At 43.5% G+C, this 576,716-nt stretch overlaps 2 protein-coding genes, 1 long non-coding RNA gene and 4 pseudogenes across 7 annotated transcripts; 3 read left to right on the top strand and 4 right to left on the bottom strand.

Moving 5' to 3' along the window:
- Window positions 1-156,555: 156,555 nt before the first annotated feature.
- Window positions 156,556-156,647, bottom strand: LOC136396347 (small nucleolar RNA U3; annotated as a pseudogene).
- Window positions 156,648-188,330: 31,683 nt separating this feature from the next.
- PODXL (podocalyxin like) lies at window positions 188,331-236,900 on the top strand. The gene is made up of 9 exons (XM_066366541.1): window positions 188,331-188,420; window positions 188,581-189,124; window positions 225,657-226,274; window positions 227,384-227,634; window positions 227,979-228,050; window positions 230,465-230,612; window positions 230,883-230,944; window positions 231,190-231,357; window positions 232,350-236,900. Exons 1-9 carry the CDS (start codon window positions 188,331-188,333, stop codon window positions 232,545-232,547), a joined length of 2,151 nt encoding a protein of 716 aa, XP_066222638.1. The 3' UTR covers window positions 232,548-236,900.
- Window positions 236,901-242,567: 5,667 nt separating this feature from the next.
- MKLN1 (muskelin 1) lies at window positions 242,568-567,178 on the bottom strand. Of its 5 annotated transcripts, XM_066362718.1 has the most exons (21): window positions 567,014-567,178; window positions 550,977-551,125; window positions 541,712-541,835; window positions 539,410-539,477; window positions 354,035-354,104; window positions 341,594-341,736; window positions 340,207-340,295; window positions 338,111-338,220; window positions 335,161-335,353; window positions 318,711-318,788; window positions 311,808-311,873; window positions 306,411-306,568; window positions 293,327-293,539; window positions 288,287-288,508; window positions 286,920-287,049; window positions 271,175-271,322; window positions 268,658-268,772; window positions 266,848-266,987; window positions 258,515-258,617; window positions 252,907-252,961; window positions 242,568-248,255 (listed from the first exon to the last, which is right to left on the bottom strand). In XM_066362718.1, the coding sequence occupies exons 4-21, from the start codon at window positions 539,415-539,417 to the stop codon at window positions 248,134-248,136; spliced, it is 2,163 nt and encodes a 720-aa protein (XP_066218815.1). In that variant the 5' UTR covers window positions 539,418-539,477; window positions 541,712-541,835; window positions 550,977-551,125; window positions 567,014-567,178; the 3' UTR covers window positions 242,568-248,133. The 5 variants fall into 5 exon arrangements, with proteins under 5 accessions (XP_066218815.1, XP_066218814.1, XP_066218813.1 ...); XM_066362717.1 differs by lacking the exon at window positions 539,410-539,477; XM_066362716.1 differs by lacking the exons at window positions 539,410-539,477; window positions 550,977-551,125.
- LOC136393535 (GTP-binding nuclear protein Ran-like) lies at window positions 261,702-262,347 on the bottom strand (annotated as a pseudogene).
- LOC136396346 (small nucleolar RNA U3) lies at window positions 325,757-325,841 on the top strand (annotated as a pseudogene).
- Window positions 392,495-453,640, top strand: LOC136391194 (uncharacterized). Its single transcript, XR_010748827.1, has 3 exons — window positions 392,495-392,646; window positions 437,194-437,278; window positions 453,300-453,640. It is a non-coding gene; the product is annotated as an uncharacterized lncRNA (long non-coding RNA).
- On the bottom strand, window positions 444,735-448,118 carry LOC136394010 (density-regulated protein pseudogene; annotated as a pseudogene).
- Window positions 567,179-576,716: the final 9,538 nt, after the last annotated feature.

Below are 576,716 nucleotides of genomic sequence, written 5' to 3'. Positions count from 1 at the left end.
TCCAAACTCTGGAAGAGGAAGCCCTTCCTACTACCGGAAATAACTGGGCCAGGTAGACAGCGGTCTAAACTAGGCCAATCTGGTCCCTCTTATAGGATAACCAGACTAAATGAGTCTAAAAATCCAAGTGTCAGGGCTGCCATTTGGGGGCCATGGAACCAGAGACAGGTGTCTATAGGGAGAGGCGGGAGGAGACAGGAAGTACCCAGAGATGGGCAGCCCCAGGAAACTGTGTGACCACAAAGCAAGAAGAGGGAGAATGCGGACCTGTTGCAGACCTTCATGAGGCCAGCCATTCTTATGGGTCTTGGTATTTTTTTTTTGCAATACAGTATTATCAATTCCTTTGAAAAAAGTTCCCTTAATTTAAGACTGCTGGAGTGGGATCCTGGACGGGGTGGATGTGGGCCATCCTGTACCCTAGAATATAGGGCCTGCTACAAGGTGATCGCAGGTCCACTCGGATCAGTTGTCACCACCAGAGGAAGTCCAGGACTGTAGGCAAGGCGTTTCCATTAGGGACAGAGGGCTGGGTTCACAAGCAGGTCTTCATACCTACTCCTCAACTTCTTATAAAGATAAAAATCTGTGAAGCCCGTGCAGTTTCTCTGGAGAAAGACAGAAGATAAATACAAGGCACTGCTAACAAAAGGGTCTTTTTATATTATTATTATTATAAAGCTATCGGAAAGAAATTGCTTCTCCTGGCCACAAGGGAGCTACAGTCCTATCTCAACAGGTAACCTTGAGAATGAGACACAATAGCTATCTCAGTTCTCCTTTTTCCTTTACCCAGGACTCTCCACAAGCAGCCTTCCCCATTAATAACCTTTTGCATGTAAAGAGACTAAGGACATGTCCTCCTCTGCATACAGAGTGACCCAGCTACCGGCTAGGCTGAACCCTGCCCTGCAGTCCGCTCAGCACCCATCACCGCTTGCCTTGGGCTGCTGTTGAATTCTGGGTGGAGTGTACGTGTCACAGAAAAGGAGACGTCTCACTAGTTCTTCCACAAGGGACTAGCCCAGCCTCCCAAGCTGAAGGTTGCACATGGCAGCTTGAGGAATTCTGCTTTTGAAAGAATAGAGGGAAAGTCCCTGTTGTGTTGTATAATTTCTTTGCAATGTTTCTGTGGGGACAGGATGTGTACACCCATAAAACTGTGCTTTAATAATTCAGAGGTGTCTTGCCCTTAGGCTGCAACCTGTAGTCCCACAGAAGGTCACAGATGAAGAACTGGGAAACATCTGGTGTAAGGCAGAGGAGGGAGCCTCAGAGGAAGAAGTCATGTGCATCAGGTCTATGGAAGGTCAGGAGCCTGGTAGGACGGAAGTGAAGACAAGAATTCAAGAGCCCAGCAAGCATTTTCTTGGCATTCAAGGACACTTAAGGAAAACTCTGCCCTGGAGGCAGAGCAGTAAGAAAATTATCCTTCTGAATATATTCTCTAACTCGGGGCTTACTGCTCGTTAAAAGAACATCATAATAGAGCTATGGAATCTACAGGGGGATATAGGAGTCTAGTTCACGGACACCTGTTGAAATGCTTTCCTATGACATAGGATAGAGCAGTGGCTGGACCACCTGAATGCTCCGCAGACCCCTGAACCTAATCGTTTCCGCAGTGAGGCTCTGAGATATAACAGGCTCCCTGTCTGAGCTTTCAGCCCAGGGAGTTTTGAAAGGCTCCAGCTTCTCCACTGGTCCACACTAGCCATACGGAGCGACTGCCACAGGGGTTAGCATCCAATGGCACATGCTCAGATTCATTGTCACTTGAAGTTGAAAAGGACTCTACACTTCACCAAGTGCAACTGTCTGCACATCTTAGATATTAGAGCACAGGTTGAAAAGTTTGGCCATCACCTCAGATTCTCTAAAATGAAGTCCTTCCTGTTTGCATTTTGTACATCTATGCTGTGCTGTTAGAACCTAACTTCTGGCCAGCGGACCGCCTGGCAGACATGGTACTGCTGCACTTGAACTTGCCCCTTGTGCTGGAGGAAACTGATACTTTGGCCTAAACAAGTTCTCCAGAATAGCTCGTTGGGTTACTGTATTTTTTGCTCCATAAGATGTACTTTTCCCCCAAAAGCGGAGGGGGGAATGCCCATGTGTCTTATGGAGCAAAAAGTACAGCATTTCATTAAATATTTTAACACACCATTTGGTTCAGAAAATTTTTTTTCTTATTTTCCTCCTTAAAACCCTACATGTGTCTTATGGTCAGCTGCGTCTTATGGAGTGAAAAATACGGTATTATCACCTCTTTAAATTTATTTTGAGGGGAGCTTGGGTCCTGTGCTTCAAAACAGCATTATTTGGGGGAGCATATATTCCTCATTGATTGCTGTGTAACAACCTCCACCCCAAAACCGGCTGAAAACAGTATGTCACAGTTTCTGTGGGCCAGGAACCCAGGTGTGGCTTAGCTGGGTGTTCCCTCCTCAAGGAGCTACCAGGGCCATGTCGTCTCCAGGCCCAGGTGGAGGTGTCCCCTGCTCCCCCAATGGGCTCACGTAGCTGTTGGCAGGACTCATTTCCTCAAGGCCGTTGGACCAGAAGGCACCCCCAGTTTCTCACTAGCTGGGCCACACCATAGGACAGCCAACAACGTGGCATTTCTTCCACCAAAGCGAGCAAGTGAGAGAGTAAGACAGAGCACAGAGATGGAAGCCATAGCCATCCGGTAGCATCACTCAGAAGTGACATCTCTATGAATCTTGAATCCAGTCCACATTCAAGGGGAAGGAATTACCCAACATCAGTCCCAGGAGATGGAGATCGTTATGGGGCCATTGTAGAGGCTGCTTACCACAGACTACATGTTACTTTATTATTTTACATGTCTCTATCATGACACTAGGCAAAAAAATAAAAAAAATAAATAAAAAAAAAAAAGAAGAAGAAGAAGAAAGAAAGAAGGAGAAAGGAGGGAGAGGGGGGAGGAGGAGAAGAACCCAATAACCTCTAACTAGGCATAAGCCGAAGGACCCAAAAAGACATTGAAAGAACCTGACCAGGTGGTGGTGCAGTGGATAGAGCGTCGGACTGGGATGCGGAAGGACCCAGGTTCGAGACCCCGAGCTCGCCAGCTTGAGCGCGGGCTCATCTGGCTTGAGCAAAGAGCTCACCAGCTTGGACCCCAGGTCGCTGGCTCCAGCGGGGGGGTTACTCAGTCTGCTGAGGGCCCACGGTCAAGGCACATGTGAGAAAGCAATCAATGAACAGCTAAGAAGTTGCAACGCGCAACGAGAAACTGATGATTGATGCTTCTCATCTCTCTCCGTTCCTGTCTGTCTGTCCCTGTCTATCTCTGCCTCTGTAAAAAAAAAAAAAAAAGACATTGAAAGAGGTATGTATAGGCAGGTACAGGGACACGAGATCATAACACACAAGACAGAGACAGAGAGAAACAGAAACCGCAGAGCCGAGCCTCTTCTTATTCTCTCTGTAGTCGCCCCTCGGCAGGAACCTTCCCACCCTCCGCTGCAGCTAGTCTAAGTGGGTTTTGCTTCTTTGCAATCAATCTGACTCAGCCAAGCCCTCCCCAATCTATTTCTGCTGAGGAAGTTGGTTAATATCAGTTCAATTTCACCCCAGAAAGTGACCTTTGAGATGTGAAATAGTGTGTCCATTCCACACAAAGCCCATTTTTTGTTCAAAGCACAGATATGATCCAACTCATGGCCAGAGGCCCGCACTGAGATGGGGGTTAGGATTGTCTCCATGAATCAAGGATGAAGATGTAATTAAAGGAATGGAAATTTGACTCATCCTAAATCAACCTACACAATGGTCATTAAACCAGAACTGGAGAACCAATTCACTTCATCCTCCAAATCCGTAGTCACTTAGAATGTAAAAATATATGTTACCTACTCTCGGACAGATGTGCCCTCCACAAGCACATGCATACATGGCCACAAACACTTCATGAACCTGGAGAATAAGGTCCCCAGCAAACAGCAACCTCTCTTCAGCTTCTCTTGATGTGTCACAAAACAAGGTGTACCCCTTGAGCCAACCTCCCTGTGGATCTGCTTGCCAGAGGAGCACATTCTCTAAGCATTCGACAGCCTATTGATATAGAAACCAGCTCATAAGGTTGTTTACAGGACGCCCCCAGGCAGTTCACATACATATTGCAAACAGCAAGTGTATATCCTGCCAACTCACAGCAGGCGCCCAGAAGAATAAGGTTTCACAAGTTCTCTTCCCAAAGGAAATCAAACGGGAAACACAGAGTGACAGTCGCTGGCACAGCGCGGCCCCCTCGATAGATGCAGTCTAGAGAAATGTCCTTTTTTTTATTCGCAAATAAATGACTTTTTTTAATTACCAAGTGTGTGCTCACTGTGGGGAATTCTGAAATTCCAAAAGCACAGAGGAGAAAAATAAAGCTACTTATAAATGCTACCTCCAAGGGACAACTAAGGTTGTGTTTGACAAATTTCCTTCTAGTCTTTCCTTCCGATATATATTTATGCATATATATATATTAAAAGTATTATTCCTATTATATTAAATATACAGGGCAGGGCAAAAGTAGGTTTATAATTGTTTGTATGAAAAATAGTACAATAATCAATAAATAATAATACAAAAATAAACTCTGCTTTTCACATCCTGACAACTATAAATCTACCTTTGCCCCACCCTGTATATTTAGAATAATACTTTTTGTTCTTCTTTTTCTTCTTTATCCTAATATTATATTGCCTGGGAGGCAGGTGGAGAAACAGCTAATGAATATAAGATTTATTTCGGTGAGATATATTCTAAAATCAGACTATGTTGATGGTTGCACAAATTTCTAACAATACTAAAAATCATCAAACTATATACTTTAAACAAATGAATTTATGGTTAATAATTATATGTCAATAAAGCTTTTTTTTAAAAAAATACAATGAGATACCACTATATACCTATTAAAATGGCTAAAAAAATTTTTTAAACTGATTTTAAAAGTCTGACAATTCCAAATACTAATAGGGATGTGAACTACTTGGAATTCTGATGTGAATATAAAATGGTGTGGCTCCTTTGGTGAAGAGCGTGGCAGTTTCTTAAAAAGTTAAGCAAACACCTAGCGGCAGCCTGGTAACCCTACTCCTAGGTATTTGCCTTGGAGGAAAGAAATCCTGTGTCCAACAAACACCTGTACATGAACGTGTTCCACAGCTTCCCCTGTGTTAACTCAAAACCAACAAAAACGCAAGTGTCCCAACAGGACAATGGATAAACAAGCTGGGAATATTTACTCAGTGGAATACTATGCAGCAATATAAAAGAACTGCTCATATGGGCAACATCATAGATGAGTCTCAAAACCACTATGTGGTGTGAGAAAAGCAACACAGAATACAAAATACTGCATCATTCCATTTATATGAAATCCTAGAATAGAGAAGTCTGAGCTATCACAACAGGAAACGATGGTGGTTGCAGGGCCCGGGAGTGGGAAAAGCATGGAATGCGGAGGAGCAGGAAGGTATTTGAGAAAGTCACAGAAGTCATCTGTCATGACTGTTGTGGTGGTTACGTGCCTGTATACATTTTTCTAAACACATCACACTGTACACTTAAAATTGTCCCATTTTATTGTATTTAAGTTATACCTCAATGACGTTTACTAAAATAAAACTGTACACTAAAGTAGGTGCATTTTAGCATATTAATTGTACCTCAAAAAAATTGAGTTGTTAAAATAGAAAAAACATATAAAGTATATGATTGTCTAACCACTATGCATACACTTGAAACTGGTACAAAATAATACTGAATATAAACTGTAATTGAAAAATAGAATTTTTAATAGAAAAATATTTTATATTGTACTCATTTTCACAGGCCATTAAATAATTTCCAAAAGTACCTTAATTTGAATATTCTGCAGTTATACAAGCCAATATTATAGATGTGCCACGACTTATCTTATAGCTGAATATTTAGATTATTTTCCTTTCCTTTTGCCATTAAAAATAACATTGCAGAGGCCCTGGCCGGTTGGCTCAGTGGTAGAGCGTCGGCCTGGCGTGCAGGGGTCCTGGGTTCGATTCCCAGCCAGGGCACATAGGAGAGGCGCCCATCTGCTTCTCCACCCCTCCCTATCTCCTTCCTCTCTGTCTCTCTCTTCCCCTCCCGCAGCCGAGGCTCCATTGGAGCAAAGATGGCCCGGGTGCTGGGGATGGCTCCTTGGCCTCTGCCCCAGGCGCTAGAGTGGCTCTGGTCACGACAGAGCGACACCCCGGATGGGCAGAGCATCGCCCCCTGGTGGGCATGCGGGAGTCTGTCTGATTGCCTCCCCGTTTCCAGCTTCAGAAAAATACAAAAAAATAAAATAAAATAAATAAAAAATAACATTGCAGTGAACATGGACACGCACATCATTTTGTCTCTGCTTTAGATTCCTAGAGAAGGAACGATTGTGTAGGAATGTTTTCAAGGCATTCAGTACACTTGGAATGTCTTAAAGGTGATTCCCTTTAACTGTGGTAGGAGGTCACAGCGATGGAGAGCAGAGAGGGTGGTGACTTCTTCCACAGCCTCTTTATTAGTGAGGAGAAGGTTAAACGGGTTCCCAGTGAGAAGAGCATGGGCTGACAAAGTCATGGGTCCCTGTCCTGCTTCCGTCTCTTGCTTTGCAACTTTGAGTTATTTTCCTTCCTCGAATACTATTTTTTAACCTCCAAAAGGAGAGTAGTAACTTATGCTAGGCAAATATTTCCTAAACAGGACAGAAAAAAGCACCAACTATAAAATAAACAATTGATCATTGAAAATAATAACTTGTATTCAACAAAAGACATTGTTAAAAGAGTCTCATCCTAAATCAACTGTGGGTCAGGAACCCAGATGACATACAGAAAAGGTATTCACAAAACATATATTCAACTAAAGACTTGTTCCAGAGTTCCTAAAATCAATAGGAAAAAGTAAAAGCAAAAAAAAAAAAGTGGGTAATAGACTTGAACATGCAATTCACACACAAAGAGACACATAAATATTCAAATAGTCAACATGCAGATGAGAATGTACTCAATACTGTCAGTCATGTGTGAAATGTGAATTAAGGGCACATGAGATACCACTATCCATCCAACAGTGTGCTTCAAACTAAAAAGACTGACACACCAATGTATAGTGTGAGTGTGGAGCAACTGGAACTCTTCCACATTGCTGGGAGAATGTAAAGTGGTACAAGCACTTCAAAAGATGGAGTGTCTGCTAAAATTAAATGCATATACCCTGGCATCCAGCAATTCCACTTCTAGAGAAATTAGTACATACACTAGAGAAATTAGTAAATATCTCACTAAAAGCCATGTGCATGAAATTTCATAGCAGTTTTACTCACAATAGCCAAAAAACTTGAAAAATCCAAACGTCCATCAACAGGATAATAGATAAAGTGAGGCATATCTGTGTAAAAGAATACTACATAGCAAGAAAAAACAAACTTCTGTTGAATGGGATAGCAGGATTAAATTTCTGAGACATAATGTCAAGCAAAAGCAGTCATATTCAAAACAACACGTATTGAGTGGTAAGTTTGTATCAAGTGCAAGAACAGACAACACTAATCTATGGCACTAGAAGTCAGAAGAGTGATCACTTCTGGTGTGAATGGTGAAAGTATTGACCAAGAAAGGGTGCAAGGGAACCTTCTGGGGTCATGGAAACGTCCTGCATCCCGCTGATGGTGGTCACAAAGATATATACACATATGTAAACCTTCACTGAGCCATCCACTTAAGATGCATACACTTTCCGCAAGAAAAATAAATGAAAATTAAATAAAATGAAAGCATTGGACCAGATGATCGCTAATGTCTTTCCAACCTTAGTCTCTTCATGTTTTATTTGTTTTCCCTTTTTCCCAAGTTCCCTTCCTCTAAAAGCTTTAACTATATCGCTCCACCCAGGAGCTCAGACACCTGCATTTCCCTAGCCAGAGCTCACTGGAGTTCATTCCATTCAGAGGAGCACTTCCTGTATCACACTCACATCACAACTCATCCAGAGCAAAACTCATCCTCTTCCTCTTCCTCACCAAAGCAGACCAAGCAGTGGGAATCCCTGGCTCGCAGTAATGCCCTCTTCTGCAGGAACGCCCTGTTAATATGCAGGGGTGGGACCCAGAGAGCAAGTCTACGTGCCATGAATCTAACTCCAGCCCATAGCTGACTGACCCAGGAGGCAACAGCTCCACCAAGTTGGGCCACACTCTTTGTCCTGTGAATTTAAATTTTACACTGAGTCTAGAGCGGTGGTTCTCAAACTTTTTTAAGTCAGGGCGCATTTAAAATCCTACAAATGATTGTAGGCACACTATATACAAATTTCTGAGACATATGTTATAATAATTAAGTCAAATACTAAAGAAAAAAATATAAAGTCCAAGCGTGCTTTTATGGTAATTAAACAAAATAAATACAACAAAATTAAATTTATTCTGACATTAAAAAACATTTTTATGTTACATTTTTTGAGTTAGGCTTTTTAGAATTTGTAAAAAAAAAATGAGTTAAAAAATAAAAATACAACAAAAAAAATTATCTTTTTATATATATAAATACATTCTTAGTAAGATTTAGTAAATTTGGCAGGTCCCGGCACGAATGTGTTAAGTTTTTTATTCTTGTGTTTATAAGAAACATGAACCTGATGTGTCCTAGCAATTTTCTTAATGTTTGGGCATCTATTTGAAAAGCAAACTCTCATTTCCTCGTCAATACATTGAAGAGTTCCTCTCTTTTTACTCTTAATTGTGTTGAGGGTAGAAAATTCTAATTCACATAAATAGGATATTGAAAATTATAATAAAAGGCCCTGGCCAGTTGGCTCAGTGGTAGAGCGTCGGCCTGGCATGCAGGAGTCCCGGGTTCAATTCCCAGCCAGGGCACACAGGAAAAGCACCCTTCTGCTTCTCCACTCCTCCTCTTCTCCTTCCTCTCTGTCTCTCTCTCTCTTCCTTTCCCGCAGCCAAGGTTCCATTGGAGCAAAGTTGGCCCGGGCACTGAGGATGGCTCTTTGGCCTCTGCCTCAGGCACTAGAATGGCTCTGGTCATGACCAAGCAACGCCCCAGATGGGCAGAGTATCGCCCCCTGGTGGGCATGCCAGGTGGATCCCAGTCGGGCGCATGTGGGAGTTTATCTGACTGCCTCCCCGTTTCCAACTTCAGAAAAATAAAATTTTTGAAAAAGCAAAAAAAGAAAATTATAATAAAATGTTCAAAGCTTTTTTAGATATTGCCACATATTCTTCTTTTATAGAAATCCAAAAGGCTTCAAGAGACAATTCCTTATGTTTAATCATCAATCCAAACCCCCATCATACTTTACACCTTAACTTTATACCAAAAAAGGATAGGAGAAACTTGCCTCCAGTCTTTATAGGAACATGGGGGGTAGTGTAAACAATCCAGCACCACAGCTTAACAGCCTTTTGCAACCTAATCAGGCAAGTGAGGTGAGGGGTTCGGCAGACTGTCAGCTTAAATCCAATTCCCCACACCTCTGTCCCCCAAATATCTAAACTCCAAAAACCCTGTTGGTTGTTTGGTCCCCAACAGGCACATATTTCTCTGGAATACCATAGGGCGCACCTGGAAATCTTCTAGGGCGCACCAGTGTGCCCTGGCGCACACTTTGAGAACCACTGGTCTAGAGGTTTGTAGAGGCATGGGAGGCAAAGTCACAAAAAGAGAGGTCCACAAGTCCCTCCCACTGGAGTGTTAGCTCTTCCCTGGATCATCAGATCAGTTGTTCAGCTCTTCCTTTTGGTTTGAAGGATTCATCTTCTACATTCTTGCATTATTTTTTTTAATTCAATAAACTACAGTCTGTTTCTGTTGCTTGCAACCAGATTACTCTCCCCAAAGCAACCCTGTCTTTGCTGGTGTGCTGCGCCCAGGATTTATTCATGATCTTGCCCTCTTCCTTTTTACCTAGTCATCTTCAATTATGTATGTGGTGTGCATATCAGCATTCTTCCTAATTAATGGCATGATTTACTCCTTAAACACCATTCAAAAAATGTCTTGGTGTTAAGCAATGCAAATTGGAGAGGATGGCTCTTAGCCGTTTGCCCTCATAAGTTATAAGTTCATCAATTTTATGAGTTGTTTTAGTTGTATTTTGGAGCTTTTAAAATGTTCTTGTTTTGAATTCATGATGTCATTAATAGAATATTATATGTATTGAGTCTTGTTCTAAAGATCTTTTATGGTGTGGTCTTCCCAGTTTATTGGCTATAGCCGGTATAAAAATTTGTATATAAGTCTCTCGTTCTTAAGAAAAAATGCTTACATTTACACACGCATGTACATAAGAGGTACCTTTTTAGAACTGACAAAAGTCAGAAGATGAACAACAGTTGTATATCACTATCCCATCAACCCAAATGCCTCCCTTCCATCATTGTATCTGAGTGATAGGAGCCAGCAAAACAGGGCAGATTCAAAGGAAACGACCCTCAATTTTTATAGTTTCCTATTTCTCGTTCTTTTATCAATTCATTTAAATTATTTCTAAGTCATTTTTCTTCTCTGCACATTTGCAGTAAATTGAAAAACAAAGCCTCTTATATTCTACAGAGGACAATAAATATTCTCTAGGACATTAAATTGTCATTGAACTAGAAACCAGAGGAGATTAAGCAACAGAGAGGCACCTTTGTTTTCCTTGAAATGGAGATACAGCTTAATTTCTGATTCCTCCAAGCAGGGGATTTCTATGAGTTAATTAATTAAAGAGATACTTTAATTTATTAAAGTATCTACTAAAAAGTACTTTACTCAACTTTGAGTTGAGTAACTCTTGACCTTGTGTGACAGGTATTGGCGTCTGTGTGTGTCTGTCTCTTCCCGCAGCCTTGCTTCTGTGAGCAGAGACCAGATCCTGGTGCCCGCAGCAGCATAGCTCCTGCCGACCATGGTCTCTGGCCCAGAGTCGGTGCTCAATACCGGGGTGTGGGATTGCATTTTCTGCAGCCCACCATGAAAAAAAAATGGGAGAGAAGGAATTGGGCAGGAACACAGGCAGACATGACACCCTGAAAGAATGAAAGGACAAAGAGCAGAGGAAGACAATCCTTAGGAAACAGATCTGTCCTCCAGGACCATTGTGTCATCATAAAGGTCACATGCTCTCTGACGAATCAAGCGCTGGTACTTCTGGGAGATGAGACTAGGTGCAGATGCCAAGGCTGAAAATAAGAGCATGAGGAAAGCCCTGGTGGGGTGGTACAGTGTATGAAGTGTTGTCCTGGCACACCCAGGTTGCAGGTTCGAGCCCTGGTCAGGGCATGTAGGGAAAGCAATCAATGAGTGTACAACTAAGTGGAACAATGAGTTGATACTTCTCTCTCTCTCTCTCTCTCTTTCTTTCTCTCTCCCTTTCTTTTTCTACCCCACCCCCACCCCACGTCCTCTCTTTCTCTGTCTCAAATCAATGAAAATTTTTTTTTCATTTATTCTCAGAAACAAACAAAAGGAGCGTGGAGGGTAGACAGGGCCCTGTTTCCCTAAGCCTGACTCAGAAGCACCAGGGTTCCGTGGCTGGAGGCTTCACTTCAGCCACTGCTTCTGCCAAGGGGCAGGGTTGCTCTCCTACATCCAGGGGCACATCAACCAGCTCTTTTAAAAATCGTCAGAATAAATTCAAAAGACAAATCCTTCCTTAGTGTTGCCACCCCTGGCAGAGAAATGATGGAGAGGAAAGAAGAATAGGATGGTAAAGTCAAGCGGAATCTCGATGAAATGCCCATGAGCCCTAAGACTTCCAGGTGATGGAGAGTCAGCGAGCGCGGCGCTGATCTCCCTGGGAAAAGGGGTTACAACGTGAGTATAGGGAGGGAAGGGAATTGAGTGGCTTTTTATAGCCCCTAATATCTCTTCTGACAGCAGCCAGCACGGCTTCCATGGGTCACGAGGAGAGGAAGATGAATGGATTTGTTTTCCCACTAAATACCATTTACCGGGAGCGCTGGGGAGAATCAACAATGGGTTGCTGACTCATATCCCAGCTTCCATCTCTCTTCTCCGAACTAAGAAAAAAAGCTACAAAAACAACTCCCATGTGTCCTCCCCATCCCATGCTCTCTACCTACAACATACACAGGGGAAATAGACAGCCCCCGGAGCTACAAAGTTTGCCTCCAGCATCCATGCCCAGCACACAGCCAGTCCTGAGGAGCCCAAGTTCAAATCCAGTCCATCAGCAGGGTCACAAGGTCAATAACAAACTTCAAGATTCATTAAGCCCCTTTAGGAACCTATCGTCTTTAAAGCCCAACAGCACTAGGGTTTCTCTTTGCCACAGGTACAAATGATTCTGCTCCTCGATGGAATTCCGCTGTTTGAGTGATATGAGGCAGCCGCTCGCCTCGCAACAGAGGAAATAAACACCATTAGCGTACCCACCTCCAGCAAGGCTCACGATCCGAGTCTTCCGGCCAATGGATCTCAGCCACGGCTACCCCAACGACTCGACTGAGGTGCGTAAAAAACACTGGTGCCTGCACGAGAGATAAGACAGAAAATGATTTTAGAAGACTATTTACATTAGCACTCTCAAGCAAACAAACAAAACACTTAAGGGTAAATACCAAAGATGTGCAAGATTTGTAATTGAAAACTATAAACACTTCTATAGATATCACATGTCAAGTAATAGAACTTATATATAATTTAACAAGGTCATAAAATATAATTTTAGAACACAAAAGTCAATTGTTTTCTCATTAGCAGCAATCAGTGGGAAAATAAAATTTTAAAGTAATTCCATGTACAGTAGCACCAAAAACATAAAACACTAGGAATAAGTCTAGTTTAAATATCTAGTTGAAAATTACTAAGCATTGCTGAAATAAATTGAATTAAGATCCAAATAAACGGAGAGAACTCATTTTTGGTTTGGAACACTCAATGTTGTTGAGATAATAGTTCTCCTTAAAATAATCTGTAACAGGCCCTGGCCGGTTGGTTCAGTGGTAGAGCATCGGCCTGGCATGCAGGAGTGCCGGGTTCGATTCCCGGCCAGGGCACACAGGAGAAGCGCCCATCTGCTTCTCCACCCCTCCCCCTCTCCTCCCTCTCTGTCTCTCTCTTCCCCTCCCACAGCCAAGGCTCCATTGGAGCAAAGTTGGCCCGGGCACTGAGGATGGCTCTATGGCCTCTGCCTCAGGAGCTAGAATGGCTCTGGTGGCAACAGAGCAACACCCCAGATGGGCAGAGCATCACCCCCCGGTGGGCATGCCGGGTGGATCCCGGTCGGGCACATGTGGGAATCTGTCTGACTGCCTCCCCGTTTCCAACTTCAGAAAAAAAAAAATCTGTAACATCAATACAATTTCAGTCACAATCCCAGCCAGTTTATTTTGTGGAAATTAACAAGCTGATTTTAAAAGTCATATGTCTATACAAAGGATTTACCATAGCCAAATTGATTTTGAAAAAGAAGAAAAAAGGTTTATGCTGACTGATTTCAAGATTTCCCATAGGCTACAATAATCAAGACAATGTTTAACGTAAAAATAGACGTATAGAGTAATGACTAGCAAGGCCAGGAATAGACTTACATATATATGCTCAACTGATATTTTTACAAAGGTTGCAATATAATTCAATAGAAAAAGGATAGTCTTTTCACAAATGGGTTGGGACAACTAGCTATCCAGAGAACCAAATAAAAATAAACCTTGACCTATCCCTCACACCATACACATTGACTTAAAATTGATCACAGACCTAAACATAAAGGCTAAACTATAAAACATCTAGAAGAAAATATAGATATAGACAAAACCTTTGCGGTTTGGGGTAAGCAAAGATTTCTTAGAATACAAAATACATATAGTATAAAAAAATGATACATTAAACAATATAAAAATTTAAAACTTCTCTCTTTGAAAGATATTGTTAAGAGAATAAAAGGCAAACCAGTGGAGAAAATATTTGATGTGCATGTCTCTACAAGTGTGACTATAAATATATAACAGAAAAAGACTTATGAAGAATATAAAAAGAACTCTTAGAACTCAATAACAAGAGAACAATTCAATTAAAAGAAAGACATGCTACAAAAGAAGAAATATGAATAGGCAATTAGCACATTAAACGATGCTCAATATCACCAATCATCAGAGAAATGCTAATTAAAACCAAACAGAGATACCACTACACACCCAATGCAGAGTAACTGGTACCGAGAGACATTGCTGGTAAGAATGTAAAATGGATTAACCACTTTGGAAACTAATTAGGCAGTTTCTTATAAACTTTTACATGCACTTTACTATATGACCTATCAATTCCATTCCAAAGTGTTTACTCAAGAGAACTGAAAAAGTCGATGCGCCCACAAGGTCTGCAAAAATATTTATAAGACTGTATTCATAACAGCTAAAAATGGGGAGGGGGGGGAGAAAATGCACAAATGTCCAATGGCAGGTAACTAGCACACACATTGTCATATTCCATCGAGGAATACTACTCGTCAATCAAAAGGAATGAACACAGGTGAATCTCAAAAGCATTTTCCTGCACAAAAGTTAAGGTAAGATTTCATTTACATGAAATTCTAGCAAAGGCAAAACCAACCTAAGTGATGAGAAGCAAATGGGTGGCTTCCTGGGAGAAGGGGGGGGGACTGGTGGCACAGGGGCATGGGGGACTCTCCTGGGGTGATGGAACTGGCCGACCTTGAGGGTAGTGATGGTGGCTTCATGGGTGCATATACTTAGCAATACTCATCAAATCATACACTTAAAAGGGTGTGTTTTATGTAAATTATCCTCTAATGAGATTTAAAATGTTGATATCCCATGCATGTTATTTAATTGGTCTAAGATGTGTCCTTGGCATCGAGATTTCTGGAACTTTCACCAGTGATTCTAAAGGATAGCCAAAGTTGAGAACCATTACTCTAGGGGCTAAACGTGCATGACCTCATGTCCTGGGACACCGACAGAGGCCTACTGGCTCTCTCGGTGTGAACACAAGCCATTACTGGAAGTCACAGGCCAACACCAGAGTTCTTGTGGCTTCTGCTGGTTTACTGCTAGTTAGCACGACACTCTCAGCAGAGCTGGGTCAGGCTATGGCTTGCATCCTGGGAAGATATTGCCTTGAAAGGCCCCCTGTCTGCCTAGCAGGGCACCCAAGAAAGAGTCAGTCCAGTGCCTGGTGAGGGTGTGGATGCAAGCGTTGGCACTGGGGCCCAGGTACGGTACCAAATACACAGACTGACCAAGGCACAGCAGGAGGGCCTCTGGCTAATGCCCACTGGGGCTCTCTCCTCCCTGCCTCGGTGTCAGACAGGGGAAACGATGGCCAGGAGTGGTCAATGTTCACAGGGTCATGTTCAGGTCAACGGGGGCCAAGCTAGAACCTCCAGGCTGGAGCTCACAGGAGTCTGCTTTCCGCACCTCCCTTCGCCATCTCTGAAATTCATGGAAATGGCAGTGCCAAGTTTGGGATATTTTGTTTGTAAATGATCAGTGGCCTCTCTAAGGAGGAAGACCCTCTTTACCGGGTGCTGGTTAAGTAGATCATCACCGAGGACAGCCATGAAGCTCAGAATGGACCTTTTCCTCCCTGCTCTGCCCAGCCTTCTGCTTCACTCACCTGCTGACATGGCCAGAGCCTTCCTCCACCCATCACTTCCTGTGGAACCCTCCTTGTTTGCACAGGGGCCACTGGACACCCGTTAGCACTGCACCCCCACAGGGAGACGCCCACTACTCAGGTTACCTGGATTGGGATTGGCTCTCTGATGCCTACTAAATAAAGTCACCAGGTTGGTAGAACCAGACACTGAGCACCAATACCAGCCGTGGAGTAAACGCTCTGATGAAGACACAGCACCGAATACAGCAGGGTGCCTGCCCTCCAGCAGCCCCTGGTCTCCTAAGGGAAGTGTGAGATACAGACACGTCTGAGGGTGTCAAGTGGAGGGAGGTAGCACCAGGGAGATGCTGAGAATGCAGGCCGTGGGATGTGTGCACACCTGTGGTAGCGCCTTCATCCCCTTCGCGGGGTCCCTATGTCTCGTAGGATGAAGCCCAGATCCTTTAACACGAGACCTGAGTTTGCTGCCCCTCTCCATGCATGTCCCCCTTCAGCCACCCTACACCTCTCCCAGGCACCGGAAAATGGTGCTCTCTTCCCTCCATGGCTTTGTAGGTGCTCTTCTCTCTCAAAGCAGTCTTGTAAAACTTCCACTCCCAAAGATCATTATAATCCAGAATACAGAAAATCTCTAGAAGACTCAGTAAAAGGATACATTGATTTAAAGAAACTGAATACATGGAACAGACGTGAAGACCTAGAGACCCCGACTCCCTTGGCAAGGAGAGGTCGTGGAAGCTGGCGTCCCTCTGCCGATGCCCCAGAACCACAGGGGTTGAGGCACCGGCAGCCGCTGCTGGGACTGGGCTCACCCTGCCACCGCCAAGACCAGTTTTGCTTGTGACTCAGAGAATTCCTCATCCCTTCCCATCTCCCCAGGGATTAGCTGATACAAAGGCTTTGATAAGCACTTGTTGGTTTCAGTCCCTTGAGTTAATTACCCAATAAATAAAAGGACAAAGATAAGGCTGAGATTCAGGTAGCAAAGAAGAGTGTTCTTTTACCCAACATAAATGAGAGGCCCACGAAGAGGAGTCACCTGAACACAGGCTCTCAGAGGGAGGCAGGGGGAGACAGAAGGAGCACGCGGGGCTTTCACTCTCAGGCCCCCAAAGCCAAACGAGGGCAGCCCAGGCGAGAGTTGCGACAGGCAGAGCATAGACAAAGCCCAGGACCAAGTACATATAAGGCCAGCTGCTCACACGGTGACAGCAAAACTGAATAAGGCACTGGCTCTTTTCCAGTCTTTGCTCAAAATCAGAATAAAGCTGAGGTTAAGGGACAGCATCAGCAATGTCAGCTGGGCACAAACTCCACCTTCACCATCTGCAAGCTGTGTGATCTTAGGAAAGTCACTCAACCTCTCTGTTGCCCAGCTGTCTCATCTGTGAAATGGGGATAAATGTCACTTCATAGGATCAGCATGAACAGTAACTAAGCTGATACCTCCAAAGCACTTCAGTCAGTGCTTGCAGAAAGGAAGCGCTCAGTAAACGATTTGTTCCTCTTATCTGTGACATGCCAATAAAACATCTCCCTGTATACACAGAAGAGTCATTGCAAAATATTCTTAAATAGTAAGGATGGCATCATGCATTGTGTTAACTGAAAATATTGTCATATTAATATCTCACTCCCAGGAAACGTATGAACTCAACATACCAGGTAACCTCAGGGAAACCCCTATGAAACATTATACAGGGTGGGGTAAATGTAGGTTTGCAGTTTTAAGTATGCAAAATAGTTTATTGTTGTGTTATTATTTATTCATTATTGTATGATTTCTGCACAGGAACACCTGTAAGCCTACGTTTGCCCCATGCTGGGTATGAAAGCGCTTTGGAATTGCAGTAGACGTGTCAAGTCACTCCAAAGGAAAAGTGGCTGAAACTGCAGTGACCACTGAGCGAGTTTCACGCCACCTGACCCCCTCCCCCGCTCCCAAACACGCTTGAGTGCAGTTGCTCAGCCTTGTGAGCCTGAGCTGAGTTTTCAGGGCATCACAGGGCAGGAGAGAATACAAAGGTAGGGACCACATTTTATTGGAAAAATAACAGCTCATATCTGTGCCAGATTCTCTCTGAACTCCAAATTCCATTGATATGCGTGTCTAGATTCTCCCCAACGCCATTTTTTGCTAAGTCTCAAAGTGAGGCACTGTAATTCCTTCCACTCTATATTTCCACATAAATTGTCCCTGATAACCATCATTCTACTTTCTGTTTCTATGATTTTGACTATTCTAAACCCTGCGTTACATGGAATCCTACAATATTTTATTTTTTGTGACTGGCTTATTTCACTTAGCACAATGTCCTCAAAGTTGATCCATGTTGTCACATGTGTCAAAATTCCCTTCCCTTTTATGGCCAAACAATAATCCGTTGCATGTATATACTACATTTTGTTTATTCACTTACTCATTGATGGATGTTTGGGTTGCTTCCACATTTTGGCTACTGTGAATAATGCTGCTATGAATATGGGTATAAAAAATTTAAAATAGAATTACTATATGATCCAGCAATTCCACTCTTGGGGACTTTTGAGCAGTTTTTTACAGTGGCTGCAGCTTTTCATGTCCCAATCAACAGTGTACAAGGGCTCCAATTTCTCCACATCCTCATCAACAGTTGTTATTTTCTGTTGGGTGTTTTTTATAGTAGCTGTCCTGCTGTATGGGAGGTGGTATCTAATTGTGGTTTTTGAGTTGCATTTCCCTAATGATCAGTGATGGGCAGCATCTTTTCAAGTGCTTGTTAATCATTTGTATATCTTCTTTAGAGAAATGTCTATTCAAGTCCTTGGCCCATTCTTTAATCTAGATGTTTTTGTTGTTGCTTTTGAGTTGTAGGAGTTGTTTCTGAGTTATATGATTCACAAATATTTCCGCCTATTGCCTAGGTTGCCTTTTCACTTTGAAGAGAGTGCATCTTTTGATGCACAGAATAGAACACATGACTTCTTTTGCAAAAAAAGATGTTATGGGCCTGACCAGGCAGTGGCGCAGTGGATAGAGTGTGGGACTGGGATGCGGAAGACCCAGGTTCAAGACCCCGAGATCGCCAGCTTGAGCGCTGGCTCATCTGGTTTGAGCAAAGTTCATCAGCTTGGACCCAAGGTCGCTGGCTCAAGCAAGGCGTTACTCGGTCTGCTGTAGCCCCACGGTCAAGGCACATATGAGAAAGCAATCAATGAACAACTAAGGTGTTGCAATGCACAACAAAAAACTAATGATTAATGCTTCTCATCTCCCTGTTCCTTTCTGTCTGTCCCTGTCTATCCCTGTCTCTGACTCTGTCTCAAAAAAAAAAAAAAAAGATGTCATGGGATTTGGGGAGATGTGGAATCAGAAGCTAGATAATATATCATTTTTACTATGCAGAGTAAGTGGTACACATGCATATTAAACAGAATTCTGCTTCTCCATGTCTCCATGGATGCCAAGGTGAAGGTGAAAGTATCGGGAATGAGCACCATAGACAGCACTCAAAGGCTTTTTGTCATGGTATTCTGTGCTAAGCCCTTTGATTATTGAATATTTGTTCAGTACTCACTCTGTTCTGAAATCTGAGTTATGCAGGTAGCACAATACAAGGTCTCTGCCCTCAGAGGTCTCAAGGTCACGTTGGAGAGATAGTGTGAAACTATTACAGTACATGATCAGATGATGAGGCTGGTCTTAAAGAGATCTTAAACAGAGTGCACTGAAGTGGAGAGCAGGTATCCAGGAGACTTGGGAAGGGGTGGTGGATGTAATGCTGTTTCATGAGTCCAAATAAGGAGCTCCAAGAGCTTAAACTCTCCGAAGAGCAGTGGAAAGAGGGGAAAAGAGGATTTTCAAGAATTGGGCATGATTCCATACTGAATGAAATAGAATAATATAAGATGTCTCCCCTGTTTCTGGCTTACTTTGTTTACTAGGTGCCCAAATGAAATCAATGAATGTAGGAGGTGGAGTTGATATAAATGGAAAGATGGTGAGTCTGATTTTAGACATTTAGAGTTTAAGGTGCCTTTAAGACATTCAGAGGGAGATATGCAATGGGCAATAAGAAGTATAGATCTGGAGCTAAGGAAAGAAAAATAAGAAAATTAGACATGATAGTAAAAGGTATAGAAGCAGATATGCTCACTCTCAGAGACTGGTTTGAATGAGGAGGAAAGGAAGTGAGAGAAGAACCTATATTTAAAAGAAAAAGAGGGGAGGAGGAAGAGGCCTCAATAAGAAAGACTTTGAATTTGGAATAGCCAAACGTTTGCCCAAAGGATGCCAATATGTAGCTCAATGATCAGACAGTGGATTGGGCAATAGGACCATTGGAGTCCAAGGCTTTCGAGGGACCACTGAACTAGAATTTTATTCATGCTTTCTGTAAAGGTAGAAGATTTGCTGTTCCAATTTGTCAGCTCCTGGAGACTTTGTGCCCATGAATTAAGTCTCACAAAGCTTTTTGAAGACGGTTTGATATGCAATAGGTAAGGCTGTTCCCAGAACACAAGCCCAGAGGACCCCAACTGTCTACATTTGAGTACAAGACCCAGGAGGCTTCTTAAACAGAGAACTGTTTCCCCTTCAATTCAGGATCAATACTCACTTTCCTCCCTTGGGCAAAATTTGTATTTTTATTTAAAAGGAAGAAAAAAATCAGCCCTCAGAGTAACAATTCACCTAAGCATGAGCTCTGAAGCTTTAGAATCATGACTAGGAAATTACCACCTTACACATCTCTAGAGCTGATCATTGAGGTCTCAAAGAGTCACTTCTACTGAGATAGCTGATGACCCCTGATGGCCTCTGAAATGTTATATGAATTGAAACATGTTCCAAAACCTGTTATTTTTATCTCCTGAATCAGGGCAACCTGGTTAAAGTTTTTAGGAAGGGACATGCAGGCCATTTTTCAAATGAATGACAGAACTTCTCTTCTGGACGACTCAAATAAGAGGGTCAGGAAAAGAACATGGGAGGGACAGTGAGCATGAAACCCTCCTTTGTCCTGACCCAGGTCCTTGAAGGTATTGAGAAATCCCCCACCCCACGCACATATCACCAGTGACTGATCTGTCAGAAACATCAGAAGTTGACATGAGGCAGAAAGATGAGCTTCCAAAAAAAAAAGAAAAATCATCATCATCATCTCACACTTTATGGATTTGGAGCTTTCAAGGAAGAATGTATGGAGATGATTGCTTCACTTAAAAAAAAATATATGGCAAATGGTTGGCCAGACCAGCATTGACATGCATGTGATGCACGCTGACATACTTATTTGCAAAACCCAATGTAATAGAAATGGACATCATACTTTGCATTTATATAGCAACCATGTCTCTAAGGCCCTCAAAGGATTCTTCAGCCATTACTGGATTCACCCTTGTTATGTGCTTGTAAAATGAAGGAGAGGCCAGGATTACACATCCCATTTCATTAAAGAGGAAGCAGATACCCCACGAGGATACACGGATTGGCCAAGGGCATATTGTGAGCCATTTACTTGCTCAAAACCATGTAGGGACTGAAATCAGTCCCAGATTGTCCTTTTATATTTGCTGATTTTCATACAGACTTCAGGGAGGGTGAGTGATTCTGTTTTGTAGCCCTGTGTTTGTGATTCAGATCATCGGATGGTCAATGTCCAGGGTGGGCTATAAACTAGGGAAGGAAAGAGGTTAGCAAGTGTTCGGCATTTCAACTTTTCCTTTAGTGGGCTGCAGCTGCCCATGTTCTTAGGGGCAGACACAGGGCTCCTGGCAACAAAAAAGGGGAAATCCTCCTACCACCCTTGCACCAGAACCAAAAGACAGGGCTCCACGTCAGAAACTGACATTTCATGACTGCCTACAATGCCCATTTCCAATGTGCACTTCTATACACTTTGTCATTTATCCTACAACTACTATGTGAGCTAGGTATTCTTGTCTTGTAAAGGCAAGAAACAGTCCCTAAGAGATAGGATGACTTGTCCATGGTCATACCAACAAGTTTAGGCTCAGGATCTGAGCGCTGATTTGAATAGCTGTGCACTTCTACCATGTTTTACCAACATGGCTTTTTGTCCCCACGAGTGGGGGTCCTAGAATCATAGTCCAGCAAACTTTAAGAAAACTAGAGCCAACCTGGGGCTCTCCCCACCCTCTCCAAAATATTGTAAATGACAGCTCAGGATAAGTGCTCATCCACTCTATTCACCCTGGACAGAACGATTGGATACGGCCCGGTCTCGGGCCATGCTGAGCCCCAGGATAGTTCCAGCCTTCCTGGTCCCAGATACACACCTTGTGTGTGACCCTGGCCCAAGCTAGTGGCAGAGCCGGCTGAGAGCCATGAGCCAGGAAAGGGCGGGAAGACGACCACCTGGAAGCTGCCCCAATGCGCTTTTAACCCCTTACACTGCACATGGATAGTGGGCATTGGTTCTGGCCACCACTAGGCAGTGTTGCAGGATCTGTCTGATGGGGCCCTCACATTCTCCCCAGAAAGAGGAACTGAGGCGCAGACTTGCCCCAAATTAGAAGGAAATCAGAAAGTGAAAATGCAGCAGGGACCCTAATTCCTGATGTTTTCTCCCGTTTCAGTGTCGGTCACTAGAATGTGATAGTGCAGGTGGTAGGAAAAGCCATCCTCTGAAACTCAGGCTGGAGGTGAAGGACCCACGGCTTTAGTGGGACCTTACTCTGCTTTAAGTGCTTTATATGCGACATCTCCTTTATTGTTATTCCCATCCTACAGATGAGGAAAGTGAAGGTCACAGTGGAAATAACAGCTAACATGAAATAAAGCCAGAATTCAAGGGTGGATCTGTGGGGTCATTCCCTTTCCATGAAGCCTCACTAACCATGAAAAGCCTGCAGGTGTGCCCTTCCACGAGGACATCACTGCCATGGTGGCAGGGATGTTTCTGGCTCATAGCGGGAGCAGGTATGTGAGTCACAGGCGCAGGCAAGGTCAAGTGTGGGCACAATGCCCTTTGTGTGAGGCACTGTGGTCACTGGGGCTGTGACTGAGATACAGGCTTCACGGTCCTGGCACGCTCAAGTTTTGCTGTCCAGCTGGTCACCAATGTAGAGACCAGGGCTGTCCACAAATGCAAGTCACACATGTGATGTTAAAGATAATGTGAGTCACAGAAGCAAGGCACATGGCTAATCTTAAAATGTCCAGCAGTTAATTAATAGATCAGTTTAAAAAAATAGATCAAATGAATTATACTAATGCGGTATTTAAACCAATACATCCCACAGATTATCATTTCAACATGTAATCAATATAAAAATATGAATGAGCTATCTTACCTTTTTTTTGTTGAATTTATTTGAATGACACTGGTTAATTATACAGGGTTCAGGCAACCAATTCTACAACACATCATCTGTACACTGCACTGTGTGTTTACCCCAAGTCAAGTCTTTGTCCATCACCATTTATCTCTTCTTTACCCTCTTCCACCTTCCCACCTTCCAGCAGTCACCACACTACTGTTCATGTTCCTGAGTTTTTTCTTTTTTGTCCTTTTCTGATTCAATCTCTCCACCTCCCCCAACCAGCCCCCACCCCCAGCTGTCAGTCTGCTCTTTATCTATGAGTCTTTCTCTATTTCGCTTGTTAGCCCATTCTGTTCATTAGACTCCACACATGAGTGAAGTCATATGGTACCTGTCTTTCTCTGACTGGCTGATTTCTCATAACTATGCTCTCCAGGCCTATCCGTGCTCTGTTTTTGTACTGGGTCTCTGAAACCCAGAGTGTCCTTTACACTTAGGACATGCTTCCTTTTAGACAGGCCACATTTCAAGTGTTCCATGTGGCTAGTGGCTACCAAGTAGACAGCACAGGTCTGGAAGAAGAATACACAAATGGAGACTTGGAAAGCTTGAATGGTGGGTCCTGACTGACCAACTACCAAGGGGACTCACCATAATGGCTGAGAGCTTGGCCCCTAGAGCCAGACCTGCCTGCCTTTGAACTCCAGTCCTACTGCATGCCTCCAGGGCCTCAGTTTCCTCATCTACAAAATGGAGATAATAACACTAACTGCCTATTTATAGGGTGTTGTGAGAATGAACTGAGGAAGTGCTTAGAATAGGAATGGGCACATAGTAAGCTATAGAAAAGCATTTGCTACCATCATCGTTATTATTATTGTTGTTGTTATTCCCAATGGGACTTAGTTTCCTTATCTGTAAAATAAAGATGGTCAAGCCTGACCAGGTGGTAGTGCAGTGGATAGAGCATCGGCCTGGGACACTGAGGACCCAGGTTCAAAACCTTGAGGTCGCCGGCTTGAGTGTGAGCTCACCAGTTTGAATGTGAGCTCACTAGTTTGAGCGCAGGGTCACTGGTTTGAGCCCAAAGGTCACTGGCTTGAAACCCAAGGTCACTGACTTGAGCCCAAGGTCGCTGACTTGAGCAAGGGGTCACTGGGTCAGCGGGAGCCCCCCAGTCAAGGCACATATGAGAAAGCAATTAATGAACAACTAAGGTGCTGCAACAAAGAACTGATGCTTCCTATCTATCTGTCCCTATCTATCCCTCTCTCTGTCTCTCTCAATAAAATAAAATAAAATAAAATAAAATAAGGATGTTCAAAATAGATAAATATCAATATTCCTTACTGCCCTATTGTTTAATGGAAAACTGGGGCGGGGGGGGATCCAATTCCACTGCTATATCCTATCTCTGAACATTAGTTCTAAAGTGTGCACAGAGCAGAGCCTCAGATGCAGCCTGTGTCTATAGAGGGCACCGGCGAGAGATCCAGGGATGGAGTGGGTGGTGGGTGCACGGACTTGCCGCCTCATTTGTGATCAGTTTTAGCAATGTGTTCCCTCCATCCTGGGCTTGGGACAGCCTTGCTCCCTAGAGAGCCCCCACAGTCTCTTAGGTGTCCTCCACAGACACTTACAGAGTCCTCAGGGATTTGAACCTCTGAGCTAGAAGCAATACAAGCTGGGCTTGCAGGCTGGAGCAAAACCCCTCCTATTCCAAGTGCCTCCAGCTGATAGAAGGGAGTCCCCACGGGGATGCTGACCCTGCAGCTCTGCCCGCCATCCACCTGCAGGGCTGAGAGATGAATGGGGAGCTGGGTGATCAAAAGGCCAAATGCTGGAAAGCTGTGAATGAAGATGCCAAAATTGTAGCAATAGCATCCCAGGGGCCACAGCTCAGGAAGCCCAGCTGGCTGCCTTCCTTCCCTAGAGACCAAACTGGTGAGTTACAGAAACTCAGGGTGGAAAGAGCACAGTGAGTGGGTCAGGAACCTTCTCTCTGAGTCACCACTTTCAAGCCCAGGGACTGCTCCAGTTCCTCTTGGGAGGACTCAAAAGCTGGAGCCTCTGCTGCTTCTCTGGGAGGGCGGGACTCTCCGGTGCCAGCACCAGAATCTTCCTCCCTACAAAACCAGGCAGAAGGACAACCAGGCTGCTCATCTCAGGAGGAGAAACGCAACAACAAAAGCACGGCCCCACCTGCCACACCACGTGTCCTCCGAGCTGCTCGCCATGCTCACCTCCCCCTTCAGCAAGCGCCCACCCAGAGCCCACCCGGGAAAGAAAGATGCCAAAGAATCGGCAACCGCGGGCTTGCCCATGAGCAAGGACTCAAGACCAATCGCTGGGTGACGTCAAGAAGGCAGCACCATCTTCACCCCGGGGGAGGCAGGAATGAAACTCAGAGACCCTCACACTCAGACACCCCACTGGGAGCAGGTTCTGAGTCTTCTTCCTTCTCCAGGCTGAACAAATGTTTCTGCACCTTCCAGACACACTGACTGAATCTGACATGTTTCTATATTGTGACCCAGGTAAGTGTCCTTAATGCCCATCGCTAAGGGTCCACGTTCTCCCTTTGTGCGCTGCCGAGAGCTCCTCAGTCGCTGAGCAACCCCCACAGAGATCTCCAGAATCCCACCATGGAATCCGAAGAGGCTGGCTCTGAGCTGAAGGAGTGGAGTTGCCACCATGCCTGTATCAACAGCATCACCATGGTATGTCCATCAACTTCACGCCACCCACACTCCGCACAGCACCACCCACCAGAGACACCAGTCTTCTTAGTGACAGCAGCCTAGCGATGGTCTCCCCAACCCAGGTAAGTCCCAACAGGAGTTCCCTGTCAGCCCCCCGAAGGGTGATGAAGGTCCTACAGGACCTGGACCAAGGAGAATGAGAATATGGAGACAGAGCATGCAATTTGCCACACTGCAAGAACACAGAGAGGCCACCTGCAGTCCCCAGTCTCAGTGCCTCTCCAGGACTGTTCCTTCTGCTCATTAGGTAAATGTGCCAACACAAGGAAAGAAATCAAGGTCTGCTTAGCTTTCCCCACTGGCCCTGTTGATCATTCTGAGGAAGACAGTCCCTGCCACACAGCTCAGAAAATGGGCCCCAGTGGGCCAAGGAACAGCTCCATCCCGTAAATGTATTTACACAGCACAGTACTTGTTCTCCACATTTCGCCAGCAGTCCACCTCTCCTGAGAGCCCCAGGGAAGTTTTATCACCTGGGAGGGCTCCTGGCTGCCGCTCTCACCAAGTCCCTCCTTGATCATCAGCACAGACTATGTGGCTGTGCAGAGACACGGCTGCCTCTAGCAAGTCATCTCGGTGGCCAACAGAAAGGTTGTGCAGCCAGCAGGAGCAGGCTGGATCTGGTGGCCAGGCAAAACATGCTCTGAATATTGGCTGCACTCCCTGCCTGGGGCTGCTTCCTCGGACTGTCCAACGAGATGCTCTTCTCAAGATAAAGGGAGCCGGCAAAAACTCAGATTACAGCATCTTTGACAAAGGCATCACTTAGAAATGCAGGGAAAGAAAAGAGGTACAAGGTCAAGCTCAGACAGGTGAGACTAAACAAAAAAGATGTGATATATTCCAGAGAGGTTCTGGGCTCAAAAGGGAGTTCAGAGATCATCCAGTTCTATACCCATTGTACAGATGAGAAAACTGAGGTCCAGAGGAAATAAGTAAGACTATTACATAGTAGTTAAGAACAGAGGCTTCAGTTATAACCCCAGTTCTACAACTTGCTTGTTCTATATAACCTTGGGTTTCATTGTTGTGAGTCTCTCAGTTCTCATCCTGAAAATGTATATAATAAAACCTACCTCATATAATGGCTTGTGAGACTCACCTGGGATAATAAAGTAAATAAAGCACTTAGCACAGTAATTATATAAATAATGGCAATTATTATCACTATTAAGTCATTTGGCCAAAATCATCCATAGAATCCATCTCAGACAAAAGCCTCAAATTCAGTTTTTTCTATTTCTATATCAGTGTTTGTCTTCAGGTGATCCAAAGAGTCATCACAACTAAGTCCTTCAGCTTGGGAAGGCAGCAGTACCTAAGACAGAAATCCAGAGAAAACGATCCAAAATGTATAGGACCACAGCAGATGCCATCTTTGTGTTTGGATTCAGAATCCATTTGAGTGGTGGCTAGAGAGTTAGCTTTGGTCCGATTTATGATTTCTGGGGCTACCCCAAGAAAAATGAACCCAAACATTGACTTGCAAGACAGGACCTGTGTGAGAAGATCTCAGGAACACCAGCCAGTTAGGGGACTGCAAAGGCCAATGTTGGTGCTGGTGACAAGGAGTCAAGATTCTTCCCTGACTTTGTGGTTATTGTGCAGGTTTTCATGAGAGGATCAATAAACTAAGAATTTTTTTTAGTGAAGGGAAGGAGGGAGAGTGAGAGACAGATAGACAGGGCAACAGACAGGGACAGAGAGGAAGGGGGAGGGATGAGAAGCATCAATTCATAGTTGTGGCATCTTAGTTGCTCATTGATTGCTTTCTCATATGAGCCTTGACTGGGGGGCTCCAGCTGAGTCAGTGACCCCTTGTTCAAGCCAGAGACCTTTGGGCTCAAGCCAGCGATCTATGGGCTCAAGCCAGCAACTATGGGGTCATGTCTATGATCCCACCCTCAAGTGGGTGCTCAAGCCAGATGAACCCACACTCAAGCCAGTGACCTCAGGGCTTCAAACCTGGGTCCTCAGCATCCCAGGTTGATGCTCTATCCACTGCACCACAATCTGGTCTGGCAGAATTTTTTTTTAAATATAAGTAAATGAGTAAACATCACCTTCCCAATGACATTCACACTGCCCACACCATTTAAACTGCAGCCAACTTGGGACTCCCAACCCTGTAACCCTCTTCTATATTTAAATAGCACTCACCTTCTAATGCACTATTTACTGTATTTATTCATGACATCATACTGCCATGCTATTTATTCAATTTTCGTGTGTATTTATGTGGTGGGAGGGCCAAGATTTGGGTGTGTTTTGTTCCCAGCTGCACCCTCAGCACGCAGACCAGAGCCTGAAAGACAATCATAAACATTTGTTGAATAAATGTACATACTAATGTAGCTCTGTCTTGGGGCAAATTAGAATTTCCAATTAGGAAAAGCAGTTAACAGGAAAGGAACATATAAGAGTCTGGAGTAACTGCCAACAAAGACAGAAGCATCCATACAAAGTTCGATCAAGAAAACGGGCATTGTGAGTCAAGACAGAAAACTAATGATTTAGATTCATGCTATTCCTTTCCCAGCCGGATGACGAAACCCATTCCTGTTCTCTGTCTGTTCCATAGACAAACCTTTTCATACCCATTCAGCGGATGGCAGAACTAATTCCAGCAATGGTGAATCCAATCTCTCAAACAGTCCAACTAAATGGCTCAAACCATAATGATTCACAGCCCTAACCCTGGCTGCAGGTCCCACAGCATAAAGGAAAGAAAGTTTGTTCTCCAAATCAGCCGCCAATGGGGCGTCACTGTTCATTGCCATCTACTTCCAACTTCCTGTTGACTGTGTCCCTCCTCCCAAGCTGCTCTTTGACTCGGTGGCTTTTAAAGCCTCCTTTCACCTAGGGGTGGGCACTTTTCAAAGTAAGACCACCATGCTGCTGAAAGCAAAAGAAAAGACTTCATATAAAAGTGAAGAAACAGGTCCAGACAACGTTGCCTACCATTTCTATGCCTGCACCCCTACATTCAAGGGATGCCTAGGTGACAAGGCAGTCACTACTGTCCCTAAATTAGCTGGAAATGGTCCTTTTTTTTCTTCTCCTGATAAATAATTTGAAAATGATTTCGAAAACACGATGCAAAGAAAACAGCCTTTTTTTTTTTTCATTCTCTCTTCTAAGCCATAACAATACACGCTGCTTCCTAGAGCCTGATTAATGTTAAATGTGACCTTTTGCAAAGTTTCTTGGCAGGTTAATGTATGAGACTTCCGGATTCTAATGTATCAGGTGGCGGCTGTTTATGGGCTTGATGAAGTATGCTTTGTCTGGGCTTGATCTGTTTTCCCAGATCTTCTGCAGTTCACTCCCCTTTTCAATCTCTCTTTCACTCCAACTTTGTGCTTGGGTATTTCATCAATCTTACCGGGAAGAAAACATGAATATATTTATGAATCCTCAGTCCCCAAGTTGTCATGCACGCTGTATTAGCTTATTACCGTATCTGCGAGATAATTCTCCCCTCTCATCCTGCTGCATCTGTGCCTTTGAGTTCAGGGAGAGCTCAACTCAACCACAATGACTTTTAATGCTTGGTTTGCCACGAGAGCTGCTTCGAGCATCTCTGTCTTACACAGGTACATCTCCTTGCATCCTTATTGCCTCTGCCTTTGTTCTTCCCTGTCCCGGGAAGAGAAAGCGAGTGAACTAGGCTTGAGCCCCAAGAGGTTGTTCCAGCCCCGGAATATAACTAAGCTTAATGAGCATGTAGATATATTCATGAAGGAGAGGCCAAGTCACGTGTATCAGGGATGTAGGGGATTTGGGAGGCCCTTCACCCTGAGAAAGTACAGCGTAGAAGCCCACTGTCATTCAGACAGAAGTTCCAGGGTATCAGAGATGTTTGCCTACTGTCTACAGAGCTCTCACCGTGCTTGGCGCATAGTAGGTGTTTGACCCTCAAGTCCTGTATCAGAGGCATAGGGACAAGAGTTTAAGCCCATAGGAGGATTTTTAGATTCTTATAATAGGGGCCCAGGGAGCTGCCAGCACCTCCTTACCTGTCACAACAGGTGCCGAGAGCACCTTTCCCCTCACCTGCAATTCCCTCTCTGCTGTCAATCTAGGCATGCGCATTTGCACTGGCCTTGTTGACTGCATTGCAGATGGCGTTATGACAACAGTGAGGATAGGAAGGAACTGGCGACCAGAATGGAGCAAATGGATCAATCACTGAGCTGTGTTTGAGATCCGCCTGAGGCAAGAGAACACAGATTGTGTGGAGGACACTCAGGAGAACTCTGTGGTTTCCCCAGAAATCTTCTGCTGCCTCGAGAAAGAGCCAGAGAAAGGAGATGCTTGAGTTTGTCCAAGGTCAGCAATCAATCAAGTCAGTGCAGCACAGGCCCAAGAGGACAAGGAGTGGTGGATCCAGAACACCTCGGTGCCCAGGACAGGAGCAGTGACTCATGGGCTCTGTCATCGCTGCGTCTGTGAGTTTCATATGCAGAAATATGGAAGTGATTGGTGGGCTATTTTATTTCTTAGCCATTTGGGCATCAGTTACGTACATCCCAACTGTCCTTGTCCTCCCAAGGAGAAAATGGAATAAGTCAGGCAGAGCTCCCGTTCATGCTACACACCTTTGCAGGCTGCTTACACCGTGACACCGTTACATTCCAGGACACTAGGGAGGATGAGCCTCACTAGTGAGAAAGAGACAGATGTCATCTGTACAGTGTGATCTGAAAGGCAAAGGGAAAGCTGCGTGGCCTCCCTGCCTCATGCCTCCTGTCGGCCTGCCACAGCGCCTGAAATCCTCCTATTATTCACTGCTTGGGTTTACTGTACCAAAATGCTAATAAATCACAAATTTTAACTGAAGGGAGTCATGCAGCTCAGGTGGTACAAAAAAAAACTTGAGAATCAGACCAAACTGGGTTCAGGTCCCAGCTCTCATTCTAAGTGATGTGATTCCTTGCAAATGACTAGAATCACAAATACTCTGATTCCTCATTTATAAGAATGTGAATTCTATCAGCCTTGAAGGGTTGTCAAAAGGATGGATTGGCTGACGTGTAGCCCGGAGTTTGACACAGTAGGAACTCAAGGGATGTTTCTTCTTTTTACCTTTACTGCTATGAAGGTTAGAGTAGGAAAAACACTGGACAGGAGTCAAGAGCCATGGGCTCTGGTCCCTGCCTTGATCAGTGAGCTCTGTGACCTTCCAGGGCCACTTCACTTCTCCGGGCTTCAGTTTCCAAAGAGACTGAAACTGGAGTTATGCATTCAACCAGTGCTACTGAGCTTTCGCTGTGTGCCAGGTGCTGTTCATGCATTTGCATAATTAATAAATTAATAAACACGTATGTGAAAATAGTGGCAAGTAATAAGCAGATAATTAAAATGTTGTCTCCTAATGGAGAGATACGGATGGCCACTGGAGACTGAGTAGTCAGGGAAGACCTACCTGAGGAGGTGATATTTGTGCCGAGGCCCCCAACAACAGGAAGGAACCAGTCCTAGGAAGAGCAAGGGAGACACCATGCAGGCAGGAGAAAATAGAAAAGCAAACCCCCTCCCTCCCAAAGCTGCAAGCTCAGATGGCTTCTGAAGTTCTTTCTCAGCTTATAGCCTTTATATTCTCTTCTCCATGACTTTTGTGTTCGATACCAGGTAAGTCAAACAACAGTTCTTTGATGGGCTGATTACTTTGATGGGTGGTGAATGCTATATTTAAACCAGTTCTTGTAGGGCTCCATTGAGCAAAAGGGAAAAGTTGGAAAGGAAAAAGCATGGCTAATAAAGCTAAGAAATGACTGGGTGGTGAACTCAAAAAGGGATCTGGTGAAGACTGGGACCAGATTCCTTCCAAAGCCACCAGCACATCCTCATTATAAGACCTGGAGAAGCAGCTGCTGAGACAAATGGATGCTTTTCCAAAGTCCCTTCACTGAATTTGAAGAAAGGAGAACTAAGTCAGGAAGAAGCTTCTTGAATGGACATAGAATAAGGATCTATACAGATGGCCAACAAATGTATGAAAAGATGCTCAACTCCATTAGTTATTAGAAAAATTAAAATCAAAACTACAGTGAGATGCCACCTCACCTGTTAGAATAGCTATTATCAACAAGACAAACTATCACAAGTGTTGTAGAGAAAAAAGAACCCTCATTCACTGTTCATGGGACTGTAGGCTGGTAAAGCTACAATGGAAAAGTTTGAAGGTTCCTCAAAATAATTAAGAATAGAGTTACCATATGACCCAACAGATGACTGACTAAAGAAGATGTGGTACATATATACAATGGAATACTACTCAGCTATAAGAACAACGTGGGTGTATCTTGAGAATATCGTGCTAAGCAAAGTAAGTCAGGCAGAAAAGGTAAAAAACCATGTGGTGTCACTCATATGTGCTATATAAAACTGAAAATAACAAATGAACAAATAAATAAAGACTCAAAGACACACAATAGTATGGTGGTTACTAGAGAGAAAGGGGGGGTGGGAGGTATTAAAAAAGGATCAAAGATACGGTGATGGAAGGAGATTTAGCTTGGTTGGTAAACACACAATGCATATACAGATGTTGTATCATAGAATTGTACACTTGAAACCTCTATCACTTTATTAACCAAGTCACCCCAATATATTTAAGTAAAAAATGAAGTAAGGGTCTTATCTAGGAAAATTCTAGTTTCAGATGACAGAATAGATAAGTTCATTCACTTGCTCCTTCATTCATTCAACAAATAATTATTGAGAATTCACCCTCCTAAGGCTTTGTTCTAGCTGCTGGGGCCGCATCATTGAACAAGACAGACAAAACATTCCAGTGGGAGACAGGTGGGTACTAAGAAGAATTCAAGGTGCTTAATCTGGACACATTTAGACCTGTTATTTGCTCTAAATATTGAGTAACTAATCTGTGCCCAGTGCTGGTTATTCTGAAGTACCCAATGTTCCTTTTATTTTTGACAGAGAGAGAGAGAGAGAGAGAGAGAGAAACAGGCAGACAGGAAGGGAAAGAGATGAAAAGCATCAATTCTTCATTATAGCTCCTTAGTTATTCATTGATTGCTTTCTTATATGTGCCTTGACCGGGGGCTATATCAGAGTGAGTAACCCCTTGCTTAAGCCAGCAACCTTGGGTTCAAGCTAGCATCCTTGAGCTTTAAGCCAGTGACCCTGCATTCAAGCTGGTGAGCCCGCCCTCAAGCTGGCGACCTCGGGGTTTTGAACCTGAGTCCTCTGTGTCCCAGTCTGACACTCTATCTACTGTGGCACCACCTGGTCAGGCCCCAATGTTCCTTTTAATAAAGTCTCCTTCTACCTAAATTAACCAGATTTGATTTCTGTTCCCAAAACTAAAAACCATGATTTACAAAATCTTTTGGTTCCAATTTACCTATACAACAGCTAGTTCTTTACAGTTAAAAAAAAACATCCTTAGTGGCCTAAAACAATAGCATCTACATAAGCACCAAAAAATTGAAATACTTAGGTATAAATATAACAAAAGAAGTATGAAACCTATATGAGAAAAACTATGAAATCTTAGTGAAATAAATCAAAGATCTAAATAAGTGGTGAAATATTCCATGTTTGTGAATAAAGATTCATTATAGTTAAGATGTCAATTTTTTCCAACTTGATCATAGATCTGATACAATCTTAATATCCTAGACAGTTATTTGTAGATATTAATAAAATGATGATCAATAAATTGATTCTGAAGTTTATACAGACAGGCAAAAGACACAAATTAACCAACACAATACTTAAGGAGAACAACAAAATCAAAAGACTGATGTTACCTGACTTCAATAAGTAATCAAAGCAGCATAGTACTGGAGAAAAAACGGACAAATAGGTCAATGGAATGTAACAGAGTCCAGAAATAGGCCTACACAAATATAGGCCACTGGTCTTTGACAAAGAAGCAATAGAAATTCAATAAACAAATGGTAGTTTTTCAACAAATGGTACTGGCACAGTTGGGCACCCTTATGCAAAAATTTAATCTAGATAACCTTCTACCTTTCACAAAAAATTAATTCAAAATGGATCATAGACCTAAATGTAAAAGGAAAAACTATTCAACTTCTAGAAGATAACATAGAAGAAAATCTAGGTGACGCTGAGTGTGGAGATGAGCTTTCAGATACAACAACAAAAGTACAATGCAGTAAAGAAAAGAACTGATGTTAGGCTTCATTACAATCAAGAACCCTGGGCCCTGGCTGGTTGGCTCAGCAGTAGAGAGTTGGCTCAGCGTGTAGAAGTCCCAAGTTCCTAGCCAGGGCACACAGGAGAAGCACCCATCTGCATCTCCACCTTTCCCTTCTCATTTCTCTCTATCTTTTTCTTCCCCTCCGGCAGCCAAGGCTCCACTGGAGCAAAGTTGGCCCAGACTCTGAGGGTAACTCCAAGGCTTCTGCCTCAGGCTCTAGAATGGCTCCTATTGCAATGGAGCATTGGCCCAGGACAGAGCATCACCCCCTAGTGGGCAAGCCAGGTGGATTCCAGTTGGGCACATGCGGGAGTCTTATCTCTCTGCCTCCCTGATTCTCACTTTAGAAAAAAAAAAATACAAAATAAAATAGAACCCTGATCTGCAAAAGACAGTGTTAAAAGTAAAAATACAAGCCACAGTCAGGGATAATATATTTGCAGGCCACCACCTGAAAAAAGGCTTTGTATCCCAAATAGAAAAAGAGGTCTTAAAATTCATCAATAAGAAAATAAACAACCCAATTAGAAAATGGGCGAAAGACTTAAACAGAAAACTCACCAAAGAGGATACACAGATGACAAACAAGAATATAAATAGAGATGCTCAACATCCTGTGCCACTAGGGAACTGAAAGTTACAACAACAAGGATATACATGTTAAAATGGCTAATATCTGAAGGGAACACGACAACACTGAATGCAGGAGGAGAGGGTGCAGACCACGGGAACTCTCAGTCATTGCTGGCAGGAGTGCAAAATGGTACAGCCACTTTGGGCGACAGTTCGGCAGTTTCTTACAAAGCTAAACATAGTTTTACTACGTGATCCAGCAGTTGCACTCTCAGGCATTTACCAAACCAAACTGAAAACTCAAGTTCATGCAAATCCTGCACAAGAATGTTTATGGCAGCTTTATTTACAATTCCAAAAACTGGAAGCAACCAAAATATCCTTCAATGGGTGAATGAATAAGCAAATTGCATTCCATATAATGGAATATTATTCATTGATAAAAATAGTTGAGCTATAAAGTCATGAAAATATGTGGAAGAAATATATATGCATACTGCTAAGTGGAAAAAAGCTAGTTTGAAAAGGCTACATACTGTGTGATTCCAACTATATGACATTCTGGAACAGAAAAAAAATGGCATTAGAAATATCATTGATTGGCAGGGGTTTGGGGAAAGGGGGTAGGGGTAGGGAGAGTAACTTGAAGCACAGGATCTTTAGGGCAATAAAACTATTCTGTATGATAGTGTAAGGATGGATGTATGACATGCATTTGTCAAAACCCATAAAACTGTGCAATGCAAAGAGTGAATCTTAAGGTAAAATATGGACTTTTATAATTAATAATACATCAATATTGGTTCATTAATTATAAAAAATATACCACACTAATGCATGATGTTAATAATAGAGGAAATTGTGATGGGGGAGGTATATGGAACTTTCTCAAATATCATCTCAATTCTCTACATCTAAAACTGTGCTAAAAAAAATAAAGTTGGTTGATTTTTTAAAACGCTTTCCCAGCTTAAATCAGCAATGGTTTCTTTGTCACTCAAACTCATGTCCATGTCAGGCTGACTGTCTTCCCTCATCAGGAACAGCCTGTTAGATGGAGTCCCTCCCCCATCCTGAATATCACCAGGCACCATGGCAGAAATTATACAGAAAATCATGCCATGCATCAAAGCTTTTCTCCAGAATGAATGCATTTCTGCCCACACTTCACTGTGAACAAGTCATTTAGCCACAACTACCTTCAAGGGGTGGGTAATGAATTCTAACCATGTGCCCAGAAAAGAAAAAATCAAAATACCAGTCATTAGTCCTAATGACTACTACTCGCTGCATCCTAGTTCATTCCCCTGACCCAACATCACAAGGACAGAGGGCAAGACATCTGTACATGGGAAACCTTGAGATCAGTGAGTCGGGAAACATGGGCTGCTCAGGGACAGAGCCCCAGTGATCCCACATATCCCTGTGAGTGGCATTGCTCTATCTCAAGCAAGCTCCACCTGCTTAATTGCTTCTTCACTCAGAAACTCCCTCCAGAAAAACCTAACTCTTTTATGAAGACCTGTCTCGGCTGCATACCCTCAGTATCAATTTACAAAAGGGAAAGAAGTCCAAAGAGAGACAAAATAAAGGCTAAGAAAAGTGTGCCTCAAAAAGCCTTTATAGGTTAAGGCCCTTGGCACCAGACATCACTCCACTGAGCACCGCTCAGCACGCTGCTTGACCTGTCTCTTCACCTGCCGCCACCAAAGCAGATGGCAGGGTACAAAAGAACACATAAGTTCTAAAGAATTATGAAGTTATGGTCTGTTCACGGTGGCCAAGAATGCCTTAAGCATTCTAAAGCTGAGATAAGTGGAAGAAAAGGCATCACCAAGGACGACTTGAAGTGTGCGTGACGAAAATCTAACTCCAATCAGTTTAAACAAAAACAGAATGAGTTGGTCTGTATTACCGGAAAGTCCACAGGGCCCGTCTCATTTCAGAAGTGTCTAGATTCAGAAAATGGTTTAAATAACATCATCAGTTTTCTCTCCCTCTCTCTCTCTCTCTCTCTTATTGACTTTGCTTTTCTGCGTTGATCTTATTCTCAGGTAACTTTCCCTAATACACCACAAAACTGGCCACCTGAACCTCTAAACTTAGTATAAGTTCAAGTTATCCCAGACAGTTGGCTCCTGTGGGAAGAGAGAGCCAGAGAATACTTCTGCTACTGGTTCCAACAAACGTACCAGAAGGAGGTTCACTGATCCAGCCTAGCTCCATGGCATCCCTGAACCAATGGCCATGAACCACTGTATTCTGGTTTCACTGGTTCAACATGGAATAGGCTACGTGTTAGAGGAGAAAAGGAAGAGACTGACACTACAGCCTACCAGAGCCTATCACAATGTGTGATAGGCTCAAACACACACACACACACACGCACACGTGCGCACACACATTCAGATAGCCTTTCTGTCCTCAAATTGCTCATATTAAAAATGCATTATGGCTCTAGAATCATCTAAGACTGAAGAAGATAGAATCACTAGCCCAGAGCTGCAGCCTTGCTCCCAACCTCCATGAAAGAGGAACTTGCTGTGGACACTCTTTCTGCCTCTCCTTGGATGAACACCTTTGTAGTGTTCATACCCACCCTATTCCTCACCAGAGCCTGTGAGTATCCTAAAGAAAATGCCTGTCTGTATTTTTCTTCACCTTCCATCATGTGGTCCAGGAATAGTCAGTCAACCAGTGCTGGATGGATGTCTTGATCTATGAATTCATGAAGAGACAGAATGAGGAGCCTCTTAGAAAGTAAGAGGCATGATCCCTGACTCCAGGATCTTTTTATTTTGTCAAGAATACAATACCTTCTAACAGAACAGATTTACAAATAAAAGCAGCAACAAATGCAAATCAACTCTGTATGATTTGAATCCGATAGTGATCAGAGGATGACAAAGAAAAGCGAGTAAACAAAGTCAGGTTTCCACACTATGGAGTTCACTGAGTGACAGCTTTTGCCTCTTGTCATTTGTGCTCAAATCTTAATCACCCTCAGTAATGTGATCCTCAAGTGAAAGGGACACATGGTAGATGCAGAGAGCAGCTTAGATTGGAAGGGCCCACAGCACTTTGATTAGTGCAGAGAAACAAGCCCTGGGCTCTAATTCCTGCCTGGGTCTAGAACAGTCTAAGGCTGCCTTCCTTCCCTGGCCACCGGTGCTCCACTCATCTCAACTGTCTTCCATCTGGGGACAGAGAATTTCTCCATGTGCCAAGAATAGAAGTCCCTCCAATCCTTCCTCCTCTGACATATGCAGACTGCACATTAGCATGGTAATGTCTCATGCCATTAGTGAGTAACATGCTGAATAATTAGGCTATGAAAATCTAACGGCAGGGATTTTTGTTTTATTAGCAATTTTCCATTCTATTGTGTTAATTTCATCACATGTCAGCCGGCTTTCTAAGTAAACAATGATCACAGGCAGACATCATTTCCCAGCATATTGTACTGCCGTGGGTGACTTAACAGACCAGAAAATGGCTTAAGTTGCCTTTTGTCTTGCAGTCTCTGCCTTCTGTTGATGTCACAGTATCTGTATTCCCCAGTTTCCTATGGTCTTGGAATATCCACTTCCTTTTTGTCTGTGTGTGCCTGCCTCTGCCTGTCTGTTCTCAGTCTATCTCCACATCCATCCTTGCCTTTCTTCCCCCTCTTCCTGCCATCTCCTCTCCCATACCTCTGTGTGCCTACCTGTAATGATATTGCATTTATCTAGAACCTTGGTCTATTCAAAGAATATTCACATCCATCTTGCATTCTCTCCCTTCCCCCTTCATTTTTCCCACACACCTTCTTTCATTTCTTTCACGTTCCTCTCAACTTATCTGCTTTTCTTTCCACTCGACTATCTTCTCATCATTCCTTCCTCCTCCCCCTCCTTCTACTCCTCATCCTACCTAGCTCCTGAAATGCTATCTTGCAGACTTTCATCCCCCACAATTCATTTCTCCTTCCTGCTCCCTGAGATTTCTGGCTGACAGATGATTAATATTTGGCCCAACTGTGTTGGAAAGTTTAATGCTTTTTCTGTGATATCCCCACAGTCATCAAACATCTGCAAGTTTCTCCCAGGGCTGAGAAAAAGTTCTGTTACTTAGGATGTCACTGCTGTCCAAGTGACATCCAAGTTATAAAGGCAGCTGCCAAGTCCCTGAGAAAGATGGTGGGGACAGATATTGGCAGCATTAACTTGGGTCACCATGTGGGACAGACCTGGTAGGGGAGGGGGCATGCTGATTAGTGGCCCTTCTTCCATTCTACTCTTTTCTCTCTGACCCCAGGAGAATATAAATCTGTATTCTCTCAAGGCTTGATAGTGCTTCTCAAATATCCAGGCCAAAGAACTGGAACAATGAGGTAATTCCTACTTTTAAAAAGATATGGCCAAATGCCAATAACTCAAGTGTTTGAGCTATGTGCCCATAGAAGACCAGTAGCCTGGCAGGCTGCCATCTGTGGAAACAGTTTGAGACAAACCAAAGCAATTTATAGTTTTCATAATTAACCCACAAAGTCATGCTTCCTGCTAAAGAGCATAAATACTATCCCTTTTAACCACCCTTGACGCCTCAAAATTCAACTACATTTCTCCAACCTTCCTCTATAATGCTCAATACATACATGGCTATTTGACTTCTTTAAAAATCAAATGCCTTAACAGATGAGACTTTAGTCCTACAAAGCCTGGCATGACTCTTGTGCAAAAGCAATTTAGGAAAGGTACAAGGAGTTTTGAAAAACACCAAGACCCAGAGGGATCTGATATTTCTGTGACTCTATTATGTATTCAGAACTGTGCAGTGAAAAGTACAAAAGAATGTAGAATAACTTCTGTGACATCAAGAAAATGTTGATTCGACGATAAAATAAGAATAAGTGACCGTAAGATTGTGTGAAATGAGCTACACACACAATTGTACTTCAAAAGAGAAATAGTTCATGTGGTTTCAAGAAGGTGATGGTGATTTAAGTCAGATTTGAAACATTCCTGAATGGAGAAACAAAACAATCAAAGCACAAAGGTGGTTTTGTGGTCACATGGTCAGGGGTCATGGAAAAGGCAGCCTTTCTGACATGAACAGTAATCACGACTGGGCAGTAGGAGGCTGCTGGGTGTTCACAGCGGTCATCCAGCACAGCCACCTAGTAAGCAACACTCCAGGATTGGACCACAAAGGCCCTTGTGTTTTGTTCACCATGGACCGATCTTAGGATCAGAAGTGGGCTAGACAACTCTCACTCCCGCCACACCTTCTTTATTTCAGCTCTCAGCACCTGTCCACATCAATATCCCGCATCAGGCACATAAACATCCCCACCACTGACTGCTGCACCAGCTAAAATCGCCAGCCAGCCGCGGTTGACTTCTCCCGGCATTCAGTGCATCAGCATTCAGCACCACGGCCAGCGCTCCGGGCAGCGGAAGCGGGAGAAATCTGGAAGGGGCAGCCGGGAAGAGTCTCTCCGTCTTCAGCCGTGGGGCCCTGGCTCTTTCTCTTGTTTCTAATGCTTCTTTCCTAGGTCCACTTAAGGACACTGGGTCTGGGTGTCCATGAAGATTGATTAACCAATAGCTGAAGAGGAAAAAAGCACCCCAGATAGCGCCACCACAGAGATATATAGCTCCCCCCCCTCTCTAAGAAGCTGATTGCCTTTGAAAACAACTGCAAACTCCTTCCCACCTTCTGCCATTTGGTGATTAAGAGAGCTTGGGACTGAGAGGTCTGATTCAGTCATTAATATGTTGTGATCTCACTGGGCTTTGTATCCAAATCTGAAAAATGGGGGGGGGGGGGCTTGGCAGGGAGGGTTAATGAACTCATGTCTTCTCTGCTATCAGAACGCCCTGAAGGAAACGTGATATGCATGCAAGGTTGTGCTAATAAATAACAGACCCAGGTGCTTTCTGAAGTTTGGAACTGTTATTAAAGGGCAATGGTTAACTGTTTCATCACCTCAAGCCTACATCAAGCGGCACATCCAAGTATTAAAGGAATGAGCTTCTCTCATTTTCATCTGGGTTTTCACCATTTTTGTTGGCAAGATATATGTTAAGTCAGTTGGACCCCAGAATATAAACTGACTTTCCTGTTTGGTGATGCTCACTTGCTCACTTTCTCTCTCTGTGTGTCTCTCTCTACCTCCCCTCCTCCCTCCCAACTCTCTGTTGACTTGATACAGGAAACACCTCAACAGCTGTGGCCCTGACAGTCACAGCAGCAACAGGCGACAACAGCCTCAGCAGCAGAAGCAGCAGCAGTGAGCAGAGCATCGGAAGCGTCCCCTTCTCTGCATTTCAGGAAGTGAGAGACGCTATGCCAAGTGATGGGGTGGGGGCTGGCTGCTCTAGAATCGCAGCCCCCTCCCAGAGCCTGGCACTGGGCACAGGAGTTGCCATAAGCACACATTCCAACAGGGCAGCTTCCAGCTGGCACGAGGAGCTACACCCTCGGCACTGTTGGGAAGAGCTGGGAAGGAAGGGGCCAGAGCCAGCTTCTAGATAGATCTGAGATGCAGCCTCTACAAGAGTGGGGGATCTCAAAGCCATAAGGTGGCACCATGGAGTTGGACACCATTTCTAGCAAGGAAACCCATCTGTCCTTGGGAATCAGGAGGGAGAATCCTTTCCTGAAGGTCACATGGTGATGGAAAGAAAAGACCAAACTTTTTCCAAAGGATTTAGGCTCTGCTTCAGAAAGCTGAAAAGAGAGACAGCACATAAACACAAGACCCCAAACGAAACAAATTCTCTCAGCCCTCTGGGCACGGCCAACCTGAGCCATACTTCTGGACAAAGCACCCAATCAATAGTACATGTCCTCTCTGTACATAACATTTGAATAATGTATTTCATTTGGAAAAGCCTTCTAGAAAAGTCTTGAAGTATTGGTATCTTTGCCCAAGATTGCAGACCCTGCTCCACACTGAAGCGCCTCCTAGGGATACAACCCCCAACATCTCTTTGGACCAGGCTGCTCCTCCATACCTTTCTCCAACATCACATCCCTGGGACTTTGAGCCCCTCCCATCACGTAAATCTGGCCATCATGCCCCCTCCACTCTCCCAGCCGCACTCTGCAAAACTGTCTGAGAAGCAGCACCCCCCGCGAGGTACAGACAGGAGAACAGAAAGCATGTCTGATAAACAAGCAGGGGGCCAAGGCAGGCAGGGATTGACAGTGAGCTCCAGAACCTTACGGCCCGGGTTCAAGAGCTGGCTCCATTCCCACCAGCTACACATTCTTGCACATGTTATTTAACCTCTGTGTCTCAAATCCCCCACCCACAAAACAAAGAGGGTAACAGCAGCACTGGTGCACCTAGCAGGTGCCCTAGCAACTGTGCAGTAACAAATAGTACTATAATGGGGGGTGGGGGTGCATTTCCACAGGGCCTTCAGAGGCCTGCGTTCAAGGCTGAGGTTTTGAACTGTAGGGGTTTAGGGGACAAGTCCTTCCTGTACCACTGGGGAAGTTTCCTAAAAATAAATAGGCCTGTGGGCACACAAGCCCAGCTGACTCGGGACTCACATTCTCTTATTAAAATGCCCTTTCTTTCTCTGATCACCTTTTGAAATGTCTTCAGGTCCTGGGCCAGAGAGCCCCCCAGTGTTTCCGTAGCCTTTGTACTCCTTGGTGAAATCAGACTCCAAGGCAAGCAGGCAGGAGAGGCAGGCGGATCTCTTCTTGCCTTTTCTCCCCCGCCCTGCTACTCTGCAGAGCCGGCATCTTCTTCCCCCAGGTTTCCAACACCTGTTGGGTTGAGTGCCAAGTCTTCTCCCGTGCCTAGCTCGCCCTCCAACCTGGGATCTCCCCCTCCCCTGAGCACGTCCCTGCACCTGTATTTGTTAATCAAGCCACGGAGGACGTAGTAATTGCCCAGCAGAAAACACGGGTGCAGATGTTAGAGAGCGCTGGGGCAAAAGCGCTAAATGAGATTCTTGTTTTCCAAACAGAGCCCAAGACTTAATTACAGCCTTTCCAAGTGCTTATTAAAAACCCTTATTTTTTTCTTATTGTTTTCCTGCATGGTGCATATTGAATCAGCCGCTGCTGTTGTCTTGTATTTGGAGCGTTCATAAAAAGAACCGATGTGGAAAATTGCAAACACAGATTGTACCCAAACAATATCTTCTCCCTTTGTTTTTCTTCCTGGTCTTTCTTCCTGCTGAATAATAACATCGGAGATTGTATTCAGCATGCACTCGAGCTCTTTCCCAACAGTCAAAGGGGGTTTTGGGCACATGGAGGGACCTCCCCTCCACCTGCCGAAGAAAAGATTTTGGAGGCAACAGAGCTGCACTCTCAGGCCAGGAGTAGCAGAAAGACACATCCCATGAGAAAGGGGAGGGGACAGGTGATCAGGAGACCTGGAATCACGGACCATCTGGCCAACGCAGCAAGCATGGACATAACCTTCCCTGACAGGCATAGAAACTACTGGCCCAAGAAGGTATAGCGATGGAACCAAGACAAAGCCAGTTCTCCAACCGGACTGGAGAACTTTCCACTAAAACACACAGCCTTCTTTTGATGCTGAGATCTCATATCCAGAAAGTTGCATAGGCTCTTTTTTTTAGTCCATCAGTTTCCTCATCAAAAAGGGCTTGGTCTCTGGCTGCCTTCTCAAGCAGAATGTCCCATCTGGATGACTACCTTTGCTCCCTGTGAGTTATATCACTGCTACAAGGGGGCCAGGACCAAAGTCATGGCCAGATATCATGCCACCAAGGTGCTCAAAATTTGAATTGCCCACTTACTTCTGAAAGATGCTGCCTTTCAAAGCACTAACCTGTTTCCCAGCCCTTTCTCAACAATTTCTATGGGACCAGGTCCTAAGGGTCAGACCCCGCCATGTGTGCCCAGGTCTCCATCAGAGCCAGCCCTGCTATCCTCTCCTGCACTCCCCACTCAATGCCACCGCAGCCACTGCCTGGGCCTGGAGCCCAGCTCTTGAAGGAGACACAGTTCCTCACTCCCGGGCATCTTCCCTCCCCACTGCTCTATTTACAGGACTCGGGAGGGGCGCCATCGGTGCCCATTGCGAGGAGTGGCGTAGGCATGGAGATGGCTTCTCATCGAACAATGTGTAAGATTCTATTCCTTCTCTCTGTCCCCTGCTCCCCATAACCCACCACCAGCAGCCAGCCTCCCATCCCCCATTCAGCTCATTACCCCAGGTCCCCTTATCAGGAAAGCAAGGGAGAATACGGAATTGGAGCTGGTCCCCTCCTCCTGTCCCCATTCTAGCTCAGAACCCCACTGAATTCAGACTCTGCCCCAGGTCCCTTCCCACAGAGGAGCTTATGAGGGGACCTCTGTGCTTAAATCATGGGGCCCAGGCCTTGGCCATGGGACTCCAGAGAACTCTTAATGTCCTCCTGAGTGTCTCCTGAACTTCTCTGTCTCCAAATCCTAATTTTCAACCCCACATGAGGATGGAGGGGACACAGGAAGAGAAGGCAACTGGCAGATTCCTGGGACCCTCACTCCACAGAAAGTGGACGGCATGACAGAAGGAGAACTCAAGGCACATTCAAGCCCCTGGCACCAGCACTCGGGCCACCTTGCACCTTCAGGGCTGTGGGCCGCACCGGAGCCTAGGGGGAGTGTAGCAAGACCAACAGCTTTGAAAACACGGTCTTTTTGCTGACACTCCCCAGGGCGGATCTCCCCAGCAGAATCAGGGAACTTCAGCGAGAAAGACTTGGCCAGATTGTCAGATGGATTCTCAATTTCCATTTCTCCCTCTGTCTCCAGAGCTGCTGAGCTAAAAGCTGCACTTTCCAGACCATCCTGTGGCTCAGTTCGGCTTCTGCCACTCAGATGCACTTCTGCCAGACAAGGAGAGTGGCACCAGGAAGGTGCCAAGTCTTTGCAGAAGACGTGTTCAGACAAGCAGGGCCAGGCAGATGCAAGTACTTCTGGTGGCTGGACTCCAGGGTCCATGGTCACATCACTGGCTACAGGGATGTGGGGCAGCCATGATAGTGACGGTATAGGAAGACATGACACAGCAGTTTCCTGATCCCCGTGGCCTTGGCTTTATTCTTTGGGTTCTTCCAATGATTTTGTAAAATCCTAATTCTCTGTCTAAAATCCCTTTCTGCTTGAAATGTCTGGAGTGGTCTCTGCTTCCTGCCTTAAATGTTGACAGATACGGGGTCTCTAGAGGTCTTTGTATCCATTTTGCAGATGAAGCTCAGAGAAGGGAGGAGATTTCCCCAAGGTGCCACAGCAACATAGAGTCAGAGCTAGGACCAGGCTCAACCTTCCTCACTGGAACCCAGGCCTCATTTCAGTGACAAGTGATGAGAAAGGCAGCTGTCCCTTAAAACTTCTTTTCCCTTTTCCTTTCTCCCCTACACCCTTCCCTTCCATCCCCGGCCCAATGGGTGGTGTGTGCATGTGAATGAGTGTGCAAATACATGGGCACAGCCCTGTGTGTGCCCAGCACACATTTACACAGTAAACACCAATATTGAGGTCTTTGTCCCTGGGCCACCAAAAGTCCAAGTGGCTCAGGTGCTACCTTTGTGCTGTGCCTCTATTCAAGGTCTTTCAGGAAACAAGCTTTTATGTCATGGACAGTTCAGCATCTCCATTCAGAGGAAATGTTTGTCCAGGCATTTTCCGACTTGAGAGAGGGACAGGACGCATGGTCAGAGCAGATAAAGACAATGGAAGTCAGTGGCCTAGAACACTGAGTAACACAGCTGAACGATGGGGAAGTCTCTGAAGGTGATACTCCTAACCACTTGTCTCCCAAAGGAGACTGTGAACACCTGTCACCTGGGCCCAGCAGAGAGATCTGCCAGCCAAAGACAAACTGAGACAGGGTGCCCACCCGCTGGCTCCCCAGGGGCCCTGGATGGGGGTCTCCAAACTGGGCTCTACTAGGACTTCAGGAAGTTGTGGCCAAGGCTTTGGTCCCCCTCAGAGAGATGACCACGACCACTGGGACAGCACACAGTGGAAGGGTACATGGAGGAAGAGGGAGAAGGAGAGCAGGGCCAACCAGGGAGCGCTGTGTTTGGACTTCAGCGGGTCCATTATCATTCTGCCCTCCTCCAGCTCTCCTTTTCTGAGTCCAACTGTATTACATGATACAGTCAACCTGGCCTGCTTGGGGAAGATGCACTCCCCCCTCCCAACGCCATCAGACCCTGGGGCTAGGGGTGGGGGACCTTCCCCATCCTTCTCCCACCCCACAGCTCTGAACCCAGAGTCCTCTGTCCCCAAAGCTGATCTATATAGTCCAGACTACCCATGGAACACTTTCATCAGACTGTATCAAAATGAAAAAATAAAAATAAAAGGATAATGCAGTGTGTGTGTGTGTGTGTGTGTGTGTGTGTGTGTGTGTGTGTGTAAGGTTGCCAGTTGTCCTTTCTTGGAAAGAACTATCTTTTATCCTGAGATCAGGAGATCAGTCCCTTTCTGGGATCAGTCCCTTTTTCATGTTAAAATAGCATTTCTTTATGAATTGGTAATAATAGGAATGGTGGCTTTCCTATTGTTTCCTGTTTTTGTTGTTATTGTTTTAAGGTCGTGTTTCTTTTCCTTTATTTTTTAACATTCTTACTTGACAAAAGAAGTCAGCTCCCTTGTGTTAGTCCCAGTTGGTTGGCTTTTCTTTTATTGGTCTGTGCAATATAAAAGTCAACAATTCCCTCTGCCCCTCCCCCTCACCTCTGGCAAGACTGTTACAGAGACTCAGGGTGGCCTCCACCTTCTCTCCCCTCAGGGGTCCACTTCCAACCCCTTTCCCACAATGCAGCAGGGGAGCCACAGTTAGGAGGCTATAGACCCTGCCACCTTCCTAAGAAACTGATGGAAACCTGAGACCTTATCACACTCAAGGGGGTCCCACCTGCCCACCTACCCATACCATCTCCTTCCAACATAAACCCACAGCTTTGGTACAGTCCATTGAAAGTCATGTTAGTCACTGCCCCCCAAAAAAGCTTGAAATTGTTATAAAGGGCTGTTGGTTAGCGTATGAGAGATGGGCTCATCTCAAAACCAAGCTTGCTCTCTCTTAAGAAGACCTTGGACACCAGATCAGCAGATACAACGTCCATATGATTGGCCTCATCCATCTCTGCCTCTGCCCAAGCTCTCACTACCTCCTGCAGGGTTCTGCTGCTCCCATCTGCCTCCAGCTTCATCCAGGTTTGTAACTCAAATACCAAATCAGCCAAGGAGTGAGCCATTTTGTGAGCCACTCCGTCCTGAACCCACCAGTGCCCAAAACAGGCTCAGTCATGTGAGAGCAGCAGCCCCAGGCTCCACAGGTTTCTCCCCAACTGGGCTCCTCCATCACCAGGCAACTCGAAGCTACAGGAATGGCTCTCCAAAGAGATGGGTCCCTGCCAACTGAGTGAGTGATTCCCACCCTCACCCATGGCCAACCATACCAGCAGACCGCAGGGTCACCCAACACCTTTTGTGCTTTCCCAGGGGGTAAATTAGGTCTTCTGGTTCCAGCTTTTTATGTTATATACATATTAATTTAATATGTATTATTCTCACTACAAATGTTACAGCTAGGAAACAGGCACAGCGAAATTAGGTAACTAGTCCAACATCACACAGCTTGTAGATGGAAAAGCCGGGATTTAAACCCCGTAGTCTGGCTCAAGAATCCATGCTCTTAGCATCACAGGGCCACCTCTGTCCTTGGCACCCAATGAGCCCTCAGGGGCCCAGAGGTTTAGACAAAGGTAGGACTCAGAAAGACAGAATTCAAGGACCTGTTTCATGCCACACCCCAAGTAGGTTCTGTCAAAGGAGTTCTTAGACTTTCGGGTCTGTGAAAGTGATTATGGCGCTCTATGAAAGCTGTTCACCTGCTCCAGGAAGCAAGTTGGAGGCCCCTATTCACTGAACAGGGACTAAATGAGGTCACCGAGGGAGTGAGCATTGGTTAGATGTCAGGAAGACAAGGCAGGACCAAAAAAAGAGTCTGACAAGGAACATCCAGCAAAGGTGTCCAGAGGGAACATTGTTTCCGAGGAGGGCGTGGTCTGCGCTGCGCAATGACGCTGATTGGTCAGGAAGTGGCACTCTGACACTGCCTCCTCGGCTGCTCTTGGATAGGTTCATTTAATGGTCTGGGCACCATTCTTTCCATTTGTCCAATGGGGATAACAATACCTCTCGTCAAGCAGTGTGATGAGCTACCACTAATTCCAGTGCCTGGCACTGCTTAGCACTAGCAAGCACAACAAGAGCAATGAATGGGCAGCACTGGAGAGTTGGATAGTTCCTCTCCTCTTTTATTCTTCACCTATCAACAGGGGGAAGAGGAAGGAAGTGGGTTCCCGGTGAGTAAGGAGCGGAAAGAGATGAGGAGGCATTTTGGGAGTTCTAGCCAGTCTCTGCTTCTTTTTCCCCAGGCTTCAAGGCATGGTTGGGAAACCTTCCCAGCAGGATGCCACCAAAGTGCTTTCAGGAGCCTGGTGACCAACAGGGGGACGAGGGGAGTATGACCAGGGGGAGAATGCCCGTAATGCTCGGAACCTCATGGACACGAGCAGTGGTTGGTGCCAAGTACACTCGTGAATAAGGGTAAAGGAGACACGGAGGGTGTGGAGGAGGGGCAAGGGAAGAGGCTTCACCACTACAACGGCAGCAGGTGACATGAGGGGACCTCACAGGGCCCAGGGTCATACCACTTTATCAGTGGGCAGCACTGGGGAGCCCTTTACAAACTCCCCGACCCCTCCCAGAAAAATCTCTCCTGGCCTCCGGTGACAATGGCCCACCTGCCATCTGCCTGCTGCCACCCCTCGGCACCTTCAGCAGCCTCCTCACCCTTAGGTTCCCAGATCACAGGCCGCCATGTAATCCCGCAGGTCTGGCCACACCCAGTCCCATTCTCCATGGTGTCGCAACACTTTCGGTTTCCATAGCTACCACAACCCCTCCCAACAGCTCCGGCCAGGTCAGAACTCAGACCTGCCGTGGCCAGGGCCCCTGGCCTCACTGCCCTGCCCGACAGAGGGATGTCACCAGGCTTCCAGGAACAAGTCCCTTGGCTTGGCATCCGGCCGGGCTCACAGCCAAACTCCTTTGCTCATCCAGCATTTTGTTTCTATCACCTCAGATCCGCCAGGCCAAACCCCACCTTGCTCTGGGTTGCCATAGCAACTCCTTCCGCAATCACGTAAGTCTTGACCCTAGAGCCAAGGGACTAGGCTCTGTGCTTTCAAATCCTTGGGGCGGCCTCCAGCAAGGCTATAAGTGGGCTGTAACACTGAGGGGGCACACGGATGGGGAGGGTGTCTGTTCTGTTGGGGTTTTTTTCCCACTATTTCTACAATTAAAAAATCAGTGTCAGCAAATAAGAAACAAGAGTTTTCACAAATCTGCCTACTTTTCTCTGGTCCTGCCTGGCACAAGCCCAAATTGGGCCACCATCTTCTATCCCCTGGACAAGGCTCACAGCAGAAGGACCAGGAAACATGGGAGCGGTCTCCTAATCAGTCTCCCCAACTCCAGAACTGGCTCCTACAAGCCATCCTCCACCCACAGTTGAGGGTTATTCTGTAACCAGTCCAGCCGCTGCTGGACACTCTCTAGGAACTGCCTATAACCCTCAGGACAAAGTCCCCTCCTGACACCAGACCCTGCTGATCAGGCTCCAGCCCCTGTTCTAGTCTCAGCTACCCCTTCAACCCTGACCCATAAGACCCTGCCCTACTCTCTGTGACCCAGTCACCCTGAACTCCCAGTAATTCCCCAAATGTACCTTTCTCTGCCCTTTGGACCTTTGCACATGCTGTTCCCTCTGCCTAGACTGTTCATCCCCTCCCTCTAGCTAATCCCTATTCAGTGTTCAGGGCTCAACTTGGGCACCACTTGCTCCAGAAAGCCTTCCTTAATAACCTCACCAACTAAGCTGGGTGCCCACTGCACACTCTCCCATACTTTATCCTGCCCCTCTTTGAAGACACATCACATCTACAGTGTGTCCGTAAAGTCATGGTGCACTTTTTGACCGGTCACAGGAAAGCAACAAAAGACAATAGAAATGTGAAATCTGCACCAAATAAAAGAAAAACCCTCCCAGTTTCTGTAAGATGATGTGGCAGCATGTGCGCATGCGCAGATGATGACGTAACACTGTGTATACAGTGGAGCAGCCCATGGCCATGCCAGTCGAGATGTGGATGGTACAGAGGAAAGTTCAGTGTGTTCTATGGCTCACTAAATTCGAATCTGTGACTAAAGTGCAGCGTGAATATCGGCACATTTATAACGAAGCGCCACCACATAGGAATAACATTACTCAGTGGGATAAGCAGTTGAAGGAAACCGGCAGTTTGGTGGAAAAACCCCGTTCTGGTAGGCCATCAGTCAGTGATGAATCTGTAGAGGCTATACGGGATAGCTACCTAAGGAGCCCTAAAAAAAATCTATGTGTGAGCCCACATCGAACTGTACTGAATAGGGAGAGTTTTCCTTTTATTTGGTACAGATTTCACATTTCTATCATCTTTTGTTGCTTTCCTGTGACCGGTCAAAAGTGCACCATGACTTTACAGACACACTGTATTAGCTATTCTTCTTCCCACCCAACTATAAGCTCCCAGGAGGCAGGGATGACTTTCTTTAATCCTAACACTAAGCCCCTTGCAAGACACAAGAGCCAGGAAACCCAATGTATGAATGAATGTATGAATGAATGTATGAATGAATGAATGAAGATGGAAGGGGAAACTGTGCATGTCTGACTCTGAATATATCAATTCAATTACAGAAAATGAATGTAAGTCTGCTGAATGACAGCTTCTCTGCTTGCCTTGGCTTGCAGAATCACAGCTAAGACACGCCCCAGACTGAAAACAACAGGCATGAACCCTCCCTGCATTCTTACATTCCCAGAACTCATGAGAAGACCCGGTCTGCCACCCCTACTGTCACACCTCCCCCCCCTAAACCCAGTTATGTAAGCAGGAGACATGAGAGAAGTCAAGATAAAATTCAGAAATAGAATTATAGGCAGGGGGAGGGCATGGAGTACTGTGGGTTTTCCCTCCCTTCCCCCTGGAAAATGCATCCCTGAATCAGAGTCAGGGGAAGCTAGCTGCAGCAGAATTGACCGTGGAGACCAGACAAGCCTGTGGGAGGTGCTGGACCTCACCAAGCCCAGCAAGAGAAGATGGGCCAGGTCTGGTCCTGGTCTGTTTGGACATCTCTACCCTCTCCCTGCCCACAGGATGCAGACAGCCTAGAGCCCATTCCTACTGCACCACTAAGTAAAAAGTGTCCAACAGGGCTTATATAACTCATTCCCAAGTTACACAACAATTCTTGGCTCTGGGTGGAGAATAGATTGTAGGAGCCAGTCCTGGAGTCAGGGAGACCAATTAGGGAGATTGCTCCCACGTTCTTCTTGTCCCGTCTGCCATGAGCCTTGTCTAGGGGAGAGAGGTGTGTGGCCTGGACTAGGCATGTGCGAGACAGGACCAGAGAAAAGCAGGCAGATGCAAGACAAGCCTTGTTTCTTATCTGCTTATGCTGCCCCACATCCCACGCCCCTGCAGCCCGGCGCTCTGAGAGGAAGGCATGGAGGAGCGCTGCCAGGACAGAGGGTGGAGATATGAATTCCGAACCAGACTAGATCAGGCTGTCTTGAACTCCTTAAAGAGGCTGGAGAGCCAGGATGTCCGAGATGGAACTGCGGCATGGGAAGGGACACTCACCCTGGTTTCTTTGTATCCCTCTCAGTGCAGACTATTCAATAGACCAGACCCCTCAGGAGAGAGGGTACTGTGAGCATCATCCAGGTCTGGAGAAAACAAGGACACTGGGGAGCATGGCCAAAAACTGTTCTTTTCCAGGTCTGGAGCTGGGCTTCCCCTCTCTGCCCCGTGGCTCCCCCCCACGTTATTCTGAGTATAAAATATTCAGCATCTGGATGAAGTCTCAGCATTAAGGTCAGCCATGCAAATGCTGAATCCACACCAAATGCTACCCGCAGATAACCACAGAAGAAGCTGGAATGGGTGCAACATCTGGCTAGGATATTTTCCTCCATTATTCATTCAAATGGGTGCTTTGGGATCCCGAAGGCATAGCACAGCACTCAAATGCAAAACAGGGCTGACTTAGTGCGTGGCACCCCTCGGCTTTGAACAAGAATGCAGCTCACAGCTCAGAATCTTGAAATTGTGCTCCTGCCCAAGCAGCCTCCACAACCAGCCCCAATCTAAGAGGATAATTTCACTCTCTTTCAGTTTCTAAAATGATCTGTTTTTCTCTCTGCCCTCTTCCCTGCCTCCAGCTCCTTCAGCCTAAGTATTCATGACGTCACAACTCATTAACATTCCTCCTAGGACATCTTTAATAAATATGCTGAGGAGGAAAGCGTCTGTTTGAATATTAAATATTAAATTTATAAGACACATAATCCTCCTAATTAAGTTGAATTTAGCCCTGCGCATTAGGTTAAGAGAAACAGAGAGAGCGGAAAAGAAAGCATGGCCACTAACAAGCCCAGGGACCTGGCTGCAGAGCTCGGCCATTTTAAATTGTAGCAATTTTATCCTCGGCTCCTTGGGACGGAACAGCCCACAGCATCTCTGGGGCCAAAGTCGGGTACAGCCAGTCAGGGCTCGGAAAGGATTCCTTCTTCCACTATTCCCATTCTCTGCACACTGGCTGGACTCCAATGATTGATGGCCAGCCAGAGAAACGGGACCTCTAGTATCTAGAGCTTTCTGGGGGTGTGGCCTTGTAACCCCAGCCCAAAAGTGATGCCCTGGAACCAAGCCATCCTTTCCCAAAGCCACTCACTCTCTAGGATTCCTTTCCACCAGGTACTAGGGTACCCTTGAGTTTCTGTAGTTCTGGGTTGCAGCATTTCGCAGTGGAATTTGCCCAAAGCTTTTTCACTGCTCCTCCCTGGCCTGTTTAATACCTTCTAAACGGCATGTTCCTCCCCTGGTCCCTCGCCTTTACACACCTCACACACTCCTGGGACAGTCCGGGCCACCTACGCTTCTTCCAAGAATAAGCCGTACCCTGTGTCGTTGCTCTCTTATTTATTCCTCTCGTATTGCCTTAGGCCCCACTACATGCCCAGCATCTTTTAAATTCTAGCAGAAACTCCAGAATAAAATAGGTCCATGCTCCAAGAGCAGGCTGTCCACAGACTGCCTCCAGAGTGGAGAGAAAGGGTCATGCCAGGACTAAAGGCCGTGTGCCCTGTGGGAGACAGCTCAGCAGGAGGGTTGAAGACAAGACTTCTGTCTTCAGGACAAAATGCCCTGATTTCTCAGGACAGCAGAGTAAGCAAGATCTGGTCTGGGACCTGCTGGCTTTGCGTAGCTAAACCCAGGCTCCAGGGGCCGAAGGTCCTTTGCATAAGACTCGCAGAATGGTGCCCCTTTCTCATGTACCTGTGATGCCCACCCTGACACAAACCCAGTGAAAAGTGAAATCAATGGTATGTTCAGAGCACTGTATAAATATGCACATAAAAAGGAAAAAAATAGAGGAAAACACACCTAAGAGTTCACAGTGGTTATCTCTAGGTCATGGACATGTGAGCAATTTTTAGATATCATCTCCATCAGCCCTCCTCCCTTAATTATTATTCTTAAGAGTCTATAGATTATAAATCCTCAAGCCTGCAGGCTCTTGCTGCATTTTAAATGACCGATCTGAAAGCATGTTGTCAATAACGTCTAGGAGAGAGTAAGGAGCAGACAGACATGGGCCGAGACCGCAGGAAGCAGCTCCAGATAGACCCGCGAGAGACAGGAGGCTGCCGGCTGGACACAGACTTAGCTGGTCAATACCCTTGGATCAGGGCCCAGAGCTCTCTGTCTGGAAGACTGCAGGTGGAAATCATGCCAAGAAAGAAAGGCTTTGCAGAGAACGGGGAGGAACCAAAAAGGCGAGAAGGCAAAACAATTGGTCGCAAGAAACTCCACTCTGTCTCGGAAGGGAAGCTGATCTATGGAAGGATCAGAAAGGGGTCCAGAATTTAAGAAGGATGTGCAGGAGAGTGGGGTACACCTGGCCCTGGTGGGGGACACGGCAGTCAGCCCTGGGAGAGGAGAGAATATGGGGTAGGATGGCCTGAGGCAGGGCAGAGCCTTTCTCAAGTTCACCTGTCAGAGACATGCCCGTTTGAGCTGAGCTCCACAGGGAACTGGCGAAGACTCAAGGCCTTCTGGCATTTCCTCCGCTGTCTGCATCCATTCTGTTGGCTCACGTTCTCAGGGAACTGGATTTTAGACTCCTGGGTGGGAAAGGACAGGATACCAGGATTTCAGCGCTTCCTGGGCCTTGGATACTCTCTCTCTCTCTCTCTCTCTCTCTCTCTCTCTCTCACACACACACACACACACACACAGACACACACACACAGGAGCACAGCAGGAGGGGGCTTGGTCTCTGAGCAGCAACAGAGTCCCTTTTCCCAGAGACACTCCGCGGAGGACACATGCACGGCCACATTCAAAAGCTGTGGCCTCTGCAGTCATCCTACAGGGCTCCTGGCTCCTCTCAGAAGCCCCTCCCTCATTTGCAGCTCATGGTACAATGCGGGGAGGGGATGGTTCCTGAGCTCTCCCTCACCACACACACCCCCCTGTGGTCATGACCACAGGGTTGACTTGGCTGGTTCAGTGGCACCCAAGCAGGCGAGCTTGCCAACCTCGCCTTCGCCATCAGGGATGGCCCGAGTGGTGTCAAGTTTTGTATTCATCCATCCTACAGATTTTCACGAGGAGCTAGTGCTGGGCCACAGACGGAAAAGGTCACAGCTCACACTGAGCCCACATTCCAGTAGGAGACAGGAAAATAAAATAAGCATGGCAGTGAGCAAAATCTTACCTCCCCCACCTCTTAAGGTTAGAGTGTCCCAGGGCTCAGTCCTTGGACCTCTTCTCTGGTTCTCTCTCCTCCCCCCCCTCCCCTGTCCTCCTGTCCTTCCGTCCTCCCCTGTCCTCCCCATCCTCCCGTCCTGCCCTGTCCTGTCCTGCCCACGCCTCTCTTGCACCTGTACACATTGACAACTCCCAAACCTGCAGCTCTAGCCTCGGTGTCTCCCCAAACTCAGATTTCCATCCAAATGTCTACTTGCTATTTCAACTTGTGTGTGTATAAAACCTTAAATTTAACAAAATGAGCTCTGGCTGGTTGGCTCAGCGGTAGAGCATCGGCCTGGCGTGTGGAACTCCTGGGTTCAATTCCCGGTCAGGGCACACAGGAGAAGCGCCCATCTGCTTCTCCACCCTTCCCCCTCTCCTTCCTCTCTGTCTCTCTCTTCCCCTCCTGCAGACAAGGCTCCATTGGAGCAAAGTTAGCCCATGTGCTGAGGACAGCTCCATGGCCTCCGCCTCAGGTGCCAGAATGGCTCCGGCCACAATGGCACAATGCCCCAGATGGGCAGAGCATCAACCCCCGGTGGGCATGCTGGGTGGATTCCAATCGGGCGCATGCGGGGGTCTGTCTGACTGCCCTCGTGCTTCTAACTTCAGAAAAATACCAAAAAAATTAACAAAATCAAAACTGAACTCTACTCTTCCACTCCCAACTCCAAATGTGCCCCCCACAGAAGCCCCCCATCTCAGTTCCTGATGACACAATCCTCCATTTGCCCCGGCCTACAACCTTGATGTCATCATTGCCTGCTCTCTTTTTATAACGCCCCATATCTGATTTCTCAAGAAATCCAATTTGTCAAGAAATCCCTTTGGAACGAGATTTCTGTAGACTGTCCCTATAGAATACAGTCAGAATCCAGCCGCTGCTCTCCCCTTCACGAGGTAAGTCACCGCCTTCTCTCACCTGGTCACTGCAATGGACCCACATGGTCTCTCTGCATCCAGCCCTGCTCCTACACTCAGTTCTCAATTTAGCAGCCGGGGGCCATAGATGGTGAGTGTCACATTTCAGAAATTTCCCAGAATGAACAGTCACTTATAAATGGCCAGGCGAACTAGAAAGGCCCCAGGGTCTACCAGTAGGTCTAGGGTAGAATGAGTACTCCTGCTTTAGGGACCAGCAGAAAAAGTTCTGCTTCCCCAACCCTTTTCCCATACCACACCCTCTAAGCAAATTAAACAGGAACCAGGGAGCAGCCAGGAGAGAGGAAGGCTGGGCAGGAAAGCTCAGGCTTGGATGCAAGGGAGCCTGGACCCACTGTGGTCTGACTTGATTTACTAGGACTTGGAGTTCCACAGTGGGGTTTAGGGCCAAATCCTACATAGTGACCAGCAGCACATATCCGTGGGTTATATAATCCACACGCACTGCCCTACAGAGCCAGCAGGGCAGGAGCACACGGTGTGGCGTCTGGCTGGCTCCTCTCGGCGTTATGACTAATGCCGGCAATATCAGGCATGGTGTATGTTTGGCCTACCTGCCTATCTAATTATTGTAGAAAACTAGGCGATAGGGAACAATCTACGGTCTCTTACAGTCTGACAGTCGTGCCACATTCATTTGCATTGGTTTAAGCTCCTCTCTGAAGCCCCAAATGCAAATATACAGACAGCATACACCACAGCTCCCAGGGGGCTGTCGGTCTCTGAGTTAGAAGTAGGCTCCCATGTCCATTCCCAACACCACCGCCCACAGAGAAGACTCCAGATTGCTTTGCCCCTCTCTCAGCTCTAAGGTGCACCCCTCCTTCCTACCTCACACCCCCAATCTCTCCATCCTCCAATCGTTGCCCAGAGCAACTGTGTGTTGTCAATACCGCCTCATCCAGAAGCAGCCTTAAAATCATCTCTCGAGCATCCTGAAGGTGACGTGTGGATAGGGGATCGTGTCTGGTGGCTGCGCGCTCTGTTTTCTCTCAAATCTCCACGCTAGCTGCCTCGGAAGTCTCTGACTCCCATATTGGTTGGCAATTAATCAGTGAGGCCTGGCACAGCCTCGGTGCTAGAAGCTCTAGCCTCACTCTGTTTGGCAGGGGTGGGAACCCCCTAAGGAGGGGGCTGCAGGAGGGCAATAACCAGAGTGTGATTTCCCAAGGCCTCTGGTACCCAGCAATGCCTCCCTTTGGAGCAAACTCCTAAAGACAGCATAATTATTTACCCAGAGGTTAGTGCGCTTGTCACACACACGCTGTGTATATGCGTCTGTGTGTTCCTGCGTGTTCACACAGGTGGGGGAGGGAGATGGTACATCATCAGAGGCGGTTTTAATGGTGGGTGCACTGGGCACACACTCTGGGCCCCAACTTCTGAAGGGCCCCGCAAACCCCAACTTTACAACTTGTTTCTAATGTAAGGGGTCCAATATTTTCTTCTGCACCCGGGGCCTGAACCAACCTTAATCTGCCTCTGTATGTCATTATCAATAATGTTTGACGCAGTTGTGTGGTAGCGGGAGGCAGTCAGACTACAAACAATTGTGGATTAAAAACATCCACATGTAGACTTGACCCAGGACAGAAGTCACCAAAATGGAGGGAAACGGCCTTGTTCACCACTCAGTTTGATCCTACCCGCCAACATTGGTTTGGATGTAGAAAGCCTTCATAATCACAAAGTTAGGAGAAACGTTTTCTGGACCAACAGAAGCACTATAATCAGCCGTCTGCTTGAGGACAACTTTTAGCCTGGCGGACACATTTTATTTATCAACAGGTAGAAGTGAGCGCAGACTTGAAAGAAGAGAAAACAATGGGCTCTAGATAAACTTTCCATTTCCTCTTAAAAAAAAAAAAGAAATAAACAATTACTGGTGCCTTATATCTATAATGGAGATGAGCAATATAAAGATAAATCTGATAAGGTCCTTGCCTTCACTGTTTTCAATCTCCAAAATCACCACTCAGAACTTTTTCAAAATACAAACTCAAATCAGATATTGAGCACATGCAGATGCTCCCTAAGAAATGAATGAAAAGACGTCCATTCTCAGCAATGCAGCAGATGAGATAGCTGAGAAACCTCCCGTTAACCAAGTACTTAGAGGTGCCAGATAAAATAGAGCAAACATCCTTTAAATGCTTGGCTGGTCTCATAAGAAAGCAAAGGGAAATATCTAGAGGCAAAAACGAAAAAGACAGCAGAAGCTGACAGCCAGAGTGGGGAGTGGTGCTGAGATTGCGGCCACACTTGGAGGACTTGCTGGGCTTTTTATTTTCTCCTCATTGATTTGAGGGGAAGGGGAAAGAGAGAGAGAGAGAAGATTCAACTTATTGTTCCACGTAGCTGTGCACCCATTGATTACTTCTCATGTGCTGGTCTTGATTAAAAGAAAAATAGAAAAGCTTGGCTTTGTATAGCCACGTAGGGACAAGATGGCTTGTCATGCATGAGCTTGGATGAAGTCACATCTGAAAAACCATGACACACTTGGAGGGCTATGGTCTCCATGCAAATGTAAACTTACATATATATATAATATACATATATATGTAATATATGTATATTATATGTCATATATATATATATCCACTGTCAGATGGAAGTGGCACAGACGCCCATCCACTGGGGCCTGGTTTCTGGGTAGCCAAGAAATGTTGTTTTAAGAATTTATAGCCCTGGCCGGTTGGCTCAGCGGTAGAGCGTTGGCCTAGCGTGCGGAGGACCTGGGTTCGATTCCCGGCCAGGGCACATAGGAGAAGCGCCCATCTGCTTCTCCACCCCTCCCCCCTCTCCTTCCTCTCTGTCTCTCTCTTCCCCTCCCGCAGCCAAGGCTCCATTGGAGCAAAGATGGCCCGGGCGCTGGGGATGGCTCCTTGGCCTCTGCCCCAGGCGCTGGAGTGGCTCTGGTCGCAGCAGAGCGACGCCCCAGGGGGCAGAGCATCGCCCCCTGGTGGACAGAGCGTCGCCCCATGGTGGGCCTGCCGGGTGGATCCCGGTCGGGCGCATGCGGGAGTCTGTCTGACTGTCTCTCCCTGTTTCCAGCTTCAGAAAAATGAATAAAAAATAAAAATAAAAAATAAAAATAAAAAAAGAATTTATAACCACAGGCCTGTCCCACACTGTCTTCATAGTCTCAGTACCTCCTGACTGAGAAAGTCACATAGAAGTGGCCCCTCTGGTAATAGCCTCAGCCCTGACAGAAACTAGTGTGCACCATCTCTAGAAGGATACAGTCCTATACAAGTTGCACAGAATACCACTGAGAAAGCTCCATTAAATAAAAGCCGATCAGCCCAAGTTACAAAACACAAGACAAAGCAAGCAGGAGTCATCAGAAACAGCCAACAGCAGAATCCGACCCTCAGGAGTTTTAGTTCATCCAAGTATTTGATACAGACTATAAAATAAAAAATTCAGGTTCATCTATAATACAAAGGATAGAGTCAAAACAAGAAAGCAATCAGATAATAAAAATAATGGTGTGGAATTTCTATTAACAAATTACAGTAATTATGTACGTTTGAAATTCAGTGAAATCTAATATTTCCAGTGGAAGAATTTGCAAGATCGTTGGATAGGTGTTTTTCTTCTAAAAAAAGAAAAAAACTAAATGATAATTTTTTAATTGTCTTTAAAAACCTCAAAGAGCTGACAACTAAGGAATTATCAGGTCAAAATCTATATGATGGAGAAAATCAAGAATCCTGAAGTTGCATTTCCCCTAAGGGCATTTGCCAAAATAAGAGAACTTGAACCTTAAGTTTACTCAGCTTCATGAGGCTTAGGACAAAGCCCAAGACCTACCCAACCTGGGAGTCCAGAAGTGGCTCTCCTCCCACAAGGCTGGGCACCCAAAAGGCCACACCCTCAAACTAAGTATTCACATAATTCACATAAGCCCAGCCCATTCCCACAGCTCCAGGGACAGTGCAGAAAATTTCATTGGCACAGAGAAGAACAGGAGGGGGAATAAACAGCTCTTATTACTAAAATATTGTAACCGCAAATCAGATTTGCAGCCCATGTGGATGGTTCCTATTGCCTCAAACAATCAATTCAGCTTAAACAGGTGAATAGCTATAGCACCCTAAGAATATGGAAGAAGAAATCAGAACCCCCTCTGGAAGCATAGATCTTTATCCTGGGCCTCAAAGAAATACCACAAATAATTAACCATAAAAAAAATTTGCAGCTTATATTCAAAAATAACCAAGCACACAAGAGAGCAAAGCACCGTGAATAAAAACAAGCAAAAAACAAGTAGTCCAAGTGTCCATCAGCGGACGAGTGGATTAAAAAGCTTCGGTACATATATACTATGGAATACTACTCAGCCATAAGAAATGATGACATCAGATCATGTACAATAACATGGATGGACCTTGATAACATTATACGGAGTGAAATAAGTAAACCAGTAAAAACTAAGAATTATATGAACCCATACATAGATGGGACATAAAAATGAGACTCAGAGACATGGACAAGAGTGTGAGGGTAATGGGGGTGGGGATGTGGGGAGGGGGTAAGGAAGGAGAGAGAGGGGGTGGGGGGAGGGGAGGGACACAAAGAAAACCAGATAGAAGGTGATGGAAGACAATTTGACTTTGGGTGAGGGGTATGCAGCATAATCAAATGTCAAAATAATCTGGAGATGTTTTCTTGGAACATATGTACCCTGATTTATCAATGTCACTGCATTAAAATTAATAAAAATAAGATAAAAAAAAACAAGTAGAACAAGTAGCAGAAACAGACCCACCAAAGCATCATATGTTGAAATTATAGTGTTACATTATACATGAAACACATATTATTTAAATAAACAAAAAGGCAAGCTTGCAAAAATCTGCAGGCTAACAGGAAACTATCTTCTGAATGACTAAGCAGATCTGAAAAAGAACCTAATTGGAATCGTAGAATTAATAATGAGTTAGACTTAAACACTCAGTGGATGAATTTAACAGCTGTTCCAACAATTGGAAGAGAGAATTAGCAAAGAAGAAGATACGTCAGAAGAAAGCACCTCCATGGGGAAAAGGGATAGAGACGGGAACAGTTTACAGAACAAGAGATGAAAGGACCCTAGGCTTCTGCTCAGTGTAGAAAAAGTTGGAAAGAGCGTCATTCTCAACACTTAAACTCAAAAATCACCAAGGCACCGGAAAATTGACTGTTTTTGTTGAGCCCATCAGAGAGTTTAGGTCACAGGGTACCAGAGGCTGGGGATATAGAGAGCCTGATAAAGGAGACAAACTTTCCATTTCTAAGATAAAAAAAAGTCTGAAGATCGAATGTATAATATAATGACTCTACTGATAATACTGTGTTGTATAAAAAAATCTGCTAACAGAATAGAACCTAAGTGTTCTCACACACACAAAAAAAGGTAATTATATGAGGTGATGGAAATTAACTCAAATGTGGAAATCCTTTCACAATGTACACATATATGTCAAATCATCACATCATACACTTTATATCATATATATTATAATTTTATTTGTCAATTTTACTTCAATAAAGCTAAATATATATTTAATATTTATATTTCAATTAAAGTAATATCAAAAAAATATTTTGATAATGAGAACACTATAAATCAAAGTTTCTATGCTGAGGAACATTTCTAGTCTAATGCCTATATTATATCAGAAGAGGGGATGGAAACTTTAGAACCACAAAACTGAAAGCCTAATTAAAATGAATAATTTTCTAGCAAAACTTACAAAAAAAATGATCCAGGAAAAATGGAATATACACTAATTGTTAAGGTAATTAAATTAGCGATTAAAACTCATTGGGTTGGGGGTGGGGGTGAATCCCTGAGCCAGATTGTTTTATAAGCATATTCAACCAAGCCCTCAAGAAAGAAATAATTTCAATCTTATTCAAATGTTCAAAGATGAAAAAAAAAAGAATAAAACTCATTAATTTATGAGGCTTCCAAAACTTTGATTCTAAAATCAAATGAGAATAACGTAACAGGACATTTCAAGCTAAACTCATTCATGAAAACCAGATATAAAAATGTTAAATAAAATTCCAATAAACTGAATCAAATAATGTTTAAAATCATCATACACCACAACCATGTAAGAGTTATCTCACAAAGACAAGGAAAGTTCAAGATGAGAATATCTATCCCTACATAATAAATTGTATTAAGAGAAAAAGGTAGAAAAACTATATAATCAATAAACACAGAAAGTCTTTTGATTAAAAAAGCATTAGGGACTTTAAAAATCTTATCAAACTAGAACTATAAGGGATCTTCTTAACAGCCCCCCAAAACTTTATTAAACATGATACTTATGGTGAAATAGAAGTATTTCTTTTCAAAATCGGGAACAAGGTAAGAATACCACCTTTCTCATCTCTGTTGAGCATTTTACCAGAAGCATGAAACTGTAATTATTCACAAATAATATGACTTCCATATAGAAGTCCCAGGACAACTTAAAAATAATTAATACACTGGGGAACAAAATTTTTGTTGCATCCACAAAAACACTTGTTCTTACCTAATTCCAGTGTGCTGATCTCAAATCTGACATTAGTTTTTCTCTGTAAGCTACAGTTTTTTTGCAATTCAAGATTTTAGGTTTTCATCTTATTGTAAAATTTTTAACATTTAGTTTAACATAAAGTAGAATGTCTTCTTGGTCATCATCTTTGGAAAATATAATAATTTATATAATGTACTAAATACACTAATGTACTAAAAGATATGATTGCATCAGAATTTGTCTACAATTTCGAAATAGAACATACTAAAACACTTATTTTATTTATTTATTTTTATTTATTCATTTTAGAGAGGAGAGGGAGAGACAGGGAGAGAGAGAGAGAGGAGAGACAGAGAGAGAGAAGGCGGGGAGGAGCTGGAAGCATCAACTCCCATATGTGCTTTGACCAGGCAAGCCCAGGGTTTCGAACTGGCGACCTCAACATTTCCAGGTTGACGCTTTATCCACTGCGCCACCACAGGTCAGGCCAAAACACTTATTTTAGTCATAAAATTTGCGCAAAACTTATTTAAATTTTATTCAGGCAAAAATTTGCGTTTGAAGCTCTTGCGTTTGTTTACTTGTTAAGGACAATCTCATTTGATGCTCCAGCAGTAGTCTGCTCATCACTAACAGCTCCAAGATTTTCAGGAAACTTATCAAGGTGACTGTTCAGGAAGTGAATCTTAACATTCATGTTATATCCAATGTCGTGGAAAGCCAACAGCATTCTTTGAATTAGAAGTTCATAGTTTTCTGCTTTTTTGTTGCCAAGGAAGTTCTTTGTAACAGCCACAAAAGACTGCCATGCTGCTTTCTCCTCCTTATTCATCTTCCTGGAAAATTCTTCATCACGTATGAGGGTTCAAATTTGAGGCCCATTGAATACACCTGCTTTTATCTTCTCTAAAGACAAGGCAGGAAAAGCAGAAATAATATATTGAAAGCATTTCACTTTCTCTATTCAAAGCCTGAAGAGACTGCTTCATTAAGCCAAGTTTGATGTGAAGTGGGGGAAAAATGATCCTGTCTCGATTAACTACAGGTTCATTCACAATATTTTGCAATCCTACTTCCAGAGCTTTATGTTTTGGCCACTCCTTCTGTATCCAGTGTTTCTCCCGAGCTCAGCTGTCCCACAAACACAGAAAGCAAGGATACTTCATGAAACCTCTCTGTTGTCCTAGCAGGAAATTTACCATTTTAAGATCCACACAAATGATCCAGTTATGCTCCTCATACTTTAGAAAGTCAAGGACAATTTTTAAGTCATTATAAGCTTCTCTCAGATGAGTTGAATAACCAATTGGAACCACTGAAAATATGCAGTATATGCACGTGTCACAAATGATGAAATATTGCACCTTTGACGTTGAAGTGTGTAACAGCCACATATATAAAAGAAGGCGTCAGGACTATTCTTACATTTACGCCTACTTGAAGAAGCCATGATACAATTTTAAAACAAAATAAAAGGGTATTTTTATCAGATAATAATTTTTTACATTTAAGAACAACTACAATTATGTAAAAGTGATGTTTGTAAAACATTAATTGCCTTGTGGTTATGTTCAATCCAAGAGTCACTGCCTTTGTGTGTGTGTGTGTGTGTGTGTGTGTGTGTTTTATTTTATTTTATATTTTTTAAATTAATTTTAATGGGGTGACATTGATAAATCAGGGTACATATGTTCAGAGAAAACATCTCCAAATTATTTTGACATTTGATTATGTTGCATACCCCTCACTCAAAGTCAAATTGGTTTTTTTTGTGTATGTGTGTTTTTTATTAATTAAGTCGTTGCCTTTTAACTCCAATTTAAAAACCAATGCATGTCATTAACCGTAACAAAAATAAATTAAAATTGCATAAAAACTAGAGTATGCACCAAAAAACGGATTTCAGATTTGGAATTAGCAATGCAGAAATATATAGAAACAGTTCTAAAACCTCATGCAAAGAAAATGAAAATAAAATTGTTCCCCAGTGATATCAATAAGAGAATTCAATAAAGTTATGGAATATAAATTATTATACAAAAATAAATCATAACCTTATATATCAACATCAAACAATTAGAAAGTTTCATTTTAAAAATACAGTTTAAAATAGAAAATAAAACAATAAGGTATTTAAGAATCTAACAATAGTTGTGCAAGATCTTTATAGGTAAATTATAAAACACTACTAAATGCCATTAACAATGACCTAAAACTCAAAAAACATTCCATGTTAAAGAATAGAAAGACCAAATATAAAGATAATTGATTTTTCTCCAAAAAAAAGTATATATAATTTAGTGAAAGTCCATAAAGATTTTTTCATAGAAATTAATAACTTCTATGGAAAAGCTAATGGCCAAAAATAACCAAGACAATTTGAAAAAGAGAAATCAGGTGAGTAGATATGCTCTCCCCAAAGTCAAGACTACTACTAAGGTTATAGTAGTCAGGACAATGTGGTGTTGGCATAGGGAGAAACATCAGATTAATTAGAAAGACACAAGAGTCCAAAAAGGGCCTGACCAAGGCCCTGGCCAGCTAGCTCAGTGTTAAAGCATCAGCCTGGCATGTGAAAGTCCCAGGCTCAATCCCCGGCCAGGGCACACAGGAGAAGCTCCCATATGCTTCTCCACCCTTCCCCCTCTCCTTTCTCTCTATCTCTCTCTTCCCCTCCCATAGCCAAGGCTCTATTGGAGCAAAGTTGGCCCAGGCACTGAGGATGGCTCCATGGCCTCTGCTTCACGTGCTAGAATGGCTCTGGCTGCAATGGAGCAATGCCCCAAATGGGCAGAGCATCGCCCCCTTCTGGACATGCCAGGTAGATCCCAGTCAGGTGCATGTAGGAGTCTGTCTCTCTGCCTCTCTACCTCTCACTTCAGAAAAATATAGAAAAAAAAAAGAAACAAAAAGAGCCTGACCAGGCAGTTGTGCAGTGGATAGAGTGTCAGTCTGGGATGCTGAGGACCCAGGTTAGAAACCCTGAGGTTGCTGGCTTGAGTGCAAGCTCATCTGGCTTGAGTGCAGGGTCACTGGCTTGAGAGCAGGGTTGCTGGCTTGAGCATAGGATCATAGACATGACCCCATGGTTGCTGGCTTGAAGCCTAAGGTCGCTGGCCTGAGCAAGGGGTGACTTGCTCAGCTGCAGTCCACCAGTCAAGAGACATTTGAGAAGCAATCAATGAACAACCTAAGTGCTACAACTACCAATTGATGCTTCTCATCTCTCTTCCTTCCTGTCTGTCTGTCTCTCTCTCTCTCTCTTGCAAAAAAAAAATTCCAAAAAGAGACTTAAACATATAAAAATAACTTGATATATGACAGATCAGGTGGGGTAAGGATAGAAGATTCAATAAATGGTGCTGGCACAATTATCCATATGGAATTTTAATTGATCTAGATGTTACCTCACACCACATACTAAAATAATAATTGCAAGTGAATTAAGACCCATACATGAAAAGCAAAATTTTAAAACTTTTGAATATATTTAAACTATAAGAAAATATCTTATAACCTTGAGGCAGGAAAAAATTTCTTAGCAAGACACAGAAACACAGACTATAAAAGGAAAAAAAACCCTGATAAATTCAACATTTGGTATTGTCATGATTTCTTATTTCAGCTGTTCTGATGGGTGTGTAGTGACCTCTCATTGGGGTCTTATTTGCATTTCCCTGGCAACTAGTGATGTTGAACACTTTTTCATGTGTTTACTCTCCATCTCTCTCCTCTTTGGTGAAATGTCACTCCATGTCTGTGTCCATTTTCTAATTAGATTGTTTGGTTTTCTTAGTGTGGAGTTTAAGAATTCTTTATATCATCTAGATATAAAGTCTATGTCAGATATGTGGTTTGTAAAGATTTTCTTCCAATCTGTAGCTTGTCTTTGCATTTCTCTTAACAGGGTCTTACACAGAGAAAAAAATATTTTAATTTTGATGACGTTCAATTGATTGATAGTTCTCTTATGTGTATAGTGCTTTTGGTGTCACATGTAAGCACCTGTTGCAAAGTGCAATATTTTCATCTCACCATTCCATAGTTTTACCCTTTATATTTAAATCTACAATTTTAGTTAATTTGTGTATAAGGTATAAGGTTAAGTCAAGGTTCTTTTTTGCCTGCGGATATCCAATTACCCCAGCACCATATGTTAAAAACACGATACTTTCTCCATTTAATTATTTCTGCAACCTTGTCAAAAATCAGTTGGCCATATTTGTGTGGATCTATTTCTGGGTTATCTATTTTACTCCACTGATGCATGTGTCTATCCCTCTACCAATACTACATTGCATTACTATAGAGTAAGTCTATAGCTATAGAATTAAGTCTCAATATATGCAAGACTGCTTCAAGATGTAAAAATCACTGTAATATACATATCAACAGACTAAAAAAGAATCACATGACCATACAAGTTGATTCAGAAAAGACATTGGACAAATTCAGGACTTGTTTATGATTTATAACATCCAGAAAATGAGAAATAGAGGGAAATTTCCTCAAACTGATAAAGGACATTGACCAAAAAAAAACAACTAACATCATTTCACTTAATCTTAAAGATTGAAAGATTCACCTCTAAGATCAGGAATTAGGCAAGTCTATCCACTCTTACGACTGCTACTCAAATAACACTAGAAGTTTCAGCCAGTGCATTGAGGCAAGAAAAGGAAATAAAAGGCATACAGACTAGAAAAAAGACATTAAACTGTCCCTATTTGCAGATGACAGAATCATCTGGGCAGAAAAATTACAGAATCTATTTTTTTTTTAAATACAACTCTTAAAACTAATAAGTAAGTTCAGAACAGTCAGAGAACACAAGATCAACACACAAAAATCAATTGTATTTCTACATAGTAGCAATGAACGCATGGGAACCAAGATTACAAGACCACCTCCTGTCACTCGAAAAGAAATGAAATACTTAGGTATACATTTTTTTTCTTATTGTACATAACTTATAGCAGAAAACAACAAAACACTAGTGAAAGAAATCAAGAGATCTAATTAAGTGGAAAGGCATACTATGTTCATAGATTAGAAGACAACATAGCAAAGCTGTCAGTTCTCCCCAAAATGATAGGCAGATTTAATACAATTCCTAGCAATATTTTTTGTCAATGTTTTATAATTTTATTTTTATAAGATTTTTTAAATTGATTGCTTTTAGAGAGACAAAGAGAGGAAGAGGAGAGAAAAAAAAAGAGAGAGAGAGAGAAGCATTTATTTGTTGTTCCACTTATTTGTGCATTCATTGGTTGTTTGCTGTACGTGCCCTGACTGGGGATTGAACCCACAACCTTGTCTTTTCAGGATGACACTATAACCAACTGAATTAACCAACCAAGGCAATATTTTATATATATTTTTAAATGTATTATATTGCCCTGGTTAGAGAGCTGTTGGTTGAAGCATCGTCCCAAAGTGCAGAGGTTGTTGGTTCAATCTTTGGTCAGGGCACACACAAGAACAGTTCAATGTTCCTGTCTGTTTCTCTCTCTCAATCTTCCTCTCTCACTGAAATCAATAAATAAAAATTAGTCCTTACAAAACGTTTTTGTGGAGAGACCTGAAGATGGCAGCGGAGTAAGCAGATGCACAGACTCCCAGCTCACACCACCGAACTGGATTATAAACTAATTTATGAATAATCAGCATGAAAAACCAAATCTGGACTACAAGAACAGTTTTCAAAAACCAAGGAGCAAAGAAGAAGCCACAACAAACCTGGTCACAGAGATACAGACATCTCTCCAGCTCCAATCAGTGCAACAAGACACAGCTGAAAATAAGAAGTGGGGAGGAGAGGCAGTAACTCAGGTCTCCATGGAGATCTGAGATACACCTCCCCCTACTGAAGCTGAGAAAGCGACCTGCCCCCAGAGAGATTAACTGGCAGAAGAGGACTTCAGAGCCTCAGGTCACACCCACCACATTCCTGGATACAGTTTCAAATAAGCCCCCTGCTGAGATCAGCAAACAAGACAATCACTTGTTAAGAAAACAAACAAATCAAGACTTCAAAGCAGCCCAAATCCTAAAGTGGATTACAAATAATAGCTGGTGCCAACCCAAGAAGACCTAGAAACAACACAAGTAAAAACTGGAGGCAGACAACACCAAGCCTAGACTCAACCAGCTCTACAAAGAAAACACCCAAACACCCAGACACAATGAGAAGACAAAGAAGTGTAATCCAAATGAAACCACAAAAGAAACCTTCAGGAGATGAACTGAGTGATATGGAAATAATCAAACTTCCAGATGCGGAGTTTAAAATAATGATTGTAAGGATGCTTAGGGATCTTAGAACAACAATGGATGGTCATCACAAACACCTAAATAAAGAAATAGCAAGTATAAAAAAGGATATTGAAATATTAAAAAAGAATCAGTCGGAGTTGACAAATACAACATCAGAAATGAAGACCACAATGGAAGGAATTAAAAACAGGATGGATAGAGCTGAGGATCGAATCAGCAAGTTGGAGGACAACTAGAATGAAGGCATGAAAGCAGAGAAGAAAAAAGAAAAGAGACTAAAAAGTCTGAGGAGACTCTTAGAGAGCTCTGTGACAGCATAAAGAGAAATAACATCTGCATAATAGGGGTTCCTGAAGAAGAAGAGAAAGAACAAGGGATAGAGGCTTTGTTCAATCATATCATAGCTGAAAACTTCCCTAAATTAATGGAGGAGAAACTCTCACAAATTCAAGAAGCACAGAGAACTTCACTAAAAAGAAACCCACACCAAGACACATCATAATTAAAATAACAAAGCTAAGTGATAAAGAGAAAATATTAAAAGCTGCAAGTGAAAAAAAAGCTATCACCTACAAAGGAGCCCCCATAAAAATGACATCAGACTTCTCAACAGAAACACTTGAAGCCAGAAGGGAATGGCAAGAAATATTCAAAGTAATGCAGAACGAACCTACAACCAAGACTACTTTATCCAGCAATGTTATCATTTAAAATTGAAGGAGAAATAAAAAGTTTCCCAGACAAAAAAAAAACTCAAGGAATTCATTACAACCAAACCAATGCTGCAGGAAATGTTAAGCGGCATGGTGTAAACAGATCAAAGTGGGAAAAGAATATAGCAAAAGAGGAATACAGCTTTAAAGAATAAAATGGCAATAAACAACTACATATCAATAATAACCTTAAATGTAAATGGATTAAATGATCCAATCAAAAGACATAGGGTAGCTGCATGGATAAGAAAACAGGACCCGTACATATGCTGTCTACAAGAGACACTCCTTAAAACAAAAGATGCACATAGGTTGAAGGTAAAAGGATGGAAAAAAACATTTCATGCAAATGGAAGTGAAAAAAAAGCTGGGATAGCAATACTTATATCAGACAAAATGGACTTTAAAACAAGAATATAGTAAGAGATAAAGAAGGCCACTATATAATGATAAAGGGAGCAATCCAACAGGAAGATATAACTATTATAAATATCTACGCACCTAATATAGGAGCACCTAAATATATAAAGCAGACTTTGATGGATTTAAAGAGCGAGATCAACAGCAACACTATAATAGTAGGGGATTTTAATACCCCACTAACATCACTAGATAGATCCTCAAGAAAATAAATTAACAAAGAAACAGCAGACTTAAAGGACACACTAGATCAACTCGATTTAATAGATATCTACAGAACCTTTCACCCTAAAGCAGCAGAATATACATTCTTTTCAAGTGCTCATGGTACATTCTCTAGGATAGACCACATGTTAGGGCACAAAAGTGGTCTCAACAAATTTAAGAAGATTGAAATCATATCAAGCACTTTCTCTGATCATAATGGCATGAAACCAGAAATCAACCACAACAGAAAAACTCAAAAATTCTCAAACACATGGAAACTAAATAGCAGGTTGTTAAATACGAATGGATTAAGAATGAGATCAAAGAAGAAATAAGGCCCTGGCCGGTTGGCTCAGCGGTAGAGCGTCGGCCTGGCGTGCGGGGGACCCGGGTTCGATTCCCGGCCAGGGCACATAGGAGAAGCGCCCATTTGCTTCTCCACCCCCACCCCCTCCTTCCTCTCTGTCTCTCTCTTCCCCTCCCGCAGCCAAGGCTCCATTGGAGCAAAGATGGCCCGGGCGCTGGGGATGGCTCCTTGGCCTCTGCCCCGGGCGCTGGAGTGGCTCTGATCGTGGCAGAGCGGCGCCCCGGAGGGGCAGAGCATCGCCCCCTGGTGGGCAGAGCATCGCCCCTGGTGGGCGTGCCGGGTGGATCCCGGTCGGGCGCATGCGGGAGTCTGTCTGACTGTCTCTCCCTGTTTCTAGCTTTGGAATTTAAAAAGAAAAAGAAAAAAAAAAAAAGAAGAAGAAATAAAAAAATTCCTAGAAATGAATGATGACGAGCATACAACAACTCAAAATTTATGGGACACAGCAAAAGCAGTACTGAGAGGGAAGTTCATAGCACTACAGGCACACTTTAAGAAGCTAGAAAAAGCTCAGATAAACAACTTAACCCTGCATGTAAAAGAACTAGAAAAAGAACAGCAAGTAAAGCCTAAATGTAGTAGAAGGAAGGAAATAATAAAATCAGAGCAGAAATAAATGACATAGAGACTAAAGAAACAATACAGAGGATCAATGAAACTAGGAGCTGGTTCTTTGAAAAGGTAAACAAGATTGATGAACCTTTAACTAAACTCACCAAGAAAAAAAGACAGAGGACTCAAATAAATAAAATTAGAAATGAGAGGGGAGAAATAACAACTGACACAACAGAAATACAAAGGATTGTAAGAAAATACTATGAAGAACTGTATGTCAAAAAACTAGACAACCTAGATGAAATGGACAAATTCCTTGAAACATACAATCTTCCAAAAATCAATCTGGAAGAATCAGAAAACCTAAACAGACCAATTACACCAAATGAGATCAAAACAATTATCAAAAAACTCCCAACAAAGAAAAGTCCGGGGCCCGATGGCTTCACAGCAGAATTCTACCAAATATTCAAAGAAGAACTAACGCCTATTCTTCTCAAGCTATTTCAAAAAATTCAAGAGGAAGGAAGACTTCCAAGCTCCTTTTATGAGGCGAGCATAATTTTGATTCCAAAACCAGGCAAAGACAACACAAAGAAAGAAAATTATAGGCCAATATCCCTGATGAATATAGGTGCTAAAATCCTCAACAAAATATTAGCAAACCGGATCCAACAATATATGGAAAAAATCATACACCATGATAAAGTGGGATTTATTCTGGGGAGGCAAGGCTGGTACAATATTCACAAATCTATCAATGTTATTTATCACATAAACAAAAGGAAGGAAAAAAACCACATGATAATTTCAATAGATGCAGAAAAAGCATTTGATAAAATCCAGCACCCATTCATGATCAAAACTCTCAGCAAAGTGGGAATACAGGGAACATACCTCAACATGATAAAAGCCATCGATGACAAACCCATAGCCAACATCATACTCAATGGGCAAAAATTAAAAGCAATCCCCTTAGGATCAGGAACAAGGCAGGGGTGCCCCCTTTCACCACTCTTATTCAACATAGTCCTGGAAGTCCTAGCCACAGCAATCAGAGAAGAAAAAGAAATAAAAGGCATTCAAGTTGGAAAAGAAGAAGTAAAGCTATCATTATTTGCAGATGATACGATATTGTATATAGAAAATCCTAAAGTCTCAGTCAAAAAACTACTGGACCTGATAAATGAATTCAGCAGGGTGGAAGATTATTAAATTAATACTCAGAAATCAGAGGCATTTTTATACACCAACAATGTACAGTCAGAAAGAGAAATTAAGGAAACAATCCCCTTCACTATTACAATCAAAAAAATAAAGTACCTAGGACTACATTTAACCAAGGAGACTAAAGACTTGTACTCGGAAAATTATAAAACATTGATAAAAGAAATCAAGGAAAATATAAACAAGTGGAAGCATATACCATGCTCATGGTTAGGAAGTATAAACATCATTAAAATGTCTATATTACCCAAAGTAATTTATAAATTTAATGCAATACCAATTAAAACACCAATGACATACTTTAAAGATATAGATCACATATTCCAAAAATTTATATGGAACCAAAAGAGAACACAAATAGCCTCAGCGATCTTAAAAAAGAAGAATAAAGGGGGAGGTATCACACTTTCTGATATCAAGCTATACTACAAGGCCATTGTACTCAAAACAGCCTTGTACTGGCATAAGAACAGGCACATAGATCAATGGAACAGAACAGAGAACCCAGAAATAAACCCACAGTTCTAGGGACAACTGATATTTGACAAAGGAGGTAAGGGCATACAATGGAGTAAAGACAGCCTCTTCAACAAATGGTGTTGGGAAAATTGGACAGCTACCTGCAAAAAAATGAAACTAGACCACCAACTTAGACCATTCACAAAAATAAACTCAAAATGGATAAAAGACTTAAATGTAAGGCGTGAAACCATAAGCATCTTAGAAGAAAACATAGGCAGTAAGCTCGCCGACATCTCTCGCAGTGATATATTTGCTGATTTATCTCCACGGGCAAGGGAAATAAAAGACAGGATAAACAAATGGGACTATATCAAACTAAAAAGTTTTGCACAGCCAAAGACAATAAGAACAGAATAAAAAGACAAACTACACAATGGGAGAACATATTGGACAGTACGTCTGATAAGGGGTTAATAACCAAAATTTATAAAGAACTTGTAAATCTCAACACCAGAAAGACAAACAATCCAATCAAAAAATGGGCAAAAGAAATGAATAGACACTTCTCCAAAGAGGATATACAGATGGCCAATAGGCATATGAAAAAATGCTCAACATCACTAATCATTAGAGAAATGCAAATTAAAACCACAATGAGATATCACCTCACACTGGTCAGAATGGTGCTCATCAACAAAACAACACAGAATAAGTGCTGGCGAAGATGTGGAGAAAAGGGAACCCTCCTACATTGCTGGTGGGAATGCAGATTGGTGCAGCCTCTGTGGAAAACAGTACGGAGATTCCTCAAAAATTTGAAAATCGAACTGCCTTTTGACCCAGCCATCCCACTTTTAGGAATATACCCCAAACACCATAGAACGGTTCCAGAAGGAGAAATGCACCCCATGTTTATAGCAGCATTGTTCACAATAGTGAAGATCTGGAAACAGCCCAAGTGTTCGTCAGAGGACGAGTGGATTAAAAAGCTTTGGTACATATGTACTATGGAATACTACTCAGGCATAAGAAATGATGACATCAGATCATTTACAATAACATGGATGGACCTTGATAACATTATACGGAGTGAAATAAGTAAATCAGAAAAAACTAAGAACTATATGAACCCATGCATAGATGGAACATAAAAATGAGACTCAGAGACATGGACAAGAATGTGATGGTAACAGAGAGTGGGGTGGAGGGGTGGGGAGGGGGCGAGGAAGGAGAGGGAGGGGGTGGGGGGAGGGTAGGGGCACAAAGAAAACCAGATAGAAGGTGACGGAGGACGATTTGACTTTGGGTGAGGGGTATGCAGCATAATCAAAGGTCAAAATAATCTGGAGATGTTTTCTCGGAACATATGTACCCTGATTTATCAATGTCACTGCATTAAAATTAATAAAAATAAGATATAAATAAATAAATAAAAATTAAAAACAAAAATAAATAATCTAATAATTAGATCGAGTAGTTTTCATGGATTTCAATCGAAAAAAATGGATGTCTGTGTGCATGTATGTACCTGCATGTGTATGTGCATGTAGGATTAGACCTTCGTTAAATTCAGTGAAATACAACCCATTGTGCTTGGCGAGTTATAAGTGGGGGCGGTGGTGAAAATCTTCTTTACATTCAGTTTATGTGAAATACAAAATGCAATCTCACATGAAACAGAAAAGAATGTGGAGGTTAGTGCATTTTGTGTTCAAAAATTGCTTTGACTTGGCCTTTTCTCCCTTCACCCTCATCTGAGCCAGCATGGAAGATATTTCTCTCCCTCTCAGCTGCCTCCCAACACACAGCTGAGCTCAGAGGAGGTCCTCCATAAATCCCACAACTAACTCTTGATCCAGTTACTTGGCTGCATTCTTTTGCTCTTGGCCTCCAACAAACTAAGAGGGATCCAGTATCTACTTGGGCCATTTTAAATCCACGTAGCACTCTCCCTTGTATCCTGCCCAGCTGGGATGCCACTTATCCTTTTCTCATCTTCAAATAGTTGTTTCCTGCCTCTACACTCCCCCTGGGGCATAGGTGTCCTGGTCTCATCATGGCACACTCATTAATATTCACCATGGGGATTCCTGTGGGTGTCCTCTCTACCCACAGAGGTATCTAGACCTCCGTGAATATCAGCAGATTCATGGGAAAAGCAGATTAAGACTCAGTCCTGAACCAACAGGAAGAGCAGAGAGTTCCCAGCTGGGACCTAGAGCAATCGGGCTGAAGGGGACATCTGTTATGCTTTGACTAGAGCCACTCACAAATCAGTCTGACAGAAAATCCTATGAGAAAGCCAAATTCTATTAAACAACTGCTCTAAGTGGTGCTTGGGTATTTGGTTGGTTGATAATCCAAATATAACTCAGCCTACTTTACTGCTCACACTTCAATCCAAAGGTCAAGATACTGTGTTTATAGAACCATATAGAACTCTGGTTGGATCCCACTGAGTGCTACAACTTGGCTAAATTCAGTTGCTCTACAATTGTTCATATGGTACTCATGGCCAAACACTGGCTTTTGTCTGGGTTCACTGCCAGTGGTGGGTAGGAGGAGTTATAATTAATGAATCAATGAGTATTTACCACCTTCATCAATGAGCATGCTCTTGGGTGCCAGGTGTCATACCAAGCACAATGGTAGACAAAATGTCAACCAAGTTTTAGGGTCTGCACTGCAAGATCCTACAATCTAACTTAGACAAGAAGAGTCATCACATGAGAAACAACTGAGAACTCTTCAATAATGCACTGATGTCCACCTTTGCAGGTAAGTTTAAAAAAAGAATGATCAGAATAAATGAAAGGTCAAGAAAAACTTCATGGCCGGGACAAGATTTTCACTGGGTCTTGCAGGATGGCTAGTGATTGGGGAGAATTGAAGTTGTTGGAAACAGAAGGATCTCCCAAGCTCCACAGAGGGGAGTGGTCCAACTAGCTGCTGTTCTACATCCATGTGTGTTACTCCTCCATCACGGGTGGGAAGCACATGCAAATGACAGTCCCCACTGCTGATCCAGAGGGATCCCCACCTCACCAGTTCTCCTTGGAACTTAAGCGGACAAGCCACCAACACTTCAGAAAAGCACAACTTAGTGAGAGAAACATAGAGTTGTCAGTAAGACTCACTCAAGTCCATTGCTTAGGTGACCTCGGGAAAGCTACCTTTACTCTCTAAGTCTGTTTCCTTGTGTTCCAAATGGGGCAAATAATGGTACCAGAGACGTAGGACTACTGTGAAGAATGAATAAATAACACAGGCACGTGGCCCGAAGCATAACACACACTTCATAAAAAGTAACTCTGATCCTTGTTTTATGCAGCCAATATTCACGGAGACCTAGCCACAAAGCCACCATCACATTTCATTCCTTCCCGCATGCTTCTGTTTCTGTCTCTGATCCTTTCACTTCTCTCTGAAGAGTTTGGTAGATCTGCCAGTGAAGAATCATTCGTCCAGAAGTGCTTGCTCTCACCTTCACTTCTGAAGGATATCTTCAACGGGTGTAGCATTTCGATCAGCAATTATTTTCTTCGCACTTTGAAGACACAGTTTTCTGGCTGCCATCGTTTCTGGTGAGAAGCCAGCTGCTGATGTTGTTTAAAAGGAATGCATGTTTCCCCCTCTTTGGCTGTTTTTAGGCCTTTTTCTTTTTGTCTTTTGTCTCTGGCCGTTTTTCTCTGATGAGCTTAGATAGGTTTTCTTTGTATTTGTCTTGCTTGAGGTTTATGGCTCTTCTGGAAACCCCTAAGTGGGATGTCATTCATCCCTTCTACAACATTCTTGGCTATTGTTTCTTCAAAGATGGTTTCTCTCCGTCATCTCTCTCCTCCCTTTCTGAGATTCCTAATGCCTATCAACCCTGTAAGTAGTATGAACGTTCATATATGTCCTCAAAGGGTTAACAAAAAACTCATTACTCAAAGGGTTAAACCTTTCACCATGTCCCCTCTACCTCTTTTCTGAATTTTACATTTTTTATTTAGTCTGTTTTCTTCTGTCTTCCACAGTAGTACCCAACCTTTTTGGGGCCACAAACTGGTTTAATGTCAGAAAATATTTTCATGGACCGGCCTTTAGGGTAGGACGGAAAAATGTATCATGTGACTAAGACAAGCATGAAGAGTGAGTCTTAGACAGATGTAACAGAGGGAATCTGGTCATTTTTTAAAAATAAAACATCATTCAGACTTAAATATAAATAAAACGGAAATAATGTAAGTTATTTATTCTTTCTCTGCAGACCAGTACCAAATGGCCCACGGACCAGTACCGGTCCACGGCCCAGGGGTTGGGGACCACTGGTCTTCCAGATCACTGTTCCCTTTAGTGTATCCAATCTACTGTTAAACTCATATCACGTTGTATTTTTCAGCTCTAGAAATCCCCCCTTTGGGCTTATATAGTCCAGGTCTCTGTTGAAACTCTCCATCTTGGCATGTAACTTCCCAAATACGTTAATTCTTTGTTTTCAAGTTCATCTCTGTTCATCGGGGTCTTCAAACTTTTTATAAAAACCGCCCACTTTTGCAGTGCTGGTCAACCTGGTCCCTACCGTGCAACCAAACAGCGCTGCGATTGGCCCACCATGAAAGCTGGACCGCCCATTAGTGGGCAGTAGGGACCAGGTTGACCAGCACTGCAAAAGTGGGCGGTTTTTATAAAAAGTTTGACGACCCCTGATACCTGAAGCTCAATAACAGCATAATTATCCAAACTAGGCCCTTAACTCACCAGTGTCTCTGGATTCAGTTATCTTCACCAACCCCCCCACCCACCCACGTGATGCTTTTCTGAAATTTTAACAAACGTAAATCCTGAGCCCTTTTTTAAGTTTTATTAAATCTGGGGGGCTGATATTGGTTAATAAAATTATATAGGTTTAGGGTGTGCAGTTCTCTAACTCAGCATCTGTACACTGCATTGTGAGTTCAGCACCCCCAGTCCCGTCTCCTTCTGCCACCATCTATCTGACCCCCTTTACCCTCCGCTTCCTGTCCCCACCCCCTTCCCTCTGGGGACCATCACACTGTCGTCTGTGTCTATGAGCTTCTTCTGTTTGTTTGCCTTGTTTTTTCATTTGTTGCTTTCATTTGTGTATCCCACATGTGAGTGAAATCATACAGTTCAGGACTTTTTTCCATCTGACTTATGTCACTTAGCACAGTCCTTCAGCTAGGATGCCATGGCATTCAAGGACCTTGTGAACCGACCTCAACCTTTCCACTCCTCCTCTCACCTGAGAACTTGAACTAATTGGCATTGCTCGTTGCTCTGTTTTTCTACCCCACGCACATTTCAGTTACTTCCCGTATGGAAGACGCCCCTTCTCTCATAGCCACCTATCCGAATCTCGTATCTAAGTCTCAGATTAACTAGCATCCCCCCTAATTAAACCCTTAGTCCTCAGAATTTGTATTAATCTCATCCTTCTCTCAACCCCCCGCCCCCCAGCCTTTACTGGAATGTCATTTATGTCTGGGTCCTGTCGCCACCAGCAGTGAAGTGAGGGTGGTGGCGGACAGTCTCTGTTTCTGTCCTCCAAGGATCCACATTTATGTCCGGGTCCTGTTGCCACCAGCAGTGAAGTGAGGGTGGTGGCGGACAGTCTGGAATGTCATTTATGTCCGGGTCCTGTTGCCACCAGCAGTGAAGTGAGGGTGGTGGCGGACAGTCTCTGCTTCTGTCCTCCAAGGATCCAGTCTCTCCCCTGGTGGCACGGCTGCACGTCCACCTGACTTGCCCCCTCTCCCCACTCTCGGACAAGGTGATCCTCATCAGGCTGGCTCCCACCCCCTGTTCCCAGGACCTGTGAGCCTCAGCCACGGAACTTGTGTGACACTGGGAGGAGGCGTCCCAAGTTGAAAGGATGTCACATTATGTCATTTCCCCACCTAGAACCCTGCAAAGGCTCCCATTTCACCTAGAGGAGAAGCCTAGAAAGTTCTAGATGGATCTTGACCACGTGTTCTCCTCTTGGACCTTTTCTGATGTTATTCTCCCCACGTCCACTTCAGCCACACTGGAGGCTGTGCTACCCCTCAAACTTCCACGTGACTGTCTCCGAGGGAGACGTGAGGAGACTGTGCAGACCTCACTTTCTCAGCAAGTGGGGAACCCTGCACCCCATCTACCACGGGCGCTCAGCACCTCCCAGGCCTCCCGATGCCCCTCGTCTACTCTACCCTCTCCTTTTTCCCAACCATGCCTCTCTTTCTAGTAGGTTCTATACTTTGCTCATTCATACCTTTCCTTACCTATATGCATCCACTGCACATGTCCACTGGCACCCGAGCTGCCTGGGCAGGAAGCTTTGTCTTCTGGGCTCTCTCCAGCCCTGGCATGTGCCTGGCTCAGAGCCCGCACTGCATAAACACCACTGACGGCTGCATTGGCTTGTAATTATCCTCGGTTTCTACAAGCACCACCCCTGCACTGTGCCCTTCATTTGGGAACTTGGAAGGTGCGGACGCTCAGGTAGGGTGAGTGTTCTGAGAGAGTTCTGGCTTCGGGATGGGGCTGCTGGAGACAGCCCAACGCCTGTTGGCTCTCATGGGAGGGGACACCTTCTTGTCCTGCAGCCACTTGGGCCCACCTCCTTACTTGCAGAGCAATTCTATGAATCAAGAAGAGAAATAAAGTCAATTCAGGGAAACACGGACTTTGGTTAGACTCTGGGACATTGAGATTGAGCGGAATAGAAACACTACATAAAATACATCCGTGGGAATGTAGTGACGTACATCTGGGGCCAGGGTAGACCAGGAGCTCGGTGTGGGTCTGATGGCCTCTGGATGTCAAAATGTAAATGGTAACCAAAAATGCCATGCCTTTGCCCTTCGTAGACCATCCTGTGTCTAATACTTCACATCCCTTTCAAAGAAACGCTAAGGAACAAATCATTCCCATCTGAGAAGATGAGAACTGCTGCTTTAGGAGAATGAAGGTCCCGCAAAGCCACACTGCTCTATGGTGATGCTGGAAGGCAGGGCCCTTGACTCAGAGGACAAAAACGTGCCCACTGGGGTGTTTAAAGCCCAAGGCCATGTGGTGGTGTGTCCAAAGGACCTGAGGTCACACATAAATATGGCCTGCCTCCCCAGAGCATCAAGTCCATCCCAAGGTTATTCTTGTATTCAATAAATGTGGGTTTTATGTAAAGCACAATACCAATGTCTGTGTGGGTTATTAAACTTTTAAAAATCAAACTGAAAAACAAATTTTCATATTTACAGAAGTCAGCTTAGAGATCCGTCATAGTATCCTCCCCTGACCCCTACCTGGCTCTCATGTTAACTAGCTGTGTGACTTTGGGCAAATTACTTAACTTCTCTGAGCCTAATTTTTACCACCTGTAACAAGGGATAATAATGCCTTTCTTACAAGGCTTACTGTCGTTATTAAATTAAGATATATAAGAGAAGCCCTGAAAATGGCCTGACACAGAAAAAAATAAACAACACACAAATGGAAGCTTTCATTCTTTATCCTTATTACATTGGAAATTTTTAAAACAGGAACCAAGAAGCAATCAATCACCCACTCAAGTCCACAACCTCCTGAGATGTGTCCAAGTTCAGCTTTCACCTGAGACGCAAGAACTGGGAAAGATTTTAGAGGCTGGAAACCGCAAGCGTGATTAGGGATTAAGGAGCCAGATGCTTGAGGAGCGGCTAAAGGAGCCGGATTTTCTTGGCACTCAGCAAGAAAAAAGGCTGCAGGAGAGACGTAGAAGCAACATTCGCCAAATTTAAAACACGGGCTCCGCTGTTGTTAACCTCCACAGGGGCCGGAAGGGGGCGCCATACTAACCTCAGCTGGGGAGGGGAGAAGGAGGGGAGAGGTCCCGCGCCTCAGGGGCGGGGGCGGGGCTCTTAGGACTTTTAGAACCTGAGAGAAGAGTGGAACCCAGTTTCCTGGAGATCTCCTGAAAAACGGAAAAGACGCACAGCTGGGGAGGAGCTGGTCTTTGAAGCAGAAGGTCAGTCTGTCTGCGTGGTGGAGGTTGGCGTGGATGCACCAAGAGCCCAGATTTCCACGTTCCCTTCTCCCTGCCCTGCCCAGCTGCCCCACGGTGCCCTTCCACCAGCCATGTGGAGTTAAGCTATTTATGCTTTCATAGGAAAAACACTACCTGGATGGCGCTGTGCCTGGAGTCATTAAAGGCATTCCTGTCAACCATGGCAGGACACACAGGAAAGGGACTCAGAACAAGTATGTTTTAAAACTTAGACAAGGGGACCACCTGGGGAAGGGTCTGGCGGAAACAGGAAGGGGCCTGCCAACCTCCACTCGTCCTGCTTGGGGCTGGCGCTGTCCACTTGGGGAAGCTACATACAGGCAGGTACTACGTCTTGACAGCTTTACTCTAGGGGCCTAAAAAAGTGCCTTGGCAGTGTCCCCTGCCCCCAGCACACAAACGCACCCAGATCACACGCTAGCACATGCTACCAGCCACTCATGGCCAGCCATTCATGGGGGAGACGACTCACCAGCCTGAAAAGGGTGTCAACCCCCCTCGCTAACTTAAAGGAAAAGTGCCTGGTACATAGTAGGTGCTTAATAAATACCAAGAAGCCAATAAGTGAATCAGTGAATGCTGCTGAGTGAATAAGTAATAACAATGACACCGAAACACAGAGATGGAGAGAAGACACCCTGACGCCCTCATCCCAGAAGGTTCTGGGGCACAAAGTATTTTTCAGGTGTGATTTCTGCTTCCTGCTTCCTGGGGGGGAGGGGTCCTGAGGAGAGACCCGGCAGGCAGAGTGATTGCAAGGTGCAAGGTGAGTGGCTGTTGTCTCATATGAAGAGAGAACAATGATCCTGAGGGAACAAGGACACTTTACCTGCCTTAAGTCCCCCACCCCCTCAACATCTCCCTCTGGGCAAAACACAACAGAAGCACAACACTGGTGTTATTCTATGTTTGCTCATGAGCTGTTAGGCCCTGGGCCAAGTCCCTGGTGGTCAGTATGCTTCAACCTGCCACCTCATCTGGCACCCACCCAGAGGTCAGCAACGGGGTAATAACCCCTGGGAACTGGACGGAACCTGGTGCTGCCTCTGGCCCCAGGAATTCAGTGGCCCCCAGGCATCCAGACAAGGGCAGGTGACTGAGCACAGGGAGCTGGGGCTTCCAGGAGATGGGCCAGGAGGCGGCCTGGGGTCATGTCAGGAGCGGGGGCGCTGAGGGCAGGGGTCCGTGCACGGGTCAGAGGTCCAGGCTAGGGGAGCCGACCTGAGGCCTCCCGAGGTGGGTGCGCCCTTGCTGTTGTCACCACCTGGGCTCAGCAGGGTGCCCTAGAGGGCCTGGCCAGGTGAGATGCCCCTGCCTGCTTGCTCTGCATCCCTGGTGCTCATCCGAGCCAAATCGGGGCCCCTCCCTTTGGGCAGGAGGCTCAGTGGACATGAGCAGCCCCTGAGGGTGGCCTAGGGGCCTCACCAGTACTCAGCCTCATCCAGGACATGGACCTGACACCCCCTGCTCCCCAAAGTAAACCCGCATTGGTTGCCAGGCCTGGCTCTCAAGGTAGCCTGGCCACGTGGCCCATCGCACGCTCCATAGGCCATTAAAACATTCTCCACCTGCCTGCTGCCCGCACACTTACTCACTGGTGTGGCCGTCTCGTGTGTCCAGGAAGCTCAGGGCAGGGGTCTAGGTGTGAGATGCTACTGACCCCTGCTGGCATCTTCCAGAATATTCCAGGCTGATATCAAAGAGAAGGCTGAACAGGCCGGAAGGACACCCTCCCTTCCTCTCCCCTTACCTTCACCACAGGGAACACACTGGGGGTTGGTGGCTCCCCCTGGGGCCCTAGAACTGGCCACATTCGGGACAGAGGGCCAGCTTGCAAAGAGGGAGCAGGCTGCAGGGAAAGCGAGAGGGCGGAGGGGAGCAGAGAGAGGGGGCTCACCAGCCGCCCCTGAGGAATAACCTCACCCCTGAAGAATAACCTGGTCCTTCACAGGACACAGAGAGCTCTCCATCCACCAAACATCACATCTGCTGCTGAGGGCCCCACAAGGCAGGGCAGGGCGGGGACAGGCTCCTTCTGTTTTGTAGATGAGAAGGAGGGAGGCCCGAGGTGTTTCTGTCCCTCACCCACAGCCGCACAGCACAAGGTCCGCCCATCCCTGTCAGGGCTCTGACATAGAATACCCTGTGATGGGTCTCAGAACACCTACAACCACAAGGTCTTGTCCTGACCAAAGCACATGCCTCCCCACCACAAGACCCAGCTTGTCATCTGATGAGGGCCAGGCGTGGTCTGGGGGAGGCTGGCTCTGTGTCTCCGAAAGAGATTGAGAAGCACACTAAACTCAGAGTAAAGGCCTGAGAACGCAGAGTCTGTGAGCAGGGCGACGCCCCCTCCCACGCAGCAGGCAGGCAGCCCTGGGTGCTTCCATGTTGGGGTGGTGACTGTGAGGCCAGAGTTTGGGCAGCCTGCTTGCTTGACAACCTTGGTCTCCCACCTCTCTCCACCTCCCCCCCCCCACCCTCCCTGCTTGTGTCTAGTTGCCTATGGCCCCTGCCCCATGCTGTCCTCCGCCTCCTCCTGCCCCTGCTCCGGACAATGGCCTGGCCACGGTCAAGGACAGGGCTGGCCCTTCCAAGCAGGATGACACTAATCAGAAAGAAGCAAGCATCCCTCATCCTTCTCCAAGTCAGCACCAGCAACCACAAAATGCCTCCCCTGCTCTGGACCAAGGAGCAGGTGACAAATGGGCAACTTGTTCTTCCTCTGGATTTTATTTTAACAGTTCAAGAGGAGAGGAAGAATATTTATTAGTAAGGAAATGGGACTTGTCAGAGCCTATGAACGCCCCCACACATGTCTGCTCTCAAGGAAGAAGAAAGACAAGCTGAGGAATCTAAGACCCTTGTGAGCTACAGAGCAGTCTCTCCGGAAATAAAATGTGCATCCAAGCAGGGGCTCCCATCAGCGGCGTCTGCCAGCTGGAAAGGGGGCTGCGGGCGGGGGGCATGCAGCCACTCCCACCACCACCCTCAGCCCGGCCTCACCGGGGCTCCCTTCCAGCCCTAGGCCTTGCATACCTGACCAAGTCCCATCCGCCCTGACCTCTCCCTGCCACCCTGGGCCACGTGGGGTCACATCAGCTCCAAAGGAGCCAAACCAGCTCCTGGAAAGCTTCCTGGAGGAAGCACTACCTCTATGGGGACTCTGGGGACCCCTTGCCCTCAAGAGTATCCATGGTCTCAGGACAGGTCAGGCCTGGGCAGCTTCAATCCACATGGTCTCATCCCCTGGCCCACCCTGCTCTGTCCTGCAAGGAGACAGTGCCCACCTGGACGGCACTCACTCCCCCCTGTGAGGGACCACCTTCCATCTGCCAGAACAGTGCTCAGCCCCATGGGGACAAAAGACTGAATGCAACCCTGTCCTTGTCCTCACAGGACCCCCAGGCCTGAAAGGGGTGCCCAGTGACAAAAACTCATGTGCCAGATTCCTAACAGCCCCGGGTAAGAGCTGGTTTTCAAATTACCACTTCACGGAAGAGGAAACTGAGTCTCAGAGAGGTAAGTGGAGGTCCCAGCCAGAGACTGACCCCAAGACCCCAGAAGCTCAAAGCCCTCCCATTCTACCGCCCGCAAATGGACAGCAAGACAGCGTTCTGCTGTTTCCAGAATGGGGAAGGGATTGATGGTCCCTGTGACAGAGACATGACCATACTTTGGGGTCCTCAGATATGAGGATGTGGGACTTCCCACCTACAGAGCTTCTCTCGCAAACCTGACGTCCTCTCGGAAGACCAGGGAGAGGAGACAGAAACCCCTGCTCCTGAAAGATGGTCAGAAGGAGGAGGCCTGAATCGGAAATCCAGGACCAAGTCCTCGCTGGTGCTGACCGGAGGGCAAACCCATGTCACAACTTCTGCTGTGCTCTGTATAACCCAAGGGTTGGGAAATGTCCATCTAGAGAGCCCCGCTTAGGGAGAATAGGGCACTCGGGCCGAGTGTTTCCTCCTCGCCCTCTCTGCACCTTCCTGACCACCCAGCCCCCAGCCCGCCGTGACCTTCCCAGAAGATCAGCAGCCAGTGCCCTGGGAGCCTCTTGTGTGGATCTCTCCTGCCCTCTGGTGGACCCACTGCAACAGTGCAGCCACATCCCTGCGCAACCCAAATGCAGAAATCACCCTTCCTGCCACCGCCTCTCCAACCTTTGTTCTTTTTCCCACAGGATGCTGTACCCTGGCCCTCCACCAGGCCAGGCTGATGGGGGTGAAGGGACCTTCCTCTCTGCTCCCTCCCTCCTGTTCCCGGTACCTCCTCCTATACAGATGCAGTCCCCTACTTTCTGACCCCAGCACTCAAGGACTGCCCGGCTTAGTGTCCAGCTGCTTCTGGGCGTGGCTGGCACCCTGCCCAATGCCAGTGGGCCTGCTCTATGACCCCTTCTCTCCATGCCCCTTACCCGGATTTCATCTCTCTCTGCCATCTCACTGCCAAGCTGGTCTCCTGACCTCGGGCCCATCAAGGGCTGACCTGGCCCCAGACGTCCAGCTGTGGCCACCAGCTGCATGGCTCTGTTCCTGAGCCTCTGACTTGCTTCTTGGCCCCAACTCACCCCACTTCAGTGTAACCGACACTGACCTCTGCTGTCCCAGGCGCCGAGCTGGGGGCCATGGGAGCCGCAGGGGAGCTGGGCACAGGTAAATGTTGTCATAGGAGAGCGCACTGTGTTCTGTGTTCTGAACCAAGCCCTTATCGGGAAAGCGACCCAGAAGCCCCCAGCAGGAAGCTGCATGAGGAAAGTGACCAGAGTCATACCAAGAGGGGTGCGTAGTTTCTCCCAAGGGGACTAGTGCCGGGAGGTTGGTGACAATGACTGCCTTCTACTGAGCACTGGCTGTACCCACATTATCTCCTACCCCCTCTGTTCCCCAGCCCTGAAGTTATTATCCAGACTTTATAGATGATAGACCCTCAGAGCACTAGAGCAGCCTGCCCGCACCCCATAGCCGAGAGAGGTATCAGCCTGCTCCTGGGTCCCTCGCCCGTCTCCTGTTGCTTCTCTATCAGAAGGCAGGGTGTAGGCAAACGTGGAGGAACGGAAGTGTTGGCACCCTCAGGGACTGAGATGCTTCCAGACAGGCTGGGATGGAGCTGCGTAGCGTGGTTTGGAGTGGGGCAGGGGTGGCCTACACCTGCAGACCTTTGCAGATGGTGGGTGAAGAGGGCAAGACTAGGGCCAAGTGACCAGATGCCCCTGGGTAACCCTTCTCTCCTTCGTCTATGGTAATGGGAGCCTTGTTGTTGTTTTTTTGGGGGGGGGGGTTGTTTTGTTTTGTTTTGTTTTTTCCTGAAGTCGGAAACGGGGAGGCAGTCAGACTCCCGCATGCGCTCGACCGGGATCCACCCGGCATGCCCACCAGGGGGTGATGCTCTGCACAGAAGCAGAGCCATCCTCAGCGCCCGGGCAAACTTTGCTCCAATGGAGCCTTGGCTGCAGGAAGGGAAGAGAGAGACAGAGAGGAAGGAGAGGGGGAGGGGTGGAAAAGCAGATGGGAACTTCTCCTGTGTGCCCTGACTGGGAATCGAACCCGGGACTCCCACACGCCAGGCCGACGCTCTACCACTGAGCCAACCAGCCAGGACGAGCCTTGGTTTTTTACTTAGATTTTTGGTCGCTTAAAATCACTTTTCCCCGCCCTCCTTGCTGATAAATAGAACCATGTGGCCGGGGCTTGGGGGTGAGCAGAGCCTACGGAAACAACTTCTAGGTGATGCTTTCAATGGAAGGAGATGCCTTCCCTTCCTCTTGTGCTCTTTCTCACTGGCTGGACTGCAGATGGGCTGGTGAGCTATATGGGGTCATAAAACAGGGCAACAGGGTAGGAACAGCAGAGCAAGGACACAGAATACACCTGTCCCAGCACCGCGTATGGCCAGACTGCTACTTATGAAAGAGAAATAAAGTTCCGTCCTGTTTAAGCCACTGTCATGTGCTGTCTCACTGTTGGGAGAAGGGACATCTGAGCCAGAGGGGATGAAGTCTGTGACCATGGCACTGAGGATGAAGAAGAGGAGTGAGGCAGGCTGCAGAGACCTGGTGGAGGCCGCTCCAACAGGACTGGGTACCTGGTGGAATGTTGGGTGGGAGGACACAGGGCCAGCATGGCGTGAGGTGGACAGCTGAACGGAGGTATTTGAGACAGTTCTTTTCTATTTCCTGGTCATTTCCCTTCTACCTCTAACTTCCCCCGCACCCACCTCTTCTTTTACAGGACCTCTCCCTTCCCTGGATCCTAAATCACTTTGCCAAGACGTCTCCTGCCTCCATCTCTCACGCTCTTTGCAGGAACACCTCTCATCCTCTTTGCAGGAACACCACCACCAGCCCCACGCCGCTTGTGCCTGGCTAACCGAGAGCATCGTTCCGTGCACACAGCGCCTCCCCCAGGAAGCCCCCCCATGTCTGTCCTCCGTATTTGCACTGTACCCAGCCCTCCCTCTGTGTCAGCATGGACCCCTCTGTGCTGTAAGCGCCCTCACTTAACCAGGAGCTCCGAGGGGACAGAGACCACGTCCATCTTTGGATGCCCCTACCTGGCACAGTGCCTAGCATGTGATGGGAATCATGAAATGTCATTGTACAGGATTTCCTTTTCTCCTTGCTCCCCCAAAGCACCCTCGCACTCCCCACTACCATTCTCCCTCAGCAGGTTCCCCCTTCGAGTTGCATCCCTTGAGTGAAACAAAACCAAGCCCGGCAGCCCAGCCCAGCAGCTCCCTGCGCCTGCCCCCCTCACCACGCTCCGACTCAGAACTGCTGTCATCAGAAGGCATCAGACTCCCAGAGTCTTACTCCCCAGTTGGGCAGGAAAAAAAAAAAAAAAAAAAGACACAAAGCAAGCTTTCTCCAGGATGTTTAACTTAAAATGTTCCACACCTTAAAAATTTAGGTCTCCATTTCAGAAATGATCCAGCCTTAGATGAAAGAAGGCAAATGTCGCTCTTTCTTTGAGAGGAAGTTCTGGAACACCACGGACGTCAAATCACCACATACCTCTCCTGCTAATGCAGCAAAGCGATGCCTTCATCGCCATTTAATCAAAGGCTCACCAAGTCCTTGCAGGGAGACTGGGCCGGAGCGGTAATCGGGGGATGTTTCTGGCACCCCCTCACCCCAACGCACTGCACAGTCTGCGGCCGTGAGCACATGAAAGCCTTCCTCAATTTCACTCCCCGTTACCATCCGCCACAAAAGGTCTTTACTGAGTGCCTGTTATAGGCCGGACACTTTGCAAGATGCAGGAAAGGAACACTTGAAATTTCCCTAAGACTTTGAAAAGCGGCTGTTCTCCACCTTAGAAGTAAGCTATCGGTCTCTGAAGTGAGTCACAGAGTCATTTGTAAAAGGAGACAAACGCAGTTGCTTTCATGAAGAAGAATGGTCTACGGGCACTGTCAGACTCTCTCCATACAATTTTTGCCAAATGCAGGAAAATGATGCCATCATAATTATTCAACTGCGTGGTGACTGAGTCGATACGCAACCTGGAAACCCTTGGCAGCATGCACCCCTATCTCTCCTGCCGCCCTCCCCTCCTCCTGATTGCCCCCCAGCGCTACAGAAACGAGTGGGCAAGATGTCTCCGCGGGCCTGCTCTCCATTCAGAATGAACTGGGAAGACTGGATCTGGAAATACTTTGAAGTCAAATGGGGCTGCGCTTCTGAAAAGGATGCCCGGGCTCCAAAATTAGTCACACACAGAATGTAAACAAATGCAGTGGTTTTGGGGAGAAAAAGAACTCTATGAACATGGAATCTTCATGTGACTTTATTCATGAGTTCGGGGAAACGATAGAAAAGTCATGGTCCCACGAATATTCTGAGTCACTCGGTGATGGGAAGCTTTCATATCAGTTGCTTCTGAGAGGTTTTGTTTGTTTGTTTGTTTGTTTTTGTATTTTTCTGAAGTTGGAAACGGGGAGGCAGTCAGACAGACTCCCGCATGCGCCCGACCGGGATCCACCCGGCATGCCCACCAAGGGGCGATGCTCTGCCCATCTGGGGCGCCGCTCTGTCACAACCAGAGCCATTCTAGTGCCTGAGGCAGAGGCCATGGAGCCATCCCCAGCGCCCAGGCCAACTTTTTGCTCCAATGGAGCCTTGGCTGCAGGAGGGGAAGAGAGAGACAGAGAGGAAGGAGAGGGGGAGGGGTGGAGAAGCATATGGGCGCTTCTCCTGTGTGCCCTGGCCAGGAATCGAACCTGGGACTCCCGCATGCCAGGCTGACACTCTACCACTGAGCCAACCAGCCAGGGCCTGCTTCTGAGAGGTTTGTTTTTTGGGTTTTTTTTTTTTGTATTTTTCTGAAGCTGGAAACGGGGAGAGACAGTCAGACAGACTCCCGCATGCACCCGACCGGGATCCACCCAGCACGCCCACCAGGGGCGACGCTCTGCCCACCAGGGGGCGATGCTCTGCCCCTCCGGGGCATCGCTCTGCCGCGACCAGAGCCACTCTAGCGCCTGGGGCAGAGGCCAAGGAGCCATCCCCAGCGCCCGGGCCATCTTTGCTCCAATGGAGCCTTGGCTGTGGGAGGGGAAGAGAGAGACAGAGAGGAAGGAGGGGGGGGTGGAGAAGCAAATGGGCACTTCTCCTATGTGCCCTGGCCGGGAATCAAACCCGGGTCCCCCGCACGCCAGGCCGACGCTCTACCGCTGAGCCAACCGGCCAGGGCCTTCTGAGAGGTTTTTAAAATATCTTTCCAATCGAAAAAGATATAATGAGATGGAAGAATATTCCTTGTTCTTGGTTAGGAAAAATAAATATAATCAAGATGGCCATACTACCCAAAGCAATATACAAATTTAATGCAATTCCCATCAAAATTCCAATGATATTTTTTAAAGAAATGGAGCAAAAAATAATCAGATTTATATAAAACTATAAAAAACCCCGAATAGCCAAAACAATCCTAAGGAAAAAGAATGAAGCTGGGGGCATTACAATACCTGACTTCAAACTATATTATAGGGCCACGATAATCAAAACAGCATGGTATTGGCAGAAAAATAGACACTCAGACCAATGGAACAGAATAGAAAGCCCAGAAATAAAACCACATATATATGGTCAAATAATCTTTGATAAAGGGGCCAACAACACACAATGGAGAAAAGAAAGCCTCTTCAACAAATGGTGTTGGGAAAACTGGAAAGCCACATGCAAAAGAATGAAACTCGACTACAGCCTGTCCCCGTGTACTAAAATTAATTCAAAATGGATCAAAGACCTAAATATAAGACCTGAAACAATAAAGTACATAGAAGAAGACATAGGTACTAAAATCATGGACCTGGGTTTTAAAGAACATTTTATGAACTTGACTCCAATGGCAAGAGAAGTGAAGGCAAAGATAAATGAATGGGACTACATCAGAATAAAAAGTTTTTGCTCAGCAAGAGAAACTGATAACAAAATAAACAGACAGTCAACTAAATGGGAAATGATATTTTCAAACAACTGCTCAGATAAGGGCCTAATATCCAAAATATACAAAGAACTCATAAAACTCAACAACAAACAAACAATCCAATAAAAAAATGGGAAGACATGAACAGACACTTCTCCCAGGAAGAAATACAAATGCCCAACAGATATATGAAAAAATGCTCATCTTCTTTAGTTATTAGAGAAATGCAAATCAAAACTGCAATGAGATACCACCTCACACCTGTTAGATTAGCTGTTATTAACAAGACAGGTAATAGCAAATGTTGGAGAGGCTGTGGAGAAAAAGGAACCCTCATTTACTGTTGGTGGGAATGTAAAGTAGTGCAATCATTATGGAAGAAAGTATAGTGGTTCCTCAAAAAACTGAAAATAGAACTACCTTATGACCCAGCAATCCCTCTACTGGGTATATACCCCAAAACCTCAGAAACATTGATACGTAAAGGCACATGTAGCCCCAAGTTCATTGCAGCATTGTTCACAGTGACCAGGACATGGAAACAACCAAAAAGCCCATCAATAGATGACTGGATAAAGAAGATGTGGCACATATACACTATGGAATACTACTCAGCCATAAGAAATGATGACATCGGATCATTTACAGCAAAATGGTGGGATCTTGATAACATTATACGAAGTGAAATAAGTAAATCAGATAAAACCAGGAACTGCATTATTCCATACGTAGGTGGGATATAAAAGCGAGACTAAGAGACATTGATGAGTGTGGTGGTTATGGGGGGAGGGGGGAGAGGGAGAGGGAAAGGGGGAGGGGGAGGGGCACAAAGAAAACTAGATAGAAGGTGACAGAGGACAATCGGACTTTGGGTGATGGGTATGCAACATAATTGAATGACAAGAAAACCTGAACATGTTTTCTTTGAATATATGTACCCTGATTTATTGATGTCACCCCATTAAAAAAATAAAATTAAAAAAATATATATCTTTCTACATTCAAATCACTGAGCATCATTGTTAGCCAAATAGGAACAGCTACATGATTTTGCTCATTTGTGCGAGAAAACTTGAAGGCAAATTCCTCAACATTTTGAATCTTGGGAGTTTATATATTCGACATATAGACACCATTTCCATATCGAATGCCTATGCACTGGTGTGTTTAATGCAGAAAGAGTAAGCTTCTATTCCTGTTTAGAATGTAGAACCTGAGACTGACCCAAAACCAATTTCTTCCCCTTAAAAGATGAAACAACTTAGGCCCAAGAAGGGGCCCAGCCTTCACAGTCACAAGAATGGGATGCACGGGGCAGGACTGTCTGAAGGTGACCCAAGACCTCCCTCGGGGTTTCCGGGGCACTGAGCCAGCTGGAAGAGCCCCTCCCCTGATTTCTCTTGGTACAAAGTGCTGCACCCACGCCCACCTTCTCATGGAACCAGTGGGTCGCCTCCCCCACTGCCTCCCCCACCACCTCCCCGCTGCAGAGGGGCAGCAACTCTCCCAGCCCCAGCTAGCCACGCACTGAGCAGCTGGTGTTCCCAGAAAACCCTCCAGGACAGCCGGTGCCGAAACCAGGGCTGCCCTGCGACCAGGCTGCAAGGGTTTCCTCTTCTGTTACCAGGCTGCGCTCACACTGGCCCCACCAGGAGACAGATCCCACATGCTAGGGTCCTTCCATTAGGATGCAACACCACACCGTGCAGCATGAAGTAAAAGGCCCTGGCGCACTTTGGTGGTGGGGGGGTAAGAGGAGCAAGAGGGTCAGTCTGTATTTCCTCTGCTGACTCTGCCTTGTAAGTCCTCTTTATCCCTAGCCCCAAGAGAAGTCTAGTTCTTAAATAATAGTACGTGGCATTGTGGAATGGGTACTGAGTCCAGTTGCATAACAGGTGGGCACCCAGATGGGACCCCGTGTACTACTATGGCGAACCCTTACAGGACCCCTTGTGCCATGCAGAACCAGTCGGCAGTGAGATCTGGGAAGAAAACCCAGGTGCCCATCTCCCGGTCGGCTACGTTGTTGTAACTTCACAATACTTGCACATAGATGATAATACATATGTAACTGAATTAGAGTTCTTCAGAGAAACACAAGACAAGAGATATATACATACATATAAATACAGGTACAGATATTGATGCACAGAGAGTTGTTACAAGAAATTGATCCATATGATTATAGAGGCTAAGAAGTCCCAAGATCTGCGGTCATATCGGGAGCCCCCGGGGCTCCAATGGTATATGCTCCAGTCCAAACACCAGCAGGCTCGAGACTCAAGGAGAAGCCATTCTTCAGTTCCAGTCTGACAGCAAGAGAAGACCAGTGTCCTGGTTCACAGGTCAGACAGAAGAAGTTCCCTCTTATTCAGCCTTGTTTTCTGCTCAGCTCTTCAACATACTGGATGAAGCCCATCCTTTACTCAGTCTACCCATTCAAATGCTAATCCCATTCAGAAACACCCTCACAGACATACCCAGAAATAATGTTTAAATAGCTGGACACCCCGTGACCCAATCAAACAGACACATAAAGTTATCCATCACAATAACACATCTGGCAGTTACCCACGGGTGTGGCAGCCTAGGGGAACTGACATCACATCTGAAGTCCCTTAATGGGGTACACGTACTCCAGGGGTTCACAGTGGACATTTAGACTGCCTTGAAAATCCCCCCTTTGATTGAGAGGCAGCTACTTACAAGCATTCCAACCAACTTCATTTCTGACCAACACTACCACTTTTGTTAATTAGTATAATGGATGTTGGAAAATATTTCTATTTCTGAAATAAAGGCTGTTCAAGATGTATGAATTGGCTAACCATAGACCACAGGCATTTGCCCCAGATGGGAATGGAGTATAAGAAGCCACCTGGCCTGGTGGCCCACACACGCCTTGTAGAGTAGCGCCCCAGGCTTTATGATTCCTTTGTGCTAGCAGAGGTTGGCCACCTGGTCCCAACCAAAGTGACCTGAATCCTCTCCTCATGCATTGCATCATCTACCCCAGTCAGTACGCAGAGTGCTGAGAGGAAAGACCCAGGGACAGGGAGCCAGGACATCACGGGGCTTTCAGTAGTAGGTGTTACGATCCTTCTGTGCCTGTGGGCTAATCAAAATCTGTGTGTGTAACAGAATTCCGTCTGAGACCTCCTCTCACTGACACATACAACCAGGAACAGGGTTTAGCAGAGAGGGTGTCAAAAAGCACATCCTTCATCTATCTCTAAATGATAGAAGTGACTGATATCAACCGGAAAGAACCTAAAATAGTGATGACCTAACCTGGCTTGGGTACGGTGGGAACACCACAATTTCAATGTTCTTTCTCTTAAACCATCCTGTCCACCTCACATTGTCATGTGTGATCTTCCTGAAGAAGATCAGGGCTCAAAATCACTCAGACAAGCTGGCGTGTGGTCATCACGATGAAATTTCAAAGGTAAACGTGAAGCCCTACACTCAAGTTTACACACTGTCCATTGCAAAATTATAAGACGGTACGGGAGATGGGATTTGCAGCAGACTTACACCATAACCCGTGGATGGTGCCTTCACAGACATTTACAGAGTCAACAAGGGAGGACGCTGGGGAAACACCATTAAGTGCTTACAGATGCAATTGCATAGCATTCCGACCTGGTCAAACCATGTCTGGAATATGGTGATAACAGATGGGTACCATGTTTTTAAAGTCACTTTGACAAAACCTATACTGAGGGGAGAGTGACCGGAGGATAAGGAGTATTAAAATTATAAATTCCATTTACAAAAGAACTTCTGAGATGTACCCTGGAGAAGAGACAACAAAGGGAAGAGGGATTTGATTTAAACATCAAATAGCTGAAGGCTTGTTGTGAAGAGTGGTTTGCAGACAAAGAGGGAGAGGACTGGCCTTTTCCTGCACAGAGAGAGAGCTAGAAAGAGCTGGAGGTGTCCAGCAGTGGTAGCGGCCATGCGATAACTGCCCCCTGACGCAGCAGGTGTGGTCACCGTCATCACCATCATCCTCACTGTCACCGTCCCGGCCCCATTTTACAGAGGAGACTACTAGGACGGAGAAACTCAATGCACACCGTAGCACATTGCTCATTTAGAAAGCCACACTACCGTTCTATTGTTTTTAATCATCCAAGGAGCAATCTTTTTTCCCCCTGACTGGAGGGAAGGGAAGGGAAGTCAGAGGTCTACCCTGAGGTCTCTCTTTGCTGCTTGTTTCCTTTTAGCAACTGTTACCATCACAAGCTCTGATATTAGACAGACTCTTTGGGGCCCAAACCCCAGATCTCCCTACCACTCGTACGTGACCCAGGGCCACTTCTTTGGGCCCTCTAGTCTTTAGCAACCCGCCTGTGAGACAGAGTTAATGAGAATAAACCTCCCATGAAGCTTATTTGCGGACTGACCAAGCTAAGGCACACACAACCCCGGGAAGGTAAACACACAACAAACATTAGCTGATCACTGCCCACCTTGAACTTGCTGAGCACTGCCCCCACTGTAAGGATAGCGTAAAGCAGGGGTCCCCAAACTATGGCCCGCGGGCCACATGCGGTCCCCTGAGGCCATTTATCCGGCACCTGCTGCACTTCCAGAAGAGGCACCTCTTTCATTGGTGGTCAGTGAGAGGAGCATAGTTCCTGTTTAATACAGGTCAGATTGGTGATTTAAATTTACTTATTCTTTATTTTCAATATTGTATTTGTTCCCGTTTTGTTTTTTTACTTTAAAATAAGATATGTGCAGTCTGCATAGGGATTTGTTCATAGTTTCTTTTATAGTCCGGCCCTCCAACGGTCTGAGGGACAGTGAACTGGCCCCCTGTGTAAAAAGTTTGGGGACCCCTGGCGTAAAGTGTGCTCCTTATCCACAGAGCTTATAATATAGCCACAGGGCTTCTTCTTCCAGGAAGCCCACCTCAAATAAACGACTGAAAATTCAGAAGTTTCCAGGGGGTGCTTAGGACTGGCTGTCTCAAAGGAAATCAATTTCTGTTCCAAATACTCAACTTTCAAGTATACTCTCCCTTCAACCTGATCCACCTGGAAACAGCTGCTGTAGCGGCTTCCCCACATGATTCCTCTTCCCCCACTTTACAAAAAGGCGCACTGCCCCCCACCGCAGAATCACACTGTGGTGCCTTTTTCCCGGGTGGGGAAACCTCTGGGGACACCGAACAAAAGAGCAATTTTGAAACATTGGTGTACGTGGTGAGAAAATAAACGACTCCATTTACTTTTTGCAAGTCATGTAATTTTTCAATTCTTTGCTTTCTGCAAACTGGGACAGAAACCTAATCAAGTTGTTAACTGATGTAGATTGCTAAAAATATTTTTGGATGATAGATCACAATGCAATTTTTTGGCTTAAAGAAATCAGCAAGAAGCTAAAGAATTAAACAATGGATAGAATGAAATTTCTTCTTTTCCATTCTCTTATTTATGTGAATCAAAGTTGTTCAGTTTTATAAAAATATACATAAAAAAATGAGAGGGAAATGTACTGAGTCCTGGCTCATTCAAGCAATAATAATACTGGCCCCTGGCTATTTTACCTAATGTGTCAGTCCCATCCACCTCATGAAATATTTCCATTTTTAAAGTATTTAACTATTCACTTATCAAATTTGTAATGTATGTACATATGTTATATTGGCCAACAGCATATTAATAATAATTGCAAAAATAACTCAATCCAGAAGAAATATGTTCAACACATAGGGGCTTAAGATCATGAGAAATAAAATTTAACGTTATAAACCTACTTGCATTACTGAGAAATATAAGAGGATGTCAATAAAATACATTCAGAGGCCAAATAGTACATCAGAATAAAATTGTTTACGAGGAGGTGGTACAGAAAAATGTGTTCAAAGAGAAAAATGATGTAAAGTTTCAAACTTGTAAAAAAAAAGTTGTACGTGCATTTTTAAATGAATGGTGGTAGGTATCAAATCACTAACATTTAAAAAAGCAATCTAGGCCCTGGCCAGTTGGCTCAGTGGTAGAATGTCAACCCAGCATGTGGATGTCCCAGGTTCAATTCCCAGTCAGGGCACAAAGAAGCATCCATCTGCTTCTCCACACCCCCATCCTCCGCCCCCCCACACACACACTCCTGTAGCCATGGCTGGATTGGTGTGAGTTGACCCTGGGCCTCTCTTGGGATGGCTCCATGGCCTCTGCCTCAGGCGCTAAAATAGCTCAGTTGCTGAGCAATGGAGCAGTGGCCTCAGATGGGCAGGGCATCGCCTCTAGTAGGCTCGCCAAGTAGGATTCTAATCAGGGTGCATGCAGGAGTCTCTTTGCCTCCCCTTCTCTCACTGAATAAAAAAATTTAAAAATAAACAAATAAATAATATATAAAAGCAATCTAAGTTTTCTTTTTAAATGCAACTATTTCAAGTAGGCTGAAATTTTTAAATGTGCTACAAGACATATCCCTTTCAAGAAATTCTTTTAAGTAAAAGAAGGTAAAGACCACAGAGGCAGATCATACCCACCAGTTCCAAAGAGGTTAGTTACAAGTTAGCACAGCCAGTTCTGACCCTGCTCCCATCTCTCTTCTTTTTTTTTTTTTTTTTTTTCCTGTAATTTTCTGAAGCTGGAAACGGGGAGAGACAGTCAGACAGACTCCCGCATGCGCCCGACCGGGATCCACCCGGCACGCCCACCAGGGGCAACGCTCTGCCCACCAGGGGGCGATGCTCTGCCCCTCCGGGTTGTCACTCTGCCGCGACCAGAGCCACTCTAGCGCCTGGGGCAGAGGCCAAGGAGCCATCCCCAGCGCCCGGGCCATCTTTGCTCCAATGGAGCCTTGGCTGCGGGAGGGGCTGAGAGGGACAGGGAGGAGGGGGGGGGTGGAGAGGCAAATGGGCGCTTCTCCTATGTGCCCTGGCCGGGAATCGAACCCGGGTCCCCCGCACGCCAGGCCGACGCTCTACCGCTGAGCCAACCGGCCAGGGCCCCCATCTCTCTTCTTAAGTAAGAAACATAATCCCTATTTAGTTGAAAGGAAGGGCTGGGAGATTCAGAGTCTAGCAAGATGAGAACAAAAATAACCTAAAAATTCCTAGAAATTCAAAATAGACATCTTAGCAGAGCTGAGCTCCCAAGAGTAAGGAGGAATTCTTCGGTGCCAGAAGCCCCGCGGACTGAGTCTGTGGCAGTAGGAGCCGGAGCTGTGGTGGTGGCCTCGGGGGCCCCGGATGTGTCTCTTGCTTCAACAGAGTTTGGACAGAACAGACCCAGGGTCGCCCCTTCTCCCAGCCTCCCTCCATCCTCCATCCTCTTTTCCAGGCCCCACCTTCAGAACCCCCTCCGCCATCCTCAGCCTCCGAGACCAGCCAGCACCATAGTTTGACCTTAACTCCTTGTTGCCAAACAACCTCGAGCTCCCAAATTCGTCAGAATTATTCCACCAAGAAGAAACCTGCTGCCAACCTCATGCATCCGCGGGCCTCCCACTCCGACCTCTCTCTGGGCTGCTGTTCCAACGACAGTGGCAATGTGACTCTCTGGAGGGCATGGGCTACTTCTTCCATGAGTTGGCCGAGGAGAGCGCAAGGGGGGTCGAGTGTCCCTTAAAGGTGCAAACCCAGTGCAGTGACTGCATTCTCTCCCGGGGACGTGCTGAGGCCCCCCAGGATGGGTGGGGTGACACTCAGGATGCCACAGAAGCTGCCGTGTCCCGGGAGAAGAACCTGAACAGGCCCTCTGGATCTGCAGGTGCTGGGTTCTGCCCACACAACCCCTCAGCCCTTGACTTCCTGGAGAACCACTTCCAGGATGAGCAGGTGAAACTCACCTAGAAGATGGGCCACACCGGACCAACCTCTCAGGCTGGACGCCCCCAGGCTGGGCTGGGTGAGTGTCTCTTTGAAAGGCTCACCCTGAAGCATGACTAGGAGCCTTTAGAGCCCAGAGGCCTTGGAGGAGCCCCTCTATGTTCCCCTGATGTCTGGCTTTTACCTGAACCTCTCCCTGAAACCACGAGGCATCTTTTAAACCACCCTGGAGCCCTCTCCCATGCATCAGACCAAATGCAAACAATAAGGCTATTTGCAGGAGGAAAAAAAAAAAACAGTTGAAGCTGACACCACAGCTTCCCTATTCATCTGCCCCAGTTAAGTCTGAACTGTTCATCTCAATAACTATGTTCACGAATAAGAAATGAGACTTTGTACGGTACAAGGTGGGGAGTTAGAACTAAGATCCCAGCATAAAGCCAGAACTCACAGAGATGCAACCTCAGTAAAAGGTGGATTGGAAGAACTCATTCGCTTGTACGGGAGACTGCAAGGAAACTTACCTGTCCTCCCTCGTTCATTAGAGAGGTCTCCGCTTAGAAGTCCAGGCTCAGGAGGGGTTGGGACTTGGAGTTACATCACCTGTGGATCTGGAAAGCCCCAACAAGAAAAATTCACATGACATTGGTCTCATGGCAAGAGATGGCCCAGAAAGTCCAGAAAAAGCGGTTGCAGGCACCTAACCCCCAGGTGAAACTCCCCAAAGATCTGAGCTCGCAATCCAAAATGACAATCCCAAATGAAATGATAAGGAAACGTCCCTCGCGCTCAGGAGCCAGCAGACAAAACCAACAAGGGTGCTGGAAACCCAAAATTTCAGATAGAGGGGAAAAGGCTAGAGACGATAAAGTCGGAGTACTTAAAATCATAAGACATAAACACACACACACACACACACACACACACACACACACACAAGAATAAAGGAAACAACACTCCTTGAAGGAGGAATGAGCTATTTCGGAAAAGATTCTGAAGAAAAGTCAGGACGATGTGATGGGAAGAACCTCTACATTGCCTCTGTCTGGCACCTGGAGGACCCTCGGTGTGATGGGACCCGCAGAGGGTGTAGACCAGGGGTCTCAAACTCACGGCCCGCGGGCCACATGCGGCCCGCCGAACAATTTTGTGCGGCCCGCAGACTAATCCACGAAGTTCAAAATATTTTGGATAAAATTAAGTAAGCCTAGGGGCCTACTTGTATTTTTCATTTCTCTAGCATCCTAGCTAGATATTAGCTTAGTTAACAGCAGTTGTGATGCGAACTACAGTTTCTGGTCGTTTTGTGACACTGAGTAAACTGCATGTACGATTGTGCTTGTTGTACTGATTTTTTTTTGTTTTCAACTGCAGTGAGAAAAGTGTTGCGTAACAGTTGCCTTTTGTAGACCTAGTGCGGCCCGCCGAACGGCTGTGATCTTGCTCTGCGGCCCACATGCTGAGTTGAGTTTGAGACCCCTAGTGTAGACAGTGTCCAGCCAGGTTAGGGCAAAGCCAGATCCCAGCAGCCAGTGTGTGTGCAGTGCACCTGGCTGCCCCCAGGGGGCATCCATCACTCTGCACCCTGGAGCAAAGCCCAGTTCCCTCAGACGACCTGCCAGCCGTCCCTTGCTAAATTACCTGTGTTGTTTGCAGAGTTAATAAGAAAAGCAGGTGGTGGTTGTTTGGCCTCGTTTCTAGGATCAATCGTGGAGCACAGATTAGTTTTCAGCGGAGAGAGCTGCCATGCTGAGCCAGCAGAACCCCGAGCCCTGGGAAGCCACTGCCCGGTGCAGAATCTGCAGGGAACAACCTGGACTCAGCACACGTCAGACGGGAAGGGTGTGCGGGCTCATCTTCAACCTTCGTTTTCCAGAAAGGGAAACAGAGACCCAGAGAAAAACACAGGTTGACTCGGAAGAACGCAGCTTTGGACAGCGCGGGTGCGCTTATACAGAGATGTTCTTTGATACACAGTCCACTCCTCCTAACCGAGGGTTTCACGTCCGCAGGTTCGACCCACCGCAGATCCGGAAACGGTATTTTCGCACTCCCAGCTGCAGTTTCCCAGCGGCGATCAAAAACGCTGTTTTCTCTCCAAGAGTGGTTGACTCTGGATGTGCAGGGCTGGCTGTAGTTAAGTTTGGGGGGAGTCAAAAGCTGTATGTGGATTTTCCACCCCAGGGGTCAGCACCCATAACCCCGGTGTTTTTCTAGGATCAAATGTCACCAAGCTTGTGAAAGAGACAAACCTCAGATTTGGACTTTCCAGCTCCCAGTCCGCAGCCGAAGCTGGCTGAGAGCAGCTGGGCACAGGGTCCAGCTTGCCTTCCCTGCCTCTCCCTCTGCCGGCCCCTCCCTGACCTCTGAACTCGGAGGAGCCCTGACGCTCCCTTCCTCCCTCAGGGCAGGTGCGGGGCAGAGATGGGTAAGGGGCGAGAGGAGTCCCATCGCTCTACATAATGGCAGAATTATATGAGAATTCTCTTTATGTGCATTTTTCAAATATACGGTCTTCAGGGGCCAATCTGATTAACTTTGCTGATGGACTTTACTTCGAGCTGCATTCTAATGAAAGAACTCATTTCTGATGATAAAACTCTCTAGGGACAGGAAGGGACAAGGGAGGGTTTTGAGCACCCACCTCCATCCCTCAGGCCACCCCATCCAGCCTCTCAGCAAGCTAGTTTGAGTGAAAAATGTGCCTGACCTGTGGTGGCTCAGTGGATAAAGTGTCAACCTGGAACACTGAGGTCGCCGGTTCGAAACCTTGGCCTTGCATATGGGAGTTGATGCTTCCAGCTCCTCCCCCCGTCTCTCTCTTCTCTCTCTCTCTCTCTTTCTCTCTCTCTCTCTCTCTCTCTTCCTCTCCCTCTCTCTCTCCTCTCTAAAAAATGAGTAAATAAAATAAAATAAAACATAAGGGGGGGGGGGGGGGACACACAATGCCTAGCAGTGTATGAGCCAGCCAGGCAGCCTACAGAGGATCTAGAAAAGAACAGGCTAATTTAAGCACAAACGTGACTCGGAGCCACCAGGAGCAGCTGTCGTCCTGCACTGCCCCCTCCTGCTCTCCTGCCTAGCCTGTCATTCACTCTCCCAGGACCCTTGAAAGCGCTTCTGCCTCTGGGACCCTGGTTGCAGTGAGGGTGAACCTTCCCAGCTGAGGCAGGTCCAGAGCTCTGCAAGTGATCTAGCGATTCCAGAGGGGACCTCACGGGTCATGGGTCTAAGGACAGTCATTCCACTAACAAAAACAGGTGCAGAGCCGAGGTTGGGGGCACTGGCTCTGCAGTCAGACAGACTTTCTGCTCCTGTGGCCTCAGGTAAAACATTCACCTGTCCCAGTACCAGGCTCCTCATCTATAAAACAGGAATAGTAATGATGGTAACAGCAACCCCTGAGGGGCACGGTGAGGATTAAATGAGGTAGTGCATAACAGGTACCTCGTTCAGCGCCTGCACATAGTTACTTCACCTTTGTTCTCCCCCATGGGCCAGATGCCAGTGACGATGTAAAAATAAAAAATGAAGACCACAGAGAAGTCTATGTCAGTGGTCAGCAAACAGCGGCTCACGAGCCACATGCAGTGTGGCTCTTCCACAAAATACCACGTGCGGGCGCAAAGGCCAGCTTAGGAGTACCCTAATTAAGTTAATAACAATGTACCTACCTATATAGTTTAAGTTTAAAAAATTTGGCTCTCAAAAGAAATTTTGATCGTTGTACTGTTGATATTTGGTTCTGCTGACTAATGAGTTGGCGACCACTGGGCTATGTGCAGAGGAGAAAGTGGATATCCCAAATGAGGATTGGACCAGACGGATCAAAGAAGGAACAGCAGCCGGACTGAACCAAATCTTAGCCCATTTCATTAAAATAGGACAGACTCTTAGAGTTCCACCTTCTCCTCAAACCTCTGTTCCACACAGATGTGCCTGTCTTTCCGCAAACTATTCTACCCGGGTGCCAAGGCCAACGTCAGCGTGTAAGAAGCTCCCAACCCAGAGGTGCCTGACTTTGCCTGTGCTCCCAAACCTCTCCCAAAATCCTCGCCTGAATCCTGCCCCCTGGCTGCCCACATCTTTGGTCTGAGCGCCTGATCATTCCTTTATTCCCCAGAGTCCAAACACAGGTTCCGGGCAGCTGCCTCGGCTGACCTGGCCCTCTCTGACTGGACCTTGGACACTCACTCATTCCTGCCTGTCTCGGTTGATCTCTCTACTTACTTCAGACAAGCCTGCCTTTCAGTCTTCAGCCTAGGCTACACTGTCCTGTTTCTTCCTTGATCAGTCTCATTCTGCCCGAGTCCGGGATAACAAGTAGCAGCTTAAAGACCAGCTAGAAGTCAACAACGGCCATTGCAGGGTTGAAGGTTGTCTACGGGAGCACCGAGACCAAGCTCTGCCTTCTCTCTCCTATAAGGAATAGCCTTGGCTGAAACGGTCACTCCAGGAGGCAACCTGACACTGTCTACTAAGCCAGCGACGTGCACCCCATTACCCCAAAGATTCATTTGTATCAGTCGGGAAAGACTAGGACAGTTATGCTGCTTTTAGAACAACTCGCAAGGATCAATGGCTTTAAACAGCAAAGGTTTGTTTCTACCTCCTGCTACTTGTTTCCCACAGCTCAGCCTGGTGACCACTGCTCACGGTCCTCACTCAGGGACACACGCTGACGGAGCCTCCTGATCCTGAACTTCATCAGTTACTGTAGTAAGAAGGAAAGGTCAAGTGCAAACAGGCTGGTGGATGCTTCAAACACTCGTTGTCATTGGCCAAAGTGAGTCACACAGAACTTTCTGCCTCCCAGAGTACCAGCAAGTGTAATCGTAGGCGCTCATATGGAGGTAGTGAGGAGATGGCATTTCTCCCAGATGAAGGGACAGCACCTGGACTGAAACCTTCCACCCCCAACAGAGGATACATAACCTCTCAAAAACCTCAGGGTCCTTGGAGAACCCCAGTAAAGCCAGCACTCCAAATCCAGACTGAACAACACCAAGCACTCTGTCTCTTTGCCTCAAACAAGACCACACGCTCATAATCCTCTACAAAAGGGGAGACGGTGAGGGCAATCTTCAGACAGAATGAAGTCCACATCCCAACCAGCAGGTGGCCTGGCCCTCATGGGGAAAGAGAGGACATCTCTGTCTTGAGGAGCCTGGTTTTAGGAGTTTCCCATTTTTCCATAAATCCTATTTTTTTATACATGTCTTTGACAATATGGGATTCACTCAACCCCTAACCAACATCAGACCTGAGACCAACATCACCTAACACAGAGCTTGAAAGGGGAGAATCTGAAACTCTGGTGAACAGTGCTGAATCCTACATTCTATACCCAAAATTTGATCACTCTAATTCCCGGAAGCAAAATACACTTACCCCTTCCCCAAGGGTGACAACCCAAAAGCCCTGTCCCAGCACAGCACCAAGCTCAAAGTCCAAGATATCCAATTTTGCACAGTGATTTCCAGTTCCGGGTGGTGGGCTGTTGTCTCTATGTATATACTCCATTCGCGGGAAGAATGTTCTGAGACCTGGAATTACTATGGACCGTCTCTGCTGGGTCTCATTATTCTCTTCAGAATGGGAGTATTTCCTGTTGTTTTCCTGTCCTATGTCCATCATTAATGTTGCTATGTTAGAGAAGATAACTTGTCTTCTTCCTTTTTAAAAGAATTTATTTATTGATTTTTAGAGAGAAAGAAAGGGGAAGAGACAGACAGACAGACAGAAACATGGATATCTATTCCTGCATGTGCCCTGACCAGGGATCGAACCCACAACCTTCGTGCATCAGGACAACCTCTAACCAAATAGAGCCATTCGACTAGGGCACAAGCATGTTTCCTGATACATAGTTTGTAATAGCCCCCACCACACACACAGACACACAGACACACACACACACACACACACACACAAAGATGGGGGAATAACCTATGTGTCTATTATTAAAAGAATGGATTTTTAAAAGTTGTGGTATAGTCACACAGTGAAATATTTTTTAGCAATTTAAATGAAAATTTCGAACTACAAGCATCAGCCGAGATAAAACTCAAAAACATAACATTGATTGAAAAGTGCACATTGCAGAGTACAACGTGATGCTATTTGTATAAATTTTTAATCGTCTCTAGCATTATTACACACTGTTAATGGAAGTATATGTAACAAGCAGGACTCATTGGGTGTAATCAGAAAGCAACATATTGTTTGTTGCCTTTATGTTCTTCTAAATTTATTTTGTTTGACATGTTTTTCCTCCACCCCGGAATAAAATGTAGGCAGTTCTAATCACTAAATAATGTTCTCCAATCAATAAATAATGTCTATCTCGCCTGACCTGTGGTGGCGCAGTGGATAAAGCATCGACCTGGAATGCTGAGGTCTCCGGTTCAAAACCTTGGGCTTGCCTGGTCAAGGCACATATGGGAGTTGATGCTTCCTGCTCCTCCCCCCCCCCTTTCTCTCTCTCTCCTCTAAAATGAATAAATAAATAAAAATAATTTTTTAATAAATAAATAATGTCTATCTTGGTAGAATCATCACAATATTCCACTTTTATGGTTATTCCTTTCATCAGTCAGTTATTGACATTGTTTTCATTATGAATGCCACATCATAAACCACCCAAAGCCCAGTGACACATGGAATAATATACAAGTGTCTTTTTCTAGCTTGCAAGTCTGTGGCGGTTCTGCTGTTCCCAGTTAGGCTTGCTCCAGGTTATGAGCTCTGTCCAGGGCAGTTCCGTGTCCTTCATCCCTTAGGAAACACACTCTCTACTACCTGGGGCATGTGCTCCTGATAATGGCAGACATGCAAGAGGAAGGTCCTCAATGCAGGCAAATCACATGCTTGATTCGTGTGACCTCTGCTAACTTCCCATTGGCAGGTCACATGGCCAAACCCAATGCCAAAGAGGTTGCGGAAATAGATGCGGCCACTGTAGGGGGAGGTAGATGGGATACTTGCAGAATCCAAGACCACTCGCCCACAGTGTATCATGGGCCAGCTACAGTGGAGCCATCCAGTGGGGAATGAGGCCAGCTTCTTCCCTCCGTCCCTCCTTGTGCCCATCGTCTATTCCTTGTCAACCCCAGTTTCTGACCCCTCCAGGTCTAAGGGGAAGGAAGAGAAGAAGGGGACAGGAGATTTCTGACTTGACTAATTCTGGAGTCCCGGTCTCTGAGCCGGGAGGTGTTTCTAGGTCGCTCTCAGGAGCACTCCCACGGGTTCTCTGACCTTCAGGGATGCTCAGAGTTCTAGGTGATGCCTTCTGGTTTAGAGGTGGGGGTGGTGCACGTGGCTCAGGTCCCGCTCATAAACCCTCCTCAAATCTCAAATCCCTGACTCATTCATGCTGCCATGGAGGATGAGTGTTCTCCCTCTAGTTTTCCTTTGTAAATCTTTGACATGGCCTCACACCTTACCTGTTGTCTGGGTGCCTCCACTGAAATTTCCACTTTACCTGCCATATTGTTACATAAACCTAGGTAGTAATAATATAAAAGCATGAGTGAGCCCTGGCTGGGCAGCTCAGTTGCTTAGAGTGTCATCCCAATACACCAAGGTTGTGGGTGCGATCCCCGGTCAGGGCACATACAAGAGTCAACCAGTGGGTACCTGGATCAGTAGAACAACAAATTATAATTTCTATCTCTCTCTTTCTCTTTCTCTCTTTCTCTCTTTCTCTCTCTCTCATCAGTAATTTTTTTTAATGTTTGAAGTTATATGAGGATTTAAAATAAATAAATAAATAAAAACATGGGTGAGAAGGAAGCGCACCGGCTTCAGGATGTTTACTATACCTCTGGAGAGGGGGAGGGAAGCAGAAGGCAGAGTGACAGAGGGGCACTGTGATGGTGAAATTCCTATGTCAACTTGGCTAGGCCATGGCACCCAGATATTTTGTCAAACATTATTCTAGACATTTCTGTGAAGATATTTTTTTGATGAGATTAATGTTAAATCAATAAACAGATTGCTCTCCATAAGTGATGGGCCTTGTCTAATCAGTTGAAAACCTTAACAGAAAAAGACTGACTTTCCTCAAAGAAGAAGGAATTCTGCTAGCAAACTGCCTTTGGATCGGAACTGTTTCATTGGCCCTTCGGTGGGTTCCCAGCCTGTCAGATAAAGGCTTGGACCTTGCTAAGCATCCACAATGGCATGAGTCAATTTCTTAAAATAAATGAATAAACACACACGTGCCTCCTGTTTTTCCTGGTTCTCTGAAGAATACTGGCTAATACAGGACATCTCTGCAGATGAGTAAATTGAGACAGGGTGAGCATCACAGCTAAGGGTAAGTTTTTGCTTTTGTTTTCTTTTTCTTTGAAAACCTGCTTGGGCAGTTCCTGCCTTTTGCCACCATGTATTTTATCTTTGTGCCAGGTTATGTTGCTTTTGGCCAAAGGCTTCAAGACAAATGCATTCCTGGAAACTACATTGTAAATCCAATTGTCATAAAGCAGATTATGCTTTCATGGAAACAATGTCACATTGAATAGTAACAGCAGAATTAATAATCTACACTTGTACAGAGCTTTGAAAGAGACTTTCAGGTATACTGTTGCACTGAGTCCTGTCAGGTAGGCCAGTGGTCCCCAACCCCTGGGCCACGAACCGGTACCGGTCCGTGGGCCATTTGGTACCGTTCCACAGAGAAAGAATAAATAACTTACATTATTTCCGTTTTATTTATATTTAAGTCTGAACAATGTTTTATTTTTTTTAAATGACCAGATTCCCTCTGTTACATCTGTCTAAGACTCACTCTTGACGCTTGTCTCAGTCACGTGATACATTTATCCATCCCACCCTAAAGACCGGTCCATGAAAATATTTTCTGACATTAAACTGGTCCGTGGCCCAAAAAAGGTTGGGGACCACTGAGGTAGGCGATTTGTTCTCTTGGTGGCACAGATGAAGGAATTGAGGCTCAGAGAGCCACTTTGCTCAGGGTCCCACTGGCCATAGTGACTGAGCTGGGATTCGATCCTAGATCATTGGCCTTTCCTATATTTTTTTATTTATTTATTCATTTTAGAAAGGAGAGAGAGAGGGGGAGAGAGAGAGGAGAGAGAGAAGGGAGAGGAGCAGGAAGCATCAATTCCCATATGTGCCTTGACCAGGCAAGCCCAGGGTTTCGAACCGGCAACCTCAGCATTTCCAGGTCGGCGCTTTATCCACTGCGCCACCACAGGTCAGGCCTCAGTGGCCTTTCCAACATCTCCATAACCAGGTCTTAGCTTCAACTCAATCAAACACACAACGAAAAGTTCATCCAGAACTCAAGCCACCACAATTGTTTAAAACTATAAAAGTTTGCTCTTAAGTCACATAAAACAGGCAAATGAGAGTATTGCTCACTAAAAAAAAAACCCTGAACTATAAAAGCAGACATATAACACACGAACAATCATTATGACCCACCCACAAAGCACCTAACCCAAAAATAGGGGCTTTGCCGTCCACACAAACACTTCACGAGCAATCATTCACTCTGTGCAGGAAACACAGAATTGCCCAGGGGACCACCCGAATCTATGTATTTTTCCAGTCCCTTTTTCATGCCCTTTTTGTTACATTGATCGTTTTGAAAACACAATTAAAATTTATAAATGGTGTGGCTCGTGTCTGTCCAGGTTGGGGTGGGGACTAGCAGGGACTGATTTTGTTAGGTCAGGGCTGAGCTGTAGGCATCATGTAGGAGAGATAGAAAAGACATGGGTGGACAGAGCTGGGAACCAGGGGAGGTCAGACAGACCCCTCCCAGCTGGAGTTGGGGTGCTAAGAGAGCAAGAGTCCCACCCCACCCCCCAGGCCCCATGCCTTCCACCTCTAATGCTGCTCTCAGCTCTGCCTGGGGTCATCTCTGAAGACGGGGTCCGCTCTGCTCTCTTTCTTGGCAGGGCTGCTCTACAGGACCTGCCTGGCTTCCTCCCCTGGCACCTCTGCCTTGGCCCCTTGTCACCTCTGCAGACTCAGCCAGGCCTCAAGCTCCAGGGTAACCCTGTCCCTGGAGGACTAGAAGTAAAGGAGCCCTCTGGGGGCACCGCACTGGTCAGCCTCGTTCCTTCTCCCACCACCCACGCCCCTCTGCAGGCTTTGCTCCCATTTCTGGGTCCCTCTCCACGGGGTGGGCCCCTCTGGTTCCTTCCAGGCTGGGGTTTGGGGCTTTCACTGCCTACTTGGGTCAGCAGTGGCCTCAGCATGCTGCTCCCTTCACAGAGCGCCCACCAACCAGACCGAGACTCCAACCCACCCAAGTTCCTGCTCCTGGGGCTGCCCCGGCTTCCTGAGCCCTGGCTGGACGGCTTTCCTTGAGCTAACAGCCCGTGAGTGGTAACCCATCAGCACCCACTCAGGCCACTGGGCTCACCTCAGTGGGCTTCCCTCCGATCCCCACCTCTCTGTGCCTCCAATGGGGCTGCAGAGTCCCAGGGAAGGAATGGCGCCCTCTGCCCCACACACTACTCTGAGGGCACCTTGGACCCAGCATGCCTGAGCAGTGACTCACAGAAGCAGCAAAAGAGGAAGAAGGGGCTCCAGTGACAAGAACTACAGAGGACTAAAAAGTATAAGCATAAAAAATTAGATGTAAATCATCAGCCCCAACCCAAGGCCAGTGGTAAAGGGAACAGAACTGCCTGATCTCTCAAACAGCCTCCGATTTTTATTCTTGAGGTCCACGTGAGTTTCACACACAAAGCCATGTAGAAGGGGGAGCTCTTCCCTAGGGAAGAGGGTCACTTGTGTGATTTTCTTCAGCCCCTGGACTGTGAGGGTTCATTCTCACAGGTCTGGGATGCCCATGATCTGAGCCTGGGGAATCAGGACCACACACAGCTCTGACCCGGTCACAGCACGGAGCACACTGATTAATAGCGTTGCTTTGTGACAAAGCCCGCGAGGAGTTTGGGATGGTTCGTACCAGCCTGTGCTCTCATAGCCACGAGACCAATGCTGTGTACCTGGTCTCTGTGAGTCACCGGGGGCTCTGCCATTGGGAACAGTCATGTAGTGAGACTACCTGCACGATAGCAGATAAGAGAAACCCAGGTTCTATGCACGTATTGGTGGTTCCTGATTACAGAGATACCATGTCCCTTCTCAACCTCTCCCTGGGGAGGCAAAAGCAGCTCAGACGTGACTTCTTCAGACCCCTCGCCCTGAGCGGCCTTTGGCTGTGACGACACCCCTGTATGGACGTTACTGCTATGCTGTGATAAATTGTAGGTTTGCAAGTACTATCATTTCAGACCTCTGAACCTTCTTTAGTAGTTGCATCTGTATAGCTGCTGCTGTTGGTGTATCCACACTGTTATGGGTTAAATTGTGTCCCCTCACAATTTATGTGCTGAAGTCCTATCTCCCAGTACTACCTCAGAATGTGACCTTATTTAGAAGTAGGCTAGGTCAGTGCAGAGGTAATTAGTTAGGATGAGGTCCTATTGGAGTAGGTAGGTCCCCTAATCCAATATGACTGATATCTTGATAAAAAGCAAAAATCTAAAAATAAATGCCATGTGAAGACTAGAGTTATGTTGCCACAAATCAAGGCGAAAGGCCAGGAACAGAGACTTTCCCTAGGCCCTCTGGAGGGAGCGCGGCCCCGCACCTTGACCTCAGATGTCTAGCCTCCAAAGTAAATGTCCCTGGTTGAGCCCCAGTTTGTGATACTCTGTTACGGGAGCCGTAGCAAACTGGTGCCCCCTCAGAAGGCTTTCTCACCTCCCGCTGCCATCGGCAACAGATGCTGGTGTCAACTCAGGCGCCCCTCGACCTTCGGTCTCATGTGGGACCCTATGGCTACTCTTCTCCTCATGCAGCTGTGATCTCTCTTTGGCCACACGTGCTGCTACCCACTCACAGGATGCTAGGAGCTTGTCCGTAGCTTGGGGGAGTATTTGCGTGAATCCATGCACACTCCGCTCTCCCAGCGAGACCTGCAGGCCAGGTTCAGAGTCTGTTTCAGATGAGGCAGGGGCTTTAGAAGTCAGGTGTCCATGCCTTGCAATCTACAGGTAAGGAAGATGAGGATGAGAAGAGTGGGACCAGCTTCCCAGGGCCGCACGCCTAGCTCATTAGTATGGTCATGATGACAGCCCAGGAAGTCGGATGCTCAACCCAAGTGTTGTTCAATCTTAGATTTTTTCTTTGGGGACGACTTTGGTCGCCAGCTGCCCTAAAGTGTGTCTGTCTTGCTCATTAGAAGTTAATTGCGTTTAGAAGAGGGACTTTAATTGAGTTGTCTCTGTAAACCCACCAAGTCCTCCGATGTGTAGGTGTTGAATAAATGTTTTGATTGAGTTGATCAAAAGGTCTCTTTCTGCTCAAAGCTAGCAGATTCCCAAGAGCATAAGAGGCCAGGCCAGCGTTTCTCAAAGTGTGCCCAGGGGAACACTCGCCTGGGCAGCGCCACTGATGGACTTACTAGGAAGTGAAGCATTCCCATCCTCCACTGCAGACCCCGCCCTGAGCCTCTCTGGGGATGAGCCCCGGGAAACAGGCCCCAGACTGCAGCCGCGGTTCTCAGCTTTGGCTGCACATAGGAATCGCCCGCCTGGACAGCTTGAAAATACAGAAGGCTCATTTAACGGGCCTGGGGCTTTTTAGCAACTCCCCCCACCCCACGCCCCATGATGCTCTGTGCAGACAGGGTGGTACCCACAGCCCTACAGCTTTGAGTGATTGAGCATCCTCTGTTGAGAATCGGGCAATCACTCGTCAGTTTATCTAGAACTTCCCCAGCTTGAACACTCAAGTTCCAGCCCTGGCCAGGTAGCTCAGTTGGTTAGAGCATCACCCCCCGACGCTATGGCTGTGGGTTGGGTCCCCAGTCAGGGCACATATAAGAATCAATCAGTAAATGCATAAATAAGTGGTACAACAGATCGATCGATGTCTCTCTCTCCCCCCCCCCACCCTTCTCTTCTTCTCCCTCTCTAAAAGGCAACAAAATAAATTTTAAAAATTAAAAATAAAATAAAAATCAAGTTCCACGTCCACAGAACCCCTTTATTTTGGGAATGCTAGGACTGTTGGCCACCTCAGTAAAGACTTGCCTCTCTGTGTAATTCACAATCAAGGGGCACAAATGCATGTATTAGGAATGAAGCAAGGGACTGAGCCCCACGCTTCCCCAATGAGGCGCCCGCCCACCCTCTCTAGCTCCGCCTTCCGCCCATTCCTCCCATGGAGAAGGCTCATGGAGAACTACGCCTTATCACTGCAGGGTGGTGGCTGCTCCCACAGCTCTAGTCCTGATTTCCTGATAATTCAGAAAGCATTTCCATGTTGGCCCACAGTTTCTGTTTCCTGTCCCCTCCCATGCTATTTTTAGGTGCAGGGAACATTTCCTGTCCTGGCCTGCCCTACCCACCTGCATGTCTATCTGGGCCTCTGGCATCCAGCTGGGTGGGCCTGCACGATTGAGTATGTGATCCCTCGGGTCTGGACCCTACTGTCCAGAGCGGCAGGTCACGCCCAACAGCCCCTGTGGCCGGCTCCCGCTTGGTGGGGTCCCCCCAGACTAAAATGCTTTTCTGTTTGTCTTACAAGCTTTAAAATAATAATATTTTCCCATTTCCACTCTGTTAGGTCTGGCTGTACTGAGGTCCACGTATCCTGCTGTAGAAAAGGCCCCCATGATGGCATGTTGGCCAGCTCGGCTGCACGCACCCAGGTGGCCAGCAAAGTTCCAGGTCTAAAGGTCTGTCTTTTGCCTCCACTTCACAAACCCCGCCTGCGTGTTAGGCATGGCACTTGTCTCATCAGAACTCACAGCACCTGACCAGGCAGTGACGCAATGTATAGAGCGTCAGCTTGTAGTGCTGAGGACCCAGGTTCAAAACCCCAAGGTTACTGGCTTGAGCACTGGCTCACCTGCTTGAGCGCAGGGTCACCAGCTTGAGCATGAGATCATAGACATGACCCCAGGTCGCTGGCTTGATCCCAAAGGTCGCTGGTTTGAAGCCCAAGGTCGCTGGCTTGAAGCCCAAGGTCGCTGGCTTGAGCAAGGGGTCACTGGATCAGCTGGAGCCCCCTGGTCAAGGCACATATGAGAAAGCAATCAATGCAATGAAGGTGCCTCAACGAAGAATTGATGCTTCTCATCTCTCTCCCTTCCTGTCTGACCCTATCTGTCCCTTTCTCTGTCTCTCTCTCTGTCTCTCTCTCTCTCTCTCTGTCTGGCTTTAAAAAAAAAAAAGGATCTCACAGCGATCTCACATGGTGGTGAGAACCCAGGAGAGGAACCTGCACTCAGAGCAGGAGCTGCTCTACCCCAGGTCACTCCATGCAGAGCTCTCGCCCAAATCCCACGTGACTGGTTGGAAATTTGTTTATCAGCATTCCTCAGCCTTTGTATATATTTTTTTTATTACTGCCCTTCTGAGGAGCTGTGGTAGACATTTTTTTCCCCTAATCACTCCCTCCTCCATTAAATTTTAATACCACAGATAACTGTAATGCTCTTTACATAGTATAGAGATATCTGTGCATTATACATAAAAAGAGTCAGGTTTTTTTCACATTTCAAGAGCCAACTTCATCCCCATGGGAGTGATCACACTCCTCTTAAGAATGCCAACAGGGCCCTGGCCGGTTGGCTCAGCGGTAGAGCGTCGGCCTAGCGTGCGGAGGACCCGGGTTCGATTCCCGGCCAGGGCACACAGGAGAAGCGCCCATTTGCTTCTCCACCCCTCCGCCGCACTTTCCTCTCTGTCTCTCTCTTCCCCTCCCGCAGCCAAGGCTCCATTGGAGCAAAGATGGCCCGGACGCTGGGGATGGCTCTGTGGCCTCTGCCCCAGGCACTAGAGTGGCTCTGGTCGCAATATGGCGACGCCCAGGATGGGCAGAGCATCGCCCCCTGGTGGGCAGAGCGTCGCCCCATGGTGGGCGTGCCGGGTGGATCCCGGTCGGGAGCATGCGGGAGTCTGTCTGACTGTCTCTCCCCGTTTCCAGCTTCAGAAAAATGAAAAAAAAAAAAAAAAAAAAAGAATGCAAACAGGGCCTGACCTGTGGTGGCATGGTGGATGAAGCATTGACTTGGAATGCTGAGATCGCTGGTTCAAAACCCTGGGCTTGCCCGGTCAAGGCACATACAACAAGCAATCAATGAACAACTAAAGTGAAGCAACTAAAACTTGATGCTTCTTGTTCTCTCCCCTCCTCTCTCTGTAAAATCAATCAATAAAATTTTTTTTTTAAATAAAAAAGAATTCCAACAAGGTTTGAGGTCTGACTGATGTGTTCTCTTTGCTCTGAATGTAGGTGGAAAGGAAGAACAGGTAAAACCGTAAAGAAGTTCCTTCCAGCCTGACCTGTGGTGGCGCAGTGGATAAAGTGTCGACCTAGAAATGCTGAGGTCGCCGGTTCAAAACCCTGGGCTTGCCTGGTCAAGGCACATATGGGAGTTGATGCTTCCAGCTCCTCCCCCCTTCTCTCTCTCTGTCTCTCTCTCCTCTCTCTCTCCTCTCTAAAAATGAATAAATAAAATAAATAAATTAAAAAAAATTAAAAAGAAGTTCCTTCCAAACTAACGTTCTCAGGACTCTTGTGCTGGAGACAGAGGTAGTTCTGTGGCCAAACACTTTTGGGCAATACTGAACGAAGCACCACTTCAGCTCCTGGAGGACCATCTCATCAAAATCACTGAGTGGCTACTTTAAAAAAAAAAAAAAAAAAAAAAAAAACCTGACCAGGTGGTGGCACAGTAGATAGAGCATCGGACTGGGATGCAGAGGATCCAGGTTCAAAACCCTGAGGTCGTCAGCTTGAGCATGGGCTCATCTGGTTTGAGCAAAAAGCTCACCAGCTTGAACCCAAGGTCACTGGCTTGAGCAAGGGGTCACTAGGTCTGCTGTAGCCCCCCAGTCAAGGCACATATGAGAAAGCAATCAATGAACAACTAAGGTGCCACAATGAAGAATTGATGCTTCTCATCTCCCTTCCTGTCTGTCTGTCCCTATATGTCCTTTTCTCTGACTCTCTCTGTCTCTGTCACAAATAAATAAATAAATACTGTTTATATCAGTACATCTTAATTTAAGTTGGCCAGGAATTAATGTCTCTCCTCTCTCTCACTAACTTTCTCTCTCTGCATTTGAAACTAATGTTGACGCCTTCGTGTTTATAAATCACTTTAAATTCCTGTTTCTAGAATGTATTTCTGGAAATGCTGCCATAGATACAGAGTTGCTCTCTCTCGAGAAGTTTGGTGATGTTTGCCAAAAAGAAACAGCTCTCCCTGTGACTCAGCCCAGCCAGGCCAGCCAGTCTGCAGGGTCTGACCATCAGCCCAGGGAGCTCACGGAGCAGACCCAGCCCTCTGTGCCGGGTTCCAGCCGGGCACGAGCAGCAGGAAGACATGCTGACAGGTCATTAAACTGTATTTATTTAACACCAGTGTATGGCCCGCTTACACTGTGCCAGAGAACGGAGCTGCTCCTGGAGCACGTGGCACATGTAGACAGGGCCCCGAGCACAGCCATCTGCCCCTTGAGACCACCAGCACACCTTAAAATCCACAACCTTCTCTGCACTGTCCTATCCCAGGCATGCTCTAGAATAGGGGTTACAAACATGGCTTTCCAGGAGCTTTATACAGATCAGATACCTGGGTCTGACCCCGATCTACTGAATTAAAATCTCGGGGCATCCACATGTCAGTTTTACACAGAGGAGTTTGGTAAGACCGTGTCTGGGATTGCTGAACTGATGAATCCTGACTGTCCCCCTCCCATGAGAACCCTTCCAGGACCACAGCTTTGGGACAGGCGGAGACCCCTGCGACAGCCTCGTGGAAGCATGTGTCCCCACGTGGCCTCTTGGCTTGCTGGTCAAGACTCTCGAGGGCAGGTGAGTTTTCTATCCATCCCTTGTCGCCTGTGTCTAGCACAATGCCAGGCCTGTGCTGAGCAGCTGGTAAACGCTTGAGGCATCAGCAACCAAACGCAGAAATGAGTGAAGGCACCATCGCATGAGAAGGGCAGAGGCACCAACCCACCCAGCCACATCGGAAGGACCAGGGCCCGCTCTTTGAGAAGAAGGATCAGTAGTTAAAGCCAGACAACAACCGTGCCGCACGCTGGCACTAGTCACGATGTTGCTTTGGTTGTTGAGTAAATCTATACAGTGTGGTTTTGTTAGCCTCCTCGTCTGTTTTTAAAATCTTTACCAGGAGCACTAAAGCAGCTGTGAATTGCATGGAGTAGAACTACCTAAGCCCAGCGATGCCCCGCCACCACCAGTCACCGCACCAAAGTCCCGGCAGGAACGGACACTCCCTGGGACCTGGCGGGAGGGTCTGGTCCACAATGGGCCACTGGGCAGAGGAGGGCTGCATGCTGGTGTCACACTGATACTGTCACTCACAAAGGCCCCACGATCCACCAAGTCCTTCGACAGCCCCTTGGTGTCATCCATTTCATCCTCACAACACGCTCAGGAGCAGGCCCAGGGTGCTCTGGAGGGTCACCCTCATTTGCGCTTGACAACCCAAGGAGAGACCGGGGCCTCGGATGCAGAGGGAGGAGGAGGGGAAGCAGGAGGTGCAGCAACGAGGTGAGGAGAGTGGGCACAGGGACAGACCCTGGAAGAAGATGTGCCCAAACCAAACCACAGTGAGACATCTGGCCACCCTGCCACCCTCAGCCACCAGGTGGCAGGCCCGAACCACGGTGCCCAGGAGCAGCTGCCAAAGGCAGTCTGAGGCAGAGGCGGAGCCAAGGGAAAGGGGCTGAAGAGAACACATCACACACTACACACCACACATCACACACCATGCACCACACACACCATACCCCCACACACACACACACACTACACAAACCACACACATCACACACACCACACCATACAAACCACATACATCACACCCACATACCACACACATCACACCACATACACCTCATATATATACCATACACACCAAATCACACACCTACAACACACACAGAACACAAACATCACACCACATACCATGCAGCCACCACACACACCCACTCACACACAACCACACACACCACACATACTATATATCTATATACCACACACACCACACAGACGCCATACTCACACACCATCCCTCACTCCACTGCGGTAGCTGCTACCGTTTCCTTTACCAGGCTTGGCACCTTCTTCCCCTCCCACCGTCTCCTCAGGACCTAAAATTCCACACATCTCTTTGCCATCACTTCCCAAACACTCCTGCACTGTGCCTTTCTCTCCCACCAGCCTCTCCCCAAATATCAACATTCCCTTTCTCCCCACCACCCAGTCCTCAGAAGTAAAAATAAAACCTCCCACCAGGAGGGCGTTTTCTGCCTCATCAAGCACTTTCTCTTCTCCTTTCTCATTTGATTGTCTCCACAGTCCTACAAGACCAAGGTCCGTGCCGCCACCTCATACAGGAGGGAGCAGAGACTCACATTCTTGCCCACTCATGCTGGGCAGCACTAGAGGTCAACTCACAGGCTCCTGGGTTTGACTGGCCTCCATGGCCCCAAATACCCCCCCACAGCTGACACCCCATATTCTCACTCAGTATCTCCCTTCTACCCCCAAATGTGATGGGGAATAAGGGGAGGGAGGGTCTCTGCCCCTCAGACCCCTCATCCTGGGGAAGGCAGCTCCACTAAGAAAGGCAAGGAGATGTCAGGCTACTTCTCCAGAAGTTTTCGTCTTCGGGAAAAGGTGCTCATGGCCCTGGCTGGTTGGCTCAGTGGTGAGAGTGTCAACCTCACCACTGACGTCCCGGGTTCAATCCCTGGTCCAGGCACACAAGAAAAAGCAACCATCTGCGTATGGACGTCCCGGGTTCAATCCCTGGTCCAGGCACACAAGAAAAAGCAACCATCTGCTTCTCTTCCCCTCCCTCTCCCCCTTCCCTCTCTCTTGCCCTCCCGCAGGCAGTGGCTTGATAGGTTCAAGCGTCAGCCCCGAGTGCTCAGTTGGTTCCGGTGTCAACCACAGAGGGGGGCTGCCAGGTGGATCACAGTTTGGGTGCATTGTGGGAGTCTGTCTCTCTATCTCCCCTCCTCTCACTTAAAAAGAAAAAAAGGAAAAGCAAAGAAAACTCGTGGCCTCAGTTAAATTCTCTGGGAGCGTCAGGGGTGGAAGAGAAAACCGAAAACTCCACCTGAAACTTAACAAATCATTTCCTGTTGAAATGCGTCCTGTGTGTTCTGACTCAGAACGGAGGCCCCAGGAAACAGGTTCCAGAACACCTTGGCCTCACAGCAGGGAGGCCACTGGGAAGAGGACTGTGGGGCCAGGGGACTGTGTACCACAAGGGGGGCCAACGCCGCCCGTCCAGGCATGTGGCATCTGCATAAACCTGCATGTTCATGGGCTTCTCCATCTGCAACCATAGCACCTTCCTGGGGGGCCCTCAAGGGGCCAATCAGAAGCAGGCATCAAGACTGAACACCTGAGACAAGGGACAGGCACAGAATGGGGACAGCAGGTGACTCAGACACAGCACAGGTCTCGGGGCTCTACCCCTCTTAGGCCAAGCCCAGTCCCCAGGGGCTTCCCCAACTTCCAACCCTGAGCCCCTTGCAGGGGGAGCCCACCTCAGGCTGGCTCTCAGACCCTCTGGATGTGGATGGCTGCTCCTTGGGGAGACCTCTCAAAATCCATTGTTCTTATTTATTTATTTTGAAATGCCTTATCAAAGCAGGACAGGTTTGTAGCTGAATCCTTTAAGGGGCTGCTCTGGTGAGACAGCAGCGTTCTCAGGGGTGAGAACACCTTCATAACGGGTGTCTAAGATGCTAAAATGGTCCTCAACATCCAGAGGGTAATGGCCCGTCAGATCAGAATCCGAATCTGAGCCGAACACGCCGTCGGCAGATGAACGGATGCGCCGCACGTGGTGTGTCCATACAGTATCGTTCAGCCTCAGCAAGGCTCTCCGGTGACACAGCCACAAGGCCCTGATTCTACCGTTAAAGAAGAAAACGCTTTCTGAGCTCGTGAGATAGAGCAGACACAGCTCATCATATTTATTCCTTACAACACCCCTGCTGGCTGGTGCTAATGCTCCATGCAGCACAGACGGAGACAGTGAAGACACTGACAGTCATCAAGTCACGGCAAGGCAGAGCAGAGACTGGCAGTCATCCTCCTGAGGTCCTAGCGCTGGCCCCACTCCTTACCTCGAACTTAGGCAATCGGTCATCGAGGTCCAGGGTGTCAACGCAGCGACCTCGTGGACTTGGCTTTCCTGACCAACCCAGGCTCAGCTCAGTAAGAGCGTCCCGCCCACCACGCAGCGGGGGAAGTGCTCAGGTGAGCGGGTCACCCCCACGCTCCCTAACACCTGCTCCCTAGCTCCCTGCACTGCCCAAAGGCCCGCAGTTTGCAAACCATTCCCAGCCTCGGCTCCCCCAGTCAAGGGGACAAAGGACCCTGCGCATCCTGCCCTTGCCCGTTGGCCGGTCTCGGTCTCTTCTGCTCCGGCTGAGTTTCTTGCAAAGCTTCTCCTTAACAACCTGTGGGACTGGTGTGTTATCCCGCTCAGCATCTTACCACTGGGAACATACTAATCCTCCTCAATCCCTCATTTTCACAGAAGATAAACACAAAGCACACAGCACAACCACCACAAACAGAAAGAGATCACGCCTGAACCTGGGAGCAGGGACCCCTCCCGGAGGGGCAGGGGGGCAGGGCAGGAGACATTCCTGGGCTGGGGGCAGGGAGTCTGGGGTTATCTCTGGAGCTGATTACACTTAAAAGTGGTTGCTTCACTTCAAAGGGGCTTTTAAGGCTGGTTGTGGGCTCTGGCAAGGAGAGCCTGGCCCCGGGCAGGCAGTAAACCTGTGAGCAGGAGCAGAGCCAGAGGCCCCGGCACAGAACTGAAGCTTTCAGCACCGGTTTCAGAGCTATTTACCGTCATTACTGGGACTCTCACCTCTTCCCAGGGTGGCCTCTTTTGTGACAAAGAAAGAAACTGCTGCGGAGGACAGGTGGTGGCTGGTGCTCCTGGAGCAATGAGAACCCAGGGACACGCGGGCCCATCTGTCTGCTCCCCCAACACACACACACACACACACACACACTCACACACACACACACACACACACACACACACACACTCACACACACACACACACAGCTTCTGCCTCATGTAGAGGTCCCCACACCCCCAGGCTGCAGGGAGCAGTGCTGTAGAGGGGGTTTCTAGCATCCCACAGAAAGACCCAGCTTCATGGTCCTTCATGCAGGCCTCCTCAGGACCTGGGCTCTGGGCTGACTCTTTAGAATAAATTAGAAAAAAAATAAGTCATCGAGGACCTTCACTGAGCACTTACATAGAATGTTGTATACATTTCTCACCTCTGAGCCTCCTAGCCTCCCCGCAAGATGGGTATGTTAGGTAAGCGGCTCCACATCACTGATACGAGGGCAAAGCCGATCAAAGTGCGGATGCGAAAGGGGCCGCATACTGAAGCTCTGGGGAGGCCCGCATGAAGGCCCTACAAACTCGAAGGCCTAAAGTAACCGCATAGGGTGGTCTGCCATGAAAACTCTCACGAAAAGTGAGTCATGGCAGGTAGTCACGTCACAGGCTGGTCTCTTCCCTAACAAAGGCCAACCATTACCTTCACTGAACCTGTTTATTGTCTTTTTTTTTTTCTTTTACAATAACATACCTGATAACATACCTTTGGATATTAAAGTAATTTCCTTTTTCCTGGACCTCTCAAAGCACCACCACTGCCACCAGGGCAGGGATCGCAGATCCCCTCATTGTTATTATTGTCATGTTCATTGTTAGCTGTTAACTATCCTGTACCCACAAATGTAAAAGAAGTATGTGTCTCTTCTCTATGCACTTTGTATCCAATCCCAGAGATCTCCCCGCTTTGCTTTCTGCCTCCTCCCTAATCTGTCACCAGTGGATTTCATGTCACCCCCTAAAGCCTTCTCCTTTGATTGTAATGCACAAAATAAGGGGCAAAACAGCCCTTCTCTGGAGCATTTTCTCTCAAACCATTAAGATCTTTGCTTCCTAGCAATTGTCGTCAGTTTGGCTCAAATAAACTCATGAAAATTCTTACAGGTTTGGACATTTCTGATGTTAACAGAAGCCATGAAGAGATACCACCTCACACCCATAGGATGGCTACTCTTCAAAACAAACAAATAACAAAACAGCTGTTGGCAAGGATGTAAAGAAGCTGGAACCCTCGGGTATCATTTGCGGGAATGTGACATGGCGCAACCATTACAGAAAGCATCACGGGCTCCTCAACACACTAAAAATACAGTCTCCGCATAAGCCAGCAATCCCACTTCTGAGAACGCACCCCCCAAAAAGCTGAAAGTAGAGTCTCGAAGAGGTATTTGCACACCCGTGTTCATAGCAACACTAGTCACAATAGTCAAAAGATAAAAGCAACCCAAGTGTCCACCAACAGATGAGTGGATAAACGCAATGTGGTCTATACAGATAATCGCATGTTATTCAGCCATAAAAAGGAAACTTTGACACATGTTCCATCGTGGAGCAACTTTGAGGACCTTAGGTGCAAGGTGAAATAAACCAGTCACAAAATGATGAACACTGTAGGATCCCATTTATACAGGTTAGTCAAATTCACAGAAACAGAAAGTAGCTGTGGTGGCGGGGGGGGGGGGGGGGGCAGGAAATGGGGAGTTATTGTTTAATGGGTGCCGAGTTTCGGTTTTGCAAGATGAAAATTTCTGGAAATGCGTTGCACAGCTGCGTGCCAGGTACTTCACTGTGTGAACGCACTTAGCACCACTGAGCTGTGCACTTAAAATGGTCGAAAAGATAAATAAATGTTGTGTGTGCTTCACTGGGATTACAAATTTCAAAACAAACCAAGTGAACAGACTTAAGAAATTCTTCCAAAGGATGGATCTAAGATCTGGGCTCATATCTACCTGGGGCCAAAGCTTTGCCTTTAACCACCCAGCCTCCCTCTCCCCAAAGCTTTCTGGAGAGTGGGCCACACTCCCCTGTTGTGCCCTTGGCAACCACAGTGCTCTTGTTCTCCATCACACCCCGGCTCATGGCACAATCAGCGTCATAGCTTGTGCACCCACTAGTCAACCAGTCTTTGCTGAGCACCTGTGATCGAGGCTCCGTGTTGGGCACTGGGGCACAGGAGTGAAAAAGACAGTCCCTGTCCTCAGGAGACAGGGCAGTAAGAAACTAGGAAAATTCCTTAATGATTAGAATAAGGAAACTGAGACAGGTGGCTGGGGGAACTGGCCAAGGGCTTCCGGGTTTTAAGCCAGAGACAGAGGGTCACCTCCCTACAGATAACACCTAGGCCTCCATTGTGTTTTCTCTCCAGGTCCAGGTGGGCAATCCCAGGGACAGCTGCAGGTGGCTGGTGGCCCCCTTGCCCTGGGGCTGGCCAATCAGTGGAGATTTTCCAGGTGTTCCTTGGGGGGAACACCTGGAAAATGCCATGAATATTCTATTGAAACGCTCTCCTAAATTCCCAGTCTGTAAAAACACTCAAAACAAAGGACCCAGAACACTTTCCCTCCTGGGAGCATGCACCTGTGCTGTACCGTCCCCTTCCCTCTGGACTCCCCTTCCCCAGCCCCCGCCAGGTGCGCCTCTCCTCAACTCTGAGGGTCCTCAGGAGCCTTGCAACCGGCGGAGCAATGGGCGGCAGCATCTCGTGCCGGGCGAACCTCCTAACCCTGTCTCCCAGGCCCCTTTCCTCTGACCCCCCAGCGTAGGCTCCTTTCTTTCCTGTAAGGTTACTGGTGAGCCAGAGCAGCCCTGCCTAGGCACTCCTGTGGCTCCTTCTATTCTAGGCCCTTCCTTGTTTCACTGTTCCCCGCTTTGATAAACACGCCTCAGCCCTGGCTGGGTGGCTTGGTTGGTAAGAGCTTTGTCCTGAGGTACAGAAGTTGCTGGTTCGATCCCTAGTCAGGACACATGCAGGAGCAGTGATGTTCCTGTCTCTTTCTCTCTTTTTCCCTCCTTCCTTCTCTCTCTAAAATCAATTAAAAAAATTTTTTTTTAATTTTTAAATAGTCCTGGCTGGAAGGCTCAGTTGGTTTGAACATCCTCCCAAAGCACAGAGGTTGCTGCTTCGGTCCCCGGTCAGGGCACACACAAGAGCAGATCAATGTTCCTGTTCCTCTTTCTTCCTTCCTCTCTCGCTAGAATCAATAAATAAACATTTTAAAAAGAATTTTTAAATAAAAATAAACTTACTGTTCAAATTACCTGGACTCGTGTTGTGAAATTTTTTCTGCACGAAATCAAGAACCCACACACTCCCTGCCAGCCTTCAACAGACTCAAAGGGCCCGGTCCCCCGTCCGGGAACACCATGGCACTTACATTCTAGCGACCTGAGCCAGATAATGGACACAGAAATTAATATCTGAGAAAAGTACAGAGAGTGACAAGAACTATGAAGGGAATAAACCATGAATGTGAAAGAAAAGATGTCACTGGGGGTGGGCGGCAAGTACAGGGGGCTTCAGCCAGACTTCTCGGGAAAGGACTCGGAGGCGGGGACCTCAGAGCTGGGCCCGACAGAATGACCTCACGGAGGATACTCCAACCAGAGGGTACAGTTCCTACTGGAGCCAGAGTGGCGGGCACAGAGAGAAAGAGGTCAGGAGAGAAAGCGATGGGGGTGGGGTGGGCCACGTCGGGTCACAGGGACCCACGCAGGGCCTGCCACGCAGTGTGGATTATCGTAGGGCAGAGGGAAGCTATGGGAGGGCTGCAAGTAGGGGGTGACATGATTCCCTTTTTGCTTTAGAAATAACTCATGGGTGTGGGGGTTTTCTATGCAACGTGAACTTTTTTTTTGGGTGGGGGGTGACATCAAACTTTGCTCTAATCACTGGAGTTCAGGGCTCAGACCAGGACCTTTGAGAGGAAGGCCTGTGACCCACACACTCTGCACAGGCTCTTCCGCACCTCTGCTCACTGGGGACCAACCGACACTTCCCCAGGGCCACCTGGGAAAGAAAGGGGGCTTGGACGCAGTGCCACCACCGGAGTGGCTGAGACGCTCTGAGCCAGCTCTGGGGGGGCTGGTCCCTGTTCTGTCTGCTCTGCACCTCAACTTCCTCCGACCGTAGTGTGGCATCAGGATGGATGAGCTCTCCAGACTGCTCGTCTCTGATAAATTATGACTTACAAAGGGACACAGACTTCATTTCCCTGAGTTACAAACTGTTCTTTCTCCGTAATGTAGAGTATTTTTAGCACTGTCAGCTTCAGCCTCCCAAGAAGCTCACAGAGTCAGGAGCTGTTGACACTCGAGACGGCTGAGGTGCAGAGATGAAGGTCCTGAAGTCACTAATGACTGACAGGACTCCAAGAGGGCCCAGATGTCCCACTCCCCTGGCGTGTCAGCCCAGGTCCCCTGCGCCCGCCTGGCAGTGTGCAGGAGCCTGGCCACCCAGCATCTGAAGACACGTGGTTATTACACCTGCTGTCATTCAAGGCCCACCTGGGACCCTGGGACGTCTTTATCAGCTCCTAGCCCTGGCTTAACACCTCTCCCCATTGGCCCCAAATATCAGAACTCAATGGGGCAAAGCAATGTTTTCCTTGACCACCATGATGGCTTACATAAAAATGACCCAATTTCAGTCTTGGAGGGCAGGGGACATGGATGAAACTTCCTGTGTTCTCATACTCTGGGCTAATCATTTGTTCTTCTCTGAGTGTCCATGGCCCCCACCTGGACTCATCTCTCTCTGACCCCAGGGTGGGGTAGTGAAGGCCCCATTTTCAGCTGCTGTCCTCTCAGCCTGATCTCTCCTGGGTGGTAACCCTCAACGTTCTTCTGATGGGACCCAGAACCACACCCTGCCCTCATCCAGTTCCTGCTCAAGGACCGGCCCACAGACACTTCAAGCACAGCTTGACCAACCTGAAAGCAACTACTTCCTTCCCCAAACTGGCCCCTTCCCTGGTGTTCCCTGTCTCCCTTAAAAGCCACCCCAGCTGGCTGCCAGTCATCCATCCCCTTGACTTCACCTGTGCGCACTTCCCAAGGGAGGTCACAGGGTGCTATCTGTCCCACTTCCCACGTGTCTCTCCCCTGGAGCCTCTCCTCACCGTCCTCACCACCACAACCCTCACCCAGGTTTTTTGTCATCTGTAGCCTCAATTACAGCAACATTTCTCAGATGGCAACCTAAACTTCCAAGCCCCTTTCCCAACACCTACCACCACAGGTGGTTTTTCAACACATAGATCTGACCATTCTGCCCTCCTACTCCCAAATCTTTCATGGTTGCCTAGAGCTCTCAGGCCCTTCCTAATCTTACCTGGACCACCTTTCAGTGTCTGCTCTCACCACACCCCCAAAGCACCTACTCTTCACAGTAGACATGACCCCATGGTCACTGGCTTAAGTTCAAAAGTCTTTGGCTTGAACCCAAGGTCTCTGACTTGAGCAAGGGGTCACTGGCTCAGCTGGAGCTCCCTGGTCAAGATATGCATGAGAAATAGTCAACAAACAACAAAGGTGTCTCAACTATGAATTGATGCTTCTCATCTCTCTCCCTTCCTGTCTCTCTCTCTCTCAAAAAATAAAAAATCAAAATAAATAATAAAGAGTCTAGCCCTGGCCAGGTGGCTCAGTTGGTTAGAGTATCATCTGACTCACCAAGATTGTGGGTCCAGACCCTCACCAGGACACATATAAGAGTCAACCATTGACTGCATAAATATGTAGAACAAATCAATCTCTCTCTCTCTCTCTCTCTCTCTCTCTCTCTCTAAAAATCAATACATTTTAAAAAGTTAATTTAAAATAAGGATCTGTTTGCAAAGGTGTGGACAGGTTAGAGAGGAATCAGAAGAGGTGGGGCTATACCTCTGCACTGGTAATAGGACACCTGTCATTCCCCTAGGACTAAAGGTGGGACAGGAAGCATTATCACTAGATCCTAGAAGAAAGTCAAACAGGACTGGTCAGGTAGTATGGTGACTTTCCATTAACAGGTCTTCCAGGAAACTGCAGGAACAAATCCCCAGTGTGTCACCTACTGATCTTCTACCAGAGCTTCCCCTTGGCCAAACCCAACTGGTAACCAGACAGCAAGGGAGGCCTTGCCGTCTCTCTCTGGAGGGAGGGAGGCTGGAAGGGTGGGCCTACAGGGGCCAGCAGCTGCTATCAGCACACTCCTCAAACAGGAAGCAGCGTGTCTCCCTGGGCCTGGCACTCTGCCTTGCTCATGACATACTCGCTGATCATCATGTTCTCATTCAACTCATTAAAATGACAATGTTCCTTCTAATATTTGCTCTAGACCCGCATCAGGGACAGACTCATTCAAAGCAAAGGAGATCCACAGTCAGGTGATAAAAGTCCGGAACTCTGGAAAGAGACAGTTTGAGCTGGAAGCCAGGTCTGCCAGTTTGTGACTTCAGGCAAGTTACACAACTTCTCTGCACTTCAATTACCTCACCAGCGGGAGGGGACAGGGAACCCTTCAGAATATTATGCAGACAAAGAGACAATTTATACAAAGCAGTCAAGACAGTGTCAGCCCCGTACTGCTCAGTAAACATTGTGAATTGTTTTGGGGGGTGCTCAATAAACCTCTCCCTGCTCTGGCGTGGTTGGTTGGATCGTTGTCCCATAGTACAGAGATTGTCAGTTCAATCCCCGGTAAGGGTGCATACAGGAACAGATCAATGTCTGTCTGTCTGTCTCTCGCTCTCTCTCAAATCAATTAAAACACACACAGCTCTACCGAGCCTCTCTAGAGATGCGCGGATGAATGGGCCGTGGCCCTAGCTCTCACAGACCCCACACTTGCAGACTGAGCTTTCCCAGCCAGCACCCCAGTCTCTATTCCCACCATCTTCCCCTCATCTTCCCACCCCCAGAGCTCCTGCCTTTAGGGCCTGAGAGGGGACTGGACCAGAGCTGCCTGCTGCAAACACCAAGGCTGACTCAGCTCCTGGGGCTGCTCTAGAGGGGCCCGTCTACCCAACTCCAGACCCAGGGCCGGCCACGCAGATGCACCGGAACTCAGAGACCTCCTCCCCTCACTCACACAGACACTTGGCGGTGACCCCCAGACTGCCCCGAGGCCTGGTTTGCACTACTGGGGCCATGGTGTTCCCTTCTGAGGGGGCTGGTGTCTCTCTTCACAGGAGAGAGCGTACCACCCACCTTGTGAACATCTAGAGAGAGAGGCTGGGAAAGGGGCCGCTGGGATTCCAGGGCATCCTCCCAGCCCCATTTGACATCACTCCCCAAGTTGTACCAGGAACGGGGGAGCCCATCAGCCCGCTTGAATTTTCTCTAAACAGCAGAGTCCTCCCTGGACAGGAAGCAGCGCCAGCCACAGCCCCCGCTTGGGAGCACGCAAGGAGGCTAACAGGTTCATCATCATGTCAACCAGGCAAGAGCTCAACCTCACTAGTGCCATAAACGAGGCCCTAAGAGGGAGGGGTGCAGGCGGACGGGGTGATGGACGGCTTTCTCTGCAGCATGGTCAATTAATAAGGAAGTTAAAAGGGCCATTGCGTTATTTCACGTATGAGAGGAATGTGACCTGGGCCGTGCTTCCAGGTACCTGCTCTCAGCGGCCCTGGTGCTGCGGCCATGATAAGGTCGGCTCTGGGGGAGTCGGCTCTGTCTGGTGTCCGATGTGTGTTTGTGCAGAGTGGCCTGCAGGGCTCACTGCAAGGAGACTGTGGTCAGCAGGCTTATCAGAGGCTCTTCCCAAACCCTCTGCTGTTCTCCCACAAGCCCCAGGCTGCCTTTCAGGGGTCAGACCTCTGTGGCACGTCCCCTCCTGTCTGTCTTGTGTCCTGTGTCCTGTTCTCTGCCCTCTAAGATGTGGCCAAGCTGATCCGCTTCCCAGCCTGTGCAGTTGTGGCCATGGCAGACACGACATTTGCATAGACAAGCTATCCTGAATTAGCATGTGGGTTCATGCCAACGTCATTACAAAAGCCCAGGACTGGGCATGGTGCTTGAAGGACCAAAGAAAGAACATCCTCACAACTGGCTGATACCCAAAATTTCACCCTTAGACATTCATTCCTTTAACTTAAACATTGAATCTTCAGGAGGTCTCTGTACTAGGAGATGGGAGTGACTCTCTCTCCAGGTGGCCACCTGTTTATACCAATTGCGTGATTCCAGACAACGGCCTTGCCCTTGCCTGGAGTGCCCGAGTACTGGCGCAGAGTGGGTCAGGGCCTGCTTGGGGAGGTGCTGCTATTGGCTGGCCCCTTGGAGACCAAACGGTTCAGTAGAAAGGACAGTAGCCCGAGGATCAGCAGCTGTGGGGTCATCGACAGGGTGAGCTGGGAAGCTCACTTCCTTTCTGAGTCTCAGATTCCCAACACTAAAATGAGGAGGTGAATCAGTGGCCAGGACATGGAAACAACCAAAAAGCCCATCAATAGATGACTGGATAAAGAAGATGTGGCACATATACACTATGGAATACTACTCAGCCATAAGAAATGATGACATCGGAACATTTACAGCAAAATGGTGGGATCTTGATAACATGATACGAAGCGAAATAAGTAAATCAGAAAAAAACAGTAACTGTATTATTCCATACGTAGGTGGGACATAATAGTGAAACTAAGAGACATTGATAAGAGTGTGGTGGTTACGGGGGGGAGGGGGGAATGGGAGAGGGATAGGGGGTGGGGAGGGGCACAAAGAAAACAAGATAGAAGGTGACAGAGGACAATCTGACTTTGGGTGGTGGGTATGCAACATAATTGAACGACAAGATAACCTGGACTTGTTATCTTTGAATATATGTATCCTGATTTATTGATGTCACCCCATTAAAAAAATAAAATTATTAAAAAAAAAAAAAAAAAAAATGAGGAGGTGAATGTGTGGTCTCCAAGCCTCCTCCCAGGTCAGAAATGCTTGGCTGCGCATGGGCCCGACCCTCCTGGACAGGGAAGAGGCTGCCTCGCACGGCAGAACTTGTGGCGGCTGAGCCAGCTCTCTTGTGTGTTTCAAGTTTAAGGGAATCCCACAGTTGCTTCCAGGCTTTTCGTCTAAGTCCTCCCTCCGGTGCTCAAGCCCCGCCTCTCCAGCCCAGCCCCAGGCTTCCGTTCCTCCTCCAGACCCCATGCATTTCGCCCTCACCCACACCAGACGGTCTTCCAGCCTCTGAGTTTACATGAGAGCAAGGTCTTTTGCCACCAGGGCCTGTTCTTTGACTTGAGGCTGGACGTGACCTTTCCGGGAACCACTTCTAAGACCCATGCAGAGCTGACCCTCGGTGTTATCCTAGATCTGGGCTTCCAGAGCCATGGCTGGTCCCCCTCAGCTCTGCCCTCCCGCCTGTCCTCCAGCAGCCTGCCCCTGGGCCTCCCTGCACCCTTCCTCATGTTCCCATGTGCTGTAATCCCTGCACCTCAGAACCCCAAGCCGGGGTTATAGGACCACCACCCATGCTGGGTGGGGAGCCCGACACATGCTCCTTGGCGATCACCATCTTCCCTTCCGGTAGTTCAAGATCCCATTAGTCAAGACAGGGGCCAAGACTCAACTATATGGAGTTTATATATCCGCTCAACAACTAGGATGCATTGGGTCCCCACCTCATATTAACCTACAGGGGAGACAGATGCCAATTCAAAGCCATTCTAAACTTCCTATATGAAAAGGCTCCACCAGAATCCTCAGGTAGAACATCAAACATCCCTTCCAGAGGCAGCTGACATCAACCTCAAACCCCGGGACATCCCAAGAGTGGCACACTACAAAGAAAACACATGAAAGTCAACATTTACCATTTCTCAAGCACCCATGGCCCTGGCCCTAAGCCATCTGTGATTGCTTTGGCAAAGGAGAGCTCAGAGGGTTCTTTTTCTGAAAGACACCTTTGGTCTTGCCATGGCCTGGGTTGATGTCTTATCTCTTTACCACATATCAAGTGGTGGGAAGAGGTGATGAGCTTTCAGGGCAAGAAACAGGAACAAGGCTGATGCCTGCGAGCTTCTCTTCCAAGTTGAAGGACTGGGGACAGAAAATCAGACGACTGGTGCATGGGTGGTTGGTGGGAGGGAAAAATGAAAATACCCATCCTACCCACCACTCCCTCTCTCCCATGTGGTGGGTGACTCACCATGTGTGCAGGTGTGAGTGACCCCCGGGAAACATGGTGTGAGCAGGTGTGTCACAATAGCAAATGATTATGATTGTGTGTGTCTGCCAGAGATTCATAACTCAGCATAATTTCATTTTTCTAAGGAACTTAACTTCTAAAGAACTACTTCTCTAACTCCACCTCAGCACAAATTCTTGTCCCAGGAAGGCTAAAAAAAAATCTCTTCCACACATTATGGAGATTTTTTAAAATTGATTTCAGAGAGCAAAGAAGACAGACAGACAGAAACATCAGTCTGTTCCTGTATATGCCCTGACTAGGGATCAAACTGGCAAACTTTGTGTATAGGGGCAATGCTCTAACCAACCAAGCTATCCCAGTAGGACACATTATAGAGACTTTTAAAGCCTAGAGAAGGGAAGTGGCTTGACCCCAAATGCAAATATCTGAGTTTAAAACACAGACAAAATGCCTCTTACTCAATGCACATCAATCTTACATCAATATACATACTTAATATTCCAGAACAAGGATAACTATAATCAATGGTATGGCTAGCTGGTTCTCCAAATTCCAGGGAACCAGAAGAAAGCTCAGAAAGAGTTAGTTTAAGCCCTGGCTGGTTAGCTCTGTTGGTTAGAGCATCATCTTAATAATACACCAAAGTTGTGGGTTCAATCTCCAGTCAGGGCACATACAAGAATCAACCTATGAATGCATAAATAAGTGGAACAACAAATCAATGTCTCTCTCTCTCTCTCTCTCTGCCTCCCCCCACAAAGTCAATAAATAAAAGTTTGTTGTTGTTTTATTTTTTTTTTTAAAAAAGTAGTTTAAGAACAAGGGAAGAAAGCACTACCTGAATAATCAATAGTCTGAAATAGCTCCGGGTTGCTATATAAACTGGTACCAAAAGTTTTAGATAGAACCGTAGAGTCTGTCCGCTCCAGGACATTAAGAGCAAAATGGAATTTGGAGGCAAAATCCCTAGTCTTAGGGGAACACCAGGGAGAATGATCACCCACAAACCCAGGACACGCCTTATCAGGGACACAGCCCTAGGCCACTGTGGCATTATTTCCTGTGCCCTCGTCGACACCAGAGACACCCCAGCCCCAGCCCGGATGCAGCCAGAAATTCCCTCTGCTTTCTATCTGCCAAGTGCCTCTGCCCGGGCCTGATGGTCAAGCATACAGGGAGGTATTTTTTAATTTTGATGCTTTTCTGCCTCTTCATTCTTCCCTGTGCCTCATTATCTTGAGATGTCTTTAATATCTGAGCAGGCCTGGAACATTCCTCCCCTCTGCTCCCACACAGGCTCTGCCATCCCTGCGTGGAGGAGGGCTGCTGGAGGCCGAGCTAGCTGTCCTGAGTGCCTCCAGCTGGGGCAGCGGGCGCACACACACCCCCCTTCCCCGGGCAGGACCTGGGTGGAGGGTCCTGCACCCTCCGAGAGAACCTCGTCAGCCACAGGAAATGGGATGTTAGCAGAAACGAAGACTGCCTGCCTGACAACGCTTCTGCCCCTCCCTGTGTGTACCCACACGCTCATGCACACTGGGACACCCTGAATTCTGTCCCCAGCATCGCCAGAGTTGCTGTGTCCCATGAGCAGTTAGAATGCGGGAGGTTTGCGGGGGAGGGTGGTATTCTAGGTTGGAACATGCTGAAGCAGGTGTTTTCCTACAACTCAGCATGACGCTAGGAGCACACCCCCATGGACAGGATATTACTTGTATGAACAGGGAGTCCCCAGCGGGTCAACATTCAAGGGATGACTGTAGAACATTCCAGATTCCCCAAATGATTCTCCAACCGTCAGGTTTCCTGCCGGTCCAGGTGGGAGGAAGGGAGGTTGGTAGTGTCAAATCCAGATAGAGCACTGTGCCAGAGGGAGCACCAGGCGGAAGCTGGTCCCTCACCCTTTGGGGTCCCAGGCTTTCAGCAGAGCCACTGGCCATGCACAGCAGGCTGCCAGCAGGGCTGTCACAAAACCAGACCCTGTGAGAGGACCAACAAGTGGCCAGGGTATCCCAAAAGAGGTGGCGCTAAGCCAAGCCTTAAGCTCTGAGCTCGCCTTTACAGACAGGTGCATGGGTGCAAGTGCAGGGTACAACAGACAAGTTCGGGAGCAGCTAGAACACAAGCCACTTGGGAGCTGATGAGGCTAGAAAAGAAAACAGGCCCTGGCTGGATAGCTCGGTTGATTAAAGCATCAACCAATATGGCAAGATTGTGGGTTCGATCCCGGTCAGGGAACATACAAGAACAGATCAATGTTTCTCTCTCTCTCTCTCTCTCTCTTTCTCTCTTTCTCTCTCTCTCCCTTCCCCCCTTTCTAAAATCAATAAATAAATATTAAAAAATTAAAAACACACAAAAAAAGGACCAGGTCACAGAGGACTTGAATGCTGTGATGAGAATTTGGATTTTATTTGCCTTAGGAAGAGTTTCCAGCAAAGGTTTTCTAGTAAATCACAGACCCCGGAGACTGACTGCCTGGGTTCAAGTCCCAACTCTGCTGCTTCCTACCTGTGTGGTCTTGAGACGGGTGCCTCACCTCTCTGTGCCTCGGTTTTCTCACCTGTTACTTATAAGATGTGCTCCCCCCCACACACATACACACACATTTTAAGTCATCTTAGAAACATTGACTAGGTGGCAATAATGATGTAGTTATTTCCAGCTTCTTGCCTGGTACTTCCACCTGGAAATTAAGGTCCAGTGCTCAACAGACACATCTGAGCCTGTGGAAAGACTAAAGGCAGGAAGAGATAAAGGGAGAGCGGGAGGGAAAGAGGAGGTGAAGAAAGAAGAAAAGTAGAAAGAAAGAAGGGAGATGAACCAATTCTTGACCACCACACATTGCTTATGTCACTATTGGGAACACTAACCTCCACTCTCTTTATTTTATTTATTTAATATTTTATTCATTGATTTTACAGAGGTGGCGGGGGTATAAGAAGTAGTTGCTTCAGTCTAGCTTTTCATTGGGGGCTTGTTGTATGTGCCTTGACCAGGCAAGCCCAGGGTTTTGTTTGTTTGTTTATCTATTTATTCATTCATTCATTCATTTTAGAGAGGAGAGAGAGTGAGAGAGAGAGAGAGAAAGGGGGGGAGGAGCAGGAAGCATCAACTTCCATATGTGCCTTGATCAAACAAGTACAAGGTTTCGAACCGGCGACCTCAGCATGTCAGATCAGCACTCTATCCACTGCTCCCCCACAGGCCAGGCCTATTCTTTTTTTTAGTTTTTTTTTTAAGGCCTATTCTTTTTAATAGTTGAGTTATGCCTTGGCTGGTTAGCTCGGTTTGTTCGTGTTGTCCCAATATGCAAAGGTTGCCGGTTCAATCCCCAGTCAGGGCATGTACAAGAACAGATCGCTGTTTCTCTCTCTCTCTCTCTCTCTCTCTCTCTCTCTCTCTCTCTCCCCCCCCCCTTTCCTCTATCTCTAAAATCAATTTTTTTAATTATTTTTTTAAAGAAGCTATCTTAAAAAAAAAAAAGCTTGAGTAAGTTGTATAGTTGTTAGTCTCTCCCACTAACCAGCGAGCTAAGAGCAGGGACCACGCTCCTTCATATTTGTAACTCAGTGCTGAGCCCAGAACCCAGAACATGCTAAGCCACTTCATGAATGTTTGTGGGTCCCCTGCACTTCGTCCCTGGTTCCTTTGCTCTTCACTCTGCTCCCTCAATCTGCAGGTGGTGACTAGGAAACCACACAACTGGGAGCCCAGTGGATGAGGAGGAAAAACACAGGCTGCTGCCAGCACCCATTCTCAGTGAGGAGGGAGAAGTGAGGCTGACAGAGAAAACAGTGCAAGACTGGGCAGGTGAACACAGAAGACCAGAGGACAGAGGACTGAGAACACCCCAGGCTTCCATTAGATGGGCCAGGAGTCCCATTGCTGTCCCCTGCTGTGATCTTAGCGCCACCCCCACCAGGAAACCCCACCCAACCAGCTTTCGCAGTTCAAGTTCATCACACCCCCAGGCAGTGCCTGATGGGTGAGGGGGAAGGCAAAGCCTTGATCCCAGGAGGTTAGTAGCAGGGCCTGGCTGTGGACCTCTGTGGCTGGACAGTAGGAGCCCAGCCCCTCACCTCAGCAGGTGGGCCTCAGTTTCCTCCTCTGTGCTCTGAAGGGGTGGAAGAAGGTGAAGGCAGACGTTCTGCCCTCCACTTCTGCCCTTCAGTGCACTGGGAGGGCAGGCCACACAACAGGACCGCGCCTTCGCGGTGCTGGGCTCTGTTGTCAGGGACCTACCATCTCCCCCGTCCACTGTGTGTATGGCTTCAGTAGCCACCGCCCTCCTCCAGGAAGGCTCTGTTCTGTACCGCACAGTGGGTCTCCGTCATCAGGGTCAACCCTCTGAGGTCTTTCCTGATCACCCCAGAGGACCCCACGCCCCATGACCCGCAGGCCTGGCTGTCAGTCCCATGCATGCTTCTGTGATCACATCACTGTTCTGGGTGAGTCACCATCCAGTTCAAGGAGAAAGTTTAAAAGGGGAGTTTGAAACCAACCCCTGGGACACACCCTCGGCCAGAATAGGTTTTTGGGAGAAGCCCCTCTTCTTAGGCGCCAATCCAGTCCTACCCTTCCTGCCCCCAGGCTCGGGCTGAGCAACTGGACAGGGAAAGGCCAGCCCCCAGACAGCCCTGGGCAGCCCTGCACCTGGAGAAACAGAGGGAAGCGGACCGGATGAGGTCAGGGAAACACCGCTCCACCCTGCTCCGCTCCACCACACTTTCCGTGGATACCCAGGACGGACCCAGGCTCTGTGTTGGTCACCGCCCGTCCCCCTCCTGCCCATCACAGAAGTGCTGGGTCTCCTGACAGCCGCCATCACCTGCCTGGCCTAGGTCTGTCGCAGGGCTGACCCACCACGGCACTGGGAGACTTCCCCAAACCCCACAGCGTGTCCCACTGCCCTCCTCTGCCAGGTGGGGGGGGGGCACAAAGTCACCTTTCTTCATCAGAGCTGGGGAGGAAGCTGAGGTGCTGAGCATGGGGGGGTGCAGGCGGTCACCAGGAGGCCCCAGAAAGGTGGGGCTTGAGAAGCATGCGGTTGCAGCTGGAAGACAGTGGCCACCAGGGGCCATGACAGTCGCAGAGACGGCAGAGACCGTGGGGCTTTACGAGGAGATCCTGGAGCAGAGTCAGAGCGGGGAGAGGCAGGGAGAGAGGTGGGCACAGGAGGAAGGAGTAGGCTGGAATGCCACAGAGAGGTGCAGGAAGCCAAGGGTTGTAACACAAAGTTTTATGTGGAGGGGGAGGGTAGCAATCCAAACTGGGATCTGAGCTTTGAAACTCCAAAGACACTGAGATATAAGCAAGAAGGGGTCCTTGGAGGGCAGAGGTTGGCCAGCCGGCCCAGCGCCAGTGACTCAGCAGAAATGAAAGAATAGCACAGGCTTGGGGAACAGCCTTGCCTGGGGAAGCAGGGGCAGAGGGCAGGCAATGGGTGGTTTTAGCTCAGGGAGAGAAATGTTGGGGGGAGTTGACTTTTTAACCCACTTTATGGCTTGTGCTTGCTTTATCCAGTTGTCAAAACCCCTCCTGACTGACTTGTGGTGGCGCAGTGGATAAAGCGTCAACCTGGAATGCTGAGGTCGCTGATTCAAAATCCTGGGCTTGGCCCTGGCCGGTTGGCTCAGAGGTAGAGCGTAGGCCTAGCGTGCGGAGGACCCGGGTTCGATTCCCAGCCAGGGCACACAGGAGAAGCGCCCATTTGCTTCTCCACCCCTCCGCCACGCCTTCCTCTCTGTCTCTTTCTTCCCCTCCCGCAGCCGAGGCTCCATTGGAGCAAAGATGGCCCAGGCGCTGGGGATGGCTCTGTGGCCTCTGCCCCAGGCGCTAGAGTGGCTCTGGTCGCAACATGGCGATGCCCAGGATGGGCAGAGCATCGCCCCCTGGTGGGCAGAGCGTCGCCCCATGGTGGGCATGCCGGGTGGATCCCGGTCGGGCGCATGCGGGAGTCTGTCTGACTGTCTCTCCCTGTTTCCAGCTTCAGAAAAATGAAAAAAAAAACAAAAAAAAAAAACCCTGGGCTTGCCTGGTCAAGGCACATATGAGAAGCAACTACGAGTTGATGCTTCTTGCTCCTCTCTCCCACCTTTCTCTCTCTCTTTCCTCTCTCTAAAATCAAGAAATAAAATCTTTAAAAAATAAATAAACCCTCCTTCACCCCAGCACACTGGACGTTCAGCTCAATGGTTTGTCAAGAGGAGAACATCTTTTGTTCACCTTATTATAGCAGTGTGATAACTTAAACTATGTAAAAACCCACGGGAGAAGCTGTGAGCCAGCAACCACACCCACGGCTACCCCCTGGGTTTGTACCCTACCCACCACCAGGTCCTGGGAAATGCTTGTTGCTTTGGGATGACGCAACTGAGCACCAAATTAATGAATTGTTTGACTACCCACCAGCTTAGTCAAACAATGAGTCTGACCGGAGGCCTAAAGTGACTCTCTTCTCCCCGTGTTGTGGTCCTTACAATGGCTCCAGGGTGAGTGGTGGGCACTGCCCTGGCTGCCTGCTTTTTCCTGGGCATTGGTGAGCTGGTCCTAAACCAGCGCTGGCCCGAGGGGAACAGCTGGGCCCGGCTGTGTTTTCAGAACTCAAGGTTGCCTCTGGCATCAGCAAATAGCACTAGAAAGACTAGGGACAAAATAAATAAATAAGAAATGAGTGACAGCTGCCTGCCATCACCCTAATTTAAAAAAAATACTCAGAACACCATGGTCAGCATTCTGCTGCTCCCAGATGCCCCTACACACACGCACACACATGCACACACACGCACAAATGCAGGAAACAGGTCACCTGCGGAAAGGCGTGAAGTCACAGCCTGGAGAGAGGCTCCCCCGTCCCAGGTGGGGCCCCAGCTCTGGGCCTCTGTGCGCTGTCTCTGTCTTCGCCCCACCTGCATGGCTCCTCACGTCCTTTCTAGAACCTGCCAGGCTGGGTCCCTACCTCAGGGCTTCCAAACCTGCCGTCCTCGATGGCTGGAAAACTCTCCTGTCAAATGTCCTCACCCCCTACTTCGTCCTTTCATCCAAATACTGCTCAAAGGTCACCTCCTCAGAGAGGCCTTCCTGACACCCCTGTGTAAAACAGCACCGGTGCCACCGTCACCTTCCAACAGTGTACTTTATTTCTGTTTTCCCCAAAGCCCTCCTCTCTATGTGGTTATATTACCGTATTTCCCCATGTATGAGATGCTCCCATGTATAAGATGCACCTTAATTTTGAGGCCTGAAATTTGAAGAAAAAAAAATGTATTACATAAAGTTATTGAACTCAAGTTTTATTCATCAGAAAATTCATACAACTCCTCATCTGTGCGAAAAAGCGGGAAATGCAAGTAAAAAAACCTACAACCACTGTATAAGACGCACCCAGTTTTTAGACCCCAAATTTTTCAAAAAAGGGTGTGCCTTTTACATGGGGGAATACGGTATATTCTTCCTCGATGCACCCTTATCCCTACCCCACCCCTCGGGCCCAGCCCTGCCCATTCAAACACTCTGAGGGAAGGGACTGTTCTGCTCCCTGCTGCATCCCGAACTGTTTGAACAGTGCCCGGTACGTAGATATTCACTGGATGAATGAAGTGTTACAGCTTTCATGCCAACATGACCCATCTGATTTACCATCAGATCTGAGCTCCTGTTTCCAGTGAAGGGTGAGGTGAGGAGAATTCTGTGTCACTGTTGTCACAAGGCCACCTACCAGGTGGCAACACAGGAATGACCATAATCCTAGTTTCCTTGTGCCAGGTCCTCTGCTAGTTTCTTTGCATGTAATTAAACCATTCATTCCTTGTGATAATCTTATTTATTCGGCATTCTTATCCCCATTTAACAGATGAGAAAACCAGGGCTTGAAGAAGGACCTTTGTTCCCCAAGCTCACTGAGCTAATCCATAAGAGAGCCTAGACTCAAACTCAGACCTGTTTGACAAAGAAGCTTTTCCCTAAGACTAAACTAGAATGATTGCCACGTGATCTAGCAACTCCACTTCTGGGCATGTGCCAAATAAAACAAAAACACTACCTCCAAAAGATATCTGCAGCCCTGTGTTCACTGCAGCATTATTGGCAATAGGCAAGACATGGAAACAACCTGTGTCCATCAAATGGATAAAGAATATGTGGTATATGTGATGGAATATTATTCAGCCATAAAAAAGGAAATCTCGCTATTTTCAACAACATGAGTGGACCTTGAGGGCATTATGTTAAGTGAAACAGGTCGGACAGAGAAAAACAAAGACTGTACAAACTCACTTATATGTGGAATCAAATCACAAACAAAACCCGAGCTCACAGACACAGAGAACAGGTTGGGGGTTGGCCAGGAATAGGGGTTAGCAAACTGGGTGAAGGCGATCAAAGGGGACACTCTTCCAGTCACAAAGCAGATGTCATGGGATGCATAATGCACAGCATGACAACTATAGTGAACAACATTGTACTGCATATTGGAAGGATGCAGACAGAAGAAAGACTACATCTTAAAAGTGTTCATCACAAGCAAAGAAATTTGTAACTGTGTATGGTGACAGGTGCTAACTAGACTTATTGTGGTGAACATTTCACAATGTATACAAATATCGAATCATTGTTATACACCTGAAACAAATATAATGTCCTATGTCTATTATACCTCCATTAAAAAATTAAAACATAAAAATCTAGAGCTAGTGCCTGACCAGACGGTGGTGCAGTGGATAGAGCATCGGACTGGGATGTAGAGGATCCAGGTTCGAGACCCCCAAAGTCACCAGCTCGAGCGCGGGCTCATCTGATTTGAGCAAAAGCTCACCAACTTGAACCCAAGGTCGCTGGCTCAAGCAAGGGGTTACTCCGTCTGCTGAAGGCCTGCAGTCAAGGCACATAATGGAAAGCAATCAATATTGCAACACGCAATGAAAAACTAATGATTGATGTTTCTCATCTCTCTCCGTTCCTGTCTGTCTGTCCCTGTCTATCCCTCTCTCCGACTCACTCTCTGTCTCTGTAAAAAAATAAAAAATAAATAAAATAAAAAAATCTAGAGCTAGTGCCTCATCCCTCCTAAAACCTCCCCCTTCCCTGGTTCTACGTTGGGGCTATCAGCCTGCTCAGGCAAAGGCAGTTTTCCAGCTTCCCTACCCACAACACGGAGAGTGCTGAAGGGGTTAATGAGGCTTGTCACACCCAAGCTCCCCAGTAAATCATCAAAGCCTGTGAGGATTATGAAGGGAGGAAGGGAGAAGGCTGTAGGGGCAGGCTGTGAGGTTAAATGATCTCTTTTCTAAGAAGGGTGTACCAGATATTGAGGGGTGGCCGGGGGCTCACTCAGACCCTCCACCCTTCCCCTGCACCCCATAGGCATCTCCCGAAGTTATCTCATCCAGAGGAAGAAACCCTCAGCTGGACACAGCCGGACCCCCAGGCCCAGGCTGCCTAGGACAATTGGGCGGGGTTTCCTGCAGAGACTGCAGCAAGGTGGGAGGCAGGGCCCCAGGTTGGCCAGCAGAAGGCAGAAACTCACCCACAGGGAGGCAGGGTCCAGGGCCCCAGCTGCTGACTCACTGTACGTCTCAGGGACAAGTCACTTCCCCAGGGGCACCTTTGCCTCAAAGGGACAGACCCACCCTCAAGGCTCCAAGGAGATGTGCCTGGGAAGGGGAAAAGGAAGGGTGGCCCAGAACGAAGGGTCCTTTTAGGAAAACGTAGTTTCTCAGCCTTAGTAAGTTTCCTGTGAGCAGGGCTCTCTGGGCGCTTTGTAACATCCCCGCTTAACCTTCACCACACCCTGTGAAGCAGGTCCTTTTCTTGTTCCTGCTTCACGGATGAGGAAACTGAAGCTCAGAGGGGTTCAAACAGTTTACCTCGGCCACTTCGATGCTGTGTTTCTAACTTTAAAGAAAAATGAGTTCAGTTCTGCCGTCTCCCATTCTTTCCTTTTGCCATCAACCCAACCGGGACCTCCCCGCGGGAACGAGGACATCTGTATTGTCTGCGAGGGTCACGTCTGGCCCCGCGCGGCCACATGCCGCATGGCACGCTGACAAGCGCATGACGACGTGGGCAGCTGGGCTGCCCTTCCAGTGATTACACACTTCCTGCTTCCTGCAGCCTCCAGTGTCTGGAGCCGCTGGGCACCGCCACCTCACCGCCCATAGCTACAGGCCCGGAGATGTGAATTTCTTCCTTTTTCTTTTTTTAAAAGATTTTGTTTATGGATTTAGAGAGAGGGGAGGGGCAGGAAGCATCAACTCATATGAGTTGCTTCTCATATGTACCTTGACCGGGCAAGCCCAGGGTTTCCAACCGGCGACCTCAACGTTCCAGGTCGATGTTCTATCCACTGCACCACCACAGGTCAGGCAGGAGATGTGAACTACAGGCCCAGTTCTGCTGCTCACTAGCACGTGGCCTGTTTCCCCACTGAGGGGATCTCAAAAGTCCCACAGCGAGCTGAGACTCCCCCCACCCCACCCCTGCCACTGTGTGTAAAGCACATGGTGCTGAGAAAGTAAGTGGGCAGCAAAAAGAATGCTCTCCAGCCCTGACCGGGTAGCTCAGTTGGTTAGAGCATCGCCCTGATATGCCAAGGTTGTGGGTTTAGTCCCTACTCAGAGTACATGTAGGACTTAACCAATGACTGCATAATTAAGTGGAACTAAATCGATGTTTCTCTCTCTCCCTCTTTCCCTTTCTCTCTCTCTAACATCAATATTTTAAAACATAAAAAAGGCTACTCTCAAGAATGTGAGGAAGGACAATGGATGATGTCAACACTGGTTTGACACAGTCCTGCTAGGACAGAACCAGTTCCACCAGCTGGTGGACCTACACAGGACACGGGCCAGGGTTGAATCTGGCATAACACATCACGCCAGAGTCCAACCTCTCCAAACAGGAGTTGCATCATCCAGTTCTTAACCCCCTTTGGTACCATCTCCTTGACCATGCAGCTAGTCATAACGGCCAGAATTCAGCACATTGACCAAAGAGGCTCAGACGCCACACAGAGAAACCTCCAGGACTATTAACAACAGAAAGAACAAAAGCACCTTGCAAGATGCATCACCATCAAAGCACCGTTTCCGAGGAACCTGCCTGCACAGATCCCAGAGGTGACTACTGATGCTGCAAGTTCAAGTTCAAATGGGGCGTTTGACAGCATCCAGACCAAAGATCCAGTTGATTTTCCTAGGTGTGACCCTGGCACCCCAGCAACCCCTTTGAGGTTCCTGTCAACTCTATTTTCGTCCCCGTGTCTGGGAAAACTGACTAAATTTCCTTTTATTTGGAACCGAGCCCAACTCTGAAGTTGGGTGGATGTAGCCACACTTCCGCACCCAAGTTTCCGTCGGTTTGAAAACAACACTGGGTGTTGCAGAAACAGCTGTGCTAACAAGCTCGGTTCTTATCTGTCCGAGCCGGGTCCTGCCGGGGTGTCCTGGAGAGCCAGGGCAGCGACTGAAGAGTGGCCAGCCACACCCAGCGGGGGCCAGAGTTCCAAAGAGGCTGGTTCATCAGATAAGGAGCCACACTGAAAACCCTTAGAAAGAACCAGAAGGGTGAGTTCACCAGTGTGAGACTCTCCCCACCAAAATGCCTCCAGGACATCTTCCAGAAAGCCTGGTCTATCATGCCACCTGAATCGAATCACCACCTTGCTTGGCATTTTCAACATCCATGTCCAAATCGGCACAGGTGGGACATGGTGGGCACCACACGGAGTGGTCCTGTCTCTCTGAGCACAGGTTCTAACTTTCTCATCAACTTTGTGATCAACCACAAGCCCCAGAGTGCAGGTATCTCTGCGTCCTTTCCCATAGCACAGGACGAGCAAACCCACTCTGGTCCCTTTGTCCACACCGGGCCCTCCTGCACCTGCCCACTGCTTTGATGGTCCTCCATCCTGGCCGCAGAGAGACGCAGCCAGAGAGCCTGAGAAATTACCCGCACTCACCCTAGGGGCTCTGATTCACCTGGACTGGAATGTGACTTGGGCCTTGGCTTTTTTTTTTTTTTTTTAATAAATCTTTTGTCTTTTTAAATTATTTTAACATGAAAATAGCACACAAATAGAAAAGTATATATTATAAACACACAGTTTGAAAAATAGTAACATGAGCACAAGTGTACATAGGCTGTAGCTTATTTATATATATATATATATATTTTTTTTTTTTTAATTTATTGATTGATTTTTAGAGAGAGAGGAAAGGAGAGAGAGAGAGAGACAGGAACATCGATCTGTTCCTGTATGTGCCCTGACCAGGGATCGAACCGGCATCCTCTGCGCTTCCAAATGATGCTCTAAAGCAGTGGTCCCTAACCTTTTTTGGGCCACGAACCGGTTTAATGTCAGAAAATATTTTCACGGACCGGCCTTTAGGGTGGGACGGATAAATGTATCACGTGACAGAGACAAGCGTCAAGAGTGAGTCTTAGACGGATGTAACAGAGGGAATCTGGTCATTTTTTAAAAATAAAACATCGTTCAGACTTAAATATAAATAAAACAGAAATAATGTAAGTTATTTATTCTTTTTCTGCGGACCGGTACCAATGGCCCACAGACTGGTACCGGTCCGCGGCCTGGAGGTTGGGGACCACTGCTCTAAAGAACTGGGCTGTCCAGTCAAGGCTAAGCTGTAGCTTATAATAATACTGTGACTATGTGACTATTTTAGGAGCCCCCTTCCCCCATGCTGTGCCTTTTCCCAGTCATGCCCCTGTCATTTCACACCCAGTAATCACTGTCCTGAATTTTGTGATAATCATTCAATCTTTTTCTTCATGCTTTTTATCACATATATATGGAGCACTTAATAAGGCATAACCTAAATGTGGCTTTTTCACATATATATATATGTTAAGATTTTATTTATTCATTTTAGAGAGGAGAGAGAGCGGGGAAGGGGAAGAGCAGGAAACATCAACTCTCATATGTGCCTTGACCAGTCAAACCCAGGGTTCTGAACCAGCGATCTCAGCGTTCCAGGTCGATGCCTTAGCCACTGCGCCACCACAGATCAGGCCGTGGCTCTTTCACATATTAACCAAATAGAATGTGCTATAGTCTGAGTGTTTGTGTTCCTCCCAAAATTCATAGGCTGAAACCAAACCCCAAAGGTGATGGTCTTAGAGGTGGGGCCTTTGGGAGGTGACTGGGTAAGATGACGAAGCCCTCGTGAATGGGAACAGGGCTCTTACAGAAGGGCCCACAGAGAGCTGCCCAGCCCCTACTGCCATTCGAGGACACAGAGAGAAGTCTGTAACCCAGGCCTCGGCACTTTCTAAATGTGCAGCCCAGACAGAGGATCTTCAATCTAGAATTTGGACACAGACGTGGAGCTAGAGCTGGGAGACTGGCACGGAGCCCAGGAAGACGTGGCAGGCCCACTCACAGAGCCACGTGCAGGGAAAGTGAGACAGCAGCACAGCACGTCGCCGACCTGGGCTGCCGGCTTGGAGAAGGGACATGGCCCCGTCTTCGAGTCTTCCTCCCTTTCGAAGAAGTGATTATGAGTTCTGGGCAGGGGAGATGTTAAAATATTTGACAATGAGCCTGACCAGGTGGTGGTGCAGTGGATAGAGCGTCGGACTGGGATGCGGAAGCACCCAGGTTCGAGACCCCCGGGTTACCAGCTTGAGCACAGGCTTATCTGGCTTGAACAAAAAGCTCACCAGCTTGGACCCAAGGTCACTGGCTTGAGCAAGGGGTTAGTCTGCTGAAGGCTCGCGGTCAAGGCACAAATGAGGAAGCAATCAATGAACAACTACAGTGTTGCAACGAAAAACGGATGATTGATGCTTCTCATCTCTCTTCGTTCCTGTCTGTCTGTCCCTATCTATCCCTCTCTCTGACTCTCTCTCTGTGTCCCTGTAAAAAAATTTTTAAAATAAATAAATAAATAAAAATAAAATGAAATATTTATCAATGAGCCTGACCTGTGGTGGCACAGTGGATAAAGCATTGACCTGGAATACTGAGGTCGCTGGTTCAAAACCCTGGGCTTGCCCACTGAAGGCACATACAGGAAGCAACTAGTACGAGGTGATGCTACCCACTTCTCTCTCTCTCTCTCCTCTATCTAAAAATCAATAAATAAAAAAAATTTTTTTTTTAATTTATCAATGAATAGGGAACAGACACTGGCCAGTTGAGACAAGTCACTGAGACTTCTGTATTCATCCTTTAAAACTTACCTTAACAGTCACTACTCAACAAATGCTCCATAAATTTTTTTCTTCTTTTTTCTTTTCTTAAATGTATCGACTGACTTTAGAGAGACAGAGATGGACGCACCCATTTGTTGCTTCACTCAGTTATGCATTCACTGGCTGCTTCTACTATGTGCCCGACTGGGGATCAAACCCACCATCTTGGTGTTTCTCGGGTGATGCTCTAACCAACTGAACTAACCAGCCAGGGCTAAATATTTGACTTTTAAGTTTCTAATTCCTCTTTTGAGAGTGAAAACATAATGCTTGCTTGTAGTAGAAAATGCAGAAAAGCAAACAAACAAACCCAACCCCCAAAAAATCACATCCACAATCCACCATCCCAAGACAACCACTGTGAGCACAAACACCAAGGTGCTTCCTTCCCTCCGGCTCAGCAAGCCCACCTGCGTCTGCCTCTGCTCATCTCCGGCAGGTCTCTTCCTGGGTGAGCAGTCAGAGGGAAAGTCCCTGTGGTCCCGAAGCTTCTCCAGGCGACTTGCCCTCATCACTCATTCCTCCTGAGGGAGTAGGAAAGGGCAGGAAATCTTAGCCCCATTTAAATAAAAAGGAAACATGAGGAACCAGTTTGAGATGGGACTTCCTTAGGTCATGCTGAGTCAATAAGCAAACATTCCTGGAGTGTAAGGAATTTGGGGGATACCAACACATTACACCCCAGTTTCTGCCTTTGAGGGCTTCACTATACAGTTAAAGAAAGAAGATACCCCCAAACACACACACAAGTACTGAAATTACATGAGTTAATAACTATAAAATGCTTAAAATAGTACCTAAAACATACTAAATGTTCTCTTAATGTTTGCCAGTACATGGTCTTATTTTTGTTAGCCAGGACGTTTTATATGTATGTTCCAAGACAGTGATAAAGATCAAAAGGGCCCTTTGTTTGGAGGGAGGAAAGCGTGTTGGGGACTCCAGGGGTGGGGATGACTTCCTGGATTCTGAGAGTGGACAAAGACCCCAGCCCTGAGCTCTGGAAACACCCAGGAGCAAATCTAGGGTGCACAAGAACGTGGGCAACAGTTGCACCCAGATCTTTCTCCTCCAAAGTCGCCTTCTCTGGAAGTGGTGGGATGAAGCAGGAATGTGCCCCCCCCTGGCAGGATTTAGAGACTGGAGACAGTCAAGCACAGCTGTGTACTTGGCCATGGCTGCTGGTGGCTGAGCCCACTCCTGCTCTGTTTGCTGGGTGGACGCTGTGCTCTGCAGCGGAAGGGAAATCCTGAGGATACCTGAGGGGAGGACCTAGGAAAGGCCCAGTCGCCCCGGAGCACAGAGGGGTTTCCCGGAGCACAGAGGGGTTTCCCAGAGCACAGAGGGGTTTTCAGAGTCTGAAGTCTGAGTAAGGAGCAGAAAGGACAAAGGGGGCCGGCAGCCGGGTGCAGAGGAGCAGGGATGCAGAGAGGGCCAGGATGACTGTAGGTCAGGGAAGTCTGCTGGTGAGTGTGGCTGGGCAGTCGGTGTGTGGCGTGCCCCCTCTTCCTGATCTCCACAAAACCTGCAGGAAACTCCACACTTCTTTCTCCCTGGATGTAGGGCTCAATCGGAGGCAGTAAGGGAGTGTTGGCAGTGCCCACCCAAGCCTGGCATGAGCTTGTACCAGGGGCTTCCAGGGGGTCATACTGAGGCTCACAGAAGCTGCTCTCATGTTCACACACAAGATGCTTGTGCAAAGGACTTCAACAAGGAAATACGAAATTCCCTCATGCATGTATATTATCTGTCTTGTTGCTCCAGCCACTGGGTGGTGGATCCTGGACATAACGGTATATGAGGCGTGGACCCACAAGCAGTTCCCTTTGATCGGTCGTTATCTACCGCAAAGGGGCATGAGGCCCTGGGCTCCAGCTCAGCCCCCTCACCCAGCCGGGCCAGGTCTATAATTTATCCACTCTGGCCTCCTGGCTTCAGAGGGGCTTTGGTGGTGAAACCACAGTCCTAGCTGGTACCAGCCGCGCCCTCCTCCAGGCCCCGGGGATTAGGATGTGGGGGCTACTGCATTCCTCCTGACCACCTCACCTCCAATCCCCTGCCTGTGGGGGCCTCTCAGGCATCTGTAGGCCCGGCCTGGGAGCTCTAATGGCCCCTCAAGAAAGGTCCTGTAGCATTTGCTGGAGAAATGAGGAAGTGAGATTGTTTCTCCCCAGGAACTTCAGGCCTTCCTCTGAGACAAGCCCTTTTTCATGGCATCCGCCTCACCCTGCCCGGAGTCAACCCCAAGCCTGGAGCCAGGAAGCGCCCTCCTTAGTGCCTGGCAGATCTGCCTCCGCAGCTCCAGAGGAGAAAGAGCCAGACAGCAGGGGCACCACCCACTGCCCCCGTTCCTCAGCCTTCCTGCTCCCTAATGAGGCGGGTTTGTCGCCCGGGATAATTGTGGGCATCTGTTCTAGTCCCCCTACCCCATTCAACCATCAGCTCTTTAAGGGCAGAGCTGTCTGGACCTTCAGCTCCCATATCCCAGGGCTTGAGTGGGTCACAGCAGGGAAGGGACAAGAGCACTTCCCGAAGGGCTTCTTTCTGGTCAGGACCTGTCTCTTTCATTTGTCCTTGGCAGAATGAGAGACTGTCCTGGGACCAGAGCTGATCTAGGAACCAGTTCCTGGGTCTGACCCGGTTCTGCTCTCGGCACCAGCAGCCTCATGTGGGAACCGCTGTGGGTGTGGTTGAGGCAGACGGGCCGGACCCTCTGCTGGCCCAGCCTCCCCACAGCTCCTAGAGAGGCTCCGTCTACCACTGCCAGGTCAGAAGCCCCGGAAACTCCAGAGTAAAAGAGCTGTCTGCCTTGAAATGTTTCCAGTGAACACTTCCTCTCTGGAGGAGATAAACGAGGCTGGTGACACCAGTGTGGCCACCTAGGGCTTAAAGCCAGGACGACTGTGCACAGGATCCTCTGACTTTCATGTTCTGGTGCTATTGCCTCGGTATCATCCACTCACCCCGACACCAACCTCGAGAGGTGAGGAGGGCAGCTACCACTGTCTCCATCTTACCGAGAGAAGATGGGGACAGAAAAGCCACATGGCTCGCCCAAGGTTTCGTAGCCACCACGTGGCCACCACATTAAACCTCGACTTCTGGCTCGCCTCTGTAACTGCACCAGGGAGAAAGGGTGCCCGGCATGGTTCTCTTCCCCGGCTCTCTGCGATGCCAGAGGCAGGAGGGAAAGGGGGTTGGCTCGTTGGGAACCTGGAGCGTGGGGAGGCACCCCAACACTCCACATCTCCCTGCAACAATCAGCCATTCCCTTGCTCACCAAATGTTTAATAAGCACCTACCTGGTACCAAGTACTGTGCTAGGATCTGGTTACAAGCGGGTGTGTGAAAGGATTTCAACCTAAAATGGAGCCAGAGGATGGAAAATAGAGAGTCTCACGCATGCACCTGCAGATCTTAAGAACGAACTCAAGAGTTTATGTGCCTGACCTGTGGTTTGCATTTTGGATGAATCTTTATCTATACAGGGGGTCTTCGGATTACAACACAGTTCTGCTCCTACCACAATGATGTAACCCAAATTTTGGTGTAAGTCAAAACACACCCTAGCTCAGTGGTTCTCAAAGTGTGCGCCCTAGAAGGTTTCCAGGTGCGCCCTGTGTTATTCCAGAAAAATATGTGCCTGTTGGAGACCAAAAAACCAACAGGGTTTTGGAGTTTAGATATTTGGGGGACAGAGGTGTGGGGAATTGGCTGAAAGCTGACAGTCTGCCCAAACCCCACCTCACTTGCCTGATTAGGTTGCAAAAGGCTGTTAAGCTGTGGTGCTGGATTGTTTACACTACCCCCCATGTTCCCCGGAAAAACTGGAGGCAAGTTTCTTCTATCCTTTGTTTGGGGTAAAGTTAAGATGATATGTATGGTGGGGCTTTTCTGCACTCAACACAATTAAGAGTAAAAAGAGAGAAATTCTTCAATGTATTGAAGAGGAAATGAGAGTTTGCCTTTCAAATATATGCCCAAACATTGAAGAAATCACTAGGACACATCAGGCTCATGTTTCTCATAAACACAAGAATGAAAAAACAACACATTTGTGCCAGGACCTGCCGAATTTACTAAATCTTACTAAGAATGTATCTATATATATATATAAAAAGATAACATTTTTGTCATTTTTTTATTTTTTAACCTCTCTTTTTTATGAATTCTAAAAAGCATAACTCAAAAAATGTAATATAAAAATGTCTTTTAATGTCAGAATAAATTTAATTTTGTCATATTTATTTTGTTTAATTACCATAAAAGCATGCTTGGACTTTATGTTTTTTTCTTTAATATTTGACTTAATTATTATAACCTATTTCTCAGAAATTCATATATAGTGTGCCTACAATTATTCGTAGGATTTTAAATGTGCCCTGACTTCAAAAAGTTTGAGAACCACTGCCCTAGCCTAACACAAAAGGAACACTCGCACTTTTAAGAGCCCAGATGGCGTGGGTAAGTGTACTGGGAGGACTCCCATTCCCTCACTCATACACCATGTTACTGGGTGTTCTTCCACCCTGTGCAACCAAACTAGTTCGCCCTTAGACCATAAGTCAATGTTAATGGTGTAAGCCAAAACACGTAAGTCTCATTTTTTTTAGGTTTATGGGAGTGAGTGTCGCTCGAAACGTCATATATCAAGACTGTTGTAACCTGAGGATTCCTTGTACATGATTTTACAGTTTTATGCCCTGATCTTTTGAAAAAATATTGGTTCATTTAATCATAGAAGTTTTCCAAGTGTGGGCCCATTTCAGACAATATCAAGAGCCACATTTGTTACTGTCAACACCAGTCTCCTGAGAAAAGTCTTTAAGTATCAGGCAGCTGTCAAAGTCCCAGAGGCAGACACAAGTTTTCCAAAATTCTAACTTCTGCCTGAAAACTGACATTTTCTTTTTTTTTTTTTTTTTTTTCTTTTTTTTCTTTTTTTTTTTCATTTTTCTGAAGCTGGAAACAGGGAGAGACAGTCAGACAGACTCCCGCATGCGCCCGACCGGGATCCACCCGGCACGCCCACCATGGGGCGACGCTCTGCCCACCAGGGGGCGATGCTCTGCCCATCCTGGGCGTCGCCATGTTGCAACCAGAGCCACTCTAGCGCCTGAGGCAGAGGCCACAGAGCCATCCCCAGCGCCCGGGCCATCTTTGCTCCAGTGGAGCCTTGGCTGCGGGAGGGGAAGAGAGAGACAGAGAGGAAAGCACGGCGGAGGTGTGGAGAAGCAAATGGGCGCTTCTCCTGTGTGCCCTGGCCGGGAATCGAACCCGGGTCCTCCGCACGAAACTGACATTTTCTAATTGGCAGCAAACCAGTTGTTTTCATTGATGTGACAGTCTCACTTTGTTCATTCTCAAAAATGTCTGCAAAATATCCAAATCTAATAAACACAGTTTGTCAGTTATTCTTTCTAGTAAAAAAATAAAATAAGGTTCCACAAAAGAAAAAAAAAGCCTCTAGTTTAGCTCACAATGCAAAAAAAAAACATGCTTTTTCCTTAAGACAACCATCATTTCAGTGTGCTTCATGCATACTTTCTGTTTCAGCACACAGAAAAAATAATCACAGGTTAAGATTTAATAAAGTTAGTACTTATTATTGCTTCATCAAAAACATTGTGTCTTGCCCTGGCCGGTTGGCTCAGTGGTAGAGCGTCGGCCTGGCGTGCAGGAGTCCCAGGTTCGATTCCCGGCCAGGGCACACAGGAGAAGCGCCCATCTGCTTCTCCACCCCTCCCCCTATCTTTCCTCTCTGTCTCTCTCTTCCCCTCCTGCAGCCAAGGCTCCATTGGAACAAAGTTGGCCCCGTGCGCTGAGGATGGCTCCATGGCCTCTGCCTCAGGTGCTAGAATGGCCCTGGTTGCAACAGAGCAGCGCCCCAGATGGGCAGAGCATCGACTCCTGGTGGGCATGCCGGGTGGATCCCAGTTGGGTGCATGCGGGAGTCTATCTGACTGCCACCCTGTTTCCAACTTCAGAAAAATACAAAAAAAAAAACCCACAAAAACAAAATAAAAAAAAACATTGTGTCTTTTTTTTTTTTTTTTGCCTTGATTGCTACCAAGGCACCAGCCTGACACAGGTATACTTTCTATTTTATTGCACTTGCGTTAGATTGTGTGTTTTGTTTTTTGTGTGTTTTGTTTTTGTTTTTATTTTTTTACAAAGTGAAGGTCTAGGGTAACCTTGTGTTGAGCAAGTCTATTGGTGTATCAGGATGATGCTCTAACCAACTGAGCTATCTGGCAAGTCTATTGGCACCATTTTTTCAACAGCTTAGATGGTGGTTAACATTTTTTAGCAGTATAGTATTTTTGTTTGTTTGTTTGTTTGTGGTTTGTTTGTTTGTTTTGTTTTTTAGTATGGTATTTCTTAATTAAGGTATATGCATTGTTTTAGACATAATATAATTGCAAACTTAATAGACTGCACTAGAGAGTGAACATAATTTTTATACCTATTAGAAAAAACAAAAAATAATCATAATTGGGACTCTCTTTACTGCCATATTTGCTTTACTGCCATAGTCTTGAACCAAACCTGTCCTATTTCTCCAAGGCACAGCTGGGTAGCATTCTGATATTTTGTAAACTTCTTTACAAAACTTTCCTCTTCTTCACTGATGGACCAGGTATTTTTCTATTTGCCCCACCCACCCAGATCCAATCTCCACCCCAAACCCCACCCTAGAGGCTGATATGTAGGGACTATTTGAATGGGCTTCCCTCCAGCATCTGAGTGGGCTCGACCACCAGGAAGCACCAGCATGGGATGGAAGGGAGGGACAAGCCGGAGACTAGGACATGGGCTCCTTGGGCTCGTGTCTCTCAGGTCACCATGATCCGTTTGCCTGTGTTCCTGTCAGGGAGCCCTCTCTGTACACCTGTCGTCCAGTCCTGAGTCCTCTCTCTCTTTTCCCCCTCAAGCCAGGGAGTGGCAATGACGCCCAACTGTCACTAGCTGGGGGTAACTATGCCATCTCTTATTAGTTTCATTTAACCCTGCCCATCTGTTGTAAATGGTCTTTTTATTAACCTCTCTTCAATCATCTTTGCACATGGCATCATTCCCCTGCAGAGACCTTGACTTTTCATCAACTGCCCAGCCTCAGGGCCCCAGGCTGTCACCATGCCTCTGGCCAGTCCTTCCCTCTCTGTCAATGGCTCTTCTCTTCTCACCTCCCTGCAGGGACACTGGATTTATTTATGGCCCACCCTCTGTTTTCACAGTCCTTTTTTCAGGCACTCCTCCTCCTGCACCATTTTATTGGATCATATATATATATGAGGACAGGTATAGATAGACAGATGATAGACAGTTAGATGATAGATAGATGATAGATAGATGATAGATAGATAGATAGATAGATAGATAGATAGATAGATAGATAGATAATGATAGATAGATATAGATAGATAGATAGATAGACAGACACACAAATGATAGCCTATAAAGCACCATCATGGTTTTTAAATTTTTTACATATCATGACTAGACCAATAATATAATAAATACCTACATGTGAGTGACATAGCTTAATAAAGGCAAAACTACTATCACATTTTTTTTTTTTTACTATCACATTTGAAACTGCTTTGTGTCCGCTTAGTCACACCCTTTTCATCCTCCACCTGCATGAAAATAGTCTTCTGAATTATCTCGTCCATGTTTGGTCCTGCTTTCAGTATACTTCCAATCCATATGGATGCATCTCTGAAAAACATTTTTTAGATTCCATGTGGGGTTTTTTTGTTTGTTTGTTTGTTTGTTTGTTTGTTTTACATAGGCAGAGATAGACAGGGACAGACAGGAACGGAGAGAGATGAGAAGCATCAATCATTAGTTTTTCGTTGCACGTTGCGACTTCTTAGTTGTTCATTGATTGCTTTCTCATATGTGCCTTGACCGCGGGCCTTCAGCAGATTGAGTAACCCCTTGCTGGAGCCAGCGACCTTGGGTCCAAGCTGGTGAGCTTTTTGCTCAAGCCAGATGAGCCCGCGCTCAATCTGGCAACCTCGGGGTCTCGAACCTGGGTCCTTCCGCATCCCAGTCCGACGCTCTATCCACTGCGCCACCATTTGGTCAGGCAGATTTCATGTGTTTTTGAAGTTGGTTACTTTTCTGTTGTTGGTTTGTGTTTGTCCACATATGGAGGCTATTCCAAACCATTAGTCACAGCCAATGAGCATCAGGGGGTATTCTTCAGCACATCTGGATGACTTCCAGCTTATAGGCTGTCATCTTAAATACATAACCGAAGGGAAAGGAGCAAGGACAATGCCACATCACTCCAGCCCACCTCACAGTGCTCAGGACTCCAAGCACCGACAACTAGCCGCAAGGGTATCTGGGAAATGTAATCGTGCTATGTGCCTAGGAAGAGAGAAGTGAAGCTGGGTTGGGTGCACCCATCATATTGTCTCTGCCTCTCCTGTATATAAATGTCCTCTGTGAAGTACTGGGCTAGTTGCTCCTTGTAGTATCACACTATTCCTCTCCTAGATGGCTCTAAATGCATTTTTTTTTAATTTAAAAATATTTTATTAATTGATTTTAGAGAAGGGGAGGGTGCAGAGGAAGAGCATCAACTCATAGTAGTTGCTTGTCATATGTGCCTTGACCAGGCAGACCAGGGGTTTTGAACAGGTGACCTCAGCATTCCAGGCAATGCTTTATCCACTGCGCCACCACAGGTCAGGCTGTAACTGCATTTTAATTGACTATTCTGGACCCACAGAAGAAAAGACAATTCTGTTAGTTCATGCTCCAGAGTGACTAGACTTAGGGATCTTCTTTATTTCCCTGGAACCTAAATAAATAAAATAAATAAATAAATAAATAAGATTTTAGAACTGCAAGGGGCTTTCCCAGCCCCAGGTTCATGCCTGTCTGTCCCAGGAAGCTTCCAAACACAGTTCCTGGGCATCACCCAGCGCTGAATCGCTATAGGCTAGAGTGTACGGGACGGAATATTCGGCCTCGTTCATTTACTCATTGATTATAACGTACTGGGCGCTGTTCTAAGTGCGGGACAGAGCTGAGTGAATAAAGCAGTGTGGTTGAGGGAGGAGAAAAGAGGGTGGTTGAGGGAGATGCATTCATCCATGGATCCTCCCCTGGGCTAAGCTGCAGGACTGCCGGCCGGGGAGGAAAGGGAAGGAAGGGAGGAAAGGAAGAAAGAAATGGTTCAAAGAGTGTGGCAGGTGGAGGGAGTGTCAGGAGGGTCTGCCCTGATTAGCGGGGCTCTGCTGGGGGCCCTGCGGTGGCCCAGACCCCTGGCTTTCCTGGGCTCCCCTTGGGTTCATCCCCTCCCTCTACCTCTAGGCTTTTCTGCAGGGGGTCTCCTGCCCAAGCTTGTCGGCTTGTGAGTCTGCTGGCTGCCTCGGCAGCTGGGCTGAGTGTGTGTGTGTGGGGGGGGACTCCGGAGGAGAGAGATGGCTGAACATGTACCGCGAGCGGCCCAAGATGACCTGGTTGGGATCATTTGTTTGATTCTGACAGAAGAGTCAAAACAGAACAGCATTTCCCCTGAAAACTGAGCGGTCCCCTGAGGCTGCTGTCATTGTGACAGGGCTGCTGCCCAGCTCTCCGGGGTCTGCCTGTCAACGGAGCTCAGGAGACGGCCCAGTCCCCAAGAGCAGTGAGTCACCACAGCATGACAACGGCAGCCGCCCAGCCTGGGACTGAGCAGACACCAAGGAGGGCTGGCAGAGGGCTGCTCTGCAGGGACAGCTGGGAGGGAGGCACTCAAGCCTTGACTTGACCTGGCGTCACACAGCTCCGACCCAGGAGGCCACCGCCCCATCTCCACCTTGCTAGACCCAAGCCAACCTGTCAGGCCCCCTTGTCCATGCTGTCTTCCCTGATTCTCTTGCGTAAATGGGAGTAATTCGTCCATTCATTCGTTTATCAGCAAACACACATTGACCTTTCTATGTGATAGTGGATACAGAAACACAAAACAATTCTTTCTTTAAGGGGATCACACTCCACCGCAGCGGATAAGGAGCTGAGCGTGAAGTGTTGGGCAAATGTGTCCGCATGCACAGATGTGCATATGCGTGTGTGTATGTTGGGGTTTATGTAAATGCACCTCATATATGAGCTTGTAGGCACGTGGGAGGCCAGCTCACACCACCTGCGCTGTTTTAAGGGATAGGTAGAACCAGCCAGGCAGCAGAATACAAGAGTCCCCAAGAGTCTACAAGAGGGAAATCGAGGACGGCATGGCCCTCACTTCCGTCGGATGGTACTGAAGAAACCACCAGCCACAACGTGCTTCCCCGTCTGATCTTAACAGAGGGCACCTCCACGTCCAACATACCATCAACACGCTAACCTGGGGCGAACACAGGCACAGGCACACCCCCTTTTGTTTTCACTATCCATCGGATGATCCCCTTTGGGGTGGGGGAGGCGTGAGAAATAAGTGTGAGATGTTTCAAATGTAGTAGAAGGTATCAAAGATAGAAGTAGAGTGACCAGCTGTCCCAGGTTTAGCTCCAAAAGTCATGCATTGTGCAGAATCCATTGGTTCCAAGTAAACCAGAACAACTGATCACCCCAGAAAGGGAGACAGCGAGGAAGTCGGAGGCAGCCGGCAATCTTCTAATGGAACAGTTAACCACCTTGGGAAGGGGAGGTCGGGTGTCGGGCAGAGAGGAGGTGTCTATCTCTAGGGGAAGCAGACTCTTCTTTTGGAAGCATTAAAAACTCACATGCCGCCCTGGCCGGTTGGCTCAGCGGTAGAGCGTCGGCCTGGCGTGCGGGGGACCCGGGTTCGATTCCCGGCCAGGGCACATAGGAGAAGTGCCCATTTGCTTCTCCACCCCCCCTCCTTCCTCTCTGTCTCTCTCTTCCCCTCCCGCAGCCAAGGCTCCATTGGAGCAAAGATGGCCCGGGCGCTGGGGATGGCTCCTTGGCCTCTGCCCCAGGCGCTAGAGTGGCTCTGGTCGCGGCAGAGCGACCCCCTGGAGGGGCAGAGCATCGCCCCCTGGTGAGCAGAGCTTCGCCCCTGGTGGGCGTGCCGGGTGGATCCCGGTCGGGCGCATGTGGGAGTCTGTCTGACTGTCTCTCCCCATTTCCAGCTTCAGAAAAATACCAAAAAAAAATAAAAATAAAAAAAAATAAATAAAAACTCACATGCCACTACGCCCATTGTCACTCCCACACACACACCTGTCCTGATTGCCCCTGGGCAGTTGTCATCTGTCCCTGCCTTGGAGCCTCTGCACAGCCCCCAGCAAAGCTGAAGCTCTTCCTCACCTCTCTGTGACCCGGGGGGGGGGGGGGGCGCTGGGATTCTATACCCTTCACAGATAGAGTGCATCTGGCAGCCTCCCTTGTCTCCCAACATAGGCCCCAGTGGAGCTGGGCTTTGGGGATGTTGCCAAGCAGCTGTCTTTAACCCATCCCTGCCCAGCACGCCAGCTTACTCCCTGCACACATCAACCACAGTGCCCACGTGCTGTCCCCCTGCTCTGGTCTTGAACACTGACAAAGGGGGCCAGGGCAGTTTCAGCAGTGGACAATATGACCCTTGCACCTTCCCCTCTGAGAAGAGATATCTAAGAACCACCCCCCTCCCCAGGGTCAAGGGGAGCAGCAGTGTTGTTCCATCCATGCCATGCATCCACCGGACCCCACGTCGGCCTGCGACCCACCAGTCACGCTCAATGCTGCCTCTGTGGCGAGGTCGCTTGTGAAAAGCCCCTGTGTTGTGGCTCCCAGCCCCAGTCAGGCCTTTCATACAAGGTCTCCATTCATGTCAGGCTGGCCCTCCTCGGCCGCATGGCAGCCCCTGGTCCCCAAGGAAAGCTGCCTGGGGTACGGGCAGACCTTCCCCCAGCTTCCACCCAGGCCAAGTGCCTGCAGCCCGAGCTCCTCCCTCCAGCCAGCACTGCCTCCTCCAGGCCTCCTGGGAGACACTGACAGGGCTCCGAGCTGGGGGCCTGGAGTGCACACTAGCCAGTGGGTCTCTGGGGAGCCTCTCCTCTGTCAACAGCCATCCACCGTCCAAGCTCCTGGCTGCCACAAACTGTCAGTGAGCGGACAGGCACAATGAAGCATGCAGAAGATGCTTTCTTTCCCTCTTCCAATGAGCTGAGGGGAAGAAAAAGAAAAAGAACTGTCTGAAAGGCACCTACCTCTAGGGACTGAATGGACAGTCAATGACAAAGAATGGTGCTACTGGCCAGGACCTTCTTGGCTAGAGCCAGTTCATTGGCTTTTGTTTTTGTTTGTTTATTTTATTTAATGCTTTTATCTATTTTTTTATTTTATTTTTTAAGGCTTTATTTATTCAATTTTCAGAGAGAGAGAGAGAGAGACAAGGGGGAGGAGCAGGAAGCATCAACTCCCCTACATTCCCTGACCAGGCAAGCCCAGGGTTTTGAACCGGCAACCTCAGCGTTCCAAGCCGACGCTTTATCACACTGCACCACCACAGGTCAGGCTATTTAATGCTTTTAAAGAGAGGGGAAAGAGAGTGAGTGGAGGAGGAGAGGGAAGCATCAACTCCCATATGTGCCTTGACCAGGCAAGCCCAGGGTTTCAAACCAGCAACCTCAGCGTTCTAGGTTGACGCTTTATCCATTGTGCCACCACAGGTCAGCCTCATTGGGTTTTTGAAGCTCACGCATCCTGGTGAGTCCTCAACTATTTCGCAGAGCACTCTTGCTCCCTGCATGGATTAGAGAGGTGGGTGTCAAACTTGACCGTGCACTGGACTAGCGTGTTACAGCTCAGATTGCTGGGTCCAACCCCAGAGTCAGTGGTTCATCAGGACCAGGGTGGAGCTGAGGAATTTTCATTCCTTTCCAGTTCCCAGGTGATACTGGTGGGATCAGAGGACTTCACTTTGGGAATCATTGGAATAGCATCTCCCTTGACATCCAGGATATTATAAGTCATGATAAGATTATAAGTGCTACCAATATGCACTTGAGTTCCCTAAAACAACTTCAAAGCCCAAAATGCCCACAAATGCAGTGCAGACTGAATACATCAGAATGGAGGGGACTCAGGGGGGGGAAAGAGAGAAGACATTTGTTGAGTGCTTACCGCAATGCTCTGATCATACCACACGATTGCCACCAAGGCCTATAAGGTGGGTACTCATTTCCCTATTTTACAGATGAGAAAAAAAGAGGCTCAAAGGTTCATCAGAGCCCACGCCAGATAGCTCAGCTGGTAAGAGCACCAGACCAAAGCACAGAGGTTGCCTGTTCAATTTCCAGTCAAGGCACAAACAGGGACAGATTTCTTCCTCTCTCTCTCTCTCTCTCTCTCTCACTAAAATCAATTTTAAAAAAAGAAAAGAAGCCTGACCAGGCGGTGGCGCAGTGGATAGAGCGTCAGACTGGGATGCAGAGGACTCAGGTTCGAGACCCCGAGGTCATCAGCTTGAGCATGGGCTCATCTGGTTTGAGCAAAAGCTCACCAGCTTGAACCCAAGGTTGCTGGCTCCAGCAAGGGGTTACTCTGTCTGCTGAAGGCCCGTGGTCAAGGCACATATGAGAAAGCAATCAATGAACAACTAAGGTGTTGCAATACGCAATGAAAAACTAATGATTGATGCTTCTCATCTCTCTCCGTTCCTGTCTGTCTGTCCCTGTCTATCCCTCTCTCTGACTCACTCTCTGTCTCTGTAAAAAATAAATTAATTAAAAAAAAAAAAAAGAAAAGAAAAGAAGAGGGATTGCAGGTGGCCTGCAGCTGGGCTTGACCACTTTTGTACATCCCCTCCTCCCCAGCCGGCAAGACTGAGCTCGTACCTGGGCCTCAGTGGTGGCCAGCCGGCTTCCGCCCTTGCAGACAGAGCCGCGCTTCTTCTTCGGTTCCTCCAAACTCATTTCTTTGGACCCTGACAGGGGGGCAGTGTTAAAGGTATCTACAGCTGCAGCCGATACTGTTATCCGGCCTCCTCTCAGTCTTGTCTCTGGAGGGGGGGGCACAATACCACTGGATAGAAATAAACAAACTATAGAAATGATCCCTAAAAGTATAGTCTTCACTGGGTGAAGACTATAAAATGGGTGTAAAGCCAGTGGCCAGGGCCACCATCACAGCAGCCTGGCTCATGCAGGTTCGCATTGGATTCTGACAGTTGGTAAAGAAACAACGGAGCCAAAAACTGATGGGCCATCATCTTTAATCCTAGTTTGCACCCGGTGGGCAAGTAAAAACACACACTGGGCTCCAAAACCCACTCACATTCAGTGCTCACAAAGCTACTGACTTATTCGAGTTTCCTAGAATCAAAGCTTTCTAGCTCACCAGCCTTATTCACCTCTGTTCCCCATCTCCTTCCTTCTCCCTGCACAAACTCTTCTCTGCTCTCTAATGCTAATCTCAGGAACCAAGAGAGCAAGATCCCGTTCTGCCCCCATTTTATAGTGTAGAAATCCAGACCTTTAATCCAATATACAAAATAGGGAAGTCTCTAATACAAAGTCACTTTCTGAGGCATGATGGGATTGTACCACCCCATTAAAAAGGGTAGGAAAGGCTTAATCCCAAAACCAAGCCCCAGGCTACAAGGATTCTGCCTGCCCACAGCCCACGGAGACTGGGCAACGGCCTCCACGTGGGCAGCGCCATCTTTAACAAAGTGAGCATAATACATTTTATCTGCCCAACAATGGGGTAAAATGGGAGCTTGCTCTCTTGGTTCCTGAGATTAATATTAGAGGAGAGAGCAGAGGAGAGCAGAGGAAAGCCACGTGGAGGAGGCCAGGAGAAGCAGCCAAGATGGTGGAGTGTTGAGTGAGAAGCCAGTTTGTGCAGAGTTTGTGCAGGGAGAAGGAAGGAAGGACATGGGGAACAGAGGTGAATGAGGCTGGTGAGCTAGAAATCTTTGATTCTAGGAAACTCGGATAAGTCAGTAGCTTTGTGAGCACTGAATGTGAGTGGGTTTTGGAGCCCAGTGTGTGTTTTTACTTGCCCACCAGGTGCAAGCTAGGATTAAAGATGATGGCCCACCAGTTTTTGGCTCCATTGTTTCTTTACCGACTGTCCGAATCCAATGCGAACCTGCATGGGCCAGGTGGCTGTGATGGTGGCCGTGGCTACTGGCTTTACAGGCTGTCATCTTTTCTGTGTCTCCTCACCTTCTAGGAGTCCCAGCGACCACCCTGACCATGATCAAATCCCAGATCTTTCAGGGAAGAGGACGAGAGTGTTAAATAAGCAGGCACAGTGAGAGGTGGCAGACTGTCCAGACTGCCAAGGGCCCCTCCTACATCGAGTCTCTCATCTCTCCCAGTCTTTTTTAGTCTATGTTTTTTTTAATTTATTTATTGATTTTTACAAAGAAAGGAAGAGGGGGAGAGAGAAAGAGAGAAAGACAGCAATCTGTTCCTGTATGTGCCCTGACCAGGGATGAAACCGGCAACCTCTGGATGTCAAGGTGATGCTCCAACCAACTGAGCTATCCGGCCAGGGCTCTCCCAGTCTCTGTCCTCACTCCTATGATGTCCTGGAGGCTCCAGCCTTTTGGTTCAGCCTCCAAAGCAGGAGAACTAGAGAATCCTGAGCCATATGAGACCTCTTTCAGAAAATGAAGATGGTCCCACTGCCCTGGAGAGAGTGGGTGCATCCGGCCACTCAGCTGGTCCCCAGGGTGGCTGCACAGGTGTGTGGAGAAGGACAGAGGCAGAGTGTGGACTGCCCAGTGCAAACTGTCAGGCCATGTCCTGGGGCCCCTCACCAGGCCCACCCGGGTTCACAGAAGTATCTTTTTACATGGGCACGAGAGCATGAGGCCGAACAGAAAGACTTCTGATTTCATTTCTCCTTAGATACGAGCTTTTATCAAGTGGGAAGTGGGCCAGGCCTGGCCCAGAGCAGAAAGCCACCTTCCCATCCACAGTGTCCGGAGCTGAGCCAGAGGGTGGAGGAGATGCCCTTTGAAGGAGGTGCTTTGGAAATTCCTCACATTTTTTGGCCTTTGTCTCCGGGCATTGAGATGGAGATCCGGCCTACCGGACTCCGCGGAGAGCTCCCGGACTCTTCTTTGCATTTGAAAAGAAGATCCTGAGCAGAGAGCAGAAAGAAAGAAAGAATTTGGTGGCTCTTTTCTCATATTAATGACTCATTGTGTCACTTGCGGTGCGGGGTACCATGGGGGAGACTGGTTTTCCTTTGCTTCCTCCCTGTATTCTCTTCCCTCACTTTGCAGCCCCAGGCCCAAGTCATCAGTGTTCTAACTGTCCAGCCCATCTCTAAAAGGAGCTGTCCTCCTGCACTCTCTGGGGTCCAGAGTGAGGAGCCACTGAGCCACTTCACCGCAAGTGTTGTAAGGTACCAAAAACTACAGAATTAATATTAATATTTTAAGAGGCTTGGAGAACATTTTATTAATTTGGGTTAAGGTGTGCAGAGAAATTGTGAGAATAGTCTCTGTACTGTGTGATTGGTATAACCAGGATGGCCCTTGGCATTGTATTGTAAATGCAAAGGGGAGGTGTTGGGCAGATAAAATGTATTATGCTCACTTTGTAAAATATAACGCTGCCCATGTGGAGGCCGTTGCCCAGGTGATATTAATGTGTGTTGGGGGGCAGGCAGGATCGTTGTAGCCTGGGGCTTGGTTTTGGGATTAAGCCTTTCCCACCCTTTTTGATGTGGGATGGTACAATCCAATCATGCCTCAGAGAAGTGACTTTGTATTAGAGACTTCCCTATTATGTATATTGGATTAAAGGTTTGGATTTCTACACTATAAAATAGGAGCAGAATAGGAGCTTGCTCTCTTGGTTCCTGGGATGATTAGCATGAGAGCAGAAGGAGCAGAGCAGAGAGCAGAAAGAGGCCATGTGGCCAGGAGAAGCAGCCAAGATGGCAGAGTATTGAGTGAGAGGCCAGTTTGTGCAGTTTGACGCTGGAGAAGGAAGGAGATGGGGAACAGAGGTGAATAAGGCTGGTGAGCTAGAAACCCTTGATTCTAGGAAACTTGGATAAGTCAGTAGCTTTGTGAGCACTGAATGTGAGTGGGTTTTGGAGCCCAGTGTGTGTTTTTACTTGCCCGCTGGGTGCAAGCTAGAATTAAAGACTATGGCCCACCAGTTTTTGGCTCCATTGTTTCTTTACCGACTGTCCGAATCCAATGCGAACCTGCATGAGCCAGGCGGCTGTGATAGTGGCCCTGGCCGTGGCCGCTGGCTTTACAGGAGGAAAACATGGATCCCCAGACATTCCACCACACCTGTAGGGAAAGGGGTGAATGGCTAGCCAGGTGCAGGGAGAGAAAAGCCAAAATAAACCTTTTCTTATAACTATGAGCCATTTGCAGGCATTTGTCCCCATGGAAACTACCTCTTCTATGTAAATGCATGTAGTTAACACGTGTGACTCCGGACGGAGAGATAGCAGATGAACACTAGATAATATGGGAATACCTTTTAATATGTAAAAAGATATCTTTCTGCTATTGTGTTGACTTGTAAATTTTGTTTTCTCCAAAATGATGTATGGCTTGCAAATTGAACGTGGTCCTATCATGTTAAAGGACATATGACTATAACCAATAGTGCTAAAGGGCTCCTAATTACAATTTTTGCCTCTGTACTTCCCACTACAAAACTATAAAAACCAAGTAGAACAAAGGGCCGGCGTGCACTCCCTCAGACCACTTTTGGAGTTGCTGCCGCTTGGCCAAGCTAGACAATAAAGCTTTGATGTATAATTGTTGGGCAGATAAAATGTATTATGCTCACTTTGTTAAAGATGGTGCTGCCCACGTGGAGGCCATTGCCCAGGTGATATTAATGTGTGTCTCTGTGGGCTGTGGGCAGGCAGAATCCTTGTAGCCTGGGGCTTGGTTTTGGGATTAAGCCTTTCCCACCCTTTTTGATGTGGGGTGGTACAATCCCATCATGTCTCTGATAAGTGACTTTGTATTAGAGACTTCCCTATTTTGTATATAAGATTAAAGGTTTTGATTTCTACACTATAAAATGGGGGCAGAACAGGAGCTTGCTCTCTTGGTTCCTAAGATTAGCATTAGAGAGCAGAGCAAAAAAAAGGCCACGTGGAGAAGCAGTCAATATGGCGGAGTGTTGAGTGAGAAGTCAGTTTGTGTAGAGTTTGTGCAGGGAGAAGGAAGGAGATGGGAAAAGAGGTGAATAAGGCTGGTGAGGTACAAATCTTTGATTCTAGGAAACTCGGATAAGTCAGTAGCTTTGTGAGCACTGAATGTGAGTGGGTTTTGGAGCCCAGTGTGTGTTTTTACTTGCCCGCCGGGTGCAAGCTTGGATTAGAGAAGATGGCCCATCAGTTTTTGGCTCTTTGTTCGTGTCTTCAATGTTTCGGGTCCCTCCGGATTAGGCTTAACACAGAGGACATCCAAGTCACCTGTGTGCTGGCAGACACAACTGGGAGCCAGGATGCCTGGGTCCTGATGACTCTGCAAGGTGTCACATCCCTGTGCACTTGGCTACACCCCTGTGCACTTGGCTGTCTCCGTCCAACCACCTCCCACGTAGAGTCTGACCTCGGCTCTAGAGGTGAGAATCGGGCATGTTCAGTGTAAGAACATTAATAAGGGACAGGGACACCACCGCAGGGCTTCATCAGAAAATTACCCAGGAGTCCTCTTTAGCCATTAATTTCAGACTTCCACACACCTTTCTGCCAGCAAGGCTTTGCGGTTGTTGTGAACAAGAGTCCCTCCATCACCAATTGGAGATCCACGGCCTTTGTTCTCCTCAGAACTGGGGCCCCTTCCACCAGCAACAGTTTGCATCCAAATCAACAGATTCACAAGTAGCTGGGGGAGAAGGGGACTCTGGCAGCCTCTCTGCGGTGACTAACATCACAGCCTGCCCCTGAAGGTCGCCAGCGGACTTTCTCCACTCGCTCCCTTCCTGACGCTGTCTAGATCACCTGTGCTCTGAAAGGCGTGAGTCAGCCCATCTGCTTTTGTGACCAAAAGGAAGTCTTTACTGAGGCACAGCTGTCCCAAAGGAGGGAAGATGCGACAGGTAAAATGAAGCAGAGACTTCTTTGACAGTTCCCCAGGACTTTCTCAACTGACCCCTCTCAGATTCCCTCATACATCGTGTCAGGTTCTGTCTCCACCAGCCCTGCCCCCTCGGACCTGGTCTTCCTCCGAGTGATAAAAAGACAACTGACCTAAGTAAAGGGACAGCAGCCATTGATAATGCCAGGTGAACCATTAACTCACTGCATGACATCAAGTGACTCAACCTCTAAGTGTCAGCTTTTCTTTCTGAAAAATTCAAGGGTTGGACAAAAAGACCCTCAAGGTTGCTCCTCCCAGACATGACAGCCAAAGGCCAAGTGTGAGCTCTACCTCTGACCACATTCCCCTCTCCAGCTGTTCGGGGGCAAGATCTGCCCTACAGGACTGGCTGTGGCTGGAATCCAGTATCTAGTTCCTCTGTGGTCCCAGTTCCCACGCGGGTGGCTGGAAATGAGAGTCACAGGCAGACACAGCCGCCCTAGTGTGCCATGTGGGCTCCTCAACCAGACTGGTCATTTCCAGATGGGGAGAGGTATCACAGTGTTCCCTGAGTGCCGGAGCCACAAACTAAACAGATATTTAAACTCATCTGGGGCCCAGGCTGGATGCTCGGTTGGTTAGAGCATCGTCCCAAAGCGCAGAGGTTGTGGGTTCAATCCCAGGTCAGGGCACATACAGGAACAAATCAATGTTCCTCTCTCTCTGTCTCTCTCTTAAATCAATAAATTTAAAAATTTTTAAAAAGCACTGCTGTGGGTCTGGCAACTTCTTCAAAGGCATGTCTACTCCCGTTTCCTTTCTTCCTTCTTTTCCTTCTTTCACTTTTTAACTTCAAGGAGCATTTTCCTATGAAAAAGGATACTATTGATTAGCTGGCATTTCCCTTCCTTCTTCTGAAGATGAGCACAGCAGCTACTTCATCAGGACAACCTGAACATTCAGGTAGATGCCCCTTCCTCCTTCTCATGCTAGAAGGTCGACCCTCCTGACGAAGGGATGGTGCAGTGTTGACTTCACTAGCCCAGGTCGCATGGGCTGCCAGCCCTCTTCAGACCTCTGCCTGTTTCCATGGGTGTGCCGGGTCTCTCCGTGTTTCTAGCTCTGTGTGTACCTGTCTGGGTGTGTGCCTGTGTCTGTCCATCTGCCTCCCTGATGTCTCTTCACAGGTTTCTCTGGGTTCACATTCACGTGATTTTGTTACTCCCGTATAGTCTTCTTATTTGCTCCTTCCATTCAAGGCCCAAGTTCCCAAGGTTTTCTGCAGATATCCAGTTGTGGCTGTGCCCTAGAGGCAGCCTGTCCTCCACCTGTGTCCACCAGGAGGCTAGAGTCAGCACAACAGATCTCCTTCCAAAGGCACAAGTCTAAGGTGAACGATGCATATTTTATCACTGTCTCCCCGGGATGATGGGGGAACCATAATGTCACACATCATTTCCCTCCACAAAATCCAGTCAATCTCCTTCATTTTGCTCTCCTCAGAATTCTCCTGAAAGCATCTTATTTTCATATACTTTGCACTGGACAGAAGAACAAGCAAGCATTGGAAGACCTGCCACATCTACAGCTCTCTTTAAAGATGCGGTGCCACACCATGTGAGCTGCTGCACATGGGCCACAGCTGATTGGATTACAAGTGAGCTCTTGATGGGGGGGGGGCAGTGCTGCCCCTCTATTGGTCAGCCAGCATCCTATGAGATCGCCCAGCCCAGGAGCTAATGAACCTGAACCAATCAAATTCTTCAGCTCAGGGAGTTTGGATGCAGCATAGAATGGGAGCCAGGTTATTGTCAGTGAATGAAACAGTGATATAGAAAGAAAACAAGGACAGAGAGAAATGGGACCAAGGCAACAAAGCAGAGTAGGAACCTTGCACCTGTTCTGGTGAGAAGCTACAGATCAAAGGATGTAAATCCCAGAGGCCCCTATCACCATCACCTGCATCTCACATTGCCCAGGGCTTATCTTGCCCTCAGGCAGACCTCAGTGGATTCTTGATAAAGTTCATCAAATGGGCCATTGCATTCCTAAAACACCTTCCTGCTCTGGGCCACATTCCATGTGTTTTCACAGAGATTAGAGGTGCTGCTCACTGGCACTCCTGGTCCCTGGTCCCCTTCCCAGAGTTACCCTCTGGGACACTGAGGCCCCAAGGGAAAGTGCAATCAATTCATCACTTCCAGAGCTGAGCCTGGTGGAGTCATCTTTGGGAGGTTTCCTTTCCTTTCCAGTCCTCCTCAGAGCCTCATGAGGACAGTTGTTTTCCAGGGTTCTAGAAAGAGAAATCCCAAACCTCTGTCTTTGGATGGTAAGGGCCATTCACAAGTGCCCACTACTTTGTTGGGTCCCCTGAGCCCCCTCCACCAACGTGCTCCACTCTGGCTGGGCTGGGCCATACAATGGCAGGGGAGTGAAACCGGAGAAGAATGTGTGGAAGTTTGTGGCTTTCATCTCTTAAACAAATAGCAAATTCCTCTGGGTTGCCCGCTACAGAAATGAAACAATGATGTTTTAGGGGAGTCTCTAAGGCGTTACCTTAGCAACGTTCAGGCTGTTTTCAGGCAAGATCTAGTTAAAGAGGAAAAGAGAACAAAAATAATAGAAGGGACACATCTGGATGGGGTCCAGGAACGGGGGTCTTTGGGCTGAATGTGTGTGTGATGTGTCCTGATGTGTCTGCAATCCGCCTTTCAGCCCAGCTTCCTCCCGGCTCCCCTCGGTGAGTTCACCCACTGGAATACTAATGGGAAGCTGAGAAAAGACAGCATGCTACTCAGGGGACAAGTTAGAAAGGAAAAGACGTCACAGCTGTGACCACCTAAGTGGGAAGTGACGGGTGAGAAGCCAGCCAGGATGGCTCTTGAAATCACAAAGGTTGTGGGAGGAAGCGGGCAAGACTTTTCTAAATCTTTACATCTCTATTTTACTGATTTGAGAGAGAGAGGGAGACAGGAACATCCATCTGTTCCTGTATGTGCCTTGACCGGGAATCAAACCAGCAACCTCTGCACTTCAGAAGGATACTCTAACCAACCAAGCTATCTGGCTAGGGCTAATCTTTTTTAAAATTATTTTTATTGATTTTTTTTTTAAGAGAGAGAAACATTAACTTATTGTTTCACTTATCCATGCCTTTATGGGTTATCTCTTGTATGTGCCCTGACTCTGGATTGAGCCCACAATGATGGTTTATCGGGACGATGCTCTAACCAATTGAGCTACCCCATAAGATTTTTCAAATGTGGCCAATGCTTGGGCTTTCGGCAGCGCAGAGGCCAGAATGCTGGCACTCTGTCAGACCAGTGTGTGGGGACAGAAAAGATATATTTCCTCCCACCTTTCTAAATTCTTCAGGCTGGGCTAATAAACAAATTGGCATGAGACCTGCACAGCTGGAAACTAAAGTTTAATAACTTTTAGTTTGGGTACCTCCTTATACGTGGGAGAGACCCAAAAAAATGAGTAACTCGACAAAAACCAAACACCTTAAATACCCCCTTCAGCTAAAGCCAAAGATGTTTGGAGGTGGAGAATAGGTTAGGGCAGGTTATCAGGAAAAGTATAGTAAACAAGGGTAAGATTGTAATGGAGATGTAAGTCCTGCCTTCTCCACTGTTGAAAGTTTTTAGAAATTTGCATATTCACTTTGTGGGAAGGTGAGAAAACACCTTTACAAGTGGAGATTTCCCTTAGGAATCAAATGCCCTTCTACACAGGGCAATTTCTACTTGGTTTCCACAGCTCCTCCCTTTGGCAGTGTCTTGAAATTAACCAGCCAATTGATATCCCAAAGAGGCATATTTGGGGCTGGCACACTCTGCTTCCCTTCACTTGCTACTCAGGGTGGACACGTTTTTTGGTATCAAAGCAGACCTAGTGTAAGGTGGTGGTCCCACACACAAAAAAATACGCATATTCAGTTTGCTACTAAAGCATTTTGGTGTGGTTGTTTTTTAACATTGATTCTTTTTTTTTTTTTTTTTTGACATTTGAATTTTTTTTTATTATAATTTTATTTTTTTAATGGGGCGACATCAATAAATCAGGATACATATATTCAAAGATCAACAAGTCCAGGTTATCTTGTCTTTAAATTATGTTGCATACCCATCACCCAAAGTCAGATTGTCCTCTGTCACCTTCTATCTAGTTTTCTTTGTGCCCCTCCCCCTCCCCCTTTCCCTGTCCCTTTCCCCCCTCCCCCGTAACCACCACACTCTTATCAATGTCTCTTAGTTTCACTTTTATGTCCCACCTACGTATGGAATAATGCAGTTCCTGTTTTTTTCTGATTTACTTATTTCACTCTGTATAATGTTATCAAGATCCCACCATTTTGCTGTAAATGATCCGATGTCATCATTTCTTATGGCTGAGTAGTATTCCATAGTGTATATGTGCCACATCTTCTTTATCCAGTCATCTATTGACGGGCTTTTTGGTTGTTTCTATGTCCTGGCCACTGTGAACAATGCTGCAATGAACATGGGGCTGCATGTGTCTTTACGTATCAATGTTTCTGAGTTTTTGGGGTATATACCCAGTAGAGGGATTGCTGGGTCATAAGGTAGTTCTATTTTCAGTTTTTTGAGGAACCACCATACTTTCTTCCATAATGGTTGTACTACTTTACATTCCCACCAACAGTGTATGAGGATTCCTTTTTCTCCACAGCCTCTCCAACATTTGCTATTACCTGTCTTGTTAATAATAGCTAATCTAACAGGTGTGAGGTGGTATCTCATTGCAGTTTTGATTTGCATTTCTCTAATAACTAAAGAAGATGAGCATCTTTTCATATATCTGTTGGCCATTTGTACTTCCTCCTGGGAGAAGTGTCTGTTCATGTCCTCTTCCCATTTTTTTATTGGGTTGTTTGTTTGTTTGTTGTTGAGTTTTATGAGTTCTTTAACATTGATTCTTTATGATAATGATGACAATGAATATGCTGATGATGGAGCTGACAATACATACAGTTAGGGGCTGAACTGTGTCCAGGGCCTCACAACCCCCAACACCTGTGAATATGACCTTATTTAAAAATAGGGTCTTGCCTGACCTGTGGTGGCACAGTAGATAAAGCATTGACCCAGAACACTGAGGTCACCAGTTTGAAACCCTGGGCTTGCCTGGTCAAGGCACATATGGAAGTTGATGCTTCCTGATCCCCCCACTCTCTCTCTCTGTCTCTCCTCTCTCTCTCTCTCTCTCTCTCTCTCTCTCTCTCTCTCTCCCTCTCCTCTCTAAAATGAATAAATAAAATAAAATAATTCTAAAAATAAATGAGAAATTGGGTCTTTGCAGATGTAAGTAAGTTAAGAGGAGGTCATTAGGACAGTGACTGACTAGCGTCCTTATAAGAAGAGGGAAATTTGGACACAGGCACCAGGGATAATGCCATGTGACGGGGGTGATTGGAGATGTGCTGTCACTTGCCAGAAATTGGTGACAGCTGCCAGAAACTAGGAGAGAAGCCTGGGGCAGGTTCTCCCTCTGAGCCCCTGTGAGGACGGTTGGCAATGGGGGAAGGTCACATGAGGAACCAGGTCCGGGGACTTTGGCCGAAACCACCCACACCCATGACCACCAAAAGAAACGGCCCAGGAGCACTTTGAAAAAAATCTGTTAGGGCCCTGGCCGGTTGGCTCAGCGGTAGAGCGTCGGCCTGGCGTGCGGGGGACCCAGGTTCGATTCCTGGCCAGGGCACATAGGAGAAGCGCCCATTTGCTTCTCCACCCCCCACCCCCTCCTTCCTCTCTGTCTCTCTCTTCCCCTCCTGCAGCCAAGGCTCCATTGGAGCAAAGATGGCCCGGGCGCTGGGGATGGCTCCTTGGCCTCTGCCCCAGGTGCTAGAGTGGCTCTGGTGGCGGCAGAGCAACGCCCCGGAGGGGCAGAGCATCGCCCCCTGGTGGGCAGAGCGTCGTCCCTGGTGGGCGTGCCGGGTGGATCCCGGTGGGGCGCATGCGGGAGTCTGTCTGACTGTCTCTCCCCGTTTCCAGCTTCAGGAAAAAAAAAAAAGAAAAAAAAAAAAGAAAAAAATCTGTTAGCCAATGAAATTTCACCATGACATATCAACCTGACCACCTACCAATGCTATAAATTACCCCCCCACCCCCACCCCACCCCACGCCAGGGAATCTGCGCAACTTCCCTGGCCTCTGTCTTGTAGACCAGTGAACCTCACCCTAGATGCGCTCTAAATAAAGCTTTTGCTGTTCCACACTTGGTGGTTACGTCCTTCTTTCTTCCTCAGCGGGAAATACCTTACAGCCCCTAAGAAGGAACCGACCTGCTGACACCTGGGTTTCAGACTTCTGGCCTCCAGAACTGTGAGATGACAATTGTCTGCTGGTTTTTTTTGGTTTTGTTTTTTTAATTTTTATTTATTTATTCATTCATTTTTAGAGGAGACAGAGAGAGAGAAGGGGGGAAGAGCAGGAAGCATCAATTCCCATATGTGCCTTGACCGGGCAAGCCCAGGGTTTTGATCCTGCGACCTCAGCATTCCAGGTCGACACTCCATCCACTGTGCCACCACAGGTCAGGCTTGTCTGCTGTTTTAAGCCACCCAGTTCGTGGTCCTGTGTCCCAGCAGCATTAGGAAACTCACACATCCACAGACATTATCTAGTAAAAGCAGGGGCAGAACAGGCATTGATTTAATCAGTTTTACAAACAAGAAAGTCTCCTCATTACTTGGAGAGGTCAAAAGAGTAAGAAAGTACTGGATCCTGGCCCGGTCCAATGACACTCATGCTGGGCCTGTGAAAATGAGCTCACGTACAGGGGATGTGGGCCTGCAGACCAGTCTGCACATCTGTCCCTCGACAGCCATCCTGGACCCTTTGCCACGGCCCCAAAAATACCGAGTAAGAGGGAAGACCGCTGTCTGAAGGCTCACCCCATCTCCTTCTCCACCAGCTCATCGCATGAGCTCACAGCAGCCAGGAGCAGTGTGTGTCCTAGCCCAAAACTGGACACAGCCAAGTATGAATCCCCCTCATTATTCAGAAGTTTGTATTTGAGTTATCAAATGTCACCTCCAGAGTGATACCTTCCCCAAACCCCAGTTGTTGTTTTTTCCTCATAACACTGAATGCTATCCATAATACTCCTGCTTATTTACTTAATTGCTTTTAGATTTCCTCTTTTACTAGATTATAAATTCTGGTTCCTAAACTAGTGCCTTGCTCATGACAGCTCCTCAGTATAATGGGGAAAGAACCTGTTAAAAACACTATGGTGCCTGACCTGTGGTGGCGCAGTGGATAAAGCATCAACCTGGAAATGCTGAGGTCGCCGGTTCGAAACCCTGGGCTTGCCTGGTCAAGGCACATATGGGAGTTGATGCTTCCAGCTCCTCCCCCCTTCTCTCTCTCTGTCTCTCTCTCCTCTCTGTCTCTCTCTCTCTCTCTCCCTCTCTCTCTCTCCTCTCTAAAAAATGAATAAATAAAAATTAAAATAAAATAAAAAGATTTCATTCCTTTAAAAAAAACAAACAAAAAACACTATGGCAGTGGATAGAGTGTTGACCTGGGATACCGAGGACCCAAGTTCAAAACCCCAAGGTCACCGGCTTGAGCGCAGGGTTGCCGGCTTGAGTGTAGGATCATAGACATGACCCCATGGTCGCTGGCTTGAACCCAAGGTCACTGGCTTGGCTGGAGACCCATATCAAGGCACATATCAGGAAGCAATCAATGAACAACTAAAGTGCCACAACAACGAGTTGATGCTTCTCATCTCTCTCCCTTCCTGTCTGTCCCTCTCTCTCTCCAAATAAGTTAATTAGTTAATACAAATAAAAACACTATGGTACATGCATGCCCTGGAATGTTAAACAGCCAGGGAAAAGAATGAGTTGGGTCCAATATGCAGTCCTTGGAAAGATGGCCATGGTATTATTGGGTGGGGGAGCAATTTGCACAGCGATACCCACTGTATGCTTCTGGGTGTGAATATATATCACAAACACATAAGCTAATTGCTGGCAGTGGCTAAGTGTTGGAGGCAGCATTGGTGAGGAGTGTGGTGTCCGCCAGGACCGGGGCCAAGCAAAAGGAAGCTGGCCAGTTGCTCACAGAGGGAGAGAATTTACTGAAGTCAGGGGAGGGACCTGCAGGAGGGAGACTCAAGGACAGATCCTACCTCTGTCACCAAGGGCACCAAGCCACAGGTCCAGGGACTTACTGATCCTTCTTCCATTCCTGCTCCATTGAATTGGGAGAGCCTGGGAGGCTGGCAACTGGAGGGAGTCCCCAGAGAGAGCCCCCCTTCTGTTTCTGTGATATCCCGGAGGAGTCCCCAAGGATTGCTAAGTTCCTTGCCAAAAACTACTAAGAGAAGTGATGACAAGTGGGGTGGGGGTAGGTCTGGTGGAGGGCAAAGATGGGAGGGAGAGTGTAATCAGGGGGACATGCTGGGAGCCAAGGCTTCAAGGACAGTGATACTTTCTGAGGGGGAAAGTGTGGGCAGGAACTTGCACAGAGCCGGAAACTGCGTCACCGGGGCCCAGAGACAGGAAGACACCAGCCTGGCAGAAGAGACAGGAGGGGCCTGGGAGGGCTGGTGGGCAAGGTGGCACAAAGCCTAGCGATGAATCCTGAAGGCCCCCGTGGTGGCCTGAGGCATCTGGACCATGCTCTGAAGTGTGTGGGAGCCACAGCCACTGGTGAGCACAGAGCAGTGGCAGATCGGTGCTGTTTTCAAGACAGTGGGGGTGACGGCTGGGCCAGGAGCCTGTCCTCCTAGTCATTCTGCTTCATTCCTACCACAACCACGCATTCACTGCCCGCCGCGCACACACACACTGCACACAAACAACCACAACCACACGCCATACACACATGTCCACAACCACACATCCACACATATCACCTACACATTCACACAGACAGCCACTTACACACGCTATACGCATGCACTAGCCCCACACACCACTTCCACATATCACCCATATACACACCTAGCATACCAAACACACACACACACACTGGACCACTCTAGGCTTGTGCCTCCAGTGAACTCAGGCGAGTAACTGGCTCATGAAAAACAGGAAAGAATAAAAGGTAAAAAGCCTGCGATCGCTGGTGCTGTTGCTGGGCTTTCAGACCCCCAACTAAGATCCAGAGTTCCTGGATGTGGGGTGACTCCCCACCTCCAATTCCCATCAGAATCACAGGGCCAGGGCCAGGCAACGCCCCCAACCCAGCCGGAGCCGGAGCCCCCTGGTCTCGCTCCTACACCCCCCCTTCTCTCCCTCTGACGCACTCGGGCACCTTCCTGTCTCCCAGGACCCTGTCCCCAGAGGGCCCTCTCTCACTGCGCCTTTCCTCGGATAAGGGATAAGCACAGGTTATCTGCCCATCTGCTGGCCACTGGCCTGTTTATCTTCTTAGGGCTCTTTTCCTGAAATAGCTCCGGGTTATCTAAGCTGCTGGAACCGGCTGACAGCTCCCCCTCCCAAGGAGCCTGGCTGCTCATCACTGGCAGGTTTAAATTCCTTTAATCCAGGCCTGGATTCCACACATTATTAGACCAAACTGGAGACCTTCCTGGCGGCCAGGCACCTCCACCCCATCGGACCTCCACCTGCAGCACATGCGCACGAGAGCGCCAGGTGGCTTCCCCGTTCTCCTTGCCTGGCCAGGGGTTCTGGTTTAGTGAGCTGGGGGTGCTGCTTCGTGTCTCACCCCCGCACCCAGCAGCCAGAAGCCTCTATGTGAAGTCCCCTTGTCCCCTCAAAGTTGTCAGACCCAAAGCCAACCTCATGTTCTGCTTTATTCCACACCTCCTCCTGCTCCCATCTCTCCATCGTTCAGTCACGTCAACACTCCCCCGGGCTCCTGGATGAAAGTCTCAGTCACGTTCCTGAACCCTTTCTACCTGGCATTGCCCTTACCGGAACCACAGAGGGAGTCCTGGCCCCCACCCTGGAGTGGGAGCCCTCTGACAGTGGCCCCGGGGCTCTGCAGTTCAATCTTCCTGCACACAGCAGCCAGGGTGATAGCCTTCGACCAGCATTCCAGCCTGGCACTGCCCCGGTCAAGAACCTTCCATGACTCCCCATTAATGGCCAGATACAATCTAAGTATATCTGTTTGGCTCTCAAGGTGCACCTCCACTTAGGTGACATTATAGTCCACTATTCCAACAAGTATTGCCTCTGCTCCAGTCAGGCTGGCCGCTCACAGCACCCCTACAAGCAGGCCTGTTGACCAGAAATGCCTCTTCCCCTCACCCAGACCTCCTCTCCTTTCAAGTCACAGTTTTGCTAAGTCCTCATCAATGCTTTTCATTCATTCATTCATTCATTCATTCAGCTCACGTTAACTGAGCACTTACTATGGGGGGGGGCAGGCTTCTCCGACCAGCCAGCCCTCTGAGCCCCAACGCAAGAGTAACTTCTGCCCGATGCTTTTGCATAGAATCCCTTCAGGTCTTATAACCTATCACCATTAGAGGTGCATGGCCCTCCACCATGTCATAAGCTCCTTGAGGACAACAGTCTCCAGCTCCTTCTGTGCATGTCCCCAGGACTGTGGCTCCTACACTTTCCGAACTTCACTGCAGGTACTAGAGGTTTTTTCTTTGTTTGGAGGGCTGGCCTAGGAATGCTAACTTTTTGTCTCGTTGAGAAATAAGATTTTTCCATTACCATGTCGTCATAAACAAAAGCGCATTTTAATGCTAAGAAAGCAACGCTAGGGAAGGAGGAAGAATAAGAATCTCAGAATGAAAGCCAGTCCTTGGAGAAAACTTTAGCACATGTTCCTGATTCTGCATTTCAGAACATAATCTCAGAATAAAAGGACAGTCCTTTCAATAGAATCAATTTAGCAAATTGGACAATTCTTTGTCTTTCTTTTTCATCCACTCATAAGGAGACTGGCAACATCCAGCCCAGTGTCTGGGAGCCACTGCCTATAGGTCCCTTTGCTTGGCAAGCACAGGTCTCAGTTGACTAGAGCAGGTGCTGGATGTCCTTGGTGTCCCTTGGAAAAGCCACCCTGAGTCTCCTCTCACAAGATCCAGCCTGGGAGGCCTGGCTGGGTATCAAAATGGTTAGAGCATCGTCCTCATACACCAAGGTCGCAGGTTTGCTCCCTGGTCAGGGCACACACCAGACTCAAACAATGAGTGAGTGCATAACAAAGTGGAACCACAAATTAATGTTTCTCTCTATATATTACTCTCTTGCCTTCCTCTCTCTCTGAAATCAATATAAGCTAAAAAAAAAAAATTAAGACTTAAAAAATAAATAAAACAAGACCCAGCCTGGGAGTGAGGGACACGTCTGGCCCAGCAATGACCTCATGCCCAGACTGCCATCCTTTTAGGCTCCGGGACACGAGGCTCCTCTGTAGCCACACAGATATTCCTGACACCGATTGTGTCCTGCTCTTGGATGGTGAAGCCCTGGAGGCTGCGAGGAGGCAGGTGGGACGGGGGCATCTGGAGCGTCGGGCAGGAGCAGAACACGAATGGGTCGCAGAAGCCAGCGCCCACCCCGTGGCCTCACGGCTCTGAGCCAGTCGGAAGCCGAGCTGGGTCAGAGCAGACCCCGGCGCCTCGGTCCCCAACCCTGCCTTCTGCGCTCTCCCGTCCTTGTCTGAGCTGGCGTCTTCAGGACAGAACGACACAGGAAACTTTCCACTGCTCAGCCCCGGACTCCTCCAGCCACTTCCGTACAAAGCTCTTGCCGCTGGATGGGAGAGAGAGCAAAAATTTTTCCAAAGGATGTATGTGTGTATTGTTGGGAGCAGCCAGCGTTTGGGTGAACCCTGGGTCATGGCACAGCCTGACAAATGGCAGGAAGTTCAGGACTTGGGCCTGACATTTTTTTGCACAAAGGCTGCACAGCCCAGCCAGGTGAGCTGGGCCTGGGGACTGACACGGGGCCACCGCCCGGCACTTCCTGCCCTTTGTTGGCCCATGTGACAGCCTTCCCCGGTGCTCCAAATGGCCTTTCTTTCGTGCCTGACTCCTGTTCGTTATTTATGGAGAGGAGCTCCTCAATATAGAAATGGGTGGGCCCGGAGTCAGGAGCAGGATGTGGGAAGGCAGACTGGCAGGGTGCCTGCCACCGGGGGCAGGATTGACAAATTAAAATAATGTGGCTGTATGCACCCAATAATAGGCCTGTCTGGTATTTATATACCTGACGAGCTGTTCCTCGTCCCCTGGCACGTTCCAGGGACTCCCAGCCGCCCGTCCGTCGGTCCTCTGGCTGGCACTACCTTCTGGTCCTCCTGGCTTGCTCCGCCTCTGCCTGTCAGTGGATCTGCCTGTCCTGACCCTCAGAGCCATTATGTGCTCCTAGAGAAAGGGACCCTTTCTTCCACCACAGGAAAGCCTTGGCCGTCGCTTCCTCAGGGTCCTTCTTTGCTTCCAGATAGCGGGCATGTGGGTCTGTGGGCAATGTGCACGGAGGACCTCTTTAAGTGCCCAGTCTTTTCTTCGGGGTATCATTCACAATGGTATAAATCTTTCTAAAAGGAATCACTCCTGTTCCTGATGTCTCAGAGAGAAGACATAGAACAGAATTTGAGGTTTTCCTGGGCACTCGGGGTCTTGGTCATGAGTCCTGGTGAGCAGTAGGAAGCATCTGAGGTCAGGGAGGAGCAGGGGCGCTGGGTGCCGATCCTCACACCGCCTGGTGGGTGTGCAACTTTGAGCAGGCTCCTTCACCTCTCTGGTGCTCAGAAGTGTGCCTGGCAACATGAAATGTTCATTTTAATTCTCATGATCTGTGGTTCTGTGATTCTCTTCGTACTAAGTGGTCATACAGTGATGTCAACACAAAAGTTATCAAGGTAGCCCTGGCTGGGTAGCTTGGTTGGTTGAGACATTGTCTCAAAGCGCAGAGGTCGCCAGTTCGATCCCCAGTCAGGGCACATACAGCAGTAAATTGATGTTCCTGTCTCTCTCTCTTTCTCTCCCTTCCTCTCTCTCTCTCTCTCTCTCTCTAAAATCAACACAACAAACATTTTTTTTTAAAGTTAACAGACCCAAAGCAAATATACAAGTGCCTGCGTGTGCCTTGTGGCATATTTTCAACTCATCAATGACTTTTTTTTCCTTCCTAGTTTTTGACTGTGTTCCAGCCAGATGAGTTGTCAGAAAGGTGAGTTCTGGAACCATGAGATACTACTGTACCTTTTACTAAAATGTCCTTCAGAGAAATAATAGAAATTTAGTAAGTTATTGTTGAACTAGATAACCTTCCCTTCTATTGAAATTCACCTAGACTGAAAATCAGCCTCATCCAAGTTTATTTTTTTAAGTATTTAATTTTTTTTTTTTTTTAAATTGATTTTGGAGAGAGAGAGAAGGGGAGAGAGAGAGACAAAAGCAGAAACATTCATCTGTTTCTGTATGTGCTCTGACCGGGGATCCAATCCACAACTTTTGCATATCAGTACAACACTAACCAACTGAGCTATCTGACCAGGGCTGAGTTTATTTTTGAGCTAAGGCACAGAGTGCAAACTGACCAGGCCTGCATGCTTGTTTGACAAACTCCTGCCCCTCTTCCTGCTCCTTACAAACACAGTATCCCCTCCCTCATAGCTTCCTTCCCCCTTACCTGGAGCCCCACCCCATCACTTCCCCCTCCCTGAAGGACAGAAATGGGCATTATTAGATATTCCCCCATCTCACAGATGTGGAAGTCTCAGCCGCCTTCTAGAAGCTACCTAGAGGCACTCCGGGGAGGTAGAGCCCAAAAGATAATAATTAACATTTGCTTAGACTTCAAAATGCACAGGGCACTTCCACATACTCTATTTCACTGAGTCCTCCAATCCTGAAATGGCACTGCCTGCATGTAGCAGGTTAACTAAGGCCAGGTACAGCTGAGTTATCTGCCAGGGTTAATTTGGGAGTCCAGGACTTTCCCCAGGGTATCCAACCCCCTCAGCCGGAGGGGCTGCTGGGGTGATGAGAGCTGGCATTGGGGGTCACCTTCTTCCTAGGGGGTAAAGACAGTTACCTCTGAGTAACAGAGAAAGTGGCCAGGAGGCAGAAGGGAGCAAGCACAGAGTCTCAAGTCAGACCAGAGCTTCCTGATTAGAATGAGGTCCAGCCTTGCAGATCCCGCTCACTTCAAGGGTTCTGAGAAGAACCTGGGATTTGTGGTCAGGAGACTTGGACGGACCCTCGGGCTCCTCCGGTTGTGGGCAGAATTAAACTCTGAGCTCCCTGTCAAATCTCTTGTCTGCAAAAGGAGAATGATAATAATAACAGCAGTAGCCTGACCGGTGGTGGCGCAGTGGATTGAGCATCGACCGTGGATGCTGAGGTCGCCAGTTTGAAACCCTTAAGTCACTGGCTTAAGTGTGGGCTTGTCAGCTTGAGCATGGGATTGCTGGCTTGAGTGTGGGATCATCAACATGATCCCCAAGTTGCTGTCTTGAAGCCCAAAGTTGCTGGCTTGAGCAAGGGGTCACTGGCTCGACTGGAGCCCCCCAGTCAAATCATGTATGAGAAGCAATCAAAGAACAGCTAAAGTGACGCAACTACGAGTTGATACTTCTCATCTCTCTCTCCCCCCTCCCCAATTTTTTTTAAATTAAATACCTTTAAAATAATAACAACAGCAGTAATAATAACACAACAGCAGCAGCAAGGACACCTGCTCTGGTCCCTCCTCACAGCGTCAAGGTGAGGACAGATGAGCTGAGCATCTGGAGCTGTTCTTGTGACATAAAAACTGTGACACACTGATAGGTTGTCTTTGTTTCCATTCATCGTATAGATATTTACTGGACACCTACTGTGCTCTGCGCACTGGGGTGGGCCCTGAGGATTCAATGATGGAAAAAAATACAAACAAACAAGGTGTGTTCTCATAGGTCAGCCCACTGTGTCCTCTGCTTTGGTCCTGCTGGGCTAGGGAGCAGTGGGGGCCAGTTCTGCAGGCCTCTGTGTCCTTATCTGGATAACTGTTACTGTAGGAATTAAGTGACTTCACTTATGCAAAGCGTCTGCACCTAACACAGAGGCTGTCACAGAAGGGAGGAACACTCCAGTCATTAGCTCTGTGTCCGAAAGCATCCCTTTCATGTCACGCCCTTCTCTGAACAAGAAGATTTGGGGTTTTGTTTCCTGAGCTAAATCGCTGGCTAAAAGACTTCCCCCCTGTCGATGCAGATGAATGCCGATCTCTGAGCTCTGAAGCTTTCCTCCAGTCTCTCTCCTGTGTCCGGTGTGCGTGTGCGTGTGCGTGCGTTCTTTGTGCCCTATCTCTCAATAGACCACAGGCTCCTGGAAGATAGGGGCGCACTCAGCCAGCCCAATTCCCTCTGGGGTGAGCACCAGAAAGGACAGGCAAGCTGCCTGGTCCTACCAGGGAGGTGAGAAGCCCCAGGGCTCTGGTCCTGTGGATTTCCTCTCTGGCTCCGCACTCAAGTGTGCAGTTGTCTTGACCTCACAGCGAGGAGCTGTCAGGAAGTGCCTATGACACTCAAGGTGAAGGAAGAATAATTTATTAATCTGAGGAACATTCCCTTCTCTGTTTTCTCAGACACAACCAGCCTGGGAATAAAAACGGGCTACACAGATTGTAAACTGGCCGGTATTCTCCTGGTTCCTGGCTCCCCGAGCTCCGCCCTCCTGGAGCCAGGAGGGTGCTATAGAAGAACACAGTTCTCCAGTCTGTCCACCCACATCCTGCCCTCCTGCCTGGTTCTGGCCCAATGGCACCTGTGTGCTGATTAGGGGATGCCCCAGTCCACCCACACTCTGCCGCCCCCCCCAAGGGGTGCTCTGGGAAGGCCACGCCCACACCAGGGCTTAACTTTCCATAGGCACAGCATCCCTCCAGGTTCCTGCAGAGATGGCTGCCCTTGTTGCTCTGCCCACAGTGCTATTCTGCCCTTGACAGAGCTCTGCCCCATTGTTCTAGAACCTAAGCGATGTGTGTGATGCTCTCTCTCCTGGCCAGAGGGCTCCAGAACTCTTTTACGGGTAAAGACCTCCTTCTGAGGGACCCACGTCTCATGGAGATGGGGGACCACTACGCACAGAGCCAGGCTCAGAGTCCTGGGAGGCACTGAAGGGTTTTAGCTTAATTACCTAACAAGCCTGAACCCCCCGACCCCCCATAGTGTCTCTACTGATCCCCCTCAGTGATAGGTTCTCTTGGGACTTTTTTTTTTAATTGCTTTCACTGCTAGAAAACTCTTGCTATGATCATTCAACAAACTTTTTTTTCATTACTGGTTGTAGAGAGAGAGAAAGGGGGGGAGAGAGAGAAGCATCACTTTGTTGTTCCACTGGTTGATTCCTGTATGTGCCCTGACCAGGGATTGAACTCACAACCCTGGCGTATTAGAATGATGCTCCAACCTACTGAGCAACTCTGCCAGGGCCCAAAAAATCTTTATAGAAACCATCTCTAAGTCAGACCCAGATTTTAGTTCTGAAGTTGGGGGGGGGGGTCTCTGATGCCTCTCTGAGAGCCAGCGGGATCAGCCATGGGGAGGGTGAGGGCAGAGGCCTCAAGGGCAGAAGAAGGGGGCCTAGGAAGGCTGGCGGGTGAGGCAGTCCTTAGGAATGAATCTTCACCTCAACTATACCAAAGAGGTAGGAGAGGGGGGAGGAAAGATATGGGGACTCAATCCTCGCTTTACAAGGAAATCTTTTTAGGGTAAAAACTGCCACCACCTCCATCAGCAACATAAACTTTCTGTCATCAACTCAACTGCCTCAGGTAGAGCCACTTCTCACCTCCTGTAGGCTGATCCTTTTGTCCAGCATGCCCTTCCACCTCCACCCTTCTGGCCCTGGCAAATTTCTACTTCACCATTGAAATCCCATGCAAAAGTTTCTTCCTCTGAGAAGCCTTCCCAGATTACCACCTGTGGACAGAGGTAGCTGTTCCTCCCCATCCTCCTCTGCCAAAGTGCTTCTTCCAATCCTCAAGGTGGCATTAAGAGAATGAGTGGGGCCCTGGCCGGTTGGCTCAGTGGTAGAGCGTTGGCCTGGCAGGAATCCCGGGTTCGATTCCTGGCCAGGGCACACAGGAGAAGCGCCCATCTGCTTCTCCACCCCTCCCCCTCTCCTTCCTCTCTGTCTCTCTCTTCCCCTCCCTTCAGCCAAGGCTCCATTGGAGCAAAGTTGGCCCGGGCGCTGAGGATGGCTCTATGGTCTCCGCCTCAGGTGCTAGAATGGCTCTGGTTGCAGCAGAACGATGCCCCAGATGGGCAGAGCATCGCCCCCTGGTGGGCATGCTGGGTGCATCCCGGTCGGGCACATACGGGAGTCTGTCTGATTGCCTCCCCGTTTCCAACTTCAGAAAAATACAAAACAAACAAACAAACAGAGAGTGAGTGAGCTTGGGAGGCAGACCCAGCCTGGCTCCAGCTGTGTGACTTGGGTGTCTTCATGTCTTCATGGCTCTAATTGAGGTTTGAGTCCTTGGGCTTGCCAGATCAAGGCACATACAACAAGCAACAAGAAGCAATGAACAACTATCCTCAAGCAACTATGAATTGATATTTCTCGCTCTCCATATCCCCCCATAAAATCAATAAAATAAAATCTTTATAGTATATATATCTTTTTTCTAACACGAAGATTAAATAAACTAATGGGCAGCTAATGCTTACTACCATGATGCATAATAAAACCTCACAAAGGTAGCTGCCAATGTGAACAATAACTGCCCGTGAGTTCTGCCAGGTAGACATCTTATTCCTTTTTCTTTTCAATCCCTGGCTTCTAGCACAAAGTTTATGCTCAAAAATTTTCCATCTGAATAAGCAGCTGCCATTTTGAAGGCAATGTTAAGATCAAAGGAGGGATTTTGAACATCTCTGTTCGTATTAAAGAAAATTTATTGGGAGAAGAATTAGGCAATGGTTCAAACTTTCCTACATAAGATTCCCCCCCCCCATTTATTTATTGATTTGAGAGAGAGAAAGGAAGAGGAGGGAGAGGAGAGAGGGAGCAAGAGAGAGACATGGTTGTTCCACCTATTTATGCATTCATTGGTTGACTCCTTCCTGCATGTGCCCTGATGGGGGGTGAAGGGGTGGGAGGGTGGAACCCACAACATTGGCATATCAGGATGATGCGATGATGCTCTAACCAACTGAGCTACATGCTCAGGGCCTTGGATAAAGTTGTTAATATACTCTGGATGATTAAGAAGTATCTCAAAGGTTGTTAAATTATTAAATCAAGAAATACTTCCAGATGGCTTTGTTGGTTAGAGCTTTCTCCTAAAGCATAGTGGTTACTGGTTCAGTCCCTGGTCAGGGAACATACAGAAACAGATCAATGTATCTGTCTCACTTTCTCTCCCCACTTCCTTTCTCTCTAAAATAATAAAAATTAAGATTAAAATAAAAAACAAATGCCTCCAAATTTTATCTCAAAATACCTTCAAAGTATTCTCAAAGATCCTTTTAAAAACTTATGATGGGCAGGGAAAATTATTATTAATTGATCTTTTACTTAATGCTTACTTATTATAAGTAATGATCAGTCCTAGAGAAAAATCTATTAGGTAGCAATGCTGTATTTTTGTATGCTCATTGGGGCCCTTCCTATAATCAATGTGATTGGACCATTTATGAACATTTGTAAAATGCTTTGGAGCTTAATTTTATTTTTATAAGTGATTATAAAGGTTTATAGTTCTGTGCTTTTATGACATCTCCAGCCAAGGTCTTGCATCAAAATGTGACCTTCAACTGCAACATTATTGTTATGGAGAAAACTTGATTTGCTCTACACTGATACACTGAGTAACTTTGTGCTTAGTTACCAGGGATGCAAAATAGAGAAAGCTATTCATTCTCCTTTAAAACTTCATTTCTCTCACTCCTCTCTGTAAGCCCCCTGTTCTCTACTCCGTGCCCCAGGCTGTCCCTAATTACCTGAAACAGGCCATAGCTCAGCCCATCCTAAGTGGGAACTCTTTGAAGACCAGTTTCCTGTTACAGTTCTCTTAGGGTCCAGTTTATATGGGCACAAAGCAAGTGCACATAGCAGGCTTATTAAATGATGGAACCAGATGTTTTCCCTCATTTTGAAGATAAGGAAACTAACACTCTGAGAATGTCCCAATACCATAAGCTGGTTGGTGGTAGAACAAGGAATAGAAATATAGCTTTTTGCTCTTCAAATTATTTCTGCAGATTGATTCATTCACTCAACCAGTATTTACTGAGCATCTACTATGGCCAGGCACCGGGCTAGGAGTCAGAGTGAGCACAGAGACGTGGCCTATGGCTTCATGGTACTTTGAGTGTGGTGGGGAGGCCAAAGCGACATGCACAGAGAGGGAAGTCCACCAACCAGCCCTGCTAGGAAGGGGGAGGAGTCTCTGAACATGAAATTTTATCCAAGCCCCTGAGCTACACGGTTGTCAGGACTCTTTCCAATTTGAGAATTTGGGAATGCCCACATGGCCTCTCGGAAAACCACTTGTGATTGTGGGAGGTGGGCGGTTGGACTTGGTCTTCAGCCCCTGCGGCCACTCTTGCGCAGGCGCTGGGGGCTCCGCTCCGTCTCCCCGCTGCACTGAGGCGGATCTTACAACCCTGGCTGTGCACTGTGTGTAAATGTTATCAAAAGGCCCTGGTGACAGGCGAGAACAATGCTTCAGAGGTTAATGAAGTCATGGGAACCTCCGCACCAGATCCCAGCCCCCTCTCGCCGCCACTGTTCGTCAGTCCGTATCTGGGCCGGCTTGTTTATCTTCGCGGCTCTGCAGCCCTGTCCCGGAGAGTCCCATCAGGGCTGCAGCAGCCTTCCCCATTCTGTAGCAAGGAAGGACACCTGAGCTACATACCTCTCCTGTAATCCGAAGCACCTAAGCACCCCCTCCCCCCAAATGGAGTGTGTACCACCGAAAGCAGAAGGAATAGGGTTGGATACACGTGGGTTTTGTGAATCAAGTTACCTGGCAGAATGAATTAAAACCCTTAAAAATACCAACCAATCAAGACAGTTTGGAAGACCCTCGGTAGTGTGAAAGGGAGAGTTAGGGGGCGATGAGGCAGAAACTCTGGGGTTGATTCTGCATTTCTGGAGTTGCAGATGAAGCAAGCTAACCCGGAGAGGTGAAGGATTCAGAGACAAAAGGAATTCTCCTTGTGTGTTTAATTTAAATGCAAAGCATAGTTTGCTGCTCGTGTGTGTTGTACTGCATAAGGAAGTTTCAGTACCTGAAAATGGTAAGGCTAAGTCGTGTCAAGTTTTAGCTGAGTTGGGTGGGCTTCTGGGGGGAGACAGGGAAGTGTGGGTTTTGACAAGCATAGGAAATTGTTGTGTGGGTGAAACAACAATTCCTTGAATTGAGAAAAACACTCGTAGTCAGCTTCATCCACACTGTGTGTTCTAGGTTGCTCTGAGGGGCAGATATTTCATCTTAACCATGTTTATGAAACACAGCAGGCAAAATTATAGTACAGTGAATATCACTGGCCATTCACACATCTATTCATCTGCTGAAGAGGATCATTTTAGTGTGATTTTAGGAGTCAGGCTGCTGGGTTTGAATGCTGACTGAGGTACATAATAGCTGTGTGAACTTGGGCCAGTGACTTAATTCCCATAAATGATTCAGTTTCCTTTTTTTTTTAAGTGAGAGGAGGGTAGATAGAGAGACAGACTCCCATATGCACCCCAACTGGGATCCACCTGGCAACCCCAGTCTGGAGCCAATGCTCCAATCAACCGAGCTATCCTCAGCATCTGAGGCTGACACTCAGACCAACCGAGCCATTGGCTGCAGGAGGAAAAGAGGGAGAGAAGGGGGAGAAAAAGGAGGAGAGAAGCAGATAGTCACTTCTCTTGTGTGCTCTGGCTGGGAATGGAACCTGGGACATCCACATGCTGGGCCAATGCTCTAGCCACTGAGCAAACTGGCCAGGGCCACTTCAGTTTCCTTAATAAAATGGAATTAATAACAGACCTCGTGGAGGTTTTCAGAAGACTAAATGAGGCTTTGAATTAAAACAGTGGCTCAGTGCTAGCACATACGGTATGGTAAGAACCAACAAACTGTAGACCAGGGGTCCCCAAACTACGGCCCGCAGGCCACATGCGGTCCCCTGAGGCCATTTATCCGGCCCCCGCCGCACTTCCGGAAGGGGCACCTCTCTCATTGGTGGTCAGTGAGAGGATCCTAGTTCCCATGGAAATACTGGTCAGTTTGTTAATTTAAATTTACTTGTTCTTTATTTTAAATATTGTATTTGTTCCCGTTTTGGTTTTTTACTTTAAAATAAGATATGTGCAGTGTGCATAGGGATTTGTTCATAGTTTTTTTTCATAGCCTGGCCCTCCAACGGTCTGAGGGACAGTGAACTGGCACCCTGTGTAAAAAGTTTGGGGACCCCTGCTGTAGACGTTACTCACGTTATTTTTATTACCAGATGCCGAGGACTCGACCATGCTAAGTATAGAATGGACACACAAATAAATGAGGTTCTTGTCCTCCAGGATAGGCTACCCAATATCTAAGCCTTCAAACACGGTAACAGGTGGAAAGTGGGTTAACTCCAGGCAGGAGAAGCAAAGGCAGAGACTCAGGGGGAACATAGGTGTCACAGTTGAAGAACTATGGAGTGCTTTCTCTATCTCACTGAGACAGGAGATTTTCCGTCTTCTTGTTGGGGTCAGAATTTGGAGAGCTTGAATGCCGTGTTGAGCAACTTAGACAACAAGAAAGCAGACAAGAGTTAGGTGAGGGACACAGGATCACATCTGATTCTGAGGACAACACTCTGGTAGCAGGTGGAGGGAAGGCAGGAGAGGAGGGAAATGAGGATGGAAAATGCAGAGAGGGTGGGGGGTGCAGACCATCCAAAGGAAAACCAGACACAACCCGACCATCAAGGAGCTGGGAGCTCACTGGGGAAATGGGGCACGTGCATGCCAGTATCCAGGTAACCAGGCTATGTCTTCCTTCGGGTGGATGCCAGGGAAATTCAGTTTTTGTTTTGTCATCTACAAAATGAGTTCATGGTAATATACGGTATTTACCTCTCCAGATCGTATGAGGATCAAGTCACTTTAGGGAAGTAGTGTTTAGCAATGCCCGATAGCTCTCAAGCACACATTCTGACCCAGCTTAGCCTCCGGGGTGGAAGAAGCTAATTGCAAGCTGTGTTTATTGTCCCAGGCAGAGGAATGCGGGGGACGGGCAGGGGCTGAGGGAGATGAAACTGGAAAGCAGGTTGGGACGCAGGTTTCAGGAAGACTGAGCTGAAGGCAATGATGCCTCAGGCTTGTTTTATTTCAACTTAATTAGGAACTGACTCAGAGCTCCTTCCCCTGGTTCCATCCTCCTGAATCTCTTCCTTTGTTCCTGCCCTGGGACCCGTGGCTTTCTGAGTTGGGAGATGGACAGCCTGGGACACAGATGCATGAATGCAGATAATCCTGATGGGGAGGCGACAGGCTCTGTCAGAACAGTTGCTGGAGTTCTTAGACTGGTTCTGAAACCAGCACTAGTTACAAGCTGAGTGAGCGAGGACAAGTCAGTTCAACTCTCCAGGCCTCATTTTCTTCCCATGTGATGAGAGTATCGGGCCAGTGATCTCTAATAGCCACTAAGCTCCAGCCTCTCTCTGAACTGGAGGTGATTGGGAATTCCAAGCATCAAGGTTAGGTGCTAAACTGTGTGCTAAGGGCCCTGGTACAGGCAGTTCCATTGCATTTGATGGGACAGACAAGCCTATTTTGCAACCCACAGGCAGATTTTGATGGGGAGGGACAAACTGATTCAGCCATCCTGGAAAAACCTCTTTACCTGCTGCTCTGGGAGACAGCCTGCTCTTCTGACTCAGAATGCAAGGCTGTCCGAGAAGGACAATGCCTGCTAGAGAGCAGCAGTGGCTAAGAGCACAGAGGAATGTCCCTGTTGCCCACAGCTCATCAGAGTGAAAGCACTGGGAAGCTGTGGGCAGTGACGCAGTTCTGCTGATACGAGAATATTACCTTCCATTTATTGAGCCGGTCAACAAGGATTCACGCACTCCCTTACATTCTCACAGCGATTCTGCAAAATTGACACTATTTATTGCACAGGCGACTGCCCTTCTCTCTTGGTCACGTCCTCTGCAGGTCCTCACGCTTCATCACCCCTTCCTCAGCTCAGTGCATTTGGAAAAGGCTCTGCTCCAGCCTCTTCCTGCTGAGTATTCCAGGCTTATCACCCACGCTCATGGCTGCAACTCCTACCTCCAACTGGCTCTCCAATTTCTATTTCCAGTCCTGACCTCAGGCTTGAGCTTCAGTGTCACAGATATAACTTCTAGACATGGTCCCTGAATGTCCCCCGGGGTCTCTAGAGTCAACACGTTCAAAATTGGGCTCATCACTTCCTTTTTCCCGACTTGTTTCTCTCCTGCTGTCCTCTATCTCGGTTAGTGACATTCAGCCTTGGCACTCAGGATAATCCGCCCAGCAACCCAAGTGGGAAACCGGGACTCCTAGACACCTGCTATGCCCCACACACCACACACCACGTCCACATCTAATGGGTGACTGAGTCCTATTGATTCTGCCCCCCAGTACCTCCTTCCCACCACCACTGAACTCAGGTACCTCAGCCTCCCCCAGTGCTATGCTTACCTGCCGCTCACAGCCTCAGTCCATACAGCCAGAATGATCTTGCACGAATGGAAAGCCTGTCTTGTCTCTTCCAGCTTAGGTGTCTTCAGGGATCCTCCATTGTCTAAGGATTTCACCCCTCCCCCCTCTGAAGCCTCGTCTTCTATCCCTCCCCACAAACCCCACTCTGCTTAGGGCAAAATCCCTGTAGTTCTCAGCGCCCCTCCTCACTTTCACATGCTGTTCCACCTGTGGGAATGCTTTTCCTTTCACTCTTCCCCAGTGAAGTCTTACTTCTGCTCCAAAACCCCGTTCCCCCCTCAGGAGCCTCCCCTGACCTCCCCAGGCCAAGATGAGCATGTCTTGCTCTGCTTCGCATGTGCCTGCTCACATCACTTGTTACAGCCCCACCGGCATACGAGCTGTGTTTGTGTCCAGGTCAGAGGGCAGGAGCTGTGCCATTTGTGTTTGCATTCTTGGCACTGTGCACAGAATCTGGCATCCTATGTTGTTGAATAATAATACATAAGTGCATAACTTTGGGGACAGGCGTCCAGTCTGAACCCCCACTGATACTCATAGAATCCTACAACTTTGCAGTCAGATATAAAGCCCTACTTTGGAGATAAAATCCAACCACTCCTTTATCTATTTCGCCTTTGTGCTTTGAGCATCTTTTCGGGGTCAGGCACCACTGTACTGGGCCCTGAGATTCTGAGACAAAGGAAATACTTCTCCAAGCTCCCAAAGAACTCAGAGGTCAAGGTTAGAAAGCCAAAGTGAGCATATTGGCACCTTATGAACAGGTGCTGTGGCTTCAAGATGTCTTCAGGATGCATAGAGCTTTTGTTTTCTATTGGGGGTGTGGTGGCTGGAGGCTCTGTCCCATCTCTCAATGTAGATGTTGTGACTGGGGATTAAAAGTATTAAGGATGAGGTTATAGAGAGCTTTACTAAACCCGCATGCACTTCAGGATGCGGTCAGCAACATCACCAAATTACACATGGGGCTGAGACTTGTGACCCTGACTTTGATAGGGGCAACGGAAAAAGCCATTTTAAACCTTGTGCCATAGGTTCCTGTGTATTACCTTCCAGGTGGAATTCATGCTTGCTTTCAGCATCTGTCTATACCTACGATGTGCTGTGCCATTCTGGGTGGTCTAAGGAAGTAGAGGATGAATAAGAAACATCCCACATTAAAAAGTTTAAAATCTTCTAGGGGAGCTAACTCATGCAGTCACACAACCAAAATGGAATAAATCCCTAAAGGACTGTGGAATAGCATCTATAAAGTGCTTTGATTTTCAACTAGAAGCTCAGATGTTCTGGTCCAGTGAGCTTGCTAGTGGAAGCTAGATGTTAAGGAGGGGCAGGGACACAGGCCAGTTACCTGAGGACAGATCTGCTCCCTGACCACACGTGACCACTAAGCCTAGCCAGCCTCGGGCCTCATTCCTGAAAGCCCCATTGTGCAAAAGACAGGGGGGCTGTTGGATACTGGGGAGGGTCCAGAGCAATTCTAATTTTGATGAGTCTTCAGCTACAATGAGCAGCCTGGTTTCATAAACCTGGTGTCTATTCTCTTATTCTGCACAATCTGGTGACAGGACCAGTCCCAAATCATGTGAATTTAAAATGCTCCAAGTTTTGAAATATGTATTCTCCCTTTACAGAGTTAACTCATTTTTCCAGGTGTTTACAGAAATCGACTCTCTGAGTACAAAAACTGTTTAAATCAGACAGCATACACATTTTTTTAATGCTCAGTTTTTTTTAAGAGTATGCTTGGTTTTGGACAAACAAGTCCTTTTGTTGACGTGGATGTTAGGGGAACAGTACTGAAAAAACATCAAATATAGTCACACATCCCACAGTTTTACAGGGAACACCCTCTGTCCTACCCATATGCGGCGTGCAAAACGGGGCCAAGAACAGATCCTGCAGAAACTTCCTAATGAAAACAGCCTGGCCAGCAGGTCTCAAGCTTGAGCCGGGCTGTGGGCTCCCGAGATGCTGTTCCTTGAGGGGTCCACTGTCCTTAGAAACGGGGCTGGGTCCTAGGGACACCTCAGACTCATCTGGCACAAAGAATCGGGATTACCAACCCCAAAATCACATGAGCCAAATCCGTGCTGCTCCCCCACTCCGGGTTAATCACCCTTCTGGCTCAAGGTCCGCTGGGGCACCCCTCACTCGGCGCGTCCTCTGCAGGGGGGTCCTGGACCCGCAGACCTGGCCTACAGCCTTTGGGGAAAAAACAGAGGGTGCTTCTTTGTTATCTCACCCGTTTAAATCGGTTAATGGCATTTAACTTCCACCCCATCCCACGATTGCAAATTTCTCACCACAACATCGAGAGCTGGCCGCTTCATTCACGGAGATTTTCTGTGTTCCTGGCCCGGGTGCTAAGTGCTCTTCCGGTACTATCTTAGTTAAATCTTAGTTAAATAAGGCCCAGGTAGGTGGCCTTATCCCTGTAATGCAGATGCAAAGAATGAGGTACAGAGAGTAACCTTCCCAGGGTCTTAGATGACACAGGTAGGTGTGGAGCCCACGTCAGTTTTGACCTCAGAACCATACATCTTTATTGCTGTTCTTTAGCAAGAGTTAAGAATAATAGCTTTTTAAAAGAATAATAGCTAATACAAATTGAGAAATTACTACTTGTATTTCTCCAAACTACTACTCTTAGAAGCAGGGCTGCCACTCACTCGTTATGTAATTTTGAGCAAGTTTCTTAACCTGGTTTTGACTCAATTCCCTGTCTGCAAAACGAGGCTAAAAATATGAATGCTGTGAAGAATAAATGAGTTAATATATGTAAAGCTCTTTGACTGGCATATATTATATAAATCCCTCAAAAATGTGTCTTTTTACCCATCACCTCCATTTCACAAGCGAGGAAGCTAGGCTGGGAGAGATTAAGCAGCTAATTAGTCCAGATTGGCCTGTGAGCGCACACTGCGACACAGACCTACTCAGAAGTCCTGTGCAGTGCGGGCCCGCGCACAGGTGAGCTGCACCTGGCACGTGGGAGACATGCTGTCCGAGCGTTGCAGAACGCGCTGCAGCCCAGAGGCCTCGAATGGTCCTTAGCAAACACACAGGACTGGACACTCGCCTTGCGCGGGATATGGGTGTACGAGGGCTGGGGCGGCAGGGAGGTAGGTCCCGCTGGAACACGCCCCCACCCCCAACCCCCAAAGCAAGGCGGGCGACACCTGTGAGCCGCGGGCCGGAAGCTACCCGGCGCGGAGACCCCCCCACACACACACACACAAACACACCGCCCCGCACACACACTGCCACCCCCACCGGCGCGCGCGCACACTCACACACACTCACACTCACACTCCCGCTCGCACCCCCACCCACCCTCCGAGCCCGCGCCCGCCGCGCTCCCCCGCCCGCCGCTCTCCAAGGCGGAGTTTCCTCCTCTGCTCATTGTCCGCGGCCCAGCCCGGCCCCGCCCGGCCCCGCCGCCGCCAGCGCGCTCCTGGGGGAAGGGGAGGGTGGGGGTGGGGCCGGGGGCCGGCGCGGACAGGACGGGAGTCGCCGCAGCCGCCGGCCCGGACGCAGCCGCGCAGATCCCGCCAGCGACGCAGCCGCCCGCAGCTCCTCGGCCGCCTGGCTCCGAGCCCCAGCCCGGCTCTGCGGCAGCGGCCGCGAGGAGGCACCGCGGGAGCGCGACTCGGGAGTCCCAGGTCACCGCCCGGCCGCCGCAGCCGCCGCAGCCACCGCAGCCACCGCAGCCACCGCCAGGCCTCCGCGGACGGCGCCCAGGCTCTCACCGCCGGGGCTCTAGGACCCTCCGCCAACCTCGCAGCCACCTGCTCCGGGCCCGGGTCCAGGACACGATGCGTCCCGCCCTGGCCCTCTCGGCACTGCTGCTGCTGCTGCCGCCGCCGCCGTCGCTCTCCCAGGACGGTGAGTGGTGGCTCGGGCCCCGCCGGGACCCCCGCCGGGACCCCCGCCGTGCCCGCGCGCCTCTGGCCCGGCCCCGGAGCAACCCCTTCGCCCACCTCGCGCTCGGGCCACACGCAGAGTCCTGCCCTTGCACCATCCACGCCCCTCCCAAACCAGAACACGCCGCAGGTGCCGGGCCCCACGTGTGGATTGTCTCGGGTCTTGTTTGGGGTGGAGCGGTCGGCGGACTGTGCCGGGGCAGGCGGGGGCGCGCCGCCGGCGGAAGGGTTTGCGGGCAGAGAGTGGGAACTTAAGGCACCGCGAGGCTCCAAGGTTTACGCGCGACCCTCGGGGTCTGATGCTTCTTTTCTCTGTGTTGGAAGGGATGAGGGGCGCTGTTGTGTGGTCGTTGATTCTAGTCAAAGTGGCACTCCGGACGCTCACGAGGAAGTCCCCGAAGCAGGTGATAAGCCTCCACTAACGGGCCACGCGGGCGATGTGTTACTTGTTCGCAGAGGTTTTTCCAAGCGGTGTGTTCAGGCTTAGCCCACCGATCCCCTGCTGGGGGCAGGTGGAGGGGGAATAAGTAGACCTTCCACAGTTCTAGAGTCACCTACCCGAGTGAGGTCCCTGCCTCTATGTCACCAAAAGATCCCTTCCTAGCATGTGGTCAGGACAGGGAGACTCCTTCTGGCCCCTTTGTATGAACAAGAAGTTTTTTTATGCTGCCTTCGCTGCACCTTAGAAACACTCTCATTTTCTTTTTAAAGGTTAAACGTTAGCTTTTCTGGGAGACAGGCGGGGGACAGGCGGCGGCTGCAAACCCCATCAGAGCAGGTGTTCTAGAGCCTCTGGGAACAGCCCTAGCCAGAGGTGCCTATCTTTCCTACCCACCTGAGCATGGTCTGCAGTGGGAAAGAATGATGTTCCCACTCCAGCGTCAGGAAGGGACCCTGCTGCTGGCAGGTGCTGGCAGGTGCTGGCCTAACCCCGGAGAAGGGAGGGTGAGCTGGAAAGACAGTATATTCTCCTCTCTCCTCTCTGCACCGTGGGGAACCTTCCCCGATGGGGATGGATTGGAGCTCAGAACGCGCAGGCTTGGGCATCCTCTGGTGGGCGCCCCTGAGACTCCACCAGGGGAGTAAGGGAAGGGCTTTCCCAGTGCGCCCCTGGAAAAGGAGGCCCAGTGTGAGCAATGGTCGCAACAACAGTGAGGATGGCAGTCCCTGAAGATTTACACAACCGGCCTGGCTGAGACGATGCTGGAGAAAGTGCTCTCCTCAGCCTGCTCCTAGGACAGCTGACTTCAGGGTGGACCTTGACAAGCATTCTTTCTGTGAGGAGCCTCTTAGCGCCATGCAGAAGGGAGATGGGCTCACTCTCAGTGCTTTTGAACTTACAGAGGCTGAGCTCTAAGGAGAGGGTAGGGGCTGTGGGATGGAGACCCCACCCCCCTGCCCTAGAGGAGGTGCTCTGGAGCCACCTATGGGAAAGCCTGCGAGCCCAGCTCTCCTGTCCTCAAGGCTGGACTGTCTTCCCTAGCATCTGGGCACTCACTGCCCAGAAGCCCTGTTGCTTCCAGGAAGCCGTCCTCAAGCCTAGCATGGGGCATGGGACATGGTAGGAGCTTGACCAAATGTGGCAAACAAAGAACATCCAGAATTTTCCTGCTGCTCATAACTTGGCCCCTCCAAGCTCCCCTAAGATGCTTTTATTAGAATATGCAGTGGCAAAGAGAAATGCTTTGAAAACTGTAAATCAGTAATACACACAGGCCGGAAAAGGCTGAGGGGGCACAGGCTTGGTGCTTCGTGACTGTGGAGGGAGTCTGTAAGGACCATTCCATCTCTGCCCTTCTGAAGGTAGGGCCACCTGGGCCACAGTGATCAGGGATCGGTGTGACCCCCAAACTGTTGGCATCCTGTGGTTCAGTTATAAAAAAAATGTAGGCTTATAGTGTGAGTCTCCTTAATAGAGGAATTATCCCTGGACAGGTCCCCTGGGAGCTTACCTTCTTAGATTGGGGGGGGGGGTGTGTGTGTGTCACACAGCCTGTGGCATAAACAGCCTTATACCCAGGGGCCTGACAGTGCACTAGACCCCTTTCCAGTGCTTTTTGGTTTGATTTGGCTGAATCACATGGCAAGTCGTACCTCTCAGCCTCTGTTTTCTTATCTGTGAAATGATAACAGATTTCTAAAATGATAACAAATGTCTAACCTGCAGGTTGCTTTGACGATAGCTGATGTGATGAGCTTGACCTTGTGCCCAACTGATGGTCAGAGCTCAATAACTCCTAATTATTATAATTAACAAAGCATATATACTGGGCACTTGGTTGGCTTAAGGTCCAGTTAGGATTCTGCTCATGTGTGTGGGTCTCCATCCATAGGTGGTGGTAATAAAAACTGAAATAGCCCTGGCCGGGTGGTTCAGTTGGCTACGGCTTCGTCCCGATACACTGAGGTTGTGGGTTTGATTCCTATTGAAGACACACAAAGAATTGGCCATTAAACATGTAAATAAGCGGAACAACAAACCAACCATTCTGTCTGTCTCTCGCTTTCTCTCCCTTCCTGTCTCTCTCTAAAAATGAATAAATAAGTTAAAAAAAATTTTAAAACCCTGAAACTTAAAGTGCTACATGTGGAGAAGGGAGGCTGTGTAAAGACACACTGAGATTTGAGGAGAGGGGACCTGGGTGAAGCCTCCTGCAGGAGGTGGGAGTTTATATGAGGATTTTAGCATAGAAGGGTCAGCGCGGGATAGGAGACCATCGGGCGGCTGAGGCTAAATGAAATGGAGGGTCCTGGGGACACAGATTAGAGGCTGGGGGTCCTGGAGATGGGGTCAGTGAGCTGCAGAAAGTCTTTGGGGAGGGGGAGGGAGGGGAACAGCGGGTGTTCCTAGGACGACAGCACTGCTTGGGCATGCCTTTGAGGCAGGAATGAGCAAGGTGGGGGCGCGGGGAGGCAGACTGGTCTAAGCAGGTTTTGAGGGGGCAGGGGGGGGCAGGGACAGGCTGAGAAGGGAAGCCTGGGGGTCACCAAGCTACCTGGTGGCAGTGTGTCCAGGGCTGTGTGGGCTGGTTCTCTGGAGGTGGCCCTGGGCCTAGAGGAGGCAGGGCACAGAGGGAGAGGGGGCAGCATGGAGGCTGCACCCACCGGCCTTTCCTCTGGGTGGGGGAGGGTGGTTGGTGTCTGCCCTTTGGAAGCTGAGTGAGGAAGGGGACTCCTGGTTTGCATTCCCCTGAGCAGGCAGGGCTGGAGGTTAACTCCTGTGCCTCCTCAGCTGTCACCCTGCTGAGAAGCCTTCCCAGCTTTCCTCGGTGGAACCAGTTATGTTCCATGGTCTGTTGGGTGCCACCCCCCCACACACGGTGAGCCCCCCAAGAGTGGAGGTCGGCAGCATCTTCCTCTCCACCTCCTGGCCCAGCAAAGTGTGGGGAACTGAGCAGTTGCTCAGAGTTGAACTGAGGGGAACTGGCCCTAGCCCCCAGTTTTAGGCTCTCTGGGAGAGGAGCCCAGGCTTGCTCGTGTCCTGGGCAGTGATGGTGGCCCGTGGGCTCCTTCCGCAGCAGCCGGGCTGGTGGGGGCAACTGCTGAGGGTCCAAGCTTCTGGGCTTGGGGTCCCGGAGCAGACTGGTGCTGTTCCCCAACAGCTTAGTGCTGAGCTCAGACAAGTGGGCAGAACCCTCCGGACAGCTCACTGCACTTCGTGGGAGGGAGGCTGGGATTAGATGGCCCCTACCCTGGGCGGGGCCTGCTTCTTCACAGCCAGGGGCCCTCTGCAGGTCTGCTCAGTGCAAGCCCTCCCAGACAACTGGAAAAAGACTGAGTGAGCTTCCCCTGCCCGCTCCCTGCTCACAGCTGAACCCCAACCCAACCCCACTGTAGACTTCCTCAGACCTAGAGGCCAGGGAGCTCTGGGCTCAGTCTTTATTTGTGCCTTTGGGGTATGAAGCAGGACAGGGAGCCCAGCAAGTAGAGTGTGTGTGGGGGTCCCTGTCACATCCCTCTTCCAGGAAGATGGGTAAAGTTGCACGGCCTCTCCTTGTCACGTGTCCTGTCCACTGTGTGGGGCTGTTAGAAATCAAATGAGGTGGCAAATCTGGAATTGTGACTCTTAGGGTCACACAGACCTTTCCACTGGGGGGATTTTCTCAAGGAGAGCCTTCCGGAGAGTCTCTACAAAAGATCTTCATATGGCAATCGTGATTACCGTACAGAGTAGAATTCAATTGGCAAGGTAATTTCCACACTACTTCTCAATAAACTAGAAAATCTGAGAACACAGAATAATTCTAGAGCTGGGAGCCTTCTGGAAAGTGTCTGTCCCCTGCTTACTCTTCAGACAAGGGAACGCAGTGAGGTCACTTGCTCAGGTTCCCAGTGACTCCCGTTGAGGGTTTCCTAAAATGTGTGGACACGTGTACAGCCATGGACACCTGTCACTGGACATTTCTCCTGGGCATTAGAAAAACTCATTAAAATGCTTTTCAGAAAGAGTTGTGTGATGATGACAGCTCTATACTGTGCCCAGACTGTCCCCCTTCACCATCAGAATAAGCTGAGACTTGGAGCCACTTTCTGAGCCAAGAGTTAGGCTCTACAAGGGCTCCCTGAGTACCATGTCCCAGTGCTGGCCACCATACACTATGACTGTGTGTGTCTCCCATTGCCCGGGAGCCCTTGTGGTGTGCACAACACCCAGCCAAAACCTGGAACAAAGAGGTGGTTAGAAATGCTGGTTAGATGACCAGTATACAAATGCCACGGTTGACTGCAGATTCAGGACCGCCCCTCCCCACGCGCCCGCACCCTGGACCACTACCATAGTGGCCAGCACAGACCCCAGCTTAGCTTGGCCTCCTGACCCATTCTCTGTCCCCACCCCTTTGCCCAACACACACCATCACCACCACCTTTTCTTCCTTTGTAGCCTTATTCCCCTCGGGTCAGCACCTCGAACTTCCCTAGGGCCAGGGCGCAGGGTGGCACCTCGTCCGCCAATTGTCATGGCCGGAAGGCTGTGTGCCTCAGCCCAGGGGGAAGAGAATTCTGAGGAGTGGCTGAGTGTGGCTTGCCATGCAGGCCCAAGTTGGGGTACCGGGGGCCCTCCTAGAGCCAGGTCCCTGGAGATGCATGGGCAGGCTGACCAGGAGCCCACTGCTATCTGATGTCTATCTAACCTTGCAACTCCCAGGTCAGTGGAGAAGGGACAGTGAGGAGGCAGTTCTTAAACATACCGTATCAGCCGAGTTTGAGGCCAGTGCCAGCCACTTCTCCTGAAATTCGTGAATCTCTGTCTTAGGGCCCCCTCAGCCCCCATCCACTCTGACTCCTGTGCTGACTTGCTCTGAACCTGCTGACTGAAACCAGAGTCTCCAGCTGGGGCAGCCTGAGGTTGCCTTGGAACAGCCTTTACCTGCAGACCATACCAGCGGGGGGAAACTGAGGCCCGGACACCAAGGACCCACACCACAGTAGATCGCCAACCAGCTCTTTCCCAAATATCCACGTGCCTGACTTCCTCGTTTCCGTTAGCTCTGCTTAAACGCCACCTTCTCGGAGAGGCCTTCCGGGATGCCTTGTATAACACACCCTTGTGCCCTTACTCCGTTTAGCTTCCCCGTAGCACCCATCACTTGAGAGTACTCGTCTCTGTCTCTCCCCTGAGCAGACTGTACATTCCGGGAGGGCAGGGAGTTCTGTTCAATGCTGTAGCCACAGCACCTAGAACAGTACCTGGCGCGTAGTGGACGTTCAGTAAGTATTTGCTGAATGAGTAAGTAGTTTAGGAAGTATTTGCTGAATGGCAAGCTGGTTTAGAAGCCAAAGGCTTGCTTGCCAGTTCTGAGCTTTCTAACTGCAAGGCTACTAACCTGTTTCCAGAAGAAGAGAGGCAGGTGGCAGGTGGGCTGGCTCTGGGCATTGGAAGAACAGACACATGGGCATGAGAGGGAACTGGGACTCCAGGGAGGAGGAGAGCTGGGGGAGGTCCAGCAGCTAGGGCTTCTGTTTGTTAGAACTCTATTTGGCTGTTCAGAGCAACTCAAAAGGAATAGTGCACTACATAAGACACAAGCTCTATCTCTATATCTGATAGTTTCAGAGGGTTGGTGTGGTGGTTCTGCCACCCTTAGCCTATTGTTTCATGGTCCAAGATGGCTACTTGGGCTCCAGATGTCAGACAAAAGGAACAAGAGGCCTGCAGCTCCTCTTCCGAAGTTACCTGCCAGAAACCACACACAACACTTGCAGTCACATTTGTTGAATGGAACTTAGTCCTGTGGCCAGCCCTAACCGCAAGGGAAGCAGGGAAGAGTACATTCCTTAGGGAAAGTAATTTTTTTTTTTTTTTTTTTTTTTTACAGAGACAGAGAGAGAGTCAGAGGGATAGACAGGAACAGACAGACAGGAATGGAGACAGATGAGAAGCATCAATCATTAGTTTTTCGTTGCGCGTTGCAACTTCCTAGTTGTTCATTGATTGCTTTCTCATACATGCCTTGACCGTGGGCCTTCAGCAGACCGAGCAACCCCCCACTGGAGCCAGCGACCCTGGGTCCAAGCTGGTGAGTTTTTGCTCAAGCCAGATGAGCCCACGCTCAAGCTGGCGACCTCGGGGTCTCGAACCTGGTCCTTCAACATCCCAGTCCAATGTTCTATCCACTGCGCCACCACCTGGTCAGGCGGGAAAGTAATTTTTATTTCAGGCACCCATATGCCTAACCAAAATACAGTGGTCCAGTTATAAAAGATGAAGGACAGAGTAGATATTGAAATAGATCACCAGCAAATGCTGTCATGGTCCCTGAAAACCATGGGTTTCTCTACAGCTGCCCTGACTCCTCACCTTGCCGGTCAGATCCACTCTGCATCTGCGTGAATAAAATATAAGCAGTTGTCCTCAGTGGCATTGCTACCTTCTAGCTGAGCCATTTCTAACTTAACCCTTGTTTTCTGTGGCTCCAGCTTTTTGGCAGTTTCTTACAAGAAATCCAGCTTCCTCCCACTAAGCTTCTTCATCTTTGAGCTAGTTCAGTGCGCTGAGGTGGCCTGGGAACCCCCCATGAGCAGGGCATCCATCAGGGCAAGCATAGAGGGGACCTGCTTTCCCCCACTGGCCTCTTTGGATGACAAAGCGTTTCTCCCCTCCCCCTCCTTTCCTCGCCCGTCTCAGCAGTATGAGCACAGGGTGGTGGGAGATACTGGACTGTCTTAGGAGTTGGGTCTGGGAGCTGGAGGCCAGTGGCTTCCACACCTGGTACAGGTGTTCTGTAAGCTGTGTTGAGGGCCACTGAGAGCTTGGGGTGCACATCTGGAGGGGAAAACTAAAAGTTGACCAATTTGGGGGGGGGAACTACATATCCCACCCAGTTTTGCTTTTTTCTGTTCTGCATAGTAGGTCTCCACATAAAAATTTTAGAAAAAGTTCTATCCAAGAGAAGAAAAATTCAAATCTCTTAGCATATGATATGCCCCAGGTTTTGCGATTAGAAGCTTGGATTTTAGTCTGAGCATTGGCATTTAGTGGCCTTGTGACTTCCGACTTGTTCCTTGGGCTGTTTCTCCGGCTATAAAATGGGTTTGGGGCCTTCCTCAACAGTGAGGATTCAATACAGTCACGTGGTGATGTGCCTGACACATTTTATTTCTTTCATTGGCTTCAGCTCTCACCCAGTGTGAGGTGTGATGAAAAAGACTCTGCTAAGCCCTGGCCAGTTGGCTCAGCGGTAGAGCGTCGGCCTAGCGTGCGGAGGACCTGGGTTTGATTCCCGGCCAGGGCACACAGGAGAAGCGCCCATTTGCTTCTCCACCCCTCCGCCGCGCTTTCCTCTCTGTCTCTCTCTTCCCCTCCCGCAGCCAAGGCTCCATTGGAGCAAAGATGGCCCGGGCGCTGGGGATGGCTCCTTGGCCTCTGCCTCAGGCGCTAGAGTGGCTCTGGTCGCAACATGGCGACGCCCAGGATGGGCAGAGCATCGCCCCCTGGTGGGCAGAGCTTCGCCCCTGGTGGGCGTGCCGGGTGGATCCCGGTCAGGCGCATGCGGGAGTCTGTCTGACTGTCTCTCCCTGTTTCCAGCTTCAGAAAAATGAAGAAAAAAAAAAAAAAGACTCTGCTACTGTCCCCTCCCAAGCTGGACACGCTGGGCCAAGCTTTCGCCTCTTTGGCTCTTCCCTGGGGCTCTTCCCCAGGGACCAGCCCTTCCGCATTTAGGCACTGCCCCACAGACAGGTCACTCAGGGTGAGTGCTCCAGTTGTAGACCACATTCCTGGAAGAAGGTGGCCCAGGGGTGCTTCAGTAACAAAAGGCTCTGGTGGCTGCCTCCTCACTTTATTGGTTCCCACCAGGTGCTTCCCACTTCAGCCCTAGGGGGCGCTGCTCTTCACTTTTGGGCTTCAAGTGAAAACAGGCTTTCCCGAAGCCATCCAGACCCTGAACCCTGCAGGTTCTGCCTGTCACACGGAAATTGGAGTCTCACATCCACAGCTATTTCTCCACTTGGATAAATGATCCTCAGCCACCCCTGCATCACTGCCCTTGTCCAGCCTGTAGATCTGAGTCTCTCCCTGTCTCCTTCTAAATAGCTCCCTTTCTCCTCAACCAACTCTCTCTTGTACCGAATTGCCAGTGACACCTCTGGTCCAGGCAGTGAAGGCTGATGTTGGTTTTTCTGCAGCCATGGCTACATTTTCCTTCTCAGAGAAGGAGGGGAGAGGCCTGGGGCTACAATCTGGAGACTAGCGTAAGTAAACCAGGGAGCTATTTGCAGAGACAAGAAGTGGGAGGAAGGTAGGAACTACTCACAGGAATGCATTTGGCTTTCCGCACAATAAGCCCCAGTGGGACACTGCTCGGTGCCTCAGTTTAGCCAGATGGTAAATCAGGGCTAGCACCACATGGCCTTTTTTTTTTTTAAATTATTGATTTTAGAGAGAGGAAGGGGGGGGGGAGAGAGAGACAGACAGACAGAGGGAGAAACATCAATTTGTTGTTCAACTTATTTATGCATTCCTTGGTTGATTCTTGTATGTGCTCTGACTGAGGATCAAACCTATAACCTTGGTATATTGGGACGATGCTCTAACCAAGCAAACTACCCAACCAGGACACATAATGGTCTTTTTGAATAATTTTTACAACTTTGTTAAAACAAGCTGTGTCCCAAACTGCGTCCACAGAGAACACTAGTAGCCCACAAGATATTCATAGTTATGCTCTCCATGAACGATAAATGAATAAAAATGGCTTTATGGGAAAAAAGAGCACTGTGGCCCAAAAGGTCTGGGAAACACTACCTCCTCTGTTCCCCTCCTTGGAAAATCAATATTATGACCTCACGTGCTTTGAGCTGTCCCTTATTACTTCGTTTAATCCAGTGTTCCCCAAACTGTGGAGCCTGTTCCCATTCCCCGTCCTCTTTTTTGTAGATCATCTGTTAACGTCTTGTGGGAAAAGAACGATGTAAAGGTGGTGTGGCCAGCTGTCCCAGCTTGCCCGGGACGGAGAGGTATTCTGGGCTGTACGACGTACAGAGCTAAAACCCAGACAGTCCCATGTAAATGCCTGGACCGGGCAGAGAAAACATCAGACACAAAAGTGTGCTGGGAGTGGATCTGGGGCTTTGCAAAGCAAGACCTCGTTGACGTGGAAATGCAGGCTTACCTGCTGTCCCTGCACAGGGCGTTCTAGGAAACCACAGAGAAGGCTGGTTGGGGTCAGAATGGAGCCTGCTTGTAGCAGAGCCTGGCAGGAACTAGGGACATTCCAGTCCCGTGTTTGACAATGGCGTCGTCTCTCAGCAGTCGGAGGCATTACTAAGAGAACTGTGGATGTGTTTGATGGTTGATCTTTCCCCCCAGATGGAGCAAACGTGGTTGCTTCTGGCTCCTTTCCTGTTGGGCCTCTGCCCCTGCTGCTGGGAGTGCCTGCTCCTGACAGCACCACGTCAATTTCTGTTGTAAATTCAGTGAGTAATTCATCCGGTCATCCTGCCCCAGACTTGGAGAAGAAGGCTCCAGAGGATGTGCCTCAGTGGCTCACAAGGTGTGGTGGTGCTGGGAGCTCTGTCCCCAGCTCTGGTTAAGCAGGGCTTGCTGAGGGGCATTGAGTTCATCCCCCTTCAGGCTGTCATTTCTCCTCGGAGTTGGAGTTCGGAGAGCCAAGTGGCTGAAAGGGTGGGGGGAGTCCTTGTTTAGCTGCGTCACCTGCTTGCCTGTGTTTGCCAAACCGCCTCTAGCACCTAAGGCACCCCTCCCAGGCAGGTCGCATAGCTCAGTGAGCTTGGGGTCCCCCAGCTCAGGCAGATGCAGCCCTGAAGGCCAGCCCTAGGGGGCGCTGCCGAGTAGAGTGTCGGCTGGGTCTCAGCCTGCGGCTCCCTTCCTGAACCGTGTGCTGTCTGTCCTCTCCCCAGCATGCCCCTTCTTCCAGCTGGGCTGCCTTCACCTGGGGGCCTCCGGCTGAGGTCGTCCTGCTCTCACCTCCTCCATGGCCACAGTGGGTCCAGGCACTGGAGAGTTTGTGCTGTGGACATCTGGCTCCTGGGGGCAGGCCAGCCCTCATCCCCAGCTCCCTTACTGTCCTGCGAGCCTGCACTTAGGTGGAGAAACACTTTGGCTTTACCCCGGGGCTGGGGGGGGGGGGTTCTGGAAGCCTAGTCTTGACCACATAGAACTGCACCTTTGAATTCCATGAGCTTTAGGGCAAGCCTGTCAACACACCAGCCATCCCTGCCCCTGCCGCCTCTAGTAAGTAAGCTTTGTGTGTGTATGTGTGTGTAGGGGTGTATGGGGGGTGGCGAGCATGGAGCAGATATGCGGGAGGGTCCATCTTTTTTTTTTTTCGTATTTTTCTGAAGTTGGAAGCGGGGAGGCAGTCAGACAGACTCCCACATGCGCCCGACCGGGATCCACCCAGCATGCCCACCAGGGGGTGATGCTCTGCCCCTCTGGGGCATTGCTCCGTTGCAACTAGAGCCATTCTAGCGCCTGAGGCAGAGGCCATGGAGCCATCCTCAGCACCCGGGCCAACTTTGCTCCAATGGAGCCTCAGCTGCGCGAGGGGAAGAGAGAGACAGAGAGGAAGGAGAGGGGGAGGGGTGGAGAAGCAGATGGGCGCTTCTCCTGTGTGCCCTGGCCGGGAATCGAACCTGGGACTCCTGCACGCCAGGCCGACGCTCTACCACTGAGCCAACTGGCCAGGGCCGGGAGGGTCCATCTTAGTTGCGTGTGAAATAAAAAGCAGAATTTTAGTCATTAGTTTATGTGTGCCATCAGATGAAAAAGGTCGAAAACTACTGCCCGGCAGGGGAGCGAGCGTGCTTTGGGTGCGGGACCACAGTTCCAGAAGCCAAAGAAGGTGCGACCTGGTACTCTATACTCTGACCTTCTGTTTGCCCGCCTCCCTCTTGTTGGGGTGGGATTCAGTGATGTCACGGGTCCCTCTAGTGCTTATGTTACGACCCAGAGATGCAAGGGATGAGAAAGGCAATACCCCCCAGGCTCGACCTCTCTGAAATCCCCTGGCCTTGGGCCGTGCCATCCCCCAGATGAGAAATGCGAGGCTGTGCACTGCACCCACTTTCCAGATGAGAAATGCGAGGCTGGAGGATGATTTGCCCAGGGTCAAGTCGTGAAGGCTCCAAGCAGCCCCTTTCACTTTCAGTTTGCCTCCGTGCCCTGGACACCGACTGGGCCAAATCAACTTGGCCTAGACCTCTGGGCTTCTGCTCTCACCGGGCAGGGTGGCAAGACTGGAAATGCAGGAAAGAGAGTGGAGGAAGTAGTTGGGATGGGAGCATGTGAGGCATGGGGCCAGAGATGGTGCCTCCCCTCCCACACCCCGAGTCCAAGGTGAACGTCAGTGTCCGTCGGGTGTGATCTAAGACAGCCTGACTGCCTTGCCTGCCCAGCAGAACTTCACAGGGTTCCCTCCGCTGCCAGGCTCTTCTGAAAAGAACAACTGTGGCATCACCGTGTGCGAGTGTGTGTGTGTTTTCACTTGGCAGTCTCCCCCTCTGGGGTCTTTAAGCCTCAGCTGCTTTTGGGGGATGCATGTTCAGCTGTTTGGACACCTGGCCCCAACCAAGGCTGGCTCTGGGATCCTGCATTCACTTCCCTAGGCGGAGCCCATAGGAAACCAAGCTTCCTAGATTAGCCCCACCGTCTTAAACAGTGGGAACTGGACAGCTTGGCTTGCTTTCTTTAAAAGGAATGATTGTGGCTTTTTTTTTTTTTTTTTTTTTTTAGAGAGAGAGAGAGAGGAAGGGAGAGAGAAAGAGACAGAGACAGAAACATCAACCTGTTCCTGTACGTGCCCCGGTTGGGGATCGAACCAGCAACCTCTGTGCTTTAGGATGATACTCTAACCAACCAAACTCTCTGGCCAAGGCTGATCATGGCTTTTAACTATCTCACTCCCCACCCCTGCCCATAGACTCTGTCAGGACAAACCAGAGAACCAATCCTCAATTGTATAGTCATGTTCATTAACAAAGTTTGTTCTTTTTATTTTTTTTTTATTTATTGACTTGAGGGAGAGAGGAACATCAATTTGTTGTTCCACTCCTCTGCACATTCATTTGTTGATTCCTGCATGTGTCCTGACGAGGGATTGAACCTGCAACCTTGGTGTATCAGGATGACGCTCTAACGAACTGAGCTACCCAGCCAAGTACTTCCTTTTAAGCAATACCCCTGTCGGATTCCCACACCCCCAAGGAAGCTAAGAGCTCTTAAATCTGCAAACACTTAAGAAATCTAGCTTCTGTTCTCTTTGGGGAGTTGTCGTGCCTTTTGTCTACCTCTGGAGCCAAAAGCAGAGTCTGGACTTGAACCTGCTTCACAGAGGAAGGGGGGATGTCAGGAGCCCGCCGACTGAGCCAGATTTAGTCTGGGGATCACTACCAACGCAGATTATTGTGCAGCAAGAAGGATGCAGGTGTTATTCCTGGAAGAGGTGAACTCTCTCCAGGACAGAAAAAAAACCCCACATTTGGGAATTTGGAAAGCTCTGCTTGCTGCCTAACCTTTTGCTTCCACCAGGAGGAAACCCGTCAGTCCCCAGGAAATTCACAGGGCCTGTTTCACAGGACTTTCTCACTGCGCTCCCAGGGAGGCGATTGCTCCCCCCCCCCCCATCCACACTAGACTTCCCTCTGGCTCCTGGCCCTCGTTTGTTTTCAGCCGGGACTAAAGACGTGTCCCTGGCAGACGTTTCTAGGAGCAGCCCAGAAACCTGTACACATCTGGTTCTTTTCATGGCTTCGGGAGGTGGCGTGGGAATGACAACGTGCTCCCCCAGAAAGATAGTTACGAAGGTTGTTTTTGAACTGACTGCTGAGGGAAGTGTCTGATGCCAAGTGTGCGCACACTTCGGCTGGTGGAGGTGTGTGCGCGCCCCAGGAGGACTAATGATGTAGCAGGTGCACCTGGGGAATGTGGGACCAGATGGGGCCGATGAAAAGCTGTGCGAGCCCTGTGCCCCGGTAGCCATTGTGGGAGGGAGCAGAGCACTGCCCTACACACTCACAGCCTGCTCCGTCTGTCTCCCCAGTCTCCTGTCCCTCCTTGGAGAGGGTAGGAGACGCAGAAGGGATCACACGTTAAGCTCTCAGCGTGATGTCTGGCTCATGTGATAAGTGCTGGTTGTATGACCTTAAGAATAATGATGATAAACTGTTTTTGATGGATTCATAGAACATTTTGATCATGTGAAGTGAGAGGAAGCACACATGACACACGTGCCCAGTGGTCTCAGACCCGACACCAGCTCAGCAGGACACACAGCGCCCTACGGCTCCCACCCCAGGACTACATGTAGGCATAGCCATCTAGGCCTGCAGTGCACAGGATCATGCTGGCGAGGGTGGCAGCCCAGCTTCCCATCCAGCCACACCAGCCTCTGTAGATTTGGAGTATTTTTGATAATGTTCTGCTAAGCTTAAACATGTTTTTAAAATTTCATTTTGGGCCCTGGCCAGTTGGCTCAGGGGTAGAGTGTTGGCCTGGTGTGTGGATGTCCTGGGTTCAATTCCCAGTCAGGGCACGAAGGAGAAGTGCCATCTGCTTCTCTACCCCTCTCCCCTCTCGCTTATCTCTCTCTCTCTCTCCCTGTCTTGCAGCCATAGCTCCATTGGAGTAAGTTGGCCCTGGGTGCTGAGGATGGCTCCATGGCCTCCATCTGAGGCTCTAAGAAGAGCTCGGTTGGTGAGCAACAGAGCACCATCCCATAGTGGGCTTGCTGGGTGGATCCTGGTCCAGACGTATGTGAAGTCTGTCTCTCTGCCCCTCCCTCCTCTCACTGAATAAAAAAAATAAAAGTTAATTTTGTTCCAGGATAGGTATTTCTCTCTCCTTTGACAGACAAGGAGACCAAAGCCCCAGAGCTCGCTCCTCCCGCAGAGGCTGTGTGTCTGTCACATCTGTGGCCCCTGAAATATCCTCACGGCAAGCTGCAGGGTACTTTACCTCTCCTGGGGCGCTGGCCTGTTGTTCTGACCTTTCTCCAGGAGCGCTTCCTGGCAGGGAGGTGAGCTCAGTCAGCTGGGCATCGCCCCAGCCTCTGCAGGCTGGTGGGTTGGCAGCTTCTGGGCACGCTGCCCAGCCAGACAAATCAGGGTTCACATGGTCAGCAGCAGGCCAGGGGATTAGGAGGCTCCGGGAAGGGTATTGTTTTAAGGAGGTTAGTCTACTTTCCAGCTTAGGAGCAGCCCAGCCCCGTCCCTCCATGAAGCCTCCCTCACACACGTCTCAAACCTCCAGGGGTCAGCACGTGCACACCCTCTTGTGGGAGCAGTGAGAGCAGGTGGCCGAGGCAGGCTCGGGCCGGGGAGCTCCACGTGGGTGGGAGAGGGAGCAGAGGGTGGCGGGGGCTTGGCCACAGGTAGAGGCAGCGCCGCAGTCTTGGGTGGTATAGTCGGTTGAATTCCAAGCTCTTCTCACCTCTCTGCCTTCAGCAACAGAATTATAACAATGAGTAATTCCAAGAATGTATTGAGAAGCTTCCTGCTCAGGAGCTCATTCCTGTTCCGGCTTGAGAGGTGGAGTTCTGCCCTCTGACCCTCACCTGGAGAGCTTCTGGTGGGGTGGCGTGGCCTCTGATTGTCATCAGAAAGGGACTGTGAGGTCCCTGAGGCCACCCCTCTGTGAATCACGAGGAAACCAAGGCCTCTGAGGGAGCCGAGAACAAAGCCACTCGGGGACCGGCCTCCCAGCTGCCCCTCTGCACCCACCTCGCCAGGCCCCTGGCCCGAAGCCCACATGTGATAACAACCCCTGGCCAGGGAGTGCACCTGGGAAGACAGAGCCATTGGAGTGGCCCACACAGGGAGCCTGAGGTTCTGTGTCAGGGTGGCATCTGGCGTCGGGACAGCGAAGTAGGAGCTCAGGAGATGGGGCCTGGAGCCAGCCTGCCCGCTGGGCTCATCTCCCTGCCCGCACCCTGCAGGACCAGCAGCCGCAGGCCCTGTCCACACAGCTCGGCCTGCCACAAGCGCAGACGCCTGCTCTGCGAAGGCGTGGCCACCGCGCCACGCAGCCCTGTGCGAAGAGGCCGTGCCCTGGCAGCCGCAGCACGCCCACCAGCAGCAGGTGGACAGAGGTGCTGTGGTGTGTTCCCACAGTGGCATACTCCACCGCCGTGAGAAGGAACAGTCTGCAACTGGAAGCACGGGAAGGACGGACCGCACAGATGAAACGCCGACAGAACGAAGTCTGAACCCGGAGACGGGAGTGTGTGATGCCAAAAGCAGGCCAGACTAACCCATGATCTTTAAGTCAGAAGAGAAGTCACCCTTCGGGATGCAGAGTGACTGGGAGGGTGTCTTCTTTTGTGATCTGTGTGCTGGATACTTGGGCGTGACCCATCTGCCACTTGTACTACTGTGTGGTTCTCTGAATGTAATTTTTTTTGTGTGTGTGTGTGTGTGGCAGAGACAGAGAGAGTCAGAGAGAGGGACAGATAGGGACAAACAGGAACGAAAAAAAATGAGAAGCATCAATCATCAGTTTTTTGTTGTGACACCTTAGTTGTTCATTGATTGCTTTCTCGTATGTGCCTTGACCGGGGGGCTACAGCAGACCGAGTAACCCCTTGCTCAAGCCAGTGATCCTGGGTACAAGCTGGTGAGCCTTGCTCAAACCAGATGAGCCCACACTTAAGCTGGTGACCTCGGGTCGGGGTCTCGAACCTGGGTCCTCCACATCCCAGTCTGACACTCTATCCACTGTGCCACCGCCTGGTCAGGCTAAATGTAATTCTTTGATGAAACGCTGTCGCAGTCAATGGGGAAGGGGCTGTTCTCCCAGGACCTAACTAAACACAGCAGCAGCCTCTGTGAACCCGTGGCAGAGACACTCAGCAGCCAAACCCCAGGCCCCAGGCAGACGGTTCAAGTGGGCAGCCCAGGCCTGGGGTTCTTCTCTGTGAAACCAAGGAGGAGAGGGGCCCTGGGCCAAGCAGTCAGCCCCCGAGGAGAACAGGAAAGGAGCCAGGTTAGATGCACCACCTGTCTGTTGTTGGACTTCTACCCCAGTCCTGCCCCGGACCCCAGCCGTCTGTCACTGGCCATTCCTGTGAAGGTCAGAGAGAGGGCAGCACCAGGCAGTCCCATCCCTGTGACATACTTGTGTCCCTTGGGTGCTGTGCCAGTGTTAGGGGTCCTAGGGGAACGGCCACGGTCCCTTCCACGATGGTCTGAGCACCGAGGAGTGCTGTGGCTCGTGAATGGTCACAGCCACGCAGAGAGGGACCGCCACCTGTGAGGTCATCCCCTCCACTCACCTCTCTGACCCCGATGGGTGAGTTATTGAACTGTGATGCGCTGAGATTTTAAATTTCATTCCTCTTTTGTTTTTGAAGAGCTACCAATGTAGGTGTTTCTCTTTGTGATAGGAGTTGCAAATAGTTCGGCTCAGCTCCTAACAGTAGGCTAGTCCAGGGGCTCTGGGGCTCTTCAGGGACATCACAGAATGGGGTCCACAGCTGGAGGGAAACCTAGACTTCCAGCCCCGGCCCCAGGACACATCGTGAGCACCAGGGTGGGCAAGCCAGTTGTGTTTGTAAGTAGTTTTATTGGAACACAGCCATGCTCACTCAGTCACATACTGACTATGGCTGCTTTGGGGGTGCAGTGAGGTTGAGTAGTTGCAACCGAGACTGCGAGGTCTAAGATATTTACTGTCCGGCCCTTTACAGAAGAAGTTTGCTGACCCCTGTTGGACACTGCCGTGTCCCAATGCCGTCATTCTATAAATGGGGGGCGAGGCCCAAGGAACTTAAGTGGCTTGCCTAGCAGGAGCCCCAGGCCGAGAACAGACCCCACTCTTAGCCTGGTCTTTTGTGGGGCCACACAGTGCCCCGGACAGGAAGCTGCTCTCCAGTCGCACCGGTGCCCCAGGGTCCCCGATCTCTCTCTTGCTGTAAGTACTGAACAGACTCTTTCTCCCTTCTGCACTTGGGTCTCTTAATAATCGAATTTTTGGAGGTTTTCAGCATTAAGTGAGATACCACGTAAAAGCCCCACCCTCGGCTGATGGTTAGTACATTTTAACCCATGAGTTCCTGCCGCCTTGCAGAGCCAGACACAGACTCTTTCGTCTACTCTTCCCTCCATCCCGGGTGGTGGGGAAGGAGGCAGAGGGGCTGTAGCTAGTGTGGTTTCATCAAGGAAGAAACCCAGACCCGAGCAGGAGATGGGCACGCCAGCATCCTTGTCTCACGGGGCTCCTTATACAGAAGGGGGGCCCGGGCCACCCAGCCCTGCCAGGTCAGGCTGAGGTCTGGCAGTAACATCAGGACAGAAATCCAGGCTGCCATCAGGAAAGCGCCCCCCACCCTGCTCCGACTCCCCAGGTTTCCCTGAGGAGGGAGAAAACTCACCCCAGGAAGATTTCGGCTCCCCCCCCCCAATCTGGAAATTCACTTAACCGTCCACCCCGGTGCGGTCATCTCCCTTAAGTGGCTGTGTCTCACTGGGGAACCTGGGAAGAGCCCTGATGGGCCTGGGGGAGCCCTGTGTCCACCATCCCCTGAGTCAGGTCCGTGCAGGTGTGAGCACACCCAGAGGAGGGATGAGCACGCTATAGCATGCTCTGTACCGGGGTGTGTGTGCGCGCACGCACACGGCTCGGGGAGGGGTGTGGAGGGAGCCTTTCCCGTCTGCCTGGGGATGTATAATCAGAGCTGACGTTAACTGAGGACTTTTAATGTGCAGGTGCTGCTATAAGCACGTAAAGAAAGGTATGACTTGGTTGCTGTTCTCACCCTCGTCACTTTTGACAGGGAAACTGAGGCACAGGGTGTTAAGCCACTGGCCTGGCACACTGCCCATGTGTGGTGGAACAGGGACTAACCCAGGATGTCAGCTCCTAAGTGTGTGCTCTTAGCCAGTGCTGCGGAGGGGGAGGGGAGGAAAGGGAAGGGTCACGCGGTGAGGGTGAGGCTGGGCAGGGACGGGTGCAGGTGGAGTGGGTGCCCTCAGGCTCTGGGCCACACTCCCAGGTGCAGGGGACAGAAAGGAAGGAAGACTTGCTGGCCTGTGGCAGACGAGGTGGGTGAGGTGTCCTGGGGTGTGGTGCCCCTGCCTGCGGGGAAGGGGTACCCAAGTGAAGGCTGCCTTTCTCCATTGCTGGGGGACTCCACGCTGGACAGTGGTGCCCTCTCCTGCCCAGGGAGACGCCAGACAAAGACCCACCCTGCGAGCGAGTGTCCGGCAGTGCAGCTGAAACAAGCTGATAAGGGCTGAACAATCCCAGATGTAAAGAATGCCCGGAATTATCTCCCCTGAGGGGGCAGCTCGGGGCCCTGTGGGAGAGGCGATGCTGAGGAGCCCGGCCCGAACCCGCTGAGGTGCTGTCCTGCTGTCCAGAGGCACCAAGAGAACAGGGGAAGGGACAGGGACAGTGGGGCAAGACTGGAACCTGTGGCCACACCTGCCTGCCTGACCACCCGGCCTGACGGGGTGAGGAAGGCAGGCTGGGACTCTGCCCTTGCCCAGACGTTGGAGCCGTCCTTCCTGCTATTTGTATTCTCATTATTAACCTCCACCCTGAGCCCCTTTTCTTAGCTTGGGTTCCTGCAACACAATTCCATAGACTGGGTGGTCCAAACCAGTGGTTTTCTTTTCTTTCTTTCTTTCTTTTCTTTTTTTTTTTTTTAAGCTATCTACTTAAAAAGTAACTGAGAGGAGGGGAGATAGTGAGACAGACTCCTGCATGTGTCCGGACCAGGATCCACCCTGCAACCCTCTCCCATCTTGGGTGGATGCTTAACTCAACTGTGCTATTTTTAGTGCCTGAAGCTGACACATTCAGACCAACTGAGTCACTGGCTGCAAGAGGGGAAGAGGGAGGAAAGGGGGAAAGGGAAGGGGAAAGAGCAGATGGTCACTTCTCTTGTGTGCCCTGATGAGGAATCAAACCTGAGACATCCATACAACAGGCTGACACTCTACCCACTGAACCAACCAGCCAGGGCCTAAACCAGTGGTTTGCAACCACCTGTGATGCCAGTCTGCCAGAAATTTCATGCTGGTTCATGAAAGAGTTTACCACTCTGATGTTGTAGGAAGATTATTGAGCCTATAATCATTGGGTCTATACCCTTTTGTGGTTAACTCTTTCGCAGACCAGCGTGAAATGTCTTGCTGACCGGCAGTTGAAAACCACTGGTCTAAACAACAGACACTTATTTCTCACAGGTCTAGAGGCTGGTGATTCCAAGATCAGGGTGGCAGCATAGTCAGGTTCTGGAGAGACCCGTCGTCCTGGCTGGTGGACGTCTGCCTTCCTGCATGTCCTCACATGGCAGAGGACCCTAATCCCATCCTAAGGACTATTCTAAGGACACTAATCTTATCATAGGGGGATTATCCTACTCATGACCCCATGTAAACCTCCCAAAGCCCCACCTCCTAATACCACCACCTTGGTGGCTTCAACATACATATTTTTGGGGGGGAGGGTAACCAAGCATTTAGCCCATAACATCCCTTATGTCTGGGAAGTTGATCAGGTGCATCTTTGGGGTCCTTGGCCCAAGCAGGGGGCTGTTTGGAGGGGTATAGAGAGCAGCCCTGGAGGTCGTTACCCCCTTTTTTTCAGATGGCGACCCATGGGAGGCTGAAATGTCCCCCTCTCCCCATTTGACATGACAAGATATACCTGTCAAATCCCTGAAACCTGCGATTATCACCCTATTTGGACAAAGGGTCTTTGCAGATGTAATTAGCTAAGGATGTTGAGGAGAGGTCATCCTTGGTTACTGTGAGTGCTTTGTTGACAAGTTTGACTCAGCATTCAGTTTCTTCTTGGTGACAAGTTTCCTTATAAGAGACAGAGAGAAGAAGAGGCAGCAAGGTGATGTTGGTGACAGAGATCAGAATGACACTGCTACAAGCCAAGGAATACCACCAGCTGCCAGGAGCTAGAAGAGTCAAAGAGGGGTCCCCCTATGGGCTCCAGAAGGAGGCAGACCTGCCGCTCATTGATTTCAGACCTCTGGTCTCCAGAACTCAGAGAATCGATTTCTGTTGTTTTAAGCCACCCAGCCTGTGGGGATTAAAATGGCAAGCCAGCCACAGAAATCTGATATGAGACCCCCATGCACAGAGAGGGTCTGGGCTTCATCCAAGTCCAGTGCAGATGTGGGGGGACAGCTGGTTTGTAGAGATGCGGCAAGTCAGCCTCCCTGTCCCCTCCCCAGGCTTCTGGTCCAGAGCACTGGCCTTTGCCAGGGCAGCTTCTGTCCACAGCTCCTTGTGATGCTGTTCGCCCTCTGTCACGCTCCCTGCCCCCCACCAAAATGGTTAGGACCTTTGCGGGGGGTAGGGGTGAGGGTACTGGGATTAGCTTTAACACCACAGAGGACCGGCATTTATAAGGAGTGGGTACAGGACTAACGTGTCACCCAGGGCACCACACCAGAGCACACAGCCTCCAAGGACAGGGCCCGCACTGGGGCAGAGAGAAACTCAGAAGGCCTTGTGGGTGGAAGGCAGTGAGTACTCAGCTAAGCAAGAGGGAGGAGGTAGTGGGAAAGGGTGACCCAGCCCTGCTGAGGCAGGGGAGTTGTAAGGACCCGGCTGGAATGAGGAGCGTTGACTTGTTTTATAGAAACCCCAGAAGCACAGATGTAGGGACATCACATGGTGGCAGGTGGGGTTGTATCACCTTTTTCAAACGAGGGAAGGAGAGTGAAGGGGGCTGACTGTGGTGTAGAGAGGACATCTCTGATACACCGGCACTGGGGGGTGGGCAGCCTAGCCAGACCATCTCAGCGCCTAGGGACTGACCCAGGAGTTTGGGGCCTGCATCTTTCCAAAGCTCCCATGTCCCACCAGCCCCGCTGTCATTTCCAGCTCTTACTCGGAAACCTGGCAATCAAGGATTGGGGTCTGATGGGGTGGGCCCTGGAGAACGGGGAGGGGCTAAGGCTTCAACCAAACCAAGCTGGAGGTGGCATCACCACCCCTTTGAGGTCACTGGCAGTGCCTCCCAGGAGGGCAGAGGCTCTCAGAGCAGAGGTCACATGTTGGCAAAACACGTTTTGAGGGTCAGTCAGCTGTCATAAAGGGGGCCCAGAGCAAGGCCTCTGAAGTGAGTACGGCTTTTTGTCACAGCGAACGCCGATTTCTGTACATACACAGCCCCGTGCTTGGGACAGTTCCTCTGCCTCCTCAGGGACCTTAGAAGTCACCTGGCCCGTGTCACAGATGTGCTCCTTTCACAGAGGGCGAGGCCTTGCCGGGGCCTCGGCAATCACCAGCGAAACCAAGACAGGAAGGGTCGGGTCTCTGATGTCCCAGTCTGAGTGCTTTCCTCTGCCCGACCAGACGTCCACTTACCCTTTCTCTGGGCCCCCTTGGAGCTTTCTGGTTTCATTTTCCCGGAGGTGACCACAGCTGGGGGAGGTGACCACAGCTGGAAGAGGTGACCACAGCTGGGGGAGGTGGCCACAGCTGGGGGAGGTGAGCTGGGGTAACAAAGGAAGGCGAGGTGGACGCCGGTGTCCAGGCCAGAGCCTCCCGCTCGCTGCCTTCCTGCCCTCCTTCCACACGCCCTCTTCCTGGGGCATTCTTCTGCGTTTCCTCTCCCGCTATTAATAGTGGGAAGTCCATCCCCAGCCTGTCCACGGCCAGGAGAGGGAGGAAGCAGCCCCTCACTGCAGCCTGAGCGGTTCTCCTCATCCCGGGGGAGCAGACTGAAGCCACCCCCTCCCACTGCCATCCCCTCCCCACACTGGAGACAAGCGGGTGGAGGAGGAACTGTCACCCCTCTGGTGCTGTCCCCCTCATTTCAACACAGCCCTCAAGATCAGCTCCAACATTATCTCCTCCCTGCAGTCGTCTTACCAGCCCCTCCGGCACCTGTTCCCATCAGTCACTGAAGATGTTCCCTCCCCCATCTCCATCTCACTCTGTAAGGGCGGTCACTCTCAGAGACCTCAGTACCCAAATGGGTAGAAGGTGGAGAGTGCCCTGGCCTCCCCCGTCCTGAGCTTTTCCATTGCTGCTTCAGGAGTCCGGTCCCCTTGCACCCCCTGAGGGTTATCACCACCATACACCACAGCACCTCTGCCTCTGAGCGTTTCATTCTTTGACCCCCATTCCTCTACCATCTGATCCCTCTGCAAGTACATCCATGCCATCATGCTTGAACTCAAGACAGCCAGGCCGGTGACTATCCGGCCTCATTACCTGTCCCTGGCTTATTGCCTATTAGCCCGTCTGTCTTGAATCCATCCTCTATCCCACTGTCCATGATAAAATCCCTACCTTACAAATATCCCCGAGTCCCTCGTACCCTCTGCCACCACCGTGCTCACCTCGCGAACCCCAGTCCACTTTGCCCGTGCCTACGCCCAAGTAGCAGGATGTTGCTAAGGCAAAACCACACTCGGGCTGATGGGATTAATTTTAGATTCATGATTCTGTGCCTCAGTTTGGCACCACATACTACTTGGCAGTCACATTATTTTCTTCCCCCTCTAGCTTAGTGAGTCTCAAAGCGTGGTCCTCTGTTCATTATTAGCATCAGAGCCACTTGGGAGCTTGTCAGAAATGCAGGTTCTCATGCTCCATCCCAAACCGGCGGAGTCAGAAACTCTGGGCTGGGGCTGGGGCTGGGGCTGGCAAATGGTGCTCTCTTTTCACAAGGCCCACAGGTGAGTCTGATACTCACTAATATTTGAGAACCACTTTCCCAGTAGGCTTATTTTCCAGTGTCCAAGAGGAGAATTCCATTCTTTTCCCTGCCACACATAACTCCTCCTCTCTTACTACATTCATAGCAGTTTAGCTGACTTCATGTAGACTTGATGGAGAAAACTGAAGCCATCAAATGGAAAGTCATCTGCTCGTCACTCAAATTACACATACTTACGGCTCTATCCATCTTCTTCCTTCCGGTTTCAAAGGCGGAAGTGCCCGACGTGTAACGAAGTCCGGGTCCTCCCTCCACAGGGGGCTCCAGAGCAACACGTGTATCCCCTTCTGCATCTTAAGGACCTGATGGGACTGTGGAGCAGGGACAAACCAAAAGCAGCCTTTTATCAGCTCCAGCGTCTCCTACCTTCAAAATCAAGCAAGCAAGCAAGCAACACTTCCTTTGTTTTTGTTTTTGTTTTTGTTTTTTGGTATTTTTCTTAAGCTGGAAACGGGGAGAGACAGTCAGACAGACTCCCGCATGCGCCCGACCGGGATCCACCCGGCACGCCCACCAGGGGCGAAGCTCTGCCGCGACCAGAGCTATTCTAGCGCCTGGGGCAGAGGCCAAGGAGCCATCCCCAGCGCCTGGGCCATCTTTGCTCCAATGGAGCCTTGGCTGCGGGAGGGGAAGAGAGAGACAGAGAGGAAGGAAGGGGGGGTGGAGAAGCCAATGGGCACTTCTCCTATGTGCCCTGGCCGGGAATCGAACCCAGGTCCCCCGCATGCCAGGCCGACGCTCTACCACTGAGCCAACCGGCCAGGGCCTAAGCAACACTTTCTTGACTGTACCCGCTTCCTCCAGTGACTGCCATATTTCTCTGCTCCTGTTCACGCCTAATATTTGATAAGGAGTTATCTACACACACATGCTCACTGCCCGGCTACTCACCCACTCTCCAGTTCACACCGGCGCTGTTCCCAGCGAAGTTGTTGGTTGGCTTAGCCAGGGACTTCCACGTTGCCAATTTCATCCTTCTGCACAATTCTTGCAAAAACAAACAAATCAGAGGCCCCTGTTGTATCTCTTGTTTCCCCCCAAAAGTAGCTGTTAACCTAAACTTAGTATTAAGCTCTGCAAAATTGTTGTAATATTTTGTTTCTAGGTCTTAAAACGATATTTAGTTTTTTTGTTTGTTTGTTTTTGTTTGTTTGTTTTTGTGGGTTTTTTTGCTCAAGCCAGATGAGCCCACGCTCAAGCTGGTGACCTTGGGGGTCTCGAACCTGGGTCCTTCCGCATCCCAGTTCGACGCTCTATCCACTGCGCCACCGCCCGGTCAGGCTCGATATTTAGTTTTGCTAGTTTTTGAACCCTATCAATAAAACCATACAAGTATTCTCATCCTTGCTTTTGTTGTTCAGTATTGTTTTTAGGTTAATTCATGTTAATATACAGGGGCGGGCAAAAGTAGGTTTACAGTTGTTTGTATGGAAAATCATACAATAATTAATAATACAAGAATAAACATTTGTTTCCTGTGTTCACAACTGTAAACCTACATTTATCCCACCCTGTATAATAAAAACACACAATACATATTCACTGATTTCTCTTTTCAGTGCTGTGTGATGTTCCATTATACGAATATGTCATACTACTGTTAACAAACTTATCTGCTTGTTACCTATATGAATCCAACACAAAGGTCCTGTTAGGGGCATTCTTATGAATGCATCCTGATGTATATGTGCATGCATCTTCCCAGGGCAAATGCCTAGTGGTACAACTTTCAGTTGTAGATTGAAAGCTATGGGCATATTTCCCTTGACTTGGTAATGCCATACTATTTTCCAGTGTGCTTGTGCCAATTTACACTTCTTAATATTTTTGCTACCTCTTGCCAATCCTGGTGCTTATAAGATAATAATTATTTGATTCAGCATTTCCCCAAATTACTAACATTTTCATATGTTTATAGGCTATTTGTGCTACTTTTTCTGTGAAATAGCTAGTTCATTCCATTGTCTATTTTTCTATTGGGTTGTTTTCTTACATGCAGAAGTGTTTTAAAAAATATCTTTTACATACTAATTTTTTATGACTACATATATTGCAACTATTTTCTCCTGATTCTTACTCTTTTTATTTTTGGTTACTTTTTCCCCCACCTTTTATTTTTATTTGTTTGTTGTTTTTTACAGAGATGGAGAGAGTCAGAGAGAGGGACAGATAGGGACAGACAGACAGGAACAGAGAGAGATGAGAAGCATCAATCGTTAGTTTTTTGTTGTGACACCTTAGTTGTTCATTGATTGCTTTCTCATATGCACCTTGACCATGGGCCTTCAAGCAGACCGAGTAACACCTTGCTCAAGCAGCAACCTTGGGTCCAAGCTGGTGAGCTTTTGCTCAAACCAGATGAGCCCGCGCTCAAGCTGGCGACCTCAGAGTCTCAAACCTGCGTCCTCCGCATCCTAGTCCAACGCTCTATCCACTGCGCCATTGCCTGGTCAGGCCCTTTTATTTTTAAATAATTACAGATTGTTAAAGAGATGATAGATGTATGTCCCTATCAATCCTTCTCTCTGACTCTCGCTCTGTCCCTTTAAAAAAAAAAAAAGATGAAAGAGTTCCCCTAATGTTAACATCTTACCATTGTACATTTATCACAAATAAGAAATTAACACTGGCCCTGGCCGGTTGGCTCAGCGGTAGAGCGTCGGCCTGGCGTGCGGGGGACCCGGGTTCGATTCCCGGCCAGGGCACATAGGAGAAGCGCCCATTTGCTTCTCCACCCCCCCCCCCTTCCTCTCTGTCTCTCTCTTCCCCTCCCTCAGCCAAGGCTCCATTGGAGCAAAGATGGCCTGGGCGCTGGGGATGGCTCCTTGGCCTCTGCCCCAGGCGCTAGAGTGGCTCTGGTCGCGGCAGAGCGACGCCCCCGGAGGGGCAGAGCATCGCCCCCTGGTGGGCAGAGCATTGCCCCTGGTGGGCGTGCCGGGTGGATCCCGGTGGGGCGCATGCGGGAGTCTGTCTGACTGTCTCTCCCCATTTCCAGCTTCAGAAAAATACAAAAAAAAAAAAAAAAAAAAGAAATTAACACTGGTGCAATACTATTAACTAAATAAACTGCAGATTATTCATATTTTACTGGTATTTCCTCTAATGGTCTCTTTTGTTCCAGGATATGACATTGCATTTAATTGTATCCGACTAGTTTCTTTCAATCTGGCAGTTTCTTAGTCTTTCCTTAATTGCTCATAACCTTAATGATTTTTTAAGAGAACTAGCTGGGTCATTTATGAAATGCCTTTCAATTTGGGTGTGTCTGATGTTCTTTCATAGTTAGACTGGGGTTACGTATTGCTAAAAATGACATAGGGGAGGTTCCCTTCTTATCAGGGGAAGTGATGAGTTATGGCTAGTCATGACTTATCATTGATGGGAACCTTGATCATCTGGTTAAGACGGTGTGTCTTGCAGGTTTCTCCACTATAATGTTACTCATTCTCCCTTTCTGGTGCTTTGTTAGATGAGAATGACTAAGACCAGCGCATGCTCAGATGGAGGAGGGCAAGACTTTCTCCTGAAGGGGGAAAAAGTATCTACATTTTTTGGAATTTTTCCAAAAGGATGATTTGTTTCTTCTGTTCCATTTCTTTCTTTTATTCAATCATTTATCATCATGGACTGATAGATATTTAATTTATTCTTTTGGTTCCAATACAATACATTTTGTTGTTGTTGCTTAAACTGTTCCAGGTTTGGCATCGGGAGCTCTTTGTTTCTTGGACTTGCTCACATTTTTTTCTTCCCCCCAGCACTTCCTCACTTTCTGGCATTACAAGATGTTCCAGGCTCATCTTTCATTTTCCCTACCTCAGCACCAGACTCAGTCATTTCATCTCCAGGGAGTGCTGGTTCATTTTGTTGGAAAACGGCTGGGCACACTCGCTGCTACTTCCATGTAACTGCTATTAACAGACCCTCTCAGTACCAGAGCTAGGAAATGCGTGTTTGTGTGCTAGCCTATGTGTGCGCCTAAACCTGTATATTTATCTGTATGCATATGTGTGTGTGTATAAACACGAGTGCATGCTGACATCACTGTCTTTAACACCATCACACCACAGGGTTCATTAAACTTCCTCCCCATCCACCTCATTTATTTGTAACTTCTTCTCTGGTGGTGAGGAATCTGGCTCATGTTTATTTATAATTTATTTACTTATTTGACCAACCCTAATATACACGTAAAGTAGATTTAAAATTGACAATCCACACTCTTGTGAGAAGCAAATTTATCACTTAGAGGACACTGTTTATGTGGAGACCTTTTTTCTCAGCGTACATTATCCAGTCAAAACACTATTTCCCAGTTGCCCCGGGCAACCCCCCCCCCCACCACCACCACCAATCTCTCCACTGAGATAATGTTACATACATTTGAAATGTAAGTAAAATTTATTTTCATAGCCTCTGTTACATCCCAGGATACCTGAACATCTTAGTTGATTTTTTCCCCCTAACTTTGCACTAAGTTAATTCTTTAAGGTGTGTGGTTTTATGAGGTTCAACCAATGCGGTGTCTTGTATACATCACCCTAATCCCATATACAGCAGTACCATTGTTCTAAAAACAATTCCTCACCTTTCCCTCAACCCCTGGTAATGGCTAATCTGTCTTCTATCCCTATAGTTTTGCCTTCTCCATAATGTCATAAAGCAGGAGTCAAACACAAGGTAGCTTTCACTTAGGCTTTCTTTAAGATTCATCCATGTTCCGTGGATCAGTAGCAGTTGGTTTCTTTTTATTGCTAAGTAGGCATTGTACGTGTGGAGATATGGCTGTTGATTCATTCACTTGAAAGACATCGGGGTTGATTCCAGTTTTGGGTGATTATGAAGACAACTGCTATAAACATTTGCATGTAGGTGTTTGTGTGACCACAAGTTTTCAGTTCTTTGGGGTAAATATAAATAAAATGGAATTGTTGGGTCATATGGTAATTGCATGCTTAACTTTAAAAGAAATTGCTGAACTCTTTCCCAAAGTGGCAGTCCTACTTTGCGTTCCCACTGGCAAGGTACAAGAGTTCCTGTGTAATAGTTGGTATGGTCAGTTCGTTTTCAGTCATGCCAACAGCTGTGTAATGGTGTTGCCTTGTAGCTTTTATTTGTATTTATCCAAAGGCTAATGATGTTGAACATCTTTTCATATGTTTGTCATCTGTATGTCTTCCTGGGTGATTCTTCTTCCTTGGAGATCTTTTGTTCACTTAAAAAAGTGGGTTATCTTTTTATTGTGAGGTTATTTATTATTTATTTATTTTTGAGAGAGTGTGTGTGAGAGAGAGAGAGGAAGGGAGAGAGAGGATAGAAGCATTCATTGGTAGTTGCTTTCACTTTATTTGTGCATTGATTGCTTCTCAAACGTGCCTTCACCAAGGGGGCTGAGCTAGTGTCTCCTTGTTCAAGCAGTAACCTTGGGCTGTTCACACCAGTGAACTCTGGGCTCAAGCTGGCGAGCTTTGGGATCATGTGGATGATCCCTTCACTCAATCCATTCACTCCTTGCTGACAAGCTCCCTCAGAGCTGGTGACTTCAAGGCTTCAAACCAGTGACCCCAGCATTCTGGGCTGATGCTTTATCCACTGCACCACCGCTGGTCAGGCTATTATTGTTGAGGTTTTTATTTTTTTTTTATTTACTTATTTCAGAGAGAGGAGAGAGAGAGAAAAAGGGGAGGAAGAGCGGGAAGCATCAACTTGTAGTAGTTGCTTCTTGTATGTGCCTTGACCAGGCAAGCCCGGGGTTTTGAACTTCAGCATTCTAGATTGACTCTTTGTCCACTGCACCACCATAGGTCAGGCTATTGTTGAATTTTAAGAGGTGAGTTTTCTTCCTTATTGAACTGTCTAGGACAGGGGTCCCCAAACTATGGCCCGCGGGCCGCATGCGGCCCCGAGGCCATTTATCCGGCCCCCGCTGCACTTCTGGAAGGGGCACCTCTTTCATTGGTGGTCAGTGAGAGGAGCATAGTTCCCATTGAAATACTGGTCAGTTTGTTGATTTAAATTTACTTGTTCTTTATTTTAAATATTGTATTTGTTCCCGTTTATTTTTTTACTTTAAAATAAGATATGTGGGCCCTGGCTGGTTGGCTCAGCGGTAGAGCGTCGGCCTGGCGTGCGGAGGACCCGGGTTCGATTCCCGGCCAGGGTACACAGGAGAAGCGCCCATTTGTTTCTCCACCCCTCCGCCGCGCTTTCCTCTCTGTATCTCTCTTCCCCTCCCGCAGCCAAGGCTCCATTGGAGCAAAGATGGCCCAGGCGCTGGGGATGGCTCTGTGGCCTCTGCCTCAGGCGCTAGAGTGGCTCTGGTCGCAACATGGCGACGCCCAGGATGGGCAGAGCGTCGCCCCCTGGAGGGCAGAGTGTCGCCCCTGGTGGGCGTGCCGGGTGGATCCTGGTCGGGCGCATGCGGGAGTCTGACTGTCTCTCCCTGTTTCCAGCTTCAGAAAAATGAAAAAAAAAAAAATAAGATATGTGCAGTGTGCATAGGGATTTGTTCATAGTTTTTTTTTTTTATAGTACGGCCCTCCAACAGTCTGAGGGACAGTGAACTGGCCCCCTGTGTAAAAAGTTTGGGGACCCCTGGTCTAGGACTTGTATTAAAATGTTCAATGGAGTGATGAGAGAGTCCAGCCTTGCCTTATTCCGAAATTTAAGGGCAAAGCATTCAGTCTCTCCTCATTAATTATGATGTTAACTGAAGAGTTATTTGGAGATATCATTTGTCAGCTTGGGAAAGTTCCCTTCTATTCCTCATTTGCTGAGACTTTTTTTTTTAATCATGAAAGAATGATGAATTTTGTCATGAATTTTCTGACTCTATTGACATGATCATATGGCTTTTCTTATTTTATTGTCAGTATGATGAATTGCACTGATTGATTTTCAGAACTACTGAACTAGCCATGAGATGAACCTCGCTTGATCATGATGTTAATCTTTTTATATGTGACTGGATTTTAGTGGTCATTAGGGAAATTCAAATTAAAACCACAGTGAGCTACCACTTCATGCCCACCAAAATGGCTATCACAAGAAAGACAGATGACAGCAGTCGATGGGGAGGAGGTGGAGAAATTGGGACCCTCCAACACTGCTGGTGGGCATGTAATATGGTGCAGCCACTTTGGAAAACAGCTTGGAAATTTCACCAAATGCTGTTTGTTTCCCTGCTTGGCTACAGGTCTTCCCTTTTTGTTGCTCCCCAGAGTCTCACAGCTCCTAGCGGCTGTACCCCACTTATTTTTACTTTGTACTTGCTGGCACTTGCGTGAATGGGCGGGCAGAGGGGCCTTCTCTGATGCTGTGATGAACGTCAGCCTTCCCTAGGCACTGGGCCTGGGCTGGAGGGTGTGGCTCTCCCTGGTGGTCCGGCCCTTTCTGGGAGTGGAGCTGCACTCAGCACGTACTCTCGCCCTCCCTGGGGTAAAGAGCGCTTTCATTTTCCTGTTTCCTTGCCCAGCTGCAGTGGGTTTCCACCACTGCCTTCAGGCTCTACTTTTTTTTTTTTTTCTTCCTTTCTCCTGCAGAGAGTCCCTAGCAGAAAATGAGAGTCCCTAATTCATTGAGTCCCTAGCAGAAATGGGGAACAGGAGTCTGGGCAGCATTTCATTGGTGGCTGCTATTTTCCTCCCTTGCTCTGGTGGAGTCTCAACAGTGCCCTCAGGCTGTAAGCTTTGTTGACTCCCACTGAAAAGTAAGCCCCCCCACTGCCACCCCCATAGGGGCCATGGGGCCATGGGGCCTTTTAGCAGGGACCATGGTTTACTTTCCCCAGCCAGCCCCTCAGGAGAATGTTCTCAAGGTTCTTCCATCTTCCTTAGCCCCTGCTGGGGCTCCTGGGGGAAACCCTCAGCGTTTGAACGTTCAGGGCCTGCGGCTCCCAGGACTTCCCACTTCCTTGCTGGCCCACAGGCAGCCTTTGATGACCTCAGTTCTCCAGTGGGTTCAGGAAGAGACATTACTTTTCTGTTTCTCCAGCTCTTTTCTGGTCGTAAGGGTAAGAGTGATGTTCTTTACAGTTCTATGTTGTTGTTAGCTGAAACGAGAAGTACTGTGATTCCTTTTCTTTTTATTCTTAGTTTGTTTGTTTTAAATTTATTTATTGATTTTAGAGAGAGGGGAAGGGAGAGAGAGTGCGAGACAGAAACATCGATCTGTTCCTATATGTGCCCTGACCCGGGGATCAAACCCACATTTGTGTATCAAGGTGACATTCTACCAACCAAGTCATCCAGCCAGGGTCTGTGATGCACATAGGTCCTTAATTTTGGGAAGCCAAATTTATCATTCTTTTTTCCTTGGTTTGTAGTTTTTTTTTATGTCTTGTTAATTGACAATTGCATATGAGTGAATTTTTTTTTTTTTTTGCAGACCCAATATTAAGGCAAGACAGACTAGGCTATAGAAATTTCATGTTTAAAGTTAGAATCATTTGACCCTTGGCATCAGGCTTGGAGTTTCTTTGTGAGAGAATGATTAACTATCAACTTAATTTATTTGTGCATATAGGGCAAATTATTATTTCTATTTCTTTTTGAGTCACTGGCAAGTTGGGCTTTCTTAGGCATTTGGCCATTGCAGCTGCTTCTGATTTATCAGTATCTGCTCATCTTAGCCTATACTATAAATATCTGGTATTATTATAGTTCATATTTTATATTTGTGCCTTCTGGGTTATTTTTTCCTGTGATCAACCTTACCAAAGGCTTTCCTGTTTTATTAGTCTTTCTTTTAAAAGTTGATCTGAGAGATATAGAGAGAGAAACATCAGCTCTTTGCGCTTAGTTGTGCACCCACTGATTGCTTTTCATATGTGCCCTGAGCGGGCTTGAACCAATGACTCTGAGGTGAGTTGATTATCTTGGGATCAAGCTGGTGCCTCCAGGACTGAACTGGCAACTTTGGTGCTCTGAGACAATGCTCCATACACTGTGCTACCAGCCGAAAGAAAAGAAGGAAGGGAGGAAAGAAGGGACGGAGGGAGGGAGGGAGGGAGGGGAGGGAGGGAGGGAGGGAGGGAGGAAAGGAAAGGGGGAGGGGGAGGGGAAGGGGAAGGGGAAGGGGAAGGGGAAGGAAAGGAAAGGAAAGGAAAGGAAAGGAAAGGAAAGGAAAGGAAAGGAAAAAGGGCAGGGGAGGGAAAGGAAAGGGAAGGGAAGGGAAGGGAAGGGAAGGGAAGGGAAGGGAAGGGAAGGGAAGGGAAGGGAAAGGAAGGGAAAGGAAAGGAAAGGAAAGGAAAGGAAAGGAAAGGAAAGGAAAGGAAAGGAAAGGAAAAAAAAGGGCAGGGGAGGGAAAGGAAGGGAAGGGAAGGGAAGGGAAGGGAAAGGGAAGGGAAGGGAAGGGAAGGGAAGGGAAGGGAAGGGAAGGGAAGGAAAGGAAAGGAAAAAAAAAAGGGCAGGGGAGGGAAAGGAAGGGAAGGGAAGGAAGACAGGAACATCAATCTGCTCCTGTATGTGTCCTGACTGGGGTCAAACTGGCAACCTCTGTGCTTCAGGACAACACTCTAACCAACAGAGCTACCCAGAGAGCTCTTCCTATTCTTATCCCAGGGAATTTCTGGGAACTTAACTTTACTTATTGTGGGCTACCATTGAGTCCAGGTGTCAGTCAACCAACTAAGAAGACAGAACTGTTTCTAGCTACTTGAGTTAGTACATTGAATTGAAACTCTCTGATGTACATTCCTTTATTGATAGATTCAGCCTGATAGAAAGTTGTGATTACCTCTCCTATCCAGCTGTGATTACCTCTCCTATCCAGCTGTGATTACCTCTCCTATCCAGCTGTGATTACCTCTCCTATCCAGCTGTGATTACCTCTCCTATCCAGCTGTGATTACCTCTCCTATCCAGCTGTGATTACCTCTCCTATCCAGCTGTGATTACCTCTCCTATCCAGCTGTGATTACCTCTCCTATCCAGCACCCTCACTTTGTATTTGCTAGAGCGCACACAGGTATGTTTTAGTGTACACCTTCTCCTGACTCAGATGTCTCTCTGTGGCATCCTGGAGTCTAACTGTGGTAGTAGGCTTGGAGAAAATGAAGATGGTGGAGATGAGGAGGAGATACGGCTTTCTGTGTCAGTGAGCTCAAGAGAGATTATTATTATTACTTTTTATTGATTGATTGATTTTAGAGAGAAAGGAAGGGAGAGAAAGAGAGATAGAAACATCGATCTGTTGCCATATGTGCCCTGACTGGGGATCGAACTGGCCACCTCTGTGCTTCGGGACGACGTCCAACTAACCGAGTTATCTGGCCAGGGCTCAAGGGAGGTTATTAAGAGTTTTCAAGCAAGGTGGTAACTGAGCCATCAGACAGAGGAACAGTGGTTGAGTCTCCTGGCATGTGAGTTCTGTTGCAGATTGAGACTTAGGGGTACTCTGACTCATCTGCGTCCTCTCCTGCGTCACCAGGCCAATCCTCAAGCTCCTATTTTCGCGTGGAGATGGTGAGATTATGAATTTAACTGACATGGTAATTTGGCAATTTATGGGATCAAATATTTCGGTTTGACTCCTGATTGTCTCAGCTTTTCCGTTGCCAGCAGTGAGGTCTTTTACTGGCGCCTCAGGGGAGACTCTGGTTTTCAGTCTGTGTTTTGATATAGGAGGATTCAGGAATTAGAATTCATCTCTTATCTTTAAGCCAACAGTTTTCACTAGTAGTGACTTTTGTCTCCCTCAAGGGGATATTTGGCAATACCTGGAGTGATTTTGGTCATCACAACTGAGAAGGGATGTACTTGCTACTTGCATCTAGTGGGTAGAAACCAAGGATGTTGTCAAATATCCCATAATGCATAGGATGTATCCAGCCACAAATGTCAATAGTTCGGGCGTTGAGAAGCCCATTTTAAAAAATGCTATTCACCACAGTAAGAAGTAACGTTGCCTTTCCACCATCCCTTAGGGCCTCAACTATGCTGATACTCCCCTCAGCAATCTTGTGTCTTTTGCCAAAAAGATACTATGACATGATCAGCGATAAGAAGCACCATTCTTTTATGAATTATGAAGGCAGAATTGCTGTGAAATCATAACACTACAGTGATTTTTTTAAACACACGTCATTGTCCGTGCACCCTTAATACCTGCAAAATTTCAATTGCCTGTAGTCCAATGAGGCCCCATAAATAACTAGTCCTTGAAGTCCTGTTGCCTGTATCACTCCTGATACAAATGTCTGCTTCTGAGTAGCAAAAGTGTGTGTGTGCGTGAGTGTGCCAAGACATGGGGATATGGTCTAGCTTTTGGAGGAGCAGGAAGGACTGGAGACCACGCCGAGGGCTACTGTGAACATCTCCTGAGGCAGGCTCTAGAACTGGTGCGGAGGCCAGCCCCGATCCCCCATGCCGAGCGCCAGCTAGGTGCTGCAGCTCTGGCTTTGGTCGCTCGCTCCAGCCCTGCCTCCACACTGCTTGCTCTTGAGCAGGATTCGCTGCTCCTGCTGTCAGAGTGCCTTGCAGTCCACACTCCTCCCTCCCTGGCTGGTGTGGGGCACCTCATTCACGGCTGCTCAGCAGATGCTTGCACCCCAGTCACAGGGGCGGCTGGAAGAGCGAAGACCCAGCGAGTGCCGAGTCTACAATAGGAGACAGATCTTGCTACCATCAGCCCTCCTGTGCGGGGAACTCGACGTAGAGAAAAATGGTAGATTCTGATTGGCTACAGAGAATGGCAGAGGTCTGCTATACCCCTTCCCACCCTTCTGCTCCAGAGAGAAAACCAGGAATTGTCCCGATTCCCCTCTTCACTTAGTATATCAGCAGTTAATTCTGCCTCCAAAATACAATCTTCTTTTTTTTTGAGAGAGAGAGAGAGCAGCATCAATTCTTTGTTCCACTTACAATTTATTGTGTGCCCATTGATTGCTTCTCATACGTGTCCTCTCCAGGGCTCAAACTGGTGACCTCAGGATTGAGCCAGCACCCTTGATATCGAGCTGGTGACTCCGGATCAAACCAGCAACCTCAGCGCTTCAGTGGATAGACGATGTTCTATCCACTTCGCCAATAGTCCTGAATTCATTCTCTTTTTATCTCTTGTGTTGATAACTTAAAATGGACTGTTATCCATTTCGTCTGGATGCCTGTAATGGCTTCTTGCCTTTTCACTTCCCCACTTTCTCTCTTCTGGTCCCTCTGTAGTCTCCAAAGCAGCACGAGTGTATTTCTCTGTAAATCACCCTGATTAAACATCTTTGCCTTAAGGCCTTCAGTGGCTTCTTTTTAAAGAAATATATAATCTTTATTTGGTCTCTAAGGAGGGTGAGCTTAGATCTCATTTTACTTAGGATATGCTTTCTAAGAGAGAGGGCCTCCTTGTCCTCTCAGGAATACATGGTTTGGACGGTAAGTTACTGTCACGTTAGCTATAATATAAGGCCCTGCGCTTTCGGAGCCCGGCCCCCCTCAGTGCCATCCGCACACACGCAGTGCCTTTCACCCTCGTCTCCTCTTAGCTCTTCTCTCTACTGTGGGGCTTTAGCCGCTTCTGTTCGTCCGGCCGGGGGACAGGTTTCCCATTTCCCCACTCAGCTCTCTCTGTGCTGTCCTTCAAGTCTTAGCCTGGTTGGTCATCTCTGAGCATACTGTTCGTGCCCTCCACATGGGCACATGTTTTGTCTGCTTGTTTAATCTCTGTTGTACACAAGAGTGCAAGCTCCCCAAGGGTGTGGATTATATGCTTTATTTGGTGTTGTAGCCCAGGGCCAGCCCAGAGCCTGACAGGGAACCCCTCAGTTCATGACCCCCTCCGTAAATAATTTGTTACACAGAGGACCCTCGTTCCCTGACCACCCGACAAGGCTGAGTCCCGTTACGCTAAACACAGTCAAAGCACGCTGTCTTCCTGATGTACTTCAGTGGTCATCTGTGTCCTGTCTGCCTGATTGTCTCCCCTTCTCGGTCACATGGCCCTGAGAAGAGGCATGTCTCTTTGTCCATCGTTAGAGCAGGGCAGTTAACAAGCATGTGTAGCTCAGGTCTTCTGCAGGGCCCTGTGCCTGGGAGCCGGGGAGAGGGAGGCCGAGGCGATCCTGGCAGCAGATTGAAGACTTGAAGGGCCTGGGCATGCCCTCCCCCCCCGGGAACAGCAGGGGACTCACTGTGGTTCTCTGCAGCAGGACACGCTAGCCCTTTCTCTTTGGCAGAGTTTCCCTTGACTTTCCCTGGTTCTCTCTCTTAGAGGCTTCTGGAACTCCCCAAAATCTGGGCACCTCGAGGGCCCAGGCCTTCAGCAAGGCCCCCGGACCTGGGGAGGAGAGGGGCAAGGGTGCAGAGGAAAACTTCCAGCTAACCCCCGACTTGCTTCTGTGTTGTCTTGTAAACAGCCACTGGAAATCCTACTACAGTCAAGAGCGAGCCAAACACAAAACCAGCATCCAGTGCTTCACAAGTAGATTCAACCACAGCCAAGCAAAGCCCAGTTGCAACGTCCCAAAGCCCCTCCAGGGACTCACCAAGTACAACCGTAAGCCAGGAAAACGCAGCGACAGCACCCAGTGGGCCAACCTCAGGCAAGACTACTGCCGCTGCAGGTGGCCCAAGCTCTGTTCCAGGCGCAGCCAAGACCCTCGCCCCAACAACAAAGCCAGAGACCACAAGCAGCCAGAAGGGAATGGAAGGTACAGCTCAGGCTGAAACCCAGCCTCCCACCAGAGAGACCGCCAGCGTCGGGACCGTGGCGGGAGGAATCGCGGCAGGAGGAACCGCGGCAGGAGGAAGTCTGGCGCTCACTCATCCTCCTGTGGTTACCGCCCCAGCTACCACTCCTGCCTCCGCTCCCTCGCCCTCCGCAGCAGGCACACAACAAGGGCCAACTCCAGGCCCTGTTACTCTGAATCCCCCAGGGACCTTTCCCAAGGGACCAAACCAACTGACAACCCTGTTAAGTCCAGGCACAGTGACGGTTCACACCACCCCATCTCCGAGGGTGCTTACCACACCAAGTAAGTAGTGCCTTTTTATTTTCAAGCGAGAAGAAGCTTTTCAGTGCTTAGCATCTATACAGTTGCAAGGCTGGAAGACGGAGAGTCATGCTGAGGGTTAAACATTGTTAAAGGCATTCTACCTCCGTTCAGCCCGTTTCTCATGTCAACCAGGCGCGTAGGCCAGGGGGGCTGTGTATCCTGATGAGAGGTCAGTGTGTGCCCCGCACGGGTAAGCACATAGACAAGCCAACAGTCTACCCGTGGGTAAGGCCCTGGGAGGCTGCCTGGGTTATCAGAAACTGTTCCTCCAACGTGTTTGGTGGCAGTGTACTAGAAGAAATACACTTCGGTTTTATGCCATGATGCAGGATGCATACATATGATACATAACCAATCCCAATGTTCACTAACAGCTTATTCTTACTATACATGACACACACTGATGTTTTCTATTCCATTCCATTCTATTCCATTCCATTTCCTTTCTCTTTATTTTTTAAGTGCTGGTGTTACTTAACCCAGTAAATTAAATTAATTTCAAAGCTCACTGATAAATCATGATCCTCAAGATCACGACCTGTGTCTGATCTATTGAATCAGAAAAATCCAAGTCTGCATTTTCAAGACGCTCCAGGTAATCAGGGAGCGCAGTGAAGTTAACAGACCAGAAGAGGGCGGTTGGATCCTGCGGTCAGAGCCAGGGCTCTGAGTTGGGAAAACTGGGATTCAAATCCTAGCTGTGTCATTTGTTAGCATTTGACATTAGGCAAGTTGTTTAGTTCCTCTGAGCTTCAGTTCCCTTGTGTATAAACTAGGGATAATTAGGGTACCTTCCTCCTAGAGGACCAAATAAGAAAGTACCTTTGAAGCACTCAGGACAATTGCTCCAGGAAGTCAGCGCCTCAGTGAGTGTGAGCTGCTGCTGCTGCTGATGCCATTGTCACTGTTGTGACTTCTTTCATCTTGCCCTGATGCTGGCTCCTCACGTGGGTCCGCTTACTCCAGCCTGCAGTCAGTCGGGGTGGGGGATGAGACCAGAGAACCCAAGGAGACTTACAAGGGGAGAGACCAGCCTTCGCTCTTAAAGGGGCCCCACTCGCCGTTACTCACAACCTTTGTTTTCCCAGTCCCAGCGTCCTCGGTTACCTCACAAGGAGGTCCACAGAGCTTCAGCAAGGCGCCTGCCACCACTGGGCCCTCTTCCTCTGTCCCTGGGACCTCTCCGCCTGGGGCTCTGCCGCCTGCAGTTTCTTCTTCATCAGCACCTGTAGCCACGCCTCCTGTAGGACCCACAGGCTCCATCACTCAGTTGGCTCCAACCACCACTCCCCAAAGCTCTGGCATTCCTTCTGCCACACCAGCTCTTAAGAATAAGATGGTATGCCAGCAGGGGTGGGGCAGCAGGGGAGCCCAGGCCCAGATCGAAGGGGCTCTAGCTACCAGAGCAGAGCGGTTCTGTTCCTCCCTTCAGCCGAGGGTGCCTGGCGAGGGCAGTTAAGGGCCGCTGTCCAGTCGCCCTGCTATCTTCGTGGCTCTGCCGGATTCTAGCTTAGACAGCTGGACAGCAATTACACACCTGGCTCTGCAACGCGGCCCAGCCACGCCCCTGATGCCAGGACCACCTTGGTCTCACCCACTCAGGGGGAGGGTGGGCTGGTGGGAGGAGTCAAAGGTGAGATCTGTCAGGCTCAGCGGTGCCTTAACCCCCGCGGCTTCTTGCAGATAAAGTGCGAGTCTTCCAAAGAGCTGAATGAGAAGATGCTCATCCTGAACCTCACGAAAACCGGTGTCTGCGTGAGTACCTCGCGATCCTAGCTCCACCCCGATTTTCCCCTGCAACATGCAGTTCAGCAGCAGGGTCGAGGGTGGTGCCAGGCAATGAAATGCTCCTTCGGAAAAGAGACTGAGCGGTGTGTTCCCTCTCCTGGCCATGTCTTGTCCTAGAAGATGCATCTTACTAGGGGGACAAAGCAAGGAACGGACTTCTCTAAGTGAAGTCTCACCGCCCCTCAGGGCTGTTGCAGGGGCAGGGGCCCCAGGCCAGGCCTCCAGGGCTTCCGCTGTGTGACTGTTCACGTGCCCGGGGTGTATGGAGACCCCAATCCTAGTTCTTGCCTGCCTCTAGCTCAGGGTGACTGTAAGCCCATCTCTTTGGGCTTCGGAGGCCTCGATTAAAAATGAGAGGCTTGCCCTGGCCGGTTGGCTCAGCGGTAGAGCGTCGGCCTAGCGTGCGGAGGACCCGGGTTCGATTCCCGGCCAGGGCACACAGGAGAAGCGCCCATTTGCTTCTCCACCCCTCCGCCGCGCCTTCCTCTCTGTCTCTTTCTTCCCCTCCCGCAGCCAAGGCTCCATTGGAGCAAAGATGGCCTGGGCGCTGGGGATGGCTCTGTGGCCTCTGCCTCAGGCGCTAGAGTGGCTCTGGTCGCAACATGGCGACCCCCAGGATGGGCAGATTATCGCCCCCTGGTGGGCAGAGCGTAGCCCTTGGTGGGCGTGCCGGGTGGATCCCGGTCGGGCGCATGCGGGAGTCTGTCTGACTGTCTCTCCCCGTTTCCAGCTTCAGAAAAAAAAAAATGGAAAAAAAAAAAAATATATGAGAGGCTTAGTCTGCTGAACTCTCTCTCTCCCTGTTCTTATTGTCTAGTGTCTCATTTCCTGGTCCGGGGCCTCTGGAAGAACCTCATGAAGGGGTCTTCCTCTGAATTGAGATCTCAGAGTTACTGAGCATCAGAGAGACATTGCCAACAGTTGTTCTTCCACTCAGGGTGGTGTGTGTGTGTGTATGTATATGGGGGTGGGGGTGTCAGCACGTGTGTGAGTTTACATGCATGAAAACCAGAGTGCAGCAGTGTGTGCCTTCACACGACCAGTCTCTTCTGAGATGAAGGGTTTTTACACAGTAAATGACTGAGCTCAGTGAGTGCAGGTTATGGACGGCTCACTGCTGCCCTCTCCTGGTCAGTTTCTATGTTTGCAAACACCCCTTGGAACCAGAACAGAACATTCTTTCCAAAAGACACAGAACTTGGATTTAATGCCACCTGTATTCTCTGCACTCGTTTCCTTTTGGGTGTCCACTTTGCTGGCATTTTCCCAGCAAACTTTACAAGTGTCTGCATTTAGACCAGAGTTTTAAAAGGGAGCACTGATCCCCTGGGGTTGGGAGTATCGGACCAGGCAGGAATCCCATTAATGGCTTTCCCCGGCTCTCTTTTTGCCTAACTAACACTTTGCAAATTGTGTCATTGGGCATGAGAAGCCTTTTTTCCCTTTGCTATGAAAGGAGGGTGGAAAGCCCCGGACCCCTGGTGTCAGGCTGGGGAATTGGTAAGCCTAAGGAAATTCCAGGTAGAAACCAAGCAGATGGTTTGTGGGGGTCCTGGCTAAGCCAGACCAAGAGTCCTTTATCCAAAACTGGGTCAGAGAAACGCCAGCTCAGGGTGCCTCTCAGTTGCATGGCAGGGTGCCTCTCAATTGCATGGCAGGGATGGGTAAAAGCTGTCACACTTTGCCTCTTCACCCTCAGCCCTGTCTGCCATGTTCTTTCTGCTTAGAAATATAGAAGACTTCCTTCTAAGAGGTTCCCTTCTGTATCTTCAAGATACTCCCATGTTTCCTGGTTCAGTGATGGCCCCACCTTACTTCGTGTCAGCCTGCTCATTGTCTCAGAGGGTCTTAACCCAGGGGAATGGGCACATGTCTCCACTCTGGGATAGAGAGCCCTGAGCTGGGAGCCACAGCTTCCTCTCCCGAGATCCCTGAACTGGGCATCGAGGCTGGTGAGAGTTTCAGAGAGAGCTGGCCTTCCTTGGCTGCGGAGGGGTGGGGTGGGGCGCCCGGACCATGCCCCCGCTAGCCCAGCCCCTTTTAGGAAAAGCGATATAAAAGGGCATTCGGTCATGACCCTTGAAGAGCTTTGAGGGAGAAAGGGGGACTAGGTGGAAGGCATTGTTCAGCCAGAGACAAGGCAAAGTGAGGGGCCTGGGGCAGATCTGCCAGGGGCATAGAAGGCGGGGTCTGGTCCAGGGAAACAGCACCTAACTCGTGTCTCCCAGTGGGCCTGGGAACAGATACACCAGCTGAGGCTGGAGGGGGGACTGAGGGCATGCGGGCACCAGCATTCTCCTGACCTGGTTCCAAAGGGCAGCCCCCCAGGCCCGGGCTGCTGTCAGGAACCCTGGGACATCGCCTGTGATCTCCCACAACAGGCAGATAGCCTTCTGGCTGACAAGCTGGCCACACTTTTGTGCGAAGCGGCCAAAGCCAACTTCAACCCCAGTCAAGACTGGTGCCTTGTACGGCTGGTGTCTGTTCCAGGAGTTGAGACAGTGGCGATCAAAGAGATCAGCATCCACAGTGAGTTGGGGGCAAAGAGGGGCCGAGCCCTCTGTGGGGTGGAAACGGGATGGGGTGTGACAGTTCAGGAGCCATGGGGATCGGCCAGTGCTGCCACTCCCTCAGTGCCCTACGAATTGTCCAGCTGTCCCCTCCCAGGGCCACCCCAGAGACACCACTCAGAAAGTGGTGAGGCAGCATGTCCTCCCGTGGGGCCCAGTCTCCCCCACCCCCAGGTCACTCAGCTGGAGCCCTGAACAGCCTCTTTCCTATCCCCCCCCCCCCCCACAGCAAAGCTCCATCCCAGCGACCTATACGAACTGCTGAAGGACAAATGGGATGACCTAAAGGAGGTAAGTGGGCTCCTCCCATGTGCTGGAACAGATTGGAGAAGTCCCCAGTTACTCTGCCCTGCGTTGCCTCACAGTAGGGGGACCTCTAATCTGCAAGCAATAGGAGGACAAGCGAGGGGACAGCAGGGTGGTGTCCTAGGCCCCACTGAACCCCAAGCAGAAGAGCTCACGAATGAAGGGGAGTTCAGAGAGAGAAGTAACCCTGCGCCTGGTTCTAGCCACGGAACTTTCTCTTTCCTGGCCAGGTGGGAGTCAGTAACATGCAGTTTGGGGATCAAGGGCCACCAGAAGTGCCTGAGGACCGGTTCAGCATGCCCCTCATCATCACCATCGTCTGCATGGCGTCCTTCCTGCTGCTCGTCGCGGCCCTCTATGGCTGCTGCCACCAGCGCCTCGCTCAGAGGAAGGACCAGGTGAGGGCTGCACTGCCGGCCAGGGAAGCAGGCCAGCCGAGCAGATGGCTCTCGCCCCGTTATTCCCATATGAGGGGATAGAGAGTGGGCCACGGATCCAGGCAGACACCAGCCCTTCTGGGACATGGAAAATCCAGTGGCAGCACAATGGAAGGAAAGATCGTGGGGGCTCTGGAGTCAGAAAGACTTGTGTCCAGCCCTGGTTCTGCCTCTACCACCTGTGTGACCTTGAGCGAGTCCTGTAATCCCCTGAGCAGCTCATTCCTCATCTGTGTAGTGGGGAGGCTATGCACCCCACAGGGCTGCTCCAGGCCTCACTGATGGCAATGGGCGCAGGCACGCCTGTGACCAGAAGCTCTCTCACCTGCCTTCCTAGGATTCCTGGCATTACTCTCCCATCCAGACTGGTGGTCCTCAACCCTGCCTAGCTTCCCCTCACGTCCACTGAGACACTCTGGATCAGCGTATCTGTTCAGAGTTTCCCAGGGGACTTGACTGTGCACCCAGCTTGTAGCTCAGATACAGACAGAAAGAGCACTGTGTCCAGACGGCTCCTGTCTGCCGCGCAGGTGGCTGTCAGCTCCGCTGTGCCCGTCCTGCTCCAGCTGAGAGGTCCTCAGCCACCCCGTGTGCAGACAGCGTTCTTCCTCAGCACAGTGGGGGGAGGCAGGTGTCTGGATACTCAGCTTCGCGGGGAGGGAGTGGAGGAAAGACTTTGGGGGACTCTGGAGAACCAAGTACTTTCCACGGACTTTATGGATTTGTCACCAGGGTGAGGGTGATGGTGACAGATGAGCTGGGAATGTTAGGAAGTCCTGCTTGTCTCCAGCTAGCCGTGAGGCAGGCCAGTAGTCGGAGGGCCTCCAAGAGCACCTAGTATTGCTCACATGAGCCAAATCTGGGTTCCTGGACTGTAGGGGTCCACGGGTTATACTAAAGGCTAACAGCCCTCACAAGTGACCCCATGTTGTGACTCATCTTCCCCACTCTAGCAACGACTCACGGAGGAGCTGCAGACAGTGGAGAACGGTTACCATGACAACCCAACACTGGAAGTGATGGAGACTTCATCAGAGATGCAGGAGAAAAAGGTGGTCAACCTTAATGGGGAGCTGGGGGACAGCTGGATCGTCCCCCTGGACAACCTGATCAAGGACGACCTGGACGAGGAGGAAGACACACACCTCTAATCAGGTCTGCTGGCCACCCACAGTGCCACAGCGCTCCAGACTGAACCACCTCAAGTGCCAATTGGACAGGGGAGGGAAGTCCTTCCCATCTGATGGAAAGACTGGGGGGGGGGGGGGGGGTGAGCAGACTCAGAGGGACTCGCCTCCTGGTCCCCACAGGGCCTTAATTTCCCCCTTTTCAAGCTGAACACATCACTTCTTATCTAGATTCCTCTTGTAAAATAACCCACTAGTGCCTGAGCTCAGTGCTGCTGGACGATGAGGGGAGAGAAATAAAGGAAGAGCCACATGAGGGACTTTAGAGACCATCTCGTAGAAGCCCCTTCCTTTCACAGATGAGAGGACTGAGGACTAAGGAGGGTGAGGTCAGCGTCACACAGACACTTGGTGACAAGATTTAGGAGTCACACAGCCACTTGGTGACAGTCAAGAGGAAAACCAACAAGACTCTGCCTTCCGTCCAGGGCTCCTCCCCGCCTTGTCACACTGCTGTGATCACTTGCGCCCCCCTCTGGAGCTGCCCCGGGCGGGGGTGAAGCTGCCAGTCTGTGGATGGGATAGAAAAGAGTGTGGGGCCAGGGCCCTTCTCAGTGGGATCAGATTACTTGAAAGTAGAGGTCCCAAGTTCCATCTACTTCAGCCTCGTCTGTCACTGTTCCCGTCCCTTTCCTGTCCCCCCTCCCTTCACTCAATTTTTATTCCCACGCTGTCTCAGGGCCCTGGGACTAACACAAGTCACTCATGACCTTGAAAACCTTGTTCTGAATTCTGGTTCCTTAGCATTTGCTCAGTGAGATTTGCTCAGTGTGAATGAGGTCTGCTTAGGGGGTCTCCCTACCAAGAGGCAGCAGGGGAGCCCTCCCTGCCAGGATGGGTCCTGGCCCATCTCCCCAGGTGCCCCCCGAAGAGGCTCTCTCTCCAAGCCTTCCTTTGGCCTCCCATTTCCACCGGGGACTTCAAACCACAGCAGCTGCTGAAGGCAGAGTGTTCCTATATTGTTGCTCACTGCTCATCCTGTGGGTGGGGGGGGGAGATCCACGCTCAGGAACCCCCACTCCTGCTCCTTGAGCTCCATCCAATTCCAAAGAGCGGCTTTAGGACAGACCTTCCCGGGGCCCCCATCAGCAGAGTGACGTCCTGACAGACAATCGGTTCAAACAGCCAGGAAGGCTTTGCTCTATTTCATAGGAAACTCAGGGACTTTTCAAGTTGCTGAGACTTTTGTTATTTTGATGTATTTGTTTGCTCTTTAACCCAGCCCTCTGCTGCCAGAGGATAAAGCTCAAGGTATAGGGAGACTTTCAGTTAGGTGATCTCACTGATGGGCCAGCTCCTGTGCTACAGGACAAGAAGGGTCTAGAATGTGTGCTGTACATTTTAAGGTGCACATGGGGCAGCCTGGGGGACTGGCCGTCTGTCCAGGCCCAGTCACCTTACTGTTCTGCCGTGGAACCGTGTCCCCTTTCTGCAGTCCTGGTGGGGCTGCTGTTAGCTGTCCACAGTTTCTGGTAGCATCTCAGGGAAACAAACTATGGCCCTGTTTCCCGGTGGGGGGTGTGGAAGGTGCTCAACAGTGACCTGCCATTCAGAAGCACCCAAGGACGTGGCACCGTGATGTTTGATCTGGTTTTCTGTGAATAGAGAATCCCGTGTGAAATGTTGGACTTTGCTCCCAGTCTCTATTGTTCCTGGGTATAAATTCCATGGAACCAACTAGAAAAATATTCAGAACTGCTTACGAGAATAAAAGCTTGTCGTTTCTGGACAAAAAGCCAGAACTCCAGAACTTAGAGGTAGGGCCAGGTGGCGCGAGTTCTGATGAAACAGGCTCTGCTTTGGGATGGCTTCTTTCGTTCTGGAAGATCTGTCCTTCCTGGCTGCCCAATTCCTTCTTCATAGCCCTTGGCCCTTTGGCCTTGGGGTTCAAGTTGGTGCCCCAGTGACTTTCCCAAGAGCTAGAGAGATGACAGGATAACAAGGGTCCAAAAGCATTTGCCCGGATTTTCTAGTGTATCGAGGTTGGTAGGACAGAGAATGGTGTCAGTTTGGGGGAAAAGAGGAAATCTAGTCGTGCTGGGAAAAGCTGTTTGCTTCTATCCAGTGGGTTCCTTTCTTGGGCCTTCATGGGAGAAGCCGGGAGGATTCTTCTATTTGCTGATTCTGGGTCATATTTCACCAGCTAGGCCTTAAGGCAGAGATAGCAGATGTGTCTCTGAAAATTGACCAACTCTCGGGCCCCTAGGGGAGAGAGGTGATCCCCGGCAAGGGGTAGAGACGAAACATTATGCATGGTCAAGAGGAATGGCATGGCTCTGCCCGAGGAGATATGTGAGAAATCTGGGCTGGGTCAGAGATTCCTTCTTTTGCTGCATCTAAATCGTGCTACCCTAGCCTAGTAGGGTGACTTCAGAATCCGGCCCCTCGCTTTGGCTTGCTCTTACCACTAGCCAGCTAGGCCAGAGGCCGTGCAGCCATGCTGCTAGAAAGGCCATCTTCTTCCCATCTCTTCCCTGGGTTCTAACTGCTCTGGAAATTCAGATTCTGGGACCAAGGAGAGAGAAGAAGACCAGGAACTAACTCGGCACATCTCCAACCAGGCTGCGCCAAAGAGAGAGGCTGCTCTTTGGATGGCAGCGACGTGCTGGTGTCCCTAAGCTGCAGAGAAAGCCAGGAGCCACGAGGCTGGTGACAGGACACACTAGGGGAAGGGCTGCCGTGGGTGGCGAGAAGCAGCATGCTGTAGGGGGCAGTGCAGGATGTCCTTGGCATCGTGAGACAAAATACGGCTTTAATCTAGACACACACTCCCCCCATAAGGGAAGCTAACAGAAAGTCTATTTAAACCACTTCTGAGATTTATCTTTTGACAAGATGCTGGAGAAACTTTAAAAACCAAGTTCAAGCTGATAAATAAATAAATATATATATATATGTATTTTTTTCTTGGTAATGTAAATACAGTGGGCACGTGTTAATCTACCCAGCACTGCTTTAAGGGAATGTACTTTGGAAAAAAACATTTGTAAGAGAGATGGCTTTTTTTCTTCTTCTCTGAACAGGAATGTAAATGTCTATTTTACTAGAAATGCAAGTTTTTTATTTTTCTTTAATGAAAACTATAAGGCTGACAGCAAAGTGTTTGTCTAGCATAGCGGGCATTTTTATTTTTACTTTTTGGTATTTTTCTGAAGTTGGAAACGGGGAGGCAGTCAGACTCCTGCATGCGCCCAACCGGGATCCACCTGGCATGCCCACCAGGGGGCGATGCTCCACCCATCTGGGGGCGTGCTCTGCCGCAATCAGAGCCATTCCAGCGCCTAAGGCAGAGGCCACAGAGCCATCCTTAGCGCCCGGGCAAACTTTGCTCCAATGGTGCCTTGGCTGCGGGAGGGGAAGAGAGAGACAGAGAGGAAGGAGAGGGGGAGAGGTGGAGAAGCAGATGGGCACTTCTCCTGTGTGCCCTGGCCGGGAATCGAACCCAGGACTCCCCCACGCCAGGCCGACACTACCAACTGAGCCAACAGGCCAGGGCCCATTTTTTTAATCTTAAATGCAACCCTCACACCCTCCCCAGCAAAGTCCCAGCCTCTTACAGTAAGGGTCACAGTCCGTATGCACTGGTTGGCAAGTGACACTCCAATTACAGGAAGAGGGTTTTAGAGACCTAGAGACCTAGTCCAATCTTTATTTTTTTAAACAAAACCTGAAGTCCAGAAAATAAAGTGACTTGGCCCAAATCACATGACTCATGTCAGAAATGGAGTTAAAATCCAGGTTGGGCCGCGTGCTTCAGAGTCAATAAATTAAAGACAGCTAATGCAGCCCAGGCAGCACAAAGACAGAGGACAGAATTCCCTTCTCAAGTCTCATCCATCTCATCCTGCAGCAGGGCTACAGGGTGGGCACAAAGGCAAACATAGGAACCTCACTGGTCCTCAACACCATCTCTGAGTCTATTGAGGTCTAAGACTTAAATGAACAATTATTTTCTGACAAGAAAACAGTTTTGAACGAGCTGTTGCACATGAACCTGCTACTAGTGGACTAAGGATCAAAGGGAACAAGACAGGGGAAGGCAGATTTCACTTGGTTCCGGCGAGAACCCTACACTGAGGACAAGAACATGGGTCTTCCTGCTATTAGTGAATGTGAAACTTGCCCAGGAAACGGGGGGGGGGGGGGGGGGGGGGGGGGGGGTCATCGTCTTGGTGGACAGGGGTCTGAAGTACACTGGAACTTACTGAGAAGCTTCTTTGTAAAGGCTACATTTAATTATTGCCATTTTCTTACAAAAATATATTTTTTGAACATTGTATGCTGTCAATTAAAGTGCTTTTGTGTAAGCTGGTTCCAGCCCCAGTCCCGTGCTCTGATTGGCTTGCTTGCTTCACCGGCGCCCGAGGTCCACCACCAGGGGCGCCCGCAGGAAGTGCAGCAAGCTCTCTCTCGGGGCGCTTGCTGGGCGGTCTGGGCTTAGACCGGAAGAGAGGAGGGAAACCAAGGGCAGCAGGGAAGAAGCGGGATCCTGGTCCCAACTCTCAGGCTGCTCACCCCTGAAACAGCCTCTGTCCCTTTCAATGCTGCCTCATCCTTGTTTTACCTCTTCCTTCCCTCGTCTTCCGCTTCACATACACCTGGGACTCACCCAGGGCTAAAGGTCTCCAGGGGGCCAACGAACCCTGCTCAGGTATGGAAACACTGGCATGGGCCAAAACAAATAAAAATATTAAAAATAATAACAATAAACAGAGTTCCATACCGGCCCCGTTCCTGCCCAGGAAAGGATCTGTTTACTTGTCTCAAAAAGCCTCCGCCTGTCCCTGATCCAGAGACAGTGATGGCGAAGGAGATTCAGGAAGAGAGACCCTCAGAGGACTCGGTGCTCCACGTCCAGGGTGGCGTCGCCAGCCCACGTGTGTCCTGACGGGAAGGGCAGTGATTAGTCCCAAACTCCGGGGGGGGGGGGGGCGGTCGTTCACACTCATAGTTGCCACACAACATTCTCTTCTGCTGGCCTGGCGTCTTACGGCTGACGAACATGTTTACACGCCGTATTTAGGAACCGTCGTCACTGCCAATAAGGGAGTTAGGTACAGAGGTTACAGATTTTCTTTGAGATTACACCGGTATTTAAGTTGCAGTGCTGGGCCTGGGATCGAGTCTTTCCCTTTTCGTTCTACGTTCTTTTTTCAATACCACATGAATGCTTGTGCTCCAACAACAAGGTATATTTCTAGAATGCAACCACTATTACAATATGATTTTCTTTTCTATGTAGGAGTTCTGAAAGGCAATTGACACCCTCAGGGTGGACCCAAGTTGCACCAGGGGTATTTTGAGGTAAACGTCACCACAGTGCCAAGGATACAGAAAGGAATACAAGTACCAGGAACTCAGGCAGGCCCCTGGGCCATGCTTGAGGCATACTGTTCTAAGAGAATGACTCATAGTTTATTGCTGGCTACACACTAGACCTAAGACTCCGTTCTCTTCCTGAATAGGTCATTCACCCTCCTCTCTGCCCTGCTGAGGGCCACTCTCAGTTGTCATTTTAAACTTGTTGTGCCTCTTTGTCACTCGCCATCTTCCCATCCTTTCTTCTGGACCCCACGGCAAAGCGTAGAGCATAGGACTTGGCTATTATAATTAACACTAGCGATGAACACCACAATAGCTAGCATTTTTCAAGGGCCCTGGCATCGTACGGGGCATTCTTAAGAAGTCAATGGAATCCTGGCAAAAAGGATCTGCCAACATTTACTTAAGACATGAGAAAGTGAGGCAGAGAAGTTGAGACTGCCCAGTGCTACAAGGAAGTCGCTGGTGGGTCTGGAAATAAGCCCCGGATTGCTGACACCTGCCTTGGGCTACATTATACACAACAGAAACTGTCACGTGTCCGAATCTCCCCTCGTGCGGGGTGCCAGCCATCAGGATTTATTAGCACAGCAGTGGGCAGGCCACCTCTACCTAGCACGTTTCCATCTTCCCCAGAAGAATGTTTCAAGGAGATGTAACTGATGGCCTTTGCTTTTCCTGCATGAGAGCCTGGGGGAGGAATGTCCCATGACCATTAGTGATTGGTCAGTTCCCAGTACTGTCCTGTGCTGCCCTGTCCCCATACCACAGAAAGCCCAAGGTTTCCTCTCTGGAAAATGTGGCATGACCTATGTGGAGTTAAAGGAAAGAAGAAGTGTAACCAACTAGTATGTAAGCCTATGCCAGGACTGACAGGCTCCAGGGTCCCATCAGTTAGCCTTCCACACTCTACCTTCAAAATGTGGTTAGTGGGGGGAAAAAATAAAAAAACAACACTGCCTTAGTTGACAGGAAATTTTTTTCAGATTTCTTGTCCACTTGCATAAACCAGACAAAACAGGGCTGGTCATGGACATAGATAAAACATTTTATGAATAAACCTGGGTTCCCTAACTATAAAAACTCCTCCATAAACTGTGAGGTCCGCGGAAAAGGCCCTTCTGAAGCACTGCACATCCTTTTCTGTCTTTGGGAGCCCGAAAAAAACATTTTTGAGGAAAAAAATATATGTAACAACTACAAAGTACATAAACATTTTAAAAGTTGATTTCAAAAGCAGTCTTAGCAAATGAAAGACATCATGTAGTGTCTATATATAACTTTTTATTAAGAAAATGAACAAAATACATTCTTTCTCCATATGTACATTACATACAACAATTCTACAATTGCAATTGTTCAGCAGATCACTATTCACAAAGCAGTGTTGATAACACAGTCATCAAACCTGGGATCAGAAGATTACTTGTACGAAACAAACCCTACACTGTCCATACAGACTGAGCCAAAGCAAATGCGACCAGGGAGGAGCATGAAGGGAAGGGACAGGACAGACCGCAGAACACAACACAGCTCAACAATGGCCCAGAAGAGTAAAGATGTCGGAGAGATGGATGCCCGAAAAGCACCTGTTAAAAAGCGACAACCAGCTTGTGTCTGCTGTTCCAGAGTCACCCCATCTCCCATTTCTGATTCAGGACCTCAGGATACACCCTGAGCCCAAGAGGGTGAACAAGAGTGGACTCTGACAGGGGGTGCAGTTTTCTCCCCCCCACACAAAGGGGTCTCAAGTGTAACAGGCCTCCAAGTCCTTGCCAGTAAGCACAGAAACACGTATTGAAGAGACGCATATGCACGATTAAGGGAGCGCCTGGGTCAAGGGCTCCATATTTACACTTATGTCCATCCTGCCTGTTTTCCTTTTGCTTTGCTTTTCTCTGCTTTTCCTTTGGCCTTTGAAAAAAGTACCTCATCTTTTTGGGTATACATTTAATCACAGTCATATCAAAAGATACATCTGAACAGAAGAAGGCTCTTCATGGGTATGAATATGCTCCAAATGTCCGGACTGGTGCATAAAGAGCTTAAAAATGAGTCTCAGAGATGACATTTCCAATGACCTGAACAGGGCAGCTCCCTGCAGCTGCTGGGTAATATCTTACATCCATAATTCAGGCTTAAAAGATGCAGAGGAACAGAATTACTCCCAGACCATCCGGAAAAGGGCAATGCTTAAATACTCTAAGGGTATGCACAAATACTTGCAGCTCTGTCCTCCACGTGTGGTAAACGACAATAAGAATGACAGTGTCAATTTTTTTGTTTAACTTTTCCTGACTTTTATTTACCATGTTGTGTAACCGAAGTCAGGAAAAATAAAATGAGTCTCATTAGTTAATATACAGTGGTTTTCCTTCTTTACACGTAGTTATTTCCTAAATTTCTATAATAAATATTTTAATAATTGCAAACATCAATAAATGTTATTTAAAGCCTCAAAAAAGATAGTTAACACTTTCCAACTTTGAGAGGAGCAGGGGGCTGCAATATAGTATTTCCCATACAGGAGATGTGGTGATGAGGACAAGGGGCCATCTGTCCCCAGCCTTGATGAGCAGACCTGGAAAGAGCAATTCTATGGCTATGGGCGGGGCTGTATCTTCCTTCTTGATCCGATTTCCAGTCCAACTTTGGTTTTGAGGATCTATAGCTGGAGGGATCTTAATTTCTGGCCATTATGTACTTCTAAGTTATAAAAGTAAAAGAGTTCACTTAAACACATTCCAGCATACATTTCAAAACACGGAATATTATCTGTTACCAAGATGAAGACCAAGACAAGAAAAGGAGGTCCCCATCTCAGCTTTCCTGTGCTGCTCTTTTGAGACTGCAGACTCAACTATACAAAGATTGTGCAGTGGGAGTAGGGAAATCTCTTTAAAAGAAAAATAGAGACAGCTGACCCTTGAACAATGTAGGGCAGGGCCCTGAACTCCTGCGCAGTTGCAGATCCATGTATAACTTTTGACTCCTCCAAACTTAACTACTAATAGCCTACTGCTGACTAGCAGCCTTACCAATAACATGCAGTTGACTGACTAATACATATTTTGTATGTTATATGCAAACACACTGTGTTCTTACAATAAAGTAAGCTAGAGAAAAGAAAATGTTACAAAAATTATAAGGAAGAAAAGATTTATTTATACTATTTATTGAAAAAAATCCACATATAAGTAGACCCGCGCAGTTCAAACCTGTGTTGTTCAAGGGTCAACTGTATGTACATCTATTCATAAAGGAATCTGCTCATAGAAATACATATTGTTTTGCAAATTATAAAGGAAAATTAATATTCAACTATCTAATTTATACATTTCAAAAGACATTTCGCACAAGTCAAAAAAGCGAGCTGGCTTACGAAATAACACAATCACAGTATTTCTTGGCCAGGCTAACTGTAATGTTTAAGAAAGAAAGTCCTCTTTTATTTCTCTAAATGGTTGGTTTACAATTGAGGGAGAACATATTTTACAACTGGTTAGTCACCAAGTATTCAATAATATTTCTGGGAAAGGAAGGGGGGGAATCTCAAAAAGGAGACCACATACATGACTTTTAAAAATATGTATCTTCCCCAGAGACTACTCATTTAAACTTCTGGACTTGGATATCCTACTATCAAATTTGGGGCTGGGTAGACAACTACTTCAGTATCTCTTATAACTCTGTATTCAGTGCCTTTACAAGTATAGCTCGTGTATATGTAAATTAAGCTAAGCCTATAAAAGGTGAAAGCACCCTAGGATTTCCAGAGCGGGCGACTTATAAAGTGAAGCTGTTCATCTCAGCCCTCAGCACCCCTACCCCTTTCATCTCAAGGAGGTAAAGGCAGTGACGAGGGAACATGCTAGACAGGCGCTGCACACGCCTGATGGCATAGGGTACTGTTCTCTCTCGTTGCAAAATGAATCCCTAAGACTGCCTGCTGCAATGGGCTTGGACTGATTCTAGATACCTCCTTGAATTTAATTGATCACTTTATAGATGTGGAGGCAACCTAAAAAATTAACCAAAGTTATTAAAGACTTCTAATGTCAAGCCCAAAACTTATGTATTTCTTGGCCAAGTACAAGAAACAGAGACATTTGGGATTATGTATAACTAATTTATCATAGAACACGGAAACTAAATTGATGTCGGTTCAATTCTGTATGGGTTATGAGTTAAGCATGAAATGACAATTTTTTTTCTTATTTGAAGGGTAAGAAAACAAACACCAACCAAATGACACTGGCTAAACTGAACAAAGGCTTTCTTGAGATTTGTTAACAAAGGAGAAAAATAAAGCTCGAAATTGGCTACTTGAGCAACTCTTAAATCATGCACACAGACCTGTTTAGTGTATCAACACAGTGTTTTCCCTTCCTGCCAATTAATTTGGCATTCATTAAGCACTGAATGAAAGTGAAGAATGATGATCTCCTCAGGCAGACAGCTCAGAGACCCGCACGCACTTCTGTGACAGCTAGCGACCCAGATGGCGCCGAGCTGTGCGGCAGCAAGAGCTTCAAACTGATGAAAGCATGTCCCGCGGGAGCCCAGAGCTGCATGTTCAAGTGTTTTACTGCTGGCTTTCACTCTGGATCCTTATTAGGAAATAGCAGGACATAAGAACCTGCGCACCTACTTTAAGCTCTAGCAGAGGTCCCCAAACTTTTTACACAGGGGGCCAGTTCACTGTCCCTGTCCCTCAGACCGTTGGAGGGCCGCCACATACAATGGTCCTCTCACTGATCACCAATGAAAGAGGTGCCCCTTCCGGAAGTGCGGCAGGGGGCCGCATGCGGCCTGTGGGCCATAGTTTGGGGATGCCTGCCTAGAGCCTACTACAGGGGTTTTTCTGTTTCATGATCTCTACCAGCTACTTGGGAGAAGATAGGAAAAGAAACTAGCTAAGAAATGCTGCTTTCTAAAGACTGGTCAGAATGACTGAGCGTTGATACCCTTCTAAGTCTTCCTTCCAGCATCACGTTAATAAAATCAATTCAGGGTTCAAAGGATGGGTTTTCTTTTTTCTTTCTGAGCTTTGTTCTTCATTTAGATTTGTGGACCTTCAAATCCATAAGGCAAAAGACATTTCCTGTTTCCTTTTCTATCACATCCTCATTCTCCTCTCTAGCTCTGTTCCTGAGGCTCATTATCTCCAAGTGAAAATGCCAAAGACAGGCAAATTAGGACACTGCACACAAATGTTTAATCATTCATTAGGATGGTGTGAACAGACAAAAAGACAAATTATTTCACAATTATAAGTGATATCTTACAAATGGTCTACTTCCCTGCCAAATGTTCCCCCTATGTCTGCTGTTGACCCTATAGCTCTCGGATAACATCCACGTAACATTTGGTCTTAAATCAGGCCAGGCAGTGTTTGAGGACATGAAAGAATATTTGCAAACTTTATTTCCAAATAATGACTAATGTGAAAGATAAACTAGAACCACCCTTTGGTCCCAGTGTTTTACACTCTGAATTGAGATTCCTAGTTCAAGATATATAACTTTAGAGTTGTACGTAGCAGAAAGAGACACACGGTATACAGTTTCCGACAAGGGCAGCTCTCTCTGCAGCACTGAAAATCTGATCCGCTGTAACCTTTAACGACTCCTTAAGGGCTACAGAATCTATTGCCAGAGGATTTTATCATTGGCTATGACTCGGAATAAGATTTAGTCATTTGGTATTTGAGCTCAATTCACATTGCTGAGGGGAAGAGACATTTATAAGCCTGCATTATTTTTTTTTAAGAAAAAAATAAATACCAGTCATTTCATGGCAATCAAAGCTATTCCCTATGCTCAATTATATTAGAAATGAAAAACCAATTCTTAACACAAATTCCAACTTCAGCAGAAAACCACTGCTACTCGGAGGAGTGGGGAATAGGGGAAGAAAGGCAAAAAAGTACAAAAAAAGAAAAGACAATAGGCAAATGGAAATGCCAGTAATGTGCCAAATTGCGTAACTCTGCAATGAAACTTGTGCCTTATCAGTGACTGTGACCAACTTCCTCGTGCCAGGAAGGGAAGCCCATACCAGCTCGCCCATTAAAGCTGCCACACCCATGTTACTATCCCCCATTAAAAAACGACCAGTCTTTGTACAGTAGATCTGAACATGATTAATTCTTTAACAATGTATAATTTTTAATTTCACTATTTTGTTGTCATAAACAAGGATGAGAGCATGATGCCTCAGACAACCCAGAAAGTCCAGGGCTACAGCAGGTCAGAATGAAGTCAGAAACACAATGAAAATTCATTTGCAGTATTTGGTGGGCAGAAGGAAATCAAAGTTAAAATTATATGTAAATAAAATCTCTAAGATAGCACTTTTTGAGAAAAATAAAAAGAGCATTTGGTAAAGAAATCTATGAACTGCCATGAGTCCTTCCCAGCAAACAAGGCACTACCGCTCAGCTGATCTCATGGCTCCTACTTATCCCAGCAAACCTGGGCACTTCCGCCTTCAACGGACACGCCTGCACACTAAACCCTTTAAACAACTAAGTCATTTCGGCATGAATACTAATCATATGGAGATACAGGCCACAGTCAAAACCCACAAAAGAATGTTATCTAATAAGGAATTCAAAAATCTTTGAGTGAAAGAGCCCAAAGATCCAATCTGCAAGTACTGTCATATACAGACCCTCTATGATACCTCTCCAGTAACTAGAAGCCTTTTCTGAGGAAGTCTGAACATCCCAGATCCAGGCTATTTTAAGAAGTTATGGCTAGATGACCTTGTTACAGTAAACCTTGTAACAATCCCTCGGTCTCCAGAGAAATTACTTCAAACTGCAGTTCTCACTTGCTTTACAACATTCAACCAGATCAAGAATTATTAACACATTCACTTAGGAAATAATCAATAACCCACAATTACCCACTGAATTTAATACGGTGGTAACAATAATTGTAGGGTAACTTCTCAAGTAATTACCATGAAACTGCATATAATTCAGAGAATAAAATGAGGAACATACCCCGTTCTAAGTGCTTTTTCATCCGTTAAGCATCATTCTCCATCTCTCTCTACAGGATTAAGTGCCTCAAACTAGCTGCTGTTTGTAGGTTAGACTTTAAAACTGTTTTATTACACGAAGCTGTCACTGTGTCTAAATAGCACTTATAAGGCAGAGGTGAAAAGACCCACTGGAAGGGAAGCTAGCAACCACTTACAGTCAATACATGTATTTCCCCCAATAGGTTTACAATCTTAAACTAATCACTGAGCTCCAAACGCAACAAGCCTGTCAATGACTAAACCAAAGAATTAACTATCTAATGTTGTCTATCAGTTTTTACTTATTAGACAAGAGGCCAGTTTTAGTATAAATAAAAACCAGGTTTAAAAAGATGATCTTGCCAAAGGTTAATACTGTCAGCTTTAGCATAGTTAGGCACCCAAGTCTAAATTCCTTGTGTGAATAAGAGATTAATACACTAGAATTAATCAAGCTGGCCACATGAGGTCTCTGTCATTCCACCAAATGCAAATATATTTTAGAAGTGCCTTGTAAAGCAGGTCATTTTTCATGAAGTACAAGCACTGAAGGTAATGTTAGGGACCTAGAGTTTACTTCAAGTTTAAAGAAGCTATTTCTAGTTTATTATTCTGGAATAATACATTCCACTGGAAAAAAGAGAAATGGAATGAAGATGAAGCTAGGCGTAATGAAACTGGGCAAACTATCCCACTCACCAGCACAAGCAGGTTTTTCAGTCTGAGATTCACTAAACTAGTAGTTCAGATTTTTTAAAGAGTAAAACATAATACTTGCTGTCTAAACAATGCATCTAAATACCAAATTAGATTATTTTAATTAAATATACTGCTGGAACCCTTGGAAATAAATGTAGTTCCTCATAGAATATATAAATAAGTTTCCATCAAAGACGCGAAATGGAAGCAATGTGTCCATCTGGGGCATGCTTATAATGCAGCCCTACATTCTCCCACAATCCTCACCAGCAGTGGAAAGCCCCACGGCACAATATCTGATTTACTTAGTCAATATTCACTTCAATACAGTCTCTCACCTAAGCAACACTAAATAGTTTGTTATGATTCAACACTATTTAAACACATTAATGAAAAAAAATCAGAAATAAAAAGTTCCACACCCAAATAAAGTGAGAAGAGATAAAATTAAAATAAGAGTATGTAAAAAGAAAACAAAACCAGAAAAACAAAAAACAGCTAGTACTGTTAGGGAAAAACAAGAACAAAAAGAATCAGAGGTCAGGAACTGAATTTCCTCCAAATATGGAGTCTAAATGAATGAAAAAAAATGACAAGGCACTATAAAAATAAATAGTGGAGGGCAATAGAATTTCATTTGGTTAATGTTTTTAAAGTGCCAGAATTCACAGAGCAAAATTCGAGGTTTTAAATTTAGAAACTCTCATCAAGTTCAAGTTCTTCCCTATCAACCCTTTGATTTGTAATTGACTACTATATTAGTGACATTAATACTTTTTGTTCCTGACTGTCGTCACTCAGGGGAATCATTCCATGAAACTGTACAAGTCGTTGGTAAATTGCTCACCTACAGAGTCAATTGGTCATTCTAAACTATACAATCTGGTTCATACTAAATTATATAATGTATCTTTCACAAGGTAAGGTACAGATCTAATTGCTTAATAAATCACTGATTGCTTTGGGAAGCTTGGAAAGCTATGGAGCCCAAGATTCAAGCCTAGAACTACGAAAAATAGATTTCTGTCCATCCCCAAAAGAAGTGAGCCTGCGTAACACAGAGCGAGGACGGACCTCCAAGTCTCAGTCCTATGCATGAGACTTTTTGAAAGTGCAAGTCAAGTTCTTCTCTTTTTCTTTGGTGAGACCTAATCTTGCTACTCAGGGACATAGTGAATTCCGTAAAGTCATTCATTTTTGAGAACCACAGGGCTGAGGAACATTCATTACACTTAGTCTGCTCTAAGCATGGCAAGTGTCAGTTGCACACAGCATGCTTTTTGAGCACATGTAAGCGATGGCCAGGTGTGGGTTTCCTATACTGCATTCCATGGCACCTCATGGAAGAGTATCTGTATTTCCATCCCCCACAAACATGTGAAAAAACCCATCTGCACCCCCCTTTTTTTTAGTTTAATGAAAATGTACTTGTACCATTATTTTTCCTTTTCTTCATTAAAAAAAGCCTGATCTGTGTACTTACTGAAATGCCTGTCAGCCATTATTCTTTAACACACCAACATGCAGAAGCAGACGTCGGGGCCAATGTGTGTGGAAACAAACAAAAGCAGAGCTCTGGAGACCCACCTCCCAGATGAAAACACTGTAAATCGATAGCACAAGGAAGCCCAGCTCTGCACAGCTCCACCAGAGGAAAAGCCATTTTCTTCCAAGATACCAGTGAACTTAATAATCATTCCTAGAATCCTCCTGCTGATAACTTTTATAATGGCTCTAAAGGTTCGGAACCATATACTCCTCAGCTTAAGGTTTCTGTGACTCAAAGCTATTATAATATCCACTACAGAAATACTATATACCAATCTCAGATCAGTACCTGGACCAAACTTGGGTTTCATTTCTTAGTTCTATGACAAGAAGCATAAACTAAGCCCTGTTTCTCCTATTGCTGAATGTAATACAAGACTCTAGTCAACGAAGACACACGTGTATCACTTTAACATACATCAATTGCCCTACAGAACTATAGGCGGTTAAGAATGAAGCCAAGAGGTAAACAGGTGACAACCCTCACAAGCAGCTGCGTGACTGATGCGAGGTCAAGTGAAATGGGGAAGGAGGAGAAAGAGGAAAGGCCAAACAACCCAACAATACAATCCTAACTCTTGTAGCACTGAGTCTGTTAATAGTGCTTACTTGCCCTAATTTTATAAAAATGAAATAAAAATCAGGAAAGGGTAAACTACCTGATTATTATTTTTTATACTCATTAATTCTTAAAAGTTAAAGTAAAAAATATATATATTTAAATGGAAAGTATACCAGTTTCACTTTATTATTAACCTAATGGAGGAATGGGATGAGGAAAACGGGGTTGAGGTCAGGTATGAAGAAAGAGGGTTAGAACTTGCGACGGTAAAGACCCTTCCAAATTCTGGTGCAGTCCTCAGTCACTGCAGCCTAACTGTCTCAAAGCCGACACCCAGCACACTGAAAGCAGACTCCAGTTCTCCGTTTCCGTCCAGTGACTCTTCGGTTACAGAGTGATGAGGTCTACCAGGTTGCCTTTAGGAGGAGTCATGCTGTCAGGAAAGAAATTTACTAAGGTGTCAAAGAGTTGAGTTCTTTGAGCATAGGTGTGATCCACATCTGAAAAGCCTGGTGAAGGAGAGACACAAAGAAATTAACCCGTTGTGTTTAAAACTCAGCATGTAACAGAAAAGCCAGTTCAGAAAAGCATAATGTACAGTGGAAAAACCAAAACCCAAACAGGCACTAAAACCAGAGACATGTGTCCTGGTCCCGGTTCTGACTACCCAGCAGTGCTTTAAACACATCGATGGAAGAGCCCAGACAACGGGCCCCGGAGTAATACTGAGTTCTCCCCTGCTCCCTGTGAGCATTTTCCTCTGCTCTCAAGCCCACTGAGAGTGTTTCACTCCTTTGCTGACTTGGAGTGTGTACTCATGGATCCTTTTCTTGTTCAGTGTTACATTCATTACCGTCATTACTCATTTTAATATTGATGTGGTCCCAGATTTGCGGAGTGAGAGCTCTGTTGAGGCCTGTCGTTTGAAATATCCCTGTCGTTTGTATCTAATGAAGTAATACCATTTTCATGAAATCATATGATTTAGGAGGGAAGGAAACACTGAGTTGTTAACTGTGTGCTGGGTACTTGTTTGACTGCACTTCGCTGTCACAAAAACAATGTAGTAGTTATCATAAACTCCACTTTCAGATGGGAAAACTTCGGGAAGTGCTTATAATTCAGTGTCCTGGTGACTTATAGAATATAACTGCTGCAGAGAACCAGAATCAGCTGTATCTGTGTGTCTGTGTATATAGTTGTGTTTGTGCAAGGATCTGTCAGCGATCGAGGAAAGCTGTTCAAGGAGAATCTTAAGTATGATCTGCAGTCAAGTTGTTTTTTTAAAGAAATATATTAAAGAAGGGCAGGGCACTAGGAAACTCATCAACAGTGACATGACTACTTACGTATCAGAGCTAGGACAAAAAAAAGTACTAATTCGAAATTTCATGTTTCATCCTAATCACTGTTTCTCTCAGTTAATTTTCACCATAAAATGAAGTGAGGAACTCATCACTCAGAGTTCAATGAAAGGTAGGATAGTAGTTTAGGAAATGAGCTATGAACCCATACCTTAGTATGTAGTCTGAATCCTGGTTTTGCCACTCCCTAGCCCCATTACTAGACAAGTTAGTTTAGCCTTTCTCTGTCCTAGTTTCTTCGTATATAAAAGGGAATTAAAATAGTAGCTACTATCATAGGGTTACTATGAAGAATAAATGAGTTATGACATGTAAAGTGTTTAGAATAGCACTTGACCCCACAGTAAGTGCTCAATGAACATTAGCTATGACTTTATCACTATTACCATGACAGAAGACAATGACTGCTCTAAAAAGAAAGTGATCTACTAGAAATATATTTTTAAATTAACATCCTATACAGACTAGGTAGCTTTTCCTATTTATGGTAAAGTAGTAGTATCAAAAATTCTCATTTTGTCTCAGATGCAAGTGTCTTTATTTATATTTCTTATTCCTAATAAGAAACATAGTATTATATAAACAGCACCTGTAAACATGTGAGCTACAGACAGGAGGCTGAAGAAAAGCATCTTGCTGAAATCTAAATTTGGTGGCCTAGAAGGACATATAGCAAAGTCTGTGAAATTGTTAAGAAACCTAATCACAAGTCCCACAGTGCTAGGCAAAAAGCACTACTTGAGGTATAAACGCTTTTAAATATTTATCTGAATTCATACTTGCACACCATACGCAGACTGTAAAACTTATAAAGAGGTTTTGGAGACCAAAAAAGGTAGTATGTTCTATAGATCAGATTTCTCCCATTTGATACATGCCTTGCTGAAAACACACTTAACAGATCCAAAACTTTCTGGAAACAAAATATGGCTCTTAAAATTAGCAAAATGTCTGAGTTCAAGCTTAAATATGCCCACGCTACCAGAAACTCTAAACTAAAGATCTCTAGAGATTATTCTTCTCTGAAGTAATTTTTCAAACTAAGATAATGCCAGCTACTTATAAATCATTATCTTTCTAATTCTTTACATTATGCATAACATTAACAATACTTTTATTTAATTCTAAGAAGCTGAGGTAAACTGGATTAATTTTGAAGGGAGTCAGAAAGTTAGGCTGAGGCAAATTTTTTTCTTAAAGAATTTAGAAAATGAACATTCGGTTTATCTCTTCATTAAAGAGGTATACAACTATACATGAAATAACCCATTTGAGTTCAACTCTGTGTGGAGTAAGGTAAAACAATCTGACAGAAAATGAATAAGAACAAAAACCAGGAACTCTAAATAGGCATGAAACTTACAAAAGGAGTTAATAACAATAGTACCTTGAATTGAGCACTTACTGTTTTGAGGTTTTCTATAATTATTTTACTTAATTCTCTCAACAACTTGAGATAAATACCCTCATTACTTCCATTTTATAGATGAAGAAATTATTAAAATGTGACTTACTTAAGGTCACTTTTAAAAGCACTAAGTGACAGAGCTAATATCTAAACCTAGATCTTAACTCTGAAATACTGTATTATGTTTTCATCTCTTAATTACTAAACATTCTGCCTCCCTTCAGACAAAGTAGGAAACAAAACCCCACAGGAATTTTCCCTTTGTGTATTTTTTCTATTGTGTTTGTATTGTTCTCAGTGCATTTGAGGTTTGTTTGAAATCCAAGTAAAACAAACTGTTCCTGACAAAATATATTAGCTGGCAGTGAGAAGGGCAGAAACAGAAGAAAGGAGTTAAGCTAAAGGTAAAATATTTGCTGACAACAGCCTAACATATTTAAATGACTGCCAAGAAATTCTTGTTCTAAAGGCTAAATATAAGTCAGCCAGAAGCATTTTGGTGCTGCCCACCAATGAAGTAAAAATGATGGCTCTGGGCTGTGGCATCCACACATGACAAGGCACACATTCACTCAAACTGCATGTCTATGTGCCAGGCTCCCAATTCATGTATCACTAAATCTGTTTAAAATGATAAAATTCAAAAGAGTATGAACTTTCTAAAATAATGCTTGTACCTCGACTTTCCATCACAGGGTTTAGATTTCTAACAGCCTGAAAATATTCTTTTTAAAAGCCCTTTTATGTATTCCACTGCATGGAATAGTTACGAACAATTGTCTAAATTTTTAGAAGAACCTACTGGAGCCGTGTCTGACAGCAGCTGACTGCTCAGTCTTGCCCTGGGGAACCCGACACATTCTGGAACCAGAACTCCCTAATGCAGTTGCCTTGATCAGTAGAGAATCCTAATTACTCGTTATGAAAAGAAAGGATAAGACCCCAAGGAGCAATGCTATTCTTTCTCCAGCCCAGTAAAAAATATTAGAATTTTATATATATAAAAATACATATAAATGGTCTTTTTTTCTTTGAGGTATGTCTCACCTTTACGAGACAAAAGGACAAACAATAAAGAAATTAAAATGATACCCTACAGTGTTATTTTATTCCAGAGATAAAGAATAGTATTTGTATTACATACACTAGAAAATTTCAATACTGTTGCTCAACTCTAAGGCACATAATAATAGCCTTGGTATCAATGAGATTAATATGGACTCCTCATGTGACCACATCTATAATGACAAGAGCTGGAAATCCCCATACTTCAAAAGGTTACTTACTGCCTTGTTGAAAAGTGAAGCCTTGATAATGACTGACCCTAACAAAATGATCCTTGAAATTTCACCTGACTACAACTCTGGGTTCTGAAATTTCTACAAATTCCCCAATTTACTACAATCTAGTTTACTTTAATAATTTATTAAAATTAAATTAGAGTAGCCCTAAATGAAGTTAATGACTAATGTTTCTTTAAGAAACACTTGAGGCCCTGGCCGGTTAGCTCAGTGGTAGAGCGTCGGCCTGGCGTGGAGTCCCGGGTTCGATTCCCAGCCAGGGCACACAGGAGAAGCGCCCATCTGCTTCTCCACCCCTCCCCCTCTTCTTCCTCTCTGTCTCTCTCTTCCCCTCCCACAGCCAAGGCTCCATTGGAGCAAAGTTGGCCTGGGCGCTGGGAATGGCTCTATGGCCTCTGCATCAGGCGCTAGAATGGCTCTGGTTACAACAGAGCAACGCCCCAGATGGGCAGAGCATTGCCCCTGGTGGGCATGCCGGGTGGATCCCAGCTGGGCGCATGCGGGAGTCTGTCTGACTGCCTCCCCGTTTCCAACTTCAGAAAAATACAAAAAAAAAAAAAAAAAAAAGAAACAGGAGTTTCAAGTAGAACTTGTCCTGAACAATTAAGATACCAGCATACAAAAAATTCCCATTGTCAGGAAAGAGATAATTCATTTTCTCTGCACGCAAAGGATTTATTTTATTGCCTACTCCACCACTACTGTGTTGACACCACACAACTCCACAAAGAACAAACTGAGAGGAAAAATTATTCAACCAACAAGTGTTATCTCCTAGCCAAGTACATCAGTAATACAGCCTGCATTCCAAAATAGTGCTATACAAGTTAATTTTGATCATGCTTCTATTGACATGTTTGCATAATAATGAAGCATTTGGCATAACAGGAAAAGCAAACTGATTTATGAGCTGATGATGACTGATACTTGAAAAATAACCCTTGTAGCAGTGATTAAAAATTTTGCATTGAAACTTGCTCCATTGTTTAGATGAACATCTCATCTGATGTTTCATTTAAAAGAAACCCAAATCCAACCTCCCCAATGCTAGGGCATCCAGCTGAATATACTACACTGGAATACTTACCTAGAGCTGTAAAATCTGAACCAGATTTGAATAGAGCTGAAGCAAGGAGCTGAAACTGTAAAAGAAAAACAGAAGCAAATGATCTGGGTAAGCACATTAAAGAAAAACAAGTTTTCTACTTTTGACCATTCATTAGCCACTGTATATGTCTCTGCACTGAAATCTATTTACTGAATAGTGGCAAGAACACCACATTTAGATGAAAGAATACGCTGACTTTTCTACTGGATGGCTCAGCATTTTCCAAATACTGGACCAAGTCCTGGAATTATTTTATTTTAAAAATTTATTGAAATACATATTTATTAACAAACAACTGGTCAACCGAAATAACGAAGAAAATTATTCATTAAGGAGTCTATCACATATGGATAGATTGGGGCCCTCAACAGTTACCGAATTCTTAGTACATATGCATTCTCATTTCAAAAATAAATACATGCTACAGTAAAATGCCTGTCTCGCTGTGTAACTCACACTCTGAGGGAAAAAATAGCATAATTATTATGAATAGGCTATTCCTAAATTGCCAGTTAGAGTGGGATTCCAAGATCATGTACAATTACATTGTTACATAATTATGAAGGCTCAAAGGCCTTTTTCACACTGACATGACATTATAAATACTGATTAGATTTTCAGGCTAGTCAGTTAGTTTAAAACAGACACAGCAACTGAACAATGACAAAATAAAATAAGACAAAACTGGTAATTTAACAAATTGGTAATAAAAACTACAGGAGAACTATTTATATTTGTCTTGAATGAGGATACTGGGAAACAGGCAAGTTGAAGGAGAGAAGAACTGGCCAGTGAGCAGAGTCTCAATGGAGTTACGTGGCACATCACAAGGCTTGAGCAGCTGATACCTCTGATTCTTCAGGATGTATTTTAAAATTTCAGGTATCAAACCACACAAATATTTTTCATAGATGCCCTTTTATGAGATTTAGAAAATTTCCTTTTATTTCTAGTTTGCTAAGAATTTTTATCATGACTGGGTTTTAAATTTGTCAACTGCTCCTTCACTAATTGAGACAATCAATGGTTTTTCACTTTCATCCTGTCAATGTGGTGAATGACTGATGTTCAAATGTGAAACCTACCTGTATTCCTAGGATAAACCCCCACTTGGTCAATGTGCAGTAACCTTTTCATATATTAGCTAAAATTTTTTAAGAATTTTGCATCTACATTCATAAGGGGTATTGGTGTGTAAATTTTTTGCTTGTAATATATTTGTTGGGTTTTAATATCAGTTAAGCTGCTTCATAAAAGAATATTAGAAAAGTGTTCTGTCTTCCTCTGGTTTCTGAGAGTCTATGTGTAAAACTGGTGTTTTTCGTAACTTAGTTGATAGAATTTACTGATAGAACCACTGAGGTACAGAGTTTTCATTGTTAGAAAATTTTCAATTACTAATTCGATCTCTGTAATTGACATGGGTTCCTTAATATTTTCTAATTCTTCTTGTATGTGCTTTGTGTCTTTTAAGGAACTTGTCCATTTCATCAAGTTGCTGAATTTGCTGACAAAGTTATTCATAATATTTCCTTATACCTTTTCATGTATGTAGGGTACATACTGATTTCATATATGTAGGGTATGTACTGATTTCATGTTTGTAGGGTATGTACTGATTTCATGTTTGTAGGGTATGTACTGATTTCATGTGTGTAGGGTATGTACTGATTTCTCCTTTTCATTTGTTATATTGATCATTTATGTCTTGCTTTATTTTCCTGATAAGTCTTTCCAGGGTTACCGATTTTATTCACCTTTTCAAAAAACCAACATTTCACTTTTTAAATCTTTTCTATTGTTTATCCCTATTTCACTAATTTCCTATCTTCTACTTATTTGAGGGTTAATATACTTCTCTTTTCTAAAGTCTAAGGTTTGTTGGCTCTCCATACAGAATGATGGGAAGAAAAGTGTCACCTAAGTAATGTGGTAACAGGTGGAAGTGATATGTACAGACCTAGGACTTTAACAGGTACCAGTGATAGTATGTATAATGTCTGAATAAATCCAGACCTCTTTTCCAAACTCAGACTTGAATATCCAACTCTCACTTCAACATCTCAAGCTGGCTGTTTCATAAACATTTCAAATTGAACACATCCAACAATAAACTCCTGATCCCAGTCGGAAGTGCCCCACCCATCACTACAAACCAGGTCTACTCAGAGCCTTCTCATTTGGTTGATAATAACTATCTGCTCAGGTCAAAATCTTGGGAATCATTTCTTTCATCCATCATAAAATTGTTAGTTCTACCTTTAATTGTACTCAGAAGCCAATCTATCTCACTTCTCCTATTTCTACTACCACTACTTGGGTCTGAGCTCCAGTAACTCCTTGCTTAGATTTCTACAATCTGCCTCCTAGGTCTCTGCCTGAATCTTCATTCTCCCTCTTTAGTCTATTCTCAATACAATAGTCAGTGACCTAATTAGAACATAAAGCAGATCGTACCACTGCTCTGCACAATATCCTGAACTAGTTCCTTATTCATTCAGAGTAAAAGCCTAAGTCTTAGCAAAGTCTTACTAAATCATTCACAATCCAATCTCCAATCCCTGCTCTTACCTCTCCGACCTCATCTTTAACTGCTCTTACCCATCTCACCTCTACTCCAGCCATATGGCCTCCTTGCTGTTCTCCTAAACAAAGCCAGAATGCACTAGGCCTTGGGTCTCTGTTCTAGCCCTCCGTCTGCCAGGAATTACCTTCCCTAAATTATTATCTTAGGTCATTTCTTCATATTATTCAAGTCTTTGTGAAAATCTCATTTCTAAATGAGGTCTATTATAATCATCCTATTTAATACTGCAATTGCCCACTTCTCATCCCTTATCATTAGAGAATCTTCTCTGGTAGAACTGATTTAGGCATCTTTTTCCCGGGCCTTTTCCTAGGAAAAATGTCATTTTCATAAGGTATAGTAAGCTCACCACTTAATACCTGCTCACCACTTTAATATCAGCTTTACTCTGATATTAAAACCCAACAAATATATTAAAAATTAGAACTCATGTTTAGAACTAATATAGAACCCATGTTCTGGAGACTGGCCAAAAGCAAAGAACCATTATTGGGTATATAAGAGTAGTCCACAACCATTTCCCCAGTAATAGGAAGACTAATGATCACCATCATGATAATGTCATCAACAAACACAATTTTACTTCTCCCTTTGAAATATGATAACTACCACCTAAAAAAAATAAAAATCTAAAACCACTTTTTGGTTGCTGATATAATAATTTAATACAGTGAAATTTTTATAAAACGTACATAGAGAACAAAAACGAGGGGGAAGTAATTAATAGCAATGAGGCCTTTTGTGATAAGTGAAATTAAAAGTGAAGATCTTATATCTTACTAAAAATACTATAAGTATATATATTGAAACTGTCACCAAGGGATTTCTTTCCCCATAATAAAATCCATTCACACATTTTTAAAAATTGATTTTAGAAAGAGGAAGGGAGAGAAGGAGAAAAAGACAGGAACATCAATCTATTCCTATACGTGCCCTGACTGGGGATTGGAACAGCGACCTCTGTGCTTCAGGATGATGCTCTAACCCACCAAGCTATCCAGACAGGGCAATCCATTCACACATTTTATTTTTATTTATTTATTTATTCATTTTAGAGAGGAGAGAGAGAGAGGGGGGAGAGACAGAGAGAGAGAAAGGGGGGAGGAGCTGGAAGCATCAACTCCCATATGTGCCTTGACCAGGCAAGCCCAGGGTTTCGAACCGGCGACCTCAGCATTTCCAGGTTGACGCTTTATCCACTGCACCACCACAGGTCAGGCCATTCACACATTTTTAAACAAAATAATAACCTTACAGACCATTAATTCTCAATATCAGGATGTTTTCAGCTTTGTTACACAAGAGCAGACAGAGGAAAGAAAATGCTAGGGTAGGTTATTGTTTTGAAAAAGTTCCTGAAGGATTCTGATGCTGACATAAACATGCCCAACATTCTACCTAAGTTCCACTATGGCTAAACAACTGGTAGAGAAAATTTTTAAGAAACAGAATGGAAATCTGTGGCATAAAAAATCATAATTTGAGACAAATAAGGAAAGGAGACAAGGAGACAAAGAGAAACCCACTACCCAAATTTTTTAAATTGCTCTGTTTGAATCTGAGATGCCTCCCTGTCCTGGTTTTCCCATTAGCTTAGCATTAAGAACAAACTGTCCATTTTCTTTGGCCTACTTGCAGCTCACAAAGCTGAAATTATTTACTTAGCAATATTTTGTTTTAGACTGGTTTTAAGAAATAAGAGAAAAATTAATGTTCCCAGGTTATAGCCATTTCAGACTATGGAGAAAACACATGGAAATCTATTCATAACTTCCAAATGCATGTTCTAATAACATGAACATTAATGGAATCTTTACAACTATGTTCAGTTATAAACGGTAACAGATTAAATCAAATATATTCTTCTTCTTGGCAAAACTGTGATAACTGCCCCTGTTTCAAACAGTATCATGAACTGACTGAGGCTCAAGGAAAGAGAACTGTCTCCCTTCAGGACGTTCTAAAGGTCCTGATGATTCTCCACCTAGTGAAGGCTTATGAGCAAGATGGAGACACAGGACCTATCTTCATAGTAGGCAACTAGGAAGAGTATCTCTGTTTTAGTGCCAAGGACAGTCAGGCTGTACTGTTCTTGAACCTGGTGCCTAAAAGTGACTCAATATTCAATCTGAAAACTGTCAATGCTGAACAGAGGAAAGCATTGCTTGGTGTTGCCATTATAAAGCCAAGGCAGAGCACCACCTAACAGGGAACCAGCATAAGTGCCAGAACTACATATAACCAGCACTGTTTCTATGAGCAGAAGGTAAAATGAACTGTGGTTCAGATGTTGCTAGATCACAAATAAGGACAGTTGGCAAAAGGAAAAAGTGACAAAAGGAATTTCAAAAGTTAGTAGGAAAACAGGCTGTAAAACCATGAAACTTGTTGCAAGTATACTCATACAAATAATATTAAACTTTCTGTTTCCATCTGTGTCATGTAACAAAAAAACTAAAAAATAATGATCTGCTACTAATTTCTCAAACATAGGGACTACTGATGAGTGAGGTCAGCAGCCTAGAGTCAAACTATCCTGCTGGAACATTCACAAGGCTACATATCAAGGTAGCAAGGACTCTACTACCAACCTCTCCTCACCTCCCTACAGAAAAGGGGAGTTTTCTTTTGTCTCTTAAATGGTCTTGAAGTATCAACAGAAAAGGCTATACTGAACCACTATGTAATCCTTGAGTAAAAGAAACATGGGACTATGGAAGTAAAAACTTCTATTTCCTTCTTAATACACAAAACTAATGGCCAAGTTAAAACTATACCTGAGAATCCTGTTCTAAACGAATCAAGGGTTTTTTGTGTGACCTGAATGTTATATCATGTAAAAATAAACGTAATCAATTTTTATTTCATCTGCTTTGTGCCCTTTTTAATGTTATTGGTGTCATACTTTCCTTTAAACATCTAAGAGCAGAATCAGCAAATAAAAGTTGGAAAGCCTTATTTTTAAAAAGCTCAATTTCTGAAGCTTATTACCACCTTTACCTCTTTTGTCTCTTCTGGGTCTGAGTGATCCACAGTTATATAAAGATCGTTTTGTAAATATTTCAGAGCACTAAGAGGATCCATCTGGGCCTTTTCTTCAAACCTAGAAAACATAAAGAAGAAGAAGAATTGTCTGGAGTTATAAGAAAGCATCAAAAATGTCTTTTAGATCTGAAGTGGGACATTCTGTCCATGAGGAGTTAGTGTGGATCTCTAAAAAAATCTGCATTAGGGAACCCAGAAACAAGAACACTGCCAGGCCAACAGGCAGATGCAGGATCCCTGAGATGTAATTTAGTGGTAATGCCATGTAGTCACAGGTAGCTGTGTTGCTAGAGAGTAGGTGAGAGAACTTCCTCCCCTACCCTTAAAACTGTAAGCTAAGATAAAATCAACCACAAAACACATCCAGTATTTTACATAAACTGCAAAAAAAAAAAAGCCAAATGTGTTTTATAAAAAACAAGTAGAGATAAAATAAATAAAAATACTTGGTTAGATCTGGGTAATACAATCCTCCCAACCCCCACTGGAGGTGCTTAACAGACACTTTAGAAACAGAAATGAGTACAGTTTATTTTAATAAGTATCATTAACAATGATTAGACATTTTTTTTTTTCTTAAGCTGGAAACGGGGAGAGACAGCCAGACAGACTCCCGCATGTGCCCGACCAGGATCCACCCGGCATGCCCACCAGGGGCGATGCTCTGCCCACCAGGGGGCATCGCTCTGCCGCAACCAGAGCCACTCTAGTGCCTGGGGCAGAGGCCAAGGAGCCATCCCCAGCGCCCGGGCCATCTTTGCTCCAATGGAGCCTTGGCTGCGGGAGGGGAAGAAAGAGACAGAGAGGAAGGAGGGGGTGGGGGGTGGAGAAGCAAATGGGCGCTTCTCCTATGTGCCCTGGCCGGGAATCGAACCTGGGTCCCCCGCATGCCAGGTCGACGCTCTACCGCTGAGCCAACCGGCCAGGGCCTGATTAGACATTTTTAATGCAAATATTTCCATGCCTCAGTCAATAACAATAACAGAACTGGAGCAACTTGTCAAACATTTGTCATGTGCTAGACACTGTGTCAGTATATATCACTTTGTCCTCACAATAACTCTAGGATGACGGTAAGTTTCACTGTCATTTAAAAAAAAAAACAGATGAGAAATTGAGGCCCCGAGAATGAAGTTGACCAAGATAAGAGCTAGAAGTGGGAGAAGCAGAATCTAACAGGTGTATCTGATTCCAAACCTAAAAAGCAAAGAATGAGTTCTCTTTAAAAAATGTCTGTTTAGGACTCTTTATATAAGTAACACAATGTCCTTTTGTTTTAGCATCATTATATGCAAATTTATTTATAATAAATTTGTACATTTTTCAAATGTACAGAGAGAAAAAAAGAAGACATTTAATTTCATTTGGGAAATGAAAATAATGAGCTTTTCACAGTGGAGTTCAGGCTGACAGCCTCAAAAATATCCCGTCTTTAGAGCTAATCTCAGTGATAGGGTTACTTGTTTTTAAGGCAGGAGAAAAGATTAGCAAAATATTACAGCTCTCGTTCACCAGACAGTTACATGATTGTCAGCCAGCCTTCCAACCCTCGAGGAGAGAGTTCCTTACGCAGAGGTCATGTTACTCGACCATCTTGTCCACAATGAATTAGACCAAATTTTGGCACCTGAGCCAAAAGCAACTGTCTCAAGCTTGATTAGTAGTTTATAAAGTGGCTTGGCAGAATTATTTCCAATAGAGATACTCTAAGAGACTAGGAATGTGAGATACACAGGACATGTGAGAGGCAGACAAAACACAGAAGGTAGTAGACAAGGGCATGAGATGATAGGTTCCGTCCTTTCCTTTCTTCCTTCCTATCAACTGAAGCGAGAGACTGTCTATCTATCTATCTATCTATCTATCTATCTATCTATCTATCTATCTATCTATCTATCAATGGTCTGTCATCTAACCTGTCTATGTATGTTATGAGGTTGAGGGAAAGCCAAATCAAGAGTAACCAGCAGAACATGAGAAGCAGAAAAAGACAGGCTCAATGATAAGAAATGCTACTACAGTAGCTCCTAGTTACTAGAATTGGTCCAGCATCCTAAACAATTCTCCACTGAGCCTCACTGTTCAAATGCCTTCCTTCCTGGATATTCTCACAATAAATTCTCTTTCAGTGAGGTCTCCTAAGTAGGTCTTTCTCCTCCACAACCTGAAGGAAACTGACTGAACACACCCACCCTCCTACAAAGTCCAGTAAAGAGAACAATTTTCCTGGAAGTTTTTTCTCTTGTTTTTCTAAGATTTTTATTTTTGACCTGAAAAAGTTTATCACTAGACTTGTGTTTGCATTCTAGAATTGTATTTCAGCCAACAATTCTGTCCTGTAAAAGGAACAGAAATTAACCCTGTTAAAATTTTTTTCTTTTCCCTTTTCTATCCCCTAATTGTCTACAAGTTTGAAAACTTGAATGTTATATAAAAAAAATAATAGTGGCACTTTATTTACTGAATCATGTGGCACCATTAAGAATCAAGAGATACTTTCTTGGCATACAATATACTTCTCTCCCTCCAAATTTATACTTTAATGAAACAGAATAAACAACTGTTTCCCATGAGAACAACAAAAATAGTAAGGCAGCCCAGCAGTGCAGGGGAGGTTTCTGTATAATGACCTGGTATCTAATTTAATATGAAATCTGAATTAAAAAGGTAAAGTGCATGTTCTACCCAATTCATAGAAAGCAACTTCTACCTGCTCTGCCTGCAATGTAATAATGTTCCTCAAACTCTATAATTCATCTAAGGGGTGGTGAAAAGAAGTCTATGTGGGTTTTTAAAAAAATATTCGAAATGCATCTTTATTCTGATTCTAAATGAAAGGAATGGGAATGAGTGACACAAGGCTTCACCCTGGAATACTGGGATGCAACTGCAGAAGTCTTAGAGTTGAAATTCAATAAGGAAACAACTGCGTTCCAAACAGTTAAATGTGCACGTCCAAAAAATGAAAGTATGGTTTAATCGCCACATTCATTCCAAAACCTATTCATCTCTTTCAGCACCCCAAGATCAAGCACAGGTTCCACTCAGCTCTGTATTAAGGTGGCAAACACGCTGCCCCACTGACATCACAGGACAGCTGCCATCAAACTAGACTCTGACGCCGGGCTCCAGCCTCCCCTTCTCACAAGTCGTCATCTTCACCCAGGAGCAGTGGTCTGAGCAACCTCTGGATTGTGCTCATACTGTGCTGCCCAAACCAAACCCATGACAACCTCTGGTGAGGCAAGAGCAGGCATGGTGACAAACTCCAGGTGAGGGTTTCCAATTAGTGTTCTAGCAAGCCAGAGGGAAGGCTTTTCAAGGTTGTGGTTCCTTTTGGCAAAAATGTCATAGTTCTGAAGAATCTTCTTTGGGTGAAAGAAGATTGATTTGGCCTTAACTTTCCTGTCTTCAATATCCACTCTGTTGTTACATAACACAATGGGGATGTTTTCACACACTTGTATCAGATCTCTATGCCAGTTAGGCACATTCTTGTAAGTAACTCTCAAAGTTACACCAAACATTATAATGGCACCCTGGGCTTGGATGTAAGAACCGTCGTCTCTCAGTCCACCAATTTCTCCAGGCCCACTGTGTCCCCCACGCTGAACACAGTCAGCCCTCTGTGGTATGGAACATGAGGGGATGGGCCTCAGCAGCCAGGGTGCTACACACTTCTCGAATTCACTGGTCCGATGGCGTTTCACAAATGCAGTTTTCCCAGTCCCATCATCACCAACCAATACAAATTCAAACTAAACTTGGGGCTTTCCATGGGCAGCCATGGCAATGTTACTTCCAGAAGCTTCTTAAGGCCCATCTGACTGAAAAAGTCTATGTTTTTACAAATGTCTAAGATGGACCTATTATTGTGATTTCAATTTAATGAACAAGATTCTTCAGATGCCCTAGAAGTCATCTTGACTGTTCTTTCTCTCGTATCTATATGAAATCCATCAAGTAATTCAGCCACTGCAACCTTCAAACAAAGTGTATGCAGAACCTTCCCATACTTTCTCGATCTCTTTTATGGAATATCTCTTCCTCTGCCTCAAATGGAGGCGGTCCTCGGATAATGCCCTACATCCCTCTGCTGTCCTCACTCTTCTGAGCAAGCTCCTTTTCCCCACTGATGACTCACACATGTCATTCAGCCCCCCCCCCCCCCTTTCCCCAAATGCAAACAGATGCTCTCCAGACCTTCAAGTGCACCAGACTGAACTACATTAACCTGGTGTTTCTGAGGCGGCCCCAGCTGTGTAAAAACAGCCATGAACTTTTACCCAGTTCTTCTAGAATAAAACCCAGAATTTCTTTAATTAAAAGCTAAATCTGATTGTGTTATTTTTCTACTTAAAAATCTTTCAATGCTGCCCTTCTACTTAGAGTAAAGCCAAAGGACTTTCCTGGTCTGCCCCCTTTTTCTCTGACCTTCTCTACCACTACAACCACCTCACTTCCACCACACTGTCCTCCTCAGTTTATTTCTCAATAATCCGGGCACCTTTTTAACCTCAGAGCCTTGTCTATTACCTATCTGGATCACTTATCCCCTTAAATATCGATATAATTCCTTCTCTCAAGTTTTTTAGGTCTCTACTCAAATGTCATCTTTACTTACTGGTCTACTCTAATATTCTTACTTAAAAATCACATCCCCAGGCACCTGTACAAAAATAGTTCTTAACCTGATTTAGTTTTTCACATAAGACTTACTATCTAACACATAAATTCCATATTATGTTTATTGTTAGATTTCCTTCAGTAAGAATGGAAACTTGGAGAGAGGAAGTCTTGTCTTCTTTACTGACATACCCTCAGAAACTAGGACCATGTCTAGCACAGTGGAAGTGCCCAATAAAAATTCTTAAGCGCATAGTTTGCACTGTTGTTTATAAAGACCATAATGTGGTTACTTTGGCCATTTTACACATTAGCAAAGTCATCTCCAGAAAGATTAGGTTAGAAGGCTTGCATTTCAATCCAAAGCTCAGGAATAACACTTTTTCTAATACAGCTATTAGCTATAAAACTAAAGGAAAAAAGTAATTAAAATCAGAAAAGAAGAGCATTGTGTTCCTTATTTTTATATTACTCTAATTGAAAATAATCTATATAAATGGATATACTATATAAAAGGGTTCCCCAGCGAGGACTTTTCTGGTTTAAGCTCTAAAATAAGCAGCACACTTTCTTTCCCAGAGCAGAAAATTTCAAATGTTGATTATTTACCCAACCAGACAAACTTGCAGCCTTTCACCTTCAGTCACTTTATTTCATGCCTTATTCTCATACTCACAACAGATTTTTAAAAGTGTAAATGATTTGTTACTGATCATTCTTTTACTGTTGACCCACTTTCATTCCTCATTTTATGCCTTTACTGGCGTAAGTCACTAAACAATGATGTCTGTACTTAAAACATCCTATAATACATATTTCAGATTCCCTAACTGTCATTTTACCTGCCCACTGATATAAATAAATGTTTTTTTGTGTGCGTGTGGCAGAGACAGAAAGACAGACAGGGACAGAGGGGAAGGGAGAGAAATGAGAAGCATCAATTCATCGTTGCAGCTCCTTAGTTCATTGGTTATGTTCTCATATGTGCCTTTACTGGCAGGCTACAGCAGAGCAAGTGACCCCTTGCTCAAGCCAGAGAGCTTGGGCTCAAGCCAGAGATCTTGGGCTTGAAGCCAGCAACCTTTGGGCTCAAACCAGCGATCATGGGGTCATGCGCAAGCCAGTGACCCCACGCTCAAGCTGGTGAGCTGGCACTCAAGCCAGATGAGCCCGCACTCAAGCTGGCAACCTCAGGGTTTCGAACTTGGGTCCTTCACACCCCAGTCTAATGCTCTGTCCACTGTGCTATCGCCTAGTTAGGCCTCACTGATATATTTTTAAAGGAGAAAAACAATTGCCAAATATCAAAAGGATTACTGTACTGTATTTCCCCATGTATAAGATGCACATTTTTTCAAAAAATTTGGGGTCTAAAAACTAGGTGCATCTTATATAGTGGTTGTAGATTTTTACTTGCATTTCCCGCTTTTTTGTGCTTATTTTTGTGCTCATTGTTGAAGACAGTGATTCATCATCAGACACAGATGAGAAGAAGCTAATGGAAGTTTTGACAGTGATGAGGAGTTGTATAAATTTTATGATGAATAAAACTTGAGTTCAGTAACTTTATTAGTACATTTTTTTTCAAATTTTGAACACCAAAATTATGGTGCACCTTATACATAGGAGGGTCTTATACATGGAGGCATACAGTAATACTGCTCAGGATGGCTGGGCTGTGGGAAGGAGGGCAAGTGGTAATTCGCCAACTCTACCACCATCCTACAGAATGTTTAGAGAGAGATGCATATAGACGTCTACAATATTAACTACAGTATCAATTAACGCCAGTAATATTAATTACAGCAGATAAGCTGAGAATAATCTAAATATTCTAAGAAGACTACTTAAGGGAATTGCCCATAGAGTAGAATGCTGTGCAGCCATTAGGGTTTGTACTTGTACTGATTAACATGGTAATGTTTATAATACATAATTCACTGAAAGATATCAGATTTAAAGCAATATAATCCCTATTTTTCAGTTAAACAAATAAAAATCTATGTTTACACATGTAGTTCGAAGGATATATGCCAAAATATTAAGTTATTACTTCTGAATGATGGAATGGTAAGTGATTAAATTCTTTTGGTGGGGAGAAGGAAATTATTCTTTTCTTTATTATCCAATACTTTTTCAATTAAAAGCCAGAGGGAAGTGTTTATAAGTGAGTTCCAATTCTTTACTTATAACACTAAACAATCTTCTTTAACCTCTAATATGCTTTTGATTAAGAAATAAAAAGAGCTCACTCTAACATTCCGTCTACCAGCTGCTGTATCTGAGGTACAAAAAGAACTCTATAATTCCTCATCTCCTTATAAAAATAAAGTTTACTATTAAGTAAAGTATCTTAAGTATTTTAACATTAAGTAAAGTACACTAAGTAGAGTACTAAGGAATAAAATTTAGCAGTGTAAACATTAGTTGAAAGTATCTCAAGCTTAAATCTTTTAAATAAGAGAATTTATCTCTTGCTATTAGGTCAGTGTGAAGATTCAGACCCTTTCTCCTGTAGGTTCTATAGAAAATACACTATTATTCACAGTGATGCCAAAGAAACATAACTAGCTTCTGTTACTCATTTACCTCTCAAGCAGAACTGTGAAAACAGAGAAAGAATAAGTGAACATGATATGATAAAAGAATATTCTAAGTTATACCTACACAGAAGCTTTTATATATTTATATTCTACATAAAATATATATATAATAAACATATAAACACATATGTATATGCATGTGCGTGCATGCAAGCATGCATGCATATGTGTTGGTAGCAGTGGCGATGAAATGAAGAACTCTGGAGTCAGAACACTCAGAATCAAATCCCTAAGTCTGTCACTTATGGTTGAATGACCTTAGGTGAGTTATATAACCCATTGAAAAATGCCTCCATTTCTCCTTTTATACAGTAGTGATAATAACAGGACTTACTCCATTGGCTTATTGTGAGAAAAACACAGGATCCAGCACAAAAAATTGCTCAATAAATGGTGTCTATTATCATCATTCAAGGCTAACCTTCTCCTTTCAAACTATAAATTTTTATCATCTAACACTATCAGTAACCAAAGGGGATAGACATGCTTTTCTACATTTTTTCTGTAGTTTATTCCCTGTTAAAACAAAAAAGCAAATATGACTCAGGAGACACACACATGAAAATGTCTATTTACATGACTTTGCAATTAAATGGCAAAGGTAATGACATGAAACTATAATTGTATTTAAAGTTGTATTCTGAAACATCAAGGTATAAAGACATTATTAATCAACTACACCATCACCTTCGCAGTTAAAGTTATCAACAGGTCAGGCATGTCAATAATCTAGAACTGACGAAATTTGTAGTGGTTAGGTCTTGAGTTACTTTACATAGGTTAATCAGCTTCACAAAGACTTTTCTCATAATTTTAAGAGCTGCAAAATTTCCTTGTTCTGTATTTAAAAATTTTAGCATTAATATTATCTTCACTTTGTACCTTCCTTTGAAAGAAGAAAAAATGAGCATAACAGAATTTGCAAAAGTCATTACGATCTTCACAGTGTTTACACTATCATGTTATTAACTTTCAAAAGACGAAGTCATGTCTTTAATACTTAATACTGATAATAGCTGATAAAGTTAAATAAAAGTTTTCAGTGAATTATTTTCATACCTGTGTTTCCTTATGAGGTACTTGCAATGCCTCAGTAAGTAATCTTTTGAAGGCCTACACAACTTCAGTGACCAGAAGTCATCTAATCTCATTTTTGGGGAGCAAGATTTTCCTGGATTCCCACCAAATAAATAATGAACCTACAATAAACAAAACAAACTAGATTTTTTAAAATGCATGCACACTTAAGAAACTATAAAAGCCAATAAAATTTATTTTTCTAGTACTATGTAACAGGTAACTTCCTTTGAATTACTAATTTTAAAAAAATCAAAACATTACAGCATTTCTACCAAAGCTTCTCTTGATTTTCCTCAAGTTTTCATTTTAAATTACTGTGGCTACTTTCTTAAATTACATTTTATATTAAAATAAGTACTATTACCACAATTCTACTGAGGAAAAAAAACATTAAACAAAAGCAATGATATTGTTAAAATTAACAAAGGATATATCAACTGAAATTGAAATTCAGATAGACCACAGAAATCAATTATCTACCACTGCAAGTCAATTACTTCTACAATAGAAAGAGGGCAATCACAGACCTCAACAGGAAAAGAGGTCTATTCCCAAACAGGAAGTATAACTGCTTTACAATCCAGCAGGAAGACTTTCTTTTTGTCCAGCAACAAGCTAAGCCAAATGAAACTCCATAGCTCAGCCAATGAGAAGCTGACTTCATGTGAACCCTTACTTTCTTCCATGAACTTCCATTTTTCTCTTCTGATAACTTCCTTGTCCTACCTTCCTTTCCAGAAAAAATTTCTATCTTATACAGCCCTCAGAATATCTCTCTGCTTGCTAGATGAGATGCTGCCAAGTTCATAAATCGTTTAATAAAAGCCAACCAGATCTTCAAATTCACTCAGTTAAATTTTATTAACAGTAAAAAGCTAATCCAATATATAGACTGCTTAGGGCAATGAATAACAGGGAATATCAAGTTAATCAAGTGTTAATTGTAAAAGGAATGCAATGATGATTTCACTATTATATAATACATTAATTTGTTTTAGTGATATTCTGTACTTACACAAAGTGTTAAGCATTTTCTGAAATTCTAAAAACATTTATATTCAATAGTGTAATAAAATAGCAATATTATTGCTATCCTCTGGATGGAAATTTATTTACCCTTTAATTTAGGAGAAAGGGCTTTTATCCACTCCTGTGTTATCTTTTACCTAAAGGTCTCAAATGATACAAAATTTAAATAATCACCTGTAGGTTAAAAGGAAAGAATACAGGTTCTGTCTGTAACTTACTATAGTCTGAGCCCTATCCCTAAGCTCCATGTAAAGTTTAAGGGAGAAATAGTTAAGAAACCATTCTGAATGCTCACACTAAAACTTCAGAAAGCTGGATTCTTCAGAAGGCAGATAAAAAAGATATCACTCACAGATATGAAAACTAAAGATAAAAAGACTTCTTACACAATGAAAATCTAAAATCAGGAAGTTATATATACCTTTTTATATCATGGGACAACCAAATGCTGAAAACTGCACAACTTTTACTTGAATACTCATATTGTAGAAACAACAGGCCATGCTATGTATCTATCTGTGGAGTTACGAAGCAGTCACTGACCACTTCCAAAAGAGAAAAGTGCCAGGAATTATGGACTATGCAAAAATGAATCTAAAATGGGTGAAAAATAATACTGAATGTTTGCTACATATTCTTTTAAATGTCTATTATGTATTATAACCTTTTGCTCAAATCCACTTAAAATAATCAGAAACAGATATATTCTGGGAGTCTTTCAGATGGTAGGAAAATTTACAGGTCAATACACTTAGCATACCTTGTGTAACTCATCATACACAAGCTGATGGGCGAATCTTGGACATGGTTCTTCCTCCTGAAGACTTTTACTTGGATTATCCTTTGCAGCTTGATCATTTTTATAGACACAAGACCTGTAAGACATTGCTTTTAAGGCATGCTATCCTATAATCAGCAGTACACATAAGGTTAATACAATTGTAAAGAGAAAAATCAATTACATATCTAATTACCAACAAAACAATTATACATTTGTTTACATCAAATCTTAAAAGTTCTGACCCCTGGCCGGTTGGCTCAGTGGATAGCACAGGGGTCGGGAACCTTTTGGCTGAGAGAGCCATGAACACCACATATTTTAAAATGTAATTCCATGAGAGCCATACAACGACCCGTGTACATTACACATTATCCAATAAAAATTTGGTGTTGTCCTGGAGGATAGCTGTGATTGGCTCCAGCCACCCACAACCATGAACATGAGCGATAGGAAATGAATGGATTGTAATACGTGAGAATGTTTTATATTTTTAAAATTATTATTTTTTTTTTTTTTTTTTTTTTTTTTTTTTTTTACAGAGGCAGAGACAGACAGGGACAGACAGACAGGAATGGAGAGAGATGAGAAGCATCAATCATCAGTTTCTCGTTGCGCGTTGCGACTTCTTAGTTGTTCATTGATTGCTTTCTCACATGTGCCTTGACCGTGGGCCTTCAGCAGACCAAGTTACCCCCTGCTGGAGCCAGCGACCTTGGGTCCAAGCTGGTGAGCTCTTTGCTCAAGCCAGATGAGCCCGCGCTCAAGCTGGCGACCTCGGGGTCTCGAACCTGGGTCCTTCCGCATCCCAGTCCGACGCTCTATCCACTGCGCCACCACCTGGTCAGGCAACATTATTTTTTTTATTAAAGATTTGTCTGCGAGCCAGATACAGCCATCAAAAGAGCCATATCTGGCTCGCAAGCCATAGGTTTTTGACCCCTGGGATAGAGCATCAGCTTGGCATGTGGCCGTCTTGAGTTTAATTCCCAGTAAGGGCACACATGAGAAGCAACCATCTATTGATACTTCTCTTCCCCTCCCTCTCCCTCTTCTCTCTGTACTTTTCTCTCACAGCCAGTTGTGAGGTGCTGAGGATGGCTTGGTTAGTCTGAACATCAGCCTCAGACACTAAGGATGTCTCGGTTGATTTGAGCATTGGCCCAAGATGGTCAGGTAGACCTTGGTTGGGGAACATGTGGGAGTCTATCTCCCCCTTCTCACTTAAAAAGAAAATTAAATCACAAATAGCATTTATGAAGGCTCAAACCAAAGGTTAAAAGATCTAATAAGCCATCTATTCACAATAATAACTACAGCAGAGTGTTTTCATTTTCACTGTAAATAATATCAGACTTAGAAAATAATAAATTCTTTAGTTGCTGAGCACCCTCCATTACTGAATGAAAGAAGTTCTCTGTAGTGTCTCTGTTTTGTAGACTATTCACTTATACAGTAATCACAGAATGTTAGATATGGATCCTCTAGGCTGGTGTTTTCCAAAACAAAATAGACAACACCAATTCTGTGAAGTACTCCGTAATAAAAAGGTCTTGGCATAAAAATGGAAATATCAATAATAATGCCCCTCACCCTGCTCTAGTCAAACCATTTTGTTTTCGTTGTTATTGTTATTCCATGTTCCACTTTATTTATGCATTTATTGGTTATTTATTGTATGTGCCCTGAACGGAGATTGAGCCCACAACCTTGGTGTACTGGGACAATGCTCTAACCTACAGACCTACCTCACCAGGGCAATGTAAAAACTAAGAACTGCGAATGTTAAAAAAACATTGTTCTCAAGTTCATATATTTACTTAGTAGTAAAACCTAGACTAAAATATAATTTTCTTGACTTCCAGACCAGGACCATCTACAAACTGAACAATTCAAATATAAAATCCATTCACTGAATGTAATTGTATATATGGGCACTTTTTGACTTTTTCCTCCAATATCAGCATTTAAACGTTTGACATCTCAAATTAACACAAGCTTCCAGTTCTCTCCTCTTTTTTTTTTTTTTTTTTTGTATTTTTCTGTAGCTAGAAACGGGGAGAGACAGTCAGACAGACTCCCGCATGCGCCCGACCGGGATCCACCCAGCACGCCCACCAGGGGGCGACGCTCTGCCCACCAGGGGGCGATGCTCTGCCCCTCCGGGACGTCGCTCTGCCACAACCAGAGCCACTCTAGCGCCTGGGGCAGAGGCCAAGGAGCCATCCCCAGCGCCCGGGCCATCTTTGCTCCAATGGCGCCTTGCTGCGGGAGGGGAAGAGAGAGACAGAGAGGAAGGAGAGGGGGAGGGGTGGAGAAGCAGATGGGCGCTTCTCCTGTGTGCCCTGGCCGGGAATCGAACCCAGGACTTCTGCACGCCAGGCCGATGCTCTACCACTGAGCCAACCGGCCAGGGCCCAGTTCTCTCCTCTTTTGAATAAACCAATGACCTCAAGTAAATGTTACCTTGGAATTGCAACACAGACTAGAGCTCCTTACCAACTATTCCTGACTATGTCATAAATCCAGAATGAATTTCTGACATTCTCTTCCCTCTTTTCCTTGTCTTTGCTGAGTCCTGATAAGACATGTATTTCATTCAGTTCTGGATCAATGGTTGCTCTCTGGGTGAATCCTGTCATTGGAACTATAAAATGAAAGGAAAAATAAGATGACAATATTTAGATTAGATAACAGATTAGTATTACTCTGTTAAAGATTAATACATCCTTACCCAGCATTTATTTTCTAACATACAACATAACTTTTATATTAAACAATAAACATGGTTTATTACCTTCTCCCCACTCTAGAATATAAGCTCTACAAGGGTCGAGGCTGTTTGGATCACTCTTTTGTTCCTACTGCCTAAAATGTTGCCTGATATATAAAAATTATCAACTATTTGTTAACAGAATAAAGACATGGTAACTACAAGGATGGGGCTGGAAAGAGACAGAAGGAGGAATGTATAGTCATTTTGACTGAGGAAAAGGGCAATAGCTTAACAGCTCTAATTTAATAGCAGAGAGAAAATATTCAAATCTTGACCTGGAAAAACAAAATGTAACAAAAACCAGAACAAATTTGTTTAATATGGTCAGAGTCATTTAAAATATTTGTTTATGATGCACATTGATGATGTAATTTCTAAGAAAAAAAGAAAACATTTTGGTCTATAATATGCCCCGCATGTTTTCCTAAGTGGACTGAACTCACAGAGTTAGTAACATTTTATATTTTTAAGAAACCATTAAATGAATGATGATCATTCCACATTACCCAGAAATTTGTAAAACACTGATATGGCAAATGCAAACTGTTCTTATCACTGTTGTTTGGAAATATTAGTTAAAATATAATTTTATGGTTGACAATGTAATTGCCATGTATCTGAAAAAATGTTGTTTCAACATTATATTTCTTATAGAAGAATCATCATATGCTCAAAAAACTAAACAAACAATGGAGTAATAACTTTAAAATTGTGAGTAATATAAAAAGATAGGGAACTAAAATTCTATTTCCAGTTAAACTAGCAAACCCAACAAGGCAAAATGAAATTTTTGGATCAGGAGAAATATGGAAGTTTGTATCAATGACTGCATATGAAAAAATTCTTAGAGGAGCTATTTCAACAAAACAAACAAAAAAGGAATCCAAGAAGAATGACATGGGATATAAGAAACAGTGGCAGTGACACAGGGCAGGACAAGAAAGCCTGCAAGAAAATTAAGACCCATTAGATCTGGAGCCTTGTATAACACCTTCTGAAATGAAAAAGTTTTAATAATACAGAGAATTTTCTTCCCTCAAAGTCTAATCACAATTCTTAGATTTCTATCATGCCTCATTTCTCCTCCCACACTATTTTTATTGCTTAGAATTTTGGTCCTAGTGTTTTACTTTGTGCATTAAGTTTTCTTAAGATAATTCCACTACCATGTACCACTGGACCTCGGTCCAGCCCCAATTCGATGACATTTTTTAAACCACCCATAAAACTCCCACTTAGAAAACAGATAAAATTCTAAGACAAAAGACCTAGTGCACGCTGAGCACACCTGCTCCTTCCCTTTTCTTTCCTCAGGCGTGTACTGTATCTTTCTTTTCTTTCTCCTAAGCTCTGAGGGGCCCCATGAGACTTGCAATCAGGGGAGCAGTGGGCAGAGGCAGCTTGTCCAAGGCTAACCCCTTGAACCTGTCTCCAAGGGCCCTTCTTCTGCCTCTTAAGTTGTTTCCTGAGTCCACACAGCCCAGCTGGCTCACTTCTGCATCTGTGACTGTTTCTAAACAGCCAAGGAAGCCTTACCTAGCTAGGCTAGACTCTTCCTCCTGTCTCCAAAGGGCCATGGCAACTTCACCTAGGCTCACTCCTGTTGCTGTGATCTCGCCCCTTCTAACTTAAACCCTTCCTTTGTTTCACTGTGCCCCAGCTTTAATAAATTTCCTCTCAAAATCACCTGGACTTGTGTCATGAAATCTTTTTTGTATGAAGTCAAGAACCCACATGTTCCAGACTGTGCCAGGGAAGACCCACCTTGGTCCCAGTCCCTTTCTGGTGACAGCCACTCCACATCTATTTTCATGAATTCTTAGTTCCAGTAGGGTTTGTGCACTGTCATAAGCTGTTCTTTGGATTCTGGCACTAGCAGTATAGGTTACTCATGCTAGTTTCTACAGTGAAGGAACAATAACTGACTCAAGTTAGTTTAGGAGAGAGAGAGCCTTCTGTCTTATTTAAGTAAGTTCTGAAGGCTTCTGCCTCTCCTTATTTTACCAGAGTTGATTCTGGGGAGGAAAATCACAGCCTGTGTTAGTTTGCTACTTTGCCAGAAATACTTTTCATTTTATAGCACTTTACATTGTTTGAATTCTATTTTATTAATCATGCACACTGCATTACTCCTATAATAATTTCATAAAAATAAAAACTGGTAGAACAAAAATGGTACTATCAAAAACCATAAAGACCTGAAGATTAAAACTAAGAAAGAAACTTTCATTCTAACATGCTGTAAGTACTAGTATGTCTTCTGAATTAATTTTCTTCTCAAGAAGAAAACAGGGCCCTGGCCGGTTGGCTCAGCGGTAGAGCGTCGGCCTAGCGTGCGGAGGACACGGGTTCGATTCCCGGCCAGGGCACACAGGAGAAGCGCCCATTTGCTTCTCCACCCCTCCGCCGCGCTTTCCTCTCTGTCTCTCTCTTCCCCTCCCGCAGCCAAGGCTCCATTGGAGCAAAAATGGCCCGGGCGCTGGGGATGGCTCTGTGGCCTCTGCCTCAGGCGCTAGAGTGGCTCTGGTCGCAACATGGCGACGCCCAGGATGGGCAGAGCGTCGCCCCTGGTGGGCGTGCCGGGTGGATCCCGGTCGGGCGCATGCGGGAGTCTGTCAGACTGTCTCTCCTTGTTTCCAGCTTCAGAAAAATGAAAAAAAAAAAAAAAAAAAAAAGAAGAAGAAAACAGGCTATCTTTTCAATTTAATAGTTTCTAATGGGTGGTAGCAGGGGGAGGGAGAAAGGATAGGAGATTTGCAACATACAGTATTTTAAAAGCTTTTAGATTCAACTGCCAAAAAACTTGATTAAATGCCAGGAATCTTAACCAGTCTTTATAAAATGACTCACAAGGAGAAATTAATCAAACAGATCAGTAAACAAGATCATATGTTAATGACGAACACACTTTGAAAGGACACTTGTCTGAGAAAATAGAGTAAGAATGATACAACAAACAACTATTACTGCCAATCTATTTTTACAGTCTTTCCAGGAAATTACAATGCTACTCCTTTAATTCTATGTTTTTCTTTAGCATCTTTAACACTTGAAATAAGACAGCTAAAAGAGAAATCAAATAATATTTTATCTGATGGCTTGAATCACATTTTTTTTCATTCTTTCTAAGTTTTTAAAAATTGATTTTAGAGAGGAAGGGGGAAACATCTATCTGTTGCTCCACATATTGATGCATTCACTGGTTGATTCTTGTGTGTGCCCTGACCGGGGATAGAACTAATTATTTTATTTGGTTTCCCCAATAGGGGGAGAGTTGCCCCAATAAGGTTATAAAGAAACCTTAAGTGCAGGATAAAATATTAACAGAGCCCTGTTCAGGTAGCTCAGTTGGTTAGAATGTTGTCCCAATATGTTAAGGTTGTGGGTTTGATCCCTAGTCAGGGCAAACATAAGAATCAACCAGTGAATGTGTAAATAAGTGGAACAACAAATCAATGTTTCTCTATCCACCCCCAAAAAATCAATAAATAAAAATAATTTTTTAATGATGACAGAAATATTTTTAATTCTGTCATTTTAATTCCCAAGAAAAATATAAAGATTGCATTAATTCAAAAACAAACCTGAACTCTATTATTGTTTCATGATCCAATGGACATAGTCATTATGAACTACTTTAATATGTGAAAAAAAATTTTCTGAACTGTTACAAGAATATAAAATTTAATAAAAATGGCTTTTTAAAAATTCTGTTAGAATATGTTCAGCTTCTAATAACAGAAAACCTGCAAAACAGTGGATTAATAATTAATCATTAATTAATTAGCTCATAAAACAAAATTTTTCAAGTAGACAGTTCCAGGATGATTTTAGCAATTCAACCTAATCATTATGTTAGGCTAACATCACTACAATTCTCTGGACCTTCCTCTCATTTTTTTAAAGTTGCCAGTATCACCTCTAAGCATTACTTCCTTGGGGAGGATATTTTTCTCAAATGTCTTTTTTTAAACTGAATTTACTGGGTGACATTGGTTAATAACATTATATAGGTTTCAGGTATACAATTCTATAATATATCAATTATTTGTATATTATATTGTGTGTTCACCACAAGTTCAAATGTCTTCTCGGAGACTTTCTTTATGTCTCGTTGGACAGAACTGTGTCACATGGAAGGAAGGGGAAGTGAAATTAATCCCGCAAAGGAACAATGAGTGCTTGAGACTAATCATGATTCACCCCCTGCAGCTGGACAACTAGCCATTGAACAAATCATGGTTTGATTAAGAAGAAAGGCCAATCGCAATCAACAGTGTCACATTCTTATCTTATAAATTTAAGACATTTTAAATGTTAAATGAGACACTATTAAGCTGTAGCAATAACTATAGTTTAAAACCTCCATTATTTTACCTAAATCTGGGTTTCTATCACTCATTATTTATTTTTTTGTAAAATTCCAACTAGCTTTTGACACTCAGCACATTTATTGATCTCAGTTATATTAAGCTACAAAGAATTTAACTCTTTGAATAGATTATAATTTGTTAAACTGGTTACCAAGTAATGGACAATTACAATTGTTTCCAGATTTTTTATTCTCACAAATACTGCAATAAATATCTCTATATAATTTATTTTTACTCATCTGTACAAGCATATGAGTAGGAAAAATTCCTGGAAATAAAATGCTTAGCCAAAGAGTATATGCAGTTTATATTTTAATAGACATCAACATTCAGTGAGTGATCTTTTAATATACATTTTTAAAACTATAAAAGAAGCTGAGCATCTTAACATAAGTAAATTTATTGACTATTTGAATTTTTTTTCTTTGAACTAGATATTCATGTCATTTTCCATTGTTCTACTAGAGGATTATCCCTTTCTGATTGATTTGTAAGAGCTTTCTGTTTATAGTAGTCTACAGTTTATAGCTGTCTTAGTTGTTTGTCATTTATTATTTAATACAAGTATTTTTCCATATATAATTTTTTAATTTACAAAAAAACCCAGTCTCTTTCTTTATAACTTTGAGGGTTTGTGTCATGTTTAGAAAGGTCTTCTCCCAATCCTAAGTTATTAAAAACATTTAGATTTATAATTTCTTAAGCATAAAACTTGAGTCTACCTAACATTTGTTTGTGATACATAGACATCAGAGACCCAGATTTTATTTTTACCAACTCTAAGTGACATCTTAATGTCATTTATTGCATAATCCATTTTCCTTCTCTAAGTAGAAATACCACTCTGTCATTATACTAAATTCTCATTTGTATTTGGGGATATTTTTAAACTCTGTACTATTCCATTCCACTAACCTGTATAAAACTACAGTTTTATACATATAAATTGTAGTGTTAATGACTACTTCATTACCTTTTATTTTCAAAACTGTTGTTAGTGTTTTTGCATGTTTGATGTTTAAGGTGAACTTTAATACACATTTACTATCAAATGACAAATTTTATATTAAAAATATGAATACTGTACTTTGATGAGCTTGCAACTAGAAAAAACACTCCTGGAGAGAATAAAAGGTAGAAATTATGCGAAGTTATTGTTTCCAATAATGTTGACAGGAAAAAAGTACATAATCCAGTTTTACCAGAATAATGTCATACTAAATATAAAAGATGCTAAATAGAAAGTAATGATGCCAAATTAGACTGAAAATAAGTACTACTGTTTCCTAGCTAAATTAATCTGTGTTAACATAGCAAATCATTAGCCCCATAATCTTCTCTGTACTGATGAATTGGCCTTATTAACTGATAAAAGTCTAAAGGGGTAAAAAAACATTAAAACTTTATATGTTTAAAATACACGATGTCAATAAGCACAATAAAAGCACATTCCTAGGGCTGAAATGCAAAATCAGTGAGATTTTGCTTCTAAGGTTTATGAAAATGTTTATAGATAAATCAGATCTTGCAGACGTAACTAACACAGGGCTCAGATGTTAGTTTCACAACCCGGTAACAGCAGAAGGGAATGAAATTTAACTGTCAAAATTTTGGAGCTAGATGAGGCCTTAAGATCAACTGGTCCAATCCAAACCCCCTCATTTTCAGATGAATAATCAGGTCAGGAAAAGTTATACACTTCGCCAAAATTTCAAAGGGATGAGTGGCAGTCCCAGATGAGACTGAGTCTCCTAATTCTCAGTTTACTATTCTTTCAATTATACCAATCTGCCACGATGGTTAGAAAGGAAGCGAATAAACAGTGGCAGATGTGGGCAAATAAAGTAAACCGAATTTAAGGAACAAGACAAGTAAGCACACAACTACTACAGGGATTGGGTTGTAAGAGCTCTTTATCATCAATGCTTGACTTAGCATCTGGCAAATGATGAAGATACAATATGTTTGTTACCTTGAATTTAACACGGATATGAGAAAGTAATCCTATTATAATAGACTGAGTTTCTATAGCAAACCATAAAGCTCTGGTGGTAGACAGACTATCTTCTAAACATAATTTTCAATTAGTGTTAAACACAGAGCTTACATATGGAGAGTCTGCTAAAACCCTTGTGTTCCCAGACTTATTGCCAAAAGTTATTCAGAAACAAACCCAAATTTTAGATGTGCTGAATTTTGATGTTAATTATGTATGTGTTAGACACAATACTAATAAATCCCTTCTTTCTAGGCATCTGCTAATCTACTCATTTAAATTGTAATTTTCTTCTGAGGGGAGCACACAATTGTTATACTCTGTTTAAAAAATGAGAGTTAAGGTTTCTTCAGCTCTTAAGATAATTTATTTACATAATTATAAAGAACAATCATTTAAGAGATTTATAGTATCTGACAAAATAAAACATTATAAGCAGCAGCAATTTCAGAATTAGATATATCATCTAATTGATAATTTCAATAGTTCAAATTTCTTTGATATCAAACAATCCAATTTGAAACTCATATCATAAATGCAGTTTTAATAAATAACGCACATTACTGAATCATGGATAAACATAGTAATTATATGTGAAGTCCACCTCAAATTACAGTAATTAACTATAGTAAAAAAAGCTTTAGAAGAACAGTTCATAAACAGAATGTTTAAACTACAGATAATCCAAGTAATGGGATGAAATTGGTGTTTCTAAGAATATTAAATAATGTGAAAATTTAAACAGTATGCTGCCTTGTCCTTAAAAGGACTTTTCATGACTTGCAAATAAGATAAAATTAAATTACATGGACTTTTAAAAATCAGGTAAAAGCCCTGGCCGGTTGGCTCAGCGGTAGAGCGTCGGCCTAGCGTGCTGAGGACCCGGGTACAATTCCCGGCCAGGGCACACAGGAGAAGCGCCCATTTGCTTCTCCACCCCTCCGCCGCGCTTTCCTCTCTGTCTCTCTCTTCCCCTCCCCTCCCGCAGCCAAGGCTCCATTGGAGCAAAGATGGCCCGGGCGCTGGGGATGGCTCTGTGGCCTCTGCCTCAGGCGCTGGAGTGGCTCTGGTCCCAACGTGGCAACGCCCAGGATGGGCAGAGCATCGCCCCCTGGTGGGCAGAGCATCGCCCCTGGTGGGCGTGCCGGGTGGATCCCGGTCGGGTGCATGCGGGAGTCTGTCAGACTGTCTCTCCCTGTTTCCAGCTTCAGAAAAATGAAAAAATAAATAAATAAATAAATAAAATAAAAATAAAAATCAGGTAAAAGTAATTCTATGGTAGCATAAAATGGTTACAGTTACACCAGTGATTTTCAAATGGTGTGCCACAAGAATTTTTAAAACATGCAATAATACCTGACTTCTTTTCCCTTAGATTGTCAAGTAAAAAAATGACAACCAACATAGCAACAGCTGTCCATGTAAATGAATCAAAATTATATCTACTTTTTTTTGTCAGATTGGCAAAAAATAATATATTTTTTGGTGTGCCACAGAATTTTAGAAATTTGTTTATGTGTGCTGTGAGATGAAAATGGTTGAAAATTGCTGCACTATACCACAGTTCTCTGATGTGAGGTTTTCTGAACAGTGACTCCAGTGCCAGATATTTGATATCTAGAGTACTGAAAGGCTGAATGCTCCTTAGGCAATCTTAAATAAAGTCTATGTGTTTCAGCTGAACTTTTCAGTCAAGATTATACCACCAGATGAGTACCTAGAATTGTGTTAATAACTGAGGTTGGGACCATATGCTTTTGTTCCTGAGCTGGGTTTAAGGACTTAAGAGAATTTCAGGAGAAAGTGGTCAAGAGGCTAAGATCTGAAAGAAGGGCACAGTTAACTACGGTTTAGAGGTGGAGGGAAGAGTGATTCAGGTAGGGAGAACAGCATGGGCAAAAACCAAAGGCAAGGAAAAGCATTCTATCTGTAAAGAATTAATAGTCAGTGGTCACAAAACAAAGAATTGGTGGCAAGGTGTGGGTGAATATTAAGAATGGGACTGGAACTAAGCATGTTGGGGCTGGTATACCATTAAGGAAGCTGTGAGTCAGGTTAAGTTTAGACTTAATCCTGAGGACAAAAACAGTCAAACTTCTTGAATTTGAAAAAGGCACTGAATGATCAGACCCAATTATTTCTTCAATCTTATCTCACACCAACTGCCCTCACTCTCAATATGCATCCCAACTGTTTCTGGCACATGTTAAGTTCTTTCCTACTTTGGGACCATCATACTTACTTTTCTGTCATGTTCTTAACATGGTTCTTCCTAATTCTCTACTTTTTGTCTCAAATCTTAAAGATTACCTCCACAGAGATGGTTTTCCAACCTACTCTATCTAAATGGGACCTCCCAGGTGATTCATTATCACAGCATCCAAATTTTTTTCTTTACGCAGCCCTCTCTCTCCACTAGAATGTGAGTCCTGTTAGAGAAGAAATTCTGTAACATAAGGTCCATAAAACATACTTGGCATGTAGAAGGCACTGAAATATGCTGGGATAAAGGAATAAGAGGGTCAAACTTGGATGCTTGTAGATAATCAAAAAATATATTGAATGAATGAATCTGTTTGTATTGTGGGATAATGCACCATAAACCAATTAAAAATTAAAGAACACATAGCAAAATTGGTGATTCTAATTTCATGGAAGTTGATTATAGCAGTAATTTAGAAAAATCAACCCATTTGACTTTTCTACTAATATGTCTAGTCCATGATAATAAAATTATAATGATGGAGGGAAATGACAATTTAATAAAAATTTTGAAATAGCAGAATGTAAAATTGTGCTAAATTTCATATAACAAGTAAATTTAAAAGAATAGAAGGAACTAGTCAAAAATATTAACAGCTTACATCTGAATAGTTTCATACATTTTCTTTTTATAATCTTTCTATACTTTCTTAATTCTCTAAAATGAGAATATTACTTTTATAATAAAAACAAAATTGAACAACAAAAAACAATTACTACAATTTACTGGTTCTAAATTTAGTCATAACCACGAATGAAACATTATACAGATCATGTTTTAAAATCTTCAAATGACAGTCATTAAAGTCTATTTATGACAGTAATTTTTTTTGTGTGTGTATTTTTCTGAAGCTGGAAACGGGGAGGCAGTCAGACAGACTCCCGCATGCGCCCGACCGGGATCCACCCGGCACGCCCACCAGGGGGCGATGCTCTGACCACCAGGGGGCGACGCTCTGCCCACCAGGGGGCAATGCTCTGCCCATCTGGGGCGTTGCTCTGTTACACCCAGAGCCATTCTAGTGCCTGAGGCAGAGGCCATGGAGCCATCCTCAGTGCCTGGACCATCTTTACTCCAATGGAGCCTTGGCTGCTGGAGGGGAAGAGAGAGACAGAGAGGAAGGAGAGGGGGAGGGGTGGAGAAGCAGATGGGCGCTTCTCCTGTGTGCCCTGGCCAGGAATCGAACCCAGGACTCCTGCATGCCAGGCTGACACTCTACCACTGAGCCAACCAGCCAGGGCCTATGACAGTAATTTTTTTTTAACTAATTCTCTGCCATTATTACTGTCTGCCATTTTTTTTTTTTCTAATCTTGGGAAGCAGCTTAGAGTAGTGAGGAAAAAAAAAAATCTTTGCACTCAAACTTCTAAATTCCAGTTCTTTTTTCAGCTGTGTAATTCTGAATATATTACCTCACTGAGCTCAATTTTTCTCATCTGGAAAGTGAAAATAATACCACCAATCAGAGATATTTAGAAAGCACCATGCTTGTGACTGGCATACGGTACAGTCTAAAGAGTAGCTACTATAATCCATTAGAAATATTATCACTTAGCTAGATAAGAAGCTCTCTGAAATACCACAGTCACCTTGTCCCACTGTGTTCCTAGCTGTCAGTGCATAGCAGTTTCCAACATATTTTATCAAATCAACTACTATTTTCACTATTTTCAGGTAAAGCTACATTAGGATTGTAGGGAAGTATTACCTCTTTCTTCCCAGTTTATTTTAATTAAAAGTTAGAGGAATCAAAGATTAAATCAAATACCTCCACACTATCCTATGGTAGCAGAAAATAAATGAGTAAAAAAGAAATTTTATAAAGTAGACAAACTTACAGAATAAGTAACATTATTAGTCATCTTACATTTCTTTCCACATTTACATTTTTTAGAAATTGAATTTAGAGAGGAAGAGAGAGAGAGAAAATGGGACAGGAACATTGACTGTTTCTGTATGTGCCCTGACCAGGGATTGAACAGGCAACCCCTGCACTTTGGGACAAAGCTCTAATCAACTAAGCCATCCAGCCAGCGCACCACATTTCTATTAAATAATATATTTAAGCTGCTACTTTACACAACACCTACTGACTCACTGTTACAGTAGATGAAGGTTTTTACTACACTGATGCCATCCCTCCACTCCTCGCACTCTATCCTCCCACTAAATTTTATCTCAGTTTGGTTAAACTGAAGTTTTTGTATGATCATTAGAGAAATACTGCTCACTGTAGAGCAGGGGTCCCCAAACTTTTTACACAGGGGGCCAGTTCGCTGTTCCTCAGATCGTTTGAGGGCCGGACTATAAAAAAAACTATGAACAAATCCCTGTGCACACTACACGTATCTTATTTTAAAGTAAAAAAACAAAATGGGAACAAATACAATATTTAAAATAAAGAACAAGTAAATTTAAATCAACAAACTGACCAATATTTCAATGGGAACTATGGGCCTGCTTTTGGCTAATGAGATGGTCAATGTGCTCCTCTCACTGACCACCAATGAAAGAGGTGCCCCTTCCAGAAGTGCGACGGGGGCCGCATAAATGGCCTCCAGGGGCTGCATGCGGCCTGCAGGCCGTAGTTTGGGGACCCCTGCTGTAGAGCCAAGAAATGTACTGTGAATGTCTCTTTTCATATAATTTTTTTCTTTTCCTATTAAGTTCCAATCCTTAATCTTTTACATCAGATGTTATTTACCTATTAAGAACTTCTTATTCTAAATGCTCAAACATACCTATTGAATCTACTTTTATCTGGAAACCTCACTTTGGGTGAGGAAGAGAGGTCTTCTTTCCTATGTCCTCCGGCTCCAATTGAACTAGATGCTTATTTGGTTTGCTATGTACAACTCAAACAAACATCTGCACACAGCACCATGTGTGCATCACCCCAAACTCTTTCCATCTCCACTTTTCCCCCTTGCCCACCTCCATCTACCCCACCCTCCTTCCCCTCTGTCTCTCCACACACTGCTGTGTCTGTGTGTTATATACGAGTTCTTTTTTTTTTTTTTTAACAGAGACAGAAAGAGAGTCAGAGAGAAGGATAGACAGGGACAGACAGACAGGAACGAAGAGATAAGAAGCATCAATTATTAGTTTTTCATTGCGCACTGCGACACCTTAGTTGTTCATTGATTGCTTTCTCATGTGCCTTGACCGTGGGTCTTCAGCAGACCGAGTAACCCCTTGCTTGAGCCAGCGACCTTGGGCTGAAGCTGGTGAGCTTTTGCTCAAACCAGATGAACCCGCGCTCAAGCTGGCGACCTTAGGGTCTCGAACCGGGTCCTCTGCACCCCAGTCCGACGCTCTATCCACTGCGTCACCGCCTGGTCAGGCTATATATGAGTTTTTATTGCATAATCCCTTCACCTTCTTTCATCCAGCCCCCCACCCTCTTCCCCGACAACCGTCATTCTGTTCCCTGAATCCATTCCTTTTGGTCCATGTATATTTTGGTCATAAGTTTATTTTTCATTAGATTCCATATATAAGTGAGATTACATGGTACTTGTCTTTCTCTGACTGGCTTATTTCACTGAGCATAATACTCTCCAGGTCCACCCATGCTGTCACTAGCAGTAAGATTTCCTTCTTTTCTTATGGCCAAGTAGTACTCCAGAGTATAAACACCACAGCTTTTGTATTCACTCAACTACTGATGGGCACTTGGACTGTTTCTAGATCTTGGCTATTGTTAAATAAAGCTTTAGTGAATGTAGCGGTACTTATATTCATTCGAATTAGTGTTTTGATGTGGTAGACTGCAACTGGCAAAAAGCCTTTGTAAGTTCGAGGCTTAGCAAAAGGCTAAGTTCTCCTCCCTACCACCTCCATATTGGCTATGAAGCTGAATATTTGTACTCATCTCATACCCTCACTTCACTTGCCTGCTTAAGTTGCTGGAAGCAATTTACATGCCCTTCCTCTCACCCTTTGTTTGTTCAGATGTTTAATTGATTTAACTTATGCTTGGTGGGGGGATTCCAGTTTTTGCCTTAAGAGAGTTCCTGTTTTTGCCTCAGATGTGTAACTTTGTATCAAAGACTTCCTTATTTGCATATGGCTATATAATAAAGCAAACTGGGGCTATTGGGCTCTCCGATATTACCATCAGCATTGAAGAGGCCTCCCGATCCCATCCTCTTTTCTCGGTGAGTCTATTTTCTTAATTCCGCATCGTTCTCCCTCAGGACCAGAATTACTAGCCGCGCTGGTCCGCGGCATTTCGGTTTCTCAGGATACATTCCCAGAAGTAGGACCACTGGATCAAAAAGCAGTTCCATTTTTTGAGAAACCTACATACTGTTTTCCACAGTAGCTGCATCAATCTGCATTCCCACCAACAGTGCATGAGGCTTCCCTTTTCTTCTCCACATTCTCACCAGCACTTGATTTATTGATGACAGCCATTCTGGCAGGTGTGAGGTGGTATCTCAGTGGGGTCTATCATATTTTTAGTCTTGTGTGGCAGACACTGTTGCTGCCTGACCTAAAAGCCATTCCCAAGCCCCTGCCCCAGTGTACTACATAAATATAGGTTGGGAAAGTTAACTGCTTGCTTTCCCAGACTTGCCTGAAGAAGGTTTCATAGTTCTAGTCAATGAAGTATAAGTAGGGAGCTTTTTGGGCAACTTTTGCTTTCTTTCCTTTTTCCTATCGGAAATAAAGACATGATGTTTGAGGTGCACCAGCCAACGTGCCACCACGAGGCTACCATGTTAAGGACAGAAAAACAGAAAAATGACAAAGAACCTGGGGACCTTCATGACATTGCTGGAGTCACAGTGTCAGTCCTAGATTATGTACCTTTGGACTTCTCATTCTGCAAGAAAAAAGATTTTGACTTTGTTTTCTATTATTTGAGGCAAATACATTCTATTAATAAACTTTATATATCTAAAAACAGTATTTGTTCCCTCTTGCTGCATTGTTTTGTCTACAAATAAAATTCTAGGTCAATGATAATTCTCAGAATTTTAAGATCTTGTTCCTCCTTATATTATACCTTCCAATGTTGCTGAGAATTTTCATATCCAAGTTCCATTCTTTGAATGTAACCTCATTTTTCCTTAGAAGCTTTTAAGATGCCCTTTTTACACCTGATACGTGAAATTCCACAATGCAAAATGATATGCCTTCAGAGTAAGGTTTTTGTTTTTCTAAATTTGATGTACTGACTACTCTAGGGTCCATTTGTAATCTGGAACCAACACTTTTCAGTTTGGAGACATTTTCTGCTGTGTCTTTATTTTATGATCTAGTCTCCTCATTTTCCTTGCTCTCTAAACCCTTATTAGTTCACTATTAGACCTGGATTGATTTTCCAAAATTCTTACATTCTCCAATTTTCTTCTCAGTGTCTTTGTCTAATTTTCAGATTTCTTACAACTTTTTATTTCAATAAAATGTACTTTGCAAAAGCTCCTGCTTAGTCTCTGACCTTGCAATGCACTTACCACTTTATGGATGAAGTATCCTTTCCTCTAAGAAAACTGGTCCTGATCATTATTATTTTAATTTACTTGTGTTCAGCGCTTTATCCCAGACCTCTGCTTTCAGGTTGGTTTTGTTTTTGTCTCTTTCTTTCACAGTGAAGGCCCCAGTACAGAAGATACTTTAATGACAGTTATTAAGAGTGATGAAATGAAGTTACTTGAAAATGGTATGTGAACCGCAGGCTGTGAAAGTAGCCATTGTATTGGGGATTAGGCAACAAGATTAGTCATGTTATTGGGCAATGAGGGATCCCCAAACAACAGTATCTGGAAATCACTTTCCTGAAGCCACATATTTCTTCCAGAAAAGGTGATTCTAGTCTTTTGCAAGGAGACATATGTCTGGCATCATGGGAAGAGGGACAGGATTAGAGGTTCCATGTACAGTCTCTAGGTTTAACTGTCTTATTTTCTACCTTGTCCTGTCTGCCTCCACAGAGCCTCTAGGTTTTCACACACCCCCCCCGAAAATAAGTAGGAAGTATGGAAGAATGGTCCTGAGGGCAAATCACATCCGTGTACTTCTTCTTATTTTTACTATAGTGCTATTGTTAAAAAAAAGAAAAAGGTTTTCCTTCTAAATAACAACTATTAGACAATTAACAAAAACAAACATACCTGTTTTTATAAACTAAAAGGAAAAGCAAGAGGATCTAATTTCTCACTCTATTATTCAAATTAGGCATTTTCAACCACTGTGCCTTAAACAAACACCATTCTTCTATGTGTACTAATCATGGGGAAAGCGACTACTTACTACTATGCATGGCACTATGTATATCATCTAAAATAGGATACTTCTGAGAGTGAAAAGGGCAGGACTAATAATTAAGCCAGGGCAATATACATAAAACTGAGACTATCTCAGGTATTCCAGTCACCCTCTTACTAGAGAGTAACTTCTTGGATGCTGAGTTTGTAAACTTAAAAGATGTTCCCAACTATGTGTCTTCCCTCAGAACAAAGACCCAGTCTCCTACACTAGTGCATAAAATAAGGCGCTATAGTGAGAACAAAAGGTGGAAAGGATTAGCGAATACAGAATGATAGGTTTTAGGATATTGGTTTTGCAAAGCCCCCACCCCATAGGCACACAGATAATTCCTTTAGAAATTCACATATCATCTTTATGCTCCAAGGGAATGATGATAATTCATATATTTTAAACAGAGAGAATTGAATAATTTAGCTTATACAGTTTTCTTCCTCTTAGAATTACTTATACTAAATAAATCAGGGAAGGGTGAAGAATGGTTGGAAAGAAAATGGGCTACAGTTTTCCACGTTAATACGTAGTTACGACATGAGAAAAGAGTCACTAAATGCCTTTACCCATTCCAGAGTCCTTCTTGGTGCCATCTGAGATTATGTCTACATGATCAGAGTCCACATCATAACTAAAGAAATCATTCAAATAGGTCTTTGATCGCTGACCACCAAATACATATAAGCAACGATTTTTCTGAAAAATAAGAAGGGCAAAGATCAGAGAAAGTCACTTCCATGAAAAATTCAGAACGCTCATTTAAAAACTGAAACCTCAATAAAAGCAGTTTTATGACAGATCCCATGCAATGAGTACTATGCTAGTACAGAGAGGGATGAAGAAGCTTTCCCTACACCGCTAACAGGTGATCTTCAGGAGCCTGGTGAAGTAGAAAAGCAAGGTGCAGAATAGTGCATACAGGGTGCTGCCTTGGTGTAAGAAAGGAGAAAAAGTAAATGTGTATGTGTTTGTTTCTTTTTCTGAAGAGAAAGAAAACAAAGATATTTACCTATTGGAGAAGGGCCTGAGCAGGAAGTCAGGAATAAACACCAGGCCTCTCTTAAAGCACCCAGACTTATGGTGTTGCCTTTAGAAGTAGGTACTGTATATATTTTTATTTAATTAGAAAACAAATCAACTCAAAAGATAAAAATCTCTGAAATTTGAAAAAACTGAAAGAAATAGACCTACAGGTATATAAAGATATGACCACATGGTAATCACACAGAGAAGTAGTATTTCTAGTAATTTTAATTCATGCTTTTCTTTTTTTTCTTCTTTCTTTCTAAGGGAGAGGAGGGGAGACAGAGACAGACTCCCACATGTGCCTTGACCAGAATCCACCCAGCAACACCATCTGGGACCGATGCTCTGCCCATTTGGGGCCATGTTTGCAACTGAGCTATTTTTAGCACCTGAGGTGGAAGGTCCATGGAGCCATCCTCAGCGCCCAGGGACAATGCACTCGAACCAATCAAGCCATGGCTGCAGGAGAAGATAGAGAGAGTAGGGGGAGGAAGGGTGAAGAAGCAGATGGTTGCTTCTATTGTGTAACCCTGACTGGGAATCAAACCTAGGACATCCACACACCAGGCTGATGCTCTACCACTGAGCCAACTGGCCAGGCCACTAGGGTTAATAAATAAATAGAAATAGCTGCAATATCTATATCAGCAGTGAAGTTAGTCATAAAAATGCCTAGATTAGTAGGTGATAACTATTTAGGAATTGCTAAATTGATGGAAATGAGTCTCAACTAGATAACAGTTCAATGTTAAAGAATTTTATTTATTTTTGTCTATCATTACTAACAATAATCATTTATTTCTAATGAAAAGTCTAGATCTCTTATTGAGGAATTAGCTTTCACAACTTGTTTTCCTAGTGAGATACACAAGACAAAATAACAACACAATGCAGAACATTTTCTTACTGAGTGAAAGAGCATGCAGTGTCCTATCCGAGACTGGATATCCTCAGGCCCAGCATTACAGGAGTCCTCCCGAAGAAGTTTCCAGGTTTGACACTGACAGTTGAAAGCAAACAACCCACTGAATTGTGGTTCACTGGCTCTGCTGTCATCAACGCTGCCATTACACGTCAAAATTCTACCACCAAAGGTGTAGATCATATGTTTTTCGGAGTCCATACACATCTATCAAACAAGGCAACAGATTGAATAGTTTTAGATTGTTCCTGTCATATGTGCTAAAATGAAGCCAATGTGTGTGGTTTTAGAGTCTCAAAAAAAACAAAAAACTGACCTTTATTTTAATAACACAAAGTACTGCCACAATTATCATTAGCAGTATTGCAATACTGCTAACCACCAGACAGATGGATTTCTAAATACCTTGTCAGGTTTCCATTTTTCCCACTGAGAATAAAATATGTTGTGTTAAAGAGCTTTACGCTTTCTTGAAACTGAATAATTTTTACCAGATCAACCAATAATACATGAGGTGCTGACTTATAAACCTAAGAGTGAATACAGATCACACTCTATGCGTAAACAGTGATCACAAACTCCTTTAAATCCTGCTCATAAACACTTCTTTCTATTCCAGGCGAGCATCCTATTAATCTTGTTACTATTAAATAAGAGAGCAGATATGTGAATGAGTAATGCAGCTAAATTCACCCCTCTGTATTTATTTTACAGAAGTTTTCAAATTACGTTACAAAGCAGTAAAATAAAAAGACATTTAGGGCAATCAGTCTCCAGACTGACATCTATGGTGTGATGAATCTTGCCTTCTTTTAACACAATAGTATAAATTTAATTTTCTTTAATATGTTAAGTAACTCTTATGCAAAACCCAACCTTGTTTCACTCTTTCAACTCAAGATTAGTTTTTCATAAAAATATCTGAGAAAATAGTCATTTGTCAAAAGATAATAAATAATAATTAAATTCTATTTCAAGGAATATATAAGTCCAAGTTGGAAAGTAGATGTTGACCACAAGTGGCATTTATATTTTTTAAAAATTGTGTACACAAAACATTATTTTGCTAAAGCACAAATATTAGCCATTGTATGTTTAATTTTCTCCTCCCATTAAATTCTGCTATTCATTTTTGTATTGTTTTTAATAAAAAGCTTTTTTAATAATGGCAAAACTTAGTTTTAAAAATTGTATTAAAAAGATTCTAACCAATGCCACAATAAATTCAATAAAAATTTTAATAAAAGAAAAAGTAAAGATTCTAGCATCTTCTAATCTTTACCAATAAAAAAAAATCTACTCGGTATTTCCCAGGTTTCTGGAAGATTTTAATAAATTAAGATGAAAATCTACTATACCTCAAGGGTGAAATATGGCTGTAAAACTGAGATAAAGTTTTCATGTCCCAGGCCCTCCAAAGAAAAGGTTCCCACTCTTCAATCTTCAATAATCCTATCATTAAGAACAACCCATACATTCCTGAAGGTAACTCAATATGGCCCCACTCACCTACTATACATGACTGTCCAGGGCTTTATCAAAACTAAGTCACATTATCCTGTCCTAAGTACTTAGGTTTAACTCTTTCCAAACACCTGGGGACCATGCTGAAAATCATGAGGGATCTACATTATGTAAGTCAATTTACATTTTCATAACTTCACAGTCATGCTAATTTTGGCCACTCTGTTACCACGTTTCCTATGCTTATCCAGCCTCTGTGGTTCTACTTCATAGACCAAAAAGTGATTTCCCCTTTCCTTTAGGGATATTTACTTTTGACGTGTTTGTTCTCATTTGTTTGCTTACAAAGGTAACTAACCGGTTTTTTCTCTGAGCTTTTCTCTTAATTCTTGGTTCTGAAATTTCATTAAGGAAGTATCCAGACAGGGATATTCTTTTTCATTCATCTTGATCTGCACCTGGAGTTCCCTTCATTCTGAAAACTTTATTCAGCTCAAGGAGTTTTCTTCCTTTTTACCTGTTTGTTTTTTGTTGTTGATTTTGGGGTGTTTTTTTGGGGGGGCTGCATTCTCTTTTTCTAGGACTCCTATTAGAATCTGAGGCCCTTGTCTCTTTTAACTCTTCTCTTATCATTTCAGCTCACTAATTTTGTAACCATTTAGAGGTATGTGCATTCTGCTTTTCAGTTAATTTGCTGAGATTCTTCAAATCTTTAATTTGTAATTTTTCTAGACACATCTTTTTTATGAATGCCACAGCTGCCTGAATTGCTCTAACAGTGTTGCTTAAACTTATCTTAAAGGCTTCTTTATACTACTGGGTTTGTTAATTTTAATTTGTTGAGTTCAGCACCTGTCCGTGGTAATTATATTCAAATATTTGGATTTTTTTGGTTGTTGTTCTAGTCCTCCGAAAGGGAGGGGGTGGGGAGGAAAGGGAGATAATGCTGCGAAGGGTTCCACAGCGGCTCTCGGGGCCCCTGGGAGTACTGCTCTACCTTTCCTGCTCCAGTGCCCACCCTCAACACTTGACCCATGGACAATTATCACAGTTAAATGCTACTCAGTCAAACTGAAGAAGGCTCTGTGCTCAGTCTCCCATTAAGTCCCCCAAGGGCATTCTTTCTTGTTTTCCAACACAATTACTAATATATTCTCTTGTCATTTCATAGGATATGGGGCAGAAGAACAGTAAAAGTATATGTTTAACCTGTCAATGATCCACAGTAACCTAAGGAGAATATCAATGAGATGAGATCTCCAAGTCTATGGCTGAAGTTTCTCCTGCCATTTCTTGGCAAGCTCAAATTAAATTTTGTAGTAATTTCTTCAAAAGTGGTCACAACTGAAGGATAATCTGTCTAGATGTAAAATTCTTGACTCACATTGTCTTTTCCTGAATACCTTCTAGATGTTGTTCTATTTGTTTTGGCACTGAATGCAGCTGCAGAGAAATTTGGTATCAGTCTTAATTTTATTTCTAAGTTACGTGATCATTTTGTCTGGCTGCCTCCCAACAAAATGTCTTTTTTATATTTGAAATCCAATGTTACTAACATACGTCTTAGAGTTGACTGCCTATGTCAATCTCCCCTAAATACAGCACACCCTTTTGAAATGTGAAATAGTCTTCTTTCTTCAGGAAAGTCTTCTTGAATTTTATTTATAAATATTTGTTGTCCCATTGTTTTGGTTTCTGTATTTAATATCTCCAATTATATATATGTTGGCTCACTTTTGCCTGTCTTCTCTATCTATAATTTTCTGGCTAATCCTTTTTAATCTTTATTTCTTTATTATCTGCTTTATTATCTTCAGAGTTTCAAGCTCCATTAAATCATTTAATTCATGTTCAAATTCTGGAATATTATTTCCATCTGCTGTTGCGTGAAGGGAAGTTTTGCTGTTACTTTTCCTTTCACTGGTTTTCTTTAGAGTACTTCCCTAAAGATTTGGTGTTTACTGCTGTTTAGGTTTTCATATTTAAGCAAGCTGATCTTCCCTGGACTAGATAACGGAAAGGTAATGTTCTTGCTAAAGCACTCCCTCCTCTTGTTGCTACTGAATTAAATGGCTTCTTCAAAATATAGTGCATCTGTGAAGTCATGTCTTTAAGTCCATGGACCCTCATCTAGGTTGGGGGCTTCAATTGAGACTTGAGCACCCGCAGTTTCCTCAGTGGATACTGCAAAAGGAGCCACTGTCCCCAGTTGTACTTTTAGAAGACTGTGCTTTCTGACATCTACCACCTCTGGATCTTCCTGGCTGCTTTCCAGAATTATATTTCTGTCTCCCCCACGGGCTGCCTGGGTTCAACTTTCTGCCCAGCTCATAACACTTCCAAGATACACTTCTGCTAGGCTCCCTCTGCATTCCCAGTTCTCCCCGGTTACAAGGTTGTAGGCTTCAATACAGATTCTGGGTATTTCTGTTGTTTTTGGCTAAGCTTACAAGAAATTGGGAGTTGTGGGTTTTCTTTGGCTCTTGATTTTGCTAAATATGTGACTTGTGTTTTGTTTTGTTTTTTTAATCTTTTTTTTTGTTTGGGTCTCATTGTTCCTGAAAATCATACAAAGTAACAACATTGAAAGCTTCAGAACAAGTTGCCACTATGTTCTTAATAACTCCAAAATCTTTAAATTTAAATTCTTAACTATGTTAAATTCAAAACGGCAAAGTAACTGTTAAACCTGCCTCATGCCTCGAAGTTTCTCACATTCTTCTCAAATTTGAATGTGACATGTCTAATCTAAAGTGTCATGAACAACCCCAAGTAATTTTTGAAGTTCTAACTTAGAGCTTTATTTGCATGAAACAGATTAGAAAATGGAGGCTTATATACATCATACAAGGTAACATAGTTAGTTGTTAGCTGAATTAGCACTAAAATCCTGGTTTTTTCACCCCTAGTGTTCTGCCATAACATCTAACAAAAGTTTCCAAGGAACATTTTATTTTATCAAAATCAAGAGAAAGAAAGACCGTACATAAGGACAATATATTTGCACTCAGACTACCCTGAAGCTATTCTTTTTTCAACTTGTAAAAATAAAGACATAGCATCCTTTGTAAAAGGAATTTGTAACCAGTTGAAAGCAAGAACATAGTTTTCCTTACAATGTTATCTGCTGATGTTCTGTTTTTAAAAGGTCACAACCAGCCAAACTTTTTTTGGAGTTCTTATTTTCCACATGAAAACACTGAGGATGTCAGCAGGGAGGTGCACAGCTTTGCAGTGCTCAGCTATGTACAGCCAGCAGAAGTTCCAAATTCAAGCTGGGGAGTACTTGGAAGACTAAATGTTTTTCATTTTCCACCTACCACTTACTTGACAGGCATACAACCCACACCTCTTTTCCTTACCATTCTCCTATAACAACTACTTGTTATTATAAATATAGCAGGAGAATACTTTTAAAGCAAAGAATTAACAAAAATATGTAAAGAAACAATGAATAAAAGCTTGGGTTTAATTCTCATATAAGAGACAACTCAGCATAACATGTGAAATGAACTCTAAGAAGAAGAGTTACTAATCACTAATTAATCCGCACATCTGTACCTGATGATCAAACACCAATTTCGGTCCTCCGTCAGCAGCAGTATCTTCACTGAGTAACATCCATGTGTTAGTGTCAATGTCATAACGATAAAAGTCACTTTTCAGAGACTTGCTGTTCCTCACAGAGGAATCCAAATAACGGCCCAATGTGTAGATTTGCCTTCGTTGAATGTCAATGCACATTTTATGACATGATCTGGCACTAGGACCATTCTGTAAAGAGGAAAAAAAGAAAAAAGAATTCAAAGAACAAATAAAATAAAATAAAATGCTCCTCTTTTTTGTTGACTTTCATTACAAACTCTGCTCAGAAACTCATAGCAAGTCAACTAATATAAATGGAACACTCGGCTTAAATCTCTAAAGGAAAGCAAAAGAAGCAGTAGGAGATACAACTCTCACCTCAGGAATGCTTAGATCTCCCAAGAAAGATGAGAGAAGCTACTCTGTACACTATGGCATTCTGTTCACAACACTGACATGGATTCTATCACGTACTTCGTCGCATTTTAGTCATCTGTGCACAGAGCTTAATTTTCTGTTACATGTTGATCCAGTTAAAGACACACTTCATCTTTTAAAACGCTTCTCACAGAATATTTCACCAGAATCAAACACAAGACAGGCACTCCAGGATTATCTAGGATCAGCAGATTTCATAACTAGAAGGAACCTTCATAAAATCTCTCGCTTAATTATTTCTTTTGAAAGATAAGGAACCATAAGCCAAAAGACAAAAGGCATCTTCCTGAAAGCTAGTAAGCTAGTGACAGAAAGAGAATGAGAATTGAAGTCCTTGACTTCTTCAGCTACCCTTTATATTATATAAAACTGACTTTCCTGAATAAATACTCCATACTGAATAAATACTTTCCTGAATAAATACTAGGGAACAATATGAAGAACAGTGTATCACCAACAAAAATTAGTTGAGATCACTTATACCACAAGACTGAATAAAAGATGAAAATTATTGTAGTAGTACAGTTGGCTCAGTGGTAGAGCGTCGGCCTGGCGTGCAGGAGTCCCGGGTTCGATTCCCGGCCAGGGCACACAGGAGAAGCTCCCATCTGCTTCTCTACCCCTCCCCCTCTCCTTCTTCTCTATCTCTCTCTTCCCCTCCCGCAGCCAAGGCTCCATTGGAGCAAAGTTGGCCTGGGCGCTGAGGATGGCTCTGTGGCCTCTGCCTCAGGTGCTAGAATGGCTCTGGTTGCAACTGAGCAAGGCCCCAGATGGGCAGAGCATTGCCTCCTGGTGGGCATGCCAGGTGGATCCTGGTCGGGCACATGCAGGAGTCTGTCTGACTGCCTCTCCATTTCCAACTTCAGAAAAATACTAAAAAAAAAAAAAAAAATACATCTTCAATTGGACAGTACTGAATTAGTTGAAAGAAGGAAAAGAAAACAGAATTAGTATTTGTTAATTATCTAAATCCTGCCTATATTATTACTATATGTTATACATTTCATTTAATCTATACTAATAATTCCATAAAGAATATTATCACTATTTCATAGAGTCTAAGTAATTTGTCCAGTCACAAAACTAGAAAATGAAAGAATCTAAGCCCAGTGTAACCAAGGCAAAAACTGTGTTCTTCCCCCTATTCCAGAATGCTTTTTCCAGAAGAGAAACAAAAGCAAAAACACACTTATTACAATGTGTGTGGTTATGACTGAGATGAAGAATCCCTGCTGCAGAAATAACAGAGCTGAAGTACGAGGCAGAAACAGGAAGCGCAGTGAGTGAATGACAGAGTAGACTAAATATCATCTTGCAAGCAATAAAAAATATTTATTGGTTTCTAGAGTAGGATATAAAATAAAAAAGCGGTACTATAGGAAGAGAAATCTAGCATTATTATTTAGATTAATTGAGGCAACAAAGGCACTAGGCATAAAAAGTTTGACGTAATGTTATTAACCCAGATATTAAATTGATTAAATCTGCACTTTAGTATTCATATTAATTACTATTTTTTACATACTAAAACTTATTTTTAACAATTTTGACTAGTGAAATTACAGCAATAATCAAAAAGCACCCAACAAACAAAACATCCTGGACCAAATGACTTCACTAGTCAATTTTACCGAACATTCAAAGGACTAACACCTATCCTTCTCCTATTATTTCAAAAATTTCAAGAGGAGGAACTCCCAAGTTCATTTTAATAGGCCAGCATTATCCTAATTCCAAACCCAGATAAAGAGACTACAAAGAAATTGTCTTTGATAAACATAGATGCTAAAATTCTCAACAAAGTATGAACAAACCAGATCCAGCATTACATTAAACCAGTGTTTTTCAACCAGTGTGCCGCAGCACACTAGTGTGCCGTGAGACATGGTCAGGTGTGCCGTGGGGAAATTAAACATGGGTCCCCAAACTAGGGCCCGCAGAGGCTATTTATCCGGCCCGCTGCCAGCCGCATCCATCCGAACATAAACATTCCCCTCACAATCCCTCCAGCTATCAGCGACAGGAAGAGTGGAAGCACAGGGAACGCTCATTGACCAATCACCTTCTAGGATTCATCCCGAACACTAGCGATGAACCAACAGTAGGCTGCCTCTCATCCACACCCAGGAAGGTCCCCGTTCAGGCTGCCACGCACTTGTCATTGTGTGGCCGCTACTCCTCTCCGTGGCCGATTTCTAATCCTGGTCAAGACTGGAGGTAAATGTTGCCACCACTAGATGAAGCCTCAGCCTCAGCTGGTTATGTCTATCCTGATGGTGTATATAGATATTAGACCTTTTTCTTTTTAAAAGAGGCCCCCGCAGAGGGTGATATACAATGCATCACAATGCATCATATTGTTATCTAACTTTAAAGCTAAAGTTTGCTGATCTTCTTTTGGACAGTTTTTGGTTATCTGTTGCCAAGGAGTTCCCCATTCTAGCCAACAAAGCTATTTCGACATTGCTCCCGTTTTCAACCACATATCTATGTGAGCTGAGCTTCTCAAGCTTGACTGCAATAAAAACTAAGAACAGAGAGAGACTGAGAACTGTTGAGGAAGAGTTTCGTGTGTGTCTTTCTACCCTTCCTGCCAGGATATCCCTTTTGTCTTCATCGAAACAGGCCCAGGTTTCACACTAAGTGAGTATAAATACATTTAGAAACTATATTATTAACTATATGTATAATATGTACTGTGTTAGAGTGTCATTTTGTTTCATCTTGGTAGGTGGTGTGCCCCAGGATTTTGTAAATGTAAAAAATGTGCCGCAGCTCAAAAAAGGTTGAAAATCACTGCATTAAACAGATCATACACCATGATCAAGTTATAATTTATTCTTAGGATGCAGGCTGGTACAATATCTGCAAATCAATAAACATGATCCATGACATAAACAAAATGAAGAATAAAAACTATATGATCATATCAATAGATGCAGAAAAAGCATTTGATAAAATCCAATACCCATTTATGATAAAAACTCTCAGCAAAGTAGGAATAGAACATATCTAAATGTAATAAAGGCCATATATGACAAACAGCCATCATCATACTCAATAGGCAAAAACTACAAGCATTTCTCTTAAGATCAGGAACAAGACAGGTTTGCTTTCACTACTCTTATTCAACAGAATAATGCAAGTGCTAGCCACAGCAATCAGACAAGAAGAAATAAAAGGTATCCAAATTGCAAAGAAAAAAGTAAAACTGTCATTATTTGCACATGATATGATACTGTATATAGAGAACCACAAATATTCAACCAAAAAACTACTATAACTGATAAATGAATTCAGTAAAGTAGCAAGATACAAAATAAATATGTAAAAATCAGTAGCATTTTTATACACCAATAATGAAACCACCAGAAAGGGAAACTAAAAAAACAATTCCATTCACAATTGTTTCAAAACAGAATAAAATACCCAGGGATAAATTTAATCAAGGAGCTAACAGACCTGTACTTGGAAAATTATGAGACACCAAAGAAAGAAACTGAAGATGATACAAGTAGGTGAGGGAAAGCATATACCATGTTCATGGATAAGAAGAACTTATTAAAATGTCCATACTACCCAAGGCAATCTACAGAATCAACTAAATTCCTATGAAGATACCAATGGTGTATTTCACAGAGCTAGAATGAATATCCCCAAAATTTATACAGAACCACAAAAGACACTAATAGCAACAGTGATCCTGAGAAAGAAGAACAAAGTAGGAGGAATCACACTTCCTGATCTCAGACTATACCAGGGGTCGGGAACCTTTTTGGCTGAGAGAGCCATGAACGCCACATATTTTTAAATGTAATTCTGTGAGAACCATACAATATGTTTAATACGAAATATAAGTAAATGTGTGCATTTTATGTAAGACCAACACTTTTAAAGTACAATAAGTCTCTGAATTCTTTTTAATAAGGTTGTTATACTATTGCTAACCAATGATGAATAAAGTACTTCTTACCATTAATGCGACTTCTGGTGCTGCATGGTTTTGTTGATGGCTTTGTAGTCTAGTTGATACGTGGTAAGGTTAAGCTTCATGCAGGCGTTGAGACTTCCACCTGTTAAACGTGATCGTAGCTTGGTCTTAACGTTCTTTAGATGTGAGAAAGACTGCTTAAATGCATACGTAGAGCCAAACATTGTCAGTACAGCAATACTCACACGCTGCAGTGTGTGGTATGTGACAGGAAGCGCGTTCCAAGTTTTGACAATCAGCTGGTCCACGGGTTGAAGTTTTTTCATTTCTCCCCACTGTGTTTGCTCGCCAACTCTGCTTGCTGTCCTGCAAGTCTTTCCAAATCTTCATTCAGTGACTTGAGCTTATTCACCCACATGTCTGAGGCCTTCAGGTCAGCAGCTTGTAGCTCAAAATCTCTGACGGAGACACTGGGGATGTAACTCAGGTCGGCGCTGTCCACTGCACACTCGTGTGGATGGCTGGTGAACTTAAAAAGACGAGTGTACTCACGAAATTCTCCAAAGCGTGCTTTGAATGACTGCGGGAGATTAAATGTGAAGCCCACTAGCTGATGGTGATCAAGATGTTGAGCAGGGTCACTTGCTGTGCATGCATCTTTAAACTCATCCAGTTTTTCAAAGTTTAGTAAACGACCTGTTTCAATGTTGGCGATGAAGAGTTCCAGCTTGTTTTCAAATGCAAACACTGCTTGTTGAAGAGATAACCAATGCCTTGCATTTTCACATTGAGCTGGTTCAGATGTTCAGTCATGTCCACGAGATAGTAGAACTTCAGGAGTCATTCAGTGTTAGCTAACTCAGGCTGCTCGATGTTTTTCATTTCAAATCCGGATTTCACTCAGACAAGTCACGAAACGGCTGAGCACCTTCCCTCTTGACAACCAACACAAATTGCTGTGCAGAAGCAGACCAGGATAATTATTTCCAACTTCATCCAGCAGTGTTTTAAACTGGCGATCACTGAAAGTTCGGGCAACAATAAAGTTGACCACCCGAATGACCAGCGACATCACCTCACCAATCTGCTCGCCACACATCTGGGCACAAAGCGCCTCCTGATGTAGGATGCAATGAAAACTTAGGATGGGTCTCTTTTGATGTTCACGAAGAAGTGCTACGAATCCTCTGTATTTCCCCACCATGCACGGAGCACCATCAGTACACACTAAAATAAGTTTATCCATCGGTAGATTTTTTTCTTTAGCGAACTCAGTGAAAGACTTGAATAAATCCTCCCCTCTTGTTGTCTGTTTCATAGGCAAAACAGCAAGACTTTCCTCACGCAGTGTGTCACCAACAGCATACCTTGCAATCACGCTGAACTGGGATAAATGGCTTACATCTGTTGACTCATCCAAAGCGAGAAAAAAGAATGGTGCTGCATTTGTGTCCTTCACTTGTGTTGCCTCAATTTGATTTGCCATCATGATGGAACAATCGTGAACAGTTCTTGCCGACAGAGGCATGTCTTTTATTCATTTGATTATCTTGTCTTTATCCAAAAAGTCGTCAAAAAGTTCATTGGCAACATCAAGCATGAATGTTTTGGCATACTCCTCATCTGTGAATGGCTTTTCGTTTCTCACAATTGCTAAAGCACCAGCAAAGCTAGCCAAATTCCAGTCATCTTGATGGGTTCAAACACGGAGTTGCTGCTGACTAGCTTGCACTCTGCACAGTAGCTCTTGACATGCTTTCTTCCTGCTGTCCCCCGCTGGATATTTCGATGCAAATGTAGTATGGTGTGTGTCGAAGTGCTGCTTTATATTCGTTTCATTGATGCAATTTTATCATTGCATATTTGACACACTGCAAAACCTGCTCTCTCTACAAAGGCGAATTCCTCTGTCCTTCCTACTGAAAAGTACGATACTCATCTTTTTTTTTTCTTTTAGCCATCTTCTTCATCAAAAGAGTTTCTGCCATTTGCTAGCTGACTATTTGATTAAAAGGAGGGAAGTTTACTTCCTGACCTCACAACGACCCATGTACGTTATGCATTATCCAATAAAAATTTGGTGTTGTCCCGGAGGACAGCTGTGATTGGCTCCAGCCACCCGCAACCATGAACATGAGCGGTAGGAAAGGAATGGATTGTAATACATGAGAATGTTTTATATTTTTAACATTATTTTTTTATTAAAGATCTGTCTGCAAGCCAGATGCAGCCATCAAAAGAGCCATATCTGGCTCGCGAGCCATAGGTTTCCGACCCCTGAACTACACTGTAAAGCCATAGCAATCAAAACAGCATGATACTAGCATAAAAAAAAGACATATAGATCAATGGAACAGAGTAGAGAGTTCAGAAATAAACCCATTAGAGTCAATTAATATTTGACAAAGGACAAACCTTTTGAATTATGTGTATTTCTTACAATCTTTCAAGTCAAGGTATTATTAAAGTATACCCAGCAAATATTTTAAGGTCAATTTAAAAAAATTTAAAAGGGGTGAGTCATATCCTGGAACTCCTATAGGTCTACCATATCATGCTTTTTACTTTAAAATTTTAAAACTTCTTTTGAATGCTGATGAACAGAGGATGCCAAATCTTTTTCTCCTATAAACTTCTACCTTCTTTTATTTGATCCAGCTAATAACACTGTTTTGTCTTTTTCCAAATAACTCCAGATATATGGAAAAGGTTTATATAGGCGGACGGGGATCCTCAAACCCCTCAGCGAGATCTTCTGAGCATGGCTTTTAAGATACCAAGAGGCAGAAAAAGCCCAATAGAGATCAGGTGAACTACCAGCTTTTAGGATAAGCCCTTAAAGGCTCCAACGCCCCAAAGGGGTCTCATAGGATGCCATCTGGGTCCTGCTTCAATAGTGGAAAGGAAGGTCATTGAGCTAAAGCCTGCCAGACTTACATGCCTCTGCTGTGAGGAAACAGGGACACTGGAAGGTAGGCTTCCCCCTCACTCCTCTAAGGGAAGGTTCAGTCTCTTCCAGCCCTGCTCCAGCCACCTATGACCTAACCTTGCCCAGAATGCTGGGGTTTGCCACTGAAGGCTGAAGGTGCCCAGGGCTGTCGGCCCCATCTACGACACTGTGGACGAGCCTAGAGTATTTCTTCCAAGAAGCAGGTAAACTGATCTCATTTGCACAAGGGCCACTTAACTATGTCTTGCCTGAATAGTCAGGTTTTTTATTCTTCCCTTGAAGATCTCTGTTGTGGGTGTTGATAGTCCTATTTTCTGCTGCTTTGTTTAATATATAGTGTTTCCTTTATTCCTCCTACCTCAATGCCCCACTCATATTTCAGGCTGGGACCTACTCCTAATTTAGAGCTCTCTTTCCCCCTTTTGCCAACTTCTATTATGAACCTACCTTTGCCACCCAGCTTAGTGTATCTCAAGGTTCTCTTTACCACGCCACAGTCGCAGAGCTCCAGGGAAAAGCAACCTGGTCTCATCTCTCCAGGCAGAGGAGAAGAGAAGCTCCATCTCCACACATGCTACAGATGGCTTTTCCAGTCTACCTGAATCATTACCAGCTAGAAGCAGCGGTCATTGGGATTTGGACATGAGCTGCAAAGTATAGAATTGTGACAACAATTCCAGTGCCATGCGGACTTTTCCTGGATGTGGACTTTTCCTGGACTCCTGCTCCTTGGGACAGCTCCTAACAGACTGAACTGGGGTTGGGTTGCATTTTTCAGGGATTTGACATGGTTTTGGGGCCAACGTGGACTTGGTGAACATGTTAAAGACACGACTCTTTTATGGATTCTTGCTGTATTGGCCAAGAGTTTGCTTAAAGGCTTTAATCACTGTAAAAAAAAAAAAAAAAGAAGACTGTATAAAGAAGATGTGGCACATATACTCCCATGGTATACTATTCAGCCATAAGAAATGATGACATCAGATCATTTACAACAAAATGGTGGGATCTTGATAACATTATACGGAGTGAAATAAGTAAATTAGAAAAAAACAAGAACTGCAGGATTTCATACATTGGTGGGACATAAAAACGAGACTAAGAGTCATGGACAAGAGTGTGGTGGTTACGGGGGGGGGGAGGGAAGGAAGGAGAGGGGGAGGGGAGGGAGAGGGGTACAAAGAAAACTAGATAGAAGGTGACGGAGGACAATCTGACTTTGGGTGATGGGTATGCAACATAATTGAATGACAAGATAACCTGGACATGTTTTCTTTGAATATATGTACCCTGATTTATTGATGTCACCCCGTTAAAATTAATAAAAATTTATTTATAAAAAAATATTTGATAAAGGAGGCAAAAACACACAATGGGTAATGATAATCTATTAAATAAATGGTTTTGGGAATATTAGATAGATAAATGAAACTAGACAACTTTCTTCCACCACACAAAAGACTAAACTCAAATCAGATTGTTAGACTCAAAACCATAAAAATCCTAGAAGAAAACATAGGCAGTAAAATCTCAGACATTTTCATAGTAATATTTTTTTCTGACATAGCTCCTCAGACAAAAGAAATGAAAGAAAAAAAAGGGACTATATTAAAATAAAAAGGTTTTGCACAGCAAAAGAAACCATCAACAAAATGAAAAGCCAACCCACTGAATGGGAGAGTATTTTCGCTGATACGTCTGATAAGAGGTTAATATCCAAAATTTATAAAGAATTTTAGACTCAACACACAAAAACAAAACAAAACAAAGGGCACAGGACCTGAATAGACACTTATCAAAAGAGGACATATAGATGGCCAATAGACATATGAAAAGATGTTCAATGTCAATAAGAATCAGACTTTTCCCCCATGACCTTTGATATAGCAACATATTAAATGAAGCAGATTTGAATCCAGCTGCCTTCTATTAGGCCAAATATTAAAGAGATTTAGAAAACTATAAAACAATGCTACTTGATGTATAATGGTAACTTCAAGGAAAACCACCTATGTGACTAAGTTGCCGGCTGACCTAGCTACCTTTTCCATTAAACACTGTATTTCCTGGAAAGAAAACTAACAATCCAAGCATGGTAATTCAGACATTATGATATGGCAGACATTTTTTGAAAAATAAATGAAGTATGTCATTTTGAATGAAAACAACTGACAAAATTAATTGTCAATGATAAAATGCATTTTTACATTAAGCAAAAATTAGAATTTTTGAAAACTCCTACCTGCCAATATAATTTTGGAACCTTCCCAATACTTAAAAGACTTTGCCAAAGTGAGATTGATAATGAAATTAACAAATGTATTACTTCAGGATATTGTATAAGATATGTCAACATTTGGAAGATGTGCACTAACTCAGGGAATCACTATTTTTCAAGTGACCATAAATATGGGTAAAAAAATCATGGATTAATGAACCATTCAAGGGAAAGACCTAGTGTATTTTACTGTAACAGAATATGAAATGTAAGTTGGTTGATATGATTTGAGTCTATAATGCATTACCTGTAAGAAACAACCACTTGTTAATCTGGGGTATGAAATGTTAAATGTGTAATTATTTAAAAAGTCTATTAAAATGCTACTCTCCTTTCCAAAAACATATCCATGTGAGGTCCAATTTTCTTCAAATATTTCACACAAAACAGTATGTTATAAGACATCAAGTGCAGGAGCAGATATGAGACTCTAGCTGTCATCCATTAATTCAGATATTAAAGAGATTTCTAAAAATGCAGAACTGAAGAAAAATACATTTTGAACCTATAAAAACTTATTGCACATCAACTTGAACATTTAAAATAATTATTCTCTTTAAAAACTGAGCCATCCCATTCTCTCAATCTCTTAAACGTGTTACTAGATTCATATTTAAGTGAATTAAATTAATTCTGCTTTTTAATTATGTATCATACTTTTAAAACACATGCCCTGGGTTTCATGAAACAATAACTTGAACTCAATGGTACAGAAAATAAAATTAGATAATGAGTATTAATTGTTTAGCTTTGGAAGGAATGAGCATTTATGCTAGAGCCATATATTACCATTCAATTCATGGAAATATCAACAAAAGGTTTTCTGGTGTCTGTATGAAGAAAATAAGAATAAACTACAATAAATCTCAACTCTAGCACTGGGTCACCACTTAGAGCTATTGACTTCAAAATAACAGAAACATTGTTCACATCAAAAAATCTATTTTTCAGTATTAGTTTTAAATAATTATTAACTGTATTATAAATATTACTTATTATATATAAATGGTATAAAAAATAATGCCCAGGGGCACAAAGAAAACTAGATAAAAGGTGACAGAGGACAATCTGACTTTGGGTGATGGGTATGCAACATAATTGAACGACAAGATAACCTGGACTTGTTATCTTTGAATATATGTATCCTGATTTATTGATGTCGCCCCACTAAAAAAATAAAATTATCTTAAAAATAAATAAATAAATAAAGTTGGAAAAAAAAATAATGCCCATGCCTAACTTCAAATGTAGAATATTAATATTAGCTTTGAGGTCCTGTGTAAACCAGCCCCCTCCTGCCAAACAGCCACTCTCCAGAATTTTGTATTTATCATTTCCTTGCTTTTCTCCAGCATTAACGTTTCATTTAACTTATATCACCTATTTACTCACTAAAGAGTAAGTATATGATTTATGCCTTAAGGGATTCAGAGTCTCAGTAGGGAAATAGGAATGCAAAACAATCAGTACAGTAACCCATCCAAAGAATATAAGGCATTAAATGGGCATGCCAAAAAATTTAACGCTGCATGAAGCCCAAGAACATTCACAGAGGAAGTGAAGTATGAACTCAGCTTTAAAGAATAAGTAGGCATTTACTAGGTAAAAGCTGGCTGCATGGGAGGAGGACCCTCTGTTAATTCCAAACAGGGAAAAAAGTACAGCCAGAGGACACAGGTGAGAAGACTGAGTAATTCCAGCAACTATAGGTATGGCTGGCACACAGAGATAAGAGAGGTTAGAAAGGTAAATATGGACCAAATCATGATGAGAAATTTGAACTTTTTACTCTAACGAAAGAAACTAAGGTAGAGAAATTGTTTTATCATTCTGATTACTGTTGATATTCAGACTTCCCTGTATCTAACCAATGCCTTTTGATAGGGCCCCTAACCATACAGTATCTCTGGACTTGGTCACATAACTTCCTTTGCCAATGGGACAAATAACAAATCTGGTGGCGTGCCCCTGTCACTTCATCCCCTTTGCAGCCCTGCCTGATATGAGAACAATTCTCAGCTAGCCAACAGGAAGGTGCACAACTACACTGAACAGAGCCAAATAGTCCAGCTGAAGCTTCCTCCGCTGACAGCCCACTGACACCCAACACATGAGAGAGCCCACCAAAACCAAAGGAATGACCCAGCCATTCTGTAAACTTTTGAGTAAAATAAATGATTACTATATGCCACTCAAGTTTTGTGAAGTTTTGAATAAAATAGAATATAACAGATAACTGAAATGCACTGAAGCTAACCATAGGGTCTAAGCAGGTATCACATGGCCAGATATGTTTTCTAAAGACTAATGAATGAGAACTAGATCTGGGGAGCAACAATAGAGGCAAAAATGTTTAAGAAGAAAATCACAGTTAGAATTAATGCCAAAAAGACATGTGTGATGCAATACTGAGTGCTTGAACTGCTGAAACTTAGGCAATAGTTAAATATACTCTATGAATAAGAGGGAAAATTTCAGGATAAATTCTAGACCAATTGCAAGAATAATTACAGATGCAGTCAACCTACATTTAAAATAGCTTAAGAGAAAAAATCTAGGTTTTCTTTCAGGTGTCTTTTTTTTGAGGATAGAAATAATCATTTCAGAAAATGGTACTTTAATATTGAAAGACAAAGGCCATTTCTTACATACTTTTTCAGGAATAATAAATAGAAATCTGAATTTTAAGATATCTTTGGACAGATAAGAATGAATAATCAAATAATTCATCAATGGAACAACTGAGTAAGCATGAATCCAGTATCCAGGGATTAAAGACATAGCACCAGATCTTTCTAAATAGCCTTCCTAGATTAAAATCAGTGGTCCTTAAATTAGGTCTTTTTCTCCCATCTTTTGTCTGCAGCTCCTACTGTTTTGTTACAGTTTATTTTTAACCTCATAATCTGAAACATCTTAGATGGAGGGTATAATAAAAAATTCTTTAAAGATTTGGAAAAAAAACAATTTTTGCTTTATACCAGTGCGTAATTATGCACTTATTTAATTCAGAGCCATAAATCCAAGCAATCTTATTCACTAAGGAAATGCTTTATGGGTACATGTATTACTAGATAGACACACACCAATACTACACACATATAATTTTAGTTAAAAATTAAATATATATCATTTGTAAAATTGACATTTAGTCAAATAGTGAGGGATCAAAATAGTGAGATAGTGAAGACATTCAAAGCACAATTTTCCAGAGGAACTCAAAATAAGAAGAATGATTGAAATAAGAGTAGAGGTGCGGGGACATGAGCAAAAGATAGTTACACAGGTCCATTTCCAGGCCAAAGTAGTAAAAACTAAATGATCTTAGATACCCACTTCTTTTTGTCTCTGTAAGACAGATTGGTTCATGTACAAGCAGCTGAAGAACCTGGAATGCAAGAGTACAAAACCAAACCCATTCATCACAAACTCATCAAATGGTCCAGAAAGAGAAGCGAACAACCTGCACCCCTGCTGCAATCCAGACTGATGAAGTTGGAGAACTTGCCTCTTTCTCAGTGTCTCTAGAGATGCATGTCCACTGGTTGTCCTTCACACTGTATGCCCAGAAGTCAGCAAGATCTTGTGTTCCATCCCAGCCACCAAACAAATAAACGGTCTCTATGAAAATTAGAAAAATATATGTAAAAAGATAAACTTAAGGACAAAATCTAAGTCTAGACCCAGATCTAGTCAGTTGTCTCTAAGATTGTTTAAGAAGGTACATTTAAATACACTTAAAATTTTTCAACTGGTAACATTCCAAAATATTTCTAGATTAGTATTTCCTAAACGTGTATATTGGAGAAGCTGCTGCAGAAGCACTCTTTTGAGAGATTTATAGAAATGCACATCATGAGGAGGCGCTCCCTAAGACTGAGTCCATGGGTCTTCAGCAGGTAGAAAGAGCCTGTGCTTCTAAAGCGTCCAGGGTGAACCTGATGTGCAGCCAGCTTAGGAGTTCCTGTGTTTGGCCAGGAAAACTTTACATTAACCATCTTAATAATGCAGTTTCAGACTGAAAAAATAAGAGACAAAGGAAAGAAATCCCAGAGAAATATATAGGTTAAAATATAACAAAACATCTATTTCTAAAAAAAAAAAAATCATATTTTCTCTTAATGTAATACCAAAAACAATGATTAGCTGGGACTTAAAGGTAGATATCTTTAGAATAAATGATGCCGATGGCCTCAGTATTCCCATAGAAACTGGGGGAGATATTTCCATATATACTGGTAGATTTAACTCCTCATAAATCAACCTTTAAGTCATTTTAGATATTCTTGAAAATATTTCTAACTTTGAAATATCTATATACCCATTGACTTTATTCCTGTGACAACTGATTTCTTGCTCAGTGAACAGTGAAAATCTTTATACATAACATTGTGTATCTTCCCACTCTTCTTTGTATAGTAAGAGTGCCTTTCCTTTCTTCAAATATTTCCCCCCTTTGCAAATAAATGTCTTATGTCTACTGATTATACAAGCCAAGCAATTATTTTTGTAGTTAAATAAGACATATAGAAAAACTGTAAAGCCATCTACTCTCTAACTGACACCCTAGTCCTATATGTGAGGAGACTCTCATCTAATTATGTCCTACCATGAAGGATCACAAGTCAAAAGAGCACCTGGAAATACTGTAACACCATTTAAGAAAATTCTTGCCATTCACAGAGTTGGTCTTACATCATATAATTTCAAACTCTATGTGAATTTTCTAAATGAAATGTCCCATTCTATGCATTGTATGCTCCTAGAACCTTGGGAAATTAAAACAATACTTCTAAATAAGAGACCACTGGAACAGGACTGAGTTCTACTGCTAACTCAGTAACAGGTCACTTAACCTCACTGGTTCTTGTTTTGTTTATTTACAAAACTCTCAGTGTTGTCATGAAGTTCTTCAGATATAACTTTCATGAAAACATTCCAAAGGCTGTCAATATAAATAGCATTTGTACCTTTAAAATACACAGAAATAAAAAATACTTTATCGTTACTAAGTACCACTAACACAATAAAAACAGTGCTATTGTGCCCGATTCCATGTCTCACTGAGTATCTAGAACACTTTTGACTCTGTACAAACATGAAAAAATGGCAATGAAACTATTAAAAATGGCCATATCTCAGAACTACAAAACAACCCATTATCATTAGTTAAGTAACATTCTGTTTCCCAAACGGCACACACTAATGCCCAGATACATAGAATTTTACAAGAAAAAATAAAGAATTTTCATCTAGTTTAAAAATGATTTGCCAAGGCCACATATAAAGGCAGTTAGCCCTGTTAAATTCTGAAGCCTGAGGAGGGAGGGGGTATATAACTAAAATAGCAATAGCAATTGACCTTTTGTTTTATAGTGTTTCTAGGCACCCTCTGGATAAGGTTACCCTAGTTCATTAACTTTCATAACCCTTCCTCTTCAGCTCTGGGTTCTCAATGTTCTTTCTGAAAAGCAGGTCTCTTTGTACGCATAAATTCTCACAGCAAAGAAAACCCACATTGCCACAACAGGCTCATTGATAGCTGAGCAAAATAAAATCTGGCACAGAGCAAGCATCCCAATGGAATTAATCCAAGATGTCATTCTTGTCCATGAATACTTTGTAGTCCCAGTTGAAGTTTAATAGTAAAATGGAATAAATCAGTCAAAAATAGGACCTTTTGACATACCTGAATGAAATGCATAACAAAGTTTTAATTAAATCATCTAATTATTTAAGTTAAATCATTCAGAGATAAAATATCTAGAAACAAATATCAGTATTACTTAATGCATAAATAACATAAAAAAATTTTAATGAGCATAGAAATAATGGAGAGAACTGTAGTGAGAAGAAAGTGAAAAAACGAAAACTTTATTTGCAACAGGGTAGTAGACTGGTTTACTGAATGTTCCCTCTCATGCTTATAGGTTATATAAAAATTCACGTACATCCCTGGGAAAGTACAATCCTCCCCTCTATTTTCTTAAAGGAGAACAGGCTACAGTGGCTATCCATTTCTCCCAGCACTTGGGAATGTTCAGCCAGTATGTGAGTACTAATCTGGACTGGCAAGGCACTGTAGAGAATAATAAAATAAAAAAGACATGGTCTCTTCCTCAAGGAGCTTACAGTCAAGAAGAAAAAACAAGTACATAAATCATCATGACTACAGGATAGCTAAGTGCCTTAAAAAATTGCACTAGGGTTCCAAGGAGGAAAGAGAGTATAACCAGTTGAGGGGACTGAGGAAAGCTTTCATGGAAATGGGTATTCACATCACAAGGTGGGTTTGTTGGCAAAATGGAGGGACGAGGACATTTCAGCAGGGTAAAAAATAAAGGTACAGATACAGAAAAACACAAAAAGTGTTTTTTTTGTTTTTTGGGGTTTTGTTGTATTTTTCTGAAATTGGAAACGGGGTGGCAGTCAGACAGACTCCCGCATGTGCCCGACCGGGATCCACCCGGCATGCCCACCAGGGGGCAATGCTCTGCCCATCTGGGGCGTCACTCTGTTGCGACCCGAGCTATTCTAGTACCTGAGACAGAGGCCATTAAGCCATCCTCAGCGCCCAGGCCAACCCCGCTCCAATGGAGCCCCAGCTGCGGGAGGGGAAGAGACAGACAGAGAGGAAGGAGAGGGGGAGGGGTGGAGAAGCAGATGGGCACTTCTCCTGTGTGCCCTGGCCGGGAATCGAACCCGGGACTCCTGCACGCCAGGCTGACGCTCTATCACTGAGCCAACCGGCCAGGGCAAAAAGTGTTTTTTTAAAGACGTGGACTCTACAGTCAGACAGATCTATGTGAGCACCACCAAGTTCCTTAACCTCCGGCTTCCTCGTCCCTAAAATGACACACTAGAATTCCTAGCTCATAAAGTACAGGGAGAATTAAATTAAATCATGCACACAAAGTGGTAAAACTGTGCAATGAATAAATACACTGTTCAATTTAAAAGAACACAAAAGGTAGTGGTGTAAAGATAAGGTTAAAAAGACTGATAGTGGCAGAACATGGAAGGTGTTAAATGACAGATAGAGGCTAAGAACTTGGCGCCACAGACTTGGGAGTAGCTATGAAGATCTTAGGCTGAGACATAACATGGTCAGATCTCAACTTGCAGCATATGGGACAGCCTGAAAAGGAGGAGCCAATGAAAGAAAGGAAATGGAAGCAAACTGATCAATAATAGCTTATGTTCAAAATAGTGAACCAATTTCAGTCTAAGCAACTATAAAGGAATCAATCATCAACCAATCAATAAACCTCTCATTACTCAGGCCACAAAAACCACAATTCAACCATATTCTTTGGTACAGGTCTTTCTGGTATCAGTACAGCTACTTAGTACCAGTAGTACTAACCTACATATTTATATACACTAAAAATAAGGTAGAAATGTTAACACATCAATGTCTTCAATTTTCAGCAACTTTTTATTTTAAGAGCCCAAATACAACACCTATCCTCTGATTTTAGGGCTAAGTCAGACTGTGCTGATTGCATTATCCTCCACAAGATGGCGTGCTATTTTAAATTAATTTTTCCATTTTGAAATAGTATACAATGCAGTGACAGCATGAGCCCAACCTTATATAAAATAATTCAAGTGTCAAACAGAAGAGGTAGGAGAAGGGTTAACAGGCTAGGGAAGGAGGATAACTTAATTCTCAGTTTAACATATAGACACCAAGAGAAAAACAAATAGAAAAGTTTTTTTGTTTTTCTTTAATTTTTCCACTGATTTGAGAGAGAATACTACTTTTCTGTGAGAAGGGAAAAGGCTGGTAATGTAGGTTCTCAAAATTCAGTGAGCATTAAATAACAAAGAACTGCCTAATAGAATGAACACTTAAACTCTCACCTGAACAGACTTGCAAGCTGAAACAAAAAAGACACGCCTTTCCTCTCTATTTACCAAATTTCCCTCAGAGTTGAAACCCAATTCAGAGTTAAAGAATCTAAGCAGAGAGGTGCCAGATTCAAGGACTATGATCAATAAAACAGACATACACACCTAGCAGAGCAAAATACTACAGTCCTTCTCTACCAGGGTAGGAATGATAGAACTCACTTAGGATGGAAGAAAGGTTTGAAAATTAAATAGCAAAATTTATGTCATCATGTACTTTTTAAAATGGTCACTCTCTTCTTCACCTGTAGCAAAATAAAAACAAAACAAAACCACAGACTAAAAAAGGAAAAGAAAATCTAGGTACTAAAAGTTTTTCATATTTAAGAAAAGATGCATGAAACACCAGGAAGCAGTAACTGCTCTGAAATACGAGCCACTTTAAAGATGTAGAGAAATTTATGAAGTTTTTACTCTAGTGAAGGTGTTCTTAACTTTTTGAGTTGAGTCCCTTTGATCTGAATTCATGGATTCTCTTCCTAGAAAAATGTACATACAAAATTTTGTATATAACTACAAAAGATTAAGAGCCCTTGCTCTGGAAACCTTAGAAATGCAAACTTAAAAGTAATAACTGGACCTGTCTAAACTCCATTTCACAACTAAAGCATCAACTTCATAATGATGAAAACCAGGTTCTTCCAACTCTACTTGGGAGAAATCACTATTACTAAACCTATCTACTCCTTATCAAAAAATTCTTAGATAGGGTTCAACTATTTTTCTAAAAATCTTAAAAAGAATACTTATGGCATCCCCTCCTTTCTAAAATTAGGACACTGCCTACTTCAGATTATACCACGGCTCATGACTATTTTATTTGCTCCTTGGTTATGGCCAACAATATTTAGCCTTCGTAATAAAAGTATATTCATGTTTACCTGAAATTTTAAAATGAGTAATTTTTTAAAAATTTACTTTCCATTCCAATCCAAGTATCCCTCACCTGTTTGAACATCAATAACCATCTGATGGCCACCTCTCATTCCTGGTCGGTTATCTTCTCCATCACCTGAAGTAGAAACAATATGTTCTTTGAAAGAAAAAAAAAACCACAAACCCAGAGTAACTTTATTTGTAAGTCTGTAATGAGCAGTAAAACACACACTTATTCTTTCAATATTAAGAATAAGTAAAAAGACAAAAGAAATAATATGACTTACAATAGCTATGTTTATAATATGGTAATTATCTTGCTCTTTTTTCCAATTGCTTTCAAATTATTAAATGCAATTGGAAGCTACTTTCAATGTATTTATGACATGCCACAAACCAGCAAAGACAAAGGATATTCCACAAAAACCTAAGACAAGAAGACTCTAAACCAGGGGTAGTCAACCTTTTTATACCTACTGCCCACTTTTGTATCTCTGTTAGTAGTAAAATTTTCTAACCACCCACCAGTTCCACAGTAATGGTGATTTATAAAGTAGGCAAGTAACTTTACTTTATAAAATTTATAAAGCAGAGTTACAGCAAGTTAAAGCATATAACAATAATTACTTACCAAGTACTTTATGTAGGATTTTCGCTAAGTTTGGCAGAATAAATCCTTATAAAACAACTTACTATAGTTAAATCTTTTTATTTATATAAGGTCTACTGGAAAGTTCTGTCCATTTTTGAAATAAAACAAAATACAAATTTTTCTTACCGTCAATAAACTTTATTAAATAATTGCATTATTAATGATTTCTTGCCAGCATGAGGGCAATTTGTATATCCCATTTTTGAAAAATGTTTTATCTTTTGATGCAAAAAATTGAACCAGTGCTTGTTTGATATCTTCTTCATTTTTGAATTTTTTGCCCTTCAAAAAATTTTGTAAGGACAAAAACAAGTGATAGTCGGAGGGTGCTAAATCCGGGGAATATGGTGGATGCAACAGACATGCTTCTGTAGCATTTCTTCCTTGTTAAAATTTGTAAAAATTACAGTGGCGTAAATGAAATTTATCAGTAGCCATGGATACACTATCGCTTCACACATAAGACTAACGTGAATCAACTTTGTTTTAGTTAATTTGCTACGTCAGTATGTATACATTAAGTGATAAAAATAGAGAGGCACACATGCACCAAATAAACATGTGCTTACGTGTCGAAACTTGTGATAGAAACAGACAGAACTTTCCGGTAGACCTCATACTTTGGTCGCTCCACTACCACCCACCATGAAAGCTGAATGCCCACTAGTGGGGGGTAGGGACCAGGTTGACCAGCACTGCTCTAAACTAATGAAGTGACAACGTGCAGGTGGAGAACAAATACAGCCACAGGTTGTAAGTAGAATGCACAGGTGTTTTTTTTTTTTTGTTTGTTTTTTTTGTATTTTTCTGAAGCTGGAAACGGGGAGAGACAGTCAGACAGACTCTCGCATGCAACGGACCGGGATCCACCCGGCACGCCCACCAGGGGCGATGCTCTGCCCACCAGGGGGTGATGCTCTGCCAGGACCAGAGCCACTCTAGCGCCTGGGGCAGAGGCCAAGGAGCCATCCCCAGCGCCTGGGCCATCTTTGCTCCAATGGAGCCTTGGCTGTGGGAGGGGAAGAGAGAGACAGAGAGGAAGGAGGGGGGGGAGGTGGAGAAGCAAATGGGCGCTTCTCCTATGTGCCCTGGCCGGGAATCGAACCCAGGTCCCCCGCACACCAGGCCGACACTCTACCACTGAGCCAACCGGCCAGGGCCAGAATGCGCAGTTTTAAAGTTTATAAAACTACTGAAACCTAAGATGCTATCAAGTTTTATATGAATGATCATTTTCTTATTTTGTGCCAATATTTCAGAAAACAGTTCCCACATAAATGACCAACTATTTTATATGAGTACTGACTGATAAAATGTAAGACTTGCTTTCCTTTATTATTTCCAGCTTAATAAGGAGGTTTAATATAATAACTTTCCTTGTATCAGCTTCCTCCTATGTAAAATAGGTGACATCCAACATTTTACTAATTTCACAGGTGTACTATGAAAAAGACTAAAATGACAGTTCTTACATATGAAAAATAAGATGCAAACTGAAGCTTTTCATTTCTAATCATTCAAAAAGTTCTCTTCAAATTCTTTTTTTTCTAATTTAAATAAATTTTTTATTAATGTTAATGGGGTGACATTAATAAATCAGGGTACATATATTCAAAGAAAACATGTCTAGGTTATCTTGTCATTCAATTATGTTGCATACCCATCGCCCAGAGTCAGATTGTCCTCCGTCACCCTGTATCTAGTTTTCTCTGTGCCCCTCCCCCTCCCCCTAACCCTCTCCCTCCTTCCCTCCCGCGTCTTCCCTCCCCCCACCCCTGGTAACCACCACACTCTTGTCCATGTCTCTTAGTCTCGTTTTTATGTTCCACCAATGTATGGAATCATGTAGTTCTTGTTTTTTTCTGATTTACTTATTTCACTCCGTATAATGTTATCAAGATCCCACCATTTTGTTGTAAATGATCTGATGTCATCATCCCTTATGGCTGAGTAGTATTCCATAGTGTATATGTGCCACATCTTCTTTATCCAGTCTTCTATTGACGGGCTTTTTGGTTGTTTCCATGTCCTGGGCACTGTGAACAGTGCTGCAATGAACTTGGGGCTACATGTGCCTTTACGTATCAATGTTTCTAAGGTTTTGGGGTATATACCCATTAGAGGGATTGCTGGGTTATACGGTAGTTCTATTTTCAGTTTTTTGAGGAACCACCATACTTTCCTCCATAATGGTTGTAATACTTTACAGTCCCACCAACAGTGGATGAGAGTTCCCTTTTCTCCACAGCCTCTCCAACATTTGCTATTACCCGTCTTGTTGATAATAGCTAATTTAACAGGGGTGAGGTGGTATCTCATTGTAGTTTTGATTTGCATTTCTCTAATAACTAATGAAGATGAGCATCTTTTCATATATCTGTTGGCCATTTGTATTTCTTCCTGGGAGAATTGTCTGTTCATGTCCTCTTCCCATTTTTTTATTGGATTGTTTGTTTGTTTGTTGAGTTTTATGAGTTCTTTGTAAATTTTGGATATTAGGCCCTTATCTGAGCTGTTGTTTGAAAATAACATTTCCCATTTAGTTGGCTGCCTGTTTATTTTGATGTCAGTTTCTCTTGCTGAGCAAAAACTTTTTATTCTGATATAGTCCCATTCATTTATCTTTGCCTTCACTTCTCTTGCCTTTGGAGTCAAGTTCATAAAATGTTCTTTAAAACCCAGGTCCATGAGTTTAGTACCTATGTCTTCTTCTATGTACTTTATTGTTTCAGGTCTTATATTTAGGTCTTTGATCCATTTTGAATTAATTTTAGTACACGGGGACAAGCTGTAGTTGAGTTTCATTCTTTTGCATGGGGCTTTCCAGTTTTCCCAACACCATTTGTTGAAGAGGCTTTCTTTTCTCCATTGTGTGTTGTTGGCCCCTTTATCAAAAATTTTTTGACCATATATATGTGGTTTTATTTCTGGGCTTTCTATTCTGTTCCATTGGTCTGAGTGTCTATTTTTCTGCCAATACCATGCTGTTTTGATTGTCATGGCCCTATAATATAGTTTGAAGTCAGCTATTGTAATGCCCCCAGTTTCATTCTTTTTCCTTAGGATTGCTTTGGCTATTCGGGGTTTTTTATAGTTCCATATAAATCTGATGATTTTTTGTTCCATTTCTTTAAAAAATGTCCTAGGAATTTTGATGGGAATTGCATTAAATTTATAAATTGCTTTGGGTAATATGGCCATTTTATTTATTCTTCCTATCCAAGAACAAGGAATATTTTTCCATCTTATTGTGTCTTTTTTTATTTCTCTTAACAATGCTTTGTAGTTTTCGTTATATAGGTCCTTTACATTCTTTGTTATGTTTATTCCTAGGTATTTTATTTTTTTTGTTGCAATCGTGAAGGGGATTATTTTTTTGAGTTCGTTTTCTAATATTTCATTGTTTGCATATAGAAAGGCTATGGACTTTTGTATGTTAATTTTGTATCCTGCGACCTTACTGTATTGGTTTATTGTTTCTAGTAATCTTTTTGTGGAGTCCTTCGGGTTTTCGATGTATAGAATCATATCATCTGCAAAAAGTGATCTTTACTTCTTCTTTTCTGATATGGATGCCTTTTCTTTGTCTTGTCTGATTGCTCTGGCCAGAACTTCTAGCACCACGTTAAATAAGTCTTTCTCCTTTCTAAGTTAGGTTTAGATTTTGCTGCTCATAATCACTGAAGTTTTGTCCTTTTCTTCCTTCTTTCCCCAGTCAGTATTGCCCTTGCAAGAACAGATTAAGAAAACACTGAAATAAATTTGTCAGTGTTTGTATTTTTTATATATATATAAATATTTTTATATATATATATATATGGTGTCTGTGTGTGTGTGTGTGTGTGTGTGTGACAGAGATAGAGAGAGGGAGAGATAAGGACAGACAAACAGGAAGGGAGAGAGATGAGAAGCATCAATTCTTTGTGGGGCACCTTAGTTGTTCACTGGTTGCTTTCTCATCTGTGCCTTGACTGGGGGGCTACAGCAGACTAATTGACCCCTTGCTCAAGCCAGCGACCTTGGGCTCAAGCCAGTGACCTTGAGCTCAAGCTGGTGAGCCTTGCTCAAACCAGATGAGCCCGCGCTAAAGCTGATGACCTCGGGGTTTCAAACCTGGGTTCTCCACATCCCAGTCCAACGCTCTATCCATTGTGCCACTGACTGGTCAGGCTGTATTTTATATATATATTTAATCCATTAGTTTTTAAACATGATACATATTACAGTCTGTTTGCTATAACATCAGTTTCTTTTAAGAAAATTATCTCATATAGTACTGATAAGAGAATAATATCCATATAATATAGAAATTATGGAAGTTCACAGCAATTTTCGGCAGTACATTAATGTTTAACACTATCAGAAAAAAGCTTTCTCACAATTAAAGAGGAGGCCTTAGTAATCAATATATGAAAACCCTAGGAAAAAGCTGAATAGCAGCCACAGAACTGACTTTCTTTAATGCAAGTAGCTGCATTAGAGAACTGCTACATTTTCTATTATTTTCTATCTGGTTATCTGACAGAGCAGTGAGTACAGATGAAGTGACAAAACCTTCCCCATCTCAAAAAATGGATTAATGAAGAAGACTACATCCTGGATCAGACTTTGTTTTGATTAAAACAGTCTTTATTGGAAGCAAATGCGGCCTGGCTGGTGGCTTAGTGGATAGAGCAAACATGGCCAACATACGGCCCGCCTACATAATGAGTTTATGCGGCCCGCAATTAAAATTTTAATATTCTCCGCTACTTTAAAATCTCAGCTACTCAGAAGTGGAAGCATCTTTGATTATTGGAAATCGAGATATTTAAGAAGAGAGTTATACACGGAAAAGAATTCAGCATGTGACTAATCTAGGGTTAACTTCCAATAATTGGTCAAATGGATTCGCCATACTTATTTTTTTTTTAATTCCATTATAGAGATTTACAACTTTTGTATTCATCTGTACTCGATATGAACTGTTTGACATTTAGTGGCGATATGAAACCCACATTCTTTTAGGTGGAGTTTGCCAGTGCGCACCTAAGGTCAAGCAATTCGTTATTTTTGTGGTCAAGCGTGCTGAATCAAGTCGCATTGTAGCATAGACAATAGCTGCAGTTGATAACTGAAAACGTGTCCAGGCTGTTTGTAAAATGAAATAATTGTTTTATTTGCAAATAACCCCTTCAAGCTCATTCTATTAATTAAATAGTTTCGATTGATTGCAATACAGTTTGGATATTTTATACGATATGTAATTATATTTTTATTAAAATAATATTGTATATTAAAAATGTTTTTCACTCATTCATAAACAAATTACATAATAAAATTGTTTACTTAAACGAATCATTTTTGTATTTAACATTTTTAAATTTTAATATTTTGTCCAGCCCATGAAAAAAGTTTCTTTCTAATCTGGCCCTGGGGCAAAAACTGTTGGCCACGCCTGGGATAGTGTGTCAGTCCAGAATATGGGTCCTAGGTTCGATTCCTTGTCAGGACACACAGGAGAAGTGACCATCCGCTTCTTCCCCCACCTTCCCCTTCTCTACCTCCTCCCTTTCCACAGCGAGTGGCTCAAAAGAGTAGCTCAACTAGTTTGAGTGTGGCCCCAGGCACTGAGGATAGCTCCATTGGTCAGAGTACTTAAGCCTTAAGAGCTAAAAATAGCTCGGTACATAGCATCAGCCCTAAATGGGTTTGCAGGGTGGATCTGCTCAGGATGCTGGCAGGAGTCTGCCTCGCTAAAAAAAAGAAAAAAGTAAATGCCCTCCAGGTGCTACAGCTCAAAGGCCACAAGCCCCAGGGTTTAAGGCTCCAAACTCACTATGACGCTCAGTACAAAGTTCCTGCAAACATGAACTATTCTAATATTATTTACTGTTATTAGGACTACTACTCTTGCTTTTGTTAGTATCGGTTATACAGTTCCATAGATCTAGAAAGGTATGCCCCACTTCTACTTGTCTCATAAGCCCTATTAGCTGTAGTGAACACTTTTACAGAACTTAAGGTTTTTCAGGACCACATTTGACATCACAACACAATGGCCTATTATTTTAGTGTCTCTATAAAAGCAGCTTATGATGGTATTCAGTTTTGTTTTGTTTTGTTTCACACAAAACTGGCCAGTCTTCTGTTATAGCATTAAAACAAAAAGGTTAAAAAATTTTAAATATAATAAACAGTCTACCATCTAGTTAAGGAACCTACATCTTGTTTAAAGCATCTGCTTTTTATTAACAGAGCACTATGAAACTTGACTTACCTTGTGGGAAACCAAACAGACATTACAGCAAAAACATCCATAACTTAGAAGGCAGAGCCTACCTTTGGTGCTTTTGGGAATAATCTGACTCCATCGTGGCTTATATTCCTGTTGACTGATATACTGATTGAATAAGCCATCTGCAAATACCAAAGAATGAGGGAGAATTACACCTTCACCAGCTTACACTTTTTATTATAGCAAAAAAGACAAAAATGTAGAAGCCTACATGAAGGGAAATTACTAATATGTTATTAAAGCAACAGCGCATTTTCATAAAATATGTGGCACTTCAGTTTTCACATTATCTCAAATATAAAAAGTAAAGTATTAGTTGACAAACCATGTGGAGAAATTGTTTTTCTGGCAACTCATATTAAATTTATTGTCCTGTCCCCATTTTTGTCACTATTATACAAGAAAACGGGAGCTCCAACAACTTTGGTTTAGACCATATATCTTCAGGAAAAAAAAAAAATTAATCCTGTAAACTGAAAATTCCATTTTTATATTTTTCTCTGAGTATAAAACTACATAGAGATAAAAGTACCAGTAATTGTAATTAATATATTTCTTGCATAATTACTAAATGTTAGGATCCATGCTAACTTACTTACCTGATTTAATTATAAAAACAACCTTATGAACTCGGCATTATCATCTCCATTTTACAGATGGGATATGTATAGCGAAATTAAGAAACTTAACCAAAAGCACACACCTCTTAACCAAGACCACACACATCAATAAATCCTTAATATATTTCTTAGAAAGAGTTGTTACACCAGTCACTATAATGGCCATGGAGACTGATTTCCCCATATACACCCATTCTATCCCAAATAATTATCAATCCCAAAACCCATGCCCCTCAACAAAGACCAATTTAAGAAAGATATGGAACACAGCACTTGCTAATGAAACATGAGTGTTTTCTTGGGGGACTACGAGGAAATGTTTCCTACTTCTACATGGACATACAGAGAACAAAATTATACTTTTATTCTTCCAAAAATGTTCGTATCTGTATGCAATGTACACAAGTGCTGCAGTCAACCTGTACAGGTCCGAGAATGAAGTCAATCTTTTAATGATGACAGAGCAGACAGAAATAAAGAAACTGGATCACGTGATCAACCAGCCACGAAAACAACCTAATGACTTTCTGTTATGTGATAAAACATTTCTTTTTTTTTTTTCTTCTTCTTTTTTCTTTTTTTGTATTTTTCTGAAGCTAGAAGCAGAAGGCAGTCAGACAGACTCCCGGATGTACCTGACTGGGATCCACCCGGCATGCCCACCAGGGGGCGATGCTCTGCCCATCTGAGGCGTTGCTCCCTTGCGGCCAGAGCCATTCTAGTGCCTGAGGCGGAGGCCATGGAGCCATCCTCAGCACCTAGGCCAACTTTGCTCCAATGGAGCCTCGGCTGCAGGAGGAGGAGAGAGAGATAGAAACTAGGGGGGGTTTTTTGTCCACAGCAGTCCAAACATAGCTTATAAAGTTACCTTTATGATAAATTCCTTCATTTGACTCTGATTTCAACATGAATAGAGATTTTTCCCTTTTGCTTAGTCACTGAAAACAAATACTTTTTCAAAGAACTTAAAAGTAAAACTGTTCTCCAAGATTTATAGACTCGCCAGACACTATGTAATATACAGAAATCTCCCTAATCTCTTTTCTGGGTAATTATGAAGCTCAATTGCAACCACACCCTCCCGCTTTCAAGTCCTTTCAGATGGCTTTAATGGAAACTTCCATCCACAGACTCATCTAGTCTCCATTTCTTTGCCTTTGGGACTTTTCAAAATTCTTATAAAAAGAAAGTTCTAATATTCTTCTCTCCTTTAAAAGTAATCATATATTAGCATATATATTTTATTAAAGTAAGAGGAACAAGAGGATCCATAACTTAATTTAGCAAGCATGTTGGTATAACATAATTTCCTCCTCACAAACTTTTCTGACAAGCCTTGCTCCATCAGCCTATTCCAGGCAATACTCATCTCCCACTACAAGAGCTGGAAATCCTTTTTCAGATAGCTCCTAATAATAATAAAGATAAGATTATAGTAAAAATATCAGTAATAAATTTAGAATTATACGGAAATAAAACAGTTTATTCAGTTTTCAGAAAGGCACATCAAAGTATTGTACTCCTTTTTAGAACCAGTTTTTTGGAACTGTGTGTGTCTGGCTGATTCCCCCCTATGTTCCTTGCAGAAAAGCCTCTATCTCCTCTTCCCCTCAAACCTTCTGTGCCTACGCTGAAAGAGAAATCAGAATCCCACAGGGGCAAGCTCTTCTAGTGCTCCAAAGGCGTGACCACAGAAACAGCTCTCATCAGCATTAGAAGGAAGAACCCATCCCCAATCTTAAATCATTCTGAGCACTGCGGGTAGTAAGAGTCAAGACTCTCACTGTTTTGTCAATCAATCCGAGATCCACTCTTACTATCCTGAAAATCATAGATTCTATCCATCAAGACCTTCATGCTGTTTTTCTTCTATCAATCACAACTTTCCTAAGAAAATACTGTCAGTAATTTTCAAAGTAAAAAAAAAGAGCAAACTTTCAAATATTATATGCTTTTTGTAAAATAATTTTGTAAACACACACAGCAAAAATACAAAACTCAAAGTTAAAAAGTGATTTTCTTTGACAAGATTAGGTTGACGTTTTATTTTCTTCTTTGTAACTATTTTCCCAGTTTTTTGCATCAAACGCTTTAATTCCCAGAACAAGCGCCACAAAACACTAGGAATATGGAACTGTTTTCTGAACCTTGGGAGAACCTTATAATATATCGTTATTACCAATACAAGTCATTTTCACATATTTTGTTACCCCTGAAATGTATATTCTTCACGGCTCAACAGACTTGTTCATGTTGCTACAAGCAGTGCTTTGTATACTGACATTCGCTTGTTTCTTCAACAAGGACAGAGAGCCAAATATGTCCAAAAGATTTACGATCAGGCTTGCAGAAGATATTACTTTCAAAATTTTAAATATTAAGTACTCCAAACGTTAAATATTAGAAATTATTATTATCTTAACCTAGGAAGATAAGATTAATGTTCTACTGAATAAAGATAGTTAATAGCATAGAACTGGAGATGTTCAGTATATAATAAATGCTTAGACTGAAAAAAAAAGGCAGAGGGTGGGCAACATTCCTAAATCCATGGCTATTATTTTCTTTGTGTCATCCTAATGTTACCAAGTTTCTCACATTTAAACAATCTACTCATAAAAGTCCCATTTCCTGGGCCCTGGCCAGTTGGCTCAGTGGTGGAGTGTTGGCCTGGTGTGCAGGAGTCCCGGGTTCGATTCCCGGCCAGGGCACTGGAGAAGTGCCCATCTGCTTCTCCACCCCTCCCCCTCTCCTTCCTCTCTGTCTCTCTCTTCCCCTCCCGCAGCCAAGGCTCCATTGGAGCAGCGTTGGCACAGGCGCTGAGGATAGCTCCATGGCCTCTGCCTCAGGAGCTAGAATGGCTCTGGTTGCAACAGAGCGATGCCCCAGATCCCAGATGGGCAGAGCATTGCCCCCTGGTTGGCATGCCAGGTGGATCCCGGTCGGGCGCATGTGGGAATCTGTCTGATTGCCTCCCCGATTCCAACTTCAGAAAAATAAAAAAATTTAAAAAAAAGTCCTACTTCCAAAAAAGTATATTACCAGTACATAACAGCACCCTGATAAGTCACACCAGTTCACATGGAGTAGCCAAGCAAATATTTTAAAAAATTGTTTTGAGACCTTTTTAATTTGCCTCCCTCTTTCCCTAACAAATTATTTTTGTTTTCACTAGTCTAAATGTCACACAATTCTCTTTGTAGCTCTTCTCTTCTGTAGAGATGATTAGAAAACCTGAAGAAAATTATTTAGATATGGCATTATCAAATCTGGAAATAACTTTTAAAAAAAGACCTTACTAAAGAAAAAAATAACTTTTATTGAGTATCTGCTGTGTGCAAGACACTGCAAATGTTTACTTATTTACTACTTAAAATAAACCTATGCAATGGTCATTAACTCCTGCAAAGATGAAAACAAGGTTCAGAGAAGTTAACTTCCCAACAACTCTAAAAAGAAAGGTTTAAGTCCAGTTCCAAAGTCTAAAACCTTTTCAACTCTTCATAGACTACATATGAATATAGGTACACACATATCATAGACTAAAACATATATAGTAGACTAGTTTTTAAATCGCAATCTATGATAAAACACTGTAATAAGCATGGGAAAATGAGAGAGAAAAAAACAACAACAAAGCTTTTGGAAACAAAAGTCAACATACACATTATTTTACTACAATATTAAACAAATCCAATATAATAAAAGAAAAATAAAACTAAATGAGTTGAAATATATCATTTATGATTCAAAGGGAAAAATGCAATTCATCTTTTAAGACACTGACTACTGTGGCTGAAGTTTAATTTGTACGTTTTGATTCTTCTCTAGAACACTAGTTTGCCAAAATCCAGATTACTAATTTACTAGAAGCATTCCTGTGAGTTGGAAATGGCTCCACATAAGCAATGACCAGCAGATTATGAAGCTAGCTGTTCTACCAAAAACCAAAACCAAAACAAAACACCTGTTCTTTCAGAGAAATCAGGGCTTCACATAAGACACAAAAGCTAGAAACTTATAAATTCCAGCCCTCTCACATCTCTACACCACAAACATACAACTTTTACCTTCCTGACATTTTCGTTTTATGATGTTAAATCATATAACCAGTCCTAACAAAAACAATATACAGATTTTTTTAAAACTATGTTGCACTTTGTAGAGAAACATAATAAAGATAACCCTCATTTAATCTATTATATATTATTGCCTCTTGCCATAGAAACTGGGTTATCGATGAATAGTCTACATCAAATCTGGAGCAGCTTACATTTAGTTGTTATTTTCAATGAAATAGCAAGCTTAAGAACCTTCTTTAAAAAAGGGAGGGAGGAAAGAAGAGGGAAAGAAGGGAGGGGAGGGGAGGGGAACTTTCTTTTATACCTTCCAAAAAATAGTAGTAATACAAATGTTTATTAAGCCTTTGGTCAATAGTAAATTCTGTTTAAAAACCGTAAGAGACATGCTAAAGAAACTTTATTTTTTAATAGAACAAGTTTAAGTTCCAGAAACCAAAGGCATAAGGTTGAAATCCTTTGAGGTAATCAAAAATGCTGCAAACATTAAAGCACAGTAAGGATATTTTTCAAAATACATTGCTTTCAGTACCATGTTTTTTTGTTTGTTTGTTTTTTACAGAGACAGAGAGAGAGTCAGAGAGAGGGATAGATAGGGACAGACAGACAGGAACAGCGAGATGAGAAGCATCAATCATCAGTTTTTCGTTGCTGTTGCCACACCTTAGTTGTTCATTGATTGCTTTCTCATCTGTGCCTTGACCATGGGGCTACAGCAGACCAAGTAACCCCTTGCCCGAGCCAGCGATCTTGGGTCCAAGCTGGTGAGCTTTGCTCAAACCAGATGAGCCCTTGCTCAAGCCTGGCAACCTTGAGGTCTCAAACCTGGGTCCTCCGCATCCCAGTCCGACACTCTATCCACTGCGCCATCATCTGGTCAGGCTGCTTTCAGTACCAAGTCTTAATGTAAAAAAAACCTCCCTTTCAGGATCTAAAAGCAAATGAAAAGTTCACATGTCTATCCCAAATAACCTTACCATATTCCCTATATTTATAACTCTTGAAAGGTCTTGCTTTAAAAAATCATTTTGTTTTGATATTCTATATAATTCAACCAAAAAAATTTAGGCTCTCTATTGAAACAATAACATTCTTTTTTTTTTTATAGAGTCAGAGAGTCAGCGTGAAGGACAGATAGGGACAGACAGACAGGAATGGAGAGAGATGAGAAGCATCAATCAGTTTTTCGTTGTTACACCTTAGTTGTTCATTGATTGCTTTCTCATCTGTGCCTTGACCATGGGGCTACAGCAGACTGAGTAACCCCTTGCTCAAGCCAGAGACCTTGGGTCCAAGCTGGTGAGCTTTGCTCAAATCAGATGAGCCTGCGCTCAAGCTGGTGACCCTGGGGTCTCGAACCTGGTTCCTCTGCATCCCAGTCCAACGCTCTATCCACTGAGCCACCGCCTGGTCAGGCAAAACAATGACATTCTTATCTATAAAAACATGACATCCACTACACTGTTTTAAAAGTCCCACAAATTAAAATGTAAAGCATTTAAACATGCCTGTAAACTACATCTATTTAAAAAATTACTTCTATGTATTAAAGAGGAAGTATGGCAGTTGCTAATATTTCTATTTTTGACAAAAATCTAAAGCAAGAAATCATTCAAGTCTGAAAAAGTGAAACTATAAAAAAGAAATGAAAATGTAATTTAGGATAAAGCACACTAAGACCTAGTTGCTAGCAATTTTGAAACTATTTAAAGACTCCAGGTCCAATACAACCTCATTTTCCCCCTATGATTATTATAAACAAACACATTTCATTCAGTATTAACTAGGCACAAGCTGTCCTTGTCTCCAACAGTGAATACTATATTAAAAAGTACATGATGTTCGGTCCTGGCCGGGTGGCTCAGTGGTAGAGCATTGGCCTGGTGTGTGGAAGTCCCAAGTTCGATTCCTGGCCAGGGCACACAGGAGAAGTACCCATCTACTTCTCCACCTTTCCCCCTCTTCTTCCTCTCTGTTTTTCTCTTCCCCTCCCGTATCCACGGCTCCACTGGAGCAAAGTTGCCCAGGCACTGAGGATGGCTCCATGGCCTCCGCCTCAGGCACTAGGATGGCTTCTGTTGCAGCAGAGCAATGGCCCAGAGAGTCAGAATATTGCCCCCTAGCAGGCTTGCTGGGTGGATCCCAGTCAGGCACATGTGTGAATCTGTCTGCCTTCCCGCTTCTCATTTCAGGGGGGGGAAAAAAAGTACATGATGTTCAAACCACATCCAAGATCCCCCCAAAAAGCATAGATTGAAATGCTTCCTGATAGATGTTTGATATCCAACTTCTATCAAACTGATTTCTCACCAAAAGAGATTTTATATATATATTACTTATATATATAATTTTTTTTTTAAGTGAGAGAAGGGGAGATAGAGAAACAGACTCAAGACTATACTTTCAGGGATAATTTCTATAGTTTGTTACTAGAGTAACAGACTCCCGTATGTGCCCCAACCAGGATCCACCTGGCAACTCCTGTCTGGGGATGATGCTCTGCCCATCTGGAACCATGCTCACATCCAAGCTATTTTTAGTGCCTAAGGTGGAGGCTCCTCTGAGCCATCCTCAGTGCCCAGGGCCAACTTGCTTGAACCAATTGAGCCATGGCTGTGGGAGAAGGGGAGAGAGAAGGGGGAGGGGGAGGGGAAGAGAAGCAGATGGTTGCTCCTCCTATGTGCCCTGACCAGGAATTGATCCCAGGACTTCCACACACCAGATCGATTCTCTATCACTGAGGCAACCGACTACAGCCAAGATAATATATTTTTTAAAAATTTAAATTCACTTACAGGTAAACTAACATGTATAGCATAAAAACCTTTTTGATAATTCAAGAATAATAATGGCTGAGTAGAACATAAGTTAAAAAAATAATGCAGTTCATCAGTTTGTTCAAATTATGAAGAAAAATATATAAATTAAGGCAATAACAGTACAATAATAAATAATAGGGAAACTGAACCAATAAGTATCTATTAGGACAATAAAGTACAGCGGTAAAGATACGGATTCTAATCTTAGCTCTGCCCTTGCTAGCAGTGCTGTTTTAGGCAAAGTACTTAATCATTCTCACTTCTTATATGGGGATAACAACAATGCTTACCATAGAACGTAGGTATGGGAAATACATTAATTCATATATAGGGTGTAGAAGAATAAACGGCATATTGTAATATCCTCATATACATGTTAGTTATGACAATGACGATTACATAATAGTTGGAAGTATACTTGGCAGAAAACTAACAATGTTTTGTGCTCAAAATGAGAACTATAACAGGAGTTAAGAGATGGGGAAGTAACTAGGGTACAGGAAAAATAAAAGATTGAGCTGGCCTTGAAGTAGGAGTTAAAACTGAATGGTGAGGTGAAGGACAGTAATCAGATAAGGGAATACAGCATCAACAAAGGCACTGAGGTCTGAAAGAGCAGCAATAAAAAAGAAGTATGTATGGCAGTCAGGTGAGGGGAAAAGAGATTTTGCACTTTGAGTACTGCTGAGAAAAAACAGTATTCTAAGGGAAAAGCAAAAATCTTGCTACTCAAAGCTTAATATTACTAAAAATAATCAATTAAAAATTATACAAAGATATAAAAAGAAAAAAAGAATATTTTTAAGTAGTAAATGAATTTGATTTAACAAAAACTAAAGGCATGTAACAGATGAAAATGGTCAAATACTTTACCATGAATATAAAAAAGTAAGCAGGCCCTGGCCGGTTGGCTCAGCGGTAGAGCATCGGCCTGGCGTGCAGGGGACCTGGGTTCGATTCCCGGCCAGGGCACATAGGAGAAGCGCCCATTTGCTTCTCCACCCCCCCCTTCCTCTCTGTCTCTCTCTTCCCCTCCCACAGCCAAGGCTCCATTGGAGCAAGATGGCCCGGGCGCTGGGGATGGCTCCTTGGCCTCTGCCCCAGGCGCTAGAGTGGCTCTGATCGCGGCAGAGCGACGCCCCGGAGGGGCAGAGCATCGCCCCCTGGTGGGCAGAGCGTCGCCCCTGGTGGGCGTGCCGGGTGGATCCCGGTCGGGCGCATGCGGGAGTCTGTCTGACTGTCTCTCCCGTTTCCAGCTTCGGAAAAATACAAAAAAAAAAAAAAAAAAAAAGTAAGCAACCCTCTCTACTAAGGCAGAAGAGCAAATAAAACATGAATTGTTAGAGTTGAAAGAAAAAATAAAAAATAAAAACATTACAGAAATAAAGGCCAAAGTGTAAGGCTCTACTCATAATAAAGCAATGAAAATGAGACAAAGAATTTAGAGACGCTTAAAGAATTCATGCTGTTAAAAAAGAATAAATGAGAAAATAAAAGAAATAAAAGACAAATGTAACATACATTTAAGTAAAAAAAAAAAATACACAAAGTTAACAATGCTGTTGCAGTAGAGTAGCCCTGTTAATATAACTTTTAAAAGTAATCTAAAATAAAGATAAAATACTAAAAACAGCCATAGAAAGAATTCAAAGCAGCAACAGTTGAAAATTACAGTATACTCTTGATAGCAACAATTAAAACTGGTTAACAAGAGAATAAAATCCAAAAATATATTTGAAGAATTGTCAGCCTAAAATTTCATATCCAGCAAAAATATCCTTTAAAAGATAAAATTTTCAAGCAAACAAAAACTGAGTTATTCTGCATCAGAAGAAATTTTAAAGTGTTGTAGGCAGAAGGATGATGATCCTATCTATAAGATCAATGACACAAATAGTAATCAAGAGAAAACAATTTAGTAAGTATTAGGTAAAATTAATAAATACAGACTGTATAAAACATGAACAGTACTATTTTATAGGGTCTTTAAATCAAATTTCAAAATAAAGGATAACAATTGTATGAGTTGGAAAGTAAGTCTTGTTTTGCTGCTTTTGCTTTTCTGGGCCTGAAGCTGAAACACAACTGAGGTCTAGATGTATTTGACGTAGGTCAGAACTTCAATGTCCTGGGGGCTTAATGCTTAAGGGCTATTTTTTGGCTGCCTTGTTCGTTCCCCTATCAGGGGGTCTAATCTGCATAACCAACAACATGCAAGGGAAGGAAGGAAAGGTCAAGGGAAGGGTCTGAACTGCATAACCAGTGATATGCCAGAGGTCATGGGTGAGAGGTTCTAGCCCAGTTTTACCTGTTGCTAGGCACCCCAGGCTTTCTGCTCTGGTGACCATTGGTACCTGACCCATCATCCTTGTGTCCGTCTAAAGGACTCCCATAGAGGAAAATTAGTATCCTTAATGGGAAAAATAACAATGTGTGAAAATTAATAAACTTAGCATCCATCTCAATAAGACAGCAAATTAATCCCAAAGAAAGAAAGAAGACAATATTAAACATAGAGCATAAGTCAAGGACAATAAAAATAACAGGAAGGGTCAACAATCCAGAAATTGGTTCCTTCAAAAAGTCAGTGACTTTGTTAAAATTCTGCTGAAAGTAAGTGATGGAAATAGAAAAGGAAAATAATAAACCTCTATGGAATAAAAAGAGACCTCTCAAGAAATCTTGCAAACATTAAGCAAATAATATGAGGTATATTTTCATGCCCATAAACTGGAAATTTTAAGTGACTGACAAATTCCTGGAAAGGTATAACTTGTCAAACCAACCATACAACAACCCTGAAAGTCCTACAACATTTAAATAAATTGAATTGATAGACAAAAAATACTCCCCTCCCAAGCAAATTCCAAGAACAGAGAGCTCAAAGGCTAAATTCTACTACTAAGCATATAAGAAAGAAATAATTCAAATCTTACACATATTCAGAGAATTGGAAGAACAGATTAATTCCTCAGTCCACTATGTAAGATTAGCCTAACAATGATACTAAGCCTGGAAAGGAAGGTAAGAGAAAGAAAAATTAGAAGGCCAATCTTACTAATGAAAGTAGCTAGAAGTATTCTAACAGAACATTAGTCAATCTACATCCAAAATACAGCAAAAGATATATGACAAAGTTAAGAATATCTGAGGTTTAACCTTAGAAAATCAATCATTATAATTTTAAATATTAATAAAGTATGAAAAAATCATATCACAAAACATAGGAAATAGTAAAATTCACTATTTATGACATAAACTCTTAGCAATCTAGGAATCTGATATAGGATCTCCAAAAATCATATTTAACAATGCAGTGTTGAAAGCATTCCATTTGAGATCATGAACTACTCAAGGAAATCCACTATCAGTATAACACCTCACCTTGTCCTAAGTATCCTGTCCAAAAGACTAAACAGGAGGGGAAAAAAAGCATAAGATTGGAAAGAAAAATGAGTCATGGTCCTGGCTGGTTGGCACAGTGGTAGAGCGCTGGCCCGGCATGTGGATGTCCCAGGTTCGATTCCCAATGAGGACAAACAGGAAAAACAACCATCTACTTCTCCCCCCTCCCCCCTCTCCCTTCTCTCTCTCTCTCTCTTCTCCTCCTGCAGCCAAGGCTCCACTGGAACAAGATGGCCCCAGGTGCTGAGGATGGCACCATGGCCTTGCCTCAGGGGCTAAAATGGCTCTGGTTGTAACGGAGCAATAGCCCCAGATGGGCAGAGCATTGTCCCCTAGCGGGCCTGCCAGGTGGATCCGGGTCGGACACATGCGGGAGTCTGTCTCTCTGCCTCCCCACTTCCCACTTCAGAAAAATACAAAAAAAAAAAAAAATCATGCCGAAGTATTTTAAAGTGAACAAAAATAAAAACACAGCATAGCAAAACTGTGATATACAACTAGTACAGTGAAAGAAACTCCTGACATCAAATGCCTACATTAGAAAAGAAGGATCCACCAAAAAGAAAAGAAATGCAAAGTATAAAAATCCTAGAGCTATTAACAAAACTAAATTCACAGCTGTAAACCTTGCCAAAGGTAACTGCAAAAATATTTGTGATTTCACTTAAAAAAAACTTTTAAGGAGAGGTAAACAGGCCGACCATGTAATTAACAACCACTATATAAACCAAGGAGTGAGAAGGTACAGCTAAAAAAAAAAAAAAAAAGAGGAGGAGGAGGGAAGAGGAAAGGAGATAAAGACCTCAAACTGAAACTTTAAGAAACATTGGGATTAGTGAGCCTGTCGGAGTATTATTTATTAAACTTTAATCCATCCGTATCTCACAAAAGTAAACTTTTATTTTAAGAGGAAATAAGATAAACACTGCAAAGGGAGCTTTTCTTGGATAATTTCCTGTTCCTAATTGATTACTTTTGCCCATCATCACTGGATTCCACCTCTTTTCCCTGGCATTGTTGGAGAGGAAGTAGTAATGATTGGTTCAGGAATCATCTCTAATAAAATTAAATGTAAATGTAGAGATAAGTCTAGGCAAACAAGGAGTTAATTAGAGACACTTTCTTAAAATACAGACCATACTTGAAGAGTGTGTAATACACTACATATACTAAAAGTAATTTTTATTTTCTCCATTATAAGATGTTTTTGATTCCCTAGACTTTCCTATGAGCAGGCAGGAACTCCTTGCCCTTCTCTGCTATGTTTTTAGTGGAACAGAAGCCAAAAAACTCTGCAGTGTTTACTTCCTTATTTGTCCAACAAATTATCATCAGTGAAGTCAGCGGCAAACTGAACAACCCTGGAAGGAATGTTTATTAACTAAACACTGTTGCAAGCCAGTTGAGGAGTACAAAAAAACATGACTTGGCTCTAAGTCTCAAGAATATAGTTATTACCAATTTAACCTGGTTCCTTCCTAAAACAGGAAGGATAAGTTAAGTCTCTGTAGTATCAAAGCTGGACATAATTTTAAGAAATTCTCTTAAATGAGTATGTTGCTAAACAGATACTTTTTAGATGTTCACTTGTTTTTAGACTAATAATTACCTAGCTGTCAGTAGTTTGGGGTTTTTTTGCCATTATTATTGTTTACTTTACCTTAACAAAATATTACATGCCTTAAAAATAAAAATTTGAGGCCCTGGCCAATTGGCTCAGCAGTAGAGCGTCGGCCTAGTGTGTGGAAGTCCCAGGTTGGATTTCTGGCCAGGGCACATAGGAGAAGTGCCCATCTGCTTCTCCACCCTTCCCCCTCTCCTTTCTTTCTTTCTTTTTTTTTTTTTTTTTTTTTAAGATTTTATTTATTCATTTTAGAGAGGAGAGAGGGAGCGAGAGAGAGAAAGAGAAGAGCAGGAAGTTTCAACTCTCATATGTGCCTTGACCGGGCAAGCCCAGGGTTTTGAACTGGGAACCTCAGCATTCCAGGCTGACGCTCCATCCACTGCGCCACCACAGGTCAGGCCTCTCCTTTCTTTGTCTCTCTCTTCCCCTCCCAAAGCCAGGGCTCCACCTGAGCAAAGCTGGCCTGGGCACTGAGGATGGCTCCATGGCCTCCGCCTCAGGCACTTGAATGGCTCCGGCAGCAACAGAGCAACACCCCAGATGGGCACAGCATTGCTCCCTGGTGGGCATGCTAGGTGGATCCTGGTCGGACGCATGCGAGAATCTGTCTCTCTCCCTCCCCACTTCTCATTTCAGAAAAATACCAAAAAAAAAAAAAGATTTGAAACAAAATTTAAAAATCCATAAAATTACCTGTATTTCTTGTATCTTTCCTATAAGGTTAAAAACTACAGAATTCATTCTCTGAAATGGCATATACACATACACACATACTTTCACTAGTGGCAGTTTAATGGTTTGGGAAAGACTATCATATATATTCTATTTGTTTATATTCCAAAGTATAGTCTATCTCAAACATAATAATCATTTATTCGCCGGTGTCATTCCCAATTACATAAGCAGTAACAATGTACAAGGCTAAGAGGCAGGTTTGCCACTGTAACTCAATGGAGCTAAAAGCAATTCATTTTAAGTTCACTTCAAATTTATAAAGAAGGCAGTACTGTTCTTCTTTCTTCCATTGTAAAATTCAACCACTACCTGATAATGAGTACCTAAACCACATTGAATGATAGCAGTGATAAGATTAAAATATATAAAAGCATTGAGAACATCCAATATTCTTTATTTCTTTCTATAAGATTCACCAAATTTTATTCCACAAGTTTCATATTGAGCAATGAGCTTCTTTTACTCACAATGCTTCTAATTCTCTGACACCAAGTGGGTACCCAACAATTCAACAATACTGACATTATCTACCTCAGCATCACAGCCCACAAGGAAAAGGGCTCAGTCCGACAAGACAATACCCACTTCAGACACCAAGCACAAGCCCTGGCCCACTGTACTTCTAACATACGGGCTACAAGTCAAGGCTTCCCACAACCCCCCTCAATGTTCAACAACTCAGAGTGATTACAGAATTCAGGAAAGTGCCTGACCAGGCGGTGGCGCAGTGGATAGAGCATCGGACTGGGATGCGGAAGGACCCAGGTTCGAGACCCTGAGGTCGCCAGCTTGAGCACGGGCTCATCTGGCTTGAGCAAAAAGCTCACCAGCTTGGACCCAAGCTCGCTGGCTCGAGCAAGGGGTTACTCGGTCTGCTGAAGGCCCACGGTCAAGGCACATATGAGAAAGCAATCAATGAACAACTAAGAAGTTGCAACGCGCAACAAAAAACTAATGATTGATGCTTCTCATCTCTCCATTCCTGTCTGTCTGTCCCTGTCTATCTCTGCCTATGTAAAAAAAAAAAAAAAAAAGGCCTGACCTGTGGTGGCGCAGTGGATAAAGCGTCAACCTGGAAACGCTGAGGTTGCCGGTTCAAAACCCTGGGCTTGCCTGGTCAAGGTACATATGGGAGTTGATGCTTCCTGCTCCTCCCCCCTTCCCTCCCCCCCCCCTCTCTCTCTCTCCCCTTTCTATAATGAATTAAAAATCTTTAAAAAAAAAATTTAGAATTCAGGAAAGGGCTTTGCTTACTATTCCTGGTTAATTATAAGGATACAACTCAGAGCCAAATGGAAGAAAAGAATAGAGCAAGGTACTGAGGGCAGGTGTGTGTATAGCTTCCACGCCCTCTCTAGGCATACCACTCTCCCAGCACCCTGATTGTTCGCCAAATTGAAAGTTCTTTGATCCCTGTTCTTAAGAGCCATTTTTAGGGAGGTCCCATTACATAGACATGACTGATTAAAACATTGGCCATTGGTAACTAAACTCAATCTCTGACCCCTCTCCCCTCCTCAGAGGTGTGGGGGAAGCAGTGAATACTAAAATTTTTAGTCCTCTAATCACAGGAGTTGGTCTTTCTGGAGATCTGAAGCTATCTAGGAACCTAGCCACCTGCCACCTCAGCATTTAAGAGACTCTTATCCCTTTCGCAGATTCTAGGAACTGAAACAAAGACCAGAAGTACCTATTCTGTTCTTTGTCACGTAGAAAGTCACAGTGGGAAATTTTTTTAAAGGATGCCATTCTGGCTGGCCAGACGGTGGCGCAGTGGATAGAGCATCAGACTGGAACACAGAGAACCCAGGTTCGAAACCCTGAGGTTGCCGGCTTGAACACAGGCTCATCTGGTTTGAACAAGGTTCACCAGTTTGAGCCCAAGGTCGCTGGCTTGAGCAAGGGGTCACTAGGTCTGCTGTAGCCCCTCCCCATCAAGGCATATAAGAGAAAGCAATCAATGAACAATTAAGGCTCTGCAGCAAAGAATTGATGCTTCTCATCTCTCTCCCTTCCTGTCTGTCCCTATCTGTCCTTCTCTGTCACAAAAAAAAAAAAAGATAAATATAAAGTAGCAATTTTCAACCAGTGAGTCAAAGAATTTTTAAAATATGCAATATCTGACTATTTAGTCAGGGGCACTGACCTCTTTTCCCTTAGATTGTCAAATGAAAAAAATGACAACGGAAAACACAATAGCCATCTGGTGTGAATGAATCAAAATTATACCTTCTTTTTAGTCAGATACGCAAAAAATGTGTGTTTTGGTGTGCCGCAGGATTTTAGTAATTAGTTTTTGTGTACTATAAGATGAAAAAGGTGGAAAATCACTACTATAAAACAATAAATATCCTTTTTCAAAATAACAAAACACAGCAGACCTTAAATATTCAAATGGGTTTCACCCTCTAAAACAATTCCCTTGCGAGATTAAAATATGTTCTAACATCCACATTTCTTTTACAACCAGATTATAAATCACCCAAGAATATCAGCAATTATGTAGCATTCACACCACACAGAAGATGTTTCCAATATAAATATAAAATTCCTTCATTCATTATAACTGTCTACTAATAAATAATATTTTTTGGCTTATCCAACCATCTCCTTCCTCAAATTACACTATTAAAAAAATGACATTTTGTTATCAACAAAAATACGTAAATGAATACTAAGATAATATTAAAAGCCTTTTTTCTAACATGGTTTAGTGTTAGTCAATGTTAGCATTCATTAAGTGCATGGTTTCCCAAGATGACAATGTAGATTTAGCTATGTGAGTTCAACATGCTTTTTTTGTTTTTCCAGTCTCATTACACTGTAGACCTATTTTTTTTTTTAAGATTTATTCATTTTTAGAGAGAGAGAAAAAGAGAGAGAGAGAGAGGAAAGAGATAGAACAGGGGGAGGAGCAGGAAGCATCAACTCCCACATGTGCCTTGACCAAGCAAGCCTGGGGTTTCAAACTGGTGACCTCAGCATTCCAGGTCAACAGTTTATCCACTGTGCCACCATAGGTCAAGCTAGACCTATCTTAATAAAAAAAAGTCCCTAACCAAGGACCTAATCATCTTTACAGAGTAAAAGAAGAAAAAAAAAGGGGGGGGGGGGGACTAACAACTCACATAAGCCTACATTCTTTTAAAAAGTTTCCTGTATATACTTAAAATCACCTTAATAATCAACTAAGTTTAATGTATATAACATACCATTCACAGCTTTTTCAATCAGCTCTTCACAAGCATCAAAATCACCCTTCAACACCAGTTTATCGTGTAGATCTGTTAACATAGGGTGTTCCAGGGCAATCTTGGTTTTCTTCTGCAATGATTCGAAGGCTTCTGTATAGTTGTGTTGTCTAAAGTGTTTTAGACAAAGGCGAATGGCTTCCTGTTCACGGTACTACTGGAGCACAAGAGAAAGCATAAAAAGAAGAGATTTGCTTAGTTATTACTATAGGAAATAGTAAGTGACAACTAATCTAAGGTGAGCATTTATTACGCAAGCACTCTACTAACCTTATTCAAAACATTATTATTTTCACTTTTAAATGGCCAAACTGAAGCTTACTTAGTCAATTGTAATAACCTGCCACAGGTCCCAAAATATGTAACAAAAATATGAACAAGATATATATAGAGATATGAATAAGACATATATGTATATATATAGATATATCTATATAGATATATTCACAAAGATATTTCACAAAGATGAAAGATATAAAAAGATAAAACCAAACCTAATTCTAAAGCCTGAACTTTCAAGAAAAGCAGAAAAAGTATTTATCAAAGCCAACTTAAGATTATAAAAATTGTAACTTTCATAGCTTTTACTAATCAGAATACAATGTTGGTACTGAAAGCACAGAAACCATTAAATAATACAAATAAATTATTTATGCTTTTCGTTCTTGATTCTTAGTGTTATTATTTGAATGACAAATGTTATCAAATATTTATGTATTTTTAAGTTCACAAACAGGTTTCATGACTCAAAATCATCAGAAAGATACTATATTTAAATTTTATAATCTTTTCTAACCCTGGGCTACCTCATCTGTTTAAGAGCTGTAAGTAAAATTCTCAATTAACTAGAGTCCCAAAAAAGGATAATGTCTAATTTACTAAATCTTTCCCCTATGAGGATGGAGGATGAATGCCAAAAATACAAGCTCATATAAGGAATGTTAAATAATAGTAAATTCAAGAATATGTTTTGAGGTTTCCAAATTTTCTAAATAAAAATTAACAAAAATAATGATATAGAAGCAATGCATGAAAACCAAACAAAAATATGATTTACTTGTAAGCAATATCTTCTAATAAGGCTGGAAAATAAGTTGCTACCTTTTAGGAAGCTTTACAAGAAAAAAATATCAGTTAGCTGACTTTTTTATTAATAAAAAGTTATAAAAACACTTGTCCTTAAGCACTGCAGTTAACTAAGATTCGCCATCATCAAACAAAAGAATGATTCTATATCCAAATTAATTTTATGTTATTAGTTTCTTACTCTTGGTCTGTAAAGACAGACTTATGACTATTCACAACCATATTAAACAGTAATATCTTTTTATTGTGTTGACTTTAGGAGTCTGAATCACATCCCCATTTTAAATTTTCTATCAGGTGGTATATTAGATACATATAGTAGAAGATATATGAAAAAACACAATTTTAATGCCTCAAAAAAGGATTGAATCTCGAAGAGAGTGAGGCTTTAACTTTAATTTCTAGAGGTTCAGAGTAGTTAATGTGGCTGAATAATTTTAAATTCCCAAATATAATCTCTCCAACATTTTTTTTAAAGACTTTATTTATTTATTCATTTTAGAGAGGAGAGAGAGAAGGGAGGAGCAGGAAGCATCAACTCCCATATGTGCCTTGACCAGGCAAGCCCAGGGTTTTGAACCAGCGACCTCAGCGTTCCAGGTCGATGCTTTATCCACTGCGCCACCACAGGTCAGGCCTCTCCACATCTTTTTGAGGAAAGATGTGAAATTTGCAACTTCCTGCAATATCAAGAGATTCTTGTGAGCATATTAAAGAAAACACACTCACATCATAGGCTAAAGGAAAAATGTTATTCAATTATCAAAAGAGCTAAATCTTTTTTATTTAAAGAACTACATTTAGAAGACTTTAAATATATACTATCTGTTTTGTGAATTATGCTGTAAAGGTAATTTTTAATGCTTAAAAATAAGTTCTTTACGTTGAAAGAACTTACAATACTACATAAAATCCAAAAACATATGAAAAATAGAGACAATATTTTAAATTGAATATAATTAAATGTCAAGAATAAATTAGGCAAGAATTCCTCAATTAAACTGACCAAAATAGAGCTGAAATTCCAAACCAAAAAAAAATCTATATAGTTTCCCAGCCTCTGATAAGTAAATCACCTTAACTTGCAAATAAAAATATAAGGAACTAGTGATTAGACTAAAACTTTATCACCTCTCTGATAACATCCCTTAAATTAGCCAAGAGTCAAATATACATTAAAAATAATAATGAAGCATAAAGAATATTAAAAAAAAACAAAAAAACAGAAGGCCTATTTCTCAATAATTTAAACTCACATTTCTCAGGTTTATCTATTGTATAAAATGACCTATGAATAAAATTGTTAAATATGCTTTATATTTTCCCTGTAAGCACAAGATCATAATATTTATAAAAACTATTTCAAATTCTTTAAAAGGAAAAATTTAAAATTCCTATTTTACTCAACACAAAGAAGGAATATATTATAAAAGCAATTAAGAACCAAAGCTACCCCACCAATCAACATAGGTTAAAAACAAAATTCAGGGCCAGATGGGTATAATACAAGGGCAGACTCTGGAGCCAGACTGCCTGAGCCTAAATACTGGTCTGAACATTTTCTAACTGTGTGACCTTAGGCAAAATACTTAGCTGGACAGTATACCCTTTCATTGTCTGTAAAATATGGATAATAATGTATCTATCTCATAGAGTGATAATAATTTAATAAGTTATAAGGATTGCTCAGAAGCTGGCAGAATATGAATGCTTAATAAAATTAGTTGATTGATCATATTAACTATCACTATTCTCATAAGAGATTGACACAATTGTATCTTTATAGGCATTTAAAACATATCATGATGTAAAAATACAGTCCTACCTTGCTATACCAGTTGAGACAAGGTTGTACTACATCAGGATCATCAATGCCACTAAGTTCAACATACCAAATGCTAAAGTTAAAGCTGGGTCCCCAGGATAAAAGTGGAACTTTGAGGAGGAAAAAAAAAAAAAGGAAAGAAGGAAAAAGAAAATAAAATTAACATAGTTAAAATGAAACTTCAGCAAAGTAAAATCACTATTCAAGCCTATTAGGATTCATTCAACAAACTTTCTAAACACTTTCTATATGGCCAGCACTATAAACTAAGTGCTGGGGCAACAGGTGCAAAATGAAACACGATCACCATCATGAGGTCTCTAATTATAAGAACATAGTAAGATAAAGTCAAACTGCTTATTTATATAACCCTCAAAAAAAGAGCCAGGGCTAGATGATTTAGCAGGCAAATTCTACCAAAACCACAAGAAACAGATAATAACAATAATTCAAACTGTATCAGAGAAAGATTGAAAGTTCAATTGCTTATCAAAGTAGCATAATCCTAAAAACAAACCCAAAAGAAAAAGGATGTAAGGCCAATCTCAGCTATGAATACAAATCCAAAAAAATTTTTTAATTGCAAAAATATTATATTATCAGGTTTTCACTGTAACCAAATAGAGTACATTCCAGGAATGGAAGGTGGTTAAATAATGGGAGCTATATTAATGTAATTCACAATGTTAATAAAGTAAGAGAAACTAATCTGATTATCTCAAATGATGCCAATAAACTTTACTCGTTTATTTAGATAGTCATTTAAAAAAAACCTTAAATAAAAGGCAAAAAGAAAACTTCCTTACCTAGATTATTTTTTTTTAAGTATCAAAAACCTCAAAAAGTAAATCTAATGGAAAAACATTAAGTACTGCTATTCAGGTCAGAAATAAGACAAAAAGACCCAATATCTCTACTATTCAATATGGGAGACCTTAGTACAATAAGGGGGAAATGCAAATTAGGAAAAAATATTATAATTTGAAGATGATATGGATATCTATCTAAAAAATTTCAAGAGATTCAACTGAAAAAACTTTTTATAAGTTTGTATGTAAAGTAAATATCTGAAAATCAACTTTTCCTTTACCTATAATAACCCACTAGAAAATATAATGGAAAAAGTCTGCTTTATAACAGCAAAGAACACCTAATCTCAATAAACTTTAAAATAGGCAAGATTTATTAAGAAAACAAAATTTGACTTAATAGGGCCAACTGTATATATATAGAAAAATATTCTATATATAAAGTATACCCACGCATTTTAAACTTGTTCAAAGGTCAACTGCAATTAATTTTAGGAATGAACAGATATATACAGTACAGGATGAGCAGAATGAAGAACAAACCATTTCAAATTTTACCAATAATTTTGGTAGTAGTAACAACACTAATAATGCATATTAAAGGCACAAAAGAAAATACAGAATATTACAGAGTAAATAATAAATCCTATAGGAAAATAAAATAACAAACATAATAATTTTGAGGAGACACTGCAAATACTTTTCATGCTAAAATAAATACTTGCCTTAGGTAGTATTTATTTGTTAAACATTACTTTCCAAATTACTTAGGGTCATGAAATAATGTGTTTGAGCAACATTTCACTAAAACAATGAAATACAAAAGATCAGAGTAGAAAATATAATACACTGCCTTAGGAAATTCATCAATATTTGATTTTAAAATATTAATAGCTTTAGAACAACTGATGAACCTTCAATAAAACAAAATAATAAAATCATATCATAAAAATCTTCTAGTAAACTTTCAAATGAGAAAATGTTTGGAAACGGTTCTACTTGAAATAACTGTCAGTTATAGATTTATAAAGCAGGGATCAGAAAACGTTTTCTGTAAACACTGAAATAAAACATTTTTGGCTTTGTGGGCTATGTAGTCTCTTGCAACTATGGAACTCATCCTCTGTAGTACAAAAACTGACATGGACATTATGCAAAGAACCATGCGGCAGTGTTCCTATAAAATTTTAATAAAAGACAGGACACCTGCAGGATTCAGCTGGGCTGTGATTTGCTGAGTGATGGTATAAAGAATTTATTTCTATTTCAAAATGCTAAAAACCTTACCTATTTTAATGAATCGACAAGGAAACATTTGTTCATCAATTTTATGCTTCAAGGTGAATGTTTCTTTGTTATAATCATTCTTTAAGCCACTGTGAAAAATATAAGATGATCAAATCTGATTTCATAATTTAGTAAATGCACTAAAACCCAGATTAACTCCATACTCAGGTTAAATACTTAAGATTAACTTAATGTTTAAACCAATGCCAAAAATATATTTACTAAAGTAGCCAAACATGATAATATAGGTCAAAACCTGTTCATTCACATCAACTGCAATATTACTGTATTCTTTTAATTATATGAGGACTAATGAAAACTGTCCAGTATTAATTTAAAAAAATGGAAAAGGGTGATAATCTAATGTCCTTATTGTATAACTGAATACTAAAATGAAGTATTTAAGCAATAAGAATACTAAAAAAACAATTGACATCCACATCTTTACTTACACAAGGCCAAATATATATTAGAATTTGTCAAAGAATTAAGTTATTTAATTCTGACTGAGATATCAATGTTCCTTTCACAGCTTAATAAATTTTCAAAGACAACTTTATTCTTTTGGTGTAATACCATCCACTTTCTCCTAAAAAATAAATCTGTATCACCTGCCCACTTAAACAACTAGGGCTGACAGAAGTATGTATGGGAGTCACTTATCTTTAGGCTGCCTTATGTCCTGAAATACTTTGTGACTTTCGTGACTTAAATCAAATACAATATAAACGTAATATTTATTCATATAAAGTATTGTGCTAATGGGACATACCATGTCACAAATATATACTAACACCTCATAGTTTTATTTGTCCATTCCACTGGCCGTCTGATTTTTTGGTAAATTAACCCTTTCATTCTTGTTTGGTCTATGTTGTTAAAACTCAAATTTACTGAGCTCTTCCAAGTGGTAGGCACTGTGTTAGGTGCCGTCACACACCTTTTCACTTCTTGTCTCTAATTTACAGTAAACTCTCAGAATATTACTTTTGGATTAGGGCAACCAATCTCAATGTTTTGGACAGAATCTATATATCTATAGCAAAGATTTGATTAAAGCTGAAAGTATTTATGAAGTCATTACAGTCCAAAAACAAGACTAAAAAATAAGAGGATAAAAACCAAAACTTTTATTCTTTCTTATGTGGTAATAATATTAACCAGTATCTGGTGGCTTTAAAAAAAAAAAAAAGAACAAAGAGCTAACGTAAGACACAATATTAAAATAAATATTGACATAAGTCACTAGAAATAGAATTAGTGGAAGTATTCTTTTCTCCCTTGGGGGAAAAAAAATCAAACCATGCAGATTTAGCTACAAAGAGACTAAACTAAGACTGCAGCCTGTTTAGAAGACCTCGCTTTCCACCCCATAATCATAACTCACCTGGACAATAGCTCTGTCATATTTTCTTCATTCATTCCACCAAAGACTTTAAACTTCTTCAAATTACAGACATGCGTTTTCTCATATTTTCCAAATGTGATATTCTGAACTATGGCAGGCCTTTCAAGCTTCAGAACCAAGTACTAAAATAAGAAACAACCAAATTATATCCTCTATTTAAAACAAAGAGACAATTTTAAAAGTTCAAATTTTGGACAGATAACAGAAGTACACGTAAGGTCTATTCTGTCCAACCCACAATGGTAGATTGTTTTTAAAGCTAAATATAGTATGCAATAGCCTTTTAAAGGCTACCATAACTATCATTTTCCCCAGGAAAATACCTCATCATGAACACTCGAGCTGAAGAAAGAAAAAGGGACTAGTGAAATATTTTATAATAAAGGAATGACTATGAATAACCAAGTAAAACAAGATTAGAATGCAAAAGTAACAATTACATTCTCATCAACTACAACAGCAAATTCAATGTTCAAAATCAGTGATAAAATTTTAAACCTAGAAACAAGATATTTACTAACTACCCCTGCCAATTTTGTAAATTAAAAAACCCAGACCTACCATAAATATGTATAATGTTGCTCAAGTTTTCCTATTATACACAGAATAAAATGGGGTCATTTTATCAGTTAATTAGGAAACATATTTTACATTATGCAGAATGTTTTCAATTATAAAAATTAAGACAGAAACTACCACTAATTGAATAAACAGGGGAAAAGCTGTTCAGAAAAATGATTCAGATAGTTGTTGGAGTGGCTTCATGTTCATATTAATGGGTAATACAGGTGATAAAGGTGATCAGAATGAAGTTGGTGGTCCTATTTCACTACATACAGAGAAATTAACTCAAAATAGATCAAATTAATACAAAATCAATTCTTTAAGATCAAAGACCTAAATGTAAGAGCTAAAACCATAAAACATAAAAATATGAGTAAATCTTCAGCTTGACAATGAATTCTTAGATATGACACCAAAAGTATAAGCAACAAAATATAAATAAAATGGACTTCATCAAAATTAAAGTTTTATACATCAAAGAACATTATCAAGAAAGCAAAAAGACAACCTAAAGAGAAATATCTACAAATAATATATCTAATAAAGATTTACTTTTTTTTTTAGATTTATTCATTTTTAGAGAGAGAGAGAGAAACAGAGAAGGAGAGGAGCAGGCAGCAACAACCCCCATTATGTGCCTTGACCAGGCAAGCCCAGGGTTTTGAACCAGCGACCTCAGCATTCCAGGTCGATGCTTTATCCACTGCGCCACCACAGGTCAGGCAATAAGGGTTTACTTTAATATCTTGAATATATAAAGAATTTTTATAGCTCAACAACAAAAAGACAACCAAGGCCCTGGCTGGTTGGCTCAGTGGTAGAGTGTCGGCCAGGCATGTGGATGTCCCGAGTTCAATTTCCAGTCAGGGCACACAAGAGAGCCGCCCATCTGCTTCTCCATCCCTCTCCCTCTTGATTCATTCTCTCTCTCTCTCTCTCTTCCCCTCCCGTCCTGCAGCCATGGCTCAACTGGAACAAGTTGGCCCCAGGCACTGAGGATGGCTCTGGCCTCTGCCTCCAGTTGCAAAGCAGCAAGGGTCCTAGATGGGCAGAGCATTGCCCCCTAGTGGGCTTGCTGGATGGATCCTTATCTGGGCACATGAGGTAGTCTTGTCTTTGCCTTCCCTCATCTCATAAAAAAAAAAAAAGACAACCAAAGGTAAAGGATCTCAATAGCCCTTTCAACAAAGAATATAAACAAATGGCTACATGCGCACATGAAAAAATGTGCATCATTAGTCATCAGGAAAATGTAAATCAAAACCACAATGCAATAAAATTTCTCACCAACTAGACTGGCTATAGCAATGATATATAAAAATAGTAAGTACTGGTGAAGATGTCAAGAAATTGGAACTGATACATTGCTGTTGGGAATGTACAATGCTGCAGACAATGCAGAACATCAGTTTGGCAGTTCCTCAAAAGTTAAATACTGAATTACTACATGACCCAGGAGTTCTACTCCTAGGTAAATAAAAAGAAAAAAAAGGTATTTAAACAAACACCTGTACGTGAATGTTCAGAGCAGCACTTTATTCACAATGTCCAAAAGGTACAAACAACCCAAATGTCCATCAACTGATGAGTAGATGAACAAAAGGGAGTATTTCTATTATTCAGAGATAAAAAGGAATAGAGTACAGATATGTGCTGCAACATCACTGCACCTCAAAAACATGCGAAGTGAAACAAGTCAAGACACAAAGGTCATATACTGTACGATTCCATTTACATGAAATATTCAGAACAGATAAATCCATTGAGGGAGAAAGACTAGCGGTTGGCAAGAGCTGGAGTAAGGGGAAAAGGAGAGTGCTTAGCTCATACCAGGTTTCCTTGCAAAGTGATAAAAATATTTTGGAACAGGACAGAAGTGAGAGTTGCACACATTGTGAATGTACTAAATGCCCCTGAAATGTACACTTTAAAATGATTAATTTTATGTTGCATGAATTTCACCTCCGTAAAAATAAAAGAATTAAATTGGTGGTGACATGAATGATGATATGATCAAAGCTAATATTTTGTGAGCAGTAAGTCTTTTGTCTGTCACATTGCTCAGATTTTTATATGCATTATCTCATTTTAATCGGAGTAGGAGGAACAGAAGTAGTATTTTAATATCAGTAATTATCTTCTTCATCCTCATTTCAGATAAAGAAATTCTGGCTTGGAAAGGCTAAATAACTTGACTATAGTTACACAGCGAATAAATGACAGAGCTGAGATTACAAATCAATCTGACTCTTGTTGACACCATTGGTTGGCGGGCCCAATCTCCATTCTCAGCCCAGTTCTTACTAGCTATCTTTCAGCCAAGGGTAAATATATGACAGAATTCTGGTCAATGAAATGTAAAAAGAAGTTTGCTGTGAGATAAGTTTTGCTTTCTGAAACAAATGCTACCTCTCTGCTATCTAAAGTTACAGCTTTAACAACCACTATGCAACAATAAAGAAAAAGATCAAGAGCATCTGTAAGCCACTCAACTTTCACCAGCAGCGCCTAACTCTACTTTTCTCCGGGTGGGGAGTGAGGGGTAGGAAACAGGTGGGGTGGCTATTTGTTCAACCCACTGTAATAGGACCTTATGTTATTTGAAGCTAAAAGCATTCCTGATTCACTGCCTCCAAAGACAAAGCTTTAACCACTACACAGTAACAACTGTTTAGATTTATATACTGTGTACATTGTAAATAGCTACTAAAATTTCTTTATCATTAAAGTATAGTTGGCAGACACAGTGCAAGAATGTTTCGTTGAGTTTCACACCTGAACCTGTACTCAATAAATTCAATTTTAAAAATAACAAATATTTTAAAATTAAAAAATAAAGTATAGCCCTGGCGGTTGGCTCAGTGGTAGAACGTCGGCCTGGCGTGCAGTAGTCCCGGGTTCGATTTCTGGCCAGGGCACACAGGAGAAGCGCCCATCTGCTTCTCCACCCCTCCCCCTCTCCTTCCTCTCTGTCTCTCTCTTCCCCTCCCGCAGCCAGGGCTCCACTGGAGCAAGGTTGGCCCGGGGGCTGAAGATGGCTCTATGGCCTCTGCCTCAGGTGCTGGAATGGCTCTGGTTGCAGCAGAGCAACACCCCAGATGGGCAGAGCATCGCTCCCTGGTGGGCATGCTGGATGGATCCCGTTCGGGCGCATGCAGGAGTCTGTCTGACTGCCTCCCCGTTTCCAACTTCAGAAAAATACAAAAAAAAAAAAAATAGTAAAGTATAGTTGACATACAATATTACATTAGTTTTAGGTGTACAAAATAATTCAACATTTATATATCTTACAATGTAATAATTACATTAAGTCTAGTAACCACGCAAAATTATCAAACTATATACAGTGTGTCCGTAAAGTCATGGTGCACTTTTGACCGGTCACAGGAAAGCAACAAAAGACAGAAATGTGAAATCTGCACCAAATAAAAGGAAAACTCTCCCAGTTTCATACCTATTCAGTGCAGTTCGATGTGGGCTCACACACAGATTTTTTAGGGCTCCTTAGGTAGCTAGCCCGTATAGCCTTTACAGCAGGGGTCCCCAAACTTTTTACACAGGGGGCCAGTTCACTGTCCCTCAGACCATTGGAGGGCCGGACTATAAAAAAAAAACTATGAACAAATCCCTATGCACACTGCACATATCTTATTTTAAAGTAAAAAAAACAAAACAGGAACAAATACAATATTTAAAATAAAGAACAAGTAAATTCAAATCAACAAACTGACCAGTATTTCAATGGGAACTATGCTCCTCTCACTGACCACCAATGAAAGAGGTGCTCCTTCTGGAAGAGTGGCGGGGGCTGGATAAATGGCCTCAGGGGGCCGCATGCGGCCTGTGGGCCGTAGTTTGGGGACCCCTGCTCTACAGACTCGTCACTGACTGATGGCCTACCAGAACAGGGTTTCTCCACCAAACTGCCAGTTTTCTTCAACTGCTTATCCCACTGAGTAATATTATTCCTATGTGGTGGCGCTTCGTTATAAACACGCCAATATTCACGTTGCACTTTGGTCATGGATTCGAATTTAGTAAGCCACAGAACACATTGAACTTTCCTCTGTACCGTCCACATCTCGACTGGCATGGCCGTGGGCTGCTCCACTGTATACACAGTGTTACATCAGCATCTGCGCATGCGCACATGCTGCCACATCATCCTACAGAAACTGGGAGGGTTTTCCTTTTATTTGGTGCAGATTTCACATTTCTATTGTCTTTTGTTGCTTTCCTGTGACCGGTCAAAAGTGCACCGTGACTTTACAGACACACTGTATTATTAAGTATATTCCCCTGCACCCTTTGCCCATCTCTCCAGCCCCTCCCCTCTGGCAACTACCAGTTTGTTCTTTGTTTCAATGAGTCTGTTTGTGTTTTGTTGTTGTTCTTTTGTTTTGATCTTTTTTAATTCCACATATAAGTAAAATCATGCAGTATTTGTCTTTCTCTAAATGAGTAGGTTCACCCATGTTGTCACAAATGGCAGGACTTCATGGATATTTTTTACTGCTGAACAATACTCCACAGTATATATACACCACATCTATCTATTGAGGGCCACCTGGTTTGTTTCCATAACTTGGCTACTATAAATAATGCTACAATGAACACAGGGGTGCATGTTTTCAGAGTAGTGGTTTCATTTCCTTTGGATAAATGCCCAGAAGTGTAGTAGTTTATTTTTAAATTTTTGAGGAACCTCCATACTCTTTTCTACTGTGGCTGCACTAATTTGCAGTCCCATCAATAGTGCACAAGGGTTTCCTTTTCTTCATGTCCCTGCCAACACTTATTTTGACTGATGCAAGATGATATTTCATGGTGGATCTGATTTGCATTTCCCTGATGATTAGTGATGCTGAACAACTTTGTTGGCTATTTGTAAGTCTTCTTTGGAAAAATGTCTATCTTCGTGTCTTCTGCCCATTCTTTATTTTTTGTTACTGAATTCCTTACATATTTTGGTTATCAACCCTTTATCAAATACAACATTTGCAAAAATATTCTCCCATTCAGCAGGTGCTACAAAAGCATTTTAGTTTGATGATGTCCCATTTGTTTATTTTTGCTTTTATTTCTCTTGCTCCAAGGGACATATCCAAAAAGATATTACTAAGACTAAAGTCAAAATAGTTTACTACCTATGTTTTTCTCTAGTTATAGATAAGGTTTCAGGTCTTACATTTAAATCTTTAAACCATTTTGAGTTTATTTTTGTATACGATGTAAGACAGCAGTCCAGTTTCCATTAGTTTTTTGCATCTATTTGTCTAGTTTTCCCATCACCATCTGTTGAAGAAACTGTCCCTTCTCCATTGTATATTCATGCTTCCTGTCAAAAATTAATTGACCATATTATTTCTAGGCTCTTCACTCTGTTTTATTGATCTATCAGGCTATTTTTGTGCCAGCACCATATTGTTTTGATTATTATAGCTTTGTAGTATAATTTGAAGTCAGGGAATGTGATACCTCCAACATTGCTCTTCTTCCTCAAGATTGCTTTGGCTATTCACAGTCTTTCCAATTCCATATAAATTTCAGTTATATGTTCTAGTTCTTACTTTCCTCCCTCATCTCCTCCTCTCTTAAATAATCAAAGCCAACAACCAGATGTACAGCCTTTCATATCTTTTTTGTGAGCTCTTAGCATCAAACACAAATATACACACACACATATTAGTGAGGGAAGAAGAGTCATTATTTAGTGCTTCTCTACATCTTGCTTTTTCTCATTTTACAGTGATAATTCCTCCAAGTCAGCTGGTATTATGCCAGTTCATTTTATTCCAATGGCTAACAATATTCCAAGAGAAAATATACTCCAACATTCCACTACACATGGGTATTATTTTGTTTTCCTGAGCCAGAACTACCCAGCTAAGTCACTCTCAGATTCCTGACCCTCAGTGACAGTATAAAATATATGCTTGTTGTTAACTGCAGAGCTCTAGGGTAATTTGTTACATAGCAATGCATAGCTAATATAGCATCCAAGGCCAAAAGAAATATTAATATCTCAATTTATTAAGCAGTTAGATCCAGACAACCTAATAATTATTTATGTCCTAACAATTTGGTTGTTGCCATTTGAAAAAAGTAATAGACACATATTGAAATAAAAATATCTGTATATCTACCTACCCCAACATGAGCATTACAGAGAGGTATTTAGGGTTCACTCATTCTGGGGTGCCACTCTCCAAACAGCCTAGCATCCATGTATACACGTTAAGTCCTTCCTCATTCTGGGCAAAGAAAGGAGTAGCTAAGAGTTTGAGTTTGATTTCCACCCTTCTCTACACAACCTGTACCATTAACTTTCTTATCTGCTTTAGCTGCATCTACTAAACATAATTAAAATTTCTTACTGACAGAGTAAAGTACTATGAGCATCAAACAGTACATCCTAATAACAGTGTGCCTTAGATCTGTGAAATCTAATACACAGCCACTGGCCACCAGGGGCTATTTAATCTAACTTGATTAAAATTTAATAAAATAAAAATTGCTTTCATCAGTTGTACTAGCCTCATTTCAAGTGCTCAATAGCCACATGTAGCTAGAAGCTACCTTATCATACAGTGCAGATTGTAGAATATTTTCATCACTGCAGAAAGTTTACTAGTAACACTTTATTAGAGGCTACTGAAATATAAATTATGTATGTATCTTTACACTAACAACCCCCTAGATGTTATGTTTTTGCTTTTTCATTTTTTACTTAGATTTTTCTGTCTTCTCCCTCATGACACTTGGTCAGTTGTCAGCTTGCTGTTAATGTGCCTATCTTTTATAGCTACGCCCCGCCCATGCACAAAGTTGTGCCCAGTTGCTGAAACCTGAAGAAATAATTAACAAATAGAACATTACATCCAAAGTAGATTTTAGAAAAGGCTCTCAAGACCTAAAATTTCATCATGATAATTTTGATTTTTCAGAGTCCTCTGATTTTCAAACCTGTTCAAGTTACACTAAATTATTAGTTATAGTAGAGTCACTCTTCATTATGTATGGACTCCATATTTGTGAATTTACTTGCTAAAATTTATTTTTATCATCAAAATCAATACTCACAGAACTTTCAGTCATTCTCTAATCCACAGATAACAGCAAAACATTTGAGTCTCCTGATTCACTCTTCCAGTTGAGGTCAAACTTATTTTAGCCTGTAACTTATTTTAGCTCTCATAATAAAAACAAGTGTCCTTTTCAGGATCTATTTAGTGCCACATTTTTTATAAGTTTGGGCTTTCTGTTAGTGATTTCACTGTCTAAATTGATCCCCAAATATAGTACTGAAGTGCTATCTAGTGTTTCTAGATACAAGAAGCCTGTGTGATGTGCCTTACAGAGAAAGTATGTGTTAGATAAGCTTAGTTCAGGCATGCTGTTATCTACAAGTTCAATGCTAATGAATAAAGAATACATATAAAGTGTCGTTAAACAGAAACATACATAAAGTAAGGTAATGTACTGACCAGCTGATGAAAATGTTGTGACCAAAGGCTCACAGGAGCCTAATTCTGTGAGTTAAAACGAAAGATCCACCAGATTGGCAAAATCTAAGAATGAGCCGCAGAAAGATGTGGAGAACACAGTACACAGGAACGTCCGTCCACACATTGCCAACAACAGTATAAACTAATAGCCATTTTGTGAAGCAGTTTTGCACTGCCTGATAAAAGCTGTACATACATATACCCCATGATCCAGCAATTCCACTCAAAAGTATATACCTTAAGAAACTCTTCTATGTGTTTCTCACTAACATACAAGAATGTTCACAGCAACCTGTTTATAATAGCAAAACCCTGTTAAAAAAAAAACTATGAACTACTAAGTAGATAAATACATTTTGGCATATTCACCTACTGGATGGAATACTAAGCAGAGGTGAAAATTAACAAACTCCAATTATATTCAGCAACATTAATAAATATAATGGTAAGCAAAAAAAAATGCAAGTCACAAAAGATTAATAACACTGGGGAACAATTTTTTTTCATTTTCTGTTGCATGAGGTTTTAGAACTGTTTCTATATATTTCTGCATCGCTAATTCCAAACCTGAAATTTGTTTCTTGGTGCATGCTCTAGTTTTTATGCAATTTTAATTTCTTTTTGTTCCAGTTAATGGCATGCATTGGTTTTTAAATTCAAAGGCAACAGCTCTTGGATTGAACATAACTACAAGGCAATTAATGTTTTACAAACATCACTTTTACATAATTGTAGTTTTTTTTTAATGTAAAAAATTATTATCTGATAAAAACACCCTTATTTTGTTTTAAGATTGAATCATGGCTTCTTTGAGTAGGCGTAAATGTAAGAATAGTCCTGACACCTTCTGTTATATACGTGGCTGTTACAAACTTTAACATCAAAGGCGCAGTATTTCATCATTTGTGACACGTGCATATATTGCCTATTTTCAAGTTCCCCTTGGTGATCAAGATAAGAATTGGGCTCCTCATATTGTGTGTCATAATTGTGAGGAAATGCTTCGTGATTGGACAAAAGGAAAATGCAAAGGAATGCCTTTTAGTATTCCCATGGTTTGGCGTGAACCTAAGGACCACAGCAGTGACTGTTATTTCTGTCTGATCCATACAAAGGGCATCAGCAAGAAAAAACGGCATATGATCACATATCCTAATATTCCTTCAGCAATACGACCTATCCCATACTCTGAGATACTCCCGGTTCGTTTTTAATGGTTTTATTTCTTCTAAGGACAAAGAAAGTGAACATGGTGATCAAGTGTATTTTGATAAGATGCATGAGGAAATGGTTGTAGAATCAGAAGAGTCTTTTTCTGATGCCAAGCAGTCATTAACCCCTCAGCAGTTTAGCCAACCCGAATTGAATGACTTAGTAAGAATGACATAAAAATTGTCCTCAACTTTCTAAAGTATGAGGAGCATGACTGGATCATTTATGTGGATCTTTTTTTTTTAAATTAAATTTAACACAGTGACATTGATAAATCAGGGTACATATGTTGAGAGAAAACATCTCCAGATTTTGACATCTGATTATGCTGTATACCCCTCACATTGTCTTCCATCACCTTCTATCTGGTTTTCTTTGTGCCCCTCCCCATTTATGTGGATCTTAAAATGGTAAATTTCCTGCTAGGACAACAGAGAGGTTTCATGAAGTATCCTTGCTTTCTGTATTAGTGGGACAGCCGAGCTCGGGAGAAACACTGGACACAGAAGGAGTGGCCAAAATGTGAAGCTCTGGAAGTAGGGATGCAAAATATTGTGAATGAACCTGTAGTTAATCGAGACAGGATCATTTTCCCCCACTTCACATCAAACTTGGCTTAATGAAGCAGTTTGTTCAGACTTTATGAATAGAGAAAATGAATGCTTTCAACATATTATTTCTGCTTTTCCTGCCTGTCTTTCGAGAAGATAAAAGCAGGTGTATTTGATGGACCTCAAATTCGAACCCTCATACATGATGAAGAACTTGCCAGTAAGATGAATAAGGAGGAGAAAGCAGCATGGCAGTCTTTTGTGGCAGTTAGAAAGAACTTCCTTGGTAACAAAAAAGCAGAAAACTATGAACTTCTGGTTCAAAGAATGCTGTTGGCTTTCTGCGACATTGGATATAACATGAGCGTTAAGATTCACTTCCTGAACAGTCACCTTGATAAGTTTCACGAGAATCTTGGAACTGTAAGTGATGAGCAGGCTATTGCTGGAGCATCAAATGAGATTGTCCTCAACAAGTACACAAACACAACAGCTACAAATGCACATTTTTGCCTGAATAGAATTTAAATAAGTTTTGCACAAATTTTATGATTAAAATAGATGTTTTAATATGTTCTATTTTGAAATTGTAGACAAATTCTGATGCAATCACATCTTTTAGTGTATTAGTGTATTTACTGCATTATATAAATTATTATATTTTCACAAGGATGATGCCCAAGAAGACATTCTACTTCGTTTTGTTAAACTAAATGTTGAAAATTTTACAATAAGATGAAAACCAAAAATCTTGAATTGCAAAAACACTGTAGCTTAAAGAGAAAAACTAATGTCAGATTTGAGATCAGCACACTGGAATGAGGTAAGAACAAGTGTTTTGTGGATGCAACAAAAATTTTGTTCCCCAGTGTAATGAGTGATTCATATTATATTTATGCAAAGTAAAATCCAGACAAAGCTTAATTTATACGGTATTTATAAACATATACAGTACTTTAAGAAAATGCTTAACAAAATATGAAGGAATAGTTACTAGAATGGAGTTAGAGGACAGATATTAGATGGGGCTACTGGGAGGGACTTCAAAATATGGTCAATTTCCATTTCTAAATTGGTTGATGAGTAAATTAGGTACTTGTTTTCTTATTCTTTACATTGTACATAAAGGCTGTGTATAGTCTTAGGACATATATTTTGCAATGAAACATCAAGTGATTCAAAATGTATGCAAACAGTAAATAATCAATACAAAAGAAAAAAAAAATGAACAGAGACTAGGTTTCAAAGAATGACACTAGAGTAAAAAAATAAAGTAAGTTTTATTTATCTAGCTGCTTTACCTATCAGATATCAGAACATTAAGTTTTCCTCAAGGATATAAACAAAATAAGTGTTAATTCTGACAATGGCCCTGGCCGGTTGGCTGAGTGGTAAAGCATCGGCCCAGCATGTGGATGTCCCGGGTTTGATTCCCAGTCAGGGCACACAGGAGAAGCGCCCATCTGCTTCTCCATCCACCCTTCCCCCTCTCCTTTTTCTCTGTCTCTTCTCCTCCTGCAGTCAAGGCTCCACTGGAGCAAAGTTGGCCCGGGCACTAAGGATGGCTCCATGGCTTCCGCCTCAGGCACTAGAATGGCTCCAGTTGCAACTGAGCAACACTCCAGATGGGCAGAGCATCACCCCCTGGTGGGCATCCTGGGTGGATCCTAGTCAGGCACATGTTGGAGTCTGTCTCTGCCTCCTCGCTTCTCATTTCAGAAAAATACAAAAAAAAAAAAAATTCTGACAATGTGTAACTGAAAGAATACTTACCTTTAAATTCAGATGAGTTCAGACAGCACTTGTCAAGGAAAAAATTTAGCTCATGGTCCTAATGTCACCGAAATATACAACTTTAGCAAAATAACAAACTATATATATTATCATATTTCCCATGTATAAGATGCACCTTAATTTTGGGGCCCAAAATTTGAAATACAAAATGTATTACATAAAGTTATTGAACTCAAGTTTCATTCATCATAAAATTTATACAACTCTTCAAGCAGGAAATGCAAGTAAAAACAATCTACAACCACTGTATAAGAAGCACTCAGTTTTTAAACACCAAAATTTTCAAAAAATTGTACATCTTATACATGGGGAAATAGTAAGTTTGTTTTTCCTACAAGGTAGTCACTGAGTCACTGAAGCCAAGTTCGACCTGCTAACATGCCCTTAAATATAGAAAGAATGACCTGAGTTTCAGTGGGAAGTCACAGCCTCTGCTCAGATCAGTAGCCCAGTCAGTTACTGCTGAGAACAGTAACCTCACCTTAGCCAGTTCTTTTTAGTTAACATTTTCCTCAAAAGAAATCAAGAAACCTAGTTCTGCACCATTAGTAATCCAGGAAAACTATGTTAGATTTTAAACTGTCTAGTAAAAGTAAAAGTCTGTTTTATCAAATCCCATATTGCATTTGCCTATGAAATAAAAATTCTTCCAAAATTTAAAGAGGAAATAAAAATTTACCTCAGAGTTTAAAATACTAAATAAACTATTAATGAATACCATATAAATGTCAATTAAGGACCTACTTGAATTTTGATTTCTAAATGGTATCAGAAACTACACATTATCTTACCTGGGGAGGATAGTTGCTCTCCGAAGACCACCTTGAAGATTGGTCATTTGGTTTATCCACTAAAATATTCCTGAAATAAAGAAAAGTATAATAATTAATTAAAAGAATAAGTCATCATAAATATGCAAAGAGAAGAATAATCTACCAGATGCTAAAATTAATATCAAGTTATATAATATCTGGAACTTGTACAAGAGAAAATTAAAGAGAAAAAGAAGTAGAAAATGTCTAATATATGGAAGATTTTAAATATGAAAAAGGTAACATTTCAAACAATTGAAAAAACCTAAAATAACACAATAGGATATCCTTTGGATTAGATAAAAAGTAGAAATATCACTAATATAATAACAAAGTGACCCATGAAAAGTAAAAAATATAAAAGGCAGATGCAAACTTTGTAAAATTAGGGGGAATTTAAAGCAAAAATATTACCTGTGTGAAAATAATAATTTAATATTAGAGTTCAAACCATGATGTTAATATAACTTGTATGTCTTAAATAAAAACAATAGTAAAGCACTCTCTTGCAAGACATGAAAAACTAGTTTAGGGCAATGACTATTAACATTCACCCTTCATCAATAGTAACAGAGCCACTATGGTAGGTAGCATTCTATAGAACAAGTTCCTTGTTATCCTTCCTTGTAGACTTCTCAAAGACCTATAAAACACACCATCACTACTGGTACAGCTTTTCCTTCTAATTCTGAGGACTAAGCAAAAGACATTAACTTCTCATACTACATGCGTCAGTCTCAATACTAGCTTACTATACCTGGTTCTAAAAAGAGAAACACCCCATCTCCAACCTCTGCTGTGGAGCAATCATAAGCAGTGATGTTTTCTGTACCTGTGATTTTCCTTTACAAGTATCTCAGTGTCAGCTAATCTAGGCTGACTGGTGACCTGATAAAGCCAGTTTAAAAATAAAAATATAACGCAGAAACGTATACATAAACAGATGAAATGAAACAGAGAAAAGATATACAGAGTAAGAGTAAGAAATACAAGAAAAAGAATACAGGAAAATAAGAAAAGAATGTAGCAGACATAAAGAGACTCCAGGGAACAACAGAGAATAGAATTGATGGCTTGTTAGTTCAGTTGCCAGGAGGCTCTGTTTCTGGCAACCAGAAGAGCAAGACCACAATTCCCTTTTAGGTACCCCATGACTGATTTTTAACATTTTTATCATTGCCTGAAAAAATTAAAAAGTGACAAGCAAAGAAAAGATGTTATAGAAGACATAAGTCAGTACAGAAATCATGGTATTCAATAATAAAGATTAATCTACTATGATTAAATTAAATGTCTACCATTTTAAAATATATTCAAAATACTAAATGCAAATAATAGCTAAGAAATGGTCAAGAAGAATTGATAAGGGTGATGGGTTGAGGACCAAATTGGCTTCCTATTTCCATCAGAATTAATTTAATTTTAAAATGTCAGTACAGAATGAAAACTGAAGGTAATAAAATGAAGCACATTAATGTCTCTTAGACTAAATTAAATTCTTCTAGTAGGACTATAAAAATTTATAGTGAAATACATGGACAACTGAAATATGGACAACCATGTAAGTTTTTCCAAGTTATATGTCTCTATTTGGCATATTTTAAAATGTACTACATATTATATATAGATACATATATATACGTATATATATGTATATACATGTATATATATGTATATACATATATATGTATATATATGACCAATTAAATGTCAGAAAGAAACTATTAAAATTCAATATGAGAACATTATTTATTAGACACCTAGGGTTCAAGTCAAGTCAGCAAATTAAAAATCTTTGTTTGCTTAAACATGCTCAAACCCTGAGTTTTAAAAGAATGTAGAATTCAACTCTAGAACATTTTCCCTTTTGTAGTTACAAACAACCAACTAAAACCTGTGCCCTTTTTTAAAATGTGATAAAATAGATGTAGAAGAGATCAATTTCAACTAGAATCATAAGACCATGGAGCCTGGCCACTAATTGGCTGGATAACCATAAACACATAATCTCACAGGGCGTTGACTGCTTTATCTGCAGTGTAAAGGAAAAGGTTGAATTCTTTGGTCTCAGGTTTCTCCTGGCTCTTAAGAGGCTCTTATCAGTGCAGTGCAGCTTCACTGAACAACTCTATGAAACAAGTTAACATCCTACAATTCTATGAAAACCTTCACGTAATTCAAATTATCGTGTAGAATCCTCCTACACATCAATCAATAATGATACACAATCCATGGATTATAATAGAGCTCATTACTTTTGAACACTCCACTGGAGTAACACCAATACAAGAATGGGTACTTGTGGTCAATGGAATTACAATCTATTGTTGTAAGACTTTATCCATTTAAGAGAGGAGAGAGAGAGAGAAGGGGGGGCAAGGAGCATCAACTTCCATATGTACTTTGACCGGGCAAGCCCAGGGTTTCGAACTAGCAACCTCAGTGTTCCAGATAAATGCTTTATCCACTGCACCACCACAGGCCAGGCTATTTTTTAATAAATAACAAATGTATATGTAACATAAAACTAAAAGAGACATACACAAAAAGCATACAATAAACACCTGTAATTCAAAATGCCAAATATTCAAGTTGTAAAGCCAGTAGCCACAGCCACCATCACAGTTGCCTGGCCCATGCAGGTTCACATTAGATTCAGACAGACGGTAATGAAACAATGGAGCCAAAAACTGGTGCGCCCATGTCTTTAATCCTAGCTTGCAACCAGTGGGCAAGTAAAAACCCACACAGGGCTCCAAAACCCACTCATTCAGTGCTTACAAAGCTATTGACTTATCCAAGTTTCCTAGAATCAAAGGTTTCTAGCTCACCAGCCTTATTCACCTCTATTCCCCATCTCCTTCTCTCTGCACAAACTGGCTTCTCCCTCAGCACTCCGCCATCTTGGCTGCCTCTCCTCTCCTCTCCTCCACCAGCACGGGCTCCTCCTAGAACGTAATCACTCTTCTCTTGGAACAACATGCTCTTCCTTTTAAAAACTTTTGGAGCGAAAGCCCTCCCCCAACACATATTAACATAATCACGCCCATCCCAAGCAAGAAGAGCAACTAATATTATCACCTGGGCGACTGGCTTTCACGTGGGCAGCACCATCTTTAACAAAGTGAGCATAATATATTTTATCTGCCCAACACAAGTCAACTTTCAATATTTCCAACTAGAGAGAATTAAAGAGTATATACTTGTAAGGTATTTTTTCCCGCCAAGGAAGAAGGTAGGGGCGTAGCCACTAAGTGTGGAACAGCAAAAGCTTTATTTAGTACAGTGCATCCCTCCTGACGAGATTCTCTGGTCCCTGGGACAGAGGCCAGGGAAATCACATGGGGTAATCCGCGTGGGGGGTATTTAAAGGGTCTCATCTAGGACAGTAGCTCTTTTTCCAAAAACTTCTGGGAAGTTTCTTTTGGCGTGCATGGGTATGGGTGGCTCTAGCCAAGTTCCCATCTGGTTCCTCACATGACCTTCCCCCTTTGCCACACCTTACAATACTATTATAGCTTTTCAAAAAAATCACATATTTGTATAGTATACTGTAGAGGTTTAAGATTCACAACTATGTTCCAATTTTCACCCAGAAGCAAAATGAGGAAGGGGCCCTACATGTGGTAAGGTGCCAGAGAATTATAAAACTTAGTATTGGCAATGCCATTTTAAAGAGGAAAAGTCAGGCTTTCTGTCCTGTCCTTTCTTTGCAAAATTGAGGGAAAAGGATACAGAAATTTCCTGACTTACAAGAATGACTAAGGTCATTTGGTTTTAAATTCTCTGAAAGAATTAAGGTTATCTGAAGAACTCCCTTTCCCTTTCAAAAAGAGGCAAAATTTACATACCACTCTACACTGATCTTAGCTCTCCTTCCTTTTCTGGAATACTGAGATTAACGGGTACCTCTAGGCAAAGGAGGAGAGATAGACACTAAAAGGTTTATGAATGTCTTTGATTGTATTACCTTAAAAGTTTTAACATTTTTTGTAAATCCCCTAGACCAGGGGTAGTCAACCTTTTTATACCTACTGCCCACTTTTGTATCTCTGTTAGTAGTAAAATTTTCTAACTGCTCACCAGTTCCACAGTGTTGGTCAAATAAGTTTGTAAATATGATATATATGTTTGCTCACTTATAGTTTGCATTGGGTGTGGGGAACAGCCTGTAAGCAGGCAGGATTCTTACAGCCTAAGGCAGGGGTCCCCAAACTTTTTACACAGGGGGGCAGTTCACTGTCCCTCAGACCACTGGAGGGCCGGATTATAAAAAAACTATAAACAAATCCCTATGCACACTGCACATATCTTATTTTAAAGTAAAAAAAACAAAATGGGAACAAATACAATATTTAAAATAAAGAACAAGTAAATTTAAATCAACAAACTGACCAGTATTTCAATGGGAACTATGGGCCTGCTTTTGGCTAATGAGATGGTCAATGTCCGGTTCCATATTTGTCAATGCTAGCCGTAACAAGTGATATGACGCACTTCTGGAGCCGTGACAAGTGTGTCCCGCGTCACCGGAAGTAGTACTGTATGTGAGCGACGCCACGCTTTGCGGTGCCGCCACATAGAATATTCCAGGAGCACAGGATGCACCCTCTCACTAACCTCCAATGAAAGAGGTGCCCCCCCTTCCGAAAGTGCGGAGGGCTGGATAAATGGCCTTAGGGGGCCACATGCGGCCTGCGGGCCATAGTTTGGGGACCTGTCCTAAGGCTTAGTTTTAGGACTAAGCCTTTCCCACCCTTTTTGATGTGGGGTGGTGCAATCCCATCATGCCTCAGATAAGTGACTTTGTATTAGAGAGTTCCCTATTTTGTATATTGGATTAAAGGGTTTGAATTCTGCACTATAAAGTGGGGCAGACTGAGAGCTTGCGCTCTCGGTTCCTGAGATTAGCATTACAGGAGAGAGCAGAGAGGAGAGCAGCGAGAGGCCACGTGGAGGAGGCCAGGAGAAGCATCCAAGATGGCGGAGTGTTGAAGGAGAAGCCAGTTTGTGCAGAGGAGGAGATGGGGAACAGAGGTGAATAAGGCTGGTGAGCTAGAAACCTTTGATTCTAGGAAACTTGGATAAGTCAGTAGCTTTGTGAGCGCTGAATGAGTGGGTTTTGGAGCCCAGTGTATGTTTTCACTTGCCTGCCAGGTGCAAGCTGAGATTAAAGATGATGGTCCATCAGTTCTTGGCTCCATTGTTTCATTACTGTCTGTCTGAATCTAATGCAAACTTGCATGTGAACGGCCACAATGGTGGCTCCAGGCCATAATTTTGGCGTCGTCTGTGGCAGGATTCGGAGATCAGTATGGAGCCGGAACCTTTGATGTGCATGGTAGAGGACTGGTTGCTGTTATGGTTCCCCATGGCTGTCCCTTTGGAGACCGACTGTAGGCTGGCTGACTTTTACAGCCGTGCATGAGGAAACCGAGAGCTCTGTGGAAGAGGCTGCCCAGGACCTGCAAACCGAGCAGTGGAAGGAACTGGAGCAAACATGAGAGAAAGAGATGCCAACCCTGGAGCTGAATGAAGCAAGCACCGGAGGAGGCCAACCAGGTTCGTGAGATTCATTTGGAAATGGAGCAGATGCTGGAGAAGGAATCACAGGTTCGTGAGTTGGAGATTGCCCTGGACGTTGTGGAAAGCCAGCAGTAGGGGGAGGCCAAGGCTGAGGCTGGGGCTGAGGCCTGGACTGCAAGGCTGGCAGCAGGAGCTGATGTTTTCAGTTCCTCTTTGGAGGATGAGGAGAATTGGGCTGGAGTGGTGATCCACAGTCTCCAGAAGGTGAGAGTCCCGCAGCAAGAAATACTTACTATGTTCCTGGTAGGTCTGCGATTTTGGGACATAGGGGTGGACACCATCATGCTCTCTGGAGCAGAGATGAAAATGCTGACTGCCATTGCCATGTGCTCCTCTTTGGAACAGAGTAAGACCGGCCAGGATGGCAGGAATGAGGGGGGTGGCTGACGCCCCATGTGCATAGACTGATTTCCTGGACTATGACGGGAGTGGGCACTGGCTCCTTTGTTGGATGGACTTACGGATTTTGGACAATATGAAATACCCTGATAGGGGTGGGGGGGTGGTTTTGCTAGAGGTCCTTCCCCTGCCCCAAGAAGCTTTTCCCATGGCTAAAAGGAAGGCTGAGGACATTTTGCGCTTTTGGCAAAGTGCTCAGAGACTGGTGAAATGTACCTTTGTAATTGTTGAAATTGTATGATTTGTCATGTTGTAATTTGGGTAATGTGCCTAATTTCCTTGTGCAGGAATACCTGTGCTTTAGATTGTAAAGCGAGCAAAAAGGGTGGAATATTGGTCAAATAAGTTTGTAAATATGATATATATGTTTGCTCGCTTATAGTTTGCATTGGGTTTGGGGAAAAGGCTGTAAGCAGGCAGGATACTTACAGCCTAAGGCAGGGATCGGGAACCTTTTTCGCTGAGAGAGCCATGAACGCCACATATTTTAAAATGTAATTCCATGACAGCCATGCAACAACCCATGTACGTTACGCATTATCAAATAAAAATTTGGTGTTGTCCCGGAGGACAGCTGTGATTGGCTCCAGCCACCCGCAACCATGAACATGAGCCATAGGAAATGAATGGATTGTAATACATGAGAATGTTTTATATTTTTAACATTATTTTTTTTTTTATTAAAGATTTGTCTGTGAGCGAGATACAGCCATCAAAATAGCCACATCTGGCTCGCGAGCCATAGGTTCCCAACCCCTGGCCTAATGCTTAGTTTTAAGACTAAGCCTTTCCCACCCTTTTTGATGTGAGGTGGTGCAATCCCATCATGCCTCAGATAAGTGACTTTGTACTAGAGAGTTCCCTATTTTGTATATTGGATTAAAGGTTTTGAATTCTGCACTATAAAGTGGGTCAGACCAGGAGTTTGCACTCTCAGTTCCTGAGATTAGCATTACAGGAGAGAGCAGAGAGGAGAGCAGAGAGAGGCCACGTGGAGGAGGCCAGGAGAAGCATCCAAGATGGCGGAGTGTTGAAGGAGAAGCCAGTTTGTGCAGAGTTTGTGCAGGGAGAAGGAGATGGGAATAGAGGTGAATAAGGCTGGTGAGCTAGAACCCTTTGATTCTAGGAAACTCAGATAAGTCAGTAGCTCTGTAAGCAATGAATGAGTGGGTTTTGGAGCCCAGTGTGTGTTTTTACTTGCCCGCCGGGTGCAAGCTGGGATTAAAGATGATGGCCCACCAGTTCTTGGCTCCATTGTTTCATTACCGTCTGTCCGAATCTAATGCGAACCTGTATGTGAATGGCCATGATGGTGGCTCCTGGCCATACACATAGTAATGGTGATTTATAAAGTAGGGAAGTAACTTTACTTTATAAAATTTATAAAGCAGAGTTACAGCAAGTTAAAGCATATAATAATAATTACTTACCAAGTACTTTATGTCGGATTTTCACAAAGTTTGGCAGAATAAATCTTTATAAAACAACTTACTATAGTTAAATCTATCTTTTTATTTATACTTTGGTTGCTCCACTACCGCCCACTATGAAAGCTGAAATGTCCACTAGTGGACGGTAGGGACCAGGTTGACTACCACTGCCGTAGACCAAATGTTATAATCTTGTTAATGACTGTGTCATGCTGTCATGCCCCCACAACTTGTATGTAGTCAAAGGGTATATAACCAGCCTCTGAAATATACTTGGGGCTGCATGATTTGGGTCTGAAGAATCCCCCGTGTATGCTGCCGGCTTAATCAATAAAACTCCTCAAAATTCATTTTTAGACTTGGTGTCTCTACCTAAACCTGCTGAAGTGAGGTATGGTACTTTTCCGAATCTGGGGTACGGTATTTTACAACAGACGTATCATAAACTGAAAAAGCATTTATTCAATAATTATCATCAAATTCTGTATGCCAGACACAGTGCTAGGCTCAGGAACACAGTGGCTGTCACAAGGAACCCCACTTGTGATGTTAATATTCAGATGAGAAGCATTAGGAAACAGAGCTGTAAACAAGATAATTACAGACTGGTAAGTGCTATAAAAGAAACAGGGGGCTGAGACAGGACAGTTCTTTTACTTCTGGTGATCAAATTAAAAAGAAAACCTTTGAAAAAAAATGCTTAATTACACTAATGAGAAGGAGCCACTCATGTAAAAATAAAGAAAAAGCTAATTCTTCACAAAGGAACCAGCAAGTTTAAAATCCTGGCAATAGAAAATAATCTGACCAAGGAAATGTGAGAACTGGGTGAAGTCAGATAATGTCCTCAGAGGCACCAAGATGAAGTATATGCAAATGTGCCAGAAATCTCTAAGAGGGCTTGAGAACATTAAAAAAAATGCTAGACTCTAAGATTTCAGAAGTATCCTACAAATATATTCTTAATTTTAGAAAGAGACCCATCCTGAAGATAAAATGCATGAACAGAAAACAAATTAAGCAAAACATAAAGAATGACAACCCCCAGGAGAGATAACATTCATATTCTCGGCGGTCCAAAAATACAAGGTCTCAAAAAGTACCACAACGGCAAAATATATTAAAGGTGCCTCTTCACAAAGCAAAATAGATGGAAAACACATATATAAATGCAAAAAGCCTTTTTAAAAGGCTCAAGAAGGTCCAAAATTTTTAAATACTTCACAAAGGAGAGAGAACCCTTGAGCCACAAAGTTCAAAAAAGGCACTGGCCCACCCATCCCTTCTGTCTAGTTAAGTTCTTCCTTATAAAACTACTGGCCCTGGCCAGGTGGTTCAGTGGATAGAGCATTGTCCTGGCACGCAGATTCAATCCCAATCAGAGCACGTATAAGAAGTAACCAATGAGCGCACAACTAAATGAAACAACTAAGTGGTCAAGTTGATGATGCCGACCCCCAAATCAATGAAAAAATTTAAAAAGAGTAATAAAAAACTACTGGAAAATAAAACTTGTTTAAATACCAGACACTGAAATGAGAGCCCAAATTAAAATACCATCAGAAAAATATTAATTGTGAAACAACATTCTAACAGATAATAAAAACATGTGAGAAAACTATGGCCACTAAAAAGGATGAAGATTATTGTTTCAAAATGACCCAGAAGAAATTAAAAAATAGCTGAAGTGCTTTTAAGTAGCAATAAATCAAAATTACAACAGCTCAGAAATATCATGCCAATGCAATAGGAAGAGCTATTAAGACTCACAAAATGAGAGAGACTAGCTTTCAGAAATAAAGGCTACATTAGAAAGAATAGAAAAAGAAATAGACTCCCCATCCCCCCCCACAAAAAAGCCCCCCAAAGAAAAACAGATTATAAGATGAATGAAAATAATGTACCAGAAACAAAAGAAAGCAACAGTAATAAGGTGACCCAATAAATATATAATTGGAACCAGACAGTTTTTTCAAATTATGCTGCAAGCAAATCTTCCTAAAATAAGAGCTGAATCTAAACAATGAAAGGATAAATAGTATATTAGGGATATTCAACCTAGAATAATCCTAATATAAACTATAAGGCTTTTAAAAAAGTTATTTAACCATCCAATTAAAAAGACCAAGTCACTACAAGAAAATACATCATAAAGTCAAGAAACTTCACAACAGCTATATTTTATATCCAAACACAATGAAACAAAACATTTTAATAAAACTCAAGCATAAAAAAATGTGAGTCTAGGACTTTATATATGTCAAACTGGGCTTCAAATTTAAAAGCATAGATATTTAACAAGAAGTAAGTCTTTGAGTCAAGTCAGGAAGGCCTGAGAAAGAACTGAAGAACTATAAATATTCAGAAAATGACTTGAAAATATTCAGGAAAAAATCTGATCATCTGAACTAAAGACATTTAACTACAGAATTAAAACTAACCATAAAGATAAAAATGATAGGCCTTGGCTGGTTGGCTCAGTGGTAGAGCATCATCAGCCTAGCGTGTGAAGCCTTCAGTTTGATACCAGGTCAGGGCACATAGAAGTGCCCATCTGCTTCTCCACCCCAGCCCCTCTTGCTTCTTTTTCTGTCTGTCACTTCTCTCTCTCTTCTCCTCCCCTCCTGCAGCTATGAGAGTTGGCCCCAGGCGATAAGGATGGCTCCATGGCCTCGCCTCAGGTGCTAAAAAAAAAAAAAATGGCTTCAGATGGGCAGAGCATGGGCCTCAGATGGGCAGAGCATCACCCCCTAGTGGGCTTGCTGAGTGGATCCCCATCCAGGCACATGCAGGAATCTGTCCCTGCCTCCCCTCCTCTCACTAAAAAAATAAATAAAAGATAAAAATGACATAATAGCATGTTCAGGAACAACATAGAAAACAACAGGTAAAAAATGGGAGATAATTGGACAGAGTAAGTCAACATTAGAATAGACCAGCAATTTTCAACCAGTGTATCACAAGAATTTTTAAAATATGCAATACCTGACTATTCAGTCAGGGGCACTGATCTCTTTTTCCTTAAACTGTCAAATAAAAAAAATGACAACAGCCAACACAATAAAAGCCATCTGGTGTGAATGAATCAAAATTCTATCTACTTTTTTGTCAGATAAGCAAAAAATATATTTTTTGGTGTGCCACAGATTTTTGTAATTAGCTTATACGTGCCATGAGATGAAAAAGGTTGGAAATCGCTGGAATAGACATTAACTGCCTCACAGATATAAATTCCTAGAAGGGAAGGATCATCACTTAATTTAGACGCTGTGAGTGAAGGATCTCGCTCTCTAAAAAAAAAAGAAAAGAAAGAAAAAGAAAAGAAAGAACCTGATTAGGTGGTGGCACAATGGATAGAGCACTGACCTAGGATGCCGAGGACCCAGGTTCAAAATATGAGGTCTCTGGCTTGAGCATGGGATCAGACATGACCTCTGGTTTGAGCAAGGGGTCACCAGCTCAGCTGGAGCCCCCCTCCCCTGGGGACATATGAGAAGCAATCCATGAACAACTAAGGTGCCAAAACTATGAACTGATGGTTCTTATCTCTCTCCCTTCCTGTCTGTCCCTCTCTCGCTAAAAAAACAACAAAAATAAACAAACTACATGGATCTAGTAATTATCAGATAGTGCAGTTCTTTACAGTACAGTAAGAATTCAAAAAATTTAGTAAAACATAAACTAAAAATAAACATGAAAAATTTAAAGTGAAAAACGAATAGGCAGCAAAATACAAATGTCACAAAAACCTGTTAAGGACTAGTAATATCAAAGTACAGACTATTTTAAGAATCACATAGGCCCTGGCCGGTTGTCTCAGCGGTAGAGCGACGGCCTGGTGTGCGGGGGGACCCGGGTTCGATTCCCGGCCAGGGCACATAGGAGAAGCGCCCATTTGCTTCTCTACCCCCCCCCCCTCCTTCCTCTCTGTCTCTCTTCCCCTCCCACAGCCAAGGCTCCATTGGAGCAAAGATGGCCCGGGCGCTGGGGATGGCTCCTTGGCCTCTGCCCCAGGCGCTAGAGTGGCTCTGGTCGCGGCAGAGTGACGCCCTGGAGGGGCAGAGCATCGCCCCCTGGTGGGCAGAGCATCGCCCCTGGTGGGCGTGCCGGGTGGATCCCGGTCGGGCGCATGCGGGAGTCTGTCTGACTGTCTTTCCCCGTTTCCAGCTTCGGAAAAAAAAAAAAAAAAGAATCACACAGCTGCTTTGCACAAGTCCATGGAGATAAATTTTAAGACTTAAATGAAATCTGTAACTCTGGGGAAAAACTGTACCAACTGACCCCAGCAGACATAAAAAGTTTAAATAAAGAAATTTCACAGTAGAAAAGGAGAAAGTTATCAGAACTCAACCATCAAAAACATCAGGTACAGATGGGTCCAGTAAGAAAACCTAGTAAAACACTAAAATAGATAGTCCTATCATTACACTATTCAAGAACATAGGAAAAAAAATAAAGGTACACTTTAATGAAGACAGCATAAACAGACATCTAACGTGACAAAGACTACTAAGAGAAACACACAGAAAATTACAAATCTTCATTTATACTGATATAAAAAAATCTCATATGAAGCTCTGGCCAGGTGGCACAGTGCATAGAGCGATGCCCCAGTGCACTGAAGTCAAAGGTTCAATCCCAGTCAGGGCATAGACTAGAAGCAACCAATGGGTGCACAACTAAGTGGAACAAGTTAATGCCTGTCTGTCCCAAAACTTATTCACATTGCTGATATACTCTAGTCATGTAAAGAATATGGCTGAATTTATTAAAGATGCAGACTCTAAACTCAGCTCTAATACTCACTTAGTAAAGGACTTTGATTAAACTATTATACACTTACTGGCCCAACTTTCTGCATTTCAAATTTAATACCTACACTACAACTAAAGCAGTGGTTCTCAAAGTGTGTGCCAAGGCGCACTGGTGCGCCCTAGAAGATTTCCAGGTGCGCCCTATGGTATTCCAGAGAAATATATGCCTGTTGGGGACCAAAAGACCAACAGGGTTTTTGGAGTTTAGATTTCTGGAGGACAGAGGTGTGGGGAATTGGCTGTAAACTGACAGTCTGCCCAACCCCCCACCTCACTTGCCTGATTAGGTTGCAAAAGGCTGTTAAGCTGTGGTGCTGGATTGTTTACACTATCCCCATGTTCCCCAGAAAGACTGGAGGCAAGTTTCTTCTATCCTTTGTTTGGGGTAAAGTTGATATGTATGGTGGGGGTTTTCTACACTCAACACAAGAGTAAAAAGAGGAATTCTTCCATGTATTGATGAGGAAATGAGTTTGCCTTTCAAATATATGCCCAAATATTGAAGAAATCGCTAGGACACATCAGGCTCATGTTTCTCATAAACACAAAAATGAAAAAACACATTCACCCCGGGACCTGCTAAATTTACTAAATCTTACTAAGAATGTATCTATATATATAAAAAGATAACTTTTTTGTCGTTTTGAATTTCTTAACCCCTCTTTTTTATGAATTCTAAAAACCATAACACAAAAAATGTAACAAAAATGATTTTTAATGTCAGAATAAATTTAATTTTGTTGTATTTATTTCGTTTAATTACCATAAAAGCACGCTTGGACTTTATATTTTCTTTAATATTTGACTTAATTATTATAACATATTTCTCAGAAATTCATATATAGTGCACCTACAATTATTTGTAGAATTTTAAATGAGCCTGACTTCGAAAGTTTGAGAACCACTGCACTCAAGAGTCACAGTGAAAATTGCAGATGTCAATGGCCTAACAAAGAGTAGGCATCTGCTTACCATCACCCACAGCAAAACTTAAGTCACTCAAGCACTTGAAAACATTTGAGCCTGTAGTAATTATCTCTAAGAATTTAAAGCCCTTTGGGATCACATACTTATGTGTACACATTCCACACAAATAAAATGGAGCAACCACTGGGATAAAGAGAATGCCAACAAAATAAACATTCCCATATACAATGGTAAGATAGAAAACTCACTAATCAAAAATCAGAAAACTAGCTAATGTGGTTTGGGGTCTCCAAAAAACAGAAAAATCTACCAAGATAGTCATATAAAAATAGTCATTTGATGCCTCTTCAAGCCTCAAAAAACTTGAATCATAATTTTTTCTGAAATTAAACAACTGGCCCTTCAGAATAATATATTTCAAAAGTAAAAATTGCCCTTTTCTACCTAAAATAAAGACCATTAAAGTTGGATATGATTAGGAAAAGGTTCACTGCTGCTTACTATGTAGTCTTTGAACCGCAGACAAAATAATATGTCCACAAAGGAGTCAGAGCGATATTAAGATATCAAACTCTTTCCAAGCATCCTCAAAGGCTGCATTTATGTGTAATTAATTGCATGAAAATAGTCATGATCACTTTCTCCCTAAATCAAGCCCTCAAAATATCTTTGTTGGGTAAATAATTTAGCTTAAGTTGAGTTACTATATGTGTAATGGAAGGTGGGGAGGAGGTACATTTATCTAAAAAACTATTCTGTAATATCAACATCTTATTATCCTGTGACAAAAGGTCATAAGCTCTAATCCCCTCATTTTGTATGAAAATAAAAGGCTAGAGAAACTAACTGATTGATCCAAAATTACCAATTAATTGGTGGCAGAACAGAATTAGAATCCAAGTCTCCTGTGTTCAGTGCTCTCCCCTCTAGTAACACTGTTTTTGTTTTTTTGATGTTTTCCTTTGTACATCTACTCCCCCGCCCCAGCTTCATGCAGTCAGTAATTTAAACTGTACTAATGATAACAGGTCAAACCAACTGTTCATTTTATGAGAATTCTGCTTTTATCCTCATAAGACATCTTTGACCAAGGCCTTAAATTCTATGGCACAGATATTCTAAAGAACCTACAAGCATTTAAAAAATATATTAACTACTTTTAAAACTATAAAAAAATTCAAAAATATTATAGACCAAATATTGCGACAATGGATATTACTCTCAAAAATAAAATAAAAAACTTGTTAAAAAGGATATTGAAATATTAAAAGAGAAACAGTCGGAGATGACAAATATTAGAAATGAAGACCACAATGAAAGCAATTAAAAACAGGATGGATAGAGCTGAGGATTGAATCAGCAAGTTGGAGGACAAGTGGAATGAAGGCATGAAAGCAGAGAAGAAAAAAGAAGAGACTCAAAAAGTCTGAGGAAACAGAGAGCTCTGTTATAACATGAAGAGAAATAACATCCGCATCATAGGGATTCCTGAAGAAGAAGAGAAAGAACAGGAAATAGAGACTTTGTTCAATCATATCATAGCTGAAAACTTCCCTAAACTAATGCAGGAGAAACAATCACATGAAGAAGCACAGAGAACTCCATTAAAGAAAAACCCAAAGAAACCTACACCAAGACACATCATAATTAAAATACCAAAGCTGGCCCTGGTTGGTTGGCTCAGTGGTAGAGTGCCGGCCTGGCGTGCAGGAGTCCCGGGTTCGATTCCCGGGTAGGGCACACAGGAGAAGCGCCCATCTGCTTCTCCACCCTTCCCCCTCTCCTTCCTCTCTGTCCCTCTTTTCCCCTCCCACAGCCAAGGCCTCACTGGAGCAAAGTTGGCCCGGGTGCTGAGGATGGCTCTGTGGCCTCTGCCTCAGGCAATAGAATGGCTCTGGTTGCAACAGAGCGACGCCCCAGATGGGCAGAGAATCACCCCTGGTGGGCGTGCCGGGGGGGAATCTGTCTGACTGCCTCCCCGTTTCCAACTTCAAAAAAATACAAAAAAAAAAAAATACCAAAGCTAAGTCATAAAGAGAAAATATTAAAAGCTGCTAGAGAAAAAAAGGCTATCACCTACAAAGAAGCCCCCATCAGGATGACATCAGACTTCTCAACAGAAACACTTGAGGCCAGAAGGGAATGGCAAGAAATATTCAAAGTAATGCAGAACAAGAACCTACAACCAAGACTACTTTATCCAGCAAGGCTATCATTTAAAATTGAAGGAGAAATAAAAAGCATCCCAGACAAAAAAAAAAACAAAAACCTCAAGGAATTCATTACAACTAAACCAATGCTACAGGAAATGTTAAGGGGCCTGTTGTAAACAAATCAAAGTGGGAAAAGAATATTGCAAAAGAGGAATACAGCTTTAAAGAATAAAATGGCAATAAACAACTACATATCAATAATAACCTTAAATGATCCAATCAAAAGACATAGGGTAGCTGTATGGATAAGAAAACAGGACCCTGCCCTGGCCGGTCGGCTCAGTGGTAGAGCGTCGGCCTGGTGTGCGGAAGTCCCGGGTTCGATTTCCGGCCAGGGCACACAGAAGCGCCCATCTGCTTCTCTACCCCTCCCCCTCTCCTTCCTTTCTGTCTCTCTCGTCGCCTCCTGCAGTCAAGGCTCCACTGGAGCAAGGATGGCCCGGGCGCTGGGGATGGCTCCATGGCCTCTGCTTCAGGCGCTAGAGTGGCTCTGGTCGCCAACAGAAGCGACGCCCCAGATGGGCAGAGCATCGCCCCCTGGTGGGCGTGCCGGGTGGATCCTGGTTGTGCGCATGCGGGAGTCTGTCTGACGGCCTCCCCGTTTCCAGCTTCAGAAAAATACAAAAAAAAAAAAAGAAAAGAAAACAGTACCCGTACATATGCTGTCTACAAAAGACTCACCTTAAAACAAAAGATACACATAGGTTGAAGGTAAAAGGATGGAAAAAACATTTCATGCAAATGGAAATAAAAAAAAGCTGGGGTAGCAATACTTATATCAGACAAAATGGACATTAAAACTAAGGATATAGTAAGAGATAAAGAAGACCACTACATAATGATAAAGGGAGCAATCCAACAGGAAGATATAACTATTATAAATATCTACACAACTAATATAGGAGCACCTAAATATATAAAGCAGACTTTGATGGATATAAAGGGCGAGATCAACAGCAATACTATAATAGTAGGGGATTTCAATACCCCACTAACATCACTAGATAGATCCTCAAGAAAAAAAATTAACAAAGAAATAGACTAAAGGACACACTAGATCAACTCGATTTAATAGATATCTTCAGAACCTTTCACCCTAAAGCAGCAGAATATACATTCTTTTCAAGTGCTCATGGTACATTCTCTAGGATAGACCACATGTTAGGGCACAAAAGTGGTCTCAACAAATTTAAGTCTGAAATCATATCAAGCACTTTCTCTGATCGCAATGGCATGAAACTAGAAATCAATCACAACAGAAAAACTCAAAAATTCTCAAACACATGGAAACTAAATAGCAGGTTGTTAAATAACAAATGGATTAAGAATGAGATCAAAGAAGAAATTAAAATTTCCTAGAAACGAATGATAATGAGCATACAACAACTCAAAATTTATGGGAAAAGCAGTACTGAGAGGGAAGTTCATAGCATTACAGGCATACTTTAAGAAGCTAGAAAAAGCTCAAATAAACAACTTAATCCTGCACCTAAAAGAACTAGAAAAAGAAGAGCAAGTAAAGCCCAAATGTAGTAGAAGAAAGGAAATAATAAAGATCAGAGCAGAAATAAATGACATAGAAGCTAAAGAAACAATACAGAGGATCAATGAAACCAGGAGCTGGTTCTTTCAAAAGATAAAAAAGATCGATGAACCTTTAACCAGACTCACTAAGAAAAAAAGAGAGAGGACTCAAATAAATAAAATTAGAAATGAGAGTGGAGAAATAACTGACACAACAGAAATACAAAATATTGTAAGAAAATACTATGAAGAACTGTATGCCAAAAAACTGGACAACCTTGATGAAATGGACAAATTCATTGAAACATACAATCTTCCAAAAGTCAATCTGGAAGAATCAGAAAACCTAAACAGACCAATTACAATAAATGAAACAGTTTTCAAAATATTCCCAACAAAGAAAAGTCTTGGGCCTGATGGCTTCACAAGTGAATTCTACCAAATAGTCAAAGAACTAATTCCTATCCTTCTCAAGCTATTTCAAAAAATTCAAGAGGAAGGAAGACTTCCAAGCTCCTTTTATGAGGCGAGCATAATTCTGATTCCAAAACCAGGCAAAGACAACACAAAGAAAGAAAATTATAGGCCAATATCCCTGATGAATATAGATGCTAAAATCCTCAACAAAATATTAGCAAATCGGATCCAAATATATGGAAAAAATCATACACCATGATCAAGTGGAATTTATTCTGGAGAGGCAAGGCTGGTACAATATTCGCAAATCAATCAATGTGATTCATCACATAAACAAAAGGAAGGAAAAAAACCACATGATAATTTCAACAGATGCAGAAAAAGCATTTGGTAAAATCCAGCATGCATTCATGATCAAAACTCTCAACAAGGTGGGAATACAGGGAACATACCTCAACATGATAAAAGCCATCTATGACAAACCCACAGCCAACATCATACTCAATGGGCAAAAATTAAAAGCAATCCCCTTAAGATCAGGAACAAGGCAGGGGTGCCCCCCTTTCACCACTCTTATTCAACATAGTCCTGGAAGTGCTAGCCACAGCAATCAGACAAGAAGAAGAAATAAAAGGCATACAAGTTGAAAAAGAAGAAGTAAAACTATCATTATTTGTAGATGATATGATATTGTATATAGAAAACCCTAAAGTCTCAGTCAAAAAACTACTGGAGGCCCTGGCCGGTTGGCTCAGTGGTAGAGCGTCGGCCTAGCGTGCAGTAGTCCCGGGTTCGATTCCCGGCTGGGGCACACAGGAGAAGCGCCCATCTGCTTCTCCATTCCTCCCCCTCTCCTTCCTCTCTGTCTCTCTCTTCCCCTCCCGTAGCCAAGGCTCCATTGGAGCAAAGTTGGCCTGGGCGCTGAGGATGGCTCTGTGGTCTCTGCCTCAGGCGCTAGAATGGCTCTGGATGCAACAGAGCAACGCCCCAGAGGGGCAGAGCATTGCTCCCTGGTGGGCATGCCGGGTAGATCCCGGTTGGGCGCATGCGGGAGTCTGTTTGACTGCCTCCCTGTTTCCAGCTTCGAAAAAATGAAAAAACAAAAACAAAAAAACCCCAAAACTACTGGACCTGATAAACGAATTCAGCAAAGTGGCAGGATATAAAATTAATACTCAGAAATCTGAGGCATTTTTATACACCAGCAATGAACAGAAAGAGAAATTAAGTAAACAATCTCCTTCACTATTACAACCAAAAAAATAAAGTACCTAGGAGTAAATTTAACCAAGGAGACTAAAGACTTGTACTCGGAAAATTATAAAACCTTGATAAAAGAAATCAAGGAAGATACAAACAAGTGGAAGCATATACCGTGCTCATGGTTAGGAAGAATAAACATCATTAAAATGTCTATATTACCCAAAGCAATTTATAAATTCAATGCAATACCAATTAAAATACCAATGACATACTTTAAAGATATAGATCACATATTCCAAAAATTTATATGGAACCAAAAAAGAACACGAATAGCCTCAGCAATCTTAAAAAAGAAGAATAAAGTGGGAAGTATCACACTTCCTGTTATCAAGTTATACTACAAGGCCATTGTACTCAAAACAGCCTGGTACTGGCATAAGAACAGGCATATAGATCAAAGAAACAGAACAGAGAACCCAGAAATAAACTCACAGCTCTATGGACAACTGATATTTGACAAAGGAGGTAAGGGCATACAATGGAGTAAAAGACAGCCTCTTTAATAAATGGTGATGGGAAAATTGGACAGCTACCTGCAAAAAAATGAAACTAGACCACCACCTTACACCATTCACAAAAATAAATTCAAAATGGACAAAAGACTTAATTGTAAGCCGTGAAACCATAAGAATCTTAGAAGAGAACATAAGCAGTAAGCTCTCCGACATCTCTCACAGCGATATATTTGCTGATTTATCTCCACGGGCAAGTGAAATAAAAGACAGGATAAACAAATAAGACTATATCAAACTAAAAAGTTTTTGCACAGCCAAAGATAATAAGAACAGAATAAAAAGACAAACTACATAATGGGAGAATTTATTTGACAATACGTCTGATAAGGGGTTAATAACCAAAATTTATAAAGAACTTGTATATCTCAACATCAGGAAAATAAACAATCCAATCAAAAAATGGGCAAAGGGAATGAATAGACACTTCTCCAAAGAGGACATTCAGATTGGCCAATAGGCACATGAAGAAACTAGAAAGCCCGGCGGTCACCGCTGTTCTAGATATTATACATTGTAATTAAAATGATTTGTGCTGCAACATTGAGAAAATCCTTTATTGCCACGGTCAAATCGATTAGTTTCTAACTTGAAGTTTAAGGACTGACAGTGTTCACATTTAATATTCATGTCACCAGAGGAATGCTCAAAAATTAAAGTTTCTCCGTTTGAAACTGTCTTAATCCTTTTTGCATTTTGGTCAGCATTACTGTCAGTTTTTGTTTGCATTTCTCTCCTGCCTTTGTTCATTTTGTCGAGACAGGCTTTTTTGTCTTGCATCTGAGGCAAGCCTTGTTTCTCTATGCTCATCAGTCTCATTTTGCCGAGAAAGACGCATTTGCTCTGCGACTGAAGCAAGCCTTGTCTTTCTCTGCTCAGTGGTTTCTTTTCGTCGAGAAAGCCATTTTTGTGCAGCTTTAGGTCCTTTTCTCTCCTCTTCAGTGCTGTATTTTCTAGGAGGCATTCTTAAAAGAAATTACATTAAGATGTAGTTTTTATGTAAAACAGATGATTGCCAATGCAAACAATGTTCACCTTCCCCCTGACACGCTCAATTTGCGTTCAGCCTTAAATTGTTTCAAAAGCAGATGATTGCCAATGCAAACAAATGTTCACCTTCCCCCTGACCCGCTCAATTTGCGTTCAGCCGTGGCAACTTCACCCCATTGGCTAGTACAGTCACGCAAGCAACCAATAAGCTATCGGCGACAAACAGACACTTAAGCAGCATATAATAAAGATGCTCAACATCACTAATCATAGAGAAATGCAAATTAAAACTACAATGAGATATCACCTCACACCAGTCAGAATGGCACTCATTAACAAAACACAGAATAAGTGCTGGGGAGGATGTGGAGAAAAGGGAACCCTCCTGCACTGCTGGTGGGAATGCAGACTGGTGCAGCCACTGTGGAAAATAGTATGGAGATTCCTCAAAAAACTGAAAATCGAACTGCCTTTTGACCCAGCCATCCCACTTTTAGGAATATACCCTAAGAACACCATAGCACTGTTTCAAAAGGAGAAATATGCACCCCCATATTTATGGCAGCATTGTTCACAATAGCAAAGATCTGGAAACAGCCCAAGTGTCCGTCAGAGGATGAGTGGATTAAAAAGCTTTGGTACATATATACTATGGAATACTACTCAGCCATAAGAAATGATGACATCGGATCATTTACAATAATATGGATGGGCATCGGATCATTTACAATAACATGGATGGACCTTGATAACATTATATGGAGTGAAATAAGTAAATCAGAAAAAACTAAGAACTATATGAACCCATACATAGATGGGACATAAAATGAGACTCAGAGACATGGACAAGAATGTGATGGTAACAGGGGGTGAGGTGGGGGAGTGGAGAGGGGGCGAGGAGGAGAGAGAGGGGGTGGGGGGAGGGGATGGGCACAAAGAAAACCAGATAGAAGGTTAGGGAAGACAATTTGACTTTGGGTGAGGGGTATGCAACATAATCAAATGTCAAAATAATCTGGAGATGTTTTCTCTCAACATATGTACCCTGATTTATCAATGTCACTGCACTAAAACTAATAAAAAATAAGATTAAAAAAATAATCAAAAAAGGAAATAAAAAAATAATTTTATAATATTAACCAAGGGAATAAATATTTAGACTAAATCTAAATAAGGAGGCTAAGACTTGTATACTGGAATCTACACAATATTACTGAAATAAAGAAGACATAAATAAGTAGAAAAAAAAACTTGTTTATCTTGTTTTTGTGCTAGCTTCGGAGTAAAATTTCTCCTGATATCTTCTGTAACAATATGAACTTTTCAAAGTGTGTCACTGATTAATATGGCTTTAATTGTATGCTGGTCTTTTAAAAATTCAGTTCTACAGATGTCTGTTCATGTAAAATTCACAATTCACAACTACAATACAATTAATAGTTGGATAAGGCTGAGGACTGGTTGTAATGCTCTCCTCAAAAATGAATAAGATATGTCATATAGCAAGTCACACTGTAGATCACTGTAGCACAGAATATAATTTTGAAGTTTTTCTGACTTAATTATTATATGGAACACGAGCAGTTTGACTTTGGAAACAAGTTTACTACAGAAGATAATCAATTTTCCTTATTCAACTTTCAGACAACTCATAGTTATGTATCTTACATAGTCAAAGCTCTCAGCCTTTCCTTGATCAAATTCAGAATGTTCATCAATGATAAACAATAGTTTAAGCTATTGTGCCAGCCAACAACCTACATGCCAACATGCATCACATGCCAGCCAATATTGTTTCCAAAGCACTGCCATCTTTATAGTTCTAGTTCAGTGTTCATTTTTACAATTTTAAAAATAATTTACTGAAGTTCTATTACTTTATAAAAATAAATGGAAAATGAACATTCAAAAGCCTACCTTAATATTAACTCAAATAAAACAATATTGGGCAGCATCATGTGATCCAAAAGAAAACTTCATGTACTAGGTAGACTTAACCAACTTAAATATAAATGAAACGCTGATTATGTCAAAAGCTCAAGTATAGGTGTGCTAATTATGGATTTATTCCTTCTCACCTCTAACTTCACCCTTTGTGCCTTTCTCTTTGAAAATTAATTTGAGCCCTTTAAGTATTTTTCCTTTACCAACCGGCACAAGTTAAACTTTGTCAGCAGAGGGGGCAGGCGAGTCACCTCAGGAAACAAGGGGTGTTTCTGCTCCCTTGTTCCAATATTTCTGGAGAAGACTTCTGACTACAATTGCCTCTCCAGCATCCTGCTCTGCAGCTCACGTGGCTTCCTCCAAGTGTTCATGTGAGTAGTTTTTCCAGCACCAGGCTCCTACATCAGAGTATATCCAATACATCCAATACAGTATGTATTCTTGTATTATTATTTATTAATTATCATATTATTTTTTCCATACAAACAACTGTAAACCTACTTTTGCCCCACCCCGTGTTGTTGCACAGGCTGTACTTTGCACAAGATGAACTCACTAAGGCAGGCGTCCCCAAACTGCAGCCCCCTGAGGCCATTTATCCCCCCCCCCCCCCCCCCCGCACTTCTGGAAGGCGCACCTCTTTCATTGTTGGTCAGTGAGAGGAGCACTGTATGTGGCGGCCCTCCAACAGTCTGAGGGACAGTGAACTGGTCCCCTGTGTAAAAAGTTTGGGGACCCTTGCCTAAGGAGTAAAAGCAGAAATCCAGCCTGTGTCCCACTTAACCAGTCCTACATCCTGGTCAGAAAGCATCATCTGTTGGCTCTGGCCAGGTGGTTCAGTGGATAGAGTGCCGTCCCAGCATGCCAAGGTGTAGTGAGTTCGATTCCTGGTCAGGGCACATGTGAGAAGTAACCAATGAGTGTACAACTGAAATGGAGCAACGAAGTGAAACAAGTTGAAACTTCTCTCTCACTTCTCTCTCCTCTCCCCCTGCCCCACCTCTTTCCATCTCTCCCTTTCTCTCTCAAGTAAGTAGAGAAATTAAAAAAAAAAAAAAAGCATCATCTGTTCATTAAGCCATGTGTCATGAAAATGAGAAAGCAGACCTTCTGAATCAAGGCTAGGACCCGGGTCCCAACTTTCCACTAACATTTTCCTTATCTTTTTTTTTTTAATTTCAGATCTTTTTCTATGTGTATGTATGCAACTACAGAAAAATAGATGCACATGTTCATAACCATAGAACAGTTTTTGTGACAGCTCCATCATAAATCTAGTTTGTAGGCATAAGCTCAAAAGAATATATTCTTTTATGACCTGGGGGGCATCAGAATTTTTAAAAGCTCCCCAAGTAATTTGAATGTACAAACAAGGTTGAGATCTATTGCTGACACTTAATGGTATCAAGTTTTTTTTTCTTAAATACTCCCCTAAAACAGTTTTGAAAATCTATGCATAGTCTCCATTTTTAAATTGGCGAGCAAAAATTTTCATAGCTTAAAATAGACTGTAAAAGCTGTAATTTCCTGTGTATCCTAAATATTGCCATTTTTAATAAAGCTGTTAACATTCATTCTTTCAAAATTATAAATAGAATAAAAATTCCATCATCTATTTTTAAAAATGTATAGGATCTTATATGCTCAAAAATTTATACTGCTATCTAATTCCAGATGGTCACTTTCCTTACATGGCTTCAATTCATGTGCATTAATCAGTTTCTTTCTTTTTTTTTTTTTTTTTTTACAGAGAGAGGGATAGACAGGGACAGACAAACAGGATGGAGAGATGAGAAGCATCAATCACTAGTTTTTCATTGCGCCTTGCAACACCTTAATTGTTCATTAATTGCTTTCTCATACGTGCCTTGACCATGGGCCTTCAGCAGACCGAGTAACACCTTGCTCGAGCCAGCGACCTTGGGTCCAAGCTGGTGAGCTTTCGCTCAAACCAGATGAGCCCTCGCTCAAGCTGGCGACTTCCGGGTCTCGAAACTGGGTCTTCCGCATCCCAGTCCGATGCTCTATCCACTGCACCACTGCCCGGTCAGGAACATTAATCTGTTTCTTGACACTACTTCAACACAAAAATAATTAACGACATCTTGGCAGTTCCTCAAACAATTGAACATAGAGTTAACCATATGACCCAGAAATTCCACTCCTGGGCATTTACCCAAGAGAAATGAAAACATATACCACACAAAAACTTGTACACAAATGTTTATAGCAGCATTATTCATAATAGCCAAAAAATGAATACAACCCAAATGCCCATCTACAAATGAATAAACAAAATATGGTATATGCATATATACAACAGAATATTATCAGTTATAAAAAGGATGTAGTACTAAATACATACTACAATATTAGCCTTGAAAACAGTATACTAAGTGAAAAAAGGCAATCACAAAAGACTACTTATTATAAGATTTCACTTATATTAAATGCCTGAAATAGACAAATCTATAGATAGAAGGTAGTAGTGATTGCTTAGGGATGGGAGACTAAGCAGATAATAGCTAAAGGATAGGTTTCTTTTTGAGATTATAAAGATGTTCTAAAATTGACTACAGTGACGGTCACACATATTTTGTGAATATACTAAAACCCACAGAATATACATTTGAAATATGTGAATTACCAAACCCAAAACGTTATGTCAGAAAGTCAATCTAAAAAAGTCAAAGAGGCCCTGGCTGGTTGGCTCAGCGGTAGAGCATCGGCCTGGCGTGCAGGAGTCCGGGGTTCGATTCCCGATCAGGGCACACAGGAGAAGCGCCCATCTGCTTCTCCACCCCTCCCCCTCTCCTTCCTCTCTGTCTCTCTTGTCCCTCTCATTTCTTTCTTGTCCCCAAGATAAGCAATTTCTCTTAAAATATTCTCAAAATTGCTGAAAACTATGAAAACCACAAAATTTACAGTGTGACTTTAAAACTTATTTGATATTTTGAACACAGCTAGTACAATATATACGACTCCCTCTAGCCCCAGCTCAAACTCGCATTAAAAAGAAAAAAGCAGTCAAAATGACGTTAAGTCACTCATTTATTAATTTAATAAACATCATCCTGGACTAATATGATATGGAAGGGAAAAAATCTCATAGTTCCTATGGAGCCTGTGGTCAGCAGGGGAACTAATTAGTAATCAAGTTAATTATACAAATCAATGCATAATTAAAACTGTATAAAGTGATAGATGAGAAAGGTATACATTTGTAGGAAAGCATTTAACTGCTGGAGCAGGGGAAGGGATGCCAGGCACACTGTGGGGGATAAGGTAAGACAGGATTTCCCAAGAACATTTTAGTAGACAGCTGAAGAATGTACAAGTTAGGTTTTATGGCTCTTCTGATCAAAACAAAAGGAAGGAAGGAGGCAATGAAAGGAAGGGGAAAGGGGACATATCCAAGGATGCTTAAAATAATTTAGCACTGCTATTTATACACAACAAATACATAGGTGATGACTATAATAAATATCAGTCATACTAAAAGAATGTAAGGAAAATTTTAAAGTATTAAATACTAACAATATTTACAAACCAAATTTACATTAGACCCAAGTACCTTTCTTCTAAACACATCTTCACATTAGCATACTAGTCCCATGAAAATTCTAGTAAAAAGGTAATACCAAAACCACATTAATAGGAAGGAAAAATAACTATATACTGTATTCTAGCAAAGATTAACTTCTCCATTTCTAGACCTCATAAACCAGTCTCAAAGAGGCTTACAAATTAACAAAATCAAGTAAAAATCTCACTTTAACTCTTAGTCAATAAGTACCTAAAAACAATTGCTAACAAATAATGTTATGCTTATTTCATAGTTTTTTCCCCATCAGATATTAGGAATAAGTGGTTCAAGTGTCAAAAGGCCAAAGGAAGATAAACACTGAGCAAAAAACAATATAGGGCTCAAGTGTTAGTTTATTACATTAATATCATGAGGAATTCATAGCCTACAACAGTGGTTCTCAAACTTTTTGAAGTTGGGGCGCATTTAAAATCCTACAGTTATAGGTGCACTATATACAAATTTCTGAGAAATGTTATAATTAAGTCAAATATTAAAGAAAAAAAATAAAGTCCAAGCATGTTTTTATGGTAATTAAATGAAATAAATACAACAAAATTAAATTTATTGACATTAAAAAACATTTTTGTTACATTTTTTGAGTTATGCTTTTTAGAATTTGTAAAAAAGAGGGGTTAAAAAATTTTTAAATGACAAAATTTATTCTTTTATATATATAGATACATTCTTAGTAAGATTTAGTACATTCGGCAGGTCCTGGCGCAAATGTGTTAAGTATTTTCACTCTTGTGTTTATGAGAAACATGAGCCTGATGTGTCCTAGTGATTTCCTCAATGTTTTGGCATATATTTTAAAGCAAACTCTCATTTCCTCATCAATACATTGAAGAATTCCTCTCTTTTTACTCTTGTGTTGAGGGTAGAAAATCCTAATTCACATAAATAGGTTGTTGAAAATTGTAGTAAAATGTTCAAAGCTTTTTTACATATTGCCACATATTCTTCTTTTATAGAAATCCAAAGGGCTTCAAGAGACAATTCCGTATGTTTAATTATCAGTGCATGATCAGTGGATATAGCTGCCAGTTCTTCTTCTGTTTAATGTTAAACCAAAATCACTTGAAGCTTCCATGAATGGGTTTCTAATCCAATTGTATTGTTCAGTGTTAAGTGATAGAAAATAACCCAATTTTTCTTCTAAACTTATTAAATGTTCAACTATTATTGGAAGTGTTTTATTTATGCAAGTGTTATTTACCAATGGAAACATTTCCAAATTACCTTCAACAGCTTTTCTTTTCCAAATCTGTAGTTTTCTCTGAAATGCTTTCATTTTGTCAGTGGATGTGAGAATATTTTCTTCTTTCCCTTGCATGCTAGTATTCAAAATATTGACCTGCTGAAATATATCCGCTAAATACTGTAACCTGGCAATCCAAAATTCCCACCGAAGGAGGTTAAAAAAATGTAACTGTTTCATCTTTTCAAAAAATGCAAGCCCTGGCCGGTTGGCTCAGCGGTAGAGCGTCGGCCTAGCGTGCGGAGGACCGGGGTTCGATTCCTGGCCAGGGCACACAGGAGAAGCGCCCATTTGCTTCTCCACCCCTCCGCCGCGCCTTCCTCTCTGTCTCTTTCTTCCCCTCCCGCAGCCAAGGCTCCATTGGAGCAAAGATGGCCCGGGCGCTGGGGATGGCTCTGTGGCCTCTGCCTCAGGCGCTAGAGTGGCTCTGGTCGCAACATGGCGACGCCCAGGATGGGCAGAGCATCGCCCCCTGGTGGGCAGAGCATCGCCCCATGGTGGGCAGAGCATCGCCCCATGGTGGGCGTGCCGGGTGGATCCCGGTCGGGCGCATGCGGGAGTCTGTCTCACTGTCTCTCCCTGTTTCCAGCTTCAGAAAAAAAAAAAAAAATGCAAAAAAAAAAAAAAAAAAAATGCAAGAAGTTCTTGTGGTAGTTCTGTACACGGGAAAGTACTTTTCCCCTTGACAACCACCTCATCTCTGTGTAAAAGCAGCCATCTGTGTTGTGAATCCGTATCGATACAAAGCTTTTCGAATAAACGTGATTTGACAGGTCTTGTTTTAATAAAGTTTACCATCTGAACAACTTGATCTAAAACTTCTCTTAATTTTTCTCCCAATGTTTTTGCCATCAAGGCCTCCCTATGAAGAAAGCAGTGAGTTACGTTAACATTCTTATTTTGTTTTTTTACAAAAGATGTTAAGACCCTTAACACAGCCTACCATGGAAGGGGTGCCATCTGTACAAATGCCTATACACACCTTCCAAATTAACTGCCATTTATCAAGACAGTTATTCAAAATGTTAAAAACGTCTTCACCTTTTGTAGACACACCTAATTCTTTGCAAAAAAGAAACTGATTTACTATTTGATCTTCATTAATAAAACGGATGAATGCTAAGAGTTGCGCCGTGTTGGTAATGTCTGTTGACTCATCAACTTGCAATGCAAAATTTGAATACTGAAGCTTATTACTGCGTACATTTTTCTCGATATCAGAAGACATTTCTATAATATACCTGTGAACTGTATCGGACAGAGGAATCTTGCTTATTTTCATTGCTGCTTCATTTCCTACCATTGTCATGACCATTTTTTTGCATGCAGGCAAAGTAAGTGACTCACCTAAAGTATGAGCTTTCATATTTTTTGCTATCAGTTCTGAGACTTGATAAGAAGCGATTTGAGCTTTATCAGAAACAGTCATACTTTTAAAAGAATTTGCCACTTTTGTCTGTTCAGACAATCTCTTGAAAAAACTTACAGATTTATCTTGTAAATTAGAGTGTATCGTTTTAAAATATTTACTAAATTTACTAGGAAGCAATAATTCATTTGCCATTTTACAGCCACATACTAAACATAGTGGTAAAGAATGATCTTCACTTCCGGTCCAAGTGAAACCAAAGCTTAAGTAACTATTATATTTGCGAGTAGACTGTGATTTTGCTTTCTTATTTGCACTTAACTTTTGCTCACTTCCAGAATCAAATTCTTCAATATCGCGCTTCTTTTTGAGAAATCTAACCATTTTATTTGGGTGTATTTATCTAAAAATAATATAATGATGTGTTAATAATAAATATAATAATGATATGTTAACAAAAAGAGTGGTATATCCATAATGAAATGGTATAATAGAGTAACTATATTTATTTTTAGATCTGGGCACATGCTGTGAACCAGCGCAGCTAGTAATTCCAGGTCCCAAGTGGGAATGGTACAGAATTAGGAAAATACAGTGTTGGGAAGGCCCTGTAATTGCTGCTGGCAAGAACAAAGAGCGCCCAAAAACCGCATCTTGCTTTATTTATAGAGCAGAGTGAGGCCCTTAGCAAATCTTAACTTTACACCAAACAAAGGATAGAAGAAACTTGCCTCCAGTCTTTCTGGGAAACAGGCAAGTAGTGTAAACAATCCAGCACCACAGCTTAACAGCCTTTTGCAACCTAATCAGGCAGGTGAGGTGGGAGATTGGGCAGACTGTCAGCTTACAGCCAATTCCCCACACCTCTGTCCCCCAAAAATCTAAACTCCAAAAACTCTGCTAGTTTTTTGGTCCCCAACAGGCACATATTTCTCTGGAATACCATAGGGCGCACCTGGAAATCTTGTAGGGTGCACACTTTTGAGAACCACTGGCCTACAAAATAGAACTAAACACAGTCTTCTGCTTCTAGATATGACAGAATGACCTGTAGCAGAGCAGCATTCCTTCTTAGAACCAGAAAGGCTATATACCATAGGTGGAGAAAACTTATTCAGGTACCTGAGACTTTCTGAGAAGCTAAGACTGGAATACCAAAACCTCATTAAAGGGAACCCCCCATTCTGTGCAGCTTTCCCCCTCAGCATATTCCATCTATTTCTTTGATGGCACTGGCAAAGGGACCGAGAAACCAGGAAAGAACAGCCACTAAAGAACAGAAAAGGCAGCAAAGCTTTTAGTAATTTCATGGGGCCAAGGGAACAAAAGTTGGTATTTGGATCTTGTCATAACACCCAGGATTTAAGAAGTCAAGATTCCATAATGAAAGGAGGCACAGAAGAACAAAGCCAACAACACTGTGTACTGATTTTTCTCTTGAGGTATTTTCGATTCTTAAACTGCACAGAACTAGAAGCTAAAAAAGCCAGCAGAAAGCAATTGAAAAGCAAGTTTTTAGGACAAGCACACTGCTGGAGAGGCAAAAGCAGGAGAGGCCCAATAAAAATCCAGTCTCTCAGCTGGGTTCCCTGCAGAGTTACCAAAGTTAGGCAAAACAAAGCTTTACAAAACCTAAAATCCAACCTCAAGTCAACTTTGTTCTTCACTGTTGAGGTGATCTGCCTCTATTGTATCTGCCCACTGGAAGATGGGTGAATCCTCTCTAGAGAAATATATTGCTAGGTATGTAACTGGAACTGGAATTATGTTTAAATTCTGCACATGTCTGGCACTCAATCAAAAGTTACCAAAAATAATAATAATTACTAGATCAACCAACTTAACAGAAAGGAAAAAGACAAGAGAAATAGATCTCCAGGTGATCCAGATATTGGGGTTTTCAGACACAGACTTTAAAGTACCTTTATTGCTATGTTCAAGAAAATATGTGACAATATGGAGATTTTCACCAAAAAGTTAGAAGCTACAGTTAAAGAGAGAAGGGGCGGGAAAGGAATACCACTTAAAATTCTAGCACTATAGCCTGACCAGGCAGTGGCGGAGTGGATAGAGCATCGGACTAGAATACGGAGGACCCAGGTTTGAGACCCCAAGGTCACCAGCTTGAGTGCGGGCTCATCTGGTTTGAGCAAAGCTCACTAGCTTGCACCCAAGGTCGCTGGCTCAAGCAAGGGGTTACTCGGTCTGCTGAAGGCCCGCGGTCATGGTACATATGAGAAAGCAATCAATGAACAACTAAGGTGTCGCAACGAAAAACTGATGATTGATGCTTCTCATCTCTCTCCGTTCCTGTCTGTCTGTCCCTATCTATCCCTCTCTCTGACTCTCTCTCTGTCTCTGTAAAAAAATAAAAATAAAAAAAAAAATAAAAAAAATTCTAGCACTATAAAACACTATAGCTTAAATTTAAAAAAAAATAGATGGGGTTAAAATCAGACTGGAGCCCTGGCCGGTTGGCTCAGCGGTAGAGCGTCGGCCTGGCGTGCAGAAGTCCCGGGTTCAATTCCCGGCCAGGGCACACAGGAGAAGCGCCCATCTGCTTCTCCACCCCTCCCCCTCTCCTTCCTCTCTGTCTCTCTCTTCCCCTCCTGCAGCCGAGGCTCCACTGGAGCAAAGATGGCCCAGGCACTGAGGATGGCTCTGTGGCCTCTGCCTCAGGCGCTAGAGTGGCTCTGGTCGCAACAGAGCGAAGCCCCAGAGGGGCAGAGCGTCGCCCCCTGGTGGGCGTGCCAGGTGGATCCCGGTCAGGCGCTTGCGGGAGTCTGTCTGACTGTCTCTCCCCATTTCCAGCTTCAGAAAAATAAAAAAATTTAAAAATTTTAAAAAAAAATCAGACTGGGCATAGCTGAACAGAGAAGTACATAGGGATCTGGAACACAGGCAAGTAAAACCTATCCAGAATGGAATAAGGAGAGGAAAAATAATTGATAGAAAAGACAGAAAAGCATAAGGAACAATGAGACATGACAAAAGGTATAATACAGATTTAATTGGAGTCAAAAAGGGAAGAAGAAGAAAAAGGGGCAGAAACAGGATCTCAATAATCTCGAAGTTTTTTCAAAATGGGTAAAGGAATCATGCTATAGATCCAAGAGGTAACGGAAACCACATCATAAATATGAAGAAAATCATTGTATGCTTAGGTGCTAATAGCTTCATCTCTAAAATTAAAATGACTTTTGAATGACTGAAACACAGCAAATCCAGATCACCACAAACAACTAAAGTGTAAAACATCACAAAGTCCTTGTATAAAGCCCAGAAATCATTTATTAAAAATCCACTACATTTACCTAAACGTTAATGCAAATAATAAAACCATTTGCCTATCAGCAAAAAATTATTTTAACATAATATAAAACCCCCCAGCATTTGATCAAGATAGAGCCAGCTCTGTTGATTCAATTTCTAGTCCTCCATCTATCTCATGATACTTTTTCTCTATCATGGGTATATTTATTTTTCTGAAGTTCTAGAATTACCAGATTGGGAATAGCAGAACTTTCAGTGGCCAGTAAGGTTCCCAAAGGAGGCCAGTGTCTAATCCCAGTTTAGGGAATTGGAAGGAAAGGGAGGAATACGGAAAGAAAGGCAGGGAAAGGAAAAGTATGGTAGTTCCCAACTCAGCAGCTTGCAGTGGCTACGGGATTGGAAGGAATTCTCAAATCCATATATACAACAACCATGGTCTATAGAGCAAATAAGTAATACATCTCACAGTGTGTTCTATTTTTCAAATGTGATTAATAAAATAAAAAATTATTTAAAAGCCAAAATAAAGGAAAAGAAAAAATCATTAGGAGCAATGTCATTTTAAATTATATAAGCATTCTCTAGATATCCCTAAAGACACGTGTGATCAAACCACATTCTTAGACACAAATGACTAAGAATAATGTCAAACTATACCCAGGGTACACAGAAACAGAAAATGTCCTAGACAAACAGTAGGAAAATAAACTCATAAGCTTTAATCCAACAATTCAGTATCTAGAAATTCATCATAAATGATTTCAAAATTTGTTTCTGTAAAGCAAACTGTCACATTCCTCATAATGGTCAAAGAATCAAAACGAAACAAAAAAATAAAAGGAAAAGAAACTCAAAGCCTGTATATCCAATAGGGGACCAATTAAATGCCAAATTTTACATAGATTATAATATATCCATAACAAATGACAATACAGAGGTCTACTTAATAACATGAGGATATATTTATTATATATTAAAAAGCAAAAATACAGAAGACAAGATCAAATTGAAAAATACACAATCTAACCTGTGGTGGCGCAGTTGATGAAGTGCCAACCTGGAATGCTGGAATGCTGAGGTCATGGGTTCAAAGCCCTGGGCTTGCCCAGTCAAGGCACATATGAAAAGCAACTATGAAGCAACTAGAAACTGATGCTTCCCAATCCTCCCCCGCTTTCTCTTTTTCCTCTTTCTAAAATCAATAAATAAAAAATATTAAAAAAGAAAAATACATAAGATACAACAAAATACCTGAAATGATTAATATCCAAGGATAATAAGTTATCTTTGGCTGGTGATTTTAGGAGTAATTTATGTCGTTTCTGTGGGTCTATACTTTGCAGATATTCCACAACAGACTTCTTGGGGGGGGGGGGGGTTTGCAATTAGAAAAAATATATAAATACATTTTTAAATGTGAAATTTAAAATTAGTTGAAATAGGCTCACCTCCTATACCTACTATCCTAGTATTCAAATCATTTTTAGTATGAACCATGAAGTATTAAAACAAGAAACAATTTTTTTTTCTTTTAGAGTGAAAAGAGGGGAGATACAAGGACTCCCACATGTGCCCCTGACCAGGATCCACCTGGCACCCCACCAGGGGCTGATGCTTGAGTACTGAGCTATTTTCAGTGCCTGAGGCTGACACACTTAGACCAACCGAGCCATCCTCAGAGCCAGGGGCCACGCTCAAACCAATCAAGCCATTGGCTGAGGGAGGGGAAGAGGGAGAGAAAGAACGGGAAGAGGGAGAGAAGGAACGGGAAGAGGGAGAGAAGGGGAATAGGGAGGAGGAGAGAAGCAGATGGGCACTTCTCCTGTGTGCCCTGACTAGGAATTGAACCCAAGATGTACGTATGCTGGGACGACACTCTATCCACTGAGCCACCAGCCAGGGCCAAGAAACAATTTTAGTTAATGTTTGATTTTAAGAAAAAAAAGACTAACAGAAAAAAGGTAAACACACTTAAGGATACATCAAATTTTACTATCTAAATTATGTTAAGACTTTTACTAATATGTAAACAATAATCATTCCAAATCAATGAAATTACCTAATGTATAAAAAACACTTTCAACACTCCTCCTAGTTTTCATATTATGTAATACAGTAAAACCATAAATGTAAAGATAAAATATATTTATATATTGTTCCCTCTCTGTTCTATCCTTATAGCACTTAATCTGTATTCTCAATTACGCACATATTATAGTCGTGTAAACTAGTGAAGAAGTTTTGGTAACAGGAGTCAGAAGGCCCAAGATCAGAATCCTATCTCCTATCCTTTCAAGTCTTGGACCTGAGCAAGTTAACATACCTCTCTGAACCTCAGTTTCCGTAGCTGTAAAATAGAATGATAATGTTTATAATAAAATTTTTGTGAAGACTAAATCAAACACTGTAAGTGCTAAGCATAGTGCCTGAAGAACAGAAGGTACTCAATAGGTGGTGATTGTGACTAGAGGCATATATAACAGTTGTTTTGGTTTTTTTAGTGAGAGGCGAGGAAACAGAGAGATAGACTCCCACATAGACCCCAACCAGGATCCACCTGGCAAGCTCACTAGAGCGCAATGCTCTGCCCATCTGGGGCCATTGATCCGTTGCAATGGGAGCCATTTCTTAGTGCCTGAGGTGGAGGCCATGGAGCCATCCTCAGTCCCCGAGGCCAACTTGCTCTTGAGTCAATCGAGCCATGGCTGCGGGAGGGAAAGATAAAGAGAAGAATGAGGAAGGTGAGTGGGAGGGAAGGTGGGAGGGAGGGAAAGAGAAAGAGAGAAGGGGGCAGGGTAGGGTGGGGTGGAGAAGCAGATGGTTACTTCTCCTGTGGGCCCTTACAGGAAATTGAACCCGAGGCCTTCACAAACTGGCCAATACCCTACCATTGAGCCAGATGACCAGGGCCCACATACATTAGTTTTTAAATACAGAACTTGTCAAGCCTCTTGAGAACTATATGACTTTGAACAAGTTGTTTAACCTGTATGGACCTCAATTTCTTCATCTGCAAAACAAATATAATACCTATCTTGCAGATTTGTGATAAGGATTAAGTAAAACTATATATAAAAAGCATCTTGCACCTGACCAGGCAGAGGTGCAGTGGATAGAGCATCAGCCTGGCATACTGAGGACCCAGGTTCAAAACCCCAAGGTCACTGGCTTGAGTGCAGGCCCATTTAGCTTGAGCATGGAATCACAGTCATGAGCCCACGGTTGATGGCTCAGCTGGAGCCCCCCCCCCCCCCATCAAGGCACACAGAAGAAAGCAATCAATGAACTAAGGTGCCACAACTATGAGTTGATGCTTCTCATCTCTCCCTTCCTTTCTCTCTCTCTCTCTCTAAAAAAAGAAAAATCATCTTGCATATATAGTAGGTACTTAATAAATTATAGCTTGTTTCACTATTAGCTACAGCAATACACATTAGAGGCATTAGCAGTTTATAAAATATTTTTAATAATTACCCATTTAAATAAGTATTTCTCTTAATTCCCAAGGTAGGCATAAATTTCAGGAAAAAAAGTAAAATACTGGCAAGCTTTTTGAGTACACTAAAAAATAAAGGGCCACCTCATTAGTTTCAAAGTAAAAAATATGTCATCCATAACTAGATCTGCTTTAAAATGTTTAAAGTCCAGGCCCTGGCCGGTTGGCTCAGCGGAAGAGCGTAGGCCTGGCGTGCGGGGGACCTGGGTTCTATTCCCGGCCAGGGCACATAGGAGAAGCGCCCATTTGCTTCTCCACCCCCCCCCTTCCTCTCTGTCTCTCTCTTCCCCTCCCGCAGCCAAGGCTCCATTGGAGCAAAGATGGCCAGGCGCTGGGGATGGCTCCTTGGCCTCTGCCCCAGGCGCTAGAGTGGCTCTGGTCGCAGAGGAGCGATGCCCCAGAGGGGCAGAGCATCGCCCCTGGTGGGCGTGCCAGGTGGATCCCGGTCCGGCCATGCGGGAGTCTGTCTGACTGTCTCTCCCGGTTTCCAGCTTCAGAAAAATACAAAATATAAAAATAAAATAAAATAAAATAAAATGTTTAAAGTCCAAATAAATTAAAAGGGTTAGAAGGAGAAATGTTTGTTTCCTCCTGCTTTGGGGAGAAGGAAAAAAAAATTCCAAGTCCTTCGGAAGAAAATAGAGATCTCAATTTTTCTATTTTTTTCATGACTTCACATCTTTATATAGCTAAAATGTGTTTTTAATACAACTCTTTCAAATCTCTGAATTCCTGCCTCCTCCTTTGTGCACAAGCAGAACAGCACTCCAGTTAAGGCCATGGATTGTGGGGCCAGATCACCTAGCTTTAAATCCTGGCTCCATCTAGCAGTGTGACCTTAAGCAAGTATTAACCTCCCATGCCTCTTTCCTGGGCTGAAAAATGGAGATTCCTCACACAATTGAGGGTTAAATGACTTAATAACTTTCAAGCGTTCATAAGATTGTTACTGCATTATTACCCCTCAAAATGTCTTAACCTGTAACTTGTAATCAATAAGTATTTGCTACTCTGCAGACAATTTCAACAAATGGCTTTACTTAACATTAGACCTGCTCAGGATATATCTTAACATGACTGTCAGCACCAGTAAAGATATAACAGTTGCCGTTAGGATTTCAGAGCAAAGTTAAGGAAAACCGATCTCTTCTTACACCAACCCAGCAGACACAAAACTCTCAAACTCCAGCTTCGTAATACTCAACCACATTCCTTCAAATAAAAAAGGTCAGATTACTCTTCCTTTTATTATAATAGTTTAGTGCTTTAAAATAAAAACTATGCTGCACAAGTCAGCAGACTATTACAGGCACTAAATAAGACACTGTAATTCAAGTGTTTGAAAATTAAATATGCATAAAATACTAGTTTATGAAATACTTGAGAAAATATAAAATACTTCTCCTATTTCAAACAGCTGCCTTCTAACCCCAAAACTAGGGCCAGGACAATGAGACAGAAGTCAGAGTAAATTTGTCATCCCACTAAATCATTTCCTTACTAGTAACTTGGAGGGGACTTGTGATATCCAAGATCTCATTCCTACACTAGAAGTTTAAGGAATGAAATCCTGGAAGACGACTAACTCAAGACCAGGAAAATGTCTCCACAGTTGTTAAATCAAACAATGCCACCCAATTCCCAACTGTCTGTGATCTGAACCTGGGTACAGAAAAATGATGATTATCTTCAGGTTCAAGAATTTGTCAGCCCTGAAAATCAGAAGTCAAGTACCTAGAGCCAAGTTTCCATTCCAGCTGAGGGCTATGTTTACCTGGCTCAGCTGAGGGCTATGTTTACCTGGCTCACTCACAAAGTAAGTTTCAATCAACATCAATAGGTCACCGCCATACAGCAACCATCAATCCATCAATAGCACACAAAGGCCAGATCAGACCACAGGTCACTTGGCCCCCTTCACTGAACCAGATCCTTGACCTGGTGGACAGGAGAATGGCCTGACAGGCAAGAGTTAGATTCTTCTAGCCACAGCTCCATTTTGAGATTTTTTGATGGATCTGACTCTCTTAGAGAAGTCCAAATGTGAAGAATTTTTGGAATAGTTGGAAACCTTCTTTGAATATGCTTCACAGATCTAACCACTTCATTTGTGCAGTAACATAAAAATGTATTACTTGTAACTTCTTTGTTCACAAAACCATCCAGCGCTAGTGAGATGATGGTCCAAGGGGACAATTATCACTTTTCTTAAGGGTCCGCACAGGTCTTAAAACCTAACCAAATCAGTTTCTCTATCTGTACTTAAAACTGGAATTTGATCTTTTCCTTCTCGCAAAAATAAGTTAAAGAAAAAAATAAAGACTGTATTAAAGTACTTCTTGGCAGTGCAGAAGGAATTTGCTACAGAAAAGCATATGCAGTGTTAAGCATTATATATACAACGCTAATAATGCAATGGAACTTAAACAACACAACCGAAGACCCAGACCAAGTCAGTGTTGGTAGTCAAGTTCACTTAAGTGCGACTCTTCTGTCCATATTTGAGTTTTTATGTTGGGAAAGTGGTCTGTGTCTATATATAAATACATCCATAATCCGAGCCATACTATAATGGAACTCTTCTGCAGTGTCCCTCGGGCCCACCCCTCTTTTCAAGAACTACCAGCCGGGAAAACATGCGCCCTGCAAACCCCAGGACAGCCCCACGCTTGCATGGATTCGGATGAATTGCCCAACTTTTCAGCCTCCATGACTTCTACCACTCTTCTGGTGCTCGTCACTTTTAAAGACCCCCCACCTCCCACCCCCTCAGAGACTCCTCGTCTCAGCTGGACACTCTGTCCTGACAGCGATACGCCGGACGTTGTCTCGAGCCAGCTCGGACGACCTCAGACGTCTCCACCAGGGCGCCAGCCGGCCGGACCCCGAAAGCTCCGACTGCTGCCCCACCTCCCCGAGCCGCCCGCCCCCCGAGCCCTCTACAGCCCCAAATCCCGGGAGCAGCATCTCACGGTGGAAGCGCTCGGGACCCGCCACGGACCTCCCCCTTCCCCGCAGCCTCGCTCTCCCCACTCTAGCCTCTCCCCGCGTCGGGGACCGACAACACTCCGCGGCTGAACTGACTCTGGAGGCCGCGCGTCCCCTCACCAGGCCCTGCCTGGGCCTCTCGGCTCGGCGCCTTCCCCTGCCCGCCTGGCCCCGCCGAGCTCCCACCGCACTGCAGGGTAGCACCAGTCCTAGGCCCAGCACTCACTCAGGAAGGTAGGTGGAGGAGAAGGAGCTCCACTTGTGCAGTGCATAGGGCAGAAGCCGGCACTCGGGCGCCGCAGCGACAGCCCCACCAGCCGCCATCTTGTCAGCACCGTAGCAGCCGCCACCGAGCGCCGGCCGCGCCGGAAGGAGGGGAGGGGCGTGGCCTGATCTTAAAGGGGCCGCGGCCCGGCTCAGCTGTCCGCAACTTGAGCCTGACTTCATGGGTTAGCGGAGGCGCGCGCATGTCCGCGAGTTTCCGACGCGGAACCCTCTGGAGGGACTACCCGAAACTGGGACGGGAGTGTGAGCACCTGAGGGGCTCTCCTGTGGGACTTGGAGGGAGTGACGCAAAAGGACTTGTCTTACAAGCTGAGGTAAGGAAAAAGCCCAAGAATATCAGGACAAGAAATACGTGGTAGCTGTGGGCCAGGAAGGGAGCGCGAGAAGATGAACTTGGCGAAGGGACGCCTTTGCGACTTCGGAAACCCCTGCCCTCTGCAGTTGATAAATCCGTGTTAAGGACACCGCACCGAAAGGACCCGGAGTGGAAGAGCGAATGCCCTTTCCCTCTGGAGTGGTCGTGGTGTCAGATGTCCTGTCCCCGTGCTCTAGGGGCACGCAGGCACGGGCCAGGGAAAGGCTCGCGTGCCCTCCTGTCCTGCCTTGTGCCCTCCGTGGTGAGCACTGGGTGCCAGCCCTCGCGTACCTATCTTGTGGAGTTGGTTTGCGAGGTCATGACATTCATCCCGCCCGCCCCAAACCAGAAAAAAACAAAAATCCTTGGGGAGCCGGGGTGGCTGCGTGACACCAGTGTACCTTTTGTTAACTGCCCGCTGTTCACTCTGACGTGTAACCCAAAAGTTCGCAAAGAGCGCGAGGCCGAGAGAGGGTTGCGAAGAAAACGACCACGGAGGGAATGCCAGTCCTTGGGCTCTGAATGCCACCTGGGCACCATACCCGCGTCTCATCCAAAAAGGGACTCCCGCTGTCAGTAGCTGGCGGTTGTGGATCATGCTCCCCTCAGGTACCCGTTTGTCGGGGTGAGGCGAGTCTGTCTCTTGGCTTAGCCATTGCAGCCGCCAGAGCCTTTGTCACTCATCGTCTAAGAGCCCCCCACCCCCACCCCCGGAGAGCCGGGACAGTATTCCATCGCCACCCGAGAGAGGAAAGCGCTCACGCAGAGACTCTCAGTGAAGGAGCCAGGGCGTGAGAGCGCCTCCACTTATTCTCTTCCCGCAGTAATCCATACCCTGCCCAAACGTCCTCGCATCTCCCGATGCTCTGTTTCCCCCCGGGGGAAATATAATAAGGGGCCGCCACTAGCGGAGCAGATCGGGAATGCTCGATAAAGAAGCCACCGCCTGTCACCCTACAAAAGTCACGTGCGCTGTGAGTGTAGCCGCGTGTTGGAAAAGTCTGTGCTCCTGGAGGGAACGCTGTCATCCCGGGGACCAGTGGGAGTGCAGAGACAGGGAGAGAGGTCGGAGGAGGCTAGTCCCGAAAGGAATCGGTGGTTATCTTTGGAAGAAAATCCTTTTAAACGGCGAAGATTAAGGTGGTGACTCAGTTCTATTAGTTCCGGACTCCGCAATGGCTAATTATGCTTCAACCTAATGTCGGGAGAGTGCTTTTCTTTGCAGACGTGGAGTTATGGTTCACGAGTGATCTTCAAACAAACAAAAAAAGCATATAGACCAGTTCTTCCTAAATGACTTTCTCTGAGTTTCAGTGACTTTCTGTTCCCTTTGGGTAACATCAAAAGGCCTTAGCAGAGGCCTTTCCTATCCTGCCTTATCTCTCCAGCCTCCTCTCCCTCTCTCCTTTCCCCTTTGCACCCTTTACTCCAGCCACACTAAACTAACGCACAGAATTGGTTCCTGTAACTCCTGTTCTTTCTGGTCTCCCTCCAGGGCTTAGTCTAAGCACAGCTAGGAGGAATCTTCCCCCATCTTCACCTGGCTAACTCTGCTCCTTTTTCAGATTATTTCATTCTGGAAAACCACTCCCCATCACTTATTTTGGGGTTCAGTGCCATTTTCTACTTTTCCCTTGGCACTCTAACTTTCCCTGTTTATCTTAGCAAGGAATATAATTGCTAATTATATGAATTTGCAATTATTCAATTAGCAATTAGTTAAATTATCATATATTTTAACTTCCTCCTTATTTCTCATTCTCTCTCCCTAAACTATAACTGCCATAAAGGTAGAAGTCGTGCATATCTTGTTCACAGTTGCATCCTCAGCCCTGTTAGAGTGTCTAGCACATAGTGGAGAGTCAATAAATATTTCTCGAAGACTAAGTGCATTGTGCTAAAAGAGAACTTGGGTTACAAAGGAATAAGAATGCAAGAACTTCTCAGACTGCAAACAGGATTCCCTGAGGTCTGATTGCCATGGGGCATGTGAAGATTCAGGATAACATGGCTTTCCTACAGCATAGATTTTACAAAGGGTAAAATAATTTAAAGCACTCGTATGTTAACATAAATACAGATAGGTATGATACTGAACCCAAAATTTGTATAAAATAGAAAACTGAAGAAATTTCAAAATTTTCAGGAGTTTTGTTAGTAGCTTGTATCTCTTAGCCTTTGGGGCATTACTTTAGGGTAGTGGTTGGCAAACCACAGCTGGTGAGCCACATGCGGCTCTTTGGCCCCTTGAATGCGGCTCTTTGGCCAGCTTAGGAGTACCCTAATAAAGTTAATAACAATGTACCTACCTATATAGTTTAAGTTTTAAAAATTTAGCTCTCAAAAGAAATTTCAATCATACTGTTGATATTTGGCTCTCTTGACTAATGAGTTTACCGACCACCGCCTTAGGGATGGGGTTTATTTGTAAGGATACATGGGGACATCCTGGAAAAGTTCCTAGAAACTCTCAGCAGCCATTTAGTTCCTCTAGTTCCCCCACACTTCAAAGATTGGTACATATTGATGGCCTCTTTTTTTTTTTTTGTATTTTTCTGAAGCTGGAAACCGGGAGGCAGTCAGACAGTCCCGCATGCGCCCAACCGGGATCCATCTGGCACGCCCACCAGGGGGCGATGCTCTGCCCATCCGGGGTGTTGCTCTGTTGCGACCAGAGCCACTCTAGTGCCTGGGCAGAGGCCACAGAGCCATCCCCAGCGCCCAGGCCATCTTTTTGCTCCAATGGGGCCTCGGCTGCGGGAGGGGAAGAGAGAGACAGAGAGGAAGGAGAGGAGGAGGGGTGGAGAAGCAGATGGGCGCCTCTCCTGTGTGCCCTGGCTGGTAATCGAACCCAGGACCTCCGCATGCCAGGCCGACGCTCTACCACTGAGCCAACCTGCCAGGGCCTTGATGGCCTCTTGGAGAACTAAATAATAGATCATCATTTTGGGGGGATCAACAGCTCTAGTAACCAAGTCATCTTTTTGTCCCCTAAAAGCAATCATCTTTACTCATCTTTCAATCTCACTATAGGTCTCATAGTAAATACTCCCCAGACAGAATAACTGATTGTATTTGGTTTGTCACCATTCATGATCTTTTCCTGAAAAAAAAAAAAAAATCCTAGATGCTAAGGAGACAGGGATAAACAGACAAGCCAGACAAGGACACTGCTTTCATGGAGCTTACATTCTGGTAGGGCAACATATAATAAATGTAATAAACAAGTCAACTAGATAATTTTAGTTTGTGTATTTTAGGTTCTGACAAGAGACTACAGTGGAGTAGTGTTTAGATTGGATGGTAAAAGAAAACTTCTTTAAGGTAATATTTGAGCTAATCCCTGTACAGTAAGTACATGCCAGCCATGCAAAAGCTAGAGGAAAAAATTCTGGGGAGAGAGAATAAACCAATGCAATAGGCCTACAGCAGGAAAGGGATTGCTATGTACAAAGACAGGAAAGTGTGGCTGGAGCATAGTGATGGAGGGGGAGAGGACAGTCAGAACAAATAGGGCATGAACAGTGTTGGGAACAAGTCATGACACAGGAATGTGAAGGAGAGATCTGTGCAGAGACTCAAGCCAAGGAGCGATGGATAGCAAAATTCACTTTACATTTTGTACAGATCACTCTGCAGAAAAAGAAAAAAAGATTGAAGAGAGGCAAGATGGATTGGAGTAAAGGAGGGTCGACAGGAGGGTATTATAGTAGCCGGACAAGAAATGATGGCGGTTTAGACTAGCAGGGGAGAGGGAGAGAAGTGGTTGACATATTTTGGAAGTAAAGCCCACTAGACTTGCTGATGAGGGGGGAAAGGCAGGAAAAAAAAAAAGAATCTACTATGTAGATTATGATGCTTTTATCAAGAGGGAAAGATTTGGGGTTGGAACAGTTCTGAGGGAGAAGGAATCAAGAATTCTGACATCAGCCTGACCTGTGGTGGCACAGTGGATAAAGCGTCGACCTGGAAATGCTGAGGTTGCCGGTTCGAACCCCTGGGCTTTCCTGGTCAAGGCACATATGGGAATTGATGCTTCCAGCTCCTCCCCCCCTTCTCTCTCTCTGTCTCTCCTCTCTGTCTCTCCCTCTCCTCTCTAAAATGAATAATAAAAAAAAAAATTAAAAAAAAAAAGAATTCTGACATCAGTGTACTGTATAGGGGATGCCTAATAGATATGCAAGTGGAATTGCCAATATCCAATGTGGGGGCCTATATTGGCCAGAGTCTTATATTAAGCCACCTCACAGGCATTTGACCTTCATCATAGCTAACCAATCAATGGTTGCTTATTTCTTTTTTTGTTGGCTTTGGCACTGATACCCGGGACCACGAATTTTTCTCTGCATAGCAGTGTCACCATAGCTCCAGGTACAGCAACCCTAGATAGAAGAAACCATCTGTGGCAGCAGAAGGGGCTGAGGTATACTCCCTGTATTCAAAAATAGTCCAGGGAAAGAAACCGAGAGTATACATCGAAAATCTTAGTTTCAGTCCTAGTTCTGCAACTTTTCTGGCCATGAAACTGTGGAAAAGTCACTTCTCTGAGTCTCATTTTCTACCGCTATCAAGTGAATTTAATCAAAATCTATCTTTTCTATTTCAAAAGGGAGTTTTGAAGATCAAGTGAAGGAAGAGTACTTGTCTGCTATGCTATAACATAAGTTCTCATTTAGTTCTCATAGAAACCCTGAGGCATAAATATCATTATTCCTCCTTTCACAAATGAGGAAAATAAGACTCAGAAAGGTCAAATAATTGTTGTCTTCGGTCCCCTTCCCCCACCTCCATGCACAGGGTCGGTGGGAAGATAGTGAGATTGGGGTATTCATTCCCCTGACTCCCTGCCCGCAAGGTCACTTCGGGCTGACTGGCCTTTACTTTGAAGGGAACAAGACCTCCTCCCGAGTGGCCTCTCCCCAGCTCTCTCTGGTTCTGGGTTCCAGTAACCACTCACTTTTGCTCCCTGTGGTTTCATGGTATGTCCTCACATATTTATAAAAAGTCTGTTTATTAAACCTTTCAGCTTGTCCAATTTCAGAATGCCATCTGTTTCCAGCTAGGACCCTAACTGATACAATAAGTTATCCAAAGAAGTATAGCTATTCAGTGACAGAACCAGAATCTGTTTGGTTCAAAAACCCAGCCTGGTTGATTGCATCCCATTCTTCTCAAGTGGAAAGAGACTTAGCAAACTGTAAAGTACTATTCAGATACAAAATATTGTCAAATAATGAAGACCATCAGAGTTTAAAAGGAAAACAAATACAGCTGATTTTATTTGTTTCCAGGCAAAGGAATACACCAATGGGCTGAAGGGGAAAAGAACATGTCTTTAATGGTTAGTAATGGCTTTCAGGGTTGTTACAGTAATTAAAGATTAAAACAAATACTATAAAAAGGCTAAAATAAATCCACAGCTCTGTACATGACTAGTTAAAACAAGCCCTATGCTTAACAGGTCAGGGGGGGAAAATCTAGGTCCTATAAGTACCTTGTTTTAGCTTACTGGTGTTGTTCAAGTTCATGGTTTCTGTAACAGCTTTAGCTGGTTTAGAGAGTTGAAGCACAGCACAGTATTCAGTGTCTTATCTGCCAGGCTGTAAATGGAAGAATTTCCCTCTACAATATTGTTATGCAACAGATGAAGAGACAAATACCCAATATGTTAGACGTTATGCCTAAATTCACTTGTACAACTGGGCTGTTTACAGATCTGAATCTAGAACCCAAGTACCTAATTCTCAGCCACCTTGTTCCTAATGTAATTAATGGGAAATTTTTAGGTCTACACCTACATGATTCTTCTTTAAATCTCTACAATTAGCACATAGTAGATCCTCAAGAAATATTTCCTGAACTGAATCTCTTAGTTCCTACTGAATTCCTTCTCTGTCTTAGTTGAGTCTGTTTTAACAAAACTATTATAGACTAGATGGCTTAAACTACAAACATTTCTCACAGTTCTGGAGGCTGGGACATCCGAGATCAAGGTGCAGGTATATTTGGTATTTAGTGAGAGCCTTCTTCCTGGTTTGCAGACAGCCACCTTCTTGCTTCCACCCCTGGCCCCCCAAAATGCATGTTTCTCACAAGCAAAATACATTCATTCCATCCCAACAACCCCAGGAGTATTAACTCATTCCAGCATCAACCCTAAAGTCTATCAAGTCCAAAGTTTCATCTATCATCTAAATTAGATATGACTGAGATTCACCCTAAGGCAAAATTCCTTTCCAGCCTATGAAGCCAAACCTGCATAGGATAGACATTCCCATTCCAACAGGTAGAAATAAGGAGGAGGAAAGGGTGATTAGTCCCAAGCATGTCCAAAACCCAGCAAGGCAAACTCTATGAGATCTCAAGGCTATGAATAATCCCCTTTCTCTTGATGTTCTCTGGTTTCTGAACCCCTTCTTTCCCCCAGGGCCCCCCACTTGCCCCTCACCCCTGCCCCACAGTTCTGCCAGGCTAGAGACACATCCCTACAGATCCTGGCATCCAAGGCTTTGTGTGGGGGCTGTCTGGCTTGTTGCAATGCTCTCCACCTTTTGAAACCATGGAGGCAGCCCTGATGATCTCTGAATTGCCTTCAGGGTCATTCTTCCCTTGTCTTGAAGAATAGCTTTGCTCCAACCAGGTCCTAGAAAATTCAAGAAGTCCAGTAGGCTTCCTTCATTCCCATCCCCTTCAGTTCAAACCCAGGTCTGTGGTTCAGTTTCACGCTGATCTCCTTATCCAATGGGCAATTAGCGACACTTGTGATACTCTTTTCCAAACCCAGCTTTCTCATTTTTTGTGATATGGACAGGCTAAGAAATTTCTATATTGTTACATCCTGGGTCCTTTTTCTTAACAGTTCCATCCTCAATTCATTTCTCTCTTTTTGCATTTTACTATAAGCAGTCAGGAGGAACCAAGCTGGTTCTTCAACACTTTTCTTAGAAATCTCCTCAGCTAGATGTCCACTGTCATCTCTTGGAAGTTCTACCTTCCACAGAACACTAGAACACAAACCTGGTTCAGCCAGGTTCTTTGCCACCTTGTGACATGGGTCACCTTGTTTCTAATACCATGTTCCTCATTTCTGTGTGAGACATGAGTAGTCTTTACTGATTGTATTTCTGCTACCATTCTGTACATGATTTCTTATATATTCTCTAAGAAGATAGAAGCTTTCTCTCCTGTTCTCTCTCTGAACTCTCACCAGAATCACCTTTAGGGGTTCCATCACAGCAATACTAACTTTTTCTAGCATGCACCCAGTGCAAGGTCACTGATGCCCTCATTAGGCTCCACCTTCATGATCTCATCTAAACCTAATTACTGTCCTAAGGTCCCATTTCCAAATAGCATCACATTGGGGATTAGGGCTTCAACCTAATGAATGAAATTTAGGAGAACACAAACATTCAATCCATAACCACTAATTTAGGATTATAGTTTTTGAAACTAAAGGGAATTTGCTTAGAGGTCATCTCTGGATCAGAAGACTAAACAGAACAAAAGGCATGGGGGCTGTCAATCTATTTTTTGGTCACTAAAGGAATTAAATCACCGTGTGGATTAGAAGAATGAACTTGCCCCAGTATAATTCCCATTGGACCATTCTTGCATGTCAGGAATTTGCATGCATTATCTCAGTTAATCCTCACAACAGCCCTGCAAGTAAACTCAGATTCTTGAAGGTCAAGATTCGCCAAACTCACATGTGCCCTCTTTGTTAATACAATTCTCAAATGTATTCATTCCTAACATCACCCCAGCATTCAGGATTCAGAAGGCCAAGGGAAAGAATCCATTGTATTCCTAAAGCTAAGTGCTCTGCCTCAATCTTCTGTTCTCCCATGGTTTCCTGACTAACTCATTTCAACTGTGTTATGGTTGTTTGAAATAATTTATTTGAGCACAACACTGCCCAAAGGAGCAGATGAAAAGCAAATACCCATGTTTTGTTTGCTAAGCAAGGGGATATCCGATCTATTTTCTTAGACAAAGGTGATTGAGCCCACTGAGGCCTCTGCCCAAGTCATAGGTGAACCATGAGACTAGCTTCAAGTACAAAGCTTGGGTCTGTCTTCTCCCAGGAGGTGGCAGCAGCAGCAGCCTCAGCCTGCTGGAGAAATCAGACCAAATTCATCCTTTTGCCTATTGGCACCCAAACCTAGAAACTCCTGGTTCCAGTGGCCACTTTATCCCTCCTTTGGTTTGCTGAGTTTGGTTGGAACCGGTGCACCGGAACTGGCAATGGTTCCTCTCTTAAGTGCCTAGTTTTTTTATAAGCACTTTGGTCTGAGCTGTGACCTTGAAGGATGTGTGAAGGAGGACCAGGAAGCCTTTGGCCAGAGAAAAGTGATTCAAAAAGAAGCAATGACTTAAATACGTCCGTCCACACAGGCATAAATCCAGAGGACCCCAGCTCACAGTTTGGTGTCGCACCAAAAATATAGATTCTAGACCCCGACCTCGGGCTACCAGCTAGCTGACCTTGTCATTGACTCTGTCAGAGCTGCTATTTCCTTAGCCACCTAGTGTGGACGAAATCGTGCCTGCTAATTCTTAATTATGAGTTACTGCGCTTTTATTTTCTTGATTAAGTAAGGTTGGGCCTTCACATTTTCAGAATTGAAAAAAGAAGTCCTAGATATCACAAAGCACTACTGATTCCAAGTTAATCCCAGGTGAGCACATATCCTGGTTTGTTGAACACCACCAGCTGCCTCCGAGGTGGGCAGGAATCCCAGGAAATGTCTGAACAGCACACAGTATGGATGAACTGTCAACTGCTGGGAGTTGCTTTGCAAATTACCACATCTAAATGAAGCTGACAAAATAACATTCCAAAAAGCAATTAACACTGGTTCCTAATGTATTTGGGACTAAAAAGTCTTTTGGGAAAAGTGAAATTGGCTCAGAAAAAAATTATCCCAGCCCTCTGGGTAGAGCAAGTTTGAGGTTCAGGGGATACTTAGTATCTGTCAGTGCTTTTGTCCCAGCACCTGGTCTTTTGTGGAGGGGGAGACAGAACCAGCTCCTCTTATGTCCCCCAGCCAACCCACCTTCACTTCATCTTGGTTGCGGTCACCTTCATTGACTGGACTGCTTAACCTTTTATCCATTCATTCAGTAATCACTTATTGGGCACCTGCTATGGGCCAGGTGCTGGGAATGCACCTAGCTATTAAGCTCACAATCAAGTGGTCAGATATTAAACAGGCTAACATACAGAATTCAGGAAGGATTAGTGTATACGATATAAAGTAATAATAGTGGTCATAGTAGTGGTAGCAGTAGCATTACCTTCATGAGGCCACAGGCCAAATATATTTCCTAACTAAAGCTGTTCCCCCTCCCTTTTTTTTTGACAGAGACAGAGAGAGTCAGAGAGAGGGACAGAAAGGGGCAGACAGACAGGAAAGGAGAGAGATGAGAAGCATCAATTCTTTGTTGTGGCATCTTAGTTGTTCATTGATTGCTTGTTCATTGCTTGCGTTCTCATATGTGCCTTGACCAGGGGGCTACAGCAGAGTGAGTGACCCCTTGCTCAAGCCAGTGAGCTTGGGCTTCAAGCCAGACACCTTTGAACTCAAGCCAATGACCATGGGGTCATGTCTATGATCCCATGCTCAAGCTAGTGAGCCCGCGCACAAGCCAGCGACCTCAGGATCTCAAACCTGTGTATTCCGTGCCCCAGTCCTACGCTCTATCCATTGCGCCACCGCCTGGTCAGGCTAATCTCATTGTCTTATGGGTACTGGCCCCTGTGGGTCTATCAAGGCAACCCTCATTTCCTCTTTCACATGGAAGTCATCATATTGGACTTCCATCCAGTTTTGGCTCCAGAATGCCACTAACAGTGGAAATACAGATGTGTTACCTGTTATGAAAGGACCAGGCTGAGTGGGGACAGCTTCCTCCTCTACCTGTTCCTCCTGAGAGTATTAGCACAGGTTATAGGCAGGTTGAACTGGTTGCAGTGTTACTGAAACAGGGGGGACTGGACAGAGGGAACTGGGGAATATCAGAAATAGAAGAGCATGGTGATAGGAAATTCTAGATTGGTTCCACAATAGAAAAGGGAACCGTATTCATTTGGAGAGCAAATCAGAGAAATAGGGGACATCGGGATGCCCAGTAGGACAAGAGGCTTATACAGTACAAGAAACAACCAGAAAGGAAGCAAATGGTTTCTCCTGGTTCCCCTGGAACTCAGATGAGCCCGAGGAGGTCAACTGAAGTTTATCTTCAAAGAGACACCATATGTCTTCATAATGTTGGAATCGGGTCATTTCTCAATTGTTTATAAAGACCTTTCTTACAATATTGATCATTTTTATTTATTTTCCTCCTGTATACTTCCAAATAAGTTCAAAATGGTCTCTGCCAACCTCTACAACTGATTTTCAGCCATGCCAGTTACTAAATATATAGCACAGAGATTGACAACCTCTTGCCTTTGACTTAATTTTATCCAGTTTAATTTCAGGTCACTGCTTTATGGCCCCCAAAAACCCAGCATTATAATAGGATTCTGTTGAGCACATTCAGAGAGAAGCATCTCAGGAGTGGCTCTCACTCTTGGCTGCATATTGGAATAGCATGGGAAACTTTTTCAAATTCCCACGCCACTTAACTAGGGGTGGGACCTAGTCATCGATATATTAATTTTAAGTTCCTCAAAAGATTTCTGTGCGCAATCAAGGTTGAGGACTTTTCCCATTTACATCTTAGGATAGTGGCACGCAGGAAGCGCTCAGCTGGAAACTGACACCTGAGCTCCCTCCTCCCTTTGGAATTTCTCCCTCGAAGTCCTGCATGGAGAAACCAGATTCCACAATGGCATCTAGTTTGGACATCCACTTTGTAAGACTTCCATTCCAGCTTTCCCACCTTATCCACCAAGTCTACATTCAATACGATTTGAGTACTTAAGGAGCTGTGGACAGGAGTTAAACAACATGTCAAAGACACCCAGTAACAAGTGATGGGGATATCATCATTGTCATGTTCCAGAAATCCCATATTCATCTTTAAAACAAACATAATTTTTTTTTTTTTTTTTTTTTTTCAGGGACAGAGAGAGAGTCAGATAGAGGGATAGACAGGCACAGAGAGAGATGAGAAGCATCAATCATCAGTTTTTCGTTGCGACACCGTAGTTGTTCATTGATTGCTTTCTCATATGTGCCATGACCACGGGCCTTCAGCAGACTGAGTAACCCCCCGCTCGAGCCAGTGACCTTGGGTCCATGCTAGTGAGCTTTTTGCTTAAGCCAGATGAGCCCGCGCTCAAGCTGGCAACCCCAGGGTCTCGAACCTGGGTCCTTCCGCATCCCAGTCCGACGCTCTATCCACTGCGCCACCGCCTGGTCAGGCAAATTTTTTTAAGTCCCCATTGTACTCAGTCTTTTCCCCCTCCTCCTTTCTTTACCTATTTTTCTCTTCCCCTTCCTGTCCACCTGTCTCCTTCACCTGCTCTCCTACCCTGTCACTGTCTCATTCCTGTGACCTCTTGTTTATCTTTCTTTATCCTCTGCATCAGGCTATCGCTTCTGCATCTGAATCCATTTTTTTCCTCTCTATTCTCACCCCTTACCCCACAATATACACTGTCTTCTCCATTTCACCATCTTTTTCCCTTACGGCACCTTGATTGACTACAGAACAAAACCATTGTCAGATATTTATAATATTACATAAGACACTTTGTTGTTAATTTTAAAAGCAAATGAGTTTTGAAAGTACTATACTTCTCTCTCCAAGGAGGAAAAAACATGCTTATTGTTAGCATTCCTTAAATACTAATAATTATTTTTCATATAACTTTCCATGTTGGCCCTAGATTACTTTTTTAAATGTAGTTCAGTGACGCTCAATAGAAAAATGGTTCTGTTTTTCGATAACCCCAACAATAGCAGCTGGTATCAATGTGAAAAAGAGAAACAAGCTAAAAACAGTAGTTGAGTGTACGTACCCTGAATTGCATATTCAGTTGCAAAGTCATCATCATCATTATTGTAATTGCAGAGGGGAGGCATTTAAATAATTGTTCAAAGTGTCTTCTTGAGGAAATAACTAAATCAGAGCCAGCTGTCACAACCCAACCTACAATAACAATCTTGTATATGCATCTTCAGTATTCATAGCAACTCTACAATAACAAATTTGTGCATTCATCTAGTGCCCTTAAGCAACCTAAAAAATAACAAACAAATCTTGATCAGAGCCAGTGTCTCACTTGGTAGTTGACCTGTGTTTTTAATCAGTGTCCCGGAACAACCTTAGAATCATGAACCACCAAACAGAAATTGTACCATTAATTCAATGACAAACTGAGGTGGGTGACCCAACATTCACCTACTATTTCATTATTATTATTGAATTTAGAGAGAGAAAAAAACATCAGTTTGTTGTTCCACTTATTTATGCATTCATCGGTTGATTCTTATTTGTGCCCTGAACCGGGATCGAACCCACAAACTTGGCGTGTTGGGACGATGCTCTAACCAAGTCAGCTACCCAGCCAGGGCTCCACCTGTTATGTCATGGCAACATAGCTAGTTTTAAGTAGAGTGGAAACCAGGTAGGTCAGCAGACAAACTAAAATATTTAGGAGAATTAGCCACAAAGATAGACAATTGTTTATTGACTTAAATTTGTAAACAAACAGGGAACTGTGCAAAAAGAGGGAAGGCCTTGTTTTTCGTTTACTTGTGAAAGCCAAAAGCATTTGAGATTTTTTTTTTTCTTCCCAAGATACAGCTGTGAAATGACTAATAGGAATTAAGTGAGCCTGCACTAGGAACTGAATGTGCCACTTCACTGGGAACAGAAATTGTTCCCCTGATAGAGGCTGTCCTCTCAGATTAGTACCTTGGGTGTTTTAAAGAGAAGCAGCCAGACACAAATATGATGCATTTATAAAGAGCAAGAATCATCCAAGCACCTTTGCAAAATTTCTTTATATCTCAGTGCTTCTGAATCATGTTTATATCCTAACTTCCATGCTCCTGAAGAAACTCAGATGCGAGAAAGAATGAGAAAAAAATTTTTCTATCACGTTGCTTTTGCCTTGCTGGGCTTTCCAATAGGAGTCTTGCCAAAGAAGGGTGAATGACTCGAGACTGCTTTAAGAAACTTGAAAACCAATCTGATTCAATCTTCCTAGTTTCTAAAAATCATACACCTTGTTGTGGTGGCTCGATATTATTTGCATATATGCGTTCCCAGTTAAAATCAATTTGAGCATAGCCTTGTCCTCTTTCAGTAGTTAAAATATTTTCTGCGGGAAGTAACCGAAGGGGCACTGATTGGCATTTGAAAACTGCTTCAAGGCACGATCTATGTACCACAAGGTCCTTGAATAATGTTGCCTTAGGAACTGAACTCTTATTTATAGCAATAAGCCTATAAATAGGCTAAAGTTGTTCATTATCATCATTTTCCTTGAAGTTGCAGAACATGTTGATATTAAGTGAGGACTTCCTCTCTCTTTCTCTGTGTGTGTGTGTGTGTGTGTGTGTGTATATATATATATAATTATTATTATTATTATTATTATTATTATTATTAAGAGGCGAGGAGGAAGAGAAACAGACTCCCGCATGCACCCTGATTTAGATCCACCGGGCAAGCCCCCTACCAAGTGATGCTCTGCCCATCTGGGGCTGCTCCATTGCTCAGCAACCAAGCTATTTTAGCACCTGAGGCAAGGCCATGGAGCCATCCCCAGCGCCCAGGGGCCAACTTACACAAACCATTCAAGACATGGCTGAGGTAGAAGAAGAGAGAGAGAGAGAGAGAAGGGAGAGAGGGAGGGGTGAGGAAGCAGATGGTCACTTCTCCTGTGTGCTCTGATTAGAAATTGAACCCAGGATTTCCACATCCCAGGCCAATGTTCTACCACTGAGCAAACCAGCCAGGGCCTATTCTTTTTTCATTGTGAAAGTAAGACACCAACATAAATATCAATTCACACATCAAAAAAGTTTCAAATGGAAAGAAAATAATCTCCTTTTCATTCTTATCGGAAGGTAAGCATTGTTAACTATCTCTTGTGTATTCTTGACACAAAGCATATATAATAGATACACTATTTTTACACAAAGCAGATTACATAATATACAGTATCCTATTGTAAGATAATAGAAAATACATATATTGGTCTCTGCCTCCAGTTGGCACAGAGCTAAAACCTTTGTAAATGCCTAAGTGATAAGAGCACTATGAGCATTTTTTTTTTTTCTCTAATAGTTAGTCTCCACTTCCTGACACAGAGCTCTTAATTTCCTTTGAACTGCCTAGGTGATAGGAGTGTCATTTGTTCTAGTGATGTGGCTCCTGAATGGCCCTGGATGGGGGCTGGTCCTCAGAAAGACCGAGCTATGATTAGAAGCTTGGCATTTCCAACCCCACCCCCTCGTTCTCCAGGGGTGAGAGTTCTATCCCCTAGAACTAGAAATGGAGTTAATAATTGATCATACCTATGTGATGAAACCTCCATAGAAATCCCAATAGTTTGGGGTTCAGAGAGCTTCCCACCTGGAGAACCACCTAACTGGAGGGTGATGCAGCCCAGCCTCACAGCGACAGAAGCTGCGGCACAAGGGACCTTCCTGGATGTTGTCCAATGTATCCCTTCATCTGGCTGTTCATCTGCATCCCTTAAATGATCATTTATTAGATAATAAACTGGTAAACAAAATGCAGTGTTTCCCTGAGTTCTGTGAACTGTTCTAGCAAATAATCGAATCCAAGGGGGAGGAAGTCACACAAACCTCTGATCTGTAGCCAAGTCAGAAGTTGTGGGTAACCTGAGGACTTACTGCTTGAGGTTGGCATCTGAAGTGGGGAGATCTCATGGGACTGAGCTAACCTGTGGGATCTAACACCATCTCCAGGTAGATAGTGTCAAAATTTAATTAAACTGTAGGACACCCAGATGGTGTCACAGAATTGCTTGGTGTCAGAAGTGTTGTTAAGTGTGGTGGTCACATGAGAGTGAAGGAGAGACACACAGGAGGAAGACCTATACCCTGCCTTATTCATTTAATAATGTATCAGAAATATTTCCATGCCAGCACATACAGATATTACAAGATCTTTTCATCATCGTATGTGCCACATTTATTTAACTGTTGCCCCACTGATGAACATTTCAATCATAGCCATTTACTATTATTATAAAAATGTTTCAGTCTGGCCTGTGGTGGTGCAGTGGATTAAGCATTGACCTGGAATGCTGAGGTCAACGGTTCAAAACCCTGGGTCAAAACCCTGGGCTGGCCCGGCTAAGGCACATATGAGAGTTGATGCTTCCTGCTCTTCCCCCTACTCTACCTTTCTCTCTCTTCTCTAAAATAAATAAATAAAATCTTTTTTAAAAGTTTCCATGAATATCCTTACACATATGTCATTGAGAACTTGTATGACTCTATCTAGGATCTATAGGATAAATGCCTTTAAATGAAATTACTAGGTCAAACTATGATATATGTATATACATTTAAGATTGGGTTAGGTGAGCAACCCTGGCCAGTTGGCTCAGCGGTAGAGCGTCGGCCTAGCGTGCGGAGGACCCGGGTTCGATTCCCGGCCAGGGCACACAGGAGAAGCGCCCATTTGCTTCTCCACCCCTCCGCCGCGCTTTCCTCTCTGTCTCTCTCTTCCCCTCCCGCAGCCAAGGCTCCATTGGAGCAAAGATGGCCCGGGCGCTGGGGATGGCTCTGTGGCCTCTGCCTCAGGCGCTAGACTGGCTCTGGTCGCAACATGGCGACGCCCAGGATTGGCAGAGCATCGCCCCCTGGTGGGCAGAGCATCGCCCCATGGTGGGTGTGCCGGGTGGATCCCGGTCGGGCGCATGCGGGAGTCTGTCTGACTGTCTCTCCCTGTTTCCAGCTTCAGAAAAATGAAAAAAAAAAAAAAAAAAAGATTGGGTTAGGTGTTCTCAAATTGTAAGCACTAAATGGTTCCCATCCACCTTTCCATCAGCAATATAAGTTTAAGCCCTGGCCAGGTTGTAGGTTCAATCCCCTGTCAGGGCACATACAAGAATCAACCAATGAATGCATAAATACGTGGAAAAACAAATTGATGTTTTTCTCACTCTCTCAAAAAATTTTTAAGTGTTTTACATGAAAGTATTTATCAATATCTTTCTTTTTGATTTCTGAGTTTTGTCTTTTAAATATCAGCTCTCTCACAAGAAGAGTCACTTTCAAATGGCCATGTAAATGCACCAAGGCTTGATTTTAATTCTGTGTCACATGATATACAGGCTAAAAAAAATATAGGCTTTAATGTGGAAAGAGGAAACTTAGAATGTCAAGGTCATTGAAAGAAGGGAGGGCACGGAGACCCTATCCTCTTATTGTTTCTGGCTGGCCCGCTGGCCTCACAGAATGGTTTGTGTTCCGGGAAAGGGAACTTTGCCCCTCTTTTGGTCTCTTTATATGGAACAAGTGTGAGAGTACCTTATCAGTGAGTGGAAAAATCAGACTGTCTTGGCACCGGCCAGCCTGGATTTTGGTGCCAGCTGTTTACCAGAGTTGTCCGGGAAACACACACAAGCTGCCCAGCACCTAGACTTTTGGTCCTGTGGGATGTTACACAAGAGAAAGGAAACCAGTGGTCTTATGGAAAGCTGAGCTTGTATACAGTTCCTCTGGCTGGGAGCAGCCCTTTTCCTGGTCCCCAACACCCCATACCTGGTTTGAGCTAGCTCATTGTCCAGGCAACACAGAATGAGCAACCAGATTCATTTAGAACAGGCCTGGTCTTTGCATTAAGGAGTCAGGCACTGGAGATAAGATTAACTCTTTTCAAAAAGGTACCCCCCAACTCTTTATTTAAAAAAATTTTAAGCCCAAAATGTTAAAAGAATGATACAATGAATATTCTTCACCTAGATCCACCAATTGTGAACATTTTGTTACCTTTGCTTTATCTCTTTCTATATACATTTTTATCCATTGAAGCATTTGGAAGTAGGTTGAATACCTTATGATAGTTCACTCAAAATAATTCACACACATTTCCTAATAATAAAGGCATTCACCTACATGATGGCAAGACCATTTTTCAGACCTAGGAAAATTAACTCTTCACCATAGTTAATTCTACATTCAAATTTCTCTAGTTTTTCCAAATGTCCTTTATTACCATCTTTCTTTGTTTGACCCAAGATCTTAAAGTCTTTACATTCCATTTGGTTCTGTCCCTCTAGTCCAGTGCCCTGAGGCGGACAATTAGCAATATCTAGAGATACTTTTGATTGTCATAGCTGGTGGTAGAAGCCAAGACATCTGCTAAATATCCTACAATATACAGGACAACCCCAACAAAGAATTACCTGGTCCAAAATGTCAATTATTGGCCCTGGCCGTTTAGCTCAGTGGTAGAGCGTCAGCCTGGCATGCGGGAGTCCCAGGTTCGATTCCCGGCCAGGGCACACAGGAGAAGTGCCCATCTGCTTCTCCACCCCTCCCCTCTCCTTCCTCTCTGTCTCTCTCTTCCCCTCCCGCAACCAAGGCTCCATTGGAGCAAAGATAGCCCGGGCGCTGAGGATGGCTCTGTGGCCTCTGCCTCAGGCGCTAGAATGGCTCTGATTGCGGCAGAGCGACACCCCAGATGGGCAGAGCATTGCCCCCTGGTGGGCATGCCGGGTGGATCCCGGTTGGGTGCATGCAGGAGTCTGTCTGACTGCCTCCCCGTTTCCAACTTCAGAAAAATACAAAAAAAAAAAAAAAATGTCAATTATTGCTGAGATAGAAAAAACTTGTCTATCTGAGTCTCATTACTTTTTTGTTCTCGTTTTTCATGACATTGGCTTATAGTGTCTAGGCCAGTTGTAGTATAGAATGTCCCATGTTCTGGGTTTTTCTGACTTTTTCCTCATGATTAGTTTCCATTTAAACATATTCGGCAAAAATATTATATAAGTCATCATACCCACCCCAAAACTCCATGGCATAATATTAGCAGCCATTGGCTAAGTCATTCTGTTGATCTGGGCTGGGCTCAGCTGATTTTGGCTAGATTTATTCATGGATCTACAGTCATCTGTCAGATTGACTAGGGGCTGGCTGGTCTAGGGTGACCTCAGCCGGGATCACTTGGCTCTGCTCCATTTACCCATCATACTTAGCAGACTATCCCTGGCCTGTTCTCATGGACAAGACAGGAGTCTGAAAGAGAATGGAAGTGTGCAAGATCTCTTGAAGGCTAGGCTAAGAATTGGCACTCTGTCACTTCCACTGCATTATGTGAGCCAGAGCAGGTAACAAAGCCAGTATAGATTCAAGTGGTGGAGAAATAAATTACACCTCTCGATGGGAGTTGCTGCAGAGTCATTGCAAGGGGTATGGATGAGGCAGGGAAAGAATCTGGGCCTATTGCAATCGGTCTATCAAAATGATATTGTATACCACTTATGGCATCCGATCCAGAGGTATGTAATGTCAGGTTGTCCCACTATTGGTGATGTTAAGTTTGAGACTTGATTAATTGGTAACTTACAAAGCTCTTCTTTGGAAAGCTCTATGGGTGAGTTGATATCTTGGTACATAGTCTCTATCCCGTTCACCACTGTATTACTTTCCTAGGGCTGCTATAACAGACTACCCACAAATTGGGTGGCTTCCATCAACAGAAATTGATTGTCTCACAGTTCTGGAGGCTAGAAGTACGTTAACCATGTGTTGACAGGGCTCTATCTGAAACCTTAATGGAGAATCCTTCCTTGCCTCTTGCAGTTTGGGGTAGCCCCAGACATTTCTTGGCTTGTCACTGCAACACTGCAATTCAGCCTCTATCTTCATATGACATTCCCCCTGTGTCTCTGTCTTCACATGATCATTTTCCTACAAGAACACCAGTCATGTTGGATTAGGGTTCCATCCTACTGGATTATGACCTCATCTTAACTAATTGTATCTGATATGACCTATGACCTTATTTCTAAATAAGATCACATTCTGGGGTACTGGGGGTTAGGAATTCACCTTACCTTTTTTGGGAATCATAATTCAACTCATAACAGCCATCAACCCTTCACTCAAAGGTTTTATCATCCATCAGCAGTCATTAATTAACTCAGTTATTACACTGCGATTACACTGCAGTGTTTTTCGTAGGCCTTATCATTGCTTCACTTATTAGCTGGCATTCTTCTGTAAAGAAGATTTTGTTTTTCTCTTTTTCCTCCATGTCTTTTTTTTTCCCTCCCCCTCTTGTAAAAGATTTTATTTATTTATTTTAGAGAGAGAAAGAGAGAGAAGGGGACAAGAAGCGGGAAGCATGAACTCATAGTAGTTGCGTCTTGTACATGCCTTAACTGGGCAAGCCTGGGGTTTTGAACCAGCGACCTCAGCATTGTAGGTCAACACTTTATCCATTGTGTCACCACAGGTCAGGTTCCCCCCACTTTTTAAATAACTTGGAATATTTGGCTTTTTTTAAAAAAAAATCACTTTTATACAATCATCATGGAATGTTTTATACACTATCACATCAGCCATAATTTTTGTACAACGATACAAACAAAATTTTGGTAATCAAATTAATTGTCTCAGATTTGGCTAGTGAGAGACCATAAAGTCAATTCTTTTTTTTCTTTTTTTTTTTTTTTTTACAGAGACAGAGAGAGAGTCAGAGAGAGGGACAGATAGGGACAGACAGACGGGAACAGAGAGAGATGAGAAGCATCAATCATTAGTTTTTCGTTGCGACACCTTAGTTGTTCATTGATTGCTTTCTCATATGTGCCTTGACCGTGGGCCTTCAGCAGACTGAGGGACCCCTTGCTGGAGCCAGCGACCTTGGGTCCAAGCTGGTGAGCTTTGCTCAAACTGACAACCTCGGGGTCTCGAACCTGGGTCTTCCACATCCCATTCCGACGCTCTATCCACTGCGCCACCGCCTGGTCAGGCCATAAAGTCAATTCTCAATGAAGTAAAGTATAATAAGTACTTAAACTTTTATTAAATCTAAAATCCTTCTTTGTAAAACATGGCCACTCCTGCTCTATCCCATTGGATTTACTTACGCTGATTTACTTACGCTGTCCAGATCACTTTCTCCATGGAAAGGCTATGGGATTATTCCCCAAGGGGACACAACAATCTCACTATCATTCCTAAAGTATGGCCATTAAAAAAACCCAAAAAGCTGTCATTTATTGAGTATTCTCTGCTTTACATGTTATTTTAATTGTCATAATATTATTACAAATGAGAAATCTGAGGCTTAACGTGAAATACTAGAAAGAACATAGATTTTGCAAACTGATGGTTTGACTCCTGGTTCTATCACCTCTTAGGTATGTGATGTGGGCCTTGGTTTGTTTATCTGTACTATGGCGATGATGACATCTGCCTCACAGGTTTGAGCCCAGCAGCTTACTTAACCTAGAATAGGTGCTGATTAGTTCTCTTCTTTCCGTAGCCTGATGACAGGCCACGATTTCTAGGTCATGCTGGATAAATGACAGTGCCACAGAGTTGATCAGCCTCATTAATCAGAATATGTTTATTGGGAATTAAAGATAGCTTGACCTAAGTTTCAGCTAAAGTTTATCTTTAAATATGGGGTTTTTTTTAAAACATTTGATAATCAATTTACTTTTTTTTTTTTTTAAAGATTTTTAAAATTGATTTTAGAGAGAGAGAAGAGGGGAAGAGAGGGAAGCATCAACTCATAGTAGTTGCTTTGTGTATGTGCCTTAACCACAAGCCCAAGGTTTGGAACTGAGGAACTCAGCATTCCAGGTCAACGCTTTAGTCACTGTGCCACTACAGGCCAGGCGATGATCAATTTCTTAAACACTATTGTGAGAAGGAGATCATATCTATTCAACTTAAGAGAACATCTTTTGTGGAGATCTTCTGCAATTTATATACACATTAGGAAGCACATTTACAAATCATTCTTCAAAATGGCTCAACTTTGTTGAAAACAATGTATTCATTCTTTCCACAAATAGCATTCGGTACTATGTCCCATGCAATGTTCTAGGCACTTGGGATACATCAGAGATGAAAAAAAAAATATCCCTGCTCTGGTGTACCTCCTAGTTGGAGGAGATAGGTGAAAAACAGTGAAGTTTGCAAATTATATAGAGTATTAGAAGTAGATAAGTGCTAACGAGAAAAATAAACAAATCAGGAGTACAGAGGAGGGGATTGCAATTTTAAAAAGGGTTGTCATCATTTAAAAAGTGATATTTGAACAAAGATTTGAAGGAGGTGAAAAAATTGGTCATGTGACCATCTGGGAGAACAACAAACATGAGGCCCTTGGGAGGCTAGTGCGGAAGGAGTGCAATGAACGAGAGAAAGTATTTTATTTATCTAACAAACACTTAAATGGACCTCACTGCTAGGCACACATGGTCTCTATTTCTCTCTCTATATTTACCTCTGCCTTTTCTCATCCCCTTCTTTCCCCAGAGCTCGCTCACTCTCTCTCTGGAACACATACCCACCTTTCCCCCTCTTCTTCCCTCAAGGTGCATACCTTTGCTCTCTCTCTTTCTCTCTCCTAAGCTCCAAGGGCCCTTCTTTGTGACTTGTTTCTTGAGCCCATGAAGCCCAGCTGGCTCACTCTTTCTACCCCTGCGACTTTCTAAACAAACTTTCACTTGCATTAGAAAAAAATAAATAACCAGCCCTCACTCATAGCACTATCCTAAGCACTTTAAAATGTTAACTAATTCTCCCAATAACTGTGTGAAGTGGATGCCGTCTTTCTCTTTTCTAGATGAGGAAATGAGACACAGGAAGGTTAAATAACTTCCCCCAAATGACTTAACTATCAAGTTATAGAGCTGGGACTAGAGCTCAGAGAGTCTGTCTCTAGAGACTTTTCATGTTTTTAAGCACCAAAGTTGCTGTACTGCCTTCTAGTAGTGAGAGAGGAGGTCTGATAATGGGCTACCTTCCATAGGTTATTACACTTTAGTAAGGATTTGGATTTTTATTCTGAGTGATATGGGTTTTAAACAGAAGAGTGATATGTGTTTGTTTTTTCAGAAATTTCCAAAGCATTTATGTACTTTAAGTACGTATTACTCTTGGCATTTAATACAGCAACTCAAATGGATATCGATTTATGGGACCAAAGAAAACTTGATATATATAATATAGAGATGATATCCCATCAGATACCATTTGTGTAAGGGTATTCTCACCTGTTTTTTAAAGTCTTATAAGAACTTCTTCATTGTGTGGATCTAGTAATACTTATGAACTTGGCTGTGCTTTTTAGGGGGCACCAAGACAAAGTTTTGACCAAAAAAACATTGATGGGGAAAAGAATGTGTAGGAGCAAATGGACTTCTTAAGATGTGTCCTAGCTACACACCAAAGGTGATAGGTTGGTGGTGCTGCTGTCTCAGGGCTTAATGAGTCAGCACTTTATAGTGGGTCACCAAACTTCACTGGGGCTCCATGGCCTCAAGTGCAGAGTGACCCAGAGGCATGCCTTTGAGAGTATTGAAAGGATCCTGGCTCAAGCCATCTACCTGCTCAAGGAGCATTTAGAAGCAGCACAGGCAGAGTCAGTCTGTAGAGGAGAAAGCATTGGGAAGATCACAGTTATCCAAGAAGGACATTAATAATCATAATAATTGATGCATCTTATTTAGCATTTATTGTATGCCTAGCATCATGCCAAACGCTTTATAAGCACGAGCTATATAGTAAACTAAGGCTAAAGAGGTTATGTAAATTGCCCAAGATCATCTTCAGCTCTGACTTAGACATAGCTCTACCTGTCTCCAAAGCCCATTTTCCTACTCATTTATTCTATGCTGTCTTGGAATATAATTCTCTATGGTTATTCCTTCTGTAACCTTCAAAACACTCACTCTCTGGGGGCAGTTCAGTTCTGAATTTCCAGCTGCCCGTTGGACACCAGTGCAGGTTTCAGCCTTAACCTTTAATGTACTGCTCAGTTTATCAGACACATCTCCTCTGCCTCAGCAGATTTCTGGTCATTGTTTCTCAAAGCCTCAGTTCCTTTTTTTGTCCCAGCCGCCGCTGAGGCTGACTTGCTCTGTTTGGGCCTAGACAGCCTTGCTACTTTATCTGCCACTTTTCCAGTCTGGCCCTCTCCCCTGACTGCCACTGAACAACCAGGCTCACCAGCTACACGGCATGATCTCTCTCTCTCTACTCTCAACCATGATGAAAGGCCGTCCCATAGAGCGTTGGCTGTGGCTTTCTGGGAGACTAACCATGGGAAAATGTGAAGTAACCTAAAAGTAGGAAGGAAGTGGCATATTTTGATCAGTGGGAAATAGGAGATGGGAGAGAACCACAAAGGTGGCTGCCCTTTCCTTTCTTTCTTCCAAGATCTTACCTGAGCATGTTTTCATCATATCTGGAGAGATTCTGAATGGACATACCTACTGTCTCTGCAGATTGTCCAAGCATCATCTTGCATTACTTCTCATCCTTCTCTGTCTCTCTTCCCTTTTTGTCTCACTCTCAATGACCTGGGATTGCATCTAAATAAAACATTAGCATTAATTCCTGGTTGGAATTCTATTTTTCTAGAAAACATAGGCTTAAGATAGCCAGGCTCAATTTCTCTCAATGGTACCACCACTTCTTCTGTTCTTTTGGCTCAAAGCCAAGCTTCCAAGAGATAGTAATAGCTGATAATATTGTAATTTTTTTGTCAGTATACCTGATAGAATTCATCTAGTCCTCCAAAAAAGGTGCAGTGTATTTGAAAGAAAATAAAAATAATTGAAAGGCTCCCTGGTGGTAAAAAGATTCTGAACCAGTAGCTCAAATCTAGGCTCAATCCTAAATCCACTCATGCCCTGTGCATCTCACAACTGGCTTTCCTTTCCTTTCCAGTCTCGCCCTGGTTTGGGTCCCCAGTATTCTCACTGGGACTACTGAACACCTTCCTCATTTGTCTTTCAGTTCCCCCACTCTCCTACTTCTGATCTAATCTAAATACCATTGCCAGCAGCTAAACAGTCCTAAAAGCTGGCTTTTTTCTTGCTCCTCTGTGTCCAAAACCTATCAGTAACATCTCACTGCCCATAGAATACTGTCTAAAGTTCCTTCTAAAGTGAATCTTCACTCAAGGCCCTTTATAAATCACGCGACCTACATTTCCAGCTTTACTACCAACTATAGTGTTCCTCTATGTGAATCACACCACTGGCTATTCTGGGCTGCTTGCTTTTCCCTAACATATGTTACACTTTTCTAAGACCACCATGCCTCTGCTATTGAACTGGTCCACAGAAGTATTTGTGGGTTTTGTTACCCCGCCCTCATCCGCACCAGCCTGGGAAGTATCAGAATGCCTCCCCCATCTGTAACACTTCCTAGGAATTTATAATAGACAGGACACCAAATTGTGTATCAATTCATTCTTCCATTCCAAACAGAGCCATGTAGTCCAGGAGCTGGCACCTAACTGAGGGCAATAAACCTATCTAGGCCCTGGCTGGTTGGCTCAGTGGTAGAGCATTGGCCCAGTGTGTGGAAGTCCCAGGCTTGATTCCCGGCCAGGGCACCCATCTGCTTCTTCACCCCTCCCTCTCTCCTTCTCTGTCTCTTCCCCTCCCGCAGCCAAGGCTTCATTGGAGCAAAGTTGGCCCGGGCGCTGAGGATGGCTCCGTGGCCCCTGCCTCAGGCACTAGAATGGCTCCGGTTGCAATGGAGCTATGCCCCAGATGGGCAGAGCATCGCCCTCTAGTGGGCATGCTGAGTGGACTCCAGTCAGGTGCATGCGGGAGTCTGTCTCTCTGCCTCCCTGCTTCTCACTTCAGAAAAATAAAAAAATAATAAACCTATTTATGCTGATGGAAGGGCTTATCAAAGAAGCTCTGCCTAACACCCTGGACTTGACTGTGAGCAGCCAAACTAGTCTGGTCCTTTTGGGGCGGAGGTTAATATGAAGAACAGAGAGGGCGTCATAAGCTTGCAGGAGGGAGAAGCTAAAAGCTACACAGAGGTAGGAACAACGCGATCACGCGGCAGCAGAAACCAGGCAGCAACAGAAGCCGTGAGATAGAGAAAGGACCAGAAAGGACGTAGGAGCAAGGTCAGCAGAAGCAGAGTCCTAATAATAGCAGATGGAGTATAAAGCAACAGACACTTATGCTGAAGGACCCACAAAACAACGCAGCTGCTGTGGCGACACTGTGTGCCGAATCATCTTCCAGTTCCCACGGGTCATTGCTTAAACTTCGATTGAGGCAACCTGAGTCCATCTCTGTCCTGGAAATGAAACTTTTGCCTCTCGGTATCTGTATCGGTCAGGATCATTGCAAGAAACTAAAGGCAACCCAGCTGGGGTTCGGGAAATAATTGAAGACACTGTTTACAAGGATGTAAGCAGAGTTGCAGGAAGGTAGGAAGATACTGAGACACCCAGGGACCAGAAAGAGTGGGAGCCCAGGGATGAAGAGACAAGTGGCAGAGATAGTCTGAAGGGAGACTAGGAAGAGCTGGAGCCGTGCAGAGGCAGAGCTGCTTCCAGAGTCACGGTGCTAACGCTGGGAGGAAAGAAGTCTCTCAGCCTTTTTCCCTCACACCCTCCCATACTGGCTGGTGCCTCCCCCTATGGTAAGACAGAGGGCAGTAGAGCCCAGGGGGTGTCATTGTGGGTAACAACCTCATGAGGCACAGAGCAGGGCAGAGAAGGATGTGGGGTTGTCATGGGTTGACTTGTTGCCCCTCAAAAAAAATATGTCCATGCCCTAGTCCCTGGCACCTGAGAATATTACCTCATATAGCAAAGAGGTGCTTAAGTTTAGGATCCCGAGAAGCGGAGCTCATCTTAATTTATTTTGCTGGGCCCTAAATGCAATCATATACATCCTAATAAGAGAAACAGGGAGAATTTGGGGGGGGGGGGGAGGAAGAAGGAGGAGGCAATGTGACCACAGAATCAGAAATTGGAGTGAAGTGGCCATAAGCCAAGGAAAGCCTGGAGCCATCAGAAGCTGAAAGGCGAGGAACAGACTCCCCGAGAGCCTTCGAAGGGAGCTCAGCCCTGCCAAAACCTTGATTTCGGACTTCTGGCCTCCAGAACGGTGAGAAAATAAAAGTCTGTTGCTTTAAGCCACCCAGTCTGTGGTAATTTGTTACGGCAGTCACAGGAAATTAACACAGGGACCAGCCAAATGGAGAATTACCAGCATAAAATCTATGCAGCTCGAATGCCATGTTGACCGCAGTCATGTCCCTGATCACCTTGGCTGGGGAGTCTTCTGCCCACCTCCTTGACTCCCTTTGGCACTTCTTTTTTTTTTTTTTTTTTTGAACAACTCGTATGATTCAAGTTAAATGCTCCCAAGTTACTTTTGTATAAAAATACTTCTTGGTCCTAACCAGATGATAACATTCTGCTTGGGAACAAGAACCTTGTCTTGTACATCTTTGTAGCCCGAGAAAAATCCTAGCACAGTACTTTGGACAGAGTGGATATTCTGTAATTGGTAAATGAGAAAGAAAGCTTCCATTTGTCCATCTGTAAATGGAAAATAACAATTTCCACCGGCTTGCCTTTCAGAGATAATAATGGCAGTGTTTCCCGGAAACAATTTCTGTACCTGTAACAAAAATGATATATCTGAAACACCCACTCCTGCTGGAACAGTTCCTCAGGAAAAAAGAAAAATGACACATAGTTGTAGCGTGTCCTCCATTTCGTGGGGTGCTGAAACCGCTCACCCTCCACACGGAAAAGGCAGGGGATCGTTAAGAAAATATCAGAGCTGAATACTGGTGTTCTCTCAGGAACTTTGATTCATCCAATAAATATTTATCAAAGGACTATTATGTTCAAGTATGGTCCATAAATGCTGGAGAAACACGGAATAAGGCATGATCCCAAGTAATTATCACACAATATGATGAATGCTTTTTATAGGAACAAAATACTATGGGACCAGAAAGAAGGGAATAATTAACTCCACGTATTGTTGTTTCACCCCCCTTAAAAAAAAAAAAAAAAAAAAGGTCACATTCAAGCTGTTTTTTTTCGGACTTCATCAGACAGGCGAAGTCGAGAGCACTGGGAACCAAGAGAAGTAACTGCCTGAGCCGTGCCAAGCAAACCACACCCTCAGCTCAGCCCCATTGTATCCAGCCCTATTTTTATTCATTATCCTCATAGCTAGAGGATAGTGAGAAAGGAAGAGAATGCTGACTGCTTCCCTACTTTGCATCAAATAAAGAAGATTTTTCAGAAAGCAATGTAGAGGGTGATCTCTTCCAAGCCCAATAAGGACCAGTCCAAAGAGCTGTGCATTCAGGAGTTAATAAACACTGTTACCTTTTCTGAGCATCTCTCTCAGTCCTGAAAACCAAGGGGGGCTATCCTGTGAAAGTGTGTGGTAGCAGGGTGTGGATAGCTCAGAGGACAGTGGGTGAGGAATAAGAGCACCCCTTGGTCTCACTGCCCAAAACCTGGAGACAAAGCCCCCTTGAATGGGAATAATGGCTGACGCCCTTTTTCCTGCCATGGGCTGACCTTCAGACCAGTCCTTAGGGAATGGCTCTATCGGGGCACCGCCCATCTTCTCTCCCTTGTCAGCCCTCTAGGCCTCTGAGACCAGAGCTGTGCTGCTTATGAGTGGGAGGAGGAAACTCTTGGGAAAGCAGCCAGGACAGAGGGAAAGACTGACCGAAACCCACCAAGGGTCACAGGGTTCCCCATCCTCACCCTGTAGTTCCCACTGGAAAATGGGGAAGCTGAGAAACCAGATTCCAACCTCAAAGTACAGATCACTTGTCCTTGTTTTCTTAAGAAGCCTCTACCTTCCAGACCTTGCCAGGAAGCCGGCAGCATTTTCACGAAGCAGTAATAACAAGGACAGAGCGTTCTAGCCTGCTGGAGCCTGCTGGCTGGTCACTCTTTCCACTGCCTTTTGTTTTCATGCACCAGTCCCTCACTCGCTTCTCAGATTCCTTGGGGCTTTGAAAAAGCCACAAATGCTCCTCCACATAGTGACACCACCCAGCAGGCTGGCAGACATCACTGATACACACCCTGCCCTAAGCGATGGCACGTAAGCAAGCCCTGACAACTGACACCCAGCCATACACCTAGTAGGAGTCAAGATGGCTTCCAGAAAGTGACACCCCCCCATCAGCTTAGCTGGCAAATGTGAGACTTTAGATTAAGTACCACCCAGTAGATTGATAAATCAGAGACCCCTGTCTGATGCATAATGCATGTGCAAGGTATGTTGGACAATGGAACTTCTCTACTCTTCCATCGAGTGCCTAAATGCAGCCAACACAGATGTTACCAAGAAAGTGACAAAGTGTTCTCACTGTGGCAATTCGCATGCCAATGTATTAGATTGGGTATTCATACATACAGGGAGCAGAAGCTCTCAATGATGTGTGTGTTTCCATGTCACTTGTGACCTGTTTCCAACCACACTCTGGAGCTATTCTCCCAGATTCTGAAAATAAGGCGCATATATATATTTATAGTCTTGGCTAGAATATGAAAAGCAGACATTCTCATCTATCATAGAGGAGAGTAAAAATTAGTTCAGCTACTGTGGAGAGTAATCTAGAGAGTGATCTAGTGAAGTTGAAAATGTGCATATTTTATTCCCTAGAAATTACCTTTCCAGAGATAGTCTAGAAGAACTGTCCCATGTGTGCCCAATGAGGTATATACAAGGACATTAATCACACCGTGATTTGAAATAGCAAGAAATTACCATAAATATCCATCCACAGAATAAATTCTAGAACATTCTTAGCATGAGAATCTATTACAGTATTATATAGTATAATATTGCTATACTATAAAGACTAGCTCTACAACTATCACATGGATACAGCTCAAAAACATCATGTTGAAAAAACAAGTTTCAGAAAAACATCTACATCTTTAAACATCCAAAATGTATCTATTGTGTGGTAAAAATATAAAAACATATGAGAAGGAGTTCCACCATCTTTAAGAGACTGGTTACCTCTGGGTAGAGATGGGATGGAAGGGACTTCTTTTGTAACTAAAACATTTATTTATTCAATATTTTTTAAATCTTAAGCAAATATGGCAAGCTGTTACAGTTTACGAAATCTGGATAGTGGAGATGTGTTCCACCAATGACTCTGAATGTCTTCCGTTGTGGAAGGATCTTTTGAGATTTTTAGGATTCACAAATAATGAAAATAAAAGTTGTTTGCAGGGATAAGCCATCCCCATAAGCATAGATGACACTATTCAGCCCTCTTAGTAATGTACGCACTTTGAGATGTTTTTCGTTAATGGAGGAGTTGTTACAACACATTCACACACAGTCCCCTGCTCAGGGGTGCTTCTGACCTCCTGGATCTGTGAGCCTCCTCAATAGAGTCAGCAGTGCAATGAAATTCAGCTAGGGATCAGTCTACATCTGAATGCCATGATTATAATCCACAGAGATTCCCAAACCTAGCTGGAAATCAGAATCATCTGATGAAAATTTTAATGCCATTGTCTATGTCCCAACCTCTGAGAAGATGATCCAAGGGTCCTGAGGTGAAGCCCAGGAAGCTGTACTTTTAACAGGCTTGTCAAGAGATTCTGATGATCAGCCAGACTTGAGAAATGAGGATAACAAACCATGAGGCAGGATAGTAAGAAGTTAGGAAAATTCCTTGGTAAGTGGAATGGGGAAACTGAGAAAGATAACAGATTCAAACTGGCCCCATCCAGCACCCTGACTCACCTGCCTCCTTCTCCCCCGAACAAGCACTCCCTTAAGCATTAAGCCCTCGGGACAATGAGATTCTGACCCGCATCAAATAATGTTAAGAGCATAGCCTTGGATCTGTTGACTGCAGACGTAGAGTTTTGGTCAAACTAGAGATAACATCAGTTATATCTAGGCCTCAGTTATGTTTCAGCTCCAGGCCCAGAAAAGTAGCAAAACCAGTCAAAGTGACGCCATGGCTGACATCAGGAACAGATACCATGACTAATGACCCCCTAACCTAGCACCAACCAATCAGTAGAGACCACAAGCCTGAAAGGACACATCTGGAAAGCTGATGAATATTCATTCTATTGAAATCTTTCCCTGAGATCACCCCTAAAATCCCTGCCTTTGGAAAAGAGATAAAAGCCCTTAAGACGAAGAACCCAGGACATACACTGTCTAGAGCAGGCCCACACCTCCCCCTTCCTTCCTTCAGGCTTGTATCTTTGTGTTCTTTCTCCTAAGTTCTAAGGGCCCTTCTTTTGTCTTTGTAAATTGTTTTCTGAGTCCACATAGCCCAGCTGGTTCACTTCTCGTGCATCTGTGACGTTCTAAATAAACTTTCTCTTTCACTAGAGTTCTTGGGTCTGAATTCTTTCTCAGCTGAACCCAAGCACTGAGGTCTGCAACCACCACTAATAACCATAGCTATGTTTTGTTAATGTTTCCAAGAAGTTGGGATGGGAGGAAAAGAAACAAGAAAGTTAAAGAAGGAAAGGGAGGAAGAAGGAAGAAAAGGAGGGACAGCATGGGCTTTCAAATCCTTTCTAGTCTCTTTTCTCCACCTTTCCCACCTTGAATGTTTCCCCATCCTCTGAACCTTGCTAGAGCTCTAATTATCTGTAAGTTCATTTGGCAATTCTGTACTTCCCTTTACATTGCTGTAATGGGCTATTTATTTACTCAATAGATTTATGTCTTATATCTTGAATTACACTATAAGCTTAATATTCAGGACAGGGACCATACTTTGTTCGTCACAGCTAGCACAATGTCTTGAACAGAGTAAACATTAAAGCACCAGGATTGAGAATATAGGATAAAACAAGTTTAAAAATGTGGCAGGAGCCCTGGCCGGTTGGCTCAGCGGTAGAGCGTCGGCCTAGCGTGCGGAGGACCCGGGTTCGATTCCTGGCCAGGGCACACAGGAGAGGCGCCCATTTGCTTCTCAACCCCTCCGCTGCACTTTCCTCTCTGTCTCTCTCTTCCCCTCCCGCAGCCAAGGCTCCATTGGAGCAAAGATGGCCCGGGCGCTGGGGATGGCTCTGTGGCCTCTGCCCCAGGCGCTAGAGTGGCTCTGGTCGCAATATGGCGACGCCCAGGATGGGCAGAGCATCGCCCCCTGATGGGCAGAGCGTCGCCCCATGGTGGGCGTGCCGGGTGGATCCCGGTCGGGCGCATGTGGGAGTCTGTCTGACTGTCTCTCCCCGTTTCCAGCTTCAGAAAAGTGAAAAAAAAAAAAAAAATGTGGCAGGACACAAGATCAATATACAAAAACCAACTGTATTTCCATACAGTGGCAATGAACAACCTGAAAATTAAAAATAAATTCAAGACAATCTCTATCTATATTCTTGCTTTTTTCCCCCAGAAATTGGCAAGCTGACCCTATAATTTATATGGAAATGTAACCTAGAATAGTAAAAACACTCTTGAAGAGGAAAAACAAAGCTGGAAGACACACATGTCCCGATTTCTAAACCTACAACAAAACTACAATAAGGAAGGCCCTGGTGGGTAGCTTGGCTGATTAGAATGTTGTCCCAATATGCCAAGGTTATGGGTTCGATCCCAGGTCAAAGCACATAAAAGAAGCAACTAATGAATGCTTAGGAACAATAAATCAATGTCTCTCTCTCTCTCTCAAATCAATAAGAAATTTTAAAATATTTTAAACTATTATAATGAAGACACATGCATAAGTATACACATATAGATCAATGAAATAGAATTAAGTGTCCACAATAAGCCTTCACATTTATGGTAAATTGTTTTGTTGTTTTTTTGTTTTGTTTTGTTTTTTTTACAAAAGTGCTAAGACAATTCAATAGGGAAAGAATAGTTTTTCCATAAATGGTGCTTGAACAACTGGATATTCACATACAAAAGAATAAGTTGGGATATTCTTCATACCATACCAATAAATTAATTTTGTAATAGATCATGGACCCAAATGTAATCATTAAAACTATAAAATTCTTAGGGAAAAACAGGAATAGATCTTTATCACCTTGAATTTGGCAATGGTTTCTTAGATTGTCACCAAAAGCAGAAATGACAAAAGAAAAACAGACAAACTGAACTTCAAAATTAAAAAGTTTTGTGCTCACAGAACACCATGAAGAAAATAAATAGACAAGCCACAAAACGAGAGAAAAATGTTGCCAAAATATATCCAACAGGAAACCTTGATCCAGAATATATAAAACCTATTACAACACAATAATAAAAAGCCAACCCAGTTAAAAGATGGGCAAGCCAACAGCACTGTGAGAAAATACATTTCTGTTTGTTTGTTTTTGTATTTTTCCGAAGTTAGAAGCAGGGAGGCAATCAGACAGACTCCTGCATGCACCCAACTGGGATACACCGGGTGCGACCACCAGGGGACAATGCTCTGCCCATCTGGGGTGTTGCTCCATTGCTGCCGGAGCCATTCTAGCGCAGAGACCATGGAGCTGTCCTCAGCACCCAGGCCAACCTTGCTCCAACTGAGCCTTGGCTGCGGGAAGGGAAGAGAGAGATAGAGAGAGAGGAGAGGGGGAAGGGTGGAGAAGCAGATGGACACTTCTTCTGTGTGCCCTGGCTGGGAATCGAACCCAGGACCTCCACACACCGGGCTGATGCTCTTCCACTGAGCCAACTGGCCAGGGCCAAATTTCTGTTGTTTAATCTATCCAGTCTGTGGTAGTTTGTTATGGCAGCTCTAGCAAACTAATACAGTAGTTCTTTTCCACACATAACAATGACACCATATATAAGAAAGGCCTATGTTTTGAATTATTACATTTTACAGAGTGGCATCTTTTGATTGCTCATGTCATCGACGGTGAGAGATGTGAGAGCTGACCAGGAGATCAAGGACTATACACTAGTTCCCATACACAGACCCCCGGGAGCCCTGGCCTTTGAGAAGTTTCTGTTCACCAACCCAAAAGAAGGTGAATACTCAGAAGATGATCTCTCCAGACCCTCGGGATGTTCAGAAATTGGTAGAGATTGATCCAAATGTGCTTGAAACCTGGGAAAATGTCATTCAAAATGATGTTGAGTTACTGAGAATTTTTAATAACATGGGGAAATAATTATTGTACAGGGATTGATAAAAGTAAGTTTAGTTATAATACAAATGAATAATCCAATAATTAACAAATAATAATACAAGAATAAACTCTGTTTTGCATACTCACAACTATAAACCTACTTTGCCCACCCTTGTATAATATTAAGTAAAAAATCAGTATGCAAATTTAACATGGATAGCTAAAATCATTTTATCTTGTTGATGATGTAAGTAGAAGAAAGACTGAATAGAAATACAAAGTTAACATTAATTTCTATTTATGGTGAGATGATGGATTATTTTTGTTTTTTTCCTTTAGAAATCTCTATATTTCTGAATTTTCCAAAGTGAGCATGTATCATTTTTAAGATCACAAATATGGCTTATATTTTAAAGATTAAAAGTTCGGCAGAGCATGGATAACTCAATGCTAGTATTGAGAGGACACCAAGTTCCAGGACTCGTAGGTCAGATCCGAGTGCTGCTGGAACCCTGCTGCCCACTTGTCCTCTCGAGGCTGAGCCGTTGGATGTGTCCCCCGCCCCCATGCCTGGAAATTCTGACTGTGCTACTGCAGTCCCCTCCTGTCTAGGACACGTGTCCGAACACCGATCCTCCCTTCGGACCTCTAACCCCTGATTCTGAACATAGGCTTTTCTTTCTGGATTCAGGTGCCCACTCCGATTTCTCTACCAACGACTCAACCCAACCTCTCCCCGTCTCTCCCACACCTTTCTCCCAACCTTTTGTACCCGGAGGCTACCCACAGTGGCACACAGTTACCTGTGTCCCTCATAAGCTGAGCAGCTGAGCAGTAACAGGCACAAGATGATAGGAGGAGGGCAGGAGAAGGGACATACTGGGACAGATGCTTCTGAGGTTTCCTTCCTGTGGAGGTTTGACCCTTGTGACTCTCTGTCTAGCTTCTTGTTCTTCCTCCTGCTCAGAGAAAGGGCTTGATCTGATTAGGGGATTGCGAAGCTTACACAGGGCATGCTCAGTTTAGTTCCTCCTTTCTTCCTGGTAGGTATCAGCCTGCCTGTGGTGAGGATGCCCTGCTCCTCTGTGGCAGGGTCCCCTTCCCACCCCAACCCTCATCCCCAGAATGAGAAGGCCTGTCCTGGTCAAATGTTATTGTGACTGGGCGAATAAGTCTCCTTAATTCTGAAACTCACTTAGTATTTGCTATCCCATCCTATCTCATAATAAACAGCAATCAAGGTATCTGCTCTCCATCTGCCCACTCTTTCATCTCATTTCTCATCTTGATTTCAATCCCCAAATGGGAGTTGGAGAAAAGGATGATATTCGTGGGAACGTCTCAGGGGCTGGAAAAGCCTCCGTTAAGAGCCACCCATGGGCCCAGCATAAAGAGGAGCTTTACCTATGTCAGTTTATTTAATCCCCAGACACCCCACAGTAGTTCACAGTATTTCCCCATTTCTCACAAAAGGAAACTGATGCTCAGCGAGGTTAAGAAACTTACCAGAGGTCTCAGAACAAGTGAGTGCCGATGGCTCACGGACTTCACGCCCAAGCACTTTACCCTGCATCAGACATTGTCTTTGGGTGCCACCAAGACTGTCCTTGGGGACTGAAGTGGCAATTTCATCTTTGGTAACACTTCATCCTAACCAACCGAGCTATCGGTTGAGGAACATGCAAGGTAGGCAAAGGCGATACAACTAAAGGATAAGGAACAAGATGATTATAAAATGCTATACTAAAAGCATCAAGAAATGCATTTCCCTCCATATTTCTGGGAAACTTTTGGACAAACGACCTCCCCTGCTCCCCAACATGTGCTGTGGCTTCCCGGGTTATAAAATAATTCGATACCATCCTGTTCTTCTTAAGTCAGACCGCGTGTCGTGCTTTCCTGAGACTGGCCACAGCATAGTTGTCCCGTCACCCCCATCTGCTATTAAAAAACAAATGTGTGTCATGTGGCCTTGGGTGGCACATGGAGTAAAATAATAATTATAATGAATAACAAAACTGTTTTAGCAATTTATGATATCCAGAAGCGGTGAAATGATGAATGGAAAAACGATATTAAATGCCAACCATGGAAGCTGACTCTTTAAACCAGACAAGCCGAAAAGGACGTTTTGATCTGACCCCTGAAGGACAGTCGGTTAGAGAGCCAACAGCTCCCCTCGCCCCATGCCGAGGGACCAGGCACCCTTTCCAGGAGCTCCAGCCACTGCTACTTTTCACCTTCCCAACCAAAGTTCAGAAAGTGCAAGGGCATCCCACGGGTCACCAAGCACATTCCCAGTTGTCCTCCAGGGAAATCTGATGTTGAAAAATGGACCTAGTCCAAAGTAGTGGTTCAAGCCAGATGAGGCATTACAGAGAAGACAGCCTTCCATGGAAAATACCCTGCCTCCAAATCCCCAATGTCTTCATTACAGAACTGAAACACAGGCACAGCAGCTGGTTTCCACTGCTCCGATGCACTGTGCTACAGTGGAAGGAGCGATGATATAGGGCTGGCAAACAAGAGACTAGCCTTCTAGTCCCCAGCTCTGCCAGATTTTAGCTGGGCGACCTTGGCAAAGGTACTTAGTTTCTCTGGGAGGTGTGAGTGACTAGACTATGATGCTTTCTTGTTTGAAATCCTGTCTTTCATCTTTGGATTACCATCTTATATATAAAGGAAATGAAAGCAGGCTCTTGGGTACTGTGTTCCTCAGAGATCTCGTTACTCCAGTGATCATGCCTTCATTCTTCAGTGGCTTCACTTTTTCCACAAAATGAAACCTAAATTCTTCACGCTGGTATTCAAGGTTCTTTGAGATCTGCCATGTTTATCAGCCACCGTCCCCTCATGCCCACCAATAATGTATTTTATGCTCTGGCAATACTGGGCTGCTTGTACTACCCCATAATATTCTTACTGCAACATCAAATATTTATTGAGCATGTACTCTGTGCTAGACACACCAGTCAGCTTTTGCATGTTCTGTTCTCTTTGCTTGGACTACCTTGTATTAATTAAAGCAGAGCTTGCTCCTGTAATAAATAAGCTATATAACATCAGCAGATGAACACAATAGGTGATTTCTTAGGCATGGGACAGCTCAGGATGGCAAGCACCCTCCCACCCAGAATCCTTCTATTTTGCAGCTTTACTTTCCTCTAAGCTTTGGTCCTTTCCTTCCAGAGCGAAAAACTGGGAAAAGAAGGAAAGCAAGGCATACCGACTTCTTAACCCAGCCCAGAAATGATGCACATCATTTCTGCTCACATCCCATAAGTGAGAACTGGTCACCTGGCTGGATGTATAGGGAACCGGAAATTAGTAGAGCCACTTTCTAGAAAATTTTCATGCTATGGAATGAGAAAGCACAAGTCTTTGATTACCAACCAGCCGTCACATGGTATTTCCTGACTTGTCCTATGTAGCAAAGGCTTATTCACCTTTCAAATCCAAGTGCTCCCTCCCGTGTAATGTCTTCCCTGAGCTCCATAAGTAGATTTAGCTGCTCCTTCCCTATCCTTCACTGCACTTTTCACATTTCTCCGTGATGACAATTATCATATGGTACTGTGTGGTTTACATGCCAGTCTACTTAACCAGACTCTGACCCTTGAGGCAGGAATCTTGACTTTCATTGTTGTATTTGTAAAGCTTAGCATAGTGCCTGGTAAACAGTATTTTTACAATTATATCTAATCAATTAATATTATCAGTAAATGAAAGAATGAGTGAATGATTACCTAAAGAACAGAAGCTGGTTCTGACAGAGGAACAAATACCTCAGTTAAAAAAAAAAACCCGGCCTTGGCCGGTTGGCTCAGCGGTAGAGCGTCTGCCTGGCGTGCGGGGGACCCGGGTTCATTCCCGGCCAGGGCACATAGGAGAAGCGCCCATTTGCTTCTCCTCCCCCACCCCTCCTTCCTCTCTGTCTCTCTCTTCCCCTCCCGCAGCCAAGGCTCCACTGGAGCAAAGATGGCCTCTGCCCCAGGCGCTAGAGTGGCTCTGGTTGCGGCAGAGCAACGCCCCCCGGAGGGGCACAGCATTGCCCCCTGGTGGGCAGAGCGTCGCCCCTGGTGGGCGTGCCGGGTGGATCCCGGTTGGGCGCATGCGGGAGTCTGTCTGACTGTCTCTCCCCGTTTCCAGCTTCAGAAAAATACAAAAAAAAAAAAAACCCAATAAAAATACACAGAAGCATTGGTGATTCAAGTTCATCTAAAAGGCTAGAAAGAAAACAAGCTTCCCATATAAATGCTACAACTGTAATTAACATTTTGCTTTATATATTATTTAGAATATGTCTCTCTCATCAACTCCATCATGTAAGGGTGGGGACCTTATATGCAGTGTTCTTTGCTCTGATTCCACCAGCATCTAGCATACTGTCTGGCACATAATAGGCACCAAATAAATATTTCAGAAGGAATGACTGGATAAGGAAATGAGTAAATACATGAATGAAGGCTGTGCCCTTAATCACATGAGCCTTATAATAAATGCATAGCTTGGATTATAAGAGGAAAATATGGATGGGGCCATAAAAACTTAGCACCATGACTAGAAAAACTGCGTAGAGTGCACACCAGGACTTTAACATCATTACCTTGTATAGTCCGTGTCATCATCCTCTTTACATAAGAGGATGAACAAACATCACTGAAGGAAGCTAAAATCTCAACGGGAATAGTAGCCGGTGAGTAAATGAGGACAAGCGAATGTCTCTCAGATGGTTGCATTATGAAATAGCCTTTGTAAATCAGTTAATGAGAGAAGCAGGAAGCAAGGATGCAGACAATTACGGAGTCGTGACAACTGTGAAACGTACATTGATTGAGAAAAGACACAGATATGTTTTCCTTGTTTCTGAAGAGGTATCAAGACAATTCTTTAAATGTTTGTAACACATTTATTCTTCTCATAAGTCCCATGTGACAAAGTTTGGTTTAGATATTACATACGGCTTTGGGTAGATTAGTTGTCAGGGGAATCATCTGATGAGAATGGCGAAGTGCAAGTGCATGGGAAACTCCCAGTCAGAACCTGTGCATGGGCCTTGGTCCAGGTGTCTTGAACCTCTGGAAAGCCCTAAATATAAAGAGGTGAATTTTCAGTGTGGACTGATTTGTGATGGTAATGAGGTTGATGCTGATGTTGACAGATGGGCTCTTCCTAGAAACTGATCAAGACATTAGTGGTAGGGCTAGACATTAAGTGACTTGAAAATAGGACCATACTTATTTTGCACACCTTTAATAATACAGAAGAACAGAATTACTGGCTTGCCTTGAGGAGCTGTTTGTCTTCCCTGTGAGTTTATCACACAGCTACGCTATACTTCCTAGCTTTCTTGAAGGTACACAGAACCATGTGAATGAGTTTTGGCCACTAGAATGTGGATGGAAGTGATGGGTACCAATTCCAGGTCTGGCCCATAAAAACGCCACCTGTGCAGTGCTCAGTGTACTTATTCTCCAGCCACTGGCTGAATGGAGAGGATTCTCAGAACCTAGAGGAGCACAGAGTCTAGGAAGGAGCCTATGTCCCTGAATTACTGAATAGGAGATCGGCCCCTACATTCCACGCTCTTCTACCCCTACCAATCCATTTTGGGCTGTGACCAGAACAATGCATTTTGTTGAGTTAAACCATTGAGATTGTAAAGTCACTTGTTATAACAATGAGGAGCTTTTTAAAAAAGATTTTATTTATTGATTTTAGAGAGGGGATAGAGAGAGAAAGAGAAAGTGAGTGGGGAGTGGGAGCATCAATTCATAGTACTGTAGTTGCTTCTCATATGTGCCTTGACCAGGCAAGCCCGGGATTTCAAACCAGCAACCTCAGCATTTCAGATAGACTCTTTATCTACTGCACCACCACAGGTCAGGCACAATGAGGCTATCTTGATTAATACAACTCTATTTCCCTACTTTCAAGTAAGAAGAAACACTAGGGTACATTTCTGGAGTCTCAGAAGATTGAGATAAAAGAAGATAACAGAGAATCAGGGGAAATTGCACTTAATGGAGTTCTGGAGTTAATTTTAAAGCCTTAGAAATTCCTACAGAGCTGAAGCCATGCCTGCTAGCTTCTGCTTATCTATCCAGTGCCTCTGGACATGGTCATGCTCTTGGGAGAACAGGGGATAACCATCTCCCAACTATGTATCATAGGTACTCCCCAACACAGCCTATTTGATTTCATATGCTTAGGGTCTAATCAGGTAATACCACACTTAAAATATGTATTTTAAATAATTTGTATTTATTGATTTATTTTAGAGAGAGGAAGGGAGAGAGAGAGAAACACTGGTTTGTTGTTCCATTTATTCATGCATTTATTGGTTGATTCTTATATGTGCCCTGACTGGGGATCAAACCTGCAACCTTTGCATGTTACCTCCAACCAGGTTACCTGGCCAGGGCTGGAGATATATATATATTTTTATGAAGATTATATGAGGTTTATTGAGCACAGTACTAATGGACTAGTATGGAGGAGCCAAGCAAACACTGTGGCAAAGCTGAGGTCTTTGGGTGTTTGCCTGAAGATGTTATTGAGAAATTTTTGTTTACTTACTAGGCTTTGAAAATTAAACCCTTCTTCAAGTAGCCTCCGGGTGTTAAGGACAATAAATAAAGATGTGCTGATTGAAAACATTAAAAAAAACAACTTGTTACAGCAGTTAAAATACAAGGGATAAATTCAGCCTAAAACAGAATATTCCAAATTCATTTGGCCTGTCCAACAGAAACACCACACTTAAAGTTGGATTCTGCAGGGTCATCTCTCCAAAGATGCTCCACCAAATGAAATTTAGCAGAGGCCTGAGACAAGGGTTCTCTAAAGAGCTTGATAGCTTCTGGCTCTTAGTTATAAACCTGAGCTCATTAATGGAAAGAGGGCAATTGATCTCTCTGTCTCAGGGGTGCCTAGAGAAGGAGAGGAGCTAGGAGACAGTCAGGGCCCGGGGGGAAGAAGAGGTTTAGAGGAAAATCTCACTTTTCAGTAGAGTCCCCATGGGGCTGAGATAAAAGAAGCAAACTTTGGGTAGTACTTTTCTCCTCAGGAAATAAATTCTGTTGACCCATTTTCAACTAAGCTGTGATGATCCTTGAACTTTCCTTGTCTCTTCCCCAAGCTTCTTCTCTATCCTGTTTCCCATGGTATGCCATTCTTTTTATTATCTTAAGTCTCCCTAAATTGTTAGGTAGCTAGAAGCAGACCTGATACTTCTTGAAGCTCAGCATCAGAGCTATGTCAAAATCACATAGGAAGCCAGGAGAGGAGCAGGTGGGCTGAAGGATATGTTAAGATAAGGTTAGGGAACTGAGTATCCACCTCAAGTTAGAATTTATTCATCAATACAAAGGATGTGCGACCCCCTTATACACTCCCTAGTCAGAGTCCTCAGGACTTGACAGGAGTTCTTTAGGGGGGACTGGTGTCACTATGTAGAGCTACATGATGTTAGTGCTTCTCAACCTCTTCTCTCATTAATCAGATTCTTCCCCTCCCCACCCAAATTTGGTGGGAATAGGGGTAATGTCGAAGAATGACAGTTTGGGACAAATCACAAATGAAGGGAAGAAAAAAGAATGAGTGAGGAGGGAGAAGGACAAGGAGAGAAGCACATGAAGAAGGAGGAGGAGAAAGAGGAGGAGGAGGAGGAGGAGGAGGAGGAGGAGAAAGACAAAAGAAGAGGAGGAAAACAAAAAGAGGAAGGAAAAGGATGGCTGACCCTTTGCACTGGTTTTGTGAACTGTTGATGGGGTCTTCACAAAATGCAGTAATCCGCAACTGGAGGCGATGGGGACGTGTGGCAAGGTCTTCTGGCTGTGCTGTTGTTGAACTATTTCCTCAAAGGGATGTTCACACCTCCTACCCAACTGGTAACTTTGAAGCCAGAATACACAATAAATTAAGAAAGGGTATTACCAAAAGGGAACCCTCGTGCACTGTTGGTGGGAATGCGGATTGGTGCAGCCACTGTGGAAAGCAGTATGGAATTGCCTCAGAAAATTTAAAATGAAATTGCCTTATGACCCAGCAATTCTACTTCTGGGAATATATCTGAAGAAACCCAAAACATTAATTTTAAAGAATATATCCACCCCTATGTCCACTGCAGTATTATTTCCAATAGCTAAGATTTGAAAGCAGCCCAAGTGTCCATTAGTGGATGAGTGAATACAAAAGCTGTGGTACATTTACACAAAGGAGTACTACTCAGTCATAAAAAGAAGAAAACTGGCCTGACCTGTGGCAGCGCAGTGGATAAAGCGTCGGCCTGGCATGCTGAGGTTGCTGGTTCAAAACCCTGGGCTCGCCTGGTCAAGGCACATATAGGAGTTGATGCTTCCTGCTCCTCCCCCTCTTCTCTCTCTCTCTTTCTCTCTATTCTCTCTCTAAAAATGAATAAATAAAATCTAAAAAATAAAAAAAATATATATATATATCTCACTTAAACCTTAAAAAAAAAGAAAGAAAGAAACCTTACCCTTTGTGACAGCATGGATGGATGTGGAAAGTATTGTGCTAAGTGCGGAAAGACAAATACCACATGATTTCATTCATACATGGAATCTAATGAACAAAATAAACTAACAAACAAAATAGAAACAGACTCATAGATAGAGAACAGACTGACAGTTGTCAGAGCAAGGCCAAGAGAAAAAAAGAAAAAAGCAAATCTCATAGACACAGACAATATGGTGACCACCAGAGGAAAATGGGATGGGGGGAGGAAGAAGAGGGGGTAGGAGGAATAAATGGTGAAGGAAGAAGATCTGACTTGGGGTGATGGGCACACAATACAATATGCAGATGATGCAATATAGAACTGTACACCTGAAGCCTACATAAATTTATTAACCAATGTCACCCCAATAAATTCAATAAAAAAGTAAAATAAATAAATAAATTTTAAAAAGAATCTTTTAAAAATATGAAGAATAAAAAAGAAAAAGGATACTACTAATCTTGATTGTAAAATCAAAATTGTTATTCCAGTATTCTACGGTTAAGTTCTGTTCTGCTATGCAGAAAATTCACAAGTCCTCTATCTTTGTATTTGCTGAAAAATAAATAACAAAAATACACATGCACAAAAAAAGCAATAATAACCAAAAACTCCTCTGGGTATCCAGAAATACAGGGTAACTTTGAGCAGAGTTTAACTGACTTGGATATTTAATTGCTATAAAATACAAGTGTTTACATGGAGATGAAAAATAACAAATTTTCCTTAGAAACCGAGATTCTTAGTTTAAGTAAAGAAATCCTTTAACCCAGTTCCTTATATTTTCAATGGATCAGTTATTTAGTTTATAGTAGCTAACAGACAAGAGGTAAACATCAAAGGAAGTGAACAGATAGATGCATACTTTTTCCTTACTCTAAGATTTAAACAGTTCTCAAAAAAACATCTAAAGATCTATCTATTCTGCATCCTAAGAAAATTCTGTTCCTTAATTTTTTATTCTAGAGTCTAAAGTGGTTATTTGGGGGGTGGAGAGAGAGAAAGTGGGAGGTGGACAGGAGGTTATTCTAAAATGCCATAAAAGATTCTCTTGTATTTGAATTTTTAAAGTGTTCTGACTGTCTTTAATAAGTGTCAGCAAAAAGATCTCTTTATCTATGGTTAAATTCTGGCTAAAGACCAATTTCAGAGTACCTTCTGGGCCCGAAGGAAAAATAGTCTCTACTAGACTTCATATTCTGAAAATTTCTGCCTTGACTGACTACCCTCGGCAATAAACTTGAACTCCTGCGTCTACTTTATAAAGAACATAAAGCCTCAGTCTTAATCTTCTTATCCTCTACACAGGATAAAGGCTGTCTCCTCAGTGCCAGGCAATATCTCAGAGGCCCTGTATCTGCACATTTAAAGTAGGGATAATCATTTTAAAACTATGCAAGTACTCAAGAATCCATGTTTAAAAACCCATTTTTTAAGAGGCCATCATCATCATAACCCAGTGACCAATGTTAGTCCTATCAATAATGGGACAACCAGACATTATGTCCAACTTAATACAATGCAGTAGGAAGCACACAGTATTACTTGTAAAGAATTCTTAACCAAATGTTTAACCTGATTCTTATTTAGCCTTTAAATCTAACTTTGAGTTTACAAGGAATACAGAGAGCAGAAGAACGAGTTTAACAACACTATGAGAAAACAACCAGAGAAATCCAGAAGGTGGGGCATTCTACAGAACAATTAATTGGCCCAGAATTGTCAACAGGTCAATATCATGAAAATAAAATGCATGTGGGTGTGGCAAAAGGAGGAAGTTCTAATCAGGACCCTTAAGAAACATAACCAGATGAAATATGTGGAGCTTATTGAATTAACCGTCATTAAAAGATGTTTGAGCCCTGGCCGGTTGGCTCAGTGGTAGAGCGTTGGCCTGGCGTGCAGGAGTCCCAGGTTCGATTCCCGGCCAGGGCACACAGGAGAAGCACCCATCTGCTTCTCCACCCCTCCCCCTCTCCTTCCTCTCTGTCTCTCTCTTCCCCTCCCGCAGCGGAGGCTCCACTGGAGCAAAGTTGGCCCAGGCGCTGAAGATGGCTCCATGGCCTCTGCCTCAGGCACTAGAATGGCTCTGGTTGCAACAGAGCAATGCCCCAGATGGGCAGAGCATCGCCCCCTGGTGGGCATGCCGGGTGGATCCCGGTCGGGCACATGTGGGAGTCTGTCTGACTGCCTCCCCGTTTCCAACTTCATAAAAATACAAAAAAAAAAAAAAAGATGTTTGAGGTAACTGGGGAGTTATTCTTAAAGGGTGTAGGGTTTGTGTGGGATAATGAAAATGTTCGGAAAATGGTGGTGGGGCTACAACATTGTGAAATCTACTTAATGTCACTGAATTGTACATTCTAAAATAGTAAATTTTACACTCTTTATATTTTACAGACATTTTAAAAAAAGACATTTTGGAAACAAATAGAGAATTTATAAATGTGCATGGGTATTAAATACTATTGAAAAATTATATAATTCTCTTCGATTCCTGTTCAGTGCACACATGAGAAGCGACTAACTGCTTCTCTTCCCTCCCTCTCCCCCTTCTCATTTTCTTCCCCTCTTATAGCCAGTGACTCAACTGTTTCAAGCGTAGGCCCCTGGCACTGAGGATAGCTCGGCTGATTTGAGCATTGGCCCCAGATGGGGGTTGCCAGGTGGATCCTGGTCGGAGTGCATGTGCAAGTCTGTCTCTCTCCCCTCCCTTCACTTAAAAAAAAAATTATGTGACTCTTGTTAAATGTGATGATGGAATTGTGTTTACCTAACCAAGATGTGTTCATTATTTACAGATGAATGTTGAATTTAGGAGTGAAATATATATATATATCTTGCCTTAAATTATTATAGCAAAAAAAGAAGAAGAAAAAGGAAAAACAAAGAATATATGGCAAATTTTTGCAATTGTTTGACCTAGGTGATAGATACTGGATACTCACTATACTATTCTGACTCTTTTTCTGTACGTACTAGAGTTTTGCAAAGGAGAGGGGAACCATGGACAAATCACTTCTCTGACCAACACCACAAACTGTGATGGGAGTCCTGGAATGGAAATGTGAGTTACCCTGAGGTGATGCTCTCTGAAAGGCCACACTCTCTGGGGGTAAGCAGGTGGGTGGCACGGGATGACTGTTGGTGGTCACAGTCCTGTGAGTCTAACAGAGGTCTTGCACCTAAAAAAAAGCAGCCAAAATGAAGTTCAAAAGGGTGAAGGGAAAGTGCTACTCCCAAACCAGGGTGCAGGAAGTCTGCACAAAGAATCATTGCTATCAAGCCTAACTGGCTCCGAAGCGATCCCCACATCCTTCCTCAGGGTCTGGTCTGCTTACTAGCACTGAAAGGTCAGACTATTGCGGAGAGAAAGACTGTTTTCACCAAAGGCACCCTGTAGATCATTTCTCTTGTACAAACCAATGCACTAGAACACAGATCACTAGGTTGTGTCTCTACTAGATCATTATGAAATTTATCTCCATCCTTATTCTTCTCCACAAATAGAACCTTAGTGTGCACTCAGAAGAGAAGGGGAGAAGACTTTGGAAAAAGAACCACTCAAGGCACTTAATAAAGTAAAGCTCTGGGAATGTAAAGGATGGCTTCCCCTGCCCACAATATCTTATAACAGCTGCAAAGCACTTCATTTATACCAACAATTGCAACGTTGCTGTAAAAAACAAATCACTTTAATAATTCTACAATTTCCTCCTGGGTTGAAATCTTCCTCGCAAATCTCAAAATGAGCAGCTTCCCCAAAGGGTCTGTGATTTGCAAGGATCTGTTAAATGTTCCTACTCACCGAAGCATTCTGCTCAGGTTTGGTTTGGCCCTGCCTTCTCCACTACTTGCATCTCTACATCTCTGTCAGGGATCTTCCTCCAATTAAAGAGCATCTAGGAGAGGGACATGGACCTTCTCTGTCCTCGTCTTCCTATTCTGCAAGAGGAGACAGTACTCTCTGATTGCAGGCACAGGGCCACATTTACAGTGAGTAGAGTATCCTGCCCACCCCTCCCCTCACCTCTTCTTTCTTTCTCTCCCCATTCTTCTTCTCCCCTCTCATCCCCTTCCCTCCACTCCCCTCCTGTCCTCTTCCCTTCTCTCCCCTTTCTTGTTTCTTCCTTCTAGGTGGTATTGGTGTTAGGAGGTCATTTCTTTCCCATTCAGTGAAGTTCAGCCATTTGCTTCTCCTTTGTTTTCCCTAATGCTCTTTTAAAAAATGTCTTTTTGGCCCTGGCCGGTTGGCTCAGCGGTAGAGCGTCGGCCTGGCGTGCAGGAGTCCCGGGTTCGATTCCCGGCCAGGGCACACAGGAGAGGTGACCATTTGCTTCTCCACCCCTCCCCCTCTCCTTCCTCTCTGTCTCTCTCTTCCCCTCCCGCAGCGAGGCTCCATTGGAGCAAAGATGGCCTGGGCGCTGGGGATGGCTCTGTGGCCTCTGCCTCAGGCGCTAGAATGGCTCTGGTTGCAACAGAGTGACGCCCCAGAGGGGCAAAGCATCGCCCCCTGGTGGGCATGCCGGGTGGATCCCAGTCGGGCGCATGCGGGAGTCTGTCTGCCTCCCCGTTTCCAGCTTCGGAAAAATGAAAAAAAAAAAAAAAGTCTTTTTGCCCTGGTCGGGTAGCTCAGTTGGTTAGAATGTCATCCCAACATGCTGGGGTTGCAGGTTTGATCCACAGTCAAGACACATAAAGAGCAACCAATGAATGCACAAATAAATTTCTCTCTCTCTCTTCCTCTCTCTCTAAAATAAAAAAATTAAAAAATTTCTTTTCATTGTAGAATCAAATTCTAAGTATTCTGTATTGATTTTTGCCTTTAACAATATGTTTTGGACACACTTTCACTTCAGTACATGTACGTCTATGCTTCGTTTTTTTGGTAGCGGCATACTATCGGTCACACTGATTTATTTGACTTCCCTGTCGCTGAGACATATAGGTTGTTTTCAGTTTTATTACTATTTAAAACAATACTTCAGTGAACATCGTTTTAGATACATCTTTATATAGACTTAAAATTTTTTCTGCAGTATATATTATATTTGTATAAGAATTTGGATACTCAAAAGGTATATGCATTTTCTTTTCTTTTTCAAATTAATTTTAATTTACTGAGTTAATATTAATTCAAGTGTTCCATTTAATATAACTCCCTCACCCCCACACCCTTGTCCCCCATTGCCTCTGCTCCCCCCTTCCCGCTGGGATTTGCTGTCCTGTTATCTGTATCTATGTGTTATGTATATATAATTTCACTAATCCCTTTACCTTCTCTGATCCCATCCCTACATCCCCCTTCCCTCTGACTGCTGTTCCTCTGGTTCCTGTGACCCTAACTCTGCCTCTATTTTGTTCCTCAGTTCACTTTGTTTATTAGATTCCACATATAAGTGAGATCATAGGATATTTGTCTTTCTCTGCCTGGCTTATTTCGCTTAGCATAATAATCTCCTGATCCATCCATGCCATTGCAAAAGGTAAGATTACCTTCTTTTTCATGGCCGTGTAGTACTCCATTGTGTATATGTACCACAGCTTTTTAATCCACTCGTCCACTGGTGAACACTTGGGCTGTTTCCAGATCTTGGCTATTGTAAACAATGATGCAATAAACATGGGGGTGCATTTCTTCTTTTGAATCAGTGATGTGGTGTTCTTAGGATATATTCCTAAAAGTGGGATAGTTGGGTGAAAAGGCAGTTCCATTTTTAATTTTTTGAGGAAACTCCATACTCTTTCCCATAGTGGCTGCACAAGTTTGCATTCCCACCAGCAGTGCAGGAGGGTTCCCTTTCCTCTGCACCCTCTCCAGCACTTATTATGTATTGTTTTGGTAATGAGCGCCTTTCTGACAGGTGTGAGGTGGTATCTCATTGTGGTTTTAATTTGCATTTTTCTGATGATTAATGATGTTGAACATTTTTTCATATGCCTATTGGCCATCTGTATGTCCTCTTTAGAGAAGTATGTATTCAGTTTTTTTGCTTGTTTTTTAATTGGGTTGTTTACCTTCCTGGTGTTGAGTTTTAGAAGTTCTTTATAAATTTTGGTTATTATCCCTTATCAGACATATTGGCGAATATGTTCTCCCATTGTGTGGGTTGTCTTTAATTTTGTTCATGGTGTCTGTTGCTGTGCAAAAGCTTTTTAGTTTGTTATAATCCCATTTGTTTATTTTGTCCTTTATTTCACTTGCCCGTGGAGATATATCGGCAAGAATATTGCTGCGAGAGATATTGGAGCATTTACTGCCTGTTTTCTTCCAAGATGTTTATGGTTTCACGACTTACATCTAAGTCTTTTATCCATTTTGAGTTTATTTTTCTGAATGGGGTAAGTTGGTGGTCTAGTTTCAGTTTTTTGCAGGTAGCTGTCCAATTTTTCCAATACCATTTATTAAAGAGACTGTCTTTACTCCACTGTATACTCTTACTTGCTTTGTCAAATATCAATTGTCCATAGAGCTGTGGGTTTATTTCTGGGTTCTCTGTTCTGTTCCATTGATCTGTATGCCTGTTCTTAAGCCAGTACCAAGCTGTTTTGAGTGCAATGGCCTTGTAGTATAACTTGATATCAGGAAGTGTGATACCTCCCTCTTTATTCTTCATTTTCAAGATTGCTGAGGCTATTTTGTTCTTTTTTAGTTCCATATAAATTTTTGGAATATTTGTTCTATATCTGTGAAGTATGCCATTGGTATTTTAATAGGGATTGCATTGACTCTATAGATTGCTTTGGGTAATATAGACATTTTAATGATGTTTAGTCTTCCTATCCATGAACACAGTATATGCTTCCAGTTGTTTGTATCTTTCTTGATTTCTTTTTTCAATGTCTTATAATTTTGAGTACAAGTCTTTTACCTCCTTGGTTAAATTTACTCCTATGTACTTTATTTTTTGTTGTTGTTGCAATAGTGAAGGGGATTGTTTCCTTAATTTCTCTTTCTCACAGTTTACTGTTGGTGTATAAAAATGCCACTGATTTCTGAATATTAATTATATCCTGCCACCTTGCCAAATTCATTTATCAGGTCTAGTAATTTTTTGACTGAGACTTTAGGGCAGAGGTCCCCAAACTTTTTACACAGGGGGCCAGTTCACTGTCCCTCAGACCGTTGGAGGGCCGCCATATACAGTGCTCCTCTCACTGACCACCAATGAAAGAGGTGCCCCTTCTGGGAGTGCGGAGGGGGGCTGGATAAATGGCCTCAGGGGGCCACATGCGGCCCGCAGGCCGTAGTTTGGGGACACCTGCTTTAGGGTTTTCTATGTACAAAATCATGCCATCAGCAAATAGTGATAGTTTTACTTCTTCTTTTCCAATTTGGATGCCTTTTATTTCTTCTTGTCTGATTACTGTGGTTAAGACTTCCATAAATTTTTTTAAATGTCTTTTTACCTTTCAATTTCAGTTACAATACAATCTTATATTAGTTTTAGGTATACAACATACTGATTAAACATTTATATAACTTACAAAGCAAACACCCCAATGAGTCTAGTACCCACCTGACACCATATATATTTATTACCATAGTATTGACCCTATGCTATACTTTGCATCCCCATGACTGTTTTTGTAACTGGCAATTTATGTACCTTAATACTTTCACCTTTTTCCATCCCCCCCAATCCCTCACCTGTCTGATAAGCATCAATTTGTTCTCTGTATCTATGAGTGTGTTTTGTTTGTTCATTTGATTTGTTTTTTTAGATCCCACACATAAAAGAAATCATATAGTATTTGCCTTTCTTTGTCTGACTTATTTTACTTAACATAATACCCTGTGTGTCCATCCATGTTGTTGCAAATGGCAAGGTTTCATTTTTTTTATGGCTAAATAATATTCCATTCATATATGTACCACATCTTCCTTAGCCACTCATCTATGGATGGGCTTGGGTTGCTTCTATATCTTGGCTATTGTAAATAATATATGAACAGATCATAGTGGTGCAAATACTCGTGATTGCTTTCTTATCACACCCAACGGAGATTGATAAAATGGCAAGATTCAGGTGGCTCAGGGCAAGGAAATACGCCCCCTAAATTTTCTATCTTGGCTGTGAGATCTAGACCCATTTACCAGAGAGCTATGCTTTAGCGTTTCAGGTACAACAAAATATTACATTCTATTGATGCTGTACTGTCAGGGGTAAAGGTGGTACCTGGGCTAAGACTAGGCTTGACATTTTTAGATCCCTTAACCTCATAGCACATTATTTATCTGTCTGTCTATCTGTCTACCTACCTACCTACCTACCTATTTATTTATCCATCTGACTGACTATCTGTCTTCAGATTTGCTGATTCTTTCTTCGGCCAAGTCAAATATATTGTTGAGCCCCTCTAGTAATTTTTGTTATCTGTTATGTACTTTACAAGTTCACAATATCCGTTAGACTTTAAAAATAATAATAGCCTGACCAGGTGGTGGCGCAGTGGATAGAGAGTCGGACTGGGATGCAGAAGGACCCAGGTTCGAGACCCCGAGGTCACCAGCTTGAGCGCGGGCTCATCTGGCTTGAGCAAAGAGCTCACCAGCTTGGACCCAAGGTTGCTGGCTCCAGCAGGGGGTTACTCAGTCTGCTGAAGGCCCGCGGTCAAGGCACATGTGAGAAAGCAATCAATGAACAACTAAGAAGTCGCAACGCGCAACAAGAAACTGATGATTGATGCTTCTCATCTCTCTTCGTTCCTGTCTGTCTGTCTCTGTCTATCTCTGCCTCTGTTAAAAAAAAAATTAATAATAATAATAATTTCTATCTCTTTAGTGATTTCCTTATTAGACATTGTCATCATACCTTTCTTTGCTTCTTTAGGCATGGTTTTCTTGAGTTCATTGAACATACTGGTAATAGCTGCTTTGAAGTTTGATATCTGAGCCCTGTCACAGGGAATTTCTATTTACTTCTTTTTCCTACCTATGTATGAATCACAAAATACTTTCCTGTTTCTTTGCATATGTAACAATTTTTTTGTTAAAAACTGGGCATTTTATTTTCTTTCACAGTTAATACAGAATTTTATTTTTAAATTTACATCTTTATTACACATTCTAAGATTTTAAAATCATCTTAAAAACATTCATTCACAATTGTAATTTGCATGGCAAGAAACAATAGGTTCTAAATATTTTTAAAGTGTCTATAACAATTAAAATAAAACGAGCCTTATTTTTAATTTGTAGCACCTGAGTTAAAGTTTAAATTCATTTAGTGAATTCATTATATATTGTCAGCTTCTCTTGTGAGAAAAATATCTGTCAATTACTACTTTTCAGACAATATACTGAACATGGCTTTGTAATATCTACAACTGTTTAGCAGAATTTTACACTTATAATACATAGCCAAAACAAAAACTCTCAGCCTCTGGGAATGGTCTTTCACTCAAAACAATGATAATGTATAAAATGGGTTTGGGTCTGCCTTCTACTTAATGCTATTGAACATGTTTCCAAGTATTCTTGAAAAATATTTAAAAATATATGCGTAATATTCTACCATATGATGCACCACCATTTAAAAAAATTTTTTCCCATTGATTTGAGAGAAAGAGAGAGAGACAGAGAGAGAGAGAAAAAAAGGAAGGAAGGAAGGGAGAGAAAAGCATCAACTCATTTCACTTAGTTGTTCCATTTAGTAGTGTACTCATTGATTGCTTCTCATACATGCCCTGAGCAGGTCGAATCTCCAATGTCTAGCACACGAGGTCAATGCTTTATTCTCTGAGCCATCCAGCCAGGGCCCCATCATTTCTTTGACCATCTTCCAATTGTTCATTTCTTTCATTTGCAAATTTTTAATATTATAAGTAATATTGTGATGAACACAAGTCATATCTTTAGGTAATGTTAAAGAAGTAGCTTCCTGGGTCAAACGGTGCAGGTGGTTTTAAGGTTTTTAATATACTTTGCCAAATAATATCTAGAATAGCTTGAACACCTCATACCAACAGTATGGTAATGTGCCCACAAAGTGGACTTGGTTGGTAATGATGAAGCCAACCACAAACCTATTACATAGATGCTCAAGCATCTCAAAACTATCACGTTAAAGAAGCAAAGAGATAGTTATTACTGGTGAGGAAGCCAAATTAAAATTCTTTAAAACATTACTCAGCTTTAAATCATGATCTGATTAAATCATGACCATTTAAAAAATAATCAACAGATAAACTTTCCACAAAAATGTCTACAGTATTTTTCCAAAATTAAGAAGTTTAAAAGAGAGAAAGAAAAAGATTGGTACCAAATGACCAAAGATTTTTATTTGACTAAATTCTATTTCATGCAAGAGCATGACAGTCTACCCTGTTTATTAGACTTTGGCAATAATCATAATCATAATAATAATAAAGCAGTCTTGTATAGAATAGTGAAAATGCCAAGGATGAGAGTAGTTTGTAGCTTTACTGTATGATAAATATATAGTTTTTCCAAAGGCCTCTCCCCCTCTAGCCATATCCATTCTCAGTTCAGACCATTAAATGTAGGCAAATTTTCAAAATCACTTCTCCACTTCTCCAAGATCTCTGATGCTATCATCAACCACCTTGGGCCATTTTTGCTGATTGACATCATCAATGTCATCTGTACATTCTCCCTGGATGATCATCTTATCCCTCACCTATTACTGAAGCACCAAACAGAGAATTTTTGTTGTTGTTGTATTTTTCCGAAGTTAGAAGCAGGGAGGCAGTCAGACAAACTCCCACATGCACCCGACCGGGATCCACCCAGCATGCTCACCAGGGGGCAACGCTCTGCCCATCTGGGGCATTGCTTGGTTGCAACCTGAGCCATTCTAGCTCCTGAGGCAGAGGCCATGGAGCCATCCTCAGCGCCCAGGCCAACTTTACTCCAATGGAGCCTTGGCTGTGGGAGGGGAAGAGAGAAACAAACAGAAAGGAGAGGGGGAGGGTGGAGAAGCAGATGGGTGCTTCTCCTGTGTGCCCTGGCCAGAAATCGAACCCAGGACTTCCACACGCCAGGCTGACGCTCTACCACTGAGCCAATCGGCCAGGGCCCAAACAGAGAACTTTTGAGCAAAAAAGTCTTGTGACCCTTCAAGATTAATTTCAAAAATTGCAAAGCTGCACAATGTTGTTACATATTTCTTCTTTGCTCTGGGAATTTTGGCTTTCATAACCTTCAGTGGGACAGTCTTCTTTTTTTTTTGTTTTAGTTGACCCCTTCCACCTCTTTTCTGTTTTTTCTTCTCTTCCTCTTCTCCTGCTGTTCTTTGATCCTCACTAATTTCACCTTCTTGTTTGGGTGAATTTTCTACTGTCAGTTTTGCAAACTCCTTTGGAACATTCTTCTCTAACCACTGTCTCCATTTAGCAACATCAGGCATACATTCACAGTACTCTGTAAGGAGCAGGCTCTACGGGCCTCCAGGTGAATAATCTGCATCTAACTTGGTATTGCTCTTGGGGTCTCCTTTGCAATCATGTCCCCCAGATTCAGAAATGTCAGCAGCCGTCTCACAAGCCCAGGCAGTTATACAACTGTCCACCCTTCTGCTTCTGCCACTACAATCGGTTGAAGTGACACATGCAACTCCTCTTCACTGGTCAGGGCCATCTGAAAGCCTGTCTCAGAAACTGGGCATTTTAGATAATATAGTGTAACAACTCTGGATATCGATTCCCTCAACCTTTGGTTTATTTTTGAGCTTATGAACTTACTGTTATAGTTTGCTTTTCTTTTTTTTTATTTGTTAATGACTCAGCTAGATTATTTTAGTAAAGTCTCTTTCCCTGTAGTGTGAAACCTCTGATGTTATTCATGTTGTTGGTCATGTGCATGGTCTTCCTGGGATGACAGTGATATTAGCACAGCTCTTTTGGATTGTCCCTAACCTTGATCTCTCTGTTGCTGTGATCATGAGCTGTTAGGCTTCATTAGCTGCTAGCTAATCACTCTGTTGTTTCCAGCAATGGTCAGGGGCATAAATTGCTCTACAATCTGAGCCTGAGGCAGTTTTTGAGGCCAGTCTTAGAGATTTATTCTGACCCCAGGAGGTCTCTTCTTAGTTGTCTTTTTTCCTGGTTCTCTCTGGTACACTGGATAGCCGACAGTCTAGCAGTTACAACCAGCTTCCTCTTAATTGCTTATCACCAAAATATCCATTGTTTTTCAGACCTCCCTTCAGCCTGACTGCCCACACACTTTGTTCCAAAAAAAGTCTATTCTCTTGTGCAGAGCTTCAGAACTCTCTGTTCTTATCACCTGCCTCATCCCCTGGGCAAAATCTCTGTGATTACGCTCTCAGAGTGGGGGAAGGGGCAGCAGCCACTGCTCTAGGAGTGATAACCCTGCTTCACAAGCAGGTCAGCGGGTGGTGGGAAGTAACCCTCTGATACTCTTCTTGGCTTCCATATCCCTTTGTGGAATAACAACTTTAAATGGTTGTTTTAAAAGTAATTTTCATCAGTATGGTTATATTGTTGAAGAGTGGGTCTTCGGAGCTCCCCATTTGCCATTCTAGAAATTGTCCCCTAATATAATCTGAATAGCAGTAAACCTTTTCTTGACTGCTAACAACATTTTTATGGACTTCGGTTCATGTAAAGCCAGTAGCCAGGGCCACCATCACAGCAGCCTGGCCCATGCAGGTTCGCATTGGATTCGGACAGTCGGTAAAGAAACAATGGAGCCAAAAACTGATGAGCTATTATTTTTAATCCTAGCTTGCACCCGGCGGGCAAGTAAAAATACACACTGGGCTCCAAAACCCAGTCACATTCAGTGCTCACAAAGCCACTGACTTATCTGAGTTTCCTAGAATCAAAGGTTTCTAGCTCACCAGACTTATTCACCTCTGTTCCCCATCTCCTTCCTTCTCCCTGCACAAACTCTGCACAAACTGGCTTCTCACTCAACACTCCGCCATCTTGGCTGCCTCTCCTGGCCTCTTCCACGTGGCCTTTCTCTGCTCTCTGCTCTCTAATGCTAATCTCAGAAGCCAAGAGAGCAAGATCCCGTTCTGCCCCCATTTTATAGTGTAGAAATCCAGACCTTTAATCCAATATACAAAATAGGGAAGTCTCTAATACAAAGTCACTTTCTGAGGCATGATAGGATTGTACCACCCCACATTAAAAAGGGTGGGAAAGGCTTAATCCCAAAACCAAGCCCCAGGCTACAAGGATTCTGCCTGCCCACAGAGACACACATTAATATCACCTGGGCAACGGCCTCCACGTGGGTAGCGCCATCTTTAACAAAGTGAGCATAATATCTTTTATCTGCCCAACAGTTCAGAATTTGGTTTCTGATTGAAAATAAATGCAATAAGAAGACTAAGTTGGAAGTGGATTGCAAATAAAGATACTGATAGATTACCCCTGATCAAATGAAAACTTTACAGAGAGGCTCTGAGAACCATCTCCCTTGTACATTTCAAGCACAGAATATAAGCAGATACTGATCAAAATAAACCACTACACCAGGTATTTGGTGAAAAAGGTGCTATGTGTTCTCTTTCTGGTTGTCTGGGTGACCCTGAGTAAACCAGTCAGTGTCCTCTGGGCTCTAGTTCCTAGGACTAGTATATTTTGTGAAAGCATTTGCCTCACTATTAGTTCCCTGTTGGGCCAGTAGTTGGTTGCTGTTGTTATGACCATTCACATGCAGGTTCTTATTGAATTCGGGAAGATGGTAAGAAACAGTAAAGCCAAAGAATGGTGGGGCCAATCCTTTATTAAAGTCTCATACCAGCCGATGAGCAACACACACAAGAAAAACACTTCTCTTTAACTCAGGGCTCCCAAAGCCACTGACACATTATCTACAATCAGAAGAATCTTCTCTGGTTCCTCCTAGAATCAATGGCCCCACCAATCTCAGCGGAGTTCACAAAAGCCCCTCACCTCTGGTTCCCCATCTGCACACCTTCTCTTTCTCTGCCAACATGACTTCTTCCTCAGCATCCTGCATTCTCTCTGCTCTCACTCTGCAAACATGGCTTTTCTCTTTCTCTTCTCCTTTCCAAAACTTTCTGGTGGGGAAAACCTCTCCTCCAGCAAACAGCAAAACAATGGCCCTTCCCAAGCAGGAAGGTAATTTGCAATTTCACAGATCCACATATACCTTGGGCTGCCCAGCCCCCAATGCAAACTATAAGCAAGCAAACATAAAAATCATATTTCACAAACTTATTTGACCGACATTCCCCAAACAGGGAATGTTTTACTAAGTCTTCCCTGGTCCTTTTCCCTCCTATTGTCTCTTGTGCCTGACATCATGCATCTGGAAAGTATCTGTCTGGACATTGAGAGTTATCACTGTATTCCTCAGAAAACTGAAAATCGAACTGCCTTTTGACCCAGCTATCCCATTTTTAGGAATATACCCCAAGAACACCATAGAACGGCTCCAAAAGGAGAAATGCACCCCCATGTTTGTGGCAGCATTGTTCACAATAGCGAAGATCTGGAAACAGCCCAATTGTCCGTCAGTGGATGAGTGGATTAAAAATCTTTGGTACAGATATACTATGGAATACTACTCAGCCATAAGAAATGATGACATCGGATCATTTACAATAACATGGATGGACCTTGATAACATTATACGGAGTGAAATAAGTAAATCAGAAAAAAACTAAGAACTATATGAATCCATACATAGATGGGACCTAAAAATGAGACTCAGAGACATGAACAAGAATGTGATGGCAACGGGGATGGGGGGGGTGAGGGGAGGGGGAATGGGGCGAGGAAGGAGAGAGGGGGTGGGGGAGGGGAGGGGCACAAAGAAAACCAGATAGAAGGTGACAGAAGACAATTTGACTTTGGGGGAGGGGTATACAGCACAATCAAATGTCAAAATAATCTGGAGATGTTTTCTCTCAACATATGTACCCAGATTTATCAATGTCACTGCATTAAATTTAATAATAATAATAATAATAAAGAGTTATCACCGTATTGAATTGCTGAACTCCAGACTGAGTCTTGGTCTATTATCACCATTTTCTTTTTCTCAACACCTTGAACTTGTCAGATGAGGAAATAAAGTAACAAAGGCTTATCTCTTCCCTCAATAAATGTTTTAATTTGTGAAAGAAAAGGGAGTGGGACACTTGGAAGTTTTGGCTCCAGCCCTCTGATCGTAGTCTAATTCTGAGCCAGAACACTGTCTCACCCTCCCCAGGCACTATCACTTTTGGTTACTTAAAATGAAGTTGGTTCCAAGCCCAGGCCCAAATGACTTCACTATTGAATTTTACTAAAATATACAGAATTAATACAAATTCTTCACAAAGTCTTCTAAAAAGTAGAAGAGGAAGGAATACTCCCCCACTCATTCTTTGAGGTCAGTATAACCCTGATACCAAAGCCTGACATCTCAATAAAAGTACAGAAGAATATCGCTTTATGAATGTAGATGCAAAAAAATTTTCTCAAAATGATAGTAGGAAACTGAATCTAGCAATATAAAAATGGCTATACATTCTTAGAAGAAAACATAGAGCAAAAACTTTACAACACTGACTTTGGCAATGATTTTTTGGATATGACACCAAAGACATAAGGAAAAAAATAAAAAAATAAATAGATTAAACTTCATGATAATTAAAAAGTTTTGTATATTAAAGGCACTATTGGCCCTGGCCGGTTGGCTCAGCGGTAGAGCGTCGGCCTGTCGTGAGGGGGACCTGGGTTCGATTCCCGGCCAGGGCACATAGGAGAAGCGCCCATTTGCTTCTCCACCCCCCACCCCCTCCTTCCTTTCTGTCTCTCTCTTCTCCTCCCTCAGCCAAGGCTCCATTGGAGCAAAGATGGCCCGGGCGCTGGGGATGGCTCCGTGGCCTCTGCCCCAGGCGCTAGAGTGGCTCTGGTCGCGGCAGAGCGACGCCCCGGAAGGGCAGAGCATCGCCCCCTGGTGGGCAGAGTGTAGCCCCTGGTGGGCGTGCCGGGTGGATCCCGGTCGGGCACATGCGGGAGTCTGTCTGACTGTCTCTCCCCGTATCCAGCTTCAGAAAAAAGAAAAAGAAAAAAAAAAAAAAGGCACTATTAACAGAGTAAAAAGGCAACACACAGAACGTGAGAAAATATTTGCAGATCATATGTCTAGTCAAGATTAATATCCAAGATCTATAAAGAACTCCTAAAACTAAAAAAAAAAGCAAAGAAAAAAACAAAAGAAAACTCAACAACAACAACAAAAACCTAAACAATTCAGTTTGAAAATGAGCAAAGGATTTAAATAGACATTTCTCCAAAGAAGATATAGAAATGACAAAGGAGGACAAGAAAAGATGCTAGACATCTCTAACCATTAAGGAACGGCAAATCAAACTATAATGAGACTACTTCATACCTATTAGGATGGCTGCTGCCAAGAGACAAACAATCAAAACAGAAAACAGATGTGGCGACGATGTAGAGAAACTGGAACCCTTGTGCCCTGTTGGTGGGTATGTAAATTGGTACAGAAGGAAAACAGTAAGAAGCCTCTCAAAAAAATAAAAAATAAAATTACCATATGATCCAGCACATTCTCATTTGGATGTATACCTAAAATAATTGAAAGCAGGGTGTTGAAGAGATATTTATATACTCATATTCACAGCATTTTCACGATAGTTAAAATATGAAAACAACCCAAGTGTCCATTGACAGATGAATGGATAAGCAAAATGTAGTATGTAAATGCAATGGAATTTTATTCAGCCTTAAAAAGGAAGGAAGGCCCTGGCCGGTTGGCTCAGCGGTAGAGCGTCGGCCTGGCGTGCAGGGGACCCGGGGTTCGATTCCCGGCCAGGGCACACAGGGAGAAGCGCCCATTTGCTTCTCCACCCCTCCCTCTCGCCTTCATCTCTCTCTCTCTTTCCCTCTCGCAGCCAAGGCTCCATTGGAGCAAAGATGGCCCGGGCGCTGGGGATGGCTCCTTGGCCTCTGCCCCAGGCGCTAGAGTGGCTCTGGTTGCGGCAGAGCGAAGCCCTGGAGGGGCAGAGCATCGCCCCCTGGTGGGCAGAGCCCCGCCCCTGGTGGGCGTGCCGGGTGGATCCCGGTCGGGCGCATGCAGGAGTCTGTCTGACCGTCTCTCCGTTTCCAGCTTCAGAAAAACACAAAAAAAAAAAAAAAAAAAAAGGAAGGAAATTCTGACATGTGCTGCATCATGACATATGCTGCACAGAGGATATTATGCTAAATGAAATAAACCAGTAACAAAATGGCAAATACTGTCTGATTCTACTAATATGAAGTCTCTAAGACAAACAAGGTCATAGAGACAAAATGGTGATTTTCAGGGGATGGAGGAAAGGAGAAATGAAAATTTATTGTTTAATGATTTAGAGTTTCAATATTATAATACGAAAAGAGTTGTGAAGATGGATAGTGGTGATGGTTACACAACATTGTGGATGTATTTAATACCACTGAAATGTATACTTCAAATGTTTAAGGTGGTAAATTTTATGTTCTGTGTATTTTACCACAATTTTAAAAATTGAAAAAAAAAGTCTATATGTAATGATCAAGTGGGAATTATCCCAGGAATACAAGGTTGATTTTACATCCAAAAATCAATTAATATAATACATCAACCATAGCAAAAGAATAAAGGTCAAAAACCACATGATTATCTTAATAAATGCAGAAAAAGATTCATTGGGAAAAATTAATATCCATTCATGATAAAAAAAAAAACAACACTCAACAAACTGAAAATAGAACCGAACTTCCTTAACATGATAAAGGGCATCTATAAAAACCCAACAGTTAGCACCACACTTAACAAAGAAAGAGTGAATGCTTCCCCCTAAGATTAAGAATAAGAGAAGGATATCTGCACTTGCCACTTCTATTCAACATTGTACTAGATGTTGTATGGGGGTAATTAGACAAGGAATTGAAATAAAAAACATCCAGATTGGAAAGGAAGAAGAGAAAGTATCTTTATTTGTAGATGACATAATCTTGAACATAAAAATATCCTAAGGAATCCACTAAAAAATTATTAGAACTAATAAAAAAAAGTTCAGCAAGGTTGCAGAGTACAAAATCAATATATAAAAATCCATTGTATTTCTATCCACTAGCTATGAACAATCTCCCCCTAAAATCAAGAAAAACAGTTTCATTTATAATAGCATCATAAAGAATAAAATTCTTAGGAATAAATTTAATAAAAGGAATGCAAAACTTTTCTCTTGAAAACTACAAACACTGCTGAAAGAAATTTTAAAATACCTCAAGAAATGAAAAGACATCTTACATTTATGGATCAAAAGATTTAATATTGTTAAGATGGCAATACTACCAAATTCAATTTACAGATTCAATACAATCCCTATCAAAATCCCAGCTGGGTTGTTTTATTATTATTTTTTTTTTTTGCAGGAATCGACAAGCCGATTCTAAAGTTTATATAAAATGGAACCCAAAATAGCCCCAAAAATGTTGAAAAAAGAACAAGTAGGAAGATAGTAATAAGATAATATGATACTGACAATAGGAGATACAGAAGAATGAAATTGAGAGTCCAGAAATAAATTCTCAATTTATGATCAGTTGATTTTTGAAAAAAGAACAAAGTTGGAAAACAGTAATTAAGATAGTGCGATACTGGCATAAGGAGATCAGTAGAATAGAATAGAGACTACAGAAATAAATCCTCATATTTATGGTGAGTTGATTTTTGAAAGGGTGCCAAGATGATACAATGGGGAAAGAATAGTCTTTTTAACAAATAGTGCTGTGTCAACTGAATATCCACATACAAAACAATGGAAATAGACCCCTTCCTCAAGCCATACGCAAAAATTAACTCAGGATGACCCCTGAATTAAATATATGGTAAAATTATTAAAATTCATCTAAATTTAAACTCATGTTTCAAAGGATACCACTAAGAAAGTAAAAGGACCATCTGCAGAATGAGAGAAAATATTTGCCAACCCTATATCTGATAAGGTTTGTATGTAGAATATATAAAGAACACTTATAACTCAATAATAAAAAGACAATCCAGTTTTTAAATGGGCAAATAATTTATTTTTATTTATTTTTAATTTGTTTTATTGATTGTTTTTTTTGTTGTGTTTTTTTTTTAGAGAGAAAGGAAGAGAGAGAGAGTGAAACATCAATTTGTTGTTCCATTTATTTATGCATTCACTGGTTGATTCCTGTATGTGCCCTGACCAGGGATTGAACTTGCAACCTTTGTGTATTGGGACCACGCTCTAACCAACCAACAAGCTATCCAGCCAGGGAAAATGATCAAAGAATTTAAATAGACATTCCTTAAAAGAAGATGTACAAAGTCCAATAAGCATATGAGAACATGCTCAACATCATTAGCCATCAAGGAGATGAAGATTAAAACCAAAATGGGAAAATACAGATCGGAACCAAAATGAGAAAACTCTTCATGTCCCCCAGCAAGCCTATAAGAAAAAAGGCAGCCTAGCGTGCGGAGGACCTGGGTTCGATTCCCGGCCAGGGCACATAGGAGAAGCGCCCATTTGCTTCTCCACCCCTCCGCCGCGCTTTCCTCTCTGTCTCTCTCTTCCCCTCCCGCAGCCAAGGCTCCATTGGAGCAAAGATGGCCCGGGCGCTGGGCATGGCTCTGTGGCCTCTGCCTCAGGCGCTAGAGTGGCTCTGGTCGCAATATGGCGACGCCCAGGATGGGCAGAGCATCGCCCCCTGGGGGGCAGATGGGCGTGCCGGGTGGATCCCGGTCGGGCGCATGCGGGAGTCTGTCTGACTGTCTCTCCCTGTTTCCAGCTTCAGAAAAATGGAAAAAAAAAAAAAAAAGAAAAAAAAAAAGAAAAAAGGCAAACATTACTGCTCACAAAAATTAGGGGATATTTCAAAATGAACATGAAGCTCTAAAATATCCCCTAATTTTTGTGAGCAGTATAGTTACAAGGATTGGCAAGGTTGTGGAGAAATTGGAATCTTCATACATTGCTGGTGGGAACGTAGAATGGGACACCACTTTGGAAATCTGTCTAATAATTTTTCAAAAGATTAAACATGAAGTTACTATAATAACCCAGCAACTCCATTCCTAGATATACAATCAAAATAAATGAAAATTTGTTAACACAAAAACTATATATAATGTGCATAGTAGCCTAAAGTTAGAAACAACCCAAATAAATGTCGATCAGCTAATGAATGGTTGAATAAAATATGATACGTATATACAATGAATATTATTTGGAAATAAAAAGGAATGAAGTATTACAACATAAATAAAACTCGAAAACGTTATGCTTCATGAAAGAAGGCCATCACAAAATATTGATTCCATTTACTGTATATAAAATATCCAGAAAAGAAAATCTATAGGGACAGAAAGTAAAGCAGCAAGACTAATTGCTGAGATTTGATGGAGGAGGTTGGGAGGAAATTGGGAATCACTGCTGATAGGTACAAAGCTTCGTTTTGGGGATGATAAAATATTCTAAAATTGACTGTGGTTGTGTTTGTACACCTGTGAATATTAAAATATATTGAGCTATATACTTTAAATTGCATGAATTGTGTGGTATGTGATGTATATCTTAATAAATAGATACATAGAGATGTAGAAGATAGACAGGTAGGTAGATAAATAGAAAGAATTTGGAAGGATGGATGGAGATAGATAGATAGATAGATAGATAGATAGATAATAGGTTATTTGATCTCAGTAACAGAGAGAAAGAAGAAGAAATTTGAATAGAACCTCAGAAAAATATGAGATATCATTAAGCACATCAACATATGCATAATGGGGGTACCAGAAGAAGAAGAGAGGAGCGGAAAAAATATCTGAAGATACAAATTTATTTTAATAAAAAAAAACTTCCCACAAAGAAAAGTGTAGCCCCAATGACTTCACTGCTGAATTTTACCAAAAAATCCGCTATCTTTGGAACGTTTGTTTTTAGTAGGATTTTTATGAGGACCTGTATCCCTGGCTTAATTTTTACTGACTTTTTTTAAAAAAAAAAACTTCATTGATTTTAGAGAGAAAGAGAAAAGGAAAGAGAAAAACATCTATGTGTTGCCCCACTCATTTATGCATTCATTGGTTGATTCTTGTATGTGCCCTGAACTGGGATCAAATCCGCAACCTTGGCACACTGGGGTGACACTCTACCCTACCAGGGAAATTTTACTGACTTCTTAATAAAGCACTACCACAATCCATCTAAATACCTTGGAGATCAAGGTTAATAGGTCTCATTAGGCATTACGATTCCTCCAGAGCTTGTATAACAAATTCATTCATGTGACAAGGATTTTTTGGCCAAAAAATTCCAGGTCTGAATCAGAGCAACTGACCAAACCGAGCTCAACTCAGTTTGTTGACTTGCAGGAGCCAAAGCTGGTAGGCAGAGTTTTCACAGCACAATAAAACATTTCGGGCCCACCCTAATGAAAGTTATTGCCTAATGATTATAGTCTTTGTTCTGAATGTTGGTCAAGTTTTTGAAAAAGTTATGATAGTTACACAAATTACACATTTAAAAAAGGCTCAAAATGGTAAACTTGACATTATGTTTATTTTACTACACACATGCACACCCAGACCCCACTGCTACTTGCTCTATGTCCAGAATATTCCCCAAATTGTTGAACAATATCATCTAATCTGGTACTTTGCCAGTGCCTGAGTGTCTCAGAAAGCTCCCAAGGTTTCCTGAGTATTACTGCCATCAGCATCGCAAATAAAATTTTTTTTTCTTTTTTTTTTACTTCCTATATCTTTGCCTATTTCTCCAGAAACATGGAGATGATATGTAGCTACTTAGAGTCCAGGCATGCAGGAGGGCTTAAGATGGGTGCATAACATTTGGAGTTAGCCTGAGTTGGCATCCACTTTCGTGTGCCCTCATTAAATGGCACCTGAACTAACCAGCAGGATCATTAAGTGGCTTATTCCAATCCTTCTAGAATCTAGATTGTTTGACTTAATCTAGAATTAAGACGATACCACCTCAATTAACTGCTGCTAGTTTGGAATATCCTTTTCTGATTGACAATGCCTTTTTCCTGTTTATCTGTTGGCCCACCACAGCCTTGTAACCCCAAGTCTCTGGAATGGATCAACCCTCCTACTCACCTCCTCGTGAGTACACTATGTCTCCATGGAAACTGCTTGTCAGACCCTGCTTGGCTGCAGGTTCCGAAGACCTCTCTCATCTGCAGCCTCAGTCCTGTGCAGACTCAGTCTTAATCAGTCAGGCTTCTTAGTAGGAGCCTGCGTTAGGCGCTCTATCATCTCTAGTCAGTGGAGTCTAGAATTATTCTTAAGCCTCTTTTGAGGTAGACCTGGGAAACACCCAATGCCACTGAGCTGCCCTGAGCTTCCACCACTGGTATTTAGACCAATGGCAGGGTTTCTGATCTGGGTTCCTGCGTCAGCCTGAACACATCAACTTCTTCCAGAAAGTCTTCTCCTTCCCTCATCTCCCCCCAACCCGCCAGAGCTGAGAGCCATTCTGAGCTCTTCGGGCCCCACCACCGTCAGTTGGTGCAACTTCCTTTTAATTCTCAAACTCATCTTTCTCTGCATCCCTATTGCCTCTGCTATGTTCAGGCCCACACTGTTTTCTTCTTCAATGACTGCAAGGTCCTCTTACTTCTATGCTTGCTTTCCTCGCATCCAATCTCCACATTACGACCAGTGCAAAAACTTCCTTAAAAAGCAGATCAGACACGTCCTTTCCCAGAGAGTCAGTTAGTGGTTCCCATTGCCCCCAGGATAGATTTCAGACCCTCTCGCATGACACACAAGATTGCATCTTTATAATTTGCTCACCTCTCCGGGATCATTTCTTGCCCCTTCGCCGCCTAGTCTGACTTCAGCCACACCAACCCACTTTCCTTCTCCAGTGAGCCACCTGCTCTCTCTTGCCTCTGTGACTGCATTGTTGCCTCCTCCACCTGAAATGTCCTTCCTCCTTCCTCTCTGGTAAAGCTTTGCACAGACTCTTGGGGAAATTTTCCTGCCTCTTGAATCTTAAGTGCCTTTTCTAAGTACTCCTAGAGCTCGTATATCTACTTCCTTTCTGCTGAACTGTCAACTCCCAGAGGGCAGAGTGTGCTAACGTCTAGCTCAGCCTCTAGCATAATCACTCAAATGTGTGTTATATAAAAGAAAGAATGAAGCTTCTGAAATAAAAATGTCACCACATGCTACCTGACCCATGGTGGTGCAGTGGCTAGAGCATCAATCTGGGACACTGAGGTTCCAGGTTTGACACCCCAAGGGTGTTGGCTTGAGCACAGGATCATCGACATGAACCCATGGTGGCTGGCTTGAGCCCAAGGTTGCTGGCTTGAGCCCAAGGTCATTGGCTTGAGCAAGGGGTCACTGACCCAACTGAAACCCCGCCCCTATACAGGCACTTATGAGAGGCAATCAATCAATGAACAATTAAAGTGCCACAACTACGAATTGATGCTTTTCACCTCTCTCCCTTCCTCTCTCCCTCTCTCTTTCTCTCTCTCTCTCTCTCAAACAAAACAAAACAACAAGGAAAAAACAACAACAGGCACTCCAGGCTGATATAAGTATATCCTCTCTCAGAGTTTTTCATTATTGGGCACTATTCATGCCCAGATTGGATCAACTCTGAGTCTGCTACAGTTCCAGGACATTGCAACTTGGACTGGTGGCCACTGTCCTTGGGGACACTTCTACAAATGGGTCAGTTGCCGCAGCTCAGCTCCAGCTAGTCCTGGTTGCTTCCTTTTTGTTAGTTCCCGGGGAGGTCCCTACTGGCCTCATGGCTAAACCCATGTGGCTTTTGTCAGCAGCTGGAGAGCCATTCCTGAGAGCTGAGATAGTGGGTCAGCCCTCCTCTCATTGTCCAGGGAAGAGTTTTTTCTCACTCTTATGCAACTTCATTCAGGCCCTGTTTTTTTTAGTGGAGTTTAAGATTTGGAATCATGGGAAGAGGAGAAAATGGCAGATAATCTCAGGAATAGATAAAATCTGTCATCTTTCTCCTCGAGTTTTTGTTTCATTTTGTTTTGGTATTTTTGCAGGGAGGGGAAGGAAAGTAGTAAGGGACCTGTGTTCATAGATAAAGAAAGAAATCAAAGGGAAAGTAGGATCTGTAAGCATCCTTTCCCCAGAGATTTCAATGGATTATCCTGAAAAGAAGCTAGAAAAAGAAAGACCTCTCACCAGAGGTAGGTGCCCACCCATGTGGGTCCATAAGATGATGTTACAGAGCTCTCAACCCTCAGCTCTGTCCCAGTCACTTTTTCCAAATCAACACATTTCTCATCGCCCACAAATGAGAAGCCAATCAACTTTTGGCCATGGATATGGGTAAGATGAAAAAAGAATAAATTTCTCTTCAAACTGAGTTCCCTTGCTACCCGGGTAAGGCTCACAGGGACACGAGGAGCAAGGACTCTGGTAGAGAAAGCAGCAGGGCCAGGGCACAATCTCACCTTCTCCCCTGCAGTGAGATAGCAAAAGAGCCATCCGAGGAGAAAATGTTTATGAAAGCACTTAGCACAATGCTTGGCAAGTGAATGGGATTCAATAGAATTGACTTTCTTTTTAAATCTATACTCAGGATAGTAACCCATCAAGCAGTTCTATGTATAGGAAGAACAATGGAGGAATATTCTCTACCTGGATGACAGTTAAAATTTTGTCATTAGAGTTTCTTTCCTTTGACTATATTAAAAAAACCCCAAAACCAAATACCAATTAGAGGCAAAACACATTGTTTTCAGAACTTTCTATATTACTATTAATAGTTGGTTATATATGTGTATCTATACACATATCAAGCAATAGTGGAGAGAACTTTAAAGGCATTAAACATCATAGATGGTAGAGAAAGCCCACATTTTCTATTTCTTCAAGCTAGACAAAACGATTGGTCTAAATCGGAATACTATTACTCATGACTTCTACCATATAAATGTATACTTTTAACAAGTATAAAGCTATAGTAGAGGTGAGAGAGCAAATGCGGAAACCAAGGAACAACCAGGTCGTTTGCCTCAGTGTTGAAGGAGATATTTTCCCTGGGTATGAAAGGAGAGGTAAGAGGTTCATCCAGTGACAAAGAAAGGGTAGCTGAGGAAGCCAAAGGACTATAGAAATTGTAAGCACTTTTATGCATATAAAGTTTTTAATGGGCAGCTTCCAACTCTACATATGTTAATATTACCAAAACCTCAACCAGCACTCAGAGTTCTTATAAACATTCGCCCAATAAATGTTTGCTTAACCAAAACCAAAATAAAAACAAAACATGTGATGCTTGCTTGTTGACACCAGTCAGCAATGTCCCACACTAGATTCAGTGACACTGTCGGGTCAATCTAAGCTCTGAAAACAAAGTACTCATGTCCTGTAATCTGTTGAACACTATCCCACATGTATTTTTCTTTTTATGCTCAAAAGTTCTTTGAGCCTGACCTGTGGTGGTGCAGTGGATAAAGCGTCGACCTGGAAATGCTGAGGTCACCAGTTCGAAACCCTGGGCTTGCCTGGTCAAGGCACATATGGAAGTTGATGCTTCCAGCTCCTCCCTCTGTCTCTCTCCTCTCTAAAAATGAATAAATAAATTAAAAAAAAAAAAAGTTCTTTGAGCCCTGGCCGAATAGCTCAGTTGGTTAGAGCATCGTCTAATACATGTAGAGGTTGCCATCCAGTTTGAGCCCTGGATCAGAGCACACACAGGAACAGATTGATGTGCCTGTCCCCCTTTCCCCCTTCCTCTCTCACTAAAATCAATAAAAACAAACAAACAAACAAACAAACAGAAAGGTTCTTTGAGATATGTAGTCTTTTTTTTTTTTCATTTTTCTGAAGCTGGAAACAGGGAGGTAGTCACACAGACTCCCACATGCGCCCGACTGGGATCCACCCGGCATGCCCACCAGGGGGCGATGCTCTGCCCCTCTGGGGCGTCGCTCTGTTGTGTCCAGAGCCATTCTAGCGCCTGAGGCAGAGGCCACAGAGCCATCCCCAGCACGCGGCCATCTTTGCTCCATTGGAGCCTCGCTGCAGGAGGGGAAGAGAGGGACAGAGAGGAAGGAGAGGGGGAGGGGTGGAGAAGCAAATGGGCGCCTCTCCTGTGTGCCCTGGCCGGGAATCGAACCTGGGACTCCTGCACGCCAGGCAGACGCTCTACCACTGAGCCAACCGGCCAGGGCGAGATATGTAGTCTTTACTGCCTCCATGTACAGGTAGAGGAACCATATCACAACAGGTAAAGGGACTGGCTTACTTAGATTAGCCAGAAAATGAACGGTAGCCTAGAGTCTAAGATTCCTAAGTCCAAAATTCACAGACAAAATTAAAAGACTAAAATAAATCTTTATTGGGGAAAAAGATTTTCCATAACATTTTAATAAAGCATTATTACAACTCAGTAAGTAAAATAGAAAGGCTGCCCTTCCCAAAATGGTGAAGAATATGAACTAACCAAAAAAATAAAAAATAAAAGAGATCTTTAAATGTGAGTTCGGAGCTCTCTGGTAAAACGGCCCAGATTGGACTTCAGAGCCAGGTCAAAGATAAATAGGTCTTTTTCGAACCCTAATCCCAAACCTGAATCATGCGATTTTAGCACCCTCGGCAAGGGGTGAAGGCAGGATAAAGCCGGCCGCACTGGGAAGGATAGGTCAGCACTGTCTGTGCTTCCTGGGTAAAATATTAGCAGCTGAGGAGGAAGCATGCATAGGGCAGCATCGCAGAGCCGCTGGGTCCCCTGATGCTCCTGGGGGACAGAGTCAAGCTCTGCCGGGCTTTGTGCAGAGCCCCTTATAGTCTTGCTGTTCAAAGTGTGGTTTGTGGGCAGCAGTGAAGCTGTCTCCAGGGAGCTTAGAGAAATGCAGACCCTCAAGCCCCCACTCCAGGCCTCTTGAACCATAGGTGTTTTCTTCCTAAGCTTCCCAGGGGGTGAGCCTGGCTCTCAGACACTCAATGGGAGTGAACGTCAGCTGATGGAAAGAGGGGACCGGATGATCTCCCAGGTCCCTTTCAAAAGCAACCAGGCGATGGCGCAGTGGATAGAGCGTCGAACTGGGATGTGGAAGGACCCAGGTTCAAGACCCCGAGGTCACCAGCTTGAGTGCGAGCTCATCTGGCTTGAGCAAAAAACTCACCCGCCTGGACCCAAGGTCGCTGGCTCAAGCAAGGGGTTACTCGGTCTGTAGAAGGCCCATGGTCAAGGCACATATGAGAAAGCATCAATGAACAACTAAGGTGTCACAATAAAAAACTGATGATTGATGTTTCTCATCTCTCTGTTCCTGTCTGTCTGTCCCTATCTATCCCTCTCTCTGACTCTCTCTCTGTCCCTGTAAAAAAAAAAAAAAAAAAAAAAAAAGCAACTCGTCTGACTTGCTAAAAGCTAGCCACCGTCCAGCCGAGTCAAGTATCAAGTATCAGCCACCTTGCATAGGGCTTTGAGTAAGATGAATGAATTAATAACAGTGTTCTGGTATTGATATTGTCCACAGTGAATTTAGAGTTTCTTATTAGTATTATTTTACCAGGCTTCTTTATAGGCTCAGGAGGCACCAAAAAGGCATAAGTCCTTTTTTTCCCCCTTGCTGGTCCACCTCTCTTACAAAAGGGCAAGAACTGGGAATATAAAACCAAATGAGTAAAAATGAGAACAAAATCTGAAAAGACTGTAGAAAAGAGTGCCTACCAACATAAGGCATCGCTCCTCCACCTGCCTTTCCACAGAGCAGTCTGTGAGCTTTCACCTCATACCATACAGTTGCGCGTGCACGTGTGTGTGTGTGTGTGTGTGTGTGTATGTAAGAGGTGATGGTGAGAAGGGAAGAAAGAGACAATGAAGAGAAAGAAAGGCCTGAGAATTAGGGACCCCAGTGCTGTCCTATGAGCTGACTCAGGCAGTCACCAAATCCGACTGTTAAAATGCTTCTGAATGCACCACCATCATCATTATCATCATCATCACTTTGCTTCTATCTGCTGTCTGCCAAACTCTCTACTGACCAGACCCTCTTGATGAGTACCCAGTCCCTAGCTTCAAGAATGGCCACAGATATTAGGCTGCCAGGAAACTAGTTATGAGAAGGGAAACAAAAGGGACCCAGAGGATGGGGAGGCATTCTGAGTTCCGCTAATGAGCGAGGTGACTCACGGCTGACTCAGACAGGACTAGAAGCCTGGGAGAGGCGAGGCGGTGGGGGGCAGACCTCACAGGAGTCCTGCCGAACATACAAATGTGCGTGAGCAAGCGAGGAGGCCAAGGACGGGGTGTTATTTAGAGAAATGCCTGCAGCTCTAGTGTTGGAGGGAGGAGGGGATCTTGAGAACAGAGGAAGAAAATTGCCTTTGAGGCCAGAAACTGAGTTGTGAATCTGTAGCTTGCTGTGCTTCCACAAATGTGTAACATTCTCTGGTGACTCTGTCCTGATCTTTGGCAGATCTCAGAATTCTAACCCAGTAGGAACTAAGTGTCATCAAGTCCCTGGGAAAAAGAGGTGGGTAAATTAGGTACCACCCTCTGTTTGTCTAATGATCTCCACTAGAAAAATGAGTCTTTTTACTTTCTTTAGTATTTTACATTTGGAGAAAAACTGTGATTCAACCTGTGCTTATAGATAGTTAAGATGTCTGAATCTATGACTAAGATCTCTTCTCTCATATTAATGACTAGTTGAAGTTCTGGGTTTGAAGATTGCAGGGTCACACATTGTTAAGAAGCTTGTTGACAGTATCGACCTCTGTGGAAATAGACAGTATTGACCTCTTCGGAAACAATATGACTGACTGCTGCTCCACCACATACTCTATCTAGGCCCCCCGGAGAGCATGCATTTGTGAGATGGCTGGATTGTCCAACATCGACTACTTGCATGAAATAGTTTTTCTCTGGGTGCTAAATAACCTACTTGGAGCTCAAACCAATTACCTCAGCCTCATTAAACAGTGCAAACCAACGGAACTATCTAAAAATAATTTTGGTTGATTACATATTTATATGTGATTTGATGGGTATTGTTACAAATTACCTCACCAGGATGGCACCACTGCGGTGGCAGAAAAGACTGGGGTTCTTTGGCAGCTTGTCCACCTATGAACTTTCATTGAGATGAAAAATAATTTGCTCCCAAAGCAAAAGTGTTTCAACTTTGCCTACTCCCCACAGAAGGCAATAGCAGTTAAACATAGTGTTTTTTGGGTTTTTTTTTTTAAGCTTTGGCTAACTGGTTTTATGTTGCTAGCAGCTTTGCTATATTTAATTTGCAGTGTTTTGCAACATTATTAACCCCCAGTATGTCTGATCATTGCAAAAGCAACGAGAATGTTGAATGTGCTGTCGAGAGAGGTTTATGATTATGAAGCAAATAAAAGAGAGCAACAGATTGGTAAGAAAACCACCAGTGTTGCACATGGGCAAGAGACAGATTATTAGTCAAGAAGGGTGATCCTGAAAAATAAAGAGATTCAAAACATGGGGAAAATGCTGGCTGGACCTATGCAATAAAGAGCAACCAGCAAGAACTAAGGAAAAGTAATCCAAGAAGTGGAAACAATTTGGAGTGTGATTGGAGACATGGCATCAACTTTGAATGTCTGTAAACCAAATATTAATTCAGGGAAGGGCTAAAAAATGTTCAGGCATTTAAAAGCCAGGTGTAGTAAAAGCTCTCATTCTGAAGCCTTTGCTGAATAGTCTAGTTCCATAGATTCAAAGTCTGTCAGATCTGTGCAACATTAAACTCCCTATGGAAGCTGCGGAGAAGTTCTTTATGGCACTTGGCAAAGCCCATCAAGGGCTGCCTTGACCGATTTTCTATTTTTGACAAAGAAGCCCGCTAGAATGAATATCGCCAAGGAGATGAGAATGCTATCTAGTTTTAAAGCTTTCAAGAACCATCAAACCCTTTTTTGGTGAAAATGTGTCGTAAGCTTAAGTCACTCTTAGCCAGCTTTGTCTTACTAACAGCTTTCGGACTGGAAGATTATAAATGTATATATACATTTCTCTCTATTGTTTTTTGAGTCATGCTTTTTAAAAATTTAACATTGACAGACCTGGCCGGTTGGCTCAGCGGTAGAGCGTCGGCCTGGCGTGCGGGGGACCCGGGTTTGATTCCCGGCCAGGGCACATAGGAGAAGCGCCCATTTGCTTCTCCACCCCCCTCACCCCCCCACACCCCCCCCCCTCGTTCCTCTCTGTCTCTCTCTTCCCCTCCCGCAGCCAAGGCTCCATTGGAGCAAAGATGGCCTGGGCGCTGGGGATGGCTCCTTGGCCTCTGCCCCAGGCGCTAGAGTGGCTCTGGTCGCGGCAGAGCAACGCCCGGGAGGGGCAGAGCACCCCCACCCTGGTGGGCAGAGCGTCGCCCCTGGTGGGCGTACCGCAGGGGTCTCAAACTCAACCCAGCATGTGGGCCGCAGAGCAAGATCACAGCCATTCGGCGGGCCGCACTAGGTCTACAAAAGGCAACTGTTACGCAACACTTTTCTCACTGCAGTTGAAAACAAAAAAAAAATCAGTACAACAAGCACAATCGTACATGCAGTTTACTCAGTGTCACAAAACGACCAGAAACTGTAGTTCGCATCACAACTGCTGTTAACTAAGCTAATATCTAGCTAGGATGCTAGAGAAATGAAAAATACAAGTAGGCCCCTAGGCTTACTTTAATTTTATCCAAAATATTTTGAACTTCGTGGATTAGTCTGCGGGCCGCACAAAATTGTTCGGCGGGCCGCATGCGGCCTGTGGGCCGCGAATTTGAGACCCCTGGCGTACCGGGTGGATCCCGGTCGGGCGCATGCGGGAGTCTGTCTGACTGTCTCTCCCCATTTCCAGCTTCAGAAAAATACAAAAAAAAAAAAAAAATTTAACATTGAGTAGTGGGATTTTCCTTTAGCTTTTTTTTTTTTTTAAGATTTTATTTATTGATCTGAGAGAGGAGAGAGAGAGAGAAAAAGAGGGGAGGAGTGGGAAGCATCGACTCATAGTAGTTGCTTCCTGTATGTGCTTTGACCAGTCATGCCTGGGGCCTCGAACCAGTGACCTCAGCACTCCAGGTCAACACCTCATCCACTGCACCACCCCAGGTCAGGCTCCTTTCGCTTTTAGATAATTTTTTTTGCGTGGTATTTTAATGGCAGCTTGGTATACTTCAATACTGTGCCATGCAATCCACCTTTTGCTGAACTCTTAAGAATGTTAATAATAATATCATTTAGCATAAATTGTATGTTTCTCCGGATATTTCATTAGTATAAATTAGTAGAATGAACTTGCTAGAATATGTTTAAAGTTTTAATATATTTCTAAATTTTCCTTCAGAAAGATTTTGCCAACTGAAATTTCTTCCAGAAAAAATATTAGTGTTCCTATTTTCATATACATGTGTCAGTACTAGATACTATTTTCTTCTATTTCTGCTCATTTTGAGAAGAAAAAATATGTTTAATGTTTACTTATTTGGTTGTTATTGAGATCTCTTTCTCTGGTTTTTAATGTATAACTTTTGCCAATTTTCTATTGGAATATTTGCCTCTAAGTATTTATTTGTAATAACTCTTTATGTATTTAGGACAATCTTTCTTCCTACTCCATTTTTTGTTAATCTTTTAACTTCATTTATAGTGGCCACTAATGTTTTTAATCTCTAAAGGTAATACCAGTCCCAATTAATTCACATGGCCGATGAGAAAACTAAGTAAGAAAATACTTGTGAAAATGCTATAATACAGGCCTTGGCTGGTTGGCTCAGTGGTAGAGCATCAGCCTGGCATGTAGATATTCTGGTTGCGAATCCTGGTCAGGGCACACAGGAAAAGCACCCATCTGTTTCTCCACCCCTCCCCCTTTTCTCTCTCTCTCTCTTCCCCTCCTGCAGCCATGGCTCAATTGGTTTCAGTGAGTTGGCCTTGGGCACTGAGGATGGCTCTGTGGTGTCCACCTCAGGCACTAAAAAAAAAGAAAAATGGCTTGGTTGCTGAGCAACCCAGCAACAGCCGCAGATGGGCAGAGCATGGCCCCCTAGTGGGCTTGCCAGGTATATTCTGGTCAGGGCACTGTCTCTCTGCCTTCCCTCCTCTCACTAAAAAAAAGAAAAAAAAATGCTATAAAACATAAAGGATTTTAATTACATACTTCCAATGTTGATGCTACCCAGAAATGAAGAGGGTTGGCTCACATATCTAACATGAATTGTTGACAATTAAACTCCTATTCTTGACTCTGACAGTTTCTTACAAAACAAGAATTTAATTTAAATCTTTTGTATCATAGTTATTAGGAATGCTATGAAAATAAATGAATGTGTAGGATATAAAAGCAGTGAGACTTTCAGATGTTTCCACGTAAAACCACTGCAGTATTATTCTTTTACTTTATTTTGAAAAGACTAATTAATCCAGCACAGGTTCATTAGAACAGCAAAGACACCATATTTATCACTAGTGTTACCTCAAGCTCATAAGTTATACCCTGCTCACCTTCCCAAACAGTTCTTTTCTCAAGCTTTTCTTTAGTTGAAAACAAAAAGAGATCAGTCAGTGGAAAACTCTTTTTCAATAGAAAGAAATATCTATTTTAAAAAATCATATAGTTTTATAATTAAGTAAGCAAATCTAAAGACAGACACAGAGAAGTCTTTCTCCTATTGATGTCTCCACCCTCCCTCTTGCCCTCACCCTGGTCTGTTTGGTTTATTGTGTATCCTTCTAGTGTTTCCTTTCTTTTATTTTTTTTAAAGACTTTATTTATTCATTTTAGAGAGGAGAGAGAGAGAGAGAGAGAGAGAGAGAGAGCAGGGGCGAAGCAGGAGGCATCAACTCCCGTACGTGCCTTGACTGGGCAAGCCTAAGAATTTGAACCGGTGACCTCAGTGTTCCAGGTCAACATTTTATCTACTGCACTACCACAGGTCAGGCCTTTTTTTTTTTTTTTTTTTTTTTTTTTAGATTTAACTATAGATATTGACTAGGAGACCTTCCCTAGGAAGGCATTTAATGTAAACTTAAGGCATGATGACATTGGCATTAAACAAGAAAATTCAAATTTTTCTGTCTTGATTCTGTTACCATAATTGTAAAAGCTCAGAGTTGGACAGTGTGGTGAAAGATTTACTAGTCAGTCATCAAACCTGTTTCCTGGGCACAGGACTGCATTTTAAAGCCTCCCTTGCAATTAGCTGTGGCCATGTGACTGAATTCCACTGGATTGAGTGTGAGCAGAGTTTATGTGAACCACTTCCAGATTCAGCCCATAAAAATCTCCCCATACTATCTCCTCATTCTTTCCTTGTCAGTCAGCAGGATGGCAGTGCCCAGAGCAACCTCATAAGCCACATGTTGAAGATGGCAGACTGACAAGATGGAAAGGCCTGATCCCTTGAACTGCCACTTGAAAGAGAGGCACCCACAGTCATGGACACCCATATTAGATATATGAGTGAGAAATTTTCTGTCCTCTGAGTCACAAGACTTCATTAACACAGACAATAACCATAAAGTCCTTCTAGTCCAAGACTGGCATGTGATAGGTGCTCAAACAACCTGTTTAGATGAATGAATACTTGAACACCTTTGAAGCTAAATAAGAAATTCACTACCCCATTGGTCAGCTTAATACATTTTAATCTGCTTAAATTATTGGTATATTACTTGTATGGAGCTAAAACCCATCATCCTTTAACTTGTACCAATGTGACTGCCCTTCTCAGCCGCACAAAAGAAGTCTGAGCCTTCTTCAAGACAGCTTCTCAGTTATTGGACAGCACTTCATCCCATTCCTTCATGACAAATCCTTTGGTCACCAAGCTAAATAGTCTAATGTTTTTCGTTGTTCTTGGGTTATGGTTACTAAAACTTGTATCACCATTTTTACCCTCCTGTGGGCGCATTTCGGTTTGTCATTGTTCCCTATTCAATGGGTACTCAGGACAGAAGGTCATACTCTTGGTAACAGTGACCAGCACAGCCCATGAGGGTACCATTGTCTCTATGAGGTCAGGACTCCATACCTTAGTTAATGCAGCTGAATATTTTAACAGTCTCTGAGGTGGTCATATCACCTGTTGACTCATTTCAAGCTTCCTACTTCTTCTCTCTCCTCTCCCCTTCCCCCAATATGCATACTAATTCAATATATGACCTTTGACAGATGTCTTCTCTGAGACGCATTTCTCATGTGAAGAATGAGGTGGTTGGACCAGATGATCTCTGAGTTGTTGTTTTTTCTCTGTTCTAATATTCTTTGAGTTAATAACAGGAAGTTCTGGGAGAGCTTACGTTGTACTTTTACATAGAACCTTTCACCCATAGCAGTTGGAGAGTGTAAATCTGCCTGGAAACATTAAACTCATCAAATAACATAAAACTGTACAGGTAATTTTTCTCAGTTGTATTAAGCTGATATTCACAGATATCTGGATAGAGGTAAGGCTGAACTATAGTGGTGGTGGGAGGAAATAAGGCACAAGTAGAAAAAGAACAGTCGGAGCATGAGCATCAGGGTATAGTTTTCTCTGAAGGAACTCTCCATCACCTTTTTTTTTGGTATTTTTCTGAAGTTGGAAACGGGAAGTAGTCAGACAGACTCCCGCATGCACCTAACCGGAATCCACCCGGCATGCCCACCAGGGGGCGATGCTCTGCCCATCTGGGGTGTCGCTCTGCTGCAACCAGAGCCATTCTAGCACCTGAGACAGAGGCCACAGAGCCATCCTCAGCGCCCGGGCCATCTTTGCTCCAATGGAGCCTCAGCTGCGGGAGGGGAAGAGAGAGACAGAGAGGAAGGAGAGGGGGAGGGGTGGAGAAGCAGATGGGTGCTTCTCCTGTGTGCCCTGGCCGGGAATCGAACCCGGGACTCCTGCACGCCAGGCTGACGCTCTACCACTGAGCCAACCAGCCAGGGCCTCCATCACATTTTTAACTCAAAGAAGAGTGACCATGAAAAAGGTCACGTCTTGTCAATTTCCTCATCTCACTTTGCACACTGTCCAAACATCAAAAACATACAAAAAACAAAACAAAACACAAAAAACAACAACCCTCAGCCAATAAGCAAGTAAATGCATTTGCTCTGATGGGGAATTAACCTATGTGCCCATACCCTTGCCCTTGGTAAATTTCTTAAAACAGGCATCTTACATGATTTTAGCTGATTAATTTCTCCTGATACTTCAGCCTGACAGTCCTAGATCCATGCCTACGAGCCTGGATCCACTTCCCACACTAAACCAAGATTCTACGCATTATTATTTGACCTCTTTTGAAAGACTCATTGCCGGCTTCACAACCCGATCTGGGCACACTCCCCATTGGGGCCTGCATTTCCTGTGGATGATGCGTTGGTTTCCTAGGTGACAGAATAGGCCTGTTAGCTTGTGGCTTCTGACTCACTCACTGCAATGGACGTCACAAAATCGCAGCTGAACAAGTGGATACTGATAAAAGCATGGCTTAAGGGAGCAGCAGGGCACTAATGGTTAGAACCATCTCATTGTACCAGCTCTGCCTCCCACTAAGCAAGCCAACAGACTGACACAAATACCAGATGTGAAAAACAAGCTACAGCTTTGCAACCTCTCTGAATTACCTGTCATATAGAGGTGCACAGCAGAGTCCTATGTACAGCCCCCATATTTTCTTCTTTTCCTTGTTTAGAATTTCCTTGCTGCCCCCCCACTTGTTCTCTCCTCCAGAACGTAGAAGTACCAGGATCCTCTAATGAAATGTCAGATGGAGACTGAAGAAAGGGAGGTGGCGACAAGCCACAACCTCACCAAAAGCCTGTCTACTAAGGGGACATCTCCTTTTGATTTTTCACATTTGTTCCCTGAGAAGGGAAAGTAACTCACAGTAGACTGGCCAATTATCAGAGCCCAGAATGAAAAATACATTCTGTCTGGCAATTAATCTTCAGAAAAGCTGGATTTCATGAAGCCTACAGACAAATAAGCACGTGGGTGCACACCACACACACACACACACACACACACACACACACACACACACACACACAGAGGAAGAGAGACAGAGAGAAAGGGAGATTAACTTTCTAGCTACCTCTTTTGCTCTTATGATCCCAGCAACGTACTGAAATAACAAACACAAATAGCTCCTTTGCCCTTCACTTTGGAACTACTGAAGACTGAATGGATTCTTTAAATTCTTGAATTCCTTAAGTGACCAACAATGACCGACAATCGTACAGTACAATCGTAAAGGTTCCCTCCTGGAGATAATGCATCTTGTTTTCTACTGAGCCTTGAGGGATGCTTTAAATAGCATCAGCAAAGCATCCCAACGAATTAGACAGCAAATGTAGGTTAGCTTTATTTAGACAGATAAAGACAAGCAGAGAAGTTGTCCGGTTCAAGGGCAGTGCAGCCTGACACAACAGCATTTCTCAGAGGAGGAGAAATTGCCTTGGGAGAGAGGGGTATTTTGGGCAAAGAGCAAAGTTTCTTGGATCACCAAAGAAAGTGATGCCAAGTCCTTCAGTACAGAGGAGCAGGGATGGACTGCCACTTGTTGAAGGAAATATCTATAGATTTAAAATATAAAGGAGGCCCTGGCCAGATAGTTTTTGGTTGGAGCATCTTCCCGATGCACGAAGGTTGCCGATTCAATCCCTGATCAGGGCACATACAGAAACGGATTGATGTTTCTGTTTCTCTCCTGTTTTCGCTCTCTAAAATCAATTTTTTAAAAAGTTGTTTGTCTTTTTTTTTAATGTGAAGGAGAATTTAGCATCCCTGAGTTCATGCTCACACATCTTCTGGGGGAGGGAGTTTATGAGACGCCTCTGGAGTGGATAGAGCTCAGCAAGTTCTGGGTCAGGAAACAGATCCCAACAGAGAATGCCTGGAGGTGTGGGAGCCCAGGAAGCAGGAAAACTGGCCAATTTGGGGGCATTTCCTCTTTACCCAAAAATGTGGATGCTTGGGGAAAAGTAACAGCCAATTGGCTTGGTTTGTTTTCCCCCCCTCTCCCCCCAGCCCTTAAATTATTTTCTAAAAACAAACGCCTAATGAAAGGCAGTTGGTCTAGAAAAAAAAATAAATAACTTTCTGGTTTTGTTTGTTTTTACTGTGATGTTTATGGTTTATTCTCTTTCTAATTTTTGGTTGGTTTCTCCTCAGTTGGCAAAGGCCAAATGATATTTGATGTCAGTTCATAACCTCATGAATAATTAGTTTTCAAAAGAAAAACCAGTTTTAATTTGAAATTTTATAACATTTAAATAAATTATATTTAAAATATATAATGGTTTTGAGTAAACCAATTGATACGTAATACATTTTTACGTTCCTAAAGTGACACTGATTTTAGACTTGAAAAAAAAATAGAAACTTCAGAAAATCTAAAAGCTTATATTGGCATTAATTTCTCCTTTCCCCCAAACTAAATGTTTTCTTATGAACAGAGTCACATCTTCTGAAAATTATACAGCTTTATATATTGCCAAGGCAGCTCCTAGGTAAAATATTATAACCCTTGTGAGATGAAGCAAAATTTAAACTTCATTTGGAATTAGGTGTTTATGCCACTTTCTCTGTACTGATCATCTGTTCATTCATGTCATTCATTTCTTCCTTCAACCATTATTCACTGAGTACCTACTGTGTGCAAACAGAGTGAGCTCACTTACTTTATTTGCTCCCACTCTTCATTACTGGGTGCTTTTCTCCTCTTTGTCACTTTCTCTCCACTCTGTCCACCCCAGGCCCATTCATTAGCTACCTAGACTAATCATTTATTCAGTCAAGAAGTACTGGTTTGTACTTTTAACTAAAGTACACAAAACTCCCCTAGTTCACTGCCAAAGCTCTATATACTTTTAACTATTTGTGAAACTGACTGGCAAATCACTTATTTGTTGGAAGCCATTACAATTCCAACAAGGGGATGGGAAGCCAATTCCTATGACTATATTTATAAGGTAATAGGTTAAAAAAACTCAAATGGGACCCAGTGCCAAGCTGATCCCCACGGTTTATTAACTTTTTATAAAACCCCCTCACTTAAAGACACTCCTATAAATATTTTATTTGTGCAGTTACAAGAATCTAATCGAAAGGAAAGCTACTCTTTTGCTTCTTTTTTGTAAAGAGACTAACATTTCTACGTAAATAGAAATGGGAAAAACTTAACAACGTCCTGGCATCTATTGTATATTTCTTGCTCTGACATCTCAATTGCTTCACTATTATTAGAGTAGCTTCATTAAAAATTTCCAATTGGTGGCCTTCGCCGGGTGGCTCAGTGAATAGAGCGCTGTCCCCCTACGCCGAGGTCGTGGTTTTGATCCCTGGTCAGGGCACATACGAGAAGCAACCAATGAGTGCACAACTAAGTGAAACAATGAGTTGATGCTTTTCTCTCTCCCTTTCTGTCTCTCTCAAAGCAAGGGAAGAATTTTTTAAAATTCCAATTTGTGCTAATAATGAGACCTTTAGAATGTTCTTTAGTAGGTCAACCTTAGAACTTGTTTTTAATATTTTTAAGTGCAGGAGAAAAGCACTTGCATTTGGAGTTGAAGGTAAGTTATAATTAATCACTGATCCAAAGAAATAAGATTCGATGTATATAATCAAAAAATTATAGCAATTTTTTGTTTCTGTTTTTCTGTGTTCTCTGTGTTTGCTGCACTAAATATTATTTCAGTAATTTTAAAATGCTGTAAAGAAGAAAATATTGTAATAGTATTTGACTAGGTAAAGTAACAGTCACATTTTATTTTTATTTTGTGACATTTGTGGCTCATCAGTATGACCTTGGTATTCTTCCTGTTCTGATGCAACTTCCTTCTCTGTTTCATTCTGTTTTGGTTGAGGTTGTTTCAACCTCCCCCTTCTCTGAGCAGCCTTTCAGCTTGTCTGGGAGCTCCCAAGCTGTCACTTTGTTTCCTGAATACCCACTTTTATTTTCTGTGGCAACACCTGCAGATAAACATCTAGCTGGCCATCCAAATGGATACGCCCCCACACACTCTCAAACTCATACGCACACAGACACAGGTATGCATGCACACACATGCTTAATTCCTCTGCTCTCTCCTAGGGAGCTCAGACCACTTCAGCTGTTTTCTGGCCTTGGCAACAAGAGCAACCACAGAGCGCCTAATGTCAGTTCTCTGATCGGAACCAGCACTAAAATTGTTGCTGCTGCCAAGAAAGAATTAAGTTGCCTGAACCGAGAAGAAGACGGCTTTATGGGGTAAAGATGGCAGAGCCAGATGCTTCAGGCTGTGCATAGTGATCAGGAGGGAAGAGCCAAGAGTTGGGGTTACTCCACCGGAAGTGCTTTGCCCCTATTGTCTGTTGACAGCCATGCACTGATATTTCAAGACTCAGCCCCAGTGTCTCGTCTTTCTGAAGCTCTTCCTGCCATGCTGACTGTCCCCTCCTCTGTCCCTGTACAGTGCTTGCCTAATTAGATACTTAGCTTTCCCTCCACACCCATGAGATTCAAACTTTTAAAGGCACAGACTTTGGTTGATTCATCTTTTATCTTAGTACCTGGAACAGAGCAGGCATTCAATACATATCAGATGGATGAATGGAACCCACTGCTCCCCTCCCATGGGTGGAAGTAGTAACTGACATTTCCTGGAGGGGAAAAGAGAAGGGTGTCCTAAAGGGTGTCGTTCACCTCTTTAAAGTAACCATTGGACGTGAAGAGGTCAGTGCAATGGTGTGAGGATGACCCTGCGCACGAGAAAAGAGCTCAGCAACAAACAAGCACCCGCCTCGTCATCATCCCCATCACTGGGATTTCTTCAGGCGACCCGTAGATAAGTCCAATTCTACTTACAAGATGTACGCCTTTAAAAAACTTGCCAGTGTGAATAAGGAGAAACTGTTGTTGCAGCAAGGAAGGTTGCATTAGCCAGCAGAAAATGGGGCACACATCTATTAAACTAATGCAATGCATGCTCCAGAGTAAAATGCTTCAACATTGAAAATGGCTTACCATCAAGGGAGGGTCAGGCTACGGCAGAAGAACTGCGGTCCTTCACGCGCGAGATCTCATTGTAACTCTCACAAAGACCTATCAAAGAATGTTCCTCGCCTTCGTTTTACAAGAGAAGAACATGAGGCTTGGAAAGGAAAGGATAAGAAGTAGGAAGTCATCTTAGTACTGACACTCAGCAGAGCTTAGATTTGAACCCAAACCTGTCTGACTCCAAAACACCAACCTCACTCCTCTGATTCCTCTCAGGAGCTATTTTTTTAAGTATTGGCATCAAGTGTTCAGGGAGGTTGGAAAATAAAGATGGAATCTGTATTGAGTACTGACAATGGGCCACACACGAGACAAGGCAACATGGGCCAAGTCGCTGGTACAGAAAGCTGACACCTGAACACAGGCTGGACAGTAGGCAATGAAGTAAAGGCTCCTGTGAAGGGGACCGTCGTGGGAGCCGCTTGGGAACCGGCAGAAGGAGTGGTGGTTCTGGTTGTGCAGAGAGAACCAGGAAAGCTTCACAGAACGCAGGCAGATGGAACTTTGAGAAGGCTCCAGGGAGGCCAGGGGGAGGTTCAGCAGGCGAGTAAGGAAGGGAACATGTAGATGGGGCTGGGTGGACAGTTCAGTGAGGTCATTGTACAGTTGGAATAGAGGAAGGTGATGGTAGGTTGGAGCCAGACCATGAAAGGCTGTGACTAGGAGACTCAGAACTTCAAATGGGGAATTTTTGAAGGTGTTTGAGGAGGGGAAGGCAAGGGATCCAATCAAATCCTGACTAAAACATCTCAAATGACTGTATTGCCCAATCCATCCTGACACCAGATCACAACTACATAAAGTACACAAAGCAGGAAAATATCTATATAAACAATCAATACACTTAATCAAGACTCAAAAAAAAAAGTTCTGCATACTTCTGAGAAAACACAGCCAATGGAGGAATATATAATATATATGCAAATCGCCAGCTTGCAGCCCACCTGTGTTTTGCCTTCTGCACTGGCCAAGAAAGGCACCAACCTCAAGACTCCTCCTATGATAGCCTCATCAACCAGTAACACCCCGGAGGCAATGACCACAATCTCCTCCTGCCCCCAAAGAAAAAATTCCAGCAGGGAAATGACAATTCCTTCCACTTCCTTCCTGTATTCAGAAGCCAGCCCCGGAAGTTTGCTGAACTGTTTTTTTCTCACCTCAACACACCAGACAAACATCTTAGAATAGGAACTGGATCCGGATGGCTTAATTGAGTTAAAAGGAAAAGTGTAGATCATCTAAAAGCCTCTCAATGGTTTCAGAGTGGCTTTCACCATCCCTGAAAGTCCCGTGGCGGTTCCCTGTCCCTTGGTTAGGGAGGAGTTGAATGAGTTTCCTAGCCCACAATTCAAAAGCCCTGGAAGTCAGCAGTTCTGAAAAGGCTGCAGAAACGGCTTGTTTACATTTTTCTCTTGGGCTGAAACCCATCTATTTAAACTTTAACCAGAGGCAATTATGAAACCCTGGTGAGCCCGAGATGGCAGCCGGCACAGGACGGGGAGACAGATGCCAACAGTCTGGCATCGAAGGAAGAAAGAGAATGTTTTGAGAAAGAGGTCAAGGAAGAACTACAGAGAAGGTTTTAGAAGCAAAAGGTGTCACCTAGGCAGCTGGTCTTTGAGAGAATAGAGAGGGAAGTGGTGAGGGATCGAGGGGAGGTTGGTGGGATCGAGGGGAGAGATGGCAGCCTCTGATGGAGAAGGTGGAATGGGGCTGTCAGCATCCCACCAGCTCCAAAGTCTTCCCCAGGAACAACACCCTGCTGGAGCTCTGCTGCTCGTACCTTTTCTCCTCTCTTGGGTCAAAAGTGCATGAACCCAGGGAATCAGTGACTCTGAGTGGCCTGCCCGGAGCGACACACCCAGCCAGCCAGGACACAGGCCTCTTCCCCGAAGGCCAAGCCTCCTTTTTAATTCAGGTTTTCCTGGCAAGGACCCACCTTGGAGCTGATGAGCCGTTCAGTGACGTCAGAGGAAATACCCCACTTGACAAAGGACTCTGCTCCAGTTGCCAATAAACTGAACTCATTAGCATGCCCTGATCTGGGTCTTGGGGTTTGGTGAGTGCAAAGAACAAACTAAGAGAGAGAGAGAGAGCTGTTGCTCCAAAGTGAATGTTGTATTCTGGATCTGAGGATGTCTGTGAACCTGACATTGACACTCAGGCCAGTTTTAAACGCATACACAAGATGTGGGGAGGGCTACAGGACACCAGACCCCTATGTCTCTCTGGATGAAGGCACCTGACACTCTAGCCCTAGAGTTTTTTATCTTTTTGGTTTTGAGTATCCCCATTAAGATGCCCTGCCTCCGATGTTATCAGCTCATTTCTTAAAAATTCACTTTTTACCAGTCCCAGCCCGATTAGATCCAGGGCCCTGTGGGAGGAAGACATAGGACAAGTATTTTGATGACAGAGAATGGGCAGTGGCCTTGGGAATTATATATGAGTGGGAAGCCGGCAGGAGTCATGGAAGAGGCCAGAGACAAATCTCTGTACAGCAGTGAAACCCAGTCCCTCACCATCAGTCAGAGTTCGTGTAAGCAGCAGAAAGCCACACTCATAACTTCCTGTGAAGCTTTATTCTCTGCTAACCCAGCTCTTCCCAGAAAAAGCCAACTGGGGCACAGCCAAAAGGAGTTGGGGAAGGTCAGAGGATCTGCCTCTATTCAAGGTCATGGCCATGGCCTTCCAGGGCAAACAGGCCAAAGGTCATGGGCTCCTCTCCAGACCAGTCTGGTTCTCTCACCAGAGGATCTGTCTACAGCTCTGAACTGCACTCCCAAGTCCAGCCAACCACCTAAAAAATTCATGATGCTGTTCACAAGGGCCTGGCTGGAGAATGTGGGGCCATCTGCCTGCACAGTCACCCCGATGGGGACAGGCCACGGGGAAATGTTGGGGACGGAGGGGGGCACACTGCATATGAACAGTGTGACACTTTGTTTTTATTAAACATATGCTCCAATTTCATCTCTTAAAGTTTGTATGAGTATGAATTGCTTTCTTGTGCCCTGGTCCTGAAGAGAGAGGAAGGCTGACCCAGATGGCTTCTGTAGGATAGAGCCTGTGAACATGACTGTTAGCAGATATCCCAAGAGCTGCACAGGCATTCCAGGGGGATCCACCCACTGCCCAGCACCTACCAGGGGGCGTTGACCTTGGGGAAGATATTTCTAAAACCAGGCATGAGATCTCCAAAGGAAAACGTGGGGTGGGGGTACTGGACGTAAACCAGAGAAGCAGCATGGAATAGTGGTTCAAAGCATGGAGTCAGGGGCCAGGCGGTCTGGATTCAGAGATCTTGGTGCTGTCACTTATTAGCTGTGTGAGCCTGAGCAAGTGTAACTTCTCTGGGCCTCAGTTTCCCCATCTATATAATTTAGACAATAGTAGATCCCAGTTCACAGGGTTGTTTGTAAGGAATAAATGAGTTAATATTAAATAAGGTAATATTTTGAAACACTGCGAAATGTCTGTCACAGCAAGAACTATTGAAGTGTTCTATTTATAGAGAAACATCATCAAATCTCCAGGCCTAGAAGCTTGGGTTGGCTCTATGATTGACCCTGTCACCAAGAAGGCCTTTGGTTGGCTCTGATCTGCACTTTGCCTCCCACCATACCAGTGCGAGAAGACAGAAGAAGGGTACCCTGATCCTTTCCTCCTCCAGGCTTCCCTGGGAGCACCAGCGAGGCACTTCAGTTCTCCTTTGAAGCCTAGCAACATGCACGCCCAGGGCCAAGCCCAAGCCAGAAACAGCTGCCGGGAGCACTCTCTGGTGCCTGGGCAGGGAACGGGAATTCCTCAGTGCAGACCCCTCAGGACCTTGGCCCTCTCCATTGTGCTGTCACTGAACAGTCACTTACCTGTCCTCCAGGGATGCCTCGCACCGAGCCAGGGTCACAGAACACAAGGAAAAAACCCTGATCGAGAAAGGCAGGAGGAGCAGAGCACTGGCCAGGTGGCAGGAAGAAGGACCACGGCAAGCGGAAACCAAACACCCAAGAAAAAAAGTAGAAAAGCCGAAATAAGTACAAGGAAACTTTTTTTGTGTGTGTGTCTCTATTTTTGGCCGAGTGAAAAACAGACACAAGAGAATAAACCGAGCAACTAGAATCAGACCGCGTGAGTGTAGGGATGGAGCAGGCCGCAGAACTGCAAGTACACCCTAATTACCTCACCTTCCTCCTGTGCCCTGCAAGTGCGGCCCCAGAGGCATCTGCACCCGGCCGAATAATGACTTCATTTCAGAGACTTCCTTCCACATTTTTTTTTTTTTCCTTAACAAAGTCTATCGCAACACTGTTTGGGGAAGTAGAAGCAGTATCTATCTTTAGGAAATCTAAATGCCAAAAAAGCTGGGAGAAGCATAATTGAGAAGTAAAGAATAGTTGGTGTGATCAGGACAAATATTAAATCGCAAATATTTGAAATTCTTCCCCTTCCGGGCTCTGAGGAGAGAAGTGCCTTTGTTTGCAGAATTGGCTCACAGACGACTTGGCCTTTGTTGTGTGGCGTAGGACATTGGATGGGAAGGAGAAGCCAGGGAGAAGTCAAATATTTGTCAAGTGCCTACTATGTATCAAACTTTCTGCTCCATGCTAGAAATTCAAGAGTAAAGGAAAGAGATAGGTTCCTGCTGTCATGAAGCTAACTCTGTTTTTTTGTTTTTTTATTTATTAAAAAAATTGTGTGGCCCTGGCCGGTTGGCTCAGTGGTAGAGCGTCGGCCTGGCGTGTAGAAGTCCCGGGTTCGATTCCCGGCCAGGGCACACAGGAGAAGCGCCCATCTGCTTCTCCACCCCTCCCCCTCTCCTTCCTCTCTGTCTCTCTCTTCCCCTCCCGCAGCCGAGGCTCCATTGGAGCAAAGATGGCCCAGGAGCTGGGGATGGCTCCTTGGCCTCTGCCCCAGGCGCTAGAGTGGCTCTGGTCGTGGCAGAGCGATGCCCCAGAGGGGCAGAGCATCGCCCCCTGGCGAGCAGAGCGTTGCCCCTGGTGGGCGTGCCGGGTGGATCCCGGTCAGGCGCATGCGGGAGTCTGTCTGACTGTCTCTCCCCGTTTCCAGCTTCAGAAAAATACAAAAAAAATAATAATAAAAAAAAAATTGTGGCCTGACCTGTGGTGGCGCAGTGGATAAAGCATCAACCTGGAACGCTCAGGTTGCTGGTTCAAAACCCTGGGCTTGCTTGTTCAAGGCACATACGGGAGTTGATGCTTCCTGCTCCTCCCCCTCTCCTCTCTCTCTCTTTCTCTCTACTCTCTCTCTCTCTAAAAATGAATAAATAAAATCTAAAAAAAAAATTGTAGTAAATTACACATAACAAAATTTACTGTCTTAACCATTTTAAGCATACAGTTCAATCGTGTTAAGTATGTTTACACTGTTGTGCAACCAACTTCTAGAACTTCTCTATCTGAAGCTCTGACCATTAAACAGAAACCATTTCCCCCTCCCCTGCCCCCAGGCCCTGACAACCACAATTCTTCATTCCTATGTCATAAATTTGGTTACTCTAGATTCCTCATACATGTAGAATTAGCAGCAATGGTCTTTTTGAGACAGGGCTGTTTCACTTAGTATATTCTTAGTAGCATGTATCAGAATACCCTTCCTTTTTATATATGGGTAATATTCCACTGTAGGTACATGCCACATTTTGTTCATCAACTCATCTGTTGATGGACACTTGGGTTGCTTTCACCTCTTTGCTATTGTGAATAATGCTGCTATGGACATGAGTGTACAAATATCTCTTTGAACAAACACTCTTTTAAGGAGCTTATTCCATCATATTTGGATTATTTGTTTGCCCAACCTGATGGTTAGCTGCACAAGGACCTGTGAGGCTCATCTTTGTATCCCACCTTCCTGTATAGCGCTGGCGCACAGTAGGAACTCAGTAAGTATTTATTGAACAAAAGAATTTATTCTTATACTTCTTAGTCCCTACTGCCGCAGCTGGCTGCTTTACATATTTTAATAAATAAGTTTTGCAATTTTAATGAATGCTATTCTGGTGATATTTACATACCAAGCAAGTTTGTTGAAGGGGGTTAGTATAAAAAAATTTCTAAATCTCAATCAAAATTCACTGTCTAGATGAAATGCCACTGACAATTCCTTCTGACTCCTTGCTGAAAATCAACTCTTCCAAGTTCTTGATCTTCTCCTTCCTTTCCTTTCTTTTCCTCAAGTCATAGCGTGGCATAGGTCTTAAGGACCTCAGTACGGGTCTCCTCAACTCATGGGGCATCTTATGGAATAAAGCTAGGCATGGGCTCAAAAACTTTCACTGAAGGTCATTTTGTACAAGGCACAGGACAAACAAGGCCACACAGCCCGACCTCTGGAGGAACTCTCAGTCTTGTGGCTCTGTCTGATTATTCTTGAACATAATCAAGCCAGTAGATTGAGTTTTCTTGGGTATAGAAAATAGTATTTGCTTCCATCACCCATTACTCAGCTGCCAAACATGGATGCCATAGCATTTACAAAGCATGAGGAGCTGAAAGATGTTGGGAAGATTTTGAGTAGCACTGCATTTGATGATAATTACTACGTGTAGTATCAGCAGTGTCAGAAGCAAATTCTGTGATCTTTTACAAAATACACATTTGGAATTAGGGTTTCTGGTCAATGTAACATTGTTGTACATAAACCTCTGAGGCACTTTCTCTGCTCCAAGCACAAAGCAATGGTTTTTAAAAATATAAAAGCGAGAAACACTTTAAAATATAAAAGAGAAATATTAAAAGACAGAGTTGGCCTCAAACATAAATGTTTCTATGGAATGCAAACTAACACATGGGATTGAAGACATGGGCCCACTGGGCTCCAGGTCTGAAAGGAGGCAGAGGAGGCTGGAATGAGGCTTCTGCAGGGCCAGGGAGACTAACTGTGATCCGCATGGGGTGAGGGAAGTAGGTGGGAACCAGAAGCAGGTTCACTGCTGGAATCTATGGGTTAGACTGAGACCTCTCATCCCGGACAGGCGTACACACAAACTGGCTTGTTAAAGAGGGTATGAGAAGCTGACCACTGCCTGATGACAGGCCTCACAGGAGAGGATGATAAGGCAGGAAGATAAAAACACACGACAGGAAACTGGTGAAGTAACCACAGGCCTCCATGACTGACTCCATGGCGTCTCCATTGTCCCAGTAGGAGACAAGAAAAGATAAAGTCTTTTTATTCAGATGGTATGATTATCTATAAAGAAAACCAAACAGACTACATTGAAAAAAATATTAGAACTAGAAAGACAATTTAGCAAGATTTCTAGGTATGAGATCAACAAACAAAATCTAATTAGCACTTTGATATATTAGTGTTTATCACATACATTATTTAATAGCAAGCAAAAGGCCCACTCTTAATAGCAATAAATAATAAAGTACCTGGGAATATAGATAACATAAAATGTGGATTTTAAGTATAAAACATTTTTATAGGAAAAGTTAACTGAGATTTGAAAAAAAATGGAGGCATATACCATATTTATGTGTTGGAATATCGATTATACTGAAGATGTCATTATCCTAAAGTTAATGTTTAATTTCAAGGCAAACCCACTTTTTAAAATACCAACCTAATTATCTAACATGGAACCATGATCACAAAATTCATGTTTAAGAGTAAAGGGTCAAAATATATAATAGTAGCTGGGGATGCCTTTGGCTACAAATAAAAGAATATAAAATTAAAATACCTTAAACAATAACAGGTTTATTAGTTCACATTACAGGATGTTCTGTGGAAGGTGATTTTAGTATTGGTTAATCTGGCAGCATGATGTCATCACAAGGGACTGAGCCCTTGTTATCTGTCTGCTTAGCTATTCTCAGTCTCCAGCTTTTCTCCTCAAGGTGGCAAGATGGCTGCCACAGGTTCAGGCATCACATTTTCCTCCAACTCTAGGAAAAGCAAACCTTTTTCTTATGTACCTTCTCAACTGTGAAGAAAACTTACTTATCCTTTTCTACTTCTACTCTAGCATAATTCCATGTAGGTCTCATTGGCAAGAGATGCAACACATGCCTACAGCCAAACCATTCCCAATGGAATGGAATTACTTCAATGGGCTTGGACCAAGCACTATGGAATAGGCTTCGTGGACACCTGAAAACAATTCTGATTCAGTTGGAAGGTGAAAGAGACAATATCCTTTGGTCAGATAACCAACCACAACCCAAGGCAATTTTGAAAAAGAAAAAAGTCAAGGGGTTTGCCCTACCAAATAATTAATATTTAAAACCAGAGGTAACATAACAAACCAAGAGAAAAAAGATGAACTATTTAATAACTATGTGTTGGAATAATTCTATTTATATTTCACATCATAAGTTTAAGTTGATAAAGACCTAAATGTAAATAGTAAAGTGTTATACTTCTAGATAAAAATATGAGATGTTCATTACATCCTTGTAATAGGATGAATTTACTAATAAAGCACAAAGGAATAAAACACCAGGGCAAAGTCTGATACATTTTACTACTTTAAAATAAAAAGACATTGGCCCTGGCCAGTTGGCTCAGTGGTAAGCATCAGCCTGGCATGTAGATGTCCCAGGTTTGATTTCTGGTCAGGGCACACAGGAGAAGTGCCCATCTGCTTCTTCACCCCTCCCCCTCTTGCTTCTCTCTCTCTCCCTCTCTCTCTCTCTCACTCTCTCTCTCTCTCCCTCTCTCTCTCTACTCCTCCTTCATCTATGGCTCTATTGGAGTGAGTTGGCCCTGGACACTGAGGTTGGCTTCATGGCCTCCACCTCAGGTACTAAGAAAAGCTCAGTTGGAGCAATGGCGCAATGGCCCCAGATGGGCAGAGCATCACCCCCGCTCATGGGCTTACCAGGTGGATCCTGGTCAGGGTGCATGTGGAAGTCTGTCTTTGCCTCCCCTCCACTCACTGAATTTAAAAAATAATAAATAAATAAATAAATAAGTAAATAAATAAATAAATAAATTAAAAAAAGACATCATCCACAAAGTACAGAGACAGTCCAAGACAAACAGAAGACATTTTCCCATACATAAAACCATTAAGTTGTTAATATTCAAAATTTATAAAGAACTACTACAAAACAATAAGAAAAATAAACAACTACAAAAAATTGGCAAAGGATAGAAATAGTCAATTCACAGCAGAGACACCCTAATAGCCAATAAACATATAAGAAGATGCTCAATCTCATTAGGAATTAAGAAAAAACATGGCCCTGGCCGGTTGGCTCAGCGGTAGAGCGTCGGCCTAGCGTGCGGAGGACCCGGGTTCGATTCCCGGCCAGGGCACATAGGAGAAGCGCCCATTTGCTTCTCCACCCCTCCCCGCGCTTTCCTCTCTGTCTCTCTCTTCCCCTCCCGCAGCCAAGGCTCCATTGGAGCAAAGATGGCCCGGGCGCTGGGCATGGCTCTGTGGCCTCTGCCTCAGGCGCTGGAGTGGCTCTGGTCGCAATATGGCGACGCCCAGGATGGGCAGAGCATCGCCCCCTGGGGGGCAGAGCACCGCCCCTGGTGGGCGTGCCGGGTGGATCCTGGTCGGGCGCATGCGGGAGTCTGTCTGACTGTCTCTCCCTGTTTCCAGCTTCAGAAAAATGAAAAAAAAAAAAAAAAGAAAAAACAAAGTAAAATAATAAAAATGTGCCATTTCATACCCATAAATAGGCAAAAATGTTAAATTCTAAAAATACCAAAAGTTGCAAGGTGTGGGGAAACAGGACTCTTAGAAATCAAAATTACAATAAAAATTAATATAAATCCTAAGACCTGGCAGTTCCTCTTGTAGGTATAGTGCCTAAATTAGTGGTTTTCAACCAGGGGTGATTTTGCCTCCCAGGGAACATTTGGAAATGTTTAAAGACCTTTCTGGTTGTCACACCTGGGTGTAGGAGGGAGCTACTAGTTACTAGTAGAGGTGAAAGATACTGCTAAAATTCCGTCCCACAACAAAAATTATCCAGTCCACAAGATTGAGAAAGTCCGGCCTAGAAAAACTTTCACATGGTATACACTAGGAGACTGTTTTTGTTTTTGCTTTTTTATTGTTTTTTTTCCCTTAATTTTAGTGAGAGGAGGGAAGGCAGACAGACAGATTGCTGCATGCTCCCCAATGAGGATCCACTCCGCAAGCCCAGTAGGGGCGATGCTCTGCCCATGTGGGGCTGTTGCTCAGCAACCGAGCCATTTTTTTAGCGCCTACAGTGAAGGCCACCAAGCCATCCTCAGTGCCCAAGGCCTACTCACTCAAACCAATCAAGCCATGGCTGTGGAAGGGGGGGGGGAGAAGAGGAGGAGGAAAGGTGGAGAAGCAGATGGTCACTTCTCCTGGTTGCCCTGATCAGGAATTGAACCCAGGACATCCACACACCGGGCTGATGCTCTACCACTGAGCCAACTGGTCAAGGCCAGTCTGGTTTTTAAATATTAATTGCAGCATTGTTTCTTATAGTAAACAACAACAAACTAAGAACAACCCATTCGCCATAATGCAGCTGAATGAATAAGTAACTTGTGTATATTCAAACAAGGGACTAATATACAACGGTTATAATTAATGAGTTAGTTCTTCAGGTTGCAACATGAATAAGTCTAAAAAGCAATGGTGACACAAAAAATCATTGCAGAATATTACATACAGTGAGATATAGTATTCCTGTACATTTTACAACTACAAGGCAATACTATATATTGTTTATGAACATATACATATAATAAAAAGTATAGAAACATACATGGGAATGATTTACAAGAACTTCAAGATAGTGATTACTTCTGGGAAAAGAGGAAAGGAGAAAAATAGAGAAATAAATGGGTCAGGGATAAGCAATCAGTTTCAACTGTACTTGTAAGACATTTTACAACAAAGCAAAAACCCTAAAGCAAGTACTAAGTCAAATATTAAGATTTTTGTTGAGTGTTTTATACATAGATGTCTATTGAACTATTTTTTATGTTTTTTTTAGTTTTATCGAAATATTTATCTACAATAAAAATGTTTTAAAGTATTTTAAGAGCTGCATTTGCAAGAATGAGGATTCTTTATGTGTTTCAGGGGCACAGAGAGGGTGGAGGGAGCCCGTGTTTCCAGAAGAAACAGTGCTGCTCCTAAGGGAAATTAGAGAAGGGGAAGTGACCCCTGAATAAAGAGAAGTCTATTTATTTAAAGACCCTGTCCCAGGGATTCTTGGCAGGTAGAGTTGGCTTTCCTGCTGCACCAGCAATTGGTAGGCTATTCCTCTGTCCATGGTCCTATTCCTCTGCCTCAAATAATCTTGCAAGAGCTCAGAGGGAGGTTTGAATTTGCCTTATATTGTTCTAGATCGAGCTGAAAAGCTGAGAGCAGAGGAAATATTGTGGGTACAGCTCATCTTGGGTATTTGAAAAGTCATTCTATTTGCTGTAGCTGCACTAACAGAAGAGGATCCTGCCTGATGGCCGTTCTTTATAGTAACAATGAACAGCATCTTTTGGTCGAGTGAGCTCCAATCACACTGAGGCTGCTTGATAAGAATGATACCATCATCTTTCTAACATTTCATATTTTCAATGAAAGGTTTTATCATCCCTAATGCTTTTTGTTGTTTCTTTCCAACATTAAGAGCAGTCAATATTTGCCTCTGCTTTTACAGAGATGAAGAAAGACTAACAAAGCTTCTCCAAAGATTTAGTTTAGGTTCTAGGATCTAATATTTTTACCTAAGCCACTAGGGATAAATGGTGAGAGTAACTCAACTCGAGAAAGACATTTTATGGGCATCCCAAAGTAATCGCCTATCTTTTTAAAAGAAACAACATCTCTTGAGATCCCAGGAGGAGTCTGGCACTCCATAAAGTGATATGAGCATGAGAGTGTAGAACATAGTGTTTGGAAACATAATGTTCCTCCAGGGACTTAAAAATTAATGTAGATCCAAAACTGTTAAAAAAAAAAAAGTACAAGGTTGGTAGTAATAAATTATGGGAAAATAAAGTGAGAGGTGTAGGGGGAAAAAAAAAATCCCAAACATAGAGATAAAACTATGGAACACGAAAGTAGAATATGATGAGCCAATTAACCTCAGGAGAACACAGACTCGCAGTATGGGCAGAATACAAGATACTATGAAGTCAATTTTGCCAACACCATTACTTGTCTAGTCACACAAAATTAATAGCTGTTTCTGATGGGCCACTGGCAAAAAATAAAATAAAATAAAATAAAATAAATATATATATACACACACACATACAGATAGATAGATAGGTTTATTTATTTATTTATTTATTTACTGTTGTTTTCTATAGATGGAGTCGAAACCATCCAGCATACAACCAAGTAATTAGGGAGAAATGATGTGGGTTGGGCTGGCAAACTTTTAGTTTATGAAACTAGAGGTCTGGGTGAAAGCTCTAATGGAAATAGGTGCAATCGGGTTTGTAGATGCTGATTTTTATCAGCAACAAGAAACTATGCTAAAAGCTCGATTTGGCCTACTTTAGGTTCCCTGGGTAAGTTAGTAGGGGAATTTTCATTAGGCAATTTGTTATATGTCAGAAGAGGAAATAAAGCAATACATGAACACTGTGATATATAGGAAAGAAAGTATCTTAATGGGAAAATGCACTCTAGTCTAGGAAGACGTTTCCCCTCCATGACGATGGGAAATATTTGGAAATGTAGGGACCTCACCAGTCCTCAGACTAAGCATTTGCCATTGCCCTAGTTTTCCTGTTTTAACAACTTCAACCTTGCAAACACACCAATGCTGGGGGAGTTGGTTTTACATATTGACAGTCAGCTTCTGTCTTGGGTTCCCTCATGGCCACTGTAACTTTGTTCACTCTTATATACACCTTCTCATATTTTCTAGTATTACAGTAATATGAAAAGGTAAACATGTCTAGACATTTTTATTCCATTGAGGAAGGGCGTAAATTAGACCATCACTTCCATGTGGATATCCAATCGGCATCTGAAACTGAACATGGTCAAAGAAGAACTCTTGATTCTCTCCCTTAACCTTCTTGTATCAAATAACAGCAAGAGGCTTAAACAAATAACTTTACTTTCTTTATAAACAAGATGTCTGGCAATAAATGGTTGCTGGTGCTGGTTCAGCTGCAATTTCTAAACCATCAAGGACCCAGGCAATTTTTATTTCTTTTCTACTTTACCATTGTGTTAAATGTTGGCCTTTAATCAAAATGCCTTTAGTTTTGTAGTCCCAAGATGGCTACCATGACTCCACATACTGTGATGCTGTTCCAGATAGCCACACCTATCCCCAGAGGATTTTCACTTAGGTTGCATTAGCCGTAAATGAATCACCCTTAACTTCAAAGGAGATGGGGAAATTGAGTATCTAGCAAAAGAGAATGGGGTTATTATGATTGAATTATACCAATCATGATTCATCACTTGGAGCACAATTCATATTGTGCTCTTCAGCAAAACCAGGGCTCTGTTAGCAAGGAGGAAGAGAGGAACAGCTATTGTGGGGCAAGGAGGATGAACATGGTCAGTCACACTTCTTATTCCCAGTCTACATGTCTCACTGAATAGCATCACCATCTACCCAGTGCCCAGCCAACAATAAAGGAGAGAATTTTGATTCTTTTCATTTATGTCCCACATACAAACCACTAGAAAGCTGTGTTGACTCCACTTCCCATGTATACCCTAATCCAGTGGTCCCCAACCCCCGGGCTGCGGACCGGTACTGGTCCATGGGCCATTTAGTACCGGTCCGCAGAGAAAGAATAACTTACATTATTTCCGTTTTATTTATATTTAAGTCTGAATGATGTTTTATTTTTAAAAAATGACCAGATTCCCTCTGTTACATCCGTCTAAAATTTACTCTTGACTCTTGTCTCAGTCATGTGATACATTTATCCGTCCCACTCTAAAGGCCGGTCCGTGAAAATATTTTCTAACATTAAACTGGTCCATGGCCCAAAAAGGTTGGGGACCATTGCCCTAATCCATTTCATTCTCCTCATTTTCTCTGCTACTATCCAAGTTCAAGTCACCCATTGTTCACCTGAATTATTGCAATTGTCTCCTAAAGATCTCTGTGCTTTCATCTTACTCTCTGATTCATTGACCAAACAGAAAGTCAAAGCCTAGTTTAAACCTCCCACTGGCTTCCCATCTCATCTAAAACTCAAATTATTTACTATGACCTTCCACGCCTTAAAGATCTAGGCTCTGTCCTGTCTAACCATGTTTTCATTTCCCATTGAATGCCAGCCAGCTAGGCCTTCTTTATCTTTCTCGAAGTCAAATATCTTACCATCAATGGGACCTTTGAACCATCTAGAATGCTCTTCATTCTGATCTTTTCACTACTAGCTGCTCCTTGTCATTTAGATCACTGTTCAAACATCATCTCTTTAGAGAGGTATTACCTGGCCACCCAATCTAGAAGAGACACCCGGTCATCCATCTCTTCAGTCTATTTTATTTCTCTGTATTACACCTATCACTGTCTAAAATGATCTTGTTTACCCCTTTATGTATCATGTAATGAAATACATTTTTTTCCCAACTCCTCCACACTAGAATATAAGCTCCACAAAAACAGAAACCTTGTCCGTTGTGTTCACTGCTATATTCATAGAACCTAGATCAAGGAACATGCTAGGTTCTCATCAAGTATCTCTGAGTGAATGAATAAAGGAAAGGAAGGATTTTTAAGTAGAAACGTTAGCAATAAAAATAACATCTGTACCATATTATCAGCATCCTTAGAATGATCCTTTATAGAGCAAGATCGCTTTGTTAGTTAAAGAATGTAAATGTGTTATGCCTAAAAGAATTCACAATTGACAGGCAGCACTAATTTCTTCCCCCCGGCCTCTTTCCTCCTGTGTCTTCCTTTCCAAAGTGAAACATCCCACATACACTCTTAATCTTAGTGCTCTATCGGTGCGGTTATCGAATGCTTTCCTCGTTGACTTCTTCCCTTTTGCCTAATAACATGATTACATGTTCACAAGGTCTGGGACAATTTAAAAGAAACATCTGGGAAATGTCCTCTTCTCTTTTCTTTTGGTCCAAGATTTCAAGAAGGGGAAAACTTAAATGTTTTCAGAAGAAGAGAGAAATACTTAGCATCTGAAATTTTCTGCCTTTTTTTTTCTGAGGTTTTCACATATTTATATATGGTCTTCCCAAAGACTAAAACGATTTCCACTTTCTTCATTAGAAAACCAGATTTTTCAACAGGCTGTCCATGTAAAATGTTAAAATTGGAGACGTGAATATGCAGTCTTCCCTCATCTCCCATTCTAGGCTCCTCTCAGCCCTTTCTATACAGCTCAATCCCAAGGTGATGCCGCACGGGCCCAGGTTTCCGGATCAGCCGCTGGCTGGGCCAATGGGCTCAGGCTGCCTTCCGATGTCCTGAGCATCTGGCACGTGGACATTGTGCAACAGAAACTCTGGGAAGTGCACACCCATGGTAGGGACCCAGCATCATCCAAAACGCCCTGAGGTTTAGAAGTGTCCTCAAGTACTGCTCATAAAGGGCACACAGAGGATCACTGGGGTTTTGAATTTCGGGACTTGCCAACAGAAAATAAAAGGTCATCCCCAAAGGTCTTCAGGGACTATATTAAAAACAGAAATAAACTGTTTCTCTGGACTCTCCACAATCTCAGCTCCTCCCCCTTCTTTGCCTGTCATCACCATCCCCCTGGCCCACCTCGCACCACATACAGCCATGTCTAGCTTCATGCCTGCGCATTACCTCTTGGACATTCGCAGGCTGCTGAAACACATGTCTCAAAACAGCCTTGATATTTTTTATATGAGTGCATTAATAAAAAATATGCAGTGTGGGCACCCCAAAAACATGCATATTAAAAGATAAACCATATATACATTTTAAAACAAAAAAATAAATAAAATTAAAAATTAAATTAGGTTCTTTGGTTTAATTCATATTAACTTATTTTGTTTATTGATTTTAGAGAGAAAGAATGGAAGAGAGAAAAACATCAATTTCTTGTTCTACTTATTTATGCATTCATTGGTTGATTCTTTTAAAAAAAATTTTTCATTGACTTGAGAGAGAAGGGTAGGGAGAGAGAGAGAAAGAGAGAAGCAACAGCTCGTTGTTTCACTTAGTTGTTCCATTTTGGTTGATACCTGTATGTGCCTTGACCAGGAATGGAACCCACAACTTTGACATATCAGGACGATGCTCTAACCATCTGAACTACTCTACCAGGGCTTGATTTAATTTTGAAATTAGAATTTAGGGAGCCTATTTCCAGATCATATCTGAAGTTAAATGGGTAACTCTATTTCCTTATGGTTATCACAATTCTAAAGCTAGCTCCTCAAGATTCCCATCTCCTAACCTGGTTACTCAGTCAAACACTCATCTAGGCACTGCAATGAAGGGATTTTGCAGGTGTAATTAAAGTCCCCCAAGTCAGTTGACTTTAAGATTTGCAATTTTTTTCCAGGTGGGCCTGACCCAATCAGGTGAGCCCTTTAAAAAAATGGTTTTCCTCATTTGGTAGCAGAAGCGGAAGTAGAAGAGATTGTAAATGTGAGACAGAATGGACAGTGATGGTTGGCTTTGAAGACAGAGAAGGCCTCATGAGAAGAAATGTGTATGGTCCCTAGAAGCTGATGGCCCAGGGCTGACTGCCAGAGAGAAAACGGGGACCTCAGGGCTATAGCGACGGGAACTGGGTTCTGCCAGCGATGTTAATGAACTTGGAAGCAGATTCTTCCCCAGGTTAGGGTCCAGCCTGACTTCTACCCTGATTTCTGCCTTCTGGGACACTAATCAGAGAACCTAGCCAAACCCACTCAGATTTCAGACCCAGAGATCTATGAGCTAATTAATGGGATATTGTTCTAATCCCCTAAATTTGTAGTAATTAGTAACACGGCAGTAGAAAACAAATACATCCCTTTGATTTTTACATCTCTAAATAAAGGTAATAATCTCTGGCTATGTTTAAGAAGCCCTCCAAAAACAAATATGAATAAGATTCAATTAACTTGTTTTAAGTTTGACGGAAAGAGATATATTAAATTATGTACAAGATGCTATGATTTTTTAAAAATTCTATCACCCATTGAGGTTCAGTCCAGTGCCATTTGACTCTTTAATCCCAATTAGATTTGTTTTCTCATATTCATGGCAGTTGTAGGTCAAGGCTAACTTTAGAAGCCACGTCATAGGGGTTGAGAGCAATGGAATTCTTGCTTCAGGGAGGACACGATTTAACCTGTAGTTGTTCTTTTTGTTTTGTTTTCATTTCACAAAACAATATTCTGCATTTTATAGATTCTCTACTAGATGCCACAGGAAGAATTTTTTTCTTTCTTAGTTATACTTCCATGTCTGAAAAACTGGACCTCCACCTTGGCAAATATGTTGAAAGTCAGCTGGCTATATTCTGATCTTGAGAAAGTTAGGAAAGTTAAGGCAAAAGAGGATCATACTCATTTAAATAATATTGATCACGGCGATCAAGGAAAACCGAAAGTGGGCGAGAGCATTCTGACCACATCATTGTTCCCTTAGTAAACAGAGACGCAGATGGTGCTGAGCCTGCTAATCCAGATTTCTCCACCCAAGAATGGCAGGTAACCATGGAGTCTTCTGATGAGCACAGCCACAGACCAGATCTAGTTCAAACACAGAGAGTGGGGGGAGAGGAAGAGGAAGGGAGTAGTTAAGTAAGCGAGAGGTTGTATACAGGGTGAGAACATTCCAATTTAGGGAGTGGACTTTCTAGATGCAAGGATAGGTCGGTTGCTAAAAGCAACAAGACTCTCGGTAAGTTACTTAAAAATCCCTGAGCCTCAGTTTCCTCATGTGTAAGTCAAGATAGTTGCTCAAGATGTCTTAGCACAGGGCCTAGGACATGGAGTCCTCAATAAACGATGGCTGCATTAGGATCGTGCAATCTCATCCTTCTGCCCTTGTCCAAGAATTCTGGATAATCATCTCTATTCTAATGGATGCTAATAGCCCTGCTGGCTAGTCTGAAGTATCATGTTCAAAGCAAAAGACTACAGGCCAGTGTCCAGGCCAGAGTCTAGCGCAAATACTCCCTCAGGGTAGGGAGGGACAAAGAGAGTGGTTCTGGCTAGGGGAAGCTGATTCCCCAGGCAAGAACAGGGTATTTATTAGATCTATAGAAGGAAGGACCTGTAGTCAAATATCCACAAATAAAAATCTCTTCCCAAAGCAATCGCATTTTCTGGCCCAATCAGTTGACAATGAGATGGCCATTGAAGATCATATTTTCCCAACATTGGTCCATTTTCTTGGCTTTTCTCGGTCATTAATTATGACCATGTTTTCCCAAATGTGGAAATTCCCCTCGCACAGATGCTGCTGCTGGCCAACCCTCCTTTCCTGAGAAGTCTCTACAGCACAAAAATATTTTTGTTTTCCCCAACTGCCCACAGGGAAAATTTCCTCATTCTTTTTTTCCCCCTCCTCCCTTAAAGCCTTTTGACAATTTCCAGGAATCTAAGTAAAACAGAATCACTTAGATCACTAGAAGAGAGCCTTTTAGATAGTCTACTTCAAACATGGCAAAAAAGAACCCCACACTTTAAATTTAACATGATTAAACCAATGTTAAGGGTTCCTTTTAATAACCAAAGGCAATGCCATTAAGATCAAAATAACTCCCACTCCTGCCTGAGAATATGGCTCTGGGACTTGGGAGCTTAAATTATAAACAGGGGTGGCCAAAGGGATTCTCCTTGTATCTGGGTCAAATGGCATCATGTGAACTGCACTTCATACACATTATAGCCCAATGTGAGTGTAGCTATTTGACACCAAAGTGGGTGTACTGTGCCTAATTATGAATTTTCAAGCATCAAAGACTTGGGGTGGCCACTTAATGAATTGAGGGAAGGAGCAAGAAGTGTTTTGAAGTGTGGCCATACCTCCTTTACATAGAATGTGGCTCCTGCTCTTTATACACAATAAAAGTAAATACAAGTAGCAGAGGCATGAACTTTGCACTTATTGTTTGATATGCATAAGTATCAATAGCAAGAGAATGGTTAAGTGCCACTCTCAGTTAAAGACCAATTAAAGTGAAAGTGTATAAATCGAAGCATTGTCGCCCTGGCTAGTTTTGTTTGTTAGAGCATACTCCTGAAGCACAGAAGTTGCCAGTTCAGTCCCCTGGTCAGGGCAAGTACAGGAACAGATCGATGTTCCTGTCTCTCTCTCCCTCCCTCCCTTTCTCTCTCACTAGAATCAAAACATAAAAATGTTTAAAAATTTTAAAAATAGTTATAGAAACATGTCAGTGGAAAAATATTGGTTTGCTAAAATTATTTATGCTTTTGCCCCCCCCCCCAGAAAAATGATCAGGTAGTCTAATGTTCTAGTGTTTATGAGGTAAACAGAGCTATTATTGCATGGAAGATCAGTATTTTTGATTAAGCAATTACCTTCAATTATGATATGTGGGCTACCAGGAAATATTGGCTTTCTTCTTCCACATCTTTGACCTGCTTTTGCTCAATGGGAAGTAGTGAGTAAGTCAGGAAATGGCATCTAATTTTGTATTAGCATTAGTCAAATGTAAGCAGGAGGAGAGAGTTATCATAAAAATTTTAAATAGAGATAACCGGAAAAATCTGCCATTTGAATAGTTAGTATCAACGCTTCCTGAATTTAACACAAATCATGGAGACAATGATGTTCCCTATTCCTGCAACATAACAACCAAAATTTCCTTGGAGTTTGAAAATTTCCAGTGAAGACTCTTCACTACTGTGATTTTAATGAGGCATACTGAGAAGTGGGGAAAGGGGCATTTGACTCTTTTCTTTTTCATAAAGAAACAGTGAAACAAATAGAAATCATTTCACCGCTGCAAGAGAAATGAATGGGTTAAATTAAAATAACAACGTTTTTAAAAAATAAAAAGCAAGAGAATTAAGAGCATAAACCTTGCTCAGGGAAATATTTAGTATGCTCAGATAAAGAGGAACAGCCTTGATTTGACATTGAATAACTGGTATAGCACCAGCTGGCACTGGCCAATCAAAACAGATGCCCAATAAAGCTGATTGGACTCTTGGTCATAAGCAACTATAATGACCAACAAGTATGTGCCAACTAGATAGCAACGCTGACTATTTTATATGGTCATGAGAGTCAGTGTAAAGTTGACTTATAAACCAAAAGGCATTATGAAAACACATTTGATTGCAATATGTTTTAGATGCAGCTGAAGGGAGGGTCAGATCATGGATATATAGACGAAAATAAAAATATCTGCTAATTTCTATTGAACTCACATTCTTATAGTTGCTTAGGAACTGAGAATTCTTCCTCTTTTTATCTCTCCTCACCACTTCTCAGGTGAAATAGACATTTTAAAAGTCAAGGTTTGAGTCTCTTGAGACCATTATCAATAAGACCCTGTTTAGTTGCCCAAGCGCAAGTTATCTTTTAAAATTCTAAAATAGTTTTTATTTTCATGTCTGGAATGACATTCCACAAAATTTATAAAGCTTATTTTTAGGTGGTGGGATATGGGGTACTTTTATTTGTTTGTTTTCTTCCTTATATTTTTTTGTGCTGTTTGAAATTTTTAGTCATTTTTTTTAACAGTTCATTAAAATAATTATTTTTTTAAAAACCCTTTCCTTTCTATTGTTGGCCAAAAGTGTAGTCCACAGACTTCTGTCCTATTAGAAAATTTTCTGAATTTGCATTCTCAACATTAAACATCACTTTCATTTTAAATAATCTCCCTTATAGCCATTGTGAAAGGCAGGATATCTAACTATTTTTACAGCACACACTCTTTGAAGGATTTTCTTTTGTTATTTTTGTTCTTTGCATTGTCAGATCTAGTTGTTTTAGAATATCGCTGAACTCTCCAATTGCCTTTGAAAGAAATACCACCAGATGTACAATTTAAGTACAGTAACTTGGGAACACATCATTCAACCTAGATAGTATTTGTAAATGTTGGAAAGATCCCTGGATAAACTGATCTCAGAGATTTTCTTTTGTGGTACAAATGTCACAGTGGCAAAAGGTGATGAGTTAGGAAGATCCTTAGGAAATACTGTGCTATTGAGGCTTATAAATTCTGTACATAATTCTCCTTTTCAGGATCTGTTTCTTGTGGTATGATAGATACCATTAACCAATAACATTTCCAAAGTCTTTAAGCCAAATGGTTCAGCCTCTAAGCATTCCCCACGGACCCTAAAGGGTTATATTAATTTAACACTGGGGTGTCCTAGGTCAGTAACAGAAATTCAAAAGTGGTTGATTTTTTTTAAAAGGGTGGCATGATTAAGAATAAATTCATTGTATTCTCTTTGGTATTGCCCACTTGATTGTGGTTGCAATGCTATTTGTGCTCTTTTTGTTTAACCACCTATCAGTATAAAAGTGAAAAAAGGTAGAATAGTTTCCATCATTGGAAAATTTCAAGGTCAGGATGGATGACAATCAGGTATTCTCTGGAAGAGATATATACATTTCAAGAGAATTGACTACAGTGATCTTTCAAATTTCTTTTAACTTTGGATTCTGTGCTCTGACATGTGCCCATTAGATTATGGTGGTGATGCACTATGTTAGAATGATAGGAATCTCTTCTTGCCACCTTCCTCACTTTGTCTTGAACCTGCATCTTCTGCAGGGGTGGCAGTTTTGAGGATTAAACAGATGGAGTGGGTAGGAGAGTATTCCTAGGAGGCTTGGAGCTGTCCAGCAGTCAAGGGAACTGCCCAAACTCTAGTTAAGTCATAAGTAATGAGACTTATAAAAGTTTAGCAGGGATTCAGCTTTGCATACATGTATTCAGTATATGTACATGTATGTAGAGGTATATGCTACTCAAGCCCAACCCACGGAGATGTTTTTCTACTTTCTATATTGATTTTCATTGAAAATGGGATCAGTGGTTTTTTAAAATTGTGTAGGAAAAAAGAAAGCAATATGTACAAGAACAAGACAGAAGAGTTGCAGAGAAAGAAAGCAAAAATAGGACTATTATTCTGTACAAGCAGTTTTCCAGCTTAATTTCAAGCTATTTAGCTTGAAACACACACACATATGTAAACATGCTCTATATGTAGATGAGTTCAAGTCTACAGCAATCAGTAATATACTCATCATAGCACACCATTTGAAAAAAAAAATGAACGGTCAAGTATTAGTTTACAAAGTCTTCCCAGAGTGTATAACTTAAAAAAATTAAAAATAAACCTAATTTGCCTTAACAGGTTGCTTATTTTTCCTTTGCAAGTGGCAGATATATTCACTTTGATGAATGCTAACTTGTTGAGGTGCTCTTTAAGCATGTTTTGAATTTTTTAATAAGTGGCTGGGTACCTAGTACCCTTTTCCTTATATTTTCTTCTGAAATGGGGAATCAGTGATTCCACAAACAACCTAGATTTGATGAAATCCTAGATTTGAAGAAAAAATTCGGGGGAAACATCTCAGCCAGCTCCCATGTCCTAGGCAATTAAGTAGTAACCCAATTTTATAGGTAAAACAACTAAATGTGGTTGCTCCATAATAATTTTTTATTATTATTTAAGTGAGAGGAGGGGAGATAGAGAGACAGATTCTCAAATGTGCCTTGACCAGGATCCAACCAGCAACCCCTGTCTGAGGCTGATACTCTGCCCATCTAGTGCCATGCTAAAAACCAACCTATTTTTAGCACCTGAGGCCAAGGCTCCACGGAGCCATCCTCAGAGGCTGGGCCTGATATGCTTAAAGGAATCGAGCCATGGCTGCGAGGAGAAGTGAGAGAGAAAGAGAATGGGTAGTGAGAGGGGTGGAGAAGAAGATGGTCACTTCTCTTGTGTGCCTTGACCGGGAATCAAATCTGAGACTTCCACATGCTGGGCCGATGCTCTACCCTTGAGCCAACCAGCCAAGGCTCATAATAATTTAAAAATTTACAAAGTGACATATACTCAGTATAGAAAATTTGAAAAATACAAAAATACCCTATTCCCCTCCCCTCCCAAAATCAAAATCATCCTTGCATAACTCTTGTTCACATTCTGATGTATACATAGCTTTCTAAATACATGTATGTGGTCATGTGCATAGTTTACGCTCAATATTTCTTCAAGATGAGAATAAAGGAGGCAAAACGAAACAGCTTATGTTCCATCTTACCTAAACCTGGAATCACTGCCCAATACTTTAACTATCTTCTTTAATTGTCTCCTCCACCCTTGGGCTCAATCTGATAATAAGTTGTAAATGAGGTGCCGGATTTCCTATTTAGAAAATAGCACGAGGGTTGTACAAAGGCAATTCCTTACCTTTCTCTTCCTTATTAGAAGACCCAGTAATGTGAAAAGGAGATATGGTAGTGCAAAAGACGACTTTATTTTTGTGAGCTAACATCGGAAGTCCCCATGTTAACAGCTGCAAAGGCAGTCACATGCTTCACAGAGCAAAGAGCCCTACAAAGGAAGAAGTTAACTTTAACTTTGAAAATCCTTTTATCCTCCACGATTTTGATGGCTTTAAATTTGTCACCTGAATGCAATATTAACATAATCATCTGCATTCCAGCTAATGAATGCACCTGCTCCAAAGACTTTATTTTAGGGCCTTTTTAATGAGCTCTTCAAAAGAGTTTTCCCGGACTTACTGCACTGCTAGAGAAATAGCAGCTGTAAGCAGCTAACAACACATGCAGTATCTGAATCGAGCATTGTGAAGTTGTTAAACCTGAGAAGGAGTATCCATCCATCTGTCTGGGATAAGGGAAAAGAAGCTGAGATGTAGGCGTGGCATTTGGAAAGAGTGCTAGAGTAAGTGGGGCTGGCCAAAGAAGGTTATTCTCTGCGTGGCCAAAATGTACGGATCCCAGGCAGTCCGCGTAAGCTCTCTACATCCTAGTTCCTCATCTATATAATGATAGGACACATCTTATAAGCTTGGGGTAAGGATTAAGCACTTCACCTGTTGTAAATACAACATAATGTTAAATTTCATACTCCTACCAAGTCCAGCCCTTCCAATAAATCATTGCAAGTCCTCAAAAAAATTTTTTTATTATAATTATATTTATTATTCTAAAAGATGTGACTTCAGATGAATTAAGCAAAATTTTATCTTATTGGCTGTAGGTTGTAAAATGACCTACAATTTTTAGGTGAATAATTGCTTACCAAGACCTATAGTTAAAAAAATGATCAAATTGATTACTTTTACGTAAGTAATCAGGAAGTCCATTTCAACCCTTAACCCCACAATGAAGAATTTTTTTCAGAGAAGACATCAACCAATCTCTGTAAGTGCAAATCCTTAATCCTGTTAGCCATTTAGAATTTTTAAATATTATGTAGATGTTATATTAAGATAGTTATTTAGTTTTAATATTATTTTAATGCTTTTTATTATATTAAAAATTTACTTCATGCTTGTTACACTCTAATTTGTATACATTTTGATGCTCTGTATACTTTAATTTGAAAAGTAAGTGGTAATAACCCATCCAAAACTCAACTGAATGGAAAGCAAAAAATAGGACAAATGTTGCTTTAAAGATGCATAATGCAGATACATTACAGATCAATTGGAGGTAACACCATGGAATAAAGATACCACAGGTTGGCCCTGGCCAGTTGGCACAGTGGATAGAGTGTTGGCCCAGTATGTGTATGTCTCAGGTTCGATTCCTGGTGAGGGCACACATAAGAAGCGACCATCTGCTTCTCTTCCTCTCCCTCTCCCCCTTCTTCCTCTCTTTTCCTCTCACAGCCAGTGGCTCGATTTGTGTGAGCCTTGGCCTTGGGCACTGAGGATAGCTTGGTTGATTGGAGCATCAGCCACAGACAGGGTTTGTTGGGTAGATCCTGATCAGGGGCACATGCAGGAGTCTATTTTCTCTCCTTTCACTTAAAAAAGAAAAGATACTACAGATTTTGATATCTCTCTCTCTCTCTCAGTAAAATAGGTAGCACAAAGGTGAGATAGCTGTTAAGAAAATGGAAAATTCTCCTAGTCCGTTTTTATTTCAATAAAAGTGACACAGCTACCCTGGCTGGGAGTAATTTATTTGCCTTCTCCCCTTTACACCATTCTAGCCAACGGTCTTCCCTTGATAATTGGAGCCACTTCATTGGTGTTTCACCCCGCATGCCACAACAGTGGGCAGTCCCCCAGGAGAGAGGGCTAGCTTGGGAACCTCCATCAGCTCATTAGGGGGGTTTCTCTGCACAGGCATGGTGTTCTAGAAACAACCAATTTGACTCTGCTGGAGCAGGCAGGCTTCTGGTCACTGTTTGCCCACGTTTCAAAAACCCACTTCACTTGCGTGGAGCATCTTTCCAGAAGACATTCAGTTCCTCTCTCCAACGTCAGCTTTGTAACCTGAGAAAACAACTCCAAGGAAGCTCTCCTCTGGCTGCTCTCCGACTGTGTTTTGCTGTTCAAGGCAAGCTGACCTCATCGTGCGAGGGCCTGTTGCTTCTGGCCTGGCTACTCACACTGTGGTCCTCAGCAGGGCAGCATCAGCACCACCTGGGAGCCAGTCAGAAACACAGAGTCTCAACCCCTCCCACTTCCGGCGTGTGCACCGGTAAGTTAAAGACGCAGTGGTGTGAGGAATCTGGCTGAGATGGCATTTCCCAGCAACAGAGCTCACCATCTCCTGTTAGCCCTCCACTTTCCACTTCTCTCTACACCACTGATTTCCCTGCGGTGCTCCAGGGTAAACTATCTCTATTTTTGGATGAGTTCCCAGCCCGTGGGTCTTGTAGTGATTGGCATGTCTATGGTTCAGGTGGTCAGACACGTATATGGCACAGGCCCCCACTAGCCAAACCATACCTATTCGCCTCCAAGTCATCCTGCTCTCCTTCTTCCCATAGCTATAGTGTTACCATCTTCATAAATAATTGTTAAAGAAAAAAAAATCACCAAAAGAAAAAAAAAATAGTCTTGATAAACCTGCATAGTTTAGAGCTAAAGAATATGTTAAAATTTTCCATCGTGGAAATTTCCCAGCTCCTGGGCTCTTCAGATTTTTTTTTTTTTTTTTTTCAGAGCTACAAGCAAAGAATGGAAATTTCCAATTGCAGCATCAAGGGCTGCTGTTCTGCTGACTGTCTTGCTCAGCCAGGGTCATCTGCTTCTCTAAGACATCAAGGAATGCCAAGGTAGGTCTGAGAGTACACACACACTTCCTCTGCAGGAAGGCAAGGATGCCTTTGAGCGGCCTCCAAGCTGTGATGAGGAGAGCCCTGCCACACCCACCTGAGTGGGAATTTTGTTGATTGTCACCATGATCAGCAGTTTATCCTAGTTGACATCTTTCCAGTGGCAGCTGGCTGGCAGGTCTTTTTTTTTTTTTTTTTTTTTTTTTTTTTTTTTTTTTTTTTAAGAAAGCCCTAAAGTGGGTAAGAGATGGAGAGAGGGGAGAGGAACCAACATTTGTTGAAGTCTACCCTTCCAAGTACTTGGCCAGGAATTTTATATCTATCATTTAACCTCTATGTGACCTGCTGAAAGGATGACTTCTGATTTTCTGCACCTGAAATTTGGGAGCTTCCTTTGTTCTGCCGGACACAGCCTTGTCTCCCCTGACCCTCCCAGAACCGTGTTATCTGCAAACATCTTGAAGGTGTGTCTATACCTCTTCAGTTGTATCAACAGCTCTGTCCTTTTTCACTGTATCTAAGTTGAGTCCTGTTTTCATTCACAGCTGGTCCTAATGTCTGAATCAATGGACGTCTAATAGTTTCAGTTCCCTAAATTCTATCCTGTTCATTCCCATACACTACCGCTGGCTCTACAGAAAAGTCTGATGGTGGCAGCCCCATGTAAGGCCTCCCATGCAAAAGTAAAAGCTTCTCGCAAACAAATCCAAGCACCCTGCCTGGCTCTAGGCCAGAGAGAATGTCCTCAAACCTAGGTTGTGTGGCTTGAGTGGTTTGGGAGTTTTGTTTCCATTTTTAGTGTTTTGATTTTTTTATTTTATTTTTTTAATTTTGGGGATTCTGAATGACTCTAAGGCTCAAGGGCTACCGGTGTTTATTTTCTCTTTCTGCTGACAGCCCGTGGTACTGGGAAAAAAGTAGTTAAGGAAGATTTCTGAAACCACTGTTGCTATTTATGCTTAAAATAATTTATTGAGGCAAGTTTGTTAATAAGAAAGATATTCTAGCAACACATTTTTTTTTTAAATCATCATATGGCAAGTGAGTCTTAAAATGACTATTGGCCCTGGCCGGTTGGCTTAGTGGTAGAGCATTGGCCTGGCATGTGGATGTCCCAGGTTCGATTGCCGGTCAGGGCACACAGGACAACCACCCATCTGATTCTCCACCCCCCCACCCCCACCCCCGTCTCTTCTCTCTCTCCCTCTTTCCCTCTCCTCCCCTCCTGCAGCCAATGCTTGGTTAAAGTGAGCTGGCCCTTGGCACTTAGGATAGCTTTATGGCTTTCACCTAGGTGCTAAAAAATGGCTCCGGTTGCTGAGCAACAGAGCAGCGGCCCCAGATGGGCAGAGCTTCGCCTCCTAGTGGGTTTCCCCAGTAGATCCCGGTCAGGGTGCATACAGGAGTCTGTCCCTGCCTCCTCTCCTCTCAATAAAAAATTTTTTTAAAAAGACTATTTATTCTCTGTCTTTTCAATCATATCCATATTCATAGATAGCAGTGTCATCTTTGCACAACAGTGACCAATTTTAATGCCACCTGATATTGGGGTGGAGAGGAGTGGGAATGGTCAGCAAGAATATTGTAAGTCTGTCTGTTTAGGCTTTAGTCTCAAAGGCTAACATTTATTTAGTCATTGGTAAGTCCTGTGATAACGATTTTCCTCAATCTTTAATCCATTAAAACTGAGTCTAGCCCTGTCTGGGGAGCTCAGCTGCTCAGAGCATTGTCCTGATATGCCAAAGTTTTTGGTTCAATCTCTGGTCAGGGCACGTATAAGAAACAACCAATGAATGCATAAATAAGTGGAACAACAAATCAGTGTTTCTCTCTCTCTCTCTCTGTTCCTCTCTTTCTAAAATCAATGAGTGAAAAATACATTAAATAAGAATTATCTAAAAAACAAACAAACAAAAACTGAGTCTGATTCTGTGCTGAAATTCATCAAGATGGCATTTTAATATGGGTCTGGGTCTCATATGATATGCCACATTTCCGACAGGCTTCTTTCCATTCTTCCTCTTGCCTCTGTCATTAACTAGAGAGCCATTGGTCCTCTTTGCTGAAGACAATGATGATTCATATCTGTGGGTGGGGCTGAATGGACATATGATGATTATTCCTTTGCACTTGAGACCACAGAGATGACTTTTTTTTTTTTTTTTTTTTTTTTTGTATTTTTCTGAGGTTGGAAACGGGGAAGCAGTCAGACAGACTCCCGCATGCGCCCGATCAGGATCCACCCGGCACGCCCACCAGGGGGCGATGCTCTGCCCATCTGGGGCGTTGCTCTGCCGCAATCAGAGCCATTCTAGTGCCTGAGGCAGAGGCCATAGTGCCATCCTCAGCGCCTGGGCAAACTTTACTCCAATGGAGCCCTGGCTGCGGGAGGGGAAGAGAGAGACAGAGAGGAAGGGGGGGGAGGGGTGGAGAAGCAGATGGGCGCTTCTCCTGTGTGCCCCGGCCGGGAATCGAACCCAGGACTCCTGCACGCCAGGCCGATGCTCTGCCACTGAGCCAACTGGCCAGGGCCCAGAGATGACTTTTTATGAAAAATTTATGGTTGGAATCCATGCTGTTTTAGATGCTGACAGATCGATTTCAATCATGGCCCCAATTCTCTCCCGCCTGTTGCCCTGCCCCTTGCAACATGACTTTGAAGCTCCTCCTAAAGTTGGAGTCTATTTCCCCACTTAGGCCACTGAATCTAGGCTGGCTTTTTTACTTCCTTTGGCCACTGGAATGCAACAGAAAGAACAGTGGGCCAGTTCCAAGCCTCAGCCTCAAGTGTACTCTTCTACTTTTTTTCTTGGAACCTACATGGCTACATGAAGAAGCCCATGTAGAGCAGAGGTGAGCCGTTCTAGCTGAGGCCATTCCAGACCAGCCAGCCAAGAGCTGACACACCGGCCAACAACAAATGCATGAGCAAGCCCACCAAGATCAGCCGGGCCCAGCCCAGATGAACAGAACCACGCAGCCAACTCACAGTCTCATGAGAAATAGTAAATGGTAGCTATATAAGCCACTGACTTGGAAGGTGGTTTATTATGAAGCAACAGCTACCTAATACAGATGACCAATTTCCCACTGCCCCACCTTCTTTTTTCTTAGTGACAGGAAGCTCAGAGTCAAATTTGAAGACTAGTTCACACACTCTGTGTTCATTCATTATTCATGTTTATTGCATCCTTTCTGGCGAACATATTTGCAATCTTCTCGCTCCTTAGTAGTGAATTTTTAAAAAAATTAATAACTTCTTATTTGCCACGTTGGTCTTAAACCAAACCAATCTCCTGTCTTAAATATTCAGGGTGTTTACTGGTCATCAGATTAGACGAGATGACTAGAGCAGGATTGGCAAGCATTTTCTGTAAAGAGCCAGCTGGTACCTATCAGGCTCTGCAGGCCATACAGTCTGTCACAACCACTCACCTCTGTGGTAGTGGTAAAGCAGTGCTAGACCACCTGTTAACAAATGGGCATGGTTATATTCCAGAAAACTTAATTATAAAAATAGGCAGTGGATAGGATTTGGCCCTCAGGCCATAGTTTGCTAACTAATTTTATTTATTTTTATTAAATGAGAGGTGGGGAGGTGAGGAGGTAGAGAGACAAGCTCCCTCATGCGCACCAACCAGGATCTACCTGGCTAGCCCCCTACAGGACGATGTTTTACCCATCTGGGGCCACTGCTCCATTGCTCGGCAACCGAGCTATTTCAGCACCTGAGGCGAGGCCATGGAGCCATCCTCAGCACCCAGGGTCAACTTGCTTGAACCATTTGAACCATGGCTGCAGGAGGAGGAGAAAGAGAGAGAAAAAGAAGGGGATGGGGATGGGTGGAAAAGCAGATGGTCGCTTTTCCTGTGTTCCCTGACCAGGAATTGAACCCAGGACTTCTACATGCCAGGCCAATAATCTACCGACTGGCCAAGGTTTGCTAATTCTTTTTTTTTTTTTTTTTTTTTGATAGAGACAGAGAGAGAGTGTCAGAGAAAGGGACAGATAGGGACAGACAGACAGGAAGGGAGAGAAATGAGAATCATCAGTTCTTTATTGCAGATCCTTAATTGTTCACTGATTGTGTTCTCACATGTGCCTTGACCAGGGGGCTATAGCAGAGCAAATGATCCCTTGCTCAAGCCAGTGACCTTTAGGCTCAAGCCAGTGACCATAAGCTTATGTCTATGATCTCACACTCAAGCCAGTGACCCTGGGCTCAAGCTGGTGAGCCTGCGCTCAAACCAGATGAGCCCACACTCAAGTCGGCAGCCTCAGGGTTTCAAACCTGTGTCCTCCGTGTGCCAGTCTAATGCTCTATCCACCGCGCCACTGCCTGGTCAGGTGGGCCTGCTAATTCTTGATCTAGAGAAATCTGTGTTACTATGCAAAAAACATCTTCATCTAGTGACTAGTCCATGATCCCTTCAACTTTATTATAATTCCTCTCAATTACTTGGAAAAAACAAACACCTGGTAAATTAAGTGACTTTACTTCTTCTATCAGAAGACCAAAAGGAGCTGACCTCCAGGCAACTAACAGTGTTTGTACAGGACAACTACTGTACTGAACAACTTAGAACTCCCTAAGGACTTAGCCCATAATTGGTTACTTAGTTAATGCTAAAAGCCTGGGGGACACAAGCAATGTCTCGCTTGTTTTGTTTCATTCCGCAGCCTCTAATCTCAAGTATGCTGCATGTCACAATGAGGATGGAACTTCGGTTGTACTTGCCTACTCCGAGCTCCCTGAATGTATTGTGCTATTTCACGCCTCCCTAGCTCTGCACACAATGTTCCTTCCTCCTGGAACACACTTAGCCCTCTTCTCTTACTGGCTGACGCCCACTCACTGATCAAAACGAAGTTGAATGATACTGCCTCTTGGAAGACGTCCCCGAGGGCACCTCCACCTCCTCACCCTCAACTTCCAGTCTGCACACTCAGTCTCCGCATTTATTCTACTAAATTAATAATTAAAAAAGCTACTAGTGCTTAGGTGGTGCCAGGCACCTACTGTGTGCCAGGCATTGTTAAATATATCATTTTAACTGAAAGTATTGGTATTTTTGTTCATTTCCTTAGCCAATCATGCATTCAAAAGCATTTATTGAGTACCTCCCGTGTGGTAGGCAAAAAAGATACACACCTCACCCTGGCCAGTTGGCTCAGTGGTAGAGTGTCGGCCTGGCGTGCAGAAGTCCCAGGTTCGATTCCCGGCCAGGGCACACAGGAGAAGCGCCCATCTGCTTCTCCACCCCTCCCCCTCTCCTTCCTCTCTGTCTCTCTCTTCCCCTTCCGCAGCCGAGGCTCCATTGAAGCAGAGATGGCCCGGGCGCTGGGGATGGCTCCTTGGCCTCTGCCCCAGGCACTAGAGTGGCTCTGGTCGCAACAGAGCGACGCCCCAGAGGGGCAGAGCATCGCCCCTGGTAGGCGTGCCGGGTAGATTCCGGTCGGGCGCATGCGGGAGTCTGTCTGACTGTCTCTCCTCGTTTCCAGCTTCAGTAGAAAAAAAAAAAAAAGATACACACCTCTAAAGTAGAGTGTAAGCCCTCTGTGGGTACGTACTATGTCTTAGTTATCTTTATTTCTCAATACCTAGCAGTCCAGAACAGAGATTTTTAAGTCAACGTTAGATGAATGAGTAAATGAATGAATGAAAATAGCTAGCACTTATACAGTACATAATAAGTGCCAAACAATGTCCTGAACTCTTCATATATGTTAAAAAGAAACAATGGACCCAAAATGGAGTCCCTTGTGGTAAGCTCCACCAAGACCTAATACCTAACCTAACTGAGGTTGTGGCTTCACCCACAAATGGAATTTTAAAGCAATCAATCTAGGATTTCCCAGACAGCACTAGCGAAGTAATCTGCTTGATAAGACCCCTGCCTTCCATTAAAGGAAGGTGTCCTTGCCTTCTTTTAATTTTCTTGCCCTGTCCCATTTCTGCCTATAAAAAGCCATTCATTTTGTCCCGTGCATTGGAATATCTTTCTCTTTACTTGATGGGATGCACCCTGATTCATAAATCATTCAACAAAGTCAATTAGGTCTTGACATTTACTTGGTTATATTTTTGTTCTTCAACACATGGCTACACTCATTTACTCCACTTAACAACTTCATGGGGAGCTGGTAGAAGTATCCCTGTTTCACATTTGGGGAATCAGACTTGGAGAATTTTTACGTAACTTGCCTACAGTCACACAGATAGTACGTGACAGAGCTGGTTCCCGAGCCCATTGGGCTCCTAATCACCGGATGAAAGGAAAGCCGAGTGACTCATCAGAAATCCATTGCCACTCCTGGAAAAGTAATTCAAAGGACGCATCTTTGAAGACATGGGTGATCTGGTGGTAGTGGTTATGTGCTTGGGTTTAGGAGTCCAGAATTATGTTCACATTTGTACTCAGGTGCTCACTGTAAGTGATCCGTGGTGGTGGCGGTGGGGTTGACAGCGCTTCCAAAGGGCACCCTCATGTTTACTCAGAGGACAGTATGGCTGCATTCTGAACTCCAAGCTGATTTCTCCCACTGCCCTCTCCCCCTCTCGGGTGGGCGTGCATTGATGCTTGAGGTGTGACTCCAGCACAATGGCCAGCATGACTGCTGTTGAGACCCTTCCCTGGTGGCCAGCGGGATTATCCGATAGCTCCATCCATGTTGGCCCATTCCGATGGACACTTCAGTAAATTAGCATTTTTAAGAAGGCAACATAGGAATGTCCATAATGCTGGTGAACCTGGCCAGCCTTGTGCATTTTTTTTCTCAAGGATGGCTGCCAGTCACTCCCTGATGGCTTTGGCAGTTCCCATGGGGCCTCCCAGGAAATATGCCACTCAGTAGGAAAGACACAGGAAGAGAGACTGATTGGCCTTCAGCTGTCTCTGAGGGCAGGCCTGCTCTGCTGAGAAAGAAAGAACACGTATTTCCAATAGAATTTTGCTTCCGAAACAAACGGGTTTGGGAAGTTTTCGGTTTGAGCGTTAGGACATCAGAAAATACAAGTGATCACTGAGTCCCTGCAGACCCTCTAAGTCAGGGGTCCCCAAACTACGGCCCGCAGGCTGCATGCGGCCCCCTGAGGCCATTTATCCGGCCCCCGCCGCACTTCTGGAAGGGGCACCTCTTTCATTGGTGGTCAGCGAGAGGAGCATAGTTCCCATTGAAATACTGGTCAGTTTGTTGATTTAAATTTACTTGTTCTCTATTTTAAATATCGTATTTGTTCCCGTTTTGTTTTTTTACTTTAAAATAAGATATGTGCAGTGTGTATAGGGATTTGTTCATAGTTTTTTTTATAGTCTGGCCCTCCAACGGTCTGAGGGACAGTGAACTGGCTCCCTGTGAAAAAAGTTTGGGGACCCCTGCTCTAAGTCATGGTCCCTCTAAGTGTAGAACAAATGGGCACATTCTCCTGCCTCCAGACAGTGTTCAAAAAACTGGACTGGACTTTCACGGGGATATCAAGTACAGCGTAGGAAGTAGAGTCGATAATATTATAATAACTGTGTATGATGTCAGATGGGTTCAAGACTTATAGGGGCAATCACTTTGTAAGTTTTCCAAAGGTCCAATCATTATGCTATACACCTTCAACTAATATAATATTGTGTGCCAACTGTGATTGAAAAATAAAGAAAAATTTTAATTGGAACTTTCCCCCTTTACTCCTTTTGCAATTAGGTAAATAGAAGAATACAAAAAGGAGATATGCTTGGTGGCCTCCATGGAAGACTTGAAGGACCGAACAAGATGGGCCAGAGCTAGGACTAGCTCCCACCAGCTTCCTGTTCTCAGTCGGAGGCACAACTGAGTCCAATACGAATTTGACGATTCAAGAATCCGTTCTTGCAAGCAATCGTGCGTCGCTGCAGAGCTATGCGAGATTGTACCTGCAAGTGCATGATGAGGTATAAGAAGTCACTGTTTTGCCCTTTCTCCTCTGCAGGCTTTCCTCCTGGTCAGTAATTAATCCTGGGTCTTTTCCAGGAGAACACTGGTGGCCTGGCTGGAATATTTGAGAAACATCCAGTTGACCAGTCTTCTTGGGTACTGACAAATATTTGTCAGGGCTTGGGTAGAATTTATAGCACCTTATTTGCCAAGTAATCCAAATGTTATTGTATTTATAGCCCGTGTCATACAGTTTAACACTTACTAATTTTCTGCTTGTTTCCATTATGTAAAACTTGCATTTTTCTCATCTAGATCATAAACTTGCTGGGCAGGAATGATGTCTTTTTTTTTTTTTTTTGAATCCTCCACAGACTAAGTAGAATGGAGGAGCGCAGTACTGGGTGGGGGAAGGGAAATGACCACAGGACAGTGTCTGAAGACCTGGGTAGTTTCTGAGCCCCCTGTCCACTGCAGCTGGGAGTAAGGCCATCAGGAAGCATGTAAGTTTCTGAGATGCAATTTCCTCATCTTCAGTTTGCCCTATTTACCTCACTGGTTTGTTGGAAGAATCAAATAAGATAACATATGTAAAAGTATTTTGTAAACCAATATTTGCAAACTACCTAAATGTAAGACATCTTCAGCAGAGGCGCTTAGTAAGTATCTGATTGATTTTTTAATGATAAATGATTGTATTTCCCTTTCTCCTTCACATTCAGTTCCTTTCGGGGTTCTGTTTCTCAGGATTTAATTTTATCTGAGTGGCACAGCCACTCCACATCTTCCTGACACTGTGTGACATGTTCCCTAGTGCATTTTACCCCACAGTACTTTAAAATTAGGTTGAAATCTAAGCAAACCAAACAAAAGTCACAAAGCGTGCCATGGTCACATCTTTCAAGCAAGGACTCCTTGAGATCAATGCACTGTCATCCACTAGAGTTTCAGGGTCTTTCCTCTGCTACATTAACCTACTGCAATGGTACCCTAGGCAGGGATTAAGCATATTTCTAAATTCTAGCACATCTTGGACACATGAGAGTGGTACATCATTGCTCTTAGCTCAGGCCAGCCAAGAAGAAATGAAAGATGTGGCACCCTATGCAGGAAATTTTACAAAGAAATGACCCTATGAAACAGATTTTAAAAATGATTCATCTGTTTATAGTCTTAATATTCCATTTGGGCTTAACAAAGAGAACTATCTCCCTGTTGTAACAGAATTCTGTCTGATACATTGGAAAACTCTTTCAAACGTGGTCCTTCCTCAAAATGCTTCTGGAAGATACTGAGTTTAGTCTCAGGGTTTTTTGTTCTTTGTTTTTTTTCTCATTTAACTAGGGAGAAAAAGTGGAAACACTACAATATAAAATAAATTGCATATTCTAGAGATTGGTTCATATAGATTTCTGATTCCCCATCTAATACTCTGAGCTCAAATAACATGAAAGTAACAATAAGTAGAGATCTGATAACTCATTTCTGGTAAGTATCGTCATCTCTGGCTGAGATTTTTCAATTTTAGTATTTTCAGTGAATTCATGAAAGCTATGTGATTCTATTTTTCCCCCTGAGTTCAATCATAGAGTGTCAACTGCAGGGCTTATTGTACATACAGGGTTGAAGCGTTTTGTCAACATAGCGAGGCCAACCCAGAGTTGAACTCCATTGATGAGGATATTAATGATGCTGTTTTTATGAGGTTTTATTCTTTTCCAGAATTAACCAATCCAGAATAACTTTTTGAAACCTCATTTATTTTATTTTTCAAACTCTGTATGATGGAAAGTTTCAAACATATACCCAAAGACAGAAAGCACAGTAAAAATGGACCCAACTTCCATCTTAATGAAACCATCATCCAGATTCAACATATGGCCAATCTTGTAAAGCCTCATTTTTAATAGCTATTAGTAGCCAGTATAAGTTAAATGCATACTACATGCCAATACCTTTTAATGTTCAAACCTGATTACATGCTTTTTCATATATATTTTCCTAAAATGATTAGATTCATCAGACACTTTCCTTTCTCACTCTCAAACCTCCTTCACTTCTCCCAGGGCAGAAGTGAGGCCAGCCCCTTTTAGAGTCAACATTAGAGAGAAAATAGCTAAGAAAGAAGAAGTGGTAGATTTAAATTTTATTAATGATTCTTTTCTTATGACACCATGCCTTGCTCTCTCTGCTTAAGACATTTCAAGAAAACAGTGGTGATGAGGGAGGTGCTCCCAACAAAAGAATTGATTCTTTGTCTCTTTGCCCCCATAATGTATGGCGAGTGGCAGATACTGGGAGGGATCACTCTATACTTGATGTTAAAGGGAGAGAGAGAGCCCCAGGGACAAATATGACAACCCAAAAGTTTCAAGGGATAGAGTTTCTTGCATGTTCTTTATTTGATTTGTTTTACACACACACACACACACACACACACACACACACACACACACACGGGAGGCAGAAACAGACTCCCAGATGTGCCCCAATTGGGATCCACCTGGCAAGCCCACTAGGGGGTGATGTTCTGCCCATCTGGCGTGTTGCTCCATTGCTCAGCAACTGAGCTCTTCTTAGCACCTGAGGCGGAGGCCACAGAGCCATCCTCAGTGCCTGGAGTCAACTCACTTCAATCAAGCCATAGCTTCAGGAGGGGAAGAGAAAGATGGATAGAGAGAGAGAGAAGCGAGAGGGGGAGGGGTAGAGAAGTAGATGAGCACTTTTCCTGTTTGCTCTGACAGGGAACCAAACCCAGGACATCCACAAAGCGGGCCAACGCTCTACCACTGAGCCAATATTTTACATATGTTAATAAATAAATCTGCAGAGTACAAATAGTATAAATTATGGAATTATTATTCAAAGATTTATCCAAATGTGTTATCAAATTGTAACCAAATCATACCCATAGGGAATCTAAAATAATAATTAAAGTTTTAAAAAAGAAGGACATTAAAATGATAGAGTTGGGCAGAAGTTATATGGCTTCAACATAGCTTTGATTTCTTCTTTATATTGTTCCCCATTGGAAAAAAACCCCAGAATTTCTACCTACATGGTAACCCTTGTACCAATCATTTAATTATAGGAATCTTAATTGCTCCTGGGAATAAGTATACTGCTGTGGCATGTAGTGGAAGGTTTAATTTGAAGACAGACAAGAGATAAAAGGCTTCTTTCAGAAGTAATATAATCATGTACATGTAAAAGAATCAAAAAAAGGCTTAATAATTTCACCAAGTAATCTACAGCTAAATTTCACACGTGAGTTCCTTACTGAACTATACCAAACTTTGTAGAACTCAAGCCTCCCAGGGTAAAAAGGTTTTAAAACTGCTTTTAAAACAAATGCAATGGGGATAACAAGCCACACAATGCACTGCAGTATTATTTTTTATTATTACCTGCTTTATCACCTCTGGTAACTTTGTTTGCATTAGAGAATGAAAACTTATCATAACCCATTCCCATGTGGATTTCTAAAAAAATTGATTTCAGAGAGAGAGGAAGAGACACACACAGAGAGAGAGAGAGAGAGAGAGAGAGAGAGAGAAACACTGATTTGTTGTTTCATTTATTTATGCATTCATTAGTTGATTCTTGTATATGCCCTGACCAGGAATTGAACCAACAACTATACCTGTTGGGATGATGCTCTAACCCAGTGGTCCCCAACCCCTGGGCCACGGACCGGTATCGGTCTGTGGGCCATTTGGTACCGGTCCACAGAGAAAGAATAAATAGCTCACATTATTTCCGTTTTATTTATATTTAAGTCTGAACGATGTTTTATTTTTAAAAAATGACCAGATTCCCTCTGTTACATCCATCTAAGACTCACTCTTGACGCTTGTCTCAGTCACATGATACATTTATCTGTCCCACCCTAAAGGCCGGTCCGTAAAAATATTTTCTGACATTAAACCGGTCCGTGGCCCAAAAAAGGTTGGGGACTACTGCTCTAACCAACTGAGCTACCAGACCAGGGTCCCCATGTGGATGTTTAGAATCTAGGAAAATAGCTTTACTTTTTATCTTCAATAGTAAGATTCAGAAGGGAATCAGGAGGGGCTGCACCAAGGATTGGTGCTCAGTGAAACCTGAGCTCATGTCCAGCTCTGCTTAGGAGTATGTTGCTGCCTATGTGTGATGTTGAAGGAAGTGAGGAATACAAAATTCTTTATTATGTGGTGCCAAAGACCTTACTTCACCACTGACGAACTAAATTGCCCTTCTTCCTCAGCACATTCCCAATGAATCTATGAGATCCAGGTTATTTGAGTCAGAAAAGGACCACTGATTTCTTTAAGAGATATAAGCACTTCATAGGAAAACTTCAACTTAACAGAATGGAAAATAACTTTTTAAAAAGGACCAACGCAGTAAACTTAAGGAAAGAAGGGAAAAAGGAAACAACAATGAAATATAAAAATCAGTAAAAAAAATAAAATGGAATATAATAGCAATAAATATATCAGTTATCATTATATGTTTGAATGAATTGAATTTCCCTTTCAAAAGACAAACTTTCAGATTGGGCTAAAAAAGCAAAATTAAGCTATGTATAAGAAATTCTCCTCAAATAAAGTGACAAAGTTTGAAAAGAAATGATTGGGCAGATACGCGTCAGGCAAATACAAAAGCAGGAAAGGCAATGTTAATACCAAATTTACGGCCCAAAGTAGTAAATAAGAACAGGAAGATGTAATATTTAAAGGCACTGTGACAGAAATTGCTAGATGACTATGCAATGCCCACTCCTCTTTGTCCTTGCTAACAAAACCTCAATTTAATTTGGCACAGCAATATGTCCAAATAAAAAGAAATTATTTTTTTTTTATCCTCTCTTATAATTAGGGACAGAGAGTAAGTTGTAAACAGTGTAGTGGCCAGGGCTTGCTGAAGTCTAATGCAGCTAGAAACTGCTTCTTTTTGCCTTCCCTTTTTCCTCCTTTATGACTGGAATGTATATGTGATGGCTGGTGCTGCAGAAGCCACATTGCAACTATAACTTGGAGAATCTATACCACTCAGAAAAGGCAGCAGAACAGAAGGCAAATGGAGTTTGCACTCCGGATGACCACTCTACCGGTCCTGAACTCCTTACCAGTACACATATCTTATGTTTGGAAACAAAAGGCATATCTATTTATATAAGCCACTGTTATTTGAGTATCATTTTATATACAGTATAGCCAGCTCAGTTTCCTGTGATATAGGTACAAACATGAAAAAAATACAGTTGTCAGCTATTATGCACTAAAAAAAGAAGACACACCAAAAAATCAAAACCACTAGAAAGACAAACAGAATTTGATGAAATGATAACCATAGTAGTAGATTTTAATATATCTCTTTCAGAATTTACTAGAATATAAAGGCAAAAACAAGCAAGAATATAGAAAACTAGGATAATATAACCTATAAGCCTGTTATTATACATGTAGGTATATATGAGTATATATGTATGATTAGCATACAGTATAAAACCTGTAAATTTATACCTCACAGAAAGAGAATATGAGATCTTTTTCTTTTTTCTTTCTTTTCTTTTCTTATGCTTTTTTTTTTTTTTTTTTTTTTTTTAGAGGAGGGACAGATAGGAAGGAAGAGATACGAGAAGCATCAACTCATAGTTGTGGCACTTTGGTTGTTCATTGATTGCTTTCTCATATGTGCCTTGATGGGGGGCGGGGTGCTCCAGCTGAGCCAGTGATCCTTTGTTCAAGCAGTGATCTTGAGCTTCAAACCAGTGACCTTTGGCCTCAAGCCAGCAACAATGGTCAAGACATAACCATGGGGTCATGTCTATGATCCTACGCTCAAGCCAGAGACCTGCACTCAAACTGGTGAACCTGCACTCAAGCCAGATGAGTCCGTGCTCAAGCCAGTGACCTTGGGATTTTGAACCTAGGTCCTTAGCATCCTAGGACAACACTTTATCCACTACGTCACTGCCTGGTCAGGTTATGCAATCTTTTTTCTATGTGTATGGAAGATTTACAAAATCAATGATATACTTGGCCGTAACAGATGAAAACATATTGTAGTATAGGGTACCGAAAAATAGTGATGGAACCAGATATTCTGTTCTACAGATTGCTGGCACAGTGACTTTGGGCAAGTTACTTAATCTTCTTGTGCTTTGTTTCTTTATAGAGTAGGGATCATAACAGCTGGAATTTCTTATATAGTTATTATTATGCCTCCTTGCCTAGCATTTTCCAGCTGGGTATCCATCTACCTACATAAAGCTGCTTGTGCCACATGTAATTAACTCCAGGTGGAGGGGCCAGGCTATCGGATGGCTGTCACTGTTTTATAGTCAGAGGGTCAGCCACAAGACAGAAGGTGAACATTGCTCCAATTGGCCTCAACTGAACAGTCAACACAACACTGTCCAGCACAGGATTCAGGAGCACCAAAAGAATGTTAAATGGATGAATTGTTACTTGCAGGAAACGAAACAGGAACCATGTTTCCAATTATTCTTCACTGCAGACAACAACGGGCTGTTCCCGTTGGCTGGCACAGTGGCTGAATGGGGAACGCTATTGAGTAAACTCTGCTGAAAAAGGATGAACGTGGGCCAGCGAATTTTTTTGACACAGTCCCAGCTTTATTTTTGCTTATTGCTGGCCAGCTACAACAAGGGACATCAGGAAACAATTGACAAAAACTTTGTATAGAAGGCTCAAAGAACAAGAAGTCTCTATATCCCTCCTCCCACAAATATAAACTTCTTGTACCAATGAGAATCATCTGTGACATAAGACTAGAACCTCAAATTTAGCTGTTGGTTAGAAAAAGAAAAAAATATAAATCTTTTTTTTTTAAAAGCCCATAAAATAAAGCATTTTTAATATCACAAAAGCAAAGTATTGAAGTAATTAAATTATTTGAAAATAAAGGATAGTATTTTTATGATCAAGTTCTTTAATTATATAAATATGTGACAAGAATACGATTAATTTTATATTTCAATAAATTATTTCACACAGATTATAAATACATAGGCTATGTTATAATTTAAACATAGTCATATGTTTCTATTTTCATAAAATTAAATTTAATACAAATGTTAGATATATAAAAAACTTCAAAAGTTTTACCCCTGAACTTAGAAGGGAAGCAGAACTGAAAGGAAGATAGTAAATTTCCCAACTCATTTTCGATCACAAACTATTGATAAACGAACTGATTTCCACAGGGAATGAATGCAGTATTTGTCCCTTTGCTTTGGGGGATATTTATGTTTTTGCATATTTTTGTGTGTTTCATCTCAAATATGTTGATGTACAAATAGATAAACTGAGGGTGGTTATTATTATTTTTTTGTCCAAAATATTTCCTAACTCTCTAGATGTACCTAATTTATCTTAGCTTTATCTTAGCATATCCGTTCCCCACCAGCCTCTACTCCTTCCTCTCTTTTGTGCAACTGCAAAATCAAATCCCATCCTTCTGCTTAGAATAACCTTCTCAGTAATTTCTGCACTCATAAATATCCTTTTTCAGCCTTTGCGCAAGTTGTTGTTATCCGTAGAAGCTCCATCTTTTTTCTATGTGTACGGGAACATCAAACTCAAAAAGATTTTCCATCTGTGAGGTTTCAGACTTACTAGGTACAGTTCAAATAATGTATTGCTTCCCAAATAAAGATACATATGGGGTGCCCATCCATCAGAAAGGAAGACAGGGCCGGGGAGGAAAGACAAAGAGAGAGAATGGAAAGAAAGGAAAGAGGCAGAGAACAGACTTCCCTTGTCTAAACTGTATTAAAAGCCAAGATGTTGTAACCCTATTGATTAGCACAATGCTATCAGGACTCCATGATTTTTAAAAATTCAACTTGGCAGATAGTAGTACATATTTGCTGAATTAAATTGATAAAACTGATGTTAAGAATTACATTAAAATGATTAGAAGGTTTTTCTGTTTGTTCTGGTATAGAAGATTTTTTAAAAGGATTTTTAAAAAGAATTATTATTCCTAAATTGTCTTGCTAAAATGTGTGAGCCTGTCTAATCGCATAAGGCACAGGATCATCTTTCATTCCTGCCTCTTCCCAACACGCAGAGGTCAGATGCCTTGAGCTGCCCTCATTCTCGTGATGGGAAGAGATGCCACAGAGCAATTTTAAAGGATAAAGAAGGATTAAGAAGAACAGAGAAGGCGTTCTGAGGCAAATGCAACATATGAAATGGGGAATCACTTTTTCCACATAATTTGTGAAGCTTTTTCGAATCTTTCCTGTCCCATTATCTGTTTTCTCTTCACCAGGCAGGAAAACTCAGCGATGCCTATGAAGAATTTCATCTGCCCCACTGAGTAAAGGGCAACAGAGTGGGGTGAGGGTCATCAAGGGGAAAAAAGGATTGAAAGTCTTTAACATTTGAAGAAGGAAAGTTAAAACTGCCACCTAAATTTAATTGTCAGTTTCTTCTTTAAGCATCACTTCTGCTTACAAAGATAATTTGCAGTAAATGATGATTGTGGAGGTTTTTGTTTTTTTTTCTTTTTTACAAACCTAACTCAATTATCACACTGGGACTCTGATGTGTCCCTCTTCCACTTTTTGGTCAATAAAAAAAAAAAATCCATCTCACCCAAAATCCAATCATTTAAAATGAGTCACAACGCATGACTCAAGATTCAACTAACTACAGTATTTTTCCTCACATTAGATTGTTCTCTTTGAGATTGGCTTGTAGGAGTGTTGCATCCCCACTCCCTAGGTAGCTATAGATTTTTGTTATACTGTTTTGTATGAATATGTGTGTGTTTACAACTAAAACATAATGTGTATATACGTGTGATAGTTGAACAGTGCTATAATTCTAAACACAAATTTAAAGATAATATCGACTCACCAGTTTACCCAAGGAAAGGCTAAATTAAATAAAACAAATCCCATAGTACAAGAATGCATCTGATTTTTGTCTTTAAAATCAAGTAATTTTTACTCAAATTTAACAAATTTGACTTAGTCATTTCTCTTATGCTAAGGATCAAAATCTCCCTTGTGCATTTGAATTATTTATCATAGATGTCAAACATTATGCAAAGATTTATGGTGAAATTAATACTGTGGATCAAGTGTAAGCGGCTTCTCCCCACATGAATTTGACAGCATTTCTATCTTTCTGTGGTTACTGAAAATTCTAGCAACAGGTTTGCATAGTCAGAGCCTTTCCTTTTTAAAAAAGAATTTTAATTTATTGATTGATTTGAGAGAGAGAGAGAGAGAGAGAGAGAGAGAGAGAAACATTGATTTGTTTTTCCACTTATTTATGTATTCATTGGTTGTTTCTTGTGCACTGACCAGGGATCGAACCCACGACCTTGGCATATCAGAACAACACTCTAGCCATCTGTTACCCAGCCAGGGCCCAGAGCGTTTCTTGCTGCAGTTACTATAGGAGACATTTCCATGGGCTTTCTTGGTATGCCAGATAGGTAGTCTTTAGTTCATATTATCTAACTTTAGTTTATCTTTGTGTATGCTCACAAACAAATTAATCCTAGTGCAGCTAGATTAATCAACCCTGAACTAAATCTTCCAGTGGCTCATCAATGCTCTGGTCACAGGTAAAGGGCTCACACTCCCTGGTCTTGCACGCACAGCGTTTCTCCATCTGGCCCCATCGACACTCCTCCTCCATCCCTCCTGTGCTGGCCCCACACTTCTGGCCGCTCACTCCCAGTATCTTTCTTCCTTGGGGCATTGACTCAAGCTCTTCTCACCTGGAAAATCTTCTTTCTTTTGCTCTACAAAGCCCAAACTACTCATCTTTTTTGTAAATTTTGTATTTTTTTAAATTCTACAAAACTATGCATGACTACATAATATTTGGAGAAACATTCAAATGCTATAGAAGTTTATGGACAGTAAACACTCTAAGTCCCTATGCATTCTAGCCCTGCCCTCCCCCATCACCTGTTGACTACATACCCCCTCCTCCCAATTTGCTAACTATCCTTCCAGTTCTTTCTCTCTGCATTTAATATACACATACAGTTTTTGTTTACTTCATTTTTAGGTAGTGGGGTTAACTATACACTCTGCTCTGTGACTAGCTTCCTCCTATTCAAGACCTATATTAAATTTTCTCTCTCCCTGAAGGACCCCCAAACACTGCTTTATTTTTTTTAACATTTTTTTCTAATTTTATTTATTCATTTAGAGAGGAGAGAGAAAGGGAGAGAGAGAGACAGAGAGAGAAGGGGGAGGAGCAGGAAGCATCAACTCCTGTATGTGCCTTGACCAGGCAAGCCTAGGGTTTCGAACCAGCGACCTCAGCATTTCCAGGTCGACGCTTTATCCACTGCGCCACCACAGGTCAGGCCAAACACTGCTTTAGAATCTAATGAAATGCTTCTTGGCCCTGGCCAGTGGCTCAGTGAATACAGCATCAGGCCCAGTGTATGGACATCCTGAGTTCGATTCCCAGTCAGGGCACACAGAAGAAGCAACCATCTGCTTCTCCACCCCACCTCTCCCCCTCTTGCAACCAGTGGCTTTATTGGTTCAAGCATGGCTCCAGGCACTGAGGATTGCTCCTTTGGAGCACGTCAGCCTCCTGCACTTAAAATAGCTCAGTACTTGAGCATCAGCCCCAGATGGGATTGCAAGGTAGAACCTGGTTGGGGCGCATGCAGGAGTCTACCTACCTCATTATCTACCCTTCTCTCAGCTAAAATAAATAAGTAAATAAATAATGAAATACTTCCTCCCCCATTACCCTGTCTTTAACTTCTAACTCTTGGTATCCATAGTACCCTATTTGCTTCTAACCCATATTTTCTATATCATTTAATTGTTTGATGTTTTTATGTGTTAGTGTCTTATTACTGGAGTGTGAAGTCTTGGAGGGCAGGAACGTATCCTTCTCTTTTGTGGTGGTAAGAACTGGATTATGCACAAAGTAGGTATTCACAACTATTTAACAGAGTGAAGTGAGCTTCAGATTCCCCGTTTCCCAATCTAAGGTGGCAAAGCACCACTTAAATAGAGAGAAAAATAAAAATGTACTACATGGAAGCACTTTAGAGTTTTCATAGCCTCTTCTAAGAATGCTTCCAATCTGTTCTACCTGGTGGATGAGCAGGTTTCTCTGCATCAACTGAGAAGTGCAGCAACTTTGTGCAAAGTCACAAACTCCAGGCAAAGCTCTTCTCAGACCTCCCAGACCAAGGACAGCTCCACCAGCAAAACAGCCCTCAGAGATGAAAGCATGCTAATACAGCAAAGCGAAGTTTATAGTGCAGGGTGATGGAGGAAAGGATTGTGAGGGAATTACGGTCTATTCATGGGAAACACATCCTTTCAGAATTTTTAGATCTAAAATCTCAACTCTCACTGAACTACTTTTCCAGTGGAATTACTCACTGGCCTAACAGCCACAGAAATTCAGAAAGCCTTTCAGTTTTCCTTTTAGCATAAAAGCTGTATAGTTGAATTTGACATTCATTTTTTTTTTTAAAGCGTTATTTTCTCAGATCACAGAGAAGATGAAACAACCAATAGAACAACTTGTATTGAACAAGTTACTTAATACTTCCGTGCCTCGGTTTCTTCATCCATAAAATAGGTATAACAGTAGAACCTACTCTACTGGGTTCTGATCATTAAAATGGGATAATCAGGTTCACAGTAAGTTTCAAAAATGTTAGCTATGATGAGGATGATTGTGTCATGGTTTCTCACATCTGTGTCAGGAGCTGAAAGGGTTTTCTACATGGAACTTCAGTCAAAGAAGGCAGACAAGAAAGAATACTGTTGAGCTGTGATAATGATAAACGTTATGATTGATACTTCTTAGAAAAATATACTTAATTTCTTCAATCACATTGCAACAAATTTACTTAGAATCTTTACTAAACTGACTGTTGCTTGAAATAAATGGGCTATTAAATGAAAAATCTCTTTTCATTAGACATTTCCTCTGAAATAGTGTTACTCATAACTGGGTTTTACATTCCTTTTGACATTTTACATGTCTTCTATTAATAGTCTCAGTTCTTAAGTCCAAATAACCCATTGAAAGAATCTAATTTTATATTTAATAATTGAGGGTTTTATTTTATCAAAAAAGTTGCTGTTGTTCCCAAAAGAGCTAAGTCCTTCAACTGAGGCTACTAATCAAAACAAATAAAATTATTTTAGTTAAGGACTAAATGTTTAGAATGCTACAGATAACCAAGATGGTTTAAATACTTCAAATTGCTAATTTTAGAATCTCAAATGGTTACTTTAAAAATGTTTTATTTATTGACCTTAGGGAGAGAGAGAGAGAAATATCGATTTTTTTATTCCACTTATTTATGCATTTATTGGTTGGTTCTTATAAAAGCCCTGACCAAGAATTGAACCCACAACCTTGGCATCCCGGGACAATGCTCTAAGCAGCTGAGCTACCTGGCCAGGGCCTTCAATAGTTATTAAGACACTGTGGACACACAGAGAGAAAACCTGAAACAATTAACTGGTTAATTCAGACACAAAGACACTTGACATCAACTGGTTGAGAGTTTTAGGTTGAATTATTCAGTTATTCCATTGTTTGCTTTGCCTGAGCAATGTCTGTACAGAGGTGGGCAAAAGTCAGTTTACAAGTTGTAATAAAAGTAAATAATATAATAATTAAAAAAACACAGGAATAAACTCTGTGTTTCACATACTCACAACTGTAAGCCTACTTTTGCCTATGCCTGTATAATAAATTAGCTTCTTCTATAGTGAATGTGTGCTCATTAATGTACAGGCTAAGGGCATAGGAGCTGAAGTCAGAAGATGAGAGTTTAAATTCCAATTTGGTAACTTGTACAAATTGTTTGACCTCTCCAAGCCCTGGTTTCCTCATCCCTCAAATGTGAGTATCACATATTTTGCTGGCTTGTAAAGATAGAATGAGGTGCCCTAGCCAGTTGGCTCAACAGTAGAGCGTCGGCCTGGCGTGCGGGGGACCCAGGTTCGATTCCTGGTCAGGGCAAATAGGAGAAGAGCCCATTTGCTTCTCCACCCCCCCCTCCTTCCTCTCTGTCTCTCTCTTCCCCTCCCGCAGCCAAGGCTCCATTGGAGCAAAGATGGCCCGGGCGCTGGGGATGGCTCCTTGGCCTCTGCCCCAGGCGCTAGAGTGGCTCTGGTTGCGGCAGAGCGACGCCCCGGAGGGGCAGAGCATCGCCCCCTGGTGGGCAGAGCGTCGCCCCTGGTGGGCATGCCGGGTGATCCCGGTCGGGCGCATGCGGGAGTCTGTCTGACTGTCTCTCCCAGTTTCCAGCTTCAGAAAAATACAAAAAAAAAAAAAAAAAAAAAGATAGAATGAGGTAATATACCTATAAAGAGAGCTTACTTGACAGTTGGTAGATGTTGGATTATTTCTTTTGTATTTTTTTAACCATTCAATTTTTTTTAATTAATTTTAATGGGGTGACATTGATAAATCAGGGTACATATGTTCAGAGAAAACATCTCTAGGTTATTTTGACATTTGATTATGCTGCATTCCCATCACCCAAAGTCCAATTGTCTTCCGCCACCTTCTAACTGGTTTTCTTTGTGCCCTTCCCCTCCCCCCAACCCCCTCCTATGTCTCTGAGTCTCATTTTTATGTCCCACCTATGTATGGTAACCATTCAGTTTTAAATCCTTGATAATAAACAAGCACGTATGAAATATATCAGACAATGATGAGCACTGTGGAGAAGAGCACAGTGGGAGCCCTGAATGTCTGCCCGCGTGGGGAGGGGCAGCTAACACAAGGACAACTGAAAGGGTAGAGACAGGGATGAGGTGGCTCAGCCTCAGTCCAGATGCGTCAACATTGTCAAGACGCAAAGGCAAGCTGTGCGCTCTCCGCCATCGTGGTTCCGTGATTGTGACCATCTTAACCAGGAGGACACAGCCCAAAATTATAGCGGCAAGAGAAGGAGAAGTCAGGGATGAGGTGGTGGGGGGCCTGTGACTTGAGGGAGTCCGGATTGTCGGGCCACCAGTGTTGGTGGTCTTCAGTCCTAACTGTGGGTTCCATTGCCTGGAAACCCACTCTTCTCATTGATAGGTGACAGTGCAGTCCAGAGGGTGAGTTGAGTTGTAGCAGCAGTTTCTTCTGATTATTAAAATATATAAATTATTTAAAATTTTTTAAATTTATTGATTTTTAGAGAAGGGAGGAAGAGAGAGAGAGAGAGAGAGAGAGAGAGAGAAGGGGGGAGGAGGAAGATAGCATCAACTCCCAGATATGCCTTCACCAGGGAAGTCCAGGGTGTTCCAAGTCAATACTTTATCCACTGTGCCACCACAGGCCAGGCCAAAAAATAGATATATTATTTAAACAAATAAAATAACCACATGACAGAAAGGATATAACCTAAATATAGGAAATCTAAACAATTTAGAAAAAAATAAACTACCTATGATCCTGTTAACCTAATATATTTAATATCAGCATTTGGGTTAAATTTCCTCCTTGTCTATTTTAATAGGTATATTTAAAGATAACGGAAATGATACTATATACAATTCTGGATCCTTTTAAATGTAACATCTCATAAACATTTTTCCTATTGCTAACCAATTTTTCATAACTACCTTTTTAACAATGAATAACATATCATTAAGTAAATAAACAGTAAGTTGCTTAATTTAACTATCTCCTTTATATTGCTAGATGTTCAGAATCATTCTTATTTCTTTTTTTTTTTTTTTTTGTATTTTTCTGAAGCTGGAAACGGGGAGAGACAGTCAGACAGACTCCCACATGCGCCCTACCGGGATCCACCCGGCACGCCCACCAGGGGTGAAGCTCTGCCCACCAGGGGGCGATGCTCTGCCCCTCCGGGGCATCGCTCTGCCGCAACCAGAGCCACTCTAGTGCCTGGGGCAGAGGCCAAGGAGCCATCCCCAGCGCCCAGGCCATCTTTGCTCCAATGGAGCATTGGCTGCGGGAGGGGAAGAGAGAGACAGAGAGGAAGGAGGGGGGTGGTGGAGAAGCAAATGGGTGCTTCTCCTGTGTGCCCTGGCCGGGAATCAAACCCGGGTCCTCCGCACGCCAGGCCGACGCTCTACCGCTGAGCCAACCGGCCAGGGCCCATTCTTATTTCTTAATATTGAAAATACTGTATCAATATACATTTTTCTATATATTTTCTTTACCATAGTTTAGATTATCTTCTCAGAATGGATTTTCAAAACCTGAAAATGTTCTAGGACATCAACATTTCATGTCTCTTTGTATTTAGTGCCAAATTGCTTTTCAAAGGCATTATATCTATGTACAGTCCCAATAATGGTGTGCTGGAGTAGCAAACCTCATTGTGCCCTTGAAAACATCGGATGATTCCATTATTAAGCTTTACAGTTTCTGGACCATGATAATAAACAAGTAAATACATTGCATGTCAGGTAGTGATAAGCACAATGGTAAACAGCAAAGGGGGGAGAAGGAAGTGGCTGGAGGAAGGGGGTTGGTGACTGCTAACCCGGTGTATGTAGTATGACCAGGAAAGCCCTTTCTAGAAAGGTGGCATTTGAGTAAGAGCTGAAAAAAATGTAATGGTGTAAGGTATGAGAATTATATTTAAAAAGAAGGCTTCAGGTAGAGAATTCACCAAGAGAGGGACTAAGGCAGAATCACGTTGGGCAGTCTCTTGGAGGGGCAGCAGGAGGACCAGGTGGCTCCTGCCCTCTGAGTGGGGCACCAGGAAGGAGATGAGACCCAAGGGAAAGAGCAGCCAGGACATGGAAGGCTTTAGCTGCCCCTGTAAGGATTTTTTAAAATTTTGATTGGGGTGAGAAGGCATTAAAAGGTGTTGGAAAAAGAGGAGTTAGGAATATGACTTGTGTTCAATAAGATGGACTGATATGTTCTGAATAAGCTAATATGCCCCAAATCAAACTCAGCATCTTTCTGGTCAAAACCTTCTACATACTCAGCATCTCAAGTCTCTGACTTGTCAATGCTCAAAACCTCAGTTGTCACCAAGCCCTGTCAATTCTCCCTCCAAAATGTCTTTGTGTGGGCCTTCTCTATCCATCCCCATTGCCAGAACCCCACCGTAACAAGTTCTAATCGATCTCCACCCCCCTCTGTCTTTCTGCTCACCACTCGTACCTCTCAGAGCTATCAGCGATCAGCCTGGCCAAGCTGCTCATTCATGGGTCTGCCCTTTAATTCTGCTGCGCTCCCCCTTCCACCAGCACAGGGTCCAAATTCCTCAGAGTGAAATTCAAGCTCTACCACAATCTGATTCCAATCTAGGGGCCAAAACTTATCACCTATCATTTTTCAGAATCAACTGTGCCTTCCTGTCTAACAAGTTTCCTAAACCAGCTCTACACTTTCTTAATGTACACCTTTGCTTACATCATCTCCCCTTCCCAGTCTCTTTCCTCCTAGCCCCACCCAAAGACGCTACCCATACTGCTAGACCCACCCCAAGCATCATCTTCTTCACAACATCATCCTCCATCTCCCTGGCTGGAATTATACTTATCTCCTTCTGTGCTTGCATGAGTGCTATCCCATCACTCACACGTTCTGTGCCATATGATACTGCAGGTTGTTTTTTTTTTGGGGGGGGGGTTTGTATTTTTCTGAAGTTGGAAACACGGAAGCAGTCAGACAGACTCCCGCATGCGCCCGACCGGGATCCACCCAGCATGCCCACCAGGGGCGATGCTTCGCCCATCTGGGGCACCGCTCTGTTGCAACCAGAGCCATTCTAGTGCCTGAGGCAGAGGCCATAGAGCCATCCTCAGCGCCCGGGCCAACTTTGCTCCAATGGAGCCTTGGCTGCGAGAGGGGAAGAGAGAGACAGAGAGGAAGGAGAGGGGGAGGGGTGGAGAAGCAGATGGGCACCTCTCCTGTGTGCCCTGGCCGGGAATCAAACCCAGGACTCCTGCATGCCAGGCCGACGCTCTACCACTGAGCCATCTGGCCAGGGCCTGATACCGCAGTTTTGTGAACAGGTTTTCTTTCCTTCTGAGAGATAAGTTCCTGAGATCCCCATCTCACCCTAGAGCACTTACTACACTGCTTTGAACATCATCAGAATCCTCTAAGTATTTGTGGAACTTACATTCCCCAGGCAGGGCCTTGTTGCTAATTCGTTGTGGGAATGCAATTAGAGTTCCAGGCATCTGAATCCCAGCGCTATCTACTTTTCCCAACACCATTCTGTCTTTCTGACTTCTTTCCATTGTCATCTCTCATCTGAAGCAAGTTTGGAACCGCTAAGGAATGTTAAGGAGGGATGACTAAGCAAGAAACGAATGCTGCAGGTTTTGTTTTCCATGTGGCTCTTTAAACCAAAGTGAAACTCACTGAGGGGCACTGAGATTTTGTCTCTGAATTTAAAAATAAAAATAGATAAGCATAGCACATACACATCTAGAAACTTTGTAGCTTCCTAGAGTTTGATTTTTGAGCTGCACTTGAACTCTTGGGAGTCAAGTTGCCATATTTCCTGGTAGTCTGTACATTTGTAGTCAGGAGAAAAAGAAAAAAACCCAGTAAATATTGTGTGTGTGATTTTGCTTAATAGCTGTCAGCAACATTTCTAACCCTCTAAGACTAGGAGAAGGCTTAAACATTTGGGATGAGGCCTTGAGGTCAAAATTCCCAATTATTCTTATTTGAAAAAATAGCTCAAGGAATTAGTGTTCTAAACTGGGCTTCTCCTTTGGTATTTGAAATTAAATTATACTCATGATACATGTTAAACATAAGTATAGATAAAATAAGAATAAGATTAAGTTATAGTATTTAAAATATAATAGCATTAATATGCATATGTGACAAGTCTTTGTGAGTGACGATACTGACATGACTGTTAAAATATTTTTTTTTACATTTATTTATTTATTTATTTATTTATTTGAGAGAGAGAGAGAGAGAGACAGACAGACAGACATTGATTTGTTGTTCCACTTATCCATGTAATCATTGGTTGATTCTTATACGTGCCCCAACCGGGGATTAAGTCAGCAATCTTGGCACATTTGGATGATGCTCTAACCAACTGAGCTACCCAGCTGGGCCTAAAGCATATATTTGGGAAATGGTTTGAGGTAGTGGGGGGAAGAAAGGCAATGGAAAGATTCTTAATCTCCTATACAGTTTGCCTTCCTTCTGTTACAACTTTGACGAGGGCAGCATTGCTATGAAGAATGTTCTGTTGAGGTTTTTCACAAATTGAAGTAAAATGGGATGAAATTAAAGCCTTACATTTTACAGGATAAAAAAAAAAGGACAAAACCAAAGCATTAATTCATCTCACTCTACTCTGTCTCACTCTTGAGTGTTACAGCAGCAACTGACCTGTGCATCTGACATGAATTGTAATACAGGATCAGAGAAATGAAAGTAACCTCTGAAGCTGTTTCATCGAACTTCTATCCTTGGCGAGTAAGCGCCTAGACCGTTACAAAGAGTTAGTATTTAAGAAACTTTCCCATAGGCAGTTCTTTCCCAACTACAACCTAAATTCTACCTTACAGAATGACATGGATGATTTTTCTTGTTCTCTACAATGGAGACATGTAAACAGCTTTTAGCCATCGCTAATGACCATAACCATTTCTCTGTCACAGGGGTTGTATTTCTGGACTGTGGAGAGACAGCACAGAATGATGGGTAAGAATCCAGGCTTGGAGACAGACGGATTTGTGCTTAAGCCACAGATGTATGATCACGGGCAATTTATTTAAGCTCTCTAAGCCTCAATTTCCTCACCCATAATGTGGGAATGATAATACCGTTCAGCTGATCAAATTGTTGTGAAGAATAGCCTAGAACAAGTGCTGTCCAATAGAAATATATAACGTGGCCCTGGCCGGTTGGCTCAGTGGTAGAGTGTCAACCTGCTGTGTGTGGAAGTCCTGTGTTCAATTCGTGGTCAGGGAACACAGGTAAAGCGCCCATCTGCTTCTCCTCCCTTCCTCCTCTCAAAATCACCTTGACTAAATGTTGGAAATCTTTCTTGCATGAAGTCAGGAACCTACATGCTACAGGCTGACCTGAGGCAGACCTGCCCCAAACCCAGTCCCTGTCCGATGACAGTAACAGTGTCCGGGCTTATTGAAAGGACTAAAAACGTAACATATAGAAAGTGCTCAGAAAACTATTTGACCTGTAGTAGGTACTTTGTAAGTGTTTTATAAACAAAAATAAATCAATAATTAAAACACCCCCCTCCCCCCCAGCATGCCAACTTGACTTGAACATGTTTTCCTTTTTTCTGGAACATTCTTTCTTTACGATAGTTCTGCTCTCCCCCTTCAGTACTTTGTTTAATTACCACCTCATCAACCCTGGTTATCCTACCCCTCCCCACCCCTTCGTTGCTTATTGCTGTCTATATCATTTATCACTTTTTAATATTTTAAGTGATTATTTGTTTGTGTATCTGGTTTGTGACTCATCAATTCCAACCAGAAGGCAGGGATCTTATCTGTCTGTTTGTACTCAACCCTAAGCACCTAGGACAGTGGCTGTCACAGAGAAGGCATCCCACTATGTTTTCTGAATAGACAGACAGCAGTTACTTCTGGGACCCAGTGGCCCTGGGGATAGGGATGGGAGAGAGATGTACCTTTCACTTAATACCCCTTTTGCACTGTTTTATATTTTACCATGTCCTTGGGTTCTTTTCCCAACAAGGAAAAGTGAGAAACAAAATAATGGGATACGTGGACCTGTGGGTGAGGCCGGTAGCATAAAACAGTAAGCCCGCAGGAATCTGTGACCAGAGGAGGAGCTGGGAAGGAAGGCCACTTTTAGACCATACCCCTGAGAAAAAGTGGAATGACCCCTCAGAGATGGCACGTGGCCCTGATCTTGAAGCACAGCATGTACACAGGTTAGCAAGAAGTCTTCATAAGGCTTCTTTTGTATTGTGCAATTTGTGCCCTGTGCCTATGGGTACAATGAGAAATTTTTCCATGGCAAAAAGCCTATTTCCAGGCACAGTAAACAGAAGTGTTTGCGTAGGGCTGTTTGCCCACTTCCATCACTGCAGCATGGACGGGCAGGTGGCCTCGGTGCCTGGGAGTCCTTGGGCAAGAACAGATGATCTGTGTCCACAGCCTTCCTGGATACAAGAGGCCTTCCTCATTCCCTAACACTCAGGACACCTGATAAAAAGGACAGGATCCCACAGAAGAGCACTGGACTGCACATGAATCGTCCTGTAAACTTATCCCGACTAGTTTGGAGGAAAACTCTGCTCTAAGTTGTCTTTGGGGTCCTCCGCCTCTCTTTTCAATATCTACCTTTCTTTCCCCTCTGCTCTTTCCTGTTGAAAGAATAGCTGATGAGTCACCAGCCCTCTGGATAATGTATTACCCCTTCTACAAGTTTTTGCCTTTAAAAAATGGCCAATAGGAAATAAATAATAATGATGATGTTGTTGATAACGGTAATAATGATGATGACAACCATAGCTGATGATAGCAGTTATTGTTTACTGAATTGAATGTGTGTCTGGTATTCTATTAAACACGGATACAATTTATGTTATGCAATCCTCCAATAATTTAATGAGGTAGATATTTTCAGACCCATGTTATAGATGAGGAATGAAAAATCACATAGCAAATGGCAGATGAGGGGTTTCTAAGAACTGCCTCTAAAAGTTTTTGCTCTAGGGAATTGTATCATATTATTCAAATGAATGAACTTATAAGGTGGAAACTTTGACCTTGTAGAGAGGGAGTTTGGAAGAGGCAGACAATCATCACAGCAACCCTCAGTAGCCATGAAATTGACCACTGAGGCTTGAAACTTCAAAACAAAGCACTGTGTCTATGACTGCCTAAATTCAATCCTGACTGACACTCGTGACATTACCTGGGGCAAGTCACATAACCTCTGTATGTTTGAGATTATTGCTGAATTCAATAAGATAATGCCAATCAAGTATTTGCAATTGTGTGTGTGACATTCAGATGCTGTACATTTTAATTGAACAATTTATTTCTAGCTTCCAAATAACAGAAGTACTCTTTCACCAGATTTTATAATGTAGTTTTTGATTCATTTTCTATTGGTTTCATTAGATAACATAATAGAATAACATAATAGAATTTCAAAGGAAAACACCTCCATATCCCATTTCCCTAACAACAATTATTTTTATTTTTGTATACTGCCTTCAAGTTGTGTTTATTCTAGGAAGTTACACAAAGAGGACACTATACTGAATCATTTTGAATTTTTATGTCGCTCTGTCACAGATCAGCTATACGACCTCAGGGAAGTCAACTGTCACCTTAGTTTCCCAAAGGATAAAATGAAAAAGCCAGACCAGATGATCTTGAAGATCTTTCTAGTCTAACAATTCATGATCTTTTATCCATAATCTACTTTCTTTTTATTTGCTTTTGTGATATTTAAAGTGCATATAAGAAATATTTTCAAAGTTACTTACTATTCTACAGTGTATCTGGGAAATAAAGTTTCATATAATGAGTTCTGCAACTGTAAGGTGATAATTAATCCCCTCCCAGGAATTTCAAAAGTAGCCACGAAATTCTCGAAAAGCTATGAAAGTTAATATCTTAATACATTTGTGGTATGTACATTTGCAACAAACATCTTAGCAATTCTACACATTAATTATAAGTAATGCATTTAGTTTGACAGGTCATTCTAATCTCTGTTGGTACAGAGTTATTAATTCAGAACATAAATACAGAAATGTTACTTCAGTGTCTTTTGTCCATGTGGTATTCTCAATTTTTAAAGCTTTTCTACAAGAATATCAGGTAAGGAGGAAAACAAAGAAAAGAAAAAGAGAAAGGAGCGACTCTACCTGATTAGTTCATATCGGCAGAAACGTGTCAATGTAAATGTCTAAGAAGTCCATAACGAATAATGGGATGAAGCAGTCACTCTCCCGCACTGCTGCTTGGTGTGTAACTTGTTAAAACCTTTATAGAGGCAATGTGACAATACTTATCAAGACCTTGCATATGTTTCCACCCTCTCGCCACGTAATTCCACTAACAGGAATTTGTACTTAGGAGATAATAAGTGCGCAAATGCTTTGTTGCACTATTACATATAACTGCAAAGATTTGGAAGTAATTCAAATGTCCAGAAATAGAAAAATGGATAAGTAACTGATGTTGCACATGGCATAATAAACATGTGTGCATGTGAATGTATATACACTTATGATATATATGTGTGTGCATGTGTGTGTGTGAACATTTTTGCTACCTCAGCCAGATTACTGTATAGATACCAATGGTTCTTATTGCTACTGTCTTAGTCACTGTTTCTAGGTCCTTTTTAGTGAACAGAGGAGCTAGGAAACATATCTATATATATACATACACATCATAAGTTTATATTGCTAACTTCTAATACAAATTCAGAACTACAGAGTTTTCCCCTAACCTCGTCTCATCTATATTTTCCTCCCCCCACACTGAGAATCCTGATTCTCAAGGTCACGGAGCATGATAGAATGAGAATATCCTATAGTTAACATGGCTTATGCCGTATCCCCCAGAATAGCAATATCAACACTACCACCAACAACATGATTACCGAAGACTGTTAAAAAATGTTTCGCAAGATGCTCATCTTCATTAGTTATTGGAGAAATGCAAATCAAAACTACAATGAGATACCACCTCTCACCTGTTAGATTAGCTATTATCAACAAGACAGGTAATAGCAAGTGTTGGAGAGGCTATGGAGAAAAAAAACCCCTCATTCACTGTTGGTGGAAATGTCAAGTAGTACAACCATTATGGAAGAAAGTATGGTGGTTCCTCAAAAAACTGAAAATAGAACTACCTTATGACCCTCCACTGGGTATATACCCCCAAAACTCAGAGACATTGATATGTAAAGACACATGTAGCCCCATGTTCACTGCCGCATTGTTCATAGTGACCAAGACATAGAAACAACCAAAAAGCCCTTCAATAGAAGACTGGATAAAGAAGATGTGGCACATATACACTATGGAATACTACTCAGCCATAAGAAATGATGACATGGGATCATTTACAACAAAATGGTTGGATCTTGATAACATTATATGGAGTGAAATAAGTAAATCCGAAAAAACTAAGAACTGCTTGATTCCATACAGAGGTGGGACATAAAAACAAGACTAAGAGACACGGACAAGAGTGTGGTGGTTACGGGGGGGGGGGGGGGGGCGGGGGGGGGGGAGAAGAGGGAGGGAGAGGGGAAGGGGGAGGGGGAGGGGTACAAAGAAAACCAGATAGAAAGTGATGGAGGACAATCTGACTTTGGGTGATGGGTATGCAACATAATTGAATGACAAGATAACCTGGACATGTTTTCTTTGAACATATGTACCCTGATTTATTGATGTTATCCCATTAAAATTAATAAAAATTTATTTTAAAAAAGTGTTTCGTAGTTCTTTTTGTTTTTAGGTTATGTCCCATCACAGATATGTAGTCAAATTGATGTTTCTTAAAATTATTCAAAAATAGTTCTCTGTATGCCACTAACCAGATACACAATTAGTCTTTTTTTAAGTTAAGAATTGCATTTTTAAGTTAATATTTTTTATAATTATGTAAAATATTTAAATGATGCCAAGGTCAAGTCAATAAAACAAGGTGAATTGAAAGAAGTCTAGTTTCTATCACCATTCCTTCCACTTTTCTCCTTCCCACCTCTTATAGGTAACTATTACTTTGTGATGTAGATATATATCCTTCAACTGTTTGTTTTTAAATATAAGCAAGTATATATACATGTATATTGTGTGTATATCTGAATATGTATATGTGTAAATATATTTATATCCATTTTATATAAATGATAGCATCCTAGACTACTTTTCTCCCCATTGCTTTTTTTTTTCCTTTTTTACAAAGACAGAGAGAGAGTCAGATAGGGACAGACAGACAGGAATGGAGAGAGATGAGAAGCATCAATTATCAGTTTTTCATTGCGACACCTTAGTTGTTCATTGATTGCTTTCTCATATGTGCCTTGACCGCGGGCCTTCAGGAGACCGAGTAACTCCTTGCTTGAGCCAGGGACCTTGGGTCCAAGCTGGTGAGCTTTTTGCTCAAGCCAGATGAGCCGCGCTCAAGCTAGCGACCTCGGGGTCTCGAACCTGGGTCCTTCCACATCCCAGTCTGATGCTCTATCCACTGCGCCACCGCCTGGTCAGGCCCCATTGCTTTTTTACTTACAGTATATCCTAAAGATCAACCCATATAAGTATGTCTAAAGATTCTGGTTTTTCAAATTTTTATTTATTGATTGATTTAAGAGAGAAAGGAAGGAGAAAGGGAGAAAGGGAGAAAAACATTGATTTGTTGTTCCACTTATCTATGCATTCACTTGTTAATTCTTTTATGTGCCCTGACCAGGGATTGAACCTGCAACATTGGTGTATCAGGATGACATTTTAATCAACTGAGAACCTGACCAGAGGGATCTAAAGAGTCTTATTTCCATTTTAACTGCACAGAACTCCACTGTGTGACTGAACCATACTTTGTCAACCAGTCCTTTATTAATAGGTATGTGGTTGTTTTCAGTCTTTTGCTATTATAGTTTCTGTCCTATGGTTTTTCCTTAAATATCAATAGACTTTTAGTATGTGGAATTATACAAAATGAGCCTAGACCATCTTATCATACCAAATAGCAAGGAGTTATCAAAAACTACTAGGGTCATGTCAAAAGAATTCAGGAGCAAATTTGACTATACTACCTACCACAGGCCAATTAGGGATTACTTCAACATTAATAAGAATAATAAACAAAATGTATTGAATTACAGTGTTTCAATTAGTGAGTTCAATCAAAGGAAAATTAAAAAACAAAAGCAAATAACAAAACACCTATTTGGCCACCATGGGCACATGCCAGAAAATCAACTCAAGGAATAATAGAATTAAAATATCACTATTTTGCAATCCTTAATCTAGGCAACATCATAAAAGAAGAGATTGTTACACATTATGTACTTCCCAATGGCAAAACACATAACTGTAAAACAGTCTTGCAAAAAATAAAGTCTGAATCTGATAGTCAATAGATAGTTTTAAGAAACACAGGAGACAGAAGAACATGTTGAACTACACCCTGGGGATGTCATGAGTAAAATCCAGGCTGTGAGAAGTTCTGTTGGGCAAACGACTTGATTCCTTCAACAAATAAATTGCAAGTATGTGTATATATTACAGTGGAAACCCATATATATATTTTAAAAGATTTTACAGACAAAGCAACTAAGCTTAGCTTTGCATGTGAACTTTATTTGGATACTACTTCAAACAAGCTATAAAAATGAATGATAACATTTATGAGATAATTGAAAATTTGAACATTGAATATTTTATATCATTAAAATATTACTAATTAGTTTAGATGTGATGATAGTTATGTTTTAAAAAGTCTTTATCTTTTAGAGATTCATAGTGAAATATTTATTTCAATGATGCGATGATAAAATTTCTGGAATTTGCTTTAAAATAAGATAAGTGGGGAGGAGGAAGAGGTATTCATGGGTTGGCTATCATGGGTTGATGAGTACATGGGGCTCCTTGCCTACTTTTGTCTATGCTTTAAATTTTCTGTAATAAAATATAAATATGCATTTATATGTAATGGGTATTTTGGTGTGTGTGTGTGTGTGTGTGTGTGTGTGTATGTATAAACACCCACTATAAAGAAATACAACAAAATGTTAACAGCAATTATCTCTGGATCATAGAATGATGGATTATTTGGTGATTTTTATTTTTTTGTTTTACTGTACTGTATATATTATATATATATATATATATATATATATATATATATATTTTTTTTTTTTTTTTATGTGCCTTGACCGTGGGCCTTCAGCAGACCAAGTAACCCCTTGCTTGAGCCAGCGACGTTGGGCTCAAGCTGGTGAGCTTTTTTTTTGCTCAAACCAGATGGGCCCTCGCTCAAGCTGGCGACTTCAGGGTCTCGAACCTGGATCTTTCCGCATCCCAGTCCGACGCTCTGCGCCACCGCCTGGTCAGGCTATTCTATATTTTTTTAATTTTATTTTATCCTCATCTCCTTGTCCCCTCCCATTTGGCAACCATCAGCTGGTTCTCTATACCTATGTGTCTGTTTCTGTTCTGTTCTGTTTACTCATTATTATTATTATTATTTTTAGATTCTACCTATAAGTGAGATCATATTTTTTTCATAATCTAAGAAGTTATTTAAAAAGAAAAATCTTTTAGCTGTTCAACACTACCATTTTCACAATTCAACTAGAATTCCCTTCTGACACAGTGGATAAAATGACTTTGCATCCTTTAAATACAGTCGGGCAAGGCAAAATTACTTAATATTTAATTATCTTTTGTTTTGAGTAGGTACAGATACTACTTTATGCAAATGTAACTTGAAAGCAACATTGGAAGTTTATAAATTCTGTCATTTAGGGTAACAGAATAATCTTAAAATTATAGCTTAGGAGTAAACAGTTAACGTGTTTTTTTTTCTCCTTCTTACATAACACAAAAACAACTGCTCCGGTTTGGCATAAACTTTCTCCTCCAAAGTCACCTTTGTGTTGAAATTTAGCACCTCAGGTTTCAGTCCAATAATTTGCAGATGAGACCAGGTTTCTTAACACAATTTTCTTGTAATTTTACTACACTGTCAGTTCCTGGCAGCTGGGGAAGAGTCCTTTCTTCATAGTGAAGTGGGTCGGGTGAATGCTTCTGCCTTCTGCTTTCTAATATGCAGCGAGAACAAGGAGTCTAAATAACTCCTTTTGTGTCACTGGAATAGAAGTAAGGCCATGACAGTAGATGCAATTTAAGAAAAAGATTGTTAATGGGTATTTTTAGTATATTAATAGCTGATAGGGATACTGTAGGGTTTGTCATTCAATTCTGAGAAAATTAGTCCTTTAAGATCAGTAAAACTTTAAACCAAGTCATAAAAACAAGTATATTTTAAGTCACATATAGAGATAATTATATCATCATCTGAATCTTCTTTAATCAGGTAACGGTCCCTTCTACATTTATTTTGAAAGAAAGACATTTATCCAATTTTCCTTCTTTGTTCACATGTAATTTTCTTCTAAAGAAACCATAGTCAGCTCCTCTTATTAAATATATGAGCAGATGATTATTATTGAAGTAACATTTTGTTCTGAATGTAGACTTTAAAACAAAATCATTGATACATGTAGTTATTCATTTGGAAGTGAAATTTTCTGATTTTAAAAAATGGCTAGCCCTGGCCAGTTGGCTCAATGGTAGAGTGTCAGCTTGGTGTGCAGGAGTCCCGGGTTTGATTCCCGGCCAGGGCACACAGGAGAAGCGCCCATCTGCTTCTCCACCCCTCCCTCTCTCCTTCTTCTCTGTCTCTCTCTTCCCCTCCTGCAGCCGAGGCTCCATTGAAGCAGAGTTGGCCCGGGCGCTGAGGATGGCTCTGAGGCCTCTGCCTCAGGTGCTGGAGTGGCTCTGGTTGCAACAGAGCAACGCCTCAAATGGGCAGAGCATCACCCCCTGGTGGGCATGCCGGGTGGATCCTGGTCGGGCGCATACAGGAGTCAGATTCCCGTTTCCAACTTCAGAAAAATACAAAAATAAAAATAAAAAAAAAAGAAAGAAAAAAAATGGCTAAAGGGCCCTGGTCATGTGGCTCAGTGGATAGAACATTGTCCCTGCATGCTGAGTTTATGAGTTCAGGGCATGTGTGAGAAGCAACCAATGAGTGCACAACTAAATGGACAAGTAAATGGAACCATGAGTTGATGCTTCTGGCTCTGTCTTTCCTTTCCCCCACCCCTCTCTTCTTCTTCCTCTCTTTCTCTCTCAAATCAATGGGGGAAAAATTAACATAAAAAATTTAAAAATGACTAAAGGCAGATAATGTTGATTTGGGCCCATCTGTCTATTTGAGGTTCCATGAGTTGTTGTGTGCTTTACAAAAATTCAATCTGCATTTGCACCTATGTGCCAGGCTTCGGGCTAAGTATTTTCATACACGATCTCAATGATTTATTGCAAACAAGAACCCTGTGAGTTGCTTGTTCAAGGTCACATACTAATCTAGTTGATTGCAAATCTGTGTCACCACTTTCAAGTTCACAAGCATTGGTGACTGAGAGCATTTGTAGCAGTCCTTGGTGCCTAACAAGCTTTGCACTAGAAAGTACATGAAGTCAGTTTGAAGGCTGATCATCATCTATCTCATTCTAAAATCAGGGTTCCCTGCCTCCCTTACGTGCTGGAAGATGCACAGAAAGTACAATGCTTCATATTGTAGCAAAGATGGTGCCTGCTGAGATGGAACCACTCTCATGAAGAAACCAACCAAGACACATCAAGGGGAAGGAATAGGGCATCTGGTCTTCAAAGCAGCAAAGCAGAGCTTTGATCTGCCTTGGTCCTTTAACAAATCTAGAGGATGCAGACATCTGTAAGCCTCAGAATCAGCACTTTTGATTTGGTGACCAGCGAACTGAAAGTCAACCTGAGAAAGCTGATTCTTGACATATTTCCATCAAGGGTCACTTGTTTCATCCCAATGGACTCAAGGCTAAGAATTAAAAACCCCAACTTTGGTAAATTATATGTTTGAAAAACTGAGAGTTCTAATTAGACGTGCATCCCAAATGCCAGTAGGCCCACTCTATTCATTTACTCATAACTTCATGAAAAACTGTTTGTTTGGGCTGTGGTTTTTAAAAAAGAAATTTACCTTCAGGCTGAGTTGAAGAACGGAACATGTGAGAAAATGATTTTCCAGCTTTTGTTGACTCAGTAATGAAAAGGGGAAAATATGTTTATAAGAATTTGGCTGCTTGGTAACTCAAAAATAATTGGTCTAAGAAACTTGAAATTTCACATGTTAAATGCTAAGTCCCATTATAAATTTCAAACAGAATTTTCCAATGCATACTCTTGTTCTGGCTTCTAATGCTACAGAATGATGCTGGTGGGCAGAAACTAGGCATCAAATTATTAACCTTTCCTATAAAGTTGTGCTAGAAGTTACTACTGGAATATTTTATTTGTGGAGAGACATTAAGACAGTTACACAATACCTTGGAAGTAGACTTGAACTAAAGGATCTTAAAAATAAATAGAAACAACAAAAATAAAGCATGACTAACTCTCCTGCCACCATCGAAACAAATGTTTCCAAGGACCTGAAGCCAAGAAAACAGAAATCCATAAACACAAAGGCCGAGATAATCAGTTGAATATACTAGGTCTCTATATGTGACTAAACAGAAGTCTAAAAACCAAACAAAACCAAAACACCCCACCTGCCTTGAATGCTAGAGAACATTGACCCTTCCTGCCACAGAAACCCCAGCTGGCAGTTGATTTTAAAATGACCGAATCTCCAACAATTATGGGGAGATGGATGTTTTAAAAATGCAGTAGGGTTGATTGCATACTTCATGTTATTGCATACACATTACTGAGGGCAGGGTCATCTAGTTCATTCATCTTAATAACCAATTCTTTCTCAGATTTGCTACAGAGCCAACTCAACTGAATCCTTAAGGCACAATAATACTAGGGTGAACTACTATACTTTTCAGTATGAGAGTTTTTATTATGGAGAGAATCCTGGGACAATTTAAGCAATTATGTGCTTTGTTTTTGCTTTTCTCTATCTCTGTTCTTGCTTATATTTTAGGTATTGCATATAATTTATTTCATTTTTCTTTATTTTATTGATTCATTTTAGAGAGAGAGGAAAGGAGAGAAAGACAGAGACTGAGTGAGAAGCATTCCTTTGTTGTTCCACTCAGTCGTGCATTCATTGCTTGTTTCCCAAATATGCCCTGACTGGAGATCAAACCCACAACCTTGGTGTTTCAGGACGACACTCTAACTGACTGAGCAAATCACCCGGAGCTAACTCGTTTCATTCTTTATGCTTTACATCTTATCTTCTTTTAGAAAAATTCAAGCAAGATTTTAAAAGATGGCAGGGTAAGTGTTGGGTGGCTTGTCCACATGGGTAACAAATCTTCGTCCCTAAAGCCCAGACTGCTGATACGGAGAACAAAAAGCCATATTCTGGCTGCCATGAACAATCCTGCAGACACAGCTAATGCTCACTCTAGAGATTATACCGTACCTATCCCAAACACTTCAATGATGCCCAACCTATGCAACCTCTCCTTGTATCCATGCACACACCAACCATTTCTTTCCATTTGGATGCGATATTGCTAAAGAGCAAGGTCTCTTGCAAGGAAGCTGAACTCGGGAGTCAGAATCCAAGTGTGAAACCCAGCTCTTTAGGGCACCAGTTAAAGGCAGTTTAGTGCAGTGGGTCTGTGCCTACTGATGCCACTTTCTAGCTATGTGACTCTAGGCAATGTATTTAAACCTGTGCCTCAGTGTTCTCATTTGTAAAACAGCAAGAATATCAACAATGACCTTGGAGAATTGTCGTGAAGATTAAAAGTCTTAATAGGGATTAGAACAGAGCCTCAGGTATCCTCAGCACTCAATAAATGTCAATGATCAATATCACTAGCCGCATGGCCTTGGGGAATTCACCTACTCTGCAAGGCTCCATTTCTTCTTTTGTACAAAAAGGGAAACAGCTGTGTTAGGCTTAGCTCGCTGGTTTACCAGCTGTAAGCACTTCGCCTGATTAGTGAGTGAGCACGTGGCAGCACCACATGTGTATAGTCTATGTAAGGCTATGAGTGCTTTCCCTCAGGGGTGATTCTCCCAGATTGCTTTCCCGCCACTGTGAGGTGCAGTTTTCCTGATCCCTCCCCCTTCACTGAGAAAAGCAGGTTTTCTTTTGTTTATTTGCTCACTTCTCTTTGTGATCCTCAGATAAACAGATATGGCCCGATGCTTTCTGGCTCCACAGTTCCTCTACCACCTGCCCGAATTCAGTGCGAACTTGCCTGGCCTCAACCACTAGCATTACAGATCACAACTTCACATGCTCTTTACGAAGACTGAATAAACTCATACAACATATGGACAGTCATTTTAAGAACATGATCAAGTATAAGACAACTGTTTCAACAAACTAGAATTAGTTCTTTTCTGCTCTGTCTTCTATATACTTAAAACATACACATGCACAGGTAGTACGCACGTGTGCGCGTGCACACGCACCTGCTGTAGCACTCATCACACTGTATCATAAGAATTTGCTTACCTGTCCATCTCCCCCTCTAACAGTGCATCCTCTGATTCACCTCTGCACCCTCGGCACGTTGGACATACCTGGTACAGGACAGGTACTCAATAAATATCTGTTTAAATGAATGTTGTCCAAATGACTGAGCAGGCATTCGCAAGGCTTTTGCCATGAATGATGGATTATCACTTTCTGCCAAGTGTCCTCAGTAGACCACCCCAAAATGTATTTGTTCTTCTTCAGCCACAATATATCGAGATTCTGTCATTTCTAATGCAGCTTGTATGGCTGGATCCACTCATTCCTTTTACTTAGTAAATAATTGTAGAGCATGCGTTTTGTGCCAGGTCCCTATGCTGGGCTCCCTATAGTGGACCACAAGTGGCAAGTGCCTAGGCTAATTTAATTCCCTCAAATTGTATTGGAAGGACCTATTTACCACAGAATCATTTACAACTGGAGATCATAAGCTTCAAATATAGTCTCAGGGTGGGAACAAAATGAATTTTTAGAAGTGGGAGCCCTTATAGAATAATCAAGATCAAAGCTCTAAGTTCAAATTCTTGCTCTGTTTTGGACAAAGTATAAGACCTTGGACAAGTTACTTAACCCCTTTAAACCTCACTTATTTCATCCATAGGATGGAGCTAAGAAGATTGATGTACTAAAAATGGCAACCTTTATTAATTGCTTCTTATAGTATCTACCAAATAGTAAGCACTCATACATGATTGACCCAATCCAATACCCCAGTATTTGAACTTCCATCGCAAATATATTCAGCAAGTGGGGCATGAATGCCCATCTTCTACAACCTCTAGCAGCTGTCCACTGATTGCTGGGAAAATTGAATTGTTGAAAATTCCAGTGGGTTGTAATATACATGCTTGCATCACAGGCCCTTAATCTGTCATTTGGGATTCTCCAGAAGAAATCTAATCTCTTCTCTGCAGAAGAGCCCTAGCCATCACCCTCCTCCTCAGACACCCACAGACAGCCTTCGTTCCTTTAATCATTTTTGATACAACACTGATTACCCAATCCTTTATTATCCTTTTTATTCTTCTTGAAAAATCTTTTATCAATGTTTCTCTTAAAGGCTAAAGATCAGAATTCATAAAATAGCACAAATGTGGCCTGATCAACCAGTGGATGCTAGAGAACTACTTTGCCACTTGAACACTACTGTTCTATTAATACAACAAAAGATTGATTTTTTTTTTTTTTTTGGAAGCTACATCCCGCTGTGTCGATTCATCATCTACTCATAATTGACAGGAGCTAAAATCTTCCTATGTGAGCAATTGTGGGTCATCTCGCCCTCTACTTATACTTGAGCAATTGAATTTTGGGACCTTTGAGTGCTTAATATTTGTACCCATCATCGACTTCATATTGTCAAATGTGAGTCATGATTGTATTTTGTCAGGATTTGCAGGGGAAGGTAATCTTGTCTGTATCATCCAACTTATTCGTGATTCTTTCTAGTTTTGTGTCACCCCTAGATCTGTTCAGTATGCCATCAGTGTTATCATCTTCATCATCAATAAAATATTGGTAGAGGGCAAGGCTGCAAACCAGACTTGCATAGATCCCTAGAGATCTAGATGGGCATCAATCTCTTTAAAAAGTTTTTAAGACATCATTTATTTAATCAACTATTTATTGAGTACCACCATGTACCATATGTTAAGCATATATATAGTAGTAAAAAGAAAACTAAACCAAAACCCAAACTCCCTGCCCTCATGAAGCTTACATTCTAGCAGAGGGGATAAAACATAAACAAATAAGGAGATAAATACACAATACTAAGCTTTGTTAAATGAAAAACCACAGCAGGTAAGGGTCTAGAGAGAGTTAATTGTGGGGATGGAGTGAGGGTTGTCCAGAGGTGGTATGGATAACGCAGAGTTGTTTTGAAGTGTGGTTGCCTTGCTCACATCCTGCATTCTTACTGTCTATCTGGCCCGAAAGGTGTCCTGGAGTGGGCAGCGAGTCTTTGTGAGTTCTCAAAACTCACTTTTCTCTATGTGCAGTTAGATTGGGGGGGGGGGGGGGAATCAAGAGATTAGCAGTGAAGAATTTAAATAATTGTGAAATTTAAAAGAAGTTGAAAAGACATAATTCCTTAAGAGACTTCACAACATTTTTTCACATGCATAGGATATTCAAACATTATGAGACCTGCTAACCCAGGAAGGAAGCCAGTCACACCACCCAGTGAAGACTCCAGAGAAAGAATTTTAAAATTATTGCTCTACAAGTATATCGTTGAAGATCAAATAATAGAGGAAAAAACAGAAAAGCTAACTCTTACCTTATTCCATTCCCCATGTTCTCAAGTGTGGAGTGGGTTTTGAATCCGGTCGTTTATGGAAAAGTCAGAAGGATGGAACACTTGGGTGACCCCAAACACGCCCAGAGAGTCTGGATTTTGAACTCTGGAAAAGAAGGCCATGAAGGACAGATTTGAAATCTACTGCTATTACCTACTCTTTGTTCATGATTCTAATGTTAATACATCCTTCTGAATAGTTTTAGATAATCTTTGAATTCTTTTTGTATTAGAGGAAGTTGATAAATCTTTGTTTAGTAAAATCCTAATTGTACCCTCTGATTGGAAATTTCTTTTATATGCTCACAATGAGACTTTTTTCAATTAAAGTTGGTACTAAATATTATTTTATATTATTTTCAAGTGTACCACATCATGGAGTGATTAAATATTTATATAATTTACAAAGTGATCCACCCCAATGAGTCTAGTGCCCACCCGGCACCATGCCTAGTTATTCCGATATTATTGACCGTATTCCCTGTGCTGTACTTTACATCCCTGTGACTATTTTGTAACTACTAATTTGCAGTTCTTGGCCCCTGACCTTTCTCATCCAGCCCCACCCAACCCATCTCCCATCTGGCTACCATCAGTCTGTTCTCTGCATCTACAAGTCTGTTTCTGTCTTGTTTGTTCATTTATCTTGGTTTGTAGATTCCACATATAAGTGCAATCATAAGGCATTTGTCTTTCTCTGTCTGACTCCTCTCCCTTAGCATCACTCTCTAGGTTCATCCACGTTGTCGCAGATGGTAAGATTTCGTTCTTTTTATCAGCTGAGTAATATCCCAGTAGATAGGTACCGCATCTTCTTTATCCAGTCATCTATTGATGGGCACTTAGGTTGTGTCCATATCCTGACATTTTGGCATTTCTATTCATTCATTCCTTCACTGGGCATCTGTTTTGTACCAAATATTTTGTTGGTGCTTGGAATGCAAAGGTCAATGAGATAAATATGGCCTTTGCTTACAGAGAGCTTACAGTAGAAGACTAGATAGAAACAGAAAAGGCAGCTCTGTGACAGCTGTGTGTCACGAAGAGGAAAGTACCCAGAGCTCTAAGAGAGTCACGTGACTCAGACTATGGGAGGATTGGAAGTTAGCGACTGCTACGGGAACATGTACAGGGTGTAGAGGAGCCCGTCCGATAACGCAGCGAGGCAGGCTTCCTTCAGTGGATGCACATTTTGGAGGTGACAGAAATGGCAGTGTATGCGGTGCACCTGAGCATCAAAAACCGTTCCGCACCGTGGAGGCAGGGTGGTCAGACATGCTCCTGGAAGGTGCGTGGGACCCAGTTATTCACGACCGCACGTGCCATGCGTGGAAAGGGATGACTCCATGGAAATCTGCGATTGCTTGAATGTTTGTGTTTTAAGGGGGAGGACGTCAAGATTGCTGCTCAGATTTTTTTTTTTTGTATTTTTTTTTTTTTTTCTGAAACTGGAAACGGGGAGAGACAGTCAGACAGACTTCCGCATGCGCCCGACCGGGATCCACCCAGCACGCCCACCAGGGGCCACGCTGTGCCCACCAGGGGGCGATGCTCTGCCCCTCTGGGGCGTCGCTCTGCTGCAACCAGAGCCACTCTAGCGCCTGGGGCAGAGGCCAAGGAGCCATCCCCAGCGCCCGGGCTATCTTTGCTCCAATGGAGCCTTGGCTGCGGGAGGGGAAGAGAGAGACAGAGAGGAAGGAGGAGGGGGGTGGAGAAGCAAATGGGCGCTTCTCCTATGTGCCCTGGCGGGGAATCGAACCCGGGTCCCCCACACGCCAGGCCGACGCTCTACCGCTGAGCCAACTGGCCAGGGCCTGCTGCTCAGATTTTTGACACGAACAGCTGTGTGGACAATGCTATCACTCAATGAGACAGTAAAAATACAGAATAGAGGAGATTTGGGGGAGAAGGGGACAGGTTCAGCCTTGGTGGTGTTTGGTTTGGTTCCTGGGGAATGTTTGCAGGGCCGCAGTGGGGGTTTGATCGAGAAGTCTGAGGATACAATTGAGAAAACATCAGTACAAGACAACAATAGAATCCACAGGGATAGAAGAGAAACCCTGGGCGAATGTCAGGGAAGAGAAATGGGCCCAGGAAAGAATCCAGGGGAACCCCAAAGCTTATAGGATGGGCAGAGAAAGGATCCCAAAAAGAGAGAGTGAGAAGGTGCAGCCAGAGGGATAGGAGGGAAACAGGAAGAGTCAAGTGTCACAGAGGACAAGGGGCGAGCACGTTTCAAGTAGACCATGGTCAACAAACGTGGATGCGATCAAGAAATCAAGAAAACAAACAAACTGAGAAGTACCCGTGGGGTGAACCCCAAGAAGATACTTAGCCTGTTAGGCAGATGTGGATCAGTGGGGGCAGGAGCCATGTCACAGCAATTTGAACAAATGGAACCAGTGAATGTAGACAACTATTTGTTTTGTTTTTTTTTATTTAAAAAAAAAATTTCATTGATTGAGAGAGAGAGAGAGTAGCATCAGTGCGTCGTTCCCCTTAGTTATTCCATTTAGGTGTTCCATTTAGTTATGTACTCATTGATTGCTTCTCCTATGTGCCGTGACCAGGAATCTGACCTGTGACCTCGGTGTGCAGGGATGACGCTTTATCCATGGAGCCACCCAGCCAGGGCCTATAGACAACTGCTTTTAAAAGTTTGCCTTAAAAGTGAAAGCCGTAATCCTTGGATTTTTTTGCCCAATGATGGGAAATTGGGGCCACCATGAAGACTCCCTCACCACCTCGACATCAGCTTAATTGAGTAGATGGCAATGCTCTTGGTAGGCATGGCTTGTGTGTTGGACAGTTGTCCCCCGACCAGTGCTGAATGTGGCTAAAACTGTATACCAGATCTGCCTTCCGTGTTGTCCTCCCAAGCCTTCCTCTGCACTCACTCCATCACTAGGTTTCCCGGGCCACACAGGCTTCCTGGACCCAAGGCCGCCCACATGGTGCATGAAGATTCACCTGAGCAGCCCACCTCTCTGAGCAGCACACCAACGAAGTGATCTTCACCGGTAAACATCTGGTCAGAAACAACTGTCACCGTTGCTCACAGATTGTTATAGTTCCATAGTTCATAGTTCATGTGTTGGGACAGTCAGAGCAGGAGCATGGTCACCTTGGAGTCTGAAGCAGGCAGCTGGCCCCACAGCTGGCCAGGCAACTATTCAGGCAAGAGTCCTCTCTGACAGCAGAATCCAGAAGCCAAAATAAATGGGTCAGGTGGAAAACAGATGACCACGACTGCAAGCAAGGCTGAAGGTTAGTCCTAAGGAGTGAAGGTGAGCCAAGACATTATGGATGAACACGGTAAGGGGTTTGGAGAAGGAAGAGGAGCAGGGGCGGTCCAAGAATAGGGTCCATGAACTAGAAATGGGCTGAACCTGTTATGCATACAGAGAGGCCAGGTGCAATTATGCTGGACAAGTGTGTACACCCCCACCAGCTCCGTTATCCTGAATCCTCCCACTGGCATTCATGCCTCCATGAGACAAAGGAAAGTTTCTGACATTCACAACAATTCCCCAAAACCTTATTTTCACAACTCCTATGCTGCTATTGGAGTCCTGTATTCCAAGAAGGCAGGAAAGCTCTGACTTGTGTAGTGCTAACTGGAGGCGCAGAAGCATTGGCAGTAACTAATTTCAAAAGGTTACAATGATAGCGATCCCAAGCCTCAGGACCAGAACTTGAAGCATTTAGGCCCTAAATCGATAACAAAACTGGCTGCACGGCTTGATTAGTTGAAACGTTATTTCTACCATGTAATCATTCCAAGATATTTATGTCCTCCAAAGTGCACACTGTGACTGAACTGAAAGGCTTACCCGTCTTTACTTTGTGATTTGAGCACAAAGAGGAATAAAGGATAGTGGTAAACATCACAAATAAATACAATAATTTTGCCTTGTGCATAGACTAGCTAGGCTGCATGAACTGAGCTTACAGCGGAAGATTTTTTTTCTTCATCTCACTCAAGTCAATAATCATTTACCCACTGGATAGCGCTGAAAGTGGAGTTTTCACCTAATTCTCATTTAACAAGATAGAAAAGGAAAAACCAAATAATAACACCTCATTTGTGTATAGTGCTTGTCTTTCAAAGAAGACATCATAACCCATTTTATACCATCTAATTTACAGTAACAACTCTTTTATAATGTAAATATTGGCTAGGGCTATTATCATTTTACAAATTATGCATGAAAGAAACCGAGGCACGTGGGAATAAAATAACTGGTTCGAAGTAACTTCCATTTTAGAGGTGTAATCACTGTTTATTTAATTTTTACAATGAAGCCATGCTTTCGATAAACATGTCTATTAAGTTGTATCTCAGTCTTAAATTCAAAATAAAAAAAAAAACATAAAAACAAACCTTGCTTAAGAGAAATCACTAAAACCAAAATATTCATGTGCTCAGAAGATAAGATCTCTCTTCCAAATCTAGAGCAAAAGCAATCCATTCCTACCACTTGACTCTGATTTTAATCAGCCATTCTCACCATCTTGTGCCACCCATAGCACCAGTCAGTGGTGTGTGTCACTCCCCTCTTCACACGCCTTATGCTGCCATGATCTTGCCATCGTGATTGGATTTCGAAAGTACCATTATGTGCGTAAATTCTGCGTATACCTAAAGCAGGGGTCCCCAAACTATGGCCCACAGGCTGCATGCAGCCCCCTGAGGCCATTTATCCGGCCCCCACCGCACTTCCGGAAGGGGCACCTCTTTCATTGGTGGTCAGTGAGAGGAGCATAGTTCCCACTGAAATACTGGTCAGTCTGTTGATTTAAATTTACTTGTTCTTTATTTTAAATATTGTATTTGTTCCCGTTTTGTTTTTTTACTTTAAAATAAGATATGTGCAGTGTGCATAGGGATTTGTTCATAGTTTTTTTTTATAGTCCGGCCCTCCAACGGTCTGAGGGACAGTGAACTGGCCCCCTGTGTAAAAAGTTTGGGGACCCCTGACCTAAAGTCATTGACACTTTTATGTTTGTATTAGCTTCCATTTGGGGGTGAACATTTTTCTGATCTTTTCATGTATTCATTCATTGATCCACTCACTCACTCACTCATTCATTCATAGTCTCAAGCATTCATACTCCATTTAACAAGCATCACTTGCAAGACCCAAATGCATAAACACTATTCTAGATACAAAAGATAAAAACAGGAAGAAGACAAAATCACTGACTTTAGGAAACTCGCAGCTCATGGAGGGAGCCAGAAGAGTAGACAACCCTACTTCAGTGTGGTGGGTGTAGAGGTGAAACTGCACATGAAAATGGTTTGGGGGTGCTGAGAGGGGATCTGTCGCTGTCTGAGACAGTAAGGAAGACCTTCCAGAGATGGCACTCCTAGATCTGAGCCTGTCAGGAAGGAGGGGGGTTGTGTATTCTGGGCACCCACGTGCCTTTTAAAACTATTTGAAGAATATCCCATGGAAGACAGCACAAAATCAAAGTGTGAATCTGGTCTACCCAAGGTCTCTATTCTTTATTACAATTATATTCTAGGGAGTGACAGATGGGAACAGCCTAACTAGTTATCAAATATATAGGTGATCATTTAGCCCATCTGTATTATTATTTCAGTATGAACATTTTATATAGAAATACTTCCAAATACAGCATTTTCAAATGCATTGTGCTAGATGGGTCAGATTTTTCCTGTTCACCTCTTCCCAACCATTCAGACTTGGTGCTGCCCAGATTCAAAGTAATGAGAGCCAGCCTTATGGGCTCCTTGGCACCCCCACATTAGCAAGAGATGTCTGGAAACAGGCTCTGAAAATCCTCCACCCAAGTAGAAGGGACAGCTCTTCTGTGAAGCCCCTGAGAAGTCCTGCATGAAGGCCTTCATGAACTGGGTCACAGGATAAAATGCAACCACTAGAGAACTCATACAGAACCTTCCCCCAGGGCCCAGACTAATCCGACTGCCTCAGGAATCCTACATTGAATTCCCTTATCTCTTGAGGAAAGCTTTGCGCCACCAAATCACATCTTGTTTTCTATCTGGAAAATTGTCAAGAGTTCAGAATAACTCATCTATTTTGGTTGCTGACCAATTACAGAATCCTCTCTAGAACATCATTTCTTTTAATTATCCAATACTTCATCCATTCAACAAACATCACCTTTCTCATTTCGGATTCTCTTGATGCCAACCCAACATTGTGTCCCCCATTACCTCACTGAAAAAACAACTGTGAAGGTTGCAATGACCTTGGTGTTGTCAAATCCAATGGTCAACTATCCATCCTCATCTTACTGTCCTCTCAGCAACTTCTTGTCACTAATGATCACTCCATTCCTGTTGAAACATTTTTTTTCACTTGGCGTCTTCATCCCCACACTGGCTTTTCTCCTCTCTCATTGTTTGTTCCTTTTAAGTCTCTTTTGTTGGGTTCTTCTGAATTTGGGGGGTGATGCTGTGGGACATGGTCATCCACTGTACAATTGCCCATCCAGTCCATTGCTGTAAGTACCCTATCTCTTCCCCTGCAGTCTGAGTTGGAAGCTGATGAGGGTTCTTTATCTGGAGCACCGACATTTGGATTAGGCACTGAAGGAGGAGATGCATTGGCCAAGGAGAGAGAAGATTCTTAGGGGAATAAGATGAGAAAAGGCACGGAAGTATGCAAAGCCCAACTCTGTTCAAAGAAAAGAGGCAAAACATGGCATGGGCTAGCCCTGATAGACAAGGTAAGTTGTAAGCTTATCACAAAGAACCTCAATTTACCGCTAAGGAATTTGGACTTTATACTGAAGACAGTAAGTAATTATAAAAGATTCTTAAGGCCCTGGCCGGTTGGCTCAGCGGTAGAGCGTCGGCCTAGCGTGCGGAGGACCTGGGTTCGATTCCCGGCCAGGGCACACAGGAGAAGCGCCCATTTGCTTCTCCACCCCTCCGCCGCGCCTTCCTCTCTGTCTCTCTCTTCCCCTCCCGCAGCCAAGGCTCCACTGGAGCAAAGATGCCCTGGGCGCTGGGGATGGCCCTGTGGCCTCTGCCTCAGGCGCTAGAGTGGCTCTGGTCGCAACATGGCAACGCCCAGGATGGGCAGAGCATCGCCCCCTGGTGGGCAGAGCATCGCCCCTGGTGGGCGTGCCGGGTGGATCCCGGTCGGGCGCATGCGGGAGTCTGTCTGACTGTCTCTCCCTGTTTCCAGCTTCAGAAAAACGCAAAAAAAAAAAAAAAAAAAAAAAAAAGATTCTTAAGTAGGAGAGAGAGCGGGGTATCATTCATATAAAAAAAATAAAACTTTTGCAGCAGGGTGAAGTCTGAACTAGAGTAAGGGGGGACTCAAGCCAGGAAAGCCGATCAGAAGGCTGCTGTTGTAGTCTAAGGAAAGGATCAAGGGATGAAAAGTAGTGACAAGTCCATGGGAGATTCAGAGGGGGCACTGATGACAGTTATTTTTTAGATAGGGGTTAGAGAGGAGGGAGAGAGGTGAGGTTAGAGCGTAATGACATTAACTAAGATAAGCAGGGGAAGAAGAGCAAGTGTGGAGGGGACGATGAGAAGCCAGCAGCCTAAAGCCTGCAGTGATTGGCGGATAGCTGGTGGTGAACGGAAGACAGGGCTGCAGGGCAGGAGGGAAGTCTGGACTGAATAGATTGGTTCGGAAGTCAGTGCCCAACAGTAGCGAAGTCCTCAGAATGAATGGGATATCCTGAGAGAATCAAACAGTGAGAAGAATGCCAAGAACAGGACCCTGAAAAAAAGCATGCAGGCAGCTGTCAGAGGAGGAGTCGGAGTCGGGGGCGGGGCTTGTGGGAGAGACCAGGCAAGAGCAGTCAGAGAGGTAGCATGAGAAAGGGACAGAGTAGAGTCTACATGTGAAAGGAGAAGAGACCTTCAAAGAAGAAGTGACCAACACTTCTCTCGGGGGTAGGACGAGTGGTATAGTTAAGTTCGGGAATTAGATCCAAAGGGCAGTTTCTAGAGTTAGAAGTCAAGCTGGAATAGATTGAGTGAAGACTTCTTATTGGAGTTTGGCTGTGAGGGACACAGGTAATAGCTTGGGAGAAGGTGGAGTTGGCCAAAGTGTTGGATTTTTGTTTAATGGGATGGGAGTGTTTAGTACAATACCTAGCTTCTGCTCAAACATCTCTTGGGAGCTTACTACCCCATGAGACAACCACATTGCATTTTTTGAGTAACAACTAAACACCTAATTCAGTTTGACATGTATTTGTTGAATACCTGCTACATCTGAAGCATTGGCCTTCAGTGCCTAAAAAGATATGCAAGCCATTTATATTTTGGTTTTCCATTTATTGGCCAAACTCTGCCTCTCTAACCAGAGTTCTCTGTTCTCTGGAGCCACAGCCAATGTAAGACTTTCTTGTTTCTAGCAGCCCTTCAGCTAACAATAATTTTCAGTTGCCTCTTGGGTTTTTTTCTTACTTGTTTAACTTTTGTAAAAGAATCCAGTCTTTACGTCTGTGTACCTGCGTGTCTGGAGGTGTATACTTTGCCATCAGCTGGCCACTGTCCTCTGGAGAGCCACAGCCTAGTCTGTCCCTTTTAAAATGTGGGGCTCAGAGTTCCTCGCCACCCTCTTCCTCTCGTACAAGTACCGCACACACCGGCAGGAGCCTTCTCGCCCTTTTCCGGTACGTAGCTCTTCTGTGAATGCCATCTGAGACTGAGTGTTCTGACAGGAACACGACTGACTCATGCTACTTCACCATCAACCCAAATCCTGAGACCATTTTCACTTGAAATGTTGACTCTTATCTCCCAGTTCTCATATTTATACCATTGGCTTTTTAAAGCCAACTGCAGGGTTTTGCATTCCACCCCCTACCCTGCACTAAATACTATATATATATATTTTTTAAATAATCAAGATTTGTGGGTTTTTTTTTTAATTTTATTTATTCATTTTAGAGAGGAGAGAGAAAGGGAGAGAGACAGAGACAGAGAGGGAGAGAGAGAGAGAGAAGGTGGGGAGGAGCTGGAAGCATCAACTCCCATATGTGCCTTGACCAGGCAAGCCCAGGGTTTCGAACCAGTGACCTCAGCATTTCCAGGTTGATAAATACTATATTTTTACATTTGATTTCATTAGCCAGTAGTAAAAAAATAATAATAATAAAGTCTTGGAAGTCAGACAGATCTAAATACAAATTCTGATGTTATCATGCATTCCTAGTGATCTCGGACATGTCATGATCTCTCTGTCTCAACTTGCTTATCAGGGAAAATAGGGATTATCCTACTTACATTACAAAGTAGTTCTGAGGTTTGAAGAGGCTGGTACAGAACCTAATATGTTAGAAGAGCTCAATAAATGTTGGTTTTCTTGCCTTCCTTTTCTTCTGTTCTCTGAGCTTTGTATTCTTAGCAGAAATATGCAGGATTAATAAACCTTCCTTTTAATGAAAAAGAAAAAAGTTGAGCAGAACAGGAGTCAAAGACCAAAAGAACACACTTTTTAGGCCCTGGCCAGTTAGTTCAGCCTGTTAAAGTATCATCCAGAAATACCAAGGTTGCAGGTTTGATCCCTGGTCAGGGCACATACAGGTAGTGACCAATGAATGCACAACTAAGTGGAACAATAAATGAATGATATTCTCTCTCTCTCTCTCTGTTTCCTCTCTCTCTCTCTAAAGTCAACTAACAACAAGAACAACATAAAAAAAAACACTTTAGTATAATGGTTGAGCATAGGGGCTTTTAAACAGATTTTCTGTGACAAGTCTCAGCTTGTCTACTTACTTGCTGTCTAATCAGAAGCAAGTGCATTAATTAACCATCGTGAGTCTCCTCACCTACATAGCAAGGATGGTGACAGTGCCTGTGTCTGCCAGGGAGGATGAACTGAAGTGATAGAAGGAACTGTTGCACAGAACTTTGCTTATACTGGGTACTCAATAAGTGGCTAAGGATTATTATTACCACTAGAAACCTCCAGGTAAACAATGCTTTTCTTCTTTTTTTTTTTTTTTTTGCATTTTTCTGAAGCTGGAAATGGGGAGAGACAGTCAGACAGACTCCCACATGCGCCCAACCGGGATCCACCCGGCATGCCCACCAGGGGCGACGCTCTGCCCCTCCGGGGCATCGCTCTGCTGTGACCAGAGCCACTCTAGCACCTGGGGCAGAGGCCAAGGAGCCATCCCCAGCGCCCGGGCCATCCTTGCTCCAATGGAGCCTTGGCTGCGGGAGGGGAAGAGAGAAACAGAGAGGAAGGAGGGGGGGTGGAGAAACAAATGGGCGCTTCTCCTATGTGCCCTGGCCGGGAATCGAACCCGGGTCCCCCGCACGCCAGGCCGATGCTCTACCGCTGAGCCAACTAAAAATACTGTGTAATAACCTGTTCTATGTTTCATTATACTGTATGTGAGGATTCCATTGGAAACCTCAGTCCAATGTCAGGAATGACCAATAGTCCATAGTCTTTTAGACTAACTGTAGTATCTTGTGCAAGTCACTTGATAGCTCTGGCCTCAGGCTCAACCTCTGTGTAATGGGGATAATAATGACAAGTCTGGGATGAGGATTACGTGATGGCAAGCATATGGGGGACAAGGAAAGTGAACGTAGTTTGGAAGGACTTGTGTGAACCCATGCTGCCTCCTGTTGATACCAGCTTTCTTTTCCTAAGTGAATTAAACTTAGTGTAGGTTCTGGGATTCACCTTTCCCTTTTCTAAAAATTGGTATATTTGTCTAATTCCAGGCTTACAGTACTTCTCCTATCCTCAATGGTTCCTTGTCGCATATCTATGATAATATCTGGAAGTTCTTTTTGTATCCTAGGATATAGTTTATATGGATCAGAAGATTTGAATCTCATTGAAAAATATGAAGTTTTCTCTTATGCTCTCATTACTCACTTTGGGCTCCCTTTTCATATTAAATTTATTTTTTATCCTGACTGAAAGAGCAATCCGTATTTATTGAGGTTAATTTAAAATATTAAAAACTTACCAGGAAGAAAATGAATTGTAATTCCACTGCCAAGATAACACCATTATTAATATTTTTCTGTGTAACTGTCCAGTCTTTCTTTCTGAGCAAATATACTTAATAATCAATGACCAGCATTTTCTGATGTCAGGACATTTTCCATAATCTGCCTTTTTTTTTTTTTTTGTATTTTTCTGAATCTGGAAATGGGGAGAGACAGTCAGAGAGACTCCCGCATGCGCCCCACCGGGATGCACCCGGCACGCCCACCAGGAGCGATGCTCTGCCCACCAGGGGGCGATGCTCTGCCCCTCCAGGGCGTTGTTCTGCTGTGACCAGAGCCACTCTAGCGCCTGGGGCAGAGGCCAAGGAGCCATCCCCAGCGCCCGGGCCCGGGCCATCTTTGCTCCAATAGAGCTTCGGCTGCGGGAGGGGAAGAGAGAGACAGAGAGGAAGGAGAGGGGGAGGGGTGGAGAAGCAGATGGGCGCTTCTCCTATGTGCCCTGGCCAGGAATTGAACCCGGGACCTCTGCACGCCAGGCTGATGCTCTACCACTGAGCCAACCGGCCAGGGCCCATAATCTGCTTTTTACTGGATGCATAAATTTCATTATAGGTATACATTACAATTTATGCAATACTTCACATTGGACACTTAAGTTATCTCCAAGTGTTCAATATTATAAAGAATGCTATACTCAATATTCTTCTACAATAAATTTTGTGAGTGATTTGGGTTCATTTTCTTAAGATAAAGTCTTAAAAATTAAATTACTGTGTTAAGTGATTTGCATGTGTTAAGGTGTTGTTTTTTATAGTTAATGACAAATTGCTCTCCAGTATGCTTGAACTGTTTTAAATGCCAACTATTGTATGAGGGTGCTTTTCCCCCACATCTTTACCCATGCAAGATACTGTTTCAAATTTCTTGACAATTTGGGAGGCATAGAAACATCTGGTTTTATGTTAATTTGCATTACTTTACTTACAAGCAAGACTGGACCCTTTTCATTTTAATTGACCAATAGAATCCCTTTGTCTCTTTTTTGCCTTTTCATGTTCTCCACCCATTCTTCTTTTGAGATGTTGTCTTTTTCTTAATAGTTTGTAAGAGCTCATTGTATATTAAGGCCACAATCATACCTATCTTTTATGATCTAAAAGCTCTCATTTATCTTTTTTTTTTTTTAAAGTAAGAGGAAGGGAGATAGTGAGGCAGATCTCTGCATGCACCTCAATCAAGATCCACCTGGCAATTTCATCTGGGACTAATACTCACGTACCGAGCTAGTTTTAGTGCCTGAGACTGATGCGCTCAGACAAACCAAGTTACCCTTAGTTCCCTGGGGCTACATTCAAACCAATCGAGCCACTGGCTGCAGGAATGTAAGAGGGACAGAAGGGGGAGGAGGGGAAGCAGATGGTCACTTCTTCTGTGTGCCCTGACTGGGAATCAAACCTGGGATGTCCAAATGCTGGGCTGATGCTCTACCCACTGAGTAACTGGCCAGGGCTTCATTTATCTTTTCATTTTGTTCATGGTACTGATTCACTGATAGGCTCAACCTAGACCACATACCCCATCTCCTGAGATAAAGGAGAAGATTGCTTTCCCAGAGCCACATGAATATCCCAAAGAAAGGAGCAGCTGGGGAAGGGGACCTATATGAGATGACAGCTAAGGTATGGACTATAGCTCTAAATATCAAGATAATTGTTTTTAATAGAAAATGACAAATACTCTTCCATTTGAAAACTTATTTGGCTTACCACTATTAACATGGTAAAAAGTAAGAGTTAAAAATCATGAAAAGACATAGCCTCTCCCTAGGTACTAAACTCTTTACATTCAAATTGCCTTGGGGCTACCTAGATGCAGTTTCTAAAGTTCTAATCAAACATGTTGGAATATTTTTCTCCATGGCCAACTGATCTGTAGGTTCTCTGAATTATTATTATTATTATTATTTTAATTCTTCAATTTCTGAAGCTGGAAACGGGGAGAGACAGTCAGACAGACTCCCGCATGCGCCCGACCAGGATCCACCCGGCACGCCCACCAGGGGAGATGCTCTGCCCACCAGGGGAGATGCTCTGCCCACCAGGGAGTGATGCGACCAGAGCCACTCTAGCGCCTGGGGCAGAGGCCAAGGAGCCATCCCCAGCGCCCGGGCCATCTTTGCTCCAATGGAGCCTTGGCTGTGGGAGGGGAAGAGAGAGACAGAGAGGAAGGAGGGGGGGGGGGTGGAGAAGCAAATGGGCGCTTCTCCTGTGTGCCCTGGCCAGGAATCGAACCCGGGTCCTCCGCACGCCAGGCCGACGCTCTACCGCTGAGCCAACTGGCCAGGGCCTGAATTATTTCTTTAATACAGGTTCCATAGCCCCAGTAGACTTAGACCAAAGCTTCTACTCTCCCCTGAATTTATTCTGGTAAAGTCTCTATCTCTTGGTTACTTTGTTATCTAGTTACTTTTTTTTTATTATTATATATTTTTCTGAAGCTGGAAACGGGGAGGCAGTCAGACTGACTCCCACATGCGCCCGACCGGGATCCACCCGGCACGCCCATTAGGGGCGACGCTCTGCCCACCAGGGGGCGTCGCTCTGTGGCGACCAGAACCACTCTAGCGCCTGGGGCAGAGGCCAAGGAGCCATCCCCAGTGCCCGGGCCATCTTTTTGCTCCAATGGAGCCTCGGCTGCAGGAGGGGAAGAGAGAGACAGAGAGGAAGGAGAGGGGGAGGGGTGGAGAAGCAGATGGGCACCTCTCCTGTGTGCCCTGGCCGGGAATCGAACCCGGGACTTCCGCACACCAGGCCAACGCTCTACCACTGAGCCAACTGGCCAGGGCCTGTTCTCTAGTTACTTATTTGAACCATTCCTTGACTTCTTTTTTTTTTTTTTTAACTCAGGGTCTGACTTATCCCACTTGACAAAATATATTTCCTGGTTTGTGACCCCTGACCTTTATTTGATTTAAACATGTTCTCAGAGAAGCCCTCTATGGGTCAACTGGAGCTAACCAAGTTGGACCCAGGAACATGGGAGCTTTAAGTCAATCACAGCAGTGATTCAGTAGTCAGGACACAGCAGTATCCATATACTACAAGCCAGTTATAGTTCAAAATGTTCTGCACAGCACAAGCCATTATCCATCTGATTCCATCTTAAACATTGTTCCTGAGTATCTTCACAGCAGTTCTTGTATCCCTTCCTGCATATTGGCCATACTTGATCTTTTCAACATACATCTCCTCTTTCCATCTGCTATTTACTGAATGTTTGCCCTCAAGGCCAACATCCATATATTGAAGCCCTAATCCTAATATAATGATATTTGGAAGTGGGGCTTTGGGGAGTCAATTAGGTCAAGAGGGTGGAGCCCCCATGAATGGGATTAGTGCCCTTATAAGAGACACCAGACAGATGATCTCTGTCTTCATGTACGGATGCAGGAAGACGGTGGCTATCTGCAAACCTGGAAGCAGGCTCTCACCAGACACCAGATCTGCTGGCATCTTGGTGGTGAACTTCCTAGCCTCCAGAGCTGAGAAATAAGTGTTTTTGTGTAATACACCTAGTCCATGGTATTTGTTATGGCAGCACCAGCAGACTAAGCCACCTTCCCTTTGCCTTCTGTGACAGTGACTTGGCTTCTGTGGGTCAGCAGTGGTCTCTTTTTATCCCTTCCTGGAGGTTTTGAACATAGTAGTCCTCTCCTGCTTCAGTCCTGTCTCTGGTATTTTCAACTCTTCCCTTCTTCAGTAGTGATCTCCATCCTTCCCTGCTCCCTCCGTGGGTATCACCCTTCTGACTGTGGCTTCCTTTGATGGCCACTGGCAGGACTGTCATTTTTAGGACACAAAGTGGACACCTCACCTGCTGAGTGAGAGTAATACTAGAAGAGCCAAGTGAAAAATTCCACATTTCCTCTGTTCTAAGACCAATTTATTATAGTATATACCACCATTTAACCACTGTTTTTAGAGCCCTCCTTCCCACAGACACTACCACATATCTATTAAACATATCGGCTGAAGATACTTTCTGATTTTAGAACAATCAGAAATGTGAGGGGGAAAGCTTGTTCCTTAGAATCTAGGAATTGCTACAGTTGAGTGGCTCTGATTTTCACTTAACTATTAACATTAACTATGCCCCATTCAATAGCCCTACCCCATCTTCAGAATAGTCTTACCGCAACTATCCAGGATCTTACTAAAACAGGACCACAAACAAACAAAAACCCATTAATTGTCTTCAGTATGTCCCACAGATCCTCGTTGTCTTGGGATGCTAGCCCTCTGAAATTATTTTCGCAGGGCTGAGCGCTTCCTCTGAATGAGGTCTTGTTATATACCCTAACTCCTACCTTTTGACCACGGCCTTTATAAACAAGAGCTTATCTGAACACTTCCTGAGTAGCCACAGTGACCTTTACCGGCTACTCCCTCTTCTTCATGGAAATTACTGGTGTTATGAGAATTTAAGCTTCAAGTCCCTTTACTCCTTTTGAGCATTCTTTTATCATTTCTGGCCAGACAGAGTGTCATGTCCATAATTGGTGTTAACTCAAGTCTTCCTTGGGTCGGATTAGAAAGCACAGAACCGCCTTCTCTGGCTGTTGCCCACTCAAGGGTGCCGTGGTCACTTATTTAAGTTGTTGGTCACTTTCACTTCACTGACACATTCTTCTTAGCTGGTCAGACTCAAGCACAGAATAGCACCCCTTCAATAAGCAATTAGTTTAAATTTAAGTCATGCCAACTTTATTCGATGCTCACTTTCCCGCAGAATGAGTCTGTCAGCGGAGGTAAGAGCTCTCCATTACCTCTCCGTCATACCCCTGTGCCAATAATTCTGTCATTTGTATGGGGAAAGCATTATTGGTGTTGCCATAACAGGATCACAAGGCCGGCCAGAACTAGTTGACAATACATGGACAGTGGGTTGAGAGCATGAGCTGGGACTGGGGTGGGAGCACTCCCAGGGCCTGCACCGTATATACAGAAGCTGCTTTGGATTAGGGGAGCTGAGCAGTGCAGGACTTGATGTCTCACATCAAGATAAAGCTCAGGAAGCTTTTAATACTAAGCAGCCCAGTATGAAGAGTAAGTCACGTGTGTACCATGGCTCACAGAAATCACAACAGGGGTGTGGGCAGCATAATACAGCCACTTGGGGAAGAGGATTGGTTAGAGATAAGCTGAACAGGACATCAGAGTTATGGTGAAGTAGGCCAGGGTTCAGGACAGGGTCCCAAATCTATAGGGAGTCTGGTATACAAGGCAGAATGACCAGAGGCTGAAGGTGTGGAGGTCAAGGTGAAAGCCCAGAATCGGACACACGGGAGTAGGAGGCATAATAGAAGGGAGGTACAGGTGTCTGAGACTCACTGCTGAGCTGACTAGAAAGAAGGAAGAGAGATGCTGTGGACTATATACATCACGATAACACACCTTTTCCCCAGCTGGAATCGGCAGTGACGTCTTGAGGAGGCCGGGAAGCTAGACCTGTAGGTGGAGCAGCTTAGACAACCCAGCAGCTGACTATCAAGGCAGCAAAGGCAAGATGACTGTCCAGCTGACTTATGTGTGCTCCTGTGACAGTGTCACTTCTGCTTTTAAAAGGGCGGGTGCTTCTTTTGAACAGATTGGATACCTTCATGTTGGTATACTACAACAAGAGCTCCAGTTCACTGACGACATCCGGTGTCCCAGAGTCCACGCTAATGATTGACACGCACTGTGTTACTTAACTCCCACAACTTCCTTGAGAGGTAGGTATTTTTATCTGCATTCTAAAAAGAGGAAACTGAAGCTTCTTTGGTCACACATCTGGGATACAAAAGAGCTCAGATTTAAACTTAAGTTTTGTTTAACTACCTATCTGTTGCTTAAATGACTCTATTTATACTGTGACTGTAATACGTCCAAACAATTCTCAATAGCTACTAGATTTTTCATCTGTCTATAATCTATCTATCTATCTATCTATCTATCTACCTACCTACCTACCTATCTGTCCTCTTTTATCTCCAACTCCTTAATATTCAAGATTGCACTATGAAAGAAGTGGGTCATTAATAAGTACTTATTGAATGAATTTAATGCAGTTTAAAAATTTGATTAGAACTACTATATCCTCTCTTGATTTGTGTATTTATAAAGTCAAGTAGTAAGAATTCTTCAGTTTGCTCTGTAAAAATTCTACATTCATTCATTACAAAGAAAAGAAGGGGCAAAGTGTTCAATGAATACTGAACTGAGGAGACATACTTTATTTCCAAATAAGTCAGAGATAGGCAAATGTATTTATGTGTTCAAATAAACTTGAGAACTTAAAGGGGTCTACAGGGGTGGGCAAAGTAGGCTTACAGCTATTTGTATGGAAAAAAAGACAGTCAGGTTATGATTATTACAATAGCTTTATTAACTGTTTTGCATTCTCACAACTGTAAACCTCCTTTTGTCCACTCCTGTATACAGATTGTTTTCTTCACAAGTCTGAATCTGAACCTCTTTTTCATGACACAATCTTCATGTTGACCTAATTTAGACGTTGCCAAACTGCTGTCCACCAGCCAGATCCAACCCACCCCATATTTTTGAATGGCTTATGAGCCAATAAAGGTTTTCCGATTTCTAAAGTAGCTGTAAAAGATCATAAGAAGAATAATGTTTCATGACATGTGAAAGTTACACGAAATGCAAATATCAGTGTCTATTAAATTTAATTGGAACACAACCGTGTTCATTCATTTGCTTATTGTCTATGATTGCTTTCTCACCACATGGCAGAGTTGAGTAGCAGGGACAGAAGCTGTATGACCCACAAAGCCTAAAATATTTCCCACATGACCCTCTCCAGAAAAATTTTTGCTAATCCTTGGTCTAACTAAATAATATAGGATGTCATCACATTTTAAATACTGTTGAAACACACCTATTCTTTTCATTTCTAACTTAAGAGCACTGCACCAAAGGGTCATGACATCTCTTTGGCTATGTAAGTGTCCGTGTTCCCAGGACAAAGTCAAAAACCTTTTCTCCTTTGGTATTCTCTACATTCTCTCCTAATAGCACCTTTCTGCAGAAACAGTGACAGATTGAGGAGCTGGAGGTTTCTCTAAGAGGTGATACTTCTCTTCCTGCCAAGAGTCAGCATGTTTTTTGTTGGAAAACTAGGGCTGGGCATCCTTAGGAGTGGTTACAGTGCATTAAAGAACTGCAGTGGGTTCTCCAGACTCCATCAACTGATTCAAGGTGGTGGGATAGAGTCAGATAGACGAGGAAAAGCAAATTGCTCTTTTTGTCATCACCCAGGACCTAAAAACAAAAGGGACTCAGAATGACCAGACACAGGTGAGGGTTACCTATCAAAATGTTTTTGGCACTCACAACATGGCACGGTGAGTGCCAAAATGTGTTAATTCAATCAATGTGTTAATTCAAGAGTAAAATCAAGGGAGCAGAACCTCCTTATTTTTTCCAAGACCAGGTTTGGTGTACAGTGAAGTTCAAGGGAATCTGTCTCATCTATTTATTTTTTGAGACCCAGGATTCTATCATCCTTCTGTATCTCTGCCTGTTGGTCTATCTGTCTCTCTTAACATTTCAGTGACTACTGATTACATGTGAGACACAAGGCAAGCACCGAAAACACAAAAGTAAATAAAATAATCCCAACTCTCAAGGAACGTTTAGGGTGTAAGAGAGCATGAGTTATGACTTTCTGGTGACATTTAACACGATCCTCTTAAATATATTCTTCTCTTGGTTTTTTTGGCCCTGTAATCTCCTGGTTTTATTTTTTTCTGGTTTCTGACTCTCAGTCTCCATTGCCAGCTCTTTCTTTTTTATCCAGTCTCTAAATGATCAGCACTTATGCCCTGGCCGGTTGGCTCAGCGGTAGAGCGTCGGCCTAGCGTGCGGAGGACCCGGGTTCGATTCCCGGCCAGGGCACACAGGAGAAGCGCCCATTTGCTTCTCCACCCCTCCGCCGCACTTTCCTCTCTGTCTCTCTCTTCCCCTCCCGCAGCCAAGGCTCCATTGGAGCAAAGATGGCCCGGGCGCTGGGGATGGCTCTGTGGCCTCTGCCTCAGGCGCTGTAGTGGCTCTGGTCGCAACATGGCGACGCCCGGGATGGGCAGAGCATCGCCCCCTGGTGGGCAGAGCGTCGCCCCTGGTGGGCGTGCCGGGTGGATCCCGGTCGGGCGCATGCGGGAGTCTGTCTGACTGTCTCTCCCTGTTTCCAGCTTCAGAAAAATGAAAAAAAAAAAAAAAATAAATAAATAAATGATCAGCACTTAGCCCTGAGCCTGCTTTTCCTTTGATTCTATCTACCTCCTTTAAGCAATCTTCCTCCATATTTGTAAATCCAGTGCTAGCAGCTCTCTGACTTAAGGCCTATATCACATGTCTGCAGTAGACATCACCACTCTTTTGTCTATAACCTTCTCCAGAATTCTGTTCCTGTCCCAGGGTTCTCCGTCTTGGTGATTGACACCTGTACTCATGCATCTGATCTTGGACGAATGCTCAAGTCAGCCATGACACTCCCTCCCACTCCACAACCCATCATTTCCATTCATCATCAAGTTCTTCAAAATCACTCTTCACTCTGATCATTCCCTTCCTGTATACGTGCTACCACCCTAGTCCGGGAAACCATCACCTCTGATTTGAATCCCTGAAAAACCTTCTTAACATCTGTTCTTGCCTCACTCTATTTTCTCTTCTCACAGATGTTTTTCAGACCAAAAAAAAAGAGTTAATAGTCTTTAAAAAAAAACACACAGTGCTAGCAAAATACACGTTGTTCTTCATCTTTTTAAAAAATATAGCAATGTCCTATAAAGATCACTTCACATCAGTACACCTGAAACTGCCTCTCAATTTTGTAAACACCTGCCTATCTTTCACTTGTATAACTGTACCATCATTTTTATTTAACCATTTCTCTAACGATGGACATATAGGTAGTTTTCAGTCTTTCACCAGCATAAGTAAAGCTTCAGTGAAGGTCCTTCAATATATTGAAGTTGTCCTTCAATATATGTCGGAATGTATCTTATTGAATAAATACATAAAAGTGCAATTGCTAGGTCAAAAGCTTTGTACATTTAAAACTTTGATAAAGGCTGCCCCGTTGCCCTCCACAGAGGCTGTACCCGCTTTCCCTCCTACTGACATTTGCCCTTTTCCCAGACAAACAAAGCATGCTATTAAATTTCTTCATTTGTGCCAACCTGATATGTAAAACAATAGATCTCACCGCATTGTAATTTGCGTATCTTGTTATGAGAAAGGGTGAGCATTTTTTCACATATTTTAAAAGATCCATTTGTATTTCTTTAACTTCAGTCTATTATACTCTTTGCCCAATCTCCTAGGATTTTTGAGGCTTTTCTTATTGATTTGTAGGAGTACTTTGATTTCTTCTTAAATAATCTAATATCCAAATCCTTTCAGGTATCTTAGTACTTTTAAAAAGTTACAATTTAACCTTTTTTACCCTAAAAATACTTAATCATCAAATGTCAACTCCATTACAGGAGAGCCCACATGAAGAGTTCACATGTAGAGGTTATAAATTGATTTACAGAAGTCTCGACTTCCCATTAATAGCTTGACAAGACTGCCTTATACCTGTAACTAGACCATTTTATTTAATTTTCCTAATAGCCCTGGGAGGTATATGCTATTATCAATGACAAAGTGAACCTCAGAGAATATGCATGCCCAATATCACACAGCTAGTAACTCTTTGCTTCTGGAACCTCAAAAGCCTAGTCATTCGCCATCATTTGCCATTCCTCCACCACCCAAGGCTCTGATGCTGGCTGCCTCTAATGTCTAACATACATTTCTCCTCTCTTTTTCCTTGTATAAACATCCAGTGAACATTTTAAAGTGCCTGCTATGTACCAGGAATCTTCTTCATAGGGTTTAAACCTCGGTGGGGTTCTCAGCCATAAACAATTAAATAAGTAGTAGTAAGGTTTTACTACTATAAAAAAATACATAGGATATTTGGGAAGGTGGGCAGAGAAAGATACGTTAGTAAGGGTGGTCAGGAAAGGCATCTTTGAGAGGTGACATTTAAACAGAGAGCTGAATGACCAAAAGAGTGTTCCAGGAAAAGGAAATGTCTGGGCTAAGTCCTTTAAGACAAGAACAAACTGCCTGACCTGTGGTGGCCCAGTGGATCAAGGGTCGACCTGGAACTCTGAGGTCTCCGGTTTGAAACCCTGCACTTGTCTGGTCAAGGCACAAATGGGAGTTGATGCTTCCTGCTCCTTTCCCCTTTTTTTCTCTCTCACTTTTTTATTTTTTATTACTGGAGCAGTTCTGGATGGCAATGCCATTTAATTTGAAGGAGAAGTCTTTAAAGAATAAAAAAGAAATTGTATTACTGTATTATTTTCTTCTTTCCCTATGCAGCCTTAACAGACCATGATTTTACTCTCTTCCTAATACCTTTATTTCCCCCTCCTACTTGCCCTTTAGTCCTTCTTATCCAAAAGAACTTCCACGGCAGTCTGGTTACTACACCAATAAACTCCTTCTTGCCAAACACAACAATGACCTCCTTGTTGCTAAGTCCGAGAGCTTTCACCTCATTTTTCTTGACCTTTCTCTAGCATTTACTACTGTTGACAATCCCTCCCTTGGCTTCCTTGAAACTGCTTGTTCCTGGTCCTGCCACCTCACTGGATGTTCTGCCTCATTTTTTTTGCCTCCTCACCTTTTAGATGTTGGCATTTTCATAAGGTCCAGAGTAGATCCTCACCTCTTCTTATGTTAGACCTTTTCTGTTGGGGATTTCATCTACAGCCAACAACCACCACATTCTCATGATCCCAGCATAGATCTCTCTTCTGAGTTCTAGACTCCATGTCCAATTAGGTAGGAGAAAGCTTCACTGTGACATCCCACGGACACTTCAAACTCAACACGTTTCATATTAAATAGATTACCTTACCTCCTCGACCTATTTTCCCCCCCGAAGTCCCCATCTTGGCAAAGGGGACTACTATCCTCCCCTTTATCTAAGTCATACCTCTCCTTCTATCCCAAATCCTGCAGATATAATCAATAAGAAATTCAGTTGGTTCTTGATCCTTCTCCCTTCATTTCCATTCTTGCTGCTTTAGTTTAGATGTCCATCATTTCTTTCCTATATGCTAATCTCCTAACTAGTCTTCCTGTCTACAGTGCTTCTCATACTAATAAATTCTGCAAATTGCAGTGATCATTCTAAAATGAACATGCTCCTTAAAATTTATCAGTGGCCCTCCAGCAGCCTTAGGTAAGTTGAAACTTCTTAGGAAGATATACAAGACCTTGCTGAATTTTCTGGGTGTGTCCTTCAGAAGTTCTGCCATGCATTCATACAATGTATTTACTGAGAATCTACTGCCTTCCTGGACATTGTCCTTCCCTCTCAACGCTCAGTACACCTTTTTTACCTCTAGGACTTTACACATAGTACTTTCTTTGCCTGGCATACATTTCTTTTTAACTTGCCCACTTGTCAGATTGCTTCTACTGATCTTGCAGAACTCCTCTCCAAATTCATCTTCTATGGTTAGAGACCTTGACTATTTCCAGCCACAGTTGGGTACCCCTCCAATGAGCTCTCTTGTTGATATCACTTCTGTCATGTGTACTCATCTGTCTCCTCATCACACCAGAAGGTCCTTCAGAGCAGACTGTCTTACTCATCTTTGTATTCCCAGAGCTTAGCACACAGTACCTGACACAGAGCAGGCACTCAATAATGAATAAATAAAGTAGTAGAGTTGGGTTTCAAAATTATATCTTTTCTCTCTGGCACAAATCTCACATTTCTTCATTCTCCTACTTTATATCTTGAATCCAAAAACTTCAAAAATCTGTGCTAGGTATGTTTTTGCCTGTCACTGATTAAAATACTGGTAAGTAGATCATAAGCTCCACAAGGATTCAGTTGATTATTTTTTGTGTAGGGCTTCCTCATTATTCTACTGTCCTGCTCATCAAAGTATTTTGGGTTAACTAAATCTAAAATGACTGAAAGCCCTTTCTACACAAGTTTATATCCTTTCTGTTGCTTCTACAACACAACCACACAAGCAGAGGGTAAGGACATTGAGAGTAAGGTCGATTTCATTTGATTGTCTGGCAACTGACACTAAAAAACGATGTATCAACAGAAAATCATTTCCCATTACCATTTTCTTCCAAGGTCTCTATGGATAGGTATTAAAGTTTCAGTGTCAAAATTTGGCATTGCAAAATCCAGCTAAAATTGAAATTTTATGTCATGAGTTCACTATAATCCCAGTATTTTATAAACAGAAGGAAACTCAGACATCGTTTAGTCCAGCACTGTTAAGCTTCCAAGAAGAGAAGACCTGGACTGGCTTGCCCAAGGTCATCCGCTCTCTAGGACAAGTGAGAGGAAATTTCCTAACTTTCAGACCCTTCCTCCATGGCGTCTACACCCTATTATTTTCTACAAAAACAAAGTATCTCCAACAGTACCCACTGAACTGTTTACGTAATGCTTATCTTTATGATATTGTCTCTCTGATAGCCTTATTATAAAGAGGAAGGAACTGGGAAAAAAAATAAAGCAAGGGGCAAGGGGATTGGTAAAAGGGACGATCAGTACACAAAGTGATGGGCTCCTATTTGGAATGCAGCCTTGTGATCACACTCTGTTCTCTGAGCACCCCAGTGCTAACCCAAGCTTATTTGTGCTCCTGGGGACTGGCTTCCATTCAATTCCATGCCTTATTTGGTCTAAATGATTTCCCCAGCTTCTGCGTGTATTTTTTGAGCTCCATTTTAGAATGTCATCCTTAAATCTACTCTCTACTTGAGTTTGTTTTCATCCTAACACAGAGGGACGAAGGTTCTGGGTCAAAAGAAACAAAAATTATGGGTTTTTCTAGGCTTTCCATTTCAAGAATGGTTTCCTCAAATGGCAACTGGCAGGGTCCTTGATTCCTCCGATGATGACGTTTTCCATGGGAATCAGTATTTAATTGGGCTAATTTGTTTTCACGGAAAGCACAGATTTCTTCCCAGGAGGATCAGTTTGATAATGTTTTACCAGCTACTGCTACGAGACCAAATATAAACCAGTTCTGAGAAACAGGAAGTGAACCTGACTGGTCTAGGCTGCGTGTCCCTGGCAGTGACGAAAATACAGAAATCAAATTAGGAAAACAAGATATGTGGGTGGGAGGCAGTCGATAATAACCCAGGATGCTACGACACAAGCAAGAACACTTTTAACCCAATGCCATTCATTTTAATAACACCCTGAGAAGTTTGACTTCCATGTAACGTGCTGGTGATTAGAAAGCAGGATGAGCCCGAGTTCCCTAGCAACAGCATGTGCTTCTGAGACAGTCATTAGCCTTTCTGTTAATCCCGCCAACCCCTTACTTTTCTAAACATATGACTGACATTTAGGGGGAAAAATGTTCTAGAAAGTGCTTTGAAATTTCCAGGAGTGAAATGGAAAGGAATAATACTAAAAGGTTTCCCTGAGAATTGCACTCAGGGAAAAGAAGTAATGGTCCTATGTGCCCAGCCTGTCCATGCATTCACTGCTCTTGGTTGGATATTTCTCAGTCCCCTATAGTAAGGGCAGCAGAGGTGAAATTGTTCAGAGTTTAAGGCAGTCCCCTTCTCCAACATGAACCACAGGTTGATAGTGCATGAACAGTGGGGTCAGCACTCTGTGTTGGGTGCAGAAGGATGGGGATGTCAGGGGAGGGAATACATAGCCTTCTTTCTCCTTTAAGCAGAATAAATTACTCTGGTTAAAGGAGGTTGGTGATGAGGCGAATGAAGCTCTTTTTCCTATTGATTGTTTAACTGCACCAGTGGCTGTTTGTCTGAGGCCACTGGCCAGGAGCATTATTTTCGAGGCTAAAGTGAGGTTGGGTAGATTTCCATACCCTTCCCTAGTTTCAAACAAGACAACTCTTACAGCTCAGCCAGGCTATAGGAATGGGGTGTTTGTTGACTTTTGCTACTCATCTGTGCCCTAAAGAGCCAGAGCTGATGGGATGATGGGTCTCAAACGCTTAATGATCGCCTCTAGCTCTGTCCTAGGTTCAGGATGCACCACTCTTCCGTGTCGCCTGAGTCAACTGCGGGCCGTTATTCTAATGGTAATTATCGCTACGATTTTTTTTTTTGGTCACCCTTATTATGGCCTGGGTCCCTTTCAGCTGGACACTGGGGTCCTTCAGTTTGGCCCGGACGACTCCTAGTTCTCCCCACCTCCCCACCTAATGCCTCTGCGCGCACCCTTCCCAAGGCGACCACCTGCGCCGCCCTACTTACCATCTGCCCCGAGGGGAGGGCCCCCCGGGGTAGCGGAGCCCTCCCTGCTCCCGGGCGGCTCTGGGGGAGCTCGGTGTTTGCCTCCAGCCCTTCGCTACCGGAGAGATCAGGTTCCTCCCCTCCTCCCCCTCCAGCTCCGGCCGCCCTCCTTCTTGCATGACACAGCAGAACCGCAGCTGCTGCAGCGAGTCCCAACCATCCGCCCAGGAAGCGCCGCAACCCGGGCTCAGGCGGGGCGGAGGGGGACGAGGCGCACACGCGGGGAGGGTGGGGACACAGACTAGCGGGGTTCTTGCCCCCACTTTGCACCACACACTTCTTTCCGAGCTCAGGGGTACGGGCACAAAATCTGGCTAAAGACGACCAGGCCGAGCCATTGAGGAATGCTGGGGTTTGGCGTCAGAAAGGATGGGACCAGAGAGAAGGGTGCGAAGGAGACCCCAGTACGGGCAGGGCATTGCAGGTAAAGAAGGGGAAAGAAGAAGCCAAGAAGTCAAGGGCCAGGCTGTGAAGGAGAATAAGGAGGTCAAAGAGAGGTAAGGAGGTAGAGTTGCTGAGAAGGGAGACCGAGCTGAAAAGACGGTGGGGGGTGGCAGGAGTGGGGGGAGTTGCAGGGGAAGGTGGACTGGGAGGGAGTGTTTGGGGAGGCCTGAGCTAAGTACCCAGGCAGCACAAGAGTGCTGAATTGAGAGGCAAGGGCAGAAAAGGGGAGAGGGATGGAAGAGTTACGCATTGGATAGGAAGGTGTAAAAGTTGGGGGGCATATTATGGAATTATTAGAAGGGATGTCATGGAGCTCATTCATCATGGCTGATGAGGGAAACTGATGAGGTGAAGAGGCATACAGTCAAGGCAAAGCCAGAAGAAAGGACCGTCTTCTACCTCACCAGTGGAGAAGTTTTCTATAATTCTGCCAATACAAACAGAGTTTTCCTTATAAATGGAAAAGCATGATCTAAGACATAGGAATAGCTATTTAGCTTAGATTTACAGGATAAAGACTCCATGGTCCACACAAACTTGAAGGGAGATTGGGGATTGGAGTCATCAGCCCAAAGAGGTTGTGATTCAATAATAACCAAGGCACTCAAAACTGATGTTAGTGTCCACACTTCACTGGGTTTGAATAAGTCTTTTCAAAGTATTTGTTAGACGTTAGAAAATGACAAAATTATCAGTGCAAAATAGTATAAAAATGCACATGCTTTTCTCTCCCCATCCTGCACACACATACATCCTTATATTTCCTAGTGTGTAGCATGTAAAGTATGATTAAGGGGAAAAATGTGTTTTTCTGATTATGTTATTTCCCACCAACCACACTCTGTGCATTTCACAGCAGACCAGCTGCTTCTCACCATTTCAAAGAATGTGGTCAGAAAGTAATGCAAAAACTGCCGCTTTGGTTTTGTCTGTACCCTCCAGGTTATATCTTCGTACCTCACTTCCTGACACAAACAAGTTTTCACTGTTGTCAGCAACAAAGCCCGAATATAGCTGCGGAAGAGAAAAACTGCATCACATTTTGCCTCCTGCAAGCATCATCCACGGTTACCGGAGGAATGTAATTCCAGAAAGCTTTGAAAGCTGGTGGTGATGGTAATTATGTATCAAATGCCTGATGCTATTTCTGTTATTATTGTTTTGTCATTTCTGTTCTACCCAAGAGCTGGCTGAACTCGGGAGAGGTACAAATCCGGTTTTTCTTTTTGATTTGGTAAAATGTAATCAGACCTGATAGAGAACTCATTGCTCTTGGGGAAAATAAAGTAGGAGCCACGAAATGTCATTTCAACAGAGCGTGGGTTTTGTGACTGTAGGAAAGGATTTAAGGACGCTCTTTCTGTTCGGGTTCCTATGTAATGAGCAAAGGCTCCATGCACTTACAGACGCCACAGCTCATGGATGCTGTGACTCCCTTATCTGGGCTCCAGTAGCACCAGAAGACCCTCCGGGATGCTGCGAGGGGCTCTCGGTGGGTGGTGGTTGGAACGCTGCGTCCGCCGCCGCCGGTCCTGCTGCTGTTGTTGCTGCTGCTGCTGCAGTCACGTGGGAACCCCTTTAAGTTTCCATAGAGAAGCCTCTCCGGTGTCACATGATGGACATGATATAATGAAACAACACTGTGGAAAGGAAAGCATTAGGGGAGCCCACGGCTACGAAAACAAGTGAGTGAGAAGAGGTGGGAGGAAGAGAAACTACGCCACCTCCCCTGCAGCCGAGCCGCACGCAGTAGCAAGCAGCCGGTGAAGAGAAGGGAGCGACGCCAGGGGGGCAGGGACAGCGGGTTCTCAGCCCCTGCCTGGGGACCCGGCCGCCTTCTGCGGAGAGAACAACTTTTAGTCGGCAGCCTCGGCCAGCACTGCACCTGTCTCCAGAGCCTCCATCGCTCCCCGTGATGATCAAAGGGAAATTCTAGAAGAATATGCTCTACAAATATACATGCGCATCGTTTTCCCCCTTGCGTCTTGCTCCGAAGAAGGAAGGGGAAAGGGATCTAAGCTGCAGCGTGTGTTCAGCCACAAGGTAAGTTTTGGAGGGTGGGGAAGGCCGGCCCCACCAGCAGGACTTTGGGATGGGAATTTTGTTCTCCGTTTAGGTCTCTAGGGGAAAAGGCATCCCCTTGCTGCTGACGAGGCGGATGGGTCCGATGGTCCAGCAGAAACATTTCCACTGTGGACTCTGTTATTTCCTCTTTCACACGCCCCGCAGTCCCACCCTCGGACTCCCCGGGGCCTCCTCCCTGCCCCCAGGAGGGGGGCGCAGGTCAAGGCTGGGTTGTTAGGCAGCTGGGCAAGGGAAGGTAGGGGTCGTGGCGTTACTTGGGAATGCCGGGGCGATTTCGCCATGTTTGTGTTGCTAAGAGCACTTCCCCCCCCCTTTAAGGTGGCTAGATGCCACATGGCTCCTCCGGAGCTGCTGCCGGTTTGAGAGTGTTTTTTTTTTTTCAATGTCCGCATTCCAGCTAATGTTGCGCAGATAAAATTCAAACTTGAGGTAAACAGAAGAGGAGGAGGAGGAGGAGGAGGGGAGGAGGGAGGCTGTTTCCATTTCGAGATCCCACCTCTTCACTCCGCGGAGACCAACATCCCGAACCTCGAGAGCACTTACTCGTTTCTCCCACCTACTCCACCTTCGCTGTCTACCAGAAATAAGGTGGTGCGGTGCGGGGGCGGAGGGGGGGTAGCTTATAGAGGACCTGGCACCCAGGTTCTCCTAGGGGCAAGCACCCTGGCGCTCTGGCCTTTGGCTACTCCCTACTTTTGCCCGGAGGGACGTAAGATGCCGTGGTTTGCTCTGGAACTAGGGGACAGGAGGGCATCGCTCCCGGGCCGGGTGAGGGTATACCTGTCCCCTCTCACTGCTCTTACTTTAAAGAACTGGACGCTGTCACCCCCCCCCCCACTCCCGGGTGTGGGCTCCTGAAGGCAAGTTGGGAGTTGGGTAGGTCTTCAGGTGTCCAGAGGACAGGTGGAGTAGCAAGTGTGCGGTGGGCATTTCTATTCGTAAGCTGCATTGAGTGGGACGATGAGGGAAGTCTGAAGGCGAGTGGATGGGCAGAGCTGCGCCTTACTTGTTTGTTTGAAGAATTAGAAAATTCCATATGTTCCTACTCTTCCCCCTATCACCGGTTTAAAGATCTGATTCAGTTGGCAGCCAGGCTAAAGGGGTGAGGGGGGACGTTTAAGGGTGAGGGTGAGCTTCGTCACAGGGAAAGCCAGAATTCTGACAGCTTGCGGGCATGCGCCCCATTACCCCGGGCTGTGAGAGGTGGGCTGGGTGGTCCGAAAGGGGTGACGTCCCACAAGGCGGGAGCTGACTCGGGTACCTAAGTGCGCGGGAGTCCAAAGACCCCTTCATGGAGATCGCGGGGGAGTGGAAGGGAGGGGCGGCCACGTGAGAGTGGCCTGCGGAAGCCTGGAGCTAAGCGACGAGGGTGAAGTGCGTAGCACGAGTCCTGAGGGGGGCTGACGCGAAGCTGCTGTGGGCGGTGGGCAAAGGAGTAGCGCAGACTTGTGCTGGCCCGAACCCAGAGCCGTGGCGACGGTTTTATTACGAGCAGCGTCCCAGCTGCGGGTGGGTGCGCACTCCAAGGCCCTCTCCCGGGAGACCGTTTCCGGGCCGGTTCCCGCCCCGAACGAGGGCTGTAAACAGGGTGGCGCCCTCTGCCCTCCGTCCCGGGTTTGCCCGGGCGCGCGGCTGTTGGCGCTCCGGGCGGCGCAGGCGCGGCCGTGGCTCTGGGCAGTGGCAGCGGGGACGCGCAGGGGTGGCGGGGAACGGGCGTGCCCCCGCCGCGGTGGCCGGGCCGCCCGGCTCCTCTGTTTTTGTTTTGATGGAGCCCGCGTGCAGCTGGCGCGTGTCGAGTCACGTGTTGTGGGCGGGAGGGGAGGGCGCTGTGACGCACGGGGCCGAAGGCCGGGTGCCCAGGCTGGGCGCCGGGGCAGGGGCGAGGGGGCATGTGCTTCAGACTGATCTAGAGAGCGCGGGTAGGGGGTGTCAGGTCATGGGAATTGGTCTTTGGTAAGCGGTGTTCAGACATGGATGTTAAATCTCATTGCACGGAGTTCGTCGTCACAGATATAGATGAGGCTAGTTCATCCGGGTGGGTGGGGGGCTGAGCACCGATTCCCTCAGAAATGTAATCGAATTGACTTTACCCGCGGGTGTATTTCTGGGCATATAGAGACCTATATGTGGTTCTTAATCCTGGCTGCGTGTTGTGAGCAGCTGGAGAGCTTTAGAGAGAACTCTGATGCCCGACCCAATTCAGAACCAATTGAACCCACATCCAAATAGGGCTTGGACATCGTGTATTTTAAAAAAAGAAATCCTTCCTAAATGCTTTGATGCATAGTGAGGAGTAACAACCTAGTGAGGCAAACCAGCTTGATGGAATAGTTGGGAAACCATCTTTAGGGATGAAATGGTAAAAATAGCTAAAATAGTTATCACATTGAGCAGTCACTATGTGGGGTTATTCTGCGCTGGCATTGTGGCCCCGCAGACGTGGCTATATGTACTGTGATGAAACATTGTTTCCCCATTTTACAGTTGAGGAAACTGAAGCTCCCGGAAGTTGACACTGGTCAGTGACGATCCCTGACAACAGTTCCCAGGTAGGCTGACTCCAGAACCCATACCCAACCATTACATACGCTGCATTGCAAATACATATGTCTTTAGCTAAGCCACATGTTCGTGTGATGACGGCCAGTTAAAATGTCCGTGGGCCGGTGAGTCTGTATAGACATATTTAAATTATTATTATTATTATTTTTTAATCTGGATAGTTTTGCTTGTATTAAAGCGAGGAGAACCACTCAGTGAATCTTTTAAGGCCTATAGGCTACCAACATTTTAAGGAGTTTCTTGTGAAGAATGAGGGGATCCCAGTGATCTGAAGGGAACACATTCCATGGGAATGTTTTGTTTTGGTGAGACTTGAAAATACATATAGAATGAAGGGAAGAGTCCAGAAGATGCAGCTATTTTCCAAGGGTTTACATTACATGAGCAGCCACAGAACTTCTTTTGGTTGTTGGGCAAGATACAGTTTTGGCAGTCACAAGCTGGATGTAGCCGAACGTACAGGCAGTGTCCAGAGTAGCCTCAGTTCTGACATGGAAATTTTGGAGGAAGAAGACTGCTTTGGTCTGGAATACAGAAGCATTGCTTCTACAGCCCCTTCTTCCTTTGGTTTACGGTATTTCTCTTGTCTCCTGGTCAGATAAATTCTCAGTGGAGTATTTAGATTGGGGGTCGGGGTGGGGGTGTAATCCATTTGTTTTAAAAATGTGTTCATTGATATATTTCCTAAGGCTATGCCAAATAAAACTCACAGGAAACACAGGTTCTTTTCCCCCCTGAAAACAGAGTCTTAAAATTAAAACATTTTTGTATTAAATATGTATTACTAATTGGAACTGTGTCATAAAGAAATGTCTTGATACTCCCGATTGCTCACTAATGTTGTTAGCTATATGGCAGGTGTAGGCATATTATCAAATTTTAGGATTGGTTTTCATGTCACTTGCAGTTAGGGTGAGGGAAGTTTACACACTTACCAAGGCAAGCTTGGCATAATCCTAAGTGATGTCATGTTGGAGTCTGGCGTGGAAGTAGCTCTCTAGCCCTGTGCCCCTCCCTCCGTTCTCATTGCCATCCCTGTTGACCACCAAAGACACTTCTCCAGTGTTGCCAAACCCCTTGTGGTTCCTTTGCAGAGCTCTGCCTAGGTTTCTCTTCTGCTGCGTGTGTACCTTCTTTAGGAAATTTCCCCTGGTTTCTTCTCAGAAAACACAAAATACTGTCCCTGTGTCACCTCTATGCCTCACTGTGTTCATCACAACATACTAATTGTTCTTGCTTGCAAGTTAGACAGCCCTACTAAACTGAGCCTGAGAAGGGTGGGAATGATGACTATTTACCTGTGTGTCACTGGCACACAGTAAGCACTTACGTTGATTGCATTGGTCTGAATTGAACTTGAGTTGAATTATTAGCATTGGTGTTTGCCTGTGTCGGCCACCTTCATTCTTAACTGCCCTCATCAGCTCTATTGCTAGTTGCTAGGCTAAAACATGTCCTTGGACAGAGAATACAAAATACTACTAACGCATTCCAACAGAAGGAATAGGAAGAATAGGGGAAAATGTCATCAATTTTTACTTGTTTCCTAAATTCATTCTTGGTTGACCAGTTAGTCAGCACGGGTTACTCGTGTACACTGGGGACGATGTTCAACGTGATCCCTTTTCAATTTATTTGGGAAGGAATAAGTTTACATGCCTTTCTGAAGGACTTAACTTTTATGGGCTAGAGCTGAGTACAGGTGCTTCATCACGTGTCATTACACTGTAACTTTCAGGTTTAGTATAATCAGAGGTATTTGTAGAGTGGCCCTGTCCAGTAGAACTTTCTGAGATGATAGAAGAATGGTTATAATGATACTTCTTTAATGACTTAGAGGTAATAGTCACTAGCCACTTGAGGCTGTTGAGCACTTTTAAGTTTGGCTAGTGTGACCTAGGAACTGAATTTCTAACTAATTTAAATATAAATAGCCACAAGGGGCTAGTGGCTACTGTATTGGACAGTGCAGTTATAGAGGATTTGTTTGTGTTAAGTCCAGTATTTGACAGGTAAACATTTAGGCCCAGGTATTCTGCCTTTAAAGGAAAGTCTTGCAACATTTTGTGGGGCTTAACACTATGCCTCTCATTCACAGATTAGAAGGTGTTGCTGGATGGTATTTTTTACCTATGTGAGGCCTTCATATTATAGTGCACGTATCTGTGTATCCTGTGAGCCTTTGATGTCATTCCCTTGGTCTCCCTCTTTTTAGGAGCAGCAGAGTGAAGTGATGATGAGTAATTATTTACAAATTAAATGGGATTTGAGCCCTTGCTGTATAAACTACATGGAAGTCTCATAAGCTCAATAATTCTGTAAGATGCAGAATTCTGTGAAGAGCAGGCACTCTGTGTGTCCTGTGGACCATTGTATTCCCCAGTGCCCTGTACAGTGTCTGACACATTGTGAGTGCTCATAAATATTTGTTGAGTCAATGAATGTTGAAATAACCCCTCTAATATAGCTTCCACGGGCACGTTGTGGAGCTGAGAAGGAGGTGAGGACCAAGAACTACTCTGGATGTACAGTTCTTTAAAGGAATGCAGTCTCTCTAGGGGGGTTTCTTGTTAACTCAGTGACTGATTTATCAAGATACATGGCAGGAACCGTTACCTTTATTTGATGATGGATTGAAAAATAAAGGCATGAGAAGAGGTGCTGAGGTCAGATGGAAAGCATTGGAAATGTAAATCAGATTGAGCAGTTATATCTGTTGCTTTGTGCAGTTGACTATGCTCATTAGAAGGTTTGTTTGGTTTGTAAAATCGAAGGCTAGTGAAGTCTGAAAAGAGGACCGGAAATCTCTCTCGTGTTGTGCGGCAGCAAGACAACAGCCTCAGTATGGCAAACAGGACTGGCAACATTTATTTCTTAAAGCTCTAAATCTCAGCCTGTGGTAATCCTAACACCCAAGTTATAAACTTCCCAGAGAGGATATTTGAAACGTAAATAGAAACAGATGTTTAGTTGCGCAGATAACTGCTACTAGACTTTGAAATATTTATATAAAAAGGTATGAGATACATCACACATCTGTTTAGAGTGAGAGCCCTAAGGCTGCACGTTGCAGATTTTGTGTCATGTGTTGAATGCTGTGTTGGTGGGTTGATGCCACGGTCCAGTGTGTGGTCCAGAACATGCAGAGGGTGATGCACAGCCTCCTCTCCATGCTGGACATCAGACTTATGTACCTTGTCACACGTGGCTGGACTACAGGCCTGTCCTTGTGCCTAGGACATAGATTGGCTTCCTGTCATTCTGCCACTAGGCGTTCCATGGATGAAAACTAATTTTTTTTTAAAGAAGTAGTGTGTGTTTATTTATTATTATTACTTTTTAGATTTTATTTATTTTTAGAGAGCAGAGAGAGAGAGAAAGGGAGAGAGAAGGGGAGAGGAGCAGGAAGCATCAACCCCCATTATGTGCCTTGACCAGGCAAGCCCAGGATTTCGAACCAGCAACCTCAGCATTCCAGGTCGATGCTTTATCCACTGCACCACCACAGGTCAGGGCAAAAACTAATTTTATAGTAGAATAAGGTAAATATAAATGAGAATATAAATCTGGGTTGTTTTTTTTTAGAAACAAACTGTACTATGTATTCCAAGATAATATGTGAATTGTCTTTTTTTGGGGGGCAGGGTGTTACTTTTTTTCTCTTTTAACAATTTCTGGCCTCTTCATCCCCTTTGATGACTCTTTAAATGCCTTTGGTATGAACCTTTTTTTTGGGGGGGGGGGTTGAAGCCCATAAACCAAAAACAAATTATCAACTATGTGTTCCATAAATTACTGCTCTTGCCCTCAAAACTGAACCAAAACACAACCCTAACCAGACAAATCCCACCCCTGCTATCAGCAACAAGTTAACCCAACCAGCTAAACAAATAAAACAGCCTGTGAGGTTTGAGTTGTTGCTTTAGTGGAGAGGTCAGTAACTAAAGTCTTTTTTTAGATATTAGATGTAAAGTAACTCATGACAAAAACGTTTTATATCTGCCTATCTACCTCTATCTACCTCTACAGCAGTGATACCAGGATTTCTACTGCCGTGTGTAGGTCAAGATCTATTTGGCCCAGAGGATCCTATCAGGCTACTTGGATTCAGGTGTCTAATTTAAGAATCACTTTGAAAGTTTTTTGAGAACTGTTTCTAGTGACCTTGGTTACTAAGTGGAAACAAGAATTGAAGGGGACGATAACTGGCTTCCTAGCTTTCTCGTCAGTAGAGTGGCTGAATTGGATCAGTTCTCAAATTTTAGTGAGGATTAGAATCACGGAGGTCTTATTGACATCCAGATTGCTGGACCCCACCCCTGAGTTTCTGACACGGTATGTCTAGGGTGGGCCTGATTATCTGTATTTCTTACAAGTTTGCAGGTGATGCTGCTGTGGCTGGTCAGAGGACATTTTGAGGACCAGTGGACTAAGTAATCAAGTTCTGGTTCTGTGCCTGTTTTTCCCCTTTTCAAGTTGCAGCACCTGTTCTTTGATATTCGCAACGTTATGTCATTTAAAGACTGCTGTCTGGCAAACTGAGTTTTAAAGGTTTGAAATGGGTTACCGGTAA

The sequence above is a fragment of the Saccopteryx leptura genome, chromosome 2 (genome assembly GCF_036850995.1).
Source record: "Saccopteryx leptura isolate mSacLep1 chromosome 2, mSacLep1_pri_phased_curated, whole genome shotgun sequence".
NCBI classification, from domain to species: Eukaryota; Metazoa; Chordata; class Mammalia; order Chiroptera; family Emballonuridae; genus Saccopteryx; species Saccopteryx leptura.
This window is presented reverse-complemented; position numbering and strand designations above follow the sequence as displayed.

Excerpts from the sequence above, each read along its gene's own strand:
- PODXL (XM_066366541.1), top strand. The coding sequence starts at position 188,331 with ATGGGTGTACGAGGGCTGGGGCGGCAGGGAGGTAGGTCCCGCTGGAAC. Across the intron at positions 226,275-227,383 it reads GAGGGTGCTTACCACACCAA|TCCCAGCGTCCTCGGTTACC; the intron begins GTAAGTAGTGCC and ends TTGTTTTCCCAG. Across the intron at positions 230,945-231,189 it reads AATGGGATGACCTAAAGGAG|GTGGGAGTCAGTAACATGCA; the intron begins GTAAGTGGGCTC and ends TTTCCTGGCCAG.
- MKLN1 (XM_066362714.1), bottom strand. The coding sequence starts at position 392,371 with ATGGCGGCTGGTGGGGCTGTCGCTGCGGCGCCCGAGTGCCGGCTTCTG. Across the intron at positions 288,509-293,326 it reads AATTGGTGTTTGATCATCAG|ATGTGTATGGACTCCGAAAA; the intron begins GTACAGATGTGC and ends CTTGTTTGATAG. Across the intron at positions 248,256-252,906 it reads TTCAGATTTTACAGCTCTAG|GCTTTTCAGATGTGGATCAC; the intron begins GTAAGTATTCCA and ends CTCCTTCACCAG.